The 501,508-nt window shown below is 40.4% G+C and overlaps 1 protein-coding gene across 6 annotated transcripts; it reads right to left on the reverse strand.

Moving 5' to 3' along the window:
• Positions 1–17,837: 17,837 nt before the first annotated feature.
• Positions 17,838–454,282, reverse strand: ppargc1a (peroxisome proliferator-activated receptor gamma, coactivator 1 alpha). Of its 6 annotated transcripts, none has more exons than XM_057856330.1 (14): positions 454,025–454,282; positions 285,838–285,885; positions 80,518–80,697; positions 51,142–51,336; positions 50,305–50,430; positions 45,786–46,944; positions 44,944–44,989; positions 44,647–44,720; positions 38,597–39,650; positions 37,451–37,537; positions 35,312–35,432; positions 29,673–29,794; positions 25,002–25,153; positions 17,838–19,183 (listed from the first exon to the last, which is right to left on the reverse strand). In XM_057856330.1, the coding sequence occupies exons 1-14, from the start codon at positions 454,100–454,102 to the stop codon at positions 19,080–19,082; spliced, it is 3,546 nt and encodes a 1,181-aa protein (XP_057712313.1). In that variant the 5' UTR covers positions 454,103–454,282; the 3' UTR covers positions 17,838–19,079. The 6 variants fall into 6 exon arrangements, with proteins under 6 accessions (XP_057712313.1, XP_057712314.1, XP_057712316.1 ...); XM_057856333.1 differs by having other exon boundaries at positions 17,845–19,183; positions 46,608–46,944; positions 51,142–51,333; positions 454,025–454,281; XM_057856332.1 differs by having other exon boundaries at positions 17,845–19,183; positions 46,608–46,944; positions 454,025–454,281.
• Positions 454,283–501,508: the final 47,226 nt, after the last annotated feature.

The following is a 501,508-nucleotide window of genomic DNA, read 5'->3' on the forward strand; positions in this document are numbered from 1 at the left end:
TAGGTGCCTGTTTTGGTTTTAGGTCGGTAGCAGCTTTGGTTTTGTAAATATTTGAAGTTTTTGAAAATAGGCCCCCTACGGATTGGCCCCGTTTCCCTTGTCGTGTCAAGTATTATGAAGTCTATGTGTGAGAGAATTTTATTTATGCTTAAAACACAACCATTATACATCATATTGTGTATGCTTTTGTCATGCTTGCATGAAACATTGTAGCATAGAACATCATTGTTATACTAATCTGTTTGAGTGTGCCTTTCCATAGCCTTGACTATCGTAGACTGTATCACAATATATTCAAATATGGACTGTTATGTTCCTGTGTTTTCCAATATGCCCTGAATGAATACAATGGGACCCCCTTATCAGATCTGACTCACTCTCTACCAGCCGGGACCAGTGCTCAAGGTCTCAGCTCAAAGATGTTTTTGTATGGAAAAATATCGAGGTTTGTTAGATGATGTTTCGTTTCTTAGTAAGTTTTGTTTCACGGTGGGCTTAGGCACCGCCCTTTCAACAGTATAAATGTCCAGCCTCAATTGTACTTCTGGGTGATCACAGCTCCTGGCTGAATGACATCATTTTGTACCCGAGAGCTCTTGTTCATAAAGCCTTCGAAGCAAAACAATCCATGGTTCATTTCTCTAATCGAGCTATCAAGGTAACACTTGTCTTGGAGTTCAAACTTGAACTTCCCTGACACGATGCAGTAGACATAAATGACAAAGAAAAACAAGGAATAGCAAAAATAGATGGCTAGAATATCTAATTTTCAGCTTTTTCCTTCTCCTTCATAGCTGTGTACATTTAAGATATATACCAAAAGATAACAATAACCTACCAACTCGCTTTGAATTTTTTTTTATTTGTAATCTGGTCACAGGTGACACAAACAACAGCAAGCACTCAAACCCGCGGCCTCATTAAAGCGACTGAACTAAGTTGGAAGCAAATTAGCCTGGCAGGAAGTTGAAACAAAGTGCTAAAACCGGGGGTTAATTGAATTGTAAGCCTTGTCACAGAAGATTACCAAGTGCTCCAAACACCACTTTAATTGCGTTATTACCACGTGGATTCTTGCACCGGGTATTTTTGCGCGGTAATTAGAGCTCCTCTGTCCGTGCATTTTAATGCACTGCGACAGAAAGGGAAAAAAAAAAAAACACTGTTTGCGCCAACCAAACCAGGATGGGAGATGATGGATCTCGGTGGTGATGTTGTATGACAATAAAAGAAGTGGATGCTAGGATTAAAGGCGATAGCGCCAGCTTCCTGGAAGGGCGACTTCTTTCTTATTGTTGACATTTTTTCCAGACATATGAATGAGATCATACTTCTCACAGTTACGGATCATCATTACCCTGATGGACGGCGCAGTGAGACAGCAAGAATGACTGATTAAATTATGGTGCCATTTGCTACAGACTGTACATTGACATAAATAGTGCAAACAAACAATAACTGTCCATGTGGCCCATCTACTGTGGCGTGATGAGCCCGGGGTTCAAACCGGGGTCTGGGAGAAGCCTGGAACTGGATTGAGACTGGACAAAATAAATAATAGGAGAGAGCACTCAGGTTCTCTCTCATTTTCAGCCGGCGCATCATCAGGAATGCTTGAACGGAGCCATTATGATCCGACAAATATGGGATGCTTCTACGATGATATGCGTCAAAAACGGCCAGCTTTAGAATTTCAAAGGAAGTGGTTTCCAGCTGGATGTTAAAGCCCCCCTGCAAGTACTCTTATAGCTCAGAGGGGTTTCAACTCTTTCATATATATGTAGAAAATCTTTTCTATTATTATACATAGGGGTCGACAGATTGCCTGTCCAAAATTGGCTTAGTGGCTTTCTCGGAAGCCACTTTTACTTTTCGACTTGAAATACGCTCAAAGTGTGCATCGGGCAAAGTCCCCTCTAATTTTTCATGTGTCTGAGGAGACACACAAGCTCCCTGAGCACACTCAGGAACACTGTGAGCAACATCAGATGTGTACGCTGTGGCCACACAGCAGTATTACACCTGTTCAATACCTTGGATAATAACAAGTTACAGTGTAGGGCTGCAGCTATCAATTATTTTAGTAGTCGATTAATCACTGAACTAGCTTGTTCGAATAATCGAGTACCCTAATTTACGGACTATAAGCCGCTACTTTTTTCCCTCATTTTGAATCCTGCGGCTTATAGTCCAGTGTGGCTTATTTGTTGATTTATTTGGGTTAATAGGTAACACTTTATTTAACAGCGGCATCATAAGACTGTCATAAGAACATCATAATTATGACATGACACTATCATGGGCATTACTGAATGCTTATGGCAGATGTCAATATGTGTCATGTGGCATATTATGTCACTAAATCCATTTATGTCCAGCTCAGATCTTTTACGTCCATTCAAAAGTGAGATAATTTGCTGGATGACACTAACCGACATCTATTATAAGCATTCATTAATGCTTATGACAGTGTCATGTAATAATTATGACTGTCTTATGACAGTATTATGGCACCACTAGCCAAGAAAATGTTACCAAATGTCATAACTAGCAATTAATGAAACAACTGGAACAGTAACTGAAGAAATAATTAGCACAGAACATGACTGTTATTTACATCTGTAGCGCCGCAATGCATGCTTGGAGGAATGTTGGATGACAGCAGTGTTGAGAGCAGGTGGCAGCAGAGGTTGACTGTCTACCCCAAGGAAGCAGTGATGGCCAAATGAAGTGACAATAAATTAGTGACAATAAGGCTTTGCAGCCAATTGGTTCAAAGCTTAATGGTGATTCATTTGGTCTTATGACAGTCTTATGATGCCATTGTCAAATGAAGTGTTACCAGTTAATATCTTTTGGTGTAAATATCCCATAATACAATAAGGACAACTGCAGCGTATCGTCTAGTGCGGCTTATCTATGAACAAATGCCGTTTTCATGTCAAATTTGGTGGCTGGCGGCTTATAGTCAGGTGCGCCTTATAGTCCAGAAATTACGGTAATCGGATGAGGAAAACAAAAAATTAAAATACCTGAGCTGAGCCTAAAACGATATAAAATAAATAAATAAGGATCTATGTCAACAAAAGAACAATGGGCTGAATTACATAGCAAAAGTCCGCTAGCTTAAATGCTATAAAACGCTTTTTTTTTTTTTTTACAATGCTCTTAACAAATAATTCAGACACATATTTCCACAAAAACGACTAAATATACCTATACCTACAACTAAATTGCGAATGCATTAAAAAAAACATTTGCGCAAAGAAAAACTTGGCATATGTTGGTCTTAACATGGAGCAGCTGGATTCAGCCATGTGAAATGAGGCAGACTAGAGGGCAGCGTATCCACACTAAATAGATAAAACTGAATGGAAACACTTTCAAAATAAACCATTACAACGCCACTTTAATTAAACGAATACTCGAAGCAGCAAAATGTGAGTGATTTGTTCAAGGATTCGAGGTATTTATTATATTTTTCGTACCGTGCATCCAATTTGAAACGTTGTGGAAAAAAAAAAAAATCAATGGGAAAAATTCATCGCATTGCATTGACATCATAGTTCGCAATATTTATGTAAAATAAATGCTAACTGCCTGTTTTTTTTTTTTTTTTTGCTTTTGACCAAGAATCAAGACTCTTTTAAGTCCATATCTATAAAGAATGTAGGGATTTAAGCATTTATTCACAAGATTTTCAACGAAAAAAGCTCTTCGTGTTATGGCGGCCGCTAATTTGCTTACTGACTAGCGTCATAGTTCGCAATATTTACGTAAAATAAATGCTTACTGCATGTTTTTTTGCTTTTAACCAAGAATCAAGACTTTTTCAAAAGTGAGATCATTTGCCGGATGAGACAAAATGACATCTATTATAAGCATAATTTTGATGGTCGTATGACAGTCTTATGGCGCCACTGTCAAATGAAGTGTTGCCAAATACCATAACTAGCAACTAATGAAACAACTAGAACAGTAACTAAAGAAATAATTGCCACTGAACATGAATTTAAATTATTTATATTTGCAGCGCTGCAATGCATGCTAGGAGGCATGTTGGACGCCAACAGTGTTGAAAGCAGGTGGCAGCAGAGGTTGAATTTCTCCTTCAAGGGAGCAGTGATGGCCAAATGAAGCTTCTGCGGATTATCTATGAGTCATTGACGCAACTTTGCAACCGTTTGTTCATGAGTCTCTTCCAAAAAGAGCCGCCGTCGACATGCCAGCTCAGGTAATGATTAAAACGCCAAGGTTAGAGCACCGCATTAGCGTGTGATCAAAAGAGAACATTAGCAAGCTCCTGGATCTCATTCCTGTGCTAATCCATCAAGAAAACCTACAAACATCATGACTAAAACACCGCAATCCTGTTGTTGTTGTTCTTCTAATTAATACGCCGCGTCTCGGGCACACTCGAGGTAATTAACTTTTTTTTTTTTTTTTTTTGCCGGCGCTGCACAGCAGATGGTGATTGAAAATACAAGGATGAGTCCCTCAATCAACCGCCATTTGTCAGCGGCCATTAATTATCCAGCGAAAGAATACATCCGCTCCCCAAAGTTGATCGTTTAGAAAGAGAAGAAGACTGTCCGTCTGTTACTCATTACTCTTTAACGGCACAAAGTGCTGAAACTGGAATGTTGCATGGGGAGATTGCAATTTTAATAGCGCTGTCATTATCTTTCTCCCATAAGGTGGCATAAAAGAAAACAGAAGAATAGCGAGTCAGAAAATTGATGCAATGTCTACATTTGTACATCTTTATATGCTCAGATGCATTTTGTTTTGAAAGAGGAAGCTAGCATAAATTACAATTTTATAAAATGATTAATGAAGGAATAGCTATCTAGATTAAGGCTGATGGTTTAGTTTATTGTAAATTTGACGTTACGTCATAAGCTAGTTATGCTAAGAAGCTAGCCCTCCATTGTGATTAGTTTTCATCAAATACAGTTTTGATTTTCTTTGTCAAAAAAATGTTCAATAACTGATGTCTTACTAGACTTACCTGTAAAAAGAAAATGATCTGAGCAAAGAACTTCAACGTTTGGTTCAATTTCATAGTTTGTGATTAGCTTATTGTAAAGTTGGTGCTGAGTCATTAACGAGGTAAGCTAACAAGCTAGTTCTCCATTGTGATCAGCCTTTATCAAATACCGTTTTCATTTTCTTGGTCAAAAATGCACACCAATCGATTTTTTACTGGCCTTAACTGAACAAAGTACTCCAACGTTTGGTTTAATTACATAGTTTGTGATTAGCTTATTGTAAATTTGGTGCTGAGTCATAAGCTAGGTAAGCTAACAAGCTAGCCCTCCATTCTGATTAGCCTTTATCAAATACCGCTTTGATTTTCTTCGTCAAAAAATGCACACTAACCAATATTTTACTAGATTTATCTGCACAAAGAACTCCACTGTTTGGTTCAGTTTAATAGTTTGTGATTAGCTTATTGTAAATTTGGCGCTACGTCATAAGCTAGGTAAGCTAACAGGCTAGCCCTCCGTTGTGATTAGCCTTTATCAAATACCGTTTTGATTTTCTTTATCAAAAAATGAACAATAACCGATGTCTTACTAGACTTATCTGAACAAAGAACTCCAAAGTTTGGTTTAATTACATAGTTTGTGATTAGTTTATTGTAAATTTGGTGCTAAGTCATTAGCTAGGTAAGCTAACAAGCTACCCCTCCATTGTGATTAGCCTTTATGAAGTACCGCTTTGAATTTCTTCGTCAAAAAATGCACACTAACTGATGTTTTATTAGATTTATCTGCACAAAAAAACGTTTGGTTCAATTTCATAGTTTGTGATTAGCTTAATTTAAATATGGCGCTATGTCATAAGCTAGGTAAGCTAACAGGCTAGCCCTCCGTTGTGATTAGCCTTTATCAAATAACGTTTTGATTTTCTTTCTCATAAAATTGCACACTAACCGATGTCTTACTAGGCTTACCTGTAAAAAGAAAATGATCTGAACAAAGAACTGTTTGGTTCAATTTCATAGTTTGTGGTTAGCTAATTGTAAATTTGGCGCTACGTCATAAGCTAGGTAAGCTAACAAGCTAGCCCTCCATTCTGATTAGCTTTTATCAAATCGTTTTGATTTTCTTCGTCAAAAAAATGCACACTAACCTATGTCTTACTCGACTTACCCATAAAAACAAAATGATGTGAACAAAGAACTGTTTGGTTCAATGTCATAGTTTGTGATTAACTTTTTTGAATTTGGCGCTATGTCATAAGCTAGGCAACCTAACAAGCTAGTTCTCCATTGTGATTAGCCTGAATAAAAACCGTTTTGGTTTTCTTGGTCAAAAAATGCACACTAACCAATGTCTTGCTAGCCCTCCATTGTGATTAGCCTTCATCAAATAACGTTTTGATTTTCTTCATCAAAAAATGCATACTAACCGATGTCTTAATAGACTTACCTGTAAAAAGAATGATCTGAACAAAGAACTCCAACGTTTAACGTCACCGTTGACACGGTAAATCTCCGCCGGCCATTTTGCTTGTCTTTCCGGGCTTTTCTATTTTTCAGTAAAAACCTTCTTGCCTGTGGAGTAATTCCGTTTAGCACAACCAATCACAACAAATTTGTTGGAAAATGTGTAGTCGTTAAGCGATACTTACATAAAAATCAACGAAATATGTCGTCGCACCGGCCAAATTTAATCAAGTTTTACTCATCAGCTGCCATTGACGGCCATAGATGTCTAATCCATTTGAACTAGGAGTCAACTCAGTGAGAGTAGACAGTAATGCTGCTTCTATTACCGTAATTTTCGGACTATAAGCCTCTACTTTTTTCCTCCACTTTGAGTCCTGCGGCTTCTAGTCCAGTGCGGCTTATTTGTTGATTTATTTGAGTTAATGGGTAGTACTTTATTTGACAGCGGCGTCACAAGAGGTAAGACAGTCATAATTGTGAAATGGGAAATTCCTGAATACTTATGACAGAAGTCATTAACTGCCATCCGGCAAATTATGTCACAAACTCCATTTATGTCCTGCTCAGATCTTTTACATCCATTCAAAAGTGGGGTCATTTGCTGGATAACACGAAATGATATGTTATCAGCATTCATTAATGCTCATGACAGTGTCATGTCATAATTATGATTGTCTTATAGCGCCACAGTCAAATAAAGTGTTACCAATTACAATAACAAGCAATTAATTAAACAACTAGAACAGTAAGTGAAGAAATAATTAGCACAGAACATGAATTTTGATTGTTATTCACATCTGTAGCGCTGCAATACATGCTAGGAGGCATGTTGGACAATAACAGTGTTGACAGCAGGTTGCAGCAGAGGTTGACTGTCTCCCCTAAGGGAGCAGTGATGGCCAAATGAAGCTTATTGAAGCAATGAAGTTTTGCAGAGAATTGGTTCAAAGGTTCATGGTGGTTCATTTGGTCTTATGACAGTTGTATGATGCCGCTGTCAAATAAAGTGTTACCAGATAATATCTTTTGGTGTAAATATCCCATAATACAGTGAGGACAGCTGCGGCTATAGTCCACTGCGCCTTATCTATGAACAAATGTCGTTTTCGCGTCAGATTTGCTGGGTGGCGGCTGATAGTCAGGTGCGCCTTAGAGTCCGAAAATTATGGTAGGTAGCATACAGACCCTGACAAAAGAATTAAGTAGTGGTGCTGTGAGATCCAAATTTAATATTTTGTATGACTTCCATGGGCTTGAAGGACTTCATCCATGCGGTTCAGCAAGGATTCATACAATTCATTGATGAAGTCATCAGGAACATCAAAGAAAGCAGTCTTCCATCCCTCCCAGAGTTCATCAACATTCTTGGGTTTCGTCTTCCATGCTTCCTCTTTCATCCTACCCCAGACATGCTCAATCATGTTCATGTCTGGTGACTGGGCTGGCCAGTCTTGGACGATCTTGATCTTTTTCCACCACAGCAGAGCTCCACGAGACCTGGTCACCTGAAGTCCCTGTGTCAACCAGAACAGTCTGTCGAATTCTGTCTATAAATGGCCTCCATGGTCGGATCTGTGCCTAGAAACCAGCATTAAACAAAAGACAATAAAAAAAAACCGTGTGGCATTTGCCAAGGCCCACAGCCATGCTGGAAAAGTGGCAAAAGGTGGATTTTTCAGATGAATCTTCCATTGAATTACACCACAGTCGCCGCAAATATTGCAGGAGACCTACTGGAGCCCTCATGGATCCGAGATTCACTCAGAAAACAGTGAAGTTTGGTGGTGGCAAAATCATGGTCTGGGGTTACATCCAGTATGGGGGTGTGCAAGACATCTGCAGGGTGGAAGGCAACATAAATAGTCTGAAATATCAACAAACCTTAGCTGCCTCTTACATTCCTAACCATAAAAAGGGACACATTCTGCAGCAGGATGGTGCCCCATCGCATACTTCAATCTCTACCTCAAAATTACTCAAGGCAAAGAAGATCAAGATCCTCTAGGACTGGCCAGCCCAGTCACCAGACATAAACATCATTGAGCATGTCTGGGGTAGGATGAAAGAGGAAGCATGGAAGACGAAACCCAGGAATGTTGATGTACTCTGGGAGGCATGCAAGACTGCTTTCTTTGATGTTCCTGATGACTTGTATGAATCCTTGCCGAACCGCATGGATGCAGTCCTTCAAGCCCATGGAAGTCATACAAAATATAAAATTTGGATCTCACAGCACCACTACTTAATTCGCTTAGGTTATGTAACATATTTTTTGGATTTGAAGTACATTTTTTGTTTAATTTTCACACTACTTTCTGTAGGCGACAAAACTTTTGTCTTGCCAAAATTTGACCTTTATGTCTTCATTAAATGATAAATCTTTTTCCACTGAAACATATATTTTTATACATTCAACATAATTTGGGAGGGTCTTAGCTTTCATATCAGCCATTTTTTAAATCAATTGAATAATTAAAAGCCAGGTTATTAGCAATTGTTTCTACAAAATGGATAAGCGACAAGACTTTTGTCAGGGCCTGTACTGTTTATTCAATGAATGTTATTACTATTCCATCATAATAAAAACATGGAGTACACCAAACTCCCATGTGGCACATTAAAACTGTTCAACCTATAAATCTCATTGACTACCATCGACTGTGATTGACATCCAATCTATTTGAAGTCGAAGGGTTCATACATTCGCTTCCAACCCTTCCAGTTCATTGGATTAGACATCTACTAGCGACAAATATATCAGATAAAAAGAACCACACGATTCTGGATTTTTCTTTCATTTACAAAAGAAATGTTGTCAACCAAAAGCAATACGGGGTCGAAAATCCGATAGAGAGAAATCCAGGGCATCGTCGCAAGAAAAGGGCAAGCAGAGCGGAGGCCTCCCGCTGAAATGAAAGCCAGACGCTTCTCTTCCTCGAAGGTCTTAATAACAGAAAAAAATCCTTCCTTTCAAGTTTCATGCACTCATTTTCCCCATTTGGAGTCCACCGTTGTTGATATTTCTCTTTCTGTCAATGACTTTTTCTACGTTTGCCCCGGTTCTAAATATTTGAAATGCCTGAAAAAAAAAAACGTCCATTATCAACCGGCTCCCTTGTCTTCATGAAATTGTTCCCTCGCTCATTTTAATTAACTCGCTGGCAGAGTCAAGTTGTAGACACAGACTGAGGCGCCGTTTTTTTTCCTCTCAGGTGAACAGAATACCAAAGAGCTTCGGATAATAAGCACCACGATTTAAAATAATAATAATAATAAAAAAGTCACATATTTCCCTTTATTGGCATGGTGAGGCTGATGAGAATTGCACATGAAAAAATGAAATTCACAAGAAATTGGTACAATAGGTAGAACCACAAAGGCATTGGTAAGGCAACGTGGATAGGACACACACAAGCGCGCGCGCACGGCTCTCACACAAACACCACACACGTATTGTCCTTCCAAAGAAAACATGATTACCCGACAAAGCAGTGGCAAAGTCCTCGGTAGGTCACGATATTAAAAATGGTTCTAATATATTGCTACTCTAGGCCATTTACAAAGCAGTTCTATTACAGTGATTAAAGCCGCACATCTATTGAAACAGGACACCATTACCCAAACGCTTTACAGGACAGCCAACGTCAAGAAAAGCAGACATTTTTCTCCCGTTTTGACGTTAAAGCAGTGGTTCTTAACCTCGCTAAAGGTACATGTTGCGTAACTTTTTGGAATTGAATAATGAAGTAATTTTTTCCCCTAAATTGAAAGCGAGATAGCTAAGCTAGCGAGCTAATAGCTAAGTGAATCCCTGTTTCAGATTTACAACTAATAATTTCTCTTCAACAGTCTTTAACTGTTGATTTTCACATTGGAAACTGTGAAAGAATATTTTATTCATGGTTATAAAACATATACAGTGGGGCAAATAACATTTAGTTAACAACCAATTGTGCAAGTTCTCCTACTTGAAAAGATTAGAGAGGCCTGTAATTGTCAACATGGGTAAACCTCAACCATTAGAGACAGAATGTGGAAAAAAAACAAACAGAAAAAGACATTGTTTGATTTTTAAAGAATTTATTTCCAAATTAGAGTGGAAAATAAGTATTTGGTCACCTACAAACAAGCAAGATTTCTGGCTGTCAAAGAGGTCCAACTTCTTCTAACGAGACTCCACTGTATTAATGGCACCTATTTTAACTCATTATCGGTATAAATGACACCTGTCCACAACCTCAGTCAGTCACACTCCAAACTCCACTATGGCCAAGACCAAAGAGCTGTCGAACGACACCAGAGACAAAATTGTAGACCTGCACCAGGCTGGGAAGACAGAATCTGCAATAGGTAAAACTAGAGATGTCCGATCACGTCATTTTAAAAGTATCGGAATCGACAAAAACATATCGGACATACCTTTTTTTAAAATATATATATTTTTTAATCAAATCGTTTTCTAATTGTATTTAACGTTACACTCATCCAGAGTCTTTAGTTTAGGCTTAAGGTAGGGTTATCAAATCCATCCCGATAACGGCGGTAATTCTTTTTTTTTTTAATTTAACACGTTATAATGAGGACTGTCAAAATTATCGTGTTAACGAGCGGTAATTAATTTTTTAAATTAATCCCATTAAAATATTTGACGCAATTAACCCACAAATGCCCTGCTCAAACAGATTAAAATGACAGCACAGTGAAAGCTGTACTTGTTGTGTTTTTCGGAGTTTCGTCGCCCTCTGCTGGCGCTTGGGTGCGACTGATTTTATAGGCTTCAGCACCCATGAGCATAGTGTAAGTAATTATTGACATCAACAATGGCGGGCTACTAGTTTATTTTTTGATTGAAAATTTTACAAATTTTATCAAAACGAAAAAATGAAAAGGGGTTTTAATATAAAATTTCTATAACTTGGACTACAATTTATCTTTTAAGAACTACAAGTCTTTCTATCCATGGATCGCTTTCATAGAATGTTAATAATGATAATGCCATCTTGTTGATTTATTGTTATAATAAAGAAATACAGCACTTATGTACCATATGTTGAATGTATATATCCATCTTGTGTCTTATCTCTACATTCCAACAATAATTTACAGAAAATATGGCATATTTTAGAGATGGTTTGAATTGCGATTAATTGCAATTAATTAATTTTTAAGCTGTAATTAACTCGATTAAAAATTTTAATCTTTTGACACCCCTAGTTATAATATATAACGCAATTAATGGATGCGCTGCACGACCCACTCACGCATTGTCGCGCTCATTTTGTAAAAGCGCCGTTTTACCTGTATAGAGAGCTAAAAGGCAGCGTAAAATGAGTAGAGTGAATTTTGGCAGCCTTTGGAGCCTTTTTTTAATTGGCTAAAGCCTTACAATCCCTCTCCCTACGATTAGAATTAACGTGGGAAGCAATGTGGGTCGTAAGGTAGTAATTGATCTTTTTCTTAACACCCTATGTTATTTCCCAATGCAGAGAAGATATATCAATTGGTAGCACAACGCACAGTCATGGTTGCACTTCCCATCATGCATTTGGGCATGGCTAGAGTATCATTTACTGAAAGCTCAACAAATACACTAGATGGCAATATTTAGTCACAATATACAAAGTCACATTTATCCTTTAAGAATTACAAGTCTTTCTATCCGTGGATCCCTCTCACAGAAAGAATTTTAATAACATAAATGCCATCTTGAGGATTTATTGTCATTATAAAGAAATACAGTACTTATGTACTGTATGTTGAATGTATATATTTGTCCGAGTTTTATTCATTTTTTTTCTTAATGCATTGCCAAAATGTATATGATCGGGAAAAATTGTCGGTTTAAAAAGTTTAAAGGGTTTTGGGGACAATTGGCCCTAGCCCAATTCTTTACCCTCCACTTAACTAGACACAAGGGTATTGCGATAATTAGATAGTAATCTTTGCTATGTGTGGAAGTCATTTAAAGTTGTGAATCAACCGTTAAAGTTGTTAAAATTGCTCCCGTTATTGCATTAGTTCCCATCTGTCGACTTTCAACATGTGTAAGTTTTAAAACTGTTTATAATTTAAAGATAGATTTGTGTCAATATTTTGCCGATTTAGGAGCATTTTAGATTAAAAAAAAAAATGTTAATTAGGTTCGCTAGGAAGGATCTCTACATCAGAGCCTTCCTGAGAAGTCTACTGCTTTAAGATGGCGGCTGTTTACTAACGCATGTAGTCCTTACAACATGTTGCCAATGCAGCCGTGTCTGTCATTTGCATCTAGTTCTATAAGATGTGATATCTACCGTATCATGTGGGCGTAGTTTGTAGGTTATGGCTACAGTCAAGTATAATTGGAGCCACCTAGCATCACGTTTGCAACATTGTCTTCCCCACTTCTGCTCTGCTCTCTCGTCTCCGTCGGGCCGTCTCTCTCAGACTTATTCAACCAACTTAGTAACGCATAGTAACGCACGCCTTTCCCGCCTCAGTAACGGTAACGGCGTTGCCAAGATGATAGAAGTAATTAATTAGATTACTCATTACTGAAATAAATAACGCCGTTATATTGTAACGCCGGTATTAACAACACTGACTATCAGTAACGCAATGCGCCGCCAGGGACTCAAACCCTGCACTGCCAGACGTGTCCCGCAGCTGAAGAAAGTACACGTCCAGGCTCGTCTGGGTTTCCCTAGAGAGCATTTGGATGATCCAGAAGAGGACTGGGAAAATGTGTTATGGTCAGATGAAACCAAAATAGAACTTTTTGGTAGAAACACAGGTTCTCGTGTTTGGAGGACAAAGAATGCTGAATTGCATCCGAAGAACACCATAACCGCTGTGAAGCATGGGGGTGGAAACATCATGCTTTGGGGCTGTTTTTCTGCAAAAGGACCAGGATGACTGATCTGTAGGACTGCAGCTATCAAATATTTTATTAATCGAGTAATGGACTGAAAATTCTATCGATTAATCGAGTAATCGGATAAAACAAATGTATTTTTATGTGAAGAGCAATTATAAATATACATTAGAAAACAATACATTTCATCTAATCTTGACCATTTTCAGTCAATCAATGTCTTTATTTTTGATGTATATTGTTGAAAACAGCCAACAATTGCATCTCGGATGTAACTAGAACTAAAAAATAAAAAAAAGACTAATTCACTGCTTTCACTCAAAAAACCTTTAGATCTTATTAAAAAGAAAAAAAAAATATATATATATATATATATATACCTAAAAATGCCGTTACGCTTGATAACTCACATCACTCAAAACTTTGGATTTTTTCCCACGTATTTCAATTGAATTTCTATTTGTGTCAAGCCATTTTAAGTTCTAGTTAAGTTTTTTTTTCTAGTTGAGTTTTTGCAGTGTTCAAAATAAATGTATGATACAGGCTGTATTGGAGCACATTAGGGACCAGTGCTACTTGGTGTTTTATCTAGTAATGACTTCTGAGCTAAAATTGATAGTTAGCATTATTGAGTTTTTATTTTACACCCTCATCACTCCACAACGCTATGTTATGTTAAAGCCTGTATGTAAGACACGTTAGCCACGCATCGACAGTGGTCATAATTAATAGAAACCTACCCCTCCGCAGGGCTAACGTTACATGAGCTAGTGACAGTAACGTTAATCTTATTTATCAGCGCTTAGCGCTCTACTGCTTTAAGATGGCGGCTGTTTACAAACGCTACCCAGACACGGCCGAGTCTGTCAATTCGCATCTAGTTCAACATACATGTGATCTCTATGAGACTCATCAGACGCTACCTGCTACCAATGTAGCATCGTGCGGGCTGGTATTTAGCAACGTCGGCGTCGTTTGTAGCGGCTATCGGTTGCAGTAAGTTTTTTTTTTTTTTTTTTGCTTCTTCCTCTACGCACGTGACATCAGCGCATTGTCCCGCATTAAAAATAATCCGAGCAAAACGTGATGCTTAGAGCTGTCAAAATAAACGATTACTCAGGGTGAATAAAATTACTCGGATCAGTTTTTAAACTCGAGTTGCTCAAGTATTCGATTCAGCTCTACTGATCTGTGTAAAGAAAGAATGAATGGGGCCATGTATTGAGAGATTTTGAGTGAAAATCTCCTTCCATCAGCAAGGGCATTGATGATTAGACGTGGCTGGTTCTTTCAGCATGACAATGATCCCAAACACACACCCAGGGCAACAAAGGAGTGGCTTCGTAAGAAGCATTTCAAGGTCCTGCAGTGGCCTAGCCAGATCTCAACCCTATAGAAAAGCTGTGGAGGGAGTTGAAAGTCCGTGTTGCCCAATGACAGCCCCAAAACATCACTGCTATAGAGGAGATCTGAATGGAGGAATGGGCCAAAATACCAGCAACAGTGTGTGGAAAAGCTTGTGAAGAGTTACAGTAAACGCTTGGCCTCCGTTATTGCCAACAAAGGGTCCATAACTAAGTATTGAGATGAACTTTTGGTATTGACCAGATACTTATTTTCCACCATGATTTGCAAATAAATTCTTTAAAAATCAAACAATGTGATTTTCAGTTTTTTTTCCCCCCACATTCTGTCTCTCATGATTGAGGTTTACCCATGTTGACAATTACAGGCCTCTCGAATATTTTCAAGTGGTAATATATTAATATTTTCCAGTATTTTGACATAAAGTTCGACTGTGTCAATCTTCCACTGAGCAAACCGGTTTTAAATGAGGGCTAGCAGTTGAACGAAATGGAAATTAGAGGTAAAACGGTCCAAAACCTTGTCTAATACAGCACTTAACCTTTAGTCAGCATATGAAGATTTCATCCAAATTCCCATCCACGCTCCGTCCAACCCAGGTTAAGAACCACTGCGTTACAGTGAAACATACACGGCGAACCCGTCGTTTTTCTCGTCGTCCGCCAAACACATTCACGTCGAAACAAATCTGTACACAAATTCGCCACACACGGACGTCACAAAGGTGAAGCGCACAATTACAGAGACGTCTTAAAGGGACCAGCGCATGATCGCTGACGTCACAGCGACTGGGTAATGGGTCAATAAAACACAAAATAAAAATAAAAACAACAACACTCAATTTAAATTAAAAAATAAAAATAAAAATCACACATCAATCAGCGCTTAAATACAATTTTGAAAAATAATTTATTGCTTTTTATATATTTTATATTATTATTACTCATCTTATTACTGCGAATAATATCAGTAGTATATGTTTTTTTTCTCAAAAGATCTTTTTCTTTTTTAAAAAAAAATCCAGAAAGGAAATTGTAAACTTTTTTTTTGTTTGGCATTCACATAATGGAGCAAAAGTGGTGCGAAATTCCTGCAAAGAAATCCCTTTTTATTGCTTTCGGAAGGAAAACAAAAGCGAGAAAGTGCTGCCGACTTGACGAGATGAAACTGGATGAAGGTATTGATTGTATATTTTTTTGGGAAAAAGGCATAGAAAGTCGTATTATTCTCCGACTTTCAAAATTATTGGACACCCTGTCTTGTGATTGAGTGTTAAATAAAAAGTCCAAATAAATAGAAAAGAATCAAAAAAATAGAGCCCATAAATATTGCTGATTCAAATATGAAAATAAATACATAAATATGCGTTTTCCGCTGATTGAAAAAGTTCCCGATGCACTCTTGAATCAATAAGAACCATAGAAAGTACTAAAATTAATCATACTGCATGTATGTATATCTACATACACGTACGTGTATATTAAGAGTGTAACGGTATTTGTAATCGGGCGTCACGGTTCGGTGCACGCAGTCAGAGGACAATATGTTTGAGTTGGAAAAAATTTTAACTCCATGTTGGAGTTAGTCCTCCTCCACTCCAGGGGGTGGTAGAGGTAATGCGTCTAAACTAGGGGTCGGGATTCTTTTTGACTGAGAGAGCCAAAACACCCAACATATTTTAAAATGTATTTAGATATTCTGTTGCCACCTTGTCCGAGCCTGCTTTGTGACCAATTTTTTTTTTTTTTTTTTGTGTGAGTGCAATTGAACAGATCATGCGGGAGCAAGCGTTAGGGCACGCTTGGCTTTTACAAGCACTTCCCGAGTTGTGATTGAAATAAATCTTCAGAAAACAACAATGAAAGCTTGACGTCGTGACTTGGTATGTTACAATCGTTGCACACTCATTATTTGGAAAACAACAAATAGAATCATGGTGTGGCACTGCATATATTTCCTGGAAGTGGAAACCGCAACCAGGGGGAAAAAAAGCCACATTGCAAAATCCATTTTGGCACATGGCAAAATCCATTTTGCCACATGGGATAAAAAATGCCACATGGTAAAAAAACGCCACATGGCAAAATTCATTTTGCCACATGGATAAAAAATACCACATGGCAAAATAATGCCACATGGGAAAATCCATTTTGGCATATGGCAAAATCCATTTTGCCACGTGGCAGAAAATGCCACATGCTTAAATCCATTTTGCCACATGGGATAAAAAATGCCACATGGTAAAAAAACGCCACATGGCAAAATTCATTTTGCCACATGGATAAAAAATACCACATGGCAAAATAATGCCACATGGGAAAATCCATTTTGGCACATGGCAAAATCCATTTTGCCACGTGGCAGAAAATGCAACATGCTTAAATCCATTTTGCAACATGGCAAAAAAAAATGCCAGATGGCAAAATCCATTTTGGCAAATGGCAAAATCCATTTCGCCACGTGGCAAAAAAAAAAAAAATGCCACATGCCTAAATCCATTTTGCCACATTGCAAAAAAAAAAAAAAATGCCACATGGCAATATCCATTTTGGCACATGGCAAAAAAACACCACATGGCAAACAATGCCACATGGCAAAATCCATTTTGCCACATGGCAAAAAAAAATGCCACATGGAAAAAACGCATTTTGCCACATGGCAAGAAAAATGCCACATGGCAAAATCCATTTTGGCACATAGCAAAAAAAAAAAAAAAGGCACATGGCAAAATCCATTTTGGCACATGGCAAAATCCATTTTGCCACGTGGCAGAAAGTGCCACATGCTTAAATCCATTTTGCAACATGGCAAAAAAAAATGCCAGATGGCAAAATCTATTTTGGCAAATGGCAAAATCCATTTCGCCACGTGGCAAAAAAAAAAAAAAAAAGCCACATGCCTAAATCCATTTTGCCACATGGCAAAAAAAAAAGCCACATGGCAATATCCATTTTGGCACATGGCAAAAAAACACCACATGGCAAACAATGCCACATGGCAAAATCCATTTTGCCACATGGCAAAAAAAAAATGCCACATGGAAAAAACGCATTTTGCCACATGGCAAGAAAAATGCCACATGGCAATATCCATTTTGCCACATGGCAAAAAAAAAATGCCACATGGCAAAATCCATTTTGCCACATAGCAATAAAAAAAATGCCACATGGCAAAATCCAACTTGCCACATGCAAAAAAAAAAAAATGCCACATGGCAAAATCGAATTTGCCACATGCAAAAAAAAAATGCCACATGGCAAAATCCATTTTGCCACATGGGAAATACCACTTTTGGTTCTCGGCCCTGGTGCAAAAAAGAGTGCGTTGCCTGTTTTTGCAACAAACTTTTAAGTTTCAATTTTTCCTGTTGCACCGAACCGTGACTTGTGTGTACCGTTACATCCCTAGCGTTTATACATATATATGCACATATATACACAGACATATTTATGTGCCGTATATATCACATACACAATATATCGATTGCTTTCAGAAAAATCAATTAAAAACAATTGTTTTTACAATCATGATACACATTTTTAAAAAATGTATTTTACACATGAAAGAAAAACCTGACTGAATAACTTAAAAAAAAAAATAAAGAGGTTTGTTCACGTGCTGCCTCATAAACGAGTGATTGGCCTTTTTTTTTTTTTTTTTTCCTTAAATTTTTAAACAATCATTAAATGTCTCCTAAACATCATGTAGGCTTACAGTATGTTTTACAGTAGAATCACTATCGACATCCATCGACATTCAGAATTAAGAAAATGTTTTTCCCCGCATTATTGTTATTTTTTCTCTAAAAAAAGGCTGCGTTTTACAGTGCATAGCTGTAACAAATAAACCACTTTATTTCCCGTATGTACATGAAAATAAAAAATATTCCTTTTTAGAGTTATTTGTGAATACACAACTACAGTTTTCTTTCAAATGTAGACAACAAGAGATACAATTCCCTCAACTTTTTTGTTCTCGAAATGTAACACCAGATCCAAAGAGATTTTACAAAGGAAAAGCAACAAAAAAAGCAAAAGAAAATCAATCTGGCTGAACCAAGCTGCGTGTTTTCCTTCCCTCCGAAGAATTATGGGTATTGTAGTGCTTTCCATTTGTCTTTTTTTTCCTTTCTCTCCCCTTTTTCAGCAGTCACAGTCGTGCAGCAGGTTCTGAGGGTTAACTGGCTTTCCCAGAAGTTGCTTCCTCAGCTCTTCAGCAGCTATGTTCATGTAAACTTTATTTCGAATATATTCTCATAGATAAGACGTCTTGTCTTCTTCGATACTCTACCGCGTATAGAGTGTAAAACATCTCAAGTGTCTCCTCGTCCGGAAAAACAAAGACGAGAGTGAGGTATCAGGAGTCCCACTGGAGGGGGAAGGGGGGAGTAAAGCCACAAGCGGGTTACCTTCTGAGGCTGCGCTGGGCCTCCTTCAGCAAGCTGTCGAAATCCAAGGAGTCATACTTGCTTTTGGTGGAGGCGGGGTCAAAGTCGTCCGAATGGGAGTCTGCGAAGGACAACATAAACAGTTCAAAATTGACTCGAGTGCTAATGTCAAGTTTTTTAGAAGCTAAATGTTAAATATAATTAGCTAATGATAGCACAACTATATTCATAGTTCTTCTTCTCCTCTTCTGTCTGCTTCCTATTTTGGTGTAAATATCAACAAGTGTATGTCAAACCCTATAAATGCATATATTAAGATAAGAGCATTCAAATATAGTTTGAAACATGTAAATAAAATATTAATAATATAAAAAATATACATACAATCATGTATACTAGGCCTGCAAGTAGGACTAAAGGGGCCCTTGCAGCTCAGGGTGGTGACATATCTTCCCTTGATTATCTCATGAGAACCTAACGTGCCCGAAATTTGCTTCTTTTTTGTGTGTGGACCCTCTTTAGTGTTGTGGGCATGGCTAACAGGGATGTTTTTGTATATCCTGAGATGAGAAATACATTCAACCACCCAGGTGAAAACCCCCCATTTAAGAGAGGCCTACAAAAAACCTAATGGGTAATATTTCAATGCAGTCATGTTCAGGCTGGGATACCTCTCATACATGCCAGATATGAAAAAGGAGGGAGTTTAGTCATTTACTGAATTTGGCGTGTTGCCCAACCCCACCCAAAAAGACCAACTTTGGCACCCTGCCCAGGTCATGAAAACTCGCCATTTTGATAACGTTAAATATCATATGTCTCATGAACAGTCTCACCAATTTTGAGGAGGATTCAACTACCTCCCTAAGCCACATGTATCAAACCGGTCCTCAAAGGGCCACAGTGGGTGTGGGTTTTTGTTCAATCTCATCAGGAGGATAGCCTTTCACCAATCTGGTGTCTTACAACTGATTGCAATCAGGTGCTTCTTGTTTTAGCAGAAACCTCATCGGTTGAACTGTCTGTGCTGGATCGGTTGGAACAAAGACCAGGACCCACTGCAGCCCTTTGTGGAATCGGTTTGACACCCCTGCTATGGCACCAATGTCTCAAATGTGCACCCTGTAGATCGTTAAAAATAATAATAATAAACATTTGCATTACAATTGGGCCACTTGGTGCTCAGGACCTTTGTATAAATAATACGTACGGTACATTGTCTCTCTCATACGATATGTGTGTGTACATACATACGAAGATGTAAATAAAGTGTACATAAATATGTTTTTAGACCTCTTATTCTTCTCACTAGATAACAAAAATATGAGATACACTGAGGGTTCAAAAGTAGCGAGGAATTGTTGTATATTAAAATTATAATCTATTTATAATATATATATGCTGTATATCGTTCTAAAAAGGTGTCAGCGTTTAAAATGAAAATGGAACCAGCAGGTTCTTACGCAAAATTTGAACTTATTCGCTGCCATAGACGGTGATAGACGTCTAATCCAATTGAACTGGAGAACTTGGTGAAAGTAGACGGTAACTCTACTTGTATTTAAGGCTGCAGCTATCGATTATTTTAGTAGTCGATTAGTCGAAGATTAAGCCTGATGTCAAAAATTCTGAACTTCCGCTTTAATATTGTGAATCAACCGTTAATTGCTCGCGTTATTGCAATAGTTTTAGGGCTGTAGTTATCGATTATTTTAGTACTTGATTAATCGATGAACTAGTCAGTTCGAATAATCGAGTAATCGGATAAGGAACATAAATGAGGATCTAAGTACAACAAAATAGCAACTGGCTAACTCCATAGCCAAAAGTCAGCTAGCTTAAATGTTATAAAATTAGGGGTGTCAAACGATTAAAATTTTTAATCGAGTTAATTACAGCTCAAAAATTATTTAATCGGAATTGCAATTGAAACCATCTATAAAAATATGCCATATTTTTCTGTAAATTATTGTTGGAATGGAAAGATAAGACCGAGATGGATATATACATTCAACATACGGTACATTAGTTCTGTATTTCTTTATTATAACAATAAATCAACAAGATGGCATTACCATTATTAACATTCTGTTAAAGCGATCCATGGATAGAAAGACTTGTAGTTCTTAAAAGATAAATAAAAATAATAAATAAAATATGTAAATAAATAAAATAAATATTTATAAAAATTTATAGAAAATAAATAAAAGATAATAACTAGTTATAGAAATTTTATATTAAAAACCCTCTTCATGTTTTCCTTTTTTTTGTAAAATTTTCAATCAAAAAATAAACTAGTAGCCCGCCATTGTTAATAATTACTTACACAATGCTCATTAAGCCTATAAAATCAGTCGTACCCAAGCGCCAGCAGAGGGTGGCAAAACTCCGAAAAACACAACAGGTACACCTTTCACTTCGCTGTCCTTTTAATATGTTTGAGCGGGGCATTTGTGCGTTAATTGCGTCAAATATTTGAACGGGATTAATTAAAAAAATTAATTACCGCTCGTTAACGCGATAATTTTGACAGCCCTATATAAAATGCAAACTTTTTTTTTTTTGAACAATGCTCTTAATAAATGGTTCAAACACATATTAACACAAAATACCTATGTACAAAATTACGAAAAAAAAAGCTCAAACAAAAACTTATGTTGGTCTTAACAGGGAGCAGCTGGATTCAGCCATGTGAAATGAGCTATGCCAAATTCACTTTTGCCACTAGAAGGCAGTGTATCCATCCAAATCAATAAAACCAAATTCAAACACTTTCAAAACACTTGAATTAAACGAATACTCGAAGCAGCCAAATTTAATTCGAATCTTTTTTCTAATCGAATTACTCGAGTTAATCGATTAATCGTTACAGTACGACTTCTATTAGGTAGCATATACTGTATATTTAATGATGGTAATCACTAGTCCTTCACAATATAAACATGGAGTACACCAAACTCCCATGTGGCACATTAAAACTGTTCAGGCTATAAATCTCATTGGCTGCCAGTGACCGTGTTAGATGTCCAAAACAATTGATGTGGGAGGGTGGCAGCGAATGAACGTTCGTTCTTTCGCTGCCATCCCTCCCACTTCAATCGTTTTGGACATCTACTATCGATAAACTCATTGAAATTCACAGCTGAAAGACGAAAAGAGCCACACGATTGGACGTCTAGAGTTAAGACTGGATGTGGGGAAAAAAACAGCTATTTTTATACTGACGCCTCCACTCTCTCATATGTCCTATTTTCCCCGATGGAGCAGATAATACGCAGGCTCTATCTTATCTCTGGCAACAGACAGCTCCTACAAATGGGGCCCCCAAAGGGACCCACTGAGAAATGGGACTGACCATGGCAGCGAGAGGAGATACCAGGCGTGATCTACGCTAATGCGATGGCCGACGGCTGCGTGTGTGTCACGCTGTGCACCTTGAGGGATGAAAAATAACCCCGTTGCTCTACTTTCAACTAATGGACAGTGTTCAGTGAAAACAAGCGCCCACAAAATGAGGCAAAAAGGCTCCAAGATACGCTTATTAGAAAGGGAAAAAAAAGCTCCTCTGCTTGCGATTGATCTATCAATCTATCTATCAAACAGACTGGAAAACATCTGATTAATGGAAGCGCGTTTTAAAAGTTAGCTAAAAATGCTAACATTAACTTGAAATTTCGCAAACGGCATAGACGTCATACTTGTATTGACGGGTCACGGCGCAACTCTTTCAAGTAGAGGGCCGTCGTACAGTCCGCTTCAGTTATTCGCAGTTAGTAAACACATGCAGGGATACAACGCCGGATTTAGGTTGAAAAAGTACGAAAACTGTACCGCATACAAACAGGAAGGATTGTCTCAGGAGTGATTTGTTCAAGGATTCAAGGTGATTATTGTATTTTTCGTACCATGCATGCCTCTTGAAACGTGGAAAAAATCAATTGGAGAAATTAGCCGCTACAGCATTTGCAAGATTTGCAAAACTTTGCAAAATTTACGTAAAATAACTGCTAATTGCACTTTTTTTTTTTTTTGCTTTCAACCAAGAATCGAGACTGTTTTACGTCCATCTCTATAAAGATTTCAGGGATTTAAGCATTTATTAACAAGAATTTTCAACGTAAAAAGCTCTTTGTTTACATATGGCGGCTGCTAATTTCCTTACTGACTAGCCTCATTGTTCACAATAATTACAAAAAATAAATGCTAACTATACATTTTTTTTGCTTTTAGCCAAGAATCGAGACAGTTTTAAGTCCATATCTATAGAGAATTCAGGGATTTAAGCATTTATTCACAAGAATTTTCAACGGAAAAAGCTCTTTGTTGACATATGGTGGCTGCTAATTTCCTTACTGGCTAGCATTGTCTAACAGACTAGCATCATTCTTCAACATATTTACGTAAAATAAATGCTAGATGCACGTTTTTTTTTTTTTTTTGCTTTTAACCAAGAATCGAGACTGTTTTACGTCCATATTTATAGAGAATTCAGGGTATTTAAGCATTTATTCACAAGAATTTTCAACGGAAAAAGCTCTTTGTTTACATATGGTGGCCGCTAATTTCCTTACTGATTAGCATTGTCTATCAAACTCGCATCATTCTTCGACATTTATACGTAAAATAAATGCTAACTGCACTATATATATATTTTTTTTTGCTTTTAACCAAGAATCAAGACTGTTTTACGTTCATATCTATGAAGAATTCTGGGATCTAAGCATTTATTCACAAGAATTTTCGCCAGAAAAGCACTGTTTACATCAGGCGGCCGCTAGCCTCATTCGCTAACAGAATAGCATTGTACTTCGACATATATACAGTACGTAAAATAAACGCTAACTGCACAGTTTCTTTGCTTTTAACCAAGAATCGAGACTGTTTTACGTCCATCTCTATAAAGATTTCGGGGATTTAAGCATTTATTCACAAGAATTTTAGCCAGAAAAGCTCTGTTTACGTCAGACGGCCGCTAGCCTCATTTTGTTTTTAAATGAACATATAATATTTAATTTAAAAAAAAAAAAAAAAAAAAAGGGTTTCTGTTCATCCCCACTGTCAATCTCTACTCTGTTATGTTTATTATTGACAGCAATCTTATGCGATAACAACACGCCAGTGGCTGAAAATTAACTGTGGTTAAAAAATTTATTTCAAATCTGATTTTGCAGTTTTATAAAGTACGTTCCGAGTGGTTGATCATAACGTGTCCACTCTGTCAAAGCTATATATGAAAAAAAATATAATAATAATTGATTAATTGAATCATTTCAATAGGTTTCCTTGTAAAATTGTAGATTTCTCATCAAGTAATCAAGTCATGTTAGCTATAATGGCATTAAAGCTAGCACTAAATGTCCCCTTTGTTAGTGTCCACTCTATCGTCCTATGAAAAATTAGATCCAAAATGCTCTTGAATTTGCACAAACATACTGGAAAATAATCCTTTATCTTGAATTTTCAGTTACGGTGAGCTAAAATTTAAAAATTGGCTTCAAGATTCACATTTGTTTTGTTAGCATTAGCTTAAAATTCTCACCAAAATCCCTCAAAACCAACAGTTTTGACTCTGACGTGATTAGCTGCCGTGCCCTTCCCTTTGTTTTCATGCCAACCAGCATCCCACATCAGCTTCTTCCCGCAGCTAGCCATGTTCACAAAGTGACCTCTGAACTGCAGCTGACCCTTTTGAGCAGGAAATGCCCAGCGGAGACGTTGAGGGCGATGCAGGAATTGTTACCAGCGCGGAGACGAGTCTCCTTTTATCCGCATCGCCGTTTTTGTTTTGCCGTATTAAACCTCTCCACGCCACCCCCAACTCCTCTTTTCACTGACAGCCCTCGCAGGCACGTAAACATGCAAAACTGCCTTCAGGGGTTGGGATCGGATCCGCGTGCGGGTGGGGGCGGGGCAACGACAACAACAACAAACACACTTACCCAAGTCTGTGTAATCTGACTTGCAGAATTGCTTTTGACCGCCGAAGCACAGCTCGAAGCGCGGCTCGTTTGACTGCCGCAAGGTGTGTCCGTTGTCGAGGGCGGCTAAGGCGTCGCACGTGTAGCGGTATGTGATGAAGCCAAAATTGTCCCTGCGTGGTCAAGCGGAGACAAGGAATGCGTCACAAGTCGGGCAACGGTAATGAAATGGCGTCTTTTTTATAGTTTTTATTTACAAGCGATATTTTATCCTTAATTTTAATGAGTTTAGCACTAGTAGCACTAGTAGCGCTACTATGACTAGCGCTGCTGCCCTCCCACTTTAAATGGATTGGACGTCTATCACTAATTTTTGGCCTTTCGGGTCTTTTCCTGGTGATTTTGGGGCATTTACGGGTCACTTCCTGATGATTTTGGGTGACTGAACAGGAAGTGATGAAGATTTATCGACTGAACAGTTTAACGGGCCAGATGTGGGTTTGGTGTACTACATGTTTATGTATGTATAGTGTAATCTGGCTGTTTTTTTAAAACAGTTTTTCCACCCCAAAAATCGCATCAGGGACCGCCCGCTTTTTTTCAGGAATTCCGGTTGTGACGTCACAACCAGAATTGATGATAATGTCGAGCTTTTTAGCGCTGCGCTAGCTAGTACATACGTCCATATCTATTAAAAAAAATACAGGGATTTAAGCATTTAGTCACAAGAATTTCAATGTCAAAAGCTCCTTGTTGAACCAAGGGGGCCGCCACATTGGCTAAAAGACTAGCATCACATTCGACATATTTACGTGAAATAAATACTAACTGCCCAATTTTCTTTTATGCTTTTGACCAAGAATCGAGACTGTTTTACATCCATATCTATAAAGAATAAAGGGATTTAAGCATTTATTCACAAGAATTTCAACGCAAAAAGCTCTTTGTGGTAACAAGGCGGCGCCACAGTGACAAAGACTAGCAGCACATTCGACATATTTACGTAAAATAAATGCTAACAGCCTGTGTTTTTTTTTTTTTTTTTTTGCTTTTAACCAAGAATCAAGACTGTTTTACGTCCATTTCTATTAAGAATTCAGGGATTTACGCATTTATTCACAAGAATTTCAATGTAAAAAGCTCTTTGTGGTGACAAGGCGGCGCCACAGTGACTTCAAGACTAGCAGCACATTCGACATATTTATGTAAAATAAATGCTAACAGCCCGTTTTTTTTTTTTTTTTTTTTTTGCTTTTAACTAGGAATTGAGACTGTTTTACGTCCATATCTATAAAGAATTCAGGGATTTAAGCATTTATACACTAGAATTTTCAACGCAAAAAGCTCTTTGTTGTACTAAGGGGGCCGCCACATTGGCTAACAGACTAGCATTACATTCGACATACAGTATTTACGTCAATGAAATGCTAACTGCCTATTTTTCTTTTTTATTGCTTTTTCAACCAAGAATCGAGAGTGTTTTACATCCACATTTATAAAGAATTCAGGGATTTAAGCATTTATTCATTAGGTTTTTACCGGAAAAGCTCTGTTTACATATGGCAGCCGCCACATTGATTGACAGACTAGCATTGCACGTCGACATATTCACGTAAAATAAATGCAAAATGCAATGTTTTTTTATTTTTGACCAAGAATCGAGACTGTTTTACGTATTTTTCTATAAAGGATTCAGGGGTTTTCACATTTATTCACAAGAATTTCAACGTAAAAAGGCTCTTTGTGGTGACAAGGCAGCCACATTAACTGAGACTAGCACCACATTTGACATATTTATGTAAAATAAATGCTAGCAGCCCTTTTTTTTTTTTTTTTTTTTTTTTTGCTTTTAACTAGGAATTGAGACTGTTTTACGTCCATATCTATAAAGAATTCAGGGATTTAAGCATTTATACACTAGAATTTTCAACGCAAAAAGCTCTTTGTTGTACTAAGGGGGCCGCCACATTGGCTAACAGACTAGCATTACATTCGACATACAGTATTTACGTCAATGAAATGCTAACTGCCTATTTTTCTTTTTTATTGTTTTTTTAACCAAGAATCGAGAGTGTTTTACATCCACATTTATAAAGAATTCAGGGATTTGCGCATTTATCCACTAGAATTTTCAACGCAAAAAGCTCTTTGTTGTACGAAAGGGGCCGCCACATTGATTAACAGACGAGCATCGTACTTCGACATATTTACGTAAAATTCATGCTAAGCGCACGTTTTTTTCTTTCTTTCTTCTTTTCACCAAAAATCAAGACTGTTTTACATCCATATCTATAAAGAATACAGGGATTCAAGCATTTATTCACAAGAATTTCAACTTAAAAAGCTCTTTGTGGTAACGGGGCAGCGCCACAGTGACAAAGACTAGCAGCACATTCGACATATTTACGTAAAATAAATGCTAACAGCCTGTATTTTTTATTTTTTTGCTTTTAACCAAGAATCAAGACTGTTTTATGTCCATTTCCATTAAGAATTTCGGGATTTACGCATTTATTCACAATAATTTCAACGTAAAAAGCTCTTTGTGGTGACAAGGCGGCGCCACAGTGACTTCAAGACTAGCAGCACATTCGACATATTTATGTAGAATAAATGCTAATAGCCCGATTTGTTGTTTTTTGCTTTTAACTAGGAATCGAGACTGTTTTTTATCTATCTATAAAGAATTGAGGTATTTAAGCATTCATTCACAAGAATTTTCAACGCAAAAAGCTCTTCGTAGTACTAAGAGGGCCACCACATTGGCTAACTGACTAGCATCACATTCGACATATTTACTTAAAATAAATGCTAACTGCCCGTTTTGTTTTGCTTTGCTTTTAACCAAGAATCGAGATTATTTTACATCCATTTCTAGAAAGAATTCAGGGATTTAAGCATTTATTCACAAGAATCTCAACCTAAAAAGCTCCTTGTTGTACTAAGGGGGCCACCACATTGGCTAACTGACTAGCATCACATTTGACATATTTACGTAAACTAAATGCTAACTGCACGTTTCGTTTTGCTTTTAACCAAGAATCGAGAGTGTTTTACATCCATATGTATAAAGAATTCAGGGATTTAAGCATTTATTCGCAAGGATTTTCACCGGAAAAGCTCTGTTTACATATGGCGGCCGCGACATTGACTGACAGACTAGCATCGTACTTCGACATATTTAGGTAAAATAAATGCTAACTGCATTGTTTTTTGTTTTTAACCAAAAATCCAGACTGTTTTACGTCCATTTATATTAAGAATTCGGGGATTTACGCATTTATTCACAAGAATTTCAACGTAAAAAGCTCTTTGTGGTGACAAAGCGGCGCCACAGTGACTTCAAGACTAGCAGCACATTCGACATATTTATGTAAAATAAATGCTAACAGCCCTTTTTTTTTTTTTTTTTTTTTTTTTTTTTGCTTTTAACTAGGAATTGAGACTGTTTTACGTCCATATCTATAAATAATTCAGGGATTTAAGCATTTATTCACTAGAATTTTCAACGCAAAAAGCTCTTTGTTGTACTAAAGGGGCCGCCACATTGATTAACAGACGAGCATCGTACTTCGACATATTTACGTGAAATTCATGCTAAGCGTTGTTTTAAAAAAAGCTAAGTTTTTTCTTTTTGCTTTTAACGAAGATTCGAGAGTGTTTTACGTCCATATTTATAAATAATTCAGAGATTTAAGCAGTTATTCACAAGAATTTTCAACGCAGAAAAGCTCTTTATTGTACTAAGGGGGCCGCCATATTTGCTAACAGACTAGCATCACATTCGACATATTTCCGTAAAATAAATGCTAACTATCTGTTTTTATTTTTTGCTTTTAACCAAGAAACGAGACTGATTTACGTTCATATCTATAAAGAATTCAGGGATTTAAGCATTTATTCACATGAATTTTCAATGGGAAAAGCTCTTTGTTGTACTAAGAGGGCCACCACATTGGCTGACTAGCATCACATTCGACATATTTACGTAAACGAAATGCTAACTGCCCGTTTTTTTGCTTTTAACCAAGATTCGAGAGTGTTTTACGTCCATATTTATAAGTAATTCAGAGATTTTAGCAGTTATTCACAAGAATTTTCAACGCAAAAAAGCTCTTTATTGTACTAAGGGGGCCGCCATATTCGCTAACAGACTAGCATCACATTCGACATATTTACGTGAAATAAATGCTAACTATCTGTTTTTATTTTTTGCTTTTAAACAAGAATCGAGACTGATTTATGTTCATATCTATAAAAAACTTCAGGGATTTAAGCATTTTTTCACAAAAATTTCCCCCCAAAAAAGTTCTTTATCGGTGTTTCCACTCGGTCAGCTTTGACAGAGATAGGCCCCCTATTAATCGGCCCCGTGTCCCGTGTCTCATCAATACCATTATGAAGTCTATGCACATGTATCGATAATTATGGTCCCGTCATATCATGGGATAATCCCTAACTATTCCCAACAAGCGAATAACATAGCAGATGGTAGTGCAGGGGGTGGTAGGACATGAAAGTGTTGGGCAGAGCAGTTGCAATTCATCCATAATGGTGAGGAAACACTGCCTCAGACCAAAGTACTCAAATCCGGAACATCATGCTCTTTTGTCCTGAACTTGAAGTTACATCGGACTCGTAAAACCGATTAATCTTTCGATTCGCATACGTGCGTAAAAGTGGAATTCTTACCCATCGTCCCTCAAGTTCACAGCACATTCTTCAATTTCTCCAAAGACTTCAAAGCGCCGCTTCAACTCAGTCCGGGTGCAGTCCGACCTCAGTCTCGCCACGTACACCACCCGTCTCTCCTCCTGTGCGTTGACAAAAAAGACAGACGGGGCAAAAGGCATGAGATTAAAAGGTCTGCAATTCTGTTTCCTTTTTCTCAAGTCTTCCTTCACCATCCCTAATGGACTAGCGCCGATTGCCCACTGCAGGCGTCTTTTCCGGAACTGTGATCGGTTTGCTTCGCGATCTCTTATCTGATAGAAGCGCATGGGGAAAGTGCCTCCGGTTCGCCGTGGCACTACAATTCCTCTTCCTCTCGGTGCAACACATCAACCAGAGGGGAGACTGATTGTTATCAAATGATGCAATGTCTTCACTCTGGGACCGCTTCGACTTCTTCGTCCAGGTCTAAAAATAAAGCTGCGCCGTGACTCAGCATCATATCAGAAAGCATCTGCTCGATTTTGTTCTCAAACTAACAACTTGCTCGGGAATTATTTTCTTTTTAGGAATAACAATAGTTTCTTCCATTAGTCAGCTTTTTAGGAATATGGCTGCCACTGCCGCTGTTAGACGTCCAACTTTTAGGACTGGGACGGCCGTTGAGGCTTGTCTGAACCAGTAAATTCTGTATGTAGAGATGTAAGTAGAGGTACTTATGCATAGGTCGTCGCCGGGTTACGAACGAGTTATTTTCCTACGCTGGCGGAGCAACCCGAATTTATTCCCGAAAGTCGGGAAATAACCCTGTAAAAATTAAAAATAACTATCCAAAAAGTCCAAAAGTATTGTCATTTGTTCATAGGCGGAGTTTGACTTTTGGAGCAGGCGGGCCACAACATGTCGATCACCCCAAAAAGCAGTGTAAACGATAAAATTAACTTAAAAGAAAATAATAAATAATATATATAATAATAAAAAAAATAATAAAAAATATATATATAATAATAAATAATACATTGTATATATATATATATATATATATATATATATATATGGAAAGATAAGACACAAGATGTATATATACATTCAACATACGGTACATAAGTACTGTATTTCTTTATTATAACAATAAATCAACAAGATGGCATTACCATTATTAACATTCTGTTAAAGTGATCCATGGATAGAAAGACTTGTAGTTCGTAAAAGATAAATGTTGAACAAGTTATAGAAATTTTATATTAAAACCCCTCTGAATGTTTTCATTTGGATAAAATTTGTAAAATTTTCAATCAAAAAATAAACTAGTAGCCCGCCATTGTTGATGTCAATAATTACTTACACAATGCTCATGGGTGCTGAAGCCTATAAAATCAGTCGCACCCAATCGCCAGCAGAGGGCGGCAAAACTCCATAAAACACAACAAGTGAGCGTTTCACTGTACTGTCATTTAAAACTGTCTGACAGGGGCATCTGTGTTAATTGCGTCAAATATTTTAATGTGATTAATTTTAAAAATAATAATTCACGCCCGTTAACGCGATAATTTTGACAGCCCTAATAGATTTTATATATATATATATATATATATATATATATATATATATATATATAGATATATATATATATATATAGATATATATATAGATATAGATATAGATATAAAATAAAATAAAAAAATATAAAATACAAATAATAAATAGTTTGAATTGAATTTGAAATCGAGAAAAATAAAAAAATAAGAAGAAGAGGAAAAGGAGTGTTTTTTTTTGTTTCCCACCATTCTTGAGGGAAATTCTAAATCAGGCTGCTTAGGACAGCTATACTTTTTGCCAGGATCGTCATCCATATGGTACGCATGCCGGTGTCGTTCCAATGTAGTTACCCCCGTCAAAAATTGTATCACCTGGGCGGAGCCACTGCGCTTCACTGATTTGCTCATTTCCATGTTTTGGTGATGTATTTATCTACGAGGTTTTAAAACATGGCCACATCCATCCAAAAAATTTTTTTTTCTGTCGTATGACATAACATACATACTGAGCGTAAAACAAGACAATGCTTTACTGTTTTACTAGTAGGATGACCTATAACCTTTTATTACTGTATTTCAAGTCCAGTATGGAGTTTTCCAGTTTAAAAAATGTCGATGTCCAAAATATATAACTGTGGCCAGGGGATACAATTTTTGACGGGGGTAACTACATTGGCACGACACCGGCATGTGTACCATATTCAATGGATGACCATCTTGATACAATACCCTCAAGTGGCAACAGTGATTTTGACATAACTCATTTCACATGGCTGAATCGAGCTGCTCCCTATTAAGACCATAAGCTAAGTTTTTGTTTGAGCGAATGTTTTTTTATTGCATTCGCAATTTTGTTTATTGGTATTTTGTGTGAATATGTGTTCGAACCATTTGTATTCGTAATTTGAATTATAGGTATATTTAGTAGTTTTTTTGTGGGAATATGTGTTTGAACCATTTGTTAGGAGCATTGCAAAAAAAAAAAACATTTTAAACGTTAGCCATTTTTACCATTTAAGCTAGCAGACTTTTGCTATGTAAGTTAGCCAACTTATTTTTTTATATATACCGTTTGAAGCTTAGCTCAGGTATTTTATTTTTTTATGTTCCTGATCCGATTATTCAAACTAAGTAGTTCATCGATAAATTGACTACTAAAATAATCAATAACTGCAGCCGATTAACCATTTAACTTGAGTAATTTGATGGGAAGAAAGATTCAAATTGAATTTTGCTGCTTCGACTAATCGTTTGATTAAAGTAGCGTTGTAATGGTTTGTTTTAAAGGGTTTGCATTTATCTTTTATTGATTTGGGTGGATATACTGCCCTCTAGTGAAAACAGTTAATTTGACATAACTAATTTCACATGGCTGAATCCAGATGCTCCTTGTTAAGACCAACATAGGCTAAGTTTTTGTTGGAGCTAATGTCTTTCTAATGCATTTGTAATTTAAATTATAGGTATATTTAGCAGGTTTTTTTGATAAATTATTTGTTTAAACCATTTGTTAAGAGCATTGTAAAAATAATTTTTAAAAAAAAGTTTGTATTTTATAGCATTTAGGCTAGCGGACTTTTGCAATGTAGGTTAGCCAATTGTTCTTTTGATGTACTTAGATTTTATACTGTTTGAGGCTCGGCTCAGGTATTTTATTTTTTTATGTTCCTTATCCGATTACTCGAACTAACTATCAAATTATTGATAGCTCCAGCTGATTAATCCATTAACTCGAGTAATTCGATTAGAAAAAAAGATTCAAATTAAATTTTGCTGCTTCGAGTATTCGTTTCATTAAAGTAGCATTGTAATAGTTTGTTTTGAAAGTGTTTACATTTAGTTTTTATTGATTTGGGTGGATACACTGCCCTCTAGTGGAAACAGTGAATTTGACCTAACTCATTTCATATGGCTGAATCCAGCTGCTCCCTGTTCAGACCAACATAAGCTAAGTTTTTGTTTGAGCTAATGTTTTTTTTAATGCAGTCGTATTTCAAATTATAGGTTTATTTAGCAGTTTTTCAGTGGGAATATGTGTTTGAACCATTTGTTAGGAGCAGTGCAAAAAAAAAAGTTAGCATTTTATAGCATTCAAGCTAATGGACTTTTGCTATGTAAGTTAGCCAATTGTTCTTTTGTTGTACTTACATCGTAATTTGTTGTTTATATACCGTTTCAGGCTTAGCTCAGGTATATTAATTTTTTATGTTCCCTATCCGATTACCCGATTAATTGAATCTTAAAATAATCAACAGCTGTAGCCGATTAATCGATTAACTTGAGTTATTCGATGAGAAAAAAAATTCAAATTAGATTTTGATGCTTTGAGTAGTCGTTTAATTAAAGTGGCTTTGTAATGGCTTGTTTTGAAAGTGTTTGCATTTACTTTTCGTCATTTGGGAGGATACACTACCCTCTAGTGGCAACAGTGACTTTGACATAACTAATTTCACATGGCTGAATCCAGCTGCTCCCTGTTCAGACCAACAAAAGCTAAGTTTTTGTTTGCGCTAATGTGTTTTTACTTGCATTCGTAATTTAGATTATACACTAGGTAGATTTATCTGTTTTTTTTTTTTTTGTGGGAATATGTGTTTGAATCATTTGTTAAGAGCATTGCAAAAAAAAAAAAAAAAAGTTAGCATTTAATAGCATTTAAGCTAGCGGACTTTTGCTATGCAAGTTAGCCAATTGTTCTTTTGTTGTACTTAGATCCTCATATATTTATTTTTTTTTATAACGTTTGAGTTCAGGTATTTAAATTTTTTATGTTCCTTATCCGATTACTCGATTATTCGAACTAACTAGTTCATCGATTTATCGTCGACTAAAATAACTGATAGCTGGAGCCCTACACGTATACATATGTGTGTTACAGCTTTCCAAATTGTCAAAAGTGAAGGAAGTAAAAAGCTTCAAAAAGCACAATTGCTCTGTTTGCTGTCTGTCAAACTGAACAACTTCGCGTTTAGTGACAACAGATCAAGTCATCTTAATAAAGTAAAGTAAAAAATAAGATATTGTGAGGTACAATTAGCTACTGTTACTGTTGCTAGCCAGTTGGATGCTAAGGAGTTCCGTGTAAGAAAACGTCTACATAAATACACATATCATTCCACCTCTTCTTATTGACCCGTCAGGCAAAAACACAGAGATTTCCTCAAAACTCGAAAGGACGACGAGGGTCAAAGCGGAATAATGAAGCGGCTAACTCCGCCAGGCTGCAATTATATCTTTTGAGTAGTTTAATTGCATCCACTAATCATTTTTACGCCGCACACGCCTCAGGATACGGGGTACTGGTCCCATTATTTATTTATTCCTTCATTTACTTCACCCCGGCGAGCCGACGGAGGCCTAGCGAGGTGGCGAGTGGCGTCTTGAGGGTACTTGTGACATATGTAAATCAGGTGTCATCGTCAAACTTCACCCGCACCCCGGGAGAAATCCAAATTAGCGGCAGATTTATACTTTGTACCCTCTCTTTCACACTCGGGTTCAGTCCGTGACGGACAAGTAAATGCTGAATTAGGACTTTAGTTGCTGACAACTGATAAATAGGCGGCATTTTCTTGACGGCACCCCTGAGGGTTGCCTGTGTGGGAGAGAGGCAGCCAGATGCGCTCACATATCTGCCCTCTTAAACCTTGTTTGACGGCGTGAGCAGTAATTGTTTGTCTCTGCGACGGCCGAGTTTGCGTTAGCGTGTCGTTTAACGCTTTCTTTATCGACGGGCTAATGGAGACAGCTGATTCTGGGTGTGACAATATATCGGAAAGGTGATATATCGCGATACGTTGTAGTCCAAAAGGTTATCGGTATGCTCAAGCCAAGAATTGATGTATCGTTTTAAAATGGTGTCAACAGGTTGATACCAAAATCTTACCATTAGCTTACCATTGTCAACGTCATTGAAACCAGAGCATCCTGACCTGTGTATTGATAATTGTTGTATGGCCATATCGTGAGATCGCCGTTATCTTGAGCTTTGTATCGCAGATCGTAACGTGAAGTGATGTTGAAATCATTCGGATTCAAATCTCGGAAACGACTTGCATTTTCTTCCCTATCCAAGTCGTAAACTGCCGTAACTCCGAACAACGGAATAGAAAATTGACTCACGATTGCCTTTCGTCGTTGCCTATCCCTCTGCTCGGCCCTTTCAAAGTCCCGCTTCTCGTAATCCCGACGATACTCTTCTCTTTTCAACCTCTCGTGTTGATACTCCTCGTAGCTGTCGTACCTGGGGAAGAGCACGTAGTTCCTGAATGCCTGGCTAGCAACATATCCGATGACTATATTTTAGTAAAAAGTTGAATCTTTTCTAAAGCCGAGTGGACCGGAGTGGCTGCATCTGTCAGCAAAACTTCACATGCTATTTGGTTCTGCTTAGGAAGTGCAGCATCACCCGCCCCGCGCTGACGAGTGACTCTCAGCCTTGTCGGGTGTCATTAGGCACATGGGTGCCAAAATCAGCTGGGAGCGGCGTGATGGTGTCACTCTACTTCAACCCCAAATGGCCTCCTTTGCATTATAACACCATCAGAAGCATCAAATGGATGAATAAGGGAAATCTTTGGAACTCATTGGCTGCTGTAGACGCTCTAAAAATAAGCTACCTTTACATTGACCACACATTTTAACACGACACAGAAATGAAGGAAACACATTAACAACTCTCCTAATGTTCAATCGGCTTGAACGTTTATGTGGCTGCTATTGACGGCAACAGACGTCTAATCCCTTTGGACTGTGGGAGGATAAATGGATGGTAGAAAGAATACAGATAGCTAGCTCGCAAGCTGGCTGGATGGATGGATGATAGCTTGATGGATGGATGGATGGATGGATGGATGGATGGATGGATGGATGGATGGATGGATGGATGGATGGATGGATGGATGGATGGATGGATGGATGGATGGATGGATGGATGGATGGATGGATGGATGGATGGATGGATGGATGGATGGATGATGATGGATGATACAGTATATGATAGCAGCTCGATGATAGATGGAAAGATGGATTAAATATACAGTAGATAGCAGCTTGATGATGGATGGATGGAATGATGGATGGATGATACAGTATATGATAGCAGCTCGATGATGGATGGACGATACAGTATATGATAGATAGGAGTTGGATGGATGGATGGATGGATGGATGGATGGATGGATGGATGGATGGATGGATGGATGGATGGATGGATGGATGGATGGATGGATATGATAGATAACAACTCGATGACGGATGGATGGAAGGATGGATCAATGAATGATACAGTATATTATCGATAGTGGCTCAATGATAGATAGATGGAAAGATGGATGGATGATATATGATAGTAAATAGCAGCTAGATGATGGATGGATAGATAGATGGATGGATCGATGGATGATACAGTACATGACAGATACCAGTTGGATGGATGGATGGATGGCAGCTCGATGATGGCTGGACGGATGGATGGATGGATGGATGGATGGATGGATGGATGGATGGATGGATGGATGGATGGATGGATGGATGGATGGATGGATGGATGGATGGATGGATGGATGGATGGATGGATGGATGGATATGATAGCAACTCGATGATGGATGGATGGAAGGATGGATCAATGAATGATATAGTATGGATGGATGGATGGATAATACAGTATATTATAGATAACGGCTCAATGATAGATGGATGATGATATAGATAGCTCGATGATGAATGGACAGATAGATGGATCGATGGATGATAAAGTAGATGATAGACAGCAGTTCAATGATGGATAGATGGATGGATGGATGGGTGATATGATAGATAGCAGCTCAATGATGGATGATAGATGGATCGATGGATGATACAGTACATGATAGATAGCAGCTCAATGATTGATGGATGGATGGAGGGATGGCTGGATGGATGGATAGATTGATAGATAGCTAGCAGCTAGGTATCGGTAGCTAGCAGCTAGATAAGGGTAGTTAGCAGCTAGATAAAGGTAGCTAGCAGCTAGATATGGGTAAATAGCAGCTAGATATAGGTAGCTAGCAGCTAGATAGATAGCGTTTTTTGTCCCATAGGGAAATTCATTTTTACAGTCTGTCACTTCATAAAAGGCAACAAGAAAGAACAATTCCTCAGAGAACGGGCCCCTAAAGGGGCTGAATGAACGTTTGCTCGCGTACATTTATGACCATTTTGTGTTATTTTTACTGCATTTTGCTCATTCTTGTGTACCTCCGGTGTTGCTGATGCCTTACCTTGGCCTGCGACTGAGAGGAGATTGTGACTGTGGGCTCTTGTGGCTCCTGGAACGCAAAGTGCTCGATTCACTGTTGTGGCGACACCTGCAGGGGATAAAGAGACCGATGTAATGACTACAATTGTGCGAAGCGTGCGAAAAATTTTCAAACACCTTAGTCAATTTGTCGGAGAAATAGAGGAACCCAGTTGGCCTCAATAAGGATGCTTTATTATTGAAGCTTTGCTAAGCATCGGTGGATGAATTATGGAAGAAGAGAAGTCAGGAATGCCAGTTTGGAAGGATGATGAATTTCAAACTGAGCAGATGTAACAAAAACATCAAGTGTTCTGTTCGGCAGTGGCCTAGGAAGCTTGTCTGACTGTGATTGAATTGCCTTGAGACTATTATTGGATAAACGCACGTTAGCTAGGAGCAAAAGCAAAACGACGCAACCGAATTGAAGTGACTCAGTAAGCTCCGTGGGGTAAACTGACCTTTCTGTAATCAGGTAAACAAACTGCATTGGAGTTCAGCACTGACTAACTTCATTTACTCGCAACAGATTCTCCGAGAAACCCCACGGAAAGCCTCGATGCGCTGATCAAAGAGAACCATGGGAAATGAAGTTCTCACACGCGCTCTGATGACAAGATTCTCCTTTGAAGAGGAATCGAGACGACATTCCCACAGCCTGGATTTGGCTTTCATCTTCGCGCGATGTAAAAGAGGAGGGTTCGAGCGCGCTATAAAAACAACAGCTGCTGCTTAAAACAATAACGTTCCCATCAAACGGAAAAAAGCAGCATCAGAGGCGACGGGGGGAAAGGGGTGCTCAGATTCGGAAGAGGCTCAAAACTCTTTTGAGGGATGAAACGTGTTCAGACAATGCGTCTTTCCTGGCAGTTTTTGTGTTAAGATGTTGAGTTTATTGGGTTGTTTTTGTTTGTTCGTTTTATTTTAGGGCAAACACGTGATTCACGCCAATTTCACTTAACTATAGTAGCGAGCTAGGAACGGTAAAGGGTTTAAAAAGTCTCCAGGGTTGCGATCTGACTGATCAGGCTACTAAGCTGGACCCCCTGCTGCTTTCTAAGCCATGTTTAACAGCACGGGTGGGGATCAGCCATGGTTCAGGGAAAGGAAGTTGGTTCGGGTGACTTACCAGGAGGAAGGGCGTCTATCAGGCGAGCTGGAGAGGGAGCGCCTCCGGTAGCCTGAAGAGGAGCTGCGTGAACCGGAATGAGATCGGGAGCGGGAGCGCGACCGGCCGCCAGTCCAGCGGAAAGGCCTGCCGGGCGACAGAAGGAGGGAGGACGGCGGCGAGACGGAGCCTCGTGATGGGGAACAGCTTAACGGTGGGGAACAGGAGGGAGAGCGTGGGGGGCAGTCAAAGAGTAGGTCCAGAGGGGTACCCTCCCAGGGGTAGAGGAAACGACTCTCACGGCCCTCTCCCAACTCGAGCTCATCATGGAGGGACAGCAGTCCTGAATGCAAGTAACCAGAGCCAGGCAACCTTTGGGACTCAATCTCCTCATCCTCAAGAGACGTAGGGGGCCCGACCTTATTGCTTCCCGGCTCCTTCTCCTTCTCACCCTGACTGTAGAGGGCCTGCAAGGGATTTCCAAAGTGCTTGTTGAGTTCCGCTCGAATTTCGTGGTCGCACAGGAGCTTGCGGCTGAGGGCGGATGAGCCGTCCAGTTCTGGGAGAATCTGGGAGTTCTGGGAAAGGGACTCCTTCCCCGAGACAAAACTCTGAAACTTGGCTAGAGGACAAGATGAAGATGAAGAAGATGGAGGCATGGCTGAGTCAGTACATCTGACGTGCTGGTCCCCGACAGAAGCGGGCTTTTCTCCTGTTGAAGTCGCAGCACTAACAGCCGCGTTGCCATTCTTCTTTGTGCTTGCCTGACAATAGTCGTGGTCGCTGAAGCCACGGGCGGAAGCCCGTTTAAGGTTGCTAGCACCTCGATGCTCCTCAAGTCCTCTCCTTGTCATTTGTTGAGTGTACGGTAGGACAGTGGACGCTTTGCTCAGCTGGGCATACAGCTCAGTCTGTTCAGGGCCCTTCCTGGTAGGGCCTGGACCCAACTCGACCAGCCTTGCTCTTTTGCACGCCAAGGCCGAGGAGGAACATGAAGACAACTTGGTTTTGAGCGATGCTTTAAAAGGATTCTCTTGACTGGCTTTGTGTGGGGGCGTAGTTGGTGGTGTCAGACCTAGAGAAAGATTGGAACGTAAGTCCATCAAATAAAAACAGGCCTCAAACATGTATACCACATTCCTTCTCTTCAGTTTATGAAGACATGTGCTTGATTAAAACATGCACTCTGACTATGATTAATCCTGATCTCTATTTTATTACAATCTTGACAGATTAATGTGATGGTTGATGTAACTTATTATGGTGGTGCTGTAATACGCTTGGCTTATCACCCCCCGCCCATTTTTCAGTGACCTTGGAACGATCCCTGTTGCTTGGAAAAAAACACTGTTGAGGAGACGCCTAATGACCAGGCAAATGGTCCCTGAGAAAAAAAGTCCAACGCGAGCCACGACCCTCCTTTGCAGAAAATCCAAAGGTGTTCTTGTTATACATGAGGATGTATAACAGAAGCACAAGGGGCAAATGGATTGGCATTGCTCTCAGATGGCATGTCCCTACTGTTCATGGCCTACCGTCTCTTCCGCCATCTCTGGTCAGATTTACAACCAGACAGATGGCAGTTATATGGGAAGTCCTGAGATGAGCCCACTTTATAGCATTGTTAATGCACTCACACAAGCAGCCATCGCCATTACTCTCATTCCCCCGTTTCCTCCTCTTTTCTACCCTTCTTCCTCTGCCATCTTCCCCTACATATTTTTCTCTGATACCAGATTCAGGCACTCTCCGACACACCTACGTTCACCACTCTTCTTTACCTTTCTTGTAATGCACATCAATCTTGGCTCGCTCCTGAATTGCACCAAATGACAGCTATTAGCATCAAATCCAGCCTGAGAGGAGGCAGCAGAAATGCAGCACACAAAAGGGATCTCGCTAGCCGGCTACGTAAATAAGAGACGTTGCTGCATCTGGAATGCCTGATCGGACTGAATTACCGTATAGCATGCAAATCTATAGCCGCTATTCTTTTCTCACACCCCAACTATATAGGAATTAATGCAGAAGAACACACACAACGAAGCGCCATCTGTCCAAAACAATGCGCACGTAGGGTCATAAACTAGAAGCCATTAGCGGTGGGGGAAGCAAAATATATCAGAATTAGATAAATACAGTGGGGCAAATAAGTATTTAGTCAACCACTAATTGTGCAAATTCTCCCACTTGAAAATATTAGAGAGGCCTGTGATTGTCAACATGGGTAACCCTCAACTATGAGAGACAGAATGTGGAAAAAAAACAGAAAATCACATTGTTTGATTTTTTTAAAGAATTTATTTGCAAATCATGGTGGAAATTTAGTATTTGGTCAGTACCAAAAGCTCATCTCAATACTTTGTTATGTACATTTGTTGGCAATAACAGAGGCCAAACGTTTTCTGTTTGCTGGTATTTTGGCCCATTCCTCCATGAAGATCTCCTCTAGAGCACTGATGTTTTGGGGCTGTCGTTGAGCAACACGGACTTTCAACTCCCTCCGCAGATTTTCTATGGGGTTGAGATCTGGAGACTGGCTAGGCCACTCCAGGACCCAGCCACGTCTCATCTTCAATGCCCTTGCTGATGGAAGGAGATTTTCACTCAAAATCTCTCGATACATGACCCCATTTTATTCTTTGCTTTACACAGATCAGTCGTCCAGGTCCCTATGCGGAAAAACAGCCCCAAAGCATGATGTTTCCACCCCCAAGCTTCACAGTGGGTATGGTGTTTTTTGGATGTAATTCAATATTCTTTCTCCGCCAAACACGAGAACCTGTGTTTCTACCAAAAAGTTCTATTTTGGTTTCATCTGACCATAACACATTCTCCCAGTCCTCTTCTGGATCATCCAAATGTTCTCTAGTGAACTACAGACGGACATGGATGTGTACTGGCTTCAGCAGGGGGACACGTCTGGCAGTGCAGGATTTGAGTCCCTGGCGGCGCATTGTGTTACTGATAGTAGCCTTTGTTACTGTGGTCCCAGCTCTCTGTAGGTCATTCACTAGGTCCCCCCGTATGGTTCTGGGATTTTTGCTCAACGTTCTTGTTATCATTTTGACGCCACGGGGTGAGATCTGTCATGGAGCCCCAGACCGAGGGAGATTATCAGTGTTCTTGTATGTCTTCCATTTTCAAATAATAGCTCCCACAGTTGATTTCTTTACACCAAGCATTTATCTATTGCAGATTCAGTCTTGCCAGTCTGGTGCAGGTCTACAATTTTGTCTCTGGTGTCTTTTTCTTTGTCTCTTTGGTCTTGGCCATAGTGGAGTTTGGAGTGTGACTGACTGAGATTGTGGACAGGTGTCTTTTATACCGATAATGAGTTAAAACAGGTGCCATTAATGGAGTGGAGCCTCGTTAGACCTCGTTAGAAGAAGTTAAACCTCTTTGACACCCAGAAATCTTGGTGTTTGTAGGTGACCAAATACTTATTTTCCGCTTTAAAATGGAAATAAATTCTTTAAAAATCAAACAATGTGATTTTCTGTTTTTTCCCCCCCACATTCTGTCTCTCACGGTTGAGGTTTACCCATGTTGACAATTCCAGGCCTCTCTAATCTTTCCAAGTAGGAGAACTTGCACAATTGGTGGTTGATAAAATACTTATCTGCCCCACTGTATATAGAAATTCATTCAGAAAAACAGACACAATGAAACACCATCTGTCCAAAACAATGCGCATGTAGGGTCATAAACTAGAAGCCATTAGCGGTGGGGGAGCAAAATAAATCAGAATTAGATAAATATGTGTCCCTCAGTTAAACTTTTGAGTGATGGATGCGCCACCGTGACAAACACTAATGGTGTCCCCGCCGGAGGGAAAACAATACAAGGTTTTAACGTCATCCATCACAAAAAAATAGTCCTGCAGTAAGAGACGCAACTCCAGCTCGACTGTCACTGTCTGCCAAGTGAGGATATCACACTGCCGACGATATACAAGTTGGCATAAAACGATAGGATTAACGGAAAGTTGGAAGTTGAAAGTTGACCAACCCCTTCCCTACTCTGGTTATCAGTTACACCACTGTCACCTCATTGTCGTGGAATGTTACTCTTAGTCTGCAAAGGACTGAGAAGCTTTCACTTTGGATTACTGGGATCTATATCCATCTGTCTCATTCAACACCAGCTAATCCCTAAATTGGTACAAGTGCGGGGCTCAGTAACCTGGAGTCTTACAATCCCAAAATTTGCTCCGGATAGGAAGTCAGTTCAGGGACTTGGGGAATAAGCCACACGTCAATAGACACAGGCAGTAAAACCATAAGAAATATTAACCACATCATGTTTAGACTTCGGTTTCAGCGACCCCCGTTCTCGACACTTGGACGGTACAAGGTGCACATGCAAAGTGAACCATTTCCACAGTGGGTAAATGAATACCTACAGTGGGGCAAATAAGTATTTAGTCAACCACCAATTGTGCAAGTTCTCCGACTTGAAAAGATTAGAGAGGCCTGTAATTGTCAACATGAATAAACCTCAACCATCATGTGGAAAAAAAGACAGAAAATCACCTTGTTTGATTTTTTAAGAATTTATTTCCAAATTAGAGTGGAAAATAAGTATTTAGTCACCGACAAACAAGCAAGATTTCTGGAAATCAAAGAGGTCTAACTTCTTCTGACAAGGTCTAACGAGGCTCCACTCGTTACATGTATTAATGGCACCTGTTTTAACTCATTATCGAGATAAAAGACACCTGTCCACAACCTCAGTCAGTCACACTCGAAACTCCACTATGGCCAAGACCAAAGAGCTGTCGAAGGACACCAGAGACAAAATCGTAGACCTGCACCAGGCTGGGAAGACTGAATCTTCAATAGGTAAAACGTTTGGTGTAAAGAAATCAACTGTGGGAGCAATTATTAGAAAATAGATAATCTCCTTCGATCTGGGGCTCCATGCAACATCTCACCCCGTGGCGTCAAAATGATAAGAACGGTGAGCAAAAATCCCAGAACCACACGGGGGGACCTAGTGAATGACCTACAGAGAGCTGGGACCACAGTAACAAAGACTACTATCAGTAACAAAATGCGCCGCCAGGGAATCAAATCCTGCACTGCCAGATGTGTCCCCCTGCTGAAGCCAGTACATGTCCAGACCCGCTGCGGTCCGCTAGAGACCATTTGGATGATCCAGAAAAGGACTGGGAGAATGTGTTATGGTCAGATGAAACCAAAATAGAACTTTTTGGTAGAAACACAGGTTCTCGTGTTTGAAGGAGAAAGAATACTGAATTGCATCCGAAGAACACCATACCCACTGTGAAGCATGGGGGTGGAAACATCATGCTTTGGGGCTGTTTTTCTGCAAAGGGACCAGGACGACTGATCTGTGTAAAGGAAAGAATGAATGGGGCCATGTATCGAGAGATTTTGAGTGAAAATCTCCTTCCATCAGCAAGGGCATTGAATATGAGACATGGCTGGGTCTTTAAGCATGACAATGATCCCAAACACACAGCCAGGGCAACAAAGGAGTGGCTTCGTAAGAAGCATTTCAAGGTCCTCCAGATCTCAACCCCATAGAAAATCTGTGGAAAATCCGTGTTGCCCAACGACAGCCCCAAAACATCACTGCTCTAGAGGAGATCTGCATGGAGGAAAGGGCCAAAATGCCAGCAACAGTGTGTGAAAAGCTTGTGAAGAGTTACAGAAAACATTTGGCCTCCGTTATTTCAACAAAGGGTACATAACAAAGTATTGAGATAAACTTTTGGTTTTGACCAAATACTTATTTTCCACCATGATTTGCAAATAAATTATTTAAAACTCAAACAATGTGATTTTCTGTTTTTTTTTTTTCCACATTCTGTCTCTCATGGTTGAGGTTTACAGGCCTCTCTAATATTTTCAAGTGGGAGAACTTGCACAATTGGTGGTTGATTAAATACTTATTTGCCCACTGTAAAGGGGGTTTGTGCAACGAACGAGGCAAAAGGACATGAAAAAAACCGGAAAGGCAAAACCCTAACAAAACCAAAGGCCAGCATAAATAATTAGTACCTCTACCTCCAACGGAACAAAGTACACTGAACTGTCACTCACCTGGGGTTCCAGCAATCTCCACACTCAATGTGCATTCAATGGTTTTGTTCTCAAACGGTGATCCCTTGTGGTCACTGCAAGACAAAAAAATGCAAAATGTTTTAATCCTCAAGCGATGCCAAAGTTTGAAAAATGATCTAAGACGTGAAAATGAGCCACAAAAATGCCTCCGATTTGACTTTTAGTCCATACATTGGACTTTGACTGTCACTTTCTATTCTCCGTTTTTCTGGTCTTTTCACTGTAAAGTTATTTTTTTGCCTAGAAAAAAACTAGTGGAAAGTTTCTCACACTTACTTTGGAGACTCTGGGGTCAAAGGAAGTGGCAAGGTGGTTGGTTTGGCTGCAGAACACAAAGGAGCATGGGTAATTATTGATCTAGTTAGAACACTGTTGGCAGAAGAGAACAGGTCCACATTCTGCAACAATTAATATCAAATTGGCTCATTAAATGCACTACAAAAACACCAATCCCTGGTTAGAAAACTAGTTGTGTTTTTCAATTTGTATTGATTTGGATGACCCCATTCTATCAATTTACTCTCTTAGGATCGACTGTTGACTGTGAGGCAGGATGAGGTGATGGCGCGTGGGTCACGGGTGTCTCCGTACAGACACGTCGGAATGGAATAAAGACATACAGAGACGATGCCACAGACAAGACACAATGACGGTGGGTGAGCCCCTCCACGGACAAGTCATCATCGCATGCACCAACAGCAGAGGAGGGGAAAAATAAAGGAAGAAAGGAGAGTCAAGGAAGCTTGTGCAGTTGCCCGAGGCTTTGGCCGACTTGTTTCCCGGCTAAGGGAACGTGGCTTTAGCAGCTAAAGAGCAGCACCCGGATTCTGAGGCTAATGTACTCAGCACACTCAGCTCAACCGGCCAACTGTTTTCAATACAAAGACGTACAGTAGCAAGACAAGGCTCGCCCCTTTTCCCACCCCGGTTGTTTTGGTTTCAGTCAATAGAGATCGGAAGTCAAACGGTGTCAGTCGCATTGATGCGCTCAGAATGAGTGTTAGCTTCGAATTAGAATAGCGGTTAGTCGTGACGTCAAACTGGGAAGTGGTTAGAGCAGGAGAGGGATAAGAGGGAGCAGAGATAAGGCCAGTAGGGGGGGATGCAGTCATGATTACCTAACAACAGGTGGTCGTCTGGGTGCTCGCTGAGTGCCTGCCTGTGTGGCTGCCCGTGCCCAAGCATGAAGCGGGCAGGGGTGGGCTCTGCAATGCTAGTATCTGGGAAGAGTGGGCTCGGCGGGCCCTGTGAGAGCACTGCGCCGGGGCTGCCCGTGACATGGTCATCATCATAGACACCATTAGCAGCAGGAGCAGCATCATCATTATGATTATCATGGTCAACATCCTCCCCATAGCCTCCCTGGCTTGGCCACCCCGGCTCTAGTCCAAAGCCCAAGTCTAGCAGGTCAGAGTTTGTCACTCCACTCTGCTTTCCGCGCTCTTTCTCCTTGGGTTTGATACGTTCAGATCGCTTTCTTACTACTTGACCGTCAGTGCCGGTCACGGGGTTGAGAAGGTGGTCTCGGTAGCGGGCGGGTCTCTGCTTGGTGGTGAGCAGCTGGCTAAGTAAGGGGTGCCCCGGCTTTGCGTCCCGCTTCCTAATAGTCACTGTGATGTGCCTACGTTGAGCGCGAGTGGCCCAACTACTCTTAATTCGAGTGGCGCCTACAGCCTCTCGGCAATGCTCACAGCTGTGACTCGCCTCTCGGGGAGGGAGGGAATAAGAATGCATATACCTAATGAACCTAGCGGCGGCCAGGTGGCCCGCATCACCTGGCGGCCTTTCTTCTTCGCTGGCTTTAGGGCGAGCGTGGCCGCAGCTGTAGGTTCTGTGGCCGACAGAGATAGAGGCCACATCCGACTCCTCAACCCCGTCATCCTGAGCGCAACGCTGCCACTTCCCAGCCCCACTACATTCGCCTGCAGCCCGGCTCTCACCTCGCTGGTGATGCTGCTGTGGTGGCGGCGGTTGCGGCGGCACGCCCGACTTCTTCTTGGATGCGACCGAGGAACAAGAAGAGGACAGGGAGGAGAAGGAGGAGGTGGACGACGAGGACGGCGAGGAGGAAGAAGAAGAGGAGGCGCCCAGGCCCAGGCAGCTCTTGTCCCTGCCGGGGACGCCGCTCCAGCTACCCTTGACGTCGTTGGCTTTGGTGTGGAGCAGGATGTCATCGGTGGCTGTTAAGTACTTCAGCAGCTCTGTGCAAGGCCGCCTCAGAGGGCGGATCTGTTGGCCGGAGACCCCTCTCGCTTTGCCGTTCCAGGGGCTCTCCGTCTGTTCGAAAGGGGGCACAAAGTCAATCCAAAACAAGTGTTCTGCATGAATGCCAAGAGTTTGAGCTAAAATTGTTACGCGGAAACCAACCGGAGTACTCCTTAAAATTTTCGTTAACAAAGCAGACAAATCAAGCGACGACTCTAAAAACACACCAGTAAGCAGATACAAGGCTTAAAGGAGAAACTCGAGCTGGAGCATAGCGGCTGCCTAAGTGACTAGAACGCAACGGCGGGTGTGAAGTCATCATCTTAATTGCGCGGCACTCCGAGCGATCTGTTTGTACGCCGCGTCCTTCGGGAATCCTCCTTCGCCGTGTTCCACAAACGCGCGACTCAAAGGCACGGCACGAAAATGGAATCCGACACTGTGCAAACATAGCCCGGCGCGAATACGTGTGTGATTATTTCAAAGAGAGAGCAAATTAAGTGGCGTAATATCTGTTTGGACACAAAAACTTCACCGTGAACTCAATTGACGTCAAATATTACCAGATACTTGGAGCCCTGGCAATGTTTTTTTCTTCTTCTGACGAGTCCACATACAGTGGGGCAAATAAGTATTGAGTCAACTACTAATTGTGCAAGTTCTCCCACTTGCCTGTAATTGTCAACATAGGTAAACCTCAACCATGAGAGACAGAATGTGGAAAAAAAAAAACAGAAAATCACATTGTTTGATTTTAAAGAATGAATTTACAAATCATGGTGGAAAATAAGTATTTGGTCAATACCAAAAGTTCATCTCAATACTTTGTTATGTAGCCTTAAAGGAGGCCAAACGTTTTCTGTAACTCTTCACAAGCTTTTCACACGCTGTTGCTGGTATTTTGGCCCATTCCTCCATGCAGATCTCCTCTAGAGCAGTGATGTTTTGGGGCTGTCGTTGGGCAACACGGACTTTCAACTCCCTCCACAGATTTTCCATGGGGTTGAGATCTGGAGACTGGCTAGGCCACTCCAGGACCTTGAAATGCTTCTTACAAAGCCACTCCTTTGTTGCTCTGGCTGTGTGTTTGGGATCATTGTCATGCTGAAAGACCCAGCCACGTCTCATCTTCAATGCCCTTGCTGATGAAAGGAGATTTTCACTCAAAATCTCTTGACCCATGGCCCCCGTTCATGCTTTCCTTTACACCAGTGTTTCTCAATTATTTTCTGGTACACCCCCCCCAAAGAAGACGTAAATGTTTCGCGCCCCCCCCAAACTCTGCCGCCACTGTAAATTGTATCATTTGTCTATAATATTACTATTATAAGTACGCCTCTGCCTCACATTGTATCCTTTTTTTCTATTAGAGAAAATAACAGAGATCAACTTATAAAGTATAACTTTATGAACATTGTTTTGTTTGTAACAGAAAAGACTTAACGCGCATCATTTTGCCTGAATTAAAAAAAAAAGTCGCATCCAAACTGTTAAATACACTCAAGGTACATTTTTGACCATTTGATACTGAAAAATAAAAATCAGTAAATAATAACAAATTCAAATAGATTAGAAACATTAACTCATGAGGATAAGAAGCCAAAAAATTTGACCGAAAAAACAAAACTGAATAGAAGAAAAAAATAGTGTCTATGGACAGAAGGACAGTTTTTATTTTTGCTGCTCGCTGCTCACAATATCACCTCCAGTTTGCAATGGTGTGGGGTTATTTTGCACTGAGCATGCTAACAGTGCTCACTGGTTTACTGATATAACAGTGACAAAGCGGGAAGATTGTTGGCAATATTCGGCACGTTTTTGCTGAAAAACAACCAAGCGGCTTATCAATGAGATTGGGGTCTAATGTCTTTAAGTGGCGTCTTAATTTATTTGGCTTCCGGCTGTCCGCTATAAACATTTTTAGACACAGTAAACACTGGTCTTTCCTCATCTACCACTGTATTAAATGTCAAAGCCAGAAGGCAAACGGCCCGACAAAAGCGCATTCTCGGCGGCTGAGGGAGAACCGTAGGGGAGGGCGGTCGTCGTGACGATCCCAAGCCGAAAATGGCACTTCTCGGGCCGACACGTGAGAACCAGAGAAGACAGTGGGTCGCTGTGTGAGTCCGGCCGGGAAACGGCTTTCGAAAACGGCGCACAGCTCTCCAGCTCTTCATGAGTCTCTTCCGTGTGCTCTTGCTTACTTCAAAAATACTGCGCGCATTTTGAATATGAGAGCACCACTGCCACCCACTGAGTGGATGTGCAAGTACACTTTATTCTAATATGGCAAAAAAAAACAAAAAACAAAGCATGTTCCCCGAGGTCACACGCGCCACCTCTGGGGGGGCACGCCCCACTATTTGAGAAGTTCTGCTTTACACAGATCAGTTGTCCTGGTCCCTTTGCAGAAAAACAGCCCCAAAGCATGATGTTTCCCCCACCATGCTTCACAGTGGGTATGGTGTTCTTCGGCTGCAATTCAGTATTCTTTCTCCTCCAAACACCACAACCTGTGTTTCTACCAAAAAGTTCTATTTTAGTTTCATCTGACCATAACACATTCTACCAGTTCTATTCTGGATCATCCAAATGCTCTCTAGCGAACCGCAAACGGGCCTGGACATGTACTGGCTTCAGCAGGGGGACACGTCTGGCAGTGCAGGATTTGGGTCCCTGGCGGTGTTACTGATAGTAGCCTTTGTTACCGTGGTCCCAGCTCTCTGTAAGTCATTCACTAGGTCCCCCCGTGTGGCTCTGGGATTTTTGCTCACCGTTCTTGTTATCATTTTGATACCACGGGGTGAGATCTTGCATGGAGCTCCAGATCGAGGGAGATTATCAGTGGTCTTGTATGTCTTCCATTTTCTCATAGTTGCTCCCACAGTTGATTTCTTTACACCAAGCATTTTACCGATTGCAGATTCAGTCTTCCCAGCCTGGTGCAGGTCTACACTTTTGTCTCTGGTGTTCTTCGACAGCTCTTTGGTCTTGGCCATAGTGGAGTTTGGAGTGTGACTGACTGAGATTGTGGACAGGTGTCTTTTATACCGATAATGAGTTAAAACAGGTGCCATTAATATAGGTAACGAGTGGAGCCTCATTAGAAGAATTAGACCTCTTTGACAGCCAGAAATCTTGCTTGTTTGTAGGTGACCAAGTACTCATTTTCCACTCTAATTTGGAAATACATTCTTTACACAATTGGTGGTTAACTGCATACTTATTTGCCCCGCTGTATCAAGGCAGATAACTGGCAGAGCTAATGAGCGAATGTTGCCGAATCCGCGCCTGCGAATCAGCCCTTCTAGTACCCCTGGGACAACTGAGCGGTAGTCTAACATCTTCTAAAAGCGACCACCAAAACAAGCAAATTGTGAACGCGAGGACAGAGCGAAGAAGATTAACTAACATAAAAACGGGTGTACGTACCTTGACGACGGCAGGTGGTGATCGGATGCGGTGGTTGCTACTGGCTGCATGGTTCTGTGCCTTGCCACCTGTGTATTGATTATAGCTGAGCTGGGAGTTTGCGGGCGCCAGAAGGAGCTTCTTCAGCTGGACCGGAGCGGCACAGGGGGGGAGATGGTAGGGAAGGAGGGAGGGTGAAAGTTAGCACGGATTATGCAAATGGCCATTTTCTTTCAATTGCCGCTGATTTTTTACCCGTCTGAGCAGATGGGGGCTGGTAAAGCGGCGAAAATAAGTACGTGACAGGTTTGTATTCTCCGAGGGGAGCGAACAAACACACTGTAAAGCTGATTAGGAGAGTTAAATGAAGTATAAGTGAACATTTTAGCCCTAAAAGCCAGGAGAATTGCTCACGCGCTTGAGTGTAAAAATAACCGTACAATGCTAACAGGGCTGCCTCGCTGCCAAAAAAAGACAACTTTGGCACAAGGAGTGTGGCGGTGGCGTGGGGGAGCACGGATTAGCCCGGACCTACGGGGAATAGAGGAGATGAATTTCCTTTTGCCGTTTCTTTTCATTCTATGCCCATTTGAGGCCATAGTTGGTGCTCATATTTGAATGGAATTAGCATTTAAGAGCCATACTGATTTGAGTTACCGCTTTTGTTCCTGCGACTTCATTGGACTTAATACGTTTAAAGGCTCAAATTGAGGGCAGGAAACGGTCAGTTTTCATGCGCGACAACCCGATAGCGAGCTGACTTCAAGCCCATGGAAGCAACAGAACAGATTTGTGATCCGGAGCTAGCGATTCCATACAATGTGGCAGAAACAGCTAGGATAAATGGAAAGACTTTACCAGGGAAGGCTCCTCGGGCTCTGGGGTGCGAGGAGAGCCCGAGGGGGAGGAGGGACAGCTCTGGTCACTGGCATTGGTCACGTCCCCATCTGCCAGAGCCTCAAACGAAGGCAAACCGTCCTCATCCACCGGGATGCTATCCAGGGTCTCTGTAAGCACTGCCAGCAAGTTGGCCTCATTTTCTTCATCTATCTTCTTAGCAGGCAGGAAAAGAAATAATAAAGGAGACAGACAGACAGACACACAGAGAGAAAGGGAAAATAGGACATTTTAGTCTGGAAGTTGTAAATCTTTTCCTCCCAGGAAAGGAAGAGTGGTGGGTGGTTGCATGCAGACTTATTGTTAATACTGTTTTTTTTTTCTTTCCTCTTTAGGAGCTGGCACTATTCTGGCAAACAAAATTTTCTCCCCTCTTGCAAAGTGAGTCAAGCCTGTCACTCATATTTTAAACACGCAGCTTTAGTGGACCAAAATAATATCTTCTTCCAGAAAGCTATTACCGAGCCTGACAAATAGCAAGTATGAAGTGATATGGATGAGTTGCGAGTTCAATCCCTTCTTCCAACAATGTAAAGTTAGGGTATCACTCGGAAGGTAGCATCATGACTTTACATAGTGAATTCATGACTTGAGTGAATGTTCTGTTCACAAGGATGCAGCTTTCTGGTCCAAGGGTTCAATTTGAAACTCAAAAAAATGCATTTAAAAGCTATTTTTCTTTGGATTTTTGGGGCGATTGAAGTCTTTTTTTTTTTTTTTTTTTTTAATTGAAGCAACTGATTGAAGTAATGTTGTTTTCCGTTTGGGCCACATTTTGCCTTGGACATTTTTGTCTTTATTGTTCAATCCAGAAATAAGTTAATAAATATATATTTTCAAACGACAAAACATTTCAATCCAAAAAAAAAAAAAAAAAGTTCAACTATAGAAAAAATGCGAAAAAATATTTGAGACTCAAATATTTTGCATTTGAACACATTTAATTTTTTATTTTAAAAAATGTTCTTTTATTTTAGCAATCCTTTTAGTGTAGGGGCCATATTATGGGTAGGACATTGGTGTCTAAATTATTAAATCCCCCAAAAAGTTGCTTCAATCAAAACTTCAAACAAAAGCAAAAATCATTTGAAAAATAAAATTGCCTTCCCCAAATTTTTTCCTTTTTTTAAATAATATGCAAAGCAAATGACCGTCTAAGGTGCCAATCATGTGATCTGTTCGAAAAAATTATTTTGACCCATTATAAAAATATCTTTTTTGTTCATTTACTAATTTTTGTTGTTTCCTTTAATGCTTTAAAACTTGTGTATATATATATATATATATATATATATATATATATATATATATATATATATATATATATATATATGAAAGTCAATTACATGCAATGACACTTTTCGGCCATTAGCGGGGCCAGGCCCCCAATTAAACTCCGCTTATGCTGCGTGATTGTTCTTTTCACAAAGATGCAGCTTTCTGGACCAAAATAACATGCAATTCGGGAAAGCCATTACCAACGCTGAAAAATAGCAAGTAACGAGGAATATGGATGAGTTGCAAGGTCAATCTGTCCGTCCAACTATCTAAAGTCATGGTACCACTCGGAAGGTAGCACCATGACTTTACATAGTTCGTAAATTCATGACCTGTGTAAGTGTTTTGTTAACAAAGATACAAAGAAAGGGAGTTTTTACATGTTCTGGGTTCTAAAGCGAGCCGAAGTTATGCGATATGTTTTGATGAAAAATTTGTTAAAAACTGATGGGGTGCACCAAAAGATGGCAGACGTCTGCCATCTTTTGATTCATCTCAATCTTAATCGTATAAAAGTTATACTTCCAACTGGGTTAGGGTTATCTGTCCCCCACAAAAAGAATAATAATTTCATTGGATGAGTTGCGAGTTCAATCCCTCCATCCAACTATGTAAAGTCAAGGTACCACCAAAATGTAGCACCATGACTTTACATAGTTGGTGAATTCATGACCTGCGTGAGTGTTCTATTCACAAAGTGTGAGCCTGACTTATATTGGTTAGTAAAGCTAACCTAAGTTTCATGATATGTTTTAATGAAAGATTTGTTTAAACCTGCTTTTTGTGGTGTTGTTGGCCTCATCAAGCCGTGATCTCAAACTCTCACTGGAGTGTGAAGCGGTTGGTATGAAGATCAACACCTCCAAATCTTGGACCATGATTCCCAGCCGGAAAAGGGTGGCGTGCCCTCTCCGGATCGGGGTTGAGATCCTGCCCCAAGTAAAGGAGTTCAAGTATCTTGGGGTCTTGTTCACGAGTGAGAGTAGGAGACAGCGGGAGATTGACAGGCGGATCGGTGCAGCGTCTGCAGGGATGCGGACTCTGCACCATACGCAGTTGTGAAAAAGGAGATGAGCCGATAAGCTCTCGATTTACCAGTCACCTATGGTCGAGAGCTTTGGGTCATGACTGAAAGAACAAAATCCCGGATACAAGTGTCCGAAATGAGTTTCTTCCGCAGGGTGTCCAGGCTCTCCCTTAGGCTGAGAAGCTCAGTCTTCCGGGAGGGACTCGGTGCCGAGCCGCTATCCCTCCGCGTTGAGAGGAGCCTGGTTCGGATGCCTCTGGGACCCCTCCCTGGAGAGGTGTTCCGGGCACGTCCCATCAGTGGGAGGCCCCGGGGACGACCCAGGACAAGCTGGAGAGACCGTGTCTCTAGGCTGAGAAGCTCAGTCTTCTGGGAGGGACTCGGTGCCGAGCCGCTATCCCTCCGCGTTGAGAGGAGCCTGGTTCGGATGCCTCTGGGACCCCTCCCTGGAGACGTGTTCCGGGCATGTCCCACCGGCGGGATGACCCAGGACAAGCTGGAGAGACCCTGTCTCTCGGCTGGCCTGGTAACGGCTTGGGATCCCTCCTGAATAGGTGGTTGAAGTGGCTGGGGATAGGGAAGTCTGGGCTTCCCTGCTAAATCTGCGACCCAACCCCGGATTAAGTGGCAGATGACGGATGGATCGATGGATAAAACTGGGCCACATCTGATGGGGGTCCACCAAAAGATGGCAGACATCTGCCAAAACTTTTGGTGCAAAGTAGTAACTACATAAGGCAGGGATCCCCCAAACTATTCCACATATCAGTTCTAATCAGTTGATTGTAGTCAGGTGGTGCTTGTTTTAGCAAAAATCTCATTGGTTAAAAGGTCAGTACTCGATTGGTAGGAACAAAAACCAGGACCAGTTTGGACACATAAAGCATCATTTTTGCATCTCTTGGCTAGTTTACGACAGCAATGTTCTCGTCACACTCTTGCAACTCATTGGCTCCCTTTGACGGTGAAAGTCTTCCAATCCATTACAAGTGGGAGGGTTGGCAACTATCCCTTCCAATTCCAATGGATTGAACGTCTGCTAGTGACTAACTAATTGAAATTCACAGCAGAAGGATGATTGCACGTCTGTCACAACAAAGTTGTTTGCTTGCAAACGCACCCGTCACAGGAGGTTTTTTGGAAGCCGATAAGTATTATTATGCTTCCCCCGACAAAATGTCAGCGTCCGCCACTAGTTATTTTCACGTCCTCCCACCCCCGCTTCAATTTTCATTTAGAGATGACACGGATGTCTCGGATGTTCAGTTAGCTCGCTAACAGTGAGGAAAATGTTAATCGGATGCTCAGTGAGTCGATCGTCTCCCTAACAACATGAGCACTCTGTCATTATTAGAAAATGATGAAGGGGACATATTTCATTGAGATAACACGATGTAGACTGGGGCCGTGCCACACAGGCAAGCAAAACGCCTTGCAGGAAATTGCTCTGTATGAGGTGTCATGCTGTTTAATTACTTGTAAGGAGCTTTAAATCCACCGCGCCGGAACGGTGTGCAACCCTTTTTTCGCTCCCCGGTGTCAGAAACCTGACGGTCTCAACTGCAGCCCAGACTCCTGAGGGATCCAGTTTCCAGATATGGTCCTTAGGATTCCTTTGTTTGGACATATGTGAACACAGCAACCACATTTGGAAGACAACACTTCCGTTCCAATACAGGTGAGAACTTCTGGATACCTCATGACGCGATAAGATATGCAATATGGTCACTTTCTGGGTCATCCGGGTATGTCCCCAAATGAATAGGCAAGTGACTCTTAAATGCTGTAAAATTAACATTAAGTAACCTGTAAATGCGCACAAAACCGGGAAGACTGGCTGAGAATGCTCTGTTTTAGTGCAATTAAGGGCGCTAAACGTCCAAGCTATGTTTGACCCTCACAGTTAAAATGGATTGGACATCTAGCGCTGTCAATGGCAGCCAAAAAAAAAAAACTATACATAACCTTTTGGGGAACAAAGTATCGCGATACATCATCATTTCGACATATTGTCAAATCCCTAGGTTCGATACTTGGAGCGGTTTGTTTCTCGCGTTTCTCCTGCCGTCTATGTTAGGAAACGTCCACAAATTATATAACCCGGACGAAAAATATTGACTAAAGATCAATGGAAACACGCTTTCAACTTCTAATTACTGTAATAATTGGCAATAGAAGGCCACTATTTAAGATATCTTAAATTTTCACCATATCTGTAGGAAACCTATGGGGAATTGGTGGACGGTCCCTAACATAGGAAGTTTCTTCAGCGCACGCTTTTCAGTAAACATTTGAACCCTCCTTCTCAAAATCGTGACACCAAGACATAAGAATTGAGTGTTTACTTTTTCAACGCCAGTTATTATTTCTTCAGTTACTGTTCCAGTTGTTTCATTAAATGCTAGTTATGGTATTTGGTAACAAGCTCCTCGGTGGCAAGGCCCCGGGGATCGATGAGATCCGCCCAGAGTTTCTAAAGGCTCTGGATGTTGTAGGGCTGTTGTGGCTGATACGCCTCTACAACATCGTGTGGACATCGGGGACAGTGCCACTGGATTGGCAAACCAGGGTGGTGGTTCCCCTTTTTTAAGAAGGGGGACCGGAGGGTGTGTTCCAATTATAGAGGGATCACACTCCTCAGCCTCCCCGGTAAAGTCTATTCAGGGGTGCAGGAGAGGAGGGTCCGTCGGTAAGTCAAATATCTTGATTCAGGAGGAGCAGTGTGGTTTTCGTCCCGGGCGTGGAACAGTGGACCAGCTCAACACCCTTGGCAGGGTCCTCGAGGGTGCATGGGAGTTTGCCCAACCAGTCATGTATTATGTACATTTTGAGAAGGCGTTCGACCATGTGCCTCGGGGAGTCCTGTGGGGGGTGCTCCGGGAGTACGGGGTACCGAGCCCCTTGGTAAGGGCTGTTTGGTCCTTGTACGACCGGTGTCAGAGTTTGGACTCCACCAAGGCTGCCCTTTGTCTCCAATTCTGTTCATAACTTTGATAGACAGAATTTCTAGGCGCAGCCAAAACGTTGAGGGTACCGGTTTGGTGGCCTAAGCATTAGATGTCTACTTTTTGCAGATGATGTGGTGCTGTTGGCTTCATCAAGCCGTGACCTCCAACCCTCACTGGAGCGGTTCGGAGCCGAGTGTGAAGCGGTTGGGATGAAGTGGGCACCTCCAAATCCCAGACCATGGTCCTCAGTCGGGAAAGGGCCGCGTGCATGCCCTAACCAGGTCGAGGATGAGATCCTGCCCAAAGTGGAGGAGTTCAAGTATCTTGGGGTCTTGCCCTCTAGTGAGGGTAGGAGGGAGCAGGAGATCGACAGGCGGATCGGTGCAGCGTTTGCAGTGATGCAGACTCTGCACCGGTCCGTAGTGGTGTAGAAGGAATTGAGCCGAAAGACGACGCTCTCAATTTACCAGTCGATCTACGTTCCTACCCTCACCTATGGTCACGAGCTGTGGGTCATGAACAAAAGGACAAGGTCCCGGATACAAGCGGCCGAAATGAGTTTCCTCCGCATGGTGTCCAGGTCCGATAGGGTGAGAAGCTCGGTCATCCGGGAGGGACTCAGAGTCAAGGCGCTTCTCCACGTTAAGAGGAGCCAGTTAAGGTGGCTCGGGCATCTGGTTCGGATGCTCCCTGGACGCCTCCCTAGAGAGGTGTTCCAGGCATGTCCCACCGGCAGGAGGCCCCGGGGACGACCCAGGGCACGCTGAGAGACTATGTCTCTCGGATGGCCTGGGAACACCTTGGGATCCTGCTGGAAGAGCTGAAGAGAAGTTTGGGCTTCCCTGCTAAAGGCTTTGCCCCCGCGACCCGACCCCTGATTAAGCTGAAGATGTCATTAGCACGAATGAATGCTTATAACAGATGTCAATTAAGTGTCATCCGGCAAATTATGTCACTTTTGTGTCACCTATTAACCCAAATAAATCAACAAATAAGCCGCATTGAACTAGAAGCCGCAAAATTACGGCAATTCAGATCCATTGATGGTGAAAGACATCCAAGAGTGAGGACAGGAAAAACTAGGGGACAACAGTGCGACATTGGTTGCCATTGACGTTGATAGACCTTCAATCCATTTCCACTGGGAAGCCCTCCCAGTCAAAACCGATTGACGGATGTCATTTTAGAGCCCAAGATAGCATCCTATACTACGACATGTGCAGATGGCTATGAAGCCTGCTGGCTAACATGGTTGCATTCCACTTATATTGATTACTACTGGGCTGCGGGTAGACACGGGGGCAGCGGGAACAAAGAAAGGAAAATAAAAAAATAAATAAACGTCTCCGTGGAAGCACTTTCTCACCCATCCCCGCTTAATGGACCTCGCTGAATTAAAGAGATCTTAACAATCCCGGGCTAATTGTAGGATCACAATATATTAACCCTGCTGCAATTCTAAAGGGTGCCATTCTGTGGCTGTTTTATTCCAAATGCTTCAATTAGCCATAAAACATGCTGGCAAGTGCTCGGCAGAGCTTCCCCTCCCGCCTCGGTCGCTCCGTGTCGGCCGAAAGAAAGAAGCTTGTTCATTATTAGGTGAGGTCCTTTTGTTATCGGGTATGGCTGTCTTTGAGATTGTCCTCGCCATTAACTATTTTATTGAGTTTCCAGACCAAGGCATTGTGTTCCAGGAGATACTATTCCACCGACTGATAACGGAGGTGAAAAGAGCCGCTTTAAACAAACACTTGCTTCTAAACTCTGGCCAAAATTAAATCTGCTAATTGCTTCTTCAGGCTTTCAAACCCCCAAAAAACATCTCAAACATATCTCCACTGTTTTCCGCTAGCGATACAATACATCATTTCCGAGTTAAAAAGATGTGCGAAAGCAAAACATCTGCGATTAAGTGGGTCATCGGCAGTTAAAGTTTCATTTATCTTGCTTTGCGCCGTGACAGTTTAATTGCGTTGCTTCATCTAAATCTTTCCTGGATGGTCGTGTTTCATCAGATTTCAGACAAATCGTGTCAGCTTTCAACCACGGGATAAGCTAAACAAATCATGTCACTCTGCCAAAAACTCTGGGAGGACTAAACCAAGGTGAGTCCAACATATGGCCGAGATGGGGGAAGGGGCGACTACGAGTGACGGATCGGCGCATCCCGCTAAAGAACTCACTCAAATAGAAGGTGATTACAACCTGGTGCAGCCATGCAGCTATAGGTAAGAATCCCCCCTTGTGTACCTGACGGAGTTCCAAACCATAAAACTAAAATGTTAAACCTCCATGCGCGCCGTCGCTATGATTAGCTTTAATAAATAGCAGCCAACTGGCTCTTGTTATCATCCCAAGTTACTCCCAATCCAATCGTTTTATGTGGTGCTGGTGCTACCGTGACTTTGGAATAATCCATTAGTCCTGCTCGGAATCCGCCACTCGGCGTCTCCTTGTTAAAGCGCACGAGCTATGCGGATGAACTGACATTAGGCGGCATTGCAGGCTGGCTGTTTATATGGTAGATGTCTGTCCGAGCTTTTTCTCCGTGCGAGTAATACATTAGAGAGGAAATGGTTTGACCCATCAATGAAGATGTGCGTGAGTGTAGGAAGATATATCTCCTGGGATGCATTCAACACTGTTAGAACAATATCAGATGAGCTGATGAGGCACTAGAGAGGAACAGAGAATGTGAGAAGATGCACATATTAATGCACTGTATGTGTGTGCGACCTAAGCAGTTGTATCACTCGTGCGAACATACACTATCATAACGTCTTATCATTAACTAACAATAGAATTGCCATGGTAGCTAAAGATTTTAAGTAGAGAATTTGCACTTTCATTTTGTTATTGAAATATATTGAAGAAAAAAAAACAATTTTCAAATTCATATGCATGTGATGTCACACCCAGAATGAGCTTAAGAAGTCTGCTAGCATGCTAGCCAAAGGCGTTCTATTCTCTTGTTGCCGTTCTGTACTAGCTTGCGCCGAACTAAAAAGCTAGAAATGATTGTCAATGAAATTAGATCCTAATTAGTCTTCATTTCTCAGCTGATTTGACCCCGCCCACTCAACAATCTCCATACAGAATATGATGTCACACCCAGAACAAGCTACAACAGTCTGTTCGCATGCTAGCCAAAGTCTTTCTATTCTGTTCTTGCCGTTCTGTACCAGTTTGCGCGGCACTAGACAGCTGGACATGATTATCAATGAAATTAGATCCTAATTAGTCTTCATTTCTCAGCTAATTTAGCCCCGCCCATTCAAAAATCCCCATACAGAAGATGATGTCACACCCAGAATGAGCTGCAGCAGTCTGCTAGCATGTTAACCAAAGGCTTTCTAGCATGCTACCCAAAGGCTTTCTGCTCTCTAGTTGCAGTTTTGTACTAGCTTGCACAGCACTAGAAAGCTAGACATAATTATCAATGAAATTAAATCCTAATTAGTCTTCATTTCTCAGCGGCCTTAGCCCTGTCCACTAAAAAATCTCAATACAGATTATGATGTCATACCCAGAATGATCTGCAGCAGTCTGTTAGCATGCTAGCCAAAGTCTTTCTATTCTCTTGCTGTCATTCATTACTAGCTTGCACGGCACTAGAAAGCTAGACATGATTATCAGTGAAATTAGATCCTAATTAGTCATCATTTCTCAGCTGCCTTAGCACCGCCCACTCAAAAATCTCCATACAGATGGTGATGTCACACCCAGAATGAGCTGCAGCAGTCTGCTGGCATGCTAGCCAAAGGCTTTCTGCTCTCTTGTTGCAGTTTTGTGCTAGCTTGCGCGGCACTAGAAACTAGACATGATTATCAATGAAATTATATCCTAATTAGTCTTCATTTCTCAGCTGCCTTAGCCCCGCCCACTCAAAAATCCCCAAACAGAAACTGATGTCACACCCAGAATGAGCTGCAGCAGTGTGCTAACATGCTAGCCAAATGCTTTCTATTGTCTTGTTGCCATTCTGTACTAGCTTGTGCGGCGCTATAAAGCAAGACATAATTATAAATAAAATTAGATCCTAATTAGTCTTCATTTCTCAGCTGACTTGGCCCCTCCCACTCAAAAACATCCATACAGTCGTTTATGTAACACCCAGAATTAGCTGCAGCAGGTTGCTAGGATGCTAGCCAAAGGCTTTCTGCTCTCTTGTTGCAGTTTTGTGCTAGCTTGCGCGGGACTAGAAAGCTAGACATGATTATCAATGAAATTAGATTTAATTAGTCTTCATTTCTCAGCTGCCTTAGCCCCGCCCACTCAAAAATCTCCATACAGAAGATGATGTCACAACCAGAATGAGCTGCAACAGTCTGTTAGCATTGTAGGAAAATGCTTTCTATTCACTTCTCATCGTTCTGTACTAGCCTGCGCGGCACTAAAAATCTAGACATAATTATCAATGAAATTAGATCCTAATTAGTCTTCATTTCTCAGATGCCTTGGCCCCGCCCACTTAAAATTCTCCATACAGATGATGATGTAACACCCAGAATGAGCTTGCTAGCATGCTATCCAAAGGCTTTCTATTCTCTTGTTGTCGTTCCCTCATTCTGTCACATGGACTAGAAAGCTATACATGATAATCAAATAAATGAAATACGAATAAGTCTTCATTTCATAGCTTCCTTGGCCCTGCCCACTAAAATAATCTCTATAAAGAAGATGATGTCACACCCAGAAAGAGCTACAGATGTTTGCAGTCGGTTAGCATGGTAGCCAAAGGCTTTCTATTCCCTGGTTCTGTCCTAGCTAGCGCAGCACTGGAAAGCTAGACATGATTATAAATTCTGGTTGTGATGTCACAACCAGAATTACTGAATAAAAGTAGGCGTTCCCTTTGGGTGGAAGAACTATGAAATAGTAATAGTAAAAGAACAGATTTAAAAATAAACACGGAGAACACCAAACTCCCATGTGGTACGTTAAAACTGTTCAGTCTATAAGTCTCATAACTGCCAGAGACTGTGATTGACATCCAGTTCATTTGAAATTCAAATGGATTGGTCATCTAGTAGTGATAAACTCATTTCAATTCACAGCATCTCATTATTCGGAGCATTCGTGACCCATTTTATAAAGCGAATATTCTAAGTATAGTGAGTAACTTCAGTTCCAACTACATCACTGAATATTGAGTTTAAACTTGGGCTGCAGCTATTGATTATTTTAGCAGAATAATCGGAAAAAAGTAATCGGATAAGGAACAGAAAAAATTAAAACACCGCAGCTGAGCCTCCAACCATATAAAAAAATAAATAAATGATGATCTAAGTACAACAAAAGAACAACTAGCTAAATTGCATAACAAAAATACGCTAGCTTAAATGCTATAAAATGCTAACTTTTTATTTATTTATTTTTACCAATTAATAATTACATTACAAATGCATTAAAAAAACATCAGCTCAAACAACAACTTAGCTTATGTTGGTCTTAACAAGGAGCAGCTTGATTCAGCCATGTGAATGACTTATATTCACTGTCGCCACTAGAGGGCAGTGTATCCAGCCAAATCAATACAACTAAATGCAAACACTGCACAAACAAACCATTACAACACCACTTAAACAATAGAACTACCAAGGGTAGACAACAAAGAACATTTGGCTAACTTACATAGCTCGCCCGCTAGCTAAAATGCTAACTTTTTTTTTTTTTTTTTTTTGCAATGATCTTAACAAATGGTTTAAACACATATTCCCCCCAAAAAACGACTAAATATACCTGTAAACTAAATTCAGATGGCATTCAAAAAAAAATTAGCTCAAACAAAAACTTATCTTACGTTGGTCTTAACAGGGAGCAGCTGGATTCAGTCATGTGATCACTAGTTTAAACTTCTGCTAACTTTTTTTTGCTTTCAATTCGGGAATGCTGAACTTTGAATATGTGCTTCACAGAAGCGTTTTAAGAAGAGGACATCACCTTCACGCTTCCACAGCTGGCCACCGTGTGTGCGAGTGTGTGTGTGGGTGACCTTCCGGGCCTCACCGAGCCCATCGATAGTGTTTTGTCGCCGTTACTGCGTCCTTGGAAGGACGCCAATGTGCTGTATCAAACAAATTGCGCACATCGTTGTCACAATCCGCATCGTAGTGGAAGGCGGGCGGTGTGTCGGCAATATCGCAGATGTATGGTAATTGAAATGGCAGAATCTTTTGGGGGGAAATGCAGTCAATTTGACGGGGCGGCGAAAGAAGGTCACCGTATTCAATTTGCGCTGAATGGCGGCGTGACAGGGAAACACCTGAGAGCACACGATCTTATCAAGGCCTCACAGGCGCCGCCACTTACCCACTGGCTAAAAGCTATTTGCTGATTACCAAATAAACGCATTATCTTTTACCTTGACTTCTGTGTGCGTGTGTGTATGAGCGCCTGGAAGCAGGTAGAGGCGGAGTCTCTTATCCTGGTCGTGACTTTGCAAGCGCACTATCTCAGCTGTCTCCACCTCCCCGCGGCCCCCCAACGATTGTCGCGTACTTTCATGTGCCATATGGGCTCGACAAAGAGGGAGGACTTCACAAGGCTTTTGCTTCCTCTTTACAAGTAAGGAGAACAAAGCTGGTACAAGGTTCATCTTTGTCGTACATCAATGCCGCACATATGGAAGTGAGCATTCAGGGAGGTGTTTGATGGGGCTCTTCCACACCAAATTCAGCCAACAAACCTTTCCTGTTAGGTTTTTTTGTGGGTCAGTTTGACCTGCTGCAAAAAAATCTTCAGTTTATCGTAAATTGTATCACTTCACAACAGAAGGATAGTCTTCCCTGTCACACACTTATCTGACCTATCTTCCCTATTCTTATCCTACTGGTTAGTAGGTGTATCCCCTCCCCCAGTTTAATGTAAGGTCTGTTGTGTGTGTTGTATGTGAAGCCTTCCGCTCGATGCTTTCCAGAAAACGCGCTGGTGGCTAGAGCTGCTAGCTTGGACTTTTAGCCTAGCCGTTAGCGCGCTCACCTGCGGTGCTGGACGCGCCGTGCAGCGCGGTATCAAGTCCTCACCTGGACAATGGGGACGGACCGCATCGTGAGGTGCGGTTCCATGCAGAATAGTTACATAAAGGTATTCGTAAATAGCTTGCACTGCTACTTACAGCTAGTTAGCATACATGTATAGCCTCATTTTTCACTCTTTCCCGCATTTCTGAATGAAAAACGACAACTAAACCCACTTGATATATAAACAATTTGGGGGGGGGGGGTAAATAAGTAAGTGAACCCCCTCAGGACACTTAAAGAGCAATTCAAACCAATTTTAATTTTAAGTCCGGTGTGTGCCCAATCACTGATGAGTGGTTTAAAGCTGCCCTGCCCACTATAAAACACACACCTGGTAAGAATTGTCTTGATGAGAAGCATTGTCTGATGTGCATCATGGCTCAGTCAAAAAAGCTGTCTGAAGACCTGCGATCAAGGATTGTGTATTTGTATGACGCTGGGAAAGGATACAAAACCTCTAAAAGTCTGGATGTTCATTCCCCGTGTTAGAGTTAGGAAAATTGCGCCATTTATAACATTTATAATTTTCCTAACTCTGACAACCGACAGTCAGAGAAGTTGTCTACAAATGGAGAGAGTTTGGCACTGCTGCTTCTCTCCGAAGGAGTGGCCGTCCAACAAAGATGACGCCAAGAGTTCAGCGCAGAATACTCAGAGAGGGAAAAAAGAACCCTTGAGTGTCTGCTAAAGACTTACAGAAATCACTGGCACAATCCAATATATCTGTGCACACATCAACTATTTGTAAAACAATTGCCAAGAATGGTGTGACTCCACAGAGGACGCCACTGCTGTCTAAAAAAACATTGTTGCTCGTTTAATGTTCGCAAAAAGGCACCTGGACACGCCACAGAAGTTGCGGCAAAATATTTTGTGGACCGATGAAAACGAAGTTGAATTGTTTGGGGGTAACACACAACCTCATGTGTGGAGGAAAAATGGAACAGCTCACCAACATCAACACCTCGTGGAGGGAGCATCATGATTTGGGGCTGTTTTGCTACCTCAGGGCCTGGACCACTTACAATCATTAATAGAACAATGAATTCAAATTTCAGAATGTTTTGCTGGAAAACCTGAGGCCGTATTTCAGAAAGTTGAAGCGAAAAAGAGGATGGATGCTGAAACAAAACAATGATCCAAAACACAGAAGTAAATCAACTTCAGAATGGTTTCCGAAGAACAAAATACATGTTCTGGAGCGGCCAAGTCAAAGTCCAGACTTGGACCTCATTGAGATGCTGTGGCATGACCTAAAGACAGCGATTCATGCCAGACATCCCAGGAATCTGATTGAAATACAGCAGTTTTGTAGAGAAGAATGGGCCAAGATTAGTCCTGATCGATGTGCCAGACTGATCTGCAGCTACAGGAAGCCTCTGGGGGGGTCCACAACATATTAAATGTGATAGTCCACTTACTTATTTTTCCCCTTTCTGTCATTGTTTGCATACTATCTCCATTAAAATAATAAAACAGATAAATGTTTGGCTGGTTTTAGTTCAACACTGTTTTTTCATCTGTGTGATTTTGACAAAGATCAGATCGCATTTGATGGTGATTTTGTACAGAAATAGGAGAAATTCCAAAAGTTTCAGATACTTTTTAATACCACTGTAGACTGGGAAGGGCGAATTAACGTTCATTCAATCGAAACTATTCGCAGCTAGTTTATTTTTTACGAATTTCAAGGGGATTTACAGGTAACTTCCTGTTGAATTTGAGTCACTGTCTATTTATTACTGGGTCACTTCCTGTTCTGTAACCCCAAATCAACAGGAAGAGACCCAGTAATGCCCCAAAATCTACAGGAAATGACCTCGAAATGCCCCAAAATTAAACTCATTGGTTGCCATTGAGTGCCATAGACTCCGAATGATAAACTCAAAGAGCTTGTTTTTCTGTTGTTTTTTTATCGTCTATTACTATTATTACCTGGGTCTTTCCCAAAGGGAAAGCCAAGGTAATGTTGTTCTGCAACTTTAGCCAACGTATTATTCTTAGTTCATCTTATTCTCCGCATTTTTTTGAGCCAATGCGCAACCCAAACCGTAGCACCGATCGGCACCGTTCAAATATCGGCACCACCGGAATTTTCGCGAGACGATGGGAATTTTTCAAACTCCCCCGAAAAATTTTCCGTTCGCCCGTAAACGGCAATTTTCTGAAAAAAAAAAGTTTCAAAATGTATCTAGTCCTCCAATTTTTGACCAAATCACATAATTTGGGCATCAAAAATTCCGGGTGAGGGGCATAAAAGTTTGATACAGAATTTGGCAAAAATTTACGGTTCCCCGGAAATTTGCCAAAATTTTTCCTATTCATTTTTAATGGGAATTTTTTTCCCCGCCCAAATCAACAGAAAATGACCTGATATCAATAGGACGTGTCCCCCAAACTTCCCCAATTCCATTGACGCTTATGATGCGTGCCGCCATTGACGGCCAAATTTCCCATTCATTTCTCATGGCATTTATTTTTTTTTAAATGCCATTGACGGCCATGTTTCTCAATTGTATTGATGCCAATGTAATTGGATTCCGTTGACGACTATGTAAGACCATTCCATTGACAGCCATGGACGTCCAATTCTCCCAATCATGTCTAATGGAATTTACTTTGTTTAATGCCATTGACTGGCATTATTGTCCATTGATAGACCTGAGTGGTGCTAAGATCTGTTTCTCCACACAGGAAAGACCCAGGTGTAATTTCTCCAGAAATTGCAGTTTCTAGTTCTAGAATGATTTCCTGACCCATGTATGATAACTGTTAAATCGCCATAATTTGAGATAATCGTTATCGTGAGGCTTGTATCGTAAATCTTATCCTGAGGTACCCAGAGGTTCCCAGCCCTAATGTTGATGTGTCACGACTGTTATCATTCCCAAATCCAATGGGAGAATCTTGCAAGTAGGGAAGATTAGAAAAGAATTCCGTGGATCCAGATCAGTGTTAAATAATACAAGGCGTGTTATTACGTGGCATTATGGCAACATGTTGCGGTGTGTGTGTGAGTCTGGGGGAGGGTTGGATTATTGGCTTAGTGTTTTGGCCAGGTTAACGTGAAACAGCTCTGAAAGGCTCTTAGCCGAGATTACCCCATTGGCTAAAAATAGCCGTCGGCGCCTGATGCACGCCGGCTCCAAAAGACCACTATCTGATGCGTGCTTGGGTTCAATTACACACCTGTAGATACTGACGACGGTGACAGGGAACCACTGGGGAGTTTGGGATCATCTGGGTAGGCTCACCAAACCGTGCTGCAATGAGCAGCCGCTTCCCACTGGGACTGAGTGTGGAGGAGAGATAGTGCAAGACCAAAAAAGGATGCTCCCTTCCCTTGCTCTTTTTCCCAAACCTTCCCAGAAGGGACTATTGTTTGGGATCCGACCGCCTTCTACCGCTTTCTCCTTCCAGGAGAAACAAATCCTCCGCCTCGGGAGCCAGAGGAGGCGGGGAGATTTGCGATGGCGGAATGACGCCCGAGTGTGCGCCTTTTCAACTGAAACCGGTGTGCGATAACAGCAGAGATTAGGAAGGGGTGGCGCCTTTTGGTGACTGTGGTAATTCATACACCCCTTTGCTGAAGCGCTGAAGCAGTGTGGGCGGCGTATTCGCAAATGTCAGCATAAATTTGCAAAATCAAACGCTCAGCAGGGGGCAGGAACGGGAACAATAAGAAGCTCGGACGAGACTGTGTGTTTCTACCAGTGGCGATTGCTTTAAGTCAGCAAAGGAAGCTCAGCTTTCCCTAAAATGTCCAAAAAATGAGATATCAAATGTATACTGTTGTGTGAACATATCATTTATTGAATTTTGTTCAGAATTAGTATCTTTTTCAGCATCGGAGAATGGAAGTGTGTGGATGGTCCGAACAGTTTTAATGTTTCACAATGAGTATGACATACTCCCATGGCAAAGCAGTGAGCAGGAAGGGGTTATGGGGGAGCAGAAGAAAAGAAAAGAAACACAAACAACAACAAGAAATACATTGAACGCCTACACTAACTATGAATATGTTATCGTATTTCCGGTTGACACCATGTGGGGGGCCTGTTGACCAGGGAAATAATGAGTTGGGGGGTCTACAAGCTAAGTGATTGGGAGGGGTGGAGTGTACACAAATCTGTGATCTAGAAACCAGTAATCGTGTGAATCCCTTGTGAGTGTAAGCGCGTCGGCAACCGCCCCATCGCCAATCCCGGCACAGGGATCCCCCACCCGAGCGCGCGCAATCACAACCAGCCGCGCGCGAGCCCCACCAAACACGTGACAGCCATGCAAACGAGCGGAGACGCTGTGCGGGCGCCAACCCAGGGCCACGGCCCCCACCCAGCCAGCCTGGGGAGGGACGGAGGGCGGGGGGGAGGGCCAGCGCAGCTCATCCCTCCTCCCGCAACCCAGCAAAGCAGCCATCATCACCCCGGGATCCAGCATGGTCCCTGAGCCACCCGCGTCCCCATCAACCAGCCTTCAGGGATGGGAAGAGGGGACGCACCGCCAACCCCACGCCCAACTCTGTCCGTCCACCCAGCCCACGAGCCACAGCCACAGCCCCCCAACCGGCACAGCACGCAACGGGACCCCCAACAGCCCACCAAGCCCAGGGCAGGGCAGGGTCCCCCGCTAGAGCAGGCGACACCCAGCCAATACACCGGCGACAGTGACCTGCGACGGAGCGCTGGGCGGACACCCAGGCAGAGAAGAGAGGGGAAGGCAGAAGCAGGAGAACACCGAGGAGCGACACGAGACGCGAGATCAGAGCCCCAACCTCCCCCTACTCCCGCGGTCAGCTGCCCATGCAGAGGGAAGGGCACGCCAAGGGAGCCACGCCATAGAGAGAAAATGTGGGACCCACCTACAGCCCTATTACTGTGGCTGCCAGGTCCCCGGCTGGCAGCCTTTACCCAGCACCGTGATGGGAGTGTGTGGAGAGGGTAGTGCAATGTATGCATTAAAATATGAGAGCTCGTCTTGGGGCAGTGGGATGGCTGCAAGGAACAGAATTAGCAGTATTGAGAGTGCATTGTTCCACGACTGCGAAACGAGACAATTCATTGGCTATAGGCTGGGTTTATCCTGCCCATCAGATGCTGTGCGTCCTATCGGATGCTGTGTGTCTCGAGGAGACTATAAGCAGTGGGCAAGGCTCAGCTGTCTCGGACGATCTATTTCTCTGCGTGATGATTGGATGATCCGTCTAAGGTTGAAATGAGCTAATCAGTGATCTTGTCGTGTTAAAATTCACAGGAGGCATTTTTAAATTTTCACTCGTGCTGCAACGATTAATCGGTTAACTCAAAGTAATTTCAATTAGAAAAAAGATTCAAATTAAATTTTGCTGCTTCCACTATTCGTTTAATTAAAGTGGCGTTGTAATGATTTGTTTCGAAAGTGTTTGCATTTACTTTTATTTATTTGGGTGGATACACTGCCCTCTAGTGACGGCAATAAATATGCTATAACTCATTTCACATGGCTGAATACAGCTTGTTAAGACCAACATAAGCTGAGTTGTTGTATAGGCTTATGTTTTTTAAAGCATTCTTAATTCAGTTTATAGGTATATTTAGCTATTTTTTTGTGGGAATATGTGTTTTAACCATTTGTTAAGAGTATTATTAGTAATTAAAAAAAAAAAGCATTTTATAGCATTTAAGCTAGCGGACTGTTGCTATGCAAATTAGCCAATTGTTATTTTGTTGTACTTAAATCCTTTTTTTTTTTTAATACTGTTTGAGGCTAAGCTCAGGTATTTAAGTTTTTTATGTTCCTTATCCAATTTGTCAATTATTTGAACTAACTAGTTCATCGATTAATCGACTACTAATATAATCGATAGCTGTAGCACAAATTTTCGTTCTGGTTGTCTGAGTTGACCAGGAGACGTTAATAATCGTCCTAGCGACACTTGCTTTGTTATGCTTAGTTTATGTGATCATTTTTGAGGATGTGCGGACGCTAACTGATACATACTAATCATTTTTATTGCTGTTTCGGCAGCTACTTGCAAATGCAAATTTGCTGTTATTAAAGATGAGACTGATTTTATTCCATTTTATTTTAGTTTCATTCTGCAAGGGTTGATGTCAAGAGCAGTTGAATAACATCAGCAAACCACATGGACGTCTTATATTGTCATTTTGGAAGTTAGCTCACTGTCTAGCTAGGACTTAGCTCCAGCGTCTTAGCGAGGACGGTACATTAACGTATCATACATGTTGTGGATGGTTTCATTTTTTTTTTATTAAGAGGGTTTTTGAGGTATAAAGGTTTGATTCCAATTCACGCGGAAATCCGGGTTACATTGCTAGCGCAGGAACGGAACTTGTTCGTCAACCGTGGACTACATGTATTCCTTTCACTTGAAAATTGGGCAATTGGACCCGCGACGACAGGAGTTTTAAAGGGAGAATCAGGCCCAAAGGAGCTCCGCAAATGCCGTCAGACCGCATGAGCGACAGAGCTCGGCGACGCGTGATCGCATGCTTGCAGAATGTCCATGCACACTATCTTCGTAAGGCTCTAAAGCCTTGGCATTTGAGTTTACTAGCTGCAAAGCCCACAACCTTTTACTCCCAATCCTTGGGCTTTGATTCAAGCTGGCGTGAGCCCAAACCTTCTTCTTCTCTACCCATCTGTCCTCATGTCTGTCTAGCCTAGCATAGACAAATTTGTCAGGACACCTGGCCATGATGGGTGGGGGCATCCAGCGCCGAGCAACAAAAAATCCCATGTGACTTACAGGAAACCTGTGCAACTGGAATTTTTTTTAAAGGAACAGAAATGCAGATCTACAGGATTTATCGTTGTTTTGGAGCAGATTTCCTCAGGGTCAATGATAGATGCCTCAAAGGCCAATGAACAGTTGAGTGGGAGAAGTCATAAAGACCAAGAAATTACTCCAAAACAAACAATTTATCCAGCCATGATTTTGTGGACCTTAATAATCATCTTTGATTGATCAATTGCGATCTGCCTTAATTCGACCACCCCTGTCCAGTTGAAAAGACATTAGGTCAACACTTCCATGCTGTTATCTTTGGCAGTACATCAGGAAATTATTGGCGCTAGCGCCCCCTTAACAACTGCGGCCCGAAATAGAGCGCGGACCTTCGCAGCCTGCCTGTTTTGAAGAGGTGTCAAACACAAGCAAAGGATTGGGACTGTGTGTCTTATTATACGCCGCATTTTGCATCAGGAACAATCGGCAACGGATCAAAAGGCCAGCCAAGGGACAACTCGTGATACCGAGTTTCTGTCTCGACGCATTACAAACTCTTGCGTGACATCAAGCAGTTTCACGATTAAGCAAATGTTACTTCCCATGTCAAACAAGTCCCCAACTCTTGGCTGGTCAACCACTGAGATAATCTTCAAATATGGAGTAGACCAAGCAGTGTAACAAATCGTGATACTTTGCATCCTAAAGGGTTATCGATACGCTCATGCCAAGAATGGAGATATCGCATATGAAAAGATGTCAGTGTTAAAAACTGAGGAACCAACAAGTTGCGACCAAAATCTTCCACAATAATAGTGTGTCAGTTGGTGCTCGATGAGATTAAGACTTGTAAGGCGAAAGATCGTCCATTCATTCGAAACCAGAGCCATCGACTTAATAATGTATTGACGGTTCAGATCGGTCATGCACTGTGCTTTGCATTCAAGTAGGTGGCTTGCCCACATAAAGAGGACTTATTCCTACACACACGCACGCAGCGATCTAACGCCGGATTTCTGTTGAAAAAGTACGAAAGCTGTACCCCAGACAAACAGGACTGATTGTCTCAGGAGATATTTGTTCAAAGTATTTATTATATTTTTCGTACCATGCATGCATTTTGAAACGTGAAAAAAATCGATGGGAGATTAGCCGCTATTGCATTTGCATCATAGTTTGCAATATTTACGTAAAATAAATGCTAACTGCACGTTTTTTCTGCTTTTAACCGAGAATTGAGACTTTTTACGTCCATATCTATAAAGAATTCAGGGATTTAAGCAATTATTCACAAGAATTATTACTGGAAAAGCTCTGTTTACATCAGGCGGCCGCTAGCTTCATTCATTAACAGACTAGCATTGTACTTCGACATATTTACGTAAAATAAATACTAATTGCACTTTTTTTTTTTTGCTTTTAACCAAGAATCAAGACTGTTTTACATCCATATCTCTAAAGAATTCGGGGATTCAAGCATATATTCACAGGAATTTTCACCGTAAAAGCTCCATTTACATCAGGCGGCCGCTAGCTACATTCACGAACAGACTAGCACTGTACTTCGACATATTTACGTAAAATAAATGCTAACTGCACTTTTTTGGGGGCTTTTAACCAAGAATCGAGAAATTTTTACGTCATATCTATATCTATAAAGAATTCGGGGATTCAAGCATTTATTCAGAAGAATTTTCATTGGAAAAGGTCTCTTTACATCGGGCGGCCGCTAGCTACAGACTAGCATTGTATTTTGACAAATAAAATAAATGGTAACAGCACATTTTTTTGCTTTTAACCAAGAATCGCGAGATGTTTACGTCCATATCTATAAAGAATTTGGGGATTTAAGCATTTATTCACAAGAATTTTTACCGGAAAATCTATGTTTACATCAGGAGGCCGCTAGCTACGTTCACTAACAGACTAGCACTCTAATTTGACATACTTACGTAAAATCAATGCTAACCTCACGTTTTTATTTTGCTTTTAACCAAGAATCAAGAAATTTTTACATCCATATCTATAAAGAATTCTGGGATTTAATCATTTATTCACATGAGTTTTCACCGAAAAAGCTCTGTTTACATCAGGCGGCCGCTAGCTACATTTACTAACAGACTAGCATTGTACTTCAATATGTTTGCGTAAAATAAATGCTAACCGCACGTTTATTCTGCTTTTAACCAAGAATCGAGACTTTTTACGTCCATATCTATAAAGAATTCGGGGATTTAAGCATTTATTCACAAGAATTTTCACCGGAAAAGGTCTGTTTACATCAGGCGGCCGCTAGCTAAATTCAATAACAGACTAGCATTGTACTTCGACATATTTACGTAAAATAAATGCTAATTGCACGTATTTTTAAGAATCGAGACTGTTTTAAATCCATATCTATAAAGAATTTGGGGATTTAAGCGATTATTCACAAGAATTATTACTGGAAAAGCTCTGTTTACATCAGGGGGCCGTTAGCTACATCCATGAACAGACTAGCATTGTACTTCGACATATTTACGTAAAATAAATGCTAACTGCATTTTATTTTATTTTTTTTTGCTTTTAACCAAGACTCGAGACATTTTTACGTCCATATCTATAAAGAATTCGGGGATTTAAGCATTTATTCACAAGAATTTTCACCGGAAAAGCTCTGTTTACATCAGGCAGCCGCTAGCTACATTCACTAACAGACTAGCATTGTATTTTAACAAATAAAATAAATGCTAACTGCACATTTTTTTTGCTTTTAACCAAAAATCGCGAGATGTTTACGTCCATATCTATAAAGAATTTGGGGATTTAAGCATTTATTCACAAGAATTATTACCGGAAAAGCTCTGTTTACATCAGGCGGCCGCTAGCTATATTCACTAACAGACTAGCATTGTACTTCGACGTATTTATGTAAAATAAATGCTAATTGCACGTTTTTTTTAAGAATCGAGACTGTTTTAAATCCATATCTATAAAGATAAAAAAAAAAGGGCCAAGTGGGTGCAGGTTTTCTTTCCAACCAATGAAGAGGACACCTTTTGACCAATCTGATCTCTTACATGGGTAAGCAGTTAAATTTTGTCAGGTGCTGCTTGTTTCAACAGAAAATTCATTGGTTAAACTGTTTGCGCAGTATCGGTTGGAACAAAATCCAGCACCCATTTGGCCCTTTGTGGAATTGGTTTGACACCTATGACTTACAGACTAGCATTGTACTTCCACGTATTTATGTAAAATAAATCCTAATGCTAACAGCACGTTTTTTTGCTTTTAACCAAGAGTCGAGACATTTTTACCTCCATATCTATAAAGAATTTGCGGATTTAAGCATTTATTCACAAGAATTATTACCGGAAAAGCTCTGTTTACATCAGGCGACCGCTCGCTACATTCACTAACAGACTAGCACTGTACTTTGACATATTTACGTAAAATAAATGCTAACTGCACGTTTTTTATTTTGCTTTTAACCAAGAATCAAGATTTTTTTACGTCCATATCTATAAAGAATTCGGGGATTTAATCATTTATTCACATGAGTTTTCACTGAAAAAGCTCTGTTTACATCAGCCGGGTGCTAGCTACATTTACTAACAGACCAGCATTGTACTGTACATTGTATTGACATATTTATGTATAATAAATGCTAACTGCACGTTTATTTTTTGCTTTTAACCAAGATTCGAGACCATTTTACATCCATATCTATAAAAAAAAAAAAAAAATTCAGGGATTTAAGCATTCATTCACAAGAATTTTCACCGGAAAAGCTCCGTTTATTCCAGGCGGCCGCAAGCTACATTTACTAACATACTAGCATTTACGTAAAATAAATGCTAACTGCACTTTTTTTAAAAATGTTTTTAACCAAGAATTGAGACTCTTGTACATCCATATCTATGAAGAATTTGGGGATTTAAGCGTTAATTCACAAATATTTTCAGGCGGCCGCTAGCTACATTCACTAACAGACAAGCATTTTACTTCGACATATTTACATAAAATAAATGCTAACTGCACGTTTGTTTGTTTTTTTTTGCTTTTCACCAAGAATCGAGACATTTTTCCGTTCATATATATAAAGAATTCAGGGATTTAAGCGTTTATTCACAAGAATTTTCACCGGAAAAGCTCTGTTTACATCAGGCGGCCGCTAGCTACATTCACAAACAGATTAGCATTTTCCTTCGACATATTCACGTAAAATAAATGCTAACTGCACCTTTTTTTTTTTTTTTTTTTGCTTTAAACCAAGAATCAAGACATTTTGACGTCCATATCTATAAAGAATTCGGGGATTTGAGCATTTATTCACAAGAATTTTCACCGGAAAAGCTCTGTTTACATCAGGCGGCCGCTATTTATATTCACTAACAGACTAGCTTTGTACATCGACATACTAGTATTTACATAAAATAAATACTAACTGCACGTTTTTTTTTTTTTTTTTTGCGCTTTTAACCATGAATTGAGAAATTTTCACCGGAAAAGCTCTGTTTACATCAGACACCCGCTAGCTACATTCACTAACAGACTAGCATTGTACTTCGACTTATTTCCATACAACAAATGCTAACCGCACATTTTTTTTTTTTTTTTGCTTTTCTCCATGAATCGAGACAATTTTACGTCCATATCTATAAAGAATTCGGGGATTTAAGCATTTATTCACAAGAATGATAACCGGAAAAGCTCTGTTTACATCAGGCAGCCGCTAGCTACATTCACTGACAGACTAGCATTGTACTTCGACTTATTTACATAAAATAAATGCTAACTGCACGGTTTTTTTTGCTTTTAACCATGAATCGAGACTGTTTTACGTCCATATCTATAAAGAATTCGGGGATTTAAGCATTTATTCACAAGAATGATAACCGGAAAAGCTCTGTTTACATCAGGCAGCCGCTAGCTACATTCACTGACAGACTAGCATTGTACTTCGACTTATTTACATAAAATAAATGCTAACTGCACGGTTTTTTTGCTTTTAACCATGAATCGAGACTGTTTTACGTCTATATCTAAAAAGAATTCGGGGATTTAAGCATTTATTCACCATTGGAAGGTGTGCCCACAAATCTTTGTCCCATTCACACTAGTGGAAATGACACAAAGACTTGTGGGTACACCTTCCGAGTGGCATTCTGCCTGTACATAGTTGGTGAATTCATGACCTGCATTATTGTTCCGTCTCTAAAACTGCTCAGAAAGTGATTTTGATGTGTTTTGTTTACTAACTTAATGTCTTATATTAGCTTATGTCTTCGCTAAATCTCAATATTTTACCGTGGAAACCAGGTCGAAGTGGTTCTTGGACTAGGCATTTTTATAATGTTTCTGACAACGGAGAAACCTTCCGTAGAACCTGAAAGCACATTTTGTGATGCAGGTGGCCATGTTCCTCTAACCTAAAAGTGTCTCCTGGATGACAATCAGGCTTTGACGCCAATGATACTCCACCAAGCTAATGAGGAAATACATCAGCAGCCACTACGCCCGAGAACTCCCCTTCCCCCGGCGCTCTAATCCTTGCCAAGAGGCAAACTTTCCCCTGTCAGATTAAAAGGGATTAGCCGGGTCCTGCTACATGAAGAACTGGCCACTTCATATGGTGACTTCAAACTTTCCAAAGATGGAGAGGCAGAGGGAGTAGGGGTTACAAACTTTAGCCCTTCTCACCTCCTCCCCTCTTCTTCTTCACGGCTAAGATTTGCAGAGCTTTCACTCAGCAAGACACAATAGCTGCTGGCGTGCGCGGCAAGAGCTCCCAAACATTGGCACGAGACTACAATATTCATGCTGAACACGTGCGCCTTATTTGCAGCGACACGTGCGCTGGCCAGATGCTTGACCACTGTATTCACTGCCATTGACGGCCATAGATGTCCAATCAATTTTGACCAGGAGGGTAAAATTCAGTCAAACTGGATAGGACATTGCTCTCATTTATTCGTTTGTAAAGTATTAACTCGATGGCGATAGATGACCAAACTAGAGAGGTTTTTGTATATCCTGAGATGAGAAATACATTCACACACTTAGGTGAAAAAACCCCTATTGAAGAGGGTCCTACAAAAAAGGAGGGGCTACTCAACCGTGCAGTAAAGTATTAACGCATTGGTTGCCATTTGTTTGGATAGATGACCAAACCAGAAAGGTTTTTGTATATCCTGAGATGAGAAATACATTAACACACTTAGGTGAAAAAAACCCAATTGAAGAGGTGCCTTCAAAAAAGAAGGCGCGACTAAGCTGTGCAAGTACGGCCTTATTGAAAACCAAAATTAATCTTCTAATTGGGCCAATTCGACAAAGTGTGCCAAATTTCGTGGCTCTTTCAGCCCTGAAAAAAATCTACTTCATTTTAATGGTGAACAAAGGGTCGTCATGGTAACAGACAGAAACATGTGGACATGAGCCTTAAAATGTAGGACTAAAAAGGTTTAGTAACTACACAGACCAACCTGTAAGGAACTGGACATGTACAAGTAAAATGAGTGACTTTCTGTTGCCACTAGTTGGCACTAGAGGGTTGATGCAGATGACTACGACAAAATCTTTCAGGGTTCAACTCTCATCAAGTACAGTAAATTTGACTCAGAAATGTGGTATGAAAATTTGGGGTGAGACACAATGACAACGGTCATTTTCGTTTTCTTATTTTGGACCCCTCTGCTTCAATGAATCCTCAATTTTTTCATCAGGCACCTGGACAAATGTCTTAAGGCTCCCCTGAAGCAGGTTTGAGGTGAAATTATTTTTTCCCTTGGAGGATTAGCCTCCAGTAAAAAAGGCCATTTCCACTTTCCAGCAGGGGGCGCCAGGCCTAATGAGTAATATTTCAGTGCAGTCATTTTTTAGACTGAGAAACCTCTCATACAGTGGTATGAAAAAGTATCTGAAACTTTTGGAATTTCTCACATTCTGCATAAAATCACCATTAAATGTGATCTGATCTTTGTCCAAATCACACAGATGAAAATACAGAGTGTGCTTTATCTAAAACCATCCAAAAATTTGTAGGTTTTCATTTTTTAATAAGTATAACATGCAAACAATGACAGAACAGGGAAAAATAAGTAAGTGAACCCTCTGCTAAGGATACTTAAAGAGCAATTGAAACCAATTTTTACCAAAAATTTTAAGTTAGGTGTGTGCCCAATCACTGATTAGTGGTTTAAAGCTGCCCTGCCCACTTTAAAAAACACACCTGGTAAGAAATTTCTTGATGAGAAGCATTGTCTTATGTTCATCATGACTCGGTCAAAAGAGCTGTCTGAAGACCTGCAATCAAGGATTGTTGATATGTATAAAGCTGGGAAACGATCTCTAAAAGTCTGGATGTTCATCAATCTATAGTCTGAGAAGTTGTCTACAAATGGAGAACGTTTGGCACTGTTGCTTCCCTCCCAAGGATTGGCTATCCACCAAAGATGTAGCCAAGAGTTCAGCGCAGAATACACAGAGAGGTAAAAAAAAAAAAAAAAAAGAACCCTAGAGTGTCTGTTAAAGACTTACAAAAATCACTGGCACAGTCCAATATCTCTATGCACACGTCAACTATATTTAAAACTATAGCCAAAAATGTTGTTCATGGGTGGACTCAACGGAAGAAGCCACTGCTGTCTAAAAAAAAAAAAACCAAAAAACATTGTTGCTCGTTTAATGTTTGCAAAAAGGCACTCCGACACTCCACAGAAGTTTTGGCAAAATATTTTCTGGACTGATGAAACTAAAGTTGAATTGTTTGGGAGTAACACACAACAACATGTGTGGAGGAAAAATGAAACAGCTCACTAACATCAACACCTCATCCACACCGTGAAGCATGGCGGAGGGAGCATGATGATTTGGGGCTGTTTTGCTATCTCAGGGCCTGGACAACTTGCAATCATTGATGGAAGAATGAATTAAAAATTTTATCAGGATGTTTTGCAGGAAAACCTGAGGCCATCTGTCATGCAGTTGAAGCTAAAAAGAGGATGGATGCTGCAACAAGACAATGATCTAAAACACAGAAGTACAGTAAATCAACTTCAGAATGGTTTCAGAAGAACAAAATACACGTTCTGCAGCGGCCAAGTCAAAGTCCAGACTTGAACCCCATGGAGATGCTGTGGCATGACTTAAAGCGCTTCATGCCAGGCATCCCAGGTATCTGACTGAATTACAGCAGTTTTGTAGAGAAAAATGGGCCAACATTAGTCCAGGTCGATGTGCCAGACTGATCTGCAGCTACAGGAAGCGTGTAGCTGAAGTTATTGCTGCCAAAAGGGGGGGGGGGGGGGCCCACAAAATATTAAATGTGATGGTTAACTTATTTTTCCCATTTCTGTCATTGTTTGTATACTATCCTCATTGAAATATGAAAACCTATTAATGTTTTTTTTTTTTTTTTTTTTTTTAAAGCAGTTTTTTTTTTCATCTGTGTGATTTTGACAAAGATAGTTGATGTATGCATGGAGTTATTGGACTGTGACAGTGATTTCTGTAAGTCTTTAGCAGACACTCCACGGTTCTTTTTTACATTTCTGAGTATTCTGCCATGAACTGTTGGCGTTATCTTTGGTGACGGCCACTCCTTGTGAAAGACCTCTCTCCATTTGGAGACAACTTCTCTGACTGTCGATTGATGAACATCCAAACTTTTAGAGATGGTTTATACAAATCAACAATCCTTGACCGCAGACAGCTCTTTTGACCAAGCCATGATAGACATCAGACAATGCTTCTCATCAAGACAATTCTTACCAGGTGAGTGTTTTATTGTGGGCAGGGCAGCTTGAAATCACTCATCAGTGATTGAGCACACACCTGACTTAAAGTTGTTTGGTGAAAATTGGTTTCAATTGCTCTTTCAGTCCCTTTAGGCAGAGGGTTCACTACTTCACTTACTTATCCCCCCGCCCGTTATTATTTGCATGCTATCCTCATCAAAATGTGAAAACCTATAAATGTTTGGGTGGTTTTAGTTAAAGCAGACACTGTTTTTTCATCTGTGTGATTTTGACAAAGATCAGATCACATTTGATGGTGATTTCATGCAGAAATGTGAGAAATTACAAAATGTTCAGATACTTTTTTCTACCACTGTACATGCCAAATATGAAAAAGAAAACCTTAGCTCAGGGAATTATTAGTCATTTACTGACTTTGAGGTGCCCCCCCCCCTAAAAAAGGCCAACTTCGGCCCCCGCCTAGGTCAGGCCCGTGAATGAAAACTCACCATTTTGCTAACTTTCGATCTTATATGTCTCATGAACAGTCTCACCATTTTTGAGGAGGATCCAACTAATTCCTTCACATTCAATCCAAAATACCCGCATTCCAGTTGGGTTTGGGATATAGGTCCAAGAGACTTTTAGGTGCAATTTTACACAAGGTATCGACTCCCTGAATTTCTTTGCTCTACCTTAAAAAACCTAATAGGACGGGCCTTCTTAAAAAAAAAAAAAATCAAGGGGGCAAAATGATCGAAATTTACGCCCAGTACGTATCTGCAAATTTTGGTGAGTTTTCCTTAATGTTAACGCCTCTAAATTGTCATTTTTCATTTACCTTCAAGAAAGAATAATCATAATTCCACCATTTGGTGCTCGGGCCCATGGTTCAAAGCTATTAAAGGCGAGTAAAACTGCTATTGTTCTTCAAAACGACACTTGTTGGTATTTTTAACCAACCTCTGCATGCCATATCGCTCGGCTTGGCGGCAGACAGTCACGCCAGCTACCACTTAGACGTGTATTTGTCCACAGAGTCGCACATGAAGGCCCTGAAACAGTTCTTGGCGCTTGTCGGCGAGGTTAAACATGGAAAGAATTTCGCCTGTTATCAAGTGTTGCCCGCAGGACCGCATGCACGGCAGCTGAAAACGTGAGCGCATGACACGACACGACGCCATTTTCACCCCCTGGAGGCGAGGCTACCGCTTTCAATCCTCTGCCTATCTACTCCGCTGATAAGGCCTCCTAATGAAGACCGCGAGACTGACGGCTTTATGGCCCGGGCCGGATCGTCGACCTTGTTGGCAGCCTCGCCGGGTGACAACAGAAGAAAAAAAGGAACAGTGGAAGGGTGATAGGAGGAAGATTAAAGTTTTACAAGCCTTTTGAGAAGCCTTTCTTTACGACGTGTCCAGAGTTTGCTTTCAGATGTGAGCCGCATTAGTAAGTCGAAGCCGAAATAAACACTTTTGATAAGGAGGCCTAGCGCTGTCGGGTCCCAAATAAGGGGGCAAAGGTCCCGCCGAGGCTTATCGAGCTTCACGTTTTTTTTTCTTTTAACCTCTAGCACCCCTCATCATTCTGACAAAAAGACGCAGCCGTGACCTACCTCGAAAAGATTGCACGCCTCGTTGCCATACTGCGCGGAAATGATCTCCGATTGGTCGCTGTACCACTTGAGGCCGCCCAGGAAGCCGTCGGCGTCTAGGTCGCTCACGTCCAGCTCGGAGAGGTCGAGTTCGGGGAGGTCGGGGCAGAGGGGCTGGTCTTCGCCAACCAATGCAGCGCACTGGGGGAAATAAGAACGGTCAATGCCACGTTATGTGTTGCTCCCAAAAAAACGTGATGGTTCACTGACTTAATTTATATGCTATTGTCATTAAAATATGAAAAACTATCAATGTTTAGGTGGTTTTAGTAAAAGTTGTTTTTTCATCTGTGTGATTTTGACATAATCAGATCACATTTGATGGTGATTTCATGCAGAAATGTGAGAAATTCCAAAAGGTTCAGATACTTTTTCCTACCACTGTACATACCAAATATGAAAAAGACAACCTTAACTCAGGCAGTTATTAGTCATTTACTGAATTTGGCGTGAAAAGGCCAATTTTGGCACCACGCCTAGGTCAGGCCTGTGAATGAAAACTCACAATTTTACTAACTTTAGATCTCATAAACAGCCTCACCAATTTTGAGGAGGATCCAACTAACTCCCTAGACGCCAATGTCTCAAATGTGCGCCTTTTTTCACATTCATTCCAAAATAACCGATTTCCTGCAAACTACATTTCATCTACTTAACCGTGCACCTGGGGTGAACGAGGCCTCGTATGTTGTAAAAACAGAGAGAGAGAACGGGAGATGAAGAGCGAGCGAGAGCCAAAGAGCAGAGGGGTTGGGCTAATTTGCATGTCTCAGCTGATTTTCTCTTCTTGCAGGGTCATTATGAATGGGAGAGGGCTGCCATGTACACCCCTGCCAAGGATGGTCATCCCGCATGCATCATATCTACGTTTATAAACAACAATACGGCTTAAAGTTCCAGAAAAAAAGCAAGGAGTGCTCAGACATCGGTGTCACAGTTCATCTGGACCCTGCACACACACATGAATACACAATGACTTAAAGACTTGTGACGAGACAGCTGACTTGCGGTGCACACGCAAAGGAGGGAGAGGGGGCTCGTGCCCGTGAGACGATCCAGTCAGACACGGCACGGCAGTTCCGCAAACGGCTCCGCTGATCTCTCGCCTAATTATCTTATGGACTTCCCGGGTCCAAAGTGATGGACTGGCGCCTACACAGACAAGGCAATCGCTGATTTACGCACTTAGAAGCTGAGTGGCGGAGGATTTAAGAGAAAGCGCCCGCTGCCCGGTTTCCTCTCGGTGCGAATATTTATAGCGTGTGCGCACATTTTGGACAGAATCATGAAGCACTGCGGTGAAATCTCCACACGCAGGGAAATAATCCGCACCTCCGCAGAGCATCGCTGCGCAGCACGGTGGAAATTTAAAGTGCTGGCAATGCACGGAATGCCGTTTTAACATGCTCGTGCAGCCGATTTCACGTGCGCGCACGGACGCTGATCACCAAGGGACTCCGTGCGTAAAAAAAGAAGAAAAATTCAAGCCTCTCCGGTACTTAAACGCACCATAAATCCGATAGAATAAGATTTTTAAAAATCCCTCATTTTGCGTAAACTACACCATGAGGTTGAATGCATTCCGCTTGCTTAATAGTTGTCAAAATAGTCCCGCGTTGTGCATCCTCAACTGCGTCCACATTACGCGTTACGCACCGGGAAAAGAGGACTCAGCAACCCCGTCGCTCCAGGAAAATAACATAGCGGCAGTCCACATGGAAAAGACCAAATTTTCAGGTTGTTTATGCAAGAGCTCACCTCTATTTCTCTCCACACCAAGTCCTGGTTACACCTGTCCCACGCCATCCAGCCACTGAATGACGTCTCGGTAAAAAAAAAACAAAAACAAAAAAACAAAAAATGATAATACTAAAAATAAAAAAAAAACAACCCCCCCAAAATAATAATATAATCGGAGGGAAAGGGGTTGAAAGGGAAAAAAAGGAGGGGGGGATCAGGTAAAAAAGAAATCCACGCGCGCTTCTTCCCACTCGCTCGCACACAGGCAACTGCTGCCCCTCGCCGAGAATGAACCGAGGGCACCTGTCTTACAACTGCTTTCCATCACATGACAAAGCTATTAAAAGTAGGCAGGGGAGTGACTCCGCGTCCACGCTACTCACCAGTGACGCGCGCGGCGGAGGCGTGGCTTGCATGCACACGTAGTAAGAATATAAAAAAAAAATCCAATCAAATCCAATGCAATTAAAAGCATCATCCTTCTTGCATCCTCTGTATGAAGATTTTAAACAAGGGTGTAGTTTTGCATAGAAATTTTGCATAGGGACCAAGGGCGTAGGTTTGCGTAGGGACGGTTGGGACATAACACTACCAACTTTTCAGAATGCTCAACTTTTAAGCAACCTTATTTGCATTATACAATGATTTCAGTTATATAGGTCATTTAGATTGTCTTCCTATATGTTGTCAGGATAGAATTGATCCTACCATTATGAAGTGAATTACATACTTTCATTATGTTCAGACTTAAACTGTCCCCTTTTCACTCGGTGAATGCGCCAGTCCATTTTTTCCCCTTAAACACACGTTTGGCTGATGACTTAAACCCACCCTCCTCCCCCCACACCCACACCCATTCACAGCCCGACAGAAATACAACATGTCGCCTCCCTCGCCCCCTTCAAAGACGACGGATATTAGAAGCTTTTTTCCGCCAGCAGCAACCACTGTAAATAATTTAAAAAGATGTCAATGTTGTGGAGGTGGGGAACACTTCACTAATTTTGATACTGTTACTCCAAGTTGATTTTACTCACTGAGATTTCTTGAAATAAGATAAACAGCTAGCTGAAAATAAGCTTAACAGACTTACCCTAATTTTTGGACTATAAGCCGCTACTTTTTTCCCTCATTTTGAATCTTGCGGCTTATAGTCCAGTGTGGCTTATTTGTTGATTTATTTGGGTTAATAGGTAACACTTTATTTAACAGCGGCATCATAAGAACATCATAATTATGACATGACGCTATCATTACTGAATGCTTATGACAGATGTCAGTATGTGTCATGTGGCATATTATGTCACTAAATCCATTTATGTCCAGCTCAGATCTTTTACGTCCATTCAAAAGTGACATAATTTGCTGGATGACACTAACCAACATCTATGATAAGTATTCATTAATGCTTATGACAGTGTCATGTAATGATTATGACTGTGTTATGACAGTATTATGGCACCACTATCCAAGAAAATGTTACCAAATACCTATAGCAATTAATGAAACAACTGGAACAGTAACTGAAGAAATAATTAGCACAGAAAGTGACTGTTATTTACATCTGCAGCGCCGCAATGCATGCTAGGAGGAATGTTGGATGACAACAGTGTTGAGAGCAGGTGGCAGCAGAGGTTGACTGTCTACCCCAAGGAAGCAGTGATGGCCAAATGAAGCTTTTAGTGACAATAAGGCTTTGCAGCCAATTGGTTCAAAGCTTAATGGTGGTTCATGTGGTCTTATGATGCCATTGTCAAATGAAGTGTTACCAGTTAATATCTTTTGGTGTAAATATCCCATAATACAATGAGGACAACTGCAGCTTATAGTCCAGTGCGGCTTATCTATGAATAAATGCCGTTTTCATGTCAAATTTGGTGGCTGGCGGCTTATAGTCAGGTGCGCCTTATAGTCCAGAAATTACGGTATTTTAAGCATAGGCGGATCTACTATTCAGGCAAAATAGGCGAGTTTTTAAGCTTCTAATATATATTTTTTTAATTCAAATAATATGGGACCTTAATGGGAAAAAAAAGAAAAAAATCCAACGTTCAATACAAGTGCATTTATTCAGTGGGGAAAAAATCCCACATAAAGAAAAAAATATTTGAAATCAAATAATGTGTGTCACAATTATTAGCACCCCTGATGTTAATACTTTGTACAACCCCCTTTTGCCAACAAAACAAGGTCTGGGGACTGAGATGGCCATGGGGAAACTTGATTTTGTGTCTGGTGAACCATTTCTGTGTAGATTTGGCCATATGTTTAGGGTCATTGTCTTGCTGAAAGACCCAGTGACGACCCATCTTCAGCTTCCGGGCAGAGGGCAACAGATGTTGATTTAAAATGTCCTGGTATTTCAAAGCATTCATGATGCCATGCACCCTAACAAGGTTCCCAGGGCATTTGGAAGCGAAACAGCCCCACAGCATCACTGACCCACCCCCATACTTCACAGTGGGTATGAGGTGCTTTTCAGCATGCGCATCTTTCGTGGCACGCCAAGCCCACTTAGAGTGTTTGTTGCCAAAAAGCTCAATCTTGGCCCCACACAAAAATACACACGGTCCCAGGCTTCAACTGGGACCGTGTGCTTTGGTCAGACGCACTACAATGGACTGTTCCACGTCGACGGACTCAGTATCAGTCGCTTAGCTTCATTTTGTGCCGTTTAGCTTTGCTTAGCTCCGTTTAGCATCGCTTAGCTCTTCGTTAGCTTCACTTAGCTCTCCCGTGTTTTTCACGCCACTTAGCTCGCTATTTTTACAGCTCACTCGCTACTTTGCACGTCGGCTATCGTTTATTTCGAACACATGAGCGAACGTGCTCTCCATGAGAGCCAAAGTGCAGTGAGGGAGAAGTTGAGAACAAGCCTCTAATGCCTTTCAACTTTCTTCTTCTTCTTCACACCAAACAACACGACAGCACACCCTGTGGCAAAACAATGCAGTACAGTTCCAATCAGTCATACAATAACACTCAACAGCTGGATAACAGTATTTGCTAAAAAAAAAAAAAAAAATCTATTAGTGACACCACAAGCAATGACAATGAATGTTTTTTTACGGAGTGTAAAGCTTTCATTAGCGGTTTAGCGAACGTACCTCTGGTGAAGATTTCAAAATAAAAGCACGTGATGCTCGTCATAAATAACGATTTCTGGAGTTAAACCGACATACGTCAGAATTAATATTATAATATGTTGAGTAAATACTACAGAATACAGATTCTACAGCAAGAATACCTTTCAAATGACACTCTTTATGACAAATATGATTGGCAATGAATAATTATAATTATTATACTACTATTATATATAGTAGTATCCTATAATAATAATGCTAAAAAAAAATTTGAGAATTGTTTTGAATAATGTTGGAAAGGCAAAGTCAGTGTTCTGAATCTGTTTACGTTCCATTCTTTTGCACTAGTAAATGCTATCACCATTTTTTTTTCTTGATTTAGGTAAAAAATGACCAACTTTTAGATGTCTGGGCTCAATACAAACAAATAGTAATATTTACTTAAAGTGGAAGAATCTAATGCATTAATCTTTTAACTAGCCTTTAACACTCAAAAAAAGATGGAGAAAATTATTTGACTAGATTTAACAAAAATTGTCAGATTAAGACGTTAAAAATTTGCAGTTTGAAAGTTAGTATAGGTCAATACAGATTTATTTTGCATTAACCATTTAGCCTATCAATTAATTGGGTTCATATTGGTGAGAAATTTAGCCCTGACCAGCATTCTCCAAATATGTTTGGTCTTATTAATGTCCCATCCCCAGCAAAAAAGTGTACATTCATGTTACTCTGTTATATCGTCCCTACCAATATTAAGACCAAACCTACGCCCTTGATAGATACATAACATTACCAACTTTTCAGGATGCTCAAATTGTCCCCACCAATTTTTAAGAAACCTTGTTTGCATTATACAGTGTATCACAAAAGTGAGTACACCCCTCGCATTTCTGCTGATATTTAAGTATATCGTTTCATGGGACAACATTGACAAAATGACACTTTGACACGATGAAAAGTAGTCTGTGTGCATCTTATATAATAGAATTAATTTATTTTCCCCTCAAAATAACTCAAAATATAGCCATCCCTTAGAAACTACATCCCTAAATGTCCAAATTGAGTACTGCTTGTCATTTTCCCTCCAAAATGTCATGTGACTCGTTAGTGTTACTACGTCATTAGTATTTTGAGGGGAAAATAAATGAACACTATTATATAAGCTGCACACAGACTACTTTTCATTGTGTCAAAGTGTCATTTTGTCAGTGTTGTCCCATGAAAAGATATCCTTAAATAGCTGCAGAAATGCGAGGGGTGTACTCACTTTTGTGATACACTGTACAACATTCCGCCTCCTCCGCCCCCTTCGAAGACGAGAAAAAAAAATTCCGCTAGCAGCAGCCAGCCACTGTAGTAACTGATGTAAAAAGACGTCAATGTTGAGGATGTGGGGAACACACCACTAATTTTGTTAGTGAACCGGCATCAGACTTAGCATAACATTAATCTGTGTGAATTACCCGAAAAGTAGGAAGCTGCTTTGAGAGAAATATCCTCCTGCATGTTTTCTACTGCTAGCGTTCTTCCCAATTTTCATTTTTATTTTATTTATATGGTCTTGAAGCAACCCAAAGAAGCTTTCAGTTTTTTTGTTAAGTTCGGCTGTGCTTGTGGACAAAAGCAGTAGTTTATTTGACAGCGACTGTCATAAGACCGTCATAATTATGATATGACACTATCATGGGCATTACTGAATGCTAATGACAGATGTCATTAAGTGTCATCCGGCAAATTATGTTACTAACTCCATTTATGACCAGCTCGGATCGTTTACATCCATTTAAAAGTGAGAGAACGCTAAATGACATCTGTTATAAGCATTCATTATTGCTCATGACAGTGTCATGTCACAATTATGATTGTCTAATGACAGTTGTGGGATATTATGGGATATTTACACCAAAGATATTAACCTGTAACACTTTATTTCACAGCGGCATCATACGATTGTCATAAGACCAAATGAATTACAATGAAGCTTTGAACCAATTGGCTGCAAAGCTTCATTGCTTAAAGAAGCTTCATTTGGCCATTAGTGCTTCCTTGGGAAAGACATTCAACCCCTGCAGCCACCAGCTGTCAACAGTGTTTTTCAACATGCCTCCTAGCATGCATTGCAGTGCTACAGATGTAAATAACAATCAAAATTCATGTTCTGTGCCATTTATTTATTCAGTTACTGTTCCAGTTGTTTCATTAATTAGATGGAGCTTTACAAGTCAAAGGCCCAGACAATAAAATTCCTTTTCTTTTCTTAAATGGCGTTGCTTTGGCGCGCCACACTGCCCAAACCATTTGACCGACCGTCCTTGTTCAAATTTTAAAATGACTAAGTTTCGCGTGACGCAGGAATTTTTTCGAATAACCTCCAAAATTTTACCGTTTGCCCGTAAATGTGGGTTGTTTTGAAAAAAAAAATAAAATAAAATAAAATAAAATTTAAAATTGTATTTAGGCTTACAATTTTTGACCAAACCGCATAATTTACACATCAAAAATTCCAGGATCGTAAGGGGCATAACATTTGGTTCAAAAACTCGCAAATTCGCCCAAAACCGACCCTTTCATTTCTAATGGGATGCCATTGAGAGCCATGTACATCTAAATTTCCCATTCATTTCTAATGGCAAGAAAACATAGGTCTTTGTGATTTTTGACCATTTACCATGACAGCCCATTGACATTAAACTGGCGCCCAAGTAAGTCGACGCCATTGACAGCCATTCACGTCCATGCCATTGACGGGCATGTGCGTCCAAATTTCCCATTCATTTTCATTAGCAGGAAAACCTATGTGGTTGAAATTTTTGCCCAAAAACGTACGATTACAGCCCATTGACATTCAACTGGCACCCAAGTAAGTCGATGCCATTGACAGCCATGTATGTCCAAATTTACCGTTCATTTTCAATGCCAGGAAAACCTGTGTGCTTGTGATTTCTGACCAAAAACATAACATCAAAGCCCATTGAGATTCAACTGATGCCCAAGTAAGTAGATGCCATTGACGGCCATGTATGTCCAAATTTCCTGTTCATTTTCAATGGCAGGAAAATCAATGTGGTTGAAATTTTAGCCCAAAAACGTACAATTACAGCCCATTGACATTCAACTGGCGCCCAAGTAAGTCGATGCCATTGACAGCCATGTATGTCCAAATTTACTGTTCATTTTCAATGGCAGGAAAACCTGTGTGCTTGTGATTTTTGACCAAAAACATAAAATTAAAGCCCATTGACATTCAACTGATACCCAAGTAAGTAGGTGCCATTGACGGCCATGTATGTCCAAATTTCCTGTTCATTTTCAATGGCAGGAAAATCTATGTGGTTGAAATTTTTGCCCAAAAACGTACAATTACAGCCCATTGACATTCAACTGACACCCAAGTAAGTCGATGCCATTGACAGCCATGTATGTCCAAATTTACTGTTCATTTTTAATGGCAGGAAAACCTGTGTGCTTGTGATTTTTGACAAAAAACGTAACATTAAAGCCCATTGACATTCAACTGATGCCCAAGTAAGTAGATGCCATTGGCAGCCATGCACATCCATGCCATTGACGGCCATGTATGTCCAAATTTCGTGTTCATTTTCAATGGCAGGAAAACCTATGTGGTTGAAATTTTTGACCAAAAACGTACAATTACAGCCCATTGACATTCAACTGGCGCCCAAGTAAGTCGATGCCATTGACAGCCATGTATGTCCAAATTTACCGTTCATTTTCAATGCCAGGAAAACCTGTGTGCTTGTGATTTTTTACCAAAAACGTAAGATTAAAGCCCATTGACATTCAACTGATGCCCAAGTAAGTAGATGCTATTGACAGCCATGCAACAGGACGTGTCCCCGAAATGTCCCCAAATCAACCTTGGCGGGACTTAGATCTGTATCGACCGCAGCAAAGACCCATCGAGATTTCGCCAGAAATTGCAGTTTCAAGTTGCTAGTTTTGGTATTTAGTCACACTTTATTTGACAGTGGCGCCATAAGACTGACATTCGAGAATCATAATTATGACATAACACTGTCACGAGCATTAATGAATGCTTATAACAGATTTCATTTAGTGTTATCCGGCAAATTATCTCACTTTTGAATGGATGTCAAACATCCAAGCTGGACATAAATGGAGTTCGTGACATAATTTAGTGGATGAAACTTATGATGCCGCTGTCAAATAAAGTGATCCCAATTAATGAAACAATTTGAAAAGTAACTGAAGAAATAATTAGAACATCATTTTTGATAGTTATTTAAATCTGTAGCGCTGCAATGCATGCTAGGAGGCATGTGTTGCCCATTAACCCCAATAAATCAACAAATAAGCAGCACGGGACTATAAGCCGAAAAACATTATGGTACATAATCTGATGTTAAATGTAAAAAAAATGTCACGGAAATGTATAGAATAAGGTTTTTCATTGTCAAACATCCACAGAAAGTGCCTTGTACTTTCAACATAGCAACATAGTTTCACAACAATGCCGCTAACTAACAAAACCCACCCAGTAAAACGACTTTAAAACAGCAGATATTGTGTCATCCCCCAAACTTTAGGAGAATTTCGCTTTTCCCGACGTCTCCGATTGCTTGCAGACTTGCATTTCTTACGCCATTCAGAGGCAGTAAAAGGACAGGTGGCAGTATCAAGTGTGTATACAGTGTCAACAATACGTGTATAGGCAACATGAGCTGGCTTAAATAAAAACAAGAACCTTGTGGATACGTTCAACAAAGAGACAATCTACACAAAACTGTGCTTTTCTCATTCTAATCCAACCAGTTATTTCCCCAACGGGAAACTATGTGTCAAGATATCCCCTATTTCCACGTTAATAATCCTATTTAAGCAACATGAAGAGGTTATATGAGCTTTAAATAACAGATTTTGGATGGTGTCTCGAGTCAATTGTCGTCAATGTCGAAATCTCTGCCACCTAAGAACCGCGACTCCGCCCAATCCGAGCAGGTGGCGTGTGCAGTGACCTCACAGAGCCCATATGGACCAATACCGTCGGGGGGGAACGCAACTGTCCACCTTTTATAATGAAAACCAACAGTCCAAAACAACATCCTGGGCCCTAGAACGGCGCCATATGTACACCTAAAAAGAACTGGAAGCTCTATCCTCTTTCTGGCGTTCACACCGCCTTTGCATTTAACCATTCTTCTGGACTCTAAAACTGAAGACGGAGTGTGAAAAGTTGTTCACACCCATCTGAAGGCGAGCACATGTGACGGACACTCCCTCGAGGCGTTAGAGATCGCACGTGGCGCCGACAAATACACTTCAAAAGGTGCCGTTAAAGTGCAGATTTTCATTGGCTTCGCTGCTAAACGGCTCACGAGTCCTGACATAATATATCTTTTCGACCCGACTCGTAGCAAATTGCGCTGCTGGCAGTTCACAGAGAGCGAAAGGTCTTAATGATTAAACAATCTCTCCCCAGAGTCCTCTGACAAGTGGAAGTGGCCCCAGCCAAAATGGGGCTAATCCACAGATAATTATCTTTGTTTGAATATTCAACACGGCCTGACTGGCAGCGTGACAGGTGCGTTCCATCCCTGCCAAGCCTCCAAGTCAAAATGAATTGGGCTTGGGCCGCCATGATTAAGCAAGGAGTAATCGATGACTTATTTGGTTGGCAAATGAATGTTTTTAAGCTGATTTGATACCAGTTATGCTTTAGTTTGATATTCATATTTTATGATTATTTTTTTTTAATACACATTATTCAGTCCTTTGTTTAGCGATATACATTTTTCTTAATCGCTGTCAAGATTGTTATAGCTTGCTATAGTTGACCGATTTTCGCAATTTGGCACACTTTTGCAGCAATGCAGTACAAATACAGTATAAATGGTCCCTATTTTCGGTCTCCTGTGTCTGCAGTTGTCGAAAAAAATTGCATAATAAGTATTTTTGTGAATTTCGGGCTTTTTAAAAGTGCTAGCATTTAGTTTTCATTCATTTTCAATTAATATTCTGTCCGAACAAGCTTAACAGAGAATCCACACCGTGCCATCACACATCAAGCAGATGAATAAGTAACTTTTTCTCCGCAGTGACAAAAACAGCTGACTGTGGCCCCAGTAGGTAGCCACTGTTTGTCCCTAATAGGAAATGAATGGAAATCGTGTACGAAGGAGATGTTTACAGAGCTAAACCTACCAATTCTCTCCGAAAATGATGTGCCTGGTGCCAAAATCACTGGCAAAGATGTGGAAGAACATAAAAATGTTCAGTTAAAGAGATGGCTTTAGTGTCGAAGGCTGAAAAAGACGAAAAAAACGAGCCGACCTAAGCATTGCTTTAGCTTTTTTATCGACGTGACTGACAATGACACTCTCCTGTTACAACAAGCTATCCTTTACCATCAGCCCTGTCTTTCTTATATATGTATATACACACATACTGTATATACACACATACTGTATATACACACACACATATATATATGTATAAGGGCTGTCAAACGATGAAAAATTTTAATCGAGTTAATTACAGCTTAAAAATTAATCGTAATTCTAACCATCTATAAAATATGCCATATTTTTCTGTAAATTATTGCTGAAATGAAAAGATAAGACACAAGACGGATATATAACTTCAACATATATACGGTACATAAGTACTGTATTTGTTTATTATAACAATAAATCAACAAGATGGCATTAACATTATGAAGATTCTCTTAAAGCGATCCATGGATAGAAAAAACTTGTAGTTCTTAAAAGATAAATGTTAGTACAAGTTACAGAAATTTTATATTAAAACCGCTCTTAATGTTTTCGTTTTATTAAAATTTGTAAAAATTTCAATCAAAAAATAAACTAGTAGCTCGCCATTGTTGACGTCATTACACCATGCTCTCCCCAAACCCATAAAATCATTTGGACCCAAGCGCCAGCAGAGGGCGCCAAACATCAAAAAACAAGTAACAAGCGGCCATTACACTGCTGTCATTTTAATCTGAGCAGTTAATTGCGTCAAATATTTTAATGTGATTAATTAAATAAATTAATTACCCCCTGTTTAAGCGATAATTTTGACAGCCCTAATATACACTGTACACACACACATATAGTATATACATATATACTGTATATACATGTACACACATATATACATACTGTATAAACACACATATTCTCTTTAAATCTATTCACTACATTTATGTTTTAATATTCCATGTATATATTGTATTTATGTACAGTGTTTTGATTAAAAAATAAGAAGTAAAAAACAGGAACTAGTGAACATTTTATATATTTAGAAGGAAAGAAATACTGATTTCTGGAGTCCGCCGTCTTTCATCAAGGAATTTCATATAAATTTTAGCTAGAAAAAACGTTGCACATCATTCACTATCACGGGCCACAAAAATGATGCGGTGGGCCGCATCTGGTCCCCAGACTGCCCGTTTGATACCTACCGACTTTCTACCACAGTCACCATAATCTAACCCGAGATACTACAAACTACAGCCAGTAAGGGAAGTTTTACACTACAGCCCTCCAAGCAGATTATGTGTCATTTAGACCCTCTCAGGATGGCGTCGGCGGTCGTGGCGACTTCCTGTGCAGCTTTTCTCACGGAGGCAAATGGGCCAGTTAGCCGTAGAACTGAAAATAGCATCTGTCCCACACAGAAGGGCGGGAGCAACAAAGGACAAGCCTTTTCTCCGTACTCCTCTCTGCCACTTGCCATGGATGAATAATATCATAGTCACCTCCACTACTATGTTGTTTGGATGTTATTGAACTTGTTTTAAGTCATAAAGTCATGCAAGATGCATGCAGAGAGTGGCGGGAGGACCGTGCTAAACTGGCGCTCCGGGTCTGGGAATTGTGCGGCACTTTGCTTGCATATAGCACTCGGAAGGAATATTAAAATTCATGGAGCGAGTGGCTGTGCAGATAAACAAGACTTGTGCTAAAAAAGAGACAAATTCGGAGACACAAACATGTCTGGCGCTACTAAAAAAAAAACTGCCAGCTTAATCTTTTACACTGAGTGGCTATAGCTTGAGCGAGCGACGGCGATTCCGACAAAATGTATTCCGGAATGTGAAAAATTCATTGAGATCTCATCGCTCGCTTCGGGCGAATGCATCTTTTTTGCAAAAGGGGAAAAGAAAAAATAAAGTCTCCTGTGAGTCACAAGGAGCCCCAAAGCACAACAGATGTTGCTTGATTTCCAGAATTAATGGCGAGAGGAGGGGCCGGATACCTTGACAGAGCGGCGCTCGTGATGCTCAGCACTTTGAAAGAGCGCCAGGGAGGAATTAGGTCAGCCGGAGTGCAGCGTGCACCCTGTGGAACGCCGCCGCGTTTAAAAAGCATCGGTGGGAGGCGAGCTGGAATGCCAGGGAAAAATCTTCCCAAAAAGTCACGGCACACCTGCATCACCAGTAGGTCTGTGACAATATATCAAAATGGTGATATATCGTGATACTTTGTAGCCCAAAACGTTACCGGTATGCTCCCGCGAAAAACAGGCGACTTCAAGTTCCGCTCTGAGACCCCCAATTTGGCCAAATTTCAAAATTGTCCTATATGCATGTGTGATACATCATTGGAAAGCTTAAAAGCTCAATTTTCTGGGGGAAGAAAACAATTGAATCGAGGGCATTTAAGAAAAAAAAAAAAATTAAACCCCTAAACCCTAACTCAAGACACTGACACAGCTGTGAATGACCACAGCTGGACTTTTTGGGGATTTTATGGGTGAAACACGGAAATATAACATGGGTCCCAATGCAGAAATCGCAGACGTCAAGGAGTGGTCGAGATTTTCCCTTTCAAAAATTTACCCTTTTAAACCTTTTTTTTTTTCCATTTTGTCTTTGTTTGGATCGATTATTATCTAAAATATCGAGGAAAATGCGACAGTAACAAAAAAATGCAATTAAGCGATGGTTATGAGATATCCATGACTCGGGGGCGCCAAGCCTAATGGGTAATATTTCAATGCAGTCGTGTTCAGGCCGGGATACTTCTCATGCATGCCAGATTTGACAAAAAAAAAGCACATTGTATCAGGAAGTTATCAGTCATTTACTAAATTTGGCGTGTTGCCAAAAAACAAAAACAAAAAACAAAACAAAAAACACTTTAGTACCCCGCCCAGGTCCGGCCCATGAATGAAAACTCATCATTTTGACAACTTAACATCTCATATGTCTCATGAACAGTCTCACCAATTTTGAGGAGGATCCCACTCACTGCCTAGGTGCAATGGTCTCAAACGTGCACACAGTTTATCGACTAAAATTGCATTTTTTTTTTAACATTCAATCCAAAATACCCGATTCCCTGGTGGGTTTGGAATATGGGTGCAAGAGACTTTTTGGAGCACTTTTGCACCCCGCCGAGGTCATGCCCGTAAATGAACACTCACCATTTTGATAACTTAACCTCTCATATGTCTCATGAACAGTCTCACCAATTTTGAGGAGGATCCAAATAACTGCCTAGGCACAATGGTCTCAAACGTGATCGTGTTTATCGACTAAAATTGCATGTTTTTTTAACATCCAATCCAAAATACCCGATTTTCTGTTGAGTTTGGAGTATGGGTGCAAGAGACTTTTTGGAGCAATTTTGCATAACTTATCAACTCCCCAAGTTCATCGCTCTACGCCTTTTAAAAAAAATTACAGTGGGCGTCACTGAGCCATTTTGTCACTTTTTTGCCACGTCACAAAATTATTGAAATTTACGCAAATGTTGGTGAGTTTTCGAATATGTTCAGGCCTCCAAATTAACCACTTTCACATGAAAAAGAAGGGTGCAAGAGCAGAATCTGCTTTTTCAGTCTTGTCTGTTTTCCGCCATATATTATAGTCATTGATAAGCAAGCAAAGCTAATATGAAGACTGGCATGATTTTGTCAAGTTCTGCTGCTGGTCAGATTGTTTTGATACAGAAATTAGGGTTGAGTTCCCAACGTTGTACCTGCATCCAAATCCAGCTTTTCAGCAATGTCTTTAAACCGATCCTAAGCGGCTTGCCAAGATATTGACTTGCTACCATTTGACAGTTTGTATATCCTTTTGTTGTTAGTGGCATCATTTCTTAGTTTTTTTTTTTTTTTTTTGATCCCGCCCTAGAGTCACGGACCCTTTTTGTGTCTTTTTGCGATCACGTGTTTGTGTGTTCAATAATTCCTTTTATGCAATCCCTATGGTATTGTTGTCCGCTTGCTATCTGAAGTGACGTGCTGTAAAATATAGTGAAGTAAAAAGTACCACTTCATATTTCTACTCAAGTAAAGTACAGACTCGGGCTGCATCTATCAATTATTTTAGTAGTTGATTAATCGATGAACTAGTTAGTTCGAATAATCGAGTATTCGGATAAGGAACATGAAAAAATTAAAATACCTGAGCTAAGCTTCGAACGGTATTTTTTTATTTATTTTTTTTGAATGAGGATCTATTTACAACAAAAGAACACTTGGCTATTTTTCATAGCAAACATCTGCTAGCTTAAATGCTACCGTTTTTTTTTTAATAATGCTCTTAACAAATAGTTGAGACACATATTCCGACAAAAAACGGCTAAATATAACTATAAACTAAATTACGAATGCATTAAAAAACATTAGCACAAAGAAAAACTTAGATTATGTTGGTCTTAACAGGGAGCAGCTGGATTCAGCCATGTTATATGAGATGTCATATTCACTGTTGCCACTAGAGGGCAGTGTCTCCACCCAAATTAATCACACTAAATGCAAACACTTTTAAAACAACGTATACGTTGGTCTTAACAGGGAGCAGTTGGATTCAGCCATGTGAAATGAGGCAGACTAGAGGGCAGTGTATCCAACCCTGATCAATAAAACTAAATGCAAACACTTTCAAAATAAACCATTACAAAGCCACTTTAATTAAACGAATACTCGAAGCAACAAAATTTAATTCGAATATTTTTTTCTAATCGAATACTCGAGTTAATCGATTAATCGTTGCAGCACTAGTACAGTACAGACACACAAAAATGTACTTCAGTACATTCCACCACTGGTAATCCCCGATACTGATGACGTCATTTTAATGTTGTATCGGTACAGATATCGGTATCGGCAACACTAATCAATAGTTTTTACAAATTTTGCAGGGTCTTTACAATATTTGGTATTAACAGTAACAGGTTTAACAGGGGTGCAAATCAATATTAATATTAGCTTTTTCTCAGGAGTAAAAACTATCCGTTTAGCTAGCTGTTAGGCTACTGCTGATCAACTTATGTAAATTACTCGAGATTTTTATTTTTTTTTTAACTCTGATTTGATTTGTTCTCAGGGAAAGTTCTCAAAAACTGCATGTTTTACTATTTCATTTGACAAATTTCACTGGTCAAACGCAGCAAAAGCATGAACTCGTTGCCCTTTTCGCGCAATGGGAAACACGGCGACTTGTAAACCGACACTCTTCAAAAGCGCGGCAGCGTGAGGACTTCAGACGTGTGCGTAAAATCCAAAATTTCATGATCTACGGACCGCTTGGCAGCCTTCCATAAACGTGCGGGCTGGCGTAAGCACATTCCAGATAGTGCTGAGAGAGGCCAAGCGTCCGTGTTTTTCGGAAAACAAACTCCGCTTTTCCCAGACGAGCGTCATGCCCGGAAGCCGTCGTATGGGAAAATAAGCCATTTTAATTTTTTGCAATCTCTCCCTGGCGGAATCATTCCCAGCTGCAGGTTTTGCAGCTCCGCCGGGAACGCCGTCCCCGCCACGATAAAGTGGATTAATCAGCGCTGGCACTGGGCACTTTGGTCCAGATGACGCGTGTAATTAAGGCGTAATTAGCATGTCATCTACATGAGGAAATATGACACGCGCGATTCGGGAAGCCAGAATTCCGCCGCGACGTCCTCAGAGATAACTTTCGCTGACACGCTGGCTTCCTTAACATCTTTAGTCAAACTCACTTGTTTATTTACATGCTAACGTATTTAAGCGCTCATTTACCGACTTGTCGGCGTATTAGCATGCTAACCCACTTACAGGTACTTGCGTTCGGCGACTTATATTTCATTTCGACGCCCAAAGTCACCGCTCGGTGAAGTCTTTCCGCGCCATTGACGAGGATAGACGTCCAATCGTGTCAAGAAGCTAATCTTTTCTCTTCGGTTCGTGTAGCTCGCTATGAACCGTTGCGGCGGACAATAGGAGATGGCCGAGATGCCCTTTCGTGTTGCGGGTCATTCACAGCTACAACAATAGGTCTGAACGGCTCTTATCTCTCCTTGTAAAGCTTCGGGATAAGTCAGAGCCTCGTTTCACGGCTCTCGCGGGAGATGTCGGAATGAATGTAACCAAAGAGAGCATTTGCTTCTCTTCCCTCGCACCTTGTACAGTATTACCCTTTGGCCGTTGTTGTTGTTGTTCCGCCTCATTATTTCACCGTTACCTAGGAGAATCCCCTGCGACATTTGGTATTTCGCCGCTGTCCTATTAATCCAAACACTGTCAAGATTATTAAAAGGTGTGTGACGACGTTTTGAATTCCAGAGGTAACAAACCTCGTTGTAGAAAGTCGCTTGTTTTTGTCTTCGTATCCAGGGGTTAATTTGTGCCAGATCCTGCCGGAACAAGATCCGGCACCTCTTTAATTTGGCCTCCCTGTGTTGCGGGACTTATTTGGGCAGATGCGGCACCACTAGTGTATAAAAAAAAAATCATATAATAATATGTATTAGGATTGTTCCGATCATGTTTTTTTTGCTCCCGATCCGGTCCCGATATTTCCCGATCCGATTGCTTTTTTTTTGCTCCCGATTCAATTCCAATCATTCCCGATAATTTTTCCCGATCATATACATTTTGGCAATGCATTAAGAAAAAAATGAATAAAACTCTGACGAATATATACATTTTTTATTATGACAATAAATCCTCAAGATGACATTTACATTATTAACATTCTTTCTGTGAGAGGGATCCACGGCTAGAAAGACTTGTGACTTTGTATATTGTGACTAAATATTGCCATCTAGTGTATTTGTTGAGCTTTCAGTAAATGATACTGTAGCCATGCCCAAATGCATGATGGGTGGATCTAACACGCCTTTAGCAACCATGACTGTGTGTAGTGCTACCAATTGATATATCTTCTCTGCGTCGGGAAATAACGTAGGGTGTTAAGAAAAAGATCAATTGCTACCTTGCTTCCCCACATTGGTTCCCACGATATTTCTAATCGTAGGGAGAGGGATTGTAAGGCTTTAGCCAATTAAAAAAAGGCTCCGAAGGCTGCCAAAATTCACTCTACTCATTTTACGCTCCCTTTTAGCTCCCTATACAGGTAAAATGGCGCCATTACAGATTGAGCGCGACAATGCGTGAGTGGGTCCAGCGCATGCATTAATTGCATTAAATATTTTAACGTGATACATTTTTTTTTTTAATTAATTACCGCCGATTTACTGAAAGCTCAATAAATACACAAAATGGCAATATTTAGTCACAATATACAAAGTCACATTTATCCTTTAAGAATTACAAGTCTTTCTATCCGTGGATCCCTCTCACAGAAAGACTGTCAATAATGTAAAGGCCATCTTGAGGATGTATTGTCATAATAAACAAATACTGTACTTATGTACTGTATGCTGAATATATATATTAGTCCGAGTTTTATTTATTTTTTCTTAATGCATTGCCAAAATGTATATGATCGGGAAAAATGATCGGGAATGATTGGAATTGAATCGGGAGCAAAAAAAAAGCAATCGGATCGGGAAATATCGGGACCGGCAGATACTCAAACTAAAACAATCGGGATCGGATCAGGAGCAAAAAAACATGATCGGAACAACCCTAATTTTGTACCATGGATATTGTCTGAAATTGAGGCTTGTAAGTCCCACAGCATGGCAAGTGGACATTGGCGTGTTGTTTTCAACACCATTTTCTGCGTATGTTCCGGGACCTGTGCCAGTCTCGTCATTCCTGCGCTGTCATATGTACTTTGCGCTCGTATCCAATTCGTGCCTTCGTCAGTCATTTTCTAGAATGTTGATGAAAAATGCAAATGGAGGGTCAGAGCGTGATCGAGGAAATACAAAGGAGGTCTGTAGATGTCAAAATTTGAGGGATGATGAGTAGATGTGCCGATTTCAAGGTATACCGTGGTATTAAAACGTCAAGGTTTCAAAACTGCAAAAATTTTCCGTCGTACCGTCCCTAAGATATTAGCTATTTTTTATGTCCCAAAAATGCAGGGAGAAATCCCTCCTCAGCACCATTTTCTGCGTATGTTCCGGGACCTCTGCCCGTCTCGTCATCCCTGCGCTGTCGTATATACTTTGCGCTCCGGCACCTTATGATTTACAAATTTAAGACTGGATCTAACGTAGCACATCTAGGTAGCTATTTGAGGATATCTAGTGTGAATTGCGCGAGTGTTGTCGGAGCATTAAAAAAGTTAACATACGCCGCAAAAGTCATTACTACTCAACACCAGCATATGACCAGTGACCATTGCAAAGGAGTATAACGAAAACTAAAGGTTGAAAACTGAAAAGAAATGTCATCAAACGAAATGAAAAAATGTTTTTTTCATTTTCATGGGGGTCAGATAATTCAACCATGGTTCTGAGTGAAATATCATTGATACGATCTGCTTTAAGACTGCTGAACAAGGTCGGAAAAGTACTTGGAATCTTCCACGGAATTCCCAAGACGATTGCTACCAGTTTTTATCTTTGGTTAAACATGTTAAACTTACAATTACTTTATGGCCTCTGAACCAAATACCTTTTTATAGAGCCTTGCGTCACCTGCGCCTTTCATGTAAGGACAATAGTTGCAAAATATCCACCGATGATTTACACATTTACGTACAAACCGAAGGAAGTTGATAAGGGGCGGAAAACTTTTGAGAAGGAAATTGTCGCCAATACGTTGGATAATTTTCCATCCTGTATAATTAATGACGTGCATTTATAATTACCCCCGTGTGAAGCTTTTGTTTATGGAGCCCCACTGATGGCCATATTAACAAAGTTAGCTTAATGATAGAGGTATTTTACCTAATAGCATTTTTATTACTCTCGCCAAGAACGGCGCAATTAATTAACAATGGGCAAATTAAGTTCCCCGCCTGTAATGGCGATACCTACACAGGACATCGTTACAAATAGTCGGAATAATTCATAATGCCGTCAAGTCGCGCGGCGGAAGGAGAAATTAATATTTCCGACAAATGACCGAGCTGTTATGAATTATTATACAAGCTGTTGGCGGACATATTGCACACGTGGAGGATTTTTTTAATTTTTTTATTAAGATGCTAAGATTAAAAAATAAATAACATTATGAAAGAAGATGCTAAGTTTAGGATGCTAACTTTGGTCACACTGTAGTTATGGTTTCCTTTGGATTTGATTTAGTGCTGCAACGATTAGTCGATTAACTAAAGTACCGTAATTTTCGGACTATACGGCGTGCCTTACAGTCCGAAAATTACTGTACTTGAGTTTGGCCAAATATAAAAACCACATGTTTTCCTCCCATTAAAAATGAATGGGAAATTTGGACGTACATTGCTGTCAATGGCATGGACGTGCATGGCTGTCAGTGGCATCAACTTACTTTTGCCCCAGTTAAATGCAAATGGGCTGAAATTGTAAGTTTTTGTTCAAAAATCACAACCTCAAAAGTTTTTCTGACATTGAAAATGACTGAGAAATTTGGACATACATGGCTGTCAATGGCACTAACTTACATTGGCCTCAGTTGAATGTCTATGGGCTGAAATGGTAAGTGGACGAAAATCAAAACCATACATTTTTTTCTGCCATTGAAAATGAATGGGAAATTTGGACGTGCACGGCTGTCAATGGCATCGTTTTAGTTGGGCGCCAGATGAATGCCAATGGGCTGTAATGGTACGTTTTTGATCAAAAATCACAACCACAAAGGTTTTTCTGACATTGAAAATGAATGGGAAATTTGGACATACATGGCTGTCAATGGAACTGACTTACATGGGCACCAGTTGAATGCCAATGGGCTTTAATGCTAAGTTTTTGTTCAAAAATCACAACCTCAAAAAATGTTCTGCCATTGAAAATGAATGAGAAATTTGAACATACATGGCTGTCAATGGCACTAACTTACATTGGCCTCAGTTGAATGTCTATGGGCTGAAATGGTAAGTGGACGAAAATCAAAACCATACATTTTTTTCTGCCATTGAAAATGAATGGGAAATTTGGACGTACATGGCTGTCAATGTCATCGACGTGCACGGCTGTCAATGGCATCTTCTTAGTTGGGCGCCAGTTGAATGCCAATGGGCTGTAATGGTGCGTTTTTGATCAAAAATCACATCCACAAAGGTTTTTCTGCCATTGAAAATGAATGGGAAATTTGGACATACATGCTGTCAATGGCACTGACTTACATGGGCCCTAGTTGAAGGTCAATGGGCTTTAATGTTAAGTTTTTGTTCAAAAATCACTACCTCAAAAGTTTTTCTGCCATTGAAAATGAATGGGAAATTTGGACGCACATGGCTGTCAATGGCATCGTCTTAGTTGGGCGCCAGTTGAATGCCAATGGGCTGTAATGATACGTTTTTGATCAAAAATCACAACCGTATAGTTTTTCTGCCACTGAAAATGAATGAGAAATTTGGACATACATGGCTGTCAATGGCGTTAAATTACATTGGCCTCAGTTGAATGTCTATGGGCTGAAATGGTAAGTGGACGAAAATCAAAACCATTCATGTTTTTCTGCCATTGAACGTACATGGCTGTCAATGTCATGGACGTGAACGGGTGTCAATGGCATCGTCTTACTTGGGCACCAGTTGAATGCCAATGGGCTGTAATGGTATGTTTTTGGTCAAAAATCACAACCACACAGGTTTTTCTGCCATTGAAAATGAATGGGATATTTGGACATAAATGGCTGTCAATGGCACTGATTTACATGGGCCACAGTTGAATGTCAATGATTGTAATGATAAATCACATCCTATGTTTTTCTGCCCTTAAAAAAGAAGGGAAAATGTCTGCCATTAGAAATGAATGGAACAATGTACATGGTCGTCAATGGGCGAATTTTGAGGGAATCGTAAATTTTGTGAAAATCCTGTATACAACATCTATGCCTCTTACTGTCCTGGCATTTTTTTATGTGTAAATTATGTGATTTGGTCAAGCATTGTAGGACTAGATACATTTTTTCTTTTTTCCAAACAAAAAACAGCATTTACGGGCGAACGGAAAATTTTTGGTGGCCATTCGAAAAATTCCCTGCGTCACGTGAAAATTTCGGTCATTTTGAAATTCGAACGGTGATGGTCGGTCAAACGGTTTGGGTTGGGCTGCGCGTCGAAAAAACGCCATTCAAAGAAAACAATGAAAATAAATTTTACTACCGTAATTTTCGGACTATAAGGCGCACCTGACTATAGGCTGCCACCAACCAAATTTGACATAATTGTTTCATTATTTGCTAGTTATGGTAGTTTGGTAACACATCTGACATTGGCGCCATAAGACTTATGACATGACACTGCCATGTTGGACATAAATGGATTTAGTGACATCATTTGCTAGATGACACTGAATGACATCTGTCATATGCATTCATTAATCCCCATGATATTGTCTTATGGCAGTCTCATGACGCCACTGTCAAATTTAGTGTTACCTATGAACCCAAATAAATCAACAAATGAGCCGCACTGGACTATAAATCGCAGAATTCAAAATGAAGGGAAAAAGTAGCTGTCTATAGTCCAAAAATGTAAGTAATTTGATTTTAAAAAAACTTCAAATTCTTCTGCTACGAGTTTGCTTCGTTTAAGTAAAGTGGCATTGTAATGGTTTGTTGTGAAAGTGTTTGCATTTAGTTTTATTGATTTGAGGTGGATGCACTGCCCTCTATAGGCAACACTGACTCTGACATAACTCATTTAACACGGCTGAATCAAGCTGCTCCCTGTTAAGACCAACATAAGGGAAGTTTTTGTTGATGCTAATATACATATATATATATTTTTTTTGGTAATCGAGTTTATAGGTATATTTAACCGTTGTTTGTGGGAATATGCGTTTGAATGATTTGTTAAGAGCATGGTAAAAAAAAAAGTTAGCATTTTATAGCATTTAAGCTAGCGGACTTTTCCTATGCAATTTAGTCAATTGTTCTTTTGTTGTACTTGTGATCCTGATTTATTAATTGTTTTATGCCGTTTGAGGCTTAGCTTAGGTATTTTAATTTACTTTTTGAAAGAAAGTGCAGTTCTGTGTAGTTTGAAGAAACACATTAATTGCTCTTTTGAAAGTTTTATTTCAGCAAGCCTTTGTTTTACATCTCCTAAAATTTATTCTGAAACCCATCAAATGTTCCTTAATCGTTCACTCAATTTTTCGAACTAACTAGCTGGTAGATTAATCGACTGCTAAAATAATCGATAGCCTCAGACCTAATTTTATTTTACCGGAAAAACCACGTCATTGCTCGTGATTTATTTTCACGAGAGAGATAAAATGATTAAAAGTTTTATCAGTCATGATTAGTTTGCTGAAAATAATTATCTGATGAATGTGGAGGTTTTAGACAGTCGTCGGTGCAAAACGAGGCAAAGCTGCGACCTGCAACCACAAAAAAAAAAAAATAAATGTGAGAAACCATCACGAAGGAAAGAATTGGACTGCCAAAGACGTATATGAAAGCGCATAATCTTTTAAGCTTGCATTTGAAGCTAATCTTCCATTAAAGAATAGTACAGTTACTACTGCTTTGTGGAGCGGAAACGCAAAGACAGCAGAACTGATGGGCGCCGTTGGCCGTGACTTTGAATGGAGACGGAAAAGGGTAAAAGGTGCCTCCGACCGACTTCGGACTTTAATTCCAAATGAAAACAGAGAGGGGAATAATCTCCATGCGCTCACACAAACAGAGCATAAACACACATGCAACAAAAGCAAGAGAGATTAAAGTGAACGGGATCCTGGCATATATTCGGAGTGATTGTTCGGGGTTATCTACCGTGTGCTTTTACATGCAAAATGCAAATCGGGGTTGCACTCTGCAACTTGTTGTTCTTTGTGCAAGTGAGTGTGGGTGACGAAAATTTCCAGAGAGCCTTCAAACTAAGGTTGCCAACTAATTTGCTAATCGGTTTTAATGGTTTGTGTCCTTGTTTGTGTGTAATATAAGGCTGTGCACGTGAGTGATTAGAGAAAGAGAGAGTTCACTGCTGCAACTGCAGCTGTTGGGTTGCTGAATCAATCATACTATGAAGTGTCAAGAGTCAGATTGTATTTGTGTTGTTAGATCAAGTGTGCCTCAATCAGACGAGAGCACGGGTTAATTTAATAAGCGGATTTTAAAAGCTAAATGTTAGTACAAGTTATAGAAATTTTATATTAAAACCCCTCTTAATCTTTTCGTTTGATTACAATTTGTAAAAATTTCAATCAAAAAATAAACTAGTAGCTCGCCATGGTTGATGTCAATAATTGCACCATGCTCACTCATGGTACTAACCCATAAAATCAGTTGGACCCAAACGCCAGCAGAGGGCGCCAGACACCAAAAAACAAGTAACAAGCGGACATTACACTGTGCTGTCATTTTAGTCTGTTTGAGCGGGGCATGTGCGTTAATTGCGTCAAATATTTTAACGTGATTAATTTAAAAAATTAATTACCGCCCGTTAACGCGATATTTTTGACAGCCCTAATATATATATATATATATATATATATATATAAATTACAAAGCAATAAAACTGCAGAAAAAATGAATGAAATGAACAAAAAAATATATTTTTATAAGGGGTCAAAATTATTTTTCGAACAGATCATGTGACTATCAACTGAAACGGTCATTTGCTTTGCATATAATTTTCAAAAAAAAAAAAATTGGGGGAGGGCAATTTTATTTTTCAAATTATATTTTTCTTTGATTGAAATTTTTTTTTTTTTTTTTTTTTTTGAAGCAACTTTTTTGGGGATTAAATGATTTAGACACAAATGTCCGACCCAAAATAGGGTCCAAACACAAAAAGGATTGCTTCAATCAAAGAAAACTTTTTTGATGAATAATTAAGTGCTCAAATGCAAATTTTTCAATCTCAAATATTTTTTTGCATTCAAAAACTTTTTCCATGATTGAAATTTTTCTTTTTTGGTTTGAGGTGATTTTTCTTTTTGAAAATATATTTTTTTGAAGGAACCTGAACTTATTTTTTGATTGAATAATAAAGACAAAGATTTCCTAGCCAAAATGTGGCCCTAGCAAATATCAATATTACTCCTATCAAAAAAGTTGCTTCAATCAAAAAAAAAAAAAAAATTCAAAGAAAAATAGCTTTTTTTTTAGTTTCAAATGTATTTTTGCATTAAAACCCTTTTTTTTTTTTTTTTTGATTGAAGCAACTTTTTTTTTTTTTTAAATTAAATAATAAAGACACAAAACTACCTCAACATAACTCCGCCCAGGGGATACAGTTTTTGACTGGGGTAACTACATTGGCTTACCAAATTCAATGGATGACGATCTTGGCGAAAAGTATTGCCAAAGCAGCCTGATTTAGAATTCCCCTCTAGAGTGATGTGACACAAAAAAACGTTCATTGTCAACTTATTATTATAAATATTCTTGTAAGTTAATTATATTGCTTACACTGCGTTTCGGGGTCATCTACATGTTGTGCCCCCCCTGCCCCAAAAGTCAAACTCCATCTATGGTTAATTTGTGCCGGATTTGAACAGGATCCGGCACCTCTTGATTTTGGCCTCCCTGTGTTCCGGTACTTTTTTGGGCAGATTCGGCACCTCTCGTGTATAAAAACAAAATAATATAAAAACTTTTTTTTTTTTAAATGTACAAAATAAAACAATAATATGCATAAATTCTTTTACAGAACAATCCCAAGAATTGCATGTTGTTTATAAAAAAGTTTACGTCATTTGAAAGAGTCAGAGATTTGATGATACACTGAAAAGCTGGACCAACATATCACGCCCCTGTCATAAAAAAACTAGAGCTGTCAAAATTATCGTGTGGACGGGCGGTAATTAATTTTTTAAATTAATCACGTTAAAATATTTGACGCAATTAACGCACAAATGCCCCGTTCAAACAGATTAAAATGAAAGATCAGTGAAAGGTGTACTTGTTGTGTTTTTCAGAGTTTTGCCGCCCTCTGCTGGCGCTTGGGTGTGACTGATTTTATAGGCTTCAGCACCCATGAGCATTGTGTAAGTAATTATTGACATCAACAATGGCGGGCTACGAGTTTATTTTTGGACTGAAATTTTTACAAATTTTATTAAAACGAAAACATTAAGAGGCGTTTTAATATAGAATTTTCTATAACTTGTACTAACATTTATCTTTTAAGAACTACAAGTCTTTCTATCCATGGATCGCTTTAACAGAATGTTAATAATGTTAATGCCATCTTGTTGATTTATTGTTATATTAAACAAATAGAGTCCCTATGTACCTAATGTTGAATGTATATATCCATCTTGTGTCTTATCTTTCCATTCCAACAATAAATTACAGAAAGATATGGCATATTTTATAGATGGTTTGAATTGCGATTAATTGCGATTAATTACGATTAATTAACTTTTAAACTGTAATTTACTCGATTAAAAATTTTAATCGTTTGATAGCCCTAAAAAAAAAAAAAAAACACAAAAAAACTTTTTAAATTTGCGGCATCTGGGGAGCAAGCAGCCAGGATCAAACGGTATTTCAACATGCCAAAAAGACAGTTGCATTTACTGTCTTTTTTCAAAAGAAGGAAAATGGTTCAAAACAAGTCAGAAAAGCAACAACCGGCGATGAGGGAAGCTTCAGCGATCATGCTAACGTGAAGGAACGGGTGCAGCAGGAGGCTAGCGCCGCAGCAGCTAACCAGGTTCAAGGACAGCCAGCCAAGCTGGGCCAGGAGGCTGCTACCCTAGGAGCAGCTGGTCAGGTTCAATGCCACCCAGAGTTGGGGCCAGCCACAGCCAGAGCAACAGGCCAGTACGCTGGCATCAGCTAGCCCTGTAGAGCAGTGGCGCAAAAGGCAGAAACCGCTACATCAGCTAGCTTTCAAGAAGATTCAGAATGAGAGGCGAGCGCACTGAGTGAAGAAGAATGTGGGACATCCAGCGACAGGTCAGGGATGCATTTGCGTGTTGTTTTCAGCACCATTTTCTGCGTATGTTCCGAGACCTGTGCCCGTATCATCATCCCTGCGCTGTCATATGTACTTTGCGTTCCGGCACCTTATGTTTTACAAATTAAGCACTGGAAGGGGAGTACATGTAATTGTATTGTTTGTATTCTTTGTTGAAGAGACGTTACCACTTAGCATGTAGCGCTAAGCTAGTTAGCGATTATGCTAACTAGTGTCTTTAGTGTCCGTTTGTATTGTGTTTTGGAGAAGCATATTAGCGCTTGAGTTCTTGTAAACTCAGGTATTTTATTATTGAATGCATTTATTGCTCTTGTGAGATGAAAGTGCCATTCTGCTACGTTTGAAGAAACAAATCTTGGCAAGCTAAAATAAATGTTATTGCAAACATAAACATTAGTTTGTTTTACATATCTTAAAATGTATTCTGCAACACATTAAATGTTCGTAATCCGATTATTCGAACTGATAGATTAATAGATTGCCTAAATAATCGGGAGCTGCAGCCCTAGTTTTATGTACCGAAAACAAGGAAATAATCATCCATTTTGTCTTCATTGTTATTTGCAACATGCCTAAAACAACTTGCCAAGTTAAATTGCGAATTGAAAAAAGTGACATTTATCCGAGTAATCATTTATAATAAAAAAAAAATCGTTAGTTGCAGCCGTACTTCAAATTTCGATGAAATATGAGTGTTCGACTGTGTAAGGTTAAATGCCAATTGTGTGTAGTTAACAACTGTAACAACAGCAACTACAGCATATTTTACATAGCTTATTTAAGTTAATGCAAAGAAATATGATGACTGCATCTGTCATGACATCATTAGAACCGCACCGGCGTCTCCCTATAATCGGTCTGGGGATGAGGGTCAAGGAGAAGCGGCGAGAGGCACTGAAGCATGCTTTCAACTGCAACCCGAGTAGGTTACAACGCGGCCACATCACATGCGAATGCAGACCCCTTGTCGGACTTTGATGTAGACGGAATAGCTGGCGTTGTCGCCGTCCCGTAGCAACGGAGCTGAAAATAATCACTGTGTGGAGCAAAAGCAGTCTTGGAATGAGAAGGAGAGCATCTCTCACGTTGCCACGGTGACCCCAAAGTGCTGATTTAAATCAATTGTTTGCATTGGCTTCAAAGCTTTAAATCGTGAATCAAAAACATGATTGAATATATTGTATATGCTACCTAGCTATAAGTAGCATTGCAAGATTTTTCTTTTGGGGAGTGAGGATATCGCATGCTTTTATTTTGAAATTGGCACTATAAAACTGTAGATTTGTTATATAGAGTGATTCAATACTGCACTTGGCTTACATTCGTTCATTTGCAAGCGGAAGTCACGTCAAATCAACAGGAAGCAGTGGGAAATGAGCCAAAATTTACCAGAAGTGCCCTGTAAAAATCTTAAAATTACAAGGAAGTGAAGCAAAATTAACGCAATGTTTGCCACTGAAAACGATAGACATTTCATTGATGCCATTAACGGCCATGTATGTCGAATCTATTGATGCCAATGTACTTGGATTCCATTGATTCCAGGACACGCCCCCCAAATGTCCCCAAATGACCTGATGTGACCAGGACACGCCCCCCAAATGACCTGATATAACCAGGACACGCCCCCTAAATGTCCCCAAATCACCTGATATGACCAGGCCACGCCGCCCAAATGTCCCCAAATGACCTGATATGACCAGGACACGCCCCTCATATGTCCCCAAATGACCTTGTATGACCAGGGCGCGCCCCCCAGATATCCCCAAAGGACCTGGTATGACTAGAACACAACCCCTAGATGTCCCCAAATGCTCTGATATGACCAGGACACGCCACCTAAATGTCCCCAAATCACCTGATATGACCAGGCCACGCCGCCCAAATGTCCCCAAATGACCTGATATGACCAGGACACGCCCCCCAAATGTCCCCAAATGACCTTGTATGACCAGGACATGCCCCTCAAATGTCCCCAAATGACCTTGTATGACCAGGACACGCCCCCCAAATGTCCCCAAATGACCTGACACGACCAGGACACGCCCCCCATATGTCCCCAAATGACCTGATATGACCAGGACACGCCCCCCAAATGTCCTCAAATGACCTGATGTGACCAGGACACGCCCCCGAAATGTCCCCAAATGACCTGATATGACCAAGACACGCTCTCAAATATCCCCAAATTACCTGATTTGACCATGACACACCCCCCAATGTCCCCAAATGATCTGATGTGACCAGGACACGCCCTCCAAATGACTTGATATGACTAAGACACAACCCCCAGATGTCCCCAAATGACTTGATATGACCAGGACACGCCCCCCAAATGTCCCCAAATGCCATGATATGACCAAGACACCCCCCCAAATGTCCCCAAATAACCTGATATGATCTGGACATGTCCCCGAAATGTCCCCAAATCAACAGGAAGCGACCTGATATTGTCACCGAAATGTCCCCAAACCAACCTGGGTGGGGCTAAGATACTGTATGTATCTCCATACAGCAAAGACCCAAAGTAATTTCTCCAAAAATTACAGTTTCTAGGAGTAAATTTATATTTGTATCAGTTAAGATACAATAAATGATAAAATGATATATTGACAGATCCTGACATGTTAATACGTATGTTTTTCAGACCTTTTTTGGATGCACAAGTGTCAAACTATAAGAAAATATTCCAGGGAGGGATTTGTCCTCCAATTAGACCGGAGGCGTTTGCTTAGAAACTGGAAGCATTTCATCGTGGTGTACATGAAGACAGAAGGGGAGTGGGGGGCAAAGCACTTGTTTTTCTCCGTTATGGGCTACAGCTCTTTAGGGACTACCAAGCTCAAACCTGCCGTTTCGCATCCATTTTCTACACTGAGTTGGCCCAGACTCGGGCAAGGCAATTTGGCTCTGGGGCCATCTATACACTGCCTTGTCTAGGAATGGATTTGGCGATTCTGATCTTTTTTTTGTACCTTCATTCTTTGTCTGCATTGTAAAGACTTGGGGAAGGCGAGACAGAGAGAGAGAGAGAGAGAGCACAAGAGGGGGGAAAAAACAAGTTTGACCGAAGCCTAGTCAATTATCTCCCAGGTGTTTGACTGAAGTGATTGTAAGCGATCGCGGCGGTTCCCACGAGCCTGCCGACTGAGCCGGGCCGGAATTAGCCAGGAACAAAACCCAATTCAGCAGAAGTGAAGGAACAGCAGTTTTGAATAAGAATGCACAAGAAAAGACTCGGCGAAAAGATAAAGTTTTTGCTTCTCCCCTTCCTTGTTACACACATCCTATCGCACGGCGGAGTCTTTTAAACAAACCCCAGTGCCGGAATTGTGTCTATGGTGTTTCCAATACGGTATTGTGAACGGGGTTAATTACTGGCGAGGCGGGAAAATGACATTCTCAAAATAAAGTATTACGACGATAGCTGGGAAACCAGATTTCTCATTCCGTATCAAGTAACCTCGTTTCAAGTTGACTACAAAAGCCTCCATTCGCGCCTGCAAATTACCTTTTCCCAGGCCCGAACGCCATTTCCGCCAAGATTAAGTTATAGCCCGTTCTTGCCTGAATCGCCATTGTTTTGACACGGACGCCTTTGTATTGACAGCGATGAATTCGCTGGTGTCTTTTGTGAGAGGACTCAGTCATGCTGAAGGGCAGCATCTCTGTAGTGCCAAGGCGTTGGGGGAATTGACATTTCCAAATGGCGGCCAGGGAGGAGGGGACAGGATTGAGTCGGTAGAGTCTTAAACCGCTAAAAACAGTCAACCGTCAAGGCGTCTTGGCAAGGACGGAATCTTATTTACTCCCGCCTTCCACATGAGATAGCGGCGTCAAGCGAGCTTTCACTCCGCTGCTCGCCAGCTCACACGCATCACAGCTGATAGATTGGAATCCCTCGGAAAGTGGCTTTGTCTGCAGTTAGAGATCACACGCCGGGCCAGTTAAGGGAGCTTTGAGCTTACTAACACCATCTCTCATGTCCAGGTGATACGGTATGAATCGAGGTACCGTACGTTGTTCTGGTTTCTTGATTTTTCAGTAAACAGGAGTTATCCGGATCACACGTCACCCAATTTCGAGGATCAGCCGATAGCGAGCCGATATGTTGGCAATTTATTAGCAATTGCATTGGTAGCTTTGCTGTGATGGTTGGTATATCAGGTCACTTCCTGTTGATTCTAGGGCATTTTGGGTCATGGACAAGGGCCGACTGGCATACAGTCATACCGGGGAAGTCCACGGTAGGTCAATGGGCTGATGTCAGGAGAAATATTTAGGGTAGTAGAACTGCGGTCAAGCAATCGGACGTTTGTGTTCGTGGTCAAATGAGGGGACCCTAAAAATGAAATAAAGTCGCCTTAAAAACGTTTCATGTACATGTGCAGTACGTGCGCTGTCACGTCAGTATGATCTCATGTGATTCCCCTGAGCAACTGGTCATTTTAGTAGCTGGTAGGTTACGGTTCTCAATTTTGTGGTACTGTAAATCCGCAATTTTGAATATATTCTGGCCAAGGTTGGTGAATATTAGAAGTAGACCTCTCTGACTACCCCCATACTCAAAACTACAGTATGTATATTTACTGTGTAAGTCCCATGTGTATTTTGAGCTGGTTACAGTTCTCTTTTTTTTGTGGTAGGCCTACTGTAAATCCACAAATCCGCAGTTCTGAATACGTTGTGGACAAGGATGGTGAAAATTTTTCGTGGACCGCTCTGACCACTAACACACTCAAAACTATGCATTTTTACTCTACCAATATTTGGAAAAATGAACTATAAGTTCAGCATGTGTATTTTGATCTGGTTAAAGTTCTCTTTTTTGTGGTACTGTAAATCCATACTTCTGGACGAGGATAGTGACTATTTGTTGTGGACCTCTCTGACTACTCACATACTCAAAGCTACCCGTTTTTACTCTACCAATATTTAGAAAAATGAATTCTAAGTCCTACATGTTTATTTTGATCAGGTTACAGTTCTTTTTTCGTGGTACTGTACATCCACAGTTCTGAATAAGTTCTGGAAAAGGATAGTAATTACAGTATTTTTACTGTATAAGTCCTACATGCATATTTCGATATGGTTACAGATCTCTTTTGTGGTACTGTAAATCCACAGTTCTGAATATGTTGTGGACAAAGATGGTGAATATTTGTATTGGACCTCTCTGACTATTCACACACTAAAAATAACGCGTTTCTACTCTACCAATATTTAGAAAAATGAAGTCCTACATGTGTATTTTGATTACAGATCTCTTTTTTTTGTGGTACTGTAAATCCACCGTTCTGCATACATTGTAGACAAGGATTTTGTATATTTGTTGTGGACCTCCCTGACTACTCAAACTCACAAAACTATGTGTTTTTACTCTCCTAATGTTTAGAAAAATGAACTGTAAGTCATACATGTGTTTTGATCTGGTTACAGTTCTCTTTTTTGTGGTACTGTAAATCCTCAGTTCTGAATAAGTTCTGGACAAGGATGGTGACTACTTGTCGTGGACATCTCTGACTATTCACACACTCAAAACTACGCGTTTTTACGCTACCAATATTTAGAAAAATGAATTGTAAGTACTACATGTGAATTTTTATCCTGTTAAGGTTCTCTTTTTTTGTGGTACTGTAAATCCACAGTTCTAAATAAGTTCTAGGAAAGGATGGTGATTATTTGGAGTGGACCTCTCTGACTCCTCACACACTCAAAGCTACGCGTGTTTACTCTGCCAATATTTAAAATAATGAATTGTAAGTTCAACATGTGCATTTTGATCTGATTACAGTTCTCTTTTTTTGTGGTACTGTAAATCCACTGTTCTGAGTAAGTTCTGGACAAGGATGGTGTTGAGGTAATTAGCAAGGGTTGATTGATTGAATAATTGCTTCATTGATTGAATATTTGCTTGTGCTCATATGTACCATACATAATACATATTGCCATATTTTTTCTCATTGATATAACCAGTAAATGATTATTGCTTGCTATACTAGGTTGTAGTGTCATGTTTAAGTGTTACAAAGAGTAAAGAGGGTCGGGATGACAACTGCCTTGCTTCATGGCCATCATTGCTTAACTAGACCTTCCGGGACATCTTCAGCACCTGGCGTCTGGACTTTTGTCTCGACCTTCGAGGACAATTTTCCATTCGAGGACATCTTCCATGGCCGCAGCGTTGCATAACTGAAGTGTCTGGGTCATTCTGACCATTTTTTTACCTGTGCCTTTGCTTACACACGTGTTTTTAGTTAGTTCCACCTACATGCTCACACATAGCCAACCAAAATCACATGGGTGTCTCCAGCTTGCTTTCCCCCTCCCTTCAGGGCGGCACCCTTCTGTGTTAGGACAAACCCCTAATAAAAAGAGCAAAGAGGGTTTTTTCCTTAGATCAATTTTGGTGACTATACAGCGTAATCTAGCATTCCTCTGTCTAGTCCCTCTTTGCTCTCCTTGGCCAAGAAAACTGAGTGTCTTCTCTCCCTATTTTTGGGTAATTTTACAAATGTCTACCTAAGGGTCTATTTTTTAACTTGACAGATGGTGAATATTTGTAGTTGTCCTCTGTGACGACTCACACACTCAAAACTACAAGTTTTTACTCAACCATTATTTAGAAAAATGAATTCTAAGTTCTACATGTGTATTTTGATTTAGTTACAGTTCTCTTGTGGTACTGTAAATCCACAGTTCTGAATACGTTCTTGACAAGGATGGTCAATATTTGTAGTGTACTTCTCTGACTACTCACAGACTCAAAACTGCAGTTTTTACTCTCCTAATATTAATAAAAATGCATTTAAGTCATATATGTGTATTTTGATCTGGTTGCAATTCTTTTTTTTGTGGTACTGTAAACCCACAGTTCTGAATACGTGCTGGACAAGGATGGTGAACATTTATAGTTGACCTCTGTGATGACTCACTCAAAACTACGCGTTTTTGCTCTTCCAATATTTAGAAACTTTGAATTAAAAGTCCTACATGTGTGCTTTGATCTGATTACAATTCTGAAATTAATGTTTTACTCATGTTAATCAATAGGAGTGAATGTATGTTTTTGTGTCATTGAAATGAATGGCAAATAGGGCCATTGAAAATGAATGGGAAATTTTGTGCTTTACCAATGAATGGGTATGTTTTTGGCAAATTTTGGTCAATCTGTAGGTTTTAGGCAAAAACCCATATAGAGAGGGTATGAAGCTGCCAGTCTCCCACTTCAAGTTGATTGGACGTCAACTCGTGACAAAGTTTTTTTTAGGGGGGGGGGGGGGCAAGAGCGTGCAACTGTACACTCAAGAAGCTACTCTTGTCGTTAAATACCGCTAGTGGCGCTAAAGCAAGAGCATGACGGAAGGTCCACTGGTCCTCCAAACCCGAATCCTATTCAAGCTATTTGTAACAAGTGTCTGCTTCCATCACCCGTTCCCTTTTAACTCCTTTATTGCTCTTCTCATTGCAATTGATCCCTTGTCCTTTCCGCCACCGGTCATTGACTACAGACGAGGCTTTTGTGTTGCGAGTGTCTCTGTAGTGAGTGTCACGCCGGCCTGATAATAGCTGTTGAGCAGTTATCGCCCCTCCATACCTGGCTCATTAATTAGGCTTAATAGTCAAAGATATAAGGATGCTCCACCTGTGTTTATGGGCGGCCACTTGTTCGCATGCGGTGCTTTTTTGTTTGTGTGGTGGCGAGCTGCATGAGAAACACGCTAGATCCATAACATGAACAAGGCATGTATTGTTTCATATAGCTCCTGGCCTAATTCCTACAGGGAAACAGAAATGTACAAAAAAATATCGGCAATTTTTGGCAAGATTTTGAATGAATCTGAAGTGATCAAGCGGGAACCAAACTTCTTTTCGTCTAGCAAAGCTCGGAAGAACAGCGGGAGTAAATTTTTCTTCTCGTCTGAGACTGCTGATCGAACTGTCTCATCTGGTCACAATGAGTTTGCATCCCGAAGGAGAAGTCCGACCACACCAAACTTGCAGTCTTTTATCGAATGCTCTTTTTGTTTGCTTCAACGGTTAAATTAAAATGGTTTCGACTGAGATAAGGTGATCACCCCAAAGGCTTCCCGCAGCAGCTCAATTTCCCCTTTTGCTGCTATTTCCATATTTTCTCATATGTTTACTTTTGCACTGGGGTGGAATGGAACATATTTCAATGTTTCTGAATGGGACATACACTCCGATACATAGGTATTGCAGACAAACACATAGCAATATAGCTTGTGACTAGCGACTCAGTCAAAATTGTCAAGTTAAAAATGACTAAAATGAAAGGGAACCATGGACAGAAAAAAATTGTAGTTCTTAAAAAGATAAATCTTATTATGAGTTATAATAATTTGATATTCAAACCCATATGCTAATTTTAAGGGGGGGGGCTAAAAGCGTCATTGCATGTAATTGACTTTCCTATACATATATATATATATATATATATATATATATATATATATAAAAAAGTTGTAACGCAATAAAACTGCAACAGAAATGAATGAAATGAACAAAAAAATGTATTTTTATGATAATCAAAATTGTTTTTCGAACGGATCATGTGACTAGCACCTTAGACGGTCATTTGCTTTGCATATAATTTAAAACATATACTGTATATATATCTTATATATATACACACTCACCAGCCACTTTATCAGGTACACCTGTCCAACTGCTCGTTAACACTTAATTTCTAATCAGCCTATCACATGGCGGCAACTCGGTGCATTTAGGCATGTAGACATGGTTTAAGACAATCTCCTGCAGTTCAAACCGAGCATCAGTATGGGGAAGAAAGGTGATTTGAGTGACTTTGAACGTGGCATGGTTGTTGGTGCCAGAAGGGCTGGTCTGAGTATTTCAGAAACTGCTGATCTACTGGGATTTTCACGCACAACCATCTCTAGGGTTTACAGAAAATGGTCCGAAAAAGAAAAAATATCCAATGAGCGGCAGTTATGTGGGCGGAAATGCCTTGTTGATGCCAGAGGTCAGAGGAGAATGGCCAGACTGGTTCGAGCTGATAGAAAGGCAACAGTGACTCAAATAACCACCTGTTACAACCAAAGTAGGCAGAAGAGCATCTCTGAACGCACAGTACGTCGAATTTTAGGGCAGATGGGCTACAGCAGCAGAAGACCACGCCGGGTGCCACTCCTTTCAGCTAAGAACAGGAAACTGAGGCTACAATTTGCACAAGCTCATCGAAATTGGACAATAGAAGATTGGAAAAACGTTGCCTGGTCTGATGAGTCTTGATTTCTGCTGCGACATTCGGATGGTAGGGTCAGAATTTGGCGTCAACAACATGAAAGCTTGGATCCATCCTGCCTTGTATCAACGGTTCAGGCTGATGGTGGTGGTGGTGTAATGGTGTGGGGAATATTTTCTTGGCACTCTTTGGGCCCCTTGGTACCAATTGAGCATCGTTGCAACGCCACAGCCTACCTGAGTATTGTTGCTGACCATGTCCATCCCTTTATGACCACAATGTACCAAACTTCTGATGGCTACTTTCAGCAGGATAATGCGCCATGTCATAAAGCTGGAATCATCTCAGACTGGTTTCTTGAACATGACAATGAGTTCACTGTACTCAAATGGCCTCCACATTCACCAGATCTCAATCCGATAGAGCATCTTTGGGATGTGGTGGAACGGGAGATTCGCATCATGGATGTGCAGCCGGCAAGTCTGCACCAACTGTGTGATGCCATCATGTCAATATGGACCAAACTCTCTGAGGAATGCTTCCAGCACCTTGGTGAATCTATGCCACGAAGAATTGAGGCAGTTCTGAAGGCAAAAGGGGGTCACACCCGTTACTAGCATGGTGTACCTAAAGTGGCCGGTGAGTGTAAATTATATATATATTTTAGGGGAGGGCAATTTTATTTATCAAATGAATTTTTTCTTTGATTGAAAATATTTTTTTGATTGAAGCAACTTTTTTTGAGGATTGAATGATTTAGACACAAATGTCCTACCCATAATAAGGCCCCAACACTAAAAGAATTGCTTCGAAAAGTGTTAAAATACAAATTTTCAATCTCAAATATTTTTTCCTATTCAAAAACTTTTCTTTTTTTGATTGGAGTGATTTTTATTTTTGAATACATATTTTTTATGAAGCAACTTCTTTTTTGATTGAATAAAAAAGACAAAAATGTCCTTGCCAAAATGTGGCCCAAACACAAATCAACACTACTTCAATCATAAAAGTTGCTTCAATCAAAAAAAAAAAAAAAAATCAAAGAAAAATAGCATTCACATGCATTTTTATTTATTTTTTTAGTTTTCTTGAGTTTCAAATTTTTTTTTTTGCATTCAAACACGTTTTTTTATTATTATTATTATTATTATGATTGAAGCAACTTTTTGTTTTGGGTTGAAAATATATATTTTGATTGAAGCAACTTTTTATAATTAAATAATAAAGACAACTCTACCTCCATATAGCTCCACCCAGGTGATACAATTTTTGACTGGGGTAACTACATTGGCACGACACCGGCAGGCGCCTCAAATTCAATGGATGACGATCTAGGCGAAAAGTATTGCCTAAGCAGCCTGATTTGGAATTCCCCTCAAGAATGATGGGAAACAAAAAACGCTCATTGTCAACGTATTATTATAAATATTATTGTAAGTTAATTTTATAGCTGAGACTGTGTTTCGGGGTCATCAACATGCTGTGCCCCCCCCCCTCCACCCCATAAATTAAACTTGGCCTATGTTCAGACCCCTATTATTTGTTTTCGTTTTTATAGAATGAGAAATTAGTAGCCCGCTATTGTTGTGGACGACGCAATGCATTCTGGGCAATGAGGTCACTCGGCAACTCTGCCCTACTTCCACAGCGTCACTCGTTAACTACATAAATATGTTGTCGGTTCTGCCCTTCCAATTTGAAACCAAGCGGAAACATGATCTATTACTGATAAGCAGACAACAATAACATGATAAAAATAAAAATAGAGGGAAAACCGCGGTGAGAGGCAGACAAACTAAAAAAAAAAAAAAAAAAAAAAAGAAAGCAATGATACAAATAGCAAAGAGGGGATATACAAACTGTCAAATGGCAGCAAGTCAATATCTTGGCAAGCCGCCTAGGATCGGTTTAAGGACACAACTGGTGAGCTGGAATTGAATGCAGGTAAGACATTGGGAACTCATCCCACAGCTCTGTAACAAAACAATCTGACCAGCAGCAGAAAGTGACAAAGTCATGCCAATCGTCATATGAGCTTCGCTTGCTAGCTAGCACAGCTATTCTCCCAGTCCAACCGCATCATCACCCCTAGTGTGCATTGCGCCTATAAAACATGGCACCTTCTGTAGGTCAAAATATGTCCTAAATATTATAGATTTTTAATCACTGACAATAACATATGTGTTTCTAATAACATATTTTAGTAAAAGAGAACAACTGTGGCTTACTAGAGCCTACAAGCCTTTAAGTCTGGGGTTCCCTTGAAGAAAAATTGAAACATTTTCTGGGCAAGCTATACAGGAATCAAATGACTCGCGACAGTGTGTACAAGCACATAGTGCTCTCCTAGCTATCTTGGTCCAAGGTTAGCATACGTGAGAGTGTTAGCGCATACTTACATCTTTGTTTGTATTTATATTTTCGCCGTGACATCCGGACCGAAACGTGAGCCAAGCCGATTACAGGCGCTGTTGTAAACTTCTGCAGCTTTTGTCCTCCGCGTTTCGCATTCTGTATCCTCCAGAAAGTTTGACCTTTCCGCTGTGAACCCAGCTGTCCACCTCATAAAGTATATTTCAGTGTAATGTTTTTTTTAACTTGAAAAAGTTACTTCACTATCTTAAATGAGAAAGAGATGTTAAAGGGCTTGTCTCAATTTGGCACAACCTTAGCAAATAGCCAGACCATAAGTAGCTATACAATAAAGATGACTAAAAATAAACTACTGTAAGCAGTACTTGGCATAATCCAGAAAAATAACTGTATAGATTCACATGCAAAATTCTACACTAGTAATTCTAATCATAGTAATAAATAACTATCAGGCATTACAGTTGTCTGTACTGTAGAAACTCCAAAACCCGAATTAAATCAAAAACTGCAATTTTTGGAGAAATGGGCTTTAAATCAAATTTTTTTTAAATTATTAATCCATAATTTTCTATTATATAGTTTTCGACTTTAATAATTATTTATCTCACGCCCCAAGGCTATTTCGATCTGTGTGGCTCTACTCTCTATAGGCAACCATATTTGTCAGTTCTCCTCAAAATGTCATCTAGAAAGGTAGACAATCTTTAAGTTCTCTAATAATGAAATAATAGTTGTTTTTTTAAAAACTGTGCTGATGGTGGCTCAGTGAACATCTAATTTGGTTTGTTCTCAGATGAACGACAAGTTGATGAAAGACGTTTTGATATAGGAGGTTGAAGGAAGAAAAGTCACAGCCAGAAAGTGTTGATGACAGTGTTGATTTCTATTTACTATTCTCCCCTCCCAATTAAAGTCTGTCACAGTAAAAGCCAATTATACTGTAAAACTGGTTAATCTGGAGGTTATGTTGTTTTAAGGTGTATTAAATTCTTGTTCATGTGCCCCTTTTGATCTATGAGCACATGCCCCTCCATCGGTCTCTGCACGGCCCTGGTAGATACAGCTCTATGAGATCACTTCCTGTTGATATAAGGTTACTTCCTGCTGATATTTTGACGTACATGGCTTTCAATGGCTTGGACATGCATGGGCGCCAGTTGAATGTTAGTGGGCTGTAATAGTAAGTATATGGCCAAAAATGAAAACCACACGTTTTTCTGCCATTGAAAATGAATGGGAAATTTGGACGTACACGGCCGTCAATGTCATGGATGTGCATGGGCGCCAGTTGAATGTTAGTGGGCTGTAATGGTAAGTGTATGGCCAAAAATGAAAACACGTTTTTCTGCCATTAAAAATGAATGGGAAATTTGGACATACATGAGCATCAATGTCATGGTTGTGCATAGCCATCAATGGCATTGACTTACATGGGTGCCAGTTGAATGCCAACGGGTTGTAATGGTAAGCGGTAGAAAAATCTCAACCACGTAGGTTTTTCTGCCATTGAAAATGAATGGGAAATTTGGACGTACATGGTCGTCAATGGCATGGACATGCATGGACCCCAGTTGAATGTTAGTGGGCTGTAATGGTAAATGTATGGCCAAAAATGAAAACCACACGTTTTTCTGCCATTGAAAATGAATGGGAAATTTGGACGTACATGAGCGTCAATGTCATGGATGTGCATGGCTGTCAATGGCATCGACTTACACGGGTGCCAGTTGAATGCCAACGGGTTGTAATGGTAAGCGGTAGAAAAATCCCAAATACGTAGGTTTTTCTGCCATTGAAAATGAATGGGAAATTTGGACGTACATGGCCGCCAATGCCATGGACATGTATGGGCGCCAGTCGAATGTTAGTGGGCTGTAATGGTAAGTGTATGGCCAAAAATGAAAGCCACACATTTTTCTGCCATTGAAAATGAATGGGAAATTTGAACGTACATGACCGTCAATGTCATGGATGTGCATGGCTGTCAATGGGTTGTAATGGTAAGCGGTTAAAAATCACAACCACGTAGGTTTTTCTGCCATTGAAAATGAATGGGAAATTTTCTGCCTTTGAAAATGAATGGGAAATTTGGACGTACATGGCCGTCAATGTCATGGATGTGCATGGCTGTCAATGGCATTGACTTACATGGGTGCCAGTTGAATGCCAATGAGTTGTAATGGTAATCAGTCAAAAACCTCAACCACGTAGATGTTTCTGCCGTTGAAAATGAATGGGAAATTTGGACGTACAAGGCCGTCAATGGCATGGACATGCATGGGCACCAGTTGAATGTTAGTGGCTGTAATGATAGTGAGCTGTAATGGTAAGTGTATGGCCAAAAATGAAAACCACACATTTTTCTGCCATTGAAAATGGGAAATTTGGACGTACATGGCTGTCTATGGCATCCCCATTAGAAATGAATGGGCGTATTTTTTGCAATTTTTGAGGGAACCGTAAATTTTTGGCAAATTCTGCATACATCTTTTATGCTCTTACCTTACCTGGGATTTTTTATGTGTATATGATGCGATTTGGTCAAAAAAACAGGAGGACTAGATACATTTTGAAAAAAAAAGACATTTCCGAAAAACCCACGTTCACGGGCGAATTGAAAATTTTGGTGTGTTCATCCCAAAAATTTTCCTGCGTCATGCAGTAATTCTGGTCATTTTTGATATTCGAACTGTGACGGTCGGTCAAACGGTTTGGGCTGTGCTCGTGAATTACTTTGACGGGCCACACAAAATTATGTGTAGGGCCAGATTTGGCCCCGAGCTACCATTTTGACAACTGGGTGATTTTTTTTTTTTATTTAATGATGAACACAATTCATTCCGGAATGTTGTTCTAGTGCAGTTGTCGAAGCGATTTCAGTCCCCCGCCCGCCCCTCCCCTCGCACTGGGCCTCATTGTTTAGCCAATAACACGTTTGCTCTCATAAGGACAGCTGCTTGGCCCCAGAAGGTGTGAAATATGGGGTAGGTTTTATAGCACGTTACCTTCCTTTTCGAGTGGGGAGGGAGGGAGGGAAAACTCCTAAAACCAGGAAGCCGAAACAGAAGGCAGGCTTTTTAAAAGGCTCTTGGAATTTTCTCATCGATAGCCTCTCATTGACCAGTTTTCTTAATTGATTGAGGGAGCGGAGAGCTAATATTTGTCATTTTGACACATCCATTATGGCAACGTAGCCCTGTCCACTGGAGCTTCAGTATTGTCAATAAATGAGAATGGATTTCGGGTGACGGTGACAAGCATCTGAGGACCTCTCGTCGAGTAATAGGATCATCTCGAAATAGGAAAATCCACTCACGGTGCTCCCCTTTCGAGACAAAAGCACAATCGGAGCTTGATGTTCTGCCACGACAAAGTTCAAAATTCAGGTCATAGACTTCATAACCTATTGACATGACACGGGAAACGTGGTCGTAGTGGGCCTATTTACAAAAACTTCAAATATTTACAAAACCAAAGCTGCTACCGACCTAAAACCAAAACAGGCACCTACCTTAGCCATATATGAGTCTCCATGAGCAACGGTATCAAAAAATTCAAAGTCGTTCCTTTATAAAATCCCGATGAATTGTAAGCTTAACTTCAACTTAAAATGGCTGTAAGTGTCTCAGATTTACACTGGATGCACAAAAATCACCAAATGCAGAGATAATCACCTATATTTTCAGGAGCAAAATCACTATTTAATATGTCCTATAAGTTTTTGACCAAAATAGCAACTTAATTTTTTTTTTTAATGTACTGCAAGCTTTCAACAGCTAATAAATCACTCAATTGAACATCAGAAACTTAATACTTGTGCAAAACATGCAGAATCAATCATAAATAATATGTAAATAGATAATTAATACATTCTAAATGTATACAATTACAATTTATTATAGAATAGAACGTCCCTTTATTATCATTATACGCTATGTGCTGTTAGCGAATGAGGCTAGCTGCCGCCTGGCGTAAACAGAGCCTTTCTGGCGAAATTTCTTGTGAATAAATGCCTAAATCCCCGAATTCTTAACAGATATGGACGTAAAACAGTCTCGATTCTAGGTTAAAAGCAAAGAAACAGTATAGTTAGCGTTTATTTTATGTATATTGTTGCTACTCTGTTAGGAAATGTGGCTAGCGGCAACCTTGCATAAACAGAGCTTTTGTGGCGAAAATTCTTGTGAATAAATGCTCTAATCCCTGAATTCTTCATACATTTGGACGTAAAAACGTCTCGATTCTTGGTTAAAAGCAAGAAACGGCACAGTTAGTGTTAATTTATGTTGTAACCATGCTACTATGTTAGCGAATGAGGCTAGCGGACGCCTGGCCAAAAACTTTTTCTGGCGAAAATTCTTGTGAATAAATGCTCTAATCCCTGAATTCTTCACAGATATGGAGGTAAAACAGTCTAAAGTCTCGGTTAAAAGCAAAGGAACAGTACAGTTAGCGTTTATTACATGTATATTGAAGAAGTACCATGCTTTTATGTTAGCGAATGAGGCTAGCGGCCGCCTGGTGTAAAAGGGGCTTTTCTGGCAAAAGTTCTTGTGAATAAATGCTTAAATCCCCGAATTCTTCATAGATATGGACGTAAAACAGTTTCAATTCTTGGTTAAAAACAAAAAAAACGTGCAGTTAGCGTTTATTTTACGTATATTGACGAAGTACCATGCTACTATGTTAGCGAATGAGGCTAGCGGCTACCTGACGAAAATGATCTTTTCTGGTGAAAATTCTTGTGAATAAATGCTTAAATCCACGAATTCTTAACAGATATGGACGTAAAACAGTTTCTATTCTTCGTTAAAAGCAAAGAAACCATGCAGTTAGCGTTTATCTTACGTATATTGACAAAGTACCATGCAACCATGTTAGTGAAAGAGGCTAGCGGCCGCTGGCGAAAAACAGCTTTTCTGGTGAAAACTCTTGTGAATTAATGTATAAATCCCCGAATTCTTCATAGATATGGACGTAAAACAGTCTCAATTCTTGGTTAAAAGCAAAGAAACCGTGCAGTTAGCGTTTATTTTACGTATATTGACGAAGTACCGTGCAACTATGTTAGCGAATGCGGCTTGCTGACGCCTGGCATAAATAGAGCTTTTTCTTCATTAAATTCTTGTGAATAAATGCTCAAATCCCCGAATTCTTCATAGAAATGGACGTAAAACAGTCTCAATTCTTGGTTAAAATCAAAGAAACCGCGCAGTTAGATTTTAGTTTACGTATATTGACGAAGTACCCCGCTACTATGTTAGCGAAAGAGGCTAGCGGCTGCCTGGCATAAAAGGAGCTTTTAAGGCGAAAATTCTTGTGAAGAAATGCTTAAATCCCTGAATTCCTAACAGTTAAGGACGCAAAACAGTTTAGATTCTTGGTTAAAAGCAAATAAACTGGACAGTTAGTGTTTATTTAACGTATATTGACAAAGCACCATGCTACTATGTTTGCAAATTAAGGTAGCGGCCGCCTAGTGTAAAAGGAGCTTTTCTGGCGATAGGCACTTCCAGGAGTTTACGCACAGCACAGAAAGTCTCAGAGTCTCATCTACATCGTGCTGAATCCATTTTTGGATATTCCGTGGATTCGTCTGGTTTGATTTTGCAGATTTAACTTCGTCAACATACTGCTTACAATTCATGTTCTTTTTAAACCGGAAGTTCAGAGCAGACATTTGCCGCACATGTATTGCTCAGGAAACTTGTCAATGAAGGAAGGAGTCGTGTTCAATTTTAGATGGAGAACAGTCGTGAATTGCTTTAACACAAACTCTTGTCTTTGCATCTCATTCCACAGGAAAAAGTAGCTAAAGTTTTGCAGACTTTCCTAAATCTGACAGCGACCCTTTCTAAATGCAAACTCTCTGTAGAATCGTCCGTCGATGCGGTCATTTCTCATTCGATTACAGCACGGCTTGTACTTGGATTAGCCGGGCAGCGTACACGTCCCCGAACTTTCGCCGGATTCCGCCCGCCGCTTGTCAGTATGCGCCGAGCGCGGCGGATCAGTGTTTATTGAATCACTTCCCAAATAGGGGAAACGATAATTACAAGAAGTGGCGGCTCGGCATATTATGCAAGTGCTGCGCCATGACTTTGGAGCCAAACGGGCCTCCTTATTAAAGACCAACTGGCCCAGCGAAGCTCCTAATCTATTTCTAGGATTTCCGAAGATTCAGCAATCCAGGGATTAGGCTTTTTCTCACAGATTTAGACGGCTTCACCCCCTCCTCCCAACTACCACCTAATCATCCAACACATCCTCTACTCTTTCCACTCCCCCCTCTCACTTGCTCAGTCCCATAGTGTCGGTGTCTGCAGTTTGTCAACTTGGACACAGACGGACACGGTCACATGTCAGCTTTCCAATGGAGTCTCACAACATGCTGCTAATTTGGGGTGTCGGGGCGGCATTTCCACAACACGGAAAGTTGTTCTCATGACAATAATGTGTTATCTTTATAGGCTCCAAAATGCAATCGTGTACGTTGTCACGTTCCCGCAAAAAAAGCTTAAGCCCTTTTCAGGCTTATATCCCGGTAAAATACTGTGTAAAGTGACACGGGATTTACATTGCTTTTACACATGGAGAAATTTCCCGGGAATAACGCGGGTCGGACACTTTCACAGAATTGTCCCGTAGTGCCGACTCGGCGCTCTGTGCGGTGAGGGCGGTTATTTTTGGTCTGAATCGGCAACTAAATAAACCACAGATGGACGATGGACTCTCTTGCTCGGCTGTACGATCCAGTAGCAATTTAATTTCTTTATGTTTTCAGTTTAATTTCGCTATTTCCAGTTTGCCATGTTGATACATTGGTATGAAAAAGTATGTGAAGCTTTTGGAATTTCTCCCATTTCTGCATAAAATCACCATCAAATGTGATCTGATCTTTGTCAAAATCACACAGATGAAAAAAACTGCTTTAAAAAGAAAAAAAACACCCATTTATAGGTTTTCAAATTTTGATACTATCACATTTTTACATACGATTATGTTTTTATATGATGCCATCAAATTTTTACATAATCACCATCACCTTTTTACATGATACCATCACGTTTTTCCGTGTTTCTATCACATTTTTACATGATACTATGACTTTTTTTAGATGACACCGTCAAATTTTTATAAACTATGATGTTTTTTTTTTTACAGTGGGGCAAATAAGTATTTATTCAACCACTAATTGTGCAAGTTCTCCCACTTGAAAATATTAGAGAGGCCTATAATTGTCGGCATGGGTAAACCTCAACCATGAGAGACAGAATGAGGAAAAAAAACAGAAAATCACATTGTTTGATTTTTAAAGAATTTATTTGCAAATCATGGTGGAAAATAAGTATTTGGTCAATACCAAAAGTTCATCTCAATACTTTGTTATGTACCCTTTGTTGGCAATAACGGAGGCCAAACGTTTTCTGTAACTCTTCACAAGCTTTTCACACACTGTTGCTGGTATTTTGGCCCATTCTTTCATGCAGATCTCCTGTAGAGCAGTGATGTTTTAGGGCTGTCGTTGGGCAACACGGACTTCCAACTCCCTCCACAGATTTTCTTTGGGATTGAGATCTGGAGACTGGATAGGCCACTCCAGGACCTTGAAATGCTTCTTACGAAGCCACTCCTTTGTTGCCCTGGCTGTGTGTTTGGGATCATTGTCATGCTGAAAGACCCAGCCACGTCTCATCTTCAATGCCCTTGCTAATGGAAGGAGATTTTCACTCAAAATCTCTCGATTTCATTCATTCTTTACTTTACACAGATCAGTCGTCTTGGTCCCTTTGCAGAAAAACAGCCCCAAAGCATGATGTTTCCACCCCCAAGCTTCACAGTGGGTATGGTGTTCTTCGGATGCAATTCAGTATTCTTTCTCCCCCAAACACGAGAACCTTTGTTTCTACCAAAAAGTTCTATTTTGGTTTCATCTGACCATAACACATTCTCCCAGTCCTCTTCTGGATCATCCAAATGCTCTCTAGCAAACCGCAGATGGGCCTGGACGTGTACTTTCTTCAGCAGGGGGACACGTCTGGCAGTGCAGGATTTGAGTCCCTGGCGGCGCATTGTGTTACTGTGGTCCCAGCTCTCTGTAGGTTATTCACTAGATTTTTGCTCACCGTTCTTGTTATCATTTTGACGCCACTGGGTGAGATCTTGCATGAAGCCCCAGATCGAGGGAGATTAGCAGTGGTCTTGTATGTCTTCCATTTTCTTATAACTGCTCCCACAGTTGAATTCTTTACACCAAGCATTTTACCTATTGCAGATTCAGTCCTCCCAGCCTGGTGCAGGTCTACAATTTTGTCTCTGGTGTCCTTCGACAGCTCTTTGGTCTTGGCCATAGTGGAGTTTGGAGTGTGACTGACTGAGATTGTGGACAGGTGCTTTTTATACCGATAATGAGTTAAAACAGGTGCCATTAATACAGGTAACGAGTGGAGCCTCGTTAGACCTCTTTGACAGCCAGAAATCTTGATTGTTTGTCGGTGACCATATACTTATTTTCCACTCTAATTTGGAAATAAATTATTTAAAAATCAAACAATGTGATTTTCTGGGTTTTTTTCCTACATTCTGTCTCTCATGGTTGAGGTTTACCCATGTTGACAATTACAGGCTTCTCTAATCTTCTCAAGTAGGGGAACTTGCACAATTGGTGGTTGACTAAATACTTATTTGCCACACTGTATATCGCGATAGTTTGTATCCCATAAGGTTATTGATCCGCTACCGCCAAGAATCCTTATATCGAGGGATGGGCGCACTCCCAGTCAAAATGAATTCACACAAATGTATATGAGTAGGCTGACATAACGTCTATCCAAAGTAAACAGTCAGAATATGTACACTTTTAAAGAATTTGAGGCCTGTAGGAAAAGCTTACTATCCTGAATGTAGCGTTAAATCCGGCAATATCATAGTCACTCACTCACCCACCCCCCCACCCCAAAAAGATATTCTTTCACTTTCCCTGTGAAACTGCCAATAAAAGTCTCCCACACCGAGCCTTAAACGACGGTGCCGTTACACTAGCGCTGTGTACAGCTCCAGGGCACAATTTTCCATAGTCTTGCTCCATATTGCTGGATGAAAATGGTATGGGATGTTATTGTAGGAATAATAACGGCAGGCAGGTGGACGGAGGGTTGGCGCTACTACTGTATTCATGTCACTTGCCTTTAAATCACACGCATCTGAAGAAAGCTTCCATGTGTATATTTCACTTCCCAAAATGCCAGTGGCGAGATGGGAAAGACAATGAGCTGATTAGCATGTGATTTCCCCACGAAAATTATTTCACTTGAAATTCGCCACCACGCGCAGTAGAATCATTCATATTTCAACTTCTTTAATCCTTTGTAGAGCCTCATTGAAGTCATTTCCTGCCATTGACAGTGCTAGATTTGTTCATTCGCCCCTCCCAGTCAAAATTGATACATTTGAGAGCAATCGGTGTTTTTGGCAGCCCTTTTAATTTAGTCTTTTGGACAATAATGCTTATTAGTCTTAGCATGGGCGTAGTTTGGTCTCAACATTGGTAGGGATGATATACAGGGGTGAAAGTGGGCCAGAACGGTCAGGAACGCAGTTCCGGTATAAGATTCCGGGGCGGAACGCTGTACTGGTACATGGTGCTTTGATTCCGAAAATATGATGGCAAGTGTCAAAACGCTAAAAAAAAAAAATGCAAAGCTTCCACACATGCATTTCATCTCCAAGAAGAAAACAATCTACCAATATCAGATTTACATACACAAGTGTTAACAACAAGCATAATAAAGTGCTTGTGTAGCGTAATCCGTTTCCACCGAAATTTATTATTTATTTTATTCTACGGACGGCATGGAGGTTTCCCCAGCTGCTGCAGTTATCCAAGTCTGACGATGATGAGTCACTTCAATGGCGAATGCACGCAGCAAAGCATTGGCTGACATACTGACATGTGATCAGCAGAGATACTTAGCTCTGATTGGTTTAAATGTGCATGTTTTCTGGAACAGCAAAAAAAAAAAAAGTTGAATTGATGCGACAAAAAAGGGCAATGCAACAGAAAAAAGATTAAATCAGTAAGATCAGGGAAAGAGTTGAGGAGGCTTATTGGTCATATGGTTTTATTGCTCTGATGGGGAGGTTCAGAACATCTTAGCTGTCAATTTGTTCATTTATGTTAGGCTACTTATTCATTTCCTTATAATTTAAAAAAGTCAATGTTTGTGCGATCTTCAAAATATATTCCATTTTACTCTGCATAATATAAGTCAATTGTACTTATTTTTCTGAATGTATGTTACTTATATCTTTATTATTAAAAAAAAAAAAAAAAAAAAAAAAAGAAAAAGTAAATGTTTACATTAACTTCAATTTTAAAATATACATCCTTTGTTCTTAAGTAGTTAAAATTGAGATTTGGCATTTAGTATGTGCGGAAATGAGGGAAAATAAAAATTAGGAGATGGAGGTTGAGGTTATTGCTGTTTTTGTTAACTTTTATTTTGCAAATCATTGAAAAAATACAATTTTGAATGAAAATCAGGTTTTGTATGTGTTATAGAAAAACTTGTGCCAAAACAGTTTTCTTTGCATTTCAGTAGTTTTAGGAGATTTGACCCCCCCCCCCCCCAATAAAATAAATAAATAAACAAAAAAATAAACAAATAAACAAAAAATTCAGGCTCCATGGCGACTTTCACCTCGGAGAGTTCCGGCAAGAAATTCTAGCCACTTTCACCCCTGATGATCTAACTGCATAATCCACATGTCCACTTTTTGCTTGGGACTGGACATTAATAATCCCCCTGAAGTGGACCCATTCTTAGATAGCACCCCGTTTTTTTCTTTTTTTTTTTAATCAAGGGACTTGCACTCTGACGCCACTGCATTGCATTACCGCAGTGCTTCTCAATTATTTTCTGTTACGCCCCCCCAAGGAAGACGTATATGTTTCGCGCCCCCCCAAACTCTGCCGCCACTGTAAATAGTATCATTTGTCTATAAAATTACTATTATAAATACGCATCCGTCTAACACTGTGTCCTTTTTTTTTCTAATAAAGAAAAAAAGTAACATAGATCAACCTATAATAAAGTATAACTTTATTAACATTGTTTTGTTTGTAACAGAGAAGACTTGACGCGCATCAATTTGCCTGAATTTTAAAAAAAGTCACATCCAAACTGTAAAAAATACACTCAAGGTACATTTTTGACCATTTGGTACAGAAAAATAAAATTTAATAAAATCAGTAAATAATAACAAATTAAATTTGATTAGAAACATTCACTCATGAGGTCAATATGCCAAAAAATTTGACCGTAAAAACAAAACTGAATTAAAAAAAAAAAAAAACAGTGTCCTTGGACAGAAGGACAGTTTTTATTTTTGCTGCTCACAGTATTACCTCCTTTGCAATGGTGTGGGGTTATTTTCCAATGAGCATGCTAACAATGCTCACTGGTTTACTGATGTAACACTGACAAAGCAGGACGATTGTTGGCAATATTCGGCACGTTTTCGCTGAAAAACATTCAAGCGGCCTATCAATGAGATTGGGGTCTAATGTCTTTAAGTGGAGTCTTAATTGATTTGGCTTCTGGCTGTCCGCTATAATTATTTTTAGACACAGTAAACAGTGGTCTTTCCTCATCACCCACTGTATTAAAAGTCAAAGCTAAAAGGCAAACGGCACAAAAAAAAGCGCATTCTCGGCGGCCGAGGTAAAACCGTAGGTGAGGGAGGAAAACGGCTTTCGAAAACGGCGGCGGCACACTGCTCTTCATATCTGTTTTCTGTGTGTGCTGAGTGCTCTTCCTTAGTTCAGAAATACTGCGCGCACTCTGAAAATGAGAGCGCCACTGCCACCCACTGAGTGGATGTGCAAGTACACGTTATTCCAGTACGGCAAAAAAAAAAAAAAAAAGCATGTTCCCCGAGGTCACATGCGCCCCCCCTGGCATCGCTCTGCCCCCCACCCAGGGGGGCGCGCCCCACTATTTGAGAAGAACTGCATTACCGTAATACACATAGTGCAAACAATGATCCAAATGAGGGACGGCTAGCTTGACTTCGTTGTTCCTTGTGTAGGCTGAACTGACCGCAGTAGTTTTGCAGGTTAGCTGGTTCACACAGTTTAATGTTATGCTAACTCTGATGCCGATCCGGCTTTCAGTAGCAAAATTAGTGGTTTTTCCCCCACTTCCGCAACATTGACGCCTTTTTACATTATTTACATTGTACAGTTGTACAGTTTGTCTTGTTCTCGTCTCCTCAGACAAAAATTGGCATTCATGTTGTTATGTTTTAGTCCCCCAAGACATGTTTTCAGCTCGTTATCGTCTCATTATCAGCATAAAAAAAATTGTTCGTCGAAGAAATATTTTCGTTTAAGTCATCGTCGACGAAAACAATGCTGATAGCAATACTTCAAACAAAAAAGGCTCCATCTTAAATGGCAGTTTTCACAAACAAAATCACAATGCAATTCAGTGCAAAAGCAGACAGCCGGGACAGGTTTGTTCACATACCGAACATAAGATGTCCCCATTGCGCTTTTAAACGAAAATATGTAAACTTTTTAATACTTTCAGTTTTGCAACACTTGGGGGCCAGCAGGGTTTTAAAGTACTGGATGAAACCTTGGGTTACGTTTGGGTAATTTGAGCTATTTTTCGGACAACTGAAGTCGCAAAGGCTTATATTTTGAAAGGACAGCACGGTCACTTAAGCATCCATTATCTCAGTAGAAAAGTCCAAACAGAGTGAGAAGACAATTCCTAGAATCCTTCTTTTCTTTTCTTGCCCTTGTCCATTCTTGACCGCCCTGTGAATCCGTCCCATCAAAGTTGCGGTACACAGTCCCAAGCGCATCTGACAAAGCGCACGGGGTCCCTGATCCCAACCTAGTCTATAAGTGGCTTTGAGATAGGAGAAGTGATAGAAGCTAAGCCCTTAATAGCCATTTCTCTGTAATCTTTCCTATGAACGGCTAAACTATAGCAGTATTGATTTGTTTGAAGAAAGTGGCAGCCGAGAAAAGTACCCCATCAGGACGGGGCATGGTCCAAATGTGACAAAGCGGTTTCGGTGGCCTGAGCAGATAAGCTTCAGGTTGTGCTTATTTTATCGAATCAGTTAAAACAAACGCACACATCAACGCTACGGTCAGGTGCTCACGTGAACGATTGCCTGCAAAACTCACGTTGGTGGGCCCGCAGGAGTAGCTTACTGTTTGTACTGGTGTGATTTCAATGAGTATATCACACTGCACATGCCAACACGCATCTCCCCATAGATACAGCCCTGAAGGCTATGGTAATTGAGCTATTATTAGACATGACAGCGATAGAATTGTTCTCTTTGTAGTCCCAGCGAATGCATATTCAACTCTTTGACGCATTAAGGGAACGCTAGTTGCTCCCTCCCAGTCGGGCGTGGAGAACTTACAATCCGATACCATTGTCCATATGAATGTGGGTACATTTTAATCAGGTACAATTTGATTTCTCTAATGCTAGATTAAAGTACAAATTCCTTTCGGCCATCAAATGCTTTCATGTTTGTTTTCCGAAATTTCCGGGTTGGCGATGAGTCAGCAACCAGCACACTTTTGCTCAATAGACGATATTTATTGATTAGAAAATGCAGAATAAATGAGATTTATTGATTACAATCCCATAAGAGTAAGCCACAAGTATCAAGAACAAGCATAACAAGTGGTAACGATGACGTTAGATCTAGTTTGTCAATCCCAGAATCCCCGCATTACCGTTACAGCACAACAAACTGTTCCTTAACAATGAAAATCGCTTACCGTGACAAATGAGCGGGGAGCCAAACGCTCTGGCAAAGCGGCAAAGGAACAAAAGCCAAGCGACCCGTACGTAATCCTCTGGCAGACTTCCACAATTTTCTTAGTGGCGTTGTCGGCTTGGTTTGTCGTATTACTTGCTAAACTGGGAATTATTTGGTAAATTGGATTGAGTAATACTGGGATTGTGTTGTTTGATAAATTAAAGTAATACTAGGTGAGCCATAAAAGAATAACAATGTTTAAGAAATTGTGGAAGTCTGACAGAGGATTACGTTCAGGTCGCTTGGCTTTTGTTCCTTTGCTGCTTTACCGGAGCGTTGGCACCCCGCTCATTTGTCACGGTAAGCGATTTTCATTGTTAAGGAACAGTTTGTTGTGCTGTAACGGTAACGCGGGGATTCTGGGATTGACGAACTAGATCTAACGTCATCGTTACCACTTGTTATGCTTGTTTTTGATACTTGTTGCTTGCTCTTGTGGGATTGTGACCAATAAATCTCATTTATTCTGCATTTTCTAATCAATAAACATAATCTGTTGAGCAAAAGTGTGCTGGTTGCTGACTCACTGACTCAGTCTTATGGTGCCACTGTCAAATAAAGTGTTACCGAATACCGTAACTCGCAATTAATGAAACAACCGGAACAGTAACTGAAGAAATAATTAGCACTGAACATGAATTTTGATTGTTATTTATATCTGTAGTGCTGCAATGCATGCCAGGAGGCATGTTGGACGACAACAGTGTTGACAGCAGGTGTTATCAGAGGTTGAATGTTGACTGTAAAGTGGCATTGTAATGGTTTGTGTTGAAAGTGTTTGCATTTAGTTTTATTGATTTTGGGTGGATACTTTGCCTGACATAATTGATTTAACATGGCTGAATCAAGCTGCTCCCTGTAAAGACCAACATAAGGGAAGTTTTTTTTTAATGCTAATATATATATATTTTTATGCATTTGTATTTCATAATCGAGTTGATAGGTATATTTAACTGTTTTTTTGTCGGAATATGCGTTCGAACGATTTGTTAAGAGCATTGTAAAAAACGTTAGCATTTTATAACATTTAAGCTAGCTGACTTTTCCTATGCAGGTTAGTCAATTGTTTGTTGTATTTGGATCCTAATATTTAGATTATTTATTTTTTGATGCAGTTTGAGGCTAAGCTCAGGTTTTTTAATGTATCTTTTGAATGAGAGTAGCAGTTCGGCGTAGTTTGAAGAAACACTCGGGAATTTTATTTTGAATTCGCATTTAATGCTCCTCTGCCAACTTATGTCACTAATTCCGTTTGTGTCCAGCTCACATCTTTTACATCCATTCAAAAGTGAGGTAATTTGCTGGATAAAACTGAATGACATTTGTTATAAGCATTCATTAATGCTCATGACAGTGTCATGTCATAATAATGATTGTCTAATGACAGTCTTATGGCGCCACTGTCAAAGTGTTACCAAATACCATAACTCGCAATCAATGAAACAACCGGAACAGTAACTGAAGAATTAATTAGCACTGAACATGAATTCTGATTGCTATTTACAGTGCCGGCCAACAGTATTGGCCCCACTGAAATTCTGTCAGAAAATGATTGCAATTACAAATTCTTTGACTGCGCACGGTAGACAGGAGATGGACTTGTAGCCTTGAGATTACCCATGCTTCCTCACAATTTTGCTTCTCACATCCTCAGACAGTTCTTTGGTCTTCTTTCTTTTCTCCATGTTCAATGTGGTACACAAAAGGACACAGGACAAAAGTTGAGTCAACTTCAATCCATTTTAACTGGCTGCAAGTGTGATTTAGTTATTGCCAACACCTGTTATGTGCCACAGGTAAGTAACAGGTGCTGTTAATTACAGAAATTAGACAAGCATCACATGATTTTTCAAAGGGTGCCAATACTTTTGTCCGGTCCATTTTTGGAGTTTTGTGTAAAATGATAATGATTATTTTTTTTCTTCCATTCTCTTTTGTGTTTTTTCATTGCAAGCAAAATAAATAAAGGCGCAACTACCAAAGGAGTTGTACTTGCAATCATTTTTTTTGCTCCCGATTCAATTCCAATCATTCCCGATAATTTTTCCCGATCATACACATTTTGGGAATGCATTAAGAAAAAAATGAATAAAACTCGGATGAATATATACATTCAACATACAGTACATAAGTACTGTATTTGTTTATTATGACAATAAATCCTCACGATGGCATTTACATTCTTTCTGTGAGAGGGATCCACGGATAGAAAGACTTGTAATTCTTGAAGGATAAATGTGACTTTGTATATTGTGACTAAATATTGCCATCTAGTGTATTTGTTGAGCTTTCAGTAAATGATACTGTAGCCATTTAACTGTTCTGCCCAAACGCATGATGGGAAGTGCAACCATGACTGTGCGTAGCGGGACCAATTGATATATCTTCTCTGCGTTCGGAAGTAACATAGGGTGTTAAGGAAAAAATCAACCACTACAGTTCTTCCCCACATTGCTTCCCACGATATTTCTAATTGTTGAGAGAGGGATTTTAAGGCTTTAGCCAATTAAAAAGAGGCTCCAAAGACTGCCAAAATTCTCTCGACTCATTTTACGCTGCCTGTTAGCTGAATATATAGGTAAAACGGCGCCATTATAAATTGAACGCGACAATGCGTGAGTTAGTGAATGAGCAGTTTTTTTAAAATTAATTACCGCCGTTTACGCGATAAACTTGATAGCCCTACTTTATGCCAAAACTAAAGACTCTGGATGAATGTAAGACATTTTGTCTGTAACGTTAAATACAATTAGAAAACACTTTAAAAAAAATATATATATACATATATATTTTAAAAAAAGGCATGTCCGAGATTTTTTGGCAGATTCCGATACTTTGAAAATGACGTGATCGGACCCGATCGATTGTCTTTTGATTTAAATATCCCGTAATACAGTGCGGACAGCTTTGGCTTATCCACAAAGAAATGCCATTTTTGTGTCAAATTTGGTGGGTGGTGGCTTATAGTCCAAAAATTACGGTACATATTTTCCTAATATCATTTTTCCAGACCCAGCTTTTGACATATTAAAGCCAAAGATATATTATCCCTCATATCATCTCATCCACTGAGGCATCCAGGTATAGTGGAGCTTTAAGCGCAGAATTCCACGTCACGCTTCATTTGGCAGTGAAGCCAACTGCTGCGGCGCTGTTTTTGGAGCGAGCGAGAGAGAGACGTCTGGTCCTTCCACAACGAGTACGTCGGTCTTATCAGTCATTAACCTTTGTGTTGAGTTTATCCAACACAAACAACAGGTTCTTGACCCCTTGACCACGAAAGGTTACTCATTACCACACGTCAGGAAGGATCGTCTAAGCCAACCAGTAGACTGAGACTAGCGGAGTCAATAAGGCTCTATTGAAAGTGGACTAAGAAAGGATGGGGGGGGTTTAGCAGTTAGTCATTTATCATTTACGGCGCATTGTTGGCTAACATGTACTGGTAATTAGCTTGAGAAAAATAAATAATCCAAAAAGAGAATGCATGTAATTAAATCTCCTGTTGAGGACTTTGTAGCAATTTGGGGCACCGCAGGATGTTGCGCTAGAATGCTAATGAATGTGCTGTAATTGCCACAGTTTATACCCAATAATAAAACATTTTCCCCCCCTAAACCCAAAACACGTATGTAGGACAGTGAGCTGCTCATTTATGCGGCGTCATGATGTGCTAGTAGGTGGTCCGGAGTCCACAGTGCTCTCAGTATTGCTGAGTTATTGGCTAACAGGCTGTTTGGCATCCCCCGGACGTCACTGGAAGCGAGCCCATGCAAACATCATAGTGAAGGGATGAGCACGCACACACACGCGGTGAGGTGGAGGAATAGCAGCCAATTACGCCAGCGCACCGACCGGCGAGGGGGGAGGCGAACGTTCCGCCTCCTTTCATCAAAACAGGAATTTCGTCTCGTACGGACCTTGATGCATCGACGTGCAAAGGTGGAATCAATAGCGATCACAGGCCCCGCTGTTTAGAAGCCATCACTCCAATGGGACGAGGCGCGCTCTCAAATACTAGACGGGTCTGAAGAGATGCAAATTTTTCCTACTGGTATTGATGGACGGAAGGTTTTACGTTTGATGTATGGTAGATTCTTCACAAGAGATGTTAGCGTGTCTTGTCCTGACACTATAGGGTTGGTTCTTTGTCATGTTTGTAAGACCAGAAACAACATGACTAAACTGTCTAATTAAGGATTTTTTGTGTTTTGGTAACCATTTTCCAGCAACTTCATCAGCCCGTTTAGTAGTGCTGCAACGATTAATCGATTAACTTGAATAATTCCATTCGGAAAAATTCGAATTAAATTTTTCTGCTTCGATTAGTCGTTTAATTAAAGTGCGGTTGTAATGGTTTGTTTTGAAAGTGTTTGCATTTAGTTTTATTGATTTGGGTGGATACACTGCCCTGTATTGGTAAAAGTGAATACGACAATTCATTTCACATAACTGAATCCAGCTGCTCACTGTTAAGACCAGCATAAGCTAAGTTTTTGTTTGAGTTAATGTTTTTTCAATGCATTTGAAATTTAGTTTACAGGCATATTTAGTCTTTTTTGTGGGAATATGTTTTGAACCCTAAGTTAAGAGCATTGTTTGAATAAAAAAAAAGTCAGCATTTTATAGCATTTAAGCTAGCGGACTTTTGCTACGCAAGTTCGTCAATTGTTCTTTTGTTGTACTTAAATCCTCATTTATTATTATTTTTTTTATGCCGTTTAAGGCTTAGCTCAGGTATTTTAATTTTTAAATGAAAATGCAATTCTGCATAGTTTGAAGGAATACTTGGGAATTTTATTTTGAATTTGCATTTCATCCTCTTTTGAAAGTGCAATCTCTGCAAGGCTTTGTTTTACATCCTTTGAAATTTATCCTGTAACGCATCAAATGTTCCTAATCTAAGAAATTATTTGGGTGGATACACTGCCCTCTATTGGCAACACTGAATATGACATCACTAATTTCACATGGCTGAATCCAGCTGCTCACTGTTAAGACCAACATAAGCTAAGTTTTTGTTTGCGTTAATGTTTTTTTAAATGCATTCGAAATTTATAGGCATATTTAGTTGTTGTTTTTTTGTGGGAATATATGTTTGAAACATTAGTTAAGAGCATTGCTAAAACAAAAAAAAAATAGCATTTTATAAGCATTTAAGGTAGCTGACTTTTTGCTATGTAAGTTAGCCAATTGTTCTTTTGGTATACCTACTGTAGATCCTCATTTACTTATGATTAATACAGCTTGGGGCACAGCTCAGCTATTTTATTTTTTTATTTTCCTTATCCAATTACTCGAATACTCGAACTGATTCATCGATTAATTGACTACTAAAATAATCGGTAGCTGCAGCCTTACTGTTTAGTAAATGTAACCGTCTTCCGGATGAGCACTGAGTTATCATACATTACCGAACACATTTGAATGCGCCTTAAAGCGCTGATGACATAGGAATTTATTGTTTACTATTTGTCATCTGCTAGTATTTTTCCACAGGGTACATAGTTTTTTTATGTGCAAGTATTAAGTTTTGCGAATAAACTTACTCTGTAAGTAGTACACAGTCGGTACAGTACTTTCACAGTATTTTTATTTTCATTCATTCAATGTGTCGAATTCACCTTTTGAGGAGAAGAAATACAACAACCAATTTTTTTTTTTGAGTAGTACTGTATAATATATTTTTAGATCATTTCTATGAAAAAATACATTTAACAAACATCAATACATTTTTTATAAAAATACACTCTTGTTATGGGCCCCAATTTGACTAAAGTTTATTTAATAGTTTTTAACTCTTTGCAGCCATTGACAAAGCTGTCCATTTAAAGGGACTATATGAAGTTTGTCACGTTTGTACTCGCGACTGCCACCTCTGGCCTAAAGCGTAACTGCTGCTCGTGCTTGTACGAGCACGAACCTAAAGCAACAAGCGTTTAGCCCACCAAAGTTGCACCGGGAACGTAAAAACAGTTACTAGCAAGCAGTTGTTTTCGTCAACGATGACTTTAACGAAAATATTTCGTCAACAGTTTTTTCATGATGTGTTTTGGGAGACTAAAATATACCGAGACAAGAACGAGACGAAAATGTGCAATATTTTCCGTCACATGTACACAATGTGTGACATTTAATGTGTAGTTGAACTGCATCATAGAAGTGTCTGGTTGTGTCACTCATGTGATGAGCTGCGCCCCTCCCCTGCTCCAACTCATCAGTGTGTCCTCTCGCTCGCGTTCTCGCATTACGCTAATGCTAACGCCGATCATCCTCTTACACTCTCTGGCAACATTGCTCATTCGATACTGTTGAAAACCTTTATTTGTTTTTGGAGTATTTTTTTTTTTAATTACAGATGAAAACATTTTTGCGAAAACTCAACTAAAACTAGATGAAATTACCGTATTTTTTGGACTACAAAGCGCACCTGACTATAAGCCACCACCCACCAAATTTGACATGAAAATGGCATTTGTTCATAGATAAGCCGCAGCTGTCCTCACTGTATTATGGGATATTTACACTAAAAGATATTATTATCAGTAAAACTTTGACAGTGGCCTCATAAGACAGTCTAGGACCAAATGAACCGCCATAATTGCTTCAAAAAGCTTCATTTGGCCATCACTGCTACCTTAGAGGAGACAGTCAACCTTTGATGCCACCTGCTGTCAACACCGTTATCATCCAACATGCCTCCTAGCATGTATTGCAGCGTTACAGATGTAAATAGCAATCAAAATTCATGTTTTGTGGATGTAAAAGATCAGAGTTGGACATAAATGGAGTTAGTGACATAATTTGCCAGATGGTACTTAATGACATCTGTCATAAGCATTTATTAATGCCCATGATAGTGTCATGTCATAATTATGACAGTCTTATGACGCCGTTGTCAAATAATGTGTTACCGGTTAACCCAAATTAATCAACAAATAAGCCACACTGAACTATAAACCGCAGGATTCAAAATGAGGGGGAAAAGGTAGTGGCTTATAGTCAAGGAGGTTATGGTAGTCTTAAGTTTTCGTCAACAAAAACTAGATGAAGAAAAACATATATGGGGTTACTACAATATGACTAAGACTAATAAGTATTAGATTAAATGAAAGGGACTGCCAAAAACAACAATGATAGCAAGTCTTAAGTGGGTTAGAAATGTGTTTTTGCCAAGCAGAGGCTTGCTGAAACAGCAGAAAGGGGCTTTTTCAGGTAGTAGCAGTTCAAATGTCATTAGGGCTTTGGTGGAGAATACATGCAGTAGAAAAATATTTTAAATTTACTCTGAAAGTCCCTTTAAACATGGAAGGTTGTGAATATTCATCTTTCAGGGTCATTGACGGTGCTAGACGTCAATCAGTTCAAGAGTGATACATAAATAATATACGCTAATAGTTTGATATTAAGGCGATGTGTTGTCATTAAAAAAATGCTTTACAACTATAACATTTGCGTTAATCAGTGCAGAGATAAATTCATATTCACTTGAGCTATTACGTGGTCAAAGGTTTTATGGTATTGTTTTACAACAGCCTCAAACGTGACCGGCCGACGCCGTTAAAGCCAACGTGTTCTTCTCCCCGGGGGGTTGAAATCCGAGCCGCCCACTTTACCGTTGTCGTGCATGAGAATGTCAGACGCGCCTGTGTCTTGTTGCCCGCATGGCGAGGCAGCTGCTGTAAATAAAGGCCTGGGAGCTACGCTCGCTAAAATGTCATGACGGGGCCAAAATATCACATATAAGAAAGCAGAAGGAAGGCTGTGCAAAACCGAGGGTTTTTTATTTTTTTTAGATTTTGAGCGGTCTGAGCGGAGGAATGCCTGAGGTGAAAAGCGAGGGCGTCCTGTTTAGCACTGCAGGGTTCCCTTAGTAATTGGCCAAAACACCAGGCAACTTGTAGCTATTTGTCAGCTTGAATAATTGATCGAGTGCACGCGGCAAACGCAGCACTTTCGCTCGTATGTTTATGCAGATTGGACTCAAGTAGGGTCAATTTTTTTTTTCTGAGCACAACGTCATCCAATACAAACTTATTATTAGGGTTGTTCCGATCATGTTTTTTTGCTCCCGATCCGATTCCGATCGTTTTAGTTTGAGTATCTGCCGATCCCGATATTTCCCGATCCGACTGCTTTTTTTTTGCTCCCGATTCAATTCTAATCCGATAATTTTTCTCGATCATATACATTTTGGCAATGCATTAAGAAAAAAATGAATACAACTCGGACGAATATATACATTCAACATACAGTACATAAGTACTGTATTTGTTTATTATGACAATAAATCCTCAAGATGGCATTTACATTATTAACATTCTTTCTGTGAAAGGGATCCACGGATAGAAAGACTTGTAATTCTTAAGGGATAAAAGTGACTTTGTATATTGTGACTAAATATTGCCATCTAGTATATTTGTTGAGCTTTCAGTAAATGATACTGTAGCCATTTAACTGTTCTGCCCAAATGCATGATTGGAAGTGCAACCATGACTGTGCGTAGTGGTACCAATTGATATATCTTCTCTGCGTTGGGAAATAACATAGAGTGTTAAGAAAAATATCGACTACTACCACCTTTCTTCCCCACATTGCATCCCACGATATTTCTAATTGTTGGGAGAGGGATTGTAAAGCTCTAGCCAATTAAAAAAAACTCTCCAAAGGCTGCCAAAATTCACTCTACTCATTTTACGCTGCCTTTTAGCTCTATATATCGGTATAACGGCGCTATTAAAGATTGAACGCGACAATGCGTGAGTGGGTCGTGCACCGCATGCGTTAATTGCGTTAAATATTTTAACGTGATAAATTTTTTAAAAAATTAATTAACCCCCGTTAACGCGATAAATTTGATAACCCTACTTTAAGCCTAAACTAAAGACTCTGGATGAGTGTAACACATTTTGTCTGTAACGTTAAATACAATAACAAAACGATTCAGTTAAAATATATATATATATTAAAAAAAGTCATGTCCGTTATTTTTTTGCCGATTCCGATACTTTGAAAATGACGTGATCGGACCCGATCGCATCCCGATCGATCGGGACATCTCTAGTTATTATTATACTGTACTCTAATATCGTACATGAGCATTTTGGCCCAAAAATCCGACTAGAGAACTCTACAGAAATTAAACATCACCTGTCGAAAGACCACAAGCGCCCTCTATTGGCAAAATAAAACATATTTCCTACTACGAAATTAAAACGATCATTCACTGCTGGCCAAAAGTATTGGCACTCCTGCAATTCTGTCAGATAATGCTCAATTTCTCCCAAAAAATGATTGTTAGTAATGTCGTCATTTATTTTGCTTGCAATGAAAAACACAAAAAAGAATGGGAAGAAAAAATTAATAATGATCATTTTACACAAAACTCCCAAAATAGGCCAGACAAAAGTATTAGCGTCCTTTGAAAAATCATGTGATGCTTCTCTGATTTGTGTAATTATCAGCACCTGTTACTAAAACGTTTGGGAAGAATTTTCTCAGGTCAGATGAGACAAAAGTAGAGCTTTTTGGGAAAAGGCATCAACATAGATTTTACAGGAAAAAAGAAACGAGGCCTTCAAAGAAAAGAACACAGTCCCCAGAGTCAAACATGGCTTAGGTTCCCTGATGTTTTGGGGTTGCTTTGCTTCCTCTGCCACTGGACTGCTTGACTGTGTGCATGGCATTATGAGGTCGGAAGACTACCAACAAATTTTGCAGCATAATGTCGGACCCAGTGTGAGAAAGCTGGGTCTTCCAGCAGAACAATGACTCAAAACACACTCCAAAAGCACTAGAAAATGGTTTGAGAGAAAGCACTGAAGACCTCTAAATGAGTCCAGACCTGAATCCCATAGAACACTTGTGGAAAGATCTGAAAATGGCAGCTTGGAGAAGGCACCCTTCAAATCTCAGAGACCTGGAGCAGTTGGCCAAAGAATAATGGTCTAAAATTCCAGCAGAGCATTGTAAAAAAACTCATTTATGGATACCGGAAGAGGTTGTTTTTTTGTCTAGAGGTTTTGCTACCAAGTATTAGGCTGAGGGTGTCAATACTTTTGTCCGGTCCATTTTTGGAGTTTTGTATAAAGTGATAATGATTTTTTTTTTTTTCATTCTCTTTTGTGTTTTTTCATTGCAAGCAAAATAAATGAAGATATTACAACCAAAGCATTTGTAATTGCTCTCATTTTCTGGGAGATATTGAACATTATCTGACAGAATTGCAGGGGTGCCAATACCTTTGGCTAGAAGTCTATCTCCGCTTTTTTGTGGGCTACAGTGCCAAATAAAATCTAGAAGAGGGACGGAAAATCCGCGCTTTCGAGTCATGTTGGGCCATTTATTGGTCACTTCCTGTCAATTTTTGGGACAATTCTGGGATCACGTTTGAGTCATGTTGACAGCAGCCATATTAGGCCAAAGAAAATACAGAAAAATCATTAAAATCTGACTAAAGAACTCTACAGAAATGAAACATCACCCGTCCAAAGAGCATGAGTGCCCTCCGGTGGCAAATTAAAACACATATCCTACTACGAAATTAATATGATCATATCTCCGGTTTTCCGTGGTCTACGGTGCCAAATAAAAACTAGGAGAGATGGAAAATCCGTGCTTTCGAGTCATGTCCGAGTCATCACATCCTGTTGATTTTGGGACAATTCTGGGATCCTGTTCGAGTCATGTTGACGGCAGCCATATTCGTCAAAAAAAAAAAAAAAATCCACAAAAAAATTACATTCCGACCAGAAATATATACATAAATGAAACATCACTCATACAAAGAACATGAGTAGCCTCTCGTGGAAAATAAAAAATCCTACCACAAAATGAAAATGATCATATCTCCAGTTTTCCGTGATCTATGAGTGCTAAATAAAAACGGGGAAAGAGCTTGAAATCATGCATTTGAGTAGGGGTGTGGCAATAAATCGAAATAGTGATATATTGTGATATTGGGATGTGTTTAAGTGGATTGGACATGTGGTGCCGTCAGTGTCACTGAAACCAGAGCATTCATAGCCAATCTTCCTGTTTTTGTAAGGTATCTATTGGTCACTCCTTGTCATTTTTAGGGCATTTCCAGGTCACTCCCTTTTCAGTAACTCAAACCATTCATTTAAAAATTGATCACTTGTCAATTAGTCAATCACGACAGCTAGTTGGCTCTCCAAAAAACAGCTTTGCTCCATGTCAGCTGATCGTCCGGGTCCTCGAATGTCCGTGTCGTTAGCGTGAGGAGGACTCGAACAGTGTTGTTTTCGTCAACGATGACGATAATCAGACGATAAGACTAAAACATCGCGAGACGAATGCCAGTTTTTTTCTGACGAGATGAGAACAAGACGAAAATGCGCCATAGTTTCCATCACATGTTCACAACGTGTAACATTTTTACGTGTCGTTAGCATGCATCGTAGTTTCTGGTTGTGTCACTCATGTGACGTGCTGCGCCCCCCCAACTCACCAGTGTCTTCTCCAGTCTCCGCATTGCTTGTTTTGAAACACACGGTAAGATGTTTTCCTATCTTGGCAAGAGAGAATATTCAGTGTAGCTTTAGCCTTTAAAGGTCTGTGCTGATTGATCATCACACACCTAATGTAACTCGTAGCGTTAGCATAGCATTCATATTAGTAACCCTACTTTTTACATACTTTTCGTGGCATCCAGGTGGGTATAATTCATTGAAAATAATGTAATGTTTTCCTGCCTAGTGTGCATTATCATATGTATTATAAATGACTAAAACATGACTAAGACTCAAACGAAAATTTAAGCGACTGCCAAAAACAACACTGGACTCGAACTACAATTCCACGAAAACACTTTAATTGTGTGCCTTTTTCTCATTGCTCTCACGCAGCCTACTGATTTGCCGTCACTAATCTGGCATCGCGAGTCGGCGGTCCTGCGACGCGGCTTATGTTCTCGTCGCTAGCAATGCGGGATGCGTGCTTTCACCACTACCCCCCACCCCCCGCTATCCCTTTTGCGCCTCGCCAAAATAAACCGAGGCCATAAACGCTCGCATTGTTCCTGCGACTAATTACAAGGCAGTCGGCGCTCAACCTTCATTTAATAGCGACAGGAATAACAGCGAGATAGAGAATCACAGCGCTCATTTGGAAAACACGGTGATACAAAAGGGAGTTAATTAGGACATAAGAGCGAGGAATCGGGGAGTAAAACAAAAGGCGCACATCCAATCCGCCCGCTCGCTTGAATGTGTGGCGTGAAAAGGTCAACGGATGAAGGCTCGGGCGCCCATTTGAACGTTATTGACGCACTGATCACTCTTTATACAATTGCCAAAGCATCTCCTACACCTTTTCCTTGATATACAGTATATATATTATTGAAATGGAGCAACGATTACCCGTCAATTCAACGAGCAGTGCAAAGGCCGTGCTGAAATCGCTTCAGTTTTTGGTGATTATTAATCTTGGGAAAAATGCTTGGACATTTTAATGACTTTCCCCCAACTCAATAGCCCATTTGGCGTACGAAGGTTTATGCTGCTGTTATTCCATACAGTCACATGACAACACACAAGCTTGCCATTGGAAGTCCTATGATCACGCCGGCGTGTTCAATTACGTAGCGACTTTAAAAAGCCGTAAACAAACTATTTGACATAGAGCGCTGCAATCAACATTACTTTGGTGTATGAAGGTTTATGCTGCTGGTATTCCATACAGTCACATGACAACACACAAGCTTGCCATTGGAAGTCCTATGATCACGCCGGCGTGTTCAACTACATAGCGTCTTTAAAGCGCCGTTCACAAACTATTTGACATAGAGAGCACTGCAATCAACATGACTTTGGCGTACAAAGGTTTATGCTGCTGTTAATCCATACAGTCACATAACAACACACAAGCTTGCCATTGGAAGTCCTATGATCACGCCGGCGTGTTCAATTACGTAGTGTCTTTAAAGTGTCGTAAACAAACTATTTGACATAGAGAGCTGCAATCAACATGACTTTGGCGTACGAAGGTTTATGCTGCTGTTATTCCATACAGTCACATGACAACACACAAGCTTGCCATTGGAAGTCCTATGATCACGCCGGCGTGTTCAATTACGTAGCGACTTTAAAAAGCCGTAAACAATAAACTATTTGACATAGAGCGCTGCAATCAACATGACTTTGGCGTACGAAGGTTTATGTTGCTGTTATTCCATACAGTCACATGACAACACACAAGCTTGCCACTGGAAATCCTATGATCACGCCGGCGTGTTCAATTACGGAGCATCTCTAAAGCGCCGTAAACAAACTATTTGACATAGAGAGCTGCAACCAACATGACTTTGGTGTACGACGGTTTATCCTGCCGTTATTCCATATAGTCACATGACAACACACAAGCTTGCCATTGGAAGTCCTATGATCACGCCGGCGTGTTCAATTACGTAGTGTCTTTAAAGTGTCGTAAACAAACTATTTGACATAGAGAGCTGCAATCAACATGACTTTGGCGTACGAAGGTTTATGCTGCTGTTATTCCATACAGTCACATGACAACACACAAGCTTGCCATTGGAAGTCCTATGATCACGCCGGCGTGTTCAATTATGTAGCGACTTTAAAAAGCCGTAAACAATAAACTATTTGACATAGAGCGCTGCAATCAACATGACTTTGGCGTACGAAGGTTTATGTTGCTGTTATTCCATACAGTCACATGACAACACACAAGCTTGCCACTGGAAATCCTATGATCACGCCGGCGTGTTCAATTACGGAGCATCTCTAAAGCGCCGTAAACAAACTATTTGACATAGAGAGCTGCAACCAACATGACTTTGGCGTACGAAGGTTTATCCTGCCGTTATTCCATATAGTCACATGACAACACACAAGCTTGCCATTGGAAGTCCTTTGATCACGCCGGCGTGTTCAATTACGTAGTGACTTTAAAAAGCCGTAAACAAACTATTTGACATAGAGCGCTGCAATCAACATGACTTTGGCGTACGAAGGTTTATGCTGCTGTTATTCTATACAGTCACATGACAACACACAAGCTTGCCATTGGAAGTCCTATGATCATGCCGGCGTGTTCAATTACGTAGCGTCTTTAAAGTGCCGTAAACAAACTATTTGACAGAGCGCTGCAATCAACATGACTTTGGCGTACGAAGGTTTATCCTGCTGTTATTCCATACAGTCACATGACAACACAAGTCAAGTCATCAGCCCAAAAAAACATGGACTGGCTCATTCAGCAAGTGATAAGGGGGTAAATGTTAAGTCTGAAAATAATGAAAATTAATTCGAATAATAATGTTAGGGTCAATTCTATTGTTACAACATATGGGAAGACAATTTAAATGACCTACATAACTGAACACATTATAAAATGCAAATAAGGTTGCTTAAAATTTGGTCCGGACAATTTGAGCATCCTTATCCATATGTTTGTAGTGTTTTGTCCCTACCGTCCCTATGCAAACCTACGCCCTCAGAAATGACCCATTTGGTGCATTTTGTGTCATTTTTCTGTTGATTTTCTGTCACTTCTTGATTTCGGGGCGTTTACGGGTAACTTCCTGTTGATTTTGCATTACTGACCAGGAAGTGACGATGGAACATCGCAAAAATGATGACGCGACTGAAAATGAACAGGAAGTGACGTGTAAATACACTTTTGTATGTAATTGACTTTCCTATGTATATATACACATATATATATATATATATATATATATGAAAGTTGTAAAGCTATAAAACTGCAACAAAATGAATGAAATGAACAATAAAAACCATTTTTATAAAGGGTCGAAATTATTTTTCGAGCACATTAGACAGTCATTTGCTTTGCATATAATTTAATATAGTGAAAAAAATATTTTTAAAAATGATTTTTTTTCTTTGATTGAATTTTTTTTTGTTTCTTTTTTCGGGGATTAAATGATTTCACCACAAATGTCTGAATCATAATATGGCCCAAACACAAAAAGGATAGCTTCAATCAAAGAAAACTTTTTAAATGAAAAATTAAGTGTTCTAACGCAAATTTTTCAATCCCAAATATTTTTTCGCATTCCAAAACTTTTTTCTATGATTGAATTTTTTTTTTTTTTTTTGATTGAAGTGATTTTTCTTTTTGAAAATGCAACTTATTTTTTGATTGAATAATCAAGAAAAAAAATGCCCTAGCCAAAATGTGACCCGAACACAAATCAACATTACCTCAATCAAAAAGTTGCTTTAATAAAAAAAATAAATAAAAATGAATCAAAGAAAAATAGCTTTCACATGCATTTTTTTTTAGTTTTTTTGAGTTTCAAATTTTTTTTTTGCATTCAAACACATTTTTTGTATTGAAGCGACTTTTTTGGGTTGAAAATATATATTTTGATTGAAGCAACTTCTTTTTGATTGAATAATAAAGACACAAATCCACCTCCATATGGCTCCACCCAGAGGATACAATTTTTGACTGGGGTAACTACATTGGCACGACACCGGCAGGCGTATCAAATTCAATGGATGACGATCTTAGCGAAATGTATTGTCTAATTTAGAATTCCCCTCAAGAATGATGGGAAACAAAATACGCTCATTGTCAACTTATTATTTTAAATATTCTTGTAAGTTAATTTTATTGCTGACAATGCATTTTGGGGTCATCAAAAGTCCTCCATTCATCTTCATTTGACTTCCAACCAGGAAGTAACCCGAGAAGCAAAAAACACAATTATGGCACTCAATACTTTTTGCACTTCTACCTTGAGTTTTACTTTCTACGCGTTCAGGCAGCCCGCTAAGAAAGAGACTTGCTGATGTAATACAGGAAAAGAAAGTCTCACAGCGGGTGTCCGATAAGGCCTGTGGAACTTTTGCCCGCTTGACTGTGCCCGACTGCTCGCCGGTATCTCACCCCAGTGCCAAACGGTGTCAACGCTCAGCTGCGAGCGCCAGGGTCGAGGTGCTCATTCCGCCATTCAGTCATTTCTCCGTCTTTTTCAATGTCCCTTTTTTTCCTCTCCATCTCATCTTTGCTGCACTCAAGTGAGCCAAAGTTCATCTGAAGGGCAAACTGACTTTACAGTAGTAGGCAAGAGAGTCATGTGTCTCAATAGAGCTGGCGTGCTACACTTCTAATTGACCCCCCATCCACCCCATCTTGTGCACACACATACATGCACCCTTGTTTTTTTTAATCTGATTCCATTCCACCAAAGCTGGTGTTGACAGCGCAGAGCGCTTTATGGGAACAGCACGTCCATTCTTTCTAACACCTCCTAATCACTGGCACTGCCGCTCGCCCGGAGAAGGGAAGGAATGAAGAGAGACAGAAGGAGGGGTGATCCAGCGGCATGGAACTAGATAAAACGTGGGGAGGCGGAGTGGCGGGGAATAGTTGGGAGGGAAAGATGGAAGATGTTGACAGACGGAAAAGAAAAAAATGGAGTACCTGAATTTTGAGTATTCACTGCCAGTGCTCATAGTTTCAATGACTTGGACATCTATTGTTGTCAATGGGAAAATAATGCACAATTCCTATTTTTTTATCATAGCTGATAGTGGTATGAAAAAGTATCTGAACCTTCTGGAATTTCTCACATTTCTGCATAAAATCCCCATCAAATGTGATCTTTGTCAAAATCACACAGATGGAAAAAACTGCTTTACCAAAAAAAAAAAAAAAAAAGGGGTCGTGCCACAGCATCTCAATGGGGTTCAAGTCTGGACTTTAACTTGGCCACTCCAGAACGTGTATTTTGTTCTTCTGAAACCATTCTGAAGTTGATTTACTACTTCTTCATTTAGAATCAGAATGATCACCGCCATTGACGAGTATACATTGCCGGTCCATTGCGAATTTCAGGCTTTGAAAAAGAACTGACACTGATGTACAGTGGTGTAAAAAAAACATCTGAACCTTTTGGAATTCCTCACGTTTCTGCATGAAATCACCTTCAAATGTGATCTGATGTGATCTGACATTTCGTGGGTTGTCGGCCGAGTGGCATTTTCGGTGGACAATCAGCCACAAAATGCAAGCCGCCTCCGTATTAAAACGTGTGCCATGATCCCAATATTGACATAACACTTTTACTCACTTCCTCCTAAGTCCAATGGTCCCACAGTAGTCGGGCTTGTTTTGACCAATTTCCGCGGTGAACGGGAACCTTTTGAAACCCAATAGGCTCACACGCCTCTCCCTGGTGCAGCAACAATTTTCTGCAGCCGTTTGGATGGCGTGATGTGAAAAAGAAACGAATTAATCCGCAAAATCTGCTGAATCCGCAGTCAATCTGCATGCTATAAAGCAATGTTGTATTGCGAGATGCTGACCTGGGTGACGTCACATTCGCATTTGTCCTAAACCCGAGACTGAAGCCCACTCCAAAAGGCCCCAAAATAAGCAGGAAGTGTCTTAGGTGTTTACCTGCAAGAGCAAAACTATCATTGCATTTTCTCCAGAAACTTCCTAGAGTGCAATACTGATCATCCATTCATCTGTCAATTGATCCATCCAACGGAGGGAACACCAGGTCATTGCTCCAGGCACAAAACAATGCAGAAAAAGTCGGCCCAGATTAGGACAATACGCAAGGGAGGCTGCTCCGAATTGCAAATAACGCGTCATGAATGCTGATGCGCACGTGCAAAAACAGAGACACACAATGAGGGAAAAAGCAAAGAGGCGCATTAGAATTCCTGTATAAATCAATCTTGACACGCATTGTTGTTGTTGTAGACTCCACGAACGAGTGCGATATAAAACAGATAAATATGTTTGGTCAAGCCCTGACCTTACTGAGCTGAGTTATTAACGTTTTCTGATTTATGGGCAAGTCATCAACTTTCCCAGCCATGCTCTGCACTCATAAAAAAACAAATGTTGACAGTCACTCTGCTGTCTCGTGCAGTGCTCAGGCAATTCACTGCTGCATGGACAGAGCACCGATTAATCGATGATTAGTTGCTGGAGGAATAGGCAACTAACTTGATTGACGATTAATTGACATTGTTGACCTAAAAACTTTTTGTGCCTCTTAGAAGCAAATATTGTTCAAATATTTCTTCTGCACTGCAATCAGGGAATGCACACTTTTATTTCGCAATTCTGCACATTATTTACTTTTGCGGGCCCTGAATGTGGCACCTGTGATGTCGGTGAAGAACATGAGGGGTCCCTAAAACACAGTCCTGAGGTACGCCGGAAAAAAAGTATATTGCTGATGGTCTGTAAATCAATGGAAATATACAGTATACACAAGTACCTTCACTATGCAAAATTTCCCCATTAATTTCCGATGGCAGAAAAACTTCCATTCACTCCTATTGATTGACAATCCAGACCTGCAAAAGTTTAAATTGGCAAACCCCAAAAAAATCAACATTAAGTGACCTCAAAACACCCCAAAATCAGTAGGAAGTGTCAGGATTAATCAACTAATCGATGATGAGCGGCAAGATGAATAGACACCTATCTTGATAATTGTTTAGATATATTGTTGACCTAAAATCTGTCCAAATCCTTGTTTTTGAGCCTTTTAAAAGCATTTTTTTCTAAGGGAAGGCCCACTTTTATTTCACAATTCTGATTTGACTACACATTACAGCACACTATTTACTTTTGCTGGCCCCAAATGTGACATGAAGAACATGAGGGGTCCCTAAAACACAAACCTGAGGTACGCCAGAGCATCGACTATGCAAAAAAAGTGAGAGACAGCGAGAGCGCAAAGTGGTATTTGGTATATGGCAAAATTGATTTTGCTGTGTGGCATTTTTTTGGTATGTGGCAAAATGGATTTTGGTATGTATTTTTTTTTTCTTTTGGTATGTGGCAAAATGTATTTTGATATGTGTTTTTTTTTTTTTTTTTTTTTTTTTTGCGATGTGGCAAAATGGATTTTGGCATGTGGCATTTTTTGGGTATTTGGCTAAATGAATTTTGGCATATGGCATTTTTTTTGCCATGTGGCATTTTTTTGCCATGTTGTATTTTTTGGGGGGAATGTCACATTTTTTTGCTATGTGGCATTTTTTTGCCATGTGGCAAATGGATTTTGGCATGTGGCATTTTTTTGCCATGTGGCATTTATTTTTTGGATATGTGGCAAAATTGATTTTGCCATGTGGCACAATGTATTTTGGCATGTGGCATTTTTTTTGCAATGTGGCATATTTTTTTTTGATATGTGACAAGATTGATTTTGCCATGTGGTATTTTTTTGCCATGTGGCACAATGTATTTTGGAATGTAGCATTTTTTGCCATCTGGTATTTTGGTATGTGGCAAAATGGATTTTGGTATGTGTCTTTTTTTTTTTTTTTTTTTTTTTTTTTTTTGGTACGTGGCAAAACGGATTTTGGTTTGTGGCATTTTTTTTTTTTTTTTGCCATGTGGCAAAATATATTTTGGCATGTGGAATTTGTTGCCATGTGACAAAGTGGATTTTGGCATGTGGCTTTTTTTTTTTTAATGTGGCAAAACTGATTTTGCCGTGTGGCATTTTTTTTGCCATGTGGCACAATGTATTTTAGCATGGGACATTTTTTTGCCATGTGGCATATTTTTTGATTTGTGTCAAGATTGATTTTGCCATGTGGCACGATGTATATTGGCATATGGCATTTTTTTGCCATGTGGCAAAATTTTTTTTGCCATGTGGCATTTTTTTGTCAGCCGGCATATTTTTTGATATGTGGTAAAGATTGATTTTGCCACGTGGCATTTTTTTGCCATGTGGGACGATGTATTTTGATATGTGGCTTTTTTTTTGGTATGTGGCAAAACTGATTTTGGTATGTGGCCTTTTTTTGCCACGTGGCAAAATGTATTTTGGCATGTGGCATTCTTTTTATGTGGCAAAATTGATTCAGCCATTTTTTTGCCATGTGGAACAATGCATTTGGGCATGTGGCATTTTTTTCCCATGTGGCAATTTTTTTTTTATATGTGGCAAAATTGATTTTGCCATGTGGCAAAATGGATTTTGGTATATAGCATTTTTGGGGTACATGGCAAAACGGATTTTGGTATGTGGCATTTTTTTTTCTATATGGCATTTTTGTGGACCATGCACCTCCATGCCATTGACGGCTATGCACGTCCAAATTTTCCATCCATATTAAATAGTAGAAAAACGTGTGGCTGTGATTTTTGACCATACACTTACCATTACAGCACATTGACATTCAACTGACACCCAAGTCAGGTGATGCCATGACGGCTGTGAACGTCCAAATTTGCCATTCATTTTCAATGGCAGAAAAACGTGTGGCTGTGATTTTTGACCGTACACCTACTTTTATGTAGCGGGTTAGCCTTTGACCGGCGACTGTTCACAAGGCGGATAAATTATGCAAACGTGGCATTGCAAAAACACGCCGTGTCATAAAGTCACAATTAAAAAGACGCCGTTCTCCGAGCAGGAAGAAAAAAAAAAAAAACGTCAGGCGTTTTACTTTCTGCATTATTTATATGCATGAACATGTTTCGGGCCAAACAATCAAAGCAAGTCCTTGCAGCGTTGCATGACAGACAAGGCCAGGAGACTCAGTGTTGCGCTTTGGATTGTTAATCAAACGGCAACTTTTCTCTCTTTTAAGTTGGGGGAAAACTAATATTTGCAGTACTATTTCCACTCTTATGACTCATGAAGTTCAAATCAAATGAACGCTCGTAAAACAGACGCAAAATAAAGATGCAGACTTTAGGAGCTTGGCCGGCAGGGGGAAATTCTTACCTTATTTTTTTTATTATTATGATGATGATACGACACGCAGATGAGGAAATTATCCAAATTTAGCTCGAGGAGGGAAAACATTTCAGCACCACTACTTAAAAGATTTAATCTAAAGAAGAGCATAAGTTTAAATTTTAAAGGTGTTTTCCTCATTTGCTCCCGAGAACTCGGAATTCTCCATCTCTCGTTGAAAACTCATGCACACGCCTGCCTGCTAAGTGGCCTAAAGTGACCCCCCCCCCTCTCCATTTTTGCAGTGCGCGTACTCCAAAAAACTTCTCATTTGCAGGGATCATGCGTCATCTACTTAGAGGAAAATCAGGGTGAAGCATCGGAATATCAAAGAGGCTGACATTTACTAGGATTCCAGTCCTGCGTGTGTTTTTAGTGTCTACTTTATCATTCAGCTTCTCCGTTTTAAAGCCCGCGCAGACAAATCCTGCAGCGGTTTGCCTATTTGGTAGGATGGAGAAAAGGGAATGTGGCGATTCAAAGGTGTTGACAGGACTAGGCATAGAAACAAAAATGATGATCAACATGATCAAATGAACTATCGGCTTGACCACAACTTTTTTTGAGCTTTTGAGGAGCAAAATGGGCAAATTTTTTATTTTTCAATTCTGATCAAAATATTCATACAGTATGAAAGCGAATTGCTGCAACCTCCCCCAATAAAATAAAGTTTTTACATACATAATCGTATCACGCTTTTATGTGTTACTATCACATTTTTACACGATACTATGATGTTTTTAGACGATACAATCAAATTTTTAAAAAATACGATTTTTTTACGTGTTACTATCACATTCCTACATTTTTGCATGATACCATCACCTATTTACGTGTTACTATCACATTTTTACATGATACTATGACATTTTCATATGATACCATCAAATTTTTACATAATACTATCACCTTTTTATGTGTTACTATCACCTTTTTACATCTCACTATCACATTTTTACATACTATGATGTTTTCATATGATATCATAATTTTTTTTACATAATACCAATACCATCAATTTTTTACGTGATACCATCACGTTTTACATGTTACTATCACATTTTTATGTGTTGCAATCAGATTTTTACATGATACTGACATTTTTATACTAAACAAATATTTACCTGTTACTATCACAATTTTACATACTATTACATTTTTTACGTGTTACTATCAGTTTTTTACGTGTTACTATCATGTTTTTTACATGATACCATGACGTTTTTGTATGATTTGAAATTTTTACGTAATATTTTTAATATTCAGCTTTTTACATGTCACTATCAAATTTTTACATGCTAATATGTTTTTATATAACACCATCAAATTTTAACATAATATCACCTTTTTTTATACTATCACATTTTGAAGTGTTACTATCACATTTTTACATGTTACTATTACGTTTTACGTGCTACTATCACATTTTTACATACTATGATGTTTTCATATGATATCATAATTTTTTTTACATAATACCATCAAATTTTTACGTGATACCATCACGTTTTACATGTTACTATCACATTTTTACATGTTACGATAACATGTTTACATGATACTATGACATTTTTAAACTAAACAATCAAATATTTACGTGTTACTATCACATTTTTACATGTTACTATGACATTTTTATACTAAACAATTAAATATTTACCTGTTACTATCACAATTTTACAACTATTACATTTTTTACATGTCACTATCAGTTTTTTACGTGTTACTATCACATTTTTACATGTTACTATCACGTTTTTATGTGTGACTATCACGTTTTTTACGATACCATGACGTTTTTGTATGATATCATCAAATTTTTACATGATATTCAGCTTTTCACGTGTTACTGTCACTTTTTCACGTGTTACTATCACATTTTTACATGATAATATGTTTTTATATAACACCGACAAATTTTTATGAAATAACACCTTTTTACATACTATCACATTTTGAAGTGTTACTATCACATTTTTACATGTTACTATATTTTTATACTAAACAATCAAATATTTACATGTTACTATCACCTTTTTACGTGTTACTATCACATTTTTACATACCATTACGTTTTGTACGTGTTAGTATCACGTTTTTTTATGTGTTACTGTTACGTTTTTACATGTTAATATCACGTTTTTTTATGTGTAACTGTTACGTTTTTGTATGATTTCAAATTTTCACATAATATTTTTAATATTCAGCTTTTTACATGTTAGTATCAAATTTTTACATGCTAATATAATGTTTTTATATAACACCATCAAATGTTAACGTAATATCACTTTTATACTATCACATTTTGAAGTGTTACTATCACATTTTTACATGTTACTATTACGTTTTACGTGCTACTTTCACATTTTTACATACTATGACGTTTTCATACATTTTTTTTTACCTAATACCATCACATTTTTACGTGATACCATCACGTTTTACATGTTACTATCACGTTTTTACGTGTTACTATCACGTTTTATACATACCATGACGTTTTTGTATGATATCAAATTTTTACATAATATTTTTAATATTCATCTTTTTATGTGTTACTATCACCTTTTTACATGTTACTATCAAATTTTTACATGTTAATATGATGTTTTTATATAACACCATCAAATTTTAACGTAATATCAACTTTTTTTATACTATCATATTTTGAAGTGTTACTATCAAATTTTTACATGTTACTATTGCGTTTTACGTGCTACCCTCACATTTTTACGTGGTATGATCACATTTTTACAAGATACTATGACATTTTTATACTAAACAATCAAATATTTACGTGTTACCATCACAATTTTACATACTGTTACATTTTTTACATGTTACTATCAGTTTTTTACGGGGTACTATCACATTTTTACAAGTTACTATCACGTTTTTACGTGTTACTATCACGTTTTTTACATGATACCATGACGTTTTTGTATGATATTATCAAATGTTTACATGATACTATCACATTTTTACATAATATTCAGCTTTTTACGTGTTACTATCACCTTTTTACATGTTACTATCAAATTTTTACATGCTAATATGATGTTTTCTTATAACACCGTCAAATTTTTACGTAATATCACCTTTTACATACCATCACATTTTTACGTGCTACTATCACATTTTTACATGTTACTATGATATTTTTATACTAAACAATCATATATTTATGTGTTACTATCACATTTTTACGTGTTACTATCACAATTTTACATACCATTACTTTTTGTACGTGTTACTATCACGTTTTTTTATGTGTTACTGTTACGTTTTTACATGTTACCATGACATTTTTGTATGATATCAAATTTTTACATACTATCACATTTTTACATAATATTCAGCTTTTTACATGTTACTATCACCATTTTTGCATGATACAATGTTTTTACATGATACCATCAAATTTTTACATGATACTATAACTATTTTTTTATAATATCACGTTTTTGCATGTTACTATCACGTTTTAACGTGATACTATCACGTTTTTACATGATACTATCACGCTTTTATGTGTTACTATTTTCACATTATACTATCACCTTTTTACATGATACCGTCAATTTTTTTACATGATACCATCAAATCTATACATGATACTATTACATTTTTACATAACATTCGCCATTCTGGACTCTTGAATGTACGATCAATATATGGGGACAGCGGTAATGACGACGATGATGGCGGCGGTAGTGATGGCGGCAGTGATAATGATGATGATTACGATACTGGGAAGTGACTGTTCAGGAAATTTTTAAGCAGTGAATTGAAAAAAAGCTCGGCCTCTTCCCACTCGTTTTCGAGCTATACATGTATGTATTTGTTATTATTTATACTATCACCTTTTTACACTATACCATGTTTTTACATGATACCATCAAATATTTACGATACTATCACATTTTTTTCATGATACATATCTTGTTCTTGCATATACATCACGTTTTTACATGAATTATCACGTTTTTACATGATAGTATGAGAATGAGAATGAGAATGTTTTATTTTGGACATGAGAAAATAAAAATAAAAAAATAGACAAACCAATTATAATACATGAGATAACAGCAAGAATATTTAAGACAATAATAATAATAATAGTATCATAGTATCATAGTATACCGAACATTTTTGGTGTAGTTTGACAGCAATACACTTCTGTAATTCAGAATTGTATTCAAATAGGAATAAAAATGATCAGAACAATTTACGATTTTCATCAAATGATACGGGTTTGCCACTAGTCGACATCCAATGAATGTATGTATGTAAATATGTAATGAATGAATGTTCATTGGCTGCCATCTCCTCCGCGTTGGAGTTGTGAAGTCGATTGCCGCGCTACCGGTGTGACTGATGCTTATACCTCAAGACGCTAATTGGCACTTATGAGGAAACCCTCCCACGTTCTCCTTCCTCCTATCCGGGAAATGGATTGACCTCATTCGCAAGGCTTGGGGGAAGGGCAGCAACAGGATTCTGTTGTCAAAAGGCAGGTGGTCACACCAAGTGAGAATCATGCCCTACTTTGGCCAGCTCTGTTGGGATTCTGACAAGGCTTTTAATGGATAGGCTTGTTCTAGATGGATCAGGACCTTTGCGCTCATACGGAACGGACTCTGAACCTGAACATTGCCTGTCAGGCAGAGCGGGGGATTCATACTCCGAGATTGGATTCTTGCCGTTTTGATTAGGGGTACAATTGAGCCTTGGGGAACCCCGTATACGCTATATAACTCTTAAGAATTGAACTACTGTATGAATTCTTCAAACTACATTGTGTGGCAATACAGCGGTATGAAAAAGTATCTGAACCTTTTGGAATTTGTCACATTTCTGCAAAAAAAATCTTTGTCAAAATCTCACAGATGAAAAAAAAAAAAGAATTGTTTTAACTAAAACCACCCAAATATTTATAGGTTTTCATATTTTAATGAGGATAGTATGCAAACAATGACAGAAGTGGGAAAAATAAGGAAGTTTCACATTTAATATTTTGTAGCCCCTCCCCCTCTGGCAGCAATAACTTCAACCAGAAGCTTTCTGTAGCTACAGATCAGTCCAGCACATCAATCGGGACTAATCTTGGCCCAGTCTTTTCTAAAAAAAAAAAAAAAAAAAAAAAAACTGCTGTCGTTCAGTCAACTTCCTGGGATGCCTGGCATAAATCACTGTCTTTAGGTCATTCTACAGCATCTCTATAGGGTTCAAGTCTGGATTTTGACTTGGCCACTCCAGAGAACGAATTTTGTTCTTCTGAAACTATTCTGAAGTTGATTTACTTCTGTGTTTTGGATCATTGTCATGTTGCAGTATCCATTTTTTTTTTTAAACTGACTGTCTAACAGACAGCCTCCGGTTTTCATGCAAAACATCCTGATAAACTTCTGAATTCATTCTTCCATTAATTATTGAGAGTTGTCCAGGCCCTGAGGCAGCAAAACAGCCCCAAATCATGATGCTCCCTCCACCATGCTCCACGGTGGAGATGAGGTGTTGATGTTGGTGAGCTGTTCCATTTGCTACCGGGACGCACAGAAATAATAACTCAATAACGACCGCATTCTGGCCGAATTAACCCTGTGCTCCAGCTTAACACACCAATATCCCTGTTTACTCTAGATATAATACTACAGGATAGATTAGAATGTCGTCATAGAAATCCATTGATTGGACTGCTAGCAGTACATCTTGTTTGTGTGTATAATATAGGGTCCTCGATAATAACGTATTACTAGGCCGCGGGCGCAGCACATTTGTTCCTGGAAATAATTAGTCCCCACACGAGTGAAGATGACTGGAAAACAGACGTCTTTGGAGATATTAGTACGGCGAAAAGGGCACCTGATGAGCCTACAACCTCGAAGACCCACGAACTGTGAAGGAATGGATTCGTGACCCGTTTGTGAATAAACCGAGTGATTCGAGCATGTCTGTGCAACAGGAGAATCAACTTGTAGAGATCGCAAATGACGGCGACCTTATTAAACGTACATTTGAGACAACAACTCTACCGAGGTTCTTGATTAAAGTCATTCCGGAATATCCTGACATCGCTATGAGAGCATTGAAAACCTTGCTACAATTTCCAACATTGTATTTTTGTGGAGCGGGCTTCTTAATTAATGCTTAACGGTGAGAGCGGTGTCCAGTTGTTGTGTGCAGCTAACGTGGCAGGATGTATCCATGGAGAACTTTTCTACAAGTCCTTCCATGATCAAACGTAAGTTAATATTCCCCTCTTTCAAGAAAGTTTGTCGTGTTTACTTTGGAATCGCAGCATTTGGGCATTTTGCGGCTATGTTTAACGTTACGCGCATGCCAAGAACCGCATCGTTGCAATTTTTGATGGGTTGCAAAATTTGTCAGAACACTGGGCCGTAAAAAAAAAAAAAAGACTCAAATAACACCGGTCCGTGGTGTAAAAAAGGTTGGGGACCCCGGCATTAGATCCAGGGCCGGCCCAGGCCATTTGGGGGCCCTAAGCAAAATAATGCAAAGGGGCCCATATTTTTGGCCCACCATTTAGTCACAGTGTACTGTGAAACCCATACATGCAATCCAACCCATACGTCCATATATTGTATATTAATCAGATTTTGTTGCACTGCATACCTCAAACTTTTCACCCCAAATGACTGTCAGTACTTACAGTAGATAGCGACAAATCTTTTTCTAAAAGAGGAAAGAAAGAAGTTAAGGAAGAACTTTTTTTTTTTTTAAACTTGTAATCAAGTATCAAAACTCACAAAAGTTAAATAAAGCAAACTGTAGTAAATAAAATAGAATATAAATTGAACAATTGCCAGATTGGGGCCCCCCTAGTGGTCAGGGGCCCTAAGCAGCTGCATAGTCTGCGTATAGGCTGGGCCGGCCCTGATTAGATCATTATGATTTTGACAGGACACTGTCATGAGCATTAATAAATGCTTATGACAGATGTCATTTTGTGTCACATATTATCTCACTTTTGAATGGATGTATAACATCCGAGCTGGATATAAATGGAGTTCTTGACATAATTTTCCGAATGACACTTCATGACATCAGTCATAAGCATTCATTAATGTCCATGATAGTGTCCGAAATGCCCCTAAATGAACTCATTGGCTACCATATCCGTTCATTCGCTGCCATCCCACTCACTTCAAACGAATTGGACGTCCACTAGTGATGAATTCACTTCAATTCACAGCAGAAGAGTGGAATACCACTGAATGCTTTTCTCACTTATAGATGTATAGATAATTGTGAGCCTTGTACCACAAATCATATCATAAGGTACTCAGAGGTTCCCACCTCATCTCAGTTTCTTTATTCCAGGTGTTTCACCCAACAAAGCCAAACACTCGCACGGGGATGCCCACGCAACGACAGCACGCAGCTATAAATGATTTAAAACGGGCAAAGTCTTCTCTTTAAAAACAGCCCACCTGCGCGGAGATCAATGGAGAGTGGGATTGCAGCGGAAAGAGAGAGCGAGCAGCCCGAGGCGTCCGGCCACTTCCATGCAGCGTGCGAGAGAAGCTTAACACGGCATGGTCGTGATTTGTCTATATACTGTAGGCTTCCCCCTCCTTTTAAGGCGGTCTGCAGCGATCTACTGGATGTATGCGCGCGATGCATAATGCATCAGACATTCAACTTGGTGTGCAATTAGTAGTGCTTACACGCAAGTGGTGCACGCATCCAGCTCATAGGCCAGTGGCGTGAGAATCCGCCCACCCCCTCAACTCAAGATCCCTCTTGAGGAGATATTAGCAAAAAAATGAAATGGTTCATTTTGGTGTAGAGACTGTGTTGCAGGAGTAATACATGCTAGGCCTGCACAATATATCAATTGAATATAGCCATCAAAATGTGCATTTTTGCACCAGAGTTCAATTTTCAGAATCTGCCGAGTCCCGATCCGATACTGAATTAAAAAATTTTTTTTTTTTGCTTTGACGCTCAAGCTGTTGAGAACAGCCTTTTACTTGAACAATGAAAAAGTTACCACAGCACACTTAAGACTGTGTACCAAGCTTTTGCCTGATCAAAGCAACAAACCTGCCAATCATCAGTAATTAAGTACCAAACTCAAGCTACACTGGACAGTTTGGCAGCACTGCTTAGCAGGAGGGAGGGTGTAGCACTGTACAAGCATGAAGCACAAATTTTGTTTTTTTTAATCAAAAACCGTTTTCACCCAATTCCGATCCTCTGAAAAATGGCCCGATCGGCCCGATTTCCGTTCATGTGATCAGATCGGGATATCTCTAATGAATGCAATGTGGTCATGGTGAGTCATAGTCTTCCCAAATAGAGCTATTCAAGTCTGGTGAAAATTCTTCTAGTTTCAATATTGCCATTTATCATAGACTTCATAATATATTGACGGGACACGGGGCCGATTAATAGAGAGCCTGCATTGTTGGCGTGGCCGTCAAAGCTGACCGGGCGGAAACACAGCTTTTTTCATTGAAAATTCTTGTGAATAAATGCTTAAATCCCCTGAATTCTTCTTAGATATGGACGTAAAACAGTCTCAATTCTTTGTTAACGCATTCACTTGCAGCCATTTTCACCAGAGCATGGCCGTTTTTCTGGATTTTGACTGATTTTGCAAGGCCCACAGAAAATTCTGTTCTATTGCTATATAAACATGGAACCCACCAAAAGAAAGATTAGACTCTCTTCTTTCGGCGAAAAAAAAGTTCATATCTTTTTACATTCTTTAGAAATCAGCGTTAGAAAATAGCCAAGTTTGAGCACTTTTCCAATTTCTGATGAAAAAACGCATACATTTCAAACTTAAATTTGACTTTAACACAGCTACGTATTTTTTTGCATTACCGTATTTTTCGGACTATAAGTCGCACCTGAGTATAAGTCGCACCAGCCATAAAATGCCCATTGAAGAGGAAAAAAACATATATAAGTCGCACTGGAGTATAAGTCGCATTTTGGGGGAAATTTACTTGATAAAATCCAACAGATAGAACAGATATGTCATCTTGAAAGGCAATTTAAAATAAAAATACAGTAGAGAACATCATGCTGAATAAGTGTACAGTATGATAATGTTACATGATGCATGAACAACAAAATGTGAACGTGGCCGGTATGTTAATGTAACACAGCTATTAAGAGTTATTCAGATAACTATAGCATAAAGAACATGCTAAGAAGTTTACCATACCATCAGTGTCACTCCAAAACACCAAAATAACATGTGAAATGATATCATAATGTGTTAATAATTTCACACATAAGTCGCTCCTGAGTATAAGTCGCACCCCCACCCAAACTATGAAAAAAACTGCGACTTATACTCCGAAAAATACGGTAGTTACATCCCAAACATCAGAATAATGTTTTCCTTTTACAAAATACCATGAACAACCAGACAAATTGAGCTTTTGATAGTAAAGTAACAATTTGTTTACACATGACTACTGAGAGATGACGCCTGTTGTCGCAGAGATGACGCCGTTGTCACCGCGTCTGCCGTGTAAACTTTTCCCTCATCGTTGTCTGTCTCACAAAGATGGATTATTTTTTTATCTCTACGGGGTCTGCATGGCGAGCCCGCTGCACGGTGGTCTCAGTCGTTTTGCTCTGTCGTCCAGCACCTGGCATTCCAGGCGTCCTCTCGGTTGTTTTGTTCGGTCGTGCTGCCCAGCCTTTCATTGCTGTTAAATCGGGTTGCGGGTCTTTACAGAATGCGCTACTGCCCTCCAGTGGCCAGTTTTATTTAAAATGGGTTTGGAGCCTTGTTTTTTGTTTCTCAGATAAAATGTAAATGTAAAAAAAAAACCGCAAAAGACGTATAAATACGTTTTTGGGACAATGAAGCATTTAAAAATAGAACTTATTCATACGTTTCTGGGACCAAATGAGTTAAAAGCAAAAAAAAAACAAAAAACAGGCAGTTAGCATTTATTTTACGTAAATATGTTGAAATACGATGCTAGTCTGTCAGTCAGTGTGGGGGCCGCCATATGTAAACAGAGCTTTTCCAGTGAAAATTCTTGTGAATAAATGCTTAAATCTTTGAATTCTTTATAGATATGAACATAAAACAGTCTCAATTCTTGGTTCAAAGCAAAGAAAAAAAAAAAAGAACGTGCAGTTAGCATTTATTTTACGTAAATATGTTGAAGTACGATGCTAGTCTGTCAGTCAATGCGGGGGCCCCCATATGTAAACAGTGCCTTTCCGGTGAAATACATGTGAATAAATGCTTAAATCCTTGAATTCTTTATGGATATGGACGTAAAACAGTCTTGATTCTTAGTTGGAAGCAACAACAAAAAAAAAAAAACATGCAGTTAGCATTTTTTAACGTAAATATCGCAAACTATGATGCTAGTCATTTTGACTGCTAGGCTTTTTCCTGTGAAAATTCTTGTGAATAAATGCTTAAATCATTGAATTCATTATAGATATGGATGGAAAACAGCCTCGATTCTTGGTCAAAAGCAAAAAAAAAAAAAAAAAAAAAACGTGCAGTTAGCATTTATTTTACGTAAATATTGCGAATATGTAAACAGAGCATTTTCCATTGAAAATTCTCGTGAATAAATGCTTAAATCCCTGAATTTTTTTATAGATATGGACGTAAAAACAGTCGATTCTTGGTTAAAAGCAAAAACAAAACAAAAAACATGCAGTTAGCATTTATTTTACATAAATATGTCGAGTCTGCCAGTCTGTCAGTCAATGTGGTCGCCGCCATATGTAAACAGAGCTTTTCAGGTGAAAATTCTTGTGAATAAATGCTTAAATCCCCAAAATCTTCATAGATATGGATGTAAAACAGTCTCACGTGAGTTAACATTTATTTTACGTAAATATTGTGAACTATGATGCGATAATGAGGCAAGGCGGCCGCCTGACGTAAATTATGGTGAATAAATTTTGTCAAAAAAAACTTCGTCAATATACGTAAAATAAACTCTAACCGCACGCTTTCTTTGCTTTTAACCAAGAATCGAGACTGTTTTACGTCCATATCGATGAAGAATTCGGGGATTTAAGCATTTATTCACAATTTTTGCCATAAAAGCTCCTGTGACGCCAGGCGGCCGCTAGCCTCATTCGCTAATAGTATATAGTGTATAATGATAATAAAGGGCTATTCTATTCTATAATAAGTTGTGATGTTATATAGTATTTTTAATCTATTTACATATTATTCATGACTGATTCTGCATGTTTTCTTCAAGTATAAAGTTTCAGATGTTAAATTGATTGATTTATTAGCTGTTGAAAACTTGCAGTAAATACAAAAAATAATAATACATTGCTATTTCGGTCAAAAACGTATATGATATGTTAAATATTGCTATTTATCCTCAAAATATAGGTGATTATCTCTGCATTTGGTGATTTTTGTGCATCTAGTGTAAAATCTAAGACTTTTACAGCCATTTTGTGTTATATTTATAAAAAAAAAAATAATAATAATAATCGGGAATTTTTTCAGAAAACGACGAATGTTTTGATGCCACTGCTCATGGAGAGTCATATATGGCCTGTTTTGGTTTAAGGTCAGTAGCAGCTTTGGTTTTGTAAATATTTGAATTTGAACTTTTTGAAAATAGGCCCCCTACGAATCGGCCCTGTTTCCCGTGTCATGTCAATAGGTTTTGAAGTCTATGATGAGCCAATATTTGCTATTAACTCTTTGGCTGCCAGTTCGACTAGATTGGACGTCTAGCGGCAAACTAATTCAAATTCACAGCAGAAGAACCTGAACTGCCACAACAAAGATGAGTTTGATACCCCTGAATTTAGGGTTAACATCATTGAAATTTCCCTTTAAAGGGCAAAACAGCCTCCTCGCAGTGTCAACTGCCCAATTGCCATTTCTCTTTGTCACACGGAAAGCCTTATAAATGATGAAAACATACTTAAGTGAGTTACTTAAAGGCAAAACGACTTCCACGTATACAGTGCACAAGTGGTTGCAATCATCCATCTCTGCTACCTTGCCCGAGGGTTGCAGGCATACTCGGCAACGGCTTCCTTTGGGAACCCGGACACTCGGAGTCACCTTTTTCCATCCCCTCCCTTTCCGCTGAATGTCCCCACCTCCTTCATAGCTGCGAATAAACACCGGAAAAAGCTTAAAGTGCTTGATGTGCAGGTAAACAAGGACTTTATCCGTACATCCAACTGCAGCCCAATTGGCTTTAAAATCTCCTTTAGGCCACTTTGGGGTGCGGGGGGTGAGGACAGACATCAAGGTAGCCTCAAACGTGCACCGGCAAGAGATAAAGACTATATAAGGGATAGACAGGAAAGCAGATTGTGACTGCAAAGGAGGGAAGGTTGAGGAAGGTGATACGATCGGTCAGTGAGAACTGGAGGAGGTCAGAGTTGGATTAACCTGCGTAAGGATTTAGATAGCGCTGCCAGGGGGAGCCTCAAGCAGTTGTTTTGCACCAAATAGCGCTGACTTTATTGGGCTACTTGCTCTCTGGTTCCCCCTATAGGCTTCATTTACTTCAAAAGCCAAACCGCGATTGTACGAAACACTAGCGTTGAAGCTAGCGTTAGCAGGAGGGGGATCGGAATTAAACAGTTTACACGACAATGGGCAACAAAATTCTGAAGTGATTTATAGTGTGAACACAATACAAATATGGACTTGAAAACCACACCTTTATGACAGATATGAAATCTTGATTATTTGGAAGCTAGCATCTAATGTGCTAGTTTTAACATATACAGACAAAGTTTATAGCTTTTGAAAACTAGCGTCGCACCAGTATGCCACTCAAGTTCTAGCATTGGTATTAGCAAGTACAAACAAATAGCATACAGACTCCATTAGTACTCTTAGGTTAGGTCAGGGGTCGGCAACCCAAAATGTTGAAAGAGCCATATTGGACCAAAAAAACAAACAAAAAACAAACAACAAATGTAGTGGGACAAATAAGTATTGAGTCAACCACTAACTCTGCAAGTTCTCACTTATAATTATTTTTATTATTTATTACTTGAAAATATTAGAGAGGCCTGTAATAGTCAGCATGGGTAAACCTCAACCATGAGAGACAGAATGTAGAAAAAAACGCAGAAAATGACATTGTTTGATTTTTAAAGAATTTATTAGCAAATCATGGTGGAAAATAAATATTGCAGATTCAGTCCTCCCGGCCTGGTGCAGGCCTAAAATTTTGTCTCTGGTGTCCTTCAACAGCTCTTTGGTCTTGGCCATAGTGGAGTTTGGAGTGTGACTGACTGAGGTTGTGGACAGGTGTTTTTTAGACCTATAATGAGTTAAAACAGGTGCCATTAAAACAGGTAACCAGTGGAGCCTCGTTAGAAGAAGTTAGACCTCTTTGACAGCCAGAAATCTTGCTTGTTTGTAGGTGACCAAATACTTATTTTCCACTCTAACTTGGAAATAAGTTCTTTAAAAATCAAACAATGTGATTTTCTGGTTTTTTTTTTCCCCCACATTCTGTCTCTCATGGTTGAGGTTTACCCATTTTGACAATTACAGGCCTCTCTAATCTTTTCAAGTAGGAGAACTTGCACAATTGGTGGTTGACTAAACACTTATTTGCCCCACTGTATATACTAGAAAACCACATCTTTCTGACAGATTTGAAATCTGGATTATTTGGAAGCTAGCGTCTAAGGTGGTAGTTTTAACAGATACAAGGTTTATAGCTTTTAAAAACTAGCGTCGCCCCAGTATGCCACTAAAATTCTAACATCGGTATTAGCGAGTACTAACAAATAACATGTCGACTCCATTAGTACTCTTAGGCTAGGTCAGGGGTCGGCAACCCAAAATGTTAAAAGAGCCATATTGGACCCAAAAAACAAATATGTCTGGAACAGCAAAAAATTAAAAGCCTTAATAAAATGTTTCATTGCTTTTATGAAATTATTGAAAAACAATGAAAGAAATCCGATTTTTGTTGTCGTTTTTATTTCGAGGTTTTGAAAAACAACAAAATGGAATGTGCATAATAAGCCCCTTATCCGGCATTTCTTTTGATTTTCCGTATTATCTTGGTTTTGTTTTTGAAGTCTGCAAATTGTTCTGATATGTTGAGGAATGCCTCCTTCATGGACTCACCATCTGTGAACGGTTTTCCACGCTTTATTATCTCCTGGGTTGCAACAAAACATGCAGCAGTAGTGGAGTTTGGCAATGCAGTCCACTTTTTAAATCTACTTTAGCATTTCTCGAAGTTCTTCAGAAGTAATTGAATCGCACTCACTCCTGACTGGGTACTCGGCTGCCAGTTTGTTTACAATAGCCACCTGCCTGACATCCCGCCCTACCGATAGAAACATGTGTCGCAGGCTATGAGGCAAATCTTCGGTGACAGAAATGTTGAAATTCAGTATTTATTCAACACATTTTTACATTTGTGTCCTTTTTTGTCCTACAAAAACCATATCAAATTTTTCCATCAACCATTTTTTTCCCCATTTTCAAACATTTTTGAAAATGCTCCAGTGAGCCACTAGGGCAGCACTAAAGAGCCGCATCTCAAAACATGGGTTGCCGACCCCCAGGCTAGGTTCATACCGCAGGTTTTGATTAGGGCTGTCAAACGATTAAAATTTTTGATCGAGTTAATTACAGCTTAAAAATTAATTCATCGTAATTAATCGCAATTCAAACCATCTATAAAATATGCCATATTTTTCTGTAAATTATTGTTGGAATGTAAAGATAAGACAAGATGGATATATACATTCAAAATACAGTACATAATGACTATTTGTTTATTATAACAATAAACCAACAAGATGGCATTAACATTATTAACATCCTGTTTAAGCGATCCATGGATAGAAAGACTTGCAGTTCTTAAAAGATAAATGTTAGTACAAGTTATAGAAGTTTTATATTAAAACCCCTCTTAATGTTTTCGTTTTAATAAAATTGGTAAAATTTTCAATCAAAAAATAAACTAGTAGCCCGCCATTGTTGATGTCAATAATTACTTATACAATGCTCATGGATGCTGAAGCCCATAAAATCAGTCGCACCCAAGCGCCAGCAGAGGGCGGCAAAACTCCATAAAACACAATTAACAAGCAGTTCACTGTACTATTATTTCAATCTGTCTGCGTCAAATATTTTAACGTGATTAATTTAAAAAATTAATTAACACCCGTTAACGCGATAATTTTGACAGCCCTAGTTTTGATACATGAATCCGATTTCTTTGTATTTTTTTCTGACTCGTGTGAGGCATCCACTTGACGGTCTGAACGGGAAAAGTCGCAAAGAAGTGGACCATTTCAAATCCACTTCTGTACGACGTTCAAATCTGATCTGGACCACATTTTCCCAGAATGTAGCGGTGGTCTGAACTGTCAAGTCGCCCATATCTGAATTCATGCAGCAATTACGTCAGTTAAGAGCGAGCGAGATACAGGGCGCGTACGGTAGCGATTAGGGATGCACGATATCTAGTTTTTGAAACCGATATCGATAACTTTCTGCTCCTCAAGTCCGATACCGATACGATAACCGATAATATATGTTTAATTTTTCAATGTATATTCACCTGAGTTTTTGAACACCTGTAGGTAAAAAATACTAATGGTTGATTCAGCATAGATTGGCCTTTGACCGGACCAGAATTTTCATGATGACATGAACATTATTATAATGAACAAAACAAAGACAAGAACAGTTGACTTAAAACAAAGTGTCCATATTTTTTTTTTTTAACTAACTCAGCTTTGTCAGCATGTAAAAAATTCGGTGCAACAGGAAACTTTTGTCATCTTGGTCCATGAAACAACTTTCTTAACCTGGCAATTATAGAACAGCAAGCCTACCAATAACCAAAAGGCCTCTCAAGAACTTGGAAACATAACACTGTAAAATGCAAACATTTGCTAATTGCCATAGTAAGGTTTATAACTGAGTGAAGGAAAAATCAGGCCTCTAGAATGGTCACAAAACTTTGCATACTGGCAAAACGGGAGTAGAAAGAAATGCATACATCCCAATCAGACACTGTGCCAAAAATATTATTAAAGGGTATGAAAACGCAAAGGCGGTGTGAGACATCAATAGAACCGTTATGTGCCAAGATAACAAATATTGATAAAGTTAACAAAAAAATCAATCACATTAATGAGCAATTATCGAAAATAGATCGAAAATGACGAACATTTCCGAAAGTGTTCTGGAAACAGCCGAATGGGGCGGAGACGTCATAACAAGGAAACAAAAGGTCGAGGCAGGTGCCATCGTTGTTTATCGACGAGAGAGTTGCGTTCGTGTTTTATCAAAAAATCGCTAAAATGGTTCAAACCTGTCATGCTATGTGGTTTACAAATAGCCATTTGTCGCAATGTAGTACCCATGAGTTCCCGAACGTGAGAAAAAGAGCTGGACTACGCAGACAATGAGTAAAGTTCGTCAGTGCTAAGAGGGCTAATTTTGCAGACCCAGCCTCCGGCACGGTTTTGTGTGGTGCGCATTTTACACCTGAAAGCTATACGAACTATGGGCAAATGAAATCAGGTTTTGCTAAGAAATTGATGCTGAAAGCACATGCGGTGCCCGGTGAAAGAGGACGACTGGCTCTGATGAGACCACCCCAGGCTAACCAAAGGAGCGGCGCAGCCAAGCTCGAAATGTCCAGAGTGAGTACTCTTTTATAATAAAAACATTTCACGCATTGGATATAGGACTGGACACATGTATAAATTATCGCTCGTAAAATATATAGAACAAATCCTCGAACCCCATTCATATTTGTGTCTGTTGGCAGAGCGAAAACCTATGATAGCACTATAAATGATAATTATTCTATACATTACATTATTTTGCGGTCACGGTGTATCAGCTTCACAAAAAGAAATGCAAAACAAACCATTCGGTGTTTCCCACACGATGTTGCCGGTGTTTCATCAGTGTGATTGCTCCTCTCAATGATCCTTTCATTAGGCTGCATTGGCTTTCGTTTGGGCTCAAATTGATAACCCAAAACACCAAAGAAAGGTTCATAACTCTCCTCATCACCATTAGAAGAATGTTCGTTTCGACGGATTCGTCGCTGCAAATAGAAACAAAATTTTCCGCCATCATCGCCGCCATTCAGTACTAAGCACTGAGCCGGCTGTTTCCCGAAAGTGACGTCACGCACACAATATGCTAGATTTTCGGCATCTCGGGGGCGGGTCCTTTTAGCTTGACAATCGACCTAATTTCGATCATTTTCTTAGTGTTGCGATGTGTGTAATTACACGAAGTGGCATGATATGAATTCAAAAGGCATGCGTTGATGGATAAATGATGGAATATTAGCATTTCCCCAGGTGTTGTCATACCCTTTAATATAAAGTGCGTTTTTTTTCTGCCAACTGAAAATTCGTTACAAAAGACCATTAAGACATCGGGAACGCTCCCTCTGGAACAAAACGCCAAATGACCAACATTGTGACATCCGATGCCGACCAAAAAACTAAATTCAATGCTTTTTTAATACTTTTAATAACCGGCGGGTACCCTGGTACAGTAGCGATGGAGCTACGCATTAGTGTTAGCACCTAGTTTGAACGCGGTTTTTAGGGAGGAGACGGGCTTGACAACAGTCATAAAAAATAAACATGACAAAAAAATCAGAATCGTGCATTAAGAGCTGAGTTATGAACCTAGCATTAAAATTTCCAGTTGCAAGTGCTGTAAAACCACAGAAGAAGAAGCAGAGGAATTGAGGTAACCGGTAGTAAGCAGACTGAACAGCCTGGTATTAGCATCGGATGACACCACACAACCACGATATTGGAACAACACTAATGAAAACATAACCTACTGAGTGTGACAAATTAATTTAGATTTCAGGCAGAGTTTGTATATGAAAGCCTGATACGACACTGCGTTAAATAGCACTCAGGTACTGTTTACTTACATTTTCATCCAATTTTATGCAGTCTTTTTACCAAGATACGTTTACGGGGGTAATGAAACGCTATTCCTACCCCCACACCCACCCAAAAGAGAAGATTTACATCTTTACTTGGCAAATAATTGGCTTGGAGCTGCAGTCATGGGGAGTTCAAATAATGAAAGTCAGATTAGCACTTTATTGGTTTTGGTCCATTAACGGGATTTGGGAACAAAAGGATAGAAAAAAAAATACACATAAAAAGTCTTATCTTTTAAATTATTCAAATGCCAGGTAGAATCACCTTGCTGTAAAGTCAGTTTTAAGTAACTGGGACTATTTTGCATAAGACTTTTGGAAATGTGTGTATGTGTGTATATATATATTGAATGGAGGTGTCTTGGTGACCATCTGTGGAGCTGCCCATCGCCGCAGCTTTTTCTCTCTTATCATTTCGACTCGACTGCAGAGGGGCTCTGGGCTATGTCATCTTGTCTCTAAACACACACACAAACACGTAAACGCGCTCACACATCCTTCCTCCATCGCAGTAGGAGTCAGTGGGCTCGGCTCCTTCTCTGATCTCGCCACGCAGCCATCCGAGCCTCTGAGATAGGGTCAGCGCAATGCGTGATGGCCTCCCAATCGCTCCTCGGGAACAGGCGCGCGACGCGCACGCGACACAATGTCGGCGACTCGCACATCACACGGAGCGTGTGGGTCAATAACCGGGCTATACCAACAGCAATCACAGGCTGTGTATTTGCGTGACATTCCATTGGAGGGATTCGCCTTGTTCTTACCAGTCTCTGGGGAAGCGATCGGTGACATTTTTTTTTTTTTTTGTCAGGGGCGACTTTTTCCCTCTGATGATAGTGGCCTTGACTCACAATGAGCCAACTGCAGGGGTCCCCACACTGAAACAATCTCGCCACAGTGGGTATTCTCCGAACGGGGTGGACAAGGCAATCGCCTGCAAATGGTAGCGAGATAGCATACAGTGTGTATTGTCGAGGAATAAACACCCCAGTGTGATGTGACACTGTGCGATATCGGAAGCATTTTTATCACCAACTCCATTTTGAAAGACGTTAACTTTAGTAAATCGGGACGCAACTATCCTAGAGATGGAAACTGAGCAGTTCGGAGTAGTGCTTGAAGGAGACATTACCTTTTCTCATAGGCACAGTCTAACTGTTCGCATTACTCTAACACGCTTACAGTGCCTTGCAAAAGTATTCGCCCCCCTTGAATCTTGCAACCTTTCGCCACATTTCAGGCTTCAAACATAAAGATATGAAATTTAATTTTTTTGTCAAGAATCAACAACAAGTGGGACACAGTCGTGAAGTGGAACAACATTTATTGGATCATTTAAACTTTTTTAACAAATAAAAAACTGAAAAGTGGGGCGTACAATATTATTCGGCCCCTTTACTTTCAGTGCAGCAAACTCACTGAAGAAGTTCAGTGAGGATCTCTGAATGATCCAATGTTGTCCTAAATGACCGATGATGATAAATAGAATCCACCTGTGTGTAATCAAGTCTCCGTATAAATGCACCTGCTCTGTGATAGTCTCAGGGTTCTGTTTAAAGTGCAGAGAGCATTATGAAAACCAAGGAACACACCAGGCAGGTCCGAGATACTGTTGTGGAGAAGTTTAAAGCCGGATTTGGATACAAAAAGATTTCCCAAGCTTTAAACATCTCAAGGAGCACTGTGCAAGCCATCATATTAAAATGGAAGGAGCATCAGACCACTGCAAATCTACCAAGACCCGGCCGTCCTTCCAAACTTTCTTCTCAAACAAGGAGAAAACTGATCAGAGATGCAGCCAAGAGGCCCATGATCACTCTGGATGAACTGCAGAGATCTACAGCTGAGGTGGGAGAGTCTGTCCATAGGACAACAATCAGTCGTACACAGCACAAATCTGGCCTTTATGGAAGAGTGGCAAGAAGAAAGCCATTTCTCAAAGATATCCATAAAAAAATCTTGTTTAAAGTTTGCCACAAGCCACCTGGGAGACACACCAAACATGTGGAAGAAGGTGCTCTGGTCAGATGAAACCAAAATTGAACTTTTTGGCCACAATGCAAAACGATACGTTTGGCGTAAAAGCAACACAGCTCATCACCCTGAACACACCATCCCCACTGTCAAACATGGTGGTGGCAGCATCATGGTTTGGGCCTGCTTTTCTTCAGCAGGGACAGGGAAAATGGTTAAAATTGACAGGAAGATGGATGCAGCCAAATACAGGAACATTCTGGAAGAAAACCTGTTGGTATCTGCACAAGACCTGAGACTGGGACGGAGATTTATCTTCCAACAGGACAATGATCCAAAACATAAAGCCAAATCTACAATGGAATGGTTAAAAAATAAACGTATCCAGGTGTTAGAATGGCCAAGTCAAAGTCCAGACCTGAATCCAATCGAGAATCTGTGGAAAGAGCTGAAGACTGCTGTTCACAAACACTCTCCATCCAACCTCACTGAGCTCGAGCTGTTTTGCAAGGAAGAATGGGCAAGAATGTCAGTCTCTCGATGTGCAAAACTGATAGAAACATACCCCAAGCGACTTCCAGCTTTAATTGGAGCAAAAGGTGGCGCTACAAAGTATGCAAGGGCAAGGGGGCCGAATATTATTGCATGCCCCACTTTTCAGTTTTTTATTTGTTAAAAAAGTTTAAATTATTAAATAAATTTTGTTCCAGTTCACGATTGTGTCCCACTTGTTGTTGATTCTTGACAAAAAATTAAAATTTTATATCTTTATGTTTGAAGCCTGAAATGTGGCGAAAGGTTGCAAGGTTCAAGGGGGCCGAATACTTTTGCAAGGCACTGTACCCTAATTTTCGCACTATAGGACACACCTTACTATAAGCCGCCACCCACTAAATTTGGCACGAAAACAGAATTTGTTCATAGATAGGCCGCACTGGACTATAGGCCGCAGCTGCTTTCACTGCATTATGGGATATTTACACCAAAAGATATGAACCGGTAACACTTTATTTGACAGCGGCATCATACGACTGTCATAAGACCAAATGAACCACCATGAAACGTTGAACCAATTGGCTACAAAGTGTCATTGCTTCAAGAAACTTTATTTGGCCATCACTGCTGCCTTGGGGGAGACAGGCAACCTCTGCTGCCACCTACTGTCAACACTGTTGTTGTCCTACATGCCTCCTAGCATACACTGCAGTGCTACAGATATAAATAATGAAAAATCCTGTTCTGTGCTAAACATTTCTTTAGTCACTGTTCCAGTTTTTTTTTAATTAATTGCTAGTTATGGTATTTGGTAACACTTTATTTGACAGTGGCGACATAAGACTGTCATTAGACAATTATAATTATGACATTCAGTCCAAAGCATTAATGAATGCTTATAACATATGTCATTTAGTGTTAACCGGCCAATAATTTCCCTTTTGAACGAATGTAAAAGATCCAAGCTGGACTTAAATCGAGTTAGTGACATAATTTGCCAGATGATACTAAATGACAGCTGTCACAAGCATTTATTAATGCCCATGATAGTGTCATGACACAATTATGACGGTCTTATGACAGTCTTATGACACCGCTGTCAAATGAAGTGTTCCATATTAACCCAAATAAATCAATAAATAAGCCGCACTGGACTATTATCAAAATGAAGGAAAAAAGTAGCGGGTTATAGTCCGAAAATTACGGTAATTTAATCAATCAGGGAATAGTATCGTTTCTCGAATTTACTGTATGGCTGTTTATAATACTCTAACACACCCAATTGAAGGGAAAAGGTATCATTCTCGCACACACTATATAATTGTTTGCATTAGTATAACACATTCATTTAACTATAGTTTAGGCAGACTTCACTCAGTGGCCTTGAACACAGTAAAGTGAATCACCTTATTGTCGCTCATAAGGGGGAAAAGGGAAAATGGTACCGTTTCTCGTAGGCACCGTCTAACTGTTTGCATTACTCGAACACACGTAATATAATCAATCAGGGAATAGTATCATTTCTCATATTCACTGTAGGACTGCACTAAAATAAATAGCACATAATCGTTTAAAGAAACAGAATAGATACACAACGCCATCTCATCACAGAAGCCCAGCACGAGCAAGATTGTCGCACCAACTCTGGCAATCAGTTCTCCCGACAAACGAACAAGGACAAAGACCAGCGCGCTTTGTCCTAAAACAAGTAGCACCAGCCCAGATAACAAAGTTGATAGCAGGCGCTGGTGACGTCAAGACCAGCGTCGGTCGCTGTGGCAACCACATCCCATCCACGCACGAACCTAAACAGCCCGAAACCGGCCAGAGAGGGATGATCCCAAAGCAACGTCCGGACACTTCTTCGGCCGGCCCACAGACTTAAAAAACACTGGACACTGAGATAAGACAGATCTTACTGCTCAGAAACATAGCCTTGTTTTGGATCCAGAATTGTCCCTCCGTCGTCTGTTTTTGCCTTGTTTTTGACCATTGTCGACGAATAAATTGTCAACCTGCTTTCGGCGAGTCTTTTTCAAACTTTTGGAACATGGAGTCAGTACAAAGGGTTAATATCAGAGATTAACGCGCGGAGTTCCGCCTTCCCAGTTGGCGCGCGCGGGGGCAGCATCGGCAGAGCGGCACTTTGTTCGGCTGTCGCTGTTTCCGTGCGCCTTGGCCGGAGGAGCGAATTTCAACAGTTGGTGACCCTGACGTAAAATAAATAGTTTAGTTCAATGAAATCAAGCAGAAAATAGGGCATAAGAGATAAACAACGCACTAAGCAAGATTGACGCTGACAAGCCCACGTCTGCACCACCAAGTCTCGCAACCAGTTCTCCCGGACTGTCAACGACAAAGGGCAGGGCGGTCTGTCCTAACACGAGGAACACAGGACAACACCCGATATCGAACCGATAACACGACTGACAATACTCCCGTTGATGCTGAGGTGGCAAATAATCCAAATCCTCGTTGCCCGAACAACAGTAACTCTCGAATCCTCCTGTCCAATCCACAAACAGACAATAATCCCAAACACACCCTTCTTCCTGGCCACAGCCCACCCCTCGGGATAGGTTGACCTTGTCTTGAGTGTTCCTGTTTGCCGTTTTCATCTCTGTCGATCCGAATAAATTGTCAACTTGTTCTTGGTCTTGATAAAAAAATCAGTCAGGAAACTGCAGCGAGTACAGAATCCTCACACATACAAGGAAACTGGAACACATTACACCGGTTTTGAAATTGTTACACTGGCTTCCAGGATAGACTATAAAATACTACTGCTTGTTTACAAAACACTTAATGGCCTTGGACCAAAATACATGCTTGATTTGTTGGATTCCTATGAAACATCTAGACCAGGGGTCCCCAACCTATTCCACAAAGGCCCACTGTGGGTACAGGATTTCATTCCTACCAAACAAGATGACAACACTTTTTCCCCAATCTGGTGTTTTACAAGTGCAACCAGTTGACTGCAGTCAGGTGTGGCTTGTTTTAACAGAAGCCTCATTGGTTCAACTCTCTCTGCTGGATCGGCTGGAACAAAAACCAGGACCCACAGTGGGCCTTGAGGACTGGGTTGGAGACCCCTGATCTAGACCCCTAAGGTCGTCTGGAACCGGTCTCCTGTATGTTCCAAGAACAAGAACCAAGCATGGTGAGGCAGCATTTAGTTATTATGCTCCTCACCTCTGGAACAAGTTAGCTGAAGGTCTGAAGTACGCTCAAACTATTAGCTCTTTTAAATCAGGGCTAAAAACGATTTTGTTTTGCACTGCATATCCATAACTGTCCATATATTTAAATCTTATTTATTTTTTATTCTATTCGTGATTAAAAGCGATTTTTATGTATAATTTCCTATTTCGATTGTCTTCGTTTTTACGATTTATTGATTTTAATGTGATTTTTATGATCTTTATGTGATGTAAAGCAGTTTGAATTGCCTTGTGTTGAATTGTGCTACATAAATAAATTTGCCTTGCCGAGCTTTCTTTGAACTGTTCAAAATGGAGTCCGTACAAAGAGTTAACACTAGAGTGAACGCGCTTTTGTTTGGCTTTCCAGCCGACTTGCTGGGGCTGTGCCAGCGGGACGCTTACTGGTTCGGCTGTCGCGGTTCAGGCGGCTTGGCTCGGAGGCCGAATTCCTTCGTGCTGCAACGGTTAATTGATTAACTCGAGAAATTCGATTAGAAAAAAGATTGGAATAAAGTGGCGCTGTAATGGTTTGTTTTGAAAGCGTTTGCATTTAGTTTTATTCATTTGGGTGGATACACAGCCCTGTAGCGGCAAGAGTGAATGTGACATAACTCATTTCACATGGCTTATTCCAGCTGCTCCCTGTTAAGTCCAAGATAAGCTTCGTTTTTGTTTGAGCTAATGTTTTTAGAATACATTCGTTAGTTTACAGGTATATTTTGCATTTTTTTGTCGAAATATGTTTTTGAACCTTTTGTTAAGAGCATTGTTAAAGAAAAAAAAAAACAACATTAGCATCTTAGAGCATTTAAGCTAGCGGACTTTTGTTTTGTAAACTAGCCAATTGTTCATTTGTTGTACTTAGATCCTCATTTGTTTATTTCTTTGAATTGCCTTGTGTTGACTTGTGCTGTATAAATAAATTTGCCTTGCCTTTCCTTGGTGAGCTTTCTTTGAACTGTTCAAAATGGAGTCAGTACAAAGGGTTAACATTAGAGTGAACGTGCGGAGTTTGACTTTCTGACCAATTTGTTGGGGCTGCGCCAGCGGGACGACTACTGGTTCGGCTGTCGCGGTTCCGGCGGCTTGGCTGGGAGGCCAAATTCCTTCATGCTGCAACAGTTAACTGATTACCTCGAGTAATTCGATTAGAAAAAAGATTGGAATAAAGTGGCATTTTAATGCTTTGTTTTGAAAGTGCTTGCATTTAGTTGGATTTCGGTGACTTCTAGTGGCAACAGTGAATACGACATAAGTCATTTCACATGGCTGAATCCAGCTGCTCCCTGTTAAGACCAACATAAGCTAAGTTTTTGTTTAAGCTAATGGTTTTTTTAATGCATTCGTTAGTTTATAGGTATATTACGCCATTTTTCGTGGGAATGTGTTTTTGAACCATTTGTTTAGAGCATTGTAAAATAAAACAAACATTAGCATCTTATAGCATTTAAGCTAGCGGACTTTTGCGATGTAATTGTTATTTTGTTCTACTTAGATCCTCATTTATTTTGTTATACCATTTGAGACTCAGCTCAGTTAGTTAGATTTATGTTCCTTATCCGATTACTTGATTATTCCAACTCCCTAGTTCAACGATTATTCGACGACTAAAATAATCGATAGCTTCAGCCCTAGTTCTGAGGCATTGTAATGCTAATCTATTTGTGGTACTTAGAGTTCCACAATTGTTCCATGCACAATCTGAAGTAGTTTTCTAAGTTGACCACCAGTCACTTCTCAGGAATTTAGTTCCAACCAAAACTAAACAACCATGCAGGGGGATCAGTGCGGCGTCTGCAGTAACGGGGACTCTGCATCGGTATATCGTGGTGAAGAGGTAGCATAGCTGAAGCTCGGCGTAGCTCTCTATTTACCGGTCGATCTATGTTCCTACCCTCATGTATGGTCATGAGCTGTGGGCTGTGACAAAAAGAACAAGATCCCGGATACAGGTGGCAAGAATTTGTTTGGGAGATAAGGTGAGAAGCTCGGTCATCCGGGAGGAGCAAGATGAGGTGGCTTGAGCTAGGATGCCTCCCTGGTGAGGTGTTCTGGGAGGTGTCCGTGGGGAGGAGGAACACCTTGTGATCCTCCAAGAACAGCTGGATGAAGTGGCTAGGGACACGGAAGTCTGGGCTTCTCCGTTGAAGCTACTGTTAATAGATGGATGCAGAACTACACGGAGGTTTCCACTTGACAGTCTGCGAGTGTACACACGCAACAGATTTCTATTCCGCAGCGTGCAACGAATGGTTGGAAATGTGTTGCAATCGACTTGGGGATTAGAATTGAGCTTTTTTTCCCCCCAAATTCAAATCAGGCGCTTGATGGCACTCGTCTTATTGATCCTGAGTGGAGTGGAACAGCCCAACTTGAAACCCGGGAGAGGGAAGAGCTGCACTTCGCGAGGGAACACAATATGCTAGCAAGAATAAAACCAGTCCCGTCTTGTTTCCCCCCCACGCAAGCACCAAAACAAGCCCCACCGGCAGCAGAGCTCATCTTCCGTCTATCGCATTCCCCGGGGTTTCAATTACTGTATCCCTTCACCTCTGATTAGCACGAGCAGGCCGCTCATTCGTAATCCTCGCATATAATGGAAATGAAGCACGAGTGTTGCGTGCACTACAAACACATGTATACACATACAAGCACTCGTGCCGCCTAGCCACTTAGCAACAAGGAATCTAGTAGACATGTCTGGTCTCAAGAATACACATCCTGGAAATTCCGTTTGGCCATCACCAGAGTTTCTCTGTCATCAAAGCGTGCCTCTTTATATTAATATCCTTTACGCGTACGCTAATTTCCTATTTTCCCAATTGCATACTGTAGCGTTCTCTCCCAAGCCAAAACACATCAGCAGGCATGTAACCCGTGACCCTAATATAGAAGAGATTTCAGATAAACGCAGTTTTAACTCCCCGAACTTTTCATCAAGCGATAAACCTCAAGCGGAATATTTGCTGCCTTTTTATCTCGCCAGTCGCCGTCTCGCATCCTGGCGTCAACCACACACACACGCCTGGTTGAGACATCCGAGTTAGCCACCAGGCTAATTCTGCTAATACAGATTAGCTCCCTCGGGTAGTGCCGTATCGATCGGACAACAAAGGCTCGGAGAAAAAACGCTCCAACATTCAATTATCCACACCGATAGACATAATGCCGTTCTGCTCCTCCTTCGATCCCTCCCTGCCTCTCCTTCCTTATTGCAATTCCTTCCCCTACATGACGGAATCTATGTCACATATAAAATCCATGTCTTCACTTGTATTAATGCTATGTAAAAGATAACTATTTACAATTAACTAGATGTTCTTTAAAAACAGAGCAAGTTGCCATTCAGGGCCACTCTGGGTACCACACGATACGATTTTCGAACAAGGCTCACAATAACGATGATCTCACAATATGACGATACAAACTTTATTGATGCATGGGTCAGGAAATACAAGCGGCCAATATGATTTTTCTCCATCGGTTGTTCGGGCTTTCCTTTAGAGATAAGGTGAGAAGCTCGGTCATCCAGGAGGGACTCAGTGTCGAGTCGCTACTCCTCCGTGTTGAGAGGAGCCAGTTGAGGTGGCTCAGGCATCTGGTTTGGAAGCATCCTGGACGCCTCCCTGGAGAGGCGTTCCGGGGATGTCCAACCAGCGGGATGCCCCGGGACGACCCAAGACATGCTGGAGAGACTATGTCTCTCGGCTGGCCTGGGAACGCCATGGGATCCCGCTGAAGGAAGCTGGTTGAAGAGGGTCTGATCTTCCCTGCTAAAGCTGTTGGCCCCACGACTCGACCCTGGATTAAGTGGTGGGTGGATGGGTGGATGGGTGGGTGGGTGGCTGGGTGGATGATATAGTATATGATAGATAGCAGCTTGATGATGGATGGATGGATGGATGGATGATATCGTATATGATGGATGGATGGATGGATGGATGGATGATATCGTATATGATGGATGGATGGATGGATGGATGGATGATATCGTATATGATGGATGGATGGATGGATGGATGATATCGTATATGATGGATGGATGGATGGATGATATCGTATATGATGGATGGATGGATGGATGATATCGTATATGATGGATGGATGGATGATGATATCGTATATGATAGATAGCGGATGGATGGATGGATGATATAGTATATGATAGATAGCGGATGGATGGATGGATGGATGGATGATATAGTATATGAAAGATAGCGGATGGATGGATGGATGATATAGTATATGATAGATAGCGGATGGATGGATGGATGATATAGTATATGATAGATAGCGGATGGATGGATGGATGGATGGATGGATGGATGGACGGACAGACGGACGAACGAACAGGTCACTTCCTGTTGATTTCGGGTTACTAAAAAGGAGACGCGGGTATGTTCCAAAACGAAGAGGAAGTGACTCAAAATGAACAGGATTTGACCTGTAAGTGTCTGTCAGTGGCAGCCAATGCCAGGCATTTAAGGTAATTTTCTGTTCATTTCTGTAACTCCCTTTTGATTTTTGGGGCATTTCCGGTTCACTTCCTGTTGATTTCAGCTTACTGAAAAGCAAGTGACTTAACAATGTCCCCAAATGAATAGGATGTGACTTCAAATCAACAACAAGTAACCTGTAAATGAACAAAAAAGAACAGGAATCGACCTGTAAATGCCCACAAGATTGCATATGAATGCTCTGGTTTTTAGGCATGTGCCGGTATGATTTACTGATGGTATGATAACCTTAAGCCAAAATATCACAGTTTCACGGTATTGCAATTACAACTCTAAAATGTGTTACTTTGAGCCACAGCTCAACATTATGACTATTAGAACAAAAATAATTGAATTATTTTCCATAAAAAGCACGTGTGTATGACTCGTATCATATCTACATTATACACACACTCTTTCTCAACACAGAAGAGAAACACGTTTTGCCACTGCTAGACACACTAACCACGCTGGAGTTAACTCTCGTAGCTGGTGGGATATGTTCATAACAGTTTTTACTAGGGTTGTTCCGATCATGTTTTTTTTGCTCCCGATCCGATCGTTTTAGTTTGAGTATCTGCCGATCCCGATATTTCCTGATCCGGTTGCTTTTTTTTTTGCTCTCTATTCAATTCCAATCATTCCCGATAATTTTTCCCGATCCTATACATTTTGGCAATGCATTAAGAAAAAAATTAATAAAACTCGGACGAATATATACATTCAACATACAGTACATAAGTACTGTATTTGTTTATTATGACAATAAATCCTCAAGATGGCATTTACATTATTAACATTCTTTCTGTGAGAGGGATCCACAGATCGAAAGACTTGTAATTCTTAAAGGATAAATGTGACTTTGTATATTGTGACTAAATATTGCCATCTGGCGTATTTGTTGAGTTTTCAGTAAATGATACTGTAGCCATGCCCAAATGCATGATGGGCAAGTGCAACCATGACTGTGCGCATTGGCACCAATTGATATATCTTCTCTGTTTTGGGAAATAACATAGGGTCTTAAGAAATAAATCAACGACTACCTTTCTTCCCATCATTGCTTTCCCACGATATTTCTAAATGTTGAGAGAGGGATTTTAAGGCTTAAGCCAATTAAAAAAAGGCTCCAAAGACTGCCAAAATCCACACTACTCATTTTACGCTGCCTTTTAGCTCTATATATAGGTAAATCGCTGCCATTATCGATTGAACGCAACAATGCGTGAGTCGTGCAGCGCATGCGTTAATTGCGTTAAATATTTTAACGTGATTAATTAAAAAAAAAAAAAAATTACCGCCCTGAACGCAATGAATTTGATAGCCCTACTTTAAGGCAAAACTAAAGACTTTGGATGAGTGTAAGACATTTTGTCTGTACGTTAAATACAACTAGAAAAACGATTTAAAAAAAAAAAAATATATATATATATATATATATATATTAAAAAAAGGCATGTCCAATATTTTTTTGCCGATTCCGATACTTTGAAAATGACGTGGTCGGACCCGATTGATCGGGATCTTCAGTTTTTACTAATCTTTAATTTTGTGTAAATACGAAATCATATCGGAGGTATTGCCTCCTCGGCAGCCACCCTCCGCAAACATGTTTTACATGTCGGTTGGCCCTCCTCCTCTAAGCCGCGGCCGTCTGTAACTTCTATGTAGCCGAAGTATTCCCACAACAGTGATTTGGTTTTTTTTGAAGGGGGAAAAAAGTTCATGAGTTTCACCTCTTCCAGCCATCGTGTAGCACAGCTTGATCACTGACACTGAGCAACAACTGGTGGGGGGAGGGTTTAGCCTTACAGTTGCAAGCGATGGATTTCTCCATGCATTTTTGAGACTTAAAAAATAGCTAATATCTTAGGGAAGGTATACCTTAAAACCGGTAATCGGCACATGTCTAGTCTCAGTGCCACTGACATGATACATCATATGCCACATTTGAGGATTTTGTCTAGACAGTTTTGTCCAAATTTGAACCCCTGGAAATGTAAGGCAATCCTTGCCACTTGATGACCCTTCTTCTTCCAGCTCTTGTATTACGAAAAAAAATGTGCACGCTGCAGTTTTGTCCAATGGATTGAACCTTTCATTCCCCCTTTTAGATGTGACCGGAGATTTTTTTCTTCCCCCCACAAATCAAAAAAGCTGACGTAAGAAGACTGCAACGTCTTCTCGCTCCTCACCGTCGTCGTTTCCAATCAATCTAATCTCTCCTCGGCAATTTGGAAACTCTGTGAAACTTTGCGGCGCGCGGCCGTCGCTACCGTTGGCTCCTTTTTATTGCGCGGCATAATTGGGACCATAAACCTGGTCTGAGCCTCATTCAATAATGATTCCCTGCTCCAAATACCTGCTGGCCTTTCGCAGAATATTACTTATTAAGCACTCAAAAATCTAGCGGAAGTATTATCCGTAAGGTCAAGCGTGGAGAATCTTTGGAGACTTTATGAGCTCTTCTTCTCAGCGCGGTGCAGATCGCATGCTAATGGACGCAGAATGGAAACATGCGAAAACACGCGGTGTGTATGCAATTCAGAACATGCAAACAGACTCCAATTGCATCGAGTGGAAGATGATAGACGTATCAGTCACCTCCTCGATGTCCCCGCGCATCACATTTTGATGCAACGATTCCGATCGGATATGTTACATCAATCTGTAACTTTAAGCTCAGCCCTGCATAATTCATAATGCACTTTAGACTGACATTTATTGGGTGGTGCACACGAGACTTGGCGGGGAAATGGTAGGAGTCATGATGACAGATTTGACCCATTTTTGATCATCGAGTAGCTCTAGTCTAGACGTAGCAGCGGGCGGGCAGGCAGGAGTGTTTCGGAGTGCTAAAAAGCTGCGTAGAAACAACCAAAGCACCAAAAAAAAAAAAACAACATGTTTTTATATGCGCTTTAAGAGCAACGACAGCTGCACCAAAGTGCTACACAAACCTAAGACAACAGAACATAATTTAGAGGCAATTTTTTTAATTTGTGTCTGATCATTGTTGTTATAAGTCCTATACATGCATGATTTAAAGTAGCTTCAAGACTTCTTTATATAGATATTTTCCTTTATACGTGTTTCAGAATGTTGAGGTAACTTTTAGGCAGCTATCAATTGTTTTACTAGTCGATTAATCGATGAACTCGCTCGTTTGAATAATCGAGTAATCACATGAGGAACATACAAAATTAAAATACCTGAACTGAGCCTCAAACAGCATAAAATAAATGAAGGAGGATCTAAATACAACAAAAGAACAATTGGCTAACTTATACAGCAAAGTCCGCTAGCTTAAATGCTATAAAATGCTAATTATTATTATTTTTATTTTTTTTATTTAATTTTTTTTTACAAAGCACAATACTCTTAACTAGGGGTGCACAATATCCATTTTTTTTAAACCGCTACTGATATCGATAACTTCCTGCTCCTCAAAGCCGATACCGATATCGATAACCGATAATAAATACCCTAATTTTCGGACTATAAGCCTCTACTTTTTTCCGTCATTTTGAATCCTGCGGCTTATAGTCCAGTGCGGCTTATTTGTTGATTTATTTGGGTTAATAGGTAACACTTTATTTGACAGCGACATCATAAGACTGTCATAAGAACATCATAATTATGACATGACACTGTTTTGGGCATTACTGAACGCTTATGACAGATGTCAATATGTGTCATATGGCATATTATTTCACTAACTCCATTTATGTCCAGCTCAGATCTTTTACGGCCATTCAAAAGTGAGATAATTTGCTGGATGACACTAACCGACCTCTATTATAAGCATTCATTAATGCTTATGACATTGTCATGTAATAATTATGACTGTCATACGACAGTATTATGGCACCACTATCCTAGAAAATGTTACCAAATACCATAACTAGCAATTAATGAAACAACTGGAACAGTAACTGAAGAAATAATTAGCACAGAACATGATTGTTATTTACATCTGTAGCACCGCAATGCATGCTAGGAGGAATGTTGGATGACAACAGTGTTGGGAGCAAGGGAGTAGTGATGGCCAAATGAAGCTTTGAGAAACAATGAGGCTTTGGACCCAATTGGTTCAAAGCTTAATGGTGGTTCATTTGGTCTCATGACAGTCTTATGATGTCATTGTCAAATGAAATGTTACCAGTTAATATCTTTTGGTGTAAATATCCCATAATACAATGAGGACAACTGCGGCTTATAGTCCAGTGCGGCTTATCTATGAACAAATGCCGTTTTCATGTCAAATTTGGTGGGTGGCGGCTTATAGTCAGGTGCGCCTTATAGTCCAGAAATTACGGTATATAATTTTTAAAAATGTATAACCTGAGTTTTTGAACACCTGGAGGTTTAAAAAAAAATAAAATAAAAACTAGTGGTGGATTCAACATAGATTTGCCTTTGATCTCATCAGATTTTTCATAATGACATGAACAAAACAGTGCGTTTCACTTCTGCACTGCCCGACAGCCAGCTAAGAATGAATGCACTTCCATAAACCACAAGGCTTGGTCTTTCCTCGCTTTAATGGGAAGACACTCGTCTTAATAATGTGAAAGTACAACAAAAAAATACACATATTCAATACTCAATATACAACAAACTGCACAATAAACTTAAAAACACAACTATTATATGTATAGCATAGCACACTAGCTTGAGCTACTAAAGCATTGGCTGGCTTCTATAACACAACTTATGAAGTTCTGTACATATGACCCTTCACCACAGAAGTACACATATATTGCACATCCATATGTTATAATAAGCATAAAATACTTACATATATTTCCGAGGTGGAAACGTAACAGAAAGCATTCACGACTGTCAATGCTCCCGCTTGACACCGCAATGTGTAAGTGGTTGAACCAAACTACTGTAACAAAAAATAGATGTAGTGAATTATTCTGACCAGCAGGTGGGAGCCATGGCCCGCAAATGGTCAACTGATTTCCCATACTAGAAACTGTAAAGCCAGAACAGTACATATTATCGGTCCTATTATAAATGTTATTGGATTTATCGGGATGACGTCATAATTCCGATTGTCGGACCAATAATTATCGGACCAATAATTATTGTGCACCAGTACTCTTAACAAATGGTTCGAACACATATTCCCACAAAAGTAACTACGAAATACACCTATAAACTAAATTACGAATGCATTTAAAAAAAATTAGCTCAAACAAAAACCTAGCTTACGTTGGTCTTGACAGGGAGCAGCTGGATTCAGTCATGTGAAATGAGTTATGTCATATTCAATTTTGCCACTTGAGGGCAGTGTGTCCACCCAAATCCATGAAAACACTTTCTAAAAAAAAACATAACGCCACTTTAATTGCGGACAGCACGCAACAATGGGGCGCTTTTTGTAAAGCCGTAATTGCTAAAAATTACGACGACATTTTCTCAGATTTAGCACCACACATTGTTTAAAAAGGTTTGAACTTTTTAGAGTCACTTTTTTTTTTTGCACATTTACAATGCAATTTAGCAACTTAAATATTTATGTTTTAATAAGAAGTTTTAGACCTGACAGTTCAAATCCAGAACTAAATATTTAATTTAAATCATAAATTTAAACCCTATATCCTAAATGTTAAATCTGGAAAAGGTTTCAACTAAATATTTAGCTCAATATGCAAATTTACGTGACTGGAGACCGGAAGTAACAAAATAAAAAGCTGGAGCAGCTCGGACTGTTAGTTTACGTTGATTAAAAATTAATAAAACCTACTCAACGGTGGCAATCGGTTTGGATTATAACAATATACAGCTAAAATACTCATTTAGGAGAAACTATTTAAAGAGTATTTTGTGTGCGCCAGCTTTTATTATGTTACTTCCGGTCTCCAGTCATGTGAATTTGCATATTAAGCTAAATATTTAGTTCCAACCGTTTCCAGATTTAACATTTAGGATGCAGGACATAAATTTAAGATTTAAATTAAATATGTTGTTCTGGATTTAAACAACCAGGTCAAAAACTTCTTATTTAAAAATAAATATTTATCTTGCTAAATAAGGTTTTAAATGTGCAAAAAAAAAAGACTAAAAATTTTACACCACATTTTAAACACTGTGTGGCGCAAAATGTGAGAAAATGTTGTCGTAATTTTCAGCATATGCAACATGTCACTTTTGCTCATTAATATTCATGACAATAGCAACTGTTGCTAGGCAGGTCAAGCTCGCATTTCTCCCAAAGCTAAATGCATGTAAATAGTGTACGAACGAGATGTTTTCTAAGCTAAACCTACCGTTTCTATCCCCCCTTTATTGTGCTTTCTTCAGCTATTGCGACTTATAGTCCAAAAATACGGTCATTCTGCGTATTCAACTACCGTCTTTTGTCATAAGAAAGTAATACCGAAACCACAACACATGCTTTTCTGACCTTTAGCCTGCCTGTGATGAACATCGGTTTACTTGACCCCATCCATATGAGGAGACGGTGCCTTGTGCAGCGAGGTGCTGTAACATTGTCACCACCTAATAACTCACCAATGTCGCGCGATGACATCTAAGTCTCTTTGTGCACGCGTGCACTCAAAGCCGCGTGGCGAGAGCAGTTGCCAACGATATTTAAAGGGGAGCTCGGCAAAGACACAATGTGATCAATGGGAGATAAATAAAGTAGATCTTTTATCGAGTACGCACAGTCCGGGAAAGCTGGCGCGAATTCGTGTTGCTAAATCTGTGGTGACCTGTCGTTGACACTGTGGTTTCTTAAAGCCTTTACAACCTTCTACAGTGGGGCGAATAAGTATTTAGTCAACCACCAAATGTGCAAGTTCTCCGACTGGAAAAGATTAGAGAGGCATGTAATTGTCAACATGGGTAAACCTCAAGCTTGAGAGACAGAATGTGGAAAAAAAAAAAAATCACATTGTTTGATTTTTAAAGAATTTATTTCCTAATTAGAGTGGAAAATAAGTATTTGGTCACCTACAAACAAGCAAGATTTCTGGCTGTCAAAGAGGTCTAACTTCCTCTAACGAGGTCTAACGAGCCTCCACTCGTTACCTGTATGAATGGCACCTGTTTTAACTCATCGGTATAAAAGACACCTGTCCACCTGTCAGTCACACTCCAAACTCCACTATGGCCTAGACCAGGGGTCCCCATCTGCCGGGCCGCAGACCGGTACTGGTCCGTGGCTCATTTGCTACCGGGCCGCACAGAAATAATAATTTAATGATGACCGCATTCTGGCTGAATGAACCCTGTGTCCCTGCTTAACACACCAATATCCCTGTCTACTCTAGATATAATACTACGGGATAGATTAGATTGTCGCGCGCCCGGTGGGGCTTGCGTGCTGCTGGATGTGGTAGGGCATGCTCGGGTTGGGGGTTCCGGTGCCGGGATTGGCGATGCGGCGGCGTAAGGTTGGTCGCCAACGGGCTTACACTCATAAGAGATTCACACGATTACTGGGTTCTAGATCACAGAACTGATTTGTGTACACTCTACCCCTTTCAATCACTTAGCTTATAGTCTTATAGACACCCCCACCCCCATTCTCCTCTTTCACTGGCCAATTGGCCCCCACATGGTGTAAACCGGAAATACATCTCGCTGACGATAGCACCAGCATATTAGTAACTAGTTTAGATGTTCAATGTATTTCTTGTTGTTGTTTGTGTATGTGTTTCTTTTCTTTCTTCTCTTGTTTTTCTTTTCCTCTGTCCCCCCATAATCCCTTCCTGTTCGCTGCTTTGTCATAATAAAAAGGTATTTTGAAGGATCACAATGGGAGTATGTCAGACTCTCCATGTGAAACATTAAAACTGTTCAGAATCCGGGCACTTAGACTTCCATTCTCTGTGTCAAACAGCTGAACAGGACAGGTTTAAAAAAAGATTGTTGTCATAGAAATCCATTGATTGGACTGCTAGCAGTACATCTTGTTTGTGAATATAACATATCTATGTGCGCTTGTCCTCGATAATAACGTATTGCTAGGCCGCGGGTGCAGCACATTTGTTCCTGGGAATGGACATTTGTTCGCCCCCACACGAGCGAAGATGACCGGAAAACAGACATCTTTGGAGATATTTTTAAGGCGAAAAGGGCACCTGACGAGCCTACAACATCGAAGACCCATGAACTGCAAAGGAGTGGATTCGTGACCCGTTTGTGAATAAACCGAGTGATTCGAGCATGTCTGAGCAACAGGAAGATCAACTTGTAGAGATCGCAAATGACGGCGACCTTATTAAACGTACATTTGAGACAACAACTCTACCGAGGTTCTGGATTAAAGTCATTCTGGAATATTCTGACATCGCTACAAGAGCATTGAAAACCTTGCTACAATTTCCAACATCGCATCTTTGTGAAGCGAGCTTCTTAATTAATGTTTAACGACGAGGCAAACTCGTTAATGGTAAGAGCGGTGTGAAGTTGTTGTGTGCAGCTTAAATGGTAGGATGTATCTGAGGAGAACTTTTCTACAAGTCCATGATCAAACGTAAGTTAATATTCCTTTCTTTCAAGAAAGTTTGTAGTGTTTACTTTGGAATTGCTGCATTTGCGCATTTTGCGGCTATGGTTAACGTTACGCGCATGCGCAGAACCGCATCGTTGAAATTTTTGATGCGTTGCAAAATTTGCCAGAACACCGGTCCGGGAAAAAAAGACCCAAATAACACCGGTCCGTGGAGCAAAAAAGGTTGGGGACCCCTGGCCTTGACCAAAGAGCTGTCGAAGAGACACAAGAGGCTTGGAAGACTCAATCTGCAATAGGTAAAACGCTTGGTGTAAAGAAATCAACTGTGAGAGCACTTATTAGAAAATGGAAGACGTAAAAGACCACTGATAATCTCCCACGATCTGGGGCTCCATGAAAAAGCTCACCCCGTGGCGTCAAAATGATAACAGGAACGGTTATCAAAACTCCCAGAACCACAGGGGGGGGACCTAGTGAATGACCGACAGACAGCTGGGACCACAGTAACAAAGGCTACTATTAGTAACACAATGCGCCGCCAGGGACTCAAATCCTGCACTGCCAGACGTGTCCCCCTGCTTTAGAAAGTACACGTCCAGGCCCATCTGCGGTTCGCTAGAGAGCATTTGGATGATCCAGAAGAGGACTGGGAGATTGTGTTATGGTCAGATGAAACCAAAATCGAACTTTTTGGTAGAAACACAGGTTCTCGTGTTTGGAGGAGAAATAATACTGAATTGCATCCGAAGAACACTATACCCACTCCGAAGCATTAGGGTGGAAACATCATGCTTTGGGGCTGTTTTTCTGCAAAGGGACCAGGACGACTGATCTGTGTAAAGGAAAGAATGAATACGGCCATGTATCGAGAGATTTTGAGTGAAAATCTCCTTCCATCAGCAAGGGCATTGAAGATGAGACGTGGCTGGGTCTTTCAGCATGACAATGATTCCAAACACACAGCCAGGTCAACAAAGGATTGGCTTTGTAAGAACTATTCTAAGGTCCTGGAGCGGCCTAGCCAGTCTCCAGATCTCAACCCCATAGAAAATATGTGGAGGGAGTTGAAAGTCCGTGTTGCCCAACGACAGCCCCAAAACATCACTGCTCTAGAGGAGATCTGCATGGAGGAATGGGTCTAAATACCAGCAACAGTGTGTGAAAAGCTTGTAAAGAGTTACAGAAAACGTTTGGTGATTTTCTGTTTTTATTTTCCACATTCTGTCTCTCATGGTTGAGGTTTACCCATATTGACAATTATAGGAGAACTTGCACAATTGGTGGTTGACTAAATACTTATTTGCCCCACTGGATGTGTAACCCTCCCAGGTCAAATGGATTAGACAACTACCGCCGTCAATGGCCCAAAAAAATATTTACAGTTTTAATAGGAGTACTCTTTTCCCAAACAAAGTTCTAAACAACTCCAAGAAAAAAATCCCAAAGACGCCATAAAGCATGAAAGTGCACTGGCGAGCTACCTTGGCTTGGCCCTGAGCTTGCCATTCCTACACTCCGAAAACAAGGCCTTAAAATACCAGACTGTGAAGAAGGTGGGGGTGAAGGGGGAGGGGGATTTATGTGCGTTTGGAGAAGGTGAAAGAATATGGGGCATATATAAAAAAAGAAGCAGAAAGGTCTAGGCCGTAAATTTAACCTAAGAGATGCAAGCTAGCAGAGTAAGGACCCTTCTCATTGGGTGAAGGTTCATTTATTAGTGCTTTGTAAGCATTGATAAGGCAGGGTTCAAAAGAAGCAGACAGTACCGGAATCAGAATTACATGCAATTAAGTACCAACGTAGATGCTAATGCTTTGTATATTTACAATGGAAGACAGCGTGGCTACCTCCCACAAGACCTTTCTCTCTTTTATTTCAAGGGCTGCCTCATCAGTGCGATAATCTAATTAGTTTGGGGTAGGAAAATCGTAGGGTTGAAGGGGTGATAACAGTGAACGTTACATATTTTATAGCACATTACTGATGTCTTGCCTCAGCCTGGCTGACAACTCATTAGGACCTTCACCAGGGGGATGAGATGCTTTCTTTGGTGAATTTACACCAAAATGTTCCATTTACGCAAGGAGCATCACCATGACAACACATCAGCCCATCCGCCCAACCCAAACGCCGCCGTATGTATTCGCGGGGCATGACAGGAATTGATCACATGTCTCGGTAGTAAAAGACGAGCCTCGCCGCTTACAGACACAAACGAAACTGACCTGAAGTATCGATTTCACCCGCGGTACGGCTGAAATGCGCCGAAGCTTCCAGGGGATGGGTTCCCTAAAATAAACCAGGTGCAGTAACTCCATTTGTATACGTTGTAGCACTAGGATAAAAACCCAATAATTCAGGGATTTAAGCATTTATTCACAAGAATTTTCACCGGAAAACCTCTGTTAACAATAGGCGACCGCGAGCTACTTTTACGAACAGACTAGCATTGTACTTCGACATATTTACGTAAAATAAATGCTAACTGCACGGTTGTTTTGCTTTTAACCAATAATCCAGACTGTTTTATGTCCATATCTATAAAGAATTTAGGGATTTAAGCATCTATTCACAAGAATTTTCATCGGAAAAGCTCTGTTAACATAAGGCGGCCGCTAGCTACATTTACTAACAGACTAGCATTGTACTTTGACATATTTACGTAAAATAAATGCTAACTGCACAGTTGTTTTGCTTTTAACCAAGAATCCAGACTGTTTTACGTCCATATCTGCAAAGAATTCAGGGATTTAAGCATTTATTCACAAGAATTTTCACCGGAAAAGCTCTGTTAACATAAGGCAGCCGCTAGCTACTTTTACTAAGAGACTAGCATTTCACCTCGACATATTTTCGTAAAATTAAAGCTAACTGCACGGTTGTTTTGCTTTTAACCAAGAAACCAGACTGTTTTACATCCATATCTATTAAGAATTCAGGGATTCAAGCATTTATTCACAAGAATTTTCACCGGAGAAGCTCTGTTAACATAAGGCGGCCGCTAGCTACATTTACTAACGGACTAGCATGGTACTTCGACATATTTTCAGGAATTTCTTGTTATTCGATATTTTCTGCTTCCTATATGGTATACTGGGGGCGGGTTTCAATAAGCTTCGGCTTCTCCCGTCTGCCCTTTTCTTTTCGGGTTGAATTAACTGTAAACACATATAAATGCAGTATGTTTGTTCGGATTTGTCATGCCTGAGGAGAAAATAAATTTTTAAAATAATAATTAAAAATAAAGATTTAAGCATTTATTCACAAGAATTTTCACCGGAAAAGCTCTGTTAACATAAGGCGGCCGCTAGTTACATTTACTAACAGACTAGCATTGTACTTCAACATATTTTTGTAAAATAAAGGCTAACTGCAAGGTTGTTTTGCTTTTAACCAATAATCCAGACTGTTTTACGTCAGTATCTAGAAAGAATTCAGGGATTTAAGCATTTATTCACAAGAATTTTCACCGAATTGTGATGATCTGTTAATGACCCAAAATCAACATGAAGTGACCAAAAATCAAATCGGGAGATCATCGTTATCGTGGGCCTTGTATCGTGACGTACCCAGAGCATAGACTTCAACTATCGATTGACTAGACAGCCCCTTCAGACATTGTGCCATTGCTTCCCGTCGGGAGCTGGGCCAGGCAGAGCGTCGCGGCAGGTTTCACTGCGATCAAGTCAAACAAACTGCATTCGAACGCCAGATTTAGGTGGAAACAGGATGAAAGTTTGAATGCATACATGCAGGCAGGAGTGTCTTAAAACTGATTTGGTCAAGGATTCAAGATACAAGCCCAAGCATAATGTATGGAATCACCGGTCTCGGACGAGCACTCACTCAGACATTTTATCATGTACAACAAACAGATAAAAAGCTTGAAAAAATAATGAATTAGTTCAAAAGTGCAACACTTTAGCATTCAGAAACACTACCACACATCACCTTGTCAAGAGTCAAGAATCTGCATTGAACAAGGTGATTATGCTGGAACTTTTATTTGGTGCTGTTCCAGTGAGATTTACAAATATGACTGCCTGAAAAAGACATCAAAATTCCTTCAGTCCTTGATGATATGGGGCTGCATGTCAGGTAAAAGCACTGAGCAGATGGCTGTGGTTAAATCTGCAATAAATGCACAAGTTTACATTGAAACTTAAGACAGCTTTCTTATCCCTTCAATTGTAAATATGTAATTTTCCATGATGACAATGCATCATGCCACAGAGCTAAACCTGTTGAAGCATTCCTTGGAGAAAGACTCATCCAGTTAATGTCATGGCCTGCAAATAGCCCAGATCTCAACCCTATTGATAACCTGTGGTGTAAAAAGAAAAATTGTCCAAAGCAAGGCTTCGACCTGCAAGGATGATCTGGCAACTGCAATCAAAGAGAGTTGGCATTAAAATGGATGACGAATACTCATTAGGTCCATGCCTCAGAGACTGCAAGCTGTCAAAAAAGCCACACGTGGTGCTACCAAATACTCGGGATATGTTTTGATTTTTATTTCTTTGTTTGTTTCTCTTTTTTTTCCCTCAGAATGGGTTGATTCCATATATACAGTGCGGCAAATAAGTATTTAGTCAACCACCAATTGTGCAAGTTCTCCTACTTGAAAAGATTAGAGAGGCCTGTAACTGTCAACATGGGTAAACCTCAACGAAGAGAGACAGAATGTGTTGGGAAAAAAACTGAAAATCACATTGTTTGATTTTTAAAGAATTTATTTCCAAATTAGAGTGGAAAATAAGTATTTGGTCACCTACAAACAAGCAAGATTTCTGGCTGTCAAAGAGGTCTAAGTTCTTTTAACGAGGCTCCATTCGTTACCTGTATTAATGGCACCAGTTTTAACTCATTATCGGTATAAAAGACACCTGTCCACAACCTCAGTCAGTCACACTCCAAACTCCACTATGGCCAAGACCAAAGAGAACAAAATTGTAGACCTGCACCAAGGCTGGGAAGACTGAATCTGCAATAGGTAAAACTCTTGGTGTAAAGAAACAAACTGTGGGAGCAATTATTAGAAAATGGAAGATATACAAGACCACTGATAATCTCCCTTGATCTGGGGCTCCATGCAAGATCTCAACCTGTGGCGTCACAATGATAACAAGAACGGTGAGCAAAAATCCCAGAACCACACAGGGGGACTTCGGCTACGTTCATACTACAGGTCTTAATGCACGAATCCGATTTTTTGTCATATCTGTTTTTTTGGCGTGCCCGTTCAGACTGCCTTTGTCCATTGAGACTATTCAAGTATTACGCATGCGCACTAATTCGTAGTCCGACAAGCACTGAGCAATACCACACGCATGCGCAGAAGCATCAAAACAAATGACCACACATGCTGGCTGTCATCCGTCATTCCAGGGATATCATATTTTGCTTTTTAAAAAGAGGACACAAATAACAGACATAAATAATCCCAGTTTAGGCTTATATTCAAAGTATATGGATCGATAACACGCACGCACTGTCTGTGCATGTCACACACACATACGCGCAGTTTGCCCCGACTGTCGGCCGTGTGAGCAATGTTGAAATACTGCTTATATGGAGCAGACAGAAAACCGATCATTCTCAGGCTTATCCTAAACCCATTTTAATTTTTTTATGACTGTTGTCAAGTCCGACACTTCCTTAAAAGCCGTGTTCAAGGCAAGCTAGGCGCTAATAACGCACAGCTGCACCGCTACCGTGTCGTCTCTCTTGCGTTTTTGATGACGTAAATGCTGCATGAACTCCGATTTGAGAGACTGGACAGTACAGACCGCCGCGACAGTCTGGAAAAATGTGGCCCAGATCGGATTTGAACCACAGACTAAAGTGACCCAGATCGGATTTGAAATGGTCCAGTTCTATGCGACTTGACACGTTCAGACCGTCAAGTTAATGCCTCACTCGAGTCGGAAAAACACGAAAAAATCGGATTCGTGCATTAAGACCTGTAGTATGAACGTAGCCATAGTGAATGACCTGGGACCACAGTAACAAAGGCTACTATCAATCAGTAACACAATGCGCCGCCAGGGACTCAAATCCTGCACTGCCAGATGTGTCCCCCTGCTGAAGAAAGTACACATCCAGGCCCATCTGCGGTTCGCATTTGGATGATCCAGAAGAGGACTGGGAGAATGTGTTATGGTCAGATGAAACCAAAAAAGAACGTTTTGGTAGAAACACAGGTTCTTGTGTTTGGAGGAGAAAGAATACTGAATTGCATCCGAAGAACACCATACCCACTGTGAAGCATGGGGATGGAAACATCATGCTTTGGGGCTGTTTTTCTGCAACGGGACCAGGACGGCTGATCTGTGTAAAGGAAAGAATGAATGGGGCCATGTATCGAGAGATTTTGAGTGAAAATCTTCCATCAGTAAGGGGATTGAAGATGAGACGCGCCTGGGTCTTTCAGCATGACAATGATCCCAAACACACAGCCAGGGCAACAAAGGAGTGGCTTCTCAAGAAGCATTTCAAGGTCCTGGAGTGGCCTTGCCAGTCTCCAGATCTCAACCCCATAGAAAATCTGTGGAGGGAGTTGAAAGTCCGTGTTGCCCAACGACAGCCCCAAAACATCACTGCTCTAGAGGACATCTGCATGGAGGAATGGGGCAAAATACCAGCAACCGTGTGTGAAAAGCTTGTGAAGAGTTACAGAAAACGTTTGGCCTCCGTTATTGCTAACAAAGTGTACATAACAAAGTATTGAGATGAACTTTTGGTATTGAGCAAATACATTCTTTACAAATCAAACAATGTAATTTTTTTTTTTTTTTTTTCACATTCTGACTCTCATAGTTGAGGTTTACTCATGTTGACAACGACAGGCCTCTCTAATATTTTCAAGTGGGAGAACTTGCACAATTAGTGGTTGACTAAATACTTATTTGCCCCACTGTATTTCCCTGCACTTGCTCTATCAAAGTAACATTTACTGACCACCACAATGTTTTAATTCATTTCTTTTAGTGCTTCTGAATGCTAAAGAGTTGCACTTCTTTTTTTCAAGCTTTTTATCTGAATTTGTTCTACATGATGAAATGCCTGAGTTAGTGCTCATCCGAGACTGGAGATTCCATACTTTTTCCAAGGGGTTGTAGCAGTGGGAAAATGTAATACAATTGGGAACATGACCAATAATGGAGCTACCAGTTTGTTTATACGCTTACAAGAAAAGTTTGGTGGAAATACAATGCGACTGCCGTAATGTCAGGACTGTCATCCAGCTGCTATACAGTCGAACCAGGAGCGAGCATGTCACGCAATGATGGGGGAGCCGGGAGAATCACTGAAGACGAGGCGAGGCTCAGCTGACGGCTCGCTGGTGGCCTGATTGCGCCAACCCGGCGGCCCACTGAGCAGTGATTGCCACAGCTGGGGCCCGCGGGACGGATTCCTCCGGTGCTCCCATTGCTCAAAGCTGACATCTCCCACTAAAGTTAAACTGTCTGCACACAACAGCCTCTTGTCCTGGAAGATGGAAAGACAGGTTTGGACTTACGAGATCCTGCACTGATTTGCCCATTCTTTTCCCTTATCCATCCATCATTCTGAGGCTTGTGGACTTTAGGCTTTATCATCAAAATGTCAGTTTTGGGGAGATTATGTCTGCTAGCTTCGACTAGGGTTGGGTATCGTTTGGATTTTATCCAATTTCGGTACATTTTTTTAAACTGAGCATGTACACCGTCTGCCTGTGTTTAGAGCAAGGGTCCACAACAACCGGGCCGCGGACCGGTACCGGTCCGTGGCGCATTTGGTACCCGGCCGCGCAGAAATAATAAATTATTTATTAACAACTGCATTCCAGCTGATTGACTTTGGCCTATGCCGCTTAACACATCAATATCCCTGTCTACTCTAGATACACGACAGGTTAGAAGGTCGTCATAGCAATGCATTGATTGGACTGTTGGCAGTACATCTTGTTTTGTATATCTATGTGCGCTTGGCCTCAATAATAACGTATGACGTAGGTCCTCGCCCATCACATTTGTTCCCGGAAATAATTAGCCTCACTATAGAATGACGAAAAACGGACACTGAAAAACGGACGTCTTTGGACAGATTTTTACGAGGAAAAGGAAACCTGACGAGCCAGAAGATGAGCCTACAACCTCGAAGAAAACAATCTATGCTACTTCCACATCACGAAAGACCCACGAACTGCTGTGGATTCGTGACCCGTGAATCGAGCATGTCCGTGCAACAGGAATATCAGCTTGTCGAGATCGCAAATCACAGCGACCTTAAACGTACATTTGAGAGAACAATTCTCCCAAGGTTCTGGATTAAAGTCATTTCGGAATATCCTGACATCGCTAGGAGAACACTGAAAACTGTGCTACAATTTCCAACATCGTATCTTTGTGGAGCGGGCTTCTCTCATGCTCCCATCTTGGGAGATTTAGCCACTGATTCAGCGGGTGAGTTGTATTTTCCCTGCACTTAACACGACGGGGCTAAAAACAAATGTTATTTCATATATGCTGTTCTGACAAATTTGGCATGCGCAAAACGTTAAAAATGACTGCGAATGCAACGATTCCAAAGTACAAACTACAAACTTTCTCTAAAGAAAGGAATATTAACTTAAATATTGCCATGTTAGCTGCGCACAACAACTGCACGCAGCTCTCACTTAACGACTTCGCCGTGTCGTTAAGCATTAATTTACGCCATTTTCGTGTTGCACATGTATGTTTATGATGTAAATAGTTTGTTCGCACCGTTGGATAACATTTAGAGTCCAACTTTCGTTTCGACAATTCATCCCTGAGTAGCTTTTCGCTTCATGTTTTATGAACCAGAAAGAAGTCAAATTAGGACTCTAACACTAGCACTGTTTGGTCCATTTCAAACGGACTAGAGTTCTTTTTTCTAAGATAGTCCGCTTCGTTTTGTAAATGTGAACGTGCATCCCAACTCTAGTTCGGACCAAACAACTCTGGTCCACTCAAAAATGGTGGGTCTTGGTCCGCTCTAAAGTGCCTATGACAGCAAAAAGCACATACATTTCGTATTTCACGCGATTTTTATGCTCCTGAATGAAATGGACCACTTGAATGTGTGTGAAAGCAATTGTTTTATTTATTCAATTTTTTTGAATCTCGCACCTGTTTTGAGGAGGAATGCAAATGTGATGTCAACCGGGTCAGCATCTCACAATACAGTATTGCTTTACAGCATCCAGATGGACTGCGGATTCAGCCAATTTCCGGTTTATTTTTCGCATCACGCCAGCCAAATGTGCTGCAGGGTTTTGTTGCTGCACCAGGGAGAGGCGTTAGAGCCTTTTTGGGTTTCAAAAACTCCCACCCTGAGATTGGCCAAAACAAGTCCGACAACTGTGGGACCATTGGACTTAAAAGTGAGTAGACATCGTGTTTTGTATTATGTCAAATACTGGGATCATGGCACACGTTTGTAATACTGAGGTGGCTCGCATTTTGTGGCTGACGCCACTGAATGCTCCTTGTCCACCGAGAATGCCACTCAGCCGACAATCGGCGGCTTGTCGCACACCCCCTTCTGTCCTCTTTGTGTGCCCTGCAAATAGACCACTATCCTCGGGTTGGGCTCGGGCAGCTAAGCGCTCCTCCGACATTGGCTGGTTTGTCCGGCGGTCATTCTCCAGCTGATACCCCTGCAAACGGGCTCTCCTGCCCGCAGCAGGGAAACGACGAGCTGTAACTCGCTCGCCCCCAGGGGAGTTGCCAATCAGTGAAGACAATCGACAGCCCCGCCTCCGTGTGAAATGGTCCGGGGTAGTTTTGTGTGATTTTTCGCTTCGAAAGGCAAGACTTTGAAACGCTGCTCGTTTCGGGTTCGCATGTCGGCTAGCTGTCACGCCTGCTGGTTTGTTTACGCTCTCCGAAGCCGGAAATTGACAAAAGCCGGACTAACTCTAAAAATATAATTCAAGAGGTGCAAGAAGTCGATAGTTTTGAACTTTCTCGAGTAATTCTGCCATGTCGTACTGAATAAAGGCATTTTGTATATTTCAGATTCCATTTAGCACAAGACTGTTATTTGTCATGACCATACCCTATATTTATCAATTGGGGAAAAACACTTCGATAAAAAGGATATCCTGTAAAAATATTGAAGTAGAGAGAGATTGAAACAATGACATTTTGCTGCCCTCCTCATCGCATTTTCCTCATTCTCAATAATTCCCCCTCAGTGGGTCGAATTCTAAATCAGATTAACTCGTGACCCTGCCGACGTCATCCTCCAGCTGGGGATGCTACAGCGCTATAATGACAGGCAGGGCTAAACGGCATATTAAGAGACTAATTTCTCGTCAGCTGCGCTTTGCCAAATTGTTGTATATAGTCGAACTGTATGATTGTAATTCACATGATAATGCTATTCACCATCTTTCGCTTGTGAATGCAACCGGAGCAGAGTGTGCTTTTGCAACTTTATGTGCAGCGTCACGATGCTACACAGCTTGAAAGTGGAAGTGCAGCGCACATACGATTCAAAATTGACAATGGCAAGACGACAGACGTTTAACCGTGGCCAAATGTTGTTGAGCTGCGCGAAGCAGTTGCATTTGATTCTTAGAATCAAGTTCTAATGTGGCGGTTGTGTTTTGCATGCTGTTGCTGAACGGACCGTGAGAAAGTGACAGTGGCTGAGACGGGCAGCTGTTTTGTAAGATTCGCTCTGGAAGTGGCGAGAATTTAACAGTCCAAAAAGTCACAAAAGTGCGAAAGATCACGCGCCTGTGTGACTTGGGGTACCATGTGGTTCTGTTTTGTGGTTTAATTTTTCCCCTATGCATTTTTTATATACTCCAGTTTGCTCGGCATAGAGTCGGGAGTAAGCGACCCAGTTTATGGCTGTATGGTGACTTAATTTAAGCTACTTTCGCTATCGAGACTGACCTCCAGCATGGAAAAAACAACTGCACGAGGATCAAATTAGGGTGTTCTGCCAGACACATAGTGTTCCCATAAAAAAAAAGTGGAGGAATTTCAGAGACTAAAGATAAGGTAGTCATAACATGCCTTAACAATCAGCTCTGTCGCAATGACAGAACATTATTCCATCAGCTGACATACGCGAATGCTGTCGAGTTTTGATTAAATCTGTAACAATTTTTGTGTCATGGACCTGCTTAACTGGTCACTAAGTACTTTGGACAAGATTTTCTCAAAAACGCGACATACATCAAGCCAACGCCCATGTCCGGCCAACACATTCACGTCTGGATTTATGATGGATGGATGGGGGAAAACGGAGGCCCATATGTTTGACCATGCTTGACATTGAAGATGTCGAAGAGGTTTACGTTTTCATCACACTGTTGGTTCTCGCTCTCCTGCTGGTTTTGGGTGCCCTTTGGATGCTCCGTTTCTCGGCGAAAGTGATGCGACGCCATAGAAAAGCAATGGAGCTTGCTCGCAACATCGGCGACGCTATCAATGCACAACAGGGAGGTATTCACTCTTCTCTTTGTCCAATCAATATGGTGTTATACTTATATTGCGCTTTTCCACCTTTCAAGGCGCTCAAAGAGCTTTACACTATCTCGCCATCCACCTACTGGTGACGCAGCACCAGGAGCAACGTGGAGTTCAGTCTCTTGCTCAAGGACACTTACAGTGGGGAGAACAATTATTTGATACTTGATATTTGATGTATCAAATACTTGTTCTCCCCACTGTAGATGAGTTCATCAGGGCGGAGAATTGAACCCACAACCTCTGGGTTGGGGGACAACTACTCTACAACTGAGTCATGCCACCCCATATACAGTACACCCCAATATGTGCGCCTTTTATCCACGTGATGCTACTCGGAACATTCGATGGCGCAGTTTGAAAGCTGAACTAGTTCAACTAGTCATTTGCAAGTGTTGTTGCGAGGTAGCTCCCTAACTAGACCATGGTCATCTTGGTCGAATGTGAAACATCCTTACAGTACAGTACATCCTGTTATTGCTATTGTTATAAGTCTTTCCATACTGATCCAAGTACATAGCAATTTATTTATGTCTTTACATTTGCAGGGGTATCACTTTCGCATTGTTGTTTAGAGTATTCAGTTAGCTGCCAATGTTGGAGGCCTCTAGAAATAAATCACCAAATCTAGATGGTTTCTTACACGGACCAAGACTTATGCACTGAGGGTTGTCAGGCCAAGCTAGCAGGCCACGCTCAAGCTAACATGCGAAGAATTAATACGCCTGAGACTCTGGATGTATGCATTATAAATGACACGTGGAAGGATGAGTGCAGCTTCATGTTATGTATCCGCTGAGCAGTCATGGTCTTGCTCAGTGGACATCTTTATATGCAGAAAGTGATATTTCGCCATGACAACATACATTGAAGTGTTGCTTTAAGCAACCTGTAGATGGACTGGTGTGACATTTTTAGAATCAATGTCAGATTTCTTATGATCAGGCCATTTTTTGGTGCTCGATGGTATTGAAGTCAGGAAAAGCCGAGCTGGTCTGTTAGCAGAGATCTTAATTGGATCTTGCTGAAAATAGTATTGATCAGTGGATTGTTTTGTTGGTAGCATTTAAAAAAGACACAACCTCCCTCCAGAACTTCCTCCCCCTCCTTTCGCCAGATGACACATATTGTGGCTGATCTGTCACTGCGCTGGCATCATCAGAGCAGGACATGCATGATGTGTCAGAGATAGAATGTCACGCTAGGGACCCGTGGACAGGGAGGGGGCTGGCGAGGGTTGGGTACGGATGACAGATGAAGCGAGATGGACAAACGAGAGCGCACACAAAAAAAAAAAAACGAGGGATGGTGGGGACACAGGTGGATTGAAGGCAGGCGGAGAGGACAAAAAAGTAAGGGATTAAGCAAAATGGACGAATTTCAATGTGGCACATTTTCAAAGCTGGCATAAGGGGCGAGGCAGTGGATGCTTACACAACACACACACTGTAGCTCCATGTTGCCAAAAAGACCTGCTGGGGTGCCTGCAGGGAAATGACTCAGAGTATCCATATCACTCTACCACAACACACACAAACAAACATATTGCTGAGCTGCCACGGTGGCGTTACGGGCGTCTTGACATTTGACTCACATAAAACAAGAAAAACACACAAATAAATAGGGTGGGAGTTAGGGGTCCTTTTAGTTACGAGCCTCAAAAGCTGAGCAGTATGCTAGCAGTGCGGGATTTTAGCCTGGTGGTTATCACACTATGGGTGTGACTTTGTTTCCCGATAGGTTATCGATATGCTCCTGCTTAGAATGGATGTATAGTTTAAAAAACTGTATTTAAAAAAAACAAAGAACCAACAGGTTGCTAACAAAATCTTCCACTCGAATAAAGTCTGTTAGCTCATTGGCTGCTAATGATGGCGCTAGACGTCCAATCCATTTTGACTGGAAGGGTAAAAGGGCAGAACTTAGGGGGGTGCGACCGCACCCGGCCGTAGTTGGGCTAGGGGAGGTTCAAACAGAAAGGTAAGATGATGCGCAGAGCTGCAATTGTTAAAATATCTGCCAGCCGCTTGGCTGGTTGTCTGGAAAAATTCCACTTACAACCCCCCTCGTTGGACGGTCCACTCGGGGGGGTCCTGTTTCTGCTCCTCACGCTTAAGCCCTGTTCACATTTGTTCCGCCACTGCCGTCAATGGCATTGAAACAGAGCCAGTCTTTGGGTTCGGGGGGCATTTATAGGTCACTTCATGTTCACTTTTTATGGCATTTGCAGGTTACTTCCTGTTGATTTTGATTCACTTTCTATTCCTTCGGGGTCACTTCCTGTTCAGTAACCCAAAATCAACAAGAGAGGACTCAGAAATGTCCCAAAACTCAACAGAAAGTGTCCAAAAATTAATACATTCTATAGTGTAGAATGATTTCCTGACCTATGTGAGGACATAATTATTAAGATGTCAATTAAATATTTGCTTTAATCAATTGCTGCTCGCAATGAAGAAAGAATTTGCCTTGAAGAACTGGCAGGATGATATAGCCGGCGCCAACTGGTATGCTCGAGACAAGGACGGCCTCGCGACGTCAAAATGCTTTGACAGACATGTATTAATTTCACCTACATGCACACACATTGCCAAAAAAGTTCGCTGGATGTCACCCTTGCTTTGCTACCCGATCTGTTGTTAAGGATGACACCCTCCTTTGTTGCAAGGGCCATCCCATAGTGCTTAGGTTGGAACGACTTTGGAGGCTGTGTTATGGAATCTAGCATTACATTATATAGTCCCCTTCCGTTTTCTTTGCAAGTTCTCAAAAAAGTCGAGTTCCTTCTTTCGTTATTTTGTGGATTTGTATTTGAACTTCAGATTTTAATGGTCCTTCGAGCCGGATTTGAATCAGCGACCAAAGAACCATGATTTTTTTTTTTTTTTTTTGTAACCTGTCCTGTTCAGCTGTTTGACATGGAAAATGGAAGTCAAAGTGTCCGGTTGGTCCGAACTCTTTCAATGTTTCACAATGAGAGTATGACATACTCCCATTGTGATTATTCGACATACCTAGTTTATTATGACAAAGCAGTGAACAGGAAGGGAATATGGGTGAACAGAAGAAAAACACAAGAAAAGAAATGCAAACAAAAACAAGAAATACATTGAACGCCTACACTATGAATATGTTGGTGCTATCGTCAGCTAGATGTATTTCCGGTTGACACCATGTGGGGGGCCTGTTGACCAGGGAAAGAAGGTGAGGGGGGTGGGAGAGTCTATAAGCAAAGTGATTGGGAGGGGTGAAGTGTCCACAAATCAGCTCTTTGATCAAGAAACCAGTTATGTGAATCCTTTGTGAGTGTAAGCCCGTCGGCAACCAACCCTACAACGCCTCATCGCCAATCTTGGCACTGGGGCCCCCCGACCCGAACGCGGGCAATCACATTAAGCCATGTGCGAGAGCCCCACCAAACACGCGACAGCCACGCAGACGAGCTGAGACACCGCACGGGCGGCACCCCACGGCCACGGCCCCCACCCAGCTAGCCCGGGGAGGGAAGTCGGTTGGAGGGTGGGGGCAGCACAGCCCATCCCTTAGCAAAGGAGGCATTGTCACCCCCCCCCCCCCCCCGGGAGGGTGGTCCCCCAGACCTTCAGGGATGGGAAGAGGGGACGCACCACCAACCCCTTGCCCACTCCAGTCCGCCCACCCAGCCCACGAGCCACAGCTGCAGCCCCCCAACCGGCACAGCACGCCACGGGACCCCCAATGGCCCACCAAGCCCAGGGCAGGGTCCCCCGCCAGAGCAGGCGACACCCAGCCCACACACTGGCATCCAGCAAGCGACCCTGGAGGGAGCACAGGGCGGAAATCAAGGCAGAGAAGAGAGGGGACAACGCCGAGGAGCCGCCGCGGGGCGACGCGAGATCGGAGCCCCGACCTCCTTCCACTCCTGCTGTCGGCAGCCCAGACAGAGCGGAGGCCACGCCCCGGTATCGATAATTGTTGTATCGCCATATCGTGAGATTGTGATCATGAACCTTGTATCGTGAGGTACCCAGTGGTTCCCATCCCTCAACACACTCAACTGTCATCCTGGACACATCAGCACCAGATGACCACCAGTCACCAGTAATTACCGATTAACAACTAAGCGGCCTAGTTATGATGGCCACTTTGATTCAATTACTCCTTCCCGCTTCCCTTGCTCTTATAGCCTTGGAAGGTTAATTGAAACAGAACGCAAGATTAATTTCCTTACTAATGAGAGCCAAAAAAATTGCTCTCTGACCATTGTCGTGGCTCGATTCCATTACAGGAGCACCTCATGCTAAAGTTGTTGGTGGACGAGACGGAGCGATTGGTGGCAAAAGTTCCCAAAAAACTTTCCAAACAAGACAAACTCGGTCACCCACAATGCAACAAAACTCCCCCGAGTGTGCATCTGACTCCCTCTCGCCCTTCATCTGTCAAAACATGATAAGATATAAAAATGCGGCAGCGACGGGAAACAAGCAGCCTCCTCTTCAATCTCCTTAAACAAATACCAAGCAAATGGATGAATTTTGAGCAGCCTCTGCCGTCTCTATCGGCAGGCGGATCTGCCGCTTTATTTCACGCCGCCACCTTCCCGAGTGTTGCGGGGAGACGCAAAGCAACTCCCTCTAATGCGATTTCTCCACTCTCTTTCCGACCGCACTCCATTGTTTAACCTCAGAGTCTATTAAAAAGGCAATTAAACACCATGCAGGTAATATGTATAATCCTTTGAACAAATCCCGGATCAAATATGCAAATAGAAATAATGAAATGTTGATTAGTGTGCCATTTTGTCTGCACTATTGATTCAGTGAAGTGCAAGCGAGCTCTTCCCGTCACAATATATGGTCATTTGTGTGGAAATCATAGCCATGGTTGGCTAACTTGTTGGTTAAAAAAAAAACAAAAATGATCATTAGCTTCAGCTATGCTAGGTCTTTTTTGAAAATTGGCTAATACTCTTTCAGTGCCTTAGACGTCCAATCATGTGACTTTTGTCTAGCTTTACCGTGAATTTAAATGAGTTGTGACATAGACTTCATAATATATTGACATGATACAGGGCCGATCCGTAGGGGGCCTATTTCCAAAAACTTCAAGTTCAAATTTTTTCAAAACCAAAACTGCTACTGACCTAAAACCAAAACAGGCACCTACCATAGCCACAATTGAGTCTCCATGAGCAGCGGCATCAAAAAATTCAAAGCCGTTCCCTTATGAAATCCAGATTACCGTATTGGCCCAAATATAAGACTGTGTTTTTTGCATTGAAACGAGACTGAAAAAGTGGAGGACATCTTATATTCGCGCTTTAGACGTTATACCTATTCACGACGCTAGATGGCGCCAGATATCATTGAAGCGATGTTCTGTCATGACAGATCTCAGTTACTCTCAAGTTTAACCAGTTTGCAATATTTTATTGCAATGTTTTTTATTATTGAAATTTGTTTCAAGACTACAGTTAGTTAGACTTCACTTTGATGGTTAATGCAGTTATTACAATTTTGTTGTTTTATCACAATAGATTGGTTTATTTAGATTTCAAAAACCAGAAGCCATTCATTTACGAATGAGATTGCACTTTAGTTTACACATTTAAATGTTCAGATATTAAGATTTGAATGAGGCAAAATAACATGCTTTTTCTCTCAAATGTATTGTTATAATCATTTGTTTCAGATGTACTGTAATTAATTTCTGTATAAAAATCAAAAAGTCTTTTTTTCAAACCTGAGTCTTGAAAAAGCGTGGTTTTTTTCCGAAATTTCCAGGTTCGCGGTGAATCAGTAACAGGCACACTTTTGCCCAATAGACAATGTTTATTGATTAGAAAATGCAGAATATATTAGATTTATTGATTACAACCCACAAGAGCAAGCAACAAGCATCAAAAACAAGCATAACAAGGGTAACAATGACGCTAGATTTGAGTTTGTCAATCCCAGAATCCCCGCGCTACGTGACAGCACAACCAGGTGTCCCTTAGCAATAAAATCGCTTACCGTGACAAATGAGCGGGAGCCAACGCTCGGGTGAGGCGGCGAAAGAAAGCCAGGCGATCCGTACGTGACCCACTGGCGGACTTCACTGGTCGCCCGGAAATGCCCGGTTTTTGTAGGAAGGCACCACACGGGGGCGGAGACGGCCAACCTCCGCTCCCAGGCTGCGCAGCCCCGTCCAATGACAAAGCTACTTTTGGTTCAGCCCCTCGAAAAAGGGTTGGGTTTTTTTTTGCGTGGTTCCCAGGTTGCACCGTTCGGTAGCAGATGTGTTCCCACGGTAAATATTACGACTGCAACTCTCGTGAGATTCCCTCCTAACTATGGAACCCAGGCGTGTAAGAAACAATCAAAACAAGTTATCTCGTGAGATTCCCTCCTAACTATGGGACGATGGTGCAAAACAAGTTATCTCGTGTGATTCTCTCCCAACTATGAAACTCAAGGTAAAAAACAATATAAGTTGTTACAATCTCGATCAAAGAAGCAATCATACATCACAAAGGCATAATATAATATTTTCCCCCATCATTCCGCCCTTTGACCCGGATTGAATTTATCATAAGGCATAATGTGCTAATTCACTTCGGGTCACATAATATTTTCTCCATCAGTGGTCATCTTTTAATCAGGGACATCTTATATTTGGGCCAGTACGGTAATTTTTTTTTTTTTTTATAAAAGTGTATAAGTATTTTTATATAAGTAGTTAGAGTTATGGGTGCTCCAGTCATAGACTTCATAATGATATTGACGGATCAGATTCGACCTTCACTGCGCCACACCTTCAAGTTAGGGGGCCATCCCACAATCCGCTTCAGTTATTCGCAGTCGGTCGCAGTGACACATGCAGTGATCCAACGCCGGATTTATGTTGAAAAAGTACCAAAGCTGTACCGCATACAAACCGGAAGGATTGTCTCAGGATTAATTTGTTCGAGGATTCAAGGTAGTTATTATATTTTTTGAACCATGCATGCATTTTGAAACGTTGTGAAAAAAAATGAATGGGAGAAATTAGCTGCTACGGCGTTGGCGTCAGAGTTTGCAATATTTACGTAAAATAAATGCTAACTACACGTTTTTTGTTTTTTTTGTTTTTTTGGGAGGGGGGGTTAACCAAGAATGGAGACTGTTTTACCTCCATATCTATACAGAATTCAGGGATTTAAGCATTTATTCACAATAATTTTCAACGGAAAAAGGTGTCTTCATTGGGCGGCCGCTATATTTGCTTACTGACTAGCATCGTAGTTCGCAATGTAAAATAAATGCTAACTGCACCTTTTTTTTTTTTTTTTTTTTTACTTTTAACCAAGAATCGAGACTGTTTTATGTCCATATCTATAAAGAATTCAGGGATTTAAGCATTTGCTCACAAGAATTTTCAACGGAAAAAGCTATGTGTCTGTGATTCCGCTCGGTCAGCTTTGACGGCCACGCCAACAATGCAGGCCCCCTATTAATCGGCCCAGTGTCCTGTCAATATATTATGAAGTCTACGATATAGTGCAATCTTAAAAATAGAAGAATTTTCACCAGACTTGAAATGCTCTATTTGGGAAGACTTTAGTTGACTCACGATGACCACATTGCATTCATTAGAAAATGGATAGTTATTATAAAGTGTTACCGATGAGTCTTTCTTCAAGGAATGCTTTAACAGTTTTAGCTCTGTGGCATGATGCAATGCCATCTTGGAAAATGACAAACATTTTCAATTGAAGGGATAAGAAAGCTGTCTAAGATTTCAATGTAAACTTGTGCATTTATTGAAAATTTAACCACAGTGCCTTTGCCAGACATACAGCCCCATATCATCAAGGACTGAGGGAATTATGATGTCTTCTTCAGGCAGTCATCTCTGTAAATCTCACTGGAACAGCACCAAACAAAAGTTCCAGCATCATCACCTTGTCAAGAGTTACTCGTCCGAGGCTGGGGATTTCATACTTTTTGCTTGGGGTTGTCTAATTTGATGTCAAATAAGGGGCTGCAAAATACTGTCTAATTTTAGACCCCTTCTTTCCTTGCATGGGAGGTATACACGATTGGGAAACATACACTCACCGGCCACTTTGTTAGGTACACCATACTAGTAACGGGTTGGACCCCCTTTTGCCTTCAGAACTGCCTCAATTCTTTGTGGCATAGATTCAACAAGGTGCTGGAGGCATTCCTCAGAGAGTTTAGTCCATATTGACATGATGGCATCACACAGTTGGTGCAGATTTGTCGGCTACACATCCATGATGCGAATCTCCCATTCCACCACATCCCGAAGATGCTCTATTGGATTGAGATCTGGTGACTGTGGAGGCCATTTGAGTACAGTGAAATCATTGTCATGTTCAAGAAACCAGTCTGAGATGATTCCAGCTTTATGACATGGCGCATTATCCTGCTGAAAGTAGCCATCAGAAGTTGGGTACATTGTGGTCATAAAGGGATGGACATGGTCAGCAAAAATATTCAGGTAGGCTGTGGCGTTCCAACGATGCTCAATTGGTACCAAGGGGCCCAAAGAGTGCCAAGAAAATATTCCCCACACCATTACACCACCACCCCCAGCCTGAACCGTTGATACAAGGCAGGATGGATCCAAGGATGGATACAGAAATCGAGACTCATCAGACCGGGCAACGTTTTTCCAATCTTCTATTGTCCAGTTTCGATGAGCTTGTGCAAATTGTAGCCTCAGTTTCCTGTTCTTAGCTGAAAGGAGTGGCACCCGGCGTGGTCTTCTGCTGCTGTAGCCCATCTGCCTCAAAGTTCAATGTACTGTGCGTTCAGAGATGCTCTTCTGCCTACCTTGGTTGTAACGGGTGGTTATTTGAGTCACTGTTGCCTTTCTATCAGCTCGAACCAGTCTGGCCATTCTCCTCTGACCTCCGGCATCAACAAGGCATTTCCGCCTTATTATAGGTTTTCTTTTTCGGACCATTCTCTGTAAACCCTAGAGATGGTTGTGCGTGAAAATCCCAGTAGATCAGCAGTTTCTGAAATACTCAGACCAGCCCATCTGTCACCAACAACCATGCCACGTTCAAAGTCACTCAAATCACCTTTCTTCCCCATACTATACCCCATAACATACCTAATAAAGTGGCCGGTGAGTATATAGTTTTGGAATTGCCCTGTTTATGATTCTTTTGGTGAATTAATTGCCTCATTGAGTGGGGAAGGGGTCCTGTGAAAATGAGAAATGCGTCTTGCTTGATTCTATGACCTACACCAATTGAAAGTGAGGGGCTTATTTGGGTGAATTGTTTTGTTTTGTGTGTGTTTGACATTTCAGGGCGACATGTTCAGGACCCTGATATACTACACATACATTTGAGGGAAAAATGTGTGTTTCTATGCATGCTGACAGCCCCAAAAAGTTCATTCATTCGCTGGGAGACTAATAAAAAACACAGCGATTCCAAGAGGGCCTTTAATTATGATGATTTTGTATTTTTCCAATTGTCAGGACAATGACATGAGGGAATAATTGCGCGGAAGACAAACCCGAGCAAGGAAAAAAAAACGCTTTTGCACGGTCTCGTCTTGATGCAGCCGCTCTTCAGGGGCTTTGCTTGTTTTGTTTTGAGAGATTAAAAGTACAAGCTGGAGGGAAGGCGGGAGGAGGAGGAGGAGGAGGTGGCGGGTTGGGTTGGGGTGTAGGGGAGGAGAGCGGAGTTTGGTGACAAGGGAGGAGCAAGGAATGGTGGCGAACGTTTGTGTTATTGATGTGCGGTGGCGGCGGCGGCTTAGATAAAGTAGTGGTGCGAGCCAGCTGCTTCCTATCTGGCACCTCCAGCCAAAGGCCTGTTTGTATAGGAGCCGCCACCGAAACCAAAGTTTGTGTGTTTGCATGCTCGCTGAAGAGAAACGCAGATAGCGGTTGGCGTGTATTTCGGAATTAGATTCTGCTTCCCTAACTGTACAATTAAGAGAGTGGAGAGGGAGGATTTCTCCGGGTGAAGCAAAACGGACAGACAGCGGCGTCGCAGATGGAATGTGATTACCATGGATCCATTTCTGTCATGCGAAAAGCAAGAGAAGAAAATAGAAGCGAGCATATGGCTGAAAATAAGCGGAGAACAAATCAATACGGTTGGTAAACGGAGCGTCAAAAGACCTTGATGAAGGGGCGGCTTCATAAAAGCAGATGCAGAGTAAAAGTGACTCCTGATTTATATCGACACGGATCCCATGATGCAATGTCAATTACGGACCGACCGTCTTGGTCGTGTCTCTCATTTGCCGTCGATGAGGTTCTGCTGGAAATTTGAGCTGCGATGATCGACTCGTTTACAAATATTAACGATGGACCAAGCCCAAAAAGTTGTTCAAATGTACAGTCCCTGGCAAAAGTCTTGTCGCTTATCCATTTTGTAGAAACAATTACTAACTAGCCCTGCAAGAAGGATTCAACGGGCCCGCGGGAGTCCTGTGTTGATTTCTCCAATTTCTTTTCGGTGATTTTTTGGGGGGCGTCATTAGTTTTTTTTCCCTTCGAGGATGAGTCAGTCTCGTAAAAAAGGCCATTTCCTGTTCCCAGCAGGGGGCGCCAGGTCTAATGGGTGATATTTCAATAAAGTCGAGTTCAGGCTGGGATACATCACGTACATGCCAAATATGAAAAAGATTGAACTTTGTATGGGTGAGTTATTAGTCATTTTCTGTATTTGGTGTTTTGTCAAAACAATGTCCGACTTTGGCACCCCATCGACTTTGGCACGATGAAAAATACATAGTATTTTTTTTCTCCCACAGACGAAGTAGCAGAGTGTGAACCCTAACCCTAACACAAAAAAAAAAAAACGCCAAGCACAGGTCAGCCCGTGAATGAAAACTCACTAATTTGATATGTGCATATTTTAGTGAGTTTTCGAGCATGTTCAAAACTTCAAATTGGCCATTTTCATTTGCCCTGAAGAAGCCCTAACCCTAATCCCCATATAAACCCAACTTTGGTACTCCGCCCAGGTCAGGCCCGTGAATGAAAACTCACCACCTTGATAACATCTCATATGTCTCATGAAGAGTCTCACCAATTTTGAGGAGGATCCAACTAACTGCCTCGGCGCAATGGTCTCAAACGTGTACCCTGGTTTTCGACAAAAATGGCATGTTTTTCAATATTCACTTTTTGGGTTTGGAATATGGGTGCAAGAGTCTTTTTGAAGCATTTTGGCCCAAGGTATCGACTCCCCAAATTTCATCGCTCTACGTTGAAAAAACCTAAATGGAGAGGCCTTTTTGTGACATTTTTTCACAACTTTGCCAAATTATCTAAATTTTCGCGAATCCCATGTTTGTGCAAATTTTGGTGAGTTTTTGAGCATGTTAAGACCTCCAAATGGGCCACTTTCATTTGCCATGAAGAAATAATCATAATAATAATCCTTAGAAAAACAATAGGGCCTTTGCACCATGTTGGTGCTTGGACCTTAATAACCTGACTTATAATTATTCAATTGGTTTCAGAAATGGCTCATATGAAAGCTAAGACCCTCCCAAATGATGTTGAATGTACAAAAATATATCTGTTTCACTGAAAAAAGATTTATCATTTAACGAAGACATAAAGGTCAAATTTTGGCAAGACAAAAGTTTTGTCGCCTACAAGTAGTAGTGTGAAAATTGAACAAAATATGGACTTTAAATTAAGGCTGTCAAAATTATCGCGTTAACGGGCGGTTTTGAATTTTTGAATTAATCACGTTAAAATATTTAACGCATTTAACACACATGCCCCGCTCAAACAGATTAAAATGACAGCACAGTTTCATGTCCATTTGTTACTTGTGTTTTTTGGTGTTTTGTCGCCCTCTGCTGGCGCTTGGGGACGACTGATTTTATGGGTTTCAGCACCATGAGCTTTGTGTAATTATTCACATCAACAATGGCGAGCTGCTAGTTTATTTTTTGTTTGAAAACTTGACAAATTTTATTAAAACGAAAACATTAAGAGGGGCTTTAATATAAAATTTATATAACTTGTACTAACATTTATCTTTTAAGAACTACAAGTCTTTCGATCCATGGATCGCTTGAACAGAATGTTAATAATGTTAATGCCATCTTGTTGATTTATTGTTATTATAAACAAATACAGTCCTTATGTACAGTATGTTGAATTTTTTATTATCCGTCTTGTGTCTTATCTTTCCATTCCAACAATAATTTAAAGAAAAATATGGCATATTTTACAGATGGTTTGAATTGCGATTAATTACGATTAATTTTTAAGCTGTGATTAACTCGATTAAAAATTTTAACCGTTTAACAGCCCTAGTTCAAATACAAAAATATGTTACGTAACATAAGCAAATTAAGTAGTGGTGCTTCGAGATCCAAATGTAATATTTTGTATGACTTCCATGCGGTTCGGCAAGGATTCATACAATTTATGAATGAAGTCATCAGGAACATCAAAGAAAGCAGTCTTGCATGCCTCCCAGAGTTCATCAACATTCTTGGGTTTCGTCTTCCATGCTTCCTCTTTCATCCTACCTCAGACATGCTCAATGATGTTCATGTCTGGTGACTGGGCTGGCCAGTCCTAGACGATCTTGATCTTCTTTGCCTTGAGGAACTTTGAGGTAGAGATGGAAGTATGCGATGGAGCACCATCCTGCTGCAGAATTTGTCCCTTTTTATGGTTAGTAATTTAAGAAGTAGCTCAGATTTCTTGATATTTCAGACTATTTACGTTGCCTTCTACCCTGCAGATCTCTCAGAGTGCAGACAATTAAAAAACCGTGTGGCATTTGCCAAGGCCCACAGCTGGTCAAAAGGATGGATGCTGGAAAAGTGGAAAAAGGTGGATTTTTCAGATGAATCTTCCATTGAATTACACCACAGTCACCGCGAATATTGCAGGAGACCTTCTGGAGCCCGCGTTGATCTAAGATTAACTCAGAAAACAGTGAAGTTTGGTTGTGGCAAAATCATAGTCTGGGGTTACACCCAGTATGGGGGTGTGCGAGAGATCTGCAGGGTGGAAAGCAACATAAATAGTAATAATAAAAAGGGACAAATTCTGCAGCAGGATGGTGCGCCATCGCATACTTTAATCTGTACCTCAAAGTTCCTCAAGGCAAAGAAGATCAAGATCCTCCAGGACTGGCCAGCTCAGTCACCAGACACAAACAGGATGAAAGAGGAAGCATGGAAGACGAAACCCAAGAATGTTGATGAACTCTGGGAGGCATGCAAGATTGCTTTCTTTGATGTTGCTGATGACTTCATCAATAAATTGTATGAATCCTTGCCAAAGCCCATAGAAGTCATGCAAAATATTAAATTTGGATCTCACAGCACCACGACTTAATTCGCTTATGTTACGTAACATATTTTTGTATTTGAAGTCCATTTTTTGTTCGATTTTCACACTACTTTCTGGAAGCAACAAAACTATAGTTTTGCCAAAATTTGACCTTTATGTCTTCCTTAAATGATATTTTTTTTCTCAGTGAAACAAATATATTTTTTTGCATTCAACATCATTTGGGAGGGTCTTAGCTTTCATATGAGCCATTTCTGAAACCAATTGAATCATTAAAAGTCAGGTTATTAGCAATTGTTTCAACAAAATGGATAAGCGACAAGACTTTTGTCAGGGAAAAATTGCAAGAGCAAAGCTGGATAATCCACTAAACGTGTCAATAGAACAAATAGGTTGCAATAATAAGGTCAACGGAATAGAAAGAAATATTTGCAGACGTATCGAATGTTTCCCCCTGTAGGCTACGCTTCTAGTGTATCCGGGTAAAATGAGAAAGTGGTGTTAAAGTTTCACTCAACTGATGTGAATGAGTCATCTAACTGCACTTCTTCCTCCCTTTGCACCCTTCATCTTGACTGATACAGGTGCCTTGCTAACTTCCATTTGTTTGACCCTCCAGGAGGGAACTGATGTGCTGATCTATCAGAAACATCGGACCACCCGCGTCGGACAGGGCGGCACCAGCAGGCATCGCCAGCCCTTCAAAACCAAGGGCAAGATCTCAATCTCCTCTAGTCAATTTCCTCTAAAAAGTCCAGTTCTTGGTAAACTCATTGACAGCAACTCAGTACCTAAAACTTGCAGGAAGCGCAAAGCCTTTTGATTTTTTCCAGTCCATTCATGGTCTCGTATGCAGGTGTAAAGTAGGACGAAGAGGAGGAGGGAATACCCAGTGTCACATGCCTTTCATTGAGCCAAGCAGGAACTGATACCCTCACTCTGAATTGGAGCAAAGGGGTGACGTGACTACACTTATCTTGGATGTATGATTTTGCAACTTGGCCTTGACCATTGCCAAGAATTCATTCATTCTAGGGCTGCAGCTATCGATTATTTTAGTAGTCGATTAATCGATGAACTACCGTAGTTGACAGCAGGGGTTAATTTGTGCCAGCACCTCTTGATTTTGGCAGTGAATGAATGGATGTGTGAAACTTGAGGGGTTCAGAACTCTTGTAATTAGAAACTGCAAATTTGAGAGAAATTACAGTGGGGCTTTGCTGTGGTAGATACAGGTCTATAAGATCACTTCCTGTGAATATTTTGACGTACATGACCGTCAATGGCATGGACATCCATGGCTGTCAATGGCATCGACTTACTTGGGCGCCAGTTAAATGTCAGCGGGCTGTAATGGTAAGTATATGGCTAAAAATACCATTTTTTCCATTGAAAATGAATGGAAAATTTGGACGTACATAGCTGTCAGTGGCATGGGCGTTAATGGTAAGTGTATGGTCAAAAATCAAGACCATACATGTTTTTCTGCCATTAAAAATGAATGGAAAATTTGGACGTACATGGCCGTCAATGTCATGGACACGCATGGCTGTCAATAGCATGGACTTACTTGGGCGTCAGTTGAATGTCAATAGGCAGTAATGGTAAGTTTTTGGTCAAAAATCACAACCACACAGGTTTTTCTGCCATAGAAAATGAAAGGAAAATTTGGACGTACATTGCTGTCAGTGGCATCAAATTACTTGTGTGGCAGTTAAATGTCAATGGGCTCTAATGGTAAGGGTATGGTCAAAAAAAAAAATCAAAACCATAAATGTTTTTTTTGCCATTGAAAATGAATGGGAAATTTGGACGTACATGGCCGTCAATGTCATGGACACGCATGGCTGTCAATGGCATGGACTTACTCGGGTGCCAGTTGAATGTCAATAGGTTGTAATGGTAAATATATGGCAAAAAAACACAACCACACAGGTTTTTCTGCAAATGAAAATAAATGGGAAATTTGGACGTACATAACTGTCAGTGGCATCAAATTACTTGTGTGCCAGTTGAATGTCAATGGGCTGTAATGGTAAGTGTATGGTCAAAAATCAAAACCATACATGTTTTTCTGCCATTAAAAATGAATGGGGAATTTGGACGTACATAGCTGTCAGTGGCATCAAATTACTTCTGCGCCAGTTGAATGTCAATGGGCTTTCATGGTAAGTATATGGTCAAAAATCAAAACCATACATGTTTTTCTGCCATTAAAAATGAATGGAAAATTTGGACGTACATGGCCGTCAATGTCATGGACGCGCATGGCTGTCAATAGCATGGACTTACTTGGGCGCCAGTTGAATGTCAATAGGCTGTAATGGTAAGTTTTTGGTCAAAAATCACAAGCACACAGGTTTTTCTGCCATTAAAAATGAATGGGAAATTTGGACGTATACTGCTGTCAATGTCATGGGCGCACATGGTTGTCAATGGCATGGACTTACTTGGGCGCCAGTTGAGTGTCAATAGGTTGTAATGTTAAGTTTTTTGTAAAAAAAAAAACAACCGCAGTTTTTTCTGCTATTGAAAATGAATGGGAAATTTGGACGTACATGGCCGTCAATGTCATGGACGCGCATGGCTGTCAATGGCATGACCTGACTTGGGCGCCAGTTGAATGTCAATAAGCTGTAATGGTAAGTTTTTGGTCAAAAATCACAACCACACAGGTTTTTCTGGCATTGAAAATAAATGGAAAATTTGGACCTACATGGCTGTCAGTGGCATCAAATTACTTGTGTGCCAGTAAAATGTCAATGGGCTCTAATGGTAAGTGTATGGTTAAAAAATCAAAACCATACATGTTTTTTTCCATTGAAAATGAATGGGAAATTTGGACTTACATGGCTGTCAATGTCATGGACACGCATAGCTGTCAATGGCATTGACTTACTTTGGCGCCAGTTGAATGTAAATAGGCTGTAATGGTAAGTTTTTGGTCAAAAATCACAACCACACAGGTTTTTCTGCCATTAAAAATGAATGGGAAATTTGGACGTACACTGCTGTCAATGTCATGGACGCGCATGGCTGTCAATGGCATGGACTTACTTGGGCGCCAGTTGAATGTCAATAGGTTGTAATGGTAAGTTTTTGGTCAAAAATCACAACCACGCAGGTTTTTCTGCCATTGAAAATGAATGGGAAATTTGGACGTACATGGCCGTCAATGGCACTGACTTACATGGATGGGCCCCAGTTGAATGTCAATGGGCTGTAATGGTCAGCAGTCATAAATCACAACCATCTATTTTTACCTGCCATTGAAAAGAAAGGGGAAATGTTTGCCATTAGAAATTAATGGAACAACGTTTTTAGTGAATTTTGAGGGAACTGTAAATTTTGGGCAAAATTCTGCATACTTTGCAACTTTTATGCCCCTTACCGTCCTAGAATTTTTTATGTGTAAATTAAGCGAATTGGTAAAAAAATCTTAGGACTAGATACATTTGGATTTTTTTTTTTTTTTTTTAATTTTGAAAAACCCGCATTTACAGGGGTACGGAAATTTTTGAGGGGGTCACTCGAAATTTTTGTCGCACGAAAATTCCAGTCATTTTTAAACGGTTTGAGCTGTGCAGCGCCGAAGACACACAATTCCAAAAAAAGAATTTTACTATTTCTATATACTATTTACTATTACTATATTTTGCAAAGTCCCATATAATTCTAAATTTTGCTGCAGGTCTCCCCAATACCTGAGAAATCCAACTTACAGTACGTTTAATAACTGCCCTAAATGTGTATGACAACTTTGAATAGATTCAACGTTGGATATTAACAGGCCAGCTGACGGATTCACGGATGGAAACTTTTCTCATGTGACACCCGCCCCTTCCTTTTTCCCCTTTCACATGATATGTCCACTTTCCCAAGCCAGCCTCCATCCCGCAGGCCATACAGTACCACCATCCAGCTGGCTGTAACCTTAGCCTCATCCGACGGTGCGTAATCTCTCTCATGTGCCCGCCTCTCTCAACCCTGCTCTAATCTCGCTTGTCACTCCCCCCGACCCCCCTCTCGCCGCTCCGGGCTTTACGCGGAATGCCGCAGGGTCCTCTCTATCGGTGACATCACTCGGCCGCCCTCTCAGGCTGTGTCACGAGTAGTAGCGGCTCGAGTCACAGGATAGGGGACACGGGATAGGGGAAGAATCTTCCATTAAGTTTAGACTGCAGCGCGCGTCACATGATTGGAGTCGGAATAGAAAGGAATGATGCAAGCGTTTCGGATTCAACTGACGCAAGAGAGCAATGGCATTTTCCTCTTTTTCTTGTGTCATTTATTGCAACTTTTACATAATTTCAACAGGCCGGTCAAGAGGTCCCGCGAACAATGAAGCGACCGCAAAGAGTGGCAGGCGCGACGATATCAAGAGGCGGGAAGCTCCGGTTTGGCTGACCTCTATGTTCGCGTCAGGCTCACATCCGTAGACGATGTGAATGTTAGGCCTAAAGCTAAGGCGTAGCAAGCTTTTCTTTGTGGCGGATCATTTCTACGCTGGACAAGGTTTCAAGTTAGTCAACGTGAAAGGCGCCAAGGCAGAATTGTGTCGAAAAGGGACACTTCTGTTAGCTCTGTGAGCTCATAAAGTAGCAATTTATGTTAGCAGACAGTCTTAAGAGTCAAATTATGAGATGATTTACACTACTGCTGCAACGATTAATCGATTAACTCGAGTATTCGATTAGAAAAAAATATTCGAATTAAATTTTGTTGCTTCGAGTATTCGTTTAATTAAAGTGGCGTTGTCATGGTTTGTTTTGAAAGTGTTGTTTCACATGGCTGAATTCAACTGCTCCCTGTAAAGACCAATGTAAGCTAAGTTTTTGTTTGAGCTAATGTTTTTTAATATATTCTTAATTTAGTTTATAGGTATATTTAGCCTGTTTTTGTGGGAATATGTGTCCGAACCATTTGTTTTATAAAAAATAAACTAAAAAATAAACTAGCATTTAAGCTAGCGGATTTTTTCTGTGTAAGTTAGTTCTTTTGTTGTACATACATCCTCATTTTAAAAAAAAATTTGATATCGTTTCAGGCTCAGCTCAGGTATTTTAAATGTTCATTTTCCTTATCCGATTACCTGATTAATCGAACTAGTCCATCGATTAATCGACTACTAAAATATTCAATAGCTGCAGCCCTAATTTACATTACGTAACGGTCAAGATGACGCTAGGTTATTTGTTGAAATTCTGCATTAATTATTCAGTATTGATATGCAAGATAATGCTAATAGATACGAGTTGTGTGCATATACAGGTAGTCCCCCGGTTACGAATGAGTTCCGATCATAGGTTGGTGATGTAACCCGAATTTCCACGTGTTTCGGAATTAACCCTTTAACTCATTTGCTCCCAAAAACGTATAAATACGTTCTATTTTTAATTGTTTCAGTGTCCCAAAGACGTATAAATACGTCAGGTTTTTTTCACAAGAGACATCTCTAGGTTCTGATGCAACTTCGCTCCAAAGCACAACACTCAAAATTAATTTTAAAGCAATAAAACTGGCCACTGGAGGGCAGTAGCGCATTTGGTAAGAACTCATATCGGACCGTGAAAGGAAATGAATGAAGAGAAATAGTCAGGAAACGGAAGTTGGGAGAAGTAAGAAGCGTGAGAAAAATGTGGAGAACGATGTAAACGCAAGGCACATGCCCCACACAAGTTTCCCAGGTGATTTCTGTAATGAGGTAGTGGTCACTCCAAAAGAAATTTTCAAAAAAAATCTATCTTGATGAGGCAGACAGGAGGTGATGAGGGAAAAATTTACCCTGTCTGCCGATACAGCCGCAGCCACAACAGCGTCATCTCTCTGTTCAATAGTTTAGTTGTGTGTAAATAAATTGTTACTTTGCAATCAAAAGCTCTATTGTTGTTTATGATATTTTGTCGAAGGAAAACAATATTCAGATGTTTGGGATGTCAGAAAAGAAAAAATAGCTGTGTTTAAGTCAAAATTATGTTTGAAATGTATGCTTTTACAAAAAGTTCAATTTCTCTGTTTTTTCATCAGAAATTGGAAAATTGCTCAAACTAAGCCTGATATCAAAAGAATGGAAAAAGATATGAACTTACTTACTGATCTTTTGGTGGGTTACATGTTTATATAGCAATAGAACAGAATTTTCTGTGGGCCTTGCAAAATCAGTCAAAATCCAGTAAAACGGCCAGGAGCAAAGGGGGTTGCTCCGGTGAAAATGGCTGGGAGTGAATGAGTTAAGTAATGTAAAAAGATATCAATGTTGTGGAAGTGGGGGACACACCACTAATTTTGCTATTGAAAATCCGACCTGCATTAGAGTTAGCTTAACATTAAACTGTGTAAATTTGCTAACCTGCAAAACTCGAATAGGAAGCTGCTTAGAAGTTTCCTCATCAAAGCAGAGAACATAACATACAGTGCCTTGCAGAAGTATTCGGCCCCCTTGAATCTTGCGACCTTTCGCCACATTTCAGGCTTCAAACATAAAGATATGAAATTTAATTTTTTTTTGTCAAGAATCAACAACAAGTGGGACACAATCGTGAAGTGGAACAAAATTTATTGGATAATTTAAACTTTTTTTTAACAAATAAAAAACTGAAAAGTGGGGCGTGCAATATTATTCGGCCCCTTTACTTTCAGTGCAGCAAACTCAATCCAGAAGTTCAGTGAGGATCTCTGAATGATCCAATGTTGTCCTAAATGACCGATGATGATAAATAGAATCCACCTGTGTGTAATCAAGTCTCTGTATAAATGCACCTGCTCTGTGATAGTCTCAGGGTTCTGTTTAAAGTGCAGAGAGCATTATGAAAACCTAGCAACACACCAGGCAGGTCCGAGATACTTTTGTGGAGAAGTTTGAAGCCGGATTTGGATACAAAAAGATTTCCCAAGCTTTAAAACATCTCAAGGAGCACTGTGCAAGCCATCATATTGAAATGGAAGGAGCATCAGACCACTGCAAATCTACCAAGACCCGGTCGTCCTTCCAAACTTTCTTCTCAAACAAGGAGAAAACTGATCAGAGATGCAGCCAAGAGGCCCATGATCACTCTGGATGAACTGCAGAGATCTACAGCTGAGGTGGGAGAGTCTGTCCATAGGACAACAATCAGTCGTACACTGCACAAATCTGGCCTTTATGGAAGAGTGGCAAGAAGAAAGATATCCATCTCAAAGATATCCATAAAAAGTCTCGTTTAAAGTTTGCCACAAGCCACCTGGGAGACACACCAAACATGTGGAAGAAGGTGCTCTGGTCATATGAAACCAAAATTGAACTTTTTGGCCACAATGCAAAACGATATGTTTGGTGTAAAAGCAACAGAGCTCATCACCCTGAACACACCATCCCCACTGTCAAACATGGTGGTGGCAGCATCATGGTTTGGGCCTGCTTTTCTTCAGCAGGGACAGGGAAGATGGTTAAAATTGACGGGATGATGGATGCAGCCAAATACAGGAACATTCTGGAAGAAAACCTGTTGGTATCTGCACAAGACCTGAGACTGGGACGGAGATTTATCTTCCAACAGGACAATGATCCAAAACAAAGCCAAATCTACAATGGAATGGTTAAAAAATAAACGTATCCAGGTGTTAGAATGGCCAAGTCAAAGTCCAGACCTGAATCCAATCGAGAATCTGTGGAAAGAGCTGAAGACTGCTGTTCACAAACAATCCAACCTCACTGAGCTCGAGCTGTTTTGAAAGGAAGAATGGGCAAGAATGTCAGTCTCTCGATGTGCAAAACTGATAGAAACATACCCCAAGTGACTTGCAGCTGTAATTGGAGCAAAAGGTGGCGCTACAAAGTATTAACGCAAGGGGGCCGAATAATATTGCACGCCCCACTTTTCAGTTTTTTATTTGTTAAAAAAGTTAAAATTATCCAATAAATTTTGTTTCACTTCACGATTGTGTCCCACTTGTTGTTGATTCTTGACAAAAAATTAAAATTTTATATCTTTATGTTTGAAGCCTGAAATGTGGCGAAAGGTTGCAAGGTTCAAGGGGGCCGAATACTTTTGCAAGGCACTGTCGCTGCTAGTGAAATTTCACTTTCTTGTAAGGCACTACATGGGTTAACCAATTTGCATTTGGAATAAAAAAATAAATAATGCGTTGAAAATCCACTTTTTTCAGATGTCCTGAATGTCCGCTCTTGCCGTAACAGGGGAATGTCAATTTGTCGAATCATGAAAGCTTAACATATTGGACCTCGCTATCTGCCAAATAACTGACGAGACATATCACTATTAGAAAATATATACAAAAGTAGTCTTCCCACTTCAGGGCGCGTCGGTTCTTAGGCTCGTCTCGTTAGAGAGCTTCACAGACGCGATCATTTCGCCACCACCGCCTCCAACGTGCCGCTGTCAAGCCAGAGCGTGGCATCGTGCGACTTGAGGGACGCGGGCTCAAACATGTCACTTTCATTCTTGGCTATGGAGATAGCAGTGTTCATGCAAATCTGTACTATATACAAACAAAGCTTGTGTGTGAGTGTGTGTGTTATCTGGCCCTGACTACAAAGCCTCTCTCTTCTTAGCATGAGCTCCATCTCTGGGCCTTGTCAAACAAACGCCTCCTGGCGCCCCTTCCCGGGGCATGTGCCACAGCTGCTGCCAGGCCCGCTGAGTCCCCTTTTGCTGGCATCTTGTATCCCCCCCACCACTGTCCGAGTCCTGGTCTGACAATTTGTCCTTGTTTACATTCATTAAAACCATAGCAGCGAGCCCCCGAGAGTATTGGGAGGCTGCCTTCGCTGATAAACCGGGACCACCTACCACTGCCCATGTGTTTGGCATCCTTGGGCCTGCGATGGCGCCCCCTAGTACTCATCTTGGAGAACACCACGCTCAGTTTCCCTGGTTAACCATTCACGCACAAACTCGTATCTAGGAACAATTTTATGTTTTTGTCTATCTAATGACATTGTTAAAAAAATAATAATCAGACTTCATGCACTCTCGTGCATATAAAATAATAATGTAAAAACGTTGTGGGGAAAGAAGGAGATGAGTCGTCGATGGCTTTCTCCACTTTATTGTGGCAACAATAAGAAAACAAAATAATAGCGGACTGCCGCCACATTCGACCACCAAGTTTTGCTTCTCGCCGATTTCCTCCTCGCCTCCTACTCCAGCGTCTCTTAAACGGATCGTGCATAGTGTGTTGTTATGAGCTTTTTGTTTACAAATGTATCGAACACACGACGTGCTGACAACCTTGTCTCTTTATTAACACATGGAGCAGTTCTTATGGAAAAGTAAGAACACAGCTTGGCACAGCACTCGGCAGGAAGTGGCGTCTAATGGCGTGAGGAAATGTAGTTTTTTCACACAAGCAAACAGATTACAAAGCACCACTTCAGTGTTGTCCCGAGACTACATTTCCCATGATTCACTGCGTGACCTGCGCGCTAGCTGATTCGCTGCGAGATTAACTCAATGCCAACATGCTAAATTGTCACCTGTCAGCGGCTCTCGCGAAACAAACTAGAAGGCTATCAAGCGATCACCGTGAAAGAAACGCCGTACAAATGTAATGCAATGCTTGAAGCATGAAGGTGGAAATACATAATACAAATGCAAATAAATGCACAAACTCACCGGCGGTGTGTGTCTCTTACTGCAACGTGACCGTGAATTACCGCGACGCCGACCCGTTTACATGCACATCCACACCCGTTTCCCGATTGACAGTGGATTAACCCTTTCGGACATGATCGTAGATGACGCACAATTTAAACACGCTTAACCTAGCGAACGCAACAACAACTATGATCGGGGATTGCCACGAGTTAACTTTAGGCTAACGTTGCTAGCTTATACTGTTCATTCCACAACAGTAGGCAGCTATGCTTTGACAAAGTCATCAGTCATCTATCCAAAAATCACACTTTTTGGCAAACTTTTTGGCGTGAAATTCATTCGCTTCGTGCGAACAAAATGTCCATTTACGTGCCCTGCTATCTTTTGGCCACTCATACAACTTTTCGTTTGAGTGAGAACAAAACATCGCCACACACCGCTGGGGCATCTTACCGAGAAGCAATGCAACAAACAATACTGTTCTATGGCGGACTTCCCTCGCACGTCTAGGTGTGATGTAATTTCCGAAGATTTCCGAAGATTGCCGAAGAAAAAGCATTTTCGTTGTCAAGGGCGTTGCTATGGGTTAAACAAAGAATCTGGAAGGGTTGCGTTAAAAAAAATAATGAAAATATGCTTATAACTGTTTAGCCATTTATATTATTCAAAAACATGGCTGGCCAACCTTACTTCACATTACAGCTTTAAATGGCCCAAAATGACCTCATTGCCTGGCGTTGGCTGCCACTGACGGCCATAGACGTCTTCAAGTGATAAACTCATGCCAATTCACAGCAGAAGCTTGTTTTTCTGTTTATTAGTTGTTTGTAGAATATCCTAGAATGATTTCCTAAGCAATGTATCTATAATCGTTGTATCGCAATATCGTCAGATCATCGTTATCGTGAGCTTTGTATCGCAAATCGTATCGTAAGAGGTTCCCACTCCTACTAACTACACAAAAAATTTTACACATTGTGAACATGTGACAAACTGGTGCATTTTCATGTCGTTCTTGTCTCGTCAGATGAAAACTGCCATTCGTTTCGTTATGTTTTAGTCTCCCAAGACACGTTTTTCGCTTGTTAAAAAAAATTTTGTCGACGAAATATTTTCGTTATAGTCATCATTGACAAAAAAATAACCCTGCGTGCCACACAAAATAATGCGTCGGGCAAAATCTGAATCCCAGACTGGCAGTTTGGCACCGCAACCTTTTTCGAAGCCTCAACATGAAGGAACGAGACAACAACTTGATGACCCCGACAGCATAAGGGAGGGTTCTCCGTATACGTGTCTGTTTCCTGTATGACAGGTAGCACCGCCGCATCCTTAGAGTCCTCCATGCCAGAACAATTCCAAACAGGCAGATGACAGTTCCCCCCTCCGCCTCCCCCGCTAGCGCGCCTGCGTGTTCGGGGTCACGCTGTCGGAAGGGTGGGATGCTTGCATGATGGATGAGTGTTGCAAGGCGGGGTGAGAAAAATGCAACATTGTGGTGACATGAGGGGGAAGCCACTCTGCAGGCTAACGGACTTCGGGCGAAATAAGCCCAGGGAAGGTGTGGGTGGGGGTCAAAAATAGCTAAGCTAACGAAGAAATGAGGGAGACAAGTGTTAATTACAAACAGTAAATTGGGCTAAGGAGGGATTAGGTCAACCATGGCACTGGTAACTGAAAGACGAATAATATAAAAAAACAAAAAATCATGCTTTAATTAGCATCACTTGAGGGGCAGTCACCCCAAAGAGCTAAGGCTAGCTGTCATTAGCATTCCTATAACAGCGGAGGGGGCATTTGAAAACCAATTACTTTAGCCTAGCCAGCGCCGCCATGCTGAGGCTCCTCTTTGCGGAGAAAAAAAAAAGCCGCTGGATATTCACTCGTACCAATCTTAGCACGTCATTAACTTGCCTCCGCCGCGCCGGCTGGACGTTATGAGCTTATCACGTGGAGCAAAAGGGAATAATTACCCAAATACTATCCGCCGTGGCCATCTTTAATCAGAAAAGTGCGTAATTACTGCCACGCAAATGACTTCAGTTCATTACGAGAGGCTGCCGTAACATGTCGACGATGGGCGGTTCATCATATGAGAGTATCGGTTATCGCAGTAAAAGCAGTAGATACATGTTGAACCAAGGAGGAGAGGGACATTGAAAAACATGGAAAAACCTCATTTGTTTTAGTCGATAAACAACAGCATATCTCAACATTATTACCATCAGAATGAAAATAATTGAATTATTTTCCATAAAAAGCTCGTGTCTATGACTTGTATCATGTTTACTAGATGCCGATCGATCTGGTCCGATCACGTCATTTTCAAAGCATCGGAATCGGCAAAAAAATATCGGACATGCCTTTTTTTAGTATATATATATATTTTTTATTCAAATCGTTTTCTAATTGTATTTAAATACAGATATAATGTGTTACACTCTTCCAGAGTCTTTCGTTTAAGCTTAAGGAAGGGTTATCAAATTTATCGCATTAACGGCGAAAATCAATATTACATTTATCACGTTACAATATTTAACGCAATTAACGCATGCGCTGCACGACCCACTCACGCATTGTCGCATTCAATCTGTAATGGCGCCGTTTTAGCTATATATAGCGCTAAAAGGCAGCGTAAAATGAGTAGAGTGAATTTTGGCAGCCTTTGGAGCCTTTTTTTAATTGGCTAAAGCCTTACAAACCCTCTCCCTACGATTAGAAATATCATGGGAAGCAATGTGGGGAAGAAAGGTAGTAATTGATCTTTTTCTTAACACCCTATGTTACTTCCCAACGCAGAGAAGATATATCAATTGGTACCACGACCCACAGTCATGGTTGCACTTCCCATCATGCATTTGGGCAGAAGTTAAATGGCAACAGTGTCATTTACTGAAAGCTCAACAAATACACTAGATGGCAATATTTAGTCACAATATACTAAGTCACATTTATCCTTTAAGAATTACAAGTCTTTCTATCTGTGGATCCCTCTCACAGAAAGAATGTTAATAATGTAAATACCATCTTGAGGATTTATTGTCATAATAAACAAATACATTACTTATGTACTGTATGTTGAATGTATATATTCGTCTGAGTATTATTCATTTTTTTCTTAATGCATTGCCAAAATGTATATGATCGGGAAAAATTATCGGGAAGGATTGGAATTGAATCGGAAGCAAAAAAAAAAAAGCAATCGGATCGGGAAATATCGGGATCGGCAGATACTCAAACTAAAACGATCGGGATCGGATCGGGAGCAAAAAAACATGATCGGAACAACCCTAATGTTTACTGAATTGGCTGAATTCTAAATCAGATGAAACCATGACCCTGCCGACGTCATCCTCCTGTTGGGGACGCTCGAGCCCTAAAATGGTAGGCATGGCTAAATACCAGATTAAAAGACTAATTTATCATCATCTGCGCTTTGCCAAATTGTTGTAAACAGTCAAATCGTCTTAAAATATGATTCTAATTCACATAATAATGCTATTTAATACTTTTTTTTTTTTATCCTCTCCTACGCACTTTAAGGCAAAACACTACCGCTTTTGTCCACCGGCGTCGCAAAAATCGACCAAAACTGAAAAGTTACATCGTATTAGGCCTGCAGCTAATTATTATTTTAGTAGTCGATTAATCGATGAACTAGTTAGTTCGAATAATCGAGTAATCGGATAAGGAACATAAAAAATTAAAATACCTGAGCTGAGCCTGAAAAGGTATAAAAAAAATACATGAGGATTTATGTACAACAAAAGAACAATTTACACAGCAAAAGTCTGCTAGCTTAAATGCTATAAAATGCTAACTTTTTTTTGTACAATGCTCTTGACAAATGGTTCAGACATTTTTCCACAGAAAATGGCTAAATATACCTATAAACTAAATTATGAACGCATTAAAAAACATTAGTTCAAATCATCGATGAACTAGTCAGTGCGAATAATCGTGAAATCGAATAAGGAAAATAAGTTACAATACCTGAGCTGAGCCTCAAACGTTATGAAAAAATTCATGAGGATCTAAGTACAGCAAAAGAACAATTGGCTAACTACCATAGTAAAAGTCCGCTAGCTTAAATGCTAACTTTTTTTCTCTTTACAATGCTCTTAACAAATGGTTCAAATGCATATTCCCACAAAAAAAACTGATAAAAACACCTATAAACTAAATTACGAAAGCATTAACAAAATGTTAGCTCAAACAAAAACTTAGCTTATGTTGGTCTTTACATGGGGCAGCTGGATTCAGCCATATGAAATCAGGCAGACTAATGGGCAGTGGAGCAGCCCAAATCAATAAAACTCAATGCAAATACTTTAAAAATGAACCATTACAACCCCACTTTAACTAAACGAATACTCGAGGCAGCAAAATTTAATTTGAATCTTTTTTTTCATCGAATACTCGAGTTAATCGATTAATCGTTGCAGCACTACATCGTATTACTTTAACTCGCTAGTCAAACAAGAAATGCCATTTCTGGGCAAACTTTGGTCTCGTGATGGTTACTTCCGATTAATTTTAGGCCATTTTTGAGTCACTTCCTTATTAACTCATTGGCTGACATCGATGGGAACGTCACAACTACCAATATGCCCGCCCAAAGTGCATTCTGGTAGGGGCAATGAAACGTATTTTCATGCCTCTGCCATGAATTTAAATTTTTTGTCCACCGGTGTTGCTAAAATCGACCAACAATGAAAAGTTGCCAAGTGTTGCTTTAAGCCAAAATATAACGATTTTACGGTATTCCAATTACAGCTCTAAAATGTGTTACTTTGAGATATCTGGGTTTAAAAAAAATACCAAAAAATTGTTTCCATTGAACAGGATTTTCATTTTTCAAACTATGTTAGCAGATTGGAACATACAAATAATTTTAAATTAAAACAACAACAAAAATAACAGAAATATTGGTGAGTCTAAACCCACAGCCACAGCTCAACATTAATACCATCAGAACAAAAATAATTGGATTATTTTCCATAAAAAGCATGTGTGTATGACTCATGACATGTTTACACAACACACACATTCTCTTTCTCAACACAGACAGTTGCCAGAGAGAGAAAAAACACGGTTTACCACCGCTAGACACACTAAACACGCTGGAGTTAAATCACGTAGCTGGTGGGAAACGTTCATGACAGTATTGACAAACCTTTAATTTTGTATAAATGCGAAATCATATTGGAAGTATTGCCTCCTCGGCAGCTAAACATGCTTTACGTGTCGGTTGGCCCTCCTCCTCTAAGCTGAGGCAGTCTCCAACTTTTCTGTAGCTGAAGTATTCCCATACTAGCAATTTTGTTTTCTTCGATGAGGGAAAAAGTTCAGGAGTTTCACCTCCTCCAGACATCATGTAGCACAGCTGACTCACTGACACTAAGCAACAACCTGTTGGGAAGGGTTGAGCCTTACAGCTGCAAGCGAGGGATTTCTCCTTGCATTTTTGGGACATAAAAAATAGTTAATACATTAGAGACGGTATGACATAAAATTTTTGTGGTATTGAAACCGTGACATTTTCATACCTCAAATTACTTTGAAACTGGTAATCGGCACATGTCTACCTGCTACAAACTTCCAACAACTCCGGGGAAATTTTAACTTTTTTTTTTTTTTACCTGAAAATGAAGCATCAAATCCCCGCTACATGCTCTCGTCGTTCGTGAGTGGACCTACACAACATCCAGGAGGTGTGGCAAGTTCCCCACACGCATCCCGCAGTACTGTAATCAAACCCTACCTCGCGGTTCTCCAGTTTACGTGGGGGGTTCTGGTCCCCATATACCGCGAAAAAGGAGGGATCACTGTATATGGTTAATAGTAACGGCACAATATGGAAATGTCTACGGAACGCACGTTGCGCTCCGACGATTGAGCGACCGCTTGAAAAAAATGCCTCAACAGCGAAAGCGTGTTCCAACTATGTCCACTACATGATGCTCACTGGGGTTGTTGCAAAATAAACACAAAATAAATAACGCACATTAAGAACCAAACTTTAAGCCCCACCCTCTCAAATAAGTCCATCCCTACCATCCTCAGAGCAACCATCGCTTAAAGGCGCTAAATTTAAATAAGCAAGTTTCTCTGCCCCACCCTGTATATAGTTTTCAACTGTAGCATACTGAAATATACTTGATATGTTAGAAAAGGTTCAGGAAGTACAGCCATAGACTTCATAACCTATTGACATGACACGGGAAACGTGGCCAATTCGTAGTGGGCCTATTTTCAAAAACTTTGAATTCAAATATTTTCAAAACCAAAGCTGCTACCGACCTAAAACTAAAACAGACACATACCTTCATTAGCCATAGAGGAGTCTCCATAATCAGCGGCATCAAAAAATTCAAAGTCGTTTCCTTATAAAATCCCGATTTTTTTTATATAAGTATAACACAACTTAAAATGGCTATAGAAGTCTCAGATTTTACACCAGATGCACAAAAATACCCAAATGCAGGGATAATCACTTCTATTTTCAGGATCAATAGCAAAATTTAACATATCATATAAGTTTTCGACCAAAACAGCAACTTAATTTTTTTTATTTACTGCAAGTTTTCAACAGTTAATAAATAACTCCATTTAACATCAGAAAATTAATACTTGAGGAAAACATGAAGAATCAATAGTAAATTAAATGTTAATAGATATACATTATATATACAATCACAACTTATTATAGAATAAAATAGTCAGCTATCATCATTATACGACATATATTGTTAGCGAATGAAGCTATCGGCCGCCTGGCGTAGACAGAGCCATTTTGGTGAAAATTATTGTGAACAAATGCTTAAATAACCGAATTCTTCATAGATATGGATGTAAAACAGTCTCGATTCAAGAAACCAAGCAGTTAGCATTTATTTTACGAATATATGTAAAACTACAATGCTACTCTTTTAGCGAATAAGGCTAGCGGCCGCCTGGCTGAAACACAGCTTTTCTGGCGAAAATTCTGGTGAATAAATGCTTCAATCACTGAATTCTTTATAGATATGGACTTAAACAGTCGATTCTTAGGGAAAAGCAACAACAACAAAAACGTGCATTTAGCTTTAATTTTACGTAAATATGTCGAAGTACAATGCTACTCTGTTAGCGACTGAGGCTAGCAGCCGCCTGACGTAAACAGACCATTTCTGGTAAATATTGCCAACTATGAGGCTAGTCAGTTATGTAAATTAGCCGCCTCCATGTGTAAACAAAGAAGAAAATTCCTTCGAATAAATGCTTCGAACACGCATGCATGGTACGAAAAATCTAATATTCACCTTGAATCCTCGAACAAATCACCCCTGAGACAATCCTTCCTGTTTGTATGCGTTACAGCTTTAGTTCTTCAAAAATCCAAGCTTAAATCCGACATGAGCGCGTGCGTCTTCAGCTATTACTAAATGAAGCTCGGCCCCCCCCGATAAGGCGTTACGCAAAGAATGACGAAGTGTCACGTCAATGGGTAATTAAGTCTATGGTCCATCCCTACCATCCTCAGAGTAACCATCGCTTCAGGGCGCCAAATTTAAATAAGCAAGTTGCTCTGCCCTAGCCTGTACATAGTTTTCATATGCAGCATGTTGAAATATACTTGATATGTTCGAAAATGTTCAGATAGTATGAGTTATTTTTCCCCTAAGGCAGCATTTAGTTATTATGCTCCTCACCTCTAAAACAAGTTACCTGGAGGTCTAGTATGCTCAAACTGTTAGTTCCTTTAAATCAGGGCTAAAAACGCTTTTGTTTAGCACTGCATATCCATAACTGCCTATATATTTCAATCTATTTGCCTTCTATTCCTCTTGTGCTTTATCTCCATTTATGATTTCAATAGTAGTTTTTTTTTTCCATTCGTGATTAAATGCGATTTTTATGTATAATTTTATTTCCTGTTTCGATTGGCTTTGTTTTTATGTTCTATTGATTTAATGTGATTTTTATGATCTTCAGGTGATGTAAAGCACTTTGAATTGCCTTGTGTTGAATTGTGCTATATAAAGAAATTTGCCTTGCCGAAGCAATTTGGCGCCCCCTCAACTAGAAGGTGCACCAGGCAACTGCCTAACTCACCTATGCTGATGCCCAGCCCTTCACACACACATTAATACACCAATTCCTATCAGGTTTATCAGAGTGGCTCAACATACAGCGACTCATACTGCAACATAACAGAAGAGTGAATGTATTTCTGGATTTCGCCTCCTTTGTTTGTTGTTGTTTTGCTTTCAAGCACGCACGTGACAAGGACTTTCCTAGTGCACGCTAATCTTGCCAAGCCAGATGCGTCGCGCTACTCACACACACAAAAAAAAGCTTCCACCGCTAGACGTCTCCTGCATCGCTCCGGGCCAGATGGATTTGGACAGAGAGAAAAAAAAGGACCTTCAAACTTTCGATCCATCATATGGGAAATGACACACCCAAACACTACACACGTGTTCCTGAATAGATAGTCTTTGTTTATCCGCCAGCAACTCTTCCCATCCAGTGTGCACCTTATCAAGAAACTATGTTTGAGAGCCCCATTAGTTCTTCATCAAAACTAACTAACCATAAAATAGGAGTCTTTATCGCTGTATCAGGAACAGGAAATGAAGGAAGCCACTCGGCAAACAGATAAGCCACGGGATGCCAAAGATACGTTTCTAATCCAAATCATTAGTGTGCCTCAATGAGCCAATCAATCATAGCAGCATGAGTCAAATTCAGGGAAAATAAACTGCAATTACACCTGGATCTATATCCCAATATTGGGAAGTTTGGTTTTTTGTTTTTTTTTTAGAGGACAAAAACAAGAAGTTCAATGTTGAAATGTCAAGCAGAACCCAAAAGAAAGGGGTGTGATGGGTACAAAAAGAACTCCACAAGCCATCATTCCTCATACCTGCGACACTAAATCATTACACGGTCATTGCAATTGATTAACAGTCCCCCGGTAATTGATCTCGACAAAGGGAAAGGTTTGTTTTTACTTCTGGGCTCCGAAACACAATGGGCTTTTCCTTTCATCGCTGCTTGTCTCCACGGGATACAGCTCAATTTCTCAACTCAACAAAGTACGCCCGTGCCGTTTCATCCGCACAAATGTACGCTGACAGTGACAAGTCACAAGTCTGTTCAGTTGTTGGTCTTTTTTTTAATCTTTTTAAGAGTAGAAAGGAAAAAAAACTTAAAATAGCATGTTTTATAGCGTGCTATAGTCGGGTTTGGGAACCTCTGGGTAGCTCACGATACGATTTGCGATACAAGGCTCACGATAACGATGAATATGGCGATAATCAAGACATTTAATCGAGTTTACCACTAGTAGACGTCCAATTCGTTTGAACTCCCACTTCAAACGAATTGGACGTCTATGGCTGTCCATAGACATCATTACTATTGACGTGTCACTTTGATATTCTTTGCGCGACGCCTTATCAGAGGGGGCTGAGCTTCATTTAGTAATAGCCGAAGACGGCACACGCTCAGGTCGGATTTGAGCAAGCGGCCGCTAGCCTCATTTGCTAACATAGTAGCATTGTACTTCGTCAATATACGTAAAATAAATGCTAACTGCACGGTTTATTTGCTTTTAAACCAAGAATCGAGACTGTTTAACGTCCATATCTATAAAAAATTCAGGGATTTAAGCATTTATTCACAAGAATTTTCGCCAGAAAAGCTTTTATGTCAGGCGGCCGTCACTAGCCTAATTCGCTAACATAGTAGCATTGCACTTCGTCAATATACTTAAAATTAACGTGACCTGCACCGTTTCTTTTTGCTTTTAAACCAAGAATCGAGACTGTTTTACATCCATGTCTATGAAGAATTCGGGGATTTAAGCATTTATTTCCAATAATTTTTGCCAGAAAAGCTCTGCTTACACCAGGCGGCCACTAGCCTCATTCGCTAACATACTAGCATTGTACTTCGTCAATATAGGTAAAATAAACGCTTACATCACGGTTTCTTTGCTTTTAACCAAGAACCGACACTGTTTTACGTCCATGTCTATGAAGAAATCGGGGATTTAAGAATTTATTCACAAGAATTTTCACCAGAAAAGCACCTTTTACGCCAGGTGGCCGCTGGCCTCATTCGCTAACATAGTAGCATTGTACTTCGTCAATTTACGTAAAATAAACGCGAACTGCATTGTTTCTTTACTTTTAACCAAGAATCAAGACCATTTTACATCCATATCTATGAAGAATTCAGGGATTTAGGCATTTATTCACAAGAATTTTTGCCAGAAAAGCTTTTACGTCAGGCGGCCATCACTCGCCTCATTCGCTAACATTGTAGCATTGTACTTCGTCAATATACGTAAAATAAACGCGAACTGCACGGTTTCTTTTTGCTTTTAAACCAAGAATCGAGACTGTTTTACATCCATATCTATTTAAAAAATTCAGGGATTTAAGCATTTATTCATAAGAATTTTCGCCAGAAAAGCTCCTTTTACGCCAGACGCCCGCTAGCCTCATTCGCTAACATTGTAGCATTGTACTTTGTCAATACACGTAAAATAAATGCTAACTGCACGGTTTATTTGCTTTTAACCAAGAATCAAGACTGTTTAACGTGCATATCTATAAAAAAATCAGGGATTTAAGCATTTATTCATAAGAATTTTCGCCAGAAACGCTCCTGTTGTTAAAAGCTCCATCGTACTTTGTCAATATAGGTAAAATAAACGCTTACTGCACGGTTTCTTTGCTTTTAACCAAGAATCGAGACTGTTTTACGTCCATATCTTTGAAGAATTCTGGGGATTTAAGCATTTATTCACAAGAATTTTTGCCAGAAAAGCTCCTTTTTCGCCAGGCGGTCGCTATCCTCATTTGCTTACATAGTAGCATGGTAGTTCGTCAATATACGTCAAATAAAAGCTAACTGCACGGTTTATTTGCTTTTAACCAAGAAACCAGACTGATTTACGTCCATATCTATAAAAAAATTGGGGGATTTAAACATTTATTCACAAGAACTGCCACAAAAGCTCTGTCTACGCAAGACGGCCGCTAGCCTAATTTGCTAACATAGTAGCATGGTAGTTCGTCAATATACGTCAAATAAAAGCTAACTGTGCGGTTTCTTTGCTTTTAACCAAGAAACCAGACTGTTTTACGTCCATATCTATAAAAAAAATTGGGTATTTAAGCATTTATTCACAAGAATTTTTGCCAGAAAAGCTCCTGTTATGCCAGGCGGCCGCTAGCCTCATTCGCTAACAGTATGTTGTGTATAAAGATAATAAAGGGCTATTCTATATCTACGTATATACAATATACGTTATTTGTCATCATCCCTTATGTTAGCTTCATAATTAGCCATTATTTCACACAAATTTGTATCACGTAGCTATTATTTTGGCTCTTTACTCACAACTAGCAGATGATCAATTTCAATCTGCATCACATACGTACAAATGACCAATAACTTACATGTTACTAAAGCTGCAGCTATCAATTATTTTATTAGTCGAATAATTGATGAACTAGTCAGTTCGAATAATTGAGAAATCGGATATGGAACATAAAAAAATTACAATACCTGAGCTGAGCCTCGAACGTTATAAAAAAATAAATAAATGAGGATCTATTTACAACAAAAGAACAATTGGCTAACTACCAGAGTAAAAGTCCGCTAGCTCAAATGCTATAAAATGCTAACTTTTTTTTTCTTTACAATGCTCTTAACAAATGGTTCAAATTCATATTCCCACAAAATAACTGATCAAAATACCTGTAAACTAAATTACGAAAGCATTAAAAAAACATTAGCTCAAAAAAAACTTAGCTTATGTTGGTCTTAACAGGGAGCAGCTGGATTCAACCATGTGAAATGAGTTATGTAACCACAAGAGGGCAGTGTATCTACTCAACTCAATAAAACTAAATGCCAACACTTTCAAAACAAACCATGAAAATGCCACTTTAATTAAACGAGTACTCAAAGCAGCAAAAAATTCGAATCTTTTTCTAATCAAATTACTCGAGCTAATCGATTATTCATTGCAGCATTACATCTTACACATCTATTTTTCATAGCCAACTGACTATTGAGGCAACAGTAAGGCAGCATTTCCATCAGGAGGGACTTGAATACAGTCCATCTCCCACGGCGGCTGAGCAAATAACTCCTCCATGTGCTGTGTCACTCAGCACATTTACCAGGCGAGTGACACTGCGGCTTAAGTAAAAAGTGAAGACAGTTTATGCAAATGCTATTTAAGTATTTGGCGTTTACAGGATCCTCGCCCCAGGCGTTCTTTAAATGTTCCCATCAACTTCTCGTAAAATGGGGCGTTAATGCCGATACGCTGATCCGAAGGCTAGAGTTGAAAATCGATACCGCAATAAAATACAATAAACACGCTATATGGGTCGTCATTCAAAGGTTAGCACCGCTAGCGCGGAAATAAAGTCTGGCAGAGATGGTCGAGATGCAAAGGCGCAGGTTTGCAGAGGAACGGTAGGGACATAACACTAGCAACTTTTCAGGATGCTTAAATTGTCCCTACCAACTTTGAACCAACCTTATATGCATTATATAATGAGTTCAGTTATGTAAGTCATTTAGATTGTCTTCCCATATACGTATATTGTAAGGAAAGAATTGACCCTACCATTATAAACTCATTTGCTCCCAAAAACGTATAAATATTCTATTTTTAATTGTATCAGTGTCCCAAAGACATATTTATACATCTTTTATGTTTTTTTTTTCACAAGAAACATCTCTAGGTTCTGATGCAATTTAGCTCCAAAGCACTAGGCTGAAAATCCATGTTAAAGCAATAAAATTGGCCACTGCAGAGCAGTAGCGCATTTGATAAGACCCGCAACCCGATTCAACGGAATGAACGGCCGGGGCGCCGATGGAAGACGACCATATGGACGTCCAGGATGCCAGGCGGCGGACAACCAAGCAGAACAACCGTGACCACCAGTGCAGCGGATGATGCCATTTAGTCCATGCTACGCGCCGCCGTGCTCTGCCGCTCGCGTCCCCCGCACCCTCCAGTGCCCTGCACGGAAACGTGCACGGCCAAACCAGTTCCCCAGGCGAACTCTGCCACGAGGCAGTGGTCACCACAAAAGAAAGACTCAAAAAAATCCATCTTGATGAGAGGCGGCAATGAGGGAAAAGTTAACCCCGGCTGTCACAGCCACAACAGCGTCATCTCTCAGTTCAATAGTATAGTTGTGTGTAAATAAATTGTTACTTTGATATCAAAAGCTCTATTTGTCTTGTTATTTTTGTTATTTTGTAATAGGAGAACATTCAGATTTTTGGGATGTCACAAAGCAAAAAATAGCTGTGTTAAAGTCAAAGTTATGTTTGAAATGTATGCTTTCACAAAAAGCTCAATTTCTCTTTTTTTTTCATCAGAAATTGGAAAATTGCTCAAACTAAGCTATTTTCTAATGCTGATTTGTAAAGAATCGAAAAATATTAGGACTGTCAAAATCATCGCGTCAACGGGCGGTAATTAATTTTTTAAATTAATCACGTTAAAATATTTGACGCAATTAACGCACATGCCCCGCTCAGACAGATTTAAATGACAGTACAGTGAAATGCCCACTTGTTAATTGTGTTTTATGGAGTTTTGCCGCCCTCTGCTGGCGCTTGGGTGCGACTGATTTTATAGGCTTCAGCACCCATGAGCATTGTGAAAGTAATTATTGACATCAACAATGGCGGGCTACTAGTTTATTTTTTGATTGAAATTTTTACACATTTTATTAAAACGGAAACATTAAGAGGGGTTTTAATATAAAATTTCTGTAACTTGTACTAACATTTATCTTTTAAGAACAAGTCTTTCTATCCATGGATCGCTTTAACAGAATGTTAATAATGCTAATGCCATCTTGTTGATTTATTGTTATCATAAACAAATACAGTCCTTATGTACCGTATGTTGAATGTATATATCCATCTTGTGTCTTATCTTTCCATTCCAACAATTTACAGAAAAATATGGCATATTTTATAGATGGTCAGAATTGCGATTAATTGCGATGAATTACGATTAATTAATTTTTAAGCTGTACTTAACTCGATTAAAAAGTTTAATCGTTTGACAGCCTAATACAGTATATATATATATATATATATATATATATATATATATATATATATTTTTTTTTTTTTTTTCGTTTGTAAGCCGCGAGCTACTCAGACTAGTGAATGACGTAATGAGCACAGCTGATTTAGCTGCAGCTAGCGGTTAGTTTAGTAGTCGATTAATCTATGAACAAGTTCGAACCATCGAGTAATCGGATAAGGAACATGAAAAATTAAAATAGCTAAGCTAAGCCTTTAACTGTATAAATAAATAAATATGTATCGACGTACAACAAAATAACAATTGTCTAACTTCCATAGCTAAAGTCCGCTAGCTTAAATGCTATGAAAACGCATTTTTCTTTTTCTTTTTTTTTTGTTTTTTACTATATAAATATACATACACATATATATATATATTTGTTTTCGTTTGTATGCCACGAGCTACTCACACTAGTAGTGAACGATGTAATGAGCACAGCTGATTTAGCATATCTAGGGCTGCAGCTAGCGATTATTTTAGTAGTCGATTAATCAATGAACAAGTTAGAACAATCGAGTAATCGGATAAGGAACATGAAAAATTAAAAGAGCTGAGCTGAGTCTTGAACTGTATAAATAAATATGTATCGACGTACAACAAAATAACAATTGTCTAACTTACATAGCTAAAGTCCGCTAGCTTAAATGCTATGAAAACGCATTTTTTTTTTTTTTTTTTTTTACAATATCTGTACATATACATACATTTACAGTATATATATATATATATGTTTTCGTTTGTATGCCGCGAGCTACTCACACTAGTGAACGACGTAATGAGCACAGCTGATTTAGCATATGTAGGGCTGCAGCTATCGATTATTTTAGTAGTCGATTAATCAATGTTTAGTTCGAACAACTAATCGGATAAGAAACATGAAAAATTAAAATAGCTGAGCTGAGCCTTGAACTGTATAAATAAATAAATAAATATCGACGTACAACAAAATAACAATTGTCTAACTTACATAGCTAAAGTCCGCTAGCTTAAATGCTATTAGAACGCTTTTTTTTTTTTTTTTTTTTTAACAACGCTCTTAACAAATGGTACAGACGCATATTCCCACAAAAAACAGCTAAATATACCTATAAACTAAATTACAAATGCATTTAAAAAAAAAACATTCGCTCAAACAAAAACTTACCTTATGTTGGTCTTAACATGGAGCAGCTGGATCCATTCATGCGAAATGAGGCAGACTAGAGGGCAGTGTATTCGCCCAAATCAATCAAAATAAATGCAAACACTTTCAAAAGAAACCATTACAACGCCACTTTAAATGAATACTCGAAGCAGCTAAATTTAATTCTAATCTTTTTTTTCTTATCAAATACTCGAGTTAATCGATTAATCCTTGCAGCACTAAGCATATCAATAAATTAGTTTCATATTTGTGAGAAATATAGCCCAGCCCCCGTTCACCCAATCTGTTTGGTTTTATTAATGTGCCGTCCCAAGCAAAAAGTGTACATGCAGGTTAAGCTGTTATATCGTCCCTACCAATGTCAAGACCAGTTTGCATAGGGACGGTAGGGACATAACACTACCAACTTTTCAAGATGCTCAAATTGTCCCCACCAACTTTCTGCAATCTTATTTGCATTATATGAGTTGATATATAGGTAATTTAGAGTGTCTTCCCATATGTTTTAAGCATAGAATTGACCGTACCATTATTAAGTGAATGACTTTCATTATGTTCAGACTTACATTGACCCTTTTTCACTTGCTGAATCTGCCAGTCAATTTTTTTTTTTTTTTTTTTAATCAAACGGACGTTTGATTGGCTGATCACTTGACCCCCTTCCCTCCCACACACACGCAGCCCCGACACAAATATAACTTGCTGCGTCCTCCACTCCCTTCAAAGACGAGGAATATTAGTTTTTTTTCCGTCAGCAGCAGCCACTGTCTGTCGAAAGACGTCAGTGTTGTGGAGGTGGGGAACACACCACTAATTTTGCTCCTGAAAATCTTAAGACAAATGTTTTATTTTTGGCATACCTGGATAATTAAGAGATTATTAACAGGTTTGTATTTACTGTGTCGGTTAATTTATGTTCAAATATTGCAATTTAAATTTGCTAATAACATCCAGACATTTATTCTGGACGTTTTCAAAATGTTTCTTTAGTAGGTGTGAAAACTAAGGTTTGAATCAAACGGTGTATCACCTGAACCAATTGATATGCACTGCAAAAACATACCTTCTTAAAACTAGTTAAGTTCCCTTGTTTTCAGTGTAAATCTACTAAAAATAAGTGAAAATATCTGCCAGTGCTTCAAGATAATTTTACTCAGATTTAGGGCTGCAGCTATCGAATACTTTAGTAATCGAGTAATCGACTGAAAATTCTATCGATTAATCGAGTAATCGGATAAAACATTTTTAGGTGAAGAGCAATAATAAATATACATGAGAAAACGACATTTCATCTAATTTTGAACCATTTTCAGTCAATCAATGTCTTTATTTTCGATGTACATTGTTGAAAACAGCCAACAATTGCATCTCAGATGTAACTAGAATTAAAAAAAAAAAAAGACTAATTCACTGCTTTCACTCAAAAAGCTTTTAGATCTTATATATATATATATATATATATATTACTCGAATAATCGAGTAATCGGATAAGGAACATGAAAAATTAAAATACCAGAGCTGAGCCTCAACCGGTATAATTTAAAAAAAAAAAAATGAGGATCTCTGTAAAACAAAAGAGCAATAGGCTAACTTACAAAGAAAAAGTCCGCTAGCTTAAATGCTATAAAATGCTAAAGTTTTTTTTTTTTACAATGCTCTTAAAAAATGGTTCAGACACATATTCTCACAAAAAAAAAAAAAAACGGCTAAATATACTAATAAACTAAATTATGAATGCATTAAAAAACATTAGCTAGAAAACTTAGCTATGTTGGTCTTAACAGGGAGCAGTTGGATACAGCCATGTGTAAAGAGGCAGCCCAGAGGGCAGTGTATCCACCCTAATCAATAAAACTAAATGCAAACACTTTCAAAATAAACCATTACGCCAATTTAAACGAGTACTCGAAACAACAAAATTTAATTCGAATATCTTTTTTCTAATCGAATACTCGAGTTAATCGATTAATCATTGAAGCACTACTTAGATTTATTGAAACTAGTCTTTAACACTCAAAACGAGATGACTCAAAAAATTAAGACTAAGACGTGATAAATTTGCAGTGTGAAAGTTAGAATAATCCAGATTTATTTTGCATTGATCATTTAGCCCATCAATTAAAAATTCATATCAATCAAATCAATCTGTTTGGTTTGATTAATGTCCCGTCCCCAGCAAAAAAGTGTAAATGCAGGCTATGCTGTTATATCGTCCCTACCAATGTTGAGACCAAACCTACGCCCTTGCAGAATGATATTACTTTAATGCTGTGTTTCGCCAAAACGATTATAAATACAGTATCTGTTGTCTGTCAAACAGAAATCTAACACAATCCGAAACACATATTACAGTGGTGGTTTGGCAGCGGAAAAAGGAAATCCTGGAATCAGAACTGAGCATTTTGGATCAAAAAGGCGGAGAGTAGAACACATCTAGCGGATCCGGACGACAGCCTTCAGAGGAAACGGAAAAGGTCAATGTTTGACTGAGAAGAGCCCGGCGCCGCTCAAACAAAGTTGCACAACTCCCCCCTTGGGGTACCCGGCGTACGCCTCTATCTCCGATAGCGAGGGCCAGACAAAGGCATAAAGGCCAACCTCGGCGGACTGTCAGGGACAGGTCACGCAAACATAAAGGAAATTTCAGCCAATGTTGACACGAAAGATCCGCATTGTCCATCCCCGCAATCTTTTGTTTTACAGGAAGACCAATAGAATCTCCTCGCCTAACATCAAGAGCGCCGTTTAGGGGAGCGTTGAATGAAATTCAAATAGCAATCATGTGACATCCACTAAACAGCGGCTCCCGGGTAAAGTCCTCTGTTAGCGCAACTAAATGAAATCTGTTTAATGTTGACCGATGGGTCATTTGGGTGTCCTGCTGCTCATCATGGCCCCTCCCAGATAAACAAATCACCCTCGCGATGGGCCAAAACAAAATGGCCTCCATCAGCACGCACACGGTGACAGCTCCATCTGCTGTCAGACAAACCATTAAAAGTGCAGGGCAACATTTCAGCCCTGTCAGTGCATATAAAGTTGCTCATTTCTCTCCATCAGCGCCAGTCCAGCGGCCCTGCACAACACCCATAGACTCCATTTAAAGTCAGACTCCCATACAGAACATTTTGATTTCATTACCACCTGTCACTGAATATTCATTTTCTCTTTTTTCCTCTCCAAGTGAAGTCACACCTGGAAGCAGCAGGACATCATACGTTATTCATGAGCCAAAGCCAACGGGGTGTGGCCTAATAGAGTTTCTCTGACTCCTCTTGCTGACACAATCATGATGCATATTTCTCTGGCAGCCAAGGCGAGCTAAGCTGATCCTTTATTACCTCTGCTCTAGATATATTAAATGCCTTGTTGTCTACTCTTAGAAAGCCAACACATATAAATATTTTATTCATTTGGCCACCATTAACAGTGCATTCATTCGCCCCTCCGAGTCAGAATGGATTGGCACTAATGTTCCCTCTAATTTTTCATGTGTCTGAGCAGACACAAGCTCCCTGAGCACACTGTGGACCATGGTGAGCAACATCAGATGTGTACACAGTGGCCACGCACAGCAAGTTACAAAATTACAGCAGAAATTTTCATTAGTTTACTTTTAATTTGGGCTGTCAAAATTATCGCGTTAACGGGCGTTATTTTTTTAATAAATCACGTTAAAATTTGAAGCAATTAACGCATGCACTTAATGACCTGCTCGCATATTGCCTCAAACAGATTACAATGAGGCCGTTTATGGACATTAAGAGTGAAGAGAATGCCACCGGCCGCTTGGGGGCAGCGCCGTTCCGTACTCATGTTATTTCTTCTAAACGAGGGAGAATTAGTAGTTGTGAGACGTTTATGCTGTATTCACAATGCAATGCAAATGGCTATTTGTGCTCCACACATTTCGGTAAGTTTTCTTTCTTTTAGAGGCAATTATGTGTCTCTTGTTGTATTTTGGGTAAGATGTACAGATATACAGTGCCTTGCAAAAGTATTCGGCCCCCTTGAATCTTGCAACCTTTCACCACATTTCAGGCTTCAAACATAAAGATATGAAATTTAATTTTTTTGTCAAGAATCAACAACAAGTGGGACACAATCGTGAAGTGGAACAACATTTATTGGATAATTTAACTTTTTTAACAAATAAAAAACTGAAAAGTGGGGCGTGCAATATTATTCGCCCCCTTTACTTTCAGTGCAGCAAACTCACTCCAGAAGTTCAGTGAGGATCTCTGAATGATCCAATGTTGTCCTAAATGACCGATGATGATAAATAGAATCCACCTGTGTGTAATCAAGTCTCCGTATAAATGCACCTGCTCTGTGATAGTCTCAGGGTTCTGTTTAAAGTGCTGAGAGCATTATGAAAACCAAGGAACACACCAGGCAGGTCCGAGATACTGTTGTGGAGAAGTTTAAAGCCGGATTTGGATACAAAAAGATTTCCCAAGCTTTAAACATCTCAAGGAGCACTGTGCAAGCCATCATATTGAAATGGAAGGAGCATCAGACCACTGCAAATCTACCAAGACCCGGCCGTCCTTCCAAACCTTCTTCTCAAACAAGGAGAAAACTGATCAGAGATGCAGCCAAGAGGCCCATGATCACTCTGGATGAACTGCAGAGATCTACAGCTGAGGTGGGAGAGTCTGTCCATAGGACAACAATCAGTCGTACACTGCAAAAATCTGGCCTTTATGGAAGAGTGGCAAGAAGAAAGCCATTTCTCAAAGATATCCATAAAAAGTCTCGTTTAAAGTTTGCCACAGGGGGGCAGGCATGGAGTAGAGACGTGTTTGCCTCGCTCTCCCGCAAATACATCGAACTTTATTCCCCACCTGCCTGATGATTGCTAAAACTTAACTTTTGACTTGTGCCCTGCTGTTTTGTTGCTTGGAGTGGAACGATGCCGCCAAAGCAGACTAAATTGGTCGGAAAGCCCGACGCAGATACCACGCCGGTTAGCGAGTCGATGCTAGTAGCCATATTAGCCGAACACCGGTCGACTCTCTTAGAGGACTTAAAGTCTTCATTTGCCGAACTCAGTGAGAAGCTTGACGGGCTCCAACAAACTGTTAGTGATCACGACAACAGGTTGGTCTCCTTAGAGGAGAATGCGGAGTCCCTTCACCAACGATTGGAACGTGTTGAGACAACATGTGACGCACTTCGGCTCGATAACAAGCGGCTATCGGCTAAACTAAATGATATCGAGGGAAGAAATCGTCGCTGCAATGTTCGCCTTGTGGGTTTACCTGAAGGTATCGAAGGCCCGCAGCCGACGAAGTTCTTTTCCAAACTTTTGAAGGATCTGCTGGGGGGCGGAATTTTCCCAACAGCTCCGGAGTTGGATCGAGCCCATCGTAATCCAACCTCCAAACCAGCTAACGGGAAGCCAAGGCCCGTCCTGGTTTGTTTTCATCGCTACCAGAATAAGGAGCTGCTGGTCCGGGAGGCACGGAAGAGACGCTCGCTCGAGTACCAGGGGCACGCTTTCAGAGTGTATGAGGATTATACTCCGGAGGTGGTGAGCCAAAGGAAACCCTACGGCGCGGTGATGGCTGCGCTATATGAGAAGGGTCTTCGGCCCTCGCTGCTCTTCCCTGCTCGGCTTCGGATCGTTCAGGCTGACGGCACCCGCGTTTGGTTCGGGTCGGTTGATGAAGCGAATAATTACATCCAAAAGCTTGATGGTGCTGCACATTGACTCTATTCAGTTTTGTTCATGTATGTTAGTGACAGTTTTGGTTTATGACCATTGCTTATTGCTGCCAGTTTGCTAGCTACATGTTTAAATTGCACAACGTTGTTTTTGTTGTTTTGTTTTTCATTATTACCACGTGCTGTTGTTTTGTTTGTTTGTTTGTTTCTTTTTTCCCTTCTGAAGACACGTGGCATATCGATTCTGATTGTTGCTAGCGTTGGCATTTATTTATTCAGTTAATTATATGAAGGACCTGCTCATACTGAAGTAATAGTGATATTTTATTTATATTTTATTTTTTGGGCAGGTTGATGGACCTGCTAGTTTCGGTGCAAACTCGGGTTTGTTTTGTCCCCCCCATACTTGGGGTCTTTTGTTATAAAGTATAAAGTTTTCAATATGGGGTTTTCACAGTCATGGGGATCATTATGCTATTACTTTAGCGGGTGAGGGATTAGAGTTAAGCTCTATCTGGAAGTTTTAGAGTTAGTTAGGGAAGGTGTGCTGTTTACTCTGACAGCTAGTTTCGCCTTAGGGGTTCGAGGAGGGTTAAGGGGTTGGGGTTTCACTCACAGCAATATTGTCATTTGCTGTCACTTTGTCATTAATGCTGTCAAACTGTTACTATATTTTTTGGGTTTAATGCTGACTACTGTCTATATAACATTACACAGAGGAGCGTCATGAACAGCGACCATGATCTGGTAAGCTGGAACGTTAAAGGCCTTAACCACCCGGTTAAGAGAAAGAAAGTATTGGTCCACCTGAAACGAATGAGGACTGCAGTCGCCTTTCTTCAAGAAACCCATCTTCGAAGGTCAGATCATTCCCGTCTGAGAGGTGAGTGGGTGGGGCAGCTCTTCCATTCGACCTTTCAAGCTAAAGCAAGAGGGGCAGCCATATTGATAAATAAAAATATATTTTTTACTCCCACTGGAGTCATAGCGGACCCAAATGGCCGATACATTATAGTACAGGGTAGCCTTTATAATTTAAAGGTAATTTTAGCTAGTGTCTATGCTCCAAATCTGGATGACGCCCAGTTTTTCGTACGACTTATTCAATTGCTCCCTGATGTCAACTCCCATTTACTTATAATGGGTGGAGACTTTAACCTTTGTTTGGATCCTTTGCTCGATAGGTCGTCACATAAGCCTGGCAGGGTTGCATCCAAATCAGCTTCTTACCTTCAATCTTGTTTTTTAGAACTTGGCATTTCTGATATATGGCGTTTTTTACATCCAAAAGATAGGGAATATTCTTTTTTTTCACATGTACATCATACATACAGCAGAATAGACTATTTCTTTACAGATAATAGACTAATATCCAATGTTCGCTCCTGTGAATACCAAACTATAGTTATTTCAGATCATGCACCCCTTGTGCTGAAGTTGAATTTACCGGAAGCAGGTGCTACCAGCAGGAATTGGAGGTTTAACTCACTTTTACTAGCAGATGAGGTTTTTGTAAATTTTCTTTCTGATCAGATTACGCTGTTTTTAGATATCAATACCACCCCTGAGGTTTCTTTTTCAGTAATTTGGGAGGCACTCAAGGCCTATTTACGGGGCCAAACCATTTCTTATATGGCTGCCAAAAGGAGAAAAACCAATGCAAAACTTTTAGACTTGGACCGGAGAATAGCAGACCTTGATAATACTTATGCACAATCTCCATCTCCTGCTCTGTATAAAGAGCGACTTCGTCTCAAATCAGAATATGACTGTGTTTCGTCATACTTTGTGGAGAATCTGCTGAATAGGAGTAGAAGTAATTTTTATGAACATGGGGACAAAGTGGGCTCAATTTTGGCTAGGCAACTAAAGGGTGTTAAATCAAAATTCACTATCACCGGCATCACGTTGGATGGTAAAATTATTACGGATCAGCCGGGAATTAATACAGCTTTTAAGGATTATTATAGTGAATTATATACTTCAGAGGCTCCCAGGGACACAGAGGCCATGCTAAGTTTTTTTAAGGATTTGGAATCTCGACAGATATCTCCCGAAATAGTCTCAGAATTGGATAAGCCGGTGACTCAGCAAGAAGTTGGGAATGCCATAGCCGGGCTCCAAATTGGGAAAGCGCCTGGTTTAGATGGTTTCCCCAGTGGGTTTTATTTAAAATTTGCTCGGCAGTTGACTCCCATTCTGACGGCTGTGTATGGCGAGTCCCTTTCCTCAGGTTACCTTCCACCTACTTTAAATCAAGCTTGCATTACATTGTTAGCGAAAAAAGATAAAGATCCATTGGAACTTGGATCTTACAGGCCTATTTCTCTTTTAAATACAGACTACAAAATACTAGCTAAAGTACTTGCGCATCGCTTGGAGTCTGTTTTACCAAATATTATAACCCATGATCAGACGGGCTTTGTTCAACATAGACGTTCCTTTTTCAATATCCGTCGGTTATTTAACATAATTTACACTCCTAGCCAGTCTGCCTCTGAATGTGTTATAGCTATGGATGCCGAAAAGGCTTTTGACAGGGTGGAATGGAACTATATGTTCGAGACGTTAAAACAGTTTGGATTTGGGGCTACATTTATATCTTGGATTAGATTATTATATTCCAGACCTGTGGCTAAGGTTTTAACTAATAATGAGCTTTCAGAGCCATTTAATTTATATCGTGGGACACGTCAAGGTTGCCCTCTAAGCCCTCTGCTTTTTGTTTTGGCCATTGAACCTCTTGCAGTTGCTATTAGATCTAACCGATATATAACAGGAATAAATAGAGGAGGCATAGAACATAAAGTTTCATTATACGCTGACGACTTACTCCTTTACATATCTAACTCACAAAGTTCGATTCCACCTGCTCTTGACCTGCTACAACGATTCGGCAGATTCTCAGGTTACAAGCTCAATCTCCATAAGAGTGAATTGATGCCTTTAGATGTTCACAAATTTGAAATTGGTGATGTCAGCCTGCCTTTTAAAGTGAATACTAGTAGCTTTAATTACTTGGGAATATCGGTAACCAAGCAATATAAGGCACTCCGTGAGCATAATTTTGACAGGCTTTTGGTCAGGACTAAGACTGACCTGGCTAATTGGTCACTGCTGCATACCTCACTAGCAGCACGCGTTAATGCTGTCAAGATGACGGTATTGCCCAGATATTTATACTTGTTTCAATGTTTGCCTATTTTCATTCCTGTTTCATATTTTAAAAAATTGGATTCAATTATTTCTTCTTATATATGGAATAATAAACAGCCACGTTTACGTAAAGAATTCCTGCAAGGGGCTAAAAGCGACGGCGGTTTGGCTCTTCCTAATTTTCAGTTGTATTACTGGGCCGCAAATCTAAATTGTATGGCATATTGGTTATATTACCATCTTAAGGAGAATGGTCCCGCTTGGGTGCAGATGGAAGCTTGTGCATGTCTCCCAAATTCATTAGCCGCCTTGTGTGGTGCGCCACTGCCCTTGAAAGTTGGGGTATCAGGAAATAACCCAGTTTTATCTCACTCCCTTCGGATACTATCTCAATTTAGGAAAAAAAATGGTGTAGTTGGTACTTGTCTTTTTAGCCCAGTGGCATCGAATCATTTTTTGGTCCCCTCAACAGTCGATAAAGCCTTTCATTTGTGGTCCAGCCTGGGTCTTACACGTTTAAATGACCTTTTTGTGGATGATATTTTTGCCTCTTTCGCACAGCTAGTCCAAAGATTTAATATTCCTAACTCTCATCATTTTAGATATCTGCAACTTAGAAGCTTCGTTAAGAGTATTATATCGCTTTTCCCAAATAAACCTCCTACAACAGTTTTAGATGATGTTATGTCTTTAGATCCGACAGAGAAAGGGGGAATTAAGCGCATTTTTAATCTAATTTCTAATAAGGTAGCTCCGTCCTTATCCAGAATCAAAGACCTGTGGGCACGGGATCTTCAAACACCAATCGGAGAGGGACTGTGGTCTAAGGTTTTGGGTAGGGTACATAATTCATCTATGTGCGCTCGTCATGTTCTGATTCAATTTGAGGTAGTACACCGGGTACACTATTCTAAGGTAAGATTGTCCAGAATCTTTCCAGAAATCAGCCCTTTGTGTGATAGGTGCAAGCTGGCGGATGCAACACTGATCCATATGTTTTGGTTATGTCCCAGCTTAGAAATATTTTGGAAGGGTATTTTTGAAGCCCTCTCCCTCGTGTTAGGGGTCGGAATCACTCCTGATCCTATAATATCAATATTTGGAGTTTTACCGGAGGGTCTGTGGCTGCCTACTTGGGGGTGTAGGGTTATTGCTTTTACCACCCTTTTGGCGCGACGTTTAGTTCTTTTGAGGTGGAAGGAGGCTGCCCCACCCACAACTTCGCATTGGATAAGGGATGTGCTGATGAATCTTAGGCTCGAGAAAATCAGATATATTCTTCGCGGTTCTGAAAAGAAATTTTATAATACATGGGGACCTTTTCTTTCATTCTTTGACAACACCACTACACAAGTGCAGGAATGACATATGCACTGTTATATTGCTAATTTAGCCATGGGGGATGGGCAACGGTACGGTCGCTTTCCATGCTGCTCCTATTTGGTGGGACATTTGAATGTATTGCACTGTATTTTTATTCCGTAACCACTATGTATCGAAGTGATGGCACGGAAGAACTTTCTATGACTCTCTGGACATTTACGATTAGACATAGACTTCATGGTTGTTTGTGTTGGATAACTTAGAGTGAAACAATTTTTTTTTTTTTTTTTTTTTTTTTTTTTTTTTAATTTATTTATTATTATTATTATTTTGTTTAGTTTGGGAGGGGTGTTCTGTATTTTTTTTTTAACACCAATAAAAAGAAATTTGAAAGAAAAAAAAAAAAAAAAAAAAAAAAAAAAAAAAAAAAAAAAAAAAAAAAAGAAAAAAAAAGAATAAAGTTTGCCACAGGTCACCTGGGAGACACACCAAAGATGTGGAAGAAGGTGCTCTGGTCAGATGAAACCAAAATTGAACTTTTTGGCCACAATGCAAAACGATATGTTTGGCGTAAAAGCAACACAGCTCATCACCCTGAACACAGCATCCCCACTGTCAAACATGGTGGTGGCAGCATCATGGTTTGGGCCTGCTTTTTTTCAGCAGGGACAGGGAAGATGGTTAAAATTGACGGGAAGATGGATGCAGCCAAATACAGGAACATTCTGGAAGAAAACCTGTTGGTATCTGCACAAGACCTGAGACTGGGACGGAGATTTATCTTCCAACAGGACAATGATCCAAAACATAAAGCCAAATCTACAATGGAATGGTTCAAAAATAAACGTATCCAGGTGTTAGAATGGCCAAGTCAAAGTCCAGACCTGAATCCAATCGAGAATCTGTGGAAAGAGCTGAAGACTGCTGTTCACAAACACTCTTCATCCAACCTCACTGAGCTCGAGCTGTTTTGCAAGGAAAAATGGCCAAGAATGTCAGTCTCTCGATGTGCAAAACTGATAGAAACATACCCCAAGCGACTTGCAGCTGTAATTGGAGCAAAAGGTGGCGCTACAAAGTATTAACGCAAGGGGGCCGAATAATATTGCACGCCCCACTTTTCAATTTTTTATTTGTTAAAAAAGTTTAAATTATCCAATAAATTTTGTTCCACTTCACGATTGTGTCCCACTTGTTGTTGATTCTTGACAAAAAATTAAAATTTTCTATCTTTATGTTTGAAGCCTGAAATGTGGCGAAAGGTTGCAAGGCTCAAGGGGGCCGAATACTTTTGCAAGGCACTGTATATACTGTATGTTTGTTTTTTTTGTTTTTTTGCAAACAGAGTGGTATCGGAATGGTATCAGTATCGGCCGATACTGCACAGCCAGGTATCTGTATCGGTATCGGGCCCAAAAAATGGTATCGGTGCAACACTAATAAATATTATGCACTAAAATGCTTGTTTATATGATGGCACTGTTATTTTTGCTTGTTAGCAAAAAAAAAAAAAAAAAAAAAAAAAAAAAAAAAGTTGTATTTTCTGTTTCAGAGCATTAAATGTATTGAATTGTATCGAAAATCGTACCGAACCGTGACTTAACTGTATCGTTGCATCCCTTATACGTACATTTACATATGTATATATGTATATACTGTGTGTTTGTTTTTTTGCAAACAGAGTGGTATCGGAATGGTATCGGTATCAGCCGATACTGCACAGTCAGGTATCTGTATCGGGCCCAAAAAATGGTATCGGTGCAACACTACTCGAAATACGACGAGTGAGGGTGAACGCTTGCTCGTCATAGACAAATGACCAAGCCTTCGAAGGTTAATGTCTACCAAGAGTGGAACAGGGAGGTGGGCGCGACTGGCCAATGTAGCTGCAAAAGGGGGGAGGGTTCGGGAGGTATGTCCCAGACACCCCGGCAGGCGCGAGAGGCCGTAGCCGCTGATTAATGCCACACTTTGGCTAATTACCTCCTTGGCGGACGCTGCCTTTAATGACACGACTCATCAGAACGGTTTGGATGGATGACCAATCGCGGAGGGAGAAAGGCAGGAGATGTATCAGTGCAACCGAGCGTCCGAGTACAGCCATCGACTTCGCCTTCCCACCCCATTAGGTCCGTTCCGTTGGAACCGCCGCACCCGAGAATCCGCCGCAACCTTTCCCGCTCCACGAGCCTCGTCGGGCACCCGGCGCCTTTACAGGGCTAATTTGCAAAGATCGTGAGAGACCTCACGCCGAGTCGGTGTGGTCATCCCAAGACGTGCGGGGAAGACGTGAACTCTGATGGCAAAGCTAATTTGGATCCGCTCTCAAGCGTGAAATATGGAAAAGAGTTGCTAAATGAGCAATTAATCCCGCCGAGATACCGAGTACCAGCGAGGCAGCACATTTTTACCTGAAAACACGGAGAGAAATCCTACACGTGAGCACACACCTCCATCACATTTGTGAGCTGCCATTTTGCCTCGGAAGGTTCCACCTAATTGCCTTGTGGATGACTTTAGCCTTTGCATTCATCCCCTGAGGGGCTAAACTGGAATGTATTGCTTATTTTTGCCATTTATCAATCTGTTAAATATACACCGTTACCAATCATTAATCATATGCTAGTTTTGTACAATCAGGACGGAAGGAAGAGTAGCAACTGCATTTTGACATTTCAAAATGGATTGGACGTCTAGCGGCATCAATTAGCACTGAAAGATGAGCATTCAGTCAATGAGTTAACCTGCGTTCAGACTGCAGGCATATTTGATTCCAATCAGATTCCTCCTAAAATCTGATATTTTAAGACTGACTGTTCACTAGATATGTGCCGATTACCGGTTTCAAGGTTTACCGTGGTATGAAAACGTCAAGGTTTGTAAACCGCAAAATATTAGCTATTTTTTATGTCCCAAAAATACAGTGCCTTGCAAAAGTATTCGGCCCCCTTGAATCTTGCAACCTTTCGCCACATTTCAGGCTTCAAACATAAAGATATGAAATTTAATTTTTTTGTCAAGAATCAACAAGTGGGACACAATCGTGAAGTGGAAAAACATTTATTGGATAATTTAAACTTTTTTAACAAATAAAAAACTGAAAAGTGGGGCGTGCAATATTATTCGGCCCCTTTACTTTCAGTGCAGCAAACTCACTCCAGACGTTCAGTGAGGATCTCTGAATGATCCAATGTTGTCCTAAATGACCGATGATGATAAATAGAATCCACCTATGTGTAATCAAGTCTCCGTATAAATGCACCTGCACTGTGATCGTCTCAGGGTTCTGTTTAAAGTGCAGAGTTCTGTTTAAAGTGCAGACAGCATTATGAAAACCAAGGAATACACCAGGCAGGTCCGAGATACTGTTGTGGAGAAGTTTAAAGCCTGATTTGGATACAAAAAGATTTCCCAAGCTTTAAACATCTCAAGGAGCACTGTGCAAGCCATCATATTGAAATGGAAGGAGCATCAGACCACTGCAAATCTACCAAGACCCGGCCGTCCTTCCAAACTTTCTTCTCAAACAAGGAGAAAACTGATCAGAGATGCAGCCAAGAGGCCCATGATCACTCTGGATGAACTGCAGAGATCTACAGCTGAGGTGGGAGAGTCTGTCCATAGGACAACAATCAGTCGTACACTGCACAAATCTGGCCTTTATGGAAGAGTGGCAAGAAGAAAGCCATTTCTCAAAGATATCCATAAAAAGTCTCGTTTAAAGTTTGCCACAAGCCACCTGGGAGACACACCAAACATGTGGAAGAAGGTGCTCTGGTCAGATGAAACCAAAATTGAACTTTTTGGCCACAATGCAAAACGACATGTTTGGCGTAAAAGCAACACAGCTCATCACCCTGAACACACCATCCCCACTGTCAAACATGGTGGTGGCAGCATCATGGTTTGGGCCTGCTTTTCTTCAGGAGGGACAGGGAAGATGGTTAAAATTGACGGTAAGATGGATGCAGCCAAATACAGGAACATTCTGGAAGAAAACCTGTTGGTATCTGCACAAGACCTGAGACTGGGACGGAGATTTATCTTCCAACAGGACAATGATCCAAAACATAAAGCCAAATCTACAATGGAATGGTTCAAAAATAAACATATCCAGGTGTTAGAATGGCCAAGTCAAAGTCCAGACCTGAATCCAATGGAGAATCTGTGGAAAGAGCTGAAGACTGCTGTTCACAAACACTCTCCATCCAACCTCACTGAGCTCGAGCTGTTTTGCAAGGAAGAATGGGCAAGAATGTCAGTCTCTCGATGTGCAAAACTGATAGAAACATACCCCAAGCGACTTGCAGCTGTAATTGGAGCAAAAGGTGCCGCTACAACGTATTAACGCAAGGGGGCCGAATAATATTGCACGCCCCACTTTTCAGTTTTTTATTTGTTAAAAAAGTTTAAATTATCCAATAAATTTTGTTCCACTTCACGATTGTGTCCCACTTGTAGTTGATTCTTGACAAAAAATTAAAATGTTATATCTTTATGTTTGAAGCCTGAAATTTGGCGAAAGGTTGCAAGGTTCAAGGGGGCCGAATACTTTTGCAAGGCACTGTAGCTGACAATAGCACCAACATATTCATAGTTAGTGTAGGCGTTCAACGTATTTCTTGTTGTTGTTTGTGTTTCTTTTCTTCTGTTCCCCCATAACCCCTTCTTGTTCGCTCTTTGTCATAATGTGTCAAACAGCTGAACAGGACAGGTAGTTCTAGTGTTAATTCATGGAATTTTAGAACACGGTAGTTCCCCCCTAAATCTCGCGTGCCCGTCTTAGATTGGCATGCAATAAAGGTGCCCCATGCTGTGCTCGGGGACATTTTTTAAAAACCTGTCAAAAAGAGCAGTTGTGTGTTCACGTGTATGTGTGCGCACGCGTCCACCAAGGGAAATATCGATTCCCGCGACCAAGTGAATGTCAAGGTAAATGTTTGCCGCATTTCCTGTGTAATGATGTCTCCCGACAGGCGAGAAGAAAAACTTCAGCTGAGGCTAGTTTTGTCCTTGAGGATAAGTTGGATGCATTTTAACTATTCCAATAACAATTTGTTCAACACCGCCCGTGTCTTCTTTATTCAAACAGCTCGGGATAATCTCTCCCACTGCGGCGTAGGCGCGAGCCGCTCACGTGCACGCGGAGGCTAATAAGTAGCAATCATGATAATCTATAACTGCATTCCAGCCGAGTCCCTGGACGGGCATTACAGTCATGTTGCCGGGCCAATAAATAACGGTGCAAATAAAGCGTCTGTCCATTTGCGCGCGCCCAGCGTGTTAGCTAAATAGGTCAATAACACAATCCTGGAGGTCATTGGCAGACTGTTTGAGCCATTATCAACTGTCACTGCTATTCTGTAGAAGTCAACTACATTACACTAAAAAATAAAAAATCAATACATTTGATTTTATAATGCTAATAATTAAAGATGTGGGTCCGATCACGTCATTTTCAAAGTATCGGAATCGGCAAAAAAATATCGGACATGACTTTTTTTTAATATATATATATATTTTTTTTTTAATTAAATCGTTTTCTAATTGTATTTAACGTTACAGACAAAATGTTTTACACTCATCCAGAGTCTTTAGTTTTGGCTTAAAGTAGGGCTATCAAATTTATTGCGTTGATGGCGTTAATTTTTTAAAAATTAATCACCTTAAAATATTTAACGCAATTAACGCATGCGCTGCACGACCCACTCACGCATTGTCGCGTTCAATCTACAACGGCGCCATTTTACCTATAAATAGAGCTAAAAGGCAGCGTAAAATGAGTAGAGTGAATTTTTGCAGTCTTTGGAACCTTTTTTTAATTGGCTAAACCCTTACAATCCCTCTCTCAACAATTAGAAATATCGTGGGAAGCAATGTGGGAAGGAAAGGTAGTTGATCTTTTTCTTAACACCTTATGTTATTTCCCAAAGCAGAGAAGATATATCAATTGGTGCCACTACGCACAGTCATGGTTGCACTTCCCATCATGCATTTGGGCGGAACAGTTAAATGGCTACAGTATCATTTACTGAAAGCTCAACAAATACACTAGATGGCAAAATTTAGTCACAATATACAAAGTCACATTTATCCTTTAAGAAGGAGTTTTATTCATTTTTTTCTTAATGCATTACCAAAATGTATATGATCGGGAAAAATTATCGGGAATGATTGGAATTGAATCGGGAGCAAAAAAAAAAAAAAAAGCAATCGGATCGGGAAATATCGGGATCGGCAGATACTCAAACTAAAACGATCGGGATCGGATCGGGAGCAAAAAAACATGATCGGAACAACCCTACTAATAATGATAATATTGCTCACGATAATGATCTCATGATATGGCATAGAACAATTATCGATACATGAGTCAGGAAATCGTTTTACGATAAAACTAATAAACAGAAAAACAAGCTATTTTAATCCTTCCAGTGTGAGTTTATCACTAGTAGACGTCCAATCCATTTGAACTGGGAGAATGGCACCGTCCCTCCCACTTCAGATTGGACATCTGCCAATAATAACTCTCTGTAGCCCAGAGCCAAGCGTTATTTACCACGCTTTGTACAAACCCCGCCCCTACAAACTACACCCACATTATGCTACAGTGGTCGCATCTGATGCCTCTCATAGATAACAAATGATTATAGAACTAGATGCGAAATGACAGACTCCGCGGCGTTAGAAAAGCAGCCGCCATCTTAAAGCAGTACGCTTCTCAGGCATGCTCTGTTGTAGCGAACCAAAAGTGAGTAACTTTTTGTCGAAATAAAACTTCTAAATCGGGAAAATCTTTACTTTAATCCATCTTTAAATGCTAAAAACAATGTTAAAGGGTACCGCGGATAGAAAGACATTTAACTCTTAAAAATTCTATTCGATCTATCAGCTGCAATCTGAAACAATTCCTCAGATGAAAACGAACAAATCTGTTCCAGTCCGCGAACTCGGAAGCTAGCAGACAGCAATAATATAGGGATTGCGTAAAAGGGTTTATTGAACACACAAAAATAACACGCGACCGCGCAAATGGCAGTAAGTCAATATCTCGGCAAGCCGCCTAAGATCGGTTTAAAGTCACTGCTGATGAGCTGGAATTAGATGCAGGAACGACATTGGGAACTCATGCTACAAAACAATCTGATCAGCACCAGAATGTGACAAAATCATGCCACTCATCATACTAACTTCGCTTGCTAGCTAGCACAGCTATTCTCCCGGTCCGGATCAACAACGTCATCACCCCCAGCATGCATTGCGCGCGTAAAACATGGTGTCCTCAGTCATAGGTGGAGTTTGACTTTTGGAGGACAATACCGCCAGTAAAATTTGCATTAATACAAAAGTAAAGGTGAATTATCACTGTCATGAATGTTTCCCACCAGCTACGAAAGTTAATAACTTCAGCATGTTTAGTGTGTCTAGCAGTGGTAAAACATGTGTTTTTTTTCTCTCTGGCAACTGTGTTGAGAAAGTGTGTATAATGTAAACATGATGAGTCATACACACGTGCTTTTTATGTAAAATAATTCAATTATTTTTGTTCTGATGGTAATGTTGAGCTGTGGATGTGGGTTTAGGCTCCTGTTCGATGGATAAAAGTTTGTTTTTAAACACAGATATCTCACAGTAACACATTTTATAGCTGTAATTAAAATACCATGATACCGTGAAACCGTGATATTTTGGCTTAGGTTATCATATCATCAGAATCTCATACCGGGACATGCCTCGTTTAGGCATGCCTGTGTCCGCAATACCTCTGTGTCTAGTTAAGGTTAGGGTAAGGAATTGTGCTAGGGCCTACTGTCTCAAAAACTCTTCGAACTTCACATAGTAAACGAATTATTCTCGCCATCGTACCAACAGCTGGCATGGTTTGTAGGAGGCGTGGTTTCCTTGTCGCCAATGCCATTATTCGGATCGACAGTGATCAAACAAAGGCGAAACAGGCACAGACACAGGCGAGTAGGCAAACTCATTCCAAGGTCACCATATAAGAAGTCAACAAAAAGTTCCCAAGAAAGAAATGAAAACACCTAGTTAAACATTCAGTCTTTTGAAGGCTCTCGTGGGGCGGGCCGTGGCCAGGAAGAAAGGTGTGTTTGGGATTATTGTCTGTGGATTGGACAGTAGGATTCGGGAGTTACTGTTTTCCGGGCAACGAGGGTTGTGGATTTTGCCATCTCAGCGTCAACAGGGCTCTTGTCAGTCGTGTTATCAGGTGGATAACAGGCATTCTCCGGCGCTCCTTGTGTTGGGACAGACCGTCCCACCATTTGTTTTGGACGGTCTGGGAGAACTGATTGCAAGAGTTGGTGCGTCAATCGTGCTCATGATGCACACGTTGGGCTTCCGTGATAAGAAGGTATGGAGATAGAATAGTGCCAAAAGAAGTGAGGTTGTAAAATGAAAATTCTTCCTGTAAAATGACCATTTTTAACTAAAAAACACTTGTATTACCGACTTTTTCCTTTTGTAATAAACATGAAAAAAACACAATGTAAAAAATACATTATACAAGTGTTTTTTTTCCAATTACAAGTGATTTTTTTTGTTCTACGGGTGTTTTTTCTTAGCTACAGGTTAAAAAGTTTTGTCTCACCCTTGTCGCGTTTTATGAGACAAAAAAAATACTCGTAACCTAGTTTTAAAATAAAAACATACCTGTAAAATGACTCAACTAAAAAACACTTGTATTTTAACTAAAAAAACACTTGTATTTCCAAATTTTTTCGTTGTGAAATAAACATGAAAAAACAATATTATAAAATTTCTTCAAGTGTTTTTTTTCCTCATTTACAAGTGATTTTTTTTGTTCTACGGGTGTTTTTTCTTAGCTACAGGTTAAAAAGTTTTGTCTCACCCTTGTCGCGTTTTATGAGACAAAAAAAATACTTGTAACCTAGTTTTAAAATAAAAACATACCTGTAAAATGACTCATCTTAACTAAAAAACACTTGTATTTTAACTAAAAAAACACTTGTATTTCCAAATTTTTCGTTGTGAAATAAACATGAAAAAACAATATTAAAAAATTTCTTCAAGTGTTTTTTTTCCCCCATTTACAAGTGATTTTTTTATTTTTCTACAGGTGTTTTTTTCTTTGCTACAGGTGAAAAAGTTTCGTCTCACCCCTTGTGGCGTTTTCTGAGACAAAAGTCACTTGTAACCAAAGATGAAAAAATCTACTTGTACATCGAAATAATATGTTGTAAAACACAAAAATATCATTCCAAGTCGTGGTCAAAAGAAGACGTTAGTTAAGAAAGAACACAATCTAGTGAATAGTTCTTCGGGTGTTTTATCTTTAATAATCTACAAGTGTTTTCTGAGCATGTACAACTAAATTTCGGCCCAAGCATGTGATGTGAGGCAAAATTCAGACCAATCGGAATGGCGATTGTTCAGGAGGAGGGCGGGACACACCATTGCCGACCTGCTCCTTCTTGCTTTATGGCGCTCTGCCATTTCTGTCGTACTCTGCCGTGATGAATAAAGCAAGAAGGAGCAGGTCGGCAATGGTGTGTCCCGCCCTCCTCCTGAACAATCGCCGTTCCGATTGGTCTGAATTTTGCCTCACATCACATGCTTGGGCCGAAATTTAGTTGTACATGCTCAGAAAACACTTGTAGATTATTAAAGATAAAACACCCGAAGAACTATTCACTAGATTGTGTTCTTTCTTAACTAACGTCTTCTTTTGACCACGACTTGGAATGATATTTTTGTGTTTTACAACATATTATTTCGATGTACAAGTAGATTTTTTCATCTTTGGTTACAAGTGACTTTTGTCTCAGAAAACGCCACAAGGGGTGAGACGAAACTTTTTCACCTGTAGCAAAGAAAAAAACACCTGTAGAAAAATAAAAAAATCACTTGTAAATGGGGGAAAAAAACACTTGAAGAAATTTTTTAATATTGTTTTTTCATGTTTATTTCACAACGAAAAATTTGGAAATACAAGTGTTTTTTTTAGTTAAAATACAAGTGTTTTTTAGTTAAGATGAGTCATTTTACAGGTATGTTTTTATTTTAAAACTAGGTTACAAGTATTTTTTTTGTCTCATAAAACGCGACAAGGTTGAGACAAAACTTTTTAACCTGTAGCTAAGAAAAAACACCCGTAGAACAAAAAAAATCACTTGTAAATGAGGAAAAAAAACACTTGAAGAAATTTTATAATATTGTTTTTTCATGTTTATTTCACAACGAAAAAATTTGGAAATACAAGTGTTTTTTTATTTAAAATACAAGTGTTTTTTAGTTAAGATGAGTCATTTTACAGGTATGTTTTTATTTTAAAACTAGGTTACGAGTATTTTTTTTGTCTCATAAAACGCGACAAGGGTGAGACAAAACTTTTTAACCTGTAGCTAAGAAAAAACACCCGTAGAACAAAAAAAATCACTTGTAATTGGAAAAAAAACACTTGTATAATGTATTTTTTACATTGTGTTTTTTTCATGTTTATTACAAAAGGAAAAAGTCGGTAATACAAGTGTTTTTTAGTTAAAAATGGTCATTTTACAGGAAGAATTTTCATTTTACAACCTCACTTCTTTTGGCACTATTCTATCTCCATAGAAGGCGTCGTGTATCTTTTATGCCCGAATATTCTGCTTGTTTTCCTTATATTATGGTATAAGTTTATTTTATATTGGGTGTGTTAGAGTAATACAAACAGTAAATACGAGAAAAGGTACTATCGCCTTTATGAGCTACAAAGTATTGCGATATGTCACCATATTGCAGCAGGACTCAAAGTATGAATATGGGGGGGGGTATTTTGGTGACCTTAGTGAAGACGTCCTCCCCTTTTTGGTTCTCACGCGCTCTTAACGTGAAGGGATGGAGGCGGTGTCAAAGGTTATAGCATGCGCTCTACAGATGAGGTATGAGACATCCTGAATTTGGCCAATGAGAGGAAAGGAGGCAATGACTCATGTAAACAAACTTGGGCAAAGAACAGGAAATAGCAATCGACTAAATAAGAACGAAAGCTTCAAGCCGCAAACGGGGCCTCAACACTGTCTTTTGCATGCCAATCCTTGGATGGATCATCCAAATTGGCGTCCATAATAATAGTCCAGTTAGATTTTGCTTCACTTTCCTGAATAAACAAACAATCGATTCGATTTGTAGGAAAAAATACCCCAAAAATGACATTTCCAAAAAGAGTTTAGTGCAATCTCCTTAGCCGCCACCGCAGAAAAGTCTTTCCCCAAAATGCTGACGGATGCGGCGACGAGTCTGCTGGGTTTTGATACTGTCACAAGGCATCTCGTCCCGCCTCTCGCTTCCTCCCCGTCCCCCCATCATGATGGCCTGAGCACCACGGAGTCATCTGTCACTCCGCACTCCGGTCCTGGGAGCCCGCCGCTCCCGCTCAGCCGCCTTGGCTGTCATGTCCACTAGCTGGCGGGAAAAAGTGACGAGCGGCGACAAACGTCCCCAGCTTGAGTCTGTCAGTAATGGCACCCCCTTCTTCCCCCTGTTATCCACTACCTCTTTTTCTGTATCTATGTCGCCAAATCAAGCCCCTGCAGAAAGATGGACTACAATTGCTTGGTGTTATACCACTGTCTGACCTTTAAAGTGCGTCTAACACCAAAAAGCAGGTTTATTTCATATTTCACGCGGTGTTTTATGCAATGAATGAAATGGACCGCTTGGATGTGTGTGTAAGCGATCGTTTCATACAATGTTTGAATCCCGCGTCATGTAAATGACTGACTTCTGGCTTCAGTCTCGGGTTTAGGACGAATGCGAATGTGACGTCACCCGGGTCAGTATCTCACAATACAGCATTGCTTTATAGCATGCAGATGGACTGCGGATTCAACTGATTAATTCGTTTATTTTTCGCATCACGCCAGCCAAATGTGCTGCAGAAAACTGTTGCTGCACCAGGGAGAGGCGTGTGAGCCTTTTTGGGTCTCAAAAGGTTCACCGCGGATATTGGCCAAACCAAGCCCTACTACTGTGGGACCATTGGACTTACGAGGAAGTGAGTAAACATTGTATTTTGTATTATGTCAAATACTGGGATCATGGTTTTAATACGGAGGAGGCTTGCATTTAGTGGCTGATTGTCCACCGAGATGCCACTTGGCCGACGACTTGTTTGCACACACCCCTCGATACCCGGCTTTTTGCCCTCTTCGTGTGCCCGGTGTTCTGTCAAATTTTCAACCCCATCATATATTGCAACTTTGTGTTAAAAATGGCCGCGAATGCAGCGATTACAAAGTAAACACTACAAACTTTCTTTAAATAAGGGACTATTTACTTACGTTTGCTCATGGACAGACATGTAGAAAAGTTCCCCTAAGACACATCCTGCCATGTTAGCTGCACAAGAACTGCACACCTCCTCTCTGTTTATGTCTTCGCCGTGTAATAAAGTATTATTTTACGCCATATTCGTGTTGACCATGTGGCAGCTATGCGCGCTCCTCCGACGTCGGCTGAGAACGAAAACTAGTATTTGGTATCTGGCAAAATGTCAAAATCCATTTTGCCACATACCAAGAAAAATGCTACATGCCAAAATCCATTTTGCCACATACCAAGAAATACGCCAAATGGCAAAATCCATTTTGCCACCCACAAAAAAAAAAGGCCACATGCCAAAATCCATTTTGCCACATCCCGCCAAAAAATACCCCATGTAAAAAAAAAAAAATGCTACATGCCATAATCAATATACCACATACAAATAAAAATGCCGCATGTCAAAACCCATTTTGCCACATATCCAAAAAAAAAAACTGTCACATGCCAAAATCCATTTTGCCAGATACCCAAAATGCCACATGCCAAAATCCATTTTGCCACATACAAAAAAAAAAAGCCACATGCAAAATTCATTTTGCCACATGTCAAAATCCATTTTGCCACATACCAAGAAAAATGCTACATGCCAAAATCAATTTACCACATACAAAAATGCCACATGGCAAAATTCATTTTGCCACATATCAAAAAAATGTCACATGTCAAAAAAATGCCACGTGCCAAAATCCATTTTGCCACATTCCAAGAAACATCCCACATTGCAAAATCCATTCCGCCATATAGCAAAAAAAAAAAAAAACTAAATCTGTTTTGCCACATCCCATAAATAATGTAACATGCCAAAAAAATGCCACATGGCAAAATCCATTTTGTAACATACCAAAAAACATGCCACATGCGCAAAAAATGCCACATGGCAAAATCCATTTTGCCATATACCAATAAAAATGCTACATGGCAAAATCCATTTTGCCACATACCAAAAAATGTCACATGCCAAAAAAATGCCACATGGCAAAATTCATTTTGCCACAAAGCAAAAAAAAAAATCCACATGCCAAAATGCATTTTGCCACATACCACAAATAATGCAGCATGCCAAAAATGCCACATGCCAAAATCCATTTTGCCACATACCAAAAAACTGTCACATGCCAAAAAATGTTACATGGCAAAATCCATTTTGCCATACACGAAAAAAATGCCACATGCCAAAATCCATTTTGCCACATCCCCCCAAAAAATGCCACATGCCAAATCCATTTTACCACATTCCAATAAAAATGCCACATGACAAATTCCATTTTGCCACATACAAAAAAATGCCACATGCCAAAATCAATATACCACATACAAATAAAAATGCCGCATGGCAAAACCCATTTTACCACATATCCAAAAAAAAAAAGTGTCACATGCCAAAATCCATTTTGCCAGATACCCAAAATGCCACATGTCAAAATCCATTTTGCCACATACGAAAAAAAAAGCCAGATGTCAAAATCCATTTTGCCACATGTCAAAATCCATTTTGCCACATACCAAGAAAAATGCTACATGCCAAAATCAATTTACCACATACAAAAATGCCACATGGCAAAATCCATTTTGCCATATACCAATAAAAATGCTACATGGCAAAATCCATTTTGCCACATACCAAAAAATGTCACACGCCAAAATTCGTTTTGCCACAAAGCAAAAAAAAAAGCCATGTGCCAATATGCATTTTGCCACATACCACAAATAATGCAGCATGCCAAAAATGCCACATGCCAAAATCCATTTTGCCACATACCAAAAAACTGTCACATGCCAAAAAATGTTACATGGCAAAATCCATTTTGCCATACACGAAAAAAAAATGCCACATGCCAAAATCCATTTTGCCACATCCCCCCAAAAAATGCCACATGCCAAATCCATTTTACCACATTCCAATAAAAATGCCACATGACAAATTCCATTTTGCCACATACAAAAAAATGCCACATGCCAAAATCAATATACCACATACAAATAAAAATGCCGCATGGCAAAACCCATTTTGCCACATATCAAAAAAAAAAAAAAAAAAATCACATGCCAAAATCCATTTTGCCAGATACCCAAAATGCCACATGCCAAAATCCATTTTGCCACATACGAAAAAAAAAGCCACATGCCAAAATTCATTTTGCCACATGTCAAAAGCCATTTTGCCACATACCAAGAAAAATGCTACATGTCAAAATCAATTTACCCTTACAAAAATGCCACATAGCAAAATTCATTTTGCCACATATAAAAAAATGTCACATGTCAAAAAAATGCCACGTGCCAAAATCCATTTTGCCACATTCCAAGAAACATCCCACATTGCAGAATCCATTCCGCCATATAGCAAAAAAAAAAAAACAATCTGTTTTGCCACATCCCATAAATAATAAAACATGCCATAATCCATTTTGCCACACCCCCCCAAAAAATGCCACATGCCAAAACCATTTTACCACATTCCAATAAAAATGCCACATGACAAATTCCATTTTGCCACATACAAAAAAATGCCACATGGCAAAAACAATGCCACATGGCAAAATAATGCCACATGCCAAAATCCATTTTACCGCTTACCAAAAAAACGCCACATGGCAAAATAATTTTGCCACATACCAAATACCACTTTTCAATCACGCTCTCTCTCTACAGGAGGTTGTTTCATATAAAATATGGACAAGATGCTTCTCAGTTTGAACAGCTCAGATGGGTTTTGACTGTCGATCCCGTTTCAAACCGTTTCGCAACAATCAAATTTGTGACTGGTCAGGCTACAAAAGACCCATCCAGTATCAATCTGGATGAGCTAAAAATCGCATTTTGGCCTAATTGAACTGTGCGGGCCTTTCCCATCTGGCAACCCTGAAATCAGCAAAAGGCCAATATCTTTAGTGGCTTTAGGTTGCCCCGCCTCAACATGGCTGCCGTCGCTCTCCTCCAACCACTACAGTGAGACAGACAGTGAGAATGTAGTGATAGCGTGTGATTGTCAGCTGAAGTGGCAGTTATAAATTTAGCCATTTACTGTGACGGTTCGGGAGATTGAATGAGCGCAGTGCCGAGGGAATGGGTGGGTGGGGAGAGAGAGAGAAAGCAGAGAGTGGGGGTGCGCGCTCTCATCTTTGGCTCCCATCATCCTTTGTGATAAAGGTGATTTCATGGCTACTGCCAATAGTCTTCCAAGCCTTCCAAAATTCAAGCCTCACCCCTGCATTTTGTCTTTGTTGACAAAAACTTTGCGATATTTGAAGGCAGGCGCTCATCCCTCCCGCCCCCCTCTGCCACCATCATTCCTGGTGGATCATTCCTTCAATTTCTTAAAAGCCAAAGACTCGGTGGGGACGGTCCAATTGCGAGAAAGAGAGATTGGAAGGGGCGAGCAGACGCAGAAAAGCGCTTGGCATTTACAAATGCTGTGTGCGCAGTGAAATATGGGGGCCATATTTCAACACGCGCAAGTGCAGGCGTGCCGCCCCCCCATCCTCCGCGTGCGATGCATCATTCCGCAGCGGTCGGGTGCGTTCGTGCAGGCGTGTGCGCGGCTTGTACACCTTTTAACACCGGCCTGACGGGACATAATTGCCTCCGAAACCCGTGACGGCGTTTTGTTTTGCACACATGCAAGCTAACATGTTAACACTGTGACGTTCTGCTGTGAATTTAAATGAGTTTAATGTTAGCAAAAGTCCAGATTATTTGAAGTAGGGACCAGTCCCACTTCAAATTGATTGGACGTGTATCGCTGTCAATAGCAGCTGATGAGTTAAATAGTGAGCGTGTCAAAATAATATAGAAATATATCAAAAATCATTTCATTGTTATTCCACCCAAAACAAAGCATCAGGGAAAGCGCACATTTTTTCCCAGCAATTCTAGTTGTGACATCACAACCAGAATTGATTATCAAATCTAGATTTCTAGCGCTATGCTAGCTAGCACATGATAACAGAAGTAGGCGTCAAAACTCTATTGACTCGACACTTCGTAATTCTTTGCGTCACGCCTGACCATAGCGGGCTGATTCATTTAGTAATAGTCATTCAAAGACAGCACACGCTCATGTCCAAGTCGGATTTAAGCTTGGATTTTCGAAAAAGTACGAAAGCCGTACTGCAAACAGGAAGGATTTGTTCGAGGATGCAAGGTAATTGTTATATTTTTCATACCAAACCAATGGGAGAAATCAGCCGCTACTGCATTGGCAATATAGTTCCCCATATTTACGTGAAATAAACACTAGCTGCAGGGTTTCTTTGCTTTTAACCAAGAATCGAGACTGTTTTACGTCCATATCTATGAAGAATTTAGGGATTCAAACATTTATTCACAAGAATTTTCACCAGAAAAGCTCTGTTTACGTTAGGCGGCCGCTAGCCTCATTCGCTAACAGAGTAGCATTGTACTTCAACAGATTTACGTAAAATAAACGCTAACTGCACGGTTTCTTTGCTGTTAACCAAGAATCGTGACTGTTTTACGTCCATACCTATGAAGAATTCGGGGATTTAAGCATTTATTCACAAAAATTTTCACCAGAAAAGCTCTGTTTACATCAGGCGGCCGCTAGCCACATTCATTAACAGGGTAGCATTGTACTTTGACATATTTACGTAAAATAAACGCTAACTGCACGGTTTCTTTGCTTTTAACCAAGAATTCAGACTGTTTTACGTCCATATTTATAAAGAATTCAGGGATTTAAGCATTTATTCACAAGAATTTTCACCAGTAAATCTCTGTTTACGTCAGGCGGCCGCGAGCCTCATTCGCTAACAGAGTATAATTGTACTTCGACATACAGTATTTACGTAATATAAACGCCTACTGCCCGTTTTTTTTGCTTTTAATCAAGAATCGAGACTGTTTTACGTCCAAATCTATGAAGAATTCGGGGATTTAAGCATTTATTCACACGAATTTTCACCAGAAAATCTGTTTTCGTCAGGTGGCCGCGAGCCTCATTCGCTAAGAGGGTAGAGTTGTACTTGGACATATTTACGTAAAATAAACGCTAATTGCACGGTTTCTTTGCTTCCAACCAAGAATCGAGACCGTTTTACGTCTATTTCTATGAAGAATTCGGGGATTTAAGTTTTATTAAAAAGAATTTTCACCAGAAAAGCTCTCTTTACGTCAGGCGGCCGCTAGCCTCATTCACTACAACTAAAAATGACAATAAAGGGCTATTCTATTCTATAATAAGTTGTGATTGCATATAGAATTTATTAATAATCTATTTAAAAACTATTTATAATTGATTCTGCATGTTTTCATCAAGTATTAAGTTTCTGATGTGAAAATTGAGTGATTTATTAGCCGTTGAAAAAAATTGAAGTTGCTATTTTGGGCTAAAACTTATGTTTTGTTTCAATGTATGTTAAATATTGCTATTGACCCTGAAAATATAGGTGATAATCTCTGCATTTGGTGATTTTTGTGCAACTAGTCTAAAATCTGAGAATTTTATAGCTATTTTAAGTTTTGTCATACCGATATAAAAAAATAATTAATCGGGATTTTATCAGGGAACCACTTTGAATTTCTTGATGCCACTTCTCATGGGGACTCATATATGGCAAAGGTAGGTGCCTGTTTTGGTTTTAGGTCAGTAAAAGCTTTGGTTTTGAAAATATTTGAAGTTTGTGAAAATAGGCCCCCTAAGGATCGGCCCTGCGCCCTGTCAATATATTATGAAGTCTATGGGATGGGATGCTGGCAGACTGCTCTTTCCGGGTGTGACAACATCTTGTGTTTGGATATTTTTTTTGTGGGCGGGGCCAAGGCGGTTGTGAATGGAATAAGATAATTAGGATCAAACTTCATTATTAAGCCTTTTTTGGGATTTAATGGAAGTGACCAGTAAATGCTCCAAAATCAACAGGAAGAGACTGAAACTAAACAGCTAATGACCTGAAATGCCCCAAAATTGAACTCAGTGGTTGCCATTGACCGCCATTGATGTCCAATCCATTTGAAGGATTCGTTCATTCACTGCCATCCTTCCCAGTCAAAATGAATTGCACGTCCATTGGATAAACTTTCCTGTTAATTACTTGCATAGACAAATATTGTAGAATTATTTCCTGAACAATGTATCCATAATTGTTATATCGCCGTATTGTGAGATCGCATATGGTATCTTGAGGTCGTCATGTGTTCCCAGGATACCGTAATTTTTGGACTATAAACCACTACTTGTTTCCCTCCTTTTGAATCCTGCGGCTTATAGTCCAGTGCGGTTTATTTGTTGGTTCATTTGGGTTATTAGGTAATACTTTAATTGACAGCGGCGTCATTACACTACACTGCCATGATTATGCCACTAACTCCATTTATGTCCAGATCAGATCAAATGACATCTGTCATAAGCATTCATTAATACTCATGGCAAAGTCATGTCATAATTATGATGGTCTTATGACAGTCTTATGGCGCCACTGTCAAATAAAGTGTTACTAAATACCATAAATATCAATTAACGAAACATATGTAACAGTAACTCAAGAAATAATTACCACAGAACATACATTCTGATTGTCATTTACATCTGTAACGCTGCAATGCATGCTAGGAGGCATGTTGGACGACAATAGTGTTGACAGCAGAGGTTAACCGTCTACCCTAAGGGAGCAGTGATGACCAAATGAAGCTTCTTGAAGCAATGAAGCTTTTCAGCCCATTGATTCAAAGCTTCATGGTGGTTCATTTGGTCTTATGACAGTCTTTTGATGCCGCTGTCAAATAAAGTGTTACAAAATACCATAACTAGCAATTAATGAAACAACTGGACAGTAACTGAAGAAATGATTAGCACATAATATGAATTTTGATTGTTATTTACATCTATAGCGCTGCAATGCATGCTAGGAGGCATGTTGGACGACAACAGTGTTGACAGCAGAGGTTGACTGTCTCCCCTACGGAAGCAGTGATGGCCAAATGAAGCTTCGTGAAGCAATGAAGCTTTGGAGCCAATTGTTTTAAAGGTTTATGGTGGTTCAGTTGGTCTTATGACAGTCTTTTGATGCCGCTGTCAAATAAAGTATTACCAAATACCATAACTAGCAATTAATGAAACAACTAGGACAGTAACTGAAGAAATGATTAGCACAGAATTTGAATTTTGATTGTTATTTACATCTATAGTACTGCAATGCATGCTAGGAGGCATGTTGGACGACAACAGTGTTGACAGCAGAGGTTGACTGTCTCCCCCAAGGTAGCAGTGATGGCCAAATGAAGCTTCTTGAAGCAATGAAGCTTTGCAGCCAATTGATTCAAAGCTTTTTGGTGGTTCATTTGCTCTTATGACAATCTTTTGATGCCGCTGTCAAATAAAGTATTACCAAATACCATACCTAGCAATTAATGAAACAACTAGAACAGTAACTGAGGTAACATTTAGCACAGAACATGAATTTTGATTGTTATTTACATCTATAGCGCCAGGAGGCATGTTGGACGACAACAGTGTTGACAGCAGAGGTTGACTGTCTCCCCCAAGGGAGCAGTGATGGCCAAATGAAGCTTCTTGAAGCAATGAAGCTTTGCAGCCAATTGATTCAAAGCTTTTTGGTGGTTCATTTGGTCTTATGACAATCTTTTGATGCCGCTGTCAAATAAAGTATTACCAAATACCATAACTAGTAATTAATGAAACAACTAGGGCAGTAACTGAAGAAATGATGAGCACAGAATATGAATTTTGATTGTTATTTACATCTATAGCGCTGCAATGCATGCTAGGAGGCATGTTGGATGACAACAGTGTTGACAGCAGAGGTTGAATGTTTCCCCCACGGAAGCAATGATGGCCAAATGAAGCTTCTTGAAGCAATGAAGCTTTGGAGCCAATTGTTTCAAAAGTTTGTGGTGGTTCATTTGGTCTTTTGACAGTCTTTTGATGCCGCTGTCAAATAAAGTGTTATAAAATACCATAACGAGCAATTAATGAAACAACTGGAACAGTAACTGAAGAAAAATATAGCACAGAATATGAATTTTGATTTTTACATCTGTAGCTCTGCAAGGCATGTTAGATGACAACAGTGTTGACAGCAGAGGTTGACCGTCTCCCCCCGGGTGAGCAGTGATGGCGAAACGAACCTTCTTGAAGCAATGAAGCTTTGCAGCCAATCGATTCAAAGCTTTTTGGTGGTTTATTTGGTCTTATGACAGTCTTTTGATGACACTGTCAAAGAGTCTTTTTGGTGGTTCATTTGGTCTTATGACAGCATTTTGAAGCCGCTGTCAAATAAAGTGTTATAATGTACCATAACTAGCAATTAATGAAACAACTGGAACAGTAACTGAAGAAATATATAGCACAGAACATGAATTTTGATTGTTATTTACATCTGTAGCTCTGCAAGGCATGTTGGATGACAACAGTGTTGACAGCAGAGGTTGACTGTCTCCCCCAAGGGAGCAGTGATGGCCAAATGAAGCTTCGTGAAGCAATGAAGCTTTGCAGCCAAACGATTCAAAGCTTTTTGGTGGTTCATTTGGTCTTATGACAGTCTTTGATGCAACTGTCAAAGTGTCTTTTTGGAGGTTCATTTGGTCTTATGACAGTATTTTGAAGCCGCTGTCAAATAAAGTGTTATAATTAGGGCTGTCAAACAATTAACATTTTTAATCGAGTTAATTACAGCTTAACAATTAATTAATCATAATTAATCGCAATTCAAACCACCTGTAAAATATGCCATATTTTTCTGTAAATTATATATATATATTCTGTAAAATAAATTGTTGGAATGGAAAGACACAAGATGGATATATACATTCAACATACGGTACATAAGGATCTGTTCAAGTGATCCATGGATAGAAAGACTTGTAGTTCTTAAAACATATATCTTAGTACAAGTTATAGAAATTTTATATTAAAACCCCTCTTAATGTTTTCGTTTTAATAAAATTTCTAAAATTTTCAATCAAGAAATAAACTAGTAGCCCGCCATTGTTGATGTCAATAATTACTTACACAATGCTCATGGGTGCTGAAGCCTATAAAATCAGTCGCACCCAAGCACCAGCAGAGGGCGGCAAAACTCCATAAAACACAATTAACAAGTGGGCATATCACTCTACGGTCATTTAAATCCGTCTGACCGTTAATTGCGTCAAATATTTTAACATGATTAATTTAAAAAATTAATTACCGCCCATTAACGCGATAATTTTGACAGCCCTGGTTATAATATACCATAACTAGCAATTAATGAAACAACTGGAACAGTAACTGAAGAAATATATAGCACAGAACATGAATTTTGATTGTTATTTACATCTGTAGCTCTGCAAGGCATGTTGGACGACAACAGTATTGACAGCAGAGGTTGACTGTCTCCCCCAAGGGAGCAGTGATGGCCAAATGAAGCTTCGTGAAGCAATGAAGCTTTGGAGCCAATTGTTTTAAAGGTTTATGGTGGTTCAGTTGGTCTTATGACAGTCTTTTGGTGCTGCTATCATATAAAGTGTTAGAAAATACCACAACTAGCAATTAATGAAACAACTGGAACAGTAACTGAAGAAATGATTAGCACAGAACATACATTTTGATTGTCATTTACATGTTTAGCGCTGCAATGCATGCTTGGAGGCATGTTGGACGACAACAGTGTTAACAGCACAGGTTGATCGCCTACCCTAAGGGAGCAGTGATGGCCAAATGAAGCTTTGCAGCTAATTGACTCAAAGCTTCATGGTGGTTCATTTAGTCTTTTGACAGTGTTATGATGCCACTGTCAAAGAAAGTGTTACCGGTTAGTATATTTTGGTGTATATATCCCATAATACGTGTCAAATTTGGTGGGTGGCAGCTTATAGTCCAAAAATTACGGTAAATCTGAATATTTGAGTCTTGGAAAAAATCAGTCATAATGCTTCGGGCTGGCTGCAGTGAGAGTTAGGAAACTACCAAATGAGGACAGTTGTGCCATCGCCCGACTTCCCTGTCAGCTTGTTTACGTGTGTACGTTCTGCGTGTAAGTCATCTCTAGGGTTTGTTTCTTCCTCCTCCTCTTGGCAACCTTTTACACCCCCTGAAGCTCCACCTAGCTATTTATAGCGGGGAGAAGGGCGAGACCATCAAAGCTGTTTCCGTATATCAAAGCCCATCCGATCGTCTCCCTCTCTCTCATCTGCGTCTTCTAAAAGGGGAAGGCGGGAAAATCCCCAGAAGGAGTCGGGACCCGCCGGTGGGAGAACAGCTCGGTCGGGGTGGGATGCGAGTGTGGGAATGTGCCAAAAGCGAGTGAGTGGGTTTCCGTGTTTCCTCAAATGTAACTCTTTGGGGTCGCGGAGACCCGGGGGTTTGATGTGTTGATGCGAAGCGGCGTTCATTGTCGCCTAATGAAATTACAATGAGCCCTGGGAGGCCCGCAGTGGGCGGGGCCGGCGAAGAGGCGCCGGAATCCACATTAAACTGGCGCTTTCCCTTCGGCGTGCAACGCCTCCGCCTCTGTCCTAGTACAAACATACAGTAGAAAATAAGACGAGCCCTCCGCAGGGACCGAGAGTACTCTTGAGTGCAGTGCGAGTTCATTCACAGATGTCGGCTACTCGACTATCATGGCTCAATTTGACCTGGGGCATGTCTGAATCCGAAAAAAACAACACTTTAGTAATGGCATCTAACAAGGAAAGTTAAAATATAGTAGTTAAAAAGCAAGAAACTAACAAACTAGCTCTACTATACCAATTGAGTATCCATTCAAGATATGCAAAATAGCGCAGGATAATAAAACGAATGCAAAACCTTGTTTTTCATCACCCAGCGGGGTTGTGGAAACAAGTGTGTGTTCGTTTTATTTGTTTGTTTGTTGCCAAGAGAGCAAAACAACATCACAGAACCTTAAAAGCACTCCAATAAAAACAACTTTCATCCCTGGTTTGCACGAAGGAAACGTCTCTGCTCCACAGTGAATAGCAAGCATTGAAACAATTTTACTGACGCGCAACCGCCAGTAGATGTCAGCGATGCTCTATTACAAAGGCATATCAATGTTCGACTGTTCACTGATTAACTGCCGTTGAGAGCATATTTTGGACACAAATAAATGCAAAAAAAAAAATTATCCCAATCCCAATTACAGTAATTTGTGTCACCAACACTCCATTTATGTCCAGCTGGGATCTTTTACACCTATTGAAAAGTGAGATAATTTGCCAGATGACACAAAATGGCATCTGTATTGTAATGTATCCATAATTACACTGCTGGACAAAAGTATTGGTACCCCTGCAGTTCTGTCAGATAATCCTCAATTTGTCCCAGAAACTGATTGCAATGCTGGTGGCAATAACTAAATCACATTTGCAGACAGTTAAAATGGATTAAAGTTGACTCAACCTCTGTCTTGTGTCCTTGTGTGTACCACATTGAGCATTGAGAAAAGAAATAAGACCAAACAACAATCGAAGGACTTGGGAAGCAAGATTGTGAGGAAGCATGGGCAATCTCAATGCTACAAGTCCATCTCCAATGACCTGAGTGTTTTTGTGTCTACCGTGCGCAGTGTGATCAATAAGTGTAAAGCCCATGGCACTGTGGCGAACCTCCTAGATGTGGACGGAAAAGAAAAATTGATGAGAGATTTCAACAAAAGATTGTGCGAATAACATCCAAACAAGTTCAAGCTGTCCTGCAATCCGAGGGTACAACAGTGTCAACCCATACTATCTGTCGGCGTCTGAATGAAAAGCGACTCTATGGTAGGCTACCCAGGGAGACACCACTTCTGACTCAAAGACATAAAAAAGCCAGGGTGAAGTTTGCCAAAACTTACCTGAGGAAGCCAAAAACGTTTTGGAAGAATGTTAAAGTCTTTAGGAAAAAGGTATCAACATAGAGTTTACAGGGGGAAAAACTAGGCCTTCAAAGAAAGGAATACGGTCCCCACAGTCAAACTTGGCAGAGGTTCCCGGATGTTTTGGGGTTGCTTTGCTGCCTCTGGCACTGGACTGCTTGACCGTGTGCATGGCATTATGAAGTCTGAAGACTACCAACAAATTTTGCAGCATAATGTAGGGCTCAGTGCAAGAAAGCTAGGTCTCCCTCAGAGGTCATGGGTCTTCTAACAGGACAATAACCCAAAACACACTTCAAAAAGCACTAGAAAATGGTTTGAGAGAAAGCACTGGAGACTTCTAAAGTGGCCAGCAATGAATCCAGACCTGAATCCTATAGAACACCTGTGGAGAGATCTGAAAATGGCAGTTTGGAGAAGGCACCCTTCAAATCTCAGAGACTTGGAGCAGTTGGCCAAAGAAGAATGGTCTAAAATTTCAGCAGAGCATTGCAAGAAACTCACTGATGGAAACCGGAAGCGATTGTGCAGTTCTTTTGTCTATAGATTGTGCTACCAAGTTCTAAACTGAGGGTGCCAATACTTTTGTCCGGCCCATTTTTGGAGTTTTGTGAAATAACTTTTTTCATTCTGTTCTGTGTTTTTTAATTGCAAGCAAAATCAATGAAGATATTACTACCAAAGCATTTGTAATTGCAATCATCATTATCTGACAGAATTGCAAGGGTGCCAATACTTTTGGCCAGCAGTGTACGATAGTCTTATGACAGTTTTATGGCGCCACTGTCAAATAAAGTGTTACCAAATACCAGAGCTAGCAATTAATGAAACAATTAGAACAGTAACTGAGGAAACAATTAGCACAAAACATGAATTTTCATTGTTATTTACATCTGTAGCGCTGCAATGCATGCTAGGAGGCATGTTGGACAACAACAGTGTGTACAGCAGGTGGCAGCAAAGGTTGACCGTCTCCACCAAGGGAGCAGTGGTGGCCAAATGAAATTTCTTGAAGCAATGAAGCTTTGCAGCCAATTGGTTCAAAGCTTCATGGTGGTTCATTTGGTCTTATGACAGTTTTATGATGCTGCTGTCGAATAAGGTGTGACCAGTTATTATCTTTTGGAATAAATATCCCATAATACAGGGAGGAAATATGCGGCTTATTGTCCAGTGCAGATTATCTTTGAACAAATGCAGTTTTTGTGTCAAATTTGGTGGGTGGCAGCTTATAGTCAGGTGCGCCTTATAGTGTGAAAATTACAGTCTTCCTTTCTAATCTGAAATGGCTCCGCCCACTCAAAAATCTCCAAACAGAAGATGATGTCACACCCAGAATGTGCAGTCTATTAGCATGCTACCCAGAGGCTGTCTATTCTCTTGTTGTCGTGTTAGCGTTCTGTCTTTCTGTCATTATGTACTAGCTAGCGTACTGCTAGACAGCTAGACATGATCATCAATTCTGCAGCTACCATTGACAGCGATTGACGTCCGATCCATTTGAAGTGGAAAGGTTGGCAGCGACAACCCTCCCATATCAAATGGATCGGACGTCTACTAGTGATAAACTAGTGACAAATACTACTAGTCGCAAATACGCTCCGACTCACTCCTGTACCGAGCCCGGAAAACAAATGGCCGGCGCTTTTCATTTGGCCGCCGCGTGGGCGCTTAATCGCTTGTCGTCGGCGAACATGACAGAGCTTGGCCTCAAGTTATGACTCGGGCTTGACGACACACTTAGGAGGCTTGACAAGGCGCGTTAGAGAAGCGACAAATGTATCAAGGCGATAGCGCCGGCGCTGAGGACTCGCCTCGCTGCCGCCGCCACCATCGATAAGTGACAAACGACTTGAAGTGGCGGCGTTAAAGGCATTTAGAGCATTGATCTGGGGCCGCACTCGTGATATTACTTGGAGCCACGCATAAATACAGTCAACTGCTGCAAACAGTTTGGACACTGTTTACACTTTTCCTTGTAAATACTTCATTGGCTGCCATTGAGATTTCATTTCCAACCCAAACCTGTCAAATTTGTACGGGATTTTTAATCGCTTTACCAGATACGGCATACCTAAACATATAAAAAGTGGGGCAAATAAGTATTTAGTCAACCACCAATTGCGCAAGTTCTCCTACTTGAAAAGCTTAGAGAGGCCTGTAATTGTCAACATAGGTAAAACTCAACCATGAGAGACAGAATGTGGAAAAAAAAACAGAAAATCACATTGTTTGTTTTTTAAAGAATTTATTTCCAAATTAGAGCGGAAAATAAATATTTGGTCACCAACAAACAAGCAAGATTTCTGGCTGTCAAAGACACTTCTTCTAACGAGGTCTAACGAGGCTCCACTCGTTACCTGTATTAATGGCACCTGTTTTAACTCATCAGTATAAAAGACACCTGTCCACAACCTCAGTCAGTCACACTCCAAACAAAGAGCTGTCGAAGGACACCAGAGACAAAATTGTAGACCTGCACCAGGCTGGGAAGACTGAATCTGCAATAGGTAAAACGCTTGGTGTAAAGAAATCAACTGTGGGATCAATTATTAGAAAATGGAAGACATACAAGACCACTGATAATCTCCCTCGATCTGGGGCTCCATGCAAGATCTCACCCCGTGGCGTCAAAATGATAAGAACGGTGAGCAAAAATCCCAGAACCACACGGGGGGGACCTAGTGAATGACCTACAGAGAGCTTGGACCACAGTAACAAAGGCTACTATCAGTAACACAATGCGCCACCAGGGACTCAAATCCTGCACTGCCAGACGTGTCCCCCTGCTGAAGAAAGTACACGTCCAGACCAGCCTGCGGTTCGCTAGAGAGCATTTGGATGATCCAGAAGAGGACTGGGATAATATGTTATGGTCAGATGAAACCAAAATAGAACTTTTTGGTAGAAACACAGGTTCTCATGTTTGGAGGAGAAAGAATACTGAATTGCATCCGAAGAACACCATACCCACTGTGAAACATGGGGGTGGAAACATCATGCTTTGGAGCTGTTTTACTGCAAAGGGACCAGGACGACTGATCTGTGTAAAGGAAAGAATGAATGGGGCCATGTATCGAGAGATTTTGAGTGAAAATCTCCTTCCATCAGCAAGGGGCATTGAAGATGAGACGTGGCTGGGTCTTTCAGCATGATAATGATCCCAAACACATAGCCAGGGCAACAAAGGAGTGGCTTCGTAAGAAGCATTTCAAGGTCCTGGAGTGTCCTAGCAGATCTCAACCCCATAGAAAATCTGTGGAAAGTCCGTGTTGCCCAACGACAGCCCCAAAACATCACTGCACTAGAGGAGATCTGCATGGAGGAATGGGCCAAAATACCAGCAACAGTGTGTGAAAAGCTTGTGAAGAGTTACAGAAAACATTTGGCCTCCGTTATTGCCAACAAAGGGTACATAACAAAGTATTGAGATGAACTTTTGGTATTGACCAAATACTTATTTTCCACCATGATTTGCAAATAAATTCTTTAAAAATCAAACAGTGTGATTTTCTGTTTTTTTTTTTCACACATTCTTTCTCTCATGGTTGAGTTTTACCCATGTTGACAATTACAGGCCTTTCTAATCTTTTTTGGTGGTTGACTAAATACTTATTTGCCCCACTGTACGTATGCCTAAGGAAGGTGCCTGCTTATTGTTTTCCGAAATTTCCAGGTTCGCGGTGAATCAGTAACAGGCACACTTTTGCAAAATAGACAAAGTTTATTGATTAGAAAATGCAGAATAAATGAGATTTATTGATTACAATCCCACAAGAGCAAGCAACAGGTATTAAAAACAAGCATAACAAGGGTTACGATGATGCTAGATTGAGTTTCTCAATCCCAGAATCCCCGCGCTACCGTTACAGCACAACCAAGTGTTCCTTAGCAATGAAAATCGCTTACCGTGACAAATGAACGGGAGCCAACGCTCCGGTATGGCAGCGAAGGAACAAAGCCAGGCGATCCGTACGTGACCCGCTGGCAGACAATACTGGTCGCCCGGAAATGCCCGGTTTTTGTAGGAACGTGCCACACGCGCGGCCCCGTCCAATGACAAAGCTACTTTTGGTTCAGCCCCTCGGAAAAAGGGGCTTTTCTTTGCGTGGTTCCCAGGTTGTGCCGTCCGGTAGCAGATGTGTTCCCACGGTAAATATTATGAATGCAAAACAAGTTATCTCGTGAGATTCCCTCCTAACTATGGAACCCAGGCGAGTTAGAAACAATACTATGGTGCAAAAAAAAGTTATCTCGTGAGATTCCCTCCTAACTATGGGACTCAAGCGCGTGCTATGGTGCAAAAGAAGTTATCTCGTGAGATTCCCTCCCAACTATGAAACTCAAGGTAAAAAACAATGCCCAGACGATCCCACCCCTAAAAATGTTATGTTTTTTCCGAATGGAGTTGTATCAGAACCAACTAATACCAACACAACTGTATCGGAATCGGTATCATGTGCTTGTACTTTATGATGCTATACAACTGCAAGAAAAATCTTGGCTGCCCATGACATAGATCACACATTACTAGCGCAGCGTTATGCCGTTAACTCTGGGCATGCGTAATTTGCTAAATACGCCATGTTTACCGTCCGAAAATACCGTTTAATCTGCTTTGCAAGTTCATGTTATCCTTTTTGAAAGTGGCTAAACGGGTTAATCATTTTTGAAAAAAATTGTACATGTCCGCAAAAAGCTACTTAGAGAAAGACTGATCTGCCTAACTCATGAAAATAAACACATTAGGAATGGACGGCGTCGAGCGACCTCTGCGCTGCCCTCACTCCATCTTGACACAATTAATCCCTCGTTAAGGGGTAATTGTTTGCCGCTGCTCATATTTATTGTTGATCGGAGTGGCGAAGGTGCCCGCTGTGTTACACACATAAACACACACACACACCCTTGTGATGTCACGCACGGGGAGATAGCAAGGCCGCGCCGATCGATAAGGGGAGAGAGAGCAGCGGCGACGAGGCGCTAATTGAAATGAATTCGGCAGCGGAGAGACGAACAATCGGACATGTAAAGTGGGGGGTGGGGCGAGCGGTAGCGTTCACCTTTCTCCCCCGTCTGGGGAGTCTTAAAACGAGAAATACGGCAAGCGGGGGGAATTTTTACAAGCGGCCCAATCAATCAAGTCGGATGCAGAGACACGTGAAACAATGCGAGAAAACAATGACACCGTTTTTATATCCTGGCCGTTCAACTCAATTTGTAGGTAGAATGCTTATCGTCAGCTTTTTTTGTTTTAATACCTTCATTAGCATGCACATGCAACTACTCGGTAATCATGCCCGAAAATGCACATTCCACAGCTAAAATACTTCCTGTTTTTTATTCTTCTTATTTCGACGGTGTAATTCCACTGCTGCTATCTAGTGGTCGAAAGCGGGATTACAACAAAGGTAAACGGAAAAATCTCAAAAATCCAAATTTGTGCACCAAACTCATAACAGACTGTGAAAAGTAGTATGCAATATGATGTAACTCACTTCCTCATCACGTCATATCCTTTTAGTTTTATAGTCACTGCTATTGACTAATCCGAGATTTGTGTACATCGCCCTCTAGTGGTGGCCACCATTGCTGGGGTGTTTACAGCATTATTATAATGCTTGTCAATATTACTTAAAATCTTATTTACAATCGTACATGTCTTCAAATAGTGATTGGAACAAGCTACGAGCTAGCATGTCAAGCTAGCATTGGTGCAACCAATGCTATGGCTCTTGACTAATCCAAGCAAAACGACCAGATGTACTCCGTTCGCCATTTCTGAGGTGTGCTGCCCGAGGCACACAGCCCCCAGCAGGTAACGTTAATGTTTACATTGACATTGACTGATGTTGGGATGCTACAGAGGTGTTTAAACACCCAAGTAATGGCGACCACCACCAGAGGGCGACATACACAAATCTCTACTCAGATTAGGTAATTAAAGTGATTAGGAAATACTGGTAGTGTTGGTTGATTTGAATTAAGGCAGTGGTTCTTAACCTTGCTAACGGTACCGAACCCCACGAAATTCCAAATTCAAAACCGATATAGCTAAGCTAGCAAGCAAATTCTGTTGAAATTTATTTGAATTACAAATTTATTACAAATAAAATGGGTGTTTTGCAGTTAATTTTCACATTAGAGAATGAAATTTCATGTCTACAATCTTTTATTTTTTATTTATTTTTACTTTTAACCTGTCATGTTCAGCTGCTTAGACACAATAGGAATCTGAAGCCCCTGTCACAATAAGCGGTGTGGCTCACGTGTGGCTGGATGTGATTGGGCGCACTCGGGTGGGGGGTCCCGGTGCCGGGATTGGCGATGGGGCGGCGTAGGGTCGGTCGCCAACGGGCTTACACTCACAAGGGATTCACACGATTACTGGGTTCGAGATCACAGAACTGATTTGTGTACACTCTACCACTTTCAATCACTTAGCTTATAGACTCCCCCACCCCCTTCCCCTGGTCAACAGGCCCCCCACATGGTGTCAACCGGAAAGACATTTAGCTGATCATAGCACCAACATATTAGTAGTTAGTGTAGGCGTTCAATGTATTTCTTGTTGTTGTTTTTCTTTCTTCTCTTGTGTTTCTCTTCTTCTGTTCCCGCATAACCCCTTCCTGTTCGCTGCTTTGTCATAATAAACGAGGTATGTTGAATTATCACAATGGGAGTATGTCATACTCTCAACGTGAAATATTAAAACTGTTCGGACCAACCGGGCACTTAGACTTCCATTCTCCGTATCAAGCAGCTGAACAGGACAGGTTAAAAGAATAAAAAGAGAGAAAAAAAAAAAACGTATCCCGGTAAATTCCCAGGTAAGGTGACGCGGGATTTACTCGCGTCATTACTTTCACGCATGTAGAGATATCCCGGGAATTACGCAGGTTGGGCACTTTAACAAACTTGTCCCGTGTTGCACGATTTTATAACCCGGACATTACGTCATTTTTGTTCGGCATCGGCTGTCACAATGTTGGTCAAATCATGTTTTGTTACTGAGCCGATTGTGAGAGCGTTCCCGACGTCACACCTGCAGCAAATTCAAGCTCATCAAGACTGTATTTAAGCCCAGGCGATCCAAAAGAAGGGTGCCGAGATATTAACTTGCTGGCCGGCCTTTTTCCCCTTGTAATCTCGAATCTCATGCATTTGCTCGCTTGTTCGTCTGCCACCCTTGTTTTGAAATCCCCTATGTTGTGCTGGTATTTGAGTGAAATTGTTTTGTTGTCTTATCAGCTCTCTGCCTACCGCTTTGGTTAGGTTAGGAAAGAGAAAATGACGATCAGCCCGCCATGATATTTATGTAATCAGCCATCGTGCTGTGACCCGGGAATTTTACATCATACTAGGACGCGCCCCGTTAAATGTACGCATAATCTCCATGTCAGTCAACCCGGGAAAGGCCTGCCCATTTAGATCCCGGGATTTGAACGGTCTATAAGTGTATAAGGGGCTTGAGTGTCCTTATGGTCTGAACAGCTTGAATGTATCGCATGGGAGTTTGATATACTCCGATTATGGTTGTTCATCATGTCTACATTGTCATTTTATGGTCACATATTATTTTCATGGCCTAAAATGTGAGGCAAATGTTTTAATTTGTATTATCTGTGCACTGTACGGTGCCTGTAGGTCTGTTATCCATTAGATTTGAGGGCTTGGACTTGAAAGAAATTGAATAAAGCCTGTAAATTGGAGGCAACCCAATCCAAAACATAGTCTAAAACGACACTTGGCCTTTAGTCAGAGTATGAAAATTGGGCCCTGTGTGACTTCACCTTCACCGAATCCCTTAGACTTACTCACCGAACCCCTGGGGTTCAATCGAACCCAGGTTAAGAACCATTGCATTAAAGCAACCTCACTAGTAATCAGTGTTAGGAGTAACGCCGTCATAAATAATGCCATTACGTAACGGTGTTACTTTTTTTTCCAGTAACGGGGTAATCTAACGAATTACTTTTTCCGCCGTTACAATGCCGTTACCGTTACTGACGGTCAAAAGCGGTGCGTTACTTACTCTGAATAAAATGAAGAAACTACCAGCCGTGTCGAGTCGACTCTCTACTCTGTTGATTTGTCATCCAAGACTTGGGGTGCGTTCAGGTTCGAGAATAGCGCACGTACTTCTGACTCCAAGCTCTTTGTCCCTGCTCATTCAATTAGACAATGCTTTCCAAAGTTCGGTAACGTTTCTGTGTTTGCTACACCTGATGCTAGCCCCGTTCCCATCTCCCACTGTCAGCCAGCAATAATTCTGCTTCCATCTTGAGGACGGCAGACGCTTTGAAGGTGACGTGAATTGTCGGGAAACGAGCCTACCTGAATGCAGCCCCTCGAGGGATGCAATGGAAGTGATTGCGATTGGCTGAGGGTTAGAGTCATGTGTCGTAGTAAGCCAATCAGAGCCGGTGATTTCACAAGCAAACCGGAACAGCGCGTGCGGCAAACACACACACGCAAAACAGATGCACAGGGTCGGGATGGCAGAGCAGTCAGAAGAAAAATTGTCCTTTAAGAGGTGGAGATATAGACACTATTTCAAGTTTATCGAAATTAAAGGAAAGAACCTGCTTGTAATGTGTAATTTATATCCCGGGGGAAAGCTTTTGTCGACATCTGTGGTAAGCAATTCAAATCTGCTAACAAGTTAACTACCTGTCTGTTCTTCTCTATTCCACTGACTCGAATACTGCTCAGAAAATTTCAAATTCTTTGACATACAACAAGTTCTTTTTAAAGTAACGGAAATAGTTACTTTCCCTGGTAACTAGTTACTTTTACTATAGAGTAATTCAGTTACTAACTCAGTTACCTTTTGGAAGAAGTAGTGAGTAATGTAACTAATTACTTTTTTAAAGTAACGTGCCCAACACTGCTAGTAATCAATAAGGACAGCACTGAAATGGCTGCTTGAAATTAGAATTACTGCGTTTTCCGCACTATAAGGCGCATCGACGTATAAGTCGCACCTTCATTGAAAGGCCTATTTTAAAACCACTTTCATAAATAGGGCGCACCCCATTATAAGGCGCAGTAGTTGTAGTAGTAGTGGTTGCGTTATGCTAAAAGGAATGTATGTCATGCCATGAATATTGATCTGTGTATAAGTCGCATCGGATTATTAGGCGCACTTTTAATCAAACACAAGGCTTTTAGGTGCGCCTTATAGTGCGGACAATATGGCAACTAGGTTTTTATTGTAGTCGTAGTTTTTATACAATGGCATCTACTAGCGTTGTTCCGATCATGTTTTTTTGCTCCCGATCCGATCACGATCGTTTTAGTTTGAGTATCTGCCGATCCTGATATTTCCCGATCCGATTGCTTTTTTTTTGCTCCCGATTCAATTCCAATCATTCCCGATAATTTTTCCCGATCATATACATTTTGGCAATGCATTAAGAAAAAAATGAATAAAACTCGGACGAATATATAAATTCAACATACAGTACATAAGTACTGTATTTGTTTATTATGACAATAAATCCTCAAGATGGCATTTACTTTATTAACATTCTTTTTGTGAGAGGGATCCACGGATAGAAAGACATGTAATTCTTAAAGGATAAATGTGACTTTGTATATTGTGACTAAATATTGCCATCTAGTGTATTTGTTGAGCTTTCAGTAAATGATACTGTAGCCATTTAACTTCTGCCCAAATACATGATGGGAAGTGCAACCATGACTTTGCGTCGTGGTACCAATTGATATATCTTCCCTGCGTTGGGAAATAACTCAGGGTGTTAAGAAAAAGATCAACTACTACCTTTCTTCCCCACATTGCTTCCCACGATTATTCTAATCGTTGGGAGAGGGATTGTAAGGCTTTAGCCATTTAAAAAGGGCTCCAAAGGCTGCCAAAATTCACTCTACTTATTTTACGCTGCCTATTAGCTCTATATAATGTATGGGTAAGACAGCGCCATTATAGATTGAACGCGACAATGTGTGAGTGGGTCGCATGCGTTAATTGCGTTAAATATTGTAACGTGATAAATGTAAAAAAATATTAATTCTCGCCATTAACGCGATAAATTTGATAACCCTACCTTAAGCTTAAACTAGAGACTCTGGAAGAGTGTAACACATTATGTCTGTAACGTTAAATACAATTAGAAAACAATTTAATTAACATATATATATATATATATATACATATATATATACATATTATGGCTGTCAAAATTATTGCGTTAACGCGCGGTAATTAATTTTTTTAATTAATCACGTTAAAATATTTGACGCAATTAACGCACATGTCCCGCTCAGAAAGTATTCTGCCTTTTGGTAAGTTTTACAGCAAGGCTTTTTATGCTGTCCAACAGCGAACTCTTGTGGTCACTTTGCGACATGGTTTATTGTTTTCTTACCAGTTCATTATGGCTGCACGACGTCTCGGGCTGATAATGTTGTGCTTATATGATCCTTGGACAAGATTTGTCCTTAAGTATGGTTGTTGTAAAGAATGTACATATTATGTTAGTAAGCGAAATGTTATATTTTTTGTATGAGACGCTTTTTGTTTATGTTTAGTGAACCTGTATAGCGTGCTAAGCTAACGTTGTTGCTAATGCAATGCTTGTGTACTTTTATTTTGTAGTTTTACGACGGTCTAAAGAGGACAATGGTTTGAGGCCATTTTATTAATAAATCAGATGAAAAAGGAAGAAGAATTATTAAGGCGTCGTTCACTAGCTGTCTAGCTTTGGAAAAGGTAGACGCTTCGGAGTGAGGACAGCATAGACAGATTTAAATGACAGTAGAGTGAAATGCCCACTACAGTCCTTATGGACCGTATGTTGAATGTATATATCCATCTTGTGTCTTATCTTTCCATTCCAACAATTTATTTTACAGAATATATATATAATTTACAGAAAAATATGGCATATTTTATAGACGGTTTGAATTGCGATTAATTACGATTAATTAATTTTTAAGCTGTAATTAACTCGATTAAAAATTTTAATCGTTTGACAGCCCTAATACATATATATATATATATATATATATATATATATTAAAAAAAGGCATGTCCGATATTTTTTTGCCGATTCCGATACTTTGAAAACAACGTGATCGGACCCGATCGATCGGGATGCCGATCGATGGGGACATCTCTAGCATCTACCATTGTATATTAACATTAAGCTAGCGGGCACTTGAAAATTAAGTGTATTTTGTATATTTAAGTTGATTTGTGTGTTTAGTTTTTCAGTTTACCCCACCAAACAGCTTGAAAACCATCAAAAATGGACTATTTTTGAGGAAAGTTCACTATTTGCCAAACTAGTCAATCATCTACACATGCATATAATCACATAAATATGACAAAGATAATCAATGAGAGCAACCTGGCGATTAAAAAAACGCAACATAATAGCTGTCAACCAATAACACTGTTCGACGTCCAATTCATTTGAACTGGGAGGAATGAACATTCGCTCCCATTTCAAATGAATTGGACGTCTACTAGCGATAAACTAGCGCAATATGCTAAAAGAAATGGACCTACCTGAGAAGGGAACACAAGGTGTTTTTCCATGTCCGCTTCCACCAAGACCTGACAAGAAAAAGCATAAAAAAAAAACAAATTAAAAAGGGAATTTTCTTAGATTGCGTTCGCGTGATTAATGGTCAAATCGGTCCCTCCGTACTATCGGCATTGATTTGACATTTGTTTTTAAGTTTTGGCTGGCGTTATTCCGACATTCCTCTAATTGGAAGGCAAAATAATCGATCAATCAACGTTCTTCGAGCTAAACGGTCGAGACCCCGCCATGTTTTTCCGGCGCGGGTGCGGAATTAGGCGTCGGAAAATGAAACACCAACCAGAGCGATGATGGATGACAGCTGTCTCATGCCGCTTTTTACATTGGAATTGATGTGAAGCTTCTAATGTGTTTGTTAATTCTGTCAATAGCAATTACGACTGTTTTGGCTTTCTTCTTTTTCCCGGTTTTATGCTAATAGGATGTTTTGTATGTGTTGGCACCAAAATAACCAAACAAGCGTCACTAAATGGGCTTTGGCTCCTGAGAGGAGGTGGCGAAGCGGCATATGAATTCGAGGCAACGGCGTGCTACTGTATGCTTAAGAAAATTGGCAAAATACTTTGGGAACGTTCACGACGATAGTGTTTACCGAGCAAAGGCAGATTAAATGATGTCGATCGTACTCGGAAGTTCAACGGGGCCATAAACGATGCAAGGCCGTTGGACATTTTTTCGTTCATTTGGGAGTTAGTGAGTTGGTTTTATGACCAGGGTATTGCATGTAGAAGCTGATATCTGGGTACCTCATATACGGCTCACGATAACGATTACAGCGGTATGAAAAAGTATCTGAACCTTTTGGAATTTCTCAAATTTCTGCATAAAATCACCATCAAATGTGAGCTGATCTTTGTCAAAATCACACAGATGAAAAAACAGTGTCTGCTTTAACTAAAACCACCCAAACATTTATAGGTTTTCATATTTTAATAAGGATAGTATGCAAACAATGACAGAAGGGGGAAAATAAGTGAACCATCACATTTAAAATTTTGTAGCCCCTCCCCCTTTGGCAGATACAACTTCAACCAGACACTTCCTGTAGCTGAAGATCAGTCTGGCACATCGATCAGGACAAATCTTGGCCCATTTTTCCCGACAAAACTCTTGTAGATCAGTCAGATTCCAAGGATGTCTGGCATGAATCGGTCATGCCACAGCATCTCAAAGGGGTTCAAGTCTGGACTTGGACTTGGCCACTCTGAAGCGTGTATTTTGTTCTTCTGAAACCATTTTGAAGTTGATTTACTTCTGTGTTTTGGATCATTGTGTTGTTGCAGCATCCATACTCTTTTTAGCTTCAACAGAAATGCTCGGGTTTTCCTGAAAAACATCCTGATAAACGTTTGAATTCATTCTTCCATTCATGATTGCAAGTTGTCCAGGCCCTGAGGCAGAAAAACCGCCCCAAATCATGATTCTCCCACAATTCAACTTTGGTTTCATCAGTCCACAAGATATTTTGCCAAAACTTCTGTGGCGTGTCCGAGTGCCTTTTTGCGAACATTAAACGAGCAACGTTTTTTTTTTTTTTTTTTTTTTTTTTTTAGAAAGCAGTGGCTTCATCCGTGGAATCCTTCCATGAACACCATTCTTGGCCATAGTTTTATATATAGTTATTGTGTGCACATAGATATTGGACTGTGCCAGTGATTTCTGTAAGTCTTTAGCAGACACTCTATGGTTCTTTTTTTACCTCTCGAAGTATTCTGCGCTGAGCCTCTGGCATCATCTTTGGTGGACTGCATTGTTGTTTTCGTCAACAATGACTAAAACGAAAATATTTCGTTGACGAACAACTTTTTCATGACGACGACGAGACAACGGGCTAAAAACGTATCTTGGGAGACTATAACTTAACGACAATAATGCCAGTTTTCGTCTGACGAGACGAGAACGAGACGAAAATGCGCCATAGTTTTCGTCGCATGTTCACAATGTGTGCCATTTTATGTGTCGTTAGCCTGCCTGGTTGTGTCACTCATGTGACGTGCTGAGACCCCCCAACTCACCCAGTAGTCTAGTGTCCTCTCCAGTCTCTCCAATGCTTGTTCTGAGACACACACGGTAAGAGTTGTCTCCTTTTCTCGGTAACAGAGAATATGCAATGTTGTTAGCCTGATAAGGTCCGTGCTGAGTGCTAAATGTAACTCGTAGCGTTAGCATAGCATTCACGTTAGCATGAAGCTATTGCTAATGGCGAGTGACCTCTTTAACTCTCGGACAACTTTTTTACATACATTTCGTGGCGTCCGGGTGGGTATAACTAATTGAAAATAATGGAGCCTGCTGTTTTCCTTCTGAGTGTAGCATGAACAAAGGGGTTTTAAAAGTTAACTATTGCACGTTTTCTTTGGTAGCCGTCTAAAATTTCACTTTCAGGTGTCATCAATCAATATGGCTGTCGTGTCCATGCGTGCTTAATTCAACTAGTGTTCATTTGTTCGCCGAGGGCAAAACGTGCAGGTGCTTGCTCGGTCAGTCCCTCGGCGTTTGGAGTCCCCGCCAAACATTAGTGACTACCGTTTCCGCGTCATTGCTAAACTTTGGGTACAGATTAGTAAACTGTGGGTACAGTTTGGTAATCTGTGGGTACAGATTAGTAAACTGTGGGTACAGATTACTAAAATGTACCCACAGATTGCTAAACTGTGGGTACAGTTTAGTAATCTGTGGGTACAGATTAGTAAACTGTGGGTACAGATGACTAAAATGTACTCACAGATTGCTAAACTGTGGGTACAGTTTAGTAATCTGTGGGTACAGATTGCTAAACTGTGGGTACAGATTAGTAATCTGTGGGTACAGATTACTAAACTGTACCCACAGATTAGCTATGATTTTTTTTTTTCCTACCCTGGCACCCGGGGGCTCCGTAAAGCTCGGATCTTTTACATCCATTCAAAGGTGAGATCATTTGCCGGATAACACTAAACAGCATCTGTTATCAGCATTCATTAATGCTCAAGAAAGTGTCATGTCATAATTATGACGGTGTAATGACAGTCTTATGGCGCCGCTGTCAAATTGTTTATCAAATACCATAACAAGCAACTAATGAAACAACTAGAACAGTAACTGAAGAAATGATTAGCACAGAACATGAATTTTGATTCTTATTTACATCTGTAGCGCATGCTAAGAGGCATGTTGGACAACACCAGTGTTGGTAGGAGGTTGACTGTCTCTCCAAAGGGAGAAGTGATGGCCAAATGAACCTTCTTGAAGCTTCATGGTGGTTGATTTGGTTATCTGACAGTTGTATGATGCCGCTGTCAAAGTGTTTTACCGAATGATATCCTTTTGTGTAAATATCCCATAATACAGTGCGGCTTATCTATGAACAAATCCCGTTTTCGTGTCAACTTTGGTGGGTGGCGGCTTACAGTCAAGTGCGCCCTATAGTCTGAAAATTACAGTAAGTATCACAACATATCACCATTTTGACTGTAAATACAGTGGAAACTGCTTGAAAACTGGGAACTTTAGCATTTATTCAAGCTGTTTTCGCAACCCAGACAAAACTTTAGGGTGCTAAGATTTAAAGTGAAGGTTTCTGAAGGAAGAGTTTATTCATACCCCGCCTCCCACAACACACATTGCCTGCAGAGGGCATCACTTCTCATTTCAAAGTGATATTTTTCACCTGAGACAAACTTTCCTCAAAAGTTTTTCTTTGAAGGACCCCAGGAAATGGCTTCAAAGCAAAATAGCAGCGACTAAATTCCGTGTTGCTCTCGAATATGTGTGTTACATTTAGCGCAAGAATAAACACTCTGTCCTCACGTCAACTTTTCAGCGCAGCTTCTAGAAACTTTGCCAAGTCAGCGGCTGGATTTCATCCCCGCTTCTTGCGGAATATCCCGTCTTTTGTCTGTTTGTTCGAGACCAAAAGATGCAAATGACGTCGGGAACCGAGGGACGCGTATTCAAAGGTGTTTGCCTAAACCAATTTCCAAAACCGAAACATTGGGGACTTTTTGCATGCGATCCATATTCATGATCATAGGTTTATTTATACTTGAAAAAACAAGACGCTTACGCAGACGAGCACTTTGGACCGCAGAACGACGTAAAAACTGACAGAAACTCACTTTTGGGATATGTTTTTAGCTCTAATTTGAAAATAGAGCGGGCGAGAGAGGGAAAAGGGGAAAGCAGCTCGGTGTGGAAGATGAGTTGTTGGAGTTCAGGAAGCACGAGGGAACAGCCAGCAGTACCTTGCAGACACAGTACATTACTTTTTCATCAGCACATGCACTCCCGTAAGTCCACGGGGGGTGCGTATTGAATCACAAGCGTGGCCTAGGTTCCTTCCCTTTGCACTGTCATATATTGCAAGCAATGTGGGGACGCATGGTGAACTCATATCATAAACATACATACATAGACAACAAAAGCTGGAATATACTGTAGAAGTAAATATTGGAGGAGAGTCAGGCGCGTGTCGGATAAAACGAAACAGGCTGGATGTCCAATTCGTTTGAAAAAGGAGAGCTGGCTTTAAATGCTTTAGTTTCAGTGCAATTGATGGTATTAGATGTCCAATCCAGTTTAACTAAACACTTTTGACCATCCCAGTTAAACTGGATTGGACGGCTAGCGTCACCAATAGCAGCTAATGAGTTGACACCCTCTGAAAAATAGTTTTGCCCCCCCCCCCCCCCCCAAAAAAGAAAAAAAGAGAGTGACCCTAGAAATGCTCTAAAAACAAAAAAAAAGTGACCCCAAAACAACATTAGGTGAACCACAAATGGCCTAAAATCAATAGAAATGACCCAGAATTGACTGAAAATGTATGGGTAGTGATCCAGAATTGCCCAAAAATAGACAGGAAGTGTCTTAAAATCAGGAAGTGACCTAGAAATGATCCAAAAACAATCTGAAGTGACACAAAATTACCCAAAAATCTATGGGAAGTGATCCAAAATTGGCCAAAAAATAGGCAGGAAGTGACTTGAAATCAGGAAGTGACCCAGAAATGCTAAAAAAGACATATGGCCCAAAGTCAACATGAAGTGACCCAGAATTGTCCCAAAATCAATAGCAAGTGACCCAGAATTGTCCCAAAATAGGCAGGAGGTGTCTTAAAATCAGGAAGTGACCCAGAAATACTCCAAAAACAAGTAATCCCAAGTAATCGCCCAAAATCAGCATTAAGTGACGCAGAATTGTCCCAAAATCAATAGGAAGTGACCCAAAATGACCCAAAAATCTATGGGGAGTGATCCAAAATTGGCCCATAATAGGCAAGAAATGACTTGAAATCAGGAAGTGGCCCAGAAATGGCCCAAAAGCAACATGAAGTGCCCAAGAATTGTCCCAAAATCAATAGAAGTTGAGCCAAAATTACCCCAAAATCTATGGAAATCGATCCTAAATTGGCCCAAAATTGGCAGTAAGTAACTTGAAATCATGAAGTGACCCAGAAACACTCCAAAAAACAACAGAAATGGCCCAAAATCAACATGGAGTGACCCAGAAATGCTTCAAAAACAACCTGAGTTGACTCCAAATCAATATGAAGTGGTCCGCAAATGGCCCATTATCAACATGAAGTGACCCAAAATTGTCCCCAAAATCAATAGGAAGTGACCCAGAATTGTCTCAAAAATCAATAGGAAGTGACCCAGAATTACCCAAAAATCTATGGTAAGCGATCCAAAATAGACATGAAGTGACTTGAAATTAGGAAGTGACCCAGAAATGTTCCATAAAACCGAAATTGCTCAAAATCAACATGAAGTGACCCAGAATCAATACGAAGTGACACAGAATATCCCAAAATCAATAGCAAGTGACCCAGAATTGCCCCAAAAATTAAAAGGGAGTATCTTAAAATCAGGACGTGACCTAGAAATGCTCCAGAATAACAGAAATGGCCCAAAATTGATATTAAGTGACAGAAAAATGGCCCAAAAACAAGATGAAGTTATCCAAAATTACGCAAAATCTATGGGAAGCCATATAAAATTGGCCCAAAAAAGGCAGGAAGGGACTTGAAATCAGGAAGTGACCCAGAAATGCTCCAAAAACAACAGAAATGCTCCAAAATCAACAGGAGTTGACTCCAAATCATCATAAACTGATCCTGAAATGGCCTCAAGTCAACATTAAGTGACCCAGAATTGTCCCAAAATAAATAGGAAGTGACCCAAATTTACCCACAAATCTATGGGAAGTGATCCCAAACTGGCCCAAAATAGGTAGGAAGTAACTTGAAAACAAGTGACATCAAAATACTCCAAAAACAATAGAATTGTCCCAAAATCGATATGAAGTGACCCAGAATTGTCCCAAAATCAATAGGAAGTGACACAGAATTGCCCAACATTCAATAGCAAGTGACCCACAATTACCCCAAAATAGGGAGGAAGTGTCTTAAAATCAGGAAGTGACACAGAAATTCTTCAAAAACAACGAGTTGACTCCAAATCATTATGAAGCGGCCCGCAAACGGCCCATTATCAACATGAAGTGAGCCAGAATCGTCCCAAAAATCAATAGGAAGTGAGCCAGAATCGTCCCAAAAATCAATAGGAAGTGAGCCAGAATCACCCAAAAATCAATAGGAAGTGTCCCAGAATCACTCAAAAATCTATGGCAAGCGATCCAAAATTGGCCCAAAATAGACAGGGAGTGACTTGAAATCAGGAAGTGACCCAGAAATGCTCAATGAAACAAACAAATTGCCCAAAATCAACATGAAGTGACCCAGAACTGTCCCAAAATCAATAGCAAGTGACACAGAGTTGCCCAAAATCAATAGCAAGTGACACAGAATTGCCCCAAAAATTAAAAGGGAGTATCTTAAAATCAGGACGTGACCTAGAAATGCTCCAGAACAACAGAAATGGCCCAAAATCGATATTAAGTGACAGAAATGGCACAAAAGCAACATGAAATTATCCCAAATTACCCCAAATCTATGGGAAGCCATCCAAAATTGGCCCAAAATAGGCAGGAAGTGACTTGAAATCAGTAAGTGACCCAGAAATGCTCCAAAAACAACAGAAATGCTCCAAAATCAACAGGAGTTGACTCCAAATCATCATAAACTGACCCTGAAATGGCCTCAAGTCAACATTAAGTGACCCAGAATTGTCCCAAAATAAATAGGAAGTGACCCAAATTTACCCACAAATCTATGGGAAGTGATCCCAAACTGGCCCAAAATATGTAAGAAGTAACTTGAAAACAAGTGACCTCAAAATGCTCCAAAAACAATAGAATTGTCCCAAAATCGATATGAAGTGACCCAGAATTGTCCCAAAATCAATAGGAAGTGACCCAAAATCACCCCAAAATCTATGGGAAGCGATCCAAAATTGGCCCAAAATAGGCAGGAAGTGACATAGAAATGCTCCAAAATCAACAGAAAGTGACACAGAATTGCCCCAAAATTGAAAGTGTCTTATAATCAGGACGAGACCTAGAAATGCTCCAAAATCAACACAAAGTGACACCAAATCACACGGACGCGACCCCGAATTGTCCCATAATCATCACGAAGTGACCTAATATCAGGCAGTTCATTAACTGCCACGAAATTATAGTAGTCCTGCCTTTTCTCGCACTCCTTTTAACAATCGATCTCAATTTAGAGAAATTTCGACAAAATCCTAAACTAAAGGAAATTGCGCAACGCTGTTCCTGGTGATGTCATTTGTCCGAAGTGTTTTGGGAGATGTCCGTTATTGGTATTCAGGAGCGTGAAGCTGGTGTCAGGGCCGAGAAATTGTGAGCGGAGAGAAGTCAATCAAGCCAGGAAGGATGTTCATTCCTGTTCTCTTCTTTAGTAGGGCCATAAAAGCTAACGGGCGCAGAACTGCGCTCACCTCTGAATCGCCTTTTTTTTGGGACCCTTTTTCCCCTCTGTTCCTCAGACAAATTGGCAACCTGGATGGAGGTGAGGCTCATAAATAAGGAAAACGCTAGTCATGTCACATGCGCACGCTTGCATGCACACGCTCTCGCACCGTCTCGCCCTCATGCACAGCTCTAGGCAGTCGCCGTTCCAGTACTACCCCTCTCCCACCTTACCCAACTGTCTTTTGCTTGCACACACACTTCTTTAGGCACACTTTTACTTCAGGTGCGAGGGAGGGGTGCAAAACTTCTAAAAATACAGTCGCTGCCACTGCAGAGGTTAAACAAGCCAAGAGCTGCAGGCAATCATTCAATTTAAAAAGCACCGGGAAGCCTCGAGGGCCGCGGGCCGGAGCGGGACGCATAAAGAAATTTTAACAGCTCAATGTTTTACGGTCCACGAAAATGACTTCTGAGTACAGGAGCGCGGCAAAGGCGGCGACAGCTTGTGATTGCCCGTGAGATGGAAACAAACAATTGGAAGGAGGTATGATCGTCTTTTCGAAGATGGCTAATGATGAACGTGAATGTCTCCATCAAAATGGTCTTTCTGATAATCCTAGTACAACTACGAAGACCCCAAATTTCCAAATTCCAAGAAAATTATACACACCAAGCGACAATAAACTCAACTTTTGGAATATTTTTTTCTACTACTAATCGTCATTCGTATCAAAGCAGAACATCAATAATCCAACCCTTCAGAATTCTAGTTTTTTTTTTTCATATTCAAAACTGATTTAGCTAAGCTAGCAAGCTAATATCTTAGCCAGTGGTTCTAAATATTGATGAAGGTATCGAGACCAACGAGTTTTACATGTGTAATCACCGAATCCTTCAGAATTAAATTACATATATTTTTTTTTTCCAAATTCAAAACTAATTTAGCTAGGCTAGTAAGCTAATGTATTAGCAAGTGGTTCTGAACATTCATAAAGGTACCGAACCCAATGAGTTACTCATGTGCGATCACCAAACCCTTCAGATTTACATAGACATTTTTTTTTTCCAAATTCAAAACTGATTTAGCTAGGCTAGCAGGCTAATGTATTAGCAAGTGATTCTTAACATTGATAAAGGTACAGAACCGAACGAGTTTTTCATGTGCGATCAACGAACCCATCAGAATTATATAGTAAATCTTTTTTTTTTTTTTTTATTTCAAATTCAACACTGATTTAGCTAAGCTAGCAAGCTAATATCTTAGCCAGTGGTTTATACTTTCTAACATTGATAAAGGTACCGAACCCAACGGGTTTTACATGTGAAATCACCGAACCCTTCAGAATTACGTAATAAATCTTTTTTTTTTTTTTTCAAATTCGAAACTGATTTAGCTGGGCTAGCAAGCTAATATATTAGCAAGTGGTTTTTAACATTGATAAAGGTACCAAACTCAACGAGTTTTCATGTGCGATCACAGAACGCCTTTAAAATTACATAATATATCAAAATTTTCTTCAAATTCTAAACTGGTATAACTAAGCTAGCAAGCTAATATCGTAGCAAGAGGTTGTTGACATTCATGAAGATTCCATCCCAAATAAGGTTTTCATGTGCAATTGACGAACCCTACAAAATTTCATGTTAATTTTGAACTGATATCGAAGCTAGCAAGCTAACATCTTAGCAGGTGGTTCTTGACATTCATAAAGGTACCGAACCCAATATGTTTTTCATAAGCGATCACAGAACCCTTCAAAATTACATAATAAATCTTTTTTTTTTTTCAAAATTCTAAACTGTGACAGTTAAGCTAGCAAGCTAATATCTTAGCAAGAGGTTATTGACATTCATAAAGATTCCAACCCAAATAAGATTTTCATGTGCAATTGACGAACCCTACAAAATTATATATTAATTTTTAACTGATATCGCTAAGCGAGCAAGCTAATATCTTAGCAAGTGGTTCTTGACATTCATCAAGGTACCGAACCCAATGTTTTTCATATGCGAGCACACAACCCTTCAAAATTACATAATAAATCTTTTTTTTTTTTTTTTTTTTTTCAAATTCTAAACTGTTATAGCTAAGCTAGCAAGCTAACATCTTAGCAAGAGGTTATTGACATTCATAAACCATTCCAACCCAAATAAGATTTTCATGTGCAATTGACAAACCCTACAAAATTACATATTAATTTTTAACTGATATCGCCAAGCTAGCAAGCTAATATCTTAGCAAACGGTGCTTGACATTCATCAAGGTACCGACTCCAAGGGTTTTTCATGTGCAATCACCAAACCCTTCAAAATTACAAATACATTTTAAACTGGTATAGCTAAGCTAGCAAGCTAATGTATTAGCAAGTGGTTCTAGACATTCATAAAGGTACCGAACCCAATATGTTTTTCATATGCGATCACAGAACCCTTCAAAATTACATAACCAATTTTTTTTCCTCAAATTCAAAACTGATTCAGCTAAGCTAGCAAGCTAATATGTAAGTAGTGATTTAGCCTTTTTGTTCACTTTTAAATTGTTACTAAGTGAATGATATTGTTTAAAAATATATATATAAACACACCATATAGATTTGTACTGCAAAACACACATGGAACTAAAAAAATCGGAAGTTAGCACCGTCGGTAGGAAAATGTTATGCTACGTTATGATAGCATCATGAAAGAGTGATAATGTCTGAAGTATAAAATCAGTTTTTTTTCTCCTTAATAAAATGACGAGGTATCGGATCGGTACTTGGTATCGGCATATCCTCAAAAACATGTCTCGGACTCAAACTTGGGTGCAAAAAATGTTCGGGACAAGAAAGACGTCCAACTCATTTGGACTACCAAACGAGTCCTAATAGAGACTGTGATTGGACATTATCACTGTTCATGTTTTTAACCCACTCATTGTCTGCTGCTGACGGTGCTAGACGTCCAATCCTGGTTCAAATGGATCGGACGTCTACTAGTGATAAACTCATTTTAAAAATGTACAAAATCATAGGCGGGGCGACGAGACAGTTCGTGACAGCCAGCTTGCCGCAAATCGTCGGGAAGAGGCTGAGAAAGGCGAAGCAAGAGAGACACAAAGGCAATGATCCATACAGGAGAAGACAGGTAGGATGAACGAGAGACAGACAGGCGGCGAGGCGGGCGGGTGCAGACAGCTTAGTTGGGCTGAGGACGACACGGTGCGGCTAACCGGCGCGAGCGAGCGACAAGGAGGGTGTCACATGTGATGAAAGCAAACGCACAAGACGGACTGTATTTTTAAAGCGGCGAGAGGACAGAAAGGGAGCGAGCCAGTGCGCACTGAGGCGAACATTTGCAGACATTTTCCACATCCAAATAAATAAATAGCTCAGCCTACAAGGCCCAAGTTTGGCGAGTTTGTTAGCATCGGAAGCAAAAAGTATAATAATGGGATAAAAACTTGCTTTTTAAAAACTTTTTTTGAGGGCTTGCGCCGTCAATGGCAGTTGAGGGGAATAGTTACCTTTCTCGCACACACCATATAAGTGTTTGCATTACTCTAACACACTTAATATAATCAATCAGGGAATAGTATCGTTTCTCTTATGTACCGTAGGACTGTTTGTACTAATCTAACACACCTAATTTAGAATAAACAGCACTTACACCATAGTTTAATGAAAAGAAGCAGAATAGATACACTACGCCATCTTATCACAGAAGCCCAACGTGTGCGTCACGAGTAAGATTTCTCTCGCAATCAGTTCTCCCGGCAACTCCAAGGACAAAGAGCAGGGCGCTCTGTCCTAAAACAAGTAGCATCCGCCGCCCGACCAGGATATAAAGTTGATAACGGGCGCTTGGGACGTCAGGACCGGCGTCGGTCCCTGTGGCAACCACGTCCCAACCACGAAGGATGACGCACGAACCTAACTGCCCAAAACCGGCCACAGAAGGATGATCCCAAGACAACACCCAGCCACACCTTCAGCCCGGCCCACTCCACCGCAGCTTTCAAAAAGACTGGACACTGAGATAACAAACGGCTCGCTGCTCGGAAACATTTCTATATAGCCTTGTTTTGGATCCAGCATTGTTCCTCCGTCGTCTGTTTTGCCTTGTTTTTTTTACCATTGTGACAGTCTTATGACAGTCTTATGGTGCCACTTTCAAATAAAGTGTTACCAAATACCATAACTAACAATTAATGAAACAACTGGAACAGTAACTGAGGAAATAATTAGCACAGAACATGAATTTTGATTGTTATTTACTAGGGCTGTCAAACGATTAAATTTGTTTTATCGAGTTGATCACAGCTTAAAAATTTAATCGTAATTAATTCAAACCATCTCGAAAATATGCCATATTTTTCTGGAAATTATTGTTAGAATAGAAAGATAAGACGGATATATACATTTAACATACTGTACATAAGTACTGTAATTGTTTATTATGACAATAAATCCTCAAGATGGCATTTCCATTATTAACATTCTTTCTGTGAGAGGGATCCACGGATAGAAAGACTTGTAATTCTTAAAGGATAAATGTGACTTTGTATATTGTGACTAAATATTGCCATATAGTGTATTTGTTGAGCTTTCAGTAAATGATTCTGTAGCCATTTAACTGTTCTGCCCAAATGCATGATGGAAGTGCAACCATGACTGTGCGTAGTGGTACCAATTGATATATCTTTTCTTCGTTGGGAAATATCATAGGGTGTTAAGAAAAAGATCAATTACTACCTTTCTTCCCCTCATTGCTTCCCACGATATTTCTAATCGTAGGGAGAGGGATTGTAAGGCTTTAGCCAATTAAAAAAAGGCTCCAAAGGCAGCCAAAATTCACTCTACTCATTTTACGCTGCCTTTTAGCTCTATATATAGGTAAAACGGCGGCATTACAGATTGAACGCGACAATGCGTGAGTGGGTCGTGCAGCACATGCGTTAATTGCATTAAATATTTTAACGTGATAAATTTTTTTAAATTAATTACCGCCGTTAACGGGATAAATTTGATAACCATACCTTTAGCCTAAACTAAAGACTAGATTAGTGTAACATATTATGTCTGTGACGTTAAATACAGTTCGAAAACGATTTAATTAAAAAATATATATTTAAAAAAGGCATGTCCGATATATTTTTGCCGATGCCGGTACTTTGAAAATGACGTGAAAAAATTGTTACCAATTAAACTCTTTTAGTGTGAATATCCCATAATACATTGAGAACAGCTGCAGCTTATAGTCCAGTGCGGCTTTATCTATGAACAAATGTCGTTTTTGTGTCAAATTTGGTGGGTGGCGGCGTATAGTTAGGTGCGCCTAATTGTCTGCAAATTACAGTAATTAAGCATGATTACAAAAAAAAAAAAGTTAAATGGAACCGCTAACTATCTGAACATAAGTAAACAGAACTGAAGATTCACCCAAATTGCCCGAAACATTTTCATTTTACTCCCACGCTGCCTCTTCCCAATCCTTAGTCCTCTCGCCTGGCACCGTCCACCCCCCTGGCAGACGGCCTGAGTGTGGTCCCGTCCTCCCCTCCTCCCGGCAGACTTCCTACCGCCGCGTGCCCACATTGTGCGCTAAGCAAATGTGCTCCATTGTGTCCGTGCCCCTCAATGTGGAAGTGGCGCTGAATGCATGCTCGTTAACCAATCAATAGAGCAGACGTGTCTAAAACCTCGTCCTTGAAATCCCTCTCCGCTTTTGTCCCATGCATGACAAATGAGTTTGAAGGAGTCAAAAACACCCCCCCCCCCACACACCCGCACCGCTGCCATCACTCTGTAATCACGCTAAAAAGCAATTTAGCAAACTTGATTAGAGCATTAACAAAACACACAAAAACTGCGGATTTGCCTCAACGGATTTTAGATTGTAATACATGAAAAAGGATGATAAATGTTGAGCGTATGCCAGATTGGCAAAACCGGCGCGTTACGATTGCAACGGAATAGGGAAATGAGTCATCGTTTGAACGCAGAGTTAAATTTACAGAAAAACATACTTCTAGAGTAGTTTTACCACGCTATGCCAGTTTTACCACGCTACTTTTACTCCGCTACTTTGTTTTAGAGTCGTTAACTTTAATTTTGCGGGACCAGTGAGCCGTCACAACAATAACCATATGACTCCAATCTACTAATCAGATGCGACAATACAGTCACATGACCACGCATGATTTTGCAGTGGAAAGTCCTATTATCAAGCCGGCGTGAAAACATACTTCTAGAGTAGTTTTACCACGCTATGCCAGTTTTACCACGCTACTTTTACTCCGCTACTTTGTGCTAGAGTCGTTAACTTTAATTTTGGGGACCAGTGAGACGTCGCAACAATAACCATATGACTCCAATCTACTAATCAGATGCGACAATACAGTCACATGACCACGCATGATTTTGCAGTGGGAAGTCCTATGATCACGCCGGTGTGTAAACATACTTCTAGAGTAGTTTTACCATGCTATGCCAGTTTTACCACGCTACTTTTACTCCACTACTTTGTGTTAGAGTCGTTAACTTTAATTTTGCGGGACGAGTGAGACGTCGCAACAATAACCATATGACTCCAATCTACTAAAAAGATGCGACAATACAGTCACATGACCAAACAACATTTTGCAGTGGGAAGTCCTATGATCACGCCGGCGTGTAAACATACTTCTAGAGTAGTTTTACCACGCTATGACAGTTGTACCACGCTACTTTTACTCCGCTACTTTGTGCTAGAGTCGTTAACTTTAATTTTGGGGGACCAGTGAGACGTCGCAACAATAACCATGACTCCAATCTACTAATCAGGTGCGACAATAGTCACATGATCACACAAGATTTTGCAGTGGTAAGTCCTATGATACCGCCGGTGTGTAAACATACTTCTAGAGTAGTTTTACCACGCTATGCCAATTTTACCACGCTACTTTTACTCCGCTACTTTGAGCTAGAGTCGTTAACTTTAATTTTGCAGGACGAGTGAGACGTCACAACAATAACCATATGACTCCAATCTACTAATCAGATGCGACAATACAGTCATATAACCACACAAGATTTTGCATTGGAAGTCCTATGATCACGCCGGCGTGTTCAATCACGTGGCGTCCTTAAAGCGGTGGAAACCATAATTTATTTTACATGTTGCTGTCAAAAATTAGTCAAACGTGCCAAAATCAATAGAAAGTTACCTAAACTGACCACAAACTATAGGAAGTGATCCAGAATTGCCAAAAAATTGAGAGGAAGTGACCCCAAATCAACGGGACCAGACTAAGAATGGGCCCAACATGACTTGAAAGTTTGGATTTTAACCTTTCTCCCAGTTTTATTTGGCACCAATAGACTACGGAAAACCGGAGATGTGATTGTTTTTTTTTTTTTTTTTTCCCCACTAGATGGCACTCGTGCTCTTTAGATGGGAGATGTTTCATTTCTGTAGATTTTTCTAGTCAAGAATTAATATAAATTGTGCACACTTTTTTGGGCCAATTGCATCATGTTTTAGGTTACAGTGTATATATAGTACAATCGTAACACTATAGAGGTATGTACTGTAATTTTCGGACTATAAGGCGCACCTGACTTAGCTGCCACACACCAAATTTGACACGAAAATGTCATTTATTCATAGATAAGCCGCACTGGACTACAGTATAAGCCGCAGGTGTCCTCACTGAATTATGGGATATTTACACCAAAAGATATTAAGCGATAAAACTATGACAGTCACATCATAAGACTGTCTAGGACCAAATGAACAACCATGAAGCTTTGAACCAAATGGCTGAAAAGCTTGTTTTCTTCAAGAAGCTTCATTTAACCATCACTGCTTTCCTTCTGGGTGACAGTAAATCTCTGCTGCCACCTGCTGTCAACAATGTTGTCATCCAACATGCCTCCTAGCATGCATTGCAGCGCTACAGATGTAAATAACAATCATGTTCTGTGCTAATTATTTCTTCAGTTGCTGTTCCAGTTGTTTCATCAATTGCTAGCTATGGTATTCTGTAACACTATTTGACAGTGGCACCATAAAATTGTCATAATATCATCATAATTATGACATGACACTGCCATGAGCCTTCATGAATGCTAATGACAGATGTCGTTTTGTGCCATCCATCAAATTAAGTCGTGAAAAAGTAGTGGCTTATAGTTTGAAAATTACGGTAAGTATATATGGTGTAACAATAACAGTTCCTATCGTTGACGTTGTGTTGAGAAAAAGCTGTCAATGTAAGAAAATCTTACTTTTTTACTTGTACTTGAGTACATTTTTTGGATGATTAGTTTTACTTGAGTAATATTATTTTGACTGCGACTGGCTGGCAATTAGCTCAAAGTGTTCTCGTTGTTAGCTGGGATAGGCTCCAGCACCCCTGCTACCCCTGTGAGGATAAGCTATCCACCCCCCTCAGCTTGAAACTTATGAACAGGAGTGTCATTTTTCCTGCAGAAGTGGGACAAAACCGCTTTAATGTTAATTGCGTTGGTGCAGCGTGTTTTAAAGTACTTCAAGCTAACAGCAGCGGTCATCTTGGAGAAGCTGGACGCGAGCCACGCTTGGCAGTACTCCGCTGGCCGGCCTCAAACGTTCATACTTCAGCTATTAAGTCGGACGCACCAAGGGCACTTTGTCAAGTCGCGGCGAGGACTTCTGTCAAATATGAATAATACGCTATCAGGGAAAATGTATCGCGATTGCTGGGAAGCCAAACTAGATTAATATTGAACTCGCCGGCTGCCATTGACGGCGCTAGACGTGCAAACTATTTTAACACTTATGCCTGGTGACTTCTGGTTCACTTGAGAGAATTTTTTCGTCAACGATGACTATAACGAAAACATTTCGTCGACTAATTATTTTTTTTTCATGACAATGAAAAGATGATAACGAGTTAAAAACGTGTCTTGGGACGCTAAAACATAACGACATGAATGCCAGATTTCGTCTGACGAGACTAAAATGAGACGAAAATGCGCCATAGTTTCCGTCACATGTTCACAATGACAGACATTTTATGTGCAGTTAGCCTACATCGTAGCAGTGTCTGGTTGTGTCACTCATGTGACGTTTCTTTGCCATGTGGCATTTTATTTTGCCATGTGGCAAAATGGATATTGACAAGTGGCATTTTTTTTGGTATGTGGCAAAATGGACTTTGGTTTGTGGCATTTTTGGGGGTGTATGGGGCCTTTTTGGGGGGGTATATGACAGTTTTGCAGGCCATGCACGTCCATGTCATTGACGGCTATGCGTGTCCAAATTTTTCATTCATTTTAAATGGCAGAAAAACATGTGTGGCTGTGATTTTTGACCATAAACTTTACATTACAGGGCATTGACATTCAACTGGCCCCTAACTCAGGCTTTGCCATTGACGGCTATGCACGTCCAAATTTTTCATTAATATTAAATGGCAGAAAAACGTGTGTTGCTGTGATTTTTGGCCATCCACTTATAATTACAGCGCATTGACATTCAACTGACACCCAAGTCAGGTTATGCCACTCACGGCTATGCACGCATGCAAAAAAAAAAAAAAAATGCTACATAGCAAAATCAATTTTTCCACATGGCAAAAAAAAAAAAAAAAATGCCACCTGGCAAAATCAATTTTTCCACATGGCAAAAAAATGCCACATAGCAAAAAAATGCCAAATGGCAAAATCAATTTTGCCACATGGCAAAAAGAATGCCACATGGCAAAAAAAATCAGCATGGCAAAATCCATTTTTCCACATGGCAAAATCCATTTCTCCGCATGGCAAAAAAAATGCCACATAGCAAAAAAAATGCCAAATGTCATAACCAATATTGCCACATGGCAAAATCAATTTTGCCACATGGCAAAAAAATGCAGCGTGGAAAACGCCATTTTTCCACATGTCAAAAAAATGCAGCATGGCAAAAGCCATTTTGCCACATGGCAAAAAAAAAAAAAAATGCCACACAGCAAAATCTATTTTGCCACATGGCAAAAACTACCACACGACAAAATCCATTTTGCCATATGGCAAAATTTTTTTGCCACATGGCAAAAAAGTGCCAAATGGAAAAATCCATTTTGCTACCTTGCAAAAAAAAAATCCCACATGGCAACATCCATTTTGCCACCGGGCATAAAAAAAAACCCACATGGAAAAATCCATTTTGCCACATGGCGAAAAAAATGCCAATAAAATAATGCCAATAAAAACTGGGAGAAAGGTTAAAATACGCGCTTTCGGGTCATGTCGAGGGCAGCGCTCCATGTCAAATACTTCATTTTTTACGTTGCTTTAAAGACGCCACGTGGTTGAACAGGCTGGCGTGATCATAAAACGGCAAGCTTGCCTCTGATTGGTATAATGGAGTCATGTGATTATTGTTGTAACGTCTCATTAGTGAAATTGGTAGAGCTACTCTTATAAAAATACATCTTATATGTAGAATTAAGAGGAAAAATGTAACGACTCGTGTAGCCCAAACTACCGGAGTAAGATTAGTGTTTTTTCTTCACAAATCTACTCAATTAAAAAGTATGGCCTAGTAAAACTACCCTTAGAAGAACATTTTTCTCAAAACGTTACTTAAGTACTGTAAATGTAACCAAGTACATGTAACACTTTACTACCCACGTCTGATTTTAAGGGTTTCAAAATGAGCAGTGATAGTTTAAAAAAGAAGTCCTATTACTCAAGCTAGCATGACATTAGCGTGGCTAAATGGTGTCCCGGCTATTCCGTCAATCCTAAAGGGTCTTCATGTAGGTGATGCAGTCTCCAGGAATAAGACTTGTGTTTTTCTTTTTATAGGATTTGATATTTTGCTTTGCCGTCGGCCTGTGCAATGAACTGAGCAGCGGTAAACTGGCGCCAATTTGTCAAGAGCTGTCTGCTTGTTGTTTCGGCCGCGCGGCACAACCCACACGGCGCGGTGATTACTGGGCATTGGGCCGTGCGGTGCCAGTCAAAAGATGTCATCAGCCCTCACGAGACATTACTCTTTAAAAGCGTGTTTGCCCAGACGTTTAGATGGATGGCTGAGAAGGTAAGGTGGCGTCAATTCAAAAAAAGAAAAAAAATGATTGAGTAATTTTGAGGAAGATGTTTTTTTTGTTGTTGTTTTTTTTTTAAAATAAAATACCATACAAACAACGGCACATACTATAACTTTTTGCTGTTAATTTTCCATCCCTCGCCATTATTCTGCATACGGTTATCGGAGCCATTAAATGCGACCCTGCAAAAGCGCCGTATTTGCATTTGTATTCCCTGCCGTTGTTTGGGGGGGGAAGAAAAAAAACTGAAAGAAGGACGTAAGAGGTTTCGAAAAGTTATTAGTTCAAACCCAATTCATATTTCCCATTTATATCACATTTAATGTCACAAATGTATACCAAACATCATTGTTATCAGATATTTGAAAACCATTAGTATGCACATAAGAAGGTACTTCAACTTCACCAAAAATAAATAAATAAATAAAAATGCTCCTTAGTACGCATTAAGCGTACAATACATGTTTGTTTACTTAACATATGAATAGACACTTTATTTGTGGAAGTACACTAATCATTTGAGGTTCATTAAATTCCATTTAGCCCACATAAAGCCTCGAGCTGTACAAAGGACGGGAGAGTGAGAGCGATATTGTCATCGGGGCAAAATATTGCAGCACAATGGAGTCCCTCCGAGAGCCGCTTTAACCATTCCGCTGCCAACGTGACTGAAAATACTGTGCCGTTTATAGTAGTTGTGTCCCCGAGGTGATCCCATGATCGAAAATCGGGTTGGATCGCATAATTTTCAGATGATCGGAGAGCCGGAAAAAGATCGGGTTTCTACTATGTCAGAATATGCCAAAATATTCTAGAAATTGCCAACAAAAAAAAATCTTGAAAGCAACAGTTTAGTTATAGTCGATTTTAGCGACACCGGTGGACAAAAGCGGTAGTGTTTTGCCTGAAGGAAGACTGCGAGTATTTGTTTAATTAAAGTGGCGTTTTAATGGTTTGTTTTGAAGGTGTTTCCATTTAGTTTTATTGATTTGGGTGGATACACTGCCCTCTAATGGCAACAGTGAATATGACATAAGTCATTTCACATGGCTGAATCCAGCTGCTCCCTGTTAAGACCAACATAAGCTTTTATTTGAGCTAATATTTTTTATGCATTCGTAATTTAGTTTAGATATATATTTAGGCTATTTCGTAGGAATATGTGTTTGAACAATTTGTTGAGAGAATCGTTTAAAAAAATGTTGGCATTTTATAGCATTTAAGCTAGCAGATTTTTGCTGTAAAAGGTAGCCAATTGTTCTTTTGTTGTACTTACAAAAAAAAAACAAAAAAAAAGTAACATGGCAAAATCAATTTTGCCACATGGAAAAAAATAATGCCACCAGCAAAATTAATTTTTCCACATGGCAAAATAATGCCACATGGCAAAAAGAATGCCGCATGGCAAAATCCATTTTGCCACATGGCAAAAAAATGTCACGTGACAAAATTCATTTTGCCACATGGCAAAAAAATGCCACACGACAAAATTCATTTTGCCACATGGCAAAAAAATACCACACGACAAAATCCATTTTGCCACATGGCAAAAATTTCTTGTCACATGGCAAAAAAATGCCAAACGGAAAAGTTCATTTTGCCACCTGGCAAAAAAAATCCCACATGGCAAAATCCATTTTGACACATGGCAAAAAAATGCCACATGGCAAAATCCATTTTGCCACATGGCAAAAAAATGCTAATAAAATAATGCCAACAAAAACTGGGAGAGAGGTTAAAATACGCGCTTTCGGGTCATGTTGAGGGCAGCGCTCTATATCAAATACTTCCTTTTTTACGGTGCTTCAAAGATGCCAGGTGGTTGAACAGGCTGGCATGATCGTAAAACAGCTAGATATATATTTAGGCGTTTTCGTGGGAATATGTGTTTGAACGATTTGTTGAGAGCATCGTTTAAAAAAATGTTGGCATTTTGTAGCATTTAAGCTAGCAGATTTTTGCTGTAAAAGGTAGCCAATTGTTCTTTTTTTTGTACTTACTTTAGATCCCGAGTGTTCGTTTAATTAGAGATATAGACTTCATTACTATTGACGTGACACGTTGTCATTCTTCGCGTCACGCCTTGTCAGAGGGGGCTGAGCTTCATTTAGGAATAGTCAGCCGAAGACGTGAAGGAATTCAGCAAGTCGGCCGGGGAGGCCAAACCCCGCGCGTTCACTCCAGCGTTAACCCTTTTTACTGACTCCATTTTGACGAGATTTTGTCGACAGTGATACATCGGAATGTTCCCGAGAAGTGACCGTTGTTCGCTAAATGTTCAGTCTTTTTAAAAACCGTGTTGGAGTGGGCCAGGCGGAAGGCGTGCCTGGGTGTTGTCTTGGGATCATCGTTCTGTGGCAGGTTTGGGCGGTCAAGTTCGTGTGTCATCTTTCGTGGCTGGGTTGTGGTTGCCACGGAAACTGAGGCATGTAATGAGGCGCCGCGCTATCACCTTGTTGCCTTGGTGGCTGAGAGTGTTCTGACCCCACTGAAGAGATGCTGACGTCCTTTCCTTCGCTTATCAGTCGAGGGCTGATAAGTCGGTCAACTTTGCTGTGTCAAATGGCATGGAGTATCATTTCCTTAAATGCTTTAATATCATGAATGTGTTAGACTAATGTAAACAGTTATACGGTGTCTGCGAGCAAGGTAACTATTCCCCAAAGTGTTTCATTTAGTTTTATTGATTCGGGTGGATACACTGCCCTTTAGTGGCAACAGTGAATATGGCATCACTCATTTAACATGGCTGAATCCAGCTGCTCCCTGTTAAGACCACCATAAACCTTTTGTCTGAGCTAATGTTTTGTTTGTTGGTTTTTTAATGCTTTCGTGATTTAGTTTATAAGTATATTTAGCAGTTTTTTGTGGGAATATATGTTTGGACCATTTGTTAATCGCATTGTAAAAAAAAAAAAGTCCTCATTTTATAGCATTTAAGCTAGCAGACTTTTGCTATGTAAGTTAGCCAATTGTTCTACTTAGTTCATCGTTTATTTATTATCCTCATTTATCCATGATCCATCCTCCTAAAGGAAATACTGCCTTACTGTTGCCTAAGGAATCGGTTGGAAAAGGAAAACGTGTCAGATGTAATGCTGCAATGATTAATCGATTAACTCGAGGAATTCGATTAGAAAAAAAACAAATTGCTGCTTCTAATATTAAATTAATTAAAGTGGCATTGCAATGGTTTGTTTTGAAAGTGTTTACATTTAGTTTTATTGATTTGGGTGACTACAATGCCCTCTAATGGCAACAGTGAATATGACAACTAATTTCACATGACTGAATCCAGCTGCACCCTGTTGAGACCAACATAAGCTAAGTTTATGTTTGAGCTAATGTTTTTTTCTAATGCATTCCTAATTTAGTTTATAAGTATATTTAGCCGTTTTTGTGGTATTGGTATTGCTAACTCTTTTGAAGTGTATTATATATTTTCAAATCAGTTTTTATTTTATTTTGTGCAGCACTAGGCTGAGGTCATTGAAACACTGAGTGAATACTAATTGACTTACTGAATAATTTTTGCACAATTTCAAGCCAGCTGGCAAGTGCTACCTGACTTTAACTGTTACCTAATTTATCCCTACCAAATAGCCTGTGTGTTGTCTAATTAAAAACAAAAATTCAATAGTCTGATGTTAATTTTGCAAATATAAGAGCTGCTTAGTTTTAGCCAATAGTTTAGCCAGTTGTTTTTCCTGTTGTACCGAACCTGTTCAGAACAGTGAACCTAGAACCGAACCATAACTTGTGTGTACCATTACACCCTTAATATGTATATACTGTAAAGAATTCATGGTTGCATCAGTCTCAGCAAGTCATCCAGGTCCTGAATGAGCAAAGCAGCCCCAAACAGTCAAACTACAGTTTGCCTTTACTACTAACACTGACCTTCAAGCTGAAAATCATTGCTGTTTACGGTAGCACATGTACTTTCAACATGCCGTTGTCGTTAGCCAAATCACACGTTCGCCTGACGTGCCACATAAAGCCGACTTTGGCTCGACAAAAGTGTTTGCGGCGAATGACGGGGCTCTGATTAATGCGTCGATTATCTGCTCCATAAATAGACGCCGCCGCTCTCTGTTTTGTATTTTATGTCGCCGCGTTTTACAGCCGCAATAACCGTCGCCGGGGTCGTATTTCACAGCCGCTCGAGCCGCCAAACTCGTCCCCTCGCTCTCGCTCAAATTGCCGTCGCTCTTCCCTTTGGGCTCGACTTCATTTTTGACGACGGGTGTGAGCGTCGCCTTAAATACCCTTTCGGGAAAGAATAAGACACCGTGAAAACGGCCTCGCCGATATTACGGGTCAGAGACTCTCAGGCCAAATTGAAGAGAGAGAGAGCGCCAAAAAGCTTTCCCACAACCTTCATTTGGGAACCTTGGCAACGGTGTGAGATCCAAATCTGCTGGTTGCCACAGGGCGCTCACCCTCGTGTGAACCGCCTCCCGTATTAGCGTGTGAATAAACAACACGAACGAAACAACAATAAACACCACCCCTCCCCCACTTATCACATTAGTGCCACACTCTCTTATGAAAATGCTCATTTAAAGCAACTTCTCAAATTCTATGAGACTTGATCAGCAATAGCTATTGACGGCGTAGACGTCCAATCCATTTTGGAGCAGGGCTCTAAAACACACTTTGTTGTGGTTGTTGTGTTGCAGGCTACTATGTCGGCTTGGCTGCATTTGTCGGCACTTGACGCCCATTCCATTTTGACTGGGAGGAGTGGGTGACTTAGGCCCATTCATACTGTACATGACTCATCTTTACAACCTTGTGACTCGACGTAACCCCTCGACTCGGCTCGACGTAACCTCTCGACTCGACGTAACCTCTCGACTCGACTCGACGTAACCTCTCGACCCGACTCGACGTAACCTCTCGACCCGACTCGACGTAACCTCTCGACCCGACTCGACGTAACCTCTCGACCCGACTCGACGTAACCTCTCGACCCGACTCGACGTAACCTCTCGACCCGACTCGACGTAACCTCTCGACCCGACTCGACGTAACCTCTCGACTCGACGTAACCTCTCGACCCGACGTAACCTCTCGACCCGACGTAACCTCTCGACCCGACGTAACCTCTCGACCCGACGTAACCTCTCGACTCGACGTAACCTCTCGACTCGACGTAACCTCTCGACTCGACGTAACCTCTCGACTCGACATAACCTCTGCCAATCCATTTTGGACCAGGGCTCTAAAACACATCTTTGTTGTGGTTGTTGCGTTGTAGGCCACTTTGTCGGCTTGTCTGCCACTGTCGGCGCCTGATGCCCGTTCCATTTTGACTGGGAGGGGCGAATGACAACAGTGGATGATTTAGGCCCATTCATACTGTACATGACTCATCTTTACAACCTCGTGACTCGACCCGACCCGGCATAACCTCGACCCGACCCCGCATAACCTCTCGGCCCGGCATAACCGCCCCCGACTCGGCCCGGCATAACCGCCCCCGACTCGGCCCGGCATAACTGCCCCCGACTCGGCCCGGCATAACTGCCCCCGACTCGGCCCGGCATAACTGCCCCCGACTCGGCCCGGCAGAACCCCCTCGGCTCGGCAGAACCCGTTGACTCGACCCGACACAACACCTCGACTCGACATAACCTCTCGACTCTACCACAACAGGCAAGACTCAGAACCTACTTGTGACTCAGATCATAGTGACTCGTGCAAGACGTCCAATCCATTTTGGAGCAGGGCTCTAAAACACATCTTTGTTGTGGTTGTTGTGTCAGTTTGGCTGCCATTGTCAGCACCTGACGCCCATTCCATTTTGACTGGGAGGGGCGAATGACAACAGTGGATGATTTAGGCCCATTCATACTGTACATGACTCATCTTTACAACCTCGTGACTCGACAACCTCTCAGCTCAACTCGACCACAACCTCTCGACTCGACAGAACCTCTCGACTCGACCACAACAGGTAAGACTCAGGACTTGTGACTCAGATCATAGTGACTCGTGGAAGACTTCTAATCCATTTTGGAGCAGGGCTCTAAAACACATCTTTGTTGTGGTTGTTGTGTTGTAGGCTACTATGTCGGCTTGCCTGCCATTGTCGGCGCCTGACGCCCATTCCATTTTGACTGGAAGAAGGGAATGACAACTTTGGATGATTTAGGCCCATTCATACCATACATGACTCATCTTTACAACCTCGTGACCTGATCAGACTCAATCTCATGACTCGACCCGACCTCGTGACTTGTGACTCGAACTCATAACTCGACCTCTCAAATTGTGACTCGACATAAGCTCTCGTCTTGACTCGACATAAGCTCTCGTCTTGACTCGACATAAGCTCTCGTCTTGACATAAGCTCTCGTCTTGACTCAACCACAACAGGTAGACTCAGGACTTACTTGTGACTCGGATCATCATGACTCGTGCAATTGTCTGCAAAACGGCTTGAACGTCTAGCACCATCAATGGCAGCCCATGAGTTGAGGAGGAAGTGACTCAAAATGCCCAAAAAATGAACAGGTAATGATGAATTTACAGGAAGGGACCCGTAAGTTTCTGACAACGCAAATTGCCTACCATTGACTACGATAGATGTCTAATTCACGAACACTGGAATGACAAGCTGTGAAGGCTCATCTTTCAGAGCTATTGGTGACGCTCGACATCCGGGGCAAATGAACAGCAGAACAAAGGCCCTTATGGGTAATCCCTAACTCATCTGCTTTGACACTTGCAGGATACGAGTAAGGACTATTGCTACGCTAACCCAGAAAAGGCAGGCGAGGCAGCTAGATTGGCTCTGGCGGAAAGCAGGTCACACATACATCAGAGAGCAACAGAGAACGTTGCCTGTTACAGCTTAATACCCGCACAAGGCAAAACGCGGTGAGGGAGCAGGAGGAAAGCTTGACAGGGGGGAAACAGAGAGAGAGAGTGGAGGGAAAATTAGACGGAAAATTGAGAGGGAGGAGAGAAGAAAGGAAATGAAATGACGGGGTTTGGGCAGAGAAGTTCATGAAAGAGCCAAGCTAGGGCAAGAAAAAAGTAAAAAGTCTGTGGAATCTGGATGACCTTTCACCCTGGGTACCACCAGCAATTAATGGGTGGAAAAACTTGGGTGAGCGAGTGGGCGCCAATCAGCAAGAGGACAAAATTGTTGCCAAAAATATCAGCGGTTGTCCCGTCTTCATGAAGTCAATCAAGGCTTCAAATCAAGCGCGGCTACGATGCCAAACGCAATTTTCCCAAGGAGATAAGCAAGGAGGCTCCACATGCTCTCCAAAAACCTTCCATTGATTGCATTTCGATTCCGTTTTTTTCTGTTTTTTTGGCAGCGTCTGCGTTTTTCAAGTTGAACGGCTCATACGCCAATGCTAATAAGGCTGGGATTTGTGTTTTTATTGTGCGCGTACTTGTTATCATAGAAACGCTATCAGCTAAGCTATAGGGGGTTAGTTGAATCGCGGCTGGACACGAGGGCTTAGCCGCTTGCTTTAATTCATCAAGGTTTGATTACTTCTATGAAGATTTGTTCCTAAGCCTGATAACCTGATGCTCCCCAATTAAGGCTTTTCCACAATCCTGCCGACGCGATCAGAGGACGGCGAGCTAGCTTCTGTTCTCCTCTCGCTCTTCAAATGCTCTGAAAAAGTTACAATCTAGAGCTTTGTTGTGGTCGTTGTGTTGTAGTTATGGTTTCGTTCAGATGTCAGCCAACTGATTTGGCTGCCGTTTATGGCGCTAGAGGCCCAATCCATTTTGACAACAGTGAATGATTTAGGTTCATTTGTACGGTCCATGCAAAATCACATGCTTTTATTTTGAAACTGCTGCTGTGAAACTAGATTTGTGTGATCGAGTGATTGATTCGTTCAACAAGCCAGTCAAAACGGATTGGACGTGAAGCACCGTCAATGGAAGCCAATGAGTTGGCAAGGAAGTGACCCAAAAATGTCCATAAGTGACTCCAAATGAGGGCTGAAAAATATTTTTAAAAATTGATACTGCGATTTTTGGGGGGTTTATGATATATTGCGATATACTGTATATTCCAATGTTCAAACATAAGACTTCGTAATTATATTAACGGGTCGTAAGCGTCATATACCGCGCCACGCCTTCAAGTAGGGGGCCTGCCCATATCAAGAGGAACTATTCTCAAACACAGGCACGCAGCGATCTAACGCCGGATTTAGGTCGAAAAAGTACAAAAGCTGTACCGCATACAAACAGGGTGGATTGTCTCAGGAGTGATTTGTTCGAAGATTTAAGGTAATTATTATATTTATATACCATACATGCATTTTTAAACATTGCGAAAAAAATCAGTGGAAGAAATTAGCCGCTACCGCACTGGCGTCATAGTTCGCAATAGTTACGTAAAATATATGCTAACTGCACGTTGTTGGTTTTTTTTTTGCTTTTAACCAAGAATCAAGACTGTTTTACATCCATATCTATAAAGAAATAAGGGATTTAAGCATTTATTCACAACAACTTTCAGCAGAAAAAAGTCTTTGTGGTGATTAAACGGCGCTACAGTGGCTTTAAAAAAGCAGCACATTTGACATATTTACGTAAAATAAATGCTAACTGCCCGGTTCTTTGCTCTTTTAACAAAGAATCGAGACTGTTTTACGTCCATATCTAGAAAGAATTCAGGGATTTAAATTGCGTAAGAAACCAAAAAGCATGTTTATTTCATATTTCACGTGGTGTTTTATGCTCCTGAGTGAAATTGACCACTTGGATATGTGTGGAAGCGATCGTTTTATACAATTTTTGAATCCCGCGCCATGAAAATGAGTGACTTCCGGGTCCAGTCTCGGGTTTAGGACGAATGTGAATGTGACGTCACCCAGGTCAGCATCTCACAATACAACATTGCTTTATAACATGCAGATGGACTGCGGATTCAGCCGATTTTGCGGATTAATTCATTTATTTTTCGCATCATGCCAGCCAAATGGCTGCAGGCTTTTGTAGCTGCACCAGGAAGAGGCCTGTGAGCCTTTTTGGGTTTCAGAAAGTTCCCGTTCACCCCGAGATCAGCCAAAAGAAGTGTTTAACAACTGTGGGACCATTCGACTTAACAAATCCTTCAAACACATATTCCCACAAACAAACAGCTAAATATAGCTATGAACTAAATTATATAAACAATCACAAACGAAAACTTAAGCTTATGTTGGTCTTAGAAGGGAGCAGCTGGATTCAGTCATCTGAAATGAGTTATGTCATATTCACTTTTACCACTAGAGGGCAGTGTATCCACCCAAATCAATAAAACAATGCAAATTTGCACAATGCAATGCACTTTTAAAACAAACCACAACAACGGCACTCTAATTAAACGAATACTCGAAGCAGCAAAATTTAATTTGAATCGTTTTTCTAATCGAATAATTCGAGTTACTCGATTAATCGTTTCAGCTCTATTTTAGTCTCCCGAGACACATTTTGAGCTCGAAAAAGTCACGTCGTCATGAAAAAAAATTGTACATCAGGCATGAAAATGGGTCAGGGGTTAAAAAGATGAGAAGGGTGTCGAGGAAATATGTTCCGGTACACTGTACAACTAGTGCTGTCCCAAACAACTAATTTTCTCCCGATTAGTCAGCCGACTATTTTTATGATTAGTCGACTAATCTAATAATCCCCCCCCTCCCTTTTTTTTTTTTTTTGGTACTAATTTAGCAATTAAATTTTTGATGACACTTATTCATTCACAAAAATATTTAGGAACACTCAAATTCTTTTTTTAAAAGTACAAATAAACACGTAAACAACAGTAAATCACAAACAATGAGGTCAAATTTGTGATTGCAATAACTAGTGCAAAAGAATGGAATGTAAACAGAATCAGAACACAGACTTCGCCTTTTCCAACATGATTCAAAACATTTTTTTTTTTTTAAATATCGACCATTAATATTATAGTATACCACTATATATAATAGTATTGCAATCATTGCTAATCAGATTTTTCACAAAGGGTCTAATTTTAAAGCTATTTTTAGTTTAGAATCTGAATTCTTAAGTATGTGGGATTAACTCCAGAAATTGTCATTTATATGACAAACATGACGCGCTTTTATTTTGAATGTTCACCGGAAGTACGTTCGCGAAACCGCTAACAGTAAGCTTTATACTCCGCAAAAAAAGCTCTTTTTGTCATTGCATGTGGTGTCAGTAATCCATTTTTTCCCCATTTTTCTCGTTTGCAAATGCTGGAAACTCGCGATTTTTCATGTTTGAAGCGTCACCTTTTAACCGCAAGTTTGCGTTTTGGAGAAGACCGCCAATGTTTTATAGAAGGCTAAAGTAGGTTGTCTTTTTTCCCCATTAGCCTCAATGTAGCAATGCTAACGTTTACAGTGTTTAATATAGATATGTTTCCTTATTTTGTATGGCTGAACTTTAATTCTACAGCAAGTTGATGACCAATGAACATCTGTGAAAAGAACTGGAGTCTCATATGCCATCAACACGCACACGCATTACCGCCCTCACTTTTATTTACCGTGCGATAATTGGACTCATCGCATATCGCGACAGGCTGAGCAACCTCAAGAAAACATGTCATTAGTTAGTTAGATGGATTTACAATCTGCCAGCTTGTAATTGTCTCCTGTCGTCTTCCATGATTACAACTGGGTGACAGCGCTTTAGGTGTTCATTCACGGCCGACGTGCAGCCAAGCTTGGCCTTGAAGAGACAGGACACAACAGCGTATCCTCCTTTGTTTCGCTGAGATAAGTTAATGTTTTGGCCACTCTGGTGCGCTTTTTTGGCTTTGTGCCGCTTTCCCTGCTTGCATACAAAGCGTCAGACATTAAAAAAATGTCCCGACCATCGAGTTTCAATCTGGATGGGCTCTAAATCCAATTTTGGCTGCTAGTCTGAACAACGCCTAATTGCTATAAATATGGTCTGTGAATGAGTCTGACCCTCCTGATTTAGCTTACATGCTAATGTCCCAACTTAGATTAGCCTTTTTAGCCAAGGCGGATTTTGATTATGGGAGGCGATTTGACTCTTTCAAAGGAAGTCACTTTTCACAAACGGCCTCATATCGTGAAAAATATATGGCCGATATTGGCCTCGACTAAGGGACATCATAAATGTGACCACATAATGAACATCCCCGGGAGAGCGACTGCGATCGGGGCCATAAACCCTCTCTCAAGTCACTCGCGCTCTTCTGTTGGTCCTATGAAAGGCATAAAAATATGACCGTCTATACCGTTAGGTCTCAAGGGGGCTCCGGGGTAATTCTTGCCTATTATTGCTTGAAATTTGGAGGCGTCTGCAGACATCTCCGATGCGCCCCCTGTTCCTTGTGATTTACTAGCAAGCGCGTAGCCTTCAACTCTACGGCGTCTTTGGCTAATGCTCCATGTTCAGCCTTCATCTGCGCCATTAACGGAAACGGGATAATAATCTTCCAAAGTCGTAAAAAGTCTGTTACGACTCGGACTTAACGACTCCGATCGCGGGCGCTTCCTCTCGAGGAAAAGGCCGGGTCCAATTTGAAACGTAGACAAACGCCGGACCGCCGGGATGGGCGAGCGGGTCTCCCCGCCGCGGCCAGTACACTTCCACAGTGTTTAATTACACATGATTTATTAGCTCGCTGTGGGCTCGCTAACTGGGCCCCTTCCATTCTCTCGCTCCCACTGTGTGCTGCTGGGATCCTTCACATCATTATGAGGGAACTCATTTGTATTAAAATGAGTATTAGCGCTTAATTCCTGACATACATTCCGGAGGCCCGGCACGCTCTCACCCCGGTGCGTTCGCGGCATCGGCATACATCAAGTGTTTTACGGGCGGAGGGGAGGCGGGGTTTAAAGGCGCGTTTGATCCCCGCTGTGATCTCCCATAAAGATGAAAGAACAACACGGGGCGTCACGCATAGATCATGTCGGTACCCGTGCAAACACTATAAGTTAACACGCTAAAGGGACGTTTATGTTCTTTAAAGCCATTAACCTCATATCATGAGCAAGATCCCTTCAAGGGCGTACACTTTTTTAATCCGTAAAGCTGGAGTAAGGAAGACTTTTTTTGTCAGTCGGGAAGTTTTACTGAGGTAAGCAAAGGAATAAAATGCAGGTAATAACGAAAACGAACCTAATCAAAGCTCAAGCTACAAAAATATAGAGGTTTATGTATGCTGTGATTGGTTCCCATGCCTGGAAGCAACAAGTGGTGCTATGTCTAAGAGTGAATTTTAGCCAGTCAGAAGCTACATTGTGATGTCAATCTTATACGGACACCAGGTCTCAACTATAATTATGAATTTTTGTTATTATTATTCATCTTTATTGTATTTGCAATCGTGTTTTGATAATACAAACTTACCCTGCAAGTTTGATAATAATCCCTTTATTCATTCTTAATTTATTGCAAAACTTTTTTTGACCTCGGCGACCTTTGACATTTGGCCTCATGATCACAAAATGTAATCACCTTTTTCATTCATATCATAATCATACCCTGTAAATTTGAGTCGCTTTTTTCATTCTTAATTTATCGCAAAATTCCTTTTTTGACCTCTGCGACCTTTGACATTTAGCCTCATGATCGCAAAATGTAATCACCTTTTTCATTCATATTATAATCATACACTGTAAATTTAATAGTCCCTTTATTCATTCTTAATTTATCGCAAAATTCCTTTTTTTGACCTCTGCGACCTTTGACATTTGGCCTTATGATCGCAAAGTTTATTCACCTTTGTCATTCATCTTATAATACCCTGTAAATTTGATAATCCCTTCATTCATTCTTAATTTATCACAAAATTTCTTTGACCTCTGCAACCTTTGATCTCAGGATCGCAGTTTAATCACCTTTGTCATTCATATTCTAATCATACCCTGTTAATTTGATAATAATCCCTTTATTAATTCTTAATTTATCGCGAAATTCCTTTTTTCACCTGTGCGACCTTTGACATTTGGCCTCAGCATCGCAAAGTTTAATCACCTTTGTCATTTAAAATATAATCATACCCTTTAAATCTGATAATCGCAATATTCATATATTATAATATTATAATAATATTCATCGCAAAACTCGTTTTGACCTCTGCGACCTTTAAGTTTGGCCTCAAGATCGCAAAGTTTAATCACTTTTGTCATTCAAAATATAATCATACCCTGTAAATTCGATAAACCCTTTATTCATTCCTAATTTATCGCGAAATTTCTTTTTTGACCTCTGCGACCTTTGACATTTGGCCTCATGATCGCAAAGTTTAATCACTTTTATTATTCACATGATAATCAGACCCTGTAAATTTGATAATTCCTTTGTTCATTCTTAATCGCAAAATTCCTTTTTTGATCTCTGCGACCTTTGACCTCATGATCGCAAAATGTAATCACCTCATATCATATTATAAACATATCCTGCAAGAGATAGATGTAAAATTACTAATTAGGACTAGCTGTGAATGCTCATGTTTCACTGCCAATGACGGCGTTAAACGTCCAATATATATGATAACGAACGTAAATGAGTGCCCAATAAAGGGTTAAGAACTTGCATGTGAAGACAAGAGCCAAAACCCGTGAAAAGCTTCCTCCGCTTCACAAAGGGAAATATTAAGAGGGTATTAAATACAGTCAGCACATGAAAAATAATAACATATCGATCATTTTCAGAGAAGCTTAATGGCCTGATTTCTGATATTGATCCACCCCCACCCCAAAAAAAAAGCTCTTCTCGCAATGATGAAATCATATTTCAGCTTTTACGATCATGTTTGTTATCATATTGGCGTCACTTTCAGATTTGCATCTGATTGAATACGAAGCGCTGCGATAGGGATCGTCATCGATTTCCCAGATACGTTGTTCTGTTCATGTCCCCATGGGAGGAGGGGGACAAAACCCATTCTCCAGCTAAACATATGTGATCCCTAACTCCGCCTCTTCAAAGTGATCTTATTCCTCGCTCAAAGAGACAGAAAAATCTATATCTCAATTTGGTACACTTCAACAGCACTCCAAAAAAAGGAGCCCGGAGAGAAAAAGCGAATTAAAGTGCGACAAGCTGATTCAACACCCTGAAAGATGAATCTAAGTAGTTGTTTCTAAAATATGTATTTGCCGTTTGCAATATCAGGCATCTTGGCAGGGGAAAGGGGGGGGAACATGATGGGGCTTCACATGCATTCGACTCTTCTTACGATGCCATAACAAAACCATGTCATGTTAGAGGTCAAACAAAAATCAAAATCAAAGGTGGTCATTTAATAATCTAGATAAGGCACGAACATCATATCAATGAGATCCAAGCAACTCCAAAACCTTCATTTTGTCTTGTTTAAGCCATTCAGACCGTGACTTGCTTGAATTGAGCAACATAAATAGCCGTCCAGGCCCTGAAGGCGCAAAGCAGCCCCAAACAGTGTTCTGAAACACTGAGTTACATTTACGCTAAAAGTAACGAAATGCTCAGCTTTTATCTCGTTAGTTCATTGAATATTCACTCAAAAATGTTGGGTATCATTTAGATCAGTAGCGTCAAACTCATTTTTCATCATTATGGTTTCCTTCAGGAGCCGTTATTGTCTGCCAATTAGAGGTGCCACATTTAAGCGTTGAATTAGACAAGATATACTTTTTATTTGTCATTCTGGTATGCACAAGTGAACATTAACAAAAAATGTAATTGACAGCTAATTGATGATCAATTGCAGTCAGTAAACATTATCTTTTTCAATTAAAAATTAAACATCTACAGGTAGTCTGCGAGTTCCGTTCCCACGCTAGCAACGTAACCCGAATCTCAGCGCAAGTCATAACCCTTCAAGTACCCCTAAATACCTCCCAAATCTCAAAATAACTGTCCAAAAACATGTATTCTACGTCATTGTACCGTCCTCGCCAAGACGTTGGAGCTAAGTCCTAGCTAGACAGCGAGCTAAGCTCCAAATGACGAAATCACACGTCCGTGTGGTTTTCTGACTTTATTCAGCTGCTCATAAAACCAACACTTGCAGAATGATACTGAAATAAAAATGAAATTATATCAGTTTCATCTTCAAGAACAGCAATCCAAAGTTTATGGAGGCGTCTATTAACGTTTATGACCAGCAGCTGATAGCAGCTGCTAACAGCAATAACGATCCACACAAACGATTAGCATGTATCATTTAGCATCAGCACATCATCCCAAACCATCACAAAAACTCGCCCCAAGTATTTGACCACGATAGAAAATGCACAATCAGCAGTACAAAAGGTGAATGAACACGATTTAGGCATTTATTCAAAAGAATTTTCACCGGAAAAGCTCTGTTTACATATGGCGGCCGCTACATTAACAGACGAGCATCGTACTTTGACATATTTATGTAAAATAAATGCAAACTGCACGTTTTTTTTTGTTTGTTTTTTTTTGTATTAAACCATGAATCGAGACTGTTTTGCATCCATATCTATGAAGAATTCAGGGATTTAAGCATTTATTCAGAAGAATTTTAAACGAAAAAAGCTCTTTGTGATTCCACTAGTACAGCATTGACTGCCACGCCAACAATGCAGGCCCCCTATTAATCTGACCCGCGCCCCGTCAATATCATAATGAAGTCTATGGAATAGTAGTAGTAATTCTTTGTTTTCGTTCACGTCCATTCAAATAAACCTAACTGCTGTTCTGAAAGCAGCCGCTTCAAGTGGACCCCCGCCGTGAAATTGTCACAGTGTGTGTCTGGCCTGCCACGGAGGGCCCCCCTTGTGGAACGTGACACTGAGGGAATCCTGTACTTGGGGGCCCCTGGATTATATTAGCGCACTGGAACAGGTGGCCTTTTACTGGCTGCGTGATACGGTCTTTGAAACCGGATGCAACGGTACGAAAAGAAACAGTGAGGTTGGTCGACTGGGGCACCTTCTGTCTCGACGCAATTGTAACGCGAAACCGCTGTGTGCGATGCTCCGGCCGATGTAAGACGACTGTTAAGGCGGCGGAAAAATACGCACGTTGTCCAGCTGTCTGCCTGGCAACAGGCTGCAAAGCAACCACAAAAAATGTGTGAAAATAACAGGGTAAAGAGTTTGAAGCCGCATTGTGACTCACTATATTTGGGCTTTTGAAGTTTCCCAAATATCCTCTGGCAAGTATAAAATTAAGGATGACTGACTCACATGTCTTTTCAATTCACTTAAGGCTAAATTGGCAAATTTATTCAATGTAGACACCTTTAATGCTATTTTGTACAACATTTATGTATTAGGGGTGAGACTCAATTAAAATGTAATAATTAGAGGCTTTATCTTGAATTCATCTGGATTGATCGCATAGCAATTTTTGTTCCAAAAAGCTACTTTTCTTTAAATTGAAAGTGGGATTAATGAGTCAAATTTTATAGACTGGAAAAACACAATTAATTGCCTTTTAATGCAAAGCAACGAAGCATTGAAGTGGCATTTTAGGACTTTTTTTTTTTAACATGTTTAAGTCCAACCGTTAAGTATATTGGCTGTTTTTTTTTTAATAGGGTGTCGTTTGTGTACAAAGTATAAATTAAAGAGTATTTTCACTAAAGTTGAACAAATGCCCATTCAACTTTTTTTGTGTATTATCAATTGTCATCAACTATAAATTCAAGGGTAAAGGCTTCTAAATCTATTTTAAACTGAATTTACTTCTAGTATAATGTTATGGAATGTTGCTCCATCTTCAGTGTGTTTCATTCAAATTCAGTGTAACTAAAATAACTAAAATAAGTAGGAAAAAATAAAATATTTTATTGTCCTCGATAAATTAGCTTTGTTTTTATTAATGAAAATGTACAATTTATTTATATATGTAAAAAAAAAAAAAAAAAAAAAAAAAACTGTTCTGTTCGTCCCCACTGTCACTGTCCACTCTGTCAAATTGCGTTGTCCCTTTAAAAAGATTAATGGCAGAGTCTTCCGCGATAACATCAAACCAGCGGCGGGAGATTCAACTGAAGGAAGCAATTTTACTTTTTACCTCCTTTAAAAATCCGATTTTTGCCGTTTCCTGAAGTACGTTCAGTGTAATTGGTCATAACGTGTCCACTCTGTCAAAGCATATATATATATAAATATATATGCTATCTATACACCATAGAAATAATTATAAATTGAATAATTTCAAACGGTTTATATTTGTAAAAATAGAGATTTGGCTTTTTCAAGTCATGTTAGCCATTATTTTAGCAAAGCTAGGGGCTAAACTTGAGCACAAAAAATGTCTCCTGTTCGTGTCCACTCTGTTACTTCCTAATTGAACCCTATTAAAAATATAAATAATAACCCTTTTGAGAGAATGTTAACTATAGTATGGACCAACTCTCTGACAGTAAATAAATAGTGATTACAAAATTAATAAAATATGTGAAGGCTTATTTTTCAAGAATTTTGAAACAAATGTCCTCCAATTCTGGAATGACTCATAATAAAGCAGACTGGAGTTCTTATTCCCTTTGCTAGTCAAATACTACTAATATATCTAGATCTAGATATATACAGTGCCTTGCAAAAGTATTCGGCCCCCTTGAATCTTGCAACCTTTCGCCACATTTCAGGCTTCAAACATAAAGATATGAAAATTTTATTTTTTTGTCAAGAATAAACAACAAGTGGGACACAATCGTGAAGTGGAACAACATTTATTGGATAATTTAAACTTTTTTAACAAATAAAAAACTGAAAAGTGGGGCGTGCAATATTATTCGGCCCCTTTACTTTCAGTGCAGCAAACTCACTCCAGAAGTTCAGTGAGGATCTCTGAATGATCCAATGTTGTCCTAAATGAACGATGATGATAAATAGAATCCACCTGTGTGTAATCAAGTCTCCGTATAAATGCACCTGCTCTGTGATAGTCTCAGGGTTCTGTTTAAAGTGCAGAGAGCATTATGAAAACCAAGGAACACACCAGGCAGGTCCGAGATACTGTTGTGGAGAAGTTTAAAGCCGGATTTGGATACAAAAAGATTTCCCAAGCTTTAAACATCTCAAGGAGCACTGTGCAAGCCATCATATTGAAATGGAAGGATCATCAGACCACTGCAAATCTACCAAGACCCGGCCGTCCTTCCAAACTTTCTTCTCAAACAAGGAGAAAACTGATCAGAGATGCAGCCAAGAGGCCCATGATCACTCTGGATGAACTGCAGAGATCTACAGCTGAGGTGGGAGAGTCTGTCCATAGGACAACAATCAGTCGTACACTGCACAAATCTGGCCTTTATGGAAGAGAGGCAAGAAGAAAGCCATTTCTCAAAGATATCCATAAAATGTCTTGTTTAAAGTTTGCCACAAGCCACCTGGGAGACACACCAAACATGTGGAAGAAGGTGCTCTGGTCAGATGAAACCAAAATTGAACTTTTTGGCCACAATGCAAAACGATATGTTTGGCGTAAAAGCAACCCAGCTCATCACCCTGAACACACCATCCCCACTGTCAAACATGGTGGTGGCAGCATCATGGTTTGGGCCTGCTTTTCTTCAGCAGGGACAGGGAAGATGGTTAAAATTGACGGGAAGATGGATGCAGCCAAATACAGGAACATTCTGGAAGAAAACCTGTTGGTATCTGCACAAGACCTGAGACTGGGACGGAGATTTATCTTCCAACAGGACAATGATCCAAAACATAAAGCCAAATCTACAATGGAATGGTTCAAAAATAAACGTATCCAGGTGTTAGAATGGCCAAGTCAAAGTCCAGACTTGAATCCAATCGAGAATCTGTGGAAAGAGCTGAAGACTGCTGTTCACAAACACTCTCCATCCAACCTCACTGAGCTCGAGCTGTTTTGCAAGGAAGAATGGGCAAGAATGTCAGTCTCTTGATGTGCAAAACTGATAGAAACATTCCCCAAGCGACTTGCAGCTGTAATTGGAGCAAAAGGTGGCGCTACAAAGTATTAACGCAAGGGGGCCGAATAATATTGCACGCCCCACTTTTCAGTTTTTTATTTGTTAAAAAAGTTGAAATTATCCAATAAATTTTGTTCCACTTCACGATTGTGTCCCACTTGTTGTTGATTCTTGACAAAAAATTAAAATTTTATATCTTTATGTTTGAAGCCTGAAATGTGGCGAAAGGTTGCAAGGTTCAAGGGGGCCGAATACTTTTGCAAAGCACTGTAAATGCTCAATTCCACTGAGCATGCAAACGGTTAGCTGCTAACCATGTTAGACTCAACAGTCTAAGTGCGGGACTCTGACAGTTTTATTGATAATTGACAGTATATCACGACCGAAAACACAGAGAACACTCAAATTTGCTAATTTCCCGAGAAATTGTTGATTTTACACTATTTGCATTTGCTCTGAAAAGTATCCAAGGTCAACGGCACATATATATCTAGGTCAAGATCTATAGATCTAGATTATATATACAGTGGGGCAAATAAGTATTTAGTCAATCACTAATTGTGCAAGTTCTCCCACTTGAAAATATTAGAGACGCCTGTAATTGTCAACATGGGTAAACCTCAACCATGAGAGACAGAATAAGGAAAAAAAACAGAAAATCACACTGTTTGATTTTCAAATTGCAAATCATGGTGGAAAATAAGTATTTGATCAATACCAAAAGTTCATCTCAATACTTTGTTATGTACCCTTTGCTGGCAATAACAGAGGCCAAACGATTTCTGTAACTTCACAAGCTTTTCACACACTGTTTCTGGTATTGTAGCCCATTCCGCCATGCAGATCTCCTCTAGAGCAGTGATGTTTTGGGGCTGTTGTTGGGCAACATGGACTTTCAACTCCCTCCACAGATTTTCTGGGGTGAAGATCTGGAGACTGGCTAGGCCACTCCAGGACCTAGAAATGCTTCTTACGAAGCCACTATTTTGTTGACCTGGCTGTGTGTTTGGGATCATTGCCATGCTGAAAGACCCAGCCACGTCTCATCTTCAATGCCATTGCTGATGGAAAGGAGATTTTCACTCAAAATCTCTCGATACATGGCCCCATTCATTCTTTCCTTTACACAGATCAGTCGTCCTGGTCCCTTTGCAGAAAAACAGCCCCAAAGCTTGATGTTTCCACCCCCACGCTTTACAGTGGGTATGGTGTTCTTCGGATGCAATTCAGTCTTCTCTTTTAAACATGAGAACCTGTGTTTCTAACAGTGCAGGATTTGAGTCCCTAGCGGCACATTGTGTTACTGATAGTAGCCTTTGTTACTGTGGTCCCAGCTGTCTGTAGGTCATTCACTAGGTCCCCCCATGTGGTTCTGGGATTTTTGCTCACCGTTCTTGTTATCATTTCGACGCCACTGGGTGAGATCTTGCATGGAGCACCAGATCGAGGGAGATTATCAGTGGTCTTGTATGTCTTCCATTTTCTAATAAATGCTCCCACAGTTGATTTCTTTACACCAAGCGTTTTACCTATTGCAGATTCAGTCTTCCCAGCCTGGTGCAGGTCTACAATTTTGTCTCTGGTGTCCTTCGACAGCTCTTTGGTCTTGGCCATAGTGAAATTTGGAGTGTGACTGACTGAGGTTGTGGACAGGTGTCTTTTATACCGATAATGAGTTAAAACAGGTGCCATTCAAACAGGTAACGAGTGGAGCCTCGTTAGAAAAAGTTAGACCTCTTTGACAGCCAGATATCTTGCTTGTTTGTAGGTGACCAAATACTTATTTTCCACTCTAATTTGGAAAGAAATTCTTTAAAAATCAAACAATGTGATTTTCAGTTTTTTTCTTCCACATTCTGTCTCTCATGGTAGAGTAACCCATGTTGACAATTGTAGGCCTCTCTAATCTTTTTAAGTAGGAGAACTTGCACAATTGGTGGTTGACTAAATACTTATTTGCCCCACTGTAGCACCCCATTTAAAAAATGACTCGTATGGGTTTTATTTTGTACGTTTACTATTCACTCATTGGCTGCTATTGATGTCTACTAGTGACTTAAAATTCCCGCATGATTAGACATCTGTCATCATCCATGGCACTGAAAGAGTTCATTCACCTTCAAGTTATTGTACTTCCACATTCACTCCATAGTCAACAACAATGACCTAAAAGTACTCAGTGAAGGTTGCCGGACCCGTGGCAGCCCTTCACATTTAATTAAAAGGTGCAGAAAGTCATTCAGCGCCGCTATGACAGCTCCGTACTAAGCTCTTACTTTTCATCCATCATGATAGTATCCGAGAGTTGGAAAATGTAAAATTATTTATATTATGGCGACACATTTGCAGGTCAATATCTTTGCTTTTTGGACCGGACCGAAATGGCTGCACGGGTCAACCTCCATCCAGCCAATGAATATTAATACAGCCCATTCAAGAGGATAAGTCAGAAAATCAATAGAGTTGGCGGGTGTGTAAAGAATAAATGTGTCACCGGCTCTGTGTCTTTATTGCGGCGCTTCAATCCAAATAAAACATTTCTTTCCCCTCTTCCTTCCTCTGTCACTTCAGCGCTCTTCAGAGACCTGGCGAATGAATGCGACGCTCTTATAACTCGATTCCGCGGGTGTGCCGGGAATACGCCGCGTTCTACTACAGCTAAATCAACATCAGACGCCGGGTTGGACGCGGGGGAGAAGGATGAGGGGTTGCCTATTTTTCTCTGCCTCTGGTTCTTATCTCTAACAGTGCCGTTGACGATGATAGACGTCCATTTATGTGGGTTTTCAAATGTAAATTGAAATGAGTTTGACGCTAGTAGACGCCCAAACTGCTTGAACTGGGAGGGTTGGCAGCGAATGAACATTTGTTCATGGCAGTCAATGAGTTAAGGGTAAAATTAAATGGTGACCATGACAATTTACAGTGATTTGAAAAAGCATCTGAACCTTCTGGAATGTCTCACATTTCTGCATAAAATCATCAAATGTGATCTGATCTTTGTCAAAATCACACAGATGAAAAAACAGTATCTGCTTTAACTAAAACCACCCAAACATTTATAGGTTTTCATATTTTAATAAGGATAGTATGCAAACAATGACAGAATGGGGGAAAATAAGTCAGTGAATCATCACATTTAATATTTTGTGCCCCACCTTTGGCAGGAATAACTTCAACCAGACGCTTCCTGTAGCTGCTGATCAGTCAGGCACATCGATCAGGACTAATCTTGGCCCATTCTTCCCGACAAAACTGCTGTAGTTCAGTCAGATTCCTGGCATGAATCCCTGTCTTTAGGACATGCCACAGCATCTCAATAGGGTTCAAGTCTGGCCTTTGATTTGGCCACTCCAGAACGTGTATTTTGTTCTTCTGAAACCATTCTGAAGTTAATTTACTTCTGTGTTTTGGAGCATTGTCTTGTTGCAGCATCCATCCTCTTTTTAGCTTCAACTGTCAGACAGACAACCTCAGGTTTTCCTGCAAAATATCCTGATAAACCTTTGAATTCATTCTTCCATAAATGATTGCAAGTTGTCCAGGCCCTGAGGCGGTAAAACAGCCCCAAATCATGATGCTCCCTCCACCATGCTTCACTGTGGAGATGAGGTGTTGATGTTGTTGAGTTGTTCCGTTTAGGGCTGCAGCTATCGATTATTTTAGTAGATTAATCGATAAACCATTAGTTCGAATAATCGAGTAATCGGATAGGGAACATGAAAAATTAAATTACGTGAGCTGAGCCTCAAACAGCAAACAAACAAATGACCTTTGTACAAGAAAACAACAATTGGCTAACTTGCATTGCAAAAGTCCGCTAGTTCAAACTTTTTTACAATGTTCTTAACAAATGGTTCAGACACATATTCCCCCCAAAATAGGGTAAATATACTGATGAACTAAATTACGAATGCATTAAAAAAAAGCTCAATATTTAGCTTATGTTGGTCTTAACAGGGAGCATCTGGATTCAGCCATGTGAATTGAGGCAGGCTAGAAGGCAGTATAACCACCTAAATCAATAAAACAATGCAAACACTTTAAAAAAAAACCATTACAACGTCACTTTAATTAAATGAATACTCGAGCAGCAAAATTTAATTCGATTTTTTTTTTTCTAATTGAATACTTAATCGATTAATCGTTGCAGCACTAGTTCCGTTTTTCCTCCAAACATTGTGCGTTACTCCCAAACAATTCAACTTTGGTTTCATCAGTCCACTAAATCTTTTGCCAAAACTTCTGTGGAGTGTCCAAGTGCCTTTTTGCGACCAACAAACATGCAAAAATGGCTTCCTCTGTGAAGTCCTCCCATGAACACGATTTTTGGCCATAGTATTACATCTAGTTAGTGTATGCACAGAGATATTGGACTGTGCTAGAAATTTTTGTATGTCTTTAGCAGACACTATAGGGTCCTTTTTTTACCTCTCTGAGTATTCTGCGCTGAACTCTTGGTGTCATCTTTGGTGGACGGCCTCTCCTTGGGAGAAAGAAAACAGTGCCAAACTCTCTCCATTTGTAGACCGCTTCTCTGACTGTCGGATGATGAACATCCAGACTTTTAGAGATGGTTTTGTATCGTCTCCCAGCTTTACACAAATTAACAATCCTCGTTCACAGGTCTTCAGACAGCTCTTTTGACCGAGCCATGACACACATCAGACAATGCTTCTTATCAAGACATTTCTTACCAGGTGTCTGTTTTATAGTGGGCATGGCAGCTTTAAACCACTAATCAGTGATTCGGCACATACCTGAATTAAAATGTTTGGTAAAAATTGGCTTCAATTGCTCTTTAAGTCTTTTTAGGCAGAGGGTTCACTTACCTATTTTCCCTCCTTATGTCCTTATTTGCATGCTATCCTAATGAAAATATGAAAACCTATAATTCTTTGGGTTGTTTAAGTTAAAGTAGACACTGTATTTTCATCTGTGTGATTTTGACAAAGATCAAAACCCATTTGATGGTGATATTATGCAGAAATGTGAGCTATTCCAAAAGGTTCAGATACGTTTTCATATCACTGTATTAAACGAATTTGGCACTCAAATCTGTCTGTTTTTGACCATTTCATCATTATTCCACCTAAAGCATTAGGGAACGCCCACTTTTTTTCAGCAATTATAGCAATCAGAATAATGATTAAGTATAGCGCTGCAAAAGCTAGTACATGATAACAGAAGGACAAAACGCTCTCACGACAACTAGAGAATAGAAAGCTGATGGATAGCATGCTAACAAAAAATTGCAGCTCATTCTTAGTGTGACATCATCGACTGTTCAGATTGTTTTCGTGGGCGGGGCCAAGGGATATAATTTCATTATAAGTCACATTTGGGATGGATTTGTGTCCAAAATCTGGTCTGTTGCAGCAGTATTTTTTTATCATTTTGCACCTTCAACTTGTACTACAACAACAGAGGAAAGCAACACCAACAGCGTAAGCTGTTAATGCCACTCTAATCCTCTACTAAAAACGTCTGAATTGCGGAGAGCTCAATAGCTAGCAGAATAGGTCGAAAACAAAGACTAAATATGATGCAAAAACGGCAGTACGCTCGGAAAAAAGGGGGCTTGATCATGGAATGAGCTAAACTTTGTCCGTATAAAGTCATAGACAAGAGCTCCAATAAAATGATGCCGACTGGAATGAAATAGAAAACTGAGCAATGCTGCATGAATATTCATGAGCGGCACAACAAACTGTGAAAACGGCTTTGTTAGTGAAACCAATTCCCCAGCCCTCCAGAGGGGGTTTGGACGGGAGCCTGCAGAGATGTTTGCCACACCAGTGGCGGCAAAAGATGCTAAAAATGCTGGCAAAAGGAGGGCCGACACGTGGCTCAGATGTTGTTTCCCCTCATAGCCAGACTTCAAAGCGGCACAGGCGCTCAGTTTTTTTCCCTCTATTTTGCTCAAAGGCTCCCCCTGCTGCTGCTGTGAAGTTTTATATAAACATGAAGCGCGGCTGCAAGACGGATAATCGTGTCTGTAGTACTCTACGAGCGAGTCGATTGCGTAAAAAGGAGGTGGAATATACACGTTGTCGTCGAGACGATGACAGGTCATTTCACGTGAAATGAGGTGTCGGGTCACTGGTAAACCTTGAGCGAGTGGATTACGGCAATATTGTAACGCTAATGTAGCTAGCCGCAGATAAAGCTTTTGTCACAGTGTAAAAGATTCTTCACCGGCCATTATTTTTAAACTCTTTTCACTCAGCTGTTTACTTGCATTGTTAGCTAAAAGTGGAAAAATTGCTAAACCTGGCCATACGCCCTGATTTATTGACCGATTTGTCCTCACTTTGGAGTTGGACCTTAACACTACACCAGTGCTTAATTTGTAAATCGTAAAGTGCCGGAACACAAAGTACATATGACAGCGCAGGGATGACAAGACAGGCACAGGTCCCAGAACATATACAGAAAATGGTGCTGAAAACGGCACGCAAATGCCCACTTGCCCCTGTGGGACTTACACGCCTCAGTTTCAGATAATATCCATGGTATGAATGTTATGACATCAATTTACAATTATTTAGGCTGAATACTCGCACAGCACGGGCAATCGGCCACGTAACCACAGGTGGGACTTACAGCACACACATAGTCAGCATTTAGTTTCTCAACAGGTCTCACTTGTAAAATAATAATAATAAAACAAAAAAAAATCAGAGATGACAAATAACACACATCTCCCATTATTATTATTTATTAAAATAGCGGGTGGGTTTGAGGAAGCTCTCTGAAAGCGAGCTGATGTTGCGGTTCCCGCCTTTTGCTCCAGCTGCTCTACCCGGCTAGCTGATGCCAGAGTACTGGCTTTTTGCCCCCACTCCGGGTGGCGCTGAACCTGACCAGCTGCTGCCACGGTAGCAGCCTCTTGCCCCGGCATGACTTTCTGTGAACCTGGCTAGCCCCCTGCTGCACCCGATCCTGCCCCTTAGCATGATCACTGCAGCTGCCCTAATCGCCGGTTGTTGCTTTTCTGACTCGTTTTGAACCATTTTCCTTCATTTTGAAAAAAAGACAATAAATGCAACTGTCTTTTAGGCATGTTGAAATACCGTTTTATCCTGGTTGGTTGCTGCCCAGATCCCGCAAATTTCCCAAGTTTTTTTTTTTTTTTTTAATGTTACACGAGAGGTGCCGAATCTGCCCAAATAAGTCCCGGAATACAGGGAAGCCAAAATCAAGAGGAGCCGGATCCTAGTCCGGCAGGATCCGGCACAAATTAACCCCTGCACTACACACTCCAGTGTGTTCGCGAGTGCTCGCTGCAATGAAAACAAATATAAATAGGAAATGCGAACACACTGCTAGCCCTCCCAAGTTAAATGCATGGGACGTTACTAGCGTTAAACTCATTGTAATTCACAGTAGAAGAGTTGCTGTTTACTCGCAATGTTAGCTAAAAGTGGAAAAATTGCTAAAAGTGGCCCTACGTCCTGATTTTTGACTGATTTCTCCTAATTTTTGGAGTTGCACCTGAACACTACTCACTCCAGTGTGTTCGAGAGTGCTTGCTGTAATGAAAACAGCTATAAATAGGCACTGCTAACAGATTGCTAGCCCTACCAAGTTAAATGTATGGGACGTTACTTGCGTTTAACTCATTGTAATTCACAGTAAAAGAGTTGCCGTTTACTCGCAATGTTAGCTAAAAGTGGCCATACGTCCTGATTTTTGACTGATTTGTCCTCATTTTTGGAGTTGCACCTGAACACTACACACTCAAGTGTGTTTGGGAGTACTCGCTGTAAGGAAAACAGTTATAAACAGGCATTGCTAACACACTGGTAGCCTTCCCAGTCCAAATAATGGGACGTTACTAGGGTTAAACTCATTGGAATTCAAAGTAGAAGAGTTGCTGTTTACTTGCATTGTTAGCTGAAAATGAAAAAAAATGCTAAAAGTGGCTAGCCTGGTACACCAGACTCACCGCAGTTTCAGCTATTGAGTCTGGCCACCATTCAGCGGATAAAATTTCCTGGTCGGAGCAAGCCACAACAAACAGACACCAGAGTTGACCAATCAGCGATGGGCGGAAGTGACGTTAGTAAAGCGACGTGGGACAAACATACGAGGAGAGCGGAGTTTATTCTACATGGCTAGCGCGAGACCGACTGTTGTCAATGACTTGTGTCGATGTGTTTTTGGTCATTTAAAACTGATTTTACCGTGGATTGGAACATATTCTCGGCTCTCCTGTTCGCCATATGTGTTGTTGTGTAGACAACCTTCGACGGGGAAGAGTGACGTTGCTCGTGAAGAACACGTCACGCAAATAAACGAATCTGATTGGACGGTTTATTTTGTTCTTGCTCGAGAGGCCGTTAATGGGCTGGGTCCCAGACTATTCTCTCAGTGTTTGAAAAACGCTAGGAGAACAGTCTGGCCGTGCCAGGCAAAAAAAGCGGCCATATGTCCTTATTTTTTGACTGATTTGTCCTCACTTTGGAGTTGCACCTGAACACTCCAGTGTGTTTGCGAGTGCTCGCAGCAATGAAAACAGCTATAAATAGGCATTGCTAATACACTGCTAGCCCTCCCAAGTTAAATGTATGAGACGTTACAAGCGTTAAACTCATTGGAATTCAGTGGAAGAGTCGCATGAATGGATGTCTATTATCGTCAATAGCATTGAGCATGCTAACTGTTAGCTGCTAACCATGTTAGACTCAACAGTAGCATTTCGAAATGGACATATTTTGCAACGTATTACATATTCCTAATCCGATTACTCGATTATTCGAACGAACTAGTTGATAGATAATTGATTATCCAAATCATCGATAGCTGCAGCCCTACTCCAGTGTGTTCGCAAATGCTTGCTGCAATGCAAACAACTATAAAATAGGCATTTCTAACACACTGCTAGCCATCCCAGTCCAAATGTATGGGACGTTACTAGCATTAAACTCATTGGAATTCACAATAGAAGAGTTACTTTTTACTCGAATTGTTAGCTTAAATGGAAAAATTTGAGGACCGATTTGTCCTCACTTTGGAGTTGAACCTGAACACTACACACTCCAGTGTGTTCAGGAGTGCCCACTCCAATGAAAACTGCTGTGAATAGGCGTTGCTAACACACTGCTAGCCCAGTTGAAATGTATCGGATGTTACTCGCGTTAAACTCAATAGAATTCACAGCAGAAGAGTCGCATTATTGGATGTCTTTTATCGTCAATTGCACTGAGCATGCTAACAGTTAGCTGCTAACCATGTTAGACTCCATAGTCGTATTTAGTGCTGGACTCTTCCAATTTTATAGGTCATGATTTGACAGTATATCACGACCTAAAACACAAAGAACGCTAAAATCGGCTAATTTCATAAGAAAGGGGAAATAGTTGATTTTACGCTATTTGCATTTGCTCTTAAAAGTATCCGAGGTCAACGGCACAGCGACGGCTCTAATCTAGTATGCGAACGTGAGCCGCAGCCAGTGTATTAGCATTAGCTCTCGCATACAAGGAGCGTGCCGGCAAAGCGTGACAGCCGGCTAATGGCTTTGTCACAAAGGGTAGCGGAGTTTAGACATCGCCATAATCGGCATCTTAATAAGCGGTAGCGCGTCATAAGCGGCGTCGCCTGTTTTGGCGACTGGAAAGAGACACGCTTTGTCAAACCTGAGGATGCTTATCCTTGGTGCGCGATAGCACGACACTTTTTTTTAGTTAATTAGCCTAATTTAGTTATTTTAATTTGTCTTAGCATTAGTTTTTCATACTTAAAATTACTTGTCTGGTGCAGGATTCACCTGTATAAAATATAAAAGTGTAATAAACCCCAAGAAAAGATGAAATCTTCAAAAACATGCATTCAGTCATTTTGTATGTCTGTTCAACATAATCCCTTTATTCGTTCTTGAGTTATCAAATTTGCAGAATGTGTTTGCTATATGAAACAAGTGGTGACTAAATCCACGGCAATGAGTTCAAAGTTCAGATGTCATAAAGGTCACGAAGGGAATTTTGCGATCACTTGATAGCGGATTAGCCGATTTTATATCAGAGTGACATGAGCGCAAACGTAAATACTGCTTTGAAGAGATTATAGCATATAATTTAAATACGTTTTAGTTTCTTAACACACAATGCCGTTTTTCACTTTGTCAGCTACAACCCATCAAACTAGTAGTCATTTATGTAAAGTGGAATTCAGAAAAAAATCATTTTTGTGTGTATGCGTGAGTGTGTGCGCATTTGTTTGTGCCAAACTGTGAGCTCGCCGCCTGTTATCATCATTAGCCAAAGCTGGAAACGCTCGGCGGGTGCACAACAAGCTATGAAGGGCAAACCGGGGGATATTGCCCGTGTCATTGGACGTGTGCGAGTAACAAATGGCGAGAGACGACGGCTCGCTACGTCGCCCCGCGTCTGACGTGTACCCACCTCTTCATTAGTGTTCACCCTGGGACTGCCTATTCAGTTTTATACAAAGGAACAGCTACAGCTCATTCGTGGTTTAAGGTGCTATGAAATAGTTAGCATGTCAAAATCATGAACAGTTTTGACGTTTTTCTTGGCTTTTTTTGACCAATTCATAGTTATTCCACCTAAATCAATGGATCAAGAACTCCCACTTTTTTCCCAGCAATTCTGGTTGTGACATCACAACCAGAATTGGTTGATCTCGTCAAGTTTTTTAGCACTGCGCTAGCTAGTACATGTTAACAGAATGGTAATACAGTCACATGGCAGCATGAAAATAGAAAGCCAATTTATGGTAGCATAAATTTGCAGCTTATTCTACGTCTGACATCTTTGGTTTGCCGCTTTTTTTTGTGTGGGTGGGGCCATTTCATCCGAGAACGAATGAATAATTAGGATGTAATTTCATTATTAAGCTTTTTTCTGCCAAAAATGTGCTCTGCTATCATTTTAAAGTCACTCGCTGTAGCAAGTCATAGTACCTTTAAAGCAACACTAGTTAACTTTTCAACCGAGCTATCTCGAGTTTAACTCTAAAAATCTCATATCGTCGCTTTCAGTCATACTTTGTCTTGCTAGTTGAACTCTTTTTAGAGAGTCAGCGAAGACCAAAAGGGGTATTTGCCATGTGGCATTTTTTTTGCTATGTTGCAAAATGGATTTGGATTTTGGAAAATTTGGATGTGCATAGCCGTCAATGGCATAGCCTGACTTGGGTGTCAGCTGAATGTCAATGCGCTCTAATGTAAAGTCTATGGTAAAAAAGTCTTAGCCACGCATATTTTTCAGCCATTTAAAATGAATGGAAAATTTGGACGTGCATAGTCGTCAATGGCATGGACGTGCATGCCCTTCAAAACTGCCATATACCCTCAAAAAATGCCAAAAAATACGACAAACCAAAATCCATTTTGCCGCATGGCAAAAAAAAAAAAATGCCATGTGGCAAAATTTAGCCACATGGCAAAAAACATGCCACATGGCAAAAAACATGCCACTTGGTAAAATCAATTTTGCCACATGGCAAAAACAATGCCACATGGCAAAATCCATTTTGCCACATGGCAAAAAGAATGCCACATGGCAAAATCAATTTTGCCACATGGCAAAATCAATTTTGCTACATGGCATTTTTTTTTTTCAAAAAAATGCCACATTCCAAAAAATGCCACATAGCAAAAAAAAAAAAAAAAAAAAAAAAATGCCACAGGTCAAAATCGATTTTAAAGCCACATGGCAAAAAAGAATGCCACATGACAAAATCAATTTCGCCACATGGCAAACATAATGACATGTCAAAAAAAAAAATGCCACATGGCAAATACCAATTTTGGTTCTCGGCCCTGCTGTCTTTTTGGCTGCCTCTGATGGCAATACACATCCAATCTATTTGAAGTAGGAAGGTTGGCAGCCAATGAACGAACTCCCATAATCGGCATGCTGCCACCCTCCCATTTCAATTGGATTGGACGTCTACTAGCGTTAAACTCCTTTAAATTCAATGCCGAAGCATGAAGATCCACATGATTGGACGTCCATCATTATCAAATATATTCTGCTCTTTTACATTTTTTTCCTCCCACTTTAATGTGAAGCAGCACCCGGCTTAATGACGCGTCCCCTCGCATCGGAGCACGGGGCGGAAAGCTGAAATCGTCGCACGAATCCGAATCGGCGCGGCAAATTCTCGTTGTCACCGTCAGGAAGAGCAACCTAATTAGCATATTTCCCATTAATAGGAACAAAAGTTGTTCGGGCAAAGTTCTCCAACTGCAGTAAATTCTATAATTATGAGCCTTTTCTTGTTTATTTTTGTCCGGTACGATTGGAAAAGTCACAATGAGCTACATTCAGTGGATTTATAAGCAACTCTGCTTGTAAGCTGATAAAGGAACAAGCTGAGCTGGTTAGGCATTCCAGACTTTTTAACGTTAATAGTGAGCGTTTATATGAACTCGAGAAGAAAAACAATCATGAAAAAAACTTGTTAGCAGCACTCCAGTAGCTCGCAGCTGGAGCGTTATGTTTTTATGAAGCCGAACATCGTGTAAATTGTTTATATTTGAACTAGAATCTGTGTCCGAGACGTTATTGAACTTGGCGTGACTCCGCTTTTTACAGAACGGCGGGGCTCGAGGAAGCGGGGGATTTTGTTGGCTAACCCCCGCATCGATCCAGATCAAGCTCGGGCAGAAAAGCGGTGGGCGTTGGGAGCCGAGCCTCTTTGATCAAACAGTGGTCATGACTTCTTGGAGAAGCGGCAATCCCCCCGCTGGAGTCTGGGAGCAGCGCGGAGGTCCCACAAGGGATTATAGCTGAGCACGTCTATTATGGTACGGGCACAGAGCTACTCCGGGGTACCATGGTACACTCTGATCGTCCCCGTGGCTCAAACTTGTGTTTTGTGTCTGTTCTACTGCTTTTTTCATCAGCTGAAAGACAGCTGAAAACGACAGTACAGTAGCCAGAAGAGGAAAGAACTCGCGCTGCAACGATTAATCGATTAAATCGAGTAATTCAATTAGAAAAAAGCTTCGATTCAAATTTTGCTGCTTCAACTATTCGTTTAAATTAGAGTGGCGTTGCAATGGTTTGTTTTGAAAGTGTTTGCATTTAGTTTTATTGATTTGTGTGGATAAACTGCCCTCTAGTGGCAGACGTAAACATGACAACTCATTTGACATGGCTGAATCCAGCTGCTCCCTGTTAAGACCAACATAAGGTTGTCAGTTTTGTTCGAGCCAATAGGTTTTAGATAGCATTTAAATCATGGTTTGACACTAGAACTACCAAGGGTGGATCAGTTGATGCTTTTGTAACCAGAGAAGGATAATTCCCACGAAAATGCCCAAATATATATCTACTTGCATAGCAAAAGTCTACTAGCTTAAATGCTATAAAATGCTTTTTTTTTTTTTTTTTTAAATAACGCTCTTAACAAATGGCTTAAACACATATTCCCACAAAAAAAAGGATAATTATGCCTAAAAATTAAATTACGAATGCATAAAAAAACATTAGCTCAGACAAAACATACCTTATGTTGGTCTTAACAGGGAGCAGCTGGATTCAGCTATGTGAAATGAGTGGTCATATTCACTGTTGCCACTAGAGGGCAGTGTATAAATCAATAAAACTAAATGCAAACACTTTACAAAAAAACCATTACAACGCCACTCTAAACAAACACTCGGGATCTAAGTATAACAAAAGAACAATTCGCTAACTTGCATAGCAAAAGTCTGCAAGCTTAAATGCTATAAAATGCCTCAAAAAAATTTAAACAATGCCCTCAACAAATCATTCAAACACATATTCCCACGAAAACGCCTAAATATGTAATCAAATTACGATTGCAAAAAAAAAAAAACATTAGCCCAGACAAAAAAAAAATAGCTTATGTTGGTCTTGGCAGGGAGCAGCTGGATTCAGCCATGTGAAATGAGTTGTCATATTCACTGTTGCCACTAGAGGGGAGTGTATCAATCAATAAAACTAAATGCAAACACTTTCAAAACAAACCATTACAACGCCACTAATTAAACGAACACTCAGGATCCAAGTATAACAAAAGAGCAATTGGCTAACTTGTATAGCAAAAGTCTGATAGCTTAAATGCTATAAAATGCTAACTTTTTTTTTTTTTTTAAACAATGCTCTTAACAAAAGGCTTAAACACATTCCCACAAAAAATGGATAATTATACCTAAAAATTAAATTACGAATGCATAAAAAAACATTACCTCAGACAAAAATATCCCTCATGTTGGTCTTTACAGGGAGCAGCTGGATTCAGCCATGTGAAATCAGTTGTCATATTCACTGTTGCAACTAAAGGGCAGTGTATCCACCCTAAACAATAAAGCTAAATGCAAATACTTTCAAAACAAACCATTACAACACCACGCTAATTAAATGAACACTCGGGATCTAAGTACTACAAAAGAACAATTGGCTAACTTGTGTAGCAAAAGTCTGCTAGCTTAAATGCTATAAAATGCCAACTTTTTTTTAAATTAATGCTCTTAACAAATCGTTCAAAAACATTCCCACGAAAACGCCTAATTATTAAACTAAATTACGATTGCATAAAAAAACATTAGCTCAGACAAAAACATACCTTATGCTGGTCTTAACAGGGAGCAGCTGGATTCAGCCATGTTAAATGAGTTATGCTATATTCACCACTGCCACTAAAGGGCAGCGTATCCACCCAAATCAATAAAACTAAATACAAACACTTTCAAAACAAACTATTACAACGCCGGTCTAATTAACCGAACACTCAGGATCTAAGTACAACAAAAGAACAACTGGCTAACTTGCATAGCAAAAGTCTGCTAGCTTAAATGCTATAAAATGCCAAAAGAATTTTAAACAATGCCGTCAACAAATCATTCAAACACATATTCCCACGAAAACCCCCAATTCTATATCTAAGCTAAATTATGAATGCATAAAAATGCTTAAATAAAAACTTAGTTTATGTTGGACTTAACAGGGAGCAGCTGGATTCAGCCATGTGAAATGAGTTATGCAATATTCACCATTGCCACTAAAGGGCAGTGTATCCACCCTAATCAATAAAACTAAATGCATACACTTTCAAAACAAACCATTACAACGCCACCCAAATGAAACGAATACTCGAAGCAGCAAAATTTGATTTGAAGCAGTTTTCTGATCGAGTTAATCTATTAATCGTTGCAGCAATAATCACGATATATCACCTTTTCGATATATTGTCGATTGATGTACTCGCCCGATACAATCACGTGGTCAGAAATTAGCGTGTTATCAGGTATTTTTTCTTGTTGTTTGTTCTTCTCCTCTTCTGTCTGCTTCCTTCCTTTCTGTCCCCGCATAAATGACTTACATTTTAAACTAAACACATTTTCATTGTCAATGGACAGCAAACTATGAAAAACAAAAAACAAAAAAAAAAAATCTATTTTTATCCCTCCTCTCGCTCTTAGGGGAGCAAACACACTCTGCTGCCTCGTTACTCAGGCTCTTAATTAAAACCCCGACGCTTTTTCTTCAGGCGGTTACCAATACTTGATGCGCGGGATTAGCCGCATTGAAGTCGGACATAATTTGTTTTTAATAAAACATTGGAAGGATTAAGACGCCGAGTTTACCGAGATCGGGGCTCCGAGGGGCCGTTCGCGAGGCGCAAACAAACCGGCGAACGCTTTTCCGCCTTCAATAGGCATTTAATTGCTCTTAATATGCAAGCAAATGATTGTAATACGAAGGATTTCTCGCACAAATGGAGAAAAGACGCAGCCTAATGAAGGACTTACCTGCGTGTTTATATCCGTTCCCTCTAATTTAGGACGTTACGGCCGGGCACGACGTCATTTATTAATTTGCTGCCTTAATTAGGAGTTTTATGGGTTACCGTGGCAGCGTAAAACAACGGCATCATCGCTAACTCAACATGGCAGGCCCGTGGATCGCCATCTGCTGCTCGGGATAGCCGCTAATACAGTCACAATTAGCGTTTCGCCACGAAAAACGCTCGATTGAAAGTCGGGGTTAAAAATAAAACTCAAGTATGACCACGCTAATGATAATTCTGGCTTACGTTGCAAACAAGCATCCGGTAATGAGGCTACGCCGACGACAACAAAACAACGGGCTGTAATTGCGCAGCTGGCTATCAAGACGCTATTGGCCAAGCCCAAGATCGATAGTACCACTCATCTGCTATGTTTATTCTCATCGAGGACCTTCGCGTCCTTCCTCGGGTTTTGTCACCGAGAATAAACGGTCAGAAGAGATGGCTGATATTTAGCTAATCCCCTTATGCTTAAAACCTTGACGAGTTGAATTGGCCGCGATTGTTTGGTCGATCAATACGGTCCATTTCGGCCGGCAAAGTGCACCTCCCTCATGGAGGGCTGTTTATGGACGAGCAAACTCGATATAGAACGTTTACAAGTTTAACTTCATGAATGCATCTGCTAAATGTTAGCATTTGACAGGTAACCCCACACCATATTGATCCAAGACGGAGATCTCGGTGGCTTGGACAAAAATACCCTATTTTAGATTAATTTTTCATGAGAATTGTATTTGATCAGACAACAACAAGAAAGATTATATATTATACTGTAAGTGCGTTTGGTTATTACATCTACCTGTTATGTGCCACAGGTAAGTAACAGGTGCAATTAAAATTTTTCAAAGGGTGCCAATTAGGGTTGTTCCGATCATGTTTTTTTTTGCTCCCGATCGTTTTAGTTTGAGTATCTGCCGATCCCGAAATTTCCCGATCTGATTGCTTTTTTTTTTGCTCCCGATTCAATTCCAATTATTCCCGATCATATACATTTTGGCAATGCATTAAGAAAAAAATGAATAAAACTCGGACGAATATTCATTCAACATACAGTACATAAGTACTGTATTTGTTTATTATGACAATAAATCCTCAAGATGGCATTTACATTGTTAACATTCTGTCTGTGAGAGTGATCCACGGATATAAAGACTTGTAATTCTTAAAGGATAAATGTGACTTTGTATATTGTGACTAAATATTTCCATCTAGTGTATTTGTTGAGCTTTCAGTAAATGATACTGCAGCCATTTAACTTATGCCCAAATGCATGATGGGAAGTGCAACCATGACTGTGCGTAGAGGCACCAATTGATATATCTTCTCTGCATTGGGAAAGAACATAGGGTGTTAAGAAAATGATCAACTACTACCTTTCTTCCCCACATTGCCTCCCACGTTATTTTTAATTGCTGAGAGAGGTATTGTAAGGCTTTAGCCACATAAAAAATGGCTCCAAAGGCTGTCAAAATTCTCTCTACTCATTATACACTGCCTTTTCGCGCTATCTATAGGTAAAATGGCGTCTTTATAGATTGAACACGACAATGCGTGAGTGGGTCGCGTTATTTAACGTGATTAATCCAAAAAAATTAATTACCGCCGTTAACGCAATAAATTTGATAGCCCTACTTTAAGCCAAAACTACTCTGGATGAGTGTAAGACATTTTGTCTAATGTTAAATACAATTAGAAAACGATTTAAATATATATATATTAAAAAAAGGCATGTCCGATATTTTTTTGCCGATTCCGATACTTTGAAAATGACGTGATCGCCGATCGATCGGGACATCTTTAATCAAAATAGTTGTTAATTAAGTGTTGCACCTCTATTAAATTTCTAATTATATTAGGGCTGTCAAAATTATCGCGTTAACGGGCGGTAATTAATTTTTTTTAATTAATCACGTTAAAATATTTGACACAATTAACGCACATGTCCCGCTCAGACAGATTTAAATGTCAGTAGAGTAAAATGCCCACTTGTTAATTTATGGAGTTTTGCCGCCCTCTGCTGGCGCTTGGGTGCGACTGATTTTATAGGCTTCAGCACCCATGAGCATTGTGTAAGTAATTATTGACATCAACAATGACGGGCTACTCGTTTATTTTTTGATTGAACATTTTACAAATTTTATTAAAACGAAAACATTAAGAGGGGTTTTAATATAAAATTTCTATAACTTGTACTAACATTTATCTTTTAAGAACTACAAGTCTTTCTATCCATGGATCGCTTTAACAGAATGTTAATAATGTTAATGCCATCTTGTTGATTTATTGTTACAATAAACAAATACAGTCCTTATGTACCGTATGTTGAATGTATATATCCATCTTGTGTCTTATCTTTCCATTCCAACAATTTATTTTACACTATATATAATTTACAGAAAAATATGGCATATTTTATAGATAATTAATCGTAATTAATCGCAATTCAAACTAATTTTTTAGCTGTAATTAACTCGATTGAAAATTTTAATCGTTTGACAGCCCTAAATTATATATTTTCATAAAACACCCATTTGACTCTCACTGAAAAATGAGCCATTCCTCCCCATTTAAACGAATTGGACGTCTATTGTTGTCCATGGCTGGCAATGAGTAAGTCGTTTGAAAATATGTAGACGTCAGGTCAAAACATTTCTTAAATTCCCACCAAAAATAGTCACTTGCACTATAAAGTGTTAACAGCATTGAAACACCATGATAGCCATCTTTGCTAAAATAGATAACTCATTCACTAGCATTGAAGCTAAGTTAGCAGGATGACTTTAGCCTAAACTAGCCCAAACATTGCGACTTATAGCGCCTCTCACAAATACTTCATATTTACACTTAGCTTTTATTCTGTTGTACAACTGGCAACACTTCAAGTTTTGTGTTTTTTTTAATGAAATGTCCCCGTCTGCCAACGCGTAACCAAATTTGTAGCGAGCAAGCGAACAAATTAAGCACGCCCGTCGCTTAAGCGGTATTTGGGGAAATGACTTCACACATTTCATTTATGGCCACGCTTTGTTCACCGAGTGTTAATTGACAGTGATGTAATGAAATTGCGAGTCCAAATACTGAATGTGATATTAAAGTCAATCGCGCGATTGCCCCGCTGAGCGAGAATTTGGAAATACGATTAGGACTCTGTAAGGCCGAGGTCGCATACGAGAGAGTACGTAACCAAAGTATAATAATGGTATAGTGCGTCAGTATTATATCAAGTATTTTTAGACTTTCACCAGTTTTTTTCTGTAGGGGCAAAAATGAGACATTCAATAATCTTCAGCAAAATTAGGACGAACTGAAATTTGCGAACCTGTAAAATGCGACAAAGAAAAGATTACTTTTTTTGCGAGTAACCCAAACGGCAGAAGAACATATGGAGAAATATACTGGTGTTTGTACCGCCCCCTTGTTCAGCTGCAGGCATAATTTTTCATTTATCAGAGTTTTAATCATTTCTCAAACGCGGCCCCAATCAAACGTCTCTTTGTAAAACCTCCCAAACGCAAAGTCCCCCGGTGTCGGCAGTTAATTAGTGGGCCCACAGACAGATGAGCTCACATCAAAAGCGGAGGAAGACCGCCGATTGGGTTGTCTGTCAAATGGAATGCAACAGACTCCGGATTCCTAAAAACTAACTACTCTGTCACTTTCAGCGCCATTGGCCATGGTAGACGTCCAGTCATGTGGCTCTTAATGCTTCAGCTATGAATTAAAAACAATAATAATAATCACATCTAGACGTCCAATCCATTTCAAATGGATTCGACATCTAATCGCGTCAACAGCAGCTAATGAGTTGACACCTAGCGGAAGTTAAAGAAGTTTGGGATTTAACTACGGTAATCAACTAGCTACCAACCTACTTTAGCCAGCTACGTAGCCGCCTAGCCACCCACCTACCTAGCCAGCTACCAACCTAGCCACCGAGCTACCCACCTACCTACCGAGTCACCCCCTTACGGAATAAGCTACCCACCTAACTGACCATCTACCTACGGAGCAAGCTACCCACCTACCTGACCAGCTACCTACGGAGCAAGCTACCCACCTACCTGACAAGCTACCTACCTACCTGCCCAGCTATCTACCAACCTGGCCACCAAGCCATCCACCTACCGACCGAGCCAACCAGCTACCCACTGGCCCACCCACCTACGGAGCAAGCGACCCACCTACCTGACCAGCTACCTACCGAGCCACCCACTAACCTACCTACTTACCTACAAAGCAAGCTACCCACCTACCTGACCAGCTCCATACCCACCTACCTGACCAAGTACCTACCTGATCAGCTACCTACCTACCTACCTAGCCACCGAGCAAGCTACTCACCTACCTGACCAGCTACCTACCAAGCAAGCTACCCACCTACCTGACCAGCTACCTACCTGACAAGTTACCTACTGACCGAGCCAACCACCTACCGACCAAGCCAACCACCTACCCAAGACACCCACCTATGGAGCAAGCTACCCATCTACCTGACCAGCTACCTACCCAGCCACCTACCCAGCCACCTACTAACCTACCTACTCACCTACCGAGCAAGCTACCCACCCTACCTGACCAAATACCTACCTAGCCACTGAGCTACCCGCTTATCCACCCACCTACTGTACCTACCCATCTACCTAACCAGCCACCAACCTACCCACCTACCTGACCAGCTACCTACGAACCTAGCCAACGAGCTAGCCACCTACCTACCGAGCCACCCACCTATGGAGCAAGGTACCCACCTACCTACCTACCTGACCAGCTACCTACCGAGCAAGCCACCCACCGAGCCACCCACTAACCTACCTACCAAACAAGCTACCCACCTACCTACCTGACCAACAACCAACCTACCCACCTACTTGACAAGCTACCTACCTACCCACCTACCTGCCCAGCTACCTTCCAACCTAGCCACCCACCTACGGAGCAAGCTACCCATCTACCTACCTGACCAACAACCAACCTACCCACTTACTTGACAAGCTACCTACCTACCCACCTACCTGCCCAGCTACCTTCCAACCTAGCCACCCACCTTCGAAGCCAGCTACCCATCTACCTACCCAGCCACCTACCGAGCCACCCACTAACCTACCTACTTACCTAACGAGCAAGCTACCCACCTACCTGACCAGCTACCTATCTGACCAGCAACCTACCCACCTACTTGACCAAATACCTACCTAGCCACCCACCTACCTACCCATCTACCTAACCAGCTACCAACCTACCCACCTACCTACCTGACCAGCTACCTACATACCTAGCCACCAAGCTCCCCACCTACCGAGCAAGCCACCCCTCTAGTCACCTACTGAGCCACCCACTAACCTACCTACTTACCTACTTACCTACCGAGCAAGCTACCCACCTACCTACCTGACCAACAACCAACCTACCCACCTACTTGACAAGCTACCTACCCACCTACCTGCCCAGCTAGCTCCCAACCTAGCCACCGAGCCACTTACCTGACCAGCTACCTACCAAGCCACCCACGAACCTACCTACTTACCTACCGTGCAAGCTACCCACCTACCTGACTAGATACCTACCCACTTACCTGACCAAAAACCAACCTACCTTTCAATCTACTTACCTACCCACCTACCTGCCCAGTTACCTTACAACCTACCTACCTAGCCACCCACCGAGCCACCCACTAACCTACCTACTTACCTACCGAGCAAGCTACCCACCTACCTGACCAACTACCTACCTGATCAGCTACCTACCCATCTAGCTAGCTGAAGAAGGAAAAATCTCGATTTTCTCTTAACAGTTTTATTCTCTTAAAAGAACAGGTGATGACGACACACAGTTCATAAAAAAATAAGTATGAATAAAACAAAGTTCCTAATCAAATAAGCAATTCATCCCTGCCTCCTATCAGGTGCTTAAATCGCACACGATGATAAAGTGCCCCTTATTGAGAGTTCAAATGTTTACAGAAAGGAGTTCAGTTTGCAGACAAACTTGAAAACTGAGGCTATAGTTTACACCTTAACCCATCTACACCGCCTTTTGCCCTTGAATTTTACGAGCGGCGGGTCAAGCAATTGGACAGACGGGAGATACCGGCAACACAATCCGACAGTGTTGTGACAACGCGATTCGCGCAAACAAAACCCGAGCGTCGGACGTCATCGCGGGTCAAAGCGAGCCTCGGCGGCAGGTTAAGCGCGATAAGCGAGAATGAGCATATGCCAGGGGGAGCGAGATAATGACCAAAAAATGACTTTCCGTCCCTCTGACACAAAAGCGAGACAGGTAGAGGGGGCACAGCTGCTGCGGAAGATTAATGGCGCTGCCAGATGTGGGGACTCTGGAGAGGGTGACCAGCCCTTGGAAAGGACAAAGCAGGCATGCAGATTATTCCCAGACAAAGATGACAAGCGTCAAATGTCGTAAAGTCGCTAATAGTCATTTTGTTTGGCTGCCACCATCCCTAAATCTCCCGTATGCACCTCATAATCCGCAAATAATGAAGCAGCTCGCATTGATGCAAAGAAGATTGACTTGGAGCGTTGGGGGACACAAAAGAGTAAAAAAAAAAAATACGTAAAAGCCAATAACAATTCAAGATCAAAAAGCTTCCATGCGTCTACCTTTCGAAGAGTTTGAAAGCCGGATGAGCAGAGCAAAATTGGGCGGTTTTCGATGAGTTTTAACTGGTGAACTTTTGACGTTACTTTCTTATAGCAGTAGCTTCTTTGCCCGAATTATATCTGGCATTTTAGCGCCTCACAGTGCGTGAAGTTGTGAACTGCATGTTATTTCTGATTTGGAGGTACAATTCGTAATTCGAAAAATGCCATCACGTTAAAATATTGAAAATAAATCTTTTAAATAACATTAAAATGCACTGTAATCATATTTCTAAATATGACATTAAAATTCGAAGCGACTATTTTTGGTAATTTTTGGTTCAGAGATAAGCCGCACTGGACTATAAATCTTAGCTGTTCTCATTGTATTATGGGATATTTACACTAAAATATATTAACCCTAACCCTATTTGACAGTGGCATTATACAACTGTCATAAAACCAAATGAACCACCATGAACCATCATTGCTTCAAGAAGCTTCATTTGGCGATCACTGGCCACCTGCTGTCACACTGTTGTTGTCCAACTTGCCTCCTAGTATACATTGCAGCGCTACAGATGTAAATAACTATCAAAATTCATGTTCTGTGCTAATTATTTCTTCAGTTACTCTTCTATTTGTTTCATTAGTAGCTAGTTATGGTATCTGGTAAAACTAACAGTGGTGCTATAAGACCAACATAATTATGACATGACACTGCCATGAGCATTAATGAATGCTTATGACATATGTCATCCGGCAAATTATCTCATTTTTGAAAGCATGTAAAAGATCCGAGCAGGACATAAATGGAGTTAGTGACATAATTTGGCAGATGACACTATCATGGGCATTAATAAATGCATATGACACATGTCATGAAGTGACATGTCTTATGACACCGCCGTCGAATAAAGTGTTACCTATTAACCAAAATAAATCAACAACGAAAATTAAGGTAATGAATTTGGCACTCAAATCTGTGTTTTTGACAATTTCATCGTTAATCACCAAAACATTAAGGAACGTCCACTTTTTTTCAGCAATTATAACAATCAAAATTGATGATTATGAATAGCGCTGCGCTAGCTGGTACATAACAGAAGGACAAAACGCTCACACGGCAACTGGAGAATAGAAAACTGATGGATAGCATGCTAACAAAAAAAACTGCAGCTCATTCTTAGTGTGAAATTTACTGTTCAGATTTTTTTTCGTTGTTGTCCAAATTGCCTCCTAGCATGCATTGCAGCGCTAAAGATGGAAATAGCAATCAAGATTCATTCTATGTGCTAATTATGTCTTCAGTTACTGTTCCAGTTGTTTCATTAATAGCTAGTTATTTGGTAACATTGTATTAGAGTGTAGTGCTATTGAACTGTCATACCACCATCAAAATTATGACATGAAACTGCCATTAGCATTAATGAATGCTTACAACAGATGTCATTTTGTGTCATCCGGCAAATAATCTAACTTTTGAATGGATCTACAAGATCTGAGCTGGACATAAATGGAGTTAGTGAGATAATTTTCAGCTGTGTTACCTATTAACCCAAATAAATCAATAAATAAGCCGCACTGGAATATTAGCTGCGGGAAGTAGCGGCTTATAGTCCAAAAATTACGGTATGCGTTTTTTTTTTATTATTATTTTTAATGTAAAATACATTGACTGAATAAAATGTGAATACAAACTAAATTACATTATCTGGTGAAATTGCTTGGGGTTGCTTTGCTCACTTTTTGTTGACATTTCTGTCAATACAGAGTCGATTCCTGTTTATTTTGGGGCATACATCAATCACTTCCTGTTCATTTCGGGCCAATATGGTGTTGCTTTGAATCTTGTTGTACAATGTTAAGAAAATTTCTATTCAAATCTATTCTTCGACAATACTGTTGACAATTTTTTTCTCGCTATAATATCAAAACACACAGGTTTGCGGGCGGAAAGTGGGCGTGGTTGGGCAAGGGGAGGGTCAAACAGAAAGGTAAGATGATGCGCGGAGCTGTAATATAGTGTTTTAAAGTTACCAACACTTGGGAACGTTTCAGTTTTGGTCGGTGGACAAAAGCGGTAGTGTTTTGCCTTAAAGTGTGTATGCCACCAAAAAGCATGTTTATTTCATATTTCAGTGTTTTATGCTCCTGAATGATATGGACGGCTTGGATGTGTTGAAGTGATCGTTTTATATATTCGATTTTTGAATCCCATGAAAATGAGTGACTTCCAACTTCAGTCTCGGGTTTAGGACGAATGCGAATGTGACGTCACCTGGGTCAGCATCTCACAATATTGCATTGCTTTAGAGCATGCAGATGGACTGCAGATTCAGCTCATTTTGCGGATTGTTTATTTTTCCCATCACGCCAGTCAAACGGCTGCAGAAAATTGTTGCTGCACCAGGGAGAGGCGTGTGAGCCTATTTGGGTTTCAAAAGGTTCCCATTCACCGTGGATATTGGCCAAAACAATCCCTACTACTACTGTGGGACCATTGGACTCACGAGGAAGTGAGTAAACATCGTATTTTGTATTGTGTCAAATACTGGGATCATGGCACACGTTTTAATACAAAGGTGGCTCGCATTTTGTGGTTGATTGTCCACAGAGAATGCCACTCGGCCCACGACTTGTTTGCGCACCCCCCTCTATACTCTGCTTATTGCCCTTTTCGTATGCCCGGTGTTCTGTCAAATTTTCAATCCCATCAGAAATTGCAACTATGTGTTAAAAATGGCCGCGAATACAGCGATTACAAAGTAAACACTACAAACTTTCTTTAAATAAAGGACTATTAACTTGCTTATGTTTGATCATGGACGAACATGTAGAAAAGTTCTCCTCAGACACATCCTGCCATGTTAGCTGCACAAATACTGCACGCCGCTCTCTCACTGTTTACGTCTTCGCAGTGTTGTAAAGCATTATTTTACGCCATATTTCTGTTGACCATGTGGCAGCTACGCGCTCCTGTGACGTCGACCGATTTGTCAAGCTGCTTCCCTGGCTCTCCTGCCCGCAGCAGGGGAACAAGTCCGAGGAGCTGTAACTCGCTCGCTGCCAGGCGGGTTGACAATCGGCGAAGACAATCGACAAACCCGCTGCCGTGTGATATGATCCTGGGTAGTTTTGTGTGATTTTTCGCTTCGAAAGCCGAGAAAGAGACTTTGAAACATCACTTGGTTTGGGTTAGCATTTTGGCTACCTGTCACGCCTACTGTTTGTTTACACTCTCTGAAGCCTGGGCAGGAAAATGACAAAAGCCTGTGGCATAAAATATAATTCGGGAAGTCCAAGAAGTCGACAGTTTTGACCATTGTGGAGTAATTTTGCCATGTTGTACTGAATAAATGCATTTTTAATATTTCATATTCCATTTAGCACAAGACTTGTGTCATGACCATACCATTTTTTTTTTAGCTTTTGGGGAAAAATACTGTCAAATACTGTCAAAATATTGGAGTAGAGGGACTGAAACAATGACATTTTGCGGCTCTCTTCGTCACATTTTCCTTGCTCTGAATAATTCCCACCTCAAAGGGCTGAATTCTAAATCAGATGCAACCGTGACCCTGCCGACGTCACCCTCCTGTTGGGGACGCTAGAGCCCTCTAATGGTAGGCGTGGCTAAACAGCAGATTAAAAAGAGTTTTGTATGATTTTTCGCTTCGAAAGGCGAGAATAAGGCTTTGAAACATCACTCTGTTCGAGTTAGCATGTCGGCTAGCTGTCACGCCTTCTGGTTTGTTTACGCTCTCCGAAGCCGGGGCAGGGAATTGACAAAAGCCGGACTGACTCCGGTGGCATAAAGGCGCAAGAAGTCGACAGTTTTGTCCATTTTGCAGTAATTTTGCCATTTTCCATTTCACACTAGACTGTGATTTGTCATGACCGCACCATTTATTTAGCAATTGGGGAAAAATACTTGGAAAAAATATTGGAGAGATTGAAACAATGACATTTTGCGGCTCTATTCGTCGCATTTTCTTCATTCTGAATGATTCCCCCTTCAATGGGCTGAATTCTAAATCCGATGAAATTGTGACCCTGCAGACGTCATCCTCCTGTTGGGGACGCCAGAGCCCGATAATGACAGGCACGGGATAAACAGCAGATTAAAACACTAATTTCTCGTCATCTGTGATTTGCCAAATTGTTGTATACAGTCGAATCGTCTCAAAATATGATTCTTAAGACTTTTTTAATCCTGTCGTACGCACTTTAAGGAAGACTTTCACATGAGGACCAGCGCACACCCGCACAGTGTCGTAAAATCATGATCTCCATGTCGCCTGCAGATGGATTAAACAACATTTCTGTTTCCAGCGGCTGCGTGAAGGATGAATAGTAAAAAGGTAATGAATCCAGTTGTGGCTAAACAATAGCATATGACGGTTAGCAACAGTGTAGCTTAGTGCGGTCAACTAGTGTTACTGTTATCACAAATGTTATGAAAATATTTTATAAAAAGTTGTTGCTTTAAGTGCAAAAATACCTTTCTTACGTCCCGTTTACGCTCATCGTACCCGTGCCCTGTTCACATTGGTTCCGCCATTGGTGCCACCTACAGTCGGGAGTCACCTCCGACTCCCCTTTAGGTCAAAAGCCATCACGGCAAAGCGTCAATACTGCAATTTGTTTCGCCGTTCCGTCCCTTATCAAGGTTAAATGGAACAAATCAATCATCGGGCGGGACAAAGAGGCTTCTTTTTCCAAAAATAAAAGGTTAGAAACCTTTGTTTTTTTTCCCCCTCGCAAAGTCAGAGCGAACGAAACCCGACACCGACAACGTCTGAAAGCCTTCCTGCCAAATCTGCACATTTGACTGGTTGTTCTCAGGAACAGATAGGGTTTCAATTACATGCAGTTTGCCCTTGGTTGGGCTATTTCAATATTTTATGTTGATGCATTACCGCCGCAACACGCCGTCATTCATTTCCATTCAGGGGACGGCGCTTTTGAGGAGAAAATAGGCTCTTTATCAGGCCCTGCCGGGTGTTCTATTATTCCCTTTGGATGCTAGAGAATGGCAAATACATAAATTAGAAATGCGCAATTACTTTTCACGCAAATCGCTCGCCGAGGAACGTATCGCCAACACATCTTGTGAATGTTGCCGTGTAATTGCGAGGCAACGTTGATGTCAATGGCAGGTAGTTGGGCTGCACGATATTGGAGAAAATTGACATTGCGACTTTTTGGGGTCTGTTTGGGAAGATACTGTATTGCATTAAGTATTTTATTGGACTGTTTTTCGAGAGTTTCCCATGTTTTTCTCTTCATTTATCCTTGTATTCATTTTTACTTGATTTTATATTTCAAGATTTTATCATTTTCAATTTTTTTTTTGTTGCATTACAGATTTTAGGTACTTTAGTGTACTTTAATTGTATTAAATTATATTTATTAACAATAAATAATGGCACATCCTGTGGTGGGACTACTGCGCATACGCACATCGCGATGGCAATGTTTGAACGATATATTTTGCAGGCCTAGTAGGTAGTGAGTTCATAATTTTTTTTACGTTTTGATTTAAAACAGTACTCCAACTTAAGTAAAAAAAAAAAAAAATAGCGTAATATGTACGTACAAAAGAAAAAAAAAATAACTTATAGATAGACCCTTAGGTAGACATTTGTAAAATTACCCAAAAATAATGAGAGAAGACACTCAGTTTTCTTGGCCAAGTAGAGCAAGGAGGAACTAGACAGTGAAATGCTAGATTACGCTGTATAGTCACCAAAATTGATCTAAAACTAAACTCCTTGCTCTTTCTTTTATTAGGGGCTTGTTCTAACACAGAAAGGTGCCGCCCTAAAGGGAGGGGGAAAGCAAGCTGGAGACACCCATGTGATTTTGGTTGGCTATGTGTGAGCATCTAGGTGGAACTAACTAAATACACGTGTGTAAGCAAAGGCACTTAGGTAAAGTGGTCAGAATGATCCAGACACTTCAGTTATGCAACGCTGCGGCCATGGAAGATGTCCTCGAAAGTCTATAGGTAAGATGCTGAAGATGTCCCAGAAGGTCTAGTTACGCAATGTTGCGGCCATGAAGCAAGGCAGTTGTCACCCCGACCCTCTTTAACACTTTGTAACATTTAAACATTATACTACAGCCTAGTATAGCAAGCAATCATAATTTACTGGTTATATCAAATAAGAAAAAATATGGCAATATGTATTAGGTATATATGAGCACAAGCAAATATTCAATCAATCAAGCAAATATTCAATCAACCCTCGATAATTAACTCAACACCTAGCATACAGTGTATCACAAAAGTGAGTACACCCCTAGCATTGTCGACCACTAATTGTGCAAGTTATCTCACTTGAAAATATTAGAGAGGCCTGTAATTGTCAACATGGGTAAACCTCAACCATGAGCGACAATGTGGAAAAAAAAAAAAAAATCACATTGCTTGATTTTTAAATAATTTATTTGCAAATCATGGTGGAAAATAAGTATTTGGTCAATCCCAAAAGCTCATCTCAATACTTTGTTTTGTACCCTTTGTTGGCAATAACAGAGGCGAAACGTTTTCTGTAACTCATCACAAGCTTTTCACACACTGTTGCTGGCATTTTGGCCCATTCCTCCATGCAGATCTCCTCTAGAGCAGTGATGTTTTGGGGCTGTCGTTGGGCAACATGGACTTTCAACTCCCTCCACAGATTTTCCATGGGGTTGAGATCTAGAGAGTGGTTAGGCCACTCCAGGACCTTGAAATGCTTTTTACGAAGCCACTCCTTTGTTGCCCTGGCTGTGTGTTTGGGATCATTGTCATGCTAAAAGACCCAGTCACGTCTCATCTTCAATGCCCTTGCTGATGGAAGGAGATTTTCACTCTAAATCTCTCGATACATGGCCCCATTCATTCTTTCCTTTACACAGATCAGTCGTCCTGGTCCCTTTGCAGAAAAACAGCCCCAAAGCATGATGTTTCCACCCCCATGCTTCACAGTGGGTATGGTGTTCTTCGGATGCAATTCAGTATTCTTTCTCCTCCAAACAAAAGAACCTGTGTTTCTACCAAAAAGTTCTATTTTGGTTTCATCTGACCATAACACATTCTCCCATTCCTCTTCTGGATCATCCAAATGCTCCCTAGCGAATGGCAGACGGGCCTGGACGTGTACTTTCTTCAGCAGGGGGACACGTCTGGCAGTGCAGGATTTGAGTCCCTGGCGGCGCATTGTGTTACTGATAGTAGCCTTTGTTATTGTGGTCCCAGCTCTCTGTAGGTCATTCACTAGGTCCCCCCGTGTGGTTCTGGGATTTTTGCTCACCGTTCTTGTTATCATTTTGACGCCACGGGGTGAGATTTTGCATGGAACTCCAGATCGACGGAGATTATCAGTGGTCTTGTATGTCTTCCATTTTCTAAAAATTGCTCCCACAGTGTTTTACCTATTGCAGATTTAGTCTTCCCAGCCTGGTGCAGGTCTACAATTTTGTCTCTGGTGTCCTTCGAAAGCTCTTTGGCCATAGTGGATATATATATATATATATATATATATATATATATATATATATATACACACATATATATTTAAATTACAGTTTTCACCAGATGACTTGAAAACTAAGATACTGTTTTGCATTCAATTTTCATTTATTATTTTTTTAATAATCCTATTATGCCCTGCTCCATTTTTTCAAGACTCAAAAACAGCAAACCCACCTTATTAAAATCCTCACTGCAAGTTAAAATACCAGATCAATACACTTGCATACAGGCCGTTTCAGTCCAGGACCTGAAGCTCCTTTACAGCGACATAACGCAGATTGATCGTCTGCTCTGCCACAGGTGCACGACTGCCATTTTTTTTATATATCCGACTTTATGATGCAGATGTTTGTGCTGAGCTGCACACAAAACCACATTAAGACAAAGCTGCCAGTCATCAAAATCTCCAAAAAACGACAAAAAACAAGACCAAGAAGTTACCCCGGAGGAAGTTTTAGGCGGTTTCAACTTGACATGAACCCGACTGAAACTCTACCAAGTTTGCGGTTAATTAAAGCTATTAGCTACTCCCGGCGCCACCTACGCCGACATCTTAGCCGCCGAGTGCACGGCCCCTCTGGAAACGGCTCCACCGGAGTGGCGCTCTAATCATCGTAATGCATCTCTGTTCTTTTAATTAAGGGATAATGTCCAATTTCGTGACGTTTATGAGGTTGTAACATCCATTAGCCCGCAACAGATGCCGCGGCGAAATAGCTAAGTAGCCTCGAGCTAGTCCGAGCCGTCCAGGCCAGGACTCGTTTCCCGCCGGTTAATTAGCGAAAGCTTCCCGCTCTCCTCTCTCCGCCCACCGCTGTATTTTTCTCCCATCTCGCAGAATGAGATTTAAAGAGTATAAGCGACTGAACTTTAAACGGCTTACGGCCGAGGAACATAAAAGTGGCGTTTAAAATTTGTGATTGCAATTAAACGGGAGTGAGTCACGAAAGGGAATGTCAAAAGCAGTTCTAATCATTTTTATTGGGCTTCTTAATTATTGTGGGCACGCGCTTTCACCCGTTGCTCCTTTTCGCACGTTCGTGGATGAGCGACGAGGACCTCGATTCAAAGGGGAAATGAGCTGGCGTGAACTTTTCCGACCGGCTATCAGTCTCTCACGTCGAAGGAAGATCGACCGTCGTCGGAAACGTATCGCCGGTTTGCCGAAAATCGCGGGCCAGATGGCGTCCGGTCGAGTAACAAAGGAGCTTGACGAGTTCCTGTGATGGAGATGGAGTGGAGTGGGTCTCGGGTCTTGGGGAAGTGAGATAGACGTTGTCTCTGAGGGTAAGGTAAGGGTCTGTTGGGCAGCTGTCCTCTAATTAGTCACCCCCCGCTAGCATCTGGCGAATCAGCTAGCAGCGAAAACAGAGCGTGGACCTCATCCAGCTCTCTATCGGCGCCATTTAACTTTGCTTAACCCTTTATAGGACACTCATTAGCTGTTTATGACATCATAAGCATTGACAGCCAGTAATCCCAGTTCAAATGTATGCTCTATTAATCATGCTAACTAAAGATTTGGACGTCGACGTAACTCAAAGTCTTCAAAGTGCCATTAAATAAGTGGCTTTCAAGCAGGGGTCCCCAAACTTTTTCCTGTGAGGGTCACATAACTTTTCCCTTCTCTGAAAAAAAAAAAAAAAAGTCTGACGATTGCAGGAGCGCCTAAATGTAAAAATTTATTGATTTTCAGAAAGCCACAATCAAATAACCTTTGCTGGATTCTTCACGGAATGAAAGTTAATAAAATAGAATTAATAATATAATACAATATAATTAGGGCTGTCAAAATGATCGCGTTAACGGGCGGTAATTAATTTTTTACATTAATCACGTTAAAATTAGGGCTGTCAAAATTATCGCGTTAACGGGCGTTAATTTTTTAAATTAATCACGTTAAAATATTTGACGCAATTAACGCACCCGCTGGCATATTGCCTCAAGCATTACAATGAGGCCGTTTATGGACATTAAGAGTGAAGAGAATGCCACCGGCCGCTTGGGGGCAGCGCCGTTCCATACTCATGTTATGTCTTCTAAACGTGGGAGAATTAGTAGTTGTGAGACGTTTATGCTGTATTCACAATGCAATGCAAATTGCTATTTGTGCTCCACATATATTTCGGTAAGTTTTCTTTCTTTTAGTGGCAATTATGTGTCTCTTGTTTTATTTTGGGTAAGATATGTACATATACAGTGGTGAGAACAAGTATTTGATACACTGCCAATGGGTTTTGGCAGTGTATCAAATACTTGTTCTCCCCACTGTATATGTTATACAGTAAAGGCGAGTGGACACAGGCGTTTATTGGCATAAGCTTCTCCTTCACAACAAACATAAGTATCGTTTAGTGAAAGCACAACACAAATAATATTCCTATCCCTTTTCTCAAAGAGAAAAGCACTTCAGTCTATAGTAATGAGGCCCTATTCTGACACACAGTTAAACAACAATGCTAAATAAACTGGCATTCCATATCAATTTAGCTATGCAAAATACACGTAAAACTTTTCACTCTATTTTCATTCTTATTATTATTATATTAACTCTATTTTTGATTGAAAATTTTACAAATTTTATTAAAACGAAAACATGAAGAGGGGTTTTAATATAAAATTACGATAACTTGTAACTATAACATTTAAGTCTTTCTATCCGTGGATCACTTTAACAGAAAGAATGTTAATAATGCCATTTGTGGATTTATTGTTACAATAAACAAATACAGTACTGATGTACAGTATGTTGTATGTATATATCCGTCGTGTGTCTTATCTTTCCATTCCAACAATAATTTACATAAAAATATGGCATATTTTAGAGATGGTTTGAATTGCGATTAATTGTGATTAATTACGATTAATTAATTTTTAAGCTGTAATTAACTCGATTAAAAATGTTAATCGTTTGACAGCCCTAGTTAAAATATTTGACGCATTTAACGCACATACCCCGCTCAAACAGATTAAAATGACAGCACAGTGTCATGTCCATTTGTTACTTGTGTTTTTTGGTGTTTTGTCGCCCTCTGTTGGAGCTTGGGTGCGACTGATTTTATGGGTTTCAGCACCATGAGCACTGTGTAATTATTGACATCAACAATGGCGAGCTACTAGTTTATTTTTTGATTGAAAATTTGACAAATTTTATTAAAACCAAAAAATTAAGAGGGGTTTTAACATAAAAAATTCTATAACTTAGTTCTTAAAAGATAAATGTTATCACAAGTCTTTCTATCCATGGATTGCTTTAACAGAATGTTAATAATGCTAATGCCATCTTGTTGATTTTATAATAAACAGATACAGTACCTATGTACAGTATGTTGAATGTATATATCCGTCTTGTGTCTTTCCATTCCAACAATTTACAGAAAAATATGGCATTTTATTGTTGGTTTGAATTGCGATTAATTATGATTATTTTTAAGCAGTGATTAACTCGATTTAAAAATTTTAATCGTTTGACAGCCCTAAATATAATATTATATTATGACACTATGAATCAAATAGATAACCAAATAACCATTTTTGGGTTATTCACAGAAAAAGCCAAAAAAGTAACACAAGTTTAAAATAAATAAATATATAAATAAATAAATACACTTTGTTCTGTGGGCCGGACCAAAAGTGGAGGCGGGCCGTAGTTTGGGGACCCCTGCTTTGAAGTGTCTATGACAGGATAAAAAAAGGCTTAAACAGCACTATTATGTGAATTGGAATCATAATTTCAGACGATTCGACTATATACAATTTGGAAAAGCGCAGATGACGAGAAATTCGTCTTTTAATCTGCCGTTTAGCCCCTGCCTGTCATTATAGCGCTCTAGCGTCCCCAACAGGAGGATGACGTCGGCAGTGTAACCGTTTCATCTGATTTAGAACTCAGCCCATTGAAGGGGGAATTATTCCGAATGAGGAAAATGCCGCGAAATGTCAGTTTCAATCTCTCTACTTCAATATTTTTATAAGTATTTTTCCCCAATTGCTAAATAAATGGTATGGTCATGACAAATAACAGTCTAGTGCGAAATTGAATATGAATGCATTTATTCAGTACAACATGGCAAAATTACTCCATAATGGTCAAAACTGTCGACGTCTTGCACCTTTCTGCCACCGGAGTTAGTCCGGCTTTTGTCATTTCCCTGCCCCGGCTTCGGAGAGCGTTAACAAACCAGGAGGCGTGACAGCTAGCAGACATGCTAAACCCTAACCCGAACCGAGTGATGTTCCAAAGTCTTATTCTCACCTTTTGAAGCGAAAAAACACACAAAACTACCCCGGATCGTTTCACACCACGGCGGGGTTGTCGATTGTCTTTGCCGATCGGCAACCCGCCTGGTGACAACCAAGTTACAGCTCATCGTTCTCCTGCTGCGGGCAGGCGAGCTCGTTTGCCGGGTCAACACAAATATAGCGTAAATTATTGCTGAACTAAACAGCGAATATTTAAACAGTGAGTGAGCGGCGTGCAGTTGTCGTGCAGCTAACGTGGTAGGATGTGTCTGAGAACTTTTCTACATGTGCGTCCATGATCAAACCCAAGTATGTAGTCCTTTATTTAAAGAAAGTTTGTCGTGTTTACTTTGTAATCGCTGTATACACGGCCATCAATAAGCCTTTACTCTTTTGTTGCTAAGTGACTGTTGTTATTCGGTGAATATGTTAACTAGCGCGACGCTAGAAAGCTGGACGTGATCTGATCGCTGCTGGGAAAAAAGTGGGCATGTCCTGATACATTGTTTTCGGTTGAATAACTGTAAAAATGACTTTTTGAAATGCCTGATTTGAGTGCCAAATTCGTTTTCTATTTTTAAAATTATATTAGTACAGTAGTTTTTGACATGCTAACCATTTCATAGTACCTTTCTGAGAAACTTGATTAAAATGCTTTTTTAATCACTGAATTTCTCAGTAAACTGAACCTTCAGATTTCTGCAAGCATGCTAATCTTCTCTCTTGTTCCTATGTGACTGTTGTGATTCGGTCAACACGTTAGCTAGCGCAGCGCTTGGAAGCTAGGTGTGTCCTGATGCATTATTTTGGGTTGAATAATTTAACTTTCTTTTTTTTTTTTAAATGCCTGATTTGTGCCAAATTCGTTTTTCATTTTTAAAATTACATGAGTACAGTAATTATTTTGACATGCTAACCATTTCCTAGTACCTTTCTAAGAAGTAACTTGATTCAAATGTTTTTTTAATCACTAAATTTCTCAGTAAACAAAACCTGCAGATTTCTGCTAGCATGCTATCCATGCTATGTGACTGTTATTCGGTCAACACATTAGCTAGCGCAGCTCTAGAAAGTTAGACGTGATTTGATCTCTGCTGGGAAAATTCATTCAGTAATTTTTGACATGCTAACTATTTCATAGTACCTTTCTCTAAAATTCAAATGCTTTTTTAACACTAAATTTCTGAGGAAAAAACCTGGAAAATTCTGCTAGCATGCTATCCATAAGCCTTCTACTCTTTTGCTGCTATGCGGCCGTTGTTATTTGGTCCACACGTACTAGCTAGCGCAGCGCTAGAAAGCGAGACGTTATCTGATCTCTGCTGGGAAAAAAGTGGGCGTATCCTGATGCATTGTTTTGGGTTGAATAACTGTAAAAATGTTTTTTTTTTTAAATGCCTGATTTGTGACAAATTTGTTTTTCATTTTTAAAATTACATGAGTAATTTTTCGACATGCTAACCATTTCCTATTACCTTTCTAGGAAGTAACTTGATTCAAATGCTTTTTTAATCACTGAATTTCTCAGTAAACGGAAGCTGCAGATTTGTGCTAGCATGCTATCCATAGGCCTTCTACCCTCTTGTCGCTATGTGACTGTTGTTATTCTGTCAACACGTTAGCTAGCGCAGCACTAGAATGCTAGAGGTGATCTGATCTTTGCTGAGAAAAATAGTGAGCATGCCCTGAGGCATCGTTTTAGGTTGAATAACGATGAAAACAGCCTGTTTTGAGTGCCAAAATTTACATTAGTAGTCATTTTTTGACATGCTAATCATTTCACAGTACCTGTCTCTTAAGTAATTTGATTCAAATGCTTTTTTTAATCAAGTCAAATGTCTAGTTTACTGAGTATATGGAAAAGATACTGTATAAAACGAATAATAAGCATGTTTTCGTTGTGGAGACATTAATCTTGGGATAAAATATGTACAGCATGTTTGATTTTATACATTCATGTCTAATGAAACTGTTACAGTGACCTTTGTGTGCGCCAATTGTTGCCACCATGTACACCTTAGCAACGTATCCTTTTAAGAGACTTATTAGAAAAGCATTTTATGTCGCTACTCACACCAGCTGTGATAACACATCATCACTTTTGCCACACACATAGCCACAACAAAATGTTCCACCGCAAACAGATGCAAAAATGTCAGGGACATGACTAAGCCGTAACCTTGTATGCCCTGAAATTAATCGAGCTGCTTGACAAGACGCTAAATTACTAAACCCAGATTGTTGATTGTGTTATTGTACAGTTTTGACGTATGTTCCATGCCTGAATGTGCGTCTTTAGTTGTATGGGGGATGGGAAACTGATAAGCATATGCTTCATCCCGTCCGCCTTTGTCTTCTTCTTCGGTTCCTTGGGGCAAATCATATCACATTTTGTAATTGTCAATGATTGTCAATGATACCGATGATGATGACATTAAAATTCCATTCCATTCCAATCACTGAATTTCTAAGTAAACAACCTGAAACGATAAATGTTAACTTAGCATCACTCCCAATGCTTTCAAGGGAGCTCGCTAGCAATTGGGGAGTTAGCTCGGCTGTTCACCTCAATTGTCTGTGCACTCCGCAAGAATAAAATTGGAATTTGAAGACACTTGACAGGAGGAACCCAAGTGTCCTTGAGCAAAGGGGCATCTCCAAAGGCGCTAACGGTTAGCGCGCTATGACAAAAGCGTGACAAAATAAGACAAATGGTTCGGACCGACTTCATCACGGAGTCGACAGCTTGACGCCGTAGCTGTATCATAAGTTATTTTTCACGTCGGACAAAGGAAAATGACATTTGGATTGGATGACAACAAAGCGCCGCCTAAGCGGGAGCGGCGGCGAAGGTGGGGATTTTGAAGAACCCGCTTGGAAAGGAAAGCTCACAATACGCGGCATTATTTGGAAGCACTGGAGGTGTGCGGGGTTGTCAACATCTAACCACCCGGCAGACTGTCAAAATGTTTACTCTTTTTCTTCTATTATACATCTATGGAGGAACGGGAGTTCTCAGGCGAGACAGAAAGCACAATGGCACACTTTTCGAATGCCGTCGAGCGTGACAAAACAAGGTGAAAGCCGGAGTTCCAGCAACAATATTTATTAAAGCGGCCGCAAACAACTTTCGTATGGCAAAGGAGCAGCTAACATTGCGCTTATTTCATTATTTCAGCCAAATTGTTCCTAGTTCACCGAACAATCAATAACGTCTGATTGTTCTATCCGTTTTCGCCATCAAACGGAAAGAGAATATTACTCTGAAAGTTTGTGCTAAATAAAGGCTCATCTGCTCAATATCAGGCTGGTTAATTTTTCATGAAAGGAAAGGTCATGTGGTCCACTGTAATCTCAAGTCTCAGTCCCTGTGTATCAGTGGCCGCCTCGCTCATGCTGTACCATACATTATTCAACAAATACGCCAGACTTCATCGCGGGGGAGGGCAGCGGTTCGCCTCGTCCGTTTCGATATTGCGAAGGTGTCCAAAATGTATTTTATTTTTACGTACATACGACTCTTTAGTAACACTCAAGGACATCATGTTCGTACCGTATCGGAAACGAGAACTTCAAAAGTTAGATACGAAGTTGCACAAATGATCGGACTTTTTTATCCATAAGACAATTACATACACAAAACAACAAACATTAGCAAATTAGGGTTGTCAAACGAATAACATTTTTAATTGAATTAATTACAGCTTAAAAATTAATTAATCGTAATTAATCGCTATTCAAACCATCTATAAAATATGCCATATTTTTCTGTAAATTATTGTTGGAATGGAAAGACACAAGACGGATATATACATTCAACATACGGTACATAAATACTGTATTATAACAATAAATCAAAAAGATGGCATTAACATTATTATTAACATTCTCTTAAAGCGATCAATGGATAGAAAGACTTGTAGTTCTTAAAAGATAAATGTTAGTACAAGTTATAGAAATTTTATATTAAAACCCCTCTTAATGTTTTCGGTTTATTAAAATTTGTAAAATTTTCAATCAAAAAATAAACTAGTAGCTCGCCATTGTTGATGTCAATAATTACTTACACAATGCTCATGGATCCTGAAGCCTATAAAATCAGTCGCACCCAAGCGCCAGCAGAGGGCGGCAAAACTCCATAAAACACAACAAGCGAGCGTTTCACTGTGTACTGTCATTTAAATCTCTCTGAGCGGGGCATCTTCGTTAATTGCGTCAAATATTTTAACGTGATTAATTTAAAAAATTAATTAACGCCCGTTAACGCGATAATTTTGACAGCCCTAGTTTTAATATAAAATTTAGGGTTGTTCTGATCATGTTTTTTTGCTCCCGATCCGATCCCGATCGTTTGAGTTTGACTGTCTGCCGATCCCGATATTTTCCCGATCCGATTGCTTTTTTTTTTTTTTTTTGCTCCCGATTCAATTCCAATCATTCCCGATAATTTTTCCCGATCATATACATTTTTGGCAATGCATTAAACAAAAAAATGAATAAAACTCGAACGAATATATACATTCAACATACAGTACATAAGTACTGTATTTGTTTATTATGCCAATAAATCCTCAAGATGGCATTTACATTATTAACATTCTTTCTGTGAGAGGGATCCACGGATAGAAAGACTTGTAATTTTTTAAGGATAAATGTGACTTTGTATATTGTGACTAAATATTGCCATCTAGTGTATTTGTTGAGCTTTCAGTAAATGATATTGTAGCCATTTAACTGTTCTGCCCAAATGCATGATGGGAAGTGCAACCATGACTGTGCGTAGCGGTACCAATTGATATATCTTCTCTGCGTTGGGAAATAACAGTGTTAAGAAAAAGATTAATTACTACCTTTCTTCCCCACATTGCTTCCCACGATATTTCTAATCGTAGGGAGAGGGATTGTAAGGCTTTAGCCAATTAAAAAGGCTGCCAAAATTCACTGTACTCATTTTATGCTGCCTTTTAGCTCTATATATATAGGTAAAATGGCGCCATTACAGATTGAACGCGACAATACGTGAGTGAGTCGTGCAGCACATGCGTTAATTGCGTTAAATATTTTAACGTGATAATTTTTTTTTTTTAATTAATTAGCACCGTTAACGGGATAAATTTGATAACCCTACCTTAAGCCTAACTAAAGACTCTGGATGAGTGTAACATATTATGTCTGTAACGTTAAATACAATTAGAAAACAATTCAAATATATCTATATTTTTTTTAAAAAGGCATGTCCGATATTTTTTTGCCGATTCCGATACTTTGAAAATGACGTGATCGGACCCGATCGATCGGCACATCTCTAGTAATTACCATTATTAGATCATTACAAAAAACCAAACAAAAAAAACTGGTAGGACTGAATACTCATCTTTAAGCACCATTGACAGTCCCAGACGTCCAATTCATTTTGACTGGAAGGAGCGAATGAACCAATACGGGCCTTCCCGTCGGGCCAAATTGAATCGACGCCGGAGTGTTTACCTTAATTTCTCCAAACGCCGAGGAGGCAGCTCGCCATTATCACGCGGGGAAACATTTGTCGTCGCTTGATTACGCTAATGGGGAAGCGCGCATGAATATGAAACGTTATTGAAATTAGACTTAATTGCCGATGGCATCGCAGGTTAATTTGTATTCCCACGGTTTGAAACGTGTTGTTTTGCGTGTCGAGCTACATTTAAGCCACGTACAGTAACGTCGTTAAGACAATGACGAAGACGGCGTTCCGCCCCGACGGACGCGGGGAAAGCCCGCGGGAAGCGCGTCCGGCCACTCCGCCGAGGGGGCGGCGATTAAAAAGCACTTCAGCGCGAGCCAGATTAGATTTTCCGTTCCGTAGCGACAACAAGAAAACAGCGGGCTATTTATAAATCTGGCCGCCTCTTGATCACTCCATCTTACCGCTCGGCTCTTTTGTCTTTGGCGTTTTAATTATTGATGCTGATTCGTCTCACTTCCCGCCATTAAACACTTGCCCTTAATCATGAAATGCAATTTACTCGGGGGTAATCCTCATATGCGGTGGAGGAAATTAACAAGTACGTTTACTCAAGTTGGCGCACTTATACACTGGAGATGAGAACAGTGTGAACAAACATTGTTGTTTTCAGACTCCTTAGCTGCTATTGACGGGGTTCGACGTCAAATTGGATGTCTTGCGCCATCAATGGTGCGCTAACGTAGGCACTATTCTAATGGAAGATCAGGAGGATACACAGGTGGCAGCGTTGGGTCTGGCTGGACTTTTTTTAAATAATGCTTCCATACAGGAGCACTCAGAAGTCTCACATGGATAAAGGAAAGCTGCGCTCTGGTTTGGCTTACATAAGGCTGTAAGTTGTTTCAGCTCATATGTTTTGTGTATGCATTTGTAATTAAATTTAGAGCTACAAACATTGAAGTTAGGTGGGAGCAAATTGCATGGCAACAGCATTCGTAGCATTTAAGCTAGCAGACTTTTGTTAGTTGACTCATTAGCTCCCCAAAACGTATAAATACGTTCTATTTTTATTTGTTTCAGTGTCCCAAAAACGTATTAGGGCTGTCAAAAATTATCGCGTTAACGAGCGGTAATTAATTTTTTTAATTAATCCTGTTAAAATATTTGACGCAATTAACGCACAAATGCGTGAACTGGGAGGGTGGCAGCGAATCGCTGCCATCCCTCCCAGTTCAAATGGATTGAACGTTTATGGCCCTCAGTGGCAGCCAATGGGTTTAGGGTTAGGAGTTAGGGCTGGGGTTAGGGTTTAGGACTAGGGTTAGGTGACCTGTAAATGCCCCGAAAATCGGACAGAATGACGCGAAGGCTCTGGTTTCGAATTAGTGATGCAACGATTAATCGATTAACTTGAGTATTCGATTAGAAAAAAAGATTCAAATTAAATTTTGCTGCTTCGAGTATTCGTTAAATAAAAGTGGCGTTGTAATGGTTTGTTTTAAAAGAGTTTGATTTTTATATATTTGGGTGGATACACAGCCCTCTAGTGTACCTTATTTCACATGGCTGAATCCCTCTGCTCCCTGTTAAGACCAATGTAAGCATTTGTTTGAGCTAAGGATTTTTTTGAATGCATTACTAATTCAGTTTAAAGGTATATTTACCATAATTTCCCGAATATAACGCGCACTTTTTTCCCCCAAAATCAACTTGTAAAATCATGGTGCGCATTATAAACGGGTACATGGATGGAGACAGAAATATATATATATATATTACATAAATATATAAACCGATTTTTTTTTTTTTTGACACGGCCACGTTGTGTTGAAGAAACGTATGCGGCAACCCGTTGCCGACCATTACGGTACGTGACGTCCCCATTTTGTTTTGGTAATACTTCACTCTAATCGGCCAAATGATTTCGTCTGTGTTCAATTCTGCTTTTTTCACTCTTCATAAAGCACAGAATTTAGTTTCTTGAACTCATTTGAATCGACGTTTATTGCAGCTCCGCAACTCGGACAATAACAAACGTAAGCTCACACTCTTCCTGTGTCCGTCAACTATATCGGTCCCTCAGGAAACTCAAACCCAAATAACAATAGTTCCTATTGTTACTGTCGTGTCGACAGCGATGAGCTCTCATGGATTTCCGAATTACGTTCTCACTTTCATTTTACCGTATCAATCCATGGAAGAAACATTTATTCATCAAGATGAAACGTGCAAGTTATACAGCAGCCTTTAAAAGGAAAGTCACATCTGTTTTGTTTTCTCCTAGATTCTGCTAAATTGGAGAAGTTGTCAAATCATATTACCGTAAATATTGTCAGTTCATGGTAATGTTTTGAACTACCAATGTGCTGTATTTCACCAGTCAGTAAAATGACATTTGTGTATCTATACACGAGCTCTGTTTTGTTGTATTCTTCTATTTATTGGTGCTAAAATTGGGGTGCGCGTTATATGCGGGTACAATAATTTTCCCTAGATTTTACAAGTAAATTTGGGGTGCGCATTATACACGGGTGCGCCTTATATTCGGGAAATTACGGTAGCCATTGTTTGTGGGATTATGTTAGGGGTGCAGCTATCGAATATTTTAGTAATCGATTAATCAGTGGACTAGTTAGTTCGAATAATCGAGTAATCGGATAAGGAACATGAAAAATTAAAATACCTGAGCTTAGCCTCAAACGGTATCGATTATTTTTTATTTTTTTTAAATGATATGTACAACAAAAGAACAATTGGCTAACTTACAAAGAAAACATCTCCTAGCTTAAATGCTATCAAACGCTAAAGTTTTTTTTTTTTTTTTTCAATGCTCTTAACAAATGGTTCAGACATATTCCCACAAAAAAACTGCTAACATACCTATTAATGCATTAAAAAAACATTAGCTCAAACAAAAAAATTAACTTATGTTGGGCTTAACAGGGAGCATTTGGATTCAGCCATGTGAAAAGAGGCAGACCAGAGAGCAGTGTATCCACCCTAATCAATAAAACTAAATGCAAACCATTACAACGCCACTTTAAACGAATACTCGAAGCAACAAAATTCGAATATATATTTCTTATCGAATAGTCAAGTTAATCGATTAATCGTTGCAGCACTAGATTATGTGTCTGAGCTATTTGTTTAGAACATTGTAAAAAAGCGTTAGCATTTTTCGCATTTAAGCTAGCGGACTTTTGCTATGTAAGTTAGCATATTGTTCTTTTGTTACATATAGATCCGCTTTTTTTTTTTTTTTAATACCATGTGAGGCTCAGCTCAGGTATTTTAATTTTTTATGTTTCTTTACTCGATTATTCGAATTAAATAGTTCATCGATTAATCGACTACTAAAATAATCGATAGCTGCAGCCCTATTTCTAGTGAAAGAACGTTCTCAGTCTAAATGGATTTGGCGTCTGACACCGTCAATGGCAGCCTTAGAGTTACTTGAGACACTACTATGATGGAAGATTTTGGTTAGGGTTGTTCCAATCATGTTTTTTTGCTCCCCATCCGATCCCGATCGTTTTAGTTTGAGTATCTGCCGATCCCGATATTTCCCGATCCGATTGCTTTTTTTTGCTCCCGATTCAATTCCAATCATTCCCGATAATTTTTCCCGATCATATACACTTTGGCAATGCATTAAGAAAAAAATGAATAAAACTCGGACATAAGTACTGTATTTGTTTATTATGACAATAAATCCTCAAGATGGCATTTACATTATTAATATTCTTTCTGTGAGAGTGATCCATGGATAGAAAGACTTGTAATTCTTAAAGGATAAATGTGACTTTGTATATTGTGACTAAATAATGCCATCTAGTGTATTTGTTGAGCTTTCAGTAAATGATACTGTAGCCATTTAACTTCTGCTGAAATGCATGATGGGAAGTGCAACCATGACTGTGCGTCGTGGTACCAACTGATCGAGGGAATTGGGAGAGGGAATGTAAGGCTGTAGCCATTTAAAAAAAAAAAGGCTTCAAAGGCTGCCAAAATTCTCTCTACTCATTTTACGCTGCCTTTTAGCTCTATATACTGTATGAGTAAAATGGCGCCATTATAGATTGAACGCGACAATGCGTGAGTGGGTCGTGCAGCGCATGCGTTAATTGCGTTAAATATCGTAACGTGATATATGTAATAAATATTAATTCTCGCCGGTAATGCGATAAATTTGATAACCCTACCTTAAGCTTAAACTAAAGACTCTGGAATAGTGTAACACATTATGTCTGTAACAAATGCAATTAGAAAATGATTTAATTAAAAAATAAACTGTATATATATTTAAAAAAGGCATGTCCGATATTTTTTTGCCAATTCCGATACTTTGAAAATGACGTGATCGGACCCGATCGATCGGGACATCTCTAATTTTGGTAGCAACTTGTTGGTTCCTATTATTGGCAGGAGCATATCGATAACCTTTTGGAATACAAAGTATCACGATATATCACCATTTCGATATTTTGTCAACCCCTACAAACCCAAAAATGCCCTAAAATAGGAAATGGCCAAAATCAACACGGATCAGCCCGGAATTTATCCAAAATTGAGAGGAAGTAACGCAAAATCAACTCATTGCCTACCACTGACAACGATAGACGTCCAATTCACTAACACTGAAAGAACTGACAGTCAATACTCATCTTCCAAGGCCTGCCAACCAAAATTAGTTTAACACCCTTGCCGCAATGTGGTCCAATACAGGAACTATTGTCATTCCACAACTAAAACATCTGCTTGTAAGGTCACCCAACAAGTTCATGAAGTTGACGAATACGTCGCAGATCCGTCTGACCCTCGCCCAGGTGGAAATAAAGGAAGACGACAGAAATGACTACCAAGGAACTCTGGCGATGAAATGAGAACGGTGCAGGAAATGAGGTGAAGGGAGCGGAGATTGTTCTGTGATAAAGAAAGTGTGAACCCAACTTCCCGCGTCGTAGGACGGATTGAGTGAGGGACTGTTGGCGAGCACTTCGAGAAGCCAGTGTTGCAAATCTAACTAGATTTCAAATAACCCAAGAAAGCAACAAAACTGTACTTCCAAAGCCACTATAATCTTAACAATAAGGCTTAGCCCAACAATACTCATCAAAATGATGCCGCCTCAACCGAGATGCATAGTGGTCTGCATAATAATCCTTTTTTTTTTTTTTTTTTTTTTTTAAATGGCTCTGCGGCGACCTGCTTCCAAACAAACACAGACCCCCCGCCTGCTCATACGCTGTATTCCAAAATGTTTGTCGTGGCCTGGAGGCAGTCGAGCGTCCCGCACGCACAGGGGTTCCGTGCCTGTCTGCGTGCACCTGAACGAAGGGGGAAAGACTTACTGTACGGCGTCTCATGAATATCACATCGTTTCCCCGCCAGTTGAGCGCGATAAGGCGGCGGCCTAGGGGAAGCGGGCGAGTACCGACGCAATAATCATGCACTTAACATGCGCATGTTTACAGTATGCAGAGCGCAGAGGGACCTATGAAGGAAAATGATACTGCAAGCGGATCTATTAATAATAAGGACTGATAAATCATCATTAATGTCCTGATGGAGACATTACTGACAAATGATCGCTGCCAACCCTCTCAGTCAAAATGGTTGACTTTAATGGCATTTCTGGGCATTTGTTGTTTTTCGTGGTCCTCCCAATTTTGAATTGAATAAGGTAAGGGCTGTTCGGTCCATGCACGACTTGTGCCAGAGTCGAGAGTTCTTGACTCTGCCAAAGTTGCCCTTTGTCACCGATTCTGTTCATAAATTTTCAGGAGGTACGGTTTGGTGGCCTCAGCATTGCATCTCTGCTTTTTGCAGATGATGTGTTGGCTTCATCAAGCTGTGATCTTCAACTCTTACTGGAGCGGTTTGCAGCAGAGTGTGAAGCGGTCAGGATTAAGATCAGCACCTCCAAACCAGAGACCATGGTCCTCAGTCAGAAAAGGGTCGCGGACCCTCTCCGGGTCGAGGATGCGATACTGCACTAAGGGGAGGAGTTCAAGTATCCTGGGGACTTGTTCACGAATGAGGGTAGGAGGGAGCGGGCGATCGACAGGCGGATCGGTGAAGCATCTGCAGGGATGCGGACTCTGTGGGAGTCTGTTGTGGTGAAGTTGATCTATGTTCTTAGCCTCACCTATGGTCACGAGCTGTGGCTTCGTGACCGCAAGAACAAGATCCCTGATATAAGAGTGTCCTCCGCAGGGTGTCCGGGCTCTCCCTTTGAGATAGGGTGAGAAGCTCGGTCATCTGGGAAGGACTCTGGGTTGTGCCGCAACTTTTCCGCGTTGGGAGGAGCCAGCTGAGCTAGCTCGGGCATCTGGTTCTGATGCCTCCCGTACACCTCCCTGGAGAGGTGTCCCTGCTATGTCTTACCGGCGAGAGGCCCAGGGGACGACCCAAAACATGCTGGAGAGACTATCCATCTATGTATCTCTGCTGGCCTGGGAAGGCCTTGGAATTTCGCCGGAGAAGCTGGTTGATGTGATAGGGGAGAGGGAAGTCTGGGCTTCAACTGCTAAAGCTGCTGCCACCCGACCTGACCCCAGATTAAGCGCCGGATGATGGATTGATGGATGGATGGACGGACGGACGGACGGACGGGAACCCAAACGGATGGACGGATGTGAATGTAAACGGATGGATGGATGGGAATCCAAACGGATGGATGAATGGGAATCCAAACGGATGGATGTGAATGTAAACGGATGGATGGCTGGCTGTACACGGACGGACAGATAGATGGCTGGACACGGACGAACGGATAGATGGATGCAAACGGACGGCTGGCTGGATGGATGCAAAGGGACGGACGGACGGACAGATGGCTGGATGGATGCAAAGGGATGGACGGACGGATGGTAGGATGGAAGTAAGCGGACGGACGGCTGGTTGGAAGTAAACGGACGGACGGCTGGATGGACAGATGTACTGTAGATGGATGGATGGGAATCCAAACGGATGGATGGATGTGAATCCAAACAAATGGATGGATGGCTGTACACGGACGGACGGATAGATGGCTGTACACGGACAGATGGATGCAAACGGACGGATGGCTGGATGATGCAAAGGGATGGACGGACGGATGGCTGGATGGAAGTAAATGGACGGACGGACGGACGGACGGCTGGTTGGAAGTAAACGGACGGCTGGATGGAAGTAAACGGACGGACGGACAGATGTACTGTAGATGGATGGATGGATGGATGGGAATCCAAACGGATGGATGGATGTGAATCCAAACAGATGGATGGCTATACACGGACGGACGGATAGATGGCTGTACACGGACGGACGGATAGATGCAAACGGACAGACGGATAGATGGATGCAAAGGGAAGGACGGACGGACGGCTGGATGGAAGTAAACGTACGGACGGACGGACGGACGGGAATCCAAAAGAATGGACGGATAGGTGGATGCAAACGGACGGACGGATAGATGGATGCAAGTAAACGGACGGACGAACGGACAGATGTACTGTAGATGGATGGATGGGAATCCAAACGGATGGATGGCTGTACACGGACGGACGGACAGATGGCTGCAAACGGACGGACGGATAGATGGATGCAAACGGACGGACGGATAGATGGATGCAAAGGGACGGACAGACGGCTGGATGGATGGAAAGGGACGGACAGACGGCTGGATGGAAGTAAACGGACGGATGGACGGACGGATGGACGGACGGATGGCTGGATGGAAGTAAACGGACGGATGGCTGGATGGAAGTAAACGGACGGGCGGACAGATGTACTGTAGATGGATGGACAGACGGACGGAAAGAAGGAAATGAATGGGGATATTTTCATCCAATTTTGAGAGAACCGTACTGCAAAAATGCAGTACTCCAGCATTGACGTGATCGGATCGGGACAGCTCATTTGTATTTTTTAAATTTATTTTTATTGAAGAAAATATCCACGATGGACTGAGGGCGCGAAGAAGCGAGGGATCACTGTATTCAACTTTTGTGTGCCTGTGGAAGATCCGACAACAACAAACCTGTCCTCAAAAAGGGATCAAACAGGTTCACAGTTTGCAGAGAACCAATACCGTTAGCATGACACTTCCGAACACTGCGAGTGACTTATCAAAAACAGAGTGAAGTTTCCATTTCAAGTTACCTGTTGTGGCAAAAAAGGCTGAAGGAAGAGCAGCGGGTGTCATGCGTGAACATTCGCGCATTAGCTCTTATCAGCAGCAAACACATCTGTTAAAAAACGCCGGCGTATGAAAAACAGACCATTCGGAGAATTCAATCAGAAATGCTCGGTTTCCCGCGCTAGCTACGAGTGCAATCTTTTCTTCCGTGAGGCGCGCGCCAGCTGCGACGTTTCGACGGCGAGCCCGACGCTTTGTGGCGCCGACAATTATCGCCGGCCGCGTGTGACCGTATGATGTTTGTCGAGCGCCCCGACAAGTGTGTTTGGCAATAAGATTGCGAGGAGCGGATCGGAACAAACATTGGAATATTGAAGAGAAAAAAAAGTCTAGGTCGAGATAGCCGAGGAGACTTCAGTTTCACTGAAAAAAATTTTGAATGAACATTGACAGTCGAGCACATATTGTAGCATCTACAAATCTATCACGTGATAATACACCATCAGCATTAAAACAGTACAATACTTTCAATTTGGGCTGCAGCTATCGATTATTTTAGTAGTCGATTAATCTATCAACTAGTTAGATTAATCGTATTGGGAACATTTAATGCGTTGTCGAATAAATTTTAGAAGGCTTGCTAACATTGCACTTTCAAAAGAGCATTAAATGCAAATACAAAATAAAATTCCCAACGTCAGCTAGCTTAAATGCTATAAAATGCAAACATTTTTTCCCTCCCAATGCTCTGAAAAAAATCGTTCAGACACATATTCCCACAAAAAATGGCTAAATACACCTATAAACTACATTAAAAATGCATAAAAATAAAAAACACTTCCCTAATGTTGGTCTTAACTGGGAGCAGCTGGATTCAGTGATGCTAAATGAGTTACGTCATATTCACTGTTGCCTCTAAAACACTTTCAAAACAAACCATTACAAAGCCACTCTAATTAAACTCAAAGCAGCAAAATTTGATTCTAAGCTTTTTTCTAATTGAATTCCTAGAGTTAATCGATTAATCGTTGCAGCACTATTTTCACATATACCCATCTGGACGCCACGAACTGGATGTTAAAATTTTTTTTTAAAAAGTTGTCCGAGAGATTAAGAGGACGCTCGCCGTTAACAATCGCCTAATGCTAACGTGAATGCTATGCTAACGCTATGAGATATCAGAAACTGCTTCAATGCAGTTTTGAGTCACTTCGTTTTCAGTCAGCCAAAATCAACAGGAAGTGACCTGTAAATGCCCCAAAATCAACAGGAGGTGACCCGTAAATTCCCCAAAAGGAAAAGGAATCGACCAAAAATCGATAGAAAATGACGCTTACATTTTTTTTCTCAACACAAAGTTCGATATGAACAGTTATGATACTGTATAAAAACCCATTACATAACCACATTAAACCAATGAAATACAAAAAAAATAGGGGGAAAAAAATCATTGAATTCCGCCGCGAAAAAAAAAAAAAAAAGGACAGAAATGAAGCATTATTCGTTCAAAGAGCACGAGTGCCCACGAGTGGAGAAAATAGAGCCGAAGTTGAAGAGTGAAGTTTTCCCGTGGTCAATCGGCGTTAAATAAAACCTGGGGGAGAGTTTCAAATCTGTGCTTTCGAGTCGTGTTGAAGGCAGCGCTCTCCGTCAAATATTTTTTTTTACCGTGCTTTCAAGACGCCACGTGTTTAAACAGGCCGACATGAGCATAGAATGGCAAGTTTGCGTCTGATTGGTATAAAGGGGTCATGTGATTATTGTTGCAATGTCTCATTGGTGAAATTGGTAGAGCTTCTCTTAGCATCGCTGGCAAAAAAAAAATAATAATAAAATTAAAAAAAAGAGGAAGAATGTAACGACTCTTGTGTAGCCGAAATTAGCGGTAGCATTTTTTCTTCACAAATTTACTAAAGTAAAAAAGTATAGCTTAGTAAAACTACCATAATTTTCGGACTAGAAGCCGCTACTTTTTTCCTTCATTTGAATCCTACAGCTTATTGTCCAGTGTTGCTTATTTGTTGATTTATTTGGGTGAATAGGCAACACATGCCTCCTAACATGCATTGCAGCTCTACAGATGTAAACAACAATCAAATTTCATGTTCTGTGCTAATTATTGATTCAGTTACTTTTCCAGTTGTTTCATTAATTGCTTGTTATGGTATTTGGTAACATTTTATTTGACAGCGGCATCATAAGATTGTCATAAAACACTATCATGACACTATCATGGGCATTACTGAATGGTTATGACAAATGTCATTAAGTGTCATCCAGCAAATTATGTTACTTCATTTGAGAGAACGTTAAATGACATCTTTTATAAGCATTCTGCTCATGACAGTGTCATGTCATAATTATGATTGTCTAATGACAGTCTTAAGCCACTGTCAAATGAAGTGTTACAAAATGCCATAACTAGAAATTAATGAAACAACTGGAACAGTAACTGAATAAATACTGTAATTAGCACAGAACAAAACTCACAGTTTTGAGAAATTAACATCTTATATGTCTCATGAACATTCTCACCAATTTTGAGGAGGATCCAACTCACACTCTAGGCACCAAGGTCTCAAATGTGCACCCTGTTAATCGATAAAAAATTCACATTCGATCCAAAATACCCAATTTCCTGTTCCATGTGTGGAACATGGGTGCAAGAGAATTTTTGGACCAGTTCTGCACAATGTATCGACTCCCCAAATTTCATCCCTCTACGTTGAAAAAACCTACAATGGGGAGGCCTTTTTTAAAAATTCAAGGGGGCGCCACTGAGCTATTTTGTTATTTTTTTCGCAACGTTGCGAAACAATTGAAATTCACGCGAAGCCGCACATCTGTATAAATTTTGCTGAGTTTTCGAGCATGGTCAGGCCTTCAAATTGGAGAATAATAAAAATACGCCATTTTCATTAGGCATGAAGAAGTTAGACAAAGAAGAGTTGAACCCCGCAGCTTCAATGAAAACAATATTTTTAATCAAATTCCTGAACACATGTGTTAAGTATCCGGCGATGCAGGTTTGAGTCAATGGATTTTTTTTTCCCGAGCAGGAGGAGACTTGCTCGTAAAAAAGGGCATTTCCTGTTCCCACTAGGGGGCGCCAGGCGTAGTGCGTAATATTTCAATGCAGTCGTGTTCAGGTTAGGATATCTCACATGCATGCCAGATATGAAAAACATTGCACCTTGTATCAGGAAGTTATTAGTCATTTACTGAATTGGCGTGTTGCCAAAAAAAAAAAAAAAAAACGCCTGACTTTGGTACCCCGCCAGGTCAGGCCTGTGAATGAAAACTCACCATTTTGATAACCTAACATCTCATATGTCTCATGAACATTCTCACCAATTTTGAGGAGGATCCAACTAACACTCTAGGCACCAAGGTCTCAAATGTGCACCCTGTTAATCGATAAAAAATTCACATTCAATCCAAAATACCCAATTTCCTGTTGGGTTTGGAATATGGGTGCAAAGACTTTTTGGGCCAGTTCTGCACAATGTATCGACTCCCCAAATTTCATCCCTCTACGTTGAAAAAACCTACAATGCAGAGGCCTTTTTTTTTTTTTTTTTAATTAAAGGGGGCGCCACTGAGCTATTTTGTTACATTTTTTCCGCAAAGTTGCAAAACAATTGAAATTTACAAAGCCGCACGTATGTACAAATTTTGGTGAGTTTTCGAGCATGATCAGGCCTTCAAATCGGCCATTTTTATTTGCCGAGGAGAATAATAAAAATACGCCATTTTTATTTGGTTTGAAGAAGGAAGACAAAGATTTGAACCCCGCAGCTCCAACGAAAACTCAATATTTTTTAATCAAATTCCTGAACACATGTGTTAAGTCGCCCGCGAAGCAGGTTTGAGGTCAATTGATTTTTTTTTCCCGAGGAGGGGGAGCCTTGCTCGTAAAAAAAAGGCGTTTCCTGTTCCCACGAGGGGGCGCCAGGCGTAATATTTCAATGCAGTCGTGTTCAGGTTAGGACACCTCACATGCATGCCAGATATGAAAAACATTGCATCTTGTATCAGGAAGTTATTAGTCATTGACTGAATTGGCGTGTTGCCAAAAAAAAAACGCCCGACTTTGGTACCCCGTCCAGGTCAGGTCCGTGAATGAAAACTCACCATTTTGATAACTTAACATCTCATATGTCTCATGAACAGTCTCACCAATTTTGAGGAGGATCCACACTTAGTGTTCGGGCCATAATGAACAAATACGTGATTACGCAACTGTGAATAATTGTAAATATATACGTACAACAGCTAACGTAGCTAACTGGAACGTGGTGACCTACAGTTAACCCCTCAATAATTACGTTTCAAAAGTAACCTGCGATAAATACGTTGATAAATTCAACCAAGGTGTGCACACAAAATCAAACGTAAATATTGACTTTATCAATTACCGGCGGTGATATTTGAAGATAACCTAGCACCGGGGTGAGCGAAGACAGATTTCACGCTACGTTAACGCCCACCAATTACGTGCCACTTTCAATTAAGCTCTTTTTCGGAATTTTACGATTGACATATTGCGACAGGTTCCGAGACGGAGCCCCTGCTGCCGACGTGAGAGGTTAGCGCTCGGCCGCCACCTCGACGCCGCGGTGATTTAAATCAAATTGGCTTGACGTGCTGACACTCGCAGATGTTTAGCATTCAATCAATATTTGGCGGCGCGGCACAATAACGCTCTGAAAATGCAATTAGCTCGGCGGCGGCGGGTATGTAAATAGACACGATTCAGGTTGTCCAGTACAATTACGCGCCGGTGGGGAAAGCCGCGCGGAGAGTGGCAATTTGGCCGCGCTGTTATGATTACCTTTCGCGGTCCCCATTGATTTCTTGATGACATTACGACTTGTAATTTCGCAAACAATCTCCGAGCGAGTGAGGAAGTTTACGTTTATTTCTTTTGCATTTCTATGGAATTAAAACCCCCATTTTTGGAGGTTCTTCTTAGACACGAACGTACGACCTTCTTTGCGCGAGCTTCCAGCGTAGAAATGGGCCATTCATGACAGCATGGATGAGTGAGTACACGAGAGCAAACATTTACCCGTGGCAATTTCTTCTAACAAGATGAGGGGTTTTTTTCTGCTTGCCTCACGTTGGATGTGTTACAGGTAATGATGCTGCCGCTCAAAGCTCAGACAAGTGTACCGTAATATCCCTCCTGACTAAATACACTCCTGGAAAGGGAAAAAAAAAAGATGCGATACTTCACGGTCATGATCAAATCTTCCAGAAGAAGGCTTGGGTGAACACCTCCATCATCTACCCGCTTCCCTTATAATCAGACAGCGTCACCGTTGCAGGGTGATTTGCCTCTCGATAGCCCGCCATCCCTCTGGCAATTATGCTTTTGACAGTTCTACTAAAACATGGCTGGAAGCTATAATTACCCATGGCGGAGTGTACACTGAGTTAAAAAAAAAAGGGGGGGTTATTTATGGTAAAATACAGTTGTGGTTCACAGAAAAACATCACATACAGTGATCGTTTCTAGAGCTGAAACGAATACTCGAGCAACTCGAGTTTAGAAACTCATCCGAGTAATTTTATTCACCTCGAGTACCGTAATTTTCGGACTATAAACCGCTACTTTTTTCCTTCATTTTGATACCTCTGGCTTATAGTCGAGTGCGGCTTATTTGTTGATTTTTTTTAGGTAACACTTAATTTGACAGTGGTGCCATAAGACTGTCGTTACACAATCATAATTATGACATGTCTCTGTCCTGAGCATTAATGAATGCTTATAACAGATGTCATTAAGTGTCATTTGGCAAATTATGTCACTAACTCAATTTTTGTCCATCTTGGATCTTTTGCATCCATTCAAAAGTGAGATCTTTTTTTTTTTTTTTGCGTTTAAATAGGGCTGTCAAACGATTAAAATTTTTAATCGAGTTAATTACAGCTTAAAAATTAATCGCAATTAATCGCAATTCAAACCATCTATATCATATGCCATACTTTTCTGTGAATTATTGTTGGAATGGAAAGATAAGACGATGGATATATACATTCAACATACGGTATATAAGTACGGTATTTGTTTATTATAACAATAAATCAACAAGATGGCATTAACATTATCAACATTCTGTTAAAGCGATCCATGGAGAGAAAGACTTGTAGTTCTTAAAAGATAAATGTTAGTACAACTTAGAGAAATTTTATTTTAAAACCCCTCTTAATGTTTTCATTTTAATAAAATTTGTAAAATTTATCAAAAAATAAACTAGTAGCCCGCCATTGTTGATGACAATAATTACACAATGTTCACGGGTGCTGAAGCCCATAAAATCAGTCGCACCCAAGCGCCAGCAGAGGGCGACAAAACTCCAAAAAAACACAAGTAACAAGTAGACATTGCACTGCTGCTGTCATTTTAATCTGTTTGAGCGGGGCATGTGCCTTAATTGCGTCAAATATTTTAACGTGATTAATTTAAAAAATTAAATACCGCCCGTTAACGCGATAATTTTGACAGCCCTACTTTTCACCAAGAATCGAGACTGTTTTACGTCCATATCTATAAAGAATTCAGGGATCTAAGTTGCCTGGTACCCCCAGACTATTCTCCCTGTATTTTTCAAACACTGTGAGAAACAGTCTGGGACCCAGCCCATTAACGGCCTCTCGAGCAAGTACAAATTCAACCGTCCAATCAGATTCGTTTATTTGCGTGACGTGTTCTTAATGAGTAACGTCTTGCGCGCAGAAAGTCGTCTATACAACAACACAGATGGCGAACGAGAGAGCCGAGAATATGTTCTAATCCGGGGTAAAACCAGTTTTAAATTACTAAAACCACATCGACACAAGTCATTGACAACAGTCAACATGGCTCGCGCTAGCCATGTTGAATAAACTTCTCCATTCTCCGCTCACGCTAATTACTTGTCGCTTTAACAACGTCACGTCTGCCCGTCGGTGATTGGTCCACGCTGCTGTCTATTTGCTGCGGCTTGCTCCGCCCTCGGAATGTTATCCGCCGGACGGTACCAGGCAATGATTTAAGCATTTATTCAGAAGAATTTTCAACGGAAAAAGCTCTTTGTGTTTCCACTCTGTGAGCTTTGATAGAGATAGGCCCCCCTAAGAATCAGCCCCGTGCCCCATATCCCGTGACATTATGACGTCTATGCATGTAGAAAAGTACAGTGCTTTGGTAATTTTTTTCAGTATAGTTTTTGAGATTTTAGTCGCAAATATTTGAAAAAGTAATTTCGAGCTGAAACGAATACTCGAGCAACTCGAGTAACTCGAGTTTAAAAACTGATCCGAGTAATTTTATTCACCCCGAGTAATCGTTTATTTTGACAGCTCTAAGCATCACGTTTTGCTCGGACTACGCGCTGATGTCACGTGCGTAGAGGAAGAAGCAAAAAAAAAAAAAAACAACCAAAAAAAAACACTGCAGCCGACAGCCGCTACATACGACGCCGACGTTGCTAAATACCAGCCCGCACGATGCTACGTTGGTAGCAGGTAGCATCTCATACAGATCACATGTATGTTGAACTCGATGCGAAATGACAAACTCGGCCGCGTCTGGGCAGTGTTAGTAAACAGCCGCCATCTTAAAGCAGTACAGCGCTAAGCGCAAATAAAGAGCGCTAAACGCTAATAAATAAGATTATCGTTACTGTTACTAGCTCACGTAACGTTAGCCCTGCGGAGGGCTAGGTTTCTATTAATTATGACCACTGTCGATGCGTGGCTAACGTGTCTTACATACAGGCTTTAACATAACATAGCGATGTGGAGTGATGAAGGTGTAAAATAAAAACTAAATAATGCTAACGATTAATTTTAGCTCAGTAGTCATTGCTGGATAAAAAACCAAGTAGCACTGGTCCCTAATGTAATCCAATACAGCCTGTATCATACATTTATTTTGGACACTGCAAAAACTCAAAATCCTATCAGGACTTACAGTTTAGACTAACTTAAAACTTAACTAGAACTTAAAAATGGCTTGTCTCAAATAGAAATTCAATTGAAACACGTGGGAAGAAATCCTAACTTTTAAGGGAGGTGTGTTATCAAGCGTAACGGCATTTTTATATATTTTTTTTTAATAAGATCTAAAGGTTTTTTTGAGTGAAAGCAGTGAATTAGTCATTTTTTTATTCTAGTTACATCTGAGATGGAATTGCTGGCTGTTTTCAACAATATACATCGAAAATAAAGACACTGATTGACTGAAAATGGTTCAAGATTAGATGAAATGTCTTGTTTTCTCATGTATATTTAGAATTGCTCTTCACCTAAAAATGTATTTCTTTTACTCGATTAATCGATAGAATTTTCAGTCGATTACTCGATTACTAAAATATTTGATAGCTGCAGCCCTACTAATTTATACTTTGCTAGCCCTGGCTGTTAGCTCAACAGTCAGGACGTTTGACGACCACAGTTTGACTTTTTTCATTTCTGTTGTGAATTTAAACAAGTTTGTCACTCGTAGACGTCAATCCATTTAAACTGGGAGAGTCGTTGGCAAATGTAGTGCTTTCAGTGGCAGCCAATGAGTTCTCACGCTAGTTTGTTGTTAATTTGACACCTTTCATGGCATTTTTATCTCATTTACATTGTGTTTACCTATCATGGCTATCGACAGACCCTTCTGGACTCGTAATATTTGCACCAAGTTGAAAGACGGCTCTTCACAAACATTCCCTTGACTTGGAACAATGCAGTGACGAATTTTGATGACTAAAATGCGCAAGAAAGAGAATGCTGATTGCCGACACTTTTCCGTGACTGCGCTGATGAGGGTCAAGCGCCCTAAAAAAAAATCCCACAAGAAAGTCGCTCGCGGTGATTGAAATAGATGACGAGGTAAAGAAGACTTGGTCTCATTTGTGACATCGCCTGATGAGATTCAGATTCCCTTTAGGACGATGACAATCGCTGAAAAGTCATTGAAGGCTTTTTTTTTTGGTTGCGTATTCACATTCGATTGCATTGTATGACAGCTGTACATTAAGCTTGACAATATGACCATTTCCCGAGGGAAGTTCATCAAAAATTCCTGCTATTATGACTCCGGTAGAATGTACTGTACCGATCATAAAAGCCAGCCTGTTTGCAATCCCGATTACTTTGGAGATCCGCAATATTTCTTTTGTCACTTTGCTTTGAACGCGACGCTTCATTTCCAATCCCCTCCCTCCTCGGCTGTGCTAATTTTGCCACATTTATAAACACGGTGGCGAAAGGCTCGTTACTGTCGCTGGCAGCCGTAAGCGCGGCATTGACAGAAAGCTGACAACTTGTATTATGGAGGGCGAGAAATAGAAGGGATTTTAACTAAGCAGTTAGCCGGAAACTTGTCCGCGTCGTAATGAATAATGTGGAAGTGTTCGCTCGCCTCGGACTGAAAAGCATCCTAGCAGTGAACCCAATCAAAATTGCTGTTTTTAGTACAGAAATGCAAAAATACATACTTCTAATCCCTGCAATTTTCAGCTCGGCGCTAAAAGCAGCTGAACTTGAATGTAGCGTTTCAATCACAATTGCATGTAATAGACAAATTGAGTTGAGATGAAACAGCAGGAGGGTGTTAAGCGGCGTCGGAAATCCTTCCTCACCTTGTAGCGAGGACGGGGAATGTAAAAATCTTACACATTTGCCGTCAACCCTCCCACTTCTAATTGGACATCTATGGTTTGTCAGACAAATACAGGAATCAGTCCTCATACATCTTTTCCATGGCCAAATTCAAGCACTTTTAAAGGACTTTCAAGACCATTCCGATCCTAGGCGGCTTGCCGAGATATTTACTTGCCGCCATTTGACAGTTTGTTTTTCCCCTTTGTTGCTAGTTGCTTGCTTTTTTGTCATTTGTCTGCCTCTTACCGTGGTTTTCCCTTTGTTTTTTTTGTTCTTTTTTTAATGATCCCGACCAACTGTCACAGATCGGGATGGGAATCGAAATCCGATTCCAATTCGGAACCGGTTCCGAGTGTTTCGAGGCCTTGACATCACAATGAAAAAGCCTTAACGATCCCTTTAATGATCCCTGAAAACGCATATTGCGTCCTGACGTGTCTTGTTGTCCAGACGCATCAAACTAGCATGCCGCCAAGAGCCACTCGCTCCAAAGTTTGGCTACACTTCACCAGGAAAAAGGGTGAAAATGAAAGGTTACGATAGTTTAGCACGAGCATTGCCGCCGTAAACAAAACAATGACAGCACGTAGGTTCGAACGCTCGAAAGCGTGTCTTCACTTTTTTACAAATTACAACAAAGCGACTTGCAGTCATTGCAAAGTGGAGATAACTGCATCGGGAGGGAATAGACTGCACTGTCCTCACCGAGATGCTAAGGCTCATTCCTGACTATACAGCTAGCTAAACTCCCAAATGACGATGCAGAAGACGTTGGTATAATTTGCTGACTTTATTCAACCGTCACTTGAAACTAAAAATAGAAATGAAACAAATCAATTTGGTCCCCAATAACAAACAGGTTTGCATCAACGTAAATCAGCGATGATTAGCTGCTAACACAGTCATAACAAACAGTTAGCATGCGTTCGCTAGCATTAGCACATCGTTTAAACCACTTCACAACTGGATTTAAGTGTCCGATCGCGAGTGGAAACACACAACAACAACACAGAAGATGATACATACAGGCGTTGCCTCTGTAGATATTTTACAAACATTAACAAAGAACGTAGGCTCGTGGCAGTGTTTCCCTTTCTCACTAACCCGCTTGGATGCAGCATTTCTTCTGCGCGTGTAAGCGCGTTCTGCTTCGCGTGAGGAAGCGCAAGGGCGCCACCACTTGAGTGTGAAAGCGCCATAAAAACTAAAAGGTGCGCATTTCAATATACTGGTAAATAAAAACAGGGGTCCCCAAACTACGGCCCGCGGCTCCATATTTGGTCCGGCCCCCTGAACAATTCCAGAGAGCATTTTGAATTGTTTTTGTTTTTTTCCTCCCTCAGTAGTGTTATTGATTTCCTGGCCTTTTTCAGTGAATAACTCAGAGAGGGTTATTTGGGTATTATCTATTTAATTAATAGTGCTATTATTATTTATTATTATTATATTATATTATTATTTTAATTTTATTTACTTTTGTTCCGTGATGAATCCACAGAGGGTTATTTGATTATGGCTTTCTAAAAAAAAAAATATTTTTTTTACATTTACGCACTCCTGCAATCGTCACACTTTTTCTGTTACAAACTGACCCCGGCCTCTCATCAGAGAAGGGAAAAGTTGTGTGTGGACCTAAGGAAAAAGTTTGGGGACCCCTGCTTTAACAAATATTGCAAAAGGCAGAACAACGACCTATATGCCAAAAAATACCAATATTTTTTATTTCTTTTAGAAAATGTTTCAGTAAAATGTTACACATTCTTGTGCATTTGCCACTTATTGCCACAGTTAACATTAAGGCTTTGGGCCTCTTTTGACCTCGTTGTGAGTTTGTAAGATTGTGACTTCTGATTAAACAAACTCGATACCAATCAAAATGTTTGTTCTTTTCCCCGAAATTAGAATCGATAAGATAATCGATAAAGAATCGAATCGTTAAGCAATATCGATAATGGAAATCGAAATCATAAAAATCCTATCAATTCCCATCCCTAGTCACAGACCCCTTTTTTGGCTCCCTTTTCAGGATTGCGTGGGTTTTTTTGTGTTCACTAAACCCTTTTACACAATCCCTATTTTATTGCTGTCTGAAGCAAGGGTGTAGGTTTGGTCTCAACAGTGGTAGGGACGATATAACAGCATAACCTACATGTCCACTTTTTGCTGGGGACGGGACATTAATAAGATCAGATTGGATGAACGGGAGTCAGGGCTTCATTTCTCATGAATATGAACCTAATTAATAGATAACCTAAATTATCAATGCAAAATTAATCTGTATTGACTTATACTTTAATGTGTATTGGTTCAGGTGATAAACCATTCGATTCAGACCTTTGATTTCAAAAACTACAAAAACAATTTGAAAACTTCCAGAATAAATGTCTGGATTTTATTAGCAAATTGAAATATTTGAACATAAATTACATTAACATACACGTGTTAATCATCTCTTAACTATCCAGGAATGCAAAAAATTAACATTTGTCTTAACACCACTCAACATTGTGTGTCTAAATAAAGAAATTAAACATAACTGAAAAAAATTGGTAATCAGAATCAATAACAACCACAAAAAAGTTTAGTAGTTCTAATAAACGTTAACAGCTTCCTACTTGTATTTTGTAGGTTAGCAAATTCACACAGTTTAATGTTAATTCTGTGTTCGGACTTTTAGTAGCAAAATTAGTAGTGTGTTCCCCACCTCCACAGCATTGATTTTTTACATTACTTACAGTGGCTGCTACTCCTAGTGGTCGAAAAAAAATTCAAAGGAGGCGGAGGTGGCGGCATCTTGTCGACATGTTGCATTTTTGTGAGGGCTGTGAGTGCGTGTGTTGTGGGGTGGGGGGGTCAGGTCATCAGCCAGTCAAACGTGCGTTTGAGGGGGAGAAAAATGGACTGGCACATTCGGTCAAAAGATGTAAATGTAAGTCTGAACATAATGCAAATCACTTAATAATGGTGGAGTCAATTCTATCCTTACACCATTTGGGAAGACATTCTAAATTACCTATACAACTAAAGTCATTATATAATGCAAATAAGGTTGCTTAAAAGTTGGTGGGGACAATTTGAGCATCCTGAAATGTTGGTAGTGTTATGTCCATACCGTCCCCATGCAAAACTAATCTGGACGCCTCAACCATTAGCAATTACAGGCCAATATCAAATCTGACATTCCTGGAGAAAATTATCGAAAAGGTTGTGTTCGAACAGATCCCAGACTTTTATGATGCAAAACAATCTTTTTAACTTGTTTCAGTCTGGATTTCGGCCACAACACAGCACCGAGCCCGTGCTTATCAAAGTCCTAAATGATATTCGTCGGACTACCGATGCAGGCAAATCATCTGTTCTGTTACTATTGGATCTCAGCGCCGCATTCGACACGGTTGATCACAACATGCTACTCAGCAGATTGGAACAGTGGGTAGTGCTTGCTGACACTATTCTTCAGTGGTTCACATCCTATCTACATGATCGGGGTTTCTTTGTGTCAATTGGAAACTATCAGTCAGAACGAACCAAATTCACGTGTGGAGTCCCTCAAGGGTCAATTCTTGGACCACTCTTATTTAACTTCTATATGCTTCCGTTAGCTCAGATAATAGAACAGTATGACATCTCCTATCACGCCTATGCAGATGACACACAACTGTACATTTCTGTGTCCCCACATGATTATAGTCCCTTAGTCTCCCTGAGTAAATGCATTCATCAAATCAATGAATGGATGTGCCAGAATTTTCTCCAGTTAAATGTGGAGAAGACGGAGGTGATCATTTTTGGGCCAAAAAAGGAAAGGTCAAAGCTAAGCAGGCAACACAATGTCACTTACAGCTGCAAATCAAGTCAGAAACCATGGCGTAATTATTGACTCAGACCTAAAATTTGATAGCCATCTAAAGTCCGTCACGAAATCCGCTTATTACCACCTAAAAAATATAACCAGAATTAAGGGGCTTCTGACTCAACAAGACATGGAAAAACTTATGCATGCATTCATTTTCAGCAGATTGGACTATTCCAACGGTATATTTACAGGTCTTGATAAAAAATCAGTCAGGAAGCTGCAGCTAGTACAGAATGCTGCAGCCAGAGTCCTCACAAATACAAGGAAGCTGGACCACATTACACCGGTTTTGAAATCGCTACACTGGCTTCCAGTGAGTCAAAGGATAGACTATAAAATACTACTGCTCATCTACAAAACACTTAATGGCCTTGGACCAAAATACATGCTTGACTTGTTAGATTCCTATGAGACATCTAGACCCCTAAGGTCGTCTGGAACCGGTCTTCTGCATGTTCCAAGAACAAGAACCAAGCAGGGCATTTAGTTATTATGTTCCTCACCTCTGGAACAAGTTACCTGAACGTCTGAAGTATGCTCAAACTGTTAGCGCTTTTAAATCAGGGCTAAAAATGCTTTTGTTTAGCACTGCATATCCATAACTGTCTATATTTCCATGTACTTGCTTTCTATTCCTCTTGTGCTTATCTCCATTGCTGATTTCAATTATTATTAGTAGTAGTAGTTTTTGTTTTTATTTATTTATTATCATTCTATTTGTGATTGACTCATTTGCTCCCAAAAACGTATAAATACGTTCTATTTTTAATTGCTTCAGTGTCCCAAAAACATATTTATACGTCTTTTGCATTTTTTTTTTTCCACAATCGGCATCTATAGGTTCCTATGTATCTCAGATAGAATGCACAAAGCTCAAAACCCATTTTAAAGCAATAAAACTGGCCACTGGAGGGCAGTAGCGCATTTGGTAAGACCCGCAACCATATTCAACAGCAACCAACAGCCAAGCCGCAAAGCCGGGGAGAGGTCGGAATACGACCGGATGGATGACAGGCGACGGACGACCGAGCAGAACAACCGGTAGAACGCCCAGGTTGCCAGGCGCTGGACGACCGAGCAGAATGACCGGGACCACTAGATGCCGTGCAGTCCATGCTGCTCGTGAGCAGAGCCCGCAGAGACTCAAAAAAATTCATCTTTTTGAAACAGGCGGCGATGAGGGAAAAGATTAACCCGCTATTGCTGCCAACACAACGTCATCTTTCAGTTAGTTATGTGTAAATAAATTGTTACTTTGCTATCAAAAGCTCTATTTGTCTTGATGTTTTTGTGTTTTTGCAAAAGGAAAACATTCAGATGTTTGGGATGTAACTAAAGCAAAAAATAGCTGGGTTAAAGTCAAAGTTATGTTTGAAATGTATGCGTTCACAAAAAGCTCAATTTCTCCGTTTTTTCATCAGAAATTGGAAAAATGCTAAAACTAAGCTATTTTCTAATGCCGATTTCTAAAGAATGGAAAAAGACTAGGGCTGTCAAACGATTAAAATTTTTAATCGAGTTAATTACAGCTTAAAAATTAATTAATTGTAATTAATCGCAATTAATCGCAATTCAAACCATCTATAAAATATGCCATATTTTTCTGTAAATTATATATATATTCTGTAAAATAAATTGTTGGAATGGAAAGATAAGACACAAGATGGATATATACATTCAACAAACGATACAAAAGGACTGTAGTGGGCATTTCACTCTACTGTCATTTAAATCCGTCTATGTTGTCCTCACTCCGAAGCGTCTACTTTTTCCAAAGCTAGACAGCTAGTGAACGACGCCTTAATAATTAGACTTCTTCCTTTTTCCATCTGATTTATTAATAAAATTGCCTCAAACCATTGTCCTCTTTAGACCGTCGTAAAACTACAAAAAAAAAGTACACAAGCATTCCATTAGCAACAACGTTAGCTTAGCACACTATACAGGTTCACTAAACATAAACAAAAAGCGTCTCATACAAAAAATATAACATTTCGCTTACTAACATAATATGTACATTCTTTACAACAACCATACTTACGGACAAATCTTGTCCAAGGATCATATAAGCACAACATTATCAGCCCGAGACGTCGTGCAGCCGTAATGAACTGGAAAGAAAACAATAAACCATGTCGCAAAGCGACCACAAGAGTTCGCTGTTGGACAGCACAAAATGTCTTGCTGTAAAACTTACCAAAAGGCAGAATACTTTCTGAGCGGGACATGTGCGTTAATTGCGTCAAATATTTTAACGTGATTAATTTAAAAAATTAATAACCGCGCGTTAACGCGATAATTTTGACAGCCCTAAAAAAGACATGAACTTACTTTTTTTCTGTTGAAAGGAGAGAGTCTAATCTTTCTGGGTTCCATGTTTATATAGCAATAGAACAGAATTTTCTGTGGGCTTTGCAAAATCAGCCAAAATCCAGTAAAACGGCCAGGAGCGAAGGGCCTTGCTCCAGTGAAAATGGCTAGGAGTGAATGAGTTAAATGCGATCTTTATGTATTATTTTATTTCCGATTTTGATTGTCTTGGTTTTTACGTGGTATTGATTTAAATGTGATTTTTATGATCTTCATGTGATGTAAAGCACTTGGAATTGCCTTGTGTTGAATTGTGCTATATAAATAAATTTGCCTTGCCTTGAAGTGAGCCATGGTTTCTTATTCCGTGGTCAAGCCAGCCACACTTTCTTTTCAGTTGAGTTTCCCTTTTCAAGTTTTACCGCGGAGACAGACAACATACAGTATGTGGGTTGCGATTGCTTGACTTGCGCGGGAGTCAACATGAAAAGGCGACTAATATTTTCAAGGATTTCAAGGACCCGTACCAATACTCCAAAAAGTCCTTCTATACCTTGTTGGTAAGGAAGCACTCACCCTGCCCTGCCATACCCTGGTCTTTCCTACCTACCCACCCAACAATGAATGCGTCAACATGCAGATATTACCAATTTGCGGCGAATCGCTATAAGTCACCGAGACGACCGCTGGAGGACATTACACCGCAAATCCACTGTGATCAAAGCGACGGACGGACAGCATCGCCATCCCCGGAGCTACTCTGATGCTTACATAGCCCCCATGTGATCGGATAAGCAGCTAACAAGATGCCGTTGCTGACGGAAGGGAAAGCGGTCGGTTGGGGGGGGGAGCGTGAAGTTTTCGGCAGCGTGATCAAAGCGCGGCAACATTTCCAACATCAAATGGAAAATCTTAGAAGGCCCGGGTAATGAATTTTACGGTGGACGTTTTCATTAGGTAGCGGAGCGGGAGACGTGAGCGAGTCGCCAATGGGAACGTCGAGGCGAACATGACTCACTCTTCATCTTTCACGAGACACAAAGAACCCAGTTTAAACACTGAAAATGAATACTAAAAAAGGTTTAATCTGTTTTACTCTTTATCCCTTCCAGTTCAAGTAATTAAAACATCACATATTTCTTTTCCTCGTTGCGTGTGCGCAGGTCTCCGAAGCATCAGCACATTACAAACCAATTTCCCTATATCAGCTTATATTCACAGTCGATTCCGTCGCAGCGCTGATGGGAGTTGGAACGCGGGAATCTAAAATAACATTATGAAGCCCGGTGCCGACTTCATTTAAAATCCAATGCCTTAGCTGAATCCCATTATGAGTTTCTCCCTCGACTGGATTTGTGGCAAAAGTGAAGAATGGACGACATACAACAAGAGACGATTCAACAATTATCGCTACATATACAATTGAAATTGTTTAACGATATTCTACAAAACAATAAACAGAAAAACTAGATTTTTCATCCTTCTGCTTTGAATTGTTATGAGTCTATCATCAGCACTAATAGTCTTCAGACTTCATAATGCCATGCACACGGTCAAGCAGTCCAGTGCCAGAGGCAGCAAAGCAACCCCAAATCATCAGGGAACCTCCGCCATGTTTGAAAACAAGCGTTTTTTTTTTCTTTCCTATCATTTTTGAGGGGAATTCTAAATCAGGCAACTTAAGACAGCTATAATTTACGCCAAGATCGTCATCCATAGGATATGGTACGCCCACCGGTGGTGGCTCTGTTGCACAATTAGCGTCTTTAGTGGGCCAAATTGAAACTCCGCTCACCATTTTGGCGGTGCTCTCTGGCGTTTCATGTAGGGGTGTGCCATCTTATGCACCCCACCATTCGATTTGATTACGATTCGATTCTTGAACGATGATCACGGTATTGACGATGACCGCGGTTATCACGATTATCGATGCATCGTACATTACTAATTAATATAGTAGACACATTTTTGTCCATTATTTATTTAAAGTATCCTAATGATTCAACAGGAACGATGGAAACATGCCCATACAACAAAAACCTGGCCTTAAACTGTTTTTTTATCTACAGTGCCTTGCAAAAGTATTCGCCCCCCTTGAATCTTGCAACCTTTCGCCACATTTCAGGCTTCAAACATATATAAAATCTGAATTTTTTGTCAAGAATCAACAAGTGGGACACAATCGTGAAGTGGAACAACATTTATTGGATAATTTAAACTTTTTTAACAAATAAAAAACTGAAAAGTGGGGCGTGCAATATTATTTGGCCCCCTTGCGTTAATACTTTGTCGCGCCACCTTTTGCTCCAATTACAGCTGCAAGTCGCTTGGGGTATGTTTCTATCAGTTTTGCACATCGAGAGACTGACATTCTTGCCCATTCTTCCTTTCAAAACAGCTCGAGCTCAGTGAGGTTGGATGGAGAGTGTTTGTGAACAGCAGTCTTCAGCTCTTTCCACAGATTCTCGATTGGATTCAAGTCTGGACTTTGACTTGGCCATTCTAACACCTGGATACATTTATTTTTGAACCATTCCATTGTAGATTTGGCTTTATGTTTTGGATCATTGTCCTGTTGGAAGATAAATCTCCGTTCCAGTCTCAGGTCTTGTGCAGATACCAACAGGTTTTCTTCCAGAATGTTCCTGTATTTGGCTGCATCCATCTTCCCGTCAATTTTAACCATCTTCCCTGTCCCTGCTGAAGAAAAGCAGGCCCAAACCATGATGCTGCCACCACCATGTTTGACAGTGGGGATGGTGTGTTCAGGGTGATGAGCTGTGTTGCTTTTACGCCTAACATATCGTTTTGCATTGTGGCCAAAAAGTTCAATTTTGGTTTCATCTGACCAGAGCACCTCCTTCCACATGTTTGGTGTGTCTCCCAGGTGGCTTGTGGCAAACTTTAAACGAGACTTTTTATGGATATCTTTGAGAAATGGCTTTTTTCTTGCCACTCTTCCATAAAGGCCAGATTTGTGCAGCGTACGACTGATTGCTGTCCTATGGACAGACTCTCCCACCTCAGCTGTAGATCTCTGCAGTTCATCCAGAGTGATCATGGAACTCTTGGCTGCATCTCTGATCAGTTTTCTCCTTGTTTGAGAAGAAAGTTTGGAAGGACGGCCGGGTCTTGGTAGATTTGCAGTGGACTGATGCTCCTTCCATTTCAATATGATGGCTTGCACAGTGCTCCTTGAGATGTTTAAAGCTTGGGAAATCTTTTTGTATCCAAATCCGGCTTTAAACTTCTCCACAACAGTATCTCGGACCTGCCTGGTGTGTTCCTTGGTTTTCATAATGCTCTCTGCACTTTAAACAGAACCCTGAGACTATCACAGAGCAGGTGCATTTATACGGAGACTTGATTACACACAAGTGGATTCTATTTATCATCATCGGTCATTTAGGACAACATTGGATCATTCAGAGATCCTCACTGAACTTCTGGAGTGAGTTTGCTGCACTGAAAGTAAAGGGGCCGAATAATATTGCACGCCCCACTTTTCAGTTTTTTTATTTGTTAAAAAAAGTTTAAATTATCCAATAAATGTTGTTCCACTTCACGATTGTGTCCCACTTGTTGTTGATTCTTGACAAAATTAAATTTCATATGTTTATGTTTGAAGCCTGAAATGTGGCGAAAGGTTGCAAGATTCAAGGGGGCCGAATACTTTTGCAAGGCACTGTATTTAGTTTTATTTGCTCTGATGGGGAGGTTCAGAACATCTTAGCTGTCAATGTGCACTTTGGACTTATATTTGTTCATTTATGTTAAGGTACTTACTCAAATGTTGTCACATGACAGAACAGACTTTGTGATAGAAGACTGATGCAATATGCTAGTTGAGCGCACGTGACACTTTTGACCGGCCCATTTTTAGAGTTTTGTGTAGAATGATATTCAAATTTTTTTTTTTTCCATTCTCTTTTTTGCGTTTTTTCATTGGAAGCAAAATAAATGAAGTTAATACTACCAAAGTATTTGTAATTGCAATCGTTTTCTGGGAGAAATTGAGCATTATCTGACAGAATTGCAGGGGTGCCAATACTTTTGGCCAGCACTGTAGATGGATTTACGATCTGCCAGCTTGTTGTCTCCTGTCGTCTTCCAAAATTACAACTGGGTGACGGCGCTGTAGGTGTTCATTCACGTGCAGCCAAGCTTGGCATTGACGAGACAGGACACAACAGTGTACCCTCCTTTGTTGTTTTTTTCTAAATAAGTCAATGTTTTAGCCACTCTGGTGCGCTTATCTGGATTTGTGCGGCTTTCCCCGCTTGCATACCGAGCGTCCGCCATCCTCAGCTTTCCACGCATATATATCTTTAACCCTACATTAACTGTTGACGGGATGTTGTGCTGGTCGACGTCATCGGTGACGTAGACTCGTCAGGACAGCTCTACACTATTTTACTGGAAGATTTTGGTAGCAACGTGTTGGTTGCTTTTGTTTTTTAAACAGTGACACTTTTTAAAAACGATATATAGATTCATGGTGGGAGCATATCGAAGACATCGTTCTGATATATTGTCACATACCAACTGTACATTACACAAGGCGGCATGACAGTGGTGTGAAATTCGATGCTATTGTGAGCTAATGACTAGCTACTATAAAAGATAGGGAGGTTTAAATCATATATAGGAGAACGCGTCCGATTGCTATAATCCAGACAATGGCAAATCCAGTTAAACATACATAGAGAGCGTGGATGTGTTTATTTCTGTCTAAATGCCACGGGGGCTGACTCCTTTCATCACCGTTCTGGAGCTTGGCAGGCCAAATCCCCACAAATTAGCCGGAATTGCGACAGGGGGCCTCCAGCTACCGTCTCCGGGCTAATCTGTTTATCGCGCTCGGCATTAAGATGAGGGCCGACGCATCTGAACATTTGTCGATATTGAATCACAAAAGTATTTTTTTTTTTTTTGCCAATCCGACCCCTCCCTTCTCCTTGGTGGGGGGAAAGTCAGCCATGTTTATACATGAAATGCCCACAGAATATTTGCTCTGAAGGGCTTCCTCTGTGAATCACAATAGCCTTCTTAAGGAGTGGGAGGAGAGGGGGGGCAAGGATGGACAAATCTGCTTACTTTGGAGCTTATTGAGCAGAATGAGTCATGCGCCGAGATGAGACGTGACTGAAAAGCAAAAGGTAAGGGATGCCTGGTGAGACACGGGAGGCTATCGAGAGGTGAGACGGTCAGGAAGCGCCTGAATATGAATGAGGAGGGGAATTTCAAAGCTCGCCATCCACCAGGGGCGCTGTATGCCGCCTTCGATATCATTGAGCGGATTGCCCAATAGGGGTCTACAAGCGCCCCTTAGCAATAACACTTTATTAGCTTTTTATTAGCACGTGAACATGTATTGTTGCCTAGATCGCCATTCATCGGTGAGCAAGATGAGTCAAACATTTTGCTTTTCAAGATGGAAAGGTCTGCAGAATTTCTCAGGTGTGTTAACATGAGGTTTCGAAATCGTAGCACGAGCTAATATTAGCACCAAGGGCTAGCAGGAATAAGTACGGTGATTTTTTGACTAAAAGCCGCTACTTTTTCCCCTGCATTTTGAATCCCGCGGCTAATTTATTCATTTATTTGGGTTGATATGTAACACATAATACTGTCATAATTATGACATGGCATTATCATGGGCATTAATGAATGCTTTTGACATATCATTAAGTGTCATATGGCAAATTATGTCACCAACTCCATTTATGTCCAGCTCTGATCTTTTATATCCATTCAAAATGGAGATTTGTCTTTTTGGGGCATAAATTACAATTTACATGCACGTTCTTTCCTTTAATTTCGACCAAATTGAAATAGTGTTTATATCTCCCCCTCGTAAAGGACACATTTACCTCTGAATGCTCTGTCATCATATCCCTCTGCATCTGTTTTGCCGCACACGCCGTTCCGGTTTGTGTGTTAAAACACCGGCTCTGAAGTACATGCGCTATTAGGCTCGAGCATTTACGCCACAGAATGGGGGATCACGTGAGATTTGACAACAACGCAGCCATATTGGAAGCAGGTCTGGCTCGCGGGACAAACTAACTTGCCAGTTCGATAAATAGACAAACACGTTACTAAGGCGAAGAACAGATATAGTTATGTAACGGTGTTATTTATAACGGCGTTATTCCCAACACTGGTCATAAGCACATATTAATGCTCATGGCACCATCATGTCATAATTATGATGTCTTAGTGGCGCCATAAGACTGTCATGTCAAATAAAGTGTTACCAAATTCCATAACTAGCAATTAATGAAACAACTAGAACAATAACTGAAGAAATAATGAGCACAGAACATGAATTTCAGGGTGCAGACAATTAAAAAACACCGTGTGGCATTTGCCAAGGCCCACAGCCTGTCAAAAGGATGGACGCTGGAAAAGTGGCAAAAGGTGGCTTTTTCAGATGAATCTTCCATTGAATTACACCACAGTCGTCGCAAATATTGCAGGAGACCTACTGGAGCCCGCATGGATCCGAGATTCACTCAGAAAACAGTGAAGTTTGGTGGTGGCAAAATCATGGTCTGGGGTTACATCCAGTATGGGGGTGTGCGAGAGATCTGCAGGGTGGAAGGCAACATAAATAGTCTGAAATATCAACAAATCTTAGCTGCCTCTTACATTCCTAACCGTAAAAAGGGACAAATTCTGCAGCAGGATGGTGCTCCATCCCATACTTCAATCTCTTTCTCAAAGTTTCTCAAGACAAAGAAGATCAAGATCCTCCAGGACTGGCCAGCCCAGTCACCAGACATGAACAGGATGAAAGAGGAAGCATGGAAGACGAAACCCAAGAATGTTGATGAACTCTGGGAGGCATGCAAGATTGCTTTCTTTGATGACCCTGATGACTTCATCAATAAATTGTATGAATCGAACCGCATGGATGCAGTCCTTCAAGCCCGTGGAAGTCATACAAAATATTAAATTTAGATCTCACAGCACCACTACTTCATTTGCTTATGTTATGTAACATTTTTGTATTTGAAGCACATTTTTGTTCAATTTTCACACTACTTTGTGTAGGCAACAAAACTTTTGTCTTGCCAAAATTTGACCTTTATGTCTTCATTAAGTGATAAGTCTTTTTTAAGTGAAACAAATATATTTTTGTACATTCAACATAATTTGGGAGGGTCTTAGCTTTCATATGAGCCATTTCTGAAACCAATTGAATCATTAAAAATCAGGTTATTAGTAGGGCTGTCAAAATTATCGCATTAACGGGTGGTAATTAATCTTTTTAATTAATCACGTTAAAATATTTGACGCAATTAACGTATATGCCGCGCTCAAACAGACTAAACTGACAGGACAGTGTCATGTCTGCTTGTTACTTGTTTTTTGGTGTTTGGCGCCCTCTGCTGGCGTTTGGGTCCAACTGATTTAATGGGTTAGTACCATGAGTGAGCACGGTGTAATTATTGACATCAACAATGGTGAGCTACTCGTTTATTTTTTTGATTGAAAATTTTATACATTTTATTAAAACGAAAACATGAAGAGGGGTTTTAATATAAAATTTCTATAACATGTACTAACATTTATCTTTTAAGAACTACAAGTCTTTCTATCCATGGATCGCTTTAAGAGAACGTTAATAATGTTAATGCCATCTTGTTGATTTATTGTTATAATAAACAAATACAGTACTTATGTACCGTATGATGAATGTATATATCCGTCTTTTGTCTGATCTTTCCATTCCAACAATAATTTACTGAAAAATGGCATATTTTAGAGATGGTTTGAATTGCGATTAATTACAATTAATTTTTAAGCTGTAATTAACTCGATTAAAAATTTTAATCGTTTGACAGCACTAGTTATTAGAAATTGTTTCTATAAAATGGATAAGCGACAAGACTTTTGTCAGGGACTGTATATGATAGGTTAAAAATTGCTATTGATCCTTAAAGATATAGGTGATTATCTCCGAATTTGGGGATTTTTGTGTATCTAGTGTAAAATTGGAGAATTTTATAGCCATTTTAAGTTATGTTATACCTATATAAAAAATAATTGGGATTTTATAAGGGAGTGTTAAAATTCGCCTCCCCAGACAAGCCGCACGGAAACAGCGACAGTTCAACAAAGTGCCGCTCTGCCGATGCTGCCTCCGCGCCCGCCAACTGGGAAGGCGGAACTTCGCGCGTTCATTTCTGATATTCACCCTTTGTACTGACTCCATCTTCCAAAAGTTTGAAAAAGACTCGCCGAAAGCAGGTTGACAATTCATTCGTCGGCAATGGTCAAAAACAAGGCAAAAACAGACGACGGAGGGAGGATACTGGATCCAAAACAAGGCTACATGTTTCCGAGCAGCAAATCTGTCTTATCTCAGTGTCCAGTGTTTTTTAAGTCCGTAGGCCGGCCGAAGGTGTTTCCAGGCGTTGTTTTGAGATCATCCCTCTCTGGCCGGTTTCAGGCTGTTTAGGTTCGTGCGTGAGTGGGATGTGGTTGCCACAGTGACCGACGCTGGTCTTGACGTCACAAGCGCCTGCTATAAACTTTGTTATCCGGGCTGACACTACTTGTTTTAAGTCAAAGCGCACTGGTCTTTGTTCTTGTTCGTTTGTCGGCAGGACTGATTGCCAGAGTTTGGTGCGTCAATCTTGCTCGTGGCGCACACGTTTTGGGCTTCCGTGATAAGATGGCGTTGTGTATCTATTCTGTTTCCTTAAACTATGGTGTGCTATTTATTTTACATTAGGCGTGTCATAGTAGTGCAGTCCTCCAGTGAATATGAGAAATGATACTATTCCCTGATTGATTATATTACGTGTGTTCGAGTAATCCAAACAGTTAGACGGTGCCTACGAGAAACTGTACCATTTTTCCTTTTCCCCCTCATGAGCGCCGATAAGGTGATTCACTTTACTGTGTTCAAGGCCACCGAGTGGAATCTGCCTAAACTATAGTTAAATGAATGTGTTATACTAATGCAAACAATTATATGGTGTGTGCGAGAACGGTACCTTTTCCCTTCAGGAGCGACTTTCAATTTTTTGATGCCGCTGCTTATGGAGACATATATGGCTAAGGTAGGTGCCTGTTTTGGTTTTGGGTCGGGAGCAACTTTGGTTTTAAAAATATTTCAACTTTAAGTTTTTGAAAATAGGCCCCCTACGGATCGGCCCTGCGCCCCGTGTCATGACAATATATTATGATGTCTATGCATGACATACCAAAAAAGCAAATAGCCAAAAGATACACTGACCATTCTAGCACCACCTGTTGCCAAGCAGGAAATGACTTTGATATCGTACTAAGAGTACGTGGATTTTATTTTCAAATCTTCCGAAGGTTTGCTAACTCCTTTGTTTTCTCATCTCTTATCCGCCACTAAACCTTCGCATTTTATCCTAGCCTAAAGCGCAACTCCCATTGTAGCCTTTTAAGCGTGTCCAAGAGACTTATCCCCATGACTGAACAAAAAGCAGAAGAGGTAAGCACATGGGAATGTTGCCACTCATGTACCAAAGGAGATCAATCATGAACGACATTAGGGAATATGTCACAATTTCTGCATATCAAGTATTAGTAAGGCTAGTGTTATCATGTTAAGGGGTGTGATCGTGTAAAGCGCTAATGGAAATTGGAGGGGAGGTGAGTTTCAAAGCCAGCGGTTAAGCTTGTTGACTCATTTTAATCTAAGCAATCCAGACGTACACCTCCCGACCCATTTCTTTGTAGCGAGATGTAAAGGCTGGAAAGTGCTTGGAACTGATGTCAGACATCCCCTTACGTCCCTTTGAGTGTAATATGAATTCCGTCAACATCACGGACGGCGTTATTATACCGGGAGTCGCTGTTGATGCGATATCTTAAAACGCGCACCTGGCATCCCGCAGAGAACAACTTCGGGAGCCGTTGGAAGTGAACTCTGAATCCTTTGTTAACCTTTTAACATCAGACCTGTCGGCGGCGACACGTTTACGCATATCATCTTTGAAACTCGTCACGCTGTATTTACGTCACCCACTGGTTGGTCTCGTTTGAACGTGCGAAAGTACGTAATAGTACGTAATAATTTTAAATTCCTCATAAATAAACATTAAAATGCTACATGGACCATGTGTTTATGTCAATATTTCCATCATTTCTTGTCCTTTTTCAAAATGGAAAGCACCACAAAACACTACATATCCCAGGAGCCACTGTGAAGACGCTGCATGGACCATTTGTTTATGTCCATATTTCCATCATTTCCTGTCCTTTTTTAAAATGGAAAGCACCACAAAACACTGCATATCCCAGGAGCCACTCTGAGTTCACAAAGGACGTCATCCGAAAACTTAATATCTTGCCGAGCGAGGCGCCATCTAAAGTGAGGGAGGCGAAGTAGCGAGCGACAGCTGGTTGGATTGAGGGAGGGACTATGTGGAGGAAGAGAATGGGCCAGATTTGTTGGTGAGTGAGAAGAGTAACAACAGAACGCAAAGGGCGGAAGAAGAAATTACACCCCCTGGAAGTGTGAGCTGTGTAACGTAGCCCCGTGTCTTGTTCCACGATAAAACTGAGCGGCATGCCTGAAGAAATTGAGTTGAACTGGGTTATTGTGAAAATTGAATATTTTCTATGTTATATTTTTTTCCACAATCATTCTTTTCAGTTTGTAAATACAGTAGATGTGTGTGTGTTCCAGAAACTTGATTGCATGTGTCATGCTTTGATAAGGTGATGGGTGCAATACCTAACCTCATAGAAAGATATCCTCCAAACTAGGGCTGTTCCGATCATGTTTTTTTTGCTCCCGATAAGATCCCGATCGTTTTAGTTTGAGTATCTGCCGATCCCGATATTTCCTGATCCGATTGCTTTTTTTGCTCCCGATTCAATTCCAATCATTCCCGATAATTTTTCCCGATCATATACATTTTGGCAATGCATTAAGAAAAAAATGAATAAAACTCGGACGAATATATACATTCAACATACAGTACATAAGTATTGTATTTGTTTATTATGACAATAAATCCTCAAGATGGCATTTACATTATTAACATTCTTTCTGTGAGAGGGATCCACGGATAGAAAGACTTGTAATTCTTAAAGGATAAATGTGACTTTGTATAGTGTGACTAAATATTGCCATCTAGTGTATTTATTGAGCTTTCAGTAGATACTTTAGCCATTTAACTTCTGCCCAAATGCATAATGGGAAGTGCAACCGTGACTGTGCGTAGTGGTACCAATTGATATATCTTCTCTGCGTTGGAAAATAACATAGGGTGTTAAGAAAAAGATCAATTCCTACCTTCCTTCCCCACATTGCTTCCCACGATATTTCTAATCATAGGGAGAGGGATTGTAAGGCTTTAGCCAATTAAGAAAAGGCTCCAAAGGCTGCCAAAATTCAATCTACTCATTTTACGCTGCCTCTTACCTCTATATATTGGTAAAACGGCGCCATTACAGATTGAACACGACAATGCGTGAGTGGGTCGTGCAGCGCATGCGTTAATTGCATTAAATATTTTAATGTGATAAGTTTGATAACCCTACCTTAAGCCTAAACTAAAGACTATGGATGAGTGTAACATTATGTCTGTAACGTTAAATACAATTAGAAAACGATTTGATTAAAAAATACATATATATTACAAAAAGGCATATTTTTTTGCCGATTCCGATACTTTGAAAATAGCGTGATCGGGACATCTCTAACATATATATATTCGGGCTATCAAACGATTAAAATTTTGGAGTTAATCACAGCTTAAAAATTAATTGTATTTAATCGCAATTCAAACCATCTCTAAAATATGCGATATTTTTCTGTAAATTATTGTTGGAACGGAAAGATAAGACAAGACTGACATAAAGATTCACCATACTGTACATAAGTACTGTATTTGTTTATTATAACAAACCCTCAAGATGGCATTATTATTAACATTCTTTCTGTTAAAGGGTTCCACGGATAGAAAGACTTGTAGTTCTTAAAAGATAAATTTGAGTACAAGAACGTCTCCTGCTCCGCCCAAATGCATGATGGGAAGTTGGGCAACCATGACTGATAGTAGTGGCTGCATGTCTAGTTGTCAATAGGACATCAATATTACAAATTTTGACCCAAAAAAAAAAAAAAAAGGGGGGATTTGTCTTTTCGGGTCCAAAATATTGATTAGAATTGGTCGGTGAAGAAAACAACAGTTTGGACATGAAGGTTATGGTGGTACCCATCCAGGCCATTGTGAACATTTTTTTCTTTGAAATATCAAGGCAAATTCAGACAAAATAGGCCCAGGTGTGTTAACTTGATGGCTAAAAGGATTTTGGAGAAACATAGCATGTTGAAGAAGCTAATGTTTCACCTTAGTTTGAGATCTCGACTCGACCTAAAAAGCCTTCAGATGTAAAAACAGTCCATTCCGGGATGTTAGTCAACATATGATTTTCTGAGATTCTTGAACAACTCTTATCAAAGATATACGACTGCAATAAGCTAGCCAAGAAAGAAAGTCGCCGTCAAACCCTGGCATCTTTGCTGCCTTTGAATTATTTGTAGTGACAAATCTCTCGACCGCGAATCGACAGCAACACCAGCATCCTGCCAATTAACAGGAAAGCGATCAAAGCCGATTTGAATAAAAGAAACAGGCGGACACTTTCCGACTAATTGGTCGCCGTAGTGGCATTGACTGATCCTTGATTTGAGAACAAAAAGGACGGGGGAAGCCCACTTCGACGCCAGAGTCGCATTGGCAAACCGAAGTGAGTGAAGATCACCTTTGCGTAAAGACAGATTCAGGGTCAGTCGACACCATAATCGCTTCATAAATTGAACTGTCACACTGAAGCCTCCGCGAGAGCTTAAGTTCTACATAAACATTTGCCGCTATGGAGCCAGATAAGCCATACAGGCATGCCACGGAGAGATAGCGGTCCGTTAGCATTCTCCTCCACTTTTCTAACCCCTGTTGGCCTTTACTGCTAATTATAAGATTTAGCCATAATCCTGGAAAAATCCGAAATATCAACGCGTCGGCAAACATGGTAACCCTGCCGTACCCTTCGCAAATGTGGTCCGCCACCCTTTGTGTGTGAGGGAATCTCACGTTCAACTCCTAGCAGGATAGGTTAATGGGATAATACAGCCTGAAGATCAATGACCTGCTTTGGCTAGACATGGTTGTGGCCTTTTGACAACCCCACGCAAAGTAGCTTAGCCTCCCATTGATCCAACCTGATGTTGATTACTTCAAAAATGGTTCCTCAACTGGAAGTTGAAGACAATTCATCACCTTGGATTGTCTTTCTCACAAAGGCGGCAGATAAGAGCGCGGTCGCGGGCAGCCAAGGTCCTTCAGCTAATGACATCCACTTGAAGGTGACAAGAGAAGAAGGTCCTGACCCCCATAAACCTTGTCTGCGGAGAGCTGTCAATCAAAGCCGAGGCACCGTCGCCTGGCAGTTATTGGCACGACAGGCCAAACGAGAGCCGGGCCCCCGCAACGAAAAAGACATTGACCCGCCTACTTATCTCCGATCAAGCATCCGCTGCAGGTGCGGCAAGGTGAAGCAGCATCCACCGTTAACTCCTCATATTACAGTGAGACAAATAAGTATTTAGTCAACCACCATTTGTGCAAGTTCTCAAACTCGAAAAGATTAGGGAGGCCTGTAATTGTCAACATGGGTAAGTAAACCTCAACCATGAGAGACAGAATGTGGAAAAAAACAAATACAGAAAATCACATTGTTTGATTTTTAAAGATTTCTAAATTAGAGTGGAAAATTAGTATTTGGTCACCTACAAACAAGCAAGATTTCTGGCTGTCAAAGAGGTCTAACTTCTTCTAACGTTGTCTAACGAGGCTCCACTAGTTACCTGTATTAATGACACCTGTTTTAACTCATTATCGGTATAAAAGACCTGTCCACAACCTCAGTCAGTCACACTCCAAACTCGGCCAATACCAAAGAGCTGTCGAAGGGCACCAGAGACAAAATTGTAGACCTGCACCAGGCTGGGAAGACTGAATCTTCAATAGGTAAAACTAAAGATGTGATGCCTATCGATCGAGTCCGATCACGTCATTTTCAAAGTATCGGAATCGGCAAAAAAATATCGGACATGCCTTTTTTTATTTTTTTTTTTTTTTTAATCGTTTTCTAATTGTATTTAACGTTACAGACAAAATGTCTTACACTCATCCAGAGTCTTTAGTTTTGGTTTAAAGTAGGACTATCAAATTTATCGCGTTAATGGCGGTATTTTTTTTTTTTTTAATTAATCACGTTAAAATATTTAACGCAATTAACGCATGCGCTGCAAACCCACTCACACATTGTCGCGTTCAATCTATAATGGCGCCGTTTTACCTATATAGAGCTAAAAGGTAGCGTATAATGAGTAGAGTGAATTTTGGCAGTCTTTGGAGTATTTTTTCAGTTGGCTAAAGCCTTTAAATCCCTCTCTCAACAAATAGAAATTTCGTGGGTAAGCAATGTGAGGAAGAAAGGTCGTAGTTGATCTTTTTCTTAACACCCTATGTTATTTCCCAACGCAGAGAAGATATATCAATTGGTACCACTACGCACAGTCATGGTTGCACTTCCCATCATGCATTTTTGCAGAACAGTTAAAGGGCTACAGTATCATTTACTGAAACCTCAACAAATACACTAGATGGCAATATTTAGTCACAATATACAAAGTCACATTTATCCTTTAAGAATTACAAGTCTTTCTATCCGTGGATCCCTCTCACAGAAAAAATGTTAATAATGTAAATGCCATCTTGAGGATTTATTGTCATAATAAACAAATACAGTACTTATGTACTGTATGTTGAATGGATATATTCGTCCGAGTTTTATTCATTTTTTTCTTAATGCAATGCCAAAATGTATATAATCGGGAAAAATTATCGGGAATGATTGGAATTGAGTCGGGAGCAAAAGAAAGCAATCAGATCGGGAAATATCGGGATCTGCAGATACTCAAACTAAAACGATCGGATCGGGAGCAAAAAAACATGATCGGAACAACTCTAGGTAAAACGCTTAGTGTAAAGAAATCAACTGTGGGAGCAATTGGAAGACATACAAGACTACTGATAATCTCCCTCGATCTGGGGCTCCATGCAAGATCTCACCCCGTGGCGTCAAAATGATAACAAAAACGGTGAGCAAAAATCCCAGAACCACACGGGGGGACCTAGTGAATGACCTACAGAGAGCTGGGACCACAGTAACAACGGCTACTATCAGGAACACAATGCGCCGCCAGGGACTCAAATCCTGCACTGCCAGACGTGTCCCCCTGCTGAAGCCAGTACACGTCCAGGCCTGTCTGCGGTTCGCTAGAGAGCATTTGGATGATCCAGAAGACGACTGGAGAATGCGTTAAGGTCAGATGAAACCAAAATAGAACTTTTTGGTAGAAACACACCTTCTCCTGTTTGGAGGAGAAAGAATACCGAATTGCAGCCAAAGAACACCATACCCACTGTGAACCATGGGGGTGGAAACATCACGCTTTGGGGCTGTTTTTCTGCGAAGGGACCAGGACGACTGATCTGTGCAAAGGAAAGAATGAATGGGGCCATGTATCGAGAGATTTTGATTGAAAATCTCCTTCCATCAGCAAGGGCATTGAAGATGAGTGGTGTACCCATGGTTTACCCATGTTGACAATTACAAGCCTCTCTAATATTTTGAAGTGGGAGAACTTGCACATTTAGTGGTTGACTAAATACTTATTTGCCTCACTGTAAGACGCAAAGACATCAACCGAATGACGCTTTTTTAAAAGAATGAGTACTTGAAGGGAAGAATTTTTGCCTGCCACGGTTTCCAGGAAGGCTCCCAAAAAGTACCATTTCATGTGGTGCCAGCTCGAGACTACCCTTGAGAAACCGGGCTGCAGTGAAGTTGTCACAGAAGCGAGAACGGAGCCAGTAAAGCAAAGCCCGCCCGCCCACTGACCTGCATTTCCAGCCTGTCTGTGCACCTGGAGTATAGCAAATAACTGATCCTCAAGTTTGTTTTTGTACACCTCCATGGTTTGAAATTTCACCGGGCACTCATTGAAGAGTCTTTGAGGGCATTTAACAGAGTTAATTTCTGTTTTTATTCCATTTAAATTCAATAAATCAACAGTACGTGACCCAGAAATGCCCCGAAATTAACAGGAATTGACCCAGAAATGTCCCAAAGTGAACCCTTTCATACACAAATCAGGAAAAACAAATCAGTGTGTTATGATTACCAGGAAGTGACCTAGAAATGGTCTAAAATCAATAGCAAGTGATTCAGAAATAGTTTTTTATGCTATATTTTTAGGCGTTTTTTGGGATTAGCCAATTGTTGTAAACATTAGCATTATATAGCATTTAAGCTCGTGGACTTTTGTGAAGCAAGTTAGCCAATTGGCTAGTTAAGCAAGTTAGCCAATTGGCTAACTTGCTTAACAAAAGCCCACTAGCTTAAATGCTATATAATGCTAATGTTTACCAGATACCAGAGTAATTTGATAGAAAAAAAGCTTTGAATCAAATTTTGCTGTTTCGGTTATTCGTTTAATTAAATGGGTGCTGTCATGGTTTGTTTTGAAAGTGTTTGCATTTAGTTTTTTTTTTTTTTTTTGGGTGGATACACTGCCCTCTAGTGGCAACAGTGATAATGACATGACTCATTTCACACAGCTGCTCCCTATTAAGACCAACATAAGTTTTCGTTTGAGCTTTTTTTTTTTTTTTTTTTTTTTTTTTTTTTTTTTTTTTATTAATCCGTAATTTAGTTTATAGGTATGTTTAGCCGTTTTTTGTGGGAATATGTGTTTGCACCATTTGTTAAGAGCATTGTCAACAACAAAAAAAATAGCATTTTATAGCATTTAAGCTAGCAGAGTTTTTCTATGTCAGCCAATTGTTCATTTGTTGTACTTATTTTTTTAAAGGTTCCTTATCCGATTAATCAATTAATCGAATTGCCAAGTTCATCGATTAATCGAATTGCCAAGTTCATCGATTAATCGAATTGCCAAGTTCATCGATTAATCAAATTGACAAGTTCATCGATTAATCGATTTATCAAATTGACAAGTTCATCGATTAATCGATTTATCAAATTGACAAGTTCATCGATTAATCGATTATCCGAATTGACAAGTTCATCGATTGATCGAATTAACTAGTTAATCGATTAATCGACTTCTAAAATAATCGATAGCTGCAGCCCTAAACTCGAGTAGCTTGATTAGAAAAAGGCTTCGAATCAAATTTTGATGCTTCGAGTATTCGTTTAACTAGAGTGGAGTTGTAAATTTTATTGATTTGGGTGGATACACTGCCTTCTAGTAACAGGAGAATATGACATAACTTATTTAACATGGCTGACTTCAGCTGCTCCCTGTTAAGACCAACATAAAGTTTTTATTTTTTAGTGCCTTCGGAATTTAGTTTATACGTATATTTAGCCATTTGTTGTGGGATTATGTGAACGATTTGTTCAGAGCATTGTAAAAAAAATTTAAAAAAATAAAAAGTTAGCATTTTATAGCATTTAAGCTAACGCACTTTTGCTATGCAAGTTAGCTAATTGTTCTTTTGTCATAGTTAGATCCTCATTTATTTTATTTTTTATAACGTTTGAGGAAAAGCTCACGTATTTTTGTTTTTTTTATCTTCCTTATCCGATTACTCGATTATTGGAACTAACTAGTTCATCGATTAATCAACTACTCAAATAATTGATAGCCCTAAGCAGCCCTAAACTCGAGTAACTACTAGAAAAATGCTTCGAATCAAATTTGGATTCTTCGAGTATTCGTTTAATTAGAGTGGCGTTGTAATGTTTTGTTTTGAAAGTGTTTACATCTAGTTTTATTGATTTGGGTGGATAACCTGCCCTTTAGTGGCAAAAGAGAATATGACATAACTCCTTTCACATGGCTGACTCCAGCTGCTCCGTTAAGACCAACATAAGGCAAATTTTTGTTTAAGCTAGTTTTTTTAATGCATTCGTAATTTAGTTTATAGCTTTAGTCACCCATTTTTTGTGGGAATATGTAAATGATTTGTTAAGAGCATTGTAGAAAGAAAAAGCATTTTATAGCATTTAAGCTAACTGACTTTTTCTATGCAAGTTAGCTCATTGTTCTTTTATTATAGTTTGATCATTTTATTTTTTTATAAATTTAAGGCTAAGCTTAGGTATTTTTTTAATCTTCCTTATCCGATTTCTCGATTATTCGAACTATTTGATTAATCGACTACTAAAATAACCGATAGCTGCCTCCCTACCCAGAAATGCCGACCCGAAGCGACCCGAAAATAAAAGGAATTGATGCAGAAATGTCCTAAACCCCACCAATTTGACCATAGGATCGCAGCCAACCCTCCCAGTCAAAATGGATTGGACATCTCGCGCTGCCAATGAGTTCATCTGAGTTAGCAATGAAAAATGCAGCATCATCGAATGCATGAACCATTCATATTTAAGTACAGAAAAGAGTCAACATAAGGAGGGATGTTCTCCAAGGATTCCTGCAATGTGTTTTTTTGTTTGTTTGTTTTTTTGGCAGCAGATCACAGCACCCGTCAACCCACCTGGACGGCGCGGTGACGTTCGACTAGGGCAATTTCCTTCCCAACGTGTAGCGTCCCGGGGAGAAGCCAAACAAGGTGTTGTCGTGACAGCAGAAACTATGCCGCGTTCCCCGTTCTGCAGATATGTTGAGACGCCTTGGCAGCGCTGTGACAATCTGTTAGTCATCAGGTAGTGCGAGGGAAGACTGACTGAGACAAAGTTGCTCGAGCTGCTGTCACTTTGGGTCTGGCAACTTTTTTTTTGTTGTTGTTTGTCTTGGTCTTTAACTCCTAATGGCCCTCCAGTCTTTTCCGCTCACCTCGCCTTGTCCCAAAGCCCAGCACAATACATCAACGGCTGTCCGTGCCGCCGCTCTGTAATAACTTCGCCCATCTCTGGAGATGGATGCCGTCGGAATGCATGAGATTACATCTTTTTTTCCCCTTCTAATCAATTCACTACAGCGGCGGGAAACAAAACACGTCAAGGCAGGATGAAGATACGAAAAGGAAATGTGCATAAGGCTCACAACAACAAAAAAAGAAATCAATACCATCCACAGACATCTAAAAAAAACTTGGGTGTGTCATTAAAAGTTTCCAATCGATAATTGAACAGAAAGTCAGCCATCTTCAAATGAATACTGTTCAGATGGGTGATGCTAAAAGCTAACTTTTGCCTAAGCTAGCTAATTTAGAGAAAGCGCCATTCGTCAAAGCCTTGAAATGAATAATATTCAAATAAGCAATGCTAAAGCTAACTTTTTACTAAGCTCGCTTAATTGGAAAAAGTGAATACTGCTGTATTCAGATGGGCAATGCTAAAAGCTAACTTTTGCCTAAACTAGCTTATTTGGACAAAGCACCAAGCATCAAAGCCTTGAAATGAATAATATTCAAATAAGCAATGCTAAAGCTAACTTTTTACTAAGCTCGCTTAATTGGAAAAAGTGCCATGCATCAAAGCCTTGAAATGAATAATATCCAGATGGGCAATGCTAAAACCTTTTAAAACTTTTGCCAAAGCTAGCTAATTGGACAAAGCGCCATGCGTCAAAGCCTTGAAATGAATACTATTCCGATGGCCAATGCTAAAAGCTAAGTTTTGCTTAAGCGAGCTAATGTGGACAAGGCCCCATGCGTCACTGCTTTGAAATGAATACTACTCAGATGGGCCATGCTAAAAGCTAACTTTAGCCTAAGCAAGACAATTTGGACAAAGCGCCATGCGTCAAAGTTTTGACATGAATACTGATCAGATGGGCAATGCTAAAAGTTATCTTTTACCTTCAAGCTAGCTAATGTGGACAAAGCCACATGTGTTAAAGCCTTGAAATAAATAGTTTTCAGATGGGCCATGTTAAAAGCTAACTTTAAACTAAGCTAATTTGGACAAGGCGCCATGTGTCAAAGCCTTGAAATTAATACTATTCAGAGGGTAATGCTAAAAGCTAATTTTTTTCCTAAGGTAGCTAATTTGGACAAAGCGCCGTGCGTCAAAGTTTTGAAATCGGCTGGGTTTCAGGTTGGTGGTGCGTCCCCTCTTCCCATCCCTAAAAGCCGATTGATGGGGGCGCGGGTGGCCCGGGGGTTCACCCTGGATCCCGGGAGCGGGGGGACGATGGCTCCTTTGCTGGGCTGCGGGAGGAGGGATGGGTTGGGCTGGCTTTCAACCCCCACTCACCCTCCCTCCCTCCCCGGGCTGTCAGGGTGGGTGGTGGCCCGCGCGGCATCTCTGCTCATTGGTCATTGTTGCATGTTTGTTGGGGCTCGTGCACGGCTGAATGGGATTGGGCGCGCTTGGGTGGGGGGCCCCAGTGCCGGGATTGGTGATGGGGCGGCGTAGGGTCGGTTGCCAACAGACTTATACTCACAAGGGATTTGCACAATTACTTGTTTCTTGACCAAAGAACTGATTTGTGTACACTCCACCCCTCTCAATCATTTATCTTATAGACTTCATCCCCCCCTTCTTTCCCTGGTCAACAGGTCCTCAACATGGTGTCAACCGGAAATACACCTAGCTGACGATAGCGCCAACATATTTATAGTTAGTGTAGGCTTTCAACATATTTCTTGTTGTGTTTGTCTTTTTTCTTATGTTTCTTTTCTTTTGTTCCCTGATAACCCCTTCCTGCTTGTTGCTTTGTCATAATAAACACGGTATGTTTAATGATCACAATGGAACTATGTCATACCCTCATTGTGAAACATTAAAACTCTTCAGACCAACTGGACACTTAGACTTCCATTCTCCATGTCAAACAGCTGAACAGGAAAGGTTTAAAAAAGTTTTGAAATGAATACTGTTCAGATGGGCAATGCTAAAAGCTAACTTCTTGCCTAAGCTAGCTAATTTGGACAAAGCACCATGCATCAAAGCCTTGGAATGAATAATATTCAGATGGGCAATGCTAACAGCTAACTTTTGCCTAAGCTAGCTAATGTAGGGTGACCATATTTTTATTTCCAAAAAAGAGGACACTCGATATACTTGAATTTTACTCGAAGATCACTCATAGATGCCTATATCACCCTTTTTTTTTTTTTTTACTCAACTGGTTACTCAACAGGCTTTATTATTCCTAAAAAAATAATCAAACAATAAAAACATTTAAAAAAGAATAATGATTTTGAAAAAAATAATAATATAATGCAGACCATAGAAATGTAGTCCAGTCAACACACACACATAGTAGGCTGTGTGCCACCTCAACATTTTTTTTTAATTACTATCACGACGATTGTCGTTGACAAATTGTTATTCCCACTCAATTTTTATTTTCTTTCAATGTTCTAGATTAGTTCAATTATTGTTTGCGTACAAACTGACAAGCTATTCAACCAGCATGTTTCCAAAGGCAGCAGTTCAAAACTACATTGCTCATAATGCCTGGCACGGCCGAGCTCACTGATTGCTACCTTATTAGCGTGTACGGGAGCCGAGGCAAAATCAGACTTTGCTATAAAAGTTTACAATCATCGGCAGGGCAAAGATGCGACACCAAACGGGATTTTACAGATTACACCAGTACAAATCTCCGACAAAAGTCAACAGTTGCCATTATAAACGTATTCATCGTAAAAAAAACAGCGATTTAGAATATTAGCATTCAACCAAATAAACTAACGCAGAACAATTACAAGACTCATACAATATACTGCATCTGTGTACACATGTAACTATTAACAGAAGACACGTGATCGACATTAACAGGATATAAACTTACAGAAAGGTATATGGAGCCACGTCTTAATACTCCTTATTGTACTCCTTTCTGTAGTCTATCTCTCGCCAAACCGTCAACCGTCAGTAGATGGTGGTAATTCCCCATGAAAGAAAGGGTAAACTGCCAACAAAAAAGAAGACGATCTACTCCTTCTCCCGCCCCTACTAGTAGGAGCCACGTCAACGCAGGCAGGCGCTGCCCTCTAGCGGCCGGCGGGTTTCTCTTCAAAATTGGTCCGGTGAAAAATCATAAAAACCGGACATTTTCATGAATTCACGAAACCCGGCCGGACACTCCGGAGGGCACTTAATAAGAGGACTTGTCCGGGCAAAAGAGGACGTTTGGTCACCCTAGCTAATGCGGACAAAGCGTCATGCATCACAGCTTTGATATGAATACTATTCAAATGGGCCATGCTAAAAGCTAACTTTTGCCTCAGCTAGCTAATTTGGACAAAGTGCTATGCGTCACAGCTTTGAAATGAATACTATTCAGATGGGCAATGCTAAAAGCTAACTTTTACCTAAGCTAGCTAATGTGGACAAACAGTCAAAGCCATGAAAATTCTAATCACAACTCTCATTCTAATTGTCTTCATCGCTTTCAATTATAAAACGTAACTTTTAAAGCTGCATCTTACAGAATGACTTTCACTTCGCTTTACAGTTGGCTAGTCTTTATGTCCCTCTGAAAACTACCCTCAAGAGTCACAGAACGGCGGAAAGAGTTGAAAGTAAAGCGGGGAAGGGGGGTTCAAGATGGATGTGATGAGGGAGCACATCAGTCCACAAGCACAATGGCTATAATTAATCATCAAGTGTGCTATTTCTTATCAGGAGATTATTTAGGAGAGAACCCTGAAGGGGGTGGTGGTGCTTAGCTCTGTTGCACTGCAGGCTTTCAATGCAGCCCAGAGAGTGGTGCACTGCTTTTCCTCAAGTAAAATTGTTTCGTGAGACAGAAGTGACCACTATTTGCCGACCAATTGCCCGATAATCAATGGCAACCAATGAGCTAACTAAACTCTATTCTAAATCAAGATTTTGGTAGCAACCTGATTGATAACCTTTTCACCTACAAAGTATTGCGCTAAATCACCTTTTCGATTCAGTGCCCTCCATAATTATTGGCACCTCTGAAAAAGATGTGTTTTTTAGCTTCTAATATATATATTTTTTTTAATTCAAATAACATGGGACCTTAATGGAGAAAAAAAAAAGAAAAATCCAACCTTCAATACAAGTGCATTCATTCAGTGGGGAAAAAATCCCACATAAAGAAAAAAATATTTGACATCAAATAATGTGTGTCACAATTATTAGCACCCCTTGTGTTAATACTTTGTACAACACCCTTTTGCCAACAAAACAAGGTCTGGGGACTGAGATGGCCATGGGAGGAGCTTGATTTTGTGTCCGGTGAACCATTTCTGTGTCGATTTGGCCATATGTTGAGGGTCCTTGTCTTGCTGAAAGACCCAGTGACGACCCATCTTCAGCTTTCGGACATAGGGCAACAGATTTTGATTTCAAATGTCCTGGTATTTCAAAGCATTCATGATGCCATGCACCCTAACAAGGTTCCCAGGGCCTTTGGAAGCAAAACAGCCCCACGGCATCACTGACCCACTCCCATATTTCACAGTGGGTATGAGGTGCTGATGGGGGAAAATATTACATTATGCTTTTGTGATGTATGATTGCTTCTGTGACATAGATTGTAACAACTTCTCCCATAGTTAGGAGACGCGCTTGAGAATCTCACGAGATAACTTGTTTTGCACCATAGTATTCTTTTACTACACGCCTGGGTCCCATAGTTACACGCCTGGGTCCCATAGAGATAACTTGTTTTGCACCCATAATATTAACCATTTGTTGGCATCTGTTGCAGCACAGCTCATTTGTCCCATGTGAAAAGCCCTTTTTCAAGGGGGCTGAACCAAAAGTAGCTTAAATGTTTGTGATTGGACGGGGCTGCGCCGCTCGGGGGCGGAAGTTGGCCTCTCCGCCTCCGAGGGGTGCGTCCTTACAAAACCGAACATTTCCGGGTGACCCGAGAGGTCCACCAGCAGGTCACGTACGGATCGCCTGGCTTTTGTCCTTTTGACGCTTTTTACTGGAGTGTTGTTGGCTTCCCACTCGTTTGTCACGGTAAGCAATTTTCATTTCTAAGGGACAACTAGTTGTGCTGTAACGTAACGCGGGGATTCTGAGATTGACAAAGTCAAATCTAGCATCACGTTACCATTTGTTTGCTGGTTTTTATATCCGTTTGCAATCAATAAATCTCATTTATTCTGCATTTTCTAATCAATAAACATCGTCTATTGAGCAAAAGTGTGCCTGTTACTGATTCACCGCGAACCTGGAAATTTCGGAAAACAGGTGCTTTTCAGCATGCACATCTTTCGTGGCACGCCAGACCCACTTAGAGTGTTTGTTGCCAAAAAGGTCAATCTTGGTCTCACCAAAAAATACACACGGTCCCAGGCTTCAACGAGGACCGTGTGCTTTGGTCAGATGTAAAAGATCAGATGTCAGATGTAAAAGATGTCAATGTATTAACACCAGCGGTGCTAATAATTGTGACACACATTATTTGATGTCAAATAATTTTTGCGACTGAATGAATGCACTTGTATTGAAGGTTGGATTTTTCTCTTTCTTTCAATTAAGGTCCCATATTATATGAATTTTAAAAAAATATTAGAAGCCTTTTTCAGAGGTGCCAATAATTATGGCGGGCACTGTATATTGTCCCACCCCTAATTTACACCAGGGTGAGAAAACGCTAAGGGACTGGACGTCTATCACCGTCAATGGCGGCGCTTTCGCTTCAAACGTCGAGAAAAGCGGCTTTTCCTCAGCGTGGAAAGAAAATCAATTCAAAGCCATCTATGAAGAGCAGAGGCGCGAGCGATGAGTGCCTGTCACCTTTTACTGACCTTTAGGAAGCCTTATTTGTTTGCGTCTATCTGGAGGAGGATTTGCAACAGCGTGACGTGCATCAAAACAGCTAAGAGGAAGTCATGATCCCAGCGGCGTAATCCTCTGGCCGAATTTCTCCAAAAAGTGAAGGAGGAGTACAGTAGAAACAAGGAGGACTTCCTTTCAATTACAAGGGCTTAGGGTGAAGGTACCGAATTCAAGACGTATCATTGTGGGTGGCCCCGCGAAAGTAAATCATGCGCATTGACTTGATGTCATGCTGAAATAAAATGTGTTGACTTATCAGTCAATCAGTATATATTGAAACATTGAGGACTACAGATATAAAAAAAATATATATATCTCTGCTCCCTTAAAGAGCATACGACAGGAGAAAAAAAAGTCTTAAATAGCATGAATATGTGAATTAGAATCATATTTTGAGACTATTCGACTATATACACAACAATTTAGAAAAACGCAGATTGCGAGAAATTAGTCTTTTAATCTGCCGGCTCTAGCGTCCCCAACAGGTGGATGACGTCAGCGGGAGACTGGGCTTTTTCCCCAATAGCTCAATAAATGGCTTGAGAAGGACCAGTCAGCCCGTCGAGGGGGAACTATTCACAACGAGGAAAACAAGACGAAGAGAGCTGCAAATTGTCATTGTTTCTGTCTCTTTACTTCAATCTTTTTACAGGCTATTCTTTTTATCCAAGTATTTTCCCCAATTTCTAAATAAATGGCATGGTCATGACAAATAACAGTCTTATGCTAAATGGAATATGAAATAATAAAAATGCACTTATTCAGGACGACATGGCAAAATTACTCCATAATGGTCAAAACTGTGGACTTCACTTTTACTGTCGCAACTCCCGAACGATGTTTTATGCCACCTAAATCTGACACGTCATTTCCCTTCCCCTTCGGAGAATGTAAATAAACCAAGAGGCGTGACAGCTAGCCGACATGCTAACCCGAACCGAGTGATGTTTCAAAGTCTTAGAAGTGGAAAATCACACAACTAGCCCGGATTATTTGACATGACAACGGGGTTGTCGATTGTCTTCGCGGATCGGCAAACCGCCTGGCGGAGAGCAATTTACAGTTCGTTCCCCGGAGGAGGGCGGCTGCAGTTGTTGTGCAGCTAACGTGCAGCTAATGTGCACGAGGAGAGCTTTTTACATGCCTATCGATGATCAAACGTAAGTAGTCCTTTATTTAAAGAAAGTTTGTAGTTTTCACTTTGTAATTGCTGTATTAATATTTGACAATACAAAACAAGATGTTTACTCACTTCCTCATAAGTCCAATGGTCCCACAGTAGTAGGGCTTGTTTTGGCCAAAATCCACGGTGAATGGGAACCTTTTGAAACTCCAAAAAGGTGCATACGCCTCTTCCTCATAAAGCAAGATATTTATGCAGCCGTTTGGCTGGCGTGATGCGAAAAATAAACGTATGAATCCGCAAAATCAGCTGAATCCTTAGTCCTCATACACAAAAGTACGGCTGTTTAGTGAAGAGGATGCCTTCCCTGGTACACGTCACAGCGCCCTCCTCCTCAATGCAAAACCGAAGCCGGAATTCACTCATTTTCATGGCGCGGGAATAAAAAAACTAAATAAATATAGCGATAGCTTCCACACACATCCAAGCGGTCCATATCATTCAGGAGCATAAAATACTGTATTATGAACTAAACATGCTTTTTCGTGTCACATGCACTTTAAGGAAGACAGTCATCCTCTGCTGCCACCTGCTGTCAACAGTGTTAGCATCCAACATGCCTCCTAGCATGCATTGCAGAGCTACAGATAAATAAATAACAATGAAAAATCATGTTCTGTGCTAATTATTTATTCAGTTACTTTTCCAGTTGTTTCATGAATTGCTTGCTATGGTATTTGGTGACACTATTTGAAAGTGGCGTCATAAGACTGTTATAACACCGTCATAAGTATGACATGATATTACCATGGGCATTACTGAATGCTTATGACAGATGTCATTAAGTCCATCATCCAGCAAATTATGTTACTAACTTCATTTATGTTCAATTCGGATCTTTTACATCTATTCAAAAGTGAGAGAACGCTAAATGACATCTGTTATAAGCATTCATTAATGCTCGTGACAGCGTCATGTTATAATTATGATTTTATATAATGACAATTTTAAGCCACTGTCAAATAAAGTCTTACCAAATACCATAACTAGCAATTAATGATACAACTGGAACAGTAACTGAAATTGGTGACGCTATTGTTAGCATCGCTGGCCAAAAAAACAACAACAACAAAAAACAACATAAAATCTTATATGTAGAAGACAAAAAACTTGTGTAGTCCAAAGTAGCTGAATAAGAACAGCGTTTCTTCAAAAATGCACTCAAGTAAAAAGTATGGCTTAGTAAAACTACTCTTACGAGTACATTTTTCTCAAAAAGTTACTCAAGTAAATATAACATGTTACTACCCACCTCTGATTGACGATGATAGACAATAATTTCTTGGGAAATGAGTTTGTCACTAGTAAGGGTGTCAATGTTAACTTAAAAACGCCATTAAGTCAGCGCTCTACGGAAAAAGCACTTGGCAGGTGGCCTTCGTGACTCAACCCCGACAGATTGTCGTTGCGGGACAACAAAAGGAAGGACGTCCAGTCCTAAGAGTAGGCACCTCCTAGGTCACCCAGAAATAGGAAACACAGTCATCATTTCGTTTTTGATCTAAACACCCTGACCGAAGCCTCTTTTGTTCCTCATCACAGTCCATAACCCAAGTGACAGCAGTTTGTCACTCATCTCTCCGGCACAAAGGCCGTCCTTGCCTCCGCGCCCCTTCGCTCTAAATCTTTCAGCTACGACCAGCCCCGGAGCGCTTTCCGACCCGCGGCGCTCGACCCTCCGCCAGCCTTTAGTGGATTTGTGCAAATGCACATTAAAAAACATAAATAACTCGAGAACACGGCTGTTTATCATCTGCGAAATCAGCAGATGAGCCGAGCGACCTAAAGCAAGCGAGGCTCGGGGCAAAATGAGATTCCTAATCCCAAACAACAGCCAAACATAGGAGCCTAAGAACACTAGAGTGGCCTTTATTTACACGGGCCACCATCGCAAACACAAAGAGACAGCGAGGACAAATGTCAGCCTTGTTTGGCTTCTTCACGATGCAGATGAATACAGGCAGGATCTAACTTTAGGAGAACAGATGTCTCCTCAATCCATTATTGGTCAGTGCTTGCTTAACTACTCTGAATTAGAGGAAAATAAAAGATTTATACAATTTTTTCCCCTCTTTTGGGTTATTATTTCATGCCAACGCTGCATGTCATGCAAAAACAAAACAAAAAAGCATTTACACATAAAAAAATTAAGGAAGCTAATGGGCACAAAAGTTTAATCCATTTTTATTGCCAAAAACGTACCCATTTATTTCTAACAGGCAAAATTTCCCATTGATTTCCAATGGACGTATTAGCCATTCATTGCAATGGCACAAAAACCTCCACTCAGACCTATTTATTTCCAACCCAAGTGACCAAATATCAACAGGAATTGACCCGACAAACAGAAAGTGACCGCGAAACAACCCGAGATCAATCGTAAGTGACCCAATATGAACAAAACTCCAAAAAAGCCCCCATATCAATAAGAAGTGAGCCTGAAATGCCCCAAAAATCAACAGAAGTGACCCTAAATCCATCCCAAAAATCAAGAAGTGTCACTATGTCAACAGGAAGTGACCCTGAAAAATACTTGATCTTAAAATAAAAGAGGATCTAAATACAACAAAAGAACACTTGGCTAACTTGAATACCAAAATTCTGCTAGCTTAAATGCTATAAAATGCTAAGGTTTTTCGACAATGCTCTTAACAAATCGTTCAAACACCATCCCCCCAAAAACGGCTAATTATCCTTATAGACTAAATAACAAATGCATAAAAACACACTTTAGCTCAAACAAACAAAAACAGCGGGCAGCTGGATTCAGCCCTGTTAAATAAGTCATGTCATAATCACTGCTCCCACTAGAGGGTAGTGTATGCACCCAAATCAGTAAAACTAAATGCAAACACTTTAAAAACAAACCATTACAACTTTTGCTAGCTTAAATGCTATGGGGTTTTTTTCCGAATGCGCTTAACAAATGGTTCCAACACATATTCCCACAAAAAAATCCCCAAAAATACCTATAGACTAAATTACGAGTGCATAAAAACACACATTAGCTCACACGAAAACTTAGCTTAAGTTGGTCTTAACAGGGAGCAGCTGGATTCAGCCATGTGAACTGAGTTATGTCATATTCACTGCTCCCACAAGAGGGAAGTGTATGCACCCAATTAAAAAAAAATAAAATAAAATGCAAACAATTTAAAAACAAAACCATTACAACGTCAGATTAATTTCACGAATACTCGGCTCAGCGAAATTATTGGAAGCTTTTTTCCAAATCGAATTACTCAAGTTAATCGATTAATCGTTGCAGCACAACCCATATCAATAGAAAGCGACCAGATATAAACAAAACCCCAAAAAGCTCCCATATCAAGCCAACGTTACCCTGAAATGCCCCCCCCCCCCCCAAAAAAAAAAATCAACAGTAAGTGACCCGACATCGACAGGAGGTGACCGTGAAATAACCAAATAGGAAGTGACACGATAAACAAAACCCCCAAAAAGCCCCCATAACAATACGAACTAAGCATGAAATGCCGTAAAATCAACAGAAGTGATCGCGAAACAACCCCAGATCAAAAGGAAGTGACCCTATATTAACAAAAGTGACCCCAAAATGTCCTCATATCAATAGGAAGTGACCCTAAAACATCCCAAAAATCAAGGAGTGGCAAGACATCAACAGGAAGTGACCCTGAAAAATACTTGATCTTAAAATAAATGAGGATCTAAGCTCAACAAAAGAACAATTGGCTAACTTGAACAGCAAAATTCTGCTAGCTTAAATGCTATAAAATGCTCACATTTTTTGGCAATGCTCTTAACAAATCGTTCAAACACATGTTCCCCCAAAAAACGACTAATTATTCCTATAGACAATTACAAATTGATAAAAACATACATTAGCTCAACAACAAAAAAAACTTAGCTTATGTTAGTTTTAACAGGGAGCAGCTGGATTCAGCTGTGTTAAATATGTCATAGTCATTGCTCCCACTAGAGGGAAGTGTATGCAACCAAATCAATAAAACTAAATGCAAAAACTTTCAAAACAAACGATAACAACATCACTTTAACAAAATTTGATTAGCTTTTTTTTCTAATTGGATGAAAAAACTGCTATAACTAAAACCACCCAAATATTTATAGGTTTTCTTATTTTAATGATATTGTGCAAACAATGACATAAAGGGGAAAAATAAGAACCATCACAATCAATATTTTGTGCATCCCCCCCCTGTCTGGCATGAATCGCTGTCTTTAGGTCATGCCACAGCATCTCAATGGGGTTCAAATCTGGACTTTGGATTGGCCACTCCAGAATGTGTAAAACCATTCTGAAGTTGATTCACTTCTGTGTTTTGTATCATTGTCTTGTTGAGGCATCCATCCTCTTTCTAGCTTCAACTGTCTGACAGACGGCCTCAGGTTTTACTGCAAAACATCCTGATGAACTTCTGAATTCATTTTTCCATTAATGATTGCAATTTGTCCAGGCCCTGAGGCAGCAAAACAGCCCCAAATCATGAGGCTCCCTCCACCATGCTTCACAGTGGGGATGAGGTGTTGATGTTGGTGTGCTGTTCCATTTTTCCTCCACACATGACGTTGTGTGTTACTCCCAAAAAATTTTGGTTTCATCAGTCCATAAAAGTTATTCCAAAACTTCTATGGAGTGCCCAAGTGCCTTTTTGAGAACATTAAATGAGCAAGAATGTTTTTTTTTTTTTTTTTTTTTTTTTTTTTAAGACAGCAGTGGCTTCCTCTTTGGAGCCCTCCCATGAACACCATTCTTGGCCATAGTTTTACATGTAGTTGATGTGTGCACAGAGATACTGGATTGTGCCAGTGATTTTGTAAGTCGTTAGCAGACACTCTATAGTTCTTTTTTACCTCTCTGAGTATTCTGCACCGAACTCTTGGCGTCATCTTTGGTGGAAAGCCACTCCTTGGAAGAGAAGTTACATTGCCAAACTCTCTCCATTTGTAGACAACTTCTCTGACTGTCGACTGACAAACATCCAGACTTTTAGAGATGGTTTTGCATCCTTTCCCAGCTTTATACAAATTAGCAATCCTTGATCGCAGGTCTTCAGACAGCTCTTTTGACCGAGCCCTGATGCACATCAGACAGTGCCTCTCATCAAGACAATTCTTACCAGGTGTGTGTTTTATAGTGGGCAGGGCAGATTTAAACCACTCATCAGTGATTGGGCACACACCCGACTTAAATTGTTTAGTAAAAATTGCTGTCAATTGCTCTAAGTCTCCTTAGGCAGAGGTTTACCCAAAAATGTTCCCCTTCTGTTAGTGTTTGCATGCTATCCTCATTGAAATATGAAAACCTATAAATGTTGGGTGGTTTTATTCGAAGCAGACACTTTTTTCATCTGTGTGATTTTGACAATGATCAGATCATATTTGATGGTGATTTAATGCAGAAATGTGAGAAATTCCAAAAGGTTCAGACTTTTTCATACCACTGTAAGAACTAAGTTAACCCCAATATGCCACATTATCAATTCGAAGTGACCCCGAATTGCCCCAAAATCAACAAGAAGTGACCCGATATACCAACCAACAGCAAAGCTACCATTGCCATTTCTCCCGAGTTGTCTGTTAGCCAATTAATTGACTGAATAACAACCAACCCGATGCTCCACTGTATTATTAAGGAAAAAATATCTGATTTCCACTTTCCCCGCTCAGCTGACTCAACCTTAAGTCACCGCCGCGTCATTTAGCTGGCACATTTTCGCCTCTACAAGATCTTGGCACGCCTGCCGAGGCTGGCGTCGGTCCTCCCCGACTCCATCCCACTCGTAAACCTATGGAAAAAGCCATCCGTGACGCAAAGCCGGAATATATTTCCGGAAGAATTCAAGTCTCCGGAGTATGATCAGGGGGTAATTTTTAACCGGCCGATTCCACTGTATTCTAGCATTCAAGCAGAGAAGCTATTTATGGGTATACGAGGCATAACAGACCGAAATAGCGCACGGTTGGTGGAAGCGGGAGCATGACACACTTGACACTGTAATCGCTAGGTGTTAAAATGCTTTTACGCTGAAAATACAGTGAATGGAGCTTGTTTATCTAATTTGATTTTGATTTAAGGTTGGTCAGAAGCAGCAAAAACAACAACAGTGATTCCATTAGGGGTGTCTGCTTTGACAAAATAGGCTGTTTACCACTTAGAAAGTGGATTTTATTCCAACGTGCTTAGCCCCAGGCAAATGCAGGGATTATAAAGACTGAAATAGGCACATACAGGACAGGAAAGTAGAGGAATATTAGCGTTATTCATTTTAAAAATGAGGTGCTGAAGGGTCTCACGAGGAATGTTTGGGCGGGAGGTAAAAACGCTTGGTTAGCCGAGCACTTTTTTTTGAGGTAAGTGCGAAAGCGGCGCGTGTTTGCGAGAAACTCGTTCCCCTAATCGTGCAGAAACTGTGACTACTTACAGGAGCAATGAGGGAGGTAATGAGAAAGTCATTTTTTACTCATTTCAGCCCCGCTTCCTGTCTGCGGCTGTTGTCCGCATCATTACAGGCGGGGTTCGAGGTGGTACCGAGACCACTGTGCTCATACTGCCTCCTGCTGTTGGGCTTTAAACAACTGCTAGGTTTGCATTTGACGCTAGAGTCCTTAATCACGTCAAGTTTGTAGTCAGCAGTCCTATGATCACGCCGGCGTGTTCAATCACATGGCGTCTTTAAAGCGCCGCAAAAACGATTTGACAAAGAGCGGTGCCGTCAACATGACTTAAAAGCGCGGATTTTAAACTCTCGTTTTTATTTGGCACCGATAGACCACGAAAAAAAGCTGCAACGATTAATCGATTAACTCGAGTAATTTGATTAGAAGAAAGCTTCGAATCGAAATTTACAGCTTCGAGTATTGGTTTAATTAGAGTGGCGTTGAAATGGTTTGTTCTAAAATTGTTTGCGTGTAGTTTTATTTATTATACACTGCCCTCTAGTGGCAGCAGTAAATATGACAACTCATTTAACATGGCTGAATGTTGCTGCTCCCTGTTAAGACCATCATAAGGTTTTAAGTTTTTGAGCTAATGTTTTTTTAATGCATTCGTAGGTTTGTAGTTGGCAAACGTTAGCTGCTAGTCTGTTAGCATTTCACTTTAAACAAACTTCAATTTGTGTCAGAAAAACTAGTAACATTTACTTGAGTAAAGTATGGACAAATATCTACTTCTAAGAGTAGTTAGAACCCTTAGAAGAGTACAATGAAGTCCTTAATCACATGACTCCTTAAAGCAAGTTTGTAGTCGGCAGTCCTATGATCACGCCGGCGTGTTCAATCACATGGCAATGTTAAACGATTTGACAAATAGCGGTGCAGTCAACATGACTCAAAAGCGCAGATTTTAAACTCCACTTTTTTTTTTGGGCACCGATAGACCACGAAAAAACAATGCTGCAACGATTAATCGATTAACTCGAGTAATTCAATTGGAAAAAAAAGCTTTGAAACGAATTTTACAGCTTCGAGTATTGGTTTAATTAGAGTGGCGTTGAAATGGTTTTAAAAGTGTTTGCATCTAGTTCTATTTTACACTGCCCTCTAGTGGCAACAGTGAATATGACAACTCAATTAACATGGCTGAATCCAGCTGCTCCCTGTTAAGACCATCATAAGATTTTAAGTTTTTGTTTGAGCAAATGTTTTTTTTAATGCATTCGTAGGTTTGTATTTGGCAAACGTTAGCTGCTAGTCTGTTAGCATCTTTAAACAAACTTCAATTCGTGTCAGAAAAACTAGTGTGCAAAGAGTAACATTTACTCGAGTAAACTATGGACAAATATCTACTTCTAAGAGTAGTTTTACCATGCCCTACTTTTTAGTTGAGTAGATTTGGGAAGCGGAAACGCTCCTATTAAGTTGTTACTTTGGGCTACATTAGAGTCCTTACAAAAGTACCATAGAGTCCTAAATCACATGACTCAAAGCAAGTTCGTAGTTGGCAGTCCTATGATCACGCCGGCGTGTTCAATCACATGGCAATGTTAAGCAATAAACGATTTGACAAATAGCGGTGCAGTCAACATGACCCGAAAGTGCGGATTTTAAACTCTTTCCTAATTTTCATTTGGAACCGATAGACCATGGAAAACAAGAGATTAGTCCTGCGACGATTAATCGATTAACTCGAGTAATTCGATTTGAAAAAATCTTCGAATCAATTTTTGCAGCTTCGAGTATTTGTTTGATTAGAGTGGAGTTGTAATGGTTTGTTTTGAAAGTGTTTGCATCTAGTTTTATTGATTTGGGTGGATACACTGCCCTCTAGTGGGAACAGTGAATGTGACATAACTCATTTAACATGGCTGAATCCAGCAAAGCTCGGGTATTTTAATTTATTTTTTAAATGAAAGTGGAATCCTGCATCATTTGAAGAAACACCTGTATGACAGAATCCAGCTGCTCCCTGTTAAGACCAACATAAGTAAGTTTTTGAGTTTTTTTTTTTAATGCATTCGTAATTTATAGGTATAGTTAGCTATTTTTTGAGGGATTATGTGAACAATTTGTTCAGAGCATTGTAAAACAAAGCATTTTATAGCATTTAAACTAACGGATTTTTGCTATACAAGTTAGCTAATTGTTCTTTTGTTATAGTTAGAGCCTCTTTTTTTTTTTTAATTTTCTATACCATTTGAAGCAAAGCTCAGGTATTTTAATTCATTTTAAAATGAAAGTGCAATTCTGTATCGTTTGAAGAAACACTTGTATGGCAGAATCCAGCTGCTCCCTGTTAAGACCAACATAACGTTTGAGCTAATATTTTTTTTAATGCATTCCTAATGTAGTTTATAGGTATATTTAGCAGTTTTTTGTGAGGATATGTGTTTGAACAATTTGTTAGGAGCATTGTAAAACAATGTTAGCATTTTGTAGCATTTAAGATAGCGGACTTTTGCTAAGCCAATTGTTCTTCGATCCTCATTCATTTTCTTTTAATGCCATTTGAGGCTAAATTTAGGTATTTAAATTTTTAAATGAAAGTGCAATTCTGTTTTATTTTGTATTCGCATTTATTACTATTTTGGAAGTGCAATTTTAGCAATCCTTTGTATTACATCTCCTAAAATTTGTCCTGATGATCAATTATTTAAACTAACGAGATGATTAATCGACAAATAAAATAACCGATAGCAACAGCCCTACCAGCGATATGATCATTCGCCACTAGAGGGCATTCATGCTCTTTGGACGGATGATGTTTAATTTCTGTAGATTGTTTCATGTGTATTTTTTGGGGCATAATGTCGTCATGTAGTAGATTATAGTACAGTATAATAACTAACGTGATGAGGAAAATAAAACACTTTCACTTGAGTCCATTTTTTGTTTATTGATTAGAATTTGATTAGAAAAAAAACAAATTGGGCTTCTTTGAGTATTCAGTGAATTAGATTGGCGTTGTAATGATTTGTTTTGAAAGTGCGTCTAGTTTTATTGATTTGGGTGGATACATTGACCTCTAGTGGCAACAGTGAATATGACAAGTCATTTCACATGGCCGAATCCAGCTGCTCCCTGTTAAAACCAACATAAGCAAGGTTTTTGCTTGAGCTAATGTTTATGCATTCGTAATTTCGTTTAGATATAGGCGCTTTTGTGGAAATATATGTTTGAACGATTTGTTCCTAGCGTTGTCATAAAAGTTAGCATTTTATAGCATTTAAGCTAGCGGACGTTGGCCAAGCAAGTTAGCCAGTTTTCTTGTACTTAAATCATCTTTATCCCGTTTTATTTAATATTTTTAAATGAAAGTGCAATTCTGCATCGTTTGAAGAAATAATTGGGAATTTTATTGTTGCATTTAATGCTTTTATTGAATGTGCAATCTGAGCAAGCTTTTGTTTTACATCTAAAATTTTGCAATGCATTAAATGTTCCTAATGACTCGATTAATCGACTACTAAAATAACCGATAGCTGCAGCCCTACTTGAGTCCAATTATTTTTTTTTGTCACGACCCTCTCACAATGACCTCATCATCCATGTCCAAGGCCGTCCTATTCAAACAGGTGCTTCTTCGAGTTCCTCAGCCGGCGGAATGCTCATGTGGAGAAAGAAATACAAGTGGCGGCGGCGACATGAAAATTTGACGCCTCCGCCCGGGGGCACATGAAGGAACAGGTGCCCGTGAAATTAAAGTCAGGGGAGGTTCGAAGGAGAAAAATGCAGGGAGGCCGCCATGCCGCAGACAGCAGATTACCTCTATATGGCAACGGGGCCACCGAGGAGCCGGCGAAGCACCCACGGGGAAAACGCCACCGCAAAATTGCCAATGACATCAGGACATTTTGTTCTGGACTGTCAGGTGATCCCAAGGCTTGGCGATATTTGCTTTTTCTATCCAAAGATGCGAGTCGTCGCCGCTATTGTGCCCCCACGCTTATTATAGATTCCATTAAGATGACAGTTAAATTGGACGTCGTGCCATTCCAACCCCATCAGCTCGGGAGTACGCTGTTTGTTTTAAGACGCAGGTATGCTGAGTCACAGAAGTGCTTAAATCTTCCAGGAGATATCAGATAAATTAAAATGCCACAGCCTCCGAGAGGCGGTAGTTCTCACCCGCTGAAATACAAACAATAGAAAGCCAAGATAAATCTGTCTTATTGGATGGGTTTGCTGCTTAGTTCAGGGGACAACTCCATAATAGGCAGGAGGGACTGATTTAACATGGGAAGCTTTTTAGTTGATTTTTTTTGGGGGGGGGGGGGGGGGCAGATTGACACAGAATTTGTCAAGTCAGGGTAATATGGCACTTTCACAGCTATTATTATGGACCTGGTTGTCGTGTAGATTTACTGATTTGACACTGAAGCTAAAATCTGTAGTTATTGGAGTTCTAGACTATTCCCTAGCTGTATCATCTTCCCAGAAATGACATGGTCTGTCTAAAATTGCCCCTTCAATTTGAGCATAAAGTAGAGGTGGGAACTTCTGGATAGTTCCAAATAAAATTTGCGCGAAAACGATCAAACAATATGCCAAAACACCAATTTAGTGCTGCAACAATTAACTGATTAACTCCAGTAATTTGATTCGAAGAAAAAAAAAAAAAAGATTTGAATTAAAATTTTCGGCTTCGAGTATTTATTAGTATTTGATACACTGCCCTCTAGTTGCAACAGTGAATATGACAACTCATTTTACATGGCTGAATCCAGCTGCTCCCTGTTAAAACCATCATAAGGCAAGTTTTTGTTTGAGCTAATGTTTTTTTTTTTTTTTAATGCATTCGTAATTTAGTTCATAAGTATATTTAGCTTTTTTTGTGGGAGTGTGTTTGAACCATTTTTTTAAGAGCATTGTTGAAAAAAAAAAAAAGTTTGCATTGTATAGCATTTAAGATTTTGCTATGTAAGTTAGCCAATTGTTCTTTTGTTGTACTTAGATCTGCATTTATTGATTTTTTTTTAATACTGTTTGAGGCTCAGCCCAGGTATTTTTTTTTCTGCCTATACGATTAGTTGATTATTTGAAATAACTAGTTCCTCGATTAATCGAATACCAAAAAATCAATACCTGCAGACCTACAACAATTATCGATACGTGGAACGTTTTCGTCAAAAATGACAACAAAACTATTTCGTTGACAATTTTTTTATGACTATGACGAATGAAAAACGAGATATATCGGCCGGCCGATATATCGGGCCGATATTTGGAAATTTAACGTATATCGGAATCAGCCTTTATTTTTTATTAGAAAAAGTCCATTTAAAACAATGGATCGGGTTTTTAATTAAGAAATCTCCCTCCTGCTGCTTTTCTTGGTCAGCAGTGCACTACAAGATTGCATGTTAAAATTAATGATGATTGACAGGCAATGAAGCTATGATCTTGCAGAGTATCTGGTAAAGATCAGCATAATGTAGCATTTAAGCTAATGGACCTTTGCTAAGCAAGTTAACCAATTGCAACAATGCAACAATTGGTCAATTTGCATCACAAAGGTTTGCTAGCTTAAATGCTATATAATTTTAATGTTTACAGCAATTGGCTAATCATCCAAAAACGGCTCAATATACCTATAAACTAAATTACAAATGCATAAAAAACATTAAAACTTACCATACGTTGGTCTTAACGGAGCAGCTGGATTCAGTCATGTTAAATATGTCATAATCACTGTTCCCACTTGAAGTGTATGCACCCAAATCAATAAAACTAAATGCAAACACTTTCAAAACAAACAATTACAACGTCACCATAATTAAACGAATACTCGAAGCAGCAAAATTGGATTCAAAGCTTTTTTCTAATCGAATTACTCTGGTATCTAGTAAACATTAGCATTATGTAGCATTTGAAATACTAGACTTTTGCTAAGCAAGTTATTGCATCGCAAAAGCTAGCTTAAATGTTAAATAATGCTAATATTTACAACAATTGGCTATTCCCCCCCAAAAATGGGTAAATATACCTATAGACTAATTTACGAATGCATTAAAAATAATAATAACTCAAACAAAAACTTACCTTATGTAGGTCTTAAAAGGGTGCAGCTGGATTAAAGTGCTTGTGACACGAAAAAGCATGTTTATTTCATAATACACGCGGTATTTTATGCTCCTGAATGATATGGACCGCTTGGATGTGTGTGGAAGCGATCGCTATATTTATTTAGTTTTTTGAATCCCGCGCCAGGAAAATGAGTGACTTCCGGCTTCGGTCTCGCATTGAGGAGGAGGGCGCTGTGACGTGTACGGTAGAAGACGTCCTCTTCACGCTGCAGTGTACTGTTGTGTATGAGGACGAAGGATTCAGCTGATTTTGCGGATTAATACTTTTATTTTTTGCATCACGCCAGCCAAACGGCTGCAGAAAAATCATTCTGTATGCGGGAGAGGCGTATGCGCCTTTTTGGAGTTTCAAAAGGTTCCCATTCACCGTGGATATTTACTGTGGGACCATTGGACTTACAAGGAAGTGAGTAAACATCTTGTTTTGTATTATGTCAAATACAAATACAGTGATTACAAAGTAAACACCATAAAATTCCTTTAAATAAAGGACTACTTACGTTTGATCATTGATAGGCATGTAAAAAGCTATCCTCACGCTCATTAGCAGTTAGCTGTTAGCACGTTAGCTACACAACAATTCCAGCCACCCTCCTCCAGGGAACGAACTGTAAATTGCTCTCCGCCGGGCGGTTTGCCGATCCGCAAAGAAACTCGACAACCGGGTCGTCATGTCAAATAATCCAGGCTAGTTATGTGTGATTTTCCACTTCGAAGACTTTGAAACATCCCTCGGTTCGGGTTAGCATGTCGGCTAGCTGTCACTCCTTCTGGTCTGTTTACATTCTCCGAAGCCGGGGAAGGGAAATGACATATGTCCGATTTAGGTGTCATAAAATATCGTTCGGCAGGTGTGACAGTAAAGGTAAAGTCGACTGTTTTGACCATTATGGAGTAATTTTGCCATGTCGTCTTGAATAAATGGATTTTTATTATTTTATATTCCATTTAGCACAAGTTATTTGTCATGACCATGCCATTTATTTAGCAATTGGGGAAAGTACTTGGGTAAAAAGAATATCCTGTAAAAATATTGAAGTAGAGAGACAGAAACAATGACATTTTGCCGCTCTCTTCGTCGCGTTTTCCTCATTGTGAATAGTTCCCCCTCGACGGGCTGACTGGTCCTTCTCAAGCCATTTATATAGCTATTGGGGAAAATACTTGGATAAAAAGAATATCCTGTAAAAATATTGGGAGTAGAGAGACTGAAACAATGACATTTTGCAGCTCTCTTCGTCTCGTTTTCCTCGTTCTGAACAATTCCCCCTCAATGGGCTGAATAGTAAAACCAATGAGCCTAGTCTACCGCTGACGTCATCCACCTGTTGGGGACGCTAAAGCCCTATAATTGTAGGCGTGGCTAACCGGCAGATTAAAAGACTAATTTCTCGTCATCTGTGCTTTGCTAAATTGTTGTATATGGTCGAATCGTCTCAAAATATGATTCTAATTCACATAATAATGCCATTTAAGACTTTTTTTCTGGTGTCGTATGCTCTTTAAGCCATGTTCAATAAGTTATGTCATAATCACTGTTCCCACGAGAGGGAAGTGTATCCACCCAAATCAATAAAACTAAATGCAAACACTTTAAAAACAAACCATCATAACGCCACTCTAATTACATGAATACTCAAAGCAGCAATATTTGATTCAAAGCTTTTTTTTTTTACTAATCGAATTGGTATCTGGTAAACATTAGCATTATATAGCATTTAAGCTGTCGACTTTTGATAAGCAAGTTAGCCAATTGCAACAATGCAACAATTGGCCAACTTGTATAGCAAAAGTCCGCTAGCTTAAATGCTATATAATGCTAATGTTTACAATAATTGGCTAACACCCCCCAAAAAACAGCTAAATATACCAATAAACTAAATTACGAATGCATTAAAAAAAAATTAGCTCAAACAAAAACTTACCTTGTGTTGGTCTTAACAGGGAGCAGCTGGATTCAGTCAAGTTATATAAGTGATGTCATAATCACTGCTCCCACTCGAGTGAAGTGTATGTATATCAAGACAAACCATCACATCACTAATTAAACGAATACTCAAAGCAGCTAAATTTGATTCAAAGCCTTTTCCTAATCGAATTACTAAAGTTATTTGATTCATCGTTGCAGCATTTATTTAAGCTAGTTGGCTTAAGTTAGCCAATTGCAACAATGCAACAATTGGCCAACTTTCATAGCAAACGTCCGCTAGCGTAAATGCTATATAATGCTAATGTAAACAGTTGGCTAATCCCCCCAAAAAACTGCTAAATATACCTAGGAACTAAACTACGAATGCATTAAAAAAAATTTAAAAAAAGACGCATTAACGCAAAGAAAAACTTACCTTATGTTAGTCTTAACAGGGAGCATATGGATTAAGCCATGTTAAATAAATGATATCATAATCACTGTTCCCACTAGAGGGAAGTGTATGCACCCAAATATGTAAAACTAAATGCTAACGCTTTAAAAAAAAAACCTTTACAATACCATTCTAATTAAACGAATACTTGATTCAAAGTTTTTTTCTCATCGAATTACTCGAGTTAATTAATCGTTGCAGCACTAGTAGACACTTTTGGTGGAAATTTCGGCTAGGGACGTTTTGGTTACAGTGACACCTTTTTAAAACGATTTTCCGATTCTTGGCAGGAGCGTATCGGTAATGTTTCATCTCATGTTGTTCAAAATTCTAGATTGTCCTACATATTAAAGTAAAATAGTCAATTTTGTTGGTGTCGCAAATGTTCCAGCACACCTCAAGCAAATCATCCTGGATTCTTCCAAACGGGAACTCCGAGCAAACCGTCGGACGGGCCTCTTTTCTCTGCACGACTGAGGAAAGAGCCCATTGTAAATGAAAGATGAGGGCGATTGTGTTACATTACGATGAGGTTCCCCTCTCAGCTTAGCTTGATTTGTGAGCGCGTTCCACAATGTTTCCGGCGCACGCCCTTCGTAATGGATGCACTGGGCCTTGAATTGTTGCGCGGTAGAAGCCGTTCAATTAATAGACCGGCGCTATAAAATAACGATTGGAGTGACAAATGGGCGAATGAATAAGCATTTGTTGGAGGGAGGGAAATTTATGTCGGCAAATTGCGCGCTTTTAGGGACGCCGGGCGCGGGCTTTCTATCTCGCGTATCATCGAGTGACACATTTGAATATTTACAGCAGCGTTTAAACTAGGCGAGGATTATCTTTGATGGTTGCGGGCCACGGCTCGACCGTGCAGTCTGGGTAGGAGTAGCGGGGCTAACTCCAACACGCGCAAGGCCTCAAGGTGTCGGATGCGCTGTGTTGAGGGATAGAGAACGCCCTCTCGCCGTCAATATGCATCTTCAGAAGAAGCGGACAAAAGCTGCAGGGATAAATATGCATGAAGGATGAAGAGCGAGAAGAAGAGCTGCTGGTTTTAGAGCCCACAGTGCTTACTGCATGCTGATTAAACACCCGAGTGCGTGGTGACTAAGTCAGTTTTTTTCCATTGACACTTACCCCCTTGAATCTTGCAACCTTTCGCCACATTTCAGGCTTCAAACTTAAAGATATGAAATTTAATTTTTTTGTCAAGAATCAACAACAAGTGGGACACAATCGTGAAGTGGAACAACATTTATTGGATAATTTAAACTTTTTTAACAAATAAAAAACTGAAAAGTGGGGCGTGCAATATTATTCGGCCCCTTTACTTTCAGTGCAGCAAACTCACTCCAGAAGTTCAGTGAGGATCTCTGAATGATCCAATGTTGTCCTAAATGACCGATGATGATAAATAGAATCCACCTGTGTGTAATCAAGTCTCCGTATAAATGCACCTGCTCTGTGATAGTCTCAGGGTTCTGTTTAAAGTGCAGAGAGCATTATGAAAACCAAGGAACACACCAGGCAGGTCCGAGATACTGTTGTGGAGAAGTTCAAAGCCGGATTTGGATACAAAAAGATTTCCCAAGCTTTAAACATCTCAAGGAGCACTGTGCAAGCCATCAAATTGAAATGAAAGGAGCATCAGTCCACTGCAAATCTACCAAGACCCGGCCGTCCTTCCAAACTTTCTTCTCAAACAAGGAGAAAACTGATCAGAGATGCAGCCAAGAGGCCCATGATCACTCTGGATGAACTGCAGAGATCTACAGCTGAGGTGGGAGAGTCTGTCCATAGGACAACAATCAGTCGTATACTGCACAAATCTGGCCTTTATGGAAGAGTGGCAAGAAGAAAGCCATTTCTCAAAGATACCCATAAAAAGTCTCGTTTAAAGTTTGCCACAAGCCACCTGGGAGACACACCAAACATGTGGAAGAAGGGGCTCTGGTCAGATGAAACCAAAATTGAACTTTTTGGCCACAATGCAAAACGATATGTTTAGCGTAAAAGCAACACAGCTCATCACCCTGAACACACCATCCCCACTGTCAAACATGGTGGTGGCAGCATCATGGTTTGGGCCTGCTTTTCTTCAGCAGGGACAGGGAAGATGGTTAAAATTGACGGGAAGATGGATGCAGCCAAATACAGGAACATTCTGGAAGAAAACCTGTTGGTATCTGCACAAGACCTGAGACTGGGACGGAGATTTATCTTCCAACAGGACAATGATCCAAAACAAAGCCAAATCTACAATGGAATGGTTCAAAAATAAACGTATCCAGGTGTTAGAATGGCCAAGTCAAAGTCCAGACCTGAATCCAATCGAGAATCTGTGGAAAGAGCAGAAGACTGCTGTTCACAAACACTCTCCATCCAACCTCACTGAGCTCGAGCTGTTTTGCAAAGAAGAATGGGCAAGAATGTCAGCCTCTCGATGTGCAAAACTGATAGAAACATACCCCAAGCGACTTGCAGCTGTAATTGGAGCAAAAAGTGGCGCTACAAAGTATTAACGCAAGGGGGCCGAATAATATTGCACACCCCACTTTTCAGTTTTTTATTTGTTAAAAAAGTTTAAATTATCCAATAAATGTTGTCCCACTTCACGATTGTGTCCCACTTGTTGTTGATTCTTGACAAAAAAATTTAATTTCATATCTTTATGTTTGAAGCCTGAAATGTGGCGAATGGTTGCAAGGTTCAAGGGGGCCGAATACTTTTGCAAGGCACTGTAATTGCCTGGGATTGGCTGCCATTGATGGGAGTGGGAGGGACTAACATCCCAGTTCAAATTCACAGCAGAAGGAAAAAATAGCTTGTTTTTCTGCTTATTAGTCATTCTGTAGAATACCCTAGAAGGATTTCCCGACTCATGTCAACTGACAAGTCAACTGTCCCATCGGTAAAGAAAGAAACTGGGGAATTTTCAAGAGCAAAATATGCCCACGCGAGACAATGAGCTGTGTCCGGAGTTCACTTCACTTCAGTTTCAATTAGGAGCCACGAAATAAATTAGGAGTTTTAAAGACATTGCGGTTCCAGCGGCGGTATTAACCCGGCGCTTCTCATTAGCCGCCCCCGGCTGATAAAGAAGGGTAGGGAAGCAGCGGGGCACGCGGGCTCCTTTCCCCCCTCCGACGACGGGTGACTGAGTAGATGACACCGCTTCATGAATAGTAATGGCCGCCAACACGTCCCGTGTGAGGAGTGACTGATTCCTGTGTCAACAGGGCCCGTGGCTAGGGAAAAGGGACTGTGACAAGTGACGGAGACGTTCCGCGGGGTGGAAGAATGGGAAGGAGACAGCGAAAAGGGCGACGGGGGTGGGGAAGGGATGCGGTCTGGTGAGGGATCCGGCCCTGACATGAAAGCTGCATCATAAGATTGTTTGTCAGAGCTGCCTTCTTTGCCTCCCAGAGAGTGAATAAATAAATGTTTGCCTGGAAAGAAGGTTTTCATTTTCCTTTTTTAAACCAGAATTCAATGAGTTAATGCGTCGGGACATGAGAGTGGGCAATGTCATTCGCAGGTGGGCAGGACAGCAAAGATGGTGCACAGTGTGAGGTAAAAAAGCTGGTTTTTGTCCTTCACACATTACAAAAAAACAAACCAGTGAAAATCAGAGGGTCATTCTAAGTGATTCACACAGATTTTTATACTATTAGTGCCTTATGATGTGTACATATACATTTCCATTTATACACACACGAGCACAACCCCAAGATAACACCTTTATTGAACGGAAAACACCAGCAACCACAGCTCTCAGTCGTGGTTGCCACAACTACCCATGAACCATTGCGGGCGTAACTTATGAATAACAGTCGCTACAGTATGAATATTCAGCCAAAATGAATCCTTTAGTAATATTGTGAAAAATTGTACACACATTACATAAAAACAAACCAGTGAAAATCGGAAAGCTTCATTCTAAGTGAATTCGCACATATTTTTATACTGTTAGTTCCTTATGATGTGTACAGTGGGGCAAAAAAGTATTTAGTCAACCACCAATTGTGCAAGTTTCCGACTTGAAAAGATTCGAGAGGCCTGTAATTGTCAACATGGGTAAACCTCAACCATGAGAGACAGAATGTGGAAAAAAAAAAACAGAAAATCACATTGTTTGATTTTTAAAGATTTCCGAATTAGAGTGGAAAATAAGTATTTGGTCACCTACAAAGAAGGACGATTTCTGGCTGTCAATTTGTCTAACTTCTTCTAACGAGGTGTAACGAGGCTCCACTCGCTACCTGTATTAATGGCACCTTTTTTAACTCATAGGTATAAAAGACACCTGTCCACAACCTCAGTCAGTCACACTCCAAACTCCACTATGGCCAAGACCAAAGAGCTGTCGAAGGACACCAGAGACAAAATTGTAGACCTGCACCAGCCTGGGAAGACTTAGGGGCCGTTTACATTGTGACTCTCCGTGAATACGAAAAATGTCAAATTTGCATTTGCGTCTCCATTTGAACAATGTCGCAATTCCGCATGAAAACGTAGTATTCATGCCAGGCCCTAGGAAGCAGTGCAGATTTACTGGGCGACAGAGAATGATGCACTTTGACCCAAACAAGCTCCCTCAGCCCGGAAAAAAAAATATGCCCGCCCACTCGAAGCAATCTCATTTTTCTTTTGCTCAAAAAGGCACAAAAATGGAAACGTTCAACATACTTAATTCAAAAATATTAAAACAGTAAATTAAAGCAGACATTCCGCCATATTTGCTGTTTTTAATGTTTAGTAGCACCGCTGCGCAAACCCAATGTGACGTGTACGAGTGCTGACGTTAACGACGCGGTCTCGCGCCGCAGGAGCCTTTGATATGCATGCCGAGGAAGCCCCCCCCTCAACCCCCCCGCAATCGGATTCTTCCACTTTGGAGGTAGGATTCAGAATTTTTCGTTTTCACCTTCCGTCTTCGCCGACACCATATGCACACGAGGCGAGTCCGCAACTCAGTCATTGCGTCTTTGTGTCGCAGAGTCGCCATGTAAACTGCCCCTGAATCTGCAAAAGGTAAAACGCTTGGTGTAAAGAAATCAATTGTGGGAGCAGTTATTAGAAAATGGAAGACATACAAGACCACTGATAATCTCCCTCGATCTAGGGCTCCATGCAAGATCTCACCCCGTGGCGCCAAAATGATGAGAACGGTGAGCAAAAATCCCAGAACCACACGGGGGGACCTACTGAATGACCTACAGAGAGCTGGGACCACAGTAACAAAGGCTACTATCAGTAACACAATGCGCCACCAGGGACTTAAATCCTGCACTGCCAGACGTGTCCCCCTGCTGAAGCCAGTACACGTCCAGGCCCGTCTGCAGTTCGCTAGAGAGCATTTGGATGATCCAGAAGAGGACTGGGAGAATGTGTTATGGTCAGATGAAACCAAAATAGAACTTTTTGGTAGAAACACAGGTTCTCGTGTTTGGAGGAGAAAGAATACTGAATTGCATCCGAAGAACACCATACCCACTGTGAAGCATGGGGGTGGGAACATCATGCTTTGGGGCTGTTTTTCTGAAAGGGACCAAGACGACTGATCTGTGTAAAGGAATGAATGAATGGGGCCATGTATCGAGAGATTTTAAGTGAAAATCTCCTTCCATCACCAAGGGCATTGAAGATGAGACGTGGCTAGGTCTTTCAGCATGACAATGATCCCAAACACACAGCCAGGGCAACAAAGGAGTGGCTTCGTAAGAAGCATTTCAAGGTCCTGGAGTGGCCTAGCCAGTCTCCAGATCTGAACCCCATAGAAAATCTATGGAGGGAGTTAAATGTCCTTGTTACTCAACGACAGCCCCAAAACATCACTGCTCTAGAGGAGATCTGCATGGAGGAATGGGCCAAAATACCAGTAACAGTGTGTGAAAAGCTTGTGAAGCGTTAGAGAAAACGTTTGGCCTCCGTTATTGCCAACAAAGGGTACACTACAAAGTATTGAGATGAACTTTTGCTATTGACCAAATACTTATTTTGCAACATGATTTGCACATAAAATCTTTAAAAATCAAACAATGTGATTTTCTGGGTCCCCCCCCCCCCACATTCTAGTGGTTGACTAAATACTTATTTGCCCCACTGTACTCATGTCTTATTTACTGTGACTTGCAACTATTTGTATAAGATATGAATGGAAGCTCTAAAGGCCATCATTGCTGATAAGTTATTGTGGTTAACAGGCTTCACTTGCGGACTGGCAAGAAATTATGGTACTGGGCGTTAATATCAATGTAATTACAGAAACATGAATAGCCAGTTTAAACAACAGCTGACTTGCTTTCAGTTAATTTAATTGAGTTTCTCACTAGTCAACGTTAACTGCTCTGCCCAGAGACGAATCGTTGTCTAAAACAATGACTTTCAGGTAGAAAGTTGTTGCTAATTGCCAAATACAGCCACATTTTGCGTCGAGATTTAGGTTTTTGCAAGCCAGGTAAGTTCACGGCCTTGAAAAAGAACACGTGAACGGATCACTCCCACTTGGCTGTGTGACTGCCAAAGATGTCTCAGCCAAAGAGAAGTCTTTTGTACAAAGCCAGCGCTTGTGTTGCTAATATTGGATCTCCCTCCCTGTAGACTTTTCTTATCAGACGCAGAAAGTGTGCAACGAGGCTGACACGTCGCGTCGCCGTTTGTCAGGCAGTTCTCGGAATGTTTTGGGCGTTCTTCCCTCCATGCCGACGAATACTTGATCAAACGGAAATGAACTCTACCTGTTTTTTCTCTACGTCAAGATAAACCTAACACTCATAAGCAGATTTTAAGGGGGGGCCCAGCCCCCCTGGTGGCCGTAAAGTGTTATTGCGTGAAATTGAATTTCCTATATATATACAGTATATATATTTATTTATTAGGGCTGTCAAAATTATCGCGTTAACGGGCGTTAATTAATTTTTTTTTATTAATCACGTTAAAATATTTGACGCAATTAACGCAGATGCCCCGCTCAAACACAATTAAATGACGGTACAGTGAAACGCTCACTTGTTAATTGTGTTTTATGGAGTTTTGCCGCCCTCTGCTGGCGCTTGGGTGCGACTAACTTTAAAGGCTTCAGCACCAATGAGCATTGTGTAAGTAATTATTGACATCAACAATGGTGGGCTACTAGTTTATCTTTTGATTGAAAATTTTACAAATTTTATTACAACGAAAACCTTAAGAGTGGTTTTAATATAACTTGTACGAACATTTTTCTTTTAAGAACTACAATTCTTTCTATCCATGGATCGCTTTCACAGAATGTTAATAATGTTAATGCCATCTTGTTGATTTATTGTTATAATAAACAAATACAGTCCTTATGTACCGCATGTTGAATGTATATATCCATCTTGTGTCTTATCTTTCCATTCGAACGATAATTTACAGAAAAATATGGCATATTTTATAGATGGTTTGAATTGCGATTAATTACAATTAATTCTTAAGCTGTAATTAACTCGATTAAAAATTTTAATTGTTTGAAAGCCCTAATATATACAGTATATATAAAAGTTGTAAAGCAATAAAACTGCAACAAAATGAATGTTTTGTTTTTTTTTAATCGATTTTTAGAATGGGTCAAAATTATTTTGTCGCACAGATCATGTGACTAGCACCTTAAACGGTCATTTGCTTTGCATATAATTTTCAAAAAACAACAAACAAAAAATTAGGGGAGGACACTTTTATTTCTCAAATTATTTTTTTTCTTTGGCTGGAAATTTTTTTTTTGATTGAAGAGATTTTTCTTTTTGTATTTTTTTTTTTTTTTTTTTTTTTTGAAGCAGCTTACTTTTTGATTGAATAAGACAAAAATGTCCTAGCCAAAATTTGGCCCAAAAACATAACATTTACTTCAATCAAAAAAGTTGCTACAATTAAAAAAAAAAAAAAAAAGACTTCAATACATTTACTTCAATCGAAAAAGTTGCTACAAAAAAAAAAAAAAAAAAAAAAAAAAAAATCAAAAGTAGCTTGGAAATATATTTTTTTGAGTTTCAAAATTATTTTTGCATTCAAACACATTTTTTTTTAATTGAAGCGACTTTTTTTAATTGAAAATACAGTATCTTCAGTACTTCAATCAAAAAAATTTGCTACAATCAAAAAAAAAAAAAAAATCCCCAAAAATCACAGAATAGCTTTCACATGATTTTTTTTTTGTTTCAAATTTTTGCATTCAAACATTTTCTTTTAATTAAAGCGATTTTTTTTTTGATTGAAAATATATATTTCGATTGCAGCAGTTTTTTTTTAATTGAAGCAACTTTTTTTTTTTTTTGATTGAATAATAAAGACACAAATCGACCTCCATATGGCTCCAACCAGGGGATACCAATTTTTGACTGGGGTAACTACATTGGCACGACACCGGCGGGCGTACCAAATTCAATAGATGACGATCTTGGCGAAAAGTATTGCCGAAGCAGCCTTATTTAGAATTCCCCTCAAGAATGATGGGAAACAAAAAACGCTCATTGTCAACTATTATTATAAATTTTCTTTTAAGTTAATTTTTTTTGCTGACATCAACATGTTGTGCGCCCCCTACCCAAAAAGTCAAACCCCGCCTATGCCAACACTGGTCCTCTTAAGAAAACCATAACGACCACGTGCCCAAGTTTTACACCCCTGGTCTAGTAATAAGAAATAATCGCAGTTCTAGCGTTGCCAGGGTAACCACGGGTCGCAACCCATAACGATTCCCAACGATGGATTGAGCATGTTTTGGTGGTATGAAGAATGGAGGACAACGACCGAACCATTGATAACAGTGTTCCATTAAATCCCATTGAATCCATCATTCCCGCCATCACTGTTCATCTTGTCGTTTGTCACCCTCTTTTTCGTCGCGGGGGTGCGGCGCTATCATTTATTGTCTTGTTTACGGCAAACACGGGAGGTTAATGTTCTTTTTCGGCGGACGGCGTGTGCTTAAGGAATCAATTTGACTGGACAACCTTACAAATTGCATCACGAGACAAAGTTGTCCTTGGAGTGCGTCGCCATTGATTGATGGCTAGACGGACCCGCGTCGTAAATCCCGCGAGGTGCCAGGGTGACAAATCAGTGGCGCTATTTGCTTATCTGCCACGCTAAACGCCGAATCGGTCCGATCCGTCCAAAACAAAAACTCCCGACCTCTTCGCGTCGGCGCATACCGATGCGACGATCCGACACTTTATATGTAAATTTGATTTGACGTTTGAATAGAGCTAAAAAGTTGGCGCAATGTAGGTGAGTGAACGGATGAAAGTCAGGCCGACCTGGCTGACGATGCAACAACGCCCGGCGTTAACAAGAGAGCTATTTTTTCCCCCCTCCTAACAATTAAAGAGCAAGGAGAGGAGGGGTGCTTATCGATTTCCAATGGCGTTCTCTCAAGTGAGTCCCGGGGTAAGGTGACCATGTCTGCGCTCCACGTGATAAAAACCTCGCGAGTCATCAGGTAGGGAGGACGCCTTGACCCCGTCGCCGATGAGGAACTGGCCTGATGATCGTTGGCACCCTTCCAGAAACAGCCAAAGCAACAGGTGATCCATTTCGGCCAATCAGAAGCTGGTCTCCCTCCTTGATCCGGCAGCAATCGGGCGTGACAATTATCGAAATGGTTATATATCACGATAATCCATATCCCGATAGCTTATCGACATGTTCCCGCCAAGAATCGATATATATAGGGGCGGATCTCGAAAAATATTTATGGAGAGAGGATAACGATACGATATTTTGCGCCGATTCTAGTCGGTGGACTTCGATTTAATACAAAACTATGACGACATGCAACTAGGGCTGCAGCTATCGATTATTTTAATAGTCGATTAATCGATGAACTAGTTCGAACAATCGAGTAAGCGGATAAGGAACATGAAAAATTAAAATACCTGAGCTGAGCCTCAAATGGTATAATAAAAATAAATGAGGATCTATGTACAACAAAAGAACAATAGGCTAACTTACGTAGCAAAAGTGCGCTAGCTTAAATGCTATAAAATGATAATGTTTCTTTACAATGCTCTTACGAATGCATGAAAAAACTTTAGTTCAAACAAAAACTTAGCTCACGTTGGTCTTAACAGGGAGCAGTTGGATTCAGCCATGTGAAACGAGGCAGACCAGAGGGCAGTGTGTCCACCCTAATCAATAAAACTAAATGCAAACACTTTCAAAATAAACCATTACAACGCCACTTTAATTAAAGGAATACTCAAAGCAAAAAAATTGAATTCGAATATTTTTTTTCTAATCGAATACTCGAGTTAATCGATTAATCGTTGCGGCACTACATGCAACACAGTCAGTTCCAAATGACCTCAAGAAATTAAAAAATTTGTGCTGTCAAACGATTAATTTTTTTAATTGAGTTAATCACAGCTTAAAAATTAATCGTAATTAATCGCAATTCAAATCATCTCTAAAATATGCCATATTTTTCGGTAAATTATTGTTGGAATGGAAAGCAAACATTCAACATGATGGGAAGTTGGGCAACCATGACTGTCAGTGGTGGCTGCAAATGGTATACCGTATCCGCTTCTCATCAAGACATTTCCTGCCAGGTGTGTGTTTTATAGTTGGCAGGAAAACCTATAAATGTTTAGGTGTTTTTAGTTGAAGTACACACCGTTTTTCATCTTTGTGATTTTGACAAAGATCAGATCACATTTGATGGTGATTTTATGCAGAAATGTGAGAAATTCCAAAAGGTTCAGATACTTTTTCATACAACAGTACATATACACATATATATATATATATATATATATATACACACACAAACCCTAACCTTAACGCTATACTGCAACCAAAATTTTCCGCTAAAATAGTGTCTTAGTAAGCTCACCGGCTACCATTGACAGCGCTAGACATCCAATCCATTTTGACCTGGTGCGGCATCTCATTGGTGAAACTGGTAGAGCCACTGTCGGCGTCTCAGGCAAAAATAAAGTCAATATTGTCAGGGAACGGGAAGGCAGGTTGTGTGGACCCAAATGCAGGGAAAGGAGATGAGGCAGATTGATGGTGCAAAAATGATTTAATTATGGCAGGCAAAAAACAGAGTACCAACAAATAATGACGAGATTCCAAAAAACACAGCGGCAAACAAAACTCAGGTTACCAACAAAAGGTTAGGTATCAAAACTTACTGAGAGGAACACGAGGGCTTGGAGAGATGCGAGAACGCTGAGCAGAACTTGGACATGGACGTTGACAGACTTTGACAATGACGCAACAAGGAGTGACAAGAAACTGGGTCATTATATACGCAGACAAGGGGTAACGAGACGAGGAACAGCTGGGTAACACAGGTGGATGCAGATTGCAGGATACACTGGGAAAACACACACAGGTGAGAGCAATGGGTAATCACAGGGATAAGTCACACTAGGAGAAACCAACACAAAACCTAACAAATATGTAGAATAAAGAGGAAAAATGTAATGAGTCTTGTGTAGAGTAAGAGTAGCGTTTCTTCACAAATCTGGTAAAACTACTCTTAAATGTAAATTTTTCTCAAAAACTTAGTAACATGTTACTACCTACCTCTGGTCTTGTCTCGCAAATGGCATCGTGAGCTACCCACACCATTTACGATACTGGAGACTGCCTACATTCAGATTGACGAAGAGCAAATGCCAAATTTCATGTTTGTTAAACACCCCCTTGCCCGACGGCGATACCCCCCCCCCCCCCCCCCCGCTTTTCGACGGGAAGCGGGTTAGCCCATCTTTTAATTATTTTCGAGCCACGAGCGCGGCCCTTTGGCTTGTTTACCCCAAACAGCTTCTGATTGCTTTGTAATTATCTCGCGCAAAATGTAAAATTACCCAGCAACCGCTCTCAACCACAGAATCTTCCCAGTGTTTGGCCGGCGTTTCGGCTAATAGTCGCAGGGTTAATGAAGCACGAGCGCAAATAGGCCTTGTTGTGGCACGGCGATCATCAGCGAAGCTTTTGGGAGTGTAACCTTCACCCAAAGAGCACGTCGTTTCCCCTCCGCGAGGCTTAATGAGACATTAGCCATACTAACAAATGGCGGACGAGGACGTGAAAGTGACTTTCCAGGTAAAGGCCCTTAGCCGCGCCGTAATCAGTCCCCGAGCGCAGCTAAAAGATGGAAAACGGCGCGGAGTCTTCGTCTCAGCAGCTTGCCGGCGGCTTTTATTGCGGGCCGCGCCGGGCCCATCCGGCGGCGTGTTACATCTTAATATGCCTCAAATAGAACACATAATCTGCTTTTGTTGTCAGCTAGTGGGCTGTGATACAGACAATGGAGCCCGTTTTAGCTTTTTGCATGGAGCGCGGCGATACCGACGCTACTCCGCCCGGGCGTGATGCTTTCAAGTTATACTAGAAAACCAGGGAAACGGATCGCGGGGCTCCCCCTACAGCTAGCGAGTGGAATTAGGCCAATCCTATACAAAAAAAAAAATCGTATGTTATTCGCTGATTTTAGCAAACAGGCGAAGAGGCTGGGGAATATTTCTTTAAAATGCTGTGTTGTTTTGTTGAGAAAGATTTCAAGAGCGATAAAGACATCCAGAGACAGCGGCGGACGGATAGAAAGGACGTGACGAGCGACCGAGGGTCCTGGCGAGCCCCCGCCGGGCCTCCCAGCTCAATTAGCTCCACTCTTTGCCATTGTTGTTTTGTTTGCTTTTTTGCTGATGGGGAGAATCATCAACGCCGCGCCGGTCGCGCTGTTGGCGAGCCGAAGGATGAGTCAGTGCGCTCATCACATGCTGATTTGCACTTGACGTGGGTGGGCCGTCTATATGAGAGGAGCCCCGCGGTGCTCTTTGCTGCACCTGAACCAATTAAACAGCTGAAACTTTATTTTTGGCTGGAGTCAGGAAAGAAACACCACAAAGGATAAGCATATCGTTTTTCATGGCTAGTTCGGAAACTTTGACACTTGGACTACAAGTGATTATTTTTATTTAAATCGCTGAACTTTATTATTAACTAGAAACTGCAACTACTGGGGAAATTACGATGGAGCATTGCTGTGGTGGATACAGATCTATCATGTCACGTCCGTTTGATTTGGGGACATTTCGGGGACAGGTCTGGTTGCATGGCTGTCAAGAGCATCGACATAATTGGAAACCAGGTGAATGTCAATGGGCTGTATTGTTAACTTTTTGGTAAAAAATTACAACCACACAGGTTCTTCTGCCATTGAAAATGAACTGGAAACTTGGATGTACATGGCTGTCTATGGCATGGACATGCATGGATGTCAATGGCATCGACTTACTTGGGCGCCAATTCAATGTTAATGGGCTCTAATGGTAACTTTTTGGTCAAAAATCACAACCACACAGGTTTTTCTGATATTGAGAATGAATAGGAAATTTGGAAGTGCATGCCTGTCAATGATATCGACCTACTTGGGTGCCAGTTGAATGTCAATGAGATGTAATGTTAACTTTTTGGTCAAAAATCACAACCACACAGGCTTTTCTGCCATTAAAAATGAACGGGAAATTTAGACGTACATGGCCGTCTACGGTATGGACGTGGCATGGCTGTCAATGGCATCGACTTACTTGGGCGCCAGTTGAATGTCAATGGGCTGTAATGGTAACTTTTTGGTCAAAAATTACAACCACACAGGCTTTTCTGCCATTGAAAATGAACGGGAAATTTGGACGTCCATGCCTGTCAATGGTATCAACTCACTTGGGCGCCAGTTGAATGTCAATGGGCTGTAATGGTATCTTTTTGGTCAAAAAAAAAAATCACAACCACCCAGTTTTGTTGCCATTGAAAATGAATTGGATATTTAGATGTGCAAGCCTTTTAATGGCATCCACTTACTTGGGCACCAGTTGATTGTCAATGGGCTGTAATGGTTACTTTTTGGTCAAAAATCACAACCACAAAGGTTTTTCTGCTATTGAGAATGAATGGGAAATTTGGACGTGCATGCCTGTCAATGGTATTGACTTACTTGGGCGCCAGTTGAATGTCAATGGGCTGGAATGGTATCTTTTTGGTCAAAAAAAAAAAAAAAAAAAAAAAAAAAAAAAAAACACAGCCACACAGGATTTTCTGAAATTGAAAACCAACGGGAAAATTGGACGTGTATGGCCGTCAACGGCACAGACATGCATGGCTGTCAATGCCATCGACTTACTTGGGCGCCAGTTGAATGTCAATGGGCTGTAATGGTATTTTTTTGGTTAAAAAAAAAAATCACAACCACCCAGTTTTGTTGCCATTGAAAATGAATTGGATATTTGGATGTGCATGCCTTTTAATGGCAACAACTGACTTGGTCGCCAGTTGAATGTCAATGGGCTGTAATGGTAACTTTTTGGTCAAAAATCACAACCACACAGGTTTTTCTGCCATTGAAAATGAATGGAAAATTTAGACGTGCATGCCTGTCAATGGCATCGACTTACTTGGGTGCTAGTTGAATGTCAATGGGTTGTAATGGTAACTTTTTGGTCAAAAATAACCACACAGGCTTTTCTGCCATTGAAAATGAACAGGAAATTTGGACGTACATGCCAGTCAATGGTATAGACTTAGTTGGGCGTCAGTTGAATATCAATGGGCTGTAAAGGTAAGCGGTCAAAAATCACAACCACACAGGTTTTACTGACATTGAAAATGAACAGGAAATTTGGACGTACATGGACTGTCAATGGCATGGACGTGCATGACTGTCAATGGCATCGACTTACTTGGGCGCTAGTTGAATGTCAATTGGCTGTAATGGTAAGTTGTTGGTCAAAAATCACAACCACACAGGTTTTTCTGCCATTGAAAATGAACAGGAAATTTGGAAGTGCATGCCTGTCATTGGCAACGACTCACTTGGGCACCAGTTGAATGTCATTGGGCTGTAATGGTAATTTTTTAAACAAAAATCACAACCACACAGGCTCATCTGTCATTGAAAATGAATGGGAAAATTGGACGTACATGGCCGTCAACAGCATAGACATGCATAGCTGTCAATGCCATCGACTTACTAGGGCGGCAGTTGAATGTCACGGTAAGTGGTTGAAAATAACAACCTATGTTTTCCTGTCATTGAAAATGAATGGGAAATTTGGACGTACATGGCTGTCAATGGCATCCCATTAGAAATAAATGGGCAAGTTTTTGGCGAATTTGGGGGGAACCGTATGTTTTGCCAAATTCTGTATCAGACTTTTATGCCTCCTACTGTCCTGGAATTTTTGATGTGTAAATTTTGTGGTTTGGTCAAAACTTGTAGGACAAGTAGCATTTTAATTTTTTTCCCCCAAAAACACTGTTGACGGGCAAACAACTTTTTTGGAGGTCATTCGAAAAGTTCCGGTCATTTCGATATTCGAACGGTGGCGATCGGTCAAACAGTGCGCAAAAGAAACGCCATTTTAAAAAAACAAGAAGGAATTTTAGTATTTTGCTTTGCAAAGCCCCATCTAACTAATAATGGCAATTTCTGGAGAACTTGCGTGGGAATGCTGGTTACCTAAAATGCCAGCATTCACTTTCTGTTGATTTGGGTCATTTCTGGGTCACATCCGACTGTTTTTTTGGCCATTTCTCGGTCGCTTCCTATTGATATTGGGTCACTTCAGGTTGATTTGGGAGTATTTCCAGGTAAACTGTGAATTTTGACTATTTATTGAGCATTTCTTGTTGATTTGAGGCATTTCTGGGTCACATCCTACTAATTTTGAGGCATTGCTAGGTCACTCCCGATCGATACTATGGCACTTCAGTTTATTTTGAGGCGATTCCAGATCAACTCCTATCAAAATAAAATACTGTCCAGAAATAGATTTCTTTTTATTCGATAGCATTTAAATGAGGCTCATCCTTTCAGAATAAATTAACAAACTTTACCTTCCATTTTGACTAAGTGAGCAAATACGGTTCCTTACGCATGAGTTTTATTTTATGCAACGTCTCCTCATACAACTCTTGAAAAGAAATCCGAGCACTTTAAGGGCCTTTATCCAAAATGCATGCACTTTTCGAGCCTTTCCGATGCCGATTCGGAGCGTTTTAAAGAACGCCCGACACCCGTGGGAACTTTGAATCAGAGCCACCTCGGCGACAGACAAACGGCGAGAGCATTTTTTGAGCCCAAACGGCGGCTGCTCGCAAAATGGAGAGCATAAATCATTGACACGCACCCCCCAGGACATGCTTTCAGGGTGTCCTGAAGGAGGATAGGGGGGTGCACGTGAGTATCTCAAAGGAAAATGGAAAATAAAAAGCACTCAATGAAAGGAGGAAGAAAGAAAAGTGAAATTCCTTTACCAGCAACAACTCGGGGCCAAAATCTAATGAAAAACTCAGGACAGTTACAGTATTTTTTTGACAATTTTTTTGGTAATATTTTTTCAATCATTTCGACTGACCAGTGCAGGCCCAGACAAAATATGACAAAGTATGACTTATAGTCCGCATAATACTGTCGTGAAAACACAAAAGTGACATTAATTTTTTTTCCCATGCTGCATTTAAGTGCCCCCAGCTGCCGTCAAGTGGGCGTGGGTTAAGAAAAGCAATTAATCCACTGCAGAGGCAATCAAAAGGAACACCTTGACGAAAACGCCATCGTTTCCGAGCCGCCGCCGATAACGCTCCATTGTACCAAGTTTTTCCGAGGGTATTTTTTTACCTCCCGGCGATGATGCTTCACGGTCTGAGCGTCGACGCCGCCTTTCATCTCCAGATTCTGCCAGGGATCAACAGATTGTCGAGTGTAATCACAGCCAAAAGGAAAGCGGACACCAGAAAGCCTCGGCGTTCCGGTCTTGAAAATCAATCGATTGCCTGACGCCTGAACGGACAATTGTTTTGAATGCACCACTCATTATAATAAGCTCATTGAGAACAATATATAGTGTTGGCCAAACATACTGGCACGTTTGAAAAATCATGTGATGATTCTCTAATTTGTGTAATTAACAGCATCTGTGGCACATTTGAGGTGGTGGCAATAACTAAATCACAGTTATAGCCAGTTAAAATGGATTAAAGTTGACTCAACCTGTGTCCTGGTGTGTACCACATTGAGCATGGAGAGAAGAAAGAGGACCAAAGAACTGTCTGAGGACTTGAGAAGCTAATTTTTGAGGAAGCATGGGCAATCTCAAGGCTACAAGTCCATCTCCAAAGACCTGAATGTTCCTGTGTCTACCGTGCGCAGTGTCATCAATAAGTGTAAATCCCATGGCACTGTGGCTAACCTCCCTAGATGTGAATGGAAAAGAAAAAATTGACGAGAGATTTCAACGAAAGATTGTGCGAATAACATCCAAAGAAGTTCAAGCTGTCCTGCAGTCTGAGGGTACAACAGTGTCAACCCGTACTATCCGTCGGCGTCTGAATGAAAAGGGACTCTATGGTAGGATACCCAGGAAGACTGTTGAGTTAATTATCGAGGGTTGATTGAATATTTGCTTGATTGATTGAATATTTGCTTGTGCTCATATATACCTAATACATACATAATACATATTGCCATATTTTTTCTTATTTGATATAACCAGTAAATGATTATTGCTTGCTATACTAGGTATAGTGTTTAAGTGTTACAAAGTGTAAAAAAGGGTCGGGGTGACAACTGCCTGGCTTCATGGCCGCAACATTGCGTAACTAGACCTTCTAGGACATTGTCAGCATCTTACGTCTGGACTTTCGTCTAGACTTTCGAGGACAATCTTCCAGTCGAGGACATCTTCCATGGCCACAGCGTTGCATAACTGAAGTGTCTGGGTCATTCTGACCACTTTACCTAAGTGCCCTTGCTTACACACGTGTATTTAGTTAGTTCCACCTACATGCTCACACATAGCCAACCAAAATCACATGGGTGTCTCCAGCTTGCTTTCCCCCTCCCTTTAGGGCGGCACCCTTCTGTGTCAGGACAAACCCCTAATAAAAGAAAGAGCAAGGTTTTTTTTTTTTTTAAGATTAATTTTGGTGACTATACAGCGTAATCTAGCATTTCTCTGTCTAGTCCCTCCTGGCTCTCCTTGGCCAAGAAAGCTGAGTGTCTTCGCTCCTTATTTTGGGGTAATTTTACGAATGTCTACCTAAGGATCTATTTTTGAACTTGACAAAGACCCAACTTCTAAGGGAGTTCCAAAAAAATTGAATATTACATGCATCGCGATTTGACACGTGACGATTCGATTACAATTCATAAAAGTTCAAAACTGATGATTTTCCCTCACAACTTTATGACAGCCGCTCGTAGCGGAACGAAATTCAAGACGCGTCACCTTCAACGGACGCAAGCACAACGTCATGGTGGATGCTGCCGTTTACTGAGCGAGAGATTTACTCCTTTTCAAAAAGACTGGAAAATAAATTTGTGTATGAGACAGGCAGAAACAGAAGCGCGATCCGTGCGCAAGTTATTTTTTAAAGCGAAAGGGATTAGGGATTCAAGCCGTCCTGCAGTCCAAGGGTTTTACAACAGTGTCAACACATACGATCCGTCGGCGTCTGAATGAAAAGGAACTCGATGGTAGGATACCCAGGAAGACCCCACTTCTGACCCAGAGACATAAAAAGCCAGGCTGGAGTTAGCCAAAACCTACCTAAGAAAGCCAAAAACATTTTGGAAGAATGTTCTCTGGTCAGATGAAACAAATGATGATGTTTTGGGGTTGTTTTGCTGCCTCTGGCACTGGACTGCTTGACCGTGTGCATGGCATTATGAAGTCTGGAAACTAACAACAAATTTTGCAGCATAATGTAGGGCCCAGTGTGAGAAAGCTGGGTCTCCCTCAAAGGTCATGGGTCTTCCAGCAGGACAACGACCCAAAACACACTTCAAAAAGCACTAGAAAATGGTTTGAGAGAAAGCACTGGGGACTTCTAAGGTGGCTGGCAATGAGTCCAGACCAGAATGCCATTCAACACCTGTGGAGAGATATGAAAATTGCAGTTTGGAGAAGGCACCCTTCAAATCTCAGAGACCTGGAAGAGTTGGCCAAAGAGGAATGGTCCAAAATTCCAGCAGAGCATTGTAAGAAACTCACTGATGGATACCGGAAGCAGTTGTTTGCAGTTATTTTGTCTAACGGTTGTGCTACCAAGTATTAGGCTGAGGGTGCCAATACTTTCGTCCGCCCGATTTTTGTGTGTAATGATAATGATTTAATATTTTTTTGGCCAGCACTGTACATCCTATTGATTTCAACTGGGACGATTGGCTGCGAGTGCCATTGACGACGACAGTTGCCAATCGTGTGCCTCTTAACGCTTCAATTTAAATAAGTTTATCACAAGTAGACGTCCAATCCATTTGAAGTGGGAGGGTGGCAGCGAATGAACGAGTGCTGTCAATATCACACACACAAAAAAAATTGAAATTGTGCTGCAACGATTAATCGATTAACTCCAGTAATTTGATGAAAAAAAAAGATTCGAATTAAAATTTTGCTGCTTCGAGTATTCGTTTAAAGTGGCGTTGAAATGGTTTGTTTTGAAAGATTTAGGTGGATACACTGCCCTCTAGTAGCAACAGTGAATATTACATAACTCATTTCACATGGCTGAATCCAGCTGCTCCCTGTTAAGACCATCATAAACTAAATTTCGTTTAAGCTAATTTTTTTAATGCATTCGTAATTTAGTTTATAGGTATATTTAGCAGTTTTTTGTGGGAATATGTGTTTCAACCATTTGTTAAGAGTATTCTAAAAAAAAAAAAAATGTTTAAACATTAGCGTTTTATCGCATTTAAGCTAGCAGATGTTTGCCAAGTTAGTCAATTGTTCTTTTGTTGTTTTTTTTTTACATGGTTTGAGGCTCAGCCATTTTAATTTCTTATGTTTCTTATCCGATTACTCGATTATTCGAACTAACTAGTTCATCGATTAATCGACTACTAAAAAAACCGATAACTGCAGCCCTACTTTGAAATACTGCGGCGAGTGGCTTTAAAATGAAGGCAATTTTTGGTCACAAATAAATTCAAAAAAAGTGAGAGAAATGCTTAATCATGAAATTAAATCTTTATTAATCTTCCCTTTTAAGCTGAAATGGCCCCGCCCACTAAAAAAAAAAACTCCAAACTGATGATGTCACACCCAGAATGAGCTGCGGATTTATGCTAGCATGCTACCCACAGGCTTTCTACTCTCTTGTGGTCAACATGTACTAGCTAGCAACAAAGCTAGACATGATCACTAATTCTCAACCAGAATTGTTGAAAAAGTGGGTGTTCCCCAATATGTCATTTTTGCCTGGAATAGCTATAAAATTCTTTAAAAAATAAAAAACTGCCAGATTTGAGTGCTAAATTTGTTTTCTACATGTAAAAACCCATTAGAAAAGTCATTAAAGCACCTTTTACTGTTTATTTATGCACAATGAGTTTGGGTCCAATGGTGACTTAATACACCACTGTATTTTTTTGTATTATATATACTAACATACTATATTAGGAATAGCTACTCAATGATTTTTTTTTGTATCAATATTTTTTTAGTACATGATATATTGTTTAGCATCGCGCCATTAAAAACAACTGCGAGATGGAACTTTCAGCACCGTGGACAGCGACCCTCGAGAAAAAGTGAGAGGCTGATGCTAATTAAGCATTGAGCTACGCGCCCCTCCGGCATCTGCAGTCCCGCCGTGCCCATAAAGTGAAGGCATGCGCCCCAAAAAGTGCTCCCAGGCCCTCTCACACACACACACATTCGCGCACACAGTCCAAAGTCCTTCATCTCTGTGTCTGAGGCTGAATAATGCAGCGCCTTTTTAGCCGCGCTCAAGCATGAGTGGCTAATCTGACCACAAGGACAGACTCTGTCAACATTTCCCTTCGCTTGCTTGCCTATTTATTTATTTACCCAGATGGATTTGGGGACGGCGGGGCGAGGAGGCGGGTATGGGCGAACGCCACGGCAGCCCAGGGTGAAGTGACCTGCTTTTTTTTTTACAAGGCGGCAACTGCTCGGCACAAATCTAAAAGATTGAGCTAAAGAAATCGTGAAGGCGTTTCTTCTTCACAAAGGAAAAAGTATGGTGTGGTAAAATTACTCCTCGAAGTACATTTTATCCAAACGTTACTCAAGCTCAGAAATCTGATTTCTGCAAGACTGATTGAAACCACCTCTGGAGGTAGTTTCATCTCAGATATGGAGAAAATGCTTCTCAGTCTAAACAGCCCAGATGGGTTTTGACTAGAGGTCAATCGGGTGGCCGATATATGAGCCGTCTATCCAACATCGGCCAATTAACAAACAAAAAAAATAAGCCGATAAAAAAGTATTTTGATCAGGCATCTGTGTGGGCAACTTTGGCCGCTGCTGACTGACGGAAGGACCCTCCAGCAGCTCGAAAACAGGCTTTAAAGTGTGTACGACAGGATGAAAAAAAGTCTTAAATGGCATTATTAAGGGAATTGAAATCATATTTTGAGACGATTCGACTATATACAACAATTTGGCAAAGCACAGATGACGAGAAATTAGTCTTTTAATCTGCCGTTTAGCCACGCCAACCATTATAGGGCTCTAGCGTCCCCAACAGGAGGATGACGTCAGCAGGTTTCATCCAATTTAGAATTCAGCCCATTAAGCGGGAATAATTCAGAACGAGGAAAATGGGACAAAGACCCACAAAATGTCATTGTTTCAGTGTCTCGACTCCAATACTTCCTTTTTATCAAAGTATTTTCCCCCAATTGCTAAATAAAGTGTATGGTCATGACAAATAACAGTCTTGTGCTAAATGGAATATGAAATAATAAAAATGCATTTATTCAGTACAACTTGGTAAAAATACTCCATCATGGTCAAAAACTGTCGACTTCACCATTACTGTCGCACCTCCACCAGAATGATATTTTATGCCACCGTAGTTAGTCCGGCTTTTGTCATTTCCCTGCCCCGGCTTTGGAGAATGTAAACAAACCAAGAAGCTTGACAGCTAGCTAACCCGAACCGAGTGACGTCTCATAGTCTTTATTCTAGCTTTTCGAAGATAAAAAAAAAACAAAAATCACATAAAACTAGCCCGGATTATGTCACATAGCAGCGGGGTCTGTCTTCGCCGATCGGCAACCCATCCGGCGGCGAGCAAGTTACAGCTCGTTCCCCGCCGGACAAACCGACTGCCTTCAGAGGAGCGCATAGCTGCCACATGGTCAACACTAATATGGCGTAAAATAATGCTTTATTACATGGCGAACACTTAAACAGCAAGAGAGCAATGTGCAGTTGTTTTGCAGCTAACATGGCAGGATGGACTTTTCTACATGTCCGTCCATGATCAAACATAAGTAAATAGTCCTTTATTTAAAGAAAGTTTGTCGTGTTGACTTTGGAATCGCTGTATTCACTGCCATTTTTAACAGAATGTTGCCATTTCTGATGGGGTGGAACATTTGACAGAACACCGGTGTTTTCCGAAATTTCCAGGTTCGCGGTGAATCAGTAACAGGCACACTTTTGCTCAATAGACAATTTTTATCGATTAGAAAATGCAGAATAAATGAGATTTATTGATTACAATCCCACAAGAGCAAGCAAACAAGTATCAACAAATGTCAACGATGACGCTAGATTTGAGTTTGTCAAACCCAGAATCCCCGCGTTACTGTTACAGCAAAACGAAATGTCCCTTAGCAATGAAAATCGCTTACCGTGACAAATGAGCGGGGAGCCAACACACTCCGGTGAGGCGGCGAAGGAACAAAGCCAGGTGAACCGTACGTGACCCGCTGGCGGACTTCACGGGTCGCCCGGAAATGTCCGGTTTTTGTAGGGACGCGCCCCGCGGAGGCGGAGAGGCCAACCTCCGTCCCCGAGCGGCGCGGCCCTGCCCAGTGACAAACATGAAAGCTACTTTTGGTTCAGCCCCCTTGAAAAAGGGCTTTTCACATGGGACAAATGAGCAGTGCTGCAACAGATGTAACAAATGGTAAATATTATGGGTGCAAAACAAGTTATCTTGTGAGATTCCCTTCTAGCTATGGGATCCAGGCGTGCAATAACACAATACTATGATGCAAAACAAGTTATCTCATGAGATTCCCTACTCAAGCGCGTCTCCTAACTATGGGAACAAGGTGAAAAACAAGAGAAGTTGTTCGCAGACAGAAAAACAATAGAAATTGTTACAATCTAATTCACAGAAGCAATCATACATCACAAAAGCATAATGTAATATTTTCCCCCATCATTCCGCCCCTTGACCCGAATTGAATTTATCATAAGGCATAAAGTGCTAATTCACTTCGGGTCACATAATATTTTCTCCATCACACCGTCCTTTGAACTGGATTGAATATTTTCTCCATAAACCGGGAACACGAAGAGTGCAATAAGCCGAGTATAGAGGGGGGTGCGCAAACAAGCCACCGGTTGTCAGCCGAGTGGCATTCTTGGTGGACAATCAGCCACAAAATGAAAGCGACCTCCGTATTAAAACGTGTGCCATGATCCCAGTATTTGACATAATACAAAAACGATGTTTACTCACTAATTCGTAAGTCCAATTGTCCCACAGTAGTAGGGCTTGTTTTGACCAATATCGGCGGTGAATGGGAATCTTTTGAAACCCAAAAAGGCTCACGCGCCTCTCCCTGGTGCAGCAACAATTTTCTGCACTCGTTTGGCTGGCGTTACGCAAAAAATTTGCAAATTAATTCGCAAAATGAGCTGAATCTGCAGTCCGTCTGCATACTATAAAGCAATGCAGTATTGTGAGATGCTGACCCGGTTGCTAAACCTGAGATTGAAGCCGGAAGTCACTCATTTTCATGGCGCAGGATTCAAAAATTGAGTATACAAAACGATCGCTTCCATACACATCCAAGCAGTCCATTTCATTCAGGAGCATCAAACACTGCGTGAAATATGAAATAAACATGCTTTCTGGTGTCATACGCACTTTAAAGGGATCCATGGATAGAAAGACTTGTAGTTCTTAAAAGATAAACCTTATTTCGAGTTAAAAATTTTGACGTTTTCCTTTTTATACAATTTGTAAAATTAGTTCAATTTGTAGGTCGCCACTATTGTTGACATCACATGGTTACACTGCCGAACTTCCAGAAATTGATTAGCGACATACACATGTCATCTGTTCAACCCTTTCAATTTGAACCTTAGAGGAACATTAATGAGTATGACAACACTGTCGAGATTTTACAAAATGAGCAGCAAAAGCAAAATGAACAGAGAAGACGGGATGAGACGAGGTGGGACAAAACCGGTGTTCTGGCAATATGGGCTACACCGGTGAAACGTGCTACAAGAGGCAAATTTGACACCCAAAGTACTATTGTGCGCTTTCTTCTTGTTTTGTTTCGATGCATACAGAAAAAATATACTAAAGATGCCTTAAGAAAATACTTAAATGCAGTAATATCAAATAAGGGTGGTTTAAATACAGTGCCCTCCATAATTATTGGCACCCCTGAAAAAGATGTGTTTTTTAGCTTCTAATATACGTATATATTTTTAATTCAAATAATATGGGACCTTAACGGAAAAAAGAAAAAAATCCAACCTTCAATACAAGTGAATTCATTCAGTGGGGAAAAAAATCCCACATAAAGAAAAAAATATTTGACATCAAATAATGTGTGTCACAATTATTAGCACCCCTGGTGTTAATACTTTGTACAAGCCCCTTTTGCCAACAAAACAAAGTCTGGGGACTGAGTTGGCCATGGGAGGAGCTTGATTTTGTGTCTGGTGAACCATTTCTGTGTAGATTTGGCCATATGTTTAGGGTCATTGTCTTGCTGAAAGACCCACTGATGACCCATCTTTAGCTTTCGGGCAGAGGGCAACAGATTTTGATTTAAAATGTCCTGGTATTTCAAAGCATTCATGATGCCATGCACCCTAACAAGGTTCCCAGGGCCTTTGGAAGCGAAACAGCCCCACAGCATCACTGACCCACCCCCATACTTCACAGTGGGTATGAGGTGCTTTTCACCATGCGCATCTTTCGTGGCACGCCAGACCCACTTAGAGTGTTTGTTGCCAAAAAGCTCAACCTTGGTCTCATCTGACCAAAGCACACGGTCCCAGGCTTCAACTGGGACCGTGTGCTTTATACATACCAAACCTGAATTACTTTTGGGGTAATCAGGTCAAAAGGAATTTTGCGATAAAAAGGCTAATTTGTTATCAATTTAACTAAAATTGTCAAGCTATGTGATACATTTGGAACAGAGAAGACCTGGTGATGCTTTGAATTTGGCTCCTTAGGCGGACGCCTTCTCACTGGGTGCTTAGTTTTGGGTTTTTTTAAATAAAAATTTTAAAAATCTTTTCCCCTCTCGTATTTTCCTACGTTGGCAAAATGTCATCTACTTTCGTTTTTTTCTTTATTGTGTGAACACAAAAAGAGAATCGGCGCAACAAGTAGTTAGCACAATAGCCCCACATTTGCACGCTGGCTTTTGTTTGCTAAATAGCTGCCACATTACGACAGGCACTAAGTGCCTCTTTAATCCTCTTTAATGTTGTGATTAAAAAAATGACTACCCCCTCAAACCAAGGGAGATTTACAGTTGGAAGCTTGTGGGCAAGAGGAACAAACAGTATTTAAGTACATTACAGTGAAAGATAACTATAGCTTTTGGCTGAAAATGCTAAACATCTCCATTTAAAATTATTACAACAGCTTTCATCATTTTTGCACAAGTGAGAAAATAGGTTGAAAGGGAAACCTGGCAACCAAAAAGTTGGCACTCAGCACCCAAATTAGTGCTTTAAGTTGTCTAAATAAACATGCATTGAAATTGTAGTGCATTTCATCAAAGTTATTAAATATTAAAATAAGCGTTTGCAACAATGTTTGCGCATTTCAACATGACTAGTAATTGGAAAAGTTTAGTTGCACACCTGGAGCTAATTAGGATCAGATGATTTCCTCCTGTGTGCTGGCAAACATTTCCATAATACAATGGTAAAATAATTTTAAAAACTGTATAAATCAACATGTACAAGCTTGTTTTGACTCCGCCTTGTTTTAAAAAAATAATAATAATAATAAAATAAATATTGTCCTACCTGCTGACAGCTCTCCCAGGTGAGGCTGGCAAGACGCGAAGACACCGGCTCGTCGTCGCTCCGGTCCCGGACGTCCATGTCTCGACAACCCCGTTAGAGTGCGCGTTTCCCGGGCTCAGATTCCAGCGTTCGCCGGTGCCGTTGGAGAAGGGTCGGTTGTTCCGGCGTGTCCGTGCCTGGCTTCCTCTGAGCAGCACCGCGGACGGAAGCGAGAAATGTCTGACTTCCTCTGTCACAACGTTTACCCCAACCCCTCCTCCATCTTCTTTCTCTTCCAAAATAACGTAAATTCAACAATAATAATAATAAAAAATAATCATTTCAAAAATAAAAAATAAAGTAAAATAACTTTTTGTTGTTGCTTATTGCTAATATTTATTTTTAATTACCTTACTGATTGTTAATAATTTATAATTTTCTTATATAATTACTGAAACAAAACAGTAGATTTTAAATTTTAATTTTAATTCAAAAAAATTACTCAGAACTGTGAAAATGCCATTATTAACGCACACAAAAAAAGCACAAATTCCACATGTACAGATAAATATTGGGGCTGTCAAACGATTAAAATTTTTAATCGAGTTAATTACTGCTTAAAAATTAATTAATCGTAATTAATCGGAATTCAAACCATCTCTAAAATATGCCATATTTTTCTGGAAATTATTGTTGGAATGGAAAGATAAGACACACGACGGATATATACATACATCATACTGTACATAAGTACTGTATTTGTTTATTGTAACAATAAATTCACAAATGGCATTAACATTCTGTTAAAGTGATCCACGGATAGAAAGACTTGTAGTTCTTAAACGATAAATGTTATAGTTACAAGTTGTAGTAATTTTTTGTTAAAACCCCTCTTCATGTTTTCTTTTTAATAAAATTTGTAAAATTTTCAATCAAAAGTAGAGTTAATATAATAATAAGAATAATAAAAATAACAATAATAAAAATAGAGTGACCAAAGTCTAAGTTTTACGTGTATTTTGCATAGCTATTTTGTTATGGAATGCCAGTTCATTTTGCATTGTTGTTTAACTGTGTGTCAGAATAGGGCCTCATTACTATAGACTGAAGTGCTTTTCTTTTTGTGAACATTATTTTTTGGGGGGGAGAGATAGGAATATTATTTTTGTTGTGCTTTCACTAAACGATACTTATGTTTGTTGTGAAGGAGTTGCCAATAAACGGCACGTGAGGCCCATGATCACTCTGGATGAACTGCAGAGATCTACAGCTGAGGTGGGAGAGTCTGTCCATAGGACAACAATCAGTCGTACACTGCACAAATCTGCCCTTTATGGAAGAGTGGCAAGAAGAAAGCCATTTCTCAAAGACATCCATAAAAAGTCTCGTTTAAAGTTTGCCACAAGCCACCTGGGAGACACACCAAACATGTGGAAGAAGGTGCTCTGGTCAGATGAAACCAAAATTGAACTTTTTGGCCACAATGCAAAACGATATGTTTGGCGTAAAAGCAACACAGCTCATCACCCTGAACACGCCATCCCCACTGTCAAACATGGTGGTGGCAGCATCTTGGTTTGGGCCTGCTTTTCTTCAGCAGGGACAGGGAAGATGGTTAAAATTGACAGGAAGATGGATGCAGCCAAATACAGGAACATTCCGGAAGAAAACCTGTTGGTATCTGCACAAGACCTGAGACTGGGACGGAGATTAATCTTCCAACAGGACAATGATCCAAAACATAAAGCCAAATCTACAATGGAATGGTTCAAAAATAAACGTATCCAGGTGTTAGAATGGCCAAGTCAAAGTCCAGACCTGAATCCAATCGAGAATCTGTGGAAAGAGCTGAACACTGCTGTTCACAAACACTCTCCATCCAACCTCACTGAGCTCGAGCTGTTTTGCAAGGAAGAATGGGCAAGAATGTCAGTCTCTCGATGTGCAAAACTGATAGAAACATACCCCAAGCGACTTGAAGCTGTAATTGGAGCAAAAGGTGGCGCTACAAAGTATTAACGCAAGGGGGCCGAATAATATTGCACACCCCACTTTTCAGTTTTTTATTTGTTAAAAAAGTTTAAATTATCCAATAAATTTTGTTCCACTTCACGATTGTGTCCCACTTGTTGTTGATTCTTGACAAAAAATTAAAATTTTATATCTTTATGTTTGAAGCCTGAAATGTGGCGAAAGGTTGCAAGGTTCAAGGGGGCCGAATACTTTTGCAAGGCACTGTATCTGCACATAGTTCATACATGACTATGACGATTTTATACAATGGAGGATGAAGTACTCCATTTTTTTTTTTACATAAGTTAAAGTACAGACACAAATGCAAAAATACTTAAAGCAACATTATGTAGCTTTTCAACTTTTGTAAAATATTTTCATAGCATTTGTGATGATATGTCGACTGAAATTTGTTGAATGACACCTCTTTTATATCTTTAGGGGTTCTTTGTCGTTTTCACCGGCACGAATTAACTTTGAGGAGGGTAGCAGGGACCCTGCAATATTCAACAGAAAGAACCAGAAAATTCATTGACTGCTCACTTTTATTTAAAACTGCAAAACGGAAAAATAAGCAATAAAACTGACTGCGCTGTAAACAGAAACTTAACAAACTCAAAAACTCCAACTTTAGCTTAATGGCGGATGCGAGCAACTATCAGGTGCATACCGCCACCTAGTGTACAACAGTGTGCAGCACACACAGTACGCATACCTGCTGTAAAATAAGGGAGTTCCAAAAAAATAGATTATTAAATTCATCGCGATTTGACACGTGACGATTCGATTATGACTCATGAAGGTTCTAAAAATCTTCATCTTCCATAATAAATTTATGACAGCCGCTCATAGTGGAACGAAATTCAAGACACGTCTGCTGCCCGGACGCCTTTAACGGACGCGCGCACAACGTTATGATGGATGCTGCCTGTTACTGAGCGACAGATTTACTCCTTTTCAAAAGACTGGAAAATAAATTTGTGTATGAGACAGGCAGGTACCCGGTGGTCACGCTTTGGGTCGTCTTCTGTTAAAGTTATTTTTTAGAGAGAGAGGGGAAGAGAGATGGTTTGTTTTTCTTTGTCTTTCAGTTGTCCAGCAGCAGTTTCAAGTCATGTCAATTGAAAAATGTCCTGAGTGTGTTTCTAAGACCCGTGTGCGTCTATAAGAGGTGAGTACACGAACCATCTTGTATATTGTTTAGCCTTTTTTATTGTTGTTTTTGAGATGTTAACAGTTAGCGCTGAGCACTAAGCTAATTAGTGCATTTCATATGCAGAAAGTGTTAAACCATGATTAAGTACAGCGGTAACACTACAAACATGCGAAATTGTACAGAAATCTGTGAAAACAAAGTATATTGGTGAACAAGAGACCGTGTCATTAATCCGGAAAATTATGTCACTACCTCCATTTACGTCCAGCTCGGATCTTTTTCATCCATTCAAAAGTGAGATAATTTGACGGATGACACAAGATGGCATCTGTCATTAGCATTCATTAATGCTCAGTCAGTGTCATGTCATAATTATGATGGTCTTATGACAGTCTTATGACGCCACAATCAAATAAAATGTTAACAAATACCATAACTAGCGATTAATGAAACAACTGGAACAGCAACTGAAGTAATAATTAGCACGGAACATGAATTTTCATTGATATTTCCATCTGTAGCGCTGCAATGCATGCTAGGAGGCATGTTGGACGAGAACAGTGTTTATAGCTAGTGGCAGCAGAGGCTGATTGTCTACTCCAAGGGAGCAATGATGACCAAATGAAGCTTCTTCAACCTTCATTTGGCTATTCACTGAAGCGTTGTTATAGTTTGTCTAATTTCGTCCATTTGCTGTCAGATCTCCCAGTTCAAATAGATTGGACATTCATGTTTGAGTGCTCCATGTATTCCTTCGAAAATTCTACAATGAGGATCTGTTTAACTGCCTTATCCGATTTGACTCCCTCTTGTACCAGCTACAGCTAGTTTCCAAGGTCATAACTCAGGATGTTTTTCTGTGGAAAATCACCAGAGATGGGCTGTAATAAGGTTCACTTTCATTTTCGTAGAAGGTATCGTTTCATACAAAGCAACACCGTTTCAACAAGTATATAGACCCTTAGCTTATGTATTTTCGTTGTACTCCTGCGTGACCCTGGCTGGATCACACCATTTGTACCCTTCATACGTGAACTTCCCTGACAGTTTGAAATTCATTGCAACTGAAGTTTATATACAATACAAGAAGATGCCTCCAGTTTTCATTCTTCTTTGCTGGTCAAATTTACAGTATCAAAATAGTGTGCTGTCACCTAGTGGAAGACATTGAATTACACCCAGATTAAACGGAAAAAACTACTGTACTGAAAAATTATCTTTTTTTTTTCAACATATACGTATAAAGTGGGGCAAATAAGTATTTAGTCAACCACCAATTGTGCAAGTTCTCCTACTTGAAAAGATTAGAGAGGCCTGTAATTGTCAACATGGGTAAACCTCAACCATGAGAGACGGAATGTGGAAGAACAAACTAAAAATCACATTGTTTGAATTTTAAAGAATTTATTTCCAAATAACAGTGGAAAATAAGTATTTGGTCAATACCAAAAGTTCATCTCAATACTTTGTTATGTACCCTTTGTTGGCAATAATGGAGCCTTAACGTTTTCTGTAACTCTTCACAAGCTTTTCACACACTGTTGCTGGTATTTTGGCCCATTCCTCCATGCAGATCTCCTCTAGAGCAGTGATGTTTTGGGGCTGTCATTGGGCAACACGGACTCCCAACTCCCTCCACAGATTTTCGATGGGGTTGAGATCTGGAGACTGGCTAGGCCACTCCAGGACCTTGAAATGCTTCTTACGAAGCCACTCCTTTGTTGCCCTGGCTGTGTGTTTGGGATCGTTGTCATGCTGAAAGACCCAGCCACGTCTCATCTTCAATCCCGTTGCTGATGGAAGGAGATTTTCACTCAAAATCTCTCGATACACGGCCCCATTCATTCTTTCCTTTACACAGATCATTCGTCCTGGTCCCTTTGCAGAAAAACAGCCCCAAAGCATGATGTTTCCACCCCCGTGCTTCACAGTGGGTATGGTGTTCTTCAGATGCAATTCAGTATTGTTTCTCCTCCAAACACGAGAACCTGTGTTTCTACCAAAAAGTTCTATTTTGGTTTCATCTGACCATAACACATTCTCCCAGTCCTTTTCTGGATCATCCAAATGCTTTCTAGCGAACCGCAGACGGGCCTGGACGTGTACTTTCTTCAGCAAGGGGAGAAGTTTGGCAGTGCAGGATTTGAGTCCCTGGCGGCGCATTGTGTTACTGATAGTAGCCTTTGTTACTGTGGTCCTAACTTTCTGTCGGTCATTCGATAAGTCCGCCCGTGTGGTTCTGGGATTTTTGCTCACAGTTCTTGTTATCATTTTGACGCCACGGGCTGAGATCTTGCATGGAGCCCCAGATCAAATGGAAACTATCAGTGGTCTTGTATGTCTTACATGTTCTAATAATTGCTCCCACAGTTGATTTATTTACACCAAGCGTTGCACCTATTGCAGATTCAGTCTTCCCAGCCTGGTGCCGGTCTACAGTTTCTGGTGTCCTTCGACAGCTCTTTGGTCTTGGCCAAGTTTGGAGTGTGACTGACTGAGGTTGTGGACTTGTGTCTTTTATACCGATAATGAGTTAAAACAGGTGCCATTAATGGAGTGGAGCCTCGTTAGACCTTGTTCGAAGAAGTTAGACCTCTTTGACAGCCAGAAATCTTGCTTGTTTGTAGGTGACCAAATACTTATTTTCCACTCTAATTTGGAAATAAATTCTTTAAAAATCAAACAATGTGATTTTCTGTTTTGTTTTGTTTTTTCTCATTCTGTCTCTCATGGTTGAGGTTTACCCATGTTGACAATTACAGGCCTCTCGAATCGTTTCAAGTAGGAGAACTTGCGCAATTGGTGGTTGACTAAATACTTATTTGCCCCACTGTACATATATGCAAGTAAATTGATCATAAATTAAACTCATAAGTCAAGGTAGCGCTGTTGTGGCATCAGGAAGAAAAGCAACCAGCACCTTATCCGCCGTTGTGAAACCTTATCTTTCCTGCACCGTATAGATTAATTTAAAGATAGGAGAACGGTGTCATCCGCTTTTGCGCGGCGCCGAGGGAGGGGCAAGGTGGCGAGTATACGACACGGCTCAGCTCATTTGAGACACGCATCTTCTGTTTCCTCTCTCCGAGCTGTCCCGTTTTCTGCCCGGCGACGCGTGAAAGCTTCTCACTGAATCAAATCAACACTTTGGTGACAATACAGTTGCGTTAGCGTCGATCGCCGGGCAAACTAGGTGAAAGTTCACCGGCGGGAATAAATGAGGTCGAATCGCTCGGGCCTAGAGGTCGGCCGCCATTTCTGCACAGGTGTTCATTCCCGCACGCCGCCTCGCCATCTATCAAAGCTAACCCGGCCATCGTGCGCGACGCCGCTGTCATAGAATTGTGATGGAATTGTTCCCTCGCACCCTCACCGGAGGGGCTATTACTTCAAATTAGCATACAAATTCAAACCGGGACAGATGGATTTGTCACATTCCCGTCGCCATCTTCCCCAAAAGATTGGCTGTGCGCGGCAAGATGGGAGATAAGACACCTGGTCTAAACTACGCAGCAGAAAAAAAAACAAACCCAAGGAAGCAAAGGAGGAATACAGGGTGGGTGGATGGACTTCCCGGAACGCTGAGGTTTGCTGCAATAAAAGTTTCCTGCCCGCAGTCATCAAATGATGATGAGGCGCCGACCAGGACTCCGGGGGTGGCGGGAGGAGATTGGGGCAGGTGATTCACACTGTTTGAAAACACGCTGAATAAATGTTTATGTCACGAGTTTGGCAAACGTTGCCTCCACCCGCACACACACACACACAAAAAAAAGTCCAACATATGCTGCTGACATCATTTTCACTGCAATACATCACTTTCGGAAGTTTCACTTTAAGGTGCTATGAAATGGTGGCCATGTTAAAAAATGAAGATGACTTTACGAATGTAGTTTTACATGGAGAAAATAATTTTAGCACTCAAAACGGACTGCTTTTTATGGAGCCCTGCGGGTGGCTAGGTAGAAAAAAATATTTAAAATTGTTAATCTGTACCCACCGTTTAGCTGTGTGTATCGACAGATTACTAAACTGTACCCACAGATATCTGAACTGTAGCTGCAGTTTAGTAATCTGTACCCAAAATTTAGTAATCTGTACCCACAATTTAGCAATGTGTACTGACAGATTACTAAACTGCACCCACAGATTAGTTTACTCAACTGTATCCACGGCTACAGTTTGGTAATATGTACCCAAAATTTCGTAATCTGTGACCAAATTTTACTTACCTGTACACAGTTTACCAATCTGTACCCACAGATTACTAAACTGTGGGTACAGATTAGTAAACCATGGGTAGTAATATGTACATACAGGTTAGAAATATGTACCCACAGATTACTAAACTGGGTAGAAATCTGTACGAACAGATTACTAAATTGTGAGTTCAGATTAATAAACTATGGGTACATATTACTAAATATTACGCTCCCACAGTTTACCAATCTGTACCCACATTTTATTAAAGTGTGGGTACAGATTAGTAAACCATGGTTAGTAATCTGTACAGGCAGTTTAGAAATATGTACCCAAAGATTATTAAACTGTGGGTAGTAATCTTTACCAACAGATTAGTAACACATAGGTATAGTTTAGTAAAATGAGGGCACAGACTACTAAACTGTGGGTAGTAATCTGAATTGACAGATTACTATGTAATTACATGTTATAACATGATATTACTATGTTATTATTATGATACTAATTGTGGGCACATATTATTAAACTGTGGATACATATTACTAAACTGCACCCACAGATTACTAAACTGTATCCAGTTTACTCAACTATCCACAGCTACAGAATTTACTAATCTGTACACACACTTTACCAATCTGTACCCATAGTGTACTAATCTGCACCCACAGTTTACCAATCTGTACCCACAGTTTACCAATCTGTACCCACATTTTACTAAAGTGTGGGTAAAGATTAGTAAACCATGGTAGGTAATCTGTACAGACAGGTTAGAAAAATGTACCCACAGATTACTAAACTGGGGGTAGTAATCTGTACCAACAGATTACTAAATTTTGAGCACAGATTAATAAACCGTGGGTACATATTACTAAATATTGCTAAATTGAACCAGTTTACTAAACTGTATTCACAGATTACTACTAACTGTAGCCTCAGTTTAGTAATCTGTACCCACAGTTTAGTAATGTGTATCAACAGATCACTAAACTGCACCCACAGATTACTAAACTGTACCCAGTTTTCTCAACTGTATCCACAGCTACAGTTTGGTAATATGTATCCAGAATTTATTAATATGTAACCACATTTTACTTATCTGTACACACAGTTTACCAATCTGTACCCACAGTTTACTAATCTGTACCCACATACCGTATTACTAAACTGTGGGTACATATTAGTAAACTATGGGTAGTAATCTGTACAAACAGGTTAAAAATATGTACCCACAGATTACTAAACTGTGGGTAGTAATCTGTACCCACAGATTACTAAATTGTGAGTTCAGATGAATAAACTGTGGGTACATATTACTCAATATTACGCTCCCACAGTTTACCAATCTGTACTCACATTTTACTAAAGTGTGGGTACAGATTACTAACCATGGTTTACTAATGTGGCAGGTTAGAAATATGTACCCACAGATTATTAAACAGTGGGTAGTAATCTGTATAGACAGATTACTACGTTATTACATGTTATAACATGTTATTACTATGTTATTACTATGATAATGAATTCCACTCACCATTGCGGATGGATTTGGGTACACGTGCAGATGTATTTCTTAGCGATGAGCACATACTCGCTGTAGAGAGCCCACTCTGGCTTGCGGCTGACTGCGGTGGAGGGGTGCAGATGGACAAACTGCCTGTCCCTTACCGTCAAATAGCAGCCGTTGTGTTCCAGGTAATCTGTATTGACAGATTACTAAACTGTGGGAGGTCATCTGTACCTACATATTACTTAACTGCGGGTACAGATTAGAAAACTGTAGATAGTAATCTGTACCCACAGATTACTAAACTGTGGGTAGTAATCTATACCAACTGATTAGTAATACATAGGTACAGTTTTTAATAAACTGTGGGCACAGACTAGTAAACTGTGGGTAGTAATCTGTACATACAGAAGTAATCTGTACCTACAGATTACTAAACTGCAGGTACGGATTAGTACACCATGGGTACAATTTAGGAAAATGTGGGGAGTAATCTGTACCCACAGATTATGAAACTGCGGGTACAAATGAGTAAACTGTGGGTAGTAATCTGTCTCAACAGATTAGTAAACTGTGGTTAGTAATCCCGATTGACAGATTACTAAAATGTGCGAAGTAATCTGTACCCACAGATTACTAATCTGCGAGCACAGTTTAGTAAATAAATTGAAAATTAACCAGTTTGTAGTTATTCCACCTAAAACATACAATTGGGAAAGCCTAGATTTTGTCTGCAATTCTGGTTGTGACATCACAACCACTGATGAGAACTCATTGTCTGCCATTGACGTTAATAGACGTCCAATCCGTTTGAACCGGCAGGCTTGGCAGCGTTAAACTCAATGAAAAGTCAAAAATTTCAATCCCTGCATCTCTTACCCTTTACACTGAAAGGAAATCACTTTTTTTATGTGTGTGTGCGCGTGACTCAGTTCAAAACACAACTTGGCTTCGTAACGATTTTCATTTATAATTATAGCAGCCGGAATCAATGGGAAGTATCGAGCTAGAAAAAGTGTTCTTACCTCAGGATCAATTCCATATAATTTCCAGATCAGCGCCGACTAATGGCCTTTCTATCGGCTTCACTTGGGAGAGGGATGACTCTCCCCGGCCCGGCACCCTGTTTTGCAGTGTTTCTGGCAAAGCGCCACCCACTTTTTGAAAGAACGGGGAAAAAAATACGCTACTTGAATCTGAACATCTTTACATATGTAGCAAGACATCAACGGGGCACATACTGTATATTTTTTCACATCCCAAAACTATGACTTTATCATCTCCAAGTATCGAAAACAACAGCCGCCCTGTTCTTAAAACAGAGGTGTCAAATTTAAGGGTCCGGGGGCTATTTCTGGCCCGCCAAATTATTTGTGTGGCACACAACCACGTGAGCTGAAATAAAATTACAAATATTTACTGGTTTGTCCTTTTTGTGAATAAATAAATTTAAAAATTAATGCAAAATTATTAATTGCAATGTGATATTTTGAACATCGCTTAAGCTAGCACATAAAGATAGCCCAAAAGTAGCACAATAATACCTGTTATGCCAAGTTTTAGAAAACAGCAGACACATAAATCCAGCAATCGTGACAATGCGACTCCAATGTGTGAGAATGAAAATTTTCATATAGTTAAGACTGCTACATTCTCTGCTGGTTTTAAATATTCCTGAAAAGAAAAGAAAAAAATGCTAAAATTCTTTCAGAATTGCTTGGATGAAAGCGTGTCATTGATGCGTTGTAACTGTTTCTTGGCTCAGCTATCAGAGAAGGTGCTCGTCTCGTAGACACATGATGCCATTTCCAGCAACCTTGAAGAGAGCATCGGCATTAGTAACGAAATAATTTTATATGAGTGGATAACTATCAGTAGATAGCAAAAATGCATCATTTTAGATATGCGATTGAGATTTTTCTGGCTACAGTATGTTATTACTATGTTATTACTATGGTACTACTACATTAAAAAGAAAAGGCCCTTAAAACACAGTGAATGAATTTGACTCATCATTGCAGGTGGATTTGGGCACACGTGCAGATTTATTTCTTAGTGATGGTCGGAGATGGTGCTCATCTCGTAGTAGCGCGGAGCCATTTCCATCAACCTTGAAGAGGGCATCGGCATTAGTAACGAAATATTTTTATATGAGTAGGATAACTATCAGTAGATGGCAAAAATGCATAATTTTAGATATGCGATTGAGATTTTGAGGGCTACAGTATGTTATTACTGTGTAATTACTATGTTATTACTACAATAAAAAGAAAAGGGCCTTAAAACACAGTAAATGAATTTGACTCACCATTGCAGGTGGATTCGGGTTCACGTGCGGATTTATTTCTTAGCGATGATCATGGAAGGTGCTCATCTCGTAGTAGCGCGGAGCCATTTCCATCAACCTTGAAGAGAACATCGGCATTAATAATGAAATATTCTTATATAAGTGGATAACTATCAGTACATGGCAAAAATGCATCATTTTAGGTATGCGATTGAGGTGTTTGTGGCTACAGTATGTTATTACTATGTCATTACTATGGGACTACTTAAATATAGCGAAAAGGGTCAGAAAACACAGTGAATGAATTTGACTCACTATTTCGGGTGGATTTGGGTACACATGCAGATTTATTTCTTAGCGATGATCATGGAAGGTGCTCATATTGTAGTAGTGCGGAGCCATTTCCATGAACCTTGAAGAGGGCATCGGCATAAGTAACAAAATATTTTTATATGAGTGGATAACCATCAGTAGATGGCAAAAATGCATCATTTTAGATATGCGATTGAGATTTTTCGAACTACAGTATGTTATTACTATGTTATTACTATGTCACTATTAAAATTAAAAGAAAAGGGCCGGAAAACACAGTAAATGAATTCGACTCACCATTGCGGGTGGATTTGGGTACACGTGCGGATTTATTTCTTAGCTATGATTATGGAAGGTGCTCTCTCGTAGTAGCGCGGAGCCATTTCCAGCAACCTTCAAGAGTGCATTGGCATTAGTAATGAAATGTTTTTATATGAGTGGATAATCATCAGTAGATGGCAAAAATGCATCGTTTTAGATATGCGATTGAGATGTTTCTGGCTACAGTATGTTATTACTATGTTATCACTATGGTACTACTAAAATATTGCGAAAAGGGCCGGAAAACACGGTGAATGAATTTGACTCACCATTGCGGGTGGATTTGGGTACATGTGCAGATTTATTTCTTAGTGAAGATCAGGGATTGTGCTCATCTCGTAGTAGTGCGGAGCCATTTCCATTAACCTTGAAGAGGGCATCGGCATTACTAACGAAATATTTTTATATGAGTGGATAACCATCAGTAGATGGCAAAAATGCATCATTTTAGATATGCGATTGAGATGTTTCTGGCTACAGTATGTTAATACTATGTTATTACTATGTTCTTACTATGTTACTACTAAAATATTGCGAAAAGGGCCGGAAAACACAGTGAATGAATTTGAATCACCATTGCGGGTGGATTTGGGTGCGCATGCGGACGTATTAGCAATGAGCACATACTCGCTGTAGAAAACCCACTCTGGCTTACGGCCCAGTGCGGCGGAGGGGTGCAGTTGGACCAATTGCTTGTCCTTCATTGTAAAATAGTGGCCATTGTGTTCCAGTTGAGCAACCTGTGCAAATCAAGAGTAATAACCAAAGTAGAGTAGCCAAAAATTTGACTCAAGTATTAGTAGCGTTACTTCAAAAGAATATTACGCTAGTAAAAGCTGTCATTCAAAAAATTGACTTAAGTACAAGTGAGTAATATTCGGTGGAGAGAAAACGAAAGTAATGAGTAACATTTTGAGTAACTGCTTCCAGTGTCTGATTTTTCTTTAAACAATTGTATTTATTTTCTCACTATAACATCAATGATAAGAATTGTTGTTATTATACTGCACTATAACCAATACATGTGTATATTAGACCAAAAAAAATACACAAAAATTAACAAATTCCAACGAGAGAAGTCTAAAGAAATGAAACATCACAAGTCCAAAAGAGCATGAGTGCCCTTTAACGGAGTTAAAGTATGGCACAGGGTCTTGTAAGCCCCACTTGGTTCTCTATTACATCCAACTAATAATTTATATTAGGCTTAAATGAGTTGATTAAAATGTCTATAGCCTTTTGGTTCATCAGCTTTTGATTACACATGTCAAAGGAACACGAGATTGACTCTTACAAATCTGAGCAAAATACAAAATTTATCACAAGCCTCAACCAACTCCAATGAACTCAGCAGAAAGCGTCCATCTGGAAACGGCTGCCGCGAACATGTCACGTCCAAAGTTTCAATCCATTCCGCTGCTCTCCGAGCTCCTCGCACTTGCTTCAAAGGCATAAAATTCATTCGAACGAGCAGCATTCTGCTTTGGCAAGCCTAAAGTGCAATTACCACTGGAGCACACCAGCGCTGTTCCAGCTACTCCACATTTTTTTTAAGTAAAAAAAAAAAAAAACTCACTTTGGCTTTTACCTGTGCATAAACACTACTCGCGTAAAGTTTGGAATACTTGGCCTTTGTATGAAATACAAATAGCTTAGTATCCTGACTCACCTCCAGGTGGTCAAGAAGCTTATTCCATTTCTTTCGACTGCTAGCCCTTGATCTAATGGTCGAAGAAATCTGTTTACTCGGTGGAAGGTTGACTCGCACTTGGTATGAGAAAGTACAGTGGTCTGAAAACGTATCTGAACCTTTTGGAATTTTTCACATTTCTGCATAAAATCACAATCAACTGTGATCTGATTGTCAAAATCACACAGATGTAAAAACAGTGTCTGCTTTAACTAAAACCACCCAAACATTTATAGGTTTTCATATTTTAATGAAAATTGCATGCAAACAGGTGACAGAAGGGGGGAAAATAAGTGAACTCTCTGCCTAAGGAGACTTAAAGAGCAATTGAAACCAATTTTTACCAAACAATTTAAGTCAGGTGTGTGCCAAATCACTGATGAGTGGTTTAAAGCTGCCCTGCCCACTATAAAACACACACCTGGTAAGAATTGTCTTAATGAGAAGCATTGTCTGATGTGCATCATGGCTCGGTCAAAATCGCTGTCTGAAGACCTGCGATCAAGGATTGTTGATTTGTATAAAGCTGGGAAAGGATACAAAACCATCTCTAAAAGTCTGGATGTTCATCAATCGACATTCAGAGAAGTTGTCTACAAATGGAGAGAGTTTGACATGGTTGCTTCTCTCCCAAGAAGTGGCCATCCATCAAAGATGATGCCAAGAGTTCAGCGCAGAATACTCAAAGAGGTAAAAAATAACCCTTGAGTGTCTGCTAAAGACTTACAGAAATCCCTGTCACAGTCCAATATCTCTGTGCACACATCAACTATTAGTAAAACTATGGCCAAGAATGGTGTTCCACAGGGGAAGCCAGTGCTGTCTATAAAAAAACTGATTGCTGCTCGTTTGGTGTTTGCAAAAAGGCACTTTGAAACTCCACAGAAGTTGTGGCAAAATATTTTGTGGACTGATGAAACCAAAGTTGAATTGTTTGGGAGTAGCACACAACGTTATGTGTGGAGGAAAAATGGAACAACTCACCAACATCAACACCTCATACCCCCTGTGAAGCATGGTGGAGAGACTATCATGATTTGGGGCTGTTTTGCTACCTCAAGGCCTGGACAACTTGCAATCATGAATGAAAGAATAAATTCAAAAGTTAATCAGTGTCACAGAACGCGGGCAGGCAGGTGGTGTGGACCCAAATGCAGGGAAACAAAAACGCAGCAAGGTAGGCGGCGGTGAACTCAAAAAAAAAAAATGTTTTAAGTACAACCCACCGGACTGGGGATCAAAAAGGCAATGTTCAAACAAAACTTAATCAGAGGGACTGGTACATGAGGGCTTGGACAGGACTTGACATCTACATTGACAATGACGCAACAAGGAGTGAACAGAAACTTGGAGTTTATATACACACAGAGACAAAGGGTAACGAGACAACAAGGAACAGATGGGTGACCCAGGAGGATACAGATTGGAGGATACACAAGGAGGAGGCACACCAGGTGAAATCAATGGGCAATCACAGGGACACACCAGTAGGGAACCAACACAAAACCTAACAATCAGGATTTTTTGCAGGAAAACCTGAGGCTGTCTGTCAGACAGTTGAAGCTAAAAAGAGGATGGATGCTGCAACGAGACAATGATCCAACACCCAGAAGTCAATCGACTTCAAAATGAATTAGAAGAACAAAATATCAATATTTTAGTATTTATTTGATGAAGAATAAATACAATCTGGAGTGGCCAAGTCCAGACTTGAACCCCAATTGAGAAGAATGGGCCAACATTTGTCCTGATCGATGTGCCAGACTGATCTCCAGCTACAGGAAGCTTCTGGTTGAAGTAAATACTAAACTAACTATAACTATATATAACTACAGTGTGTGTGTGTATATATATATATATATATATATATATATATGTGTATATATATGTATATACCTGTATATATACAGTGGGGAGAACAAGTATTTGATACACTGTCAATGGGTTTTCCCATTGGCAGTGTATCAAATTCTTGTTCTCCCCACTGTATATACATATATATATAAAACTATATATAACTATAACTAAATACTTATTTGCCCCACTGTATGCCTAAGGGAGGTGCCTGTTTTGGTTTTAGGTCGTTAGCGGCTGTGATTTTGAAAATATTTGAATTGGGGTTCAGCGCAGCCCATCCATCCTTCATCAGCCATAACCCCCCCCAGGATCCAGGGTGGTCCCACGGGCCACCCGCGCACCCATCAATCGGCATTCAGGGATGGCAAGAGGGGACGCACCACCAACCCCACCCTCACCCCCATCCGCCCACCCGGCCCACAAGCCACAGCCGCTGCCCCCCAACCGGCACGGCACGCCACGGGACCCCAAGCGGCCCACCAAGCCCAGGGCAGGGACCCCCACCCATCAGACACACCGGCGTCCAGCCAGCAACCCGCGATGGAGTGAGGACAGAAGGGACGCGACCGCCGCCGTGGTCCAGAGAGGCGGACAGGGCCAGAGACAGACCAAGGGGACGGAGGCGCGACGCCCCCCCAACCCAACCCCAGGCCAGGAGTGGTGCGTGGTATGACACCAGGGAGCACCTCCCTGGTACCCGGCACAAGGAGACGCGGCTCCGGCCGGGCCAACCCGGGAGGGAACTGTGGCCGCCGCATACAACCCCCCACTCCACCCCACCCAGGGAAGGCCCACAGCCCCAGGGAGGCAACCCCACCCGCAGGACCACCGCACGCTCGATGGGACCCATGGGCATTATTTTTTAAAATGTGAAAATTTTTAAAGATTTGTGATGTTTTTGTTGTGATTATTCGCGTAACACCAACACCAGTGACCCACTGACGAAGGCGCAAGTCTTCGCTGAAACATGTCAGGTAATGAAATTGCCTACTATTGTCTGGGATAAAAGTTTTGACTAAAGCATTGGTTTTGTTAAAATAGTTAGTCTTGAGTCGTGATCGCCTGAAAACACAGGAAACCACCGGATTCACCAAGGGCCGAATCAATTGGCCGAAAGTCTACAGGTACATTAAACCCTGTTGCAGCTGAAAGGAACTTCTTTTGGAAATGTCACAAGGCAAATGAAACCATCTACCGATACGTCATTGACTTTTGGGGCTGATTAGCAAGACCCTACCGGTAGGTTTCCTAAAAAAAACCTACAACGGCAGGAACAGGCAAACAAAACACGCTGTTAAGTCTTTATATCACAGCACGCCGCCTCTGGAGACACATCCCTGGCCGGTCCATTTACTCGGAGGCAGGCGCATAAAAATCGATCGGAAGCGACTAGATATTATAAAGAGTCTGTCCGGGACTCAAAGCACGCGGCAGCTTGTTAGCTTGTGGCGTCAATGCCACCAGTGGATCAAAGGAATAAAAAGTCATCCTTCCTCCCCACTTCACCTGTTCCTGCTCGGCAGACAAGGCCGATCCGATATGTTGACGCTTCCATTTTGTGAGGAATGCGGGGGTGATGGTGGAGGTCAGTCGCTGGAGGAATATAAAGGAGCAATAGCCGAGGTGATAGCGGCGCTATTGATGTAACCAATTCCGTTCGCAAAATGGCGCTTGCCACGCCGGACGGGGGGGAGAGATGGGTTTAATCTCAGAGGTGAGATGAAAACTATATTATGGTGAGGAGGAGGAGGAAGGAGGGTCTCCTCGGGAAGATGTAGTAACGCACGCTCTCACGGGGAATCTGTTTGGCCTAATTCCAACGCGATTCACAGCAAGCGCCGCGTGCTTGCAAGTAAAACTGCTCATCAAAACTGCAAGTGCTCCAAAAATCTTCAAAAACGCAGCGTTTGATATCCGCCAGGATCATTTGATCTCGTCGTCTTTCGCCCGCTCCCGAGTGGCGAGGCGGACCCTGATTTAATACCGCGCATCAAACAGCCGCCACGTTTCAGAGCGCCTTGTAACTGTGTTTGTATCGATTAAGAAGACACTGATCCCAATCAAGATGGCAGCGTTGTCTGATATTAAATGAAATACCAGCGAGGACGAGGATCCCTCGCCGTACTGCTGCACGATTAGATCGCTTTTGTTGTATTTTTGCAACAAATTACTGGACTAGATGCTAATTCCTGCTAGCCTGTCTTTGACTTTTCACATTATACAGTGGGGCAAATCAACCACTAATTGTGCAAGTTCTTCCACTTGAAAATATTAGAGAGGCCTGTAATTGTCAACATGGGTAAACCTCTACCATGAGAGACAGAATTATGTACCCTTTGTTGGCAATAACGGAGGCCAAACGTTTTCTGTAACTCTTCACAAGCGTTTCACACACTCTTGCTGGTATTTTGGCCCATTCCTCCATGCAGATCTCCTCTAGAGCAGTGATGTTTTGGGGCTGTCGATGGGCAACAGGGACTTTCAACTCCCTCCACAGATTTTCTATGGGGTTGAAATCTGGAGACTGGCTAGGCCTCTCCAGGACCTTGAAATGCTTCTTACGAAGCCACTCCTTTGTTGCCCTGGCTGTGTATTTGGGATCATTGTCATGCTGAAAGACCCAGCCAAGTCTCATCTTCAATGCCCTTGCTGAAGGAAGGAGATTTTCACTCAAAATCTCTCGATACACGGCCCCGTTCATTCTTTCCTTTACACAGATCAGTCGTTCTAGTCCGTTTGCAGAAAAACAGCCCCAAAGCATAATGTTTCCACGCCCATGCTTCACAGTGGGTATGGTGTTCTTCGGATGCAATTCAGTATTCTTTCTCCTCCAAACACGAGATCCTGTGTTTCTACCAAAAAGTTCTATTTTGGTTTCATTTGACCATAACACATTCTCCCAGTCCTCTTCTAGATCATCCAAATGCTCTCTAGCGAGCCGCAGACAGGCCTGGACGTGTACTTTCTTCAGCAGGGGGACAAGTCTGGCAGTGCAGGATTTGAGTCCCTAGCGGTGCATTGTGTTACTGATAGTAGCCTCTGTTACTGTGGTCTCAGCTCTCTGTAGGTCATTCACTAAGTCCCCCCGTGTGGTTCTGGGATTTTTGCTCACCGTTCTTGTTATCATTTTGACGCCACGGGGTGAGATCTTGCATGGAGCCCCAGATCGAGGGAGATTATCAGTGGTCTTGTATGTCTTCCATTTTCTAATAATTGCTCCCACACCAAGCGTTTTACCTATTGCAGATTCAGTCTTCCCAGCCTGGTGCAGGTCTACAATTTTGTCTCTGGTGTCCTTCGACACCTCTTTGGTCTTGGCCATAGTGGAGTTTGGACTGTGACTGACTGAAGTTGTGGACAGGTGTCTTTTATACCGATAATGAGTGCCATTAATGGAGTGGAGCCTCGTTAGACCTCGTTAGAAGAAGTTAGACCTATTTGACAGCCAGAAATCTTGCTTGTTTGTAGGTGACCAACTACTTATTTTCCGCTCTAATTTGGAAATAAATTCTTTAAAATGTGATTTTCTGTTTTTTTTTTTTTTCACATTCTGTCTCTCATGGTTGAGGTTTACCCATGTTGACAATTACAAGCCTCTCAAATCTTTTCAAGTAGGAGAACTTGCACAATTGTTGGTTGACTAAATACTTATTTGCCCCACTGTATGTTCACAGTGAGCTAGCAGACTTGGTTTGGTTGAACTATGTGGCGTTTAGATGAAAAACTGTAACCTGGGGGGATCCATGAAGTCAAAATGCTCAAGGTAATCAATTCCCAACTTTAGCTGTAGTACCAGAGAGCCTAGACTGTATCTGAGAATGTCTGGATAGGTTTTGTCCTGTGCAAGTTGAAGACAATGTAAGCAAGTTCCGAGATCTAAGCATCTCTGTTCTGTAAGTCTTTACCGCGTACAGGCGAAAGCACTTGCCGGGACAAGTCCGACCAGCCCATCTTCTGTTGTTGTTGTTGTTGTTTATCGCAAGGGTTGTACACCTACAGTGTATCACGAAAGTGAGTACAGCCATCTTTTCATGGGACAACAGTGACAAAATGACACTATGACACAATGAAAAGTAGTCTGTGTGCATCTTATATAATAGAGTTCATTTATTTCCCCTCAAAATAACTGAAAATATAGCCATTAATATCCAAACCCCTGGCAACAAATGTGAGTACACCCCTTAGAAACTACATCCCTAAATGTCCAAATTGAGTACTGCTTGTCATTTTCCCTCCAAAATGTCACGTGACTCGTTAGTGTTATTAAGTCCAGGGGTGCATAGGGAGCAGATGTGTTCAAATTTGTAGTGCAGCTCTCACACTCTCTCATACTGGTCACTGAAAGTTCCATCATGGCACCACATGGCAAAGAACTCTCTGAGGATCTTAAAAGGCGTATTCTTGCGCTACATTAAGATAGCCAAGGCTACAAGAAGATTGCCAACACCCTGAAACGGAGCTGCAGCACAGTGGCTAAGATCATCTAACGTTTTAGAAGAGCAGGGTCCACTTAGAACAGGCCTCGAGTTGGTCGTCCAAAGAAGCTGAGCGCACGTGCTGAGCGTCACATTCAAATGCTTTCTTTGAAAGATCGTCGCAGGAGTGCTGTCAGCATTGCTGCAAAGATTGAAGAGGTGGGGGGTCAGCCTATTAGTGCTCAGACCTTACACCGCACTCTACATCAAATTGGTGTGCATGGCTGTCACCCCAGGAGGAAGCCTCTTCTGAAGACGGTTTGCTGAAGACATGTCAACAAAACACATGGATTACTGGAACCATGACCTATGGTCTGATGAGACAAAGATCAATTTGTTTGGTTCCAAGGGTCTCAAGCATGTGTGGCGGCAACCAGGTGAGGAGTACAAACATAAGTGTGTCATGGTGGTGGGAATGTCATGATCTGGGGCTGCATGAGTACTGCAGATGTTGGAAAGTTCCATTCCATTGAGGCAAACATGAACTCCAACATGTACTATGAAATACTGCAGCAGAGCATGATCCCCTCCCTCCAGAAACTAGGTCACAGGACAGTGTTCCTGCATGAAAATGACCCCAAACACACCTCCAAGATGACCACTGCTTTACTGAAGAGGCTAGGGGTAAAGGTGATGGACTGGCCAAGTATGTCTCCAGACTTGAACCCAATAGAACATCTTTAGGGGATCCTCAAGCGGAAGGTCGAGGTGCGCAAAGTCTCAAATATTCGGCACAAACACGACATCATCAACAGCGAGAGAGATGTTGGTCGACATCACGACCTGCAGGGAAACAAGGCCAGTCGGTTCTAGTCTAAGGCCATATCGAGCCAATGCAAATACATTGAAACAGAGAGACAGAACCTACACCATGTTTGAGTCCCAGATCTGTTTTTATTACAATTATCCCCATAGCAAGGCTGCCTATGAGAAATGACAGTCAAATGAGTCATAGCAGCCGATGGGTCTCTCGCTGTCAGCATCTACACAAACAGCACATCAAGCGAACGCCGCCCGCTGCCGGGGTGAGTTCTCCTTATATAACAGTGGCCCTTTTAGATTCATCACAGCACTCGGGACTGTGACGGCTGACTAATGGCCCACTCCAACTGGCAACTGCCTCTCCAGTGTCATAACTTAATATGCGGGTGGGCGTCGGGTGAAAGAAAAAGAATGCTTCTTTCCATGAGCGTCGGGAACTGGTGGTACTTACCTATGTCGAGATGAGGCAATCATGAATCTAGTCTTAAGTAGGGACAAACACTTTGAGGATTATTTGGTAGTAGCTACAGTATATACTGTGCCTACAAGTACTATGTCAGTATCTGTTTAGAAAAAAATGAATCTTAACAAAAATAGGACTTGTTTTTAAAGTTGAATTTTTTTGTTTCCTGGCGCATCAGCAAATTAATTATTGAGCGTAAATAATTCACTTTCTGGCAAAATAGCAGATCGAGATCATAGATTGGATTCAGAGTCATATTTAATCGAATATAAGCAAATGAAAACAGACTAGTTTTGCGGATTTTGACTTACATTGACAGTAAGGTTTTCCTCTAAGATATACCTGAGTGCTTTGTGGGTGGGCGAGAGAACAATGAAGGCCTTGACTAACCTGTGACTCGACTTGTCTTTACAAACTTTTACTTGAGATGACTCGTCTATGCATCCTTGTGACTCGGCTCGACTTGACATGACCTCAAGGCTCGACTCAACTCAAAATAACCCCGTGACTTTAATCGACTTCACTTAGCATAACCTCGTGACTCTGCTCGACTCAAAATTACCTCGTGACTCGACATAGCCTCATGACTCGGCTCGACTCGACTCGACATAGCTTCATGACTCGACTCAACTCGACATAGCCTCATAACTCGGCTGGAATCGACGTGGCCTCGTGACTCGGCTGGATACGACATCGCCTTATGACTCGACTTGACATAACCTCGTGACTCTGCTCGACTCGAAATTACCTCGTGAGTTGACATAGCCTCATGACTAGGCTCGACTCGACTCGACATCGCTTCATGACTCGACTCGACATAGCCTAATGGCTTGACACGACTCAACGTAGCCTCGTGACTCGGCTCAACACGACGTAGCCTCGTGACTCGGCTCGACTCCACGTAGCCTCGTGACTCGGCTCGACTCCACGTAGCCTCGTGACTCGGCTCGACTCCACGTAGCCTCGTGACTCGGCTCGACTCGACGTACCCTCGTGACTCGGCTTGACTCGACGTAGCCTTGTGACTCGACTCGGCATAGTCTCGTTGCTCGGCTCGACTCGACCACCTCGTGACTCTAATCGACTCGAAATAGCCTCGTGACTTGACTTGACATAGCCTCGTGACGTGACTCGACTTCACGCGACATAACTTCGTGACTCGGCTCGACGTAGCCTCGTGACTCGACTCGACACGACTCGGCATAGTCTCGTTGCTCGGCTCGACTCGACCGCCTCGTGACTCTAATCGACTCGAAATAGCCTCGTGACTTGACTTGACATAACCTCGTGACATGACTCGACTTCACTCGACATAACTTCGTGACTCGGCTCGACATAGCCTCGTGACTCGGCTCGACTCGACATGGCTTCGTGATTCAGCTCGACTCAACATGGCTTCGTGACTCAGCTCGACTCGACATGGCTTCGTGACTCAGCTCCACTTGACTCGATATAGCCTCGTGACTGGGCTCGACTCGACTTGACGTAGCCTCTTGACTCGGCTCGACTCGACATAGCTTCATGAATCGGTTTGACTCGACATATCCTCGTGAATGGGCTGGAGTTGAGGTAGCCTCTTGACTCGGCTCGACTCGATATCGCCTCGTGACTCGACTCGACATCGCCTCGTGACTCAACTCGAAATAACTTCATGACTTGACTCGACTTCACTCGACATAGCCTCTATTGGCTCGACTCGACACAGCCTCGTGACTCAGCTGGGCTCGACAATGCCTCGTGACTCGGCTCAACACGACTCGACAATGCCTCGTGACTCGGTTCCACTTGATATAGCCTCGTGACTCGGCTTGACTCGGCTTGACTCGACATAACCTCGTGGCTCGGCTCAACTCGACATCGCCTCGTGACTCGACTCAACATAGCCTCGTGACTCGACATAACCATGACCTTACTCGACTTTACTCGACATAACCTAATGACTCGGCTCGACATAGCCTCGTGACTTGGCTCGATTCGGCTTCGTGACTCCACTCGACATAGCTTCGTGACTGGGCTGGACTTGACGTAGCCTCTTGACTTGGCTCAACTCGACATAGCTTCGTGGCTAGGCTCGACTTGACATAGCCTTGTGAATGGGCTCGACTCAACGTAGCCTCTTGACTCGGCTCGACTCGACATCGCCTCAGGACTTGACGTAGCCTCGTCACTCAACTCAACATCGCCTCGTCACTCAACTCAAAATAACTTCATGACTTCACTCGACATAGCCTTGTGACTCGGCCCGACTCGACATAGCCTCGTGACTCAACACCCATTCAACAAAGCCTCGTGGCTCGACTCGCCATCGCCTCGTGAGTCGACTCGACATAGCCTGATGACTCAGCTCGACTTGGCATAGCCTCGTGAATCGACGCAACTTGGCATAGCCTCATGACTAGACTCGGCTCGACCATAACCCTATGACTCGACTCGACTTGACTTACACACAACAGTTAAGACTCAGGAATACTTGTGACTCAGACTATAGTCACTCGTGCAATTGTCTGCAACATAGATTTAATTTTTCGAACGCCTGCTATATTTATGCTAACATATAACATGGTATAAGGAAACAACAACAACATAAAAAAACAAATGCTTTAAATAATTTTGGGCCAGATCGCTCAGAGCTAATTTTGAAGCTAACTAGCAGTATTTTGGTAAGGAACCAAAGAAACCAGAAGGTCCAGAATCTAACAGTTATGAATTAAAAGGCACCAATAACTGAGGTTGTCCATGGGACAGAAGCAGCTGCCGTGCATGACACCCTCTCCTATTTCCCCATCATATAGTCAGCTTCATTGACTGCATTGATTCTGAAGGATTATCTCGACCGGGGCCATTACACCCAAGCCTGCTGGCTCCTTCCAGTCTGTTGGCACGCTGGATAATCCGGGGCTAGCTTCATCAGTAATATCATTAAGGCGTCGTTTCTGCGTGTTATTTCTGGGTTATTACCTGCAGAGGAGCTGAGCACGGCCATCGCTCATAGTTTTGCGCTAGGGAGCTTTGTTGACAAATAAAGTAAAAGCGTCAAACGTATTTAAAAGCGTCGCGAGACGTTTGACGGAACACTCCAGATAAACTCATTGTAGCACATTTGTCCAAGTGAGATTAGAGTCTCTGGGAGAAAAAAATGCAAGACAATCAGCAGCTCTCCTGGACAAATGGCGAATAAATGACGAGCGAGTGCTTTATGTTAATTGAGGGCTGCCTAATGCAGTCGTTAGCATGCGCAGCGGCGGGCGTGACAAGCCTTAATTCTTTTTCACGACTTCCTCTCGGGGAGGCTCCGATGACATCGCTGCATTTTTCACCCGACGTGAGGCCGCCCAGGAGGAGCACGCGTTCCCTCCCTTCTTCAATTTGTGGCCAGGATTGCCGGCTCGCCGAGTCACTCCTCACTTTATTTCCCGTTTTGTGACGATACGGCGAGGAAAACAGCGGGGCCAAACAGTGGGAACCCGCGTTTCGTTTAGTTTTCTGGTTTGCCTGTTAGCAACCGCGTACACTGGAGTTCATTTCTGTTTGAAGATTATAAAAGTTAAAGTTGCTATGAAAGAAATTTATCTGGATACGCCCACTTTATAGCAATTCTGGTTGTGACATCACAACCAGAATTGATGATATGAAAAGCTGCGCTAGCTAGTACGTGTTTATAGAACGCTAACATGGCAGCAATAGAATAGAAAGCCTATTGATAGCATGCTAGCATAAATCTGCTGCATTCTGGGTTTGACATCATCATCTGTTTGGAGATTTTTTTAGTAGGCGGGGCCAAGGCAGCTAAGAAAGGAAGACTAATTATTCATGATTAAGCCTTTTCTGTCACTTTTTGTGTGGATTTTTGTAAAAATATGGTCTACTATTGTTTTAAAGTCACTTGCAGGAGTAATTTGAAGATATCTTGATTAGAAATTAGAATTAGTCATTTTTTTTAAATCATCAGGATATCATAGTTGCAACACTACAATATATATATCGATCAGTCAACATTTTCTTCTTTTAGCTATAATGTTTAGGGTTGTCAAAAGTGTCTAAAAGTATCGAAATGCTTTTGTTCACAAGCACAGCCAAACTCAACTACAACAACAAAAAAATGAAGCTCCTTTAGGCTGCTTTTAGACCACATAAAGTAAATAAAAATAAAAATTGAAGGGTTAAACCTCGGTTCGCTACCTATATCACAATTTAATTAACATTAACAGTAGAAAAAACATACAGGAGGACACTTTTCTCTAAGCAGTTTCCTTCTCGAGTTTTGCAGTTTAGCAAATTCACACAGTTTAATGTTATGCTAACTCTGATGCAGGTCAGACTTTCAGGAGCAAAATTTGTGGTGTGTTCCCCATCTCCACAACATTTTTACTTTACTTACAGTCGCTGCTCCTGGGGGCGGGGGTTGAAGTCATCAGCCAATCAAATGTGTGTTTGAGGGGGAAAAAATGGACTGGCACATTCAGTAAGTGAAAACAGGTAAATGTAAGTCTGAACATAATAAAAATCATTCACTTAATAATGGTAGGATCAATTCTATCTTTACAACATATGGAAAGACAATATAAACTAGCCCTGCAAGCAGGACTGAACGGGCCCTCGCGCTCACAGTTTGGCGCAACTCGGACGTCACGCAAACCTGTTCTAATTTGGCCAAAAAAATATACTTCTTAATGGCGAACAAAGGGTGGTCATGGCAACAGACAGAGAAATGTGGACATGGGCCTTAAAATTTTAGTATTGCAAAATGTCTTCAAACTACAATGACTAACCTGAAAACAACTGGACATGTATAAGTAAAATGGGTGACTTTATGTTGCCACTAGTTGGCGCTACAGAGTTGATGCAAATGACCCATATTGGAACCTTCAGGGTATGACTCTCAACAAGCACGGGAAGTTTAGCGCAGATATGTTGTATATCTGCCAAGTGATGACTGCTTAAAATTTGTTGTGAGACAAAACGCCGAGGGTCTTTGCACTTTCCTGTTTGGGACCCCCACCGCTTCAATGAAAACCCAATATTTTTCATCAGATACCTGAACACATGTCTTAAGGCTCCAATGATGCAGGTTTGAGGTCAATTAAATTTTTTTTCTTGAGTAGGAGGAGCCTTTCTTGTAAAAAATGGCATTTCCTGTTCCCACTAAGGGGCGCCAGGCCTAATGGGTAATATTTCAATGCAGTCGTGTTCAGGCCGGGATACTTCTCATGCACGCCATATATGGGAAAAAAATGCACCTTGTATCAAGAAGTTATTAGTCATTTACTAAATTTGGCGTGTTGCCGAAAAAATGCGCGACTTTGGTATTCTGCCCAGGTCAGGCCTGTGAATGAAAACTCACCATTTTGATAACTTAACATCTCATATGTCTTAATAACAGTCTCACCAATTTTGAGGAAGATCCAACTAACTGTCTAGGCGAAATGGTCTCAAACGTGCCAGTTGTTTATCTACTAAAATTGCATGTTTTTTAACAATAAATCCAAAATGCCTGATTTCCTGTTGAATTTGGAACATAGCTGCAAGAGACATTTACGAGCACTTTTGCACAAGGTATCGACTCCCCAAATTTGATTGCTCTACTTTGAAAAAACCTAAATGGAGAGGCACCCCGCCCAGGCCAGGCCAGTGAATGAAAACTCACCATTTTGATAACTTAACATCTCATATGTCTCATTAACAGTCTAACCAATTTTGCGGAGGATCCAACTATCTGCCAAGGCGAAATGGTGTCAAACGTGCACGCTGTTTATCAATGAAAATTGCATGTTTTTTAAAATTGAATCCTAAATACCCGATTTCCTGTTGAATTTGGAACATAGGTGCAAGAGAGAGATGTTTTGGAGCACTTTGCACAAGGTATTGACTCCCCAAATTTGATTGCTCGACGTTGAAAATACCTAAATGGAGGGGTATCCCGCCCAGGTCAGGCCCGTGAATGAAAACTCACCCCTTTGATAACTCAACATCTCATAGGTCTCATTAACAGTCGCATCAATTTTGAGGAGGATCCAACTAACTGCCTAGATGTAATTGTGTCAAACGTGCACGCTGTTTATCGACCAAAATTGCATGTTTTTAACATTTAATCCAAAATACCCGAATTCTTGTTGGGTTTGGCTCATGGGTGCATGAGACTTTTTGGAGCACTTTTGCACAAGGTATCGACTCCCCAAATTTGATTGCTCGACGTTGAAAAAACCTAAATGGAGAGGTACCCCGCCCAAGTCAGGCCCGTGAATCATAACTCACCATTTTTATAATTTAACAGCTCATATGTCTCATTAACAGTCCCACCAATTTTGAGGAGGATCCAACTAACTACCTAGGCGCAGTGTTCTCAAATGTGTACACTGTTTATCGACATCTACTAGAGACAAACTAATTTCAGTTCACATCACGGATGATTGGATGCCACGCGATTCGAAGTCAGTCATTGTCAATGGCAAATGAAAACTTAAAATTTCGGGATTTTTATTTACAAAGTATCAAAAATTGTATCGAGTATTTGAAGTGAATATTGGCAGAGACCGTATTAGTGTCCTAAGAATCAGTATTGTGCTATCAGGAAATAGCCGATTTACACACTGTAAACGGTCAAACTCAAATCGGATTTTGTGCAGCTTACCTTCCTGCCGATGGCGCCGTTGGGTATATTCGTAGAGGGCGATTCGAAGACGGCAACGTGGAGCAGAGCGGGATTATTTTGATATCGGCGGCATCGGACCCCAGGTCGTTGACCTCCGCCTTGATTCGCTTATCTGTTAAAAAACAACAACAACATCACACAACTGAAATATTTGTAACTATCCATCCAATTTGACGAAACAGCTTGAACCTCTCCGTGGTTTGGAATACAAGATGCGAGCGCAGCGCTGATGCATAACCCCCGGCAAATCAGTTGAGTCAGGCTCAAGGTTCTGGAGCCAGACTTGAGTGGCGGTGTTTGGAAGAGAACATGACAGCGGGAGCGGAACGTAAGACACGTACTCAAGTCTACAAGCAGGACAATTTAATTTCACTCACATCCACATACAAACATCTCAAACTGCACATATGTTTCCTTTTTTCTTTTTAATCCCTCCACTGTTATTCCCAACTATTCAACCCTTTGAACATGGGTGATTTAAAGCCTGTGCTGCAGCACCACCTGCAGGACAGCAAGAGGAAAATACGGCCAGCCAACACAGTCAAAATTCATGATATAATATAAGAGAAGTGCAGAGCTAAAAATAAATATTTTTAGATTCGATAGATTCATGGAGGAGAAGGGAAAAGTATGTCAATTTCTGCACTGATCGGAAACAAAATGTTTTCAGATTTTGATCTAAAGCACAACAATGAGCAAGCACAAGAAATCCATATATCTATTAAGTATAAAATCTGAGCTTTGGGCCCATCATGTTATTATATGTGGTCCGCAAAATTGACTTTTTTGCTACATAAATCAGTGCTTATTTACTATTTATCGCGTTAACGGTGAGAATTGATATATTTTTTACATTTATCACGTTACAATATTTAACGCAATTAACGCACGCGCTGCACGACCCACTCACGCATTGTCGCGTTCAATCTATAACGACGCCGTTTTACCCATAGAGTATACAGAGCTATAAGGCAACGTATAATGAGTAGAGTGAATTTTGGCAGCCTTTGGAACCTTTTTTTAAATGGCTAAAGCCTTACAATCCCTCTCCCATCGATTAGAATAATCGTGGGAAGCAATGTGGGGAAGAAAGGTAGTGGTTGATCTTTTTCTTAAAACCCAATGTTATTTCCCAACGCAGAGAAGATATATCAATTGGTGCCACTACGCACAGTCATGGTTGCACTTCCCATCATGCATTTGGGCAGAAGTTAAATGGCTACAGTATCATTTACTGAAAGCTCAACAAATACACTAGATGGCAATATTTAGTCACAATATACAAAGTCACAAGTCTTTCTATCCGTGGATCCTTCTCACAGAAAGAATGTTAATAATGTAAATGCCATCTTGAGGATTTATTGTCATAATAAACAAATACAGTACTTATTTACTGTATGCTGAATGCAAATATTCGTCCGAGTTTTATTCATTTTTTTCTTAATGCATTGCCAAAATGTATATGATCGGGAAAAATTATCGGGAATGATTGGAATTGAATCGGGAGCACAAAAAAAAAAAGCAATCAGATCGGGAAATATCGGGATCGGCAGATACTCAAACTAAAACGATCGGGATCGGATCGGGAGCAAAAAAACATGATTGGAACAACCCTAATAATAATATTACCGTATCTCCTTGTATTTAATTGTGAAAATGTAATTGATTACAATATTTACTGTTTTGATTTTTTTGTATCTTTATTTAAAAAAGAAAATCAAGAAAAAGTACTGTACCATAGACTTCATAATGTATTGACATGACACGGGGCGGGGGGCCGATTCATAGGGGGCATATTTCCATCAAAGTTGAAACACAGACAGAGCTTTTTCCGTTGAAAATTCTTGTGGATAAATGCTTAAATCCCTGAATTCTTTATAAATCTGGACGTAAAACAGTCTCGATTCTTGGTTAAAAGCCATAAAAAATGTGCAGGTAGCATTTATTTAACGTAAATATTGCAAACTATGAGGGTAGTCAGGAGGGAACCTAGCACCATATGTAAACAAATAGCTTTTTCCTTTGAAAATTCTTGTGAATAAATGCTTAAATCCCTGATTTCGTTTCAGATATGGACGTAAAACAGTCTCAATTCTTGGTGAAAAGAAAAAAAAAAAAAAAAAACGTCCAGTTAGCATTTATTTTACATAAATATGTTGAAGTATGATGCTAGTCTGTTCGTCAATGTGGCGGCCGCCATATGTAAACAGCATTTTCCATTGAAAATTCTTGTGTATATATGCTTAAATCCCCGAATTCTTTATAGATACGGATGCAAAACAGCCTAGATTCTTAGTTAAAAGGAAAAAAACATGCAGTTAGCATTTATTTAACGTAAATATTGCAAAATATGACGCGCGTCTGTTAGTCAACGTGGCGGCCGCCATATGTAAACAGAGCTTTTGAGTTGAAATTTGTTGTGAATAAATGCTTCAATCCCTGAATTCTTTTCAGATATGGATGTAAAACAGTCTCGATTCTTGGTTAAAAGCAAAAAAAAAAAAAAAAATAACGTCCAGTTAGCATTTATTTTACATAAATATGTTGAAGTACAATGCTAGTCTGTTCGTCAATGTGGCAGCCGCGATATGTAAACAGCTTTTTACGTTGAAAATTCTTGTGTATAAATGCTTAAATCCCTGAATTCTTTATAGATATGAGCGTAAAACAGTCTTGATTCTTAGTTAAAAGGAAAAAAACATGCAGTTAGCATTTATTTAACGTAAATACTGCAAAATATGACGCGCGTCTGTTAGTCAACGTGGCGGCCGCCATATGTAAACAGAGCTTTTGAGTTGAAAATTCTTGTTAATAAATGCTTAAATCCCTGAATTCTTTATAGATATGAGCGTATAACAGTTTCGATTCTTGGTTAAAATTTAAAAAAAAAAAAAAAAAAAAACGTGCAATTAGCATTTATTTTACGTAAATATGTCAAAGTACAATGCTAGTCTCTCAGTCGATGTGGCGGCCGCCATGTGTAAACGGAGCTTTTCCGGTGAAAAGTCTTGTGAATAAATGCTTAAATCCCTGAATTCTTTATAGATATGAACGGAAAACAGTCTGGATTCTTTGTTAAAAGAGCAAAAAACTGGGCAGTTAGCTTTTTTTTTTTTTTTCGTAAATATTGCAGAGTATGATGCTAGTAAGTATGCAAATGTAGCAGCCGCCTTACGAAAAGAGAGCTTTTTCCGTTGAAAATTCTTGTGAATAAATGCTTAAATCCCTGAATTCTTTTTAGGTATGGACGTAAAACAGTCTCAGTTCTTGGTTCGAAGCCAAAAAAATGTGCAGGTTGCATTTATTTTACGTAAATATTGCGAACTATGAGCGTAGTCAGGGGGGAAAACTAGTGGCCACCATATGTAAACAAAGAGCTTTTTCCGTTTAAAATTCTTGTGAATAAATGCTTAAATCCCTGATTTCGTTTCCGATATGGACGTAAAACAGTCTCAATTCTTGGTTAAAAGCAAAAAAAAAAAAAAAAACGTCCAGTTAGCATTTATTTTACAAAAATATGTTGAGGTACGATGCTAGTCTGTTCGTCAATGTGGTGGCCGCCATATGTAAACAGCTTTTTACTTTAAAAATTCTGTATAAATGCTTAAATCCCTGAATTCTTTATAGATATGGACGTAAAACAGTCTGGATTTTTTGTTAAAAGAGCAAAAAAAAACGGGTAGTTAGCATTTTTTTTTCGTAAATATTGCGAAGTATGATGCTAGTAAGTAAGCAAATGTAGCGGCCGCTTTACGAAAACAGCTTTTTCCGTTGAAAATCCTTGTGAATAAATGCTTAAATCCCTGAATTCTTTTTAGATGTGGACGTAAAACAATCTCGATTCTTGGTTAAAAGCAAAAGAAACGTGCAGTTAGCATTTTTCTTACGTCAATATGTCGAAGAATGATGCTAGTCTGCAAGTTAGCAAATTGTTGCTCATTTATCTTTTTATAGCACTTGAGGCTAAGCTAAGGTATTTTAATGTATTTTCAGATGAAAGTGCAAATCTGCATTGTTTGAAGAAACACATGGGAATTAGTGGATGCCAGGAATGTTAGGCAATAGCCAATGGCAGAGCAGCTATAAGTATGTTAATGTCAGTAAACTCCAGCCATACTGTATTTTTGCCTTTCGGGCAATATTTTCCCATTGAGGCATGTCTTAACCTGAAAAATTTGTATGTAGAGATGTTCATAAGTAGAGGTATCACTGAAGATAATGTTCTTCAAATTAAAAGTTAAATATTTAAAATATTTGCTATTGATATTTCTCAAAAAAAAGCCACAATTTATGTCCGCAATGTGTCGAAATAATGATTTGACTATCCAAATTTAAAAAAAAACTAAATAAAAAATCATTATCATTTTACACAAAACTCCAAAAATGGCCCGGACAAAAGTATTGGCACCCTTTGAAAAATCATGTGATGCTTCTCTAATTTTATGTCATGAACAGCACCTAACAGGTGGTGGCAATAACTAAATCACACTTGCAGCCAGTTAAGATGGACTAAAGTTGACTCAACCTCTGTCCTGTGTCCTTTTGTGTACCACATTCAGCATGGAGAAAAGAAAGAAGACCAAAGAACTGTCTGAGGACTTGAGAAGCAAAATTGTGAGGAAGCATGGGCAATCTCAGTGCTACAAGTCCATCTCCAAAGACCTGAATGTTACCGTGTCTACCGTGCGCAGTGTCATCAATAAGTGTAAAGCCCATGGCACTGAGGCTAACCTCCCTAGATGTGGACGGAAAAGAAAAATTGACAAGAGATTTCAACGAAAGATTGTGTGGATGGTGGATAAGGAACCTCGATCTACATCCAAACAAGTTCAAGTTGTCCTGCAGTCCGAGGGTACAACAGTGTCAACCCGTACTATCCGTCGGCGTCTGAATGAAAAGGGACTCTATGGTAGGATACCCAGGAAGACCCCACTTCGGACATACAAAAGCCAGGTTAAAGTTTGCCAAAATTTACCTGAGAAAGCCAAAAAGGTTTTGCAAGAATGTTCTCTGGTCAGATAAGACAAAAGTAGAGCTTTCTGGAAAAGGCAACAACATAGAATTTACAGGGGGAAAAATGAGGTCTTCGAAGAAAAGAACATGGTCCCCACAGTCAAACATGGCAGAGGTTCCCTGATGTTTTGGGGATGCTTTGCTGCCTCTGGCACTGGACTGCTTGAACGTGTGCATTGCATTATGAAGTCTGAAGACTACCAACAAATTTTGCAGCGTAAAGTAGGGCCCAGTGTGAGAAAGCTGGGTCTTCCTCAGTGGTCATGGGTCTTGCAGCAGGACAATGACCCAAAACACACTTCAAAAAGCACTAGAAAATGTTTTGAGAGAAAGCGCTGGAGACTTCTAAAGAGGTCAGCAATGAGTCCAGACCTGAATCCTATAGAACCACAGTGGAAAGTGAAAATGCCAGTTTGGAGAAGGCACCCTTCAAACCTCAGAGACCTGGAGCAGTTAGCCAAAGAAGAATAGTCTAAAATTCCAGCGTATTGCAAAAAACTCATTGATGGTGTTTTCCGAAATTTCCAGGTTCGCGGTGAATCAGTAACAGGCACACTTTTGCTCAATAGACGATGTTTATTGACTAGAAAATGCAGAATAAATGAGATTTATTGATTACAATCCCACAAAAGCAAGCAAACGGATATCAAAAACAAGCAAACAAATGGTAACGTGATGCTAGATTTGAGTTTGTCAATCTCAGTATCCCCGCGTTACGTTACAGCACAACTAGTTTTCTCTTAGAAATGAAAATCGCTTACCGTGACAAACGAGTGGGAAGCCAACAACACTCCAGTAAAGCGTCAAAAGGCCAAAAGCCAGGCGCTGGTGGACCTCACGGGTCGCCCGGTTTTGTAAGGACGCACTCCTCGGAGGTGGAGAGGCCAACTTCCGCCCCCGAGCGGTGCGGCCCCGTCCAATCACAAACATTTAAGCTACTTTTGGTTCAGCCCCCTTGAAAAAGGGCTTTTCACATGGGACAAATGAGCTGTGCTGCAACAGATGCCAACAAATGGTAAATATTATGGGTGAAAGACAAGTTATCTCTATGGGACCCAGGCGTGTAGTAAAACAATACTATGGTGCAAAACAAGTTATCTCGTAAGATTCTCAAGCGCGTCTCCTAACTATGGGAACTATGGGGCGCCGTTTGTAAAGCAGAACATGTTGAAAATTACGACAACATTTTCTCACATTTAGCGCCACACAGTGTTAAAAACGTGGTGTGACATTTTTACAGTCCCTTTTTTTGCACACTTACAACAATATTTAGCAATTTAAATATTTATTTTTAAATAATAAGTATTGGACTTGAATGTGTAAATCCACCATTAAATATTTATGTAAATTGTAAATGTAAATTTTAAATGTATTTCTGAAATGTAAATCTGATATGTATAGGCCTATCCTAAATATTTATAATATTTAATATTTATTTTAAATTGGAATTTTATATTTATATGCTAAATCGTAAATATAAATAATAAATATACATCTAAATACTAAATTTAAATGTTAAATCTGGAAACGGTTACAACTATATATTTAGCGTAATATGCAAATTCACATGACTGTAGACCGGAAGTAACAAAATAAAAGCTCAGACTGTTTGTTTACGTTAAATGCTTTCTCCTAAATGTGAATTTTACCTAGATTTTGTTATTATCATAATGATTCATTTCCAAGAGCCGACTGCCACTGTTGAGAAGTTTTTTTTTAATTCATTTTCAAGCAACATAAACAGTCTGAGCTGCTCCAGCTTTTATTTTGTTACTTCCGGTCCACAGTCACATGAATTTGCATATTACGCTAAATATATATGTTATATATGTTATATATGTTTCCAGATTTAACATTTAAATTTAGTATTTATATTTATTATTTATATTTATATTTAAGATTTAGCATATAAATATAAAAATTCAAAATTCAAATAAATATTAAATATTATAAAGATTTAGGATATACATATCAGATTTACATTTCGGAAATACATTTAACATATTCATTTACAATTTAAATAAATATTTAGTTTTGGATTTACACATACAAGTCCAATACTTATTATTTAAAAATAAATATTTAAGTTTCTGAATAATGTAAGTGTGCAAAAAAAAAAAAAGGGACTGTAAAAATGTCACACCACGTTTTTAACACTGTGCGGCGCTAAATGTGAGAAAATGTTGTCGTAATTTTCAGCATGTTCTGCTTTACAAACGGCGCCCCATAGAGGCGAAAAACAATAGAAGTTGTTACAATCTATGTCACAGAAGCAATCATACATCACAAAAGCATAATGTCATATTTTCCCACATCAGATGGATACCGGAAGCGGTTGTTCGCAGCTATTTTGTTGAGTTTTCGGATGAGGGTGCCATTACTATTGTAATCATCAATTGGTCAACTCAATCACTGCCATTGACTGCCAACAACATCCAAGCGGGAGGATAGGAAAGACTAGTGCGTGTTTGTGCGACAATTGAGCATGTCGTTTTCAGTGTTTTTGTGTTATTTGTATAAACAAGTGTTGTCTGTATATTCATTTTCAACCCAATTTATGTCGAAACTGAAGAACTTCCGTCGGGTTTACATATTTCTTCCTCCCACTGTGTTGCGCCCTCGTACATCAAGTCCAAGCCCACCGTGTGCCTCTTAATCAAGGCGGTGACAAGTCGGGAAACAGCAAATCTGAATGGATCGGTCGAATTAGCCGGAGTATTAATAGCCTATCAAGCCTCGGGACGCGGCAGCTGCCGCGGAGGAAAAAAAGCTCGCAGCTCTTTGCCAAAGCGCTGGAAGCAAGCTGGGCCGCCGTTCCCGCGGGAATACGGCCCACGTGTCGTGTTGTGCCAATAACCCGCGCTTCTCTCGACTGGGCCACCCTCTCTGTGTTCTCCCCCCCTCGACACACTGCTGTGTTTTGACGCTCGCAGCTGAGGGGGAAGCTTAAATATTAGGACTTATCTTTGCTCGACAGCTGTGTTGAGAGCAGGTGCTTTGTTTTGACGCTTCAAACTCGCGTGGAGAAAAAAAAGACGCCTCCCCATCATTAGTCCACATCAAAGTTGCTGGCAGGCCAAAGAGGTGAAGAAGATCTGGGCGCTGGAACGGCACCCTTTGAACATTACACTCCTTCAACCCAATTAGGAGGCGCTGATAATCAACACAAACAAGAGAGTAAGTTGGAAAAACTAGCTTACAAAAAATTGCTATGATACGTAAACTGTTCGGGTGAGACAAATATGACTGGCTGAGGAGCTACATTGTAGCTACATGCTAATGCATGTTTTTATGACTTGATTTGTTCATAATTTGAGGGGAAATGAATGAAGTGCCTGTTCAAAATACTTTTTGTCTTGCATTAGCATGTACAAGATGTGTTCAGGTGGTCAAATACGTTTACACAAATGCATTATGACTCCTCAGCCAATCATATAGCGTGAATACCAAGCTCATGCAGAGACTAATGGATGGGCGGGGGCTCATAGATCAAAAAGGGCACATGAACAAGAATTTAATACACCTTACAACAACATAACTCCTAGTTTAACCAGATTAGTGGGGAATAGTGAATAGAAATCAACACTGTCATCAACACTTTCTGGCTGTGACTCAGTTTTTGCCTCTCTTCTTCCTTTAACCTCTATATTAAAACTTCCTTCCTCAACTTGTTGTTCATCTGAGAACAAACCACATCAGATGTTCAGAGCTACCATCAGCAGTTTTTTCAAAACCATTATTTCATGATTATTCATATTTGACAACTCTATAATAATGACAAAAATGTTATAGAACAATAACATTGTAATTTTGTTTATAATTGTTGTATTTTATATAGGGCTGTCAAAATTATCGCGTTAACGGGCGGTAATTAATTTTTTAAATTAATCACGTTAAAATATTTGACGCAATTAACGCACATGCCCCGCTCAGCCAGATTTAAATGACAGTACAGTGAAAACCCAACTTGTTGTGTTTTGCGGAGTTTTGCTGCCCTCCGCTGGCGCTTAGGTGCGACTGATTTTATAGGCTTCAGCACCCATGAGCATTGTGTAAGTACTTCTTGACATCAACAATGGCGGGCTACTAGTTTATTTTTTGATTGAAAATTTTACAAATTTTATTAAAACGAAAACATTAAGAGGGGTTTTAATATAAAATTTCTATAACTTGTACTAACATTTATCTTTTAAGAACTACAAGTCTTTCTATCCATGGTTCGCTTTAACAGAATGTTAATAATGTTAATGCCATCTTGTTGATTTATTGTTATAATAAACAAATACAGTCCTTATGTACCGCATGTTGAATATATATATATATCCATCTTGCGTCTTATCTTTCCATTCCAACAATAGTTTACAGAAAAATATGGCATATTTTATAGATGGTTTGAATTGCGATTAATTGCGATTAATTACGATTAATTAATTTTTAAGCTGTAATTAACTCAATTAAAAATTTTAATTGTTTGACAGCCCTAATTTTATACCTTAATATCCTTGCAAACTGTGTCATTCTTACCAATTGTGCTCGTCACCCTGCTGATGAGTGACCCACTACCTTTAGCAGCCTTTTATTTTTAAAGCTTTCTTAATTTCTTTCTCAATAACGTTGTGAAAAGGAGAAAACTTAACAAGGGTGACTAGCAGGAAAAATAAAACAATATACATTTTACCGCAAAACGCATAGAAATTGAATTACTAAATTATCACATTAATATTCATACAAACACCGGGATCACAGAAAATGAAATAAAGGGACAGATTGCAATTATTAAATTTAGATTAAAATGAGAATTTAAATATGTGTACAAAAATATCGCGTTAACGGGCAGTAATTAATTTTTTAAAATAATCACGTTTAAATATATGACACAATTAACGCACATGCCCCGCTCAAACAGAATAAAATGACAGTACAGTGTAAAGTCAGCATGTTACTTGTTGTGTGGTGTTTGGCGCCCTCTGCTGGTGCTTGGGTCCAACTGATTTTATGAGTTAGTACCATGAGTTAGCATGGTGTAATTATTGACATCAACAATGGAGAGCTACTAGTTTATTTTTTGATTGAAAATTTTACAAATTTTATTAAAACGAACACATTAAGAGGGGTTTTAATATAAAATTTCTATAACTTGTACTAACATTTATCTTTTAAAAACTGCAAGTATTTCTATCCATGGATCGCTTTAACAGAGTGTTAATAATGTTAATGCCATCTTGTTGATTTATTGTTATAATAAACAAAAACAGTACTTATGTACCATATGTTGAATGTATATATCCATCTTGTGTCTTATTTTTCCATTCCAACAATAATTTACAGAAAAATATGGCATATTTTATAGATGGCTTGAATTGCGATTAATTATGATTAATTTTTAAGCTGTAATTCATAAAAATTTTAATCGTTTGACAGCCCTAGTATATTTAACTGTTTTTCATGGAAATGTGCGTTTGTGAAATGTGTTTGTTAAGAGCATTTGTACAAAAAAAAAAAAAAAAAAAAAAAAAAAACATTTTATAGCATTTAAGCTAGCGGACTTTTGCTATATAAGTTAGCCATTTGTTCTGTTGTACTCAGATCCTCATTTATTTTGCTCAGCTCAGGTATTTCAATTTTTTTATGTTCCTTATCCGATTACTCAAACTAAATAGTTCATCGATTAATCGACTACTAAAATAATCAATAGCTGCAGCCCTAATGAACATTTTTATGTGGGAATTAATTATTATCTGAGTTGGCTTTAGCATTGGAGTCTGCTAGCTTGCTAGACAGGTAGCAAGACAGCTAGTACAGCAAGAACTATCGATAAAAAACAATTATAAACATTTTTAGGTGGGAATCAATAATTATCTGGGTCCTTATCCTTTGTCGGAGACTGACTGTATTCCTACCTCTTGCCCTTTAAGGCCTCGCTAGGGTGCACATATCCGGGGATGGACAGTCGTCAAAGTACGCCTGGAACTTACCGCCATTGAGTGTTGCGCTCATGACGACAACCTGGACCAAGAAAACAAATAAACAAGGTGATGAATATGTTTGAATAGATCATCAGGATTAAAAACTGAGGTGCAGACACCATCCTGAGATGTCAGTGACCTACACCGGGACGCCAAAGTCCTCGTTCCCCACGGTAGGTACAGTCATGAGATGGAGTGCATTAGGATTCTGATGGAAAGCACGTCGCTCCCTATTCAATCTCCGATATTTTCCAGGGCTGGCGTCTCCGCATTTTGTCTTTCCGCTTCACGGGACATCGTAATTGCTCTTAATCAAGGCAAATTAAACATCCCGAATTCAGCAGGAGATAGGGAGGGCGTGCAGGAGGGAGGAGGATCATTCCCAATAACCTCGGATTCCACAATGACAAACAACGAAGGCGTTATCCATCTGCTTTAGGAGCATTACAATCACTGACAGAGGGAATATGAGTTTAAATTTAGGTCGGAACTGGTTTTCCTTGCTCAACAGTCACCTTTAGAAGTGCTGGTGGACGGCGCTAGCACTGATTTTAGGAACCGTAGTTTGTGATCTCTTCACTAATTTAGGGAGTAAACTAAATGCTATTGCTAATGCTAACGCTACAAGAGGAGAGGAGGCGCAGCATGTCACATGAGTGACACGACAAACACTGCTAAACACATTCTAACTACACATACAATTAGAAAATACGACACTTTGTGAATTCATGACGGAAACTATGGTGAATTTTCATCTCGTTCTCATGTCGTCAGACAACAACTGGCATCCATCTCGTTATTTTTTTAGTCTCCCAAGACACGTTTTCAGTGAGTCATCATAACATTGTCATGAAAAAAATTGTTCAATGATGAAATATTTTCGTAAGCGTCATCGTTGAAGAAAACAACACTCAGGTGACTTGAAGTTCCGCTCTGAGACCCCCAATTTAGCCAACTTTCAAAATTGTCCGATATGCATGTGTGATACATCATTGGAAAGCTTAAAATCTCAATTTTCTGGAGGAACAAAAAATTTTTAACAGGAAGGCATTTAAAAATAATAATAAATTTTTAAACAGCAAAACCCTAATTGGAGGCGAGAGCAGAATTAAAGACGCCACGATTTTAACGAGAGATGTCCCGATCGATCGGCATCCCGATCAATTACGTCCGATCACGTCATTTTCAAAGTATTGGAATCGGCAAAAAAATATCGGACATGCCTTTTTTTAATTGTTTTCTTATTGTATTTAACATTACAGACATAATATGGTACACTCATCCAGAGTCTTTAGTTTAGGCTTAAGGTAGGGTTATCAAATTTATCCCAATAACGGCGGTAATTAATTTTTTAAAAAATGTATCACGTTAAAATATTTAACGCAATTAATGCATGCGCTGCACGACCCACTTACGCATTGCTGCGCTCAATTTGTAATGACGCCGTTTTGCCTATATACAGAGATAAAAGGTAGCGTAAAATGATTAGAGTGAATTTTGGCAGCCTTTGGAGCCTTTTTTTTAAATGGCTAAAACCTTACAATCCCTCTCCCTACAATTAGAAATATCATGGGAAGCAATGTGGGGTAGCAAGGTAGCAATTAATCTTTTTCTTAACCCCTAATGTTATTTCCCAACGCAGAGAAGATATATCAATTTGTAGCACTACGCACAGTCATGGTTCCACTTCCCATCATGCAGTTGGGCATGGCAACAGTATCATTTACTGAAAGCTCAACAAATACACTAGATGGCAATATTTAGTCACAATATACAAAGTTACAAGTCTTTCTATCCGTGGATCCCTCTCACAGAAAGAATGTTAATAATGTAAATGCCATCTTGAGGATTTATTGTCATAATAAACAAATACAGTACTTATGTACTGTATGTTGAAGGAATATATTCGTCCGAGTTTTATTCATTTTTTTAATAATGAATGCATTGCCAAAATGTATATGATCGGGAAAAATTATCGGGAATGATTGGAATTGAATCGGGAGCAAAAAAAGCAATCGGATCGGGAAATATCGGGATCGCAGATACTCAAACTAAAACGATCCGGATCGGGAGCAAAAAAACATGACAAAACAACCCTAATTTTAACGATATATTATCGTGTATTTACCTTGTTTCGATCCAAAAACTCCATGTAGCGTGTATCACCGAGTGTCAAGACACAGCTGTGAATGGCCACAGCCGGATTTTTATTTTTTTATTTTATGGGCAAAAAATGGTGATATAACAAGGGTCGCGATGCAGAAATCGCAGACAACAAGAAGTAGTTGAGATTTTCTTTTTCATATAGTTACCCTTTTAAACATTATTTTTAGGGTTGTTCCGATCATGTTTTTTTGCTCCCGATCCGATCCCGATCGTTTTAGTTTGAGTATCTGCCGATCCCGATAGTTCCCGATCCGATTGCTATTTTTGGCTCCCGATTCAATTCCAATCATTCCCGATAATTTTTACCGATCATATACATTTTGGCAATGCATTAAGAAAAAAATGAATAAAACTCAGACGAACATATACATTCAACATACAGTACATAAGTACTGCATTTGTTTATTATGACAACAAATCCTCAAGATGGCATTTACATTATTAACATTCTTTCTGTGAGAGGGATCCACGGATAGAAAGACTTGTGACTTTGTATATTGTGACTAAATATTGCCATCTAGTGTATTTGTTGATCTTTCAGTAAATGATACTGTGGCCATGCCCAAATGCATGATGGGTGGATGTAACACGCCTTTAGCAACCATGACTGTGCGTAGTGCTACCAATTGATAGATGTTCTCTGCGTTGGGAAATAACATAGGGTGTTAAGAAAAAGATCAATTGCTACCTTCCTTCCCACATTGCTTCCCGCGATATTTCTAATCGTAGGGAGAGGGATTGTAAGGCTTTAGCCAATTAAAAAAAGGCTCCTAAGGCTGCCAAAATTCACTCTACTCATTTTACGCTGCCTTTTAGCTCTCTATGTAGGTAAAACGGCGCCATGACAGATTGTGCGCGACAATGCGTGAGTGGGTCATGCAGCGCATGCATTAATTGCATTAAATATTTTAACGTGATACATTTTTTTTAAAATTAATTACCGCCGTTATCGGGATAAATTTGATAACCCTATCTTAAGCCTAAACTAAAGACTCTGGATGAGTGTAACATATTATGTCTAACGTTAAATACAATTAGAAAACGACTTAATTAAAAAATATAAATACATATATATATATATATATATATATATTAAAAAAGGCATGTCCGATATTTTTTTGACGATTCCGATACTTTGAAAGTGACGTGATCGGACCCGATCGATCGGGACATCTCTAGTTATTTTTCAATTTTTTTTTTGTTTGGATCGATTATTTATCATCTAACATGTCGGGGAAAATGCGACAGTAACAAAAAAAATACAATCAAGTGATAGTTATGAGGTAGATTTCCGTGACTTTTTTACAGACGCCAAATTTTTCATTGGGACGTAATTCGTTTAAAAGTTTAAAATATGCGAGTGAATAATTATTTAAAGTCACTTTGTTATCTTAAACTAAAATTTAGACATCAATTAATGATTCTAAGCTAAAAATCACAGACATTTTGAATAATAAATATAATTACCTTCTTTTTATGGTTAGGTTGAAACAAAAGCGGGTGCGCGACGTCTGTAAACTGGGGTTTTCAGGGTAAAACGGACAAATAAAAAATAGTTCGGAGGCTTAATGCGCCATGAATCTGTTTGGCAGCATATAGACGTCTATCAAACACAACAGTTCTTTTGGCTTAAAATACAGCAGTTTATTTTATAGAGGGTTGCAAGAGCAAAAACTGCTTTTTCAGCCTTGTCTGTGTTTTCCGCCATATATATTTTGATAAATTGCGTTCAAGCACTTCAAATGTAATAATTATGATCAATTTTAAACATGTTACGGTCCCACCAAATTATTTTTAAACAAGAAAAAATGTAGTTGAAGTTGAAAAATGCTAGTCTTATTAAATGCTTCATTGAAAGAGTCCATTCAAGATGCTCACTTACACACAATGAGTTGCCACAGCAACTGTTTAACAAGTTCAACAATGTTGACGCATGTAGCACTTTGAAGTCTGGGCTTACCAGCGCTTCTGGCAAGATCAAATTGTCTGTCAATTATCGTTAATTTTAAAAAGCAACTCCAGTACACTGCCTGACCATCAAAGACCAGGGAGAAAGGGAGAGTGAGACTACGCGATCGGCTCGGGACAGCTCGACTGTATTTATTAATTGAAAAAAATCCACGATGAACTGAGGGCGTGAAGTTGGAGGTGCGAATTAGCGAGGGATCACTTGACTTTCATAATGTTCAGACCTAGATTGATTTATTTTCACTTGCTGAATGTGCCAGTCCATTTTTTTCCCTTAAACGCACCTTTGATTGGCTGATGACTCCACCCCCCACCCACACACACACGGCCAGCCCGACAGAAATACAACATGCCGCCTCCTCCGCCCCCTTCGAAGTTTCTTTCTACTAGCAGCAGCCACTGTAAGTCATGTACATAGACTTCAATGTTGTGGAGGTGGGGAACACACCACTAATTTTGCTACTGAAAGGCCAACCTGCATCAGAGTTACCATAACATTAATCTGTGTGAATTTCTCGAACTCGAGGAAGCTGCCTTGAGAGAAATATCCTCCTGTATGAATTCTACTTTTAACATTAAATAAACTGTGTTTATTTTTTGTTTTTGGTCCAACATGGTTCTTTCAACATTTAGGCGTTTACTGCCAAAAAACAGTCATCCAACAGGAGTTTTAATGTCATTTTATTTTACTTTTAAGCTTTTGTTCACCTTCCAATGGTATATAAAAAGATGAGTGACAAGCTCTGCCCGTTTCACTCACCCGCACTGCTGTCCTAATATGGCAGGTAATAACAAGGCCTGTCGGCAGCAGAGCAGAAAGTTAGACTTGTCACGGCGCCCCAAAAGCTTTGGGCCTTGAAGCGTCTCCCGAGACGTGAGAACACTCGGGTGACGGAGGGCCATCGCAGAGAAGAAAAAGAATCGGCCAGTTGGTGGAGTAATTAACCCTGGCTCAGAAAGTGCGGCCTACAAAAAGCTCATCTCCCACCCCTTCAACCTTTGAAGGGATGATGACGGTCACACTTATTTGAGCCCACGAGACCACTCGACTGGTCTCACTTGTCATGAAATTGTGAGAAAAAGCCAAGGAAAAATGAAAAAATACACGCAAGACTAACATTAAAAACAAATGGAAGGGAAACAAAATAATGTAAATGAATTAGAAAGATACTGAGAACTAGCATGCTAGAATAATTATTTTTAAATTGTGGATTTCGTCAAATCTGAACTTGTATCATTATCAGGCATGAAAATGGGTAAGGGGTTGAAAAGGTGAGAAGGGTGTGGAGGAAATATGTTCCAGTACACTGTACACCCCAACAAAATATTGAGCTCTGTCGACCCACACTGTGTTTCAGCAGGGCTATGCAGAGATCGGTGGAGGGGCGGGTGCTCGTAGATCAAAAGGGGCACATGAACAAGTATTTAATACACCTTAAAACAACATAACTTCAATTTTAACCAGCTTTAGATAATAATTGGCTGCGACTGTGACATACTTTAATTGGGAAGGGGCAACAGTGAATAGAAATCAAAACTGTCATCAACACTTTCTGGCTGTGACTCAGTCATTCTGCCTCTTTTCTTCCTTCAACCTCTGCATCAAAACTTCCTTCCTCAACTTGTTCATCTGAGAACAAACCACATCAGATGGTCACTGAGCCACCAACAGCACAGTTTTCTTAAAACTATTATTTCATTATTATCTATACTTAACAACTCTAGCACCTAATGATTGATAAAGCAATGACATAAAAATCTTATAGAAAAATAAGATTGTAATTGTGTTTATAATTGTATTTAATACCCGACTATCCTTGCAAACTTGTTCTTACCATGTCTGCTATTCACCCAGCTGATGAGGTATCCACTGCCTTTAGCAGCCTCATCTAACTCCTTTTTTTATCCCTCAATCTCCCTTCCCTACGACGCATGTCTATGTAATGAAATATAAATATTAAAAAAAAAAAAAAAACAGACTCCCCGGTGGCTTTTAGTTTTAAAGCTTTCTTAATTTCTTTCTCTCTCAATAACGATGGAGGTAGATTTGTGTTTTTATTATTCAAGCAAAAAACAAAGTTACTTCTATCCAAAACAAAGTTGCTTCAATCAAAATACAGTATATACTTTGAATCCCCAAAAAGTCACTTCAATAAAAAAAATTGTTTTTGATTGCAAAAATAAATTTGAGACAAAAAAAGCATTTGAAAACTATTTTTCTTGATTGAAACCAATTTTTCCATTGAAGTAATGTTGTTTTGCGTTTGGGCCACATTTTGGCTAGGACATTTGTGTCTTTATTATTCAATAAAATAACTTGCTTCAAACAAAAATATATATATAAAAACAAAAACTTTGCACATGTGTCAATCACCGTTTGCCAAAGCCTGAGAGGGTTTAAGTAGACTCACTATGAAGCATTTAATAAAGCCAAGCATTTTCTTACTACTTTATTCTTGTTTAAAAATAATTCGGTGGGGCAGTAACATGTTTAAAACTTATCATAATTCTTACATTTTTAAGTGCTTGAAAACCATTTATAAATGATACTTTGGTGAAAAAAGTGAAAAAACGTCATATATATGTAATATATGTATCCTTTTTCCAATGTAGAATCTGAATAAATGCATTGAACACGCACAAAAAATGGGGGGGGGGGGGGGGGGGGGGCGCTACTTCGCGGTTTTAACTTATTGCGGCGGGTTCTGGTCCCCATTAACCGCGAAAAACGAGGGATCCCTGTATTTCTGAAAAGCTTTAAGAAGCAGGACTCATTCCCACCACTCGTCAGGCCGGTGTTGTGCCGACACCGGCCGTCAGCTCAAATCCAAGCCGAAAATAACGCGTCTCCAGCGGACGACGGGAGGGATGTGAGGCGCCCCCTCCATCCGAGAGCATGCCGCTTAATTTGACTCAACAGTGTGTTTCTTCGTTTATATTACCGCTAAATACACAAGCTTGACGCCAATTTAACGGGAGCTTTTTTTTTTTTCATGGGAGATTTGGCTAGCTCTGGCAGTGTTCAACGCAAGCTGCAACATATGGCAGTAACTTTTTTATATCGCAAAATGTGAAAACGATTGAAACCATTACTCACCAAATTCAATCTGCTGGCAAATACAGGCAAGTGTGTATGCTGCGCTCTGGTCTGCCCCGGTGTGGATAAGGCCTTCTTTTTGTTTTCGCAGCTTTGCAATGCAACCAAAGGCTCTCCGAGCACTCCATGTTCAGTAAGGAGTGCGCGCGTTTGGAATAATGGAACGCAGTTTTGGCCGATGATTGGTTCTCGTCAGCGAAGCATCTAGAAGGATTTGCTGACTGTGTTCTTAAGTGCTCAGTTTACGGACTAAGTTAATCACATCATGATAATAATAATAATAATTAAATAAAACCTCCCGACCCCCCTCCTCCCAAAAAGAATTTCTCCTCGGATCTACGCAATTCACGTAGGTCGCCCTTTTTGACTTCAAAACGGCGAATTTCGCCGAAAGGTGAGAGATTTTCATGCCTGCATTATGAATGTTCATATTGTTTCAATGTGAACGCCGCCCGGGTGCGATGACCATAAACTGGACTGCTAACTGGACCCCCCGAGTGGACCGTCCAACAGGGATGTGGGGACGGTGTGCTAGTGCAGTGGGTATGCTACCGGACTGCACAGAAATGGTAAAAAACTGCCTAATCTATTGACTAATCTGAGTAACGATATGTGGGCGCCGCCATTACTGGGGTGTTTAATTACCTCAGTAGCAGCCCAGCATCAGTCAATGTAAACTATAACGTTAGCTGTGTGTTGCGGGCAGCACACCTCAGCAATGGCGGACGGGGGACGTCTGGTCGTTTTGATTGGTTAATAGACGTAATAGTAAAATTGGATATTATATTGTCATAGAAATATGATATCTATGGGGACTTAAATAATAATAACGTACGCGCAGTGGTTAATTTGTCCGGATCGTGCCGGAACAAGATCCACAACCTCTCGATTTTGGGACTTATTTGAGCAGATTCGGAACCTCTCGTGTATAGAAAATAATAATATGTGGACCGACGATTTCTATGGTTCGTTTGTTGTCGCTCCTACGTCCGGTTCTTCCTTCGGGAAGGTGATGTAGTGTTTAAAAACACAGAGATGCCTCGGATGGCTGTTGCATGGAGACTTTTATTAACTAAATAAAAACCAGCGGGGGACAGTCAGAAGGTCAAAGACGCCTACTTCTTCTTCACTTCTTGCTGACTGTGTACTGTAAGTATAGCCGAAATAATTGTAAACTGTTATCTACTGGTGCACGATAATTATTGGTCCGATAATAGGAATTATGACGTCATCCCGATAAATCCAATAATATTATTAATAGGACCGATAATATGTATTGTGCTGGCTTTACAGTGACTTTACACACTAGTATAGGAAAGCAGTTGACCATTTGCGGGATATTGCTCCCACCTGCTGGTCAGAATAATTCGTTGCATCTATTTTTTTGTCACAGTAGTTTAGTTCACATTACAAGCTCATTCACATACACATTGCGCTGTCTAGCGGTGTCGCATTGACAATCGTGAATGCTTTCTGTTACGTTTCCGCCTCGGAAATATTTCTAAGTATTTTATGTGTACTATAAAATAGGCTATGGATGTGCACCATGTTTACTTCTGTGGTGAAGGGTCAAATGTACAGAACTTAATAAGTTGTTGTGTTA

The sequence above is a fragment of the Corythoichthys intestinalis genome, chromosome 13 (genome assembly GCF_030265065.1).
Source record: "Corythoichthys intestinalis isolate RoL2023-P3 chromosome 13, ASM3026506v1, whole genome shotgun sequence".
NCBI classification, from domain to species: domain Eukaryota; kingdom Metazoa; phylum Chordata; class Actinopteri; order Syngnathiformes; family Syngnathidae; genus Corythoichthys; species Corythoichthys intestinalis.

Bases quoted from the DNA above. Each gene is read 5' to 3' on its own strand.
- ppargc1a (XM_057856330.1), bottom strand. From the start codon at position 454,102: ATGGACGTCCGGGACCGGAGCGACGACGAGCCGGTGTCTTCGCGTCTT. The intron at 50,431-51,141 runs GTAAAGTCTTTC...GCTCCGGTCCAG, and splicing joins AGCCCGAGGAGCCTTCCCTG to CTGAAGAAGCTCCTTCTGGC. The intron at 25,154-29,672 runs GTAAGAATTCCA...TTGACCACGCAG, and splicing joins GTGAACTTGAGGGACGATGG to GGACAATTTTGGCTTCATCA.